The 576,716-nt window shown below is 42.2% G+C and overlaps 2 protein-coding genes, 1 long non-coding RNA gene and 1 pseudogene across 8 annotated transcripts; 1 reads left to right on the top strand and 3 right to left on the bottom strand.

Annotated features, from left to right (window-relative positions):
• Positions 1 to 96,736: 96,736 nt before the first annotated feature.
• LOC308625700 (small ribosomal subunit protein eS6-like) lies at positions 96,737 to 97,882 on the bottom strand (annotated as a pseudogene). Its single transcript has one exon. The product of its transcript is annotated as a small ribosomal subunit protein eS6-like (transcript).
• Positions 97,883 to 163,953: 66,071 nt separating this feature from the next.
• LOC308625684 lies at positions 163,954 to 189,827 on the bottom strand. Of its 2 annotated transcripts, XR_014017147.1 has the most exons (4): positions 189,190 to 189,827; positions 169,698 to 169,801; positions 165,647 to 165,784; positions 163,954 to 164,857 (listed from the first exon to the last, which is right to left on the bottom strand). It is a non-coding gene; the product is annotated as an uncharacterized lncRNA (long non-coding RNA). The 2 variants fall into 2 exon arrangements; XR_014017148.1 differs by lacking the exon at positions 163,954 to 164,857 and having other exon boundaries at positions 165,611 to 165,784.
• A 58,824-nt stretch (positions 189,828 to 248,651) lies between these two features.
• PLXNC1 (plexin C1) lies at positions 248,652 to 396,485 on the top strand. The gene is made up of 31 exons (XM_081248722.1): positions 248,652 to 249,897; positions 267,967 to 268,107; positions 279,867 to 280,001; positions 283,408 to 283,508; positions 304,425 to 304,539; positions 312,660 to 312,807; positions 315,964 to 316,051; positions 318,065 to 318,167; positions 318,308 to 318,409; positions 330,197 to 330,336; positions 333,455 to 333,634; positions 336,261 to 336,348; positions 339,364 to 339,567; positions 339,684 to 339,869; positions 342,511 to 342,613; positions 345,429 to 345,530; positions 345,826 to 345,929; positions 349,860 to 349,898; positions 350,114 to 350,238; positions 351,234 to 351,432; positions 356,191 to 356,337; positions 369,192 to 369,369; positions 371,956 to 372,059; positions 381,941 to 381,995; positions 384,393 to 384,424; positions 384,741 to 384,848; positions 385,980 to 386,143; positions 387,896 to 388,043; positions 391,762 to 391,902; positions 391,996 to 392,070; positions 393,265 to 396,485. Exons 1-31 carry the CDS (start codon positions 248,839 to 248,841, stop codon positions 393,367 to 393,369), a joined length of 4,719 nt encoding a protein of 1,572 aa, XP_081104848.1. The 5' UTR covers positions 248,652 to 248,838; the 3' UTR covers positions 393,370 to 396,485.
• Positions 396,486 to 396,622: 137 nt separating this feature from the next.
• Positions 396,623 to 518,219, bottom strand: CEP83 (centrosomal protein 83). Of its 4 annotated transcripts, none has more exons than XM_081248714.1 (17): positions 518,120 to 518,219; positions 472,357 to 472,682; positions 471,927 to 472,199; positions 471,345 to 471,495; positions 455,169 to 455,261; positions 453,168 to 453,299; positions 443,337 to 443,588; positions 440,630 to 440,761; positions 433,546 to 433,660; positions 432,130 to 432,274; positions 431,867 to 432,016; positions 420,001 to 420,076; positions 416,710 to 416,867; positions 414,917 to 415,046; positions 400,503 to 400,606; positions 398,580 to 398,769; positions 396,623 to 397,607 (listed from the first exon to the last, which is right to left on the bottom strand). In XM_081248714.1, the coding sequence occupies exons 3-17, from the start codon at positions 472,097 to 472,099 to the stop codon at positions 397,503 to 397,505; spliced, it is 2,106 nt and encodes a 701-aa protein (XP_081104840.1). In that variant the 5' UTR covers positions 472,100 to 472,199; positions 472,357 to 472,682; positions 518,120 to 518,219; the 3' UTR covers positions 396,623 to 397,502. The 4 variants fall into 4 exon arrangements, with proteins under 4 accessions (XP_081104840.1, XP_081104842.1, XP_081104841.1 ...); XM_081248716.1 differs by lacking the exon at positions 518,120 to 518,219 and adding an exon at positions 510,823 to 510,998; XM_081248715.1 differs by lacking the exon at positions 518,120 to 518,219 and adding an exon at positions 472,771 to 473,083.
• Positions 518,220 to 576,716: the final 58,497 nt, after the last annotated feature.

Genomic DNA, 576,716 nt, shown 5'->3' with positions numbered 1-576,716 from the left:
CAAATGGATTTGTTGATGGATTGGATAGGGTGTTAAAATGAAAAAAACTCGTGGTGAAACATCAAGATTGTATTTTTAACAAATGGAAAGATGGGATCATTATGAACTGATATGAGAAAGACCATGGGAAAGGCAGGGATTTTTTTGAGGGGGGTGGTGGAAGTTAGGAAATATATTAGAAATAAAAAAAATTCTTAATATTCATACAGGTAAAAAGTCAACTTCCATTTCCAGGAGCACACTCTTAACTTTGAATACTCCTAATGTTATTCAGTTTTAGATATAATCTGTTATAGCCAACATTTCATTTAATTGGAGGAACATCAGAGTAATTAAACATAGACAGTGTGAACACATATGTTCAGTCATTACCCGGTGGTTGCTAATTCATAGAGACACAAATAGCGTTAGGTGGTTTTACAAGGGAACAAAGCCAGCCATTGGCACATCCACCAGGATATATATCAAGAAGTGTTTTTTCTGCGAGACCCATAGCATCCATAGTATAGTAACAGGCTCCCATGAGAAGCTGAAAAGCAAAGCTGCTTACAGACTGCATATATCACACAACCAGACAATAATCCCAAGTCAACCTAGAAGGGATCACCATGACATGACACCACCCCCTTTTATAGATACAGTTCTGAGAAAATTCATAGTAGAGAGAAAATTCACTGTGGGGAACAGTAGTTAGGACATGAATCTTGAGCTGAGGCTTGACAAAAGTGTAGAGTCAGTGGAGAGGCTGGGAATGGGGTTTCTAGAGGAGGAAGGAATGTGCGAGAAGCAAGGATGGATAAGACGGATGCTAGGAACAGTAGTGATGAGTATGCTTCCCAACAAAATTACATCGATTGGGTAAAGTGGGGCACGTCAGCTGACTTTTAAAACCAGGCAAGGAGTTTGGATTTTGCATTTTAAATTACCAAGGGAACAGAAGAAATCTTCTCAAAAGTTTTAAGGTGCCAGTGTGCATTGTGAATCTCCAAAATGGAAATGTGAAGTATTTACCAAACTTAACATTGGAAGCATTTTTTCTATGACCACCTATTAACAACTTTGGAAAGATTTGTTCTACAGACACACTGAGGCAGAGGACACAAAACCTTGGAGTGTGCTGGGAAAAGTAGGGCTCAAAGGTACCAAAAATAACCAAGATTTTTGAAGGGCGCGAACGGTATCTTGGGTGGTGTACAAATAGCATCAATTTGTTCTCATCCTCACAATTCATCCTCACTGTTAGCAGCACATTATGGGTCACTTGGAAAGAGACTCGTGGTTTTCTGGGACCTTCTTTCCCTCTTTAATGATTGATAATCTGTTGCATTTTTCATCATATGATTCTTGTATCCTTGCAGAATACCTTCCTGGCTTGGTGTCACACTGCATTTAGTTCAAGCAATAGGTTGCACTGCCTGTTCGTCAGCAGGTAGCGGGCACTCTCTCTGGTCATTGTCAGGTGCCAGGTGGCACCTGTCAGACAAGCAGGAAGAAACCGGTCTTGCTCCTAACAGCAGCCCCAAACCAGGAAGGCTCTGTGTGCAGCTCCAGGCCTTTTCTGTCTCTCCCCACTCTTGCCACGACTTTTTATGTCTTTGCCGTCTTCTCATTTGGGTTCTCATTTGCTTACTCTGATCCCCACCCCCCACCACTAAGCCACTTGGTAAGTGAACTTGACTTTCATTCTATTTTAAAAAATCTGAAAATAGCTTGTTTTCCCAGCGAGGCCTCCAGCAAGACCTTAACTTTAGTTTAGCAATAGTTCCCAACCAGGAGTATTACCACATCCCCCCAGCCTTCTACCATGTGGCATTTGGAAACGTTTGGAGGCATTCTATGTGGGGAGTTATCACCCACCATGCATTATTGGAGGGGGGGTGCTATTACCATGGAGTGGGCAGTGGCCAAGGGTATTAGGCATCAGCCGGCAGTGTGGGCACTAACCCTACACAGTGAAGAGCTGCCTCACCCCAAATGCCCTTAATGACCCCAGTGAGAATCACTGTGTGCTTCCCAGACTCCAGTCATTTGAGTACCACTTGGATAATGTTTCATTTGTAATGCACCACCTGTGCCAATATTTTTTTTAGTTAACTCAAAAATTTTTTTTCTTTAAGCAATAGTATGTCTGAAGTAATGGGTCAGTGCTATTTTTAAAATGTGATTTAAAGTACACGTAAAAATAAATACCTAACCCCTCATACAAAATATTCTTCATTAGTGATACACATATGAAGTTTGGGAACACTGGGCAGTGCTTATGGCTGCATACCTTTTTGGGTTTTTGGTGAGGACATTAGCCTTACACACATTTCTCTTCTGAAATATGAAGGTCTAAGCAAGTGTTTGACGGACTCCTTAGCCCGGGCCTTATAAGGGCAAAGGCCACGTGTTTAATGTCCCATAAAGGTCATTTATTTTATACAAAGAAGAAGTCTATTCCACTGGCATCCTTGACCCAAGTCATCTGTCTCTTTGCTGGTTGCAAAGCCAAAGGATAAAAATGAGGCTCCCTTGGCATTCGCCTCCTTGGATTGTAGGCTCCGTGAAGACAGACCTGGGTCTTGTGTCCCCACCTTTCCTAAAGCAGGGTCTGGCACGTGCTTCGTGATTAATGCAGTTCTCAGTAAACGAGTGAGATCCTGAACAGATGAGTGTATGCGTATCCCTCCTCCAGACGTACAACGGAGGACTGTAAATGCTACTATCACTGAGTCCAAAACGTCTTACGTACGAGTTTCTTGGGCAAGTTCTGTAAATTCTTTGTGCTTCAGTCTCATTACCTCTGAAATCAGGTTGTAATAACACCAACCTTAGAGCACTGTTACGAGGAATCAATGAGATAATGTTTGCAAAGTGCTTCGATCAGTGTCAGGCATAGAATAAATGTTATAGAAATATTTGATGACGAATGGACGGTGTCTGTCTTCTATTCAGGTTTTCAATATTTGTTGGAAGAGTGAATCAACAGATACTGGGCCACAGTGTTCCTACACTCCAGGTCCAGATCCTCAGCTGTTCCCAGGGGCAGCAGCAGATGCTGAAACAGAACTTCCCTAGCCCTAGCCAGAGGGTCCCGCTACAGTTCTCAGCACAGGAAGAGCTCTTCCAGGACAGGTAACCTAGGGCGATAAGCCCCACCCCCTCCTCAGTCACAGGCCGCACAGAGATGCGTCCTGGTGTTTGTTTAAGGCAATGCTAGAACATGTCCAATTAACTCAATTCCTGGTCGCCTCAGCTGACTCATCGTGCAGGAACACTGCATTCACACACAGTGAGCATAGAGGTGGGGGGAAGGAGGACCAGGGAGGGAAGGCAGCGCTGGTGGAGCATCTATTAGGAGCCAGGCTCAGGGAAGGTGATTTCAAGTGCACTGTGTCATTCCACCCTCTCACAACCTTAGGAGTCAGGATTTTAGCCTTATTTCCCTTATTTTACAAGTCAGAAAACTGATGCTCAAGGAAGTTAACTCACCCAGCCAAGGTCATACGTAGCAGTGTCAAAATTTGAACTCAGGCCCATGTGAGTGGTTTTATAACCCCAGTATATAGTCCAGGCACTGCCAAGGACCCCAGCATGGCTGTGTCAGCTTCATACTGAAATGTGTCCAGCCCACCTGCTGGGTTTTTGGTGTCGGTAGCTCTCTCCCCTCATTATTACAGACAGCAAGTGGGTGATGTTCATAAAATAGATGATGTTTAATAGCTCCTGCCTGCTGCCAGCCATGGAGTCATGTGAAATAACACAGCAGAGTTGAGGTTGCTCTTATTACCCCGTGGGATTTCGTCAAAAGCCAAAATAATCCTGGCTGAGACAGTGTGTGGGCAGGGCACCGCAAGAGCTTTTGAATAGGGTGTTTGTCTCATTGGTTGAAGGAAAAGTGCTCTATTCATGACCTTCTCCTGATAGGTCTTCTGCATGAGAAAGCGTAGGAAAAGCCAGATTCTCCGAGAGAAGAGGCCTGTCCCCTTTCTCTGAGCAGGGAGATCCCACATCCCATCCCTAGCAAAACAATTTTAGATGAACAGTTGAAAGTTTTTTCTCCCACAATTATGGGGCAGTACTAAGAAGTTGTCTTAGTATCTGAGTGTTCTGGGGAGTATTCTGACTTTTTTTAGCCAAATGAAATCTGAGCTTCTTCTTGACGTCACTCAAAATCCTCGTTGCTCTCTATCTCTACCTCAAAGCCTTCCTTTTGTCCCCACGGAGCAGACTCCGAGACTGTTTTCAAAGTGAAACGTCATTAGCCTACTCTACCCTCTGAGGAGTAATCCTCCTGCCTTCTACAGATGACTGTGACTGTGTCCTGCCTACCAAACAGCTCATCTTGTTAAATCATCCACAGGATTGGGAAATGACCTATCATCTGAGTTTATTAATTCCAGCAAAGATGATGTGAGGTGGTTTTGGTCAACCTGAAGTTTGGGCTTCCACGTAAAAACCTGAGGCGTGCCCTTTCCAGCCCCATGTCTATGAACTAAACAGGTCTCCAACCATGGTGGCCACCCTTGTAGGGCAGGGCTTGCCTTGGCAGGAATGGCGCCAGTGTTCAGGATTCACAGTGACTGCTTCAGGCACAAACCCATGCGTATGTGTCTAACTGCTGGAATCTCCAGACACAGTTGGCACCTCTTCCCTCTCCTGTCCAGGCTGTTGGCATCCTGTATCAAGTCACCACGGTTTCCTCTTCTTTTTAGTTCAGGAAATTTCTCTGGGCTCTGTATCTCACTTGCCAGCTCAAACTTCCCTGCTCTTGCCTGGATCTTTCGTTCACTCATTTAACAATTCTTTGGTAGCACCTCCTAGTGCCGAGGGCAGATGAGTGACATCAAAACAAAACAAGCATAGATACTATCCTCATGGACCTTGCAATCAGCTTGAAAAGTTACAAGCTGTGACAAGTGATAAGAAGGAAAAGATCAGCAAGCTATGGGGTCATGCTGAAGGGAAGCCTCAAATGTTCCTGTGAGGACACTCTGGTTCCCCACTCTCTCCCTCAGTGCTTGAGGCCTGGTCCTGGGTTTCCTTCATTTTGTTAACCTTCCATTAGGGTGACTCAGTTGCACTATTTATTGGACTTTTGGGTCCTTCTCTCCAAGATGGCCCCTCTCATAAAGCCCCTTGGTTCTGTGAACTACCGCCAAAGATGACAGGGTGAAGGCTATCAATAATGATCTCTTTTACGAATGCTAGTCAGTGGCTGTGGAAATGGGGAGAAGAAGGTCGGCGTGATGCACAACGGCTTGTAACCTGGAAACATTACCATAAGCTCAATGTCCCATTTCGGTAGCCCTGGCATGGAGGTGCCATTTCTTGTGCCCTGGCCCCTCACCCTAGCTGGGCAGCATATACTGTCCTGAGCCCTGCATCCCAGGACCCCAATATTTCCGAGGAGGTGTCATATAATATGACTTCATTTGCCTACAGGACTTGGGTTAGGAGTGTTGTTCCATTTCTTAACTAATTCAGAGCACATCTGAGCCAATGATTTTTTTTCCAGGCTTAAGCATTATGTACTGCCTTGTCACTGTAGAGTCACTATAGAGTCATCTCATCTTCCTTTTGTGATTTCATTTCTTCCATTTTCTTTTTTGTCCCTCTTTCTATGACTCACATTGGGTTTAGATATCAGACTTCCTGGCTTCCTCCTTAAATGTTATCTTTTCTGTCCTATTTTCTATCATTTTGTTGTTTTTTGGAAATTTTATCAAATTTTTCATCCAACCTTTTTATTGGATTTTTTAATTTATGCCATATTTTTTCATTTCTAAGATGTTTTTGTTTTATGCATACTCCCTTTAAAATAGCATCCTATGGCTTCATGTTTGCAAATATTTTCTTAGCTCTCTGATAGTTTTCACCTTCTTTTACCTTCAAATTACTTTAATCTCTATGTTGGTAATCTGTTATGTTTGAGTCTTTCTTAATGTCTGGTGATCCTTGGCTGTCATTTATATTTTAAGTTGGGGCACTAAAAAGCTTAATGCTAGCTCTCTATTGTGGGTAGGGCTTGAAGACCACCAGGTCACATGCAGGGTGATGAGGCTGGGCTGTTTAATTTGATAACCCAAATCTCAGTATCTTTAGGTCTTCTCTTTCGGCTTGTAAGATGCTTTTCAGTGAAGAATCTTCTTTGTTTTTTTTTTTCAATTTGAATTTTATTTATTTTTTTTATACAGCAGGTTCTTCTTACTTAACTATTTTATACATATTAGTGTACGTATGTCAATCCCAATCTCCCAATTCATCCCACCACCACCCCCTGCTTTCCCCCCTTGGTGTCCATACGTTTGTTCTCTACATCTGTGTCTCTATTTCTGCCTTGCAAACCAGTTCTGTACCACTTTTCTATATTCCACATATATGTGTTAATATACGATATTTGTTTTTCTCTTTCTGACTTACTTCACTCTGTATAACAGTCTCTAGGTCCATCCACATCTCTACAAATGACCCAATTTCTTTCCTTTTTATGGCTGAGTAATATTCCGTTGTATATATGTACCACATCTTCTTTATCCATTCATCTGTCGATGGGCATTTAGGTTACTTCCATAACCTGGCTATTGTAAATAGTGCTGCAGTGAACACTGGGGTGCATGTGTCTTTTTGAATTATGGTTTTCTCTGGGTATATGCCCAGTAGTGGGATAGCTGGGTCATATGGTAATTCTATTTTTACTTTTTTAAGGAACCTGCGTACTGTTCTCCATAGTGGCTGTATGAATTTACATTCCCACCAGCAGTGCAAGAGGGTTCCCTTTTCTCCACACCCTCTCCAACATTTGTTGTTTGTAGATTTTCTGATGATTCCCATTCTCACTGGTGGGAGGTGATACCTCATTGTAGTTTTGATTTGCATTTCTCCAGTAATTAGTGATGCTGAGCAGCTTTTTTTTAAATTTATTTTTATTTTTATTTTTATTTTTTTATTTTTTGCTTTATAACAAATTTAATCAGTTATACATATACATATGTTTCCATATCCCCTCCCTTTTGCATCTCCCTCCCACCCTCCCTATCCCACCACTCCAGGCGGTCACAAAGCACTGAGCTGATCTCCCGGTGCTATGCGGCTGCTTCCCACTAGCTATCTACCTTACGTTTGGTAGTGTATATATGTCCATGCCGCTCTTTCACTTTGTCACAGCTTACCCTTCCCCCTCGCCATATCCTCAAGTCCATTCTCTAGTAGGTCTGTGTCTTTATTCCTGTCTTACCCCTATGTTCTTCATGACATTTTTTTTCTTAAATTCCATATATATGTGTTAGCATACAGTATTTGTCTTTCTCTTTCTGACTTCCTTCACTCTGTATGACAGACTCTAGGTCTATCCACCTCATTACAAATAGCTCAATTTCGTTTCTTTTCACGGCTGAGTAATATTCCATTGTATATATGTGCCACATCTTCTTTATCCATTCATCCGATGATGGACACTTAGGTTGTTTCCATCTCCGGGCTATTGTAAATAGGGCTGCTATGAACATTTTGGTACATGTCTCTTTTTGAATTATGGTTTTCTCAGGGTATATGCCTAGTAGTGGGATTGCTGGGTCATATGGTAGTTCTATTTGTAGTTTTTTAAGGAACCTCCATACCGTTCTCCATAGAGGCTGTACCAATTCACATTCCCACCAGCAGTGCAAGAGTGTTCCCTTTTTTCCACACCCTCTCCAGCATTTATTGTTTCTAGATTTTTTGATGATGGCCATTCTGACTGGTGTGAGATGATATCTCATTGTAGTTTTGATTTGCATTTCTCTAATGAGTAAAGATGTTGAGTATCCTTTCATGTGTTTGTTGGCAGTCTGTATATCTTCTGTGGAGAAATGTCTATTTAGGTCTTCTGCCCATTTTTGGATTGGGTTGTTTGTTTTTTTGTTATTGAGCTGCATGAGCTGCTTATAAATTTTGGAGATTAATCCTTTGTCAGTTGCTTCATTTGCAAATATTTTCTCCCATTCTGAGGGTTGTCTTTTGGTCTTGTTTATGGTTTCCTTTGCTGTGCAAAAGCTTTTCAGTTTCATTAGGTCCCATGTGTTTATTTTTGTCTTTATTTCCATTTCTCTAGGAGGTGGGTCCAAAAGGATCTTGCTGTGATTAATGTCATAGAGTGTTCTGCCTATGTTTTCCTCTAAGAGTTTGATAGTGTCTGGCCTTACATTTAGGTCTTTAATCCATTTTGAGCTTATTTTTGTGTATGGTGTTAGGGAGTGATCTAATCTCATACTTTTACATGTCCCTATCCAGTTTTCCCAGCACCACTTATTGAAGAGACTGTCCTTTCTCCACTGTACATTCCTGCCTCCTTTATCAAAGATAAGGTGACCATATGTGTGTGGGTTTATCTCTGGGCTTTCTATCCTGTTCCATTGATCTATCTTTCTGTTTTTGTGCCAGTACCATACTGTCTTGATTACTGTAGCTTTGTAGTATAGTCTGAAGTCAGGGAGCCTGATTCCTCCAGCTCCATTTTTCGTTCTCAAGATTGCTTTGGCTATTCGGGGTCTTTTGTGTTTCCATACAAATTGTGAAAGTTTTTGTTCTAGTTCTGTGAAAAATGCCAGTGGTAGTTTGAAAGGGATTGCATTGAATCTGTAAATTGCTTTGGGTAGTAGAGTCATTTTCACAATGTTGATTCTTCCAATCCAAGAACATGGTACATCTCTCCATCTATTTGTATCATCTTTAATTTCTTTCATCAGTGTCTTATAATTTTCTGCATACAGGTCTTTTGTCTCCTTAGGTAGGTTTATTCCTAGATATTTTATTCTTTTTGTTGCAATGATAAATGGGAGTGTTTCCTTGATTTCACTTTCAGATTTTTCATCATTAGTATATAGGAATGCCAGAGATTTCTGTGCATTAATTTTGTATCCTGCAACTTTACCAAATTCATTGATTAGCTCTAGTAGTTTTCTGGTAGCATCTTTAGGATTCTCTATGTATAGTATCATGTCATCTGCAAACAGTGACAGCTTTACTTCTTCTTTTCCAATTTGGATTCCTTTTATTTCCTTTTCTTCTCTGATTGCTGTGGCTAAAACTTCCAAAACTAGGTTGAATAAGAGTGGTGAGAGTGGGCAACCTTGTCTTGTTCCTGATCTTAGTGGAAATGGTTTCAGTTTTTCACCATTGAGGACGATGCTGGCTGTGGGTTTGTCATATATGGCCTTTATTATGTTGAGGAAAGTTCCCTCTATGCCTACTTTCTGCAGGGTTTTTATCATAAATGGGTGTTGAATTTTGTCGAAAGCTTTCTCTGCATCTATTGAGATGATCATATGGTTTTTCTCCTTCAACTTGTTAATATGGTGTATCACGTTGATTGATTTGCGTACATTGAAGAATCCTTGCATTCCTGGAATAAACCCCACTTGATCATGGCGTATGATCCTTTTAATGTGCTGTTGGATTCTGTTTGCTAGTATTTTGTTGAGGATTTTTGCATCTATGTTCATCAGTGATATTGGCCTGTAGTTTTCTTTCTTTGTGACATCCTTGTCTGGTTTTGGTATCAAGGTGATGGTGGCCTCGTAGAATGAGTTTGGGAGTGTTCCTCCCTCTGCTATATTTTGGAAGAGTTTCAGAAGGATAGGTGTTAGCTCTTCTCTAAATGCTTGATAGAATTCGCCTGTGAAGCCATCTGGTCCTGGGCTTTTGTTTGTTGGAAGGTTTTTTATCACAGTTTCAATTTCAGTGCTTGTGATTGGTCTGTTCATATTTTCTATTTCTTCCTGGTTCAGTCTCGGCAGGTTGTGCATTTCTAAGAATTTGTCCATTTCTTCCAGGTTGTCCATTTTATTGGCATAGAGTTGCTTATAGTAATCTCTCATGATCTTTTGTATTTCTGCAGTGTCAGTTGTTACTTCTCCTTTTTCATTTCTAATTCTATTGATTTGAGTCTTCTCCCTTCTTTTCTTGATGAGTCTGGCTAATGGTTTATCAATTTTGTTTATCTTCTCAAAGAACCAGCTTTTAGTTTTATTGATCTTTGCTATCGTTTCCTTCATTTCTTTTTATTTGTGATCTGATTTTTATGATTTCTTTCCTTCTGCTAACTTTGGGATGTTTTTGTTCTTCTTTCTCTAATTGCTTTAGGTGCAAGGTTAGGTTGTTTATTCGAGATGTTTCCTGTTTCTTAAGGTGGGATTGTATTGCTATAAACTTCCCTCTTAGAACTGCTTTTGCTGCATCCCATAGGTTTTGGGTCGTCGTGTCTCCATTGTCATTTGTTTCTAGGTAGTTTTTAATTTCCTCTTTGATTTCTTCAGTGATCACTTCGTTATTAAGCAGTGTATTGTTTAGCCTCCATGTGTTTGTATTTTTTACAGCTCTTTTCCTGTAATTGATATCTAGTCTCATAGCATTGTGGTCGGAAAAGATACTTGATACAATTTCAATTTTCTTAAATTTACCAAGGCTTGATTTGTGACCCAAGATATGATCTATCCTGGAGAATGTTCCATGAGCACTTGAGAAAAATGTGTATTCTGTTGTTTTTGGATGGAATGTCCTATAAATATCAATTAAGTCCATCTTGTTTAATGTATCATTTAAAGCTTGTGTTTCCTTATTTATTTTCATTTTGGAAGATCTGTCCATTGGTGAAAGTGGGGTGTTAAAGTCCCCTACTATGATTGTGTTACTGTCGATTTCTCCTTTTATGGCTGTTAGTATTTGCCTTATGTATTGAGGTGCTCCTATGTTGGGTGCATAAATATTTACAATTGTTATATCTTCTTCTTGGATCGATCCCTTGATCATTATGTAGTGTCCTTCTTTGTCTCTTCTGGTAGTCTTTATTTTAAAGTCTATTTTGTCTGATATGAGAATTGCTACTCCAGCTTTCTTTTGGTTTCCATTTGCATGGAATATCTTTTTCCATCCCCTTACTTTCAGTCTGTATGTGTCTCTAGGTCTGAAGTGGGTCTCTTGTAGACAGCATATATATGGGTCTTGTTTTTGTATCCATTCAGCCAATCTGTGTCTTTTGGTGGGAGCATTTAGTCCATTTACATTTAAGGTAATTATCGATATGTATGTTCCTATTCCCATTTTCTTAATTGTTTTGGGTTCGTTATTGTAGGTCTTTTCCTTCGTTGTGTTTCTTGCCTAGAGAAGTTCCTTTAGCATTTGTTGTAAAGCTGGTTTGGTGGTGCTGAACTCTCTCAGCTTTTGCTTGTCTGTAAATGTTTTAATTTCTCCATCAAATCTGAATGAGATCCTTGCTGGGTAGAGTAATCTTGGTTGCAGGTTTTTCTCCTTCATCACTTTAATTATGTCCTGCCACTCCCTTCTGGCTTGTAGAGTTTCTGCTGAGAGATCAGCTGTTATCCTGATGGGGATTCCCTTGTGTGTTATTTGTTGTTTTTCCCTTGCTGCTTTTAATATGATTTCTTTGTGTTTAATTTTGACAGTTTGATTAATATGTGTCTTGGCGTATTTCTCCTTGGATTTATTCTGTATGGGACTCTCTGTGCCTCCTGGACTTGATTAACTATTTCCTTTCCCATATTAGGGAAGTTTTCAACTATAATCTCTTCAAATATTTTCTCAGTCCCTTTCTTTTTCTCTTCTTCTTCTGGAACCCCTATAATTCGAATGTTGGTGCGTTTAATGTTGTCCCAGAGGTCTCTGAGACTGTCCTCTGTTCTTTTCATTCTTTTTTCTTTATTTTGCTCTGCAGCAGTTATTTCCACTATTTTATCTTCCACCTCACTTATCCGTTCTTCTGCCTCAGTTATTCTGCTATTGATCCCATCTAGAGTATTTTTTATTTCATGTATTGTGTTTTTAATCGATGCTTGATTCATCTTTAGTTCTTCTAGGTCCTTGTTAACTGTTTCTTGCATTTTGTCTATTCTATTTCCAAGATTTTGGATCTGGGAAATAGAATCTTGGATCATCTTTACCATCATTATTCTGAATTCTTTTTCAGGTAGACTGCCTATTACCTCTTCATTTGTTAGGTCTGGTGGGTTTTTATCTTGCTCCTTCTCCTGCTGTGTGTTTTTCTGTCTTCTCATTTTGCTTATGTTACTGTGTTTGGGGTCTCCTTTTTGCAGGCTGCAGGTTCGTAGTTCCCGTTGTTTTTGGTGTCTGTCCCCAGTGGCTAAGGTTGGTTTAGTGGGTTGTGTAGGCTTCCTGGTGGAGGGGACTAGTGCCTGTGTTCTGGTGGATGAGGCTGGATCTTGTCTTTCTGGTGGGCAGGTCCATGTCTGGTGGTGTGTTTTGGGGTGTCTGCAGACTTTTTATGATTTTAGGCCACCTCTCTGCTAATGGGTGGCGTTGTGTTCCTGTCTTGCTAGTTGTTTGGCATAGGGTGTCCAGCACTGTAGCTTGCTGGTCGTTGAGTGAAGCTGGGTGCTGGTGTTGAGATGGAGATCTCTGGAAGATTTTTGCCGTTTGATATTATGTGGAGCTGGGAGGTCTCTTGTGGACCAGTGTCCTGAAGTTGGCTCTCCCACCTCAGAGGCACAGCACTGACTCCGGGCTCCTCAATTTGGGATGATGTGTTGTCTATTCATGTATTCCACAGATGCAGGGTACATCAAGTTGATTGTGGAGCTTTCATCAGCTGCTTCTGAGGCTGCTGGGAGAGGTTTCCCTTTCTCTTCTTTGTTCTCACAGCTCCCGGGTCTCAGCTTTGGATTTGGCCCCGCCTCTGCGTGTCGGTCGCCGGAGGGCGTCTGTTCTTCGCTCAGACAGGACAGGGTTAAAGGAGCAGCCGCTTCGGGGACTCTTGCTCAGTCAGGCCGGGCGGGAGGGAGGGGCACAGAGGGCGGGGCGAGCCTGCAGCGGCAGAGGTCGGCGTGACGTTGCACCAGCCCGAGGCGCGCCGTGCGTTCTCCCAGGGAAGCCGCCCCTGGATCCCGGGACCCCGGCAGTGGCGGGCTGCACAGGCTCCCGGAAGGGCGGTGTGGGCAGTGACCTGCGCTCGCACACAGGCTTCTTGGCGGCGGCAGCAGCAGCCCCAGCGTCCCACGCCCGTCACTGGGCTCCGCGCTTTCAGTCGCGACTCGCGCCCGTCTGTGGAGCCCCTTTAAGCAGCACTCTTAATCCCCTCTCCTCGCGCACCAGGAAACCAAGAGGGAAGAAAAAGTCTCTTGCCTCTTCGGCAGCTCCAGAGTTTTCCCGGACTCCCTGCCGGCTAGCTGTGGCACATTAGCCCCCTTCAGGCTGAGTTCTCGCCGCCAGCCCCAGTCCTCTCTGCGCTCTGACCGAAGCCCGAGCCTCAGCTTCCAGCGCTGTGCGCCCCGGCGGGCGAGCAGACAAGCCTCTCGGGCTGGTGAGTGCCGCTCGGCACCGATCCTCTGTGTGGGGATCTCTCCGCTTTGCCCTACCCAGGTATGTGGGGAGTTTCTTGCCTTTTGGGAGGTCTGGGGTCTTCTGCCAGCGTTCAGTAGGTGTTCTGTAGGAGTTGTTCCACGTGTAGCTGTATTTCTGGTGTATCCGTGGGGAGGAAGGTGATCTCCGCGTCTTCTGAGCAGCTTTTCAAGTGCCTCTTGGCCATCTGTATGTCTTTGGAGAAATGTCTATTTAGGTCTTCTACCCAGTTTTTGTTGGGTTGTTTGTTTTTTTAATATTGAGCTGCATGAGCTGTTTATATATTTTGGAGATTAATCCTTTGTCCGTTGCTTCATTTGAAAATAGTTTTCCCATTCTGAGGGTTGTCTTTTTGTCTTGTTTATAGTTTCCTTTGCTGTGCAAAAGCTTTTAAGTGTCATTAGGTCCCATTTGTTTATTTTTGTTTTTATTTCCATTACTCTAGGAGGTGGATCAAAAAAGATCTTGCTGTGATTTATGTCAAAGAGTGTTCTTCCTATGTTTTCCTCTAAGAGTTTTATAGTGTCTGGTCTTACATTTAGGTCTTTAATCCATTTTGAGTTTATTTTTGTGTATGGTGTAGGGAGTGTTCTAATTTCATTCTTTTACTTGTAGCTGTCCAGTTTTCCCAGCACCACTTATTGTAGAGACTGTCTTTTCTCCATTGTATATCCTTGCCTCCTTTGTCATAGATTAGTTGACCATTGGTGTGTGGGTTTATCTTTGGACTTTCTATCCTGTTCCATTGATTTGTATTTCTGTTTTTGTGCCAGTACCATATTGTCTTGATCACTGTAGCTTTGTAGTATAGTCTGAAGTCAGGGAGCCTGATTCCTCCAGCTCTGATTTTTTCCCTCAAGATTGCTTTGACTATTCGGGGTCTTTTGTGTCTCCATACAAATTTTAAGACTTTTTGTTCTAGTTCTGTAAAAAATGCCATTGGTAATTTGATAGGGATTGCATTGAATCTGTGGATTGCTTTGGGTCGTATAGTCATTTTCACAATATTGATTCTTCCAATCCAAGAACATGGTATATCTCTCCATCTGTTTGTGTCATCTTTGATTTCTTTCATCAGTGTCTTATAGTTTTCTGAGTACAGGTCTTTTACCTCCTTAGGTAGGTTTATTCCTAGGTATTTTATTCTTTTTGTTGCAATGGTGAATGGGATTGTTTCCTTAATATATCTTTCTGATCTTTCGTTGTTAGTGTATAGGAATGTAAGAGATTTCTGTGCATTAATTTTGTATCCTGCAACTTTACCAAATTCATTGATTAGCTCTAGTAGTTTTCTGGTGGCATCTTTAGGATTTCCCATGTATGGTATCATGTCATTTCCAAACAGTGAAAGTTTTACCTTTTTTTTCCAATTTGTATTCCTTTTATTTCTTTTTCTTCCCTGATTGCCGTGGCTAGGACTTCCCAAACTATGTTGAATAATAGTGGTGAGAGTGGACATCCTTGTTTTGTTCCTGATCTTAGAGAAAATGCTTTCAGTTTTTCACCATTGAGAATGATGTTTGTTGTCAGTTTGTCGTATATGGCCTTTATTATGTTGAGGTAGGTTCCCTCTATACCCACTTTCTAGAGAGTTTTTTATCATAAATGGGTGTTGAATTTTGTTGAAAGCTTTTTCTGCATCTATTGAGATGATCATATGGTTTTTATTCTTCAGTTTGTTAATATGGTGTATCACATTGATTGATTTGCATATATTGAAGAATCCTTGCATCCTTGGGATAAATCCCACTTGATCATGGTGTATGATCCTTTTAATGTGTTGTTGGATTCCCTTTTGCTAGTATTTTGTTGAGGATTTTTGCATCTATATTCATCAGTGATATTGTTTTATAGTTTTCTTTTTTTATAGTATCTTTGTCTGATTCTTGTATCAGGGTGATAGTGGCCTCGTAGAATGAGTTTGGGAGTGTTCCTTCCTCTGCAATTTATGGAAGAGTTTGAGAAGGATCAGTGTTAGCTCTTCTCTAAATGTTTGGTAGAATTCACCTGTGAAGCCATCCGGTCCTGGATTTTTGTTTGTTGGAAGATTTTTCTCACAGTTTCAATTTCATTACTTGTGATTGGTCTTTTCATATTTTCTGTTTTCTTCCTGGTTCAGTCTTGGAAGGTTATACCTTTCTAAGAATTTGTCCATTTCTTCCAGGTTGTCCATTTTATTGGCATAGATTTGCCTGTAGTAGTCTCATGGTGTATTTCTGTGGTGCCTGTTGTAACTTCTCCTTTTTCATTTCTAATTTTATTGATTTGAGTCCTCTCCCTCTTTTTCTTGATGAGTCTGGCTAAACGTTTATCAATTTTGTTTATCTTCTCAATGAACCAGCTTTCAGTTTTATTGATCTTTGCTACTGTTTTCTTTGTTTCTGTTTCATTTATTTCTTCTCTGATCTTTATGATTTCTTTCCTACTGCTAACTTTGGGTTTTGTTTGTTCTTCTTCCTCTAGTTCCTTTAGGTGTAAAGTTAAATTGTTTATTTGAGATTTTTCTTGTTTCTTGAGGTAGGGTTGTATTGGTATAATCTTCCTTCTTAGAACTGCTTTTGCTGCATCCCATTGGTTTTGGATCATCTTGTTTTCATTGTCATTTGTCTCTAGGTATTGTTTGATTTCCTCTTTTATTTCTTCAGTGATCTCTTGGTTATTTAGTAACGTATTGTTTATCCTCCATGTGTTTGTATTTTTTACGTTTTTTTCCCTGTAATTGATTTCTAATCTCATAGCGTTGTGGTTGGAAAAGATGCTTGATATGATTTCAGTTTTCTTAAATTCACCGAGGCTTGATTTGTGACCCAAGATGTGATCTATCCTGGAGAATGTTCCGTGTGCACTTGAGAAGAAAGTGTATGGAATGTCCTATATATATCAATTAAATCTATCTGGTCTGTTGTGTCATTTAAAGCTTGTTTCCTTATTAATTTTCTGTCTCGATGATCTGTCCATTGGTGTAAGTGAGGTGTTAAAGTCCCTCACTATTATTGTGTCACTGTCCATTTCCTCTTTTATAGCCGTTAGCACTTGCCTTATGTATAGAGGTCCTCCTATGTTGTGTGCATATATATTTACAATTGTTATATCTTCTTCTGGGATTGATCCCTTGATCATTATGTAGTGTCCTTCCTTGTCTCTTATAACGTGCTTTATTTTAAAGTGTATTTTATCTGATATGAGTATTGCTACTCCAGGTTTCTTCTGATTTCTATTTGCATGGAATATCTTCTTTCATCCCCTCACTCTCAGTCTGTATGTGTCCCTAGGTCTGAAGTGGGTCTCTTGTAGACAGCATATATATGGGTCTTGTTTTTGTATCCATTCAGCAAGCCTGTGTCTTTTGGTTGGAGCACTTAATCCATTCACATTCAAGGTAATTATTGATATGTATGTTCCTATGACCATTTTGTTAATTGTTTTAGGTTTGTTTTTGTAGGTCCTTTTCTTCTCTTGTGTTTCCCACTTAAAGAAGTTCCTTTAGCATGTGTTGTAGAGCTGGTTTGGTGGTGCTGAATTCTTTTAGCTTTTGCTTGTCTGTAAAGCTTTTGATTTCTCCATTGAATCTGAATGAGATCCTTGCTGGGTAGAGTAATCTTGGTTGTAGGTTCTTCCCTTTCATCACTTTAAGTATATCATGCCACTTCTTTCTGGCTTGCAGAGTTTCTGCTGAGAAATCAGCTGTTAACCTTATGGGAGTTCCCTTGTATGTTTTTTGTCATTTTTACCTTGTTGTTTTTAATAATTTTTCTTTGTCTTTACTTCTTATCAGTTTGATTACTGTGTGTCTTGGCATGTTTCTTCTTGGGTTTATCCTGCCTGGGACTCTCTGAGCTTCCTAGACTTGGGTGGCTGTTTCCTTTCCTATGTTAGGGAAGTTTTTGATTATAATCTCTTCCAATATTTTCTCAGATCCTTTCTCTCTCTCTTCTCCTTCTGGGACCCCTATAATGCGAATGTTGGTGTGTTTAATGTTGTCCCAGAGGTCTCTTAGGCTATCTTCATTTCTTTTCATTCTTTTTCTTTATTCTGTTCCATGGCAGTGAATTCCACCATTCTGTCTTCCAGGTCACTTATCCGTTCTTCTGCCTCAGTTATTCTGCTGTTGATTCCTTCTAGTGTATTTTTCATTTCAGTTATTGTATTGTTCATCTCTGTTTCTTTGTTCTTTAATTCTTCTAGGTCTTTGTTAAACATTTCTTGCATCTTCTTGATCTTTGCCTGCATTCTTTTTCCGAGGTCCTGGATCATCTTCACTATCATTATTCTGAATTCTTTTTCTGGGATGTTGCCTATCTCCACTTCATTTAGTTGTTTTTCTGGGATTTTATCTTGTTCCTTCATCTGGTACATAGTTCTCTGCCTTTTCATTTTGTCTATCTTTCTGTGCATGTGGTTTTCATTCCACAGGCTGCAGGATTGTAGCTCTTCTTGCTTCTACTGTCTGCCCTCTCGAGACGAATCTTCTAATAATCCTGCATTGTATTCTGAAAACCATGTTATGGAATAGGGCCAGGAGCTTTAGCGGGAGGGTTTCAATATTTAGTATTTAATCCTTCTGCTTTCAAAATGGTTACTGCCCTCAGCTATACCATGTGTCCTCATCTCAGAGACCTTCTGTTTTTACTTTCTCCAGAACCCCCATTTTCTGCTGAGGTAGAAGAATTTGTCACCTGGTTGCACAAAGTAAAAAAGAGGATTTGGGAGGGAGGTCTAGCTGCCCCTTAGACTTCTGTCCTTTCCTTTTTCCCTGAATCATCAACCCCTGATGCTTCTAATTCTTGAGACTTTGGGGTTCTGTATGTTTTGGAAAATGGGCTATGACTTAGCTTGTTCACTTAGGACATAGCTTCCCTGGGTCTGCTAGATCAGTTGTCTTTCCTTCTTCTGTTTTCTAATTTGCAACATTTTGTGGCTATTTTGTCTCCATTTCTCTTTTCCCTCTTAGGTTTATGTCTTTACAAAAAAAAATCCCTTCATGTCAGTTAGTGGGAATCCAGAGAAAGTACAGGAAAATATGTACGTTTGGTTTCTTATATTTAAAGTGCTTTATACTCTTCCTTCACGTATATTTTACTGAGAAAATGTTCCAAGATGTTATTTGCTCTCTTAGTGGTTACTTTTTAAAAGTAAGGAAGCTACAGCAATAATTTTGGAGACATTTTAGAGCATTTCTTACTGAGACAGTACTTTTGAACCAATTGTTGCACATATGTTGTTCAGATTGCACTGACCTTAATTCACAAAGACAAAAATGTCTACTTTAGATTGGGGGAGTGAGGTAAATTGTGAAGATAAGTGAGGGGATGTGAAGGGAATGAGGTAAATTGTGAATACTCATGGTGGAGCAACACTAAAGAATAAAGCCCTGGGCCAGGTTGAGCTGGAGATGATGTTTTACCAGTAAAGTCAGGAAGCATGCCTGGAAGTAGAATCCAAGTGGCTTTTTATGGAGAGCCCAGAGACAGACATCAACGGTCTAGTTCAAAGGGCAAGACAGAGACACAGTGTTGGGAAATTGAAAGGGACAATAGCTCAGAATCAAGACTGAGGACAGCAAAGGAGGGCTGGACAATCCCCCTCTTATGAAATGCCATTAGGGTGGTTTGTGTGTATGGGAAAGATTTAAAAGAGTAATATCCAGTGTTGTTAAAATTATGAAGAAGTAGGCATTCTCATATACTCTTGGAGTGTATATATTTGTATAGCTTTTATGGAGAGTACTTGGTAATTATATTGAGTATATTAAAATTTAAAATGTGGATTTACTGTTACTCAGTGATTCCATCCCTAGGATAATGATTCTATAGAAAAATTAACATACAAGGATGGATGTTCATTATATCATTGCCTGTAATAAGAAAAATTGAAACAACCAAAAAAACATTAATAGAAGATTGTTTAAATTCATGATGCTGCATACCCAAATATAACTAGTCTTCATAAGGTGCTGCATTCAAAAGAAGGTAATTTAGTATCTTTCAACAAACATTGAAAGAGGTCTAATTCGTAACTCACAACTCCATTTAACTGTTTATCTCTGTTATACAGCCTTATCGTCGAATACTTGGAGCACCCATATGTCAGTCAAAGGAAATCAGGTCAATTAATATATACTGACACAGAACAATATCTAAAATATGCTGTTCAATTTTTAAAATGTTATAAAATAAAATATGTAACATGACCTTATTTATGTTTAAAAATATGTAAAGCCTTCCAGCTTCAAGTAATGGCAAGTAGTTTGTATCAGACTAAATATCCTACTAATAATAATTATAAACTCTGCTTATGTATCTACTTCAGGGCACTAGAGAAGGACCAAAATCAGGCACAAACAGGAGGAGAGATAATTCATATTTAACTGGCTTTTCCCCTGCAGACATTCACTAGTCTGCAGAACACAGACTTATGGGACTAAATAGTTAGAGACCAGACTACAAGGCTGCCAGAGCAACTGCAAGTTGAAGGGAGCAGGGAAATCCCAGAAGGTTAGGAGTGATGGTTGGGAGGAACCCCCAGATCTATGGACAAAACCTTCTCAAAAGCTTGGCTGACTCTTCAACTGCAAAGGCACAGGGCAAGTCTCCAAGGAGCAGAAAACAACAGCTGGATGGCTGAAAGAACTGAGCAGGGACTTCATCAGTTGCCTGGTGCTGGGGAGACAGAGTTTGAAGTTAAAATCTACCATATTAGAGGGGCTTGGTAAATATGTCTTGCATTTCTATGATATGCCAGAAGCATCATGCCTTAGATATAAGGACCCTATCTCAGGACTGTGAGCTAAGGACTATGAGCCTAAGAGTAAGAATAAAATTAAAATATAACTAGCCTAACAAAACGGAGAAACCAGCCTGCAGAAGAGTAATGTTATCCGCAAGAAATTTAGCTGCCTTCTGGAGCAAAACCCCAATACTCATCAGAGGAAGATAACAGAATTTAGATTGTCCACAGTATGTCATTTACAGTGTCCAGTGTACAGTAACAATTACCAGACACACAAAGAAGCAGAAAAATGTGACCCATAATAAAGACACCAAAAAACAAAAACAAAATAAAAGGAGACCCATGGACAAAGCAGATGTTGAAATTAGCATATAAAGACTTTAAAATTACTATTATAAATATGTTAAATAATTTACACAAAAGTGGATATAATATGTGAAGACATGGGGATTTGGGGAAAGATATGAAAATGCTGAAAAAAAAAAAAGATGGGAATCACAGAACTGAAAAGTACAATATCTCAAATAAAGACTAGAATACCTGAAAAAACACTGGGTGTGATTAACATCAGTTTGGAGATGGCAGAAGGAAAGATCAGGGAACCTGAAGAAAAGTCAACAAATATCACCAAACTGAAGAGAAAAAAAAAAAAAACTTGAAAAAAAATGAACAGAGCCTCAGTTACCTATAGGAAAATAAGCAATCTAACATATGTGTTATTCAGAAGGAGAGGAGAGAACTAATGGGGCAAAAAGTATTTAAGGAACTTTTGGCTGAAGTTTTCCAAATTTGCTTAAGAATATCAGTCCATAAGTCTAAGAAACCCAGTAAACCCCAGAGGAAAATACATAAAAGGAATTCATATCAAGGCACATCATTGTGTTAAATGGCTGAAAAGGAAGGATAAAGAAAAATATCTCAAAAACAGCCACGTAAAAGATACAGCATATACATAAGAATAAAGATAGAATGACTGAAGATTGTTCCTCAGAAATAACAAATAGGGAGTTGTTGAGGCAGGACTCCCCAGACCCTCTTCTCGGCACAACAGTAAGTCACAGGAGCTCTATTCCAGGGAGTCATGGTGGGGAGGGCCAGGTCTCACTTCCCCCATTATGTCCTAGAAGTCCTACTAAACAGGTTTTTTTTTTTCATCTGAATCTTCTATATTTCTTTTCTCTCAAAATTTTTTTCTTTGATTTTTTTGCTCTATGTTTAGGGAAAAATACTTGGACTTGGTCTTGCAAATCACTACTTCTCTTTTCAGTTGTATCTATTCTGTAATTCATCTCCAACGCTGAGTTTTAGAATTTGTTCATCATTATTTTTAATTTTTAAGATGTCTTTCTTTTTCTCTGATTACTGCTTTTTCTATGGCAGCTGACTCTTATTTAATGGATGTGATATCCATTGTATCTCAGGTACTAAATAAAATATTTTCAAGCCTTCTTACATTTGCTCATTCCTCAGATGTCAGTTTGTTGCCAAAAACCTTGGCTCCCTGTTCACCAATGCTGAATAGAAATACGGAGACAGAGATCTGGAGGAAAAGAAATAGAGTTTTTTATTTCTCTGCCAGGCAAAGGGAAGACACAGCAGGCTAGTGGCTCAAGAACTGTGCCCCGGTCTCCTGAGGAATTACAGCCCCGGTCTCCTGAGGAATTACAGGGGTCTTATAGGTGGAACTCGCAGTCCAGGGTAAGTGATAAGGATCAAAGTGGTGAAGGTCTTGCGTTCTTCTTCTTCTTGCAGTATTTTAAAAGTCACTGCTGGCGTCAGGCAGCCTGGTAATTGGGCCTGGCAGCCCCATAATTGAGTCCATTTGTCTGTGGGTTATCGGCCTATGACCTTCTTTCTGAAATGCAAACAGCTACAAGGGGTGATTTGCTACAAGAAAGTGTAGGGAGAGTAAATACCAGGTGCAGGATGTAAATTACACAGAATTAGGGGGTAATAGGTGCAAAACGTAATTTACATCAAGTTGGGGGGGTGACAGGTTAACTTTGTGAAGGACAAATCTAATTACACACTACAGATTAGTAACAGTTAAAATACAACTAAGATTGATTAACTCTTTCAGGCCAGTTTATGTTTCTTCTCTAGCCTGTTGACTGTTCCCTTTATTTTCCCTGTTATCAGGAGAGGAAGAAAACCTCAATTATATTTTTGTTGCAACAAGTTCTCTACTGGTTCAGCTTTTACTGGTTCTTTGAGTTTGGTTCAAAGGTCTGATGGTTCTGGATTGCTCATTTTCAGATTCTCTGGGGGCTTCTCCTCCCATTGCCAGACCCCCAGGCTGGAGAGCCTGATGCCGGGCTCAGACTTTCACTTCTGTGTGAGAACTTCTGTGGTATAATTATTTTCCAGTTTGTGGGTCGCCCACCCGGCATGCATGGTGTTTGATTTTATCACTATTGCGCCCCTCCTATTGTCTTGCGGTAGCTTCTTCTTTGTCTTTGGATATAGGGTATCTTTTTGGTAGATTCCAGCATCTTTTTGTTGATGGTTGTTCAGTTAGTTGTGATTTTGGTGTTTCCGTAAGAAGAGATGAGGTCACATCCTTCTACTCCGCCATCTTGTCTCCCCCTGTGGGTTGTTCATTTCCATATGTACATTTATCAATATTTGTAGCTATATCATTTCCTGAGCAATTGTTACGGTTCTCTTCCAACACCCCTTACCAGGCATGCCCCTGGAATGTGATGACTGACTGACAGATGTGTTGTGCCCCAAGGTTTATGGGCAGGGGGATGGGCCAGCAGGGTGGAGGCATGCCTCAAATAAGCAAGTAGGGAAAGTTACCCCTTGGAGCACCTCAGAGGATTTCACACCTGTTGCAAGTTGCCTTTCCTTATGTAACAATTCAGTAATATCTGGGCCATGCCCTACTGTTGTGTCTGGCCCCATCCATATTCTAGGAGGCCCCCATGGCTGGTTCTTTACTAAGAGCCTGAGGGCAAACACCATAACTAGCTCCTCAGTGTGCAACTTGGGGGACACTGGCCTGGCAGTGCTTCAACTCCTTGGTCGATATCCCATAATACACTTCTCTTCTGCTGACCCTGAGTTTGTTTTTCTCTTAGGAAAACCAGTGTATTCATATTTAATAGTCACTATTGAACATCCACTTTGTGCCAGGAGCGATACAAGGAAGAGAGGATACAATAATGAATAAGACAGATGATGACTTGTCCTGATGAAGTTTACAGGCTAGAGAATTATTCATCCAGCAGCCCCCTCCTTCAGCTGTGTTTCTCATCTCTCTGGTATTTCTGCCAGTCTGCTACTACTCAGAACTTCTTTAGTTTCTATTCAACTGGCATTTTCTAGAACTTAGTCTTATCTAGGACTAAGACTTAGTCTTATGTTATGTATCTCATTTCCCTAGTGTTTGGGAGGAAGGAGAAGTAGCCATCTTGGCTCAGTCCATGATCTTGAACTAACCAGCTTTTTTTTTTTCTTCAAGTAGAAGAGGGATGGCAGTTGGAGTTCAGATGTACTCTATGACCCAGGAGCAAAATAGGTAGTTGCCACACCCCGAAGGAAGGCCTTGAATACACTTTTTCTTACACTGGCTCTGGCTGTGGAACTGGTGTCTCTTTGGAGATCAGGGGAAAAAATTACAGAATTCTAGACCAATTCTAATGTTAGGGAACAAGCCTAGGATGAGACTATGCAGCTCCCTGTTTTGCTTTCCGATTCTGCTTCTTCTAACATTCTTCATGATCATCTTAACTGTGAGTTTAAGAATATGATTGAGAAAGTGCCGATTTGGGAGCATAAGAACAAAATATTTGACCCCCTCATGGTCCACCATATATTCCTGACACACACACCCTATCACCACCCAAGGAACACTTCTGAAAAAGAAACTTTTTTTTTTTTTTTTTTTTTTTTTGGCGGTACGCGGGCCTCTCACTGTTGTGGCCTCTCCTGTTGCGGAGCACAGGCTCCGGACGCGCAGACCCAGCGGCCACGGCTCACGGGCCCAGACGCTCCGCAGCATGTAGGATCTTCCCGGACCGGGGCACGAACCCGTGTCCCCTGCATCGGCAGGCGGACTCCCAACCACTGTGCCACCAGAGAAGCCCTGAAGAAGAAACTTTTGCTGACACTATTCAAATATTGCTTTACTCCCTGACAGGTGGAGTCTTCGGGTCTTTTTTGGAACCCAAAAATCTCTTTATGCCTTTCAATTGCTCCTGTAGCTTTGACAGAAAACCTTATTTTCAACTAGAAATGATATTTATTCTAGTTGACCTTTGTTGATAAGTCCCCTTTCCCCTACTGGTTTTGGGAGATTTATTTTTGTTAGAATCAAACTGAGTGATAGGCTGCCTTCTCAGAAATAAAGACAAACACCTCACTAGGAGACTTGTTTAGCTACCCTTAGGCAAACACCAAATTGAATATTTAGCAATTCCTTTTTTTGAAGCTGGAAGGAGGGGGAGATGGTCCAAGGAAGCCAACTCCCAGTTCCAAGAAAGTAGAGACAGTATATGTGTACTTTTCTTCAGATGATTATCATTTTTAACCAACAGCTGCGTGGTCAACCTCTAATACCTCTGTGACCACATCAAGGTGAAAAAGTCAACCAAACCTCCGTTGACTGTCTGCCCCAAAGCAACAGATTTTGTCTTCTGGTGATGATTTGATGAAGCATCCTTGCAGGGAGGAAGTGAAAAGGGATGCAGACAACGCTTTTTTGGCAGCAACAATGTTTCTGTGGCTGGTTTCTTTTAACACAAAAGAGATCATGGCTGATAGATATGTCAGAGCTTCTTAGAGACATGTCCTATTTTATGTGTGTTTTGCAGCACTCAAAAAAAAAAAAAGTAAATTGGTCTTTTGTCGCTTCCAAGAAAACGTCCCTCTTCTTTTTGTTTGTTGCACATCTAAATCCCAGAATCATCTAGGAAAAGTGAGGGGATGAAGATTTTCAAAAGATTTGGCTTCCTCACTACCAACATCTTATTCCATCCCACATACCCAGACACTGACACGTGCAGAGGAGAAGGTACTGTTTGTCTTACTGGATCTCAGTTTGGACCTTTGATTTAAGTAGAGAAGCCTTGTGTCATAGCCAGTATGTATTGCATAAAGTTGCCCCTGAGACTAATCATCAGAAACTGGATAAATAGAACTGTGTGTTCAGATAAAATGGCTCCTTGGGAGATTATCCCAGAGTAATATGAGAACTCTGTACCCTATACCAAAGAAGTGGGTGATTTAAAAATATATGTGTATATAGTATTTGTATATATGTATATACCTATGTGTATATATACACATATATGTATGTATGTACATACACACAGTCACCTAAGTTTGTGTACAGAAGTTTGACTGCTTTGTTTTTGTACACACACACACACACACACACCTAAATTTGTATAGAGAGGTAGATACAGCATGAGTATAATGTCTATTTATACCTTTTCCTTCTGGTAACTCTTCATTTTTCTTCTTAATCATCTTTAAAATAAATTTGGCCTCTTTCTGAGTTTTTGAACCTTTCAGTACCTACATATAAATCAACTGATCAACTTCTGAAGACTGCTTTTGAGAGAAGGAGAAGGCAGGTACAGAAAGATGGGAACAAATTTCATGGGGCCTTTGGCTCAATTCTGAGAATGCAAATTTAGGGGACAAAGAAAATGTCAGACTGGCCTTCGTGGTTTGCCCTCCATTCTTTTGCTTCATCGAGGTCCTCTCAGTCTTTGGAATTAATATCCACCAATCTCAGGGGGCTGTATAATTGAGTAAAAACAGTTACACCCGAAGTGGCAACAGTAAGAGACTTAGAATTAATACATCTTTGGGGCCAAAATAGTCAGCTTGAGTATAATTTGATAAACCCTGGGTATAATTTAAGTAGGCATATGGACACAGAAGGGAAAAAATAAAGTTCTCCAGTTATGAAGAAGGGATTCACCCTATGGTACACACTAGAACTAAAATTATGAGGGCGAATTTGGAGACAAAATAGAAACCCCTACTTAAGTTCCGGAGATTTCTTTAGACTTGTCTCTTATTTCTACACACAGACTTATTCAGTGATCTTAAACGTCTATGAAATCTAGTATAGATTTCTATATTTGGCTTCTACTGAAAGAAAAATTTCAAACCTTATACTTTTGACATTTAAAATGTGAACATTATTTAGCCTTAATGAAGAAGGAAATTCTGCCATTTGCAACAATATGGATGTACCTTGAAGACATTACACTAAGTGAGATAAGCCAGTCACAGGACAAATGTTGAATCATTCCACTTACATAAGGTATCTAAAGTAGTCAAACTTAGAGAAACAGAGAATACAATAGTGGTGTCAGAGGCTGGAAGGAGGAGGATATGGGAAAATGTTCACTGGGTATAAAGTTTCAGTTATGCTAGATAAATGCATTCTAGAGATCTGTTACACAACCTAGTGCATATAGTTAGCAAGACTCTATCGTGCACTTCAAAATTTGTTAAATGCACACTTAGATGGGTAGATCTTGTGTTAAGTGTTCTTACCTAGAAAAACAAACAAGCAAAAGCAACAAAAAATCCCAAAGGGATACAAGGAAACCCTGGGAGGTGTTGTGCTGGAAGTGTCTGTTACCTTTTTTTTTTTTTCATAAATTTATTTATTTATTTATTTTTGGCTGCATTGGGTCTTCGTTGCTGTGCGCAGGCTTTCTCTAGTTGCGGCGAGCGGGGGCTACTCTTCTGTGGTGCTCAGGCTTCTCATTGCCATGGCTTCTCTTGTTACAGAGCACGGGCTCTAGGGCACTTGGGCTTCAGTCGCTGTGGCTCACAGGCTCTAGAGCGCAGGCTCAGTAGTTGTGGCTCACAGGCTTAGTTGCTCTGTGGCATGTGGCATCTTCCCGGACCAGGGCTCGAACCCGTGTCCCCTGCATTGGCAGGTGGATTCTCAACCACTGCGCCACCAGGGAAGCCCTGTCTGTTACCTTGATTGTCATGAAGGTATCACAGGTGTGTGCATATGTCCAAACTTATCAAAATGTACACATTAAATATATGCAGTTCTTTGTGTATCAATTCTGTCTCTAATAAAGCTGTTAAAAATTGATACTTGAACAAAAGGAAAAAATTAGTTACATATGAGGTATGATTATCAGTATAAAACTAAATTTCCTTCCATTTGTTGATTCAACAAACATTTATTGAGGGACTGCTCTGTGCCAGGCACTGCACTAGGCACTGAGGATTCAAAGACTAGTAAGAAATAGTCCGTTCCTGGCCTCATGGAGCAAGGGGGAGTCAGACAAGACCTCATATCAGGATGATGAAGTATAATGAGTGCTGCTGGGCACTGGGGCCGTGCAGGGGCAGGGTGGGGGTGCAGAAAGAGAAGAGTATGGGTTTGCTCTAGAAGGAATCACAGAGGCCTCTCCACAGGGCTTCTCAAAACGTGGCAGCTGGCTTTCCCTGGAGTAAAGGATCCAAGAGAGAGAGAGACCAAGACAGAAGCCACAGAGTCTCTTACAACTAGTTCAGAAGTTACATACCATCACTCATCCCTTATTCTCTTGGTCACACCCATCAACCCTGTACAGCGCGGGAGGGGACTGCAAAAGGGTATGAGCACCAGGAGTTTGGGCACTCACGGGGGACTGTCTGGGAGACTAGCTACCTCAGTTCCTAGAAAGAGTCAAAGAAGACAGTACTGCTTTTTATTAACTGAGCCACCATCCAGTAATCCCCATTAAGGTTTTGATTAAAAGTGAATAAAAGCACATGCCTTAGGCCTTGAGGTCTAAAGAAAACCTCTTACTTCTTCCTGAATCTAAATCTTGGCATCTTAGTACCCTCTAGAAGGCTGCATGGAGGAAAGATGACAAAATGACAGAGAAAATAAGGTAACTAATAACTTACCTTCTTAGGCACTTACATAGCGGAGGTGGAGAGTCAGAGAGAAGGCTGAGTCCTATTGCCCACCCAACTGTATATAATAGAAAAGAAAGAGAACCACTCCTAGGGAGGGCAACCCTGCCCCCAATTACAGTTGTCCCTTTGTATCCACAAGGGATTGGTTCCAGGACTCTGCAGATACCAAAATGCCTGGATGCTCAGGTCCCTTATGTAAAATGGTGTGTGTTTGCATATAACCTCCTATATACTTTAAATCATCTCTACTTATAATACCAAATACAATGTAAATGCCGTGTAAATAATTGCTGGCGAGTGGCAAAGTCAAGTTTTGCTTTTTGCAGCTTTATGAAATTTATCTCCAAATATTTTTGGTCCACAGTTGGTTGAATCTGCAGACATGGAACCCATGGATACAGAGGGCTGACTGTACAAGGTTCTATTTGTGGTCCCAGACACGGACCAGTCAGGTTAGCAACTCCTTTTCCCTTGGGTTGGTGGCAGGGAGGCTAGGAAAAAGCAAGATGGCAGGGAGGAAGGAGTAGAAAATTCCTTTTGCCTGTACTGAAGGTATCATCATCCCTGTTTTTCATATGAGAAAACTGAGATGTGGAAAGGTTCATTGAAGTTTAGTGAGGCCTAATTCTAAGAAACCATGAATGAAAATCTCAACTTTTAAATTCAGCCATAGTGGTCACATCAGGTCAAAGGTACCATCATTGCTACTGAACTTGTGATGTACTCCAGAATTTTTTTTGGCATTTCTTCTAGGTTATACATTAAAATAACTAAAGACACACATTCAAGAAATAGAAACACAAGAGGGAACTTTGAATCATTTATTGCTGCCTATTCTTTGCAGAGGTAAGGAGACTGACATCTCAAGAGTTCATGGTTGGGAATGGAGGCGAGGTCTTTTATACCCCAGTCTCGTGTTTTCCCTCTGTGGCACTGTGATGGGGTTCCTGAATATATGCTCCCCCTGACATTCGGTGGAATCTTCCTCTTCCCCAGCTGTATGAGAGGCAGGAGAATGTGGTAGAAAGAGCACTGGTCTTAGAAGCCCCAGGTTAAGTCCCAGCTCCATCTTGTGTAAGCTTGTGTGACCTGGGCACACTCTCCTCAGTTTCTTCTTCTAAAAAATTGGTATAAAAATATTTGCCAACCTCTCAGGATAGTTGTAAGGATGAAAGGAGATACTAGCTGTGAAAAATCTCTGTAGACTCCAGGTACTGGGCAAAGGTAAAGAATCAGTTTCGGGAAACCTAAATCTATGCAGTTTCCAAGTGCCAAGCTAAGATGGCCATGCCCCCAGCTTCTTATATTTTGCCTCCTCTAGAATTTTTTGACTCTCAACTTTTGCACATTGCACCCCCTTCCTCTTTGTATGATTTTATTTCCCCTGATGGTGGTCCAGCTGAATTCTGGACCCAGCGTCCAGAGAGGTCAGTGACTCAATTCTGGACCCAGCGTCCAGATGAGGTCATCCCTCATGTGGGATGGTTTTCCCCTCCCCAAGGCCACGAGAATGAGCAGAGTGTGTGAGTACTGCTTTGCAGGGAAGAAAGCAAACAATCCTATCATTTAATAGGAGTCTTAAAAGTTTTAGCTGCTTTAGTGAGTATGAACATTGAGACTGGATGGCAGCTGCTCCTACTAACGGTGGAGATTTATTATCCCAGAAAATCATTTCAATCTGTGGAGATTCCACAGAGACCATTGTATGATCATGGGTATAATTAATAGCAGAACTGTTTGGGAAGGTTATCAACATTTATGCGGTGCCTCCCACACCCAAGGCAGAGAGTGAGGTGTGAGGTTGGAGTCGTTCTTGCTTTGCAGAGGAGAAAGATGAAGTTCAGAGAGGTTAGGTAGTTGGTCCAAGGTCCCAAGCTTGTAAATGGTAAAGTTAAGACTTGAATCCAGGTCTTTGCACTTTCTGTAGTGTAGACACCAGGGAGAGTCTGATGCATTTTGAATCGTTTACCTGTGTTTGAAAATGAGAGAAACTGTGTGGGGAGATACAATAATTAAAATAGTTTAACCAGTTGCCCATAGTTTGGAAACTTTGGAGAAAGAGAGGTTAAAATGTAGATTAAACATGGAAAATAAAAACCCCACGCATCTCCTACCTCTGGACACCGGACATGGATACACTTTTAATAACAGCTCTTTTTCAGACACTGCCATCAGGAGGAGATTTCAACACCATGGCCACTGATGAGTGGAGGGTACAGAAAGTCACAACAAAATACAGAGGGCCTAAGACAAGGATTTAAAGGTGTGTCAGTCTGGCAAGAAGAAATTAAGTGAAACTCAGAAAGTTCTCAAATACATAGAAAGAGATTTTGTTTCACAGCTTCTATAAACAAACCCCAAAATACGTGGACTTCTAGGAAACAGAGAAGTTATCAAATTGCCAAGGTGTTAATGGTCAGTTCTTGGTGTTGTTAGAGCACAGTCTGACTTGCACACCTGGCTGAAATGTTTTCCTTAACAAGCATATGCTTTCTCGCTAGTGATTCTTAATATTTCTGCTACAAGGCAACTCATACTTTTGGTAGTCTGATCACTCTGGTCAGAAAAATAAAACTTATTGAGCACATCCTAGGTGCCTGGCTATGACCTAGGTACAGAGGATACAAATGAAAACAGAATATATGGTTTCATGGAGTTTTTAGCCTGATGGGGAAAGCAGTTAAGTCACCAAGGAATTATAACATGTGCATTATGATAAGAGCTCGATGAAGGTAGGACAGGGTGCTTGTGGAAATGCAATAGAAGGGGAGCTTCCTCAGTCTTAGAAGGTCATTGAAAGCTTCCTAGAAAAAGTGCCATCTAAGCTGAGACCCCAAGGATGAGTAGGAGTTGGTGGGAGTGGATTAGTCAGGGTTCTCCTGAGAAGGAGAACCCACAGGAGGTATACAGAGATGGATATAAGAGGGGAGTTATTATAGGAATTGGCTAACACCATTATGGAGGCCTAAAAGTCCCACAATCTGTGGTCTACAAGGTGGAGAACCAGGAAAGCCAGTGGTGTACTTCAGTCTGAGTCCAAAAGCCTGAGACCCAGGGGAGCCAGTGGTGGAAGTCCCAGTCTGAAGATAGATGTCCCAGCTCAAGCAGACAGCAAATTCACCCTTCCTCTATCTTTTTCTTCTATTCAGACCTTCAACCGATTGGAAGGTACCCACCTGCATTGGTGAGGGAGATCTTTACTCAGTCTACTGAGTCAAATGATAATCTCTTCCAGAAACACTCTCACAGACACAGCCAGAAAGAATGTTTTACCACTTATTCCTTAGCCCAGTCAAGCTGACACATAAAATTAACCATCACAGGGGGTATATATTCTCAGCAGATGGAGGAACATGTGCAAAGGGGTAGAAGTGAGAAAATAGAATGTGTTTGGGGAACTGAAAGAGATGCAGTTTGGCTGGAATATTGAGAGTAGAGATGGCTGGAGAGATGGGCAGGGGGCTAACCTTGCCATGCAGGTTAAAGAGTTAGGATTTTCCTAAGAAAAACTGGAAACCATCAAAGGGATTTAAGCATGAGGCTAAAATGATCATGCTTGTGTTCTAGAAAGATCATTATTCTGTATGTATGTGTTTCAGAAAGACCTAAATGGTGATTTGGAGCCTGAGACTCAGGATGGGGGACAAGACCAGACGCAGGATAACCAATAGGTGATAATTGTAGTCTTCCAGGCCAGAGATGGGCACAGTCTAGTCCACGTCACACCATTAGAGGTGGAGAGACTGGAGAGATCCAAGAGCTTCTTAGGGAGTGAACTGAATCCACAGAACCTTGACACTGATTAAACATGAGAAATGAAACAGGGAAGCAGTCAAGGATGGCTCCCAGGTTTCCGGGAGGTATGGATGGCTTTGCCAGTTCCTGAGCTAGAACATTGCTGAAGGAGCAGGTTTCAGAGAGGTGTGGGTGAGTTCCATTTTGGAAATTGCTGGGGGAGTGTGCAGGACATCCAAGTGGAGCTATTCAATACAGAGTAGGAATCATGTGTTGGAATCTCAGGAGAGAAATCTGAATGAGTTTTGGATTTGGGAGTCATTGGTAAGTGGATGGCCCTTGAATCCAAGGCTGAAATCACATTGGCAAGGCTAGCTCCAGCATCCTGTCTTCAAAGAGGATCTGGAATCTCCCACTTTTTCTTGATTTTCTTGATCAGACCATGTACATGTAATTAAAACACAATATCCATTCTTATGTCACTTTATGCTTTTGAAAGTAGTCACCGTATGTCCCTACGACTGTTGGGTGAGGTACACAGAGAGAAACAATGCACATTTTATATATGTCCAAGGTCATAAATTGCCATGCACTGAGAGAGCTCAGCTCTGGTTCCGCTCAGGGCTCTTTTCACTACCCTGTATAGTCGTTGAGGCCACCTGTCCTGACACTGCATAAAAGAATACCCTCCGTTCACAGACGGCCATGACAGGACTAAAATTCATGATGGCCCGTAAAAGACCTAAGAGAAGCAAGGGGACAGCCTCTCTACCAGGCTCAGTGGATTTTAGCTTCTGCTGCCCTCACCCCGTCACCCTTGTCCACCCTGTGTTGACCTCAGCACAGTTTCAGACTGCCCCTGTCTGCCCACAGCAGGTCTGTGAGGAAGATCCATGGCTCCATGGCTCTTAAGTCCCTGGATACTTGGCCATTCACCATTTGTAAGAGGTGGCCCAACAAGCACCCAGATGCTCAAAGGCAGAACCACAGTGATGCAATAACATGGAGAGAGATCTGGTAGGTTGGGAATGGGAGAAGGAGGAAGTTTTCCTGATGATCCAGGAAATCATAGTATGTGGAGAAGAGATAAAAAGATAATTTGGGTTTGCGGCTTTGTTTTGGTTTTGTTTCTGAGCAGTGGAATTCTCTTTCCTCAAAGAATTCTTGAACCGGACTCCAATATATCAAATGGTTTAAAAAAAAAAAAAAAAAAAAGGAACTGTGCCGATAGAAGCAGGAGCCCTGGGACCTGAGCCAGCCACCTGGCGAGGGTGGGGGCATCCCACCCCCTTAATACTCACACAGGGCCTTTTAGGCTTCTTGGAACACTTTTGAAAAACGGTAGTTTAGTCCATGCCCCCAGGATGGTGGAAGATACAGAAGAATGAGAGATTGAGCTTTAGAGTCAAACTCCCCTGGTTTGAATCTGATCGGGCTGCTTATTAGCTGTGTGATTTGGGACAAGTTATTTAAGAGTTCTGAACCTCAGGTTCATTATCTGTAAAATGCGGGTGGTAAGTACAGAATTGTTGTGACAGTTAAAAGAGAAACAATATCTAAAGTACTGAGCACTGAGCTCAGCATTTAATATATTCTCAATAATGGAAATTATTATTATTGTTGTTATCAGTTGCCAAACATTTGGATTTGTACAGATTTTTCAAGCTGGAAATTTGGCTTTTTTTAAAATTAATTAATTAATTAATTTTTTTTAATTTTTGGCTGTGTTGGGTCTTCGCTGCTGTGCGCGGGCTTTCTCTAGTTGCGGCAAGGGGGGCTACTCTTCGTTGCGGTTCATGGGCTTCTCATTGTGGTGGCTTCTCATGTTGCCGAGCACAGGATCTAGGTGCTTGGGTTTCAGTAGTTGTGGCACGAGGGCTCTAGAGCGCAGGCTCTGTAGTTGTGGCACACGGGCTTAGTTGCTCCGCGGCCTGTGGGATCTTCCCAGACCAGGGCTTGAACCTGTGTCCCCTGCATTGGTAGGAGGATTCTTAACCACTACGCCACAAGGGAAGCCCGAAATTTGGCTTTTTAAAGATAGGCTAGAAATTTGGACTTTTTGGTGAAGATCTCCCAATTTTTAAGTAATTAATTGAAAAAAAAAACCAACAACAACAAAACTGAGCTGAATAAGATGACCTCCAGCAGTCCACTGGAGACCTCTGGAGTAAATAGTTAATGCATGATTATACATAGTATGTACCATATATGATTAAACATGTATATAGATCCATGTATGGCAGAGGCTGAATTGTCCTGGAGGGGAAGGGGTGGGAGGCTGAGCGGCTTGGAGGGAGGAAGAGGCCTAAAGCTGTGCCTCGGTCCATGGGGTGGGGTTGTAGGTTACTTTAGTTGGTACAGGTTGGACCCTGCCATCCTGCTGTGGAATAGATTCATGTTTCCGGATTGAGGCAACATTTTCTTCCCTGACCTGTCATGGTGATACCAGGATTCACAAAGGAAAGGCTGATCCTCGCACTTCCCAGTTGCATTCAACTCAGGAGCTTTTGCATGGACCCCTCTTTATTTGAAATATTGATATTTGTTTATCATGGATTTTTCTGCATCAATTTGGATTTTTAAAAAATATTGCATTTAAAATTTTATTTTTAATGAAAACTTCTATTAAGTAGGAAGATATAATATCTTTATTTTATTTTTTATTTTTTGAGACCAGGGATAGTATTTTATTCTTCTTTTTTATACATCCATACTACTTAGCATAGAGCTATGCTCTTTTTTTTTTTTCCCTGTGCTATACAGTAGGTCCTTGTTGGTTATCTATTTTAAATACAGCAGTGTGCACAAGGACATAATATCTTTAGAGGATAGTTGCTAAGGAGGTAGGTTCTATAGTCAGACTACCTGCATTTTATTTTATTTTTAAAATTTTAGTTATTTATTTAATTGAAATATAGTTGATACACAATATTATGTTAGTTTCAGGTGTGCAACAAAGTAATTTGACATTTAAATACATTACAAAATGATCACCAACATAAATCTACCAACCATCTGTCCCCATATAAAGTTATTGACTTATTTATTTTATAACTGGAAGTTTGTACGTCTTAATTCCCTCATCTATTTTGCCCACCCTCTATCCTCCACCTCTCTGGCAAACACCCATTTATTTCTTCTTTGTATTTATGAATCTGTTTTCATTTGTTTTGTTTTATACATTCCACTTTTAATTGATATCATATGGTAATTGCTTTTCTCTGTCTGACTTATTTCACTTAGCGTAATACCCTCTGGATCCAACCATGTTGTTACAAATGGCAAGATTTCATTCTTTTTTATGACTGAATAATATTCCATTGTATATATATACCATACCTTCTTTATCCATTCATCTATTGATGGGCACTTGGGTTGTTTTCATATCTTTGCTATTATAAATAATGCTGCAGTGAACGTAGGGGTGCATATATCTTTTCAAATTAGTGGTTTTGTTTTCTTCAGAAAAAAACACCCAGAAGTGAAATTGCTGCATCCTATCATAGTTCTCTTTTTAATTTTTTGAGGAAACACGATGCTGCTTTCCACAGTGGCTGCATCAGTTGACAGTCCCACCAACAGTGCATGAGAGTTCTCTCTTCTCCACATCACCGTCAACACTTGTTGTTTGTTGTCTTTTTTTTTTTTTTTTTTTTTTGCGGTACGCAGGCCTCTCACTGTTGTGGCCTCTCCCGTTGCGGAGCACAGGCTCCGGATGCGCAGGCTCAGCAGCCATGGCTCACGGGCCTAGCTGCTCCGTGGCATGTGGGATCTTCCCAGACCGGGGCACGAATCTGTGTCCCCTGCATCGGCAGGCGGACTCTCAACCACTGCGCCACCAGGGAAGCCCATTTGTTGTCTTTGTGATGACAGCCATTCTGATAGTTTAAGGTGATATCTCATTGTGGTTTTGATGTGTGTTTCCCTGATGATTAGTGACATTGAACATCTTTTCATGTGTCTGTTGGCCATTTGTATGTCTTCTTTGGAAAAATGTCTATTCATTTCCTCTGCCCATTTTTAAATCAGATTGTTTGGTTTTTTTGATATTGAGTTGTGTGAGTTCTTTATGTATTTTGGATATTAACCCCTTATTGGATATGTCATTTGCAAATATCTTCTCCCATTCAGTAGGCTGCCTTTTGTTTGCTGATGGTTTGCTTTGCTGTGTAAAAGCTTTTTAGTTTGATGTAGTCCCATTTGTTTACTTTTGCTTTTGTTTCCCTTGCCTGAGGAGACGGATCCAAAAACTATTGCTAAGACTGGTGTCAAAGAGTGTGCTGCTTATGTTTTCTTCTAGAAGTTTTATGGTTTCAGATCTTAAATGCAAGTCTTTAATCCATTTTGAGTTTATTTTCTTACATGGTGTGAGAAAGTAGTCCAGTTTTATTCCTTTGCATGTAGCTGTCCAGTTTTCCCGGCATCATGTATTGAAGAGGCTGTCTTCAACATTTTTCTTGCCTCCTTTGTCATATATTAATTGACCATATTAGCATTGGTTTATCTCTGGGATGTCAATTCTGTTTCACTGATATATGTGTCCTTTTGGTGCCAGTACCATACTGTTTTTTGTTTTTTGTTTGTTTTTTTTTTGCGGTATGCGGGCCTCTCACTGCTGCGGCCTCTCCCGTTGCGGAGCACAGGCTCCGGACGCACAGGCCCAGCGGCCATGGCTCACGGGCCCAGCCGCTCTGCGGCATATGGGATCCTCCCAGACCGGGGCACGAACCCGTATCCCCTGCATCGACAGGCGGACTCTCAACCACTGCGCCACCAGGGAGGCCCTACCATACTGTTTTGATTACTGTAGCCTTGAAGTATAGTTTGAAATCATGAGCATATATCCTGCAGCTTTGTTCTTCTTTCTCAAGATTGCTTTGGCTATTTATGGTCTTTAGTGGTTCCATTCAAATTTTAGGATTATTAGTTTTAGTTCTGTGAAAAATGCCATTGGTAGTTTGATAGGGATTGCATTAAATCTGTAGATTGCCTTGGGTGGTATGCAATATTACTTCTTCCAATCCGTGAGCAAGATATCTTTCCATTTGTCTGTGTCATCTTCAATTTCTTTCATCAATGTCTTATACTTTTCAGAGTACAGGCTTTCACCTCCTTAGTTAGACTTACTCCTATGTATCTTATTCTTTTTGATGCACTGTAAATCAGATTGTTTTCTTAATTTCTCTTTCTGATAGTTCATTATTAATGTAAGACATGCAACAGATTTCTGTATATTAATTTTGTATCCTGCAACTTTACTGAGTTCACTTATTAGTTCTAATAGTTTTTTGGTGGAGTCTTTATGGTTTTCTAAATAAAGTATCATGTCATCTGCAAACAGTGACAGTTTTACTTAACTTAGATGCCTTTTATTTCTTTTTTTCTCTGATTTTGGTGGCTTGAACTTCTGATACTAGTTTGAATAAAAGTGGTGAGAGTTGGCATCTTTATCTTGTTCCTGACCTTAGAGGAAATGCTTTCAGGTTTTCACCATTGAGTATGATGTTGACCATGGATTTGTCATATATGGTCTTTATTATGTTAAGGTATGTTCCCTCTATATACACTTTGTTAAGAATGTTTGTCAAAAAGCTTTTTCTGCATCTATTGAAGTGATCATATGACTTTTATCTTTCATTTTGTTAATGTGGTATATCCTATTAATTGATTTGCAGACATTGAGCCATCCTTGCCTCCCTGGGATAAATCCCACTTGATCATGTGGTATGATCCTTTTAGAGGAATTCTGTTTGCTAATATTTTGTTGAGAATTTTTGCCTTCGTATTCATCAGTGATATTGGCCTGTAATTTTCTCTTTTTTTGTGGTGTCTTAGTCTGGTTTTGGATTCAGGGTGATGCTGGCCTTGCAGAATAAGTTTGGAAGCATTCCTTCCTCTTCAATTTTTTGGAATAGTTTGAGAAGGATAGGTGTTAACTAATCTTTAAATGTTTGGTAGAATTTGCTTGTGAAGCCATCTCATGCTGAACTTTTGTTGGGTGTTTATTACTAGTTAGATTTCATTACTGGTAGTTGGTCTGGTCGGCTGTTTTATTTCTTTCTGATTCAGTCTTGGAGGATTGTATGCTTCTAGGAATTTATGCATTTCTTCTTGATTGTCCAATTTGTTGGCATATAATTGTTCATAGTAATTTCGTATGATCCTCTGTAGTTCTGTGATATCTGTTGTAACTTCTTCTTTCTCAGTTCTGATTTTATTGATTGAGCCCTCTCTCTCTCTCTCTCTCTCTCTCTCTCTGATAAGTCTGGCTGAGGTTTATCAATTTTGTTTATCTTTTCAAAGAACCACCTGTTAGTTTCTGTGATTTTTTTAATTATTTTTTTTAGTCTCTATTTCATTTTTTTCTGCTCTCATCTTTATTATTTCTTTCCTTCAACTAACTTAGGTGTTTTTTTTTCTTTTTCTAGTTCCTTTAGATGTAAGGTTAGGTTGTTTATTTGAGATTTTTTATTTGTTTGTTTCCTGAGGTAGGCCTGTATCACTATAAACTTCTCTCTTATAACTGTTTTTGCTGCGTCCCATAGATTTTACAATGAGTTTCCATTTTCATTGTCTCAAGGTATTTTTTGATTTCCTCTGAGTTCTTCAGTGAGCCATTGGTTTTTTAGTATAGTTTAGACTCCATGTGTTTATGTTTTTTCCAGTTTTTATCTGGTAGTTAATTTCTAGTCTCATACCATTGTGGTCAGAAAAGATGATATGATTTCAGCTTTCTTAAATTTATGGAGCCTTCTTTTGTGGCCTAGCATATGACTTATCCTTGAGAGTGTTCCATGTGCACTTGATAAGAATGTGTATTCTGCTGCTTTTGGATGGAATGTTCCATATATATATTAAGTCCATCTGATCTAACGTGTCATTTAAGGCCAATGTTTCCTTGTCTGGATGACCTGTCCATTGATGTAAGTGGAGTGTTAAAGTCCCCTACTATAATTGTGTTACTATTAATTTCTCCCTTTTTAATATTTGCTTTATGTATTTAGGTGTTCTTATGTTGGGTGCATATATATTTATAAGTGTTATATCTTCTTGTTGGATTGATCCCTTTATCATTATGTAGTGCCCTTCTTTGTCTCTTTTTAGAGTCTTAGTTTAAAAATCTGTTTTATCTGATGTAAGCATTGTTACCCCGGCTTTCTTTTCATTTCCATTTTGGTGGAGTGTATTTTTCTATTCCCTCACCCTGTGTGTGTCTTTAGATCTGAAGTGAGTCTCTTGTAAGCAGCATATGTATGGATCTTGCGTTTTTTTTTTTTAAACCATTCAGCTACTCTGTGTCTTTTAATTGGAGCATTTAGTCCATTTACATTTAAAGTAATTATTTATAGGTAGGTACTTATTGCCATTTTGTTTTCTGATTGTTTTTTTAGTTCTTCTTTGTTTCTTCTCTTGTTCTCTTCCTTTGTGGTTTGATGACTGTCTTTAGTGTTATGTTTTGACTCCTTTCTCTTTACTTTTTGTGTATCTATTATAGGTTTTTGATTTGTGGCTACTAAAAGGTAGGGGTGTGTGTGTGTGTGTGTGTGTATGTATGTGTGTATATATATATATATATTTTTTTTTTTTTAAGTTGACAATCTCTTAAGCTTGAACACATTATAACAGCCATATAATTTTAACTTTTAACCCCCCACCACATTTTATGTTTTTGACATAATATTTTACATGTTTTAATTTTGTGTCTTTCTTCACTTATTGTAGATATAGATGATTTTACTACTTTTTTCCTTTAACCTTCCTACTAGCTTTATAAGTGATTGATCTACTACCTTTTCTATTGTTTGCTTTTACCAGTGAGACATTTCCTTTCATAATTGCCTTATTTCTAAGATGATTGTGGCCTTTTCTTTTCTACTTAGTGAACTCCATTTAACATTTCTTATAAGGCTGGTTTAGTGGTGGTGAACTCTTTTAGCTTTTGCTTGTCTGTAAAATTCTTTATTGCTCCTTTAATTCTGCACAGACTCCATCTTTATTTGAAATATTAATATTTTGTTCATCATGGATTTTTTTGCATTAATTTTGATTTTTAAAAATGTTTCATTAAAATATTACTTATCTCAATTTCTGAGTTTTTGGATGTCCCCTTAACCTTTGTGTCCAAGGTGAACACCTCACTTGCCTCACCCTAGTCCCTGCCCTAAATCCCAGCCCCAAGTCATGATTTAGTGGATTGTCCATGTAACAGGCTGTCTGTTGGAGGCAGGTACTCAGCCCTCATAGCTGCTTGAGGGAAGACAATCACCCCACAGAGCAGGTGGATGCTGGGGAATGCAGACCAATTTTGATTGTAGCCAAAGCAAACAGTCTCTAAGAAACAAATCTACTGAAGGATCAAGGCATTCCAAAGGCAAACAGGAACAGTTTCCAGAAGATTTATTCTTTTGGATTCCTGGAACTTCTTATTTCTCCAGTTCCTTAGGAAGGAAATGTACAGACTGACTTGTAAGGGATCAACTGTGACTGTCAGCCCCCCAAGCTTACAAACATTTTCCCCCTTTTTCCATTATGAAAGGTACAGAGATTTGATTCAGAGGAGCTCAGATGTTAGTGGAGAAAACTGTTTTCCCTTCAGCGTCTCTCATCCAAGTCTTCCACAAAATCCCAGCACTGGGTCTGGAACTGCCTGTGGGGCCTGGCCTTGGGCTTCCAGTCAGGGCAAGATCTCAGGTAGCATTGTCTGTCGGGGAAGCTGCAGGCCTGCTAGCTGCATCTCAGTCAGTGTGGCTTGACCTTCACTCCCCTGGACAGGCAGAGCCACTAGGTGCATGGTCCCCCTGTGTGGCAGTGTGGCTGCTGGGCAGACTCCGGCAATGTGCCCACTCTACTCAGACCCTTCATGTGGATGTGCTTCATCCACCCCCAGAAATCCCACCTGTCTCTGAACTGAAGAGCAAAGCCAGGAAGTTTGACCAAATCAGTAGGAGTTCTAGATGAGCTCAACTGTTTCAGACATAGAAAACAAGAAACTAGGATATTGAACTTCTCCATACCTTCCACCCAACTTAAGAAATGAAGTATTACTGTTACAATCGAAGCACCCTTAAACAACTTAAATGTCCACCCTTGAGAGAATGCATATGTAAATGGAGGCATGTTCTAAAATATTCTACATCAGGTAAAACAAAAGAATCAGGGGTATGTGTGTCATCACAGGTAAATCTTAAATATGTTGTTGAGCTTGATTCTTTCCATGGGTGTTTCCTAGGAAACTTGAACTGACTTGCCTATGAGAGCTCTCAGCTTAGGACAGGACTGAGTGTCCCCACTTTCTTCTCTTCCTTTCCTTCCTCCTTCCTTTCCTCTCTCTTTTCCCCCTCTCTATTCTATTCTCTTACCTCCTCCAATCTTGGCTTATATTCTTCCTTCCTCTCCTGTTTCTCTCCTTACCCTTTCTTTACTCTTCACGGGAGAAGTCTGGGGTGTGGGTGTAAGCACGCAGGGAGGTGTGTGTGTGTGTGTGTGTGTGTGTGTGTGTGTGGTGAAAGGGGTTAACACCTAGTTTGTACCAGACCATACTGGGTGCTGTGCACACATTATTTCACATGGTCAATCCATTATTGTCCCCATTTTAAGAATGAGAAAACTGAGGCTCAGAGAGCCTGGAAAATGGGCCGAAGCTCTGCAAATTGTAAATAGCTGAGCAGAGACTTGAATTCAGGTCAGAATCTGGAATCCGGGCTCCTCCCACTTCCCAGCACACAGCCTGCCCTACCCCTCCACCCTTTTCTTCTCTCCTGCCTTTTCTCTCCTTCCCTCCCCAAGTATGTCCCATATCACCTTCTACTACAATTTCCAGTATTATTATTATACTTTCTGTTATCCATTTCAAGGATGCCTTAGGTTACTTTGTTTATCTTTTCAAAGATAAACAGTTTATCAAATGCTCTCATGAACAAGACCTTATTTGGTCCTAACAACCCCTGTGAGGCAGGTGAGGCCAATATTAAGCCCACTCTACAAATGAGAACCAGAACTCAGAGAGGCTGGGAATATGCTGAAAGCCACATAGCCATAGTCTGATCTTCTGTCTCTGACTCTGAATCCTGGCTCCTTTGGTTACCCTGCTTCACCGAGACCTATGAGTCCATTCGAAGTCAAGTGCTGGTCACTGGGAACACACAATACTTGTGAAACCAGATCCTGTCTTTAAATTTTGATATTTTGTTCATCATGAATTTTTGACATTAATTTTGATTTCTTTTAATATTGCATTAAAATGTTATTTATATTATTTATTTGATGGCTGGGTTTATTTGGTATCTTTAAATTTTGCACCAGAGATGATGCCTCACTGTCCTCACCCTAGCCCCAACCCTACCTGTCTTTACCTAGCACAGTAACCCCTCCCTTATCCATGCTTTTGCTTTTCATGGTTTCAGTTACCCACAGACGACCTCAGTCTGAACATGTTAAATGCAAAATCCCAGAAATAAACAACTCATAAGCTTTAAATTGCATGCCATTTTGAGTCACGTGGTGAAATCTTGCATCTTCCTGCTCCATCCTGCCTAGGACGAGAATCATCCCTTTGTCCAGCACATCCCACCTGTTAGTCAGTCACTTAGTAAATGTCTTGGTTATCAGATCAATTGTCATAGTATCACAGTGCTTGTGTTCAAGTAAGTTTTCTTTTACTTAATAATGGCCCCAAAGCACAAGGGTAGTGATGCTGGCAATTGGGATATTCTCTTCCTGTGCCTAACTTATAAACAAAACTTTCTTACAGGTATTTACGTGTAGGAAAAAACATATTATCTATAGTATATATATATATATATATATAGTATTATCCGAGGTTTCAGGCATCCCCTGGGGGGTCTTGAAATGTATCCGTCCCGGGTAAGGGGGAACCACTGTGCCAGAATTAACACTGTGTTTACTTCTAATGAGGTAAGCATGTGGTAAGAGTTGGTTTTACAACAGTGCTGCTTGGCTGCCTTTTCTGACACTTCTTCATTAGTTTGGTTCAGAGTCTCACTTCCCAGGTCCCTTCTGGGAATCCTGTCTGATCAGAATAATTCTGTAGAAGAAGGTGAGTTCTTGGGTCGGTACAGGATCAGTGATGCCTCAGAAAGAGGAGACTTGATTCTTCCACGGGGCCCCTACTGTTAGCTGATGCTCAGCGCTTTGAGTTAGCACAAAGCGCACAATGAAGTCTTTTTCTGGAAAGGGACTATTTGGGAATAAACTTCCATGGATACCTCCTCACACACCCCTCCAACCCCGTCCCTTGGCTGTTAGCCTTTAGGTAAATAGAAGGAACAGCTTGATCGGGGTTTTCCTAGAAAAGCCCTTCGATGGGCCCATTATGGAAAAGAAGCTGTTTTTGTTTTCTTTGATTAATAACAGTGTCTTGTTTCCCAAAGCAGATGTGGCCTTGTATCTTCCAATGGACAACAGCCACAAAGGAAGGGCCATGGCTGCCTGGAGCTTGACAAGGACCCCAAGACTAGGACCGGTACAGGGGTGGCATATGTAGCCCTGTCGTCAAGGACTTGGCTCTTCACTTTTTACCATTGAGGTAGTTCAGGTTGCCCATTTCCTTTGTGTTTTTCTGCCAGTGTGAATAAGAGAAATATTAGCGTTTAAAGATTTCTTTACAGTTCCTTGAAAGCTGGCTGGGTGAAGTCAGCCAGAGAATTATATAACAGCAAAGCTCATTTAAAGCAACAGTGTCTTTCTATAGGGCTGTAGGGTTTTATTTATTGGTTTTGTTATAAATTATAAAGAAAAAGGTACTAGTTTTATGAAGAAAATAGAAGGACCCTCCCATTCTTACTTTCTGTTCTTTCACTGGAGGGGTGCAATTTCTAGGGTGTTGGTAAAAAAGAAAAGATACAAAACCTCTTTCAAGGAAGATAAGAAAAAATCATGTTCATTAACCTCAGGCAGTCGTAGCATACTTAATCTTGTTTGAATTCAGAAGAAAAAATAATAATAAAGAGAAAAGCTTTCTAAAGTATCTGTTTCTTTTTTAAGAGTCTTGGGAATTTTATAAATGTTCAGCTATTTTTTCCTTTCAAAGGGAGGCAGACCCTTTGAGGTAGGGAAGGATTCAAGCATCAGGTAATCTTGCTGCTAGGATGTTCTCTGTGGTGCTTTAATACCTCTCAAAGTGCCTACCATGCATTATCTCAACTGACCTCCCCACTCCCTTGGTTTGCCCTTCTGTTTCTTTCCATTTTAGAGATAAGAAAACTGAGGCCCAAGGTTTCTCTGACTTGCCTGGCATCACACAGCTCGAATGGAGACCAAATTCTGCGATTCTGCCTTTCTCTTTCTGACATCACCCTCAAAAGGCCCCCTTCTCCTTTCCTGTATACCAGTGGATCTCAACCAACGGCAACTTTGCCTTTCAGGGGACATTTGGAAATGTCTGGAGGTATTTTTGGTTGACACAACTGGCGGAGGAGGGCGCAGGTACAGGTGCTACTGGCATCCAGTGGGCGGAAGCCAAGGATGCTGCTAAACATCCGATGGTGCTCAGACTACTCCCACAAAGAAGTATCTGGCCCTAAAGGTTAATAGTGCAGAGGCAGAAAAGCCAAGGTCGGGACTGCGCCCCACATCAGATGGAAGTTCCAACCTCTGGGAGTTGCCAGGGCTCCTCTGCCCAGCGACAGGCTTGGCCTCTCTCCCGAGGCTGCCACAAGAGCTGAAGCCACTGTCTAGAATGCCCTTTGGCAGCGGGCAAGTGTCCCCTGTGGAGTTTCCTGCGGGACAGGCAGTGCATCAGCTGGAGCTGCTGTGTGTTATAATTTATAGTCACAGGACGCCTGTCTTCCATTTAGCAGCAAGCTCGCTGGCAGCTGCCCTGCCAGGGAGGAAGTGAGGCCCGCAGAGGCCCGCAGCACCCCCACCAGCTGACAGCCCGTGGTATTTGGGGACGGCTGTTGCTCGGAGGCACCTGGGAATAGGCCAGGGTGGAGATGGCGCTGAGCACGTGGTCTCCCCTTCCGACCCATCCGTCAGCAGCAGCCCCTGCCAGAGGATGGCCTATTGAACATTTCCAGGAATAGCACTGCCAAGCCTGTCAACTGCTTTCTTGGAAATACACTCAATAAGGATGGCGGGCCTCCAGCAGGGAGAGCAGAAAGCCCGGCCTGGACCACGCCACTCAGAAACGGCAGGGCCTGGCTGCAGGCCCTGGCAGTGCCTTGGGGAAGAGGAGCTGTAGCTTCTGGAGTCGTTTAGAAATGTTCTCAGTGTGGAGGGGAGATGACCACTCCTTTCAGAAGGTCGGGCCCTGCTGACCTCCTGCAACCCCGTGACCTTTAAATGCCTGCTGTGTTTGTTCAGACACCAGCGGACTGGAAGGCTATCCGGCTTGGAGGCCAGGTATTAACTAGGTATTAACTGTCAGCAGTGATGGACCTCAGTGTCACCTGGGGAGCCTTGGCCATCTCTCCTTCTGTTGTAAGCTTCACTCGCAAATAGCGCCAAAGGAACATAAGAAAGGGGGAGTATTCCCCACTCCACCCCACCAACCCCACGCACACTGTGACTGTGGGGGTCTAGCAAATAAGAGGCAAAGATGTGGTAACGAGAGAAAAATAGTATAATCCACCCTTCCCCTCGCCCCCTGCAGAAGTAACCTTCCCCCTCACAGAGGCCTGACATTCCTGTTGAAATGTGACCACTTGGAACTCTTTGCTCTCTGAGCTACGGCCTTCTCCAGCCTCTGGGGGGTTGCCCAGGGGTTGCCAGGCCTGGGGATGCCCTAAGAAGGCCAGCTGCCTTCAAAGAAAAGCTCCTTGAACATGTAGGCATTGTAAAAAAGCAAGAAATCAAAAACTGCTATGTGGAGGGTTCAGGGAATATTGGTTCCTCTCCTTTTAAAAATAATAAGAGCGTTATGAAGTTTACCACAGAGCAAGTATGGGGCATCTATTTCATTTCTAAAAGCCACTGATTCACAGGACAAACATTATTCGAGACCCACACTGACCTACATACAATTAGTTGGTGGTAGGGCTGCCAAATACACTATCAGATGCCCAAGTAAATTTAAAGTTCAGAAAAACAACAAATAATCTTTCTGGTATACGTGTATCTCCAAGTCCAATTTACCTGGGCGCTGTGTGTTTTTATTTGTTAAATCTGGTCACTTCTATTTGGGGGGATACATTGTCCTCGTTGTTCATAACAGGGAACAGCAATACAGTTTCAACACATATGAAAGATCATAGCTGTTAGAGGAGGAAGGCAGGGAAGGAGGAGGGTAGCAAGGAAGGGGAGAGGAAGATCGAGAAGAAAGGGAGATAGGCAAAGTGAAGGAGGAAGGAACTAAGTGAAAGAGGAACAGGAAGTACTGAGGAAAGATGAAAACAGGAACATCTCTGGAAGACCTAAAATGCGGCGACAGTTCACAGGATGCTCTTTCCCTGGGAAAGGCCGTTTCCTTAGCTAACCACTGTTCCTGCATCTTCTGCTGCTCTTTGTTCTATCTGGTAAAACCCACAGTGACCGCTAGGGAGTAATGAGTCCTCAAGCTAGGATGGCAGCATCTAGGCCAATATTACCCTGGAGGCAGGTTGAAGCCAAACCTAAGACGATATCCAACCCTCAGACCTGTCCCCCATCCACTCACCCTACGCACCCGCACCCACATTGCTGTCTTCAGAGGATTGTGGATTTTCAAAGAATTGGCATCTGAACAATACAACGGGGCTGGTTGTCATGATTCTATGGAACTTTTTTGTTGTTGATGATGATTCGGAAAATCAGTAGCTTCTTTTGCCTCGGGGTGAAAGTGGTAAGGAGCAGGGAGTGCATGCAGACAGCTGAGATTTCCTGAGTTGTTAATCCCCTTGTTCTCTGACCTGCAGATAGGAGGCCAGGTGGGCCTGACCCAAAGAGAGAAGCCTTAATAGGCTTCTCGGGGGATGAGAGAGGCAGGCCTCATAGGGAAAAGCTGTCATGGTGGTGGTGGTGGGATGGAGGGGACCCTGCTTTGAGCCCCCCATCCCACGTGTATCCTGGGGAATGGAAATGGGGCTGCCCTCGGTTACCTGGGCTGCACTATTAGATGTGTGATACCAGAGCAAGGGAATAGGTCTCCCCATAAACTCCAGTGAGGAGCAGAAAAGACTGACCAGAGGCCCACCATGTTGTGACTCTATTCCAGACAGCTGCTCAGACTGTGGCCACGCGCGATGTCGTCAGTACAACAGTAGCTAACACTCAGCAAGCATCTCCTCTGGGCCAGGCATGTGGGAGGTGCTGTATAAACACTATCCCAGCTGGCCTTCAACAACTGCCTGATGTTGTAGGGATTACTATTATTTTCCATATTACTATTTCCCTAATTTAAGAGATAGAGAAATCACGACTGCAAAAAGTTAAGTTGCTGTTTCAAAGTCAACTGATGAGTGAGTGTTCGGGCTGAGATTTGCCTCCAGTCCGCCTAACTCCCAGCTCAGGAGTCATCCCCGTCCCTCCCGTCAGACTGCAGAGGTCAGATCCCAGCTCCATTACTTACTAGCTGCATGACCTTGGGTAAGTTATTTAATCTCTCTGTGCAACTGCTTCATCATGTATAAAACGGGGGTAGAAATAGTATCTAGCCCATGGAGTTGCTGTGAAAATTTAATGAGTTTGTGTCAAGCACTGAGAACCCAGTACTTTACTTCCCTTACTTCATCCAGTCCTCTAACAATTCTCAAAGTAGTTAATATTATTATCCTTATTTACATTTGAGGAAACTGAGGCCCAGAGGGCTAATTAGCTTGGTCAAGGTCAGTAAGTGGGACAGCTGAGATTCAAACCTAGACAGACTGATCCATAGTCCGTACTTAGAGATTCTGCCTCTGTACACTTTTTTTTTTTTTTTTTTTTTTGCGGTACGCAGGCCTCTCACTGTTGTGGCCTCTCCCGTTGCGCAGCACAGGCTCCAGATGCGCAGGCTCCGCGGCCATGGCTTACAGGCCCAGCTGCTCCGCGGCATGTGGGATCCTCCCGGACCAGGGCACAAACCCGTGTCCCCTGCATCGGCAAGCGGACTCTCAACAACCGCGCCACCAGGGAAGCCCCCCTGTACACTTTTATGTGTTCATTTCATAGTGTCTGCCTTTTAGAACTGGGACGTTGTCAGGTGGCGTTTTTGTATACTTACACCTGTGGACAAGGTCCAGGGTCTTCCTTAAAGCTACCAAATACATATCCTTCATAGTAGAATTGCTCAGAAGATACAACTTTTCTGAATTTGCTCTCTATCTCTGCTTGTTGATAATGACCCTAGTCGTCAGGCTAGGCTAGGCTACAGTGCAGTAACAAATAAACCCTGAAATCTCAATGCTGTTATCACAACAAAGGTTTATTTCTCCCTCACAGAAAGCCTAAGGAACTTTCCTCTCTGCATTGACCTTGTGGTTCCACACACACGTGCACGGTCACAGCCATATGAGACGGAAGAAGTGGAGGAGATACTCCCATTAACATCCATGGTCTGGTCGTGCCTCTTCTACTCACAGTCCTTTCGGCAGGATAGTAACGTGGCCTCAACCCCTGCAAGTGAGGAGGTGACGGAGCACATGGACTTTCCCTTCCCAGAGCTGTGGTGGTCTCTACCTCCATGAATAAACCCAGCTCATAGCCTCAAGTTTCTAAGAACAACTGCTAGCAACTTTATTAACCAGGTTAGGAGAACCCCTTTCTTATTCATTATAGTCATGTATTTACTTGAATTGAAACCTCTTCATTTGTTCATTCAATAAATATTTATTGAGTGTTCCCTCTCTACCAGTAGTTTTAGGGCCCCGGGAATATATCAGTAAATGAAACAGAATAAAACCACTACGTTTGTAGAACTAGCATTCCAGTGGGGAATGGGGGAGGATAGACACTTAACCTGAAAAATAAGAAAGTGGTATAATATATTAGGTGTTGGTACGTGCAAGGGAGAAAGTTAAAACAGGAAAGAGGGGATCAAGGTGTGAGTGTGTGTATGTGTGCACTGAGGGGATGATTTTAAATAGGGGGGCTACGGAAGGCCTTCCTGAGAAGGTAACATTTTAGCAGACATCCGAAGAATGCAAGAGAGCTCTGGGGTGAAAGCATTCTAAGAAGAGGAAGTAACTGGCACAAAGGCCCTGAGGCAGGGGACTGCCTGACGAGTCAGAGGACAGCCGTGTGGCTGAGGCGGACAGAGAGCAGTAGAAGACGAGATCAGGAAGGGGATGGGGGTGGGATGTCCTGACCCTTGAGGACCTTGTGCTTTTACTCCTGCTTAAAAACCTCCATTTTCTCCTCCTCGCCCTAAGAACCTGGTCCTGGCTCCTCCCCCACCTCCCAACACACCCACTGTTCTCTCAGTCCCCCTGTAGCAGTGCCTCTCAGACTTGAGGGGCATCAGGACCACCTGGGGGGGTGTAAAATCAGATTGCAGGGGTTCCCCCCACACCCCCCTATTTTCCATGGTGGTGCCTGAGAATCTGCCATTCTCACAGGATCCCAGGTGATGCCCATGCTGCTGGTACAGGGACCACCCTTTGAGAAGCACAGCCCTAGTGTGACAAGCTCTCTCTTGCTTTTGGGCTTTTCTACTTATTTCCTCAGGAAAGCTTGCCTGAATTCCTGGACAGCACCAACTGCATAATTTGTGAGGTCCAAGGCAAAATGAAAATACAGACCCCTTGTTCGAAAAGCAGGGAAAAAAGGGCAGTTAAAGGTAAAATATAAAGCTTTTCCTTTTAAAATATTATATTATTTATAATAATTTTATTATTTATAAAATGTGATAAGTGTAGTGATACATGAGTAACAATACAAATGGTTTCTTTTTTTAGATGTTGAGGGTAGGAGTTTATTAATTAATTTTTTATTTATTTTTGCTGTATTGGGTCTTCATTTCTGTGCGAGGGCTTTCTCTAGTTGCAGCAAGTGGGGGCCACTCTTCATCGCAGTGCGCGGGCCTCTCACTATTGCGGCCTCTCTTGTTGCGGAGCACAGGCTCCAGACGCGCAGACTCAGTAGTTGTGGCTCATGGGCCTAGTTGCTCCGCGGCATGTGGGATCCTCCCAGACCAGGGCTCGAACCCGTGTCCCCTGCATTGGCAGGCAGACTCTCAACAACTGCGCCACCAGGGAAGCCCACAAATGGTTTTTTAATGGTAAAACATATTTTTGATGTCATAATTTTATATAATACAATGAATAATACTGATTAATATGATACCGAGATTCTTCTGGTTTGCTTTCCTACATATTCATTCATTAGGTCATAAAAATGTGTACTTTTGGGCTTCCCTGGTGGCGCAGTGGTTGAGAGTCCGCCTGCCGATGCAGGGGACACGGGTTCGTGCCCCGGTCTGGGAAGATCCCACATGCCGCAGAGCAGCTAGGCCCGTGAGCCATGGCTGCTGAGCCTGCGCATCCGGAGCCTGTGCTCTGCAAGGGGAGAGGCCACAACAGTGAGAGGCCCGCCTACCGCAAAAAAAAAAAAAAAAAAAAGTGTACTTTTAATAACTTAATTTTCAATTTATATAATTGAAAGCAACGTCAGTTGCTGTTGGCAAATATAAAATTGCAAATATTTTTTGATAAATTTAATTTTGACAATTAAAATCTACTAATGCAATTGTTACCAGAGCAGATAAGAGAGTTTTATAGGCTATGACAACATTGGGATACACATCTGGTAAATTATTTTGAAATGTAAATTTCAGTACATCTAGAGGTGATGATTCCTGTGGAACTATTTTCTACAAAGAGTTAACTCTTTATACAAATCAGTTTCATGTAATTCTGAATTTAATATGCAAATTTGTATTATTTATAAATAATTAAATAAGTGCTATTTACATATAGCATTCATATTACCTAATCAGTTAATTATATGATTTTTATACACAAATTTAATGTTAATTAGTATTTTCTGACAGTTCCCGCAACTTGTGAAAATATACAAGAAACCAAAAGTGGCTTCATGATTTTTATATAATTCAAAATGCCTGATAGGCATTCTATCACTGTATCTTCAAATATAAGAAAATTCATTTACATATTGTCTTCCTTGTTAGTTGTTTATCTGAAACTTTGTGTGAAGACAGTGTTCTATTCTATTGAATGGAACAATCTTTACATTTAATTTCTATTTCTAAGCCCATGTATGTTTGGTTTGCAATGCTGTAACAGTTTTCAAAACCAGAAATTCTAAAGTCTTTGAAGCATTTTAATAAGTCCCTGATATGCTTTATTGCAATGTCAATGTGTACACCCTTAATTTGTAATAATTTACTGACAAGCTTTACCACCTGAGTGCCTGAGTGTCCTGGTGCTCATATTAGAGAGTTAATATTTGTGCAGATGCCACAGGGACAGGCTCTGGGGAGAAATGGGTTAGCCAGTGTCCCGCCATGCGTCCTGGCACCGCCCCTGGAGCCGCTCCACTCTCCCATGGCTGCCACCACCACTGCATCTGCTCTTGCTGCTGCCGCCCTCACCCAGTCTGGGTCCAGGTCCCAGGCAGGGCTGCCCTCATTGCTCCGAGGGGCTCTGGACAGCCCCAGGTGTGCACATGCTCACCAGAAGGCCAGGCTGGGTGCTTGGTGCTGCCCGCTGACACACTTTGACAAGGTGTATCAAAGTCCACCCTCTCAGGAGCTGTGTAACTAGCTGTGAAACCAGTAGGTTTTATGGTGTAGACATGGTGAGTGAGCTGGAGATGTCACTGAGATCTCCATGGAGCTGCATCCCCCACGTGTGTGCACTAACACCTGGCACAGCAGCTCTGCTCACACGCATGCTCCATTGTCCTTTCTGACTTCACAAGTTCCAATATAACGTAATTAAGAATTTCAAGACGCTGACAACAGAGCACTAAACCAAGCACGCTGTCCCTTCTGAGTGGCCCTGCTTGCGCACCCACAGAGTTGGTCCTGCTCCTGGGCTAAGTGTCTTACCCTAGTTTTGCCCATAGAGCACCTTATATTATTCTCTAGCAGTGTGTCATCCTAAATTATTTAATGTCTGTTTTCCCTGCTAGACAGGATCAGCAAACTATGACCCATTGGCTGAATCCTGCCTGCTGCTTGTTTTTGTAATGAAGTTTTACTGGCACATAAAAACTCATGTAGTTTGTTGTTGTCAGTGTCTGCTTTCACATTACAAGGAAGAGTTGAGTAATGCAACAAGGAATGTTTGGCCCAGGAAGCTTAAAACATTTGCTGTCGGTTCTGTATAGAATTCTGCACTAGACTGTAAGATCCCTGAAGGCAGGAGTCAGGTCTGTCTAGAACAGTGCCAGGCATATAGAAGATGCTCAGTCAATACTTGTTGAAAAACAAAAGAATTAAAAAATGAATACAGGGCTTCCCTGGTGGCGCAGTGGTTGAGAGTCCGCCTGCCGATGCAGGGGGCACAATTTCGTGCCCCAGTCCAGGAGGATCCCACATGCCGCGGAGTGGCTGGGCCCGTGAGCCATGGCCGCTGAGCCTGCGCGTCCGGAGCCTGTGCTCCGCAACGGGAGAGGCTACAACAGTAAGAGGCCTGTGTACTGCAAAAAAAAAAAAAAAAAAGAATACATAGAGAGCCTAGTATTTTTTGAAGTAATTTATCTTAAAGAAAACCATGTACATTTTGTTTGATTTCATTTTTTGTTTTCATATAAAAATTGTGTTTAAAGTTACTTACCACACTGTGAAATTGACTCTCCAGGGAAATGTAAGGTGTTTGTCTTGTAGTTGGCATACCCTCCTGACATGTCGCTATACTCCTTAGTCTAAAGAAGCACAGGCATTGAAAATCCATCATTCCTCATTAAATAATATTTATTGAGCAAGGCGTGGGGCTAACCGTTACGACAGGAGTGATAATAATTCGCACTTGTATCTTACCCAAGAGAATTTTACAGGCTATCGACCAAAGGAGAAAAGACTTACAAATAATATATTATATACACAAGCAACTATGATAAATAGTGTTCAGTGCAGAAGGAAATTTCTGGATCAAGTGCTATCATCTTTCAGAGTCAGGACACGTCCCTTTTGACTGTGAAATCAGAAGAAGCTTCTCACCAGACATTCTTTTGGTCTCAGATCCAATCCCTGTTCTTCTTCTGCTTTGCTCTGTACCACAAGGAACTAACTCCTGCAAACTTTATTTCCCTGGCTCCCCTGCCAACTGATTCCAGCTGAGTTCCATCGGTGGGTGGCCACAGAGAAAGACCAGTCGACTGGAGGAAGGGAGGAACCAGGGTATTTCTCCTCACTCTCTGAGCCTCCGTTTTCTCACCTATACAATGAAAAAACCAATGGAGTATTTTCACAGGGTTTCTATGAGAAATAAGATAAGGCATGCAAAATGCTTAGCACGATGCCTTATATATAAAAGAAACACTCAAGGAGCAGATCTAGTATGGCTTTTAGCCTTGCTTAGGTAAGTGGGAAAGAGTGCAGTGCTCAATAAGTGATGTCTGCCAAGAGTGAAGGGTTGGCGGGTAGTGCTATGTGAGAGGAATCTTTACCCAACCCTGATATCTTGGAGCTGTATTGTGGAGATAGAATTGAGAGGACCTGGCAAATGGATTGACAGACTGGTAAGGTACTGGGAGAAATCGAAAAACTGGGATGGTGATACCAAAAGTAGACATAGGCAATGAATGAGAAAGAGTAGGTTTGGGAGAGAGGATTATGAATTCATTTTTAGATAAGGTGTTGGGCTTTTTCCAATGACCAAAAACCAAAAACCCCAAAACAAAAAAACAAAAAAATGATACACTTAAGAACACCACAAGAGATGGGAGATTTTGACAGAAATACACGTGTGCAGTGAGTTAGCAAAGAAAACCATCTCAGCAGCTACACGCTCAGACCTAATGGACAACTGGAAAACTATGCGGGAGACCACAGCAATTCCAGTTACTATAGTCTAGTCTTCTCTTAAGAGGAGAAACCACTGTTCTTTGCTTACTGAGTCTTCCCTGCTCAGGACTCTCTCTGCTTCTGGCTCTGGCTCTAGTTATCCTCTTCCTGCCTCTGTGCTGTGGTTATATTCTTGGCGTCCAGCATTCAAGATGATCAGACTGCATATTTACCATTTAGTGTGGGGCTTCCCAACTAGGATGCATTCTCAGTTCAGACCACCTCACAGTTTCCTTAGGTCTGGCCCATATTGGATGTCTTTGGCTTGGAGTGGCAGCTGTGGCCAGCATAGCAGTCACCTGACAAGGTGTGTCAAAGTCCACCCTCTCAGGAGTTGTGTAACTAGCTGTGAAACCAGTAGGTTTTATGGTGTAGACATGGTGAGTGAGCTGGAGATGTCATTGAGATCTCCATGGAGCTGAAAAAGTAAGATTGGTTCATGTTGAGAGAGCATTGAGGAGAGTTAATTACTTCTAATGTTATATATCCCATGCAAATTCAATCATACAAGATCAAAATCTGTCCAAGGTTCAGGGCAAAGAAGTCAGAAATTAAAAAGGTGGTTCTTCCAGTGGAATCCAGAAAGTTAGACAATTTGCAGAGGAAGGGATTTTCTTACTGTCCTTTATAGGGACTTCACCAATTTTTTTTCTGGTTTTTTTTTTTTTTTTTTTTTTTTGGCCATGCCGTATGGCCTGCGGGACCTTAGTTCCCTGACCAGGAATCGAACATGCACCCTCAGCAGTGAAAGCATGGAGTCTTAACCACTGGACCACCAGGGAATTACGTGGGACTTCATGCATTTCTTAGAGGAACAACCTAGAAATTGGCTTGGAAGGGTGGGTGTGGTGAGGTTAGGGTTTTCTTACTGCTTTGAGAAAAAAATAGTCTACAGTTTAGGAAAACAAACAAAACAACCCAACCCTCTGTGATTCTTCCCAGAACTCTTCAAATCCAAGACATCCATCACATTGAAACTTGAGGGGCCCAGAGCTTGCAACACACATATTCCAAGGATAAGTTGATATGAGCTCACACATATGTATTTCTTTAAAAACAAAGAGAGGAAGGAAAAAAAGAAAGAAAAGAAAAAAATTTAAAAATCAGTGTTTTGAAGATCTATTATTGATGGAGACAGATGGGGCTGTAAGGGGGCAGGTGGATGCTTGCTCTTAAAATCCCAGGTGAGGACAAACACGCCAATTCTTTAGGCAGCAATACCTGATAGATGGTATATGCACTTTTTTTTTTTTAATCCTTCAGAGAGAAGTGCCCCAGCCTGCAAAGTCTTATGTTAGAATAATTTAAATTAAAAATAATGAATTCCACAGACACTATTGAAGAAGCGGAAAATTTTAAATGAAGGAAAATAGCCATATCCTGTCCTCTAACCATACCCCCTTATTATATAAGTACTTTTATCATTTTATTCATATTCATATTTAATTTTTATGTAATGGTCATTGGACCCCCTTGGGCTCACCATGCAGAACTTCTGGGTCTGAATGCTGACTCCAGCACTTGGCCTGTCTATGACATGGCAAGTTATTTAAACTCTCTGGGCCTCGGCTTTCTCATCTGAGCACTGGGATAGTAACAGTACCAACTTGAGGATTAAATGAGACAGCTTCTATAGGGTGCCTAGTTCAGTGCCTGGCACACAGTCAGTTATAACCGTTACGCTCACCCATCATTAAAATAAGCCAGCTGTGAAATCTCAGGTTGGCTGGGACAGGAGAACTTGGCAGTTGAAGTCTGTGTTAGCCTCCCCATCTTTTCCCTGTCCTGCAATGATGTGTTCTTGGGTCTCCTTCCTCTTGCCGTCCAAGCCCCCGCCCAATCCAAGATGAAGGAAGTAACACACGTTGTTAACTGTGCACTCAACATGTGCTGGAAAGACACGTACTAGGATTTGGGAAAACGTGATGCCAGCTGATCTCGTGGAGAGGTGGCCGTGCTCCAGTGCCGTTCCAAGCTCTTCATGGGCATCTTCTGAGCCAGCAACCTATGGGGTGGCCACAGTGATTTTCATACAGTTGAGGAATTTGTTTCTCAGGAAGGTTACTGTTCTGGGCTGAAGTGTTTCCCCCTCAAATTCATGTGTTGAGGCCCTAACCCCCCAGTTCCTCAGAATGTGACTGTATTTGGAGATAGGGCCTTTAGAAAGGTGATTAAGTTAAAATAAGGCTATTGGGATGGGCCCTAATCCAGTCTGACTGGTGTCCTTATAAGAAGGGGAAATTTGAATACCAGGGATGCAGGCACACAGAGGAAAGGCCATGTGAAGACACAGCAAGAAGGCAGCCATCTGCCAGCAAGGAGAGAGGCCTCAGAGGAAACCAAACCTGCCGACACCTTAGTGCTGGACTTCCAGCCTCCAGAACTGTGAGAAAATTAATATCCATTGTTTAAGCCACCCAGCCTGCTATATTTTGCAGCCCTAGCAGACTACTGTAGTTACATAACTTTTAAAATCTTATGGAATATTCATCCTTTAAAAAGGATATTCTGACATAGGCTGCAGCACAGATGAACCTTGAAGACATTACGCTAACTGGAATAAACCAGTGACAAAAGGACAAATACTGTATGATTCCACTCAGATGAGGTACCTAGAGTAACTAAACTCACAGAGACAGAAAATAAAATGGTGGCTGCCACGGTCTGGGGGAGAGAAGAATGGGGAGTTATTGTTTAATGGGGACAGAGTTTCAGTTTTGCAAGATGAAAAACGTTCTGTAGATGGACGGTGGTGATTGCTCCACAACAATGTCAATGTACTTAATGCCACTAAACTGTACACTTAAAAATGATGAAAATGGTCCATTTCATGACGTGTATATTTTACACAATAAAAATTTAATTAAAAACAAAAACTTGGGGGGGGCTCCCATTCTTCCTGAAGTTCGGTCTCACTGAAATCTTGGCTAACTGCTTTTGGGAGGATGAGAAAAGGAAGGTTGAGGAGGAGGAGGGAGTGGGGATGGGATGAGGAAGGCCTGCTGGCTTCTGCTGCTCTGCCGGAACACCAGCCTGCAGATCCAGATGAAAACTATCCTGGCCTCACCTGCTTCTGAGCACTGGAACCATAACGTGTGCATGTGATCCCTGCCTTTTCAATTACGACGATGGAGGAGAACGTGATTTCCAAATGTGAGGCTAAATTCCCTGCGGTGTTTTTTCTTTTAATGCCTTTTACCTCCTCCTGTTTCCCCACATGTCCTGGCCCTGCTGTTTATCACACACAGAAAGAAAACGTTCTCAGTGGTGGTCAAAGCGCTTTGCTAATTCTTCCACAGCAACAACAATCTGATCAGCCTCTCCTCACGGCCACCTCAGATTCGCTGACCCTTTCTCTGGGTTCCCTGCCAGACCTACAGCCTGAGGGGTTAGGCCCTCCGTGTCTGCCTGCTCTTTTGGTTTGAACTCACCAATGTGGCCCTGCCCAGGGAACCCCCAGGCACTCCACACTTGGACCCTAAGAAAGGCACTTGCCCAGGTGCTGCCTCTGTCTGCACTCTGCCTCCACCTCCCCGGGTGGCCCCTGAAGGGGTGCCATGTCCTTCCTCCGGGACCTGCGAGTCATAAGTCTCTCTGTGTCAAGTTCTCCTATGATCTGTTTTGAACCGCGTCTCACCATCCAGCACCCTGTGCTCCAACCTAACAAATGTTAATTTAACAAAGTCACAGCACAGAGACAAACCCAAACTGAGGGACATTCTACAACATAACTGGCCTTGAAATCTTCAAAAGTGTCGGGTTGCAAAAGACAAGACTTAGGAACTATTCCAGACTAAAGGAATAGTCTGAAAAGAGACAGACAACGACTGTCGCTCGGTTCTGGACTGAGTCATTTTGCTGTAAAGGACGTGATCGGGACAATTGGCATAACTCACATGAGGTCTGAGGACTAGACTGTGGTGGTGTCTCAGTGTGCATTTCCTGATTTTGATGCTTGGACTGTGGTTATACAGGATGATGTCCTTGATTGTTGGGATTGCACATGAAAGTATTCAGGAGTGATGGGCCATCAGTTAGGCAACTTAACTACCAAATGGTTTAGAAAAAAAATAATTATGCTGTCCTCCAAGTTTTCTATTAGTGTAATTTTGGTTCAAAAAAATAGAAGAGAAAGAAGCAGTACCTTGTTTGTTTAGAAGGTAGCCACGCTCAGCTTTTTTTCAGGTGATTTCAGGTACCAGCCTGTGATCGTTCCTGAACTTGAGTCACCTTTGTGAGTTTTCCTGGTGGTGGAGATGCCGGCGAGATTTGGGAGGCTCTTGAACGCTGGCCGGTGACAGCATGCCTTCCATGTTTGATGTCTCTTGGTCATCCTTTCCTTTCTCATTGTTTTCTTCTTATACTTCCTTGTCCTCTTCAACTTTTTTCTTCCTTTAAATAAATAAAAATATGACTTCACAGAATAAACGATAAGGTGTTATTTTGTCGTTTAGAAATCTGAAAAATGAATGCTCTGATACTGAATTTTTATTTTAAATTTTCCCTTTTTTCCCAATCTAAAAAGGAAATATTTTTAAAAAGAGTCACTGACACAGGTAGGCTAAAATCAGCTTTAAGGTATTTCTTCTAGTAAAAAATAATAAATCAGTCACATAAAGGCTATTAAACTTGATTTTTAAAAATATTTAAAAATATAGGGATCTGGATGGAAATGGGGGGAAGGAGAGCCATCAGATGAACGAATCTGTCCGTAATCTTGCTATTCAGGTAGAAGGACTCATGATGATTTGATGTGTGAGTTTCCAGTCATGTGTGTGTGTGTGTTTAGAAACTTATTTTTTTAATGGAAATTACACTATACATGCTGTTTATGATCTCACCTACTTAATAATATTCTTCTACAAAATCATTTTTAAAGGTTAGCTAGTAAGATCCCACTGGGTATGAATCTTAATTTAGTTTACTAACCCCAGCTGAGGTTGGATTTGACATTAGACGTGGACTCCCTCCATGCCTCAGATTTTTGGCTCACATTGTGCGTCAATGTGGAAGAAAAAAAAGGAAGACTTGCCAGGTTCTTTCTGGGAGGACTTGTATTGCTTCCCACTTTCCCATGAACAGAATTGGGCTGTGAGAGGGAAATTTCGAGGAGTGATTGAGATCACACTCCTGAACAGATGAGCTGGGTTCAAATCCTGATTCTCTCATCACAAGCTGTGTGAGGTTGGGCATGTTACCTAATACCTTTGTGCCTCAGTTTCTTCATCTGTAAGACAGGATGAAATGAATAGTGTCCATCTCACAGGGTTATTGGATGATTAATAAGCTCTAAGTAGCTAGTATGTGGTAAGTGCTTACTGGTGTTGGCCATTGTTAATACTCTGAACAAATGTAAGAAGCAACTTTTGAGGTCTGCAGAAGGCTAGAAAGACACCAAGTGGGGCAAGCTCCTCCCTAGGAAAGGAAATAGTCTTCTGTGTTAGTGGCGAGCAGTAATTATGATGGAAAAAAACATTTTCCAAAGTCTGGAGCTGACGTGTACTCCTTGTGACATTTTAATCTCTGAGTAATAGATTCCATTGCCTGCAGAGCTGTGATTTTTCAGTTTATTGCTTTTTTCCTCTTCTCTCTCAAACCTGATTCCTCCTCCTCTCGGCTCCAGCCTGTCTCCAGCGACTGTGAACTGTTTCTGGACAGTCCCCATTCTGGAGCCAGGTTCTTTACACAACTCAGACAAGGGAGCCTAAAGCCCCAGCAAGACACACTGCCTTCCTTGAGGAAGGTAGAGAAGGCCTACTGTGTGCTCCATCCGTCACATTCCCTTTCATGCTCCCAACAACCCTGCAATGCTGATACTGCTATGATCTCCACTTAAGGTGTAGCCAAGGGGCCCGTGCTTGGGCTTTGGAGTCAGCGAACCCAGGTCTGGTTTTATGACTCACATGTTCACTGTGAACATGGGGCAGGCTACTTAACTCCTCTGAGGCTTGGTTTCCTAATCTCTAAAATGAAAGGGACAATAATAATGCCAGCCTTAGAGGGTTGTTGGGAAAATTGAATTAAATCATATGTGTAAAGTATATGGTATAGCCCCTAGAGCATGGGGCATGCTCAGTAGATGCTAATTACCATTGTTGTTATTGTTTAGAGTTGAAAACACTGAGTCAAGGTAGTTATGATTATTATTATATTTTGCAGGTGAGAAAACCCCTCTATACCCATCTCTGAGTTTAGTCCTTTTCCCACTGTACACAGTGACTTGCCTCTCTGTGGCCAGGACTACCATTGTCCTGTCTTACTGCTAATAGAAATTTTAGATGGGTGTAAAGACTACATTTCCCAGCACTCCTTGTGGCTGGATATGGCCATATGACTGTTTGGCTAGTAGAATGTGCCTGGAAGTGATATCTAAAGCTTCCTGGTTAGGTGTTTACAGGAAAGGGATTTGCTTTCCTTTGCATCTTCTTCTCTTGAATTGACTACACGGACTTTTACATAAGAAATATAATCCTCTATGTGTTTAAGCCATTGTATTTGGGGTCTTTTTGTTGCAGCAGCCAAAGTGACATAGAGAAGGAGCAGTAGTGTCAACAGTAGTAGCGTCAATAGCCAAGAGTCAGAAGATCTGGGTTTCCTGGCCCTGCGCCTCATGTGTCGCATGACCAAAGTATTCGTTTTGCTCCCTCATCTCACAACATTTACTTTGCAAGCAACTGTACTAGACATTAGCAATACAGAGACAAATAAGACACAGCCCCAGAAATGATCTAATCTACCTGTGGTCTTAGTGATGTTACCCATGTCAATTCTTGAGGAGATTATACTCCCTCAAAGAGGATAAGGATTCAGTTTTAGATGCAGGCCAGGGCTCAAGTAATTTCTCTGCTGGTTCCAAAACGTTTGTGGGTCCCAAATGGACTCCAAATCTGTTAACATAGTTAGAAAAATCGTTGGTGCCTAGACACTTACTAGTTGCAAATCTTTGGAAAGATATTGAACTTCAGCTCCAGTGTTCAGTGTCAAATAGAAATAATGGCACTTGGAAGATTAAATGAGAAAACACGTGTGAAGCACTGAGCTCTATAATCTGACATTTGAGAGACACTCAGTAAATGATGATGAAAGTGTTAGGCTCGATTCTCTGCCGCATGTAAAGTGGGCTGTGGAATGAGCTGGCTGAGAAGACCCTCTGAAGGATGAGCATCACCTTTACCTCATAGGGGCTATGAGGCTCAAGTGAGGCTGTGTCAGTTAAAACCCTTTTTGAGGGGTGATGTGGTAGTGGGGTGGTCTTAACATTCAAATCTGCAACATTCCACCCTACTTACCTCGGTCCCTCAAATTGCTTTCCTTGTCTTTGCCAAGATCCCCTCTGACAACTGCTGCTCCATTTCGATGCTTTATATGCAATTCTGAGAGTTTATGTTACTGGCTGTTGAGCATCTAGTCTCTGCGTCCATTGGGATCTATCCATATAAAACCACAATTAATCAGAAATCACGAAAAGAAAAAATTTTAACCTAATCATTAGATTATATGGACTCTACATTTGAATATTCATAACACGTTACATATATATATAAAATCTTGTGTTGAGAGCATTTGGAACTCAAAAATTATATATATAGACAGATCATATATATATCATATATATATATATTCCTTAATTCCACAGAGTAATGATTGTTATCCTAATTTTATAGGTAAGTATACTACCGTTCAGAACAGTCATGTAACTTTCCCAGGTACCTAGAGGCAGGTCTCTAATGAAGCTAATAAAGTTTAAGCTCAGTCCTCTCACTTATACAAGCCTCTTCCAAGCCTCTGTATTGATTTTATTTATTTATTTATTTATTTATTTATTTATTTATTTTTGGCTGCATGGGGTCTTTGTTGCTGTGCACTGGCTTTCTCTAGTTGCAGAGAGCAAGGGCTACTCTTCATTGAGGTACGCGGGCTTCTCGTTGCGATGGCTTCTCGTTGCGGAGCTCAGGCTCTAGGCACGCAGGCTTCAGTAGTTGTGGCACACAGACTCAGTACTTGTGGCACATGAGCTTAGTTGCACTGCGGCATGTGGGATCTTCCCAGACCAGGGCTCAAACCCGTGTCCCCTGCATTGGCAGATGGATTCTTAACCACTGTGCCACCAGTGAAGTCCCTCTGTACTGATTTTGAATCTATGCATTTCATATTCCTTTTCTTAAAAGGCTCCCCAACTTGTATACACTTCAGGCCCTACAAAATCTAGATTCTTCCCTGTAGGGTCATAGAGATGCTAAAAAACGGAGCTAGAATTTGAGCGGTAATCATTTGAGATTTCAATTGAGTTTAAATTTGCTATAATAGTTGTTTGTAATTTATTAAAATAGTGCCATTGGCACAGATAGTTGTGCCAGTGGACCAATATTGATCCATGAGGTTGGGATTAGAATCTCACCATGATGTGCCCAGATGATATGCTGGATAAATTTTATAAGTCCATTTGTTGATATCAGTACTTCCTAATACTGTCCAAGGTACTACACTGTGAAAAGGACCATACCGTGGTTTTACAGAGCATATTCCCTCTGACTTGCTCAGTGATTGCATGCATTTTTCTTATGGGCCAGAATTATCACTTCCATTTTATAATTACTAATTGAGCCAAGAAGTAAACATCTTTTTTTTTTTCGTAAATATTATTATTTTTTATTAGTTTCTGCTTTATAACAAAGTGAATCAGTCATACATATACATCTGTTCCCACATCCCTTCCCTCATGCATCTCCCTCCCTCCCACCCTCCCCATCCCACCCCTCCAGGCGGTCACAAAGCACCGAGCTGATCACCCTGTGCTCTGCGGCTGCTTCCCACTATCTATCTACCTTACGTTTGGTAGTGTATATATGTCCATGCCTCTCTTTCGCTTTGTCACAGCTTACCCTTCCCCCTCCCCATATCCACAAGTCCATTCTCAAGTAGGTCTGTGTCTTTATTCCTGTTTTACCCCTAGGTTCTTCATGACATTTTTTTTTTAATTCCGTATATATGTGTTAGCATACGGTATTTGTCTTTCTCTTTCTGACTTACTTCACTCTGTATGACAGACTCTAGGTCTATCCATCTCATTACACATAGCTCAGTTTCGTTTCTTTTTATGGCTGAGTAATATTCCATTGTATATATGTGCCACATCTTCTTTATCCATTCATCCGATGATGGACACTTAGGTTGTTTCCAGCTCCGGGCTATTGTGAATAGAGCTGCAATGAACATTTTGGTACATGTCTCTTTTGGAATTATGGTTTTCTCAGGGTATATGCCTAGTAGTGGGATTGCTGGGTCATATGGTAGTTCTATTTTTAGTTTTTTAAGGAACCTCCATACTCTTCTCCATAGTGGCTGTACCAATTCACATTCCCACCAGCAGTGCAAGAGTGTTCCCTTTTCTCCACACCCTCTCCAGCATTTATTGTTTCTAGATTTCTTGATGATGGCCATTCTGACTGGTGTGAGATGATATCTCATTGTAGTTTTGATTTGCATTTCTCTAATGATTAATGATGTTGAGCATTCTTTCATGTGTTTGTTGGCAGTCTGTATATCTTCTTTGGAGAAATGCCTATTTAAGTCTTCTGCCCATTTTTGGATTGGGTTGTTTGTTTTTTTGCTATTGAGCTGCATGAGCTGTTTATATATTTTGGAGATTAATCCTTTGTCTGTTGCTTCATTTGCAAATATTTTCTCCCATTCTGAGGGTTGTCTTTTGGTCTTGTTTATGGTTTCCTTTGCTGTGCAAAAGCTTTGAAGTTTCATTAGGTCCCATTTGTTTATCTTTGTTTTTATTTCCATTTCTCTAGGAGGTGGGTCCAAAAGGATCTTGCTGTGATTTATGTCATAGAGTGTTCTACCTATGTTTTCCTCTAAAAGTTTGATAGTTTCTGGCCTTACATTTAAGTCTTTAATCCATTTTGAGCTTATTTTTGTGTATGGTGTTAGGGAATGATCTAATCTCAAACTTTTACATGTCCCTGTCCAGTTTTCCCAGCACCACTTATTGAAGAGGCTGTCCTTTCTCCACTGTACATTCCTGCCTCCTTTATCAAAGATAAGTTGGCCATATGTGTGTGGGTTTATCTCTGGGCTTTCTATCCTGATCCACTGATCTATCTTTCTGTTTTTATGCCAGTACCACACTGTCTTGATTACTGTAGCTTTGTAGTATAGTCTGAAGTCAGGGAGCCTGATTCCTCCAGCTCCGTTTTTCGTTCTCAAGATTGCTTTGGCTATTCGGGGTCTTTTGTTTTTCCAAACAAATTTTGAAATTTTTTGTTCTAGTTCTGTGAAAAATGCCAGTGGTAGTTTGATAGGGATTGCATTGAATCTGTAGATTGCTTTGGGTAGTAGAGTCATTTTCACAATATTGATTCTTCCAATCCAGGAGCATGGTATATCTCTCCATCTATTTGTATCATCTTTAATTTCTTTCATCAGTGTCTTATAATTTTCTGCATACAGGTCTTTTGTCTCCTTAGGTAGGTTTATTCCTAGATATTTTATTCTTTTTGTTGCAATGGTAAATGGGAGTGTTTTCTTGATTTCATTTTCAGATTTTTCATCATTAGTGTACAGGAATGCCAGAGATTTCTGTACATTAATTTTGTATCCTGCTACTTTACCAAATTCATTGATTAGCTCTAGCAGTTTTTTGGTAGCATCTTTAGGATTCTCTATGTATAGTATCATGTCATCTGCAAACAGTGACAGCTTTACTTCTTCTTTTCCTATTTGGATTCCTTTTATTTCCTTTTCTTCTCTGATTGCTGTGGCCAGAACTTCCAAAACTATGTTGAATAAGAGTGGTGAGAGTGGGCAGCCTTGTCTTGTTCCTGATCTTAGTGGAAATGGTTTCAGTTTTTCACCATTGAGGACAATATTGGCTGTGGGTTTGTCATATATGGCCTTTATTATGTTGAGGAAAGTTCCCTCTATGCCTACTTTCTGCAGGGTTTTTATCATAAATGGGTGTTGAATTTTGTCGAAAGCTTTCTGTGCATCTATTGAGATGATCATATGGTTTTTCTCCTTCAACTTGTTAATATGGTGTATCACATTGATTGATTTGCGTATATTGAAGAATCCTTGCATTTCTGGAATAAACCCCACTTGATCATGATGTATGATCCTTTTAATGTGCTGTTGGATTCTGTTTGCTAGTATTTTGTTGAGGATTTTTGCATCTATGTTCATCAGTGATATTGGCCTGTAGTTTTCTTTCTTTGTGACATCCTTGCCTGGTTTTGGTATCAAGGTGATGGTGGCCTCGTAGAATGAGTTTGGGAGTGTTCCTTCCTCTGATATTGTTTGGAAGAGTTTGAGAAGGATGGGTGTTAGCTCTTCTCTAAATGTTTGATAGAATTCGCCTGTGAAGCCATCTGGTCCTGGGCTTTTGTTTGATGGAAGATTTTTAATCACAGTTTCAATTTCAGTGCTTGTGATTGGTCTGTTCATATTTTCTATTTCTTCCTGGTTCAGTCTCGGCAGGTTGTGCATTTCTAAGAATTTGTCCATTTCTTCCAGGTTGTCCATTTTATGGGCATAGAGTTGCTTATAGTAATCTCTCATGATCTTTTGTATTTCTGCAGTGTCAGTTGTTACTTCTCCTTTTTCATTTCTAATTCTATTGATTTGAGTCTTCTCCCTTCTTTTCTTGATGAGTCTGGCTAATGGTTTATCAATTTTGTTTATCTTCTCAAAGAACCAGCTTTTAGTTTTATTGATCTTTGCTATCGTTTCCTTCATTTCTTTTTATTTGTGATCTGATTTTTATGATTTCTTTCCTTCTGCTAACTTTGGGATGTTTTTGTTCTTCTTTCTCTAATTGCTTTAGGTGCAAGGTTAGGTTGTTTATTCGAGATGTTTCCTGTTTCTTAAGGTGGGATTGTATTGCTATAAACTTCCCTCTTAGAACTGCTTTTGCTGCATCCCATAGGTTTTGGGTCGTCGTGTCTCCATTGTCATTTGTTTCTAGGTAGTTTTTAATTTCCTCTTTGATTTCTTCAGTGATCACTTCGTTATTAAGCAGTGTATTGTTTAGCCTCCATGTGTTTGTATTTTTTACAGCTCTTTTCCTGTAATTGATATCTAGTCTCATAGCATTGTGGTCGGAAAAGATACTTGATACAATTTCAATTTTCTTAAATTTACCAAGGCTTGATTTGTGACCCAAGATATGATCTATCCTGGAGAATGTTCCATGAGCACTTGAGAAAAATGTGTATTCTGTTGTTTTTGGATGGAATGTCCTATAAATATCAATTAAGTCCATCTTGTTTAATGTATCATTTAAAGCTTGTGTTTCCTTATTTATTTTCATTTTGGATGATCTGTCCATTGGTGAAAGTGGGGTGTTAAAGTCCCCTACTATGATTGTGTTACTGTCGATTTCTCCTTTTATGGCTGTTAGTATTTGCCTTATGTATTGAGGTGCTCCTATGTTGGGTGCATAAATATTTACAATTGTTATATCTTCTTCTTGGATCGATCCCTTGATCATTACTTACTGTCCTTCTTTGTCTCTTCTAGTAGTCTTTATTTTAAAGTCTATTTTGTCTGATATGAGAATTGCTACTCCAGCTTTCTTTTGGTTTCCATTTGCATGGAATATCTTTTTCCATCCCCTTACTTTCAGTCTGTATGTGTCTCTAGGTCTGAAGTGGGTCTCTTGTAGACAGCATATATATGGGTCTTGTTTTTGTATCCATTCAGCCAATCTGTGTCTTTTGGTGGGAGCATTTAGTCCATTTACATTTAAGGTAATTATCGATATGTATGTTCCTATTCCCATTTTCTTAATTGTTTTGGGTTCGTTATTGTAGGTCTTTTCCTTCGTTGTGTTTCTTGCCTAGAGAAGTTCCTTTAGCATTTGTTGTAAAGCTGGTTTGGTGGTGCTGAACTCTCTCAGCTTTTGCTTGTCTGTAAACGTTTTAATTTCTCCATCAAATCTGAATGAGATCCTTGCTGGGTAGAGTAATCTTGGTTGCAGGTTTTTCTCTTTCATCACTTTAATTATGTCCTGCCACTCCCTTCTGGCTTGTAGAGTTTCTGCTGAGAGATCAGCTGTTATCCTGATGGGGATTCCCTTGTGTGTTATTTGTTGTTTTTCCCTTGCTGCTTTTAATATGATTTCTTTGTCTTTAATTTTTGACAGTTTGATTAATATGTGTCTTGGCGTATTTCTCCTTGGATTTATTCTGTATGGGACTCTCTGTGCCTCCTGGACTTGATTAACTATTTCCTTTCCCATATTAGGGAAGTTTTCAACTATAATCTCTTCAAATATTTTCTCAGTCCCTTTCTTTTTCTCTTCTTCTTCTGGAACCCCTATAATTCGAATGTTGGTGCGTTTAATGTTGTCCCAGAGGTCTCTGAGACTGTCCTCTGTTCTTTTCATTCTTTTTTCTTTATTTTGCTCTGCAGCAGTTATTTCCACTATTTTATCTTCCACCTCACTTATCCGTTCTTCTGCCTCAGTTATTCTGCTATTGATCCCATCTAGAGTATTTTTTATTTCATTTATTGTGTTTTTAATCGATGCTTGATTCATCTTTAGTTCTTCTAGATCCTTGTTAACTGTTTCTTGCATTTTGTCTATTCTATTTCCAAGATTTTGGATCTGGGAAATAGAATCTTGGATCATCTTTACCATCATTATTCTGAATTCTTTTTCAGGTAGACTGCCTATTACCTCTTCATTTGTTAGGTCTGGTGGGTTTTTATCTTGCTCCTTCTCCTGCTGTGTGTTTTTCTGTCTTCTCATTTTGCTTATGTTACTGTGTTTGGGGTCTCCTTTTTGCAGGCTGCCGGTTCGTAGTTCCCGTTGTTTTTGGTGTCTGTCCCCAGTGGCTAAGGTTGGTTTAGTGGGTTGTGTAGGCTTCCTGGTGGAGGGGACTAGTGCCTGTGTTCTGGTGGATGAGGCTGGATCTTGTCTTTCTGGTGGGCAGGTCCAAGTCTGGTGGTGTGTTTTGGGGTGTCTGCGGACTTTTTATGATTTTAGGCCGCCTCTCTGCTAATGGGTGGCGTTGTGTTCCTGTCTTGCTAGTTGTTTGGCATAGGGTGTCCAGCACTGTAGCTTGCTGGTCGTTGAGTGAAGCTGGGTGCTGGTGTTGAGATGGAGATCTCTGGAAGATTTTCGCCGTTTGATATTATGTGGAGCTGGGAGGTCTCTTGTGGACCAGTGTCCTGAAGTTGGCTCTCCCACCTCAGAGGCACAGCACTGACTCCTGGCTCCTCAATTTGGGATGATGTGTTGTCTATTCATGTATTCCACAGATGCAGGGTACATCAAGTTGATTGTGGAGCTTTAATCCGCTGCTTCTGAGGCTGCTGGGAGAGGTTTCCCTTTCTCTTCTTTGTTCTCACAGCTCCTGGGTCTCAGCTTTGGATTTGGCCCCGCCTCTGCGTGTAGGTCGCCGGAGGGCGTCTGTTCTTCGCTCAGACAGGACAGGGTTAAAGGAGCAGCCGCTTCGGGGACTCTTGCTCAGTCAGGCCGGGCGGGAGGGAGGGGCACGGAGTGCGGGGCGAGCCTGCAGCGGCAGAAGTCGGCGTGACGTTGCACCAGCCTGAGGCGCGCCGTGCGTTCTCCCAGGGAAGCCGCCCCTGGATCCCGGGACCCCGGCAGTGGCGGGCTGCACAGGCTCCCAGAAGGGCGGTGTGGACAGTGACCTGCGCTCGCACACAGGCTTCTTGGCGGTGGCAGCAGCAGCCCCAGCGTCCCACGCCCGTCACTGGGCTCCGCGCTTTCAGTCGTGACTCGCACCCGTCTGTGGAGCCCCTTTAAGCAGCGCTCTTAATCCCCTCTCCTCGCGCACCAGGAAACCAAGAGGGGAGAAAAAGCCTCTTGCCTCTTCGGCAGCTCCAGAGTTTTCCTGGACTCCCTGCCGGCTAGCTGTGGCACATTAGCCCCCTTCAGGCTGAGTTCTCGCCGCCAGCCCCAGTCCTCTCCCTGCGCTCTGACCGTAGCCCGAGCCTCAGCTTCCAGCGCCGCCCGCCCTGGCGGGCGAGCAGACAAGCCTCTCGGGCTGGTGAGTGCCGCTCGGCACCGATCCTCTGTGCGGGAATCTCTCCGCTTTGCCCTACCCAGGTATGTGGGGAGTTTCTTGCCTTTTGGGAGTTCTGGGGTCTTCTGCCAGCATTCAGTAGGTGTTCTGTAGGAGTTGTTCCACGTGTAGCTGTATTTCTGGTGTATCCGTGGGGAGGAAGGTGATCTCCGCGTCTTACTCTTCCGCCATCTTACTCGGAAGTCCCAAGAAGTAAACATCTTAACAGTAGAACCAGAATAGAGGATGAGGGGACTGTCATGAGCATATATGAGACACCTCTGGGAATTCCCAGATTTGACTCAGTGACGTGTTGAAGGTGCTAGGCAGCTTGCCTTTAAAATGTCAGTAATTCCTTACCTGACTCCAGCATGTCTGCAGCCTGAAAAGTTCTAACTGATCTCATTTCTTCCCTCACATCTTCCAGCCTCAGGCTCCTTCATTCCTCTCCTCTGAACACCCACCATCTTTCAGAACTAGGACTGAGCACGGCAGAGGAATGTGGAAAAAGGAGCTGGTTACTCTCACCCAAGAGTACAGGAATGTGAAGGTGGGGGAAAGACGCGTGTAGCCACGTTTTGCCTCCTATTATGACTTGGGTCATTGTGGAGGCTTCAGTCACCTTCAGAGCTTTACTTGGTAGAGAAAGACAAACATACCTTGAAGCTTTTGATTTCCTCTGATTCATCCCAGGAAAAGTGCTGTCTTCATACCTTCAGTATCAAGGTCTATCCTTGTCTTATGAGAACAGTAAAAATGGACTCACATTCAAAACAAATCTCACGGTCTTAAAGATGTGGAGATGTTGTTTTCTTTATCCCTTGAGAGTAGAGATAAGACTGATTCTGATTTTCTAGGAAAGCAGGGTGAAGGTTGGGTAAGGAGATGGGCAGAGAACAAGCCAAAGCATCTGAATCCTGTGCCAACTACTCTGAACTTGGCAAGGGCATGGTAAGAAAGGGCAAAGACATGCTTGAGGTGATCCACAGGTGGGGTCCCTGTGAGGGCATTCAGAGGAGGCAGTGGCCTCTGCCTAGCCCAGGAGTCCAGGGGCGATCCACCAATGGAGGGAGTCTTGCTTCCTCCCTTGGAGTCTGAGACAGGGACGTTAGGTAATATGCCAGTTTTCAGAACAGCTTCCAGAGCTTATTTCTGTCTATTTAAGATGGATTTGAAATTCTGAGCCATCTCCATTATAGACAGGCCAACAATCTTTATTTTTCCCTCCTCTTTAACATTAAAAATTTTATCAATTAATAAATACACACCGGGAAAAAACTAAGAAGTTAAGATGAGTTTATGACAAAAAGAAATAGTCTCCTTTTCTACTTCTCCCTAGCCTGGTCCCTTTTTTTCCCAGAAACCATTTCTCTTTTTAAATTTCAAAGTTTTAAATTTTCTGATGGTTGCCTCCACATTGATAAATAATTTGCTATCGTACTGCCCTTTCATGATGTACCAGCTTTACACTTTTTTTTTTTTTTTTTTTTTGGTGGTATGCAGGCCTCTCACTGCTGTGGCCTCTCCCGTTGAGGAGCACAGGCTCCGGACGCGCAGGCTCAGCGGCCATGGCTCACGGGCCCAGCCGCTCCATGGCATGTGGGATCTTCCCAGACCGGGGCACGAACCCGTGTCCCCTGCATCAGCAGGCGGACTCTCAACCACTGCGCCACCGGGGAAGCCCTGAGCTTTACACTTTTTACACTTACTTCCTGTTAAGATATGAGAGTTTTGCTTACTTAATCCCTCCTCTAATCCCTCACCCTTCACATACTTACATCACTATTTTCATTTCCCAGATTTTGCAATTTAAAACACTGTAATTAAATTTCTATTTATCTTATTACATCTTATCAGTTGAAACCAGCTCTTGCTAAAGAGTCAGGCTTTAGAAAAGCAAGGAATAAGAATTGTTGTGGGAATCCAAAAGGAGTAGGAATTAATGCACTGTGTCTTGAGGGCACTCCCCGATGTGAATTCGTGGGGATTCTTAATTTACCAGGAAGAGAAAGTCTGATTGGCTTACATTGGGCCACACACTCACCCACTGGCTAGAGTGTGTAGGTCATGTGGATGAACAGTCTCACTAAGCCTGCATGTTGTGGAGGGGAAATGACCCAAAGGGAAATTGAGGTGTTAGTACTAGCCGAGGGGGTTAAGGATGCCGGGTACTATACGCCTCGATTTGTAAGGCGTCATATATTACATAGTCACCCCTTCCTTCCTTTCACCTCTCTCTTTCCTTCTTACATCTCTCATTTGAATTTGTAGTTTTACACTAACAAGATTCATAATACTCCTAGTCTTTTCTGTGTGTACTTTGTTTTGCTGATTTGAAAACTTAGAAATCATTAAAGAGTCTTTACAGTATTATCTTTCTGGAGAGCAGAGTAGTGTGCTATGACTACATTCATCTTCTTACAGTTTTAAATTTTTCCTGGAATTTCTAATTGCCTTAATTTTTGTATTCTCTGCCTTTATAATCTGCCAATGCTCCTAAAATGTCTCCAGCATACTGTGTAATTTATGGAGGTTCCTTTCTCCCCGGAGCCTTCCTCCTGGAACTCTCCATTTACCTACCTCCTCTAATGTAGACTGATGGTCTTCTGGGACTGATAATTAGCTGTTGTTTTCCTTCCCTTCGGTTCTCCTTTAAATCGGGCCCACCATTCCCTGGATCGTATGACTTCCTCTTTCTTGATTTACTTCCTGGTTTGACTGGAGCACATCTTCTCAAGTAACTCCCAACTGAAGAATGGATAGGAGGTAAACCTTCTGAGCCCTGCATATATAAAAATATCCTGCCGTCATTATTTAATGACATTTTATCTGGGATAGAACTCAAGTCAAAGACCATTTTTCTTCAGTTTTAAAGATATTGTTCCATTTTCTTTCAGCACCCAGTGCTGCTATGCCCATCGGTTTCTTTCTTTTTCCTTTGTAGATGACCCTTTTCTCTCTCTGAAGCTTTTAGGGTCTTTATTTTTTATTTTTTATTTTTTTTGCGGTACATGGGCCTCTCACTGTTGTGGCCTCTCCCATTGTGGAGCACAGGCTCTGGACGCACAGGCCCAGCGGCCATGGCTCACGGGCCCAGCCGCTCCATGACATGTGGGATCCTCCCAGACCGGGGCACGAACCTGTGTCCCCTGCATCAGCAGACGGACTCTCAACCACTGCGCCACCAGGGAAGCCCCTAGGGTCTTTATTTTTGGTGTTCTGAAATTTCACAGAGATGTATCTAGGAGGGGTCTTTTTAAATTCTCACCTTTCAGTATGGAAACTCCTGTCCTTCATCTTGGGAAATTAATTTGTATTCTTTCTTTCTCTCCTATTTCTCTGTTCTCTCTCTTTGGAACTCTTATTGGTCACATGTTGGATTTTCTGCATTGATCCTCCATGGTGCTGATTTTTTTCTCTCAGATTTTAGGGAATTCATACCGAGCGGAGGAGACAGTGGCGTCATGGAGCGTAGCACATCTAGAGTTGGATGACTCACTCAGCATACCTTCTAGTGCACCTTCCTCTGCTACAGAGACTGGACAACTAAAACGTACATTTCCCAGAACCCCTTGTGGCTATATGTCAGGTACGTGGTCTACATTCTTCTAATTGGATGTGCTCGTCCAAGCGGAGGTGGAAGTGATCAACATGAGATTGCAGCAGTGCACAGGTGATGGGATCCTCTGATGAGGAACGTGGTAGAGGTGTCTAGTTATTCTGAGGGGGTAGTAGCCATGCTTACATCCTCAGGTCTACACTGGCTGATCAGTGCTAAGCAGCAGCTGTTGCCGTGTCTCTCTCAAGCAGCTGGCGTGGTTGGGCTCTTTCCTGGCTGTTACATTTAGGTAGGTAGCATTCAGACCTGGTTCTCCATCCCTCCCCAAAATTCTGGGAGCCACCCAATATCCTGTAACAAGTCACTTTCTGCTTGAACTCGCCAGACTGGGTTTTGTTGTTTGCATATAGAAAACTTTACATGGAGACATGCTCTAGATTGTATGGTAACAGAGGCAAAAAGGTCTACTCCTTCCTGAAATGAAAGAAATGATTTCACAGAATGAATGGTAACTGAGCAGAGACTCTTAGGGTGAGTAGAAGTTTGCTGAATGGGCAATGGTAGAAAGAGATTTCAGATAGAAGCGCAAAAGTGAGTGAGCTCATATACATTCATTCATTCTTTATTTAATATTCATGAATACATACTATGTTCTAGATACTGTGCTAGTTTCTTTGCATACAACAGTGAGTAAGATAACCATGATTCCTGCCCACAGGATGTTTACATGTTTCCAAATTGTGCACGTAGATTATGTTACCTTGAAAAAAATTTAGATATGGAGGTCACAATAAAGGAACTGTGTGTCCCTGTTCCCATTAAGTACTTGCGTCTTGGGAGGTAAAGAAGAATATACTTTCTTACCTGCATTCCTATAAGTAGTGGTGAGATAATTGTCAGAATACTGGGCATATTTGGTTTTATCTGGGTGATTGTCCTTTTCTGAAGAAGGATCGTCTTGTCTATCTTCCTTAATCAATGTCTTAAGTGATGTGTGTTGGTGCTGCAGAAAATCAGGGCTGGAGGAAAACGATAGGCATTGAAGAGAGGGATAAAAACATGCCAGTGCCAAGGCCCACTTTTCTATGTTAGATTTCATAGTGAAAACTATCCAGTTGCGGAGCCTCAGAGCCACTCTAGATGCCCACTCTCATTTCAGTCTCTTGGCTTTGTTTCTTGGACTCCAAATGGCCAAGACCAGTGATGGCATGACAAGCCCCAAGGGACAACACGTAACGCTCCTAGATCCAAGGAAATTTTCAGCCAGCCACCTCTGTGTGCTGATGATCCCCTTTCATGCCTTGGCTTCATGCCTTGTCTGGGTTTTGTTTTTTTATTATTATTTCTGGCTGTGTTGGGTCTTCGTTGCTGCGCGCAGGCTTTCTCTAGTCACGGTGAGTGGGGGCTACTCTTTGTTGTGGTGCACGGGCTTCTCATTGTGGTGGCTTCTCTTGTTGTGGAGCATGGGCTCTAGGCGTGCGGGCTTCAGTAGTTGCAACATGCAGGCTCAGTAGTTGTGGCGCACGGGCTTAGTTGCTCTGCAGCATGTGGGATCTTCCCAGACCAGGGATCAAACCTGTATCACCTGCATTGGCAGGCGGATTCTTAACCACTGCGCCACCAGGGAAGTCCCTTGACTGGGTTTTTAATTCATTAATGACTAGGAAGATAATGTCCCTTCCTGATTCACAATGAGTTATTGTCTATAATACCATCCCTACTTTTCTTTGGCTTTCTCCCTTCTGGAAATTGGCAGTTATATGTTCATTAATTAAATCATGAGAACTGGTGGGGATCCAATGGCATTGGCAATCCAAGAGGCAAATTCCAGATTCCAATAGTCAGTTGCAGAATCAAATTTTCAAAGATTTCATTGCTAGGACATTTTGTGAAGCCAGTTTACCAAACAATAATAGTTAACATTTATAGAATGCTTTTTGAGTGCCAATAGCTGTGATAAGCATTTGTATTCATTTTCACCTTTAATCCTCACAACATCACCATGGCAGAAGTATTCTCACTGTTGCCGTCTTAAGATGATGAGGTTGGGGGTGGTTAAGTTTAAACTGAGTCAGTTAATAAGTGGCAGAGCCAAGATTAGGACCCCGGGCAGTGAAATCTAAGGCCTGAGCTCTGATCCACTCACCTCTTTTGTCTCCTGTGGAGAGCTGGTGTTTTTATTCTGATAATGTATCTCTATTGGACATCCTTCCTCACCCCTGAAATAGAGTTTGAACAGAATTAAGATTTAATTAGGCTAAAGGTTTGATCAAATAAGGATTGCCCTTAGTCAGATTAGTTTCATGTGTAGGCATAGCTTAAAATGAAACACTGGAAGGTCTTTCTCTGATTGCTCTGATGGGCATAAATTGCAAATTTTATGGTTCTAAAATAGTTTAGATTTTAACTCAATAAATGAAAGAAAAGGCAGTGACACATTCTTGAAATTTAAATTGTAAGTATATCCTCTCTAAGGTACCATCAGGTTACAGGGTGATATTTTACAATGTTCAGTGATAACCCATTAGTGTTGCTACTATTTTAACATGTAGATTTATTTCCAAGATGTTTAAATGGCATATTGCAGAAGGACAGCTGGATTTTGATTCTTAAAAATCTGGAAATGAAAAAAAAAATCTGTAAATGATGGAAATGGTTTTTTGGATTTAAGTGAGAACATCCTCCCTGCTAAAACAGCACTCTGATTAGATTCATTTCTAGAACTGCATTACTAACACATGCAAATGGTATAAATTTGTTGCTAAACCATCTGCAGATGGTAGGGTTTTTTCCCAGTAAACACCAGGGGCTGTAATAGTTCCCTTTAGAACAAACGGGCTCAATTCTGCAGCCTCTTCATATGTTGCATAGCAATGTCCTGCTCATTGAACTGGGGCCCTCGTTCTTGAAGACAAAGGCTATTTAACATTAGTGATGGCATCTTGAAAATTGAGAGCTTGCTTCATGGTAAAAGAGGACTGGTTTTCTACCTTGTCCTATTCAGCAAGATAGGGACTGCCGTAACTCTATGAAGAAACAAAGTAACAAACTATTGGAATCACAGAATCTTAAGAATTGAAATGTGCAGTAAGCATCACCCGGGAGAAACCTCTACAATGTCTGAAAGATGCTTATTTCTTCTGCTCTGGCTGAATACTTCCACTGATAAGATACTTACCACCCTGCTGAGATGGCCAACAAGAGTTTATTGAACACCTGTGTTGTGACAGGCTCTGTGCTAGGTATTGAGGATTTGGAGGCAAACAGTATACCCATCCCTGTCTTCCTAGCCCCTGCCCTCATGGAGACAGTGATCTAGTGGGGGAGGAGGCGAGTAAGCAAGCAGTTATGGTGCGTGTGGGCTGTTTTAGTCACCTCCTATTCACCCTATTGTTGAAAGAGGGATTCCCGACCTACGGTTAGGGGGATGGCTGAATATACAACACTCAGCACTGGACAGCTGAGACTGATGGCAGTTTATCAATCACATATCCTCACAGCCTGGTGGGGGGCAGGGGACACCACACGCCATACAAAGTCACACAAGGATGGCACTCAGGAACCGAGTGAACCATCAGGGGCTGTGAGAGGTAGGCTTGTAGTATCAAGAGGGTGAGGAGGCCCCTGGTTCCTGCAAGAGGATGTGACTGGCTTGTTTGACTAGTTCTGTGAGCTGGCAGGAAACTGAAACCCACTGCTCAGGGATTAATGGGAACTGCACCTGGGGGGTTTGATAAGGAGGGCTGTTTGACTAGGGGAATTATCCATGGGAGTAGGGTGAGGAGGGGAAGTTGCTGTTATGCCGTTTGAGACCCCCCTGATTTCACCGGACGTCAAGGCAGCATGTAATATTGAGTGTCAAATTTAGTTCTTACACCATAGGGGATTCTAAGGAGGGAGAATTAAAACATGACTTGGGGATGGGGCCTGGGTAGGGGAGGTCGGGGCAGACAATCCTAAGAGAGAGAACATTAAAACTGAGACCCAAAGAATGGGTTAGAATCAAACATTCCCAAATGTGGGTTCCCTCTACAGAGCAGCAAAGTGAGAGAGAGCCCAGATTGTGCATATGACGGGGTGGGATGGGGAGAGGGAGACTGAGAGAAGTTAGCTCCCCAGATTCTCCCCCCAGGCCTGTGGGGTGGGAAGAGCAGTGAGAGAGGGAACAGGAGCGCCATCGGGGCCCAGTAATGTAGAGCCCACCTGTCTGCATCATCAGACAGGTAGCCTCCGTGAACCAGAGGAAGGGTATATAGCAGGCATGGCGCAGACTGGGAGAACTGGAACACAAAGCCCCCATCCATGTGGGAGGCCCTTTCCATGTGGGAACCTGTGCTCAGAGTTACCAGATACCCTGAGTTTTCAAGAGAAGACATACGTTTGGATTTGTACACAAAGTTTTCAAAATTATAAACATTGGCTCTACTTGAAATTTATAAAAGCACTGTGTGAGCCAAGCAAAACCTATCATTCCACAGGCTTCTGGTTTGTAATCTCTAAGGAAAAGTCTTGAAAGCCATGAGAAAGAGTTGCAAGTTTACCCTAAGAGCAACGGGAGATTTAGAAGCAATGGGGATCTACTGCAGAACTTCAGAAGGGACCAGGGCAGGATCACACCTGTATTTTAGTAGGTGGGCACCTATTGAAGATCAGGTAGGAAGCTAAGATGGCAGTGTCTCTGTCTGACCTGGGGAAGTGACTATGAAGATGGAGGAGAATTGTTTTCATTCAAGAAACATGTAGGAGGTAGAAGTGATAGGACATGGGTGTCTGGGGGAAGGTAGGGGAAAGGAGTCAAGGCTTTGACTTATCACATTATCAGGAAGTTATTAAAAATCTCCATCTAGCAACCTCTAGATGTTGAAAGCCATCAAGACTCACCCTGAGCCTTTTCCTGATTATTCCATATGTAGGGGCTGAGGTAGGTAGTAACTAATGGTGTGAAATGTGCAAAATCCTTTCAGCCTAGAACTTTGAAACCAGAATGAATATCATTTTTTTTTTTGGCAATAAATTTACTTGCTGAGCTATAGACCAAGATTTAAGTGAATTTTCATTTTTGGGGTTCTCACAGAGTGATACAGGGGCCAGGCTATCCCCAGAGGCCTGCTGGGTACCATGGGGATTCCAGACCATGATTAGAAACATACAAGGTAGATAGTTCACATGATGGTTAATCAAATTCCTTATTGGATGTTCATATCAAACTGAGTTTCCAACTGAAACTGAACATGACTAATTTAGCCATTTCTCTACATTACAGGGAGATGGGAATTTAGCACAATCCCCTCCTCTTGATAAATGCCCTTGATATTATTTAGATTTTGCCCTCAGATGCAAATGTGTAAGTTGTTTTAGCCTCCCAAGTACAGGCAAGTAAGAGGGCCAGCATCCTGCTTGGATGAAGGAGGGAAGTGCCTTAAATGTACTTTTGAGCTGCAAACTCCCAAACTGTGAAGGACAAAAGCCAGTTTAGCAGATACAAACAGCAGGTCCTATGCAAAGAATATTCTTGGAGGTTTTCTAGAAAGCCCAGATCCCAGATATGTATGGAAGAGGAGGAAGGGTGAAGGATAGTCCAGAGCACACAGGAGATCCTTGGCTTGTCCCGGGTCTAACAGGAAAATCAAACACATGTCAACAGAAACTCCTTCATCCTCGGAGTGAAACGGAATAAACCCTGAATGCTGATTATTTTTCATTTTTCTTTTTCTATTGTGTTGCTTTTTCTTAACAAAACAAGTTTATTGGAGAAGATTCGAAAATAGTTCATTGTGAAAAATTATAAAAGAAGATACATAGAAAGAAAGAAAAAGAGAGAAGAAAGAAAAGAAGAGAGGGAGGGAGGGAGAGAGGAAAGGAAGGAAGGAAGGAAAGAATAGAGAGGTTAGAGAGAGGAGAGCTCTAGTAATTCCACTGCCAGAGGCAACCACAGTGAACTTCGGATGTATATCTTTTCAGTGTTTTTTCAGTGGACCCAAGTATTATTAAATTTTTTCCAAGAGTGGAATTCTACTCTTAATAGGATATAAGAATATCAATCAACTCACTCGGGTAACTTAATTTATGTCATAAGCTTGCATTTTCTTGGGGGAGCAGGGATGGAAATGTAATCTCAGGTCAAAGTTTCCTCACCTGCTTCAGTGCTCAGTCACCAGTCCATACAGTGTGCTGCTGAGCCCTTTCCTGTCCTGATTGCTAATGCTCCAGACCCCCATCCTTTTAGCTATGTTTGTGCCCCTCTTGGGTCATGCCCAGCTGCAAGAAACTCAGTGAGCTTGTCTGAGGGGCCCTATCGATTCACTCTCAGACACAGAGGTCAGTTCACCAGGGCCCAGGACATGCTCCCTGGTTACCTAAAGCCCTTCCTGCACACACACATCTCTGGGCCATCTCTTCTTGCTCTTGACCACCTGCCCAGGCTGTGCCTGGGAAGAAAATGCAGGCTCCCCTTTCCCAGGGTCTACAAATGCCTGTGGAGTCATGGTTTTCCTGCTTAGTTGACCCCCTCCACCCAGCATCTGAAGAGAATTCAGAAGAAGCTTTCCTCTTCCTCAAGGGACCTTCCAAATCTATTATTCATCCTCTGAATTTTTGTTGTCATTGTTGTTCCTCTTAAGGGCACAGCTTTCAAAAGAAAAAGTCAGGAGAGGGTCCCATTTTCTCTCTTCTGCTGTTCAGTTCCCATCACTCAGGCAAAAACTCCAAACAGCCTCATTTGAAGGGTAGAAGGGGCATGAGGTGAACTATTAGGAAGGTGGAAGGAATGCCAGATACAGTTTTACAGCACAGTTTTACCACTGTGCTTATAGGACCCTGGGTCCCAATTCCTCCTAGCAGGCTGGGAGGTGGCAACCTGGAGGACAGCTTTCTAAGAGGAGGCATGGGGGGCCGTCCCCTTGGCTGTTCTTTCTACCCAGGTCCTGTGGTCCATGCTCTTGCCCATCTGGATGCAAACACACAGAGGGCTTCCTGCGTCCTAGTCCTTGCCCCTTGGAGCCCAGGACAAAGGTATCCATCCAAGAAGAATCAAGTTTTCTTTTCTTTTTTTTTTTGGCTGCATTGGGCCTTCACGGGCTTTCTCTAGTTGCAGCGAGCGGGGGCCCCTCCTCGTTGCGGTGCGCGGGCTTCTCACTGCGGGGGCTTCTCGTTATGGAGCACGGGCTCTAGGCGTGTGGGCTTCAGTAGTCGTGGCATGCGGGCTCAGTAGTTGTGGCTCGCGAGCTCTAGAGCACAGGCTCAGTAGTTGTGGTGCACAGGCTTAGTTGCTCCACGGCATGTGGGATCTTCCCGGACCAGGACTCGAACCCGTGTCCCCTGCATTGGCAGGTGGACTCTTAACCACTGCGCCACCAGGGATGTCCCAAGTTTTCTTATCTCGCCTCTCACCCTCACTGTGGGGATGGAGGTAGGAGGGGAGGCGAGGGGAGGAGGGCAAGCCCTTGAAGGGATATAATCTCCTGGAGAGAAATGCACTTTCTAACACTAATGTAAATATGATTCATGCAACTCCTGCAGCCAGGCTCCTTTTATTTCCCTGACTCGGAAACACAGGCTGGACGTTCTTACTTATCTTCCATCCCAGAAGGGGACCCCGAGCAGGGCTTGGTCCTGTTCCAGTATCTGAAGTAGAAACCACAGCCTTGAGACGGTGCCAAGGCAGCCAATTAAGAAGGTGTTGACGACACTTCCCAGGAACATTTTTCTAAATGTTTAACTTTGACCAAAAGTTTAAGCTTCTAATAAACCCCAGGAACCTCACATTTTCCAGGGAATAGTGCCTGGGCTCTTAAAAACTTCCAAGAAACTCCGATTCTCAGAAGACTGCAGCCTTCGAACTCACCCGCCCATTCAAGAGCTTTCTGGACAAAAACAAAGGCAGTGAAAGCCGTGCTTTCTCATATGCCCTGAGAGTTTACACAACTAAAGTCAGATAAGAAGCCTGGCGCCAATTAGGCCACCGCACTGGCTTTGGGAGGCGAGGCCCCGCCTTCAGTCCTGCGCTTGGCCGCAGGGTAGGACAGGGCTGGCAGTGGCAGACAGCAGCAGTGTCTGTCAGCCCAAGTGGCTGGGGTTGGTGCCGGCCAGGCCTGGCTTCCTTTATCCGGAATTTTCTTAGTGTCCTTACTCAACTTTGTGTCCGATTCAAAGCTACCACAACCTGGCTATTGAAATCTGAACATATATGCCCATAGACCCGGCAGTCTTACTGGGAGCCCTGCAGGGTGGGCTTCCATCTCCATCTTACAGACGAGAGAAGTCTCAGAGGAGCTAAGGGATTCACAAGCCAGAGATGAGACTTGAACCTGGGTGCCGACTCCCACTTGGGAATTCTCAGGACTAGGTGAGAGCAAGAGAAGATCTTGGCCAGGGAGCTGGGGAGGGTCCTGCTGCACCTGGCAGCAATCTCCCCACGTCCTGGGGTGGTCTGGAAAGTGCAAGAGGAGGGGCCAGGCTGAGTGGGAGCAGGGGGGAGGGGGCATTGGGGGTCTTGGGATAGAAGCTTTTTTATCAAGTTGTTCAGAAGTAACTGAATAATTTTACAACTGGTGCAGCCAACCTGGTGTGTAATGGCAAATATGAACCCTAGTCATAAACACATGAATTGGAATATGGAGTAGTGGGATAAAAGTGGGAGGAATCAGCTCTCCGGGTGGGGAGTGGAAGGATTAACAAGATGGTCCATTAAACCATCGGAAGGAGGGCAAGGGAAGGGCATTTCAGGGAGGCTGGAGGACAACAAGCAACAGGGTCTGCAAACTGTTTGCTGCGGCCAACTGAGGGGGTGGGGCGCCAGGGAGAACATTTACAAGACCTGAGACTGGAGGGGCGCCCAGAGACTTGGCACGTGACGTCTTGACTGGGGAATTTCGGTAAAACATTTTTATGCTTTGGACACTTGTAGACATTTGTGGGTTGTTTCTTGTCTCTAAGCACAAATTACTAAACTTTCAAAAAAAAGTTTTTAACCGAGTATTCTGTAAAAGAGACATCTTCATCCCATCACGATCTCCACTGCATCTTTGGTGACTTCTGTGCCCACTGAGTGGCCCGCTCGCCACTCCTCATTGGCCTTATCCTTCTCATCTCACCTCCCAACAATCTTGCTGGAACTGGATCCCCTTTAAGACCCCAGACTGCTTAGGTGAGCACCTAACTCCTGCCCACATAGTCCCAGGCCCCTCCCCAGGGGCTGGGGGCTGCTCTCCTTCCTCAGCCATGGGCTGTGGGTTTGTTGTGAATAAAGTTATCACACTATGAGTTCCTACCTGCTTTTAATCCCTCCCATCGCCTGGATTCCCACTGCCTCATTCCATCTGATGGATTGGATCCCCTTATACACCAACTCCTGCAGAACGCACACCTGAGGTCAAGATGGGTAACCGTAAAATGTGCTTCCTGCCATTCCTCTCAGGGGCTGAGCTGCAGCCAGGCACATTTCTTCAGTCCCCCACCCCTGTCCCATCAACTCCAGATATCCCACAGGTCCTACTCTTGTCCTCTCTTGTTAATGAAGACCCATCATGCATTGTGTAAGGGTCTCATGAAGTTACAAAACAAGGACAAGCCAAATGGAATCACGCTTATCTGAACAAAATGTCCAACTCTCAATGCAAATATTTAGATGGGTTCCATCTTTGTGAATTTGAGTGTTCTGGAAGGAGAAGATCAGCAGTGCCCCAGGCAGTTTAAGAGCCAAGTAGAGACATGTCTTCAGTGCAGGGAGGAATGTGATTAAGTCCCTGGCTTTTGCCAGTTGTTCTTTGCTACTCATTTTTAATGCTGATGACCTAGGTTTATAGACTCAGAGAGGAAATAAGGTGTAGTAGAAAACTCACTTGACTGGGTGTCCTGAGGCCTGAAGTTTCGTCCTGGCTATGTGTACCCTAATCCAGCTGTGTTGCTCCACCTCAAATCCCTTCTCCTCTTAAGACTTTCGTTCCTTAGCCTTAAATAGGGGACTGGGGGTTTGATACTCTTTCTAAGTTGGTGATCTCATTCTTTTTGTGTTTGTAGCCTACTTTCAAATAGCAGACTATGGAGTAGCAGTATTAAAAGCTTTAAAAGACTCAAAACAACACTAAAAATGTTGGCAATCACTAAATACACTTCAGACTCCAGTACAGCAGTGTCTCCCAGTGACTATAAAATCACCCACAGTTATGGTTCAGTCTTCAGCTGTACTTCACCACTTTATGGTTCTTTGGGTCTTTGAACTGTTTACTGCCCTGACCTGCTTCTCTTATGGACACAGAGTCAGAGCTCTCACATGTTCTGGAAGCTCCGTGACTTTTCATTAGCCCGGGCTTGACATCGCACCCATGCCTCTCAAAGCCTATTTGTTCCAAGTCACGTGATCCACATATCTCAACGTTCCATCTGACACAAGAACTAAAGCGACTTAAGGACTCAGATATAACCCAAACTGGTTTTCCACATTGATCAGACTTAGGCTAAATATGGAGAATGACTGCTCTGAGGGCCATGAGAGCTATGAAGTCCTATATTTCCATGAATTAAAACAAAAAAAGTAACATTTTGAGAAGAGAACTAGTTGAGGTGGAGTGCTTCATTAAGGCACTGAGTCCAGACCAGATGAAGAAAGAAGTCCTCATGGGTGAGAAAGTGAGCTCAGAGGGCCCAGAGTGGCCCACGGAGCTTGCAGAGTTGGAGAGGCATTAGCAGAAAGATGAGGGGAATGAATCACACAGAATGTGAGTAGCCAGACATAGAACCTCAGTTTCTCTCTGTTTCTAACAGTTATATATTTTTTTAGAAGGTGGCATTTAAAGTTTTTGGTAATAGGAGGCAATTATTTTTAGGTTCTGTTAAAAGATAGACTGAGGCATATTAGAAATTTTAAGAGTTTATTTGAGCAAACATCAGGCAGCATCCAATCCAGCAGATGGGATCCTGGGAACACAGGTGTGTGGGGTGTCCCAGAGGGTCTCATCCTGGTCACTAGAAACTGTAGAGAAGGAAAAATAATTTGCCCTCTACCCTTTATGGTGAGTGCCTGGCTGAGACCTTTTCTCTAAGGTTCCTCATAAACAGATAGGCTTATCCAGGTTAAAAGTTCTCAGCTGTGGCCACTGTAATTAACGATTTTCCTGGGTGAGGTTAACCTGCTCGTTCAGCCTTAAAACAAAATTGTATTCACCTGACGCCCCACGCGGGGCCAATCCAGCTAAGTCAGAACCGGTCCCACTCTGAACCCAATCCGGCTTTTCAGTCGGACCCACTCCAGCTCTGGCCGTTTCCTAACGGAGTCTGGAAAAGAAATGCTCAAAGCCTGAAAGCTCCTCAGGCAGAAGCCATGGAGGCTCCGCGAGGGACAGACCCAGCACCTCCTGAGGCGGGAGAGGCAGCGAGCTCAGGGCTCAGCAGGTACCACGTCTGGTTGCTTGTTGCTCCTGGGGCCGTCGGGGGTCTCCTTCGGTCCCCGCTTCTTACTGTTACTAACAGAACTGTTAAGAGATAAGCTGAGGTATAGAAAACATTTAAAGAGTTTATTTGAGCAAAAGGCAATTTGAATCGGGCAGCATCCAGTCTAGAAGATAGAAAGGAGCTCCAGGGAGCTGTTGAAAATGAAGGAGTTACAGGAAGAAGGGAGCAGGAACGAGGAAAGTAAAGTAGGCCAAGAAACGGTGGGTTAATGCAGTTACTTTCCTTCAGGGGGATGGCAGGGGCCTGTCAGGCAGACGACCCCACTAGTGCTGATCAGGTGGTTCCTGACTGACTGGTTTAAAGTTCCATTTCTGGGAGAATCAAAACTGTAATTAAGTCTCAGTTTGGTGACGGGGGACTTAGCATAAGCGATTCCATTCGGGGCCTGTTGTCTTGTTTTTAAGTTCTTAAATATGATTGTTTTGGGGGTCCTGAGTTGTGGGTTCCATTGTATTCCTATAAATTATTTTTCGTCTCTTCAGACGCCCTTTCCAGACATTGGCTGGTTGGTTTATTGTTCTGGGCACAGAAAATTATGATCAGTTTAGTGGCTGCTTAATACAGATTGAGTTTCGTTTGTCAGAATGGTGAGGATCAAAGCTTTTCAGAGCTAAGCAGGAGCCAGATCAAAGAAAATCCTTATTTCACATCTCATAGGGTGTGACTTATCTTTAAATAACAGAAAGTGGACATTTGGAATCAGGTTTTTATCATAAAAATGCTTTCTTCTGGGAAAACAAGTTACCCAGCCACCAACTCATATTTGTGCCAGGAAGTGGTGTGGGGTGTAGCAAAGGCTGTGAGCTTTCTTTCCCTCTCTAGGGAGCCTCATGCATTGGTTCAATGATGATATTTTAGTGTCTCCTCTGTGCTAGATGTGTGCCCAGGTGCTGGGGGTACATTGGTAAGTGAAAATGGCCCTCATGTAGCCTGGCTGGGAAGACGGGCAATTGTGTAAATGATTTCCTTAAACTGTGGGGAGTGTTACAACCAGGGACACAGACACAGAGTCGGGGACAGGAGGAGGGACACTTAACCTGGTCTGGGCAGCCAAGAAGACCCCCATAAACAAACACCTGGGGGCCAGGAGACGTGAATAAGTGAGGGATGGGCAGTGGAACAGCACGTAACAGGGAAAGGAGATGAGGTTCCCAGCAGGAAGTGAGCAAGAGAAGTTCGGTCTGGGTGGAACAAAGCATGTCAGATGGCATTGCCAAGAAGGGACCGTGAGGGGGAAGCAGCAGACAGATCACAGAGGCGAACTCATCAGCCAGCTTAGAGTTTGTCCTGTGTTCCAGGAACCATGGGAACCCCTGGAGGATGTTAGGTAGGAGACTAGCTTGATTGGATCCGTGTGTTTGAAGATTCCCAGGAGAGGACTGGCAAAATCGTGTGTGTGTTGGTAAATCTGAGAGTCTATGTGCAAGGCTGCTTTCTCTCTTTCTTATAGTGAATTATCACTTACGTAAGGAAAAATATATCGTGTGCGTAGGCATGGGTCATCTCTGGAAGGACACATAAAAGGCACAATGGTTGCTTCCTGGAGGGGAGCTGAGGCCTGAGAGACAGAAGTGGAAGGAGACTGACTTTCCATTGCACACCTTTTAGCACTTTAAAAATGATGTGACTCTGTTATCCAATTAAAAAGTGTTTTTAAATCTGAGCATTGAAGAATTCCTTAAAGGGGATTAAGTCCATTTCCCAAGGCAATGGAGGAATCCTTTCTTCATTTTCCCTGATAGACAGGCATCTGACTGTGTCCAAACGCTTTCTTTGACAGTTTCAGGACTGAGAAGTCAAACGTCTAAAATTCATTCTGACATTGAGCTAAAGTCCATATTCCCTTCCCCCTCCCCCTCCTCCCTCCCCTCCCCCTCCCTCCCCTCCTCCTCCCTCCCCATTGGCACTAGCTCTTTCTCTGCAGTGCTGAGCCAGCCTCTTCCTCTCCCAGCCTTTAAATCATTTGCGGAAGGATATTGTGGTTTTCTCTAGTCAGAGGTAACAAGCAAAAAGCTGGCAGGTCAGGCAGGTGATGTAAATGAGCAAAGCAGGCCTCGCCAAGACCACGCAGTGCACCCTTCCACCTGGAGACAAGGACACCATGAGGGGTGGTGAGCACTGTGGCAGGGAGACAGAGAGAGGTAGCAACTATTCCTCTCCAAGGAAATACTGCCCTAGAAGGAAGAGGGCCAGATGTTGCCATATCTTCCCAGGGATGTCAGAAACTGAACGTTTATTTTAAACACCTCAACTTTAAAATGTTGGCAACTAAATTAGTTTTTTAAATGCTGAGCAGACCAAACACAATACATGCGTAGCTGGGTGTGGCCACTAGTTTCCCATGTGTTCTGTCATCTTTCCTCTGGGTACCACGAGAATTTCTCATTTTGTTGTTGGATTTGCAATGGGATGCTTGTGCCTGCGTCATTGTCCAAATTGGCCTATTTATCAGTCTTTCTAGAGCATTAGAGGTAGGAGTCAGGCAGCTGGGTTACAGTTCTGGCCAAAGGCACTGTAGGACCTTGCGGAAACCACAAAAACACATTTTCCTATGTTTGCGTTTCCTCACTTGTTAAACGAAGAGAAGACCTGGATCCTAGTGGGGCTGCTTTACAGATTGTCTCAATGAGTTTCCCTTCTTGGCTGAGCTTCAGAAAGTTCTGGAGCTGGAAGTCTGAGATGGGGGTGCCTGTGTGGTTGGGTGAGGCCTCTTTTCGGGGTCGCAGGCATCTCCTCCTGCCCTCAGCTGGTGGAAAGGCCAGGCTGCTTTCTCTTTTCATTATCCAGCCACAAGTTTGATTGATTTCAGTTGGGGAATTGAAATAGGGCTCTTCATTTGGATAAAATCAGCTAGCAGGGGCTTCTGCTGATGACTAGGGACTGAGCTCCAATTCCCAAGATTTTTTTTTTTTTTTTTGCGGTACACGGGCCTCTCACTGCTGTGGCCTCTCCCGTTGCGGAGCACAGGCTCCGGACGTGCAGGCTCAGCAGCCATGGCTTACGGGCCCAGCCGCTCCGCGGCATGTGGGATCTTCCCGGACCGGGGCACGAACCCGTGTCCCCTGCAGCAGCAGGCGGACTCCCAACCACTGCGCCACCAGGGAAACCCCAATTCCCAAGATTTTGAGAGACTGTTAGGCAGTAAGTAGCAGGAGACTTATTACTAAACTGTGCTCAGGCACGTGTTTTGCCAAAGCTGCCTCCAGTGCACTGTCAGTCAGCTGCCCGCCTCCTAAGAAATCCCTTCAGAGGAGCCTTGCCCCTTCCTTTCACTGTCCCATATCTACCCCTCCAGTGCTGGAGAGTTCGTTCCCCAGCCCTAGGCCAGAGGCAATGTGGACGACATTGGTGATGCGGAACCCCAGCTCCCAGCTCCCCCTCCCTCTCTTATACCTGTCTTCTTTCCCATCTTATTCTGTTCTTGTCCTCCAGGCACCCTCACCTGCCTCCCATCTGTAAATAGTATCAAGAGTCCCTGAAGACAACTCAGAGCATTTTTTTAGCTGCTTCTAGTTTCCCTTTTCCTCTCTCCTGCTAATCCCTGTTAGGGTTGGGTAAAAACTAGCAATTACAGCATTTATGTACCATCCATGCCTGGTTGCCATATAGCACAGTAAGGATGACTATGCATGTCTGTGATAGTGCATTTTATGTGTCCATTTGATGAATCAAGGGATACCCAGGCATCTGGTTAAAGGTTATTTCAGGGTGTGACTGTGAGGGTGTTTCCAGAAGAGATTAGCATTTGAATCAGTGGAATGAATAAAATGGATTGCTGTCCCCAGTGTGTGCTCATTAGGCAATCCACTGAGGGCCTGAATAGAACAAAAGATGGAGGAAGGGGGGATTGCCTCCCTCTGCCTGACTTCTGAGCGGGACATGGATCTTCTGCCCTCAGTGCTCCTGGTTCTCGGGCCTTCAGACTAGGACTGGAATCTACACCATTACGCCAGCTCTCAGCATTCCAACTGCACCACCAGCTTCCCCAGGTCTCCAGCCTGCAGATGGCAGATGGTGGCACTTCTCGGCCTCCTTCTCAGCCAATTCCTTATAAAATATCATATATACTTGTGACATATGTATTAATCTATATGATATTTTATATATGTGTATACATATACATATATTTCTTTTTTTTTTTTTTAAATTAGTTTCTGCTTTATAACAAAGTGAATCAGTCATACATATACATCTGTTCCCACATCCCTTCCCTCATGCATCTCCCTCCCTCCCACCCTCCCCATCCCACCCCTCCAGGCGGTCACAAAGCACCGAGCTGATCTCCCTGTGCTCTGCGGCTGCTTCCCACTATCTATCTACCTTACATTTGGTAGTGCATATACATATATTTCTTTACACTTGTATACATTATGTATCATGAGATTTAGTACAAGGAATTGACTATAGGATATATGGGATATGTATCTCCCATTGGTTCCATTTCTCTGGAGAACGCTGACTAACACAACAGCATTGTGTGTTGGATTAATTTGGGCTTCAGTTGATTGGTCAATGGTGCCATGTTGCCCATAGATGTTCAGTCTTTGTTCTCATTGCTCATGTAGACTGGCTGTTTTTATACAACTTTAAACAAAATGTAGGGCAAGGGTCACAGTCAGGTCGCAAAGTAGGAGCTAAGCTGCATCCCATCTCAAAAACTATGGGGTAGTAAAGATGACTGTTAGGCGTATATTAAAGTTATAACTATTGGTGGGCTCTTGGGAGACATCCTGTTGAATGATAAATGAATGAATGAATGAATGAATGAGTGGGAATGGGGAGCTGCAATGCTAAGATTAATACTCATTAACAAAAACAGAGTGAGTAGTGCCCTGGGTAAGTGAGGAGCTCCTCCTGGGAGAGGAAAGAATCCAAGTGCCTTCATCGGCACTGGTACCCTGGTTGATGACACAGGGGAGAGAGTTTTTGAATATGATACTGTTGGGGCTATGCAATGAGCCCTTAGCCTCTGAGGTTCTTGTCCCAAGTTACCCTAAAGAAGGGATATAAAAATGCAAAAGAGTAGGCTCCCATTTGGAAGTCTAAAAAGCATGATAATATGTTAGAAGCACACCCTCTTCTAAATTCCAGGGCTTTGGCAGGGGTAACAGTGATACAGCAGCAAAGGAAAATGACCAGATCATTTGAACTGTGGGGATAAGGTAACAGCAGAGATCAAGAGGTGCAGGGGCAGTTGGAGTATAGCAGTAGCCACAGAGGAAGGCAGTAAGCCACACAGGGAATTCTGGAATAAGGGGAAGTGGCTTGGGGGGCTTGTAGTCTCAGTTGTCTCATGGGGTTGAAGCTCAGGGTCACTCATATTATGGCTGTCACCAGTGCCTTCAGTCATTCATTTATTTTTAATTTAAAAAAACGTGTTTGAGTATCTTACAAGTGTCAGGCACAGTGGATGTGTTGGCCTAGACCAGGGGTCAGTGAATTTATTCTGTGAAGGGCCAGCTGGTCAACTCTGCTGCTATGGCACAAAGGCAGCCATAGACAATAAGTAAACAAATGTTTGCCTGTTGAAAGTATTCCAGTAAAACTTTATTCATAGAAACAGGTGGTGGGCCAGATTTGGCCCATGGATTATAATTTGCTAACCCCTAGTTTAGAGAAACAGTGTGCTGGTTATTCTCTGATGCCTCTCCAGATCTCATCTATAGCCCTTTCCACCCTACTCTCTATCCCAAGAGGCTGACTTCTACAGACTCTGTCACCCAGACTCCTTGCCCTCTGGCTTCTGATTAGATTTAGCTAATGGGAGGCACTGGCAAGAGACTGGAAGTTGGGAGGGGAGAGGGGTGGAGGAATTTAGTCCCTCTACTTCCTGTCTTCCGGACTGTGCTTTGGCGACGGCTGTGTTCCTCTTCCTGTGGCCACAGCTCTGACGGGTAGTTCATACCTATGGCTACACCTCTCACCCAGGTGCAGGACCGGCTCTTCTCCTTGCCCTTCAGCCCTAAAAGTGGTACTGATTTCCCACTATTCCCAGCCCTGAGAGCTTCTCCATCCCTTGTTGGTTTCCATACCATTGCCCACACCTCATGTGTGGTCCCTTCATTAAACTTTCTTCAATTCTCCCTTCAAGTGTGCAGTCTCTTCCCCACTGGGCAGTGTCTGAATATGCCCTTGTTGTGGACATTCACTGTTTCCAGGTGTAACAGTATTGGTTCCAAACTCAAATCCAGGTTAAAACGTGATCTAGGCCAATCAGCACACTGAATCACCCAAGCCATAGTAATTGGTTCTGAAATGGTCTCATAAACCAAGTTGTCCCCACTGGAGGGAATAACAATATTTATGGAGAAGCTACCAAGCAGTGCTGTCTATGCCACTGAATTTGAGCCTGGGAGCGTATGAATTTGGAGCTTCCAGTAGCTATTTAGTGAAACCTGAAGACAAGGCCCAACACCAAAGATGATAAAGTCCAGAGATGACCTTGTTTGTGGCCCTGGAACTAAATCCACTCCTCAGTGTTTTTGTCAATGAGACAATAAAGTTCCTTATATTTTCTTAAGCCAGTTTGGGTTGAAGTTTCTGCCATTTGTATCCTAAAGTTTAACTTAAACAAAACCAAACCTGGGACCACTTTACACAAATTTCGTTATACTCACTGAATTGTCTACACAGAAAACCAGCCTTATTTCATCTTTGGATTAGATACACATTAACAGGGTGTAGTGAAACCTACTGGATTTCAGTAGGGACAGCAGCTATGGAGATGGTTTGCCACCACCCCACTTCCAAAGGGAAAGAACCGGAGCCCAGCTGCATCTTTGCAGAGATTGCCTCCCGTGCCAGACAGACACACCTCCCAAGCCATAATCCCACCCACTTTGACACTTGACAATAGCAAAAAGAGAAAAATCTTCATCTGAATGAACGGGGAGATTGGTGCTATTGTTGGCAAGACAACAAGTTGAAGCCTGGTGTTTATTAACTGTTGTAAACAAATTGTGAATTGGTGCCAGGAACCAAAATAGAGACAACTGGGCATAATAAACATTAATTCTCAAAGAGATCATCTAACAACCTAAAAGATCTTTTGTGGACTCCAAGGCATTAATTATACGAGACCTTGTTCTGTTCGTTAATTCATTTAAGAATTGTTGAGTAAATGTCAGCCTGATGCAGTACAGGCACGGCAAATAGTTTTCATTTCTTGTGCCAATTGTGGTTGTGGCTGCCCAGTGGGCTGTGTTGAGAAAGATTGTGAGGCCAAATCTGGGTTCGAGAAGAATGAAGATTATAGTTGATTCAATGTGTCTTTGGTGGAAGTGGAAGAAAGGGGTGCCCAAGGAGTTTGTCATCTCTGTGAGTTGAAAAGGGCATTGTCTAGAGTAAGAAGGAGTAGATTTGGGGGTAAGTCACTTCCAGTCTATGTGCATTTATTTCTGCAAATTTGTAAAATTGGGGAATTGATCTAAATAACTTACAGTGTACCTCCTTGCTTCCCTTATTCATTTATACATTCTTTTTTAATAGTTTTCTATAGTTGATGTACAATATTGTGTTAGTGTCAGGCGTACTACATAATGATTTGATATTTGCATGCATTATGAAATCACGACAATAAGCCTAGTAACCCTCTGTTACCATACAAAGTTATTACAGTATTATTGACCACATTCCTTATGCTGTATATTACACCCCCGTGACTTATTTATGATGTAACTGGAGAGTTGTACCTCTTAATCCCCTTCACCTGTTTCATCCATCTGCTACGCCCCTCCTTTCTGGCAACCCATTTGTTCTTTGTATCTATAAGTCTGTTTTCATTTTGGTTTTTGTGTTTGTTTTGTTTCTTGGATTCCACACGTAAGTGAGATTATGCGATATTTGTCTTTCTCTGTCTGACTTATTTCACTTAGCACAGTGATTGCAGCCTTTTTGGCACCAGAGACCAGTTTCGTGGAAGACAGTTTTTCCACAGATGGAGGTGGGGTGGGGTGGGGGGATGCTTCAGGCATCAGTAATGCAAGCGATGGTTCAGGTGGTGATGCAAGCGATGGAGAGCGATGGGGAGTGGCAGATGAAGCTTCACTCGCTTGCCTGCCTCTCACCTCCTGCTGTGTGGCCTGGTTCCTAACAGGCCACAGACTGGTACCGGTCCGTGGCCCGGGGGTTGGGGACCCCTGACTCAGCATAATACCCTCTATATCCATCCATATTGTTGCAAATGGCAAGGTTTCATTATTTTTATGGCTGAGTAATATTCCATTGATTGTACCATATCTTCTTTATCCATTTTTCTGTAGATGGACACTTAGGTTGTTTCCATATCTTGGCTATTGTAAATAATGCTGTCATGAACATTGGGGTGCATATATCTTTTTGAGTAAGTGTTTTTGTTTTCCTCAGGTAAATACCCAGAGGTGAAATTGCTGCATCATATGGCTGTTCTATCTTTAATTTTTTGAGGGCTCTCCATACTGTTTTCCACAGTGACTGCACCAATTTACAATCCCCCCAACAGTGCACGGGGCTTCCCTTTTCTCCACATCCTTGCCAACACTGATTATTTGTTGCCTTTTTGATGATGGCCATTCTGACAGGTGTAAGGTGGCATCTCATTGTGATTTTGATTTGCAAATCCCTCATGATTAGTGATGTTGAGAGTCTTTTCATGCATCTGTATGTCTTCTTTGGAACATGTCTATTCAGGTCCTCTGCCAATTTTTCAATTGGGTTTGTTTTTGTGATGTTGTTGAGTTGTATGAGTTCTTTGTATATTTTGGAAGCTATCCCCTTATGAGAGATATCGTTTGCAGATATCTGCTTCCTTTCAGTAGACTGTCTTTTCGTTTTGTTGATAGTTTCCTTTGCTGTGCAGAAACTTATATAGTCCATTAATCTATGACAAAGGAGGCAAGAATATACAATGGGGGAAAAGACAGGCTCTTCAATAAATGGTGTTGGGAAAACTTGACAGCTACATGTGAAAGAATCAAACTGGACTACTTTCTCACACCATATACAAAAATAGACTAAAAAATGGATTAAAGGCTTAAATATAAGACCTGAAACCATAAAACTCCTAGAAGAAGATATTTATCCATTCTTTTATTCATTGGCTTATGCTTAGCAGCTATGGTTGATATTTGTCCTTGTGTTTGGGGTGATATTCCATTTTATGAATGCAGTTCTCTCTAATGTAGAAGCCAGAAACTTACTTTCCCACCATCCTATGTACTAAGAATGCAACCATGGAATCTAGGTCCACCAAATTCAGGCATATCTGTTCTGAATTTGTTTGGAAGCTGGTGATGGTTAGAGGTAAGCTCTGCACAGAATCCATCTGGCAAGGATGAAGGCAGAGGCATCAGTTTGTTGAAGCTGCAGCCTCAGAGGGTCTGGAGGTAATGTCCAGTGCTTGGCTGTGAAGAGAGCTCCAGCTGGGGGGACCCAACTTCATTGGAGCAGCTCTGCAGTACAGGTGGAGACATCGTTCCTGCCTGCAGTCCATCTCTGGGCCCCCTTTAGTGACCTTTAGCTGTTTAATTCTTTTTAAAATAAAATCCTTTTACTGCTGAAATGAGCCAGAGTGCGTTCCTTAGTTCTCAAAAAGCTCAACAATTTATGATCAGGAGTGAATGCCTTCAAACAGAGTTTTTTTCTCCTTTAAAGATGAAAATCTTAATTCTCTTTTATGGATTATAAAGAGTATGCTTAGCTAATACTTTACCATGTATTATGTGGTAGTTATCAGTAAGATAATTGTTGCAGATGGTTAAATATGAATCTTATGGGGAGATGTTTCTCACTTTCATCTTCTTCATTACTCTAAGTGCACTAAAGAAAACGAAATTCCTTCAGTATTTATGGTTCACAGTTTTAAATTACGAAAAGGACCCCTCTTCTAATTATTGTTAGTATGATTATCAGAGTTTGCAGGAGCGCTTAATTATTTTCTTTAATTTTCTTTCTTTTTTTTTCTCTGACTACATGTTAGATCTCTTTTACTTAACCTTTGCTTTCCACTACTTGTCTTTTTTTTTTTTTTTACATCTTTATTGGAGTATAATTGCTTTACAATGGTGTGTTAGTTTCTGCTGTATAACAAAGTGAATCAGCTATACATATACATATATCCCCATATCTCCTCCCTCTTGTGTCTCCCTCCCACCCTCCCTATCCCACCCCTCTAGGTGGTCACAAAGCACTGAGCTGATCTCCCTGTGCTATGTGGCTGCTTCCCACTAGCTATCTATTTTACATTTGGTAGTATATATATGTCCATGCCACTCTCTCACTTTGTCACAGCTTACCCTTCCCCCTCCCCATATCCTCAAGTCCATTCTCTAGTAGGTCTGTGTCTTTATTGCTGTCTTACCCCTAGGTTCTTCATGACATTTTTTTTTCTTAGATTCCATATATATGTGTTAGCATACGGTATTTGTCTTTCTCTTTCTGACTTACTTCACTCTGTATGACAGACTCTAGGTCCATCCACCTCACTACAAATAACTCAATTTCGGGGCTTCCCTGGTGGCGCAGTGGTTGAGAGTCTGCCTGCCAATGCAGGGGGACACGGGTTCGTGCCCCAGTCTGGGAAGATCCCACATGCCGTGGAGCGGCTAGGCCTGTGAGCCGTGGCCGCTGAGCCTGTGTGTCCGGAGCCTGTGGTCCGCAACAGGAAAGGCCACAACAGTGAGAGGCCTGTGTACCACACACACACAAAAAAACTCAATTTCGTTTCTTTTTATCGCTGAGTAATATTCCATTGTATATATGTGCCACATCTTCTTTATCCATTCATCTGTCGATGGACACTTAGGTTGCTTCCATGTCCTGGCCATTGTAAATAGAGCTGCAATGAACATTGTGGTACATGACTCTTTTTGAATTATGGTTGTCTCAGGGTATATGCCCAGTAGTGGGATTGCTGGGTCATATGGTAGTTCTATTTGTAGTTTTTTAAGGAACCTCCATACTGTTCTCCATAGTGGCTGTACCAATTCACATTCCCACCAGCAGTGCAAGAGTGTTTCCTTTTCTCCACACCCTCTCCAGCATTTATTGTTACTAGATTTTTTGAAGATGGCCATTCTGACTGGTGTGAGATGATATCTCATTGTAGTTTTGATTTGCATTTCTCTAATGAGTAAAGATGTTGAGCATTCTTTCATGTGTTTGTTGGCAATCTATATATCTTCTTTGGAGAAATGTCTATTTAGGTCTTCTGCCCATTTTTGGATTGAGTTGTTTGTTTTTTTGTTACTGAACTGCATGAGCTGCTGGTAAATTTTGGAGATTAATCCTTTGTCAGTTGCTTCATTTGCAAATATTTTCTCCCATTCTGAGGGTTGTCTTTTCATCTTGTTTATGGTTTCCTTTGCTGTGCAAAAGCTTTTAGTTTCATTAGGTCCCATTTGTTTATTTTTGTTTTTATTTCCATTTCTCTAGGAGGTGGGTCAAAGAGGATCTTGCTGTGATTTATGTCATAGAGTGTTCTGCCTATGTTTTCCTCTAAGAGTTTGATAGTTTCTGGCCTTCCATTTAGGTCTTTAATCCATTTTGAGTTTATTTTTGTGTATGGTCTTAGGGAGTGTTCTAATCTCATACTTTTACATGTACCTGTCCAGTTTTCCCAGTACCACTTATTGAAGAGGCTGTCCTTTCTCCACTGTACATTCCTGCCTCCTTTATCAAAGATAAGGTGACCATATGTGCGTGGGTTTATCTCTGGGCTTTCTATCCTGTTCCATTGATCTATATTTCTGTTTTTGTGCCAGTACCATACTGTCTTGATTGCTGTAGCTTTGTAGTATAGTCTGAAGTCTGGGAGCCTGATTCCACCAGCTCCATTTTTCATTCTCAAGATTGCTTTGACTATTCGGGGTCTTTTGTGTTTCCATACAAATTGTGAAATTTTTTGTTCTAGTTCTGTGAAAAATGCCATTGGTAGTTTGATAGGGATTGTATTGAATCTGTAGATTGCTTTTAGGTAATAGTCATTTTCACAATGTTGATTCTTCCAATCCAAGAACATGGTATATCTCTCCATCTATTTGTATCATCTTTAATTTCTTTCATCAGTGTCTTATAATTTTCTGCATACAGGTCTTTTGTCTCCTTAGGTAGGTTTATTCCTAGGTATTTTATTCTTTTTGTTGCAATGGTAAATGGGAGTGTTTTCTTAATTTCACTTTCAGATTTTTCATCATTAGTGTATAGGAATGCCAGAGATTTCTGTGCATTAATTTTGTATCCTGCTACTTTACCAAATTCATTGATTAGCTCTAGTAGTTTTCTGGTAGCATCTTTAGGATTCTCTATGTATAGTATCATGTCATCTGCAAACAGTGACAGCTTTACTTCTTCTCCGATTTGGATTCCTTTTATTTCCTTTTCTTCTCTGATTGCTGTGGCTAAAACTTCCAAAACTATGTTGAATAAGAGTGGTGAGTGTGGGCAGCCTTGTCTTGTTCCTGATCTTAGTGGAAATGGTTTCAGTTTTTCACCATTGAGGATGATGTTGGCTGTGGGTTTGTTGTATATGGCCTTTATTATGTTGAGGAAAGTTCCCTCTATGCCTACTTTCTGCAGGGTTTTTATCGTAAATGGGTGTTGAATTTTGTCGAAAGCTTTCTGTGCATCTATTGAGAAGATCATATGGGTTTTCTCCTTCAATTTGTTAATATGGTGTCTCACGTTGATTGATTTGCATATATTGAAGAATCCTTGCATTCCTGGAATAAACCCCACTTGATCATGGTGTATGATCCTTTTAATGTGCTGTTGGATTCTTTTTGCTAGTATTTTGTTGAGGATTTTTGCATCTATGTTCATCAGTGATATTGGCCTGTAGTTTTCTTTCTTTGTGACATCCTTGCCTGGTTTTGGTATCAGGGTGATGGTGTCCTCGTAGAATGAGTTTGGGAGTGTTCCTCCCTTTGCTGTATTTTGGAAGAGTTTGAGAAGGATGGGTGTTAGCTCTTCTCTACCTCCATTTTCTTTAATTTTCTAACGATTAGTAGTAAATATCTCATGAGGGGGAATTGCCACAGCAAAGAAACTCACTTGACTAATTATCTTTATGAGAGTTTCTTTAGAAAATTTGAAACATACTCCCCAAACTCTATGGGCAAGAAAGACCACATTGCTTCATTTTCTTTAATCAATTGAAATTTCACTTCAACCTCCAACCTGCAATACTGTTGAAAAACAGGTGTTTAGTAGTTATGTGTCAAAGTAAGCTTAAGGTGCTCTCTACCCCCTTCATATTATCCATCAACAAGCCATCCTCCCATTCTTTGAAATAGGTAATATTTTCTTGACTTTTTATGCAAAAGTGGTATTCACATGCAAATTGAAACTCTTTTTCTGGAACCTGATTGTTGCTCTTTTTGTGTGTGTGTGTGATGTCTGACCTTATTTATTTGTTACTCTTAGAACATCTCATTTCTGACTGGACTCAGAAGTAGAAGCTCTCAGAGAGGACAGCCTCTGTCTCTTAGCATTCTGTGCCTGGCCTTTCTCTTTGGCCTCCTTCATTCTCTTGGCCAAAAGGTTAGCATATTCTGAAGCCTCTTCCTTATTTTTCTTAGTACACTGTTTCTTCAGAGTAATATGCTGACATTTGTGTTGCAGAACACGTGGAGTAATGATGCTGAATCTTGGGTGCTTTGGTCCTAGGTTTCTTACCTTCTTTGTTTAGGGGCTTTCTCACAACATACTGGCGGACATCATTTTCTTTAGAGAGATTGAAAAGTTTGTGGATTCTGCTAGCTTTTTTGGGCCCCAGGCGACGAGGCACAGTAGTATCAGTGAGTCCAGGGATATCCTTCTCCCCTTTTTTTACAGTGACCAAATTGAGAACGCTCAGATTGGCATCCACAATGCAACCCCGTACAGATTTGCACTTTCTTTCTCCAGTCCTCCTTGGTCTGTAACAGGAGTGCCCCTTACTCAGTAGCAGGCGGACTTAGCCATGGGTCAAGACACCCTGCTTCATGGGGAAACCCTGTTTGTCATTCCCACCACTGATTCAGACCACATAACCCTTCCATTCTTCACCCAGAACATCAGCAGCAACTTCTGTGGCCATACGCTTCTCATAAAAGGTACGAAGTTTTTGTTCATCGTCCACTTCAGTGAGTTTCTGGCAGCCAGTGGCCAGGAAAGAGATGTTCAACTTCATTTTGAAGTGGCCGACTGCCACCAAGGCGCCACGAAAAAGAGACCCCCTGATTGTTGCTCTTAAGGTCTACCAGTATGGGAATTTTGGAGCCTAAACATTAGAGGCTTCATCCTCCTCTTGTCCTCCTAGCCCTTCCTCCCCTAGGGCCTTAGATTCCCAGGGTCCTACAGCAGAGCAAAAACTTAATGAATACAGCTTCCGGTTCCAGCTATGATAGAAAAATAGGTATCAGATTGGTTTCCTACTTTAAACAACTATAATGCTGGGGAAAATGTATGAAGAAGCAGTATGTGGGCATTAGACAATAGGCAATAAGGACCATAATCCTTGAGAGAAGGAAACTACATGAAGTGAACTTCCCATTCATCCCTATGAAAAATTCAATATGTGAAAAAAAATCTGCCTGTTGCCATGTTGCAAATCAAGGCACAGGGAAGTGGAACCCAAACAGAGTGCAGTGGTTTCTTTGGGTAGAGAAAATATAGATCAGAATTCAGGGACACTGAGGCTGCTGGAATTTTTAGGGTAGGGCACCCGAGAGGAGAGAGGCTTAAAATTATGGATAAAGATCTCCTTGAGTCTTGGCTGGGTACTAAGCTGCACACGTTCAGGGTGAGGCTCCAGAAGGACTGACAGAGAACAAGTACTTGTGAGGTGTGAGCTGAATGGGGATTCCAGAGATATTTCAGTTCTGATAAACCAGAGACTAAATCCCTTGCTAAAAATCCACAGCAGTTAGTTGAGACTCCAGAATAACCACACATTAGGAGTATGGCTACTCTAGCCCTAGAGTAAGAACAACTTTAGACCTGCCCTAAAAAAGCCTAAAACCAAACCTTGACAAAATCAAGCTAAGCTGCAAATAAATTAACTGCCAGCCAGAACAAAATACAATACTTATTAAAGGAAGACTCTCAACCAAATAGCATCCCAAAAGTCAAGCACACAGTAACAAATTACTACATAAACAAAGAAGCAGGACAATGTGTTACATATTTTGGAGAAACAGAGAGTCAATAGTAATAAATCCAGAGTTGACAGAGATATTAGCATTAATGGGCCAGGACTTCAAAACAGCTTTTATGAATATATTCAAGGATTTAAGAGAAAATGTGGACATTATGTGTGGATAGAAGAAGAATCAAAGCGACGTGGAAACCTTAAAAATGAAACAAATGCAAATCCTCAAAGTGAAAAATACAATCTATGAAGTTAAAAATTCACTGGATGGGTCTAACAGATTTGATATTGCAGAAGAAAAGTTCAGTAAACTTGAAGACAGGTCAAAAGAAATTATTTAAACTTCTTAAAAGAATTTTATAAATAAGCACAACCTCAGTGATTCTAGGACCATATCTAGGAAGCTAACATACTTGTAATTATAGTCCCAGAAGAAGAGAAAGGAGACAAGGGGACAGAAAAAAATGTTTGAAGGAACAGTAACTGAAATTTTTCTAAATTTGATGAAAAATAACCTGAAAGCCTCAAACCTCAATAAATTCCAAGCAGGATAAATAGACAGAAAACTAATTCTATCTAGCCATTTCATATCCCAGTTGCTGAGAACAACAATGATAAAATTCTGAAAGGAGAGAAATATCACCTACAGGGGACTGATGATAAGAACAAGAACTAACTTCTCATCAAAATCAATGCCAACCAGAGGAAAATGGAATAACATTTAAAGGGCTAAAAGTAGGGGGGAGACCCTGTCAACCTACAATTCTATCAATATATACAGCAAAAAAAGTCATTAAAAAAATGAAGTAGAAATAAAGACATTTCCATATAAACAAATGCTGAAAGAATTCATTACAATAGACTGTAGTACAGGAAATGCAAACAGAAGTCCATCAGGCTGAAATGAAATAATAACAGAAAGTTGAATCTATGTGAAGGAATAAAGAGCACCAGAAATGATAAATACACAGGGAAATATATGAAATACTTTTATTGTTTATTAATTTATTTAAAACACAATGGACTAAGGTAGAAATAATATATCAAGGGAGTTTATAACATATACAGAAGTAAAATATATGACAATAAAAGCAGAAGGAACAGGAGAAAGTGAAGGAAAGTATATTGCATAAGGATATGGCATACAGGCATACCTCGTTTTATTGCACTTTGCTTCATTGTGCTTCACAGATACTGCATTTTTTACAAATTGAAGGTTTGTGGCAACCCTGTGTCCAGCAAGTCTATTGGCTCCATTTTTCCAAAAGTATGTTCTCAGTTAATGTCTCTGTGTCACATCTTGCTAATTCTCACACTATTTCAAACTTTTTCATTACTATATTTGTATGGTTATCTGTGATCAGCAACCTTTGATGTTACTTTTGCAAATTTTTTTGTTTTGTATTTTTAAATTAAGGTATGTACATTGTGTTTTTAGACATAATGCTACTGCACACTTAATATACTACAGTATAGTGTAAACATAACTTTTATTTTTTTGGTTTTTTTAAACATCTTTATTGGAGTATAACTGCTTTACAATGGTGTGTTAGTTTCTGCTTTATAACAAAGTGAATCAGCTATACATATACATATAGCCCCATATCTCCTCCTTCTTGCATCTCCCTCCCACCATCCCTATCCCACCCATCTAGGTGGTCACAAAGCACCCAGCTGATCTCCCTGTGCTATACAGCTGCTTCCCACTAGCTATCTATTTTACATTTGGTAGTATACATTAGTCCATGCCACTCTCTCACTTCGTCCCAGCTTACCCTTCCCCCTCCCCGTGTCCTCAAGTCCATTCTCTACATATGCATCATTATTCCTGTGCTGCCCCTAGGTTCTTCAGAACCATTTTTTTTTGTTTAGATTCCATATATATGTGTTAGCATATGGTATTTGTCTTTCTCTTTCTGACTTACTTCACTCTGTATGACAGACTCTAGGTCCATCCACCTCACTACAAATAACTCAATTTCGTTTCTTTTTATGGCTGAGTAATATTCCATTGTATGTATGTGCCACATCTTCTTTATCCATTCATCTGTTGATGGACACTTAGGTTGTTTCCATGTCCTGGCTGTTGTAAATAGTGCTGCAATGAACATTGTGGTACATGACTCTTTTTGATTTATGGTTTTCTCAGGGTATATGCCCAGTAGTGGGATTGCTGGGTCATATGGTAGTTCTATTTGTAGTTTTTTAAGGAACCTCCATACTGTTCTCCATAGTGGCTGTATCAATTTATATTCCCACCAACAGTGCTAGAGGGCTCCCTTTTCTCCACACCCTCTCCATCATTTATTGTTTGTAGATATTTTGATGATGGCCATTCTGACCGGTATGAGGTGATAACTCATTGTAGTTTTGATTTGCATTTCTCTAATGATTAGTGATGTTGAGCATTCTTTCATGTGTTTGTTGGCTGTCTGTATATCTTCTTTGGAGAAAAGTCTGTTTAGGTCTTCTGCCCATATTTGGATTGGGTTGTTTGCTTTTTGAGCTGCATGATATGTTTGTATATTTTGGAGATTAGTCCTTTGTCAGTTGCTTCATTTGCAAATATTTTCTCCCATTCTGAGGGCTGTCTTTTCATCTTGTTTATGGTTTCCTTTGCTGTGCAAAAGCTTTTAGTTTCATTAGGTCCCATTTGTTTGTTTTTGTTTTTATTTCCATTTCTCTAGGAGGTGGGTCAAAAAGGATCTTGCTGTGATTTATGTCATAGAGTGTTCTGCCTATGTTTTCCTCTAAGCGTTTTATAATGTCTGGCCTTCCATTTAGGTCTTTAATCCATTTTGAGTTTATTTTTGTGTATGGTGTTAAGGAATGTTCTAATTTCATTCTTTTGCATGTAGCTGTCCAGTTTTCCCAGCTGCACTTATAGAAGAGGCTGTCTTTTCTCCATTTCATATTATCGCCTCCTTTATCAAAAATAAGGTGACCATATATGTGTGGGTTTATCTCTGGGCTTTCTATCCTGTTCCATTGATCTATATTTCTGTTCTTGTGCCAGTACCATACTGTCTTGATTACTGTAGCTTTGTAGTATAGTCTGAAGTCTGGGAGCCTGATTCCTCCAGCTCTGTTTTTCTTTCTCAAGATTGCTTTGGCTATTCAGTGTCTTTTTTGTTTCCATTCAAATTGTGCAATTTTTTGTTCTAGTTCTGTGAAAAATGCCAGTGGTAGTTTGATAGGGATTGCATTGAATCTGTAGATTGCTTTGGGTAGTAGAGTCATTTTCACAATGTTGATTCTTCCAATCCAAGAACATGGTACATCTCTCCATCTATTTGTATCATCTTTAATTTCTTTCATCAGTGTCTTATAATTTTCTGCATACAGGTCTTTTGTCTCCTAGGGTAGGTTTATTCCTAGGTATTTTATTCTTTTTGTTGCAGTGGTAAATGTGAGTGTTTCATTAATTTCTCTTTCAGATTTTTCATCATTGGTGTATAGGAATGCAAGAGATTTCTGTGCATTAATTTTGTATCCCGCCACTTTACCAAATTCATTGATTAGCTCTAGTAGTTTTCTGGTAGTGTCTTTAGGATTCTCTATGTATAGTATCATGTCATCTGCAAACAGTGACAACTTTACTTCTTCTTTTCTGATTTGGATTCCTTTTATTTCCTTTTCTTCTCTGATTGCTGTGGCTAAAACTTCCAAAGCTATTTTGAATAAGAGTGGTGAGAGTGGGCAACCTTGTCTTGTTCCTGATCTTAGTGGAAATGGTTTCAGTTTTTCACCATTGAGAACAATGTTGGCTGTGTGTTTGTCATATATGGCCGTTATTAAACATAACTTTATATGCACTGGGAAACTAAGACATTGGTGTGACTCGCTTTATTTTGATATTTACTTTATTGTAGTGGTCTGCAACCAAACCTGCAGTATCTCCAAGGTATACCTGTATATGTGAGGTGGTATAATATTAATTTGTAGTAGACTATAATAAATTAACAATGTATATAGTAGTTCCTCTAATAAAATAAAATAAACAGGTAAAGCTAAAAGCCAATATAGGAGATGAAAGGGAATACTCGGAGATATTTATTTAACCCAAATAAAGGCAAGAAAGAAGGAAGAGCAGAGAAAAAGGACATCAAATAAAACACAAATAGCAAAATGATAGAGTCAAGTCCAATGGTATCAATAATTACATTAAATGTAAATGGACTAAGCACTGTAATCAAAAGTTAGAGATTGTCAAGCTGGATAAAAGCAGAACAATTATATGTTGTTTATAAGAGATACACTTTAACCATAAATGTACAGATTGGTTAGAAGTGAAATTATGAAAAAAGATGTGCCATGCAAATACCTCATTGTAGGAGAGCTAGAATGGCTATATTAATATCACACAGAGTAAATTTCAGAGCAAAGAATATTATCAGAGATAAACAGGGACATTTCATAACAGGGTCAATTTACTGGAAATGTATAATAATTCTAAATGTGTATGTACCTAATAACAAAGCTTAAAAAACATGAAGCAAAAACTGACAGAATTAAGGGCTTGATAGACAAATCCACAATTATGGTTAGAAAGTTTAACACCTTTCTCTCAGGACTATATAGAAAACTTACACAAAAATTCAGTAAGTATCTAGAAGATCTGAACAGCACTATGTCTAATTGACATTCCTAGAATGCTAAGCTCAACAACTGCAGGATCACATTATTTGAAAATATACATGGAACATACATCAATACAGAGCAAATGCTGGGCCATTAAATAAGTTTCAATAAATTTCAAAGGATTTAAACTATACAGAGTTAGTTCTCTGATCATATAGGATTAAGTAACAAATTAGTAACAAAAAGATATCTTAAAATTTCCCACATCTATAGAAATTAAGCAGTACATTTCTAAATAACTCATGGGTCAAAAACAAAATCACAAGAAGAAATTTTAAATATTTTAAGCTGAATGATGAGGAAAACACAACATATCACAGTGTGTGGGATGTAGCTAGTGCAGTAATTAGAAGGAAATTTATAGTTTTAAATGCCTTATTAGAAAAGAAAAAGTGTCATTTTAAGATCTGTGGTTTAAGCGTCTATTTAAAAAGATAGAAAAAAGAAAAAATTAAATCCAAAGTAATCAGAAAAGAGCAAGTAAGAGCAGAAATCAGAAGGAACAGAGAACAATGGAATAGACTAGACAAACAATAGAGAAAATTAAAAGTTGTTTCTTTGAAAAGATTAATGAAACTGATATACCCCTAGCAAGACTAATCAAAAAAAAAAAAGAAAAGAAAACACAAATTACCAATATCAGAAATGAAAAGGCGAGTATCAGTTCAGATACTTCAGACAGTAAAGTAATAGTATGAAGATTTTTATGCCAATAAATTTGACAACTCAGATGAAAACAATATATTGCTTGAAAGATACCAAAACTGACACAAAAAGAGATAGAAAATCTGTATAGTTCCATATCTGTTAATTGAATTTATAGATGAAACCTTCCCAATGTAGAAAATTCTAGATCAGGTTTGCTTCACGGGTGAATTCATCATTTAAGGAAGAAGTAGTATCTATCTTATACACACTCTTTCAGAAAATAGAAAAAAAGTGAATACAACTTATTTTATAAGGTCAACATAACCCTGATATAAAAACAGATAAGGAAATTACAGGAAACAAAAATTACCGGCAGATATTCTTCATGAACACAGGTGCAAAAATCCTTAATGAAATGTTAGCAAGCAGAATCCTGTAGCATAGAGAACAATATACCCTGACCAAGTGGGTTTATCTCAGGAATGCAGGGTTGGTTCAATTTTTAAAAACTAATCAATATGATTAACTATTTTAACAAAATAAAGAAAATGTACAGATTTTCAATGTACACCCATTCACTTTAGAAACTCTCAGCAAACTGAACAGAAGGAAAAGTCATCAATATGATAAAGTCTTTTTATGAAAAACCCACCATGAGTATGAATTAAGTTAGTTAGAATGTTCATAGCAGCCTTGTACATAATGGCCCAAATCCAGAGACTATCCTAATGTCTACCAACAGGAGAATTGACATATAACATGGTTTATTCATAAGATGGAGTACTACTCAGCAATAAAAATTTGAATTACTGATACATGCAACAACATCGATGAGTCTTAAAACATTATGATGTGTAGAAGATGTAAGACAAAATTGTGCACACTACATGCTTTCATTTATATGAAGTCCCAGAATAGACAAACCAATCCATGTTGATAGAAATCAAAAGAGTGGTTTTCTTGAGGGATCAACTAGTAGAAGCATGAGGAAATTTTCTGGGATAAAAGAAATGTTCTAGATCTGGAAAGGAGTGTTGGAATATGGGTTACACTTTTGTATGCATTTGTCAAAACTTGCCAAGCAAAACATTTAAGATGTGTACACTTCACCATGTATAAATTATATCTCAATAAAATAAATTAGGGGGAAAATATTTACTGGATGTACCTCTGATATTTGGTCCACCTTGGTTGTCCAAGGCTACATGGTCACATGAAGGTAGAAAGTTTTCTTGATCTATATACCATACCAAAAAAAGAACCACCAAAACCAAAACAAAACAGAAACAAAAAACCCCACATCCTTATGAAGCTCTGTATTCTCTTTAACATGTTTGAGTTGCAATCCTGAAGACTGATTCAATTGCACCAGGCATTGCTTTTTTTTCTTTTTTTTTTTCTTACTTCCTAGGTGTCTCTGATGTGCAGCCAGAATTGAGCATCACTGTTCTAGGTCTTATCACTTAGGACCCTCCAGGGAGTCAGAGTTTAGTCCTCACTACTTATGGAACTCTTGGCTGAGGCCCTTCTAATCTCCATCAGCCAGTGTCCTACCAGACATCAACCACTCAGGATATGAAACCTCGGAAAGATAATGCAGGAAATTGGTTACCTGGGTGATGGAAAAACCGAGAAGCCAATAGAAGACAGTGAGGTAACCCAAAGGTTAGCAACAGCAGGGAGCCACAACCTTCGCCACATGGAAGGAGAAAGTGGGGAGGAGGTGTCCAGAAACCAGTCACTGGGCCGAAGCTAGGATCTCAGTGGGTCTGTCTAGAGGGAATCTGGAACCTTGGAGGAGATGCACTATTTACTGGTGATACCTCCTGAAAAGAGGGAGCAGGAAAATACCCTGGTTTCTCCCTGTTTTCCTCCAGTTTCCTGCTAGAGTCCTTCCATTGGCCAAACACAGGATCAAATCGGTTTGACACAGGGAGAGGTAGAGTCCCCAGCCAGAATTACAGAGCAGAGGAGGGGAAGGGCAAGAATTGGATCTGAGGGCAAATGGGCTCAGGCCAGGCCTAGGCCCAGGCCTAGCAGATCACTGGAAGGGAAATCTTTCTACCATTCACCTCAAAAGCACTCTTTCCCATCCTTTTCCAAGTCGTTTAACATAATCTCATCAATAAATTTGTGCTTTTACCAGAAAGAAGATAAAACAAAAAATAAAAGTAACCAATAAGAGCTAAAACAGGAAAAACTGTTGACTGTTAGAAATGTTTGCTTTCTGGTTCTAACAAAACAAACTGACAAGAAACTCTCAGAAACAGGAAGATAGGAAGAATTGGTTTGCTTTGTGTGGGAGAGGGTGGGGGGCACAGTAAAATTCTGGGAAGAACACAGATTAGTACCTGACTAAATTATTCTCCTAGCCTTCTCCTGCCAAGACCAACGCTTGTTTTCAGGAAACACTTCATACCTCTCTTAAGACACTAGTGGCTACAAGCTCATATAGTGTGTTTGTTTCCCGAATACATGTAACTGTCACACAAGGGGTATATCATTAACTTTGACTGCTAATATTTTTTGAGCACTTACCATGTGCCAAGTACTATGCTAAACCCTTTGTGACTATATTATCACAATTATTCCCATCAACAGTCTTATAAATTTGGTGGACACTAATCTCCAGTTTTCAAATGAGGGATTTGAGGCTCAGAGGAGTTAAGTAATGGGGTCAAAGTCAAGCAGCTGGTACGTGATAGAGCTGTGACTGAAATCCAGGTTGGTAAAGTCTGGATTTTCACAGAGAAAATGAAAGCATCTGGACGAGAACTTTCACATGCACGCCCTGTGGAACCCACTAACCTACTTGTATCTGCTCCGTAAACTTTGCCTTCTCTCCATACTGTGGTTGGTCTGACCAGGCCCTATCTGGATGCCATCTCCTCTCACCTACAAAAAGTCATCGTACCTGCAATTCTCCCCCCTCCCTCTTCCTTGTCATGGGATTTTCCTTCTCTGCTGGATCATTCCCATCAACAAACAAATATGCTGTACTATCTCCTATCTTTGAAAAAAATCTTCCCTTGACCTCAAAAACTCCTCTGGTTATTGCCCTATCTTTCTAATCTCCTTTGAATCAAAACTTCTTAAAGCATTTTTCTGTTCTTTTCTCCACTTCCTCTCCTCGCATTATCTCTTGTACCCACTCCGCTAAACCTGTTCTTATCAAGGTTACTGGTGACCTCCGTGTTGTCATATTTAATGGGAGTTCTCCATAAATCAGCAACATTTGACGTTGCTGATCACTCTCTCCTCCATAAAACGCTTTCTTCCCCTGGCTTCTAGTATACCACTCTCAGTCCTCCTGCTGAGAAGTGCCCTTTCCAGCTCCTTTGCTAGATGTCTTTCAGCTTCTTGATCTCTAAACATTGACATGCCAAAGGGCTCAGTCCTTGGACGACTACTCTTGCCTCTCTAAATTCACTCACTAGGTGATCTCATTCAGTCCCATAGATATAAAATTTATCTAATGATAAAAACACTTGCCTTTCTATCCCCAGCCTTGACCTTTTCCCTAAATCCCAGACTTTTATATCCAAGTGTCCACTCAACATTTCCACTTCCATGCCTAAGATCTTGCAGTTGGAAAACTGGAGACCCAGGAGAGCTGATGTGTAGTTCCCATCTGAGTCCAAAGACTTAAGACTCAGGAGGGCTGATGGTGGAAGTTCTAGTCCAAAAGCCAGCAGGCTTGAGATGCAGGAAGAGCCAGTGTTTCCGTCTGAGTCTCAAGGCCAGAAGAAAACAATGTCCCAGGTCAAACAGTCTAGCAAGAGGAGTTCCCTCTACCTTGAGAGAGGGTCAGCCTTTTTGTTCTATTCAGGCCTTCAACTGGTTGAATGAGGCCCAGCCACAGTAGGGAGGGCAATCTGCTTTGTTCAGTCTGCTGATTCAAATGATAATCTCTTCCAGAAACACTCTCACAGACACCAAGAATAAAGTTTGATGAAATGTCTGGGCACCCTGTGGCCCAGTCAAGCTGACCTGTAAAAGTAACCATCATAGTTGCCCAGAGAAAAACCTGAGTTGTCCTGAACTTTTCTCTTTCATACCCCATATCAAATTATTTAGCAAATCCCAATGGCTCTCCCTTCAAAATATGACCAGAATTTGACCATATTTCATCACCTCTACCACTGCCAGTCCCAATCCACCATTATCTCTTGTCTAGATGACTGTGATAACTGCCCCTCAACTACTATTGCTCCTATGTTCCCTTTTCTGTCTATTCTAAACACAGAAGTCAGAGTGATGCAGTTAAAATGTGTCAGCTCCTGCCTCTACCACACAAAAAAAACTGTGGGCAGGCTTCCCTGGTGGCACAGTGGTTGAGAGTCCGCCTGCCGTTGCAGGGGACACGGGTTCGTACCCCGGTCCGGGAAGATCCCACATGCCGCGGAGCGGCTGGGTCCGTGAGCCATGGCCGCTGAGTCTGTGCGTCCGGAGCCTGTGCTCCGCGATGGGAAAGGCCACAACAATGAGAGGCCCGCGTACCGCAAAAAAAAACCCAACAAAAAACAAAAAAAAACAGCACACTCCATTGCACCCCTCCATCACTGTCTATCTCCATCCTCTGCATTATTTTTCTTTATAGAACTTGCTATGACTGGTACTTGGAACAGTGCATGGAACATAGAAAACACTCATCAATATTTGTTTCATAAATAAATGAATTAAGAAGCTAATAAGCTAATTAATGTCAGAAACCAGTCAAACTGTTGGCTAAACCATCCTGCAGAACTGTTACCACAAGGAGCTGGCAGGAAACAATAGCTCCCATACAGAGATCCATAATTACAGAATTTCCCTTGAGGTAGCAAATTATTGTCTTACATGCAATTATAAACCAGAATACTATTTACTAATTTATCTTACCTGCCAGGCTTCTAGGAATCTAGGCATTATTAAAGCCTCAAACAATGGAAATGGAGACTGGGAAAAAATGTTCTTTAAATATCAGTCTTTAAATTGTTGGTGTCTGCTTCTCAATACAGCAGTCACTGAGGGTACAGCGGACAGTGCGACCTGTGGGATGAATCAGAAACTGTCTCTTCATCAGAGGAGGTGGGTAATAGAGGACTACCCCGTCACATCCTTGCTGAACTTGGAGAAGGTGCCTTTATGTTATACCTTTAGAGTTACAACAGTAAGAGCTGCTGCTTAATGAGCCTCGACTGCAACGTATTCTGTGCTAAGTGCTTTACTTTCAACTCAGTTAACCCCTCATTATAGCCTTAGGAGCAATATGATATTTCCTTGTTATATAGGAGGCTGAGATGTGAAGGGTTGTGTGCCTTGCTTGGGTCACATAGTAAGGAATGTGAAAATAGGATTCCAACTTAAACCAGTGTGATTCCATAACCTGTAGAACTCACAGGAGTGTTTCTTTTCCAAAATGTAGGGCTGTTTCCTCTCATTTTACATTACATTTCTTGAGAATGCAATGGGTCTTTGATCTCTTTCGTTTGGGGTCTTCATTAATTTTTTTTTCCATCTTTATTGGAGTATAATTGCTTTAAAATGTTGTGTTAGTTTCTGCTGGATAATAAAGTGAATCAGCTATATGTATACATGTATCCCCATATCCCCTTGCTCTTGTGTCTCCCTCCCACCCCTCTAGGAGGTCACAAAGCACCAAGCTGGTCTCCCTGTGCTATGTGGCTGCTTCCCACTAGCTATCTATTTTAGGTTTGGTAGTGTATATATGTCCATGCTGCTCTCTCACTTCTTCCCAGCTTCCCCTTCCCGCCCTGTGTCCTCAAGTCTGTTCTCTACATCTGCGTCTTTATTCCTGTCCTGCCACTAGGTTCATCCATACTGTTTTTTTAGATTCCATATATATGTGTTAGCATACGGTATTTATTTTTCTCTTTCTGACTTACTTCACTCTGTATGACAGACTCTAGGTCCATCCACCTTACTACAAATAACTCAATTTCTTTTTATGGCTGAGTAATATTCCATTGTATATATGTACCATATCTTCTTTATGCATTCATCTGTTGATGGATACTTAGGTTGCTTCGATGTCCTGGCTATTGTAAATAGTGCTGCAGTGAACATTGTGGTACATGACTCTTTTTGAATTATGGTTTTCTCAGGGTGTATGCCCAGTAGTGGGATTGCTGGGTCATATGGTAGTTCTATTGTTAGTTTTTTAAGGAACCTCCATACTGTTCTCCATAGTGGCTGTATCAGTTTACATTCCCACCAACAGTGCATGATGGTTCCCTTTTCTCCACACCCTCTCCAGCATTTATTGTTTGTAGATTTTTTCATGATGGCCATTCTGACTGGTGTGAGGTGATACCTCATTGTAGTTTTGATTTGCATTTCTCTAATGATTAGTGATGTTGAGAATCCTTTCATATGTTTGTTGGCAGTCTGTATATCTTCTTTGGAGAAATGTCTATTTAGGTCTTCTGCCCATTTTTTGATTGGCTTGTTTGTTTTTTTGATATTGAGCTGCATGAGCTGCTTGTATATTTTGGAGATTAATCCTTTGTCAGTTGCTTCATTTGCAAATATTTTCTCCCATTGTGAGGGTTGTCTTTTCGTCTTGTTTATGGTTTCCTTTGCTGTGCAAAAGCTTTTAGTTTCATTAGGTCCCATTTCTTTATTTTTGTTTTTATTTCCATTTCTCTAGGAGGTGGATCAAAAAGGATCTTGCTGTGATTTATGTCATAGAGTGTTCTGCCTATGTTTTCCTCTAAGAGTTTTATAGTGTCTGGCCTTCCATTTACGTCTTTAATCCATTTTGAGTTTATTTTTGTGTATGGTGTTAAGGAATGTTCTAATTTCATTCTTTTGCATGTAGCTGTCCAGGTTTCCCAGCAGCACTTATTGAAGAGGCTGTCTTTTCTCCGTTGTATATTCTTGCCTCCTTTATCAAAAATAAGGTGACCATATATGCGTGGGTTTATCTTTGGGCTTTCTATCCTGTTCCATTGATCTATCTTTCTGTTTTTGTGCCAGTACCATATTGTCTTGATTACTGTAGCTTTGTAGTATAGTCTGAAGTCAGGGAGCCTGATTCCTCCAGCTCTGTTTTTCTTTCTCAAGATTGCTTTGGCTATTCAGGGTCTTCTGTGTTTCCATTCAAATTGTGCAATTTTTTGTTCTAGTTCTGTGAAAACTGCCATTGGTAGTTTGATAGGGATTGCATTGAATCTGTACATTGCTTTGGGTAGTAGAGTCATTTTCACAATGTTGATTCTTCCAATCCAAGAACATGGTATATCTCCCCATCTGTTTGTATCATCTTTAATTTTTTTCATCAGTGTCTTATAGTTTTCTGCATACAGGTCTTTTGTCTCCTTAGATAGGTTTATTCCTAGGTATTTTATTCTCTTTGTTGCCATGGTAAATGGGAGTGTTTCCTTAATTTTTCTTTCAGATTTTTCATCATTAGTGTATAGGAATGCAAGAGATTTCTGTGCATTAATTTTGTATCCTGCAACATTACCAAATTCATTGATTAGCTCTAATAGTTTTCTGGTGGCATCTTTAGAATTTCCTATGCATAGTGTCATGTTATCTGCAAGCAGTGGCAATTTTATTTCTTTTCCAATTTGTATTCCTTTTGTTTCTTTTTCTTCTGTGATTGCCATGGCTAGGACTTACAAAACTGTGTTGAATAACAGTGGTGAGAGTGGGAGCTTTGTCTTGTTCCTGATCTTAGAGGAAATGGTTTCAGTTTTTCACCGTTGAGAATGGTGTTGGCTGTGGGTTTGTTGTAAATGACCTTTATCATGTTGAGGTAGGTTCCCTTTATGCCCACTTTCTGGAGAGTTTTTATCATAAATCGGTGTTGAATTTTGTCAAAAGCTTTTTCTGCGTCTATTGAGATGATCATATGGTTTTTATTCTTCAATTTGTTAATATGTTGTATCACGTTGATTGATTTGCATATATTGAAGAATCCGTGCCTCCCTGGGATAAATACCACTTGATTGTGGTGTATGATCCTTTTAACGTGTTGTTGGATTCTGTTTGCTAGTATTTTGTTAAAGATTTTTGCATCTATATTCATCAGTGATATTGGTCTGTAATTTTCTTTTTTTGTAGTATCTTTGTCTGGTTTTGGTATCAGTGTGATGGTGGCCTCATAGAATGAGTTTGAGAGTGTTCTTTCCTCTGCAATTTTTTGGAAGAGTTTGAGAGGGATGGGTGTTAGCTCTTCTCTAAATGTTTGATAGAATTCACCTGTGAAGCCATCTGGTCCTGGACTTCTGTTTGTTGGAAGATTTTTAATCACAGTTTCAGTTTCATTACTTGTGATTGGTCTGTTCATATTTTCTGTTTCTTCCTGGTTCAAACTTGGAAGGTTATACCTTTCTAAGAATTTGTCCATTTCTTCCAGGTTGTCCATTTTATTGGCATAGAGTTGCTTGTAGTAGTCTCTTAGGATGCTTTGTATTTCTGTGGTGTCTGTTGTAACTTCTCCTCTTTCATTTCTAATTTTATTGATTTGAGTCCTCTCCCTCTTTTTCTTGATGAGTCTGGCTAATGGTTTATCAATTTTGTTTATCTTCTCAAAGAACCAGCTTTTAGTTTTATTGATATTTGCTATTGTTTTCTTTGTTTCTATTTCATTTATTTCTCCTCTGATCTTTATGATTTCTTTCCTACTGCTAACTTTGGGTTTTGTTTGTTCTTCTTTCTCTAGTTCCTTTAGGTGTAAGTTTAGATTGTTTACTTGAGATTTTTCTTCTTTCTTGAGGTAGGCTTGTATAGCTATAAATTTCCCTCTTAGAACTGCTTTTGCTGCATTCCATAGGTTTTGGATCTTTGTGTTTTCATTGTCATTTGTCTCTAGGTATTTCTTGATTTCCTCTTTGATTTCTTCAGTGATCTCTTGGTTATTTAGTAACATATTGTTTAGTCTCCATGTGTTTGTGTTTTTTATGTTTTTTTCCCTGTACTTGATTTCTAATCTCATAGCGTTGTGGTCAGAAAAGATGCTTGATATGATTTCAATTTTCTTAAATTTACTGAGGCTTCATTTGTGACCCAAGATGTGATCTATCCTGGAGAATGTTCCGTGCACACTTGAGAAGAAAGTGTAATCTGCTGTTTTTGGATAGAAGGTCCTATAAATATCAATTAAATCTGTCTGGTCTATTGCATAATTTAAAGCTTCTGTTTCCTTATTTATTTTCATTTTGGATGATCTGTCCATTGGTGTAACTGAGGTGTTAAAGCTCCCCACTATTATTGTGTTACTGTCCATTTCCTCTTTTATAGCTGTTAGCTGTTGCCTTATGTATTGAGGTGCTCCTATGTTGGGTGCATATATATTTATAATTGTTATATCTTCTTCTTGGATTGATCCCTTGATCATTATGTAGTGTCCTTCCTTGTCTCTTGTAACATTATTTATTTTAAAGTCTATTTTATCTGATATGAGTATAGCTACTCCAGCTTTCTTCTGATTTCCATTTGCATGGAATATCTTCTTCCATCCTGTCACCTCAGTCTGTATGTGTCCCTAGGTCTTAATTGGGTCTCTTGTAGACAGCATATATATAGGTCTTGTTTTTGTATCCATTCAGCAAGCCTGTGTCTTTTGGTTGGAGCGTTTAATCCATTCACATTTAAGGTAATTATTGATATGTATGTTCCTGTGACCGTTTTCTTAATTGTTTTAGGTTTGTTTTCGTAGGTCCTCGTTTGCTCTTGTGTTTCCCACTTAGAGAAGTTCCTTTAGCATTTGTTGTAGAGCTGGTTTGGTGGTGCTGGATTCTCTTAGCTTTTGCTTGTCTGTAAAGCTTTTGATTTCTCCATCAATTCTGAATGAGATCCTTGCTGGGTAGAGTAATCTTGGTTATAGGTTCTTCCCTTTCATCACTTTAAGTATATCATGCCACTCTGTTCTAGCTTGTAGAGTTTCTGCTGAGAAATCAGCTGTTAATCTTATGGGAGTTCTCTTGTATGTTATTTGTCATTTTTCTCTTGCTGCTTTCAATAATTTTTCTTTGTCTTTAATTTTTGCCAGTTTGATTACTGTGTGTCTTGGTGCGTTTCTCCTTGGGTTTATCCTGTATGGGACTCTCTGCGCTTCCTGGACTTGGGTGGCTACTTCCTTTCCCATGTTAGGGAAGTTTTCGACTATAATCTCTTCAAATATTTTCTCAGGTCCTTTCTTTTTCTGTTCTTCTTCTGGGATCCCTGTAATTTGAATGTTGGTGCATTTAATGTTGTCCCAGAGGTCTCTGAGACTGTCCTTAATTCTTTTCATTTTTTCTTTATTCTGCTCTGTGGTAGTTATTTCCACTATTTTATCTTCTAGGTCACTTATCCATTTTTCTGCCTCAGTTATTCTGCTATTGTTTCCTTCTAGAGAATTTTTAATTTCATTTATTGTGCTGTTCATCACTGTTTGTTTGCTCTTTAGTCCTTCTAGGTCCTTGTTAAATGTTTCTTGTATTTTCTCCATTCTCTTTCCAATATTTTGGATCATCTTTACTATTATTACTCTGAATTCTATTTCAGGTAGACTGCCTATTTCCTCTTCATTTGTTTGGTCTGGTGCGTTTTTACCTTGCTCCTTCATCTGCATATTTCTCTGTCTTCTCATTTGTTTAACTTACTGTGTTTTGTTTCTCCTTTTGCAGGCTCTAGGTTAGTAGTTCCCGTTGTTTTTGGCGTCTGCCCCCAGTGAGTGAGGTTGGTTCAGTGGCTTGTGTAGGCTTCCTTGTGGAGGGGTCTGGTGCCTGTGTTCTGGTGAGTGGGGCTGGATCTTGTCTTTCTGGTGGTGTATTTTGGGGTGTCTGTGAACTTAGTATGATTTTAGGCAGCCTGTCTGCTATTGGGTGGGGTTGTGTTCCTTGTCTTGCTAGTTGTTTGGCATGGGACATCCAGCACTGGAGTTTGCTGGCCATTGGGTGGAGTTGGGTCTTAGCGTTGAGACGGAGATCTCTGGGAGAGCTCTCGCCAATATTACATGGGGCCATGAGGTCTTTGGTGGTCCAGTGTCCTGAACTCAGCTCTCCCACCTCAGAGTCTCAGGCCTGACACCAGGCCGGAGCACCAAGATCCTGTCAGCCACATGGCTCAGAGGAACAGGGAGAAAAAAAGAAAGGAAAAATAAATAAAAATTTAAAAATAATAAATACAAAAAAATTTTTAATATTAAAATAGAAAATAAATAATAATAAAAAAAGAAGAGCGCAACCAAACCAGTAAACAAATCCACCAATGATAACAAACACTAAAACACTAAACTAAGATAAACATAAAAATCAGAAACAAATCAGTCGCAAACTGCAAACCCCACGTCTAAAGTTGCTCTCTAAAGTCCACCACCTCAGTTTTGGGTTGATTTGTTGTCTATTCAGGTATTCCACAGACGCAGGGTACATCAAGTTGGTTGTGGGGATTTAATCCTATGCTTCTGAGGCTGCACGGAGAAATTCCCCTTTCTCTTCTGTGTTCACACAGCTCCTGGGATTCGGCTTTGGTTTTAGCCCCACTTCTGCATTTACATCGCCCTTAGGCTTCTGTTCCCCACCCAGACAGGAGGGGGTTAAAGCAGCGGCTTATTAGGGTGCTCTTGCTCATTGAGGCCAGAGGGAGGGAGGGGTACGGTGGTTATAATTGCAACACGGGGTGAGCCTGCGGCAGCAGAGGCCTGCACAATGTTGCAACAGCCTGGGGCTCACCGTGTGTTCGCCCAGGCAAGTTGTCCCTGGATCACGGCACCCTGGCAGTGGCGGGCTGCACAGGCTCCTGGGGTGGGAGGAATGGGCTGTGGATAGTGAGGTCCTAGCTGATAGCCACAGCTTGCACCCGTCTCTGAAGCTCATGTAGGTGGTGCTCTGAATCCCCTCTCCTCGCGCACCCCAAAACAATGGTCTCTTGCCTCTTAGGCAGGTCCAGACCTTTTCCCGGACTTCCTCCTGGCTAGGTGTGGCACACTAGCCCCCTTCAGGCTGTGTTCGCGCAGCCAACCCCAGTCCTCTCCCTGGGATCTGTCCTCCAAAACCCAAGCCTCAGCTCCCAGCCCCCACCTGCCCTGACAGGTGAGCAGATAAGCCTCTCTGGCTGATGAGTGCTGGTCGGCACCGATCCTCTGTGCGGGAATCTCTCCGCCTTGCCCTATTGCTGCACTCCCCTCCATGGCTCTGAAGCTTCCCCCCTGCCCACCCCCGGTCTCTGCCAGTGAAGGGGCTTCCTAGTGTGTGCAAAGTTTTCCTCCTTCACAGCTCCCTCCTAGAGGTGCAGGTCCCGTCCCTATTCTTTTGTCTCTGTTTATTCTTTTTTCCTTTGCCCTACACAAGTATGTGGGTGTTTTCTTGCCTTTTGGGAAGTCTGAGGTCTTCTGCCAGCGTTCAGTAGGTGTTCTGTAGGAGCTGGTCCACATGTAGATGTATTTTTGATGTATTTGTGGGGAGGAAGGTGATCTCCACGTCTTACTCCTCTGCCATGTTGAAGGTTCCCCTCTGGGGTCTTCATTAATATTACCAAGGACCCTCCCCTTGGGATTCATGGCCTTCCTGGCATAAGAGAGATGAGATGGATACAGCCTGGCTAGAGAATCTTAGAGGACTTCATTGACTCCATAATGGTGGCATTGTTCCATGTGGCTTGCAAGTACACGTGATTTATGACTTAGACCATGGAGGCTATGTCATAGTAGACCATGTGACATCACAAACTCAAGTTAAATGTATAAACTCTCAAAACAGTTTTTACAGGTTAAGCCTCTTTGCCTCACTTAGATGTCTTCTCATACTTGTCTCCTCAGCCTGGCCCCCTTATCGTCATCTTAATCGCTTACATGCCAAAATAAGTGGTGAGGCCATTGTGAGTGGTGATGGTCTCAGCACAGCTGAAAACATGACCTCTGCCCCAATTTGGAGATGTCTGTTAATGTTGGGCAGGTCTCACCTGGTGATCTTATTGTCTTAAGGTTTCTCAGCCTCTTGTTCCATACAACATCAGTTCGTAGCATTGGAAAAACCCCAGATGGATCATGAGGCTCCAGATGTCTCACCTGCAACGACATTATTTAGAACCTCCTGAGTCTTGTTCAATATTAAGCCAACTCCAAAGTTTTCAAAAACCTTAAACATTCTAGCTCTTTCTGTGTAATCATACTATGATCACAATTGGAGACTGACTATACAACATCTTATCTGAAAGGGAATTTGGGTTCTAAACAGTGGTGAAAGCACCCTCCAGGGGAGCCAAGGGAAGGCATACCCACGCCAAGTTGCATTTTTTACATACCTCAGCCCTTTTAGCTCGTTCTATTTCCATTTGAGGAGTTCCACTTGTAAAGTATCCACAGTAGTTACTTTCTTTTGATCTTTTTTGTGGATGACATAGTAGACGTTCCCTCTCCCAGGAATTTGAACAGTGGAATTGGGTTATGATTCCCCCCCACCCCCGTTCTAGTCAGTGGCCTCTGCTGATGATTGATAGGCTATTGGCTCAGTTTCTATGGTTTAGTCTTTAGGGTTTTGCTAGCGATATCCTGGCAGTCAGCATCTTCCTATTTTCTGGAGGGAGTTGAGTTTGCTCACTCTCCCCCTCCAGATTTGGGTTGATCTAGTCTCAGCTTTAATTGCTGCATTCATGAACTCTTGCCATGATCATTTCTGTACCCTTTGCAGTATTCAGAGATATCTGACCATAGCAGCTGCCAGTGTTCTGGCTCTTGCTTTAGTCATTCCTTGACTGTACCATTCTGAGACTCCTGGCTGCCCCTCCCATTCATTGGCTAAAATGCTATGGCCTATTTCAAGCATTTTTTTTCTCAGTGTCTCTGTAAGTTTCATGTTACCTTGTTCTTTGGTCAGTTTCATGGCTTATCTTTATCTGATGATTATTTTAACTTCCTACTTGTTGGACAATTACTATCTCAGGACTGTCACATTGATGTAGTAATCAAATTTTGGCTTGGTGCTCTGGTATATTTCTCATAAATTCTCCTGTTCTGTTTCCCCTTCCCTCAGTGACCTTCTCAGCTGATGTCATATTTGGGCTGGTTACCCCAAGAAATGGGAGAAGTTGGATAGGATGACACTAAGCAAGCATCCCTAGGCCGTGTTGAATTATAGAATGATAGAATCTTAAAGTTGGGAGGGTATCTAAAGTTTGGTTAGTTCAACTTGCCTCACAAAGGTGAGAATTTATTCTACGGCAGCCATAATCCCCTCTTCTGCTTGAATCCTTTCAAGCAGGGAGAACTCATTAGTTTGCTAAGTAAATTGCTCCCTTATTTCCCGTTAACTGATAACGGGAATTTTTCTTTTTCTTTCATCAAAGAAGGTAAGCGTTCCTTGATGTGTGGCCACACCACTCAGCCTCTGCCTCCATGGTCATATTGCCTCCTCCTCTTCTTTCTTCTGTGTCTCTTTTAAAGACACATGTCATTGGATAGGTCATAGGGCCCACAGGATAATCCAGGACAATCTCCTCATCCAATATCCTTAAATTAATCATATCTTCAAAATCCTTTTTCCAAATATGGTCACATCATAGGTTTGGGGAATTAGGACATGGACGTACCTTTTTTTTTTTGGAGGGGGCCAGTATTCAACCCACTAGGATGGTGAGTAGTCTTGAGCATTACAAAGTTCACAATTCAGTTGATTTTTATCATTTTAGGATGAACTTGATTTTATGTGTAACCTTTTTCTTTTAGTGATCAAGTGTTTTATATAAACCCAGAACTCAGTGAAGAGATCTCACTTCCACTGTAGCACTTTGTGACTTAAGCAAGTGGCCAAATGGAGGTCCACACTATCATATCAGGAAAGCAAAAAGAGTAATTATATTACAAACCCCCCCCCAAAAAATCAAGAAAACCCTCTCCTCTTTTTTTACTCTTTTTCCCTGTAGGATTTGTGGCTCATCAAGTGTAACTCCTTTTGCTAAGGTTGCTCATTCAGACTATGTTGGTGTTTCTAGGAGTTCTCCTTATTAAAAAAGAAGTCAGGCTTTCTACTTTATTTAAAATGGAAATTCTCCACCTAACATTGGGTTGACTGAGGTCTTCTGGGAAATTCTCCTGTGCAGCCTCTTTACCTGAAACACAAAGTCTTTATAAAAGATACTCTGTGGGGCTTCCCTGGTGGCGCAGTGGTTGAGAGTCCGCCTGCCGATGTAGGGGACATGGGTTCGTGCCCCGGTCCCGGAGGATCCCATGTGCCACGGAGCGGCTGGGCCCGTGAGCCATGGCCGCTGAGCCTGCGCATCCAGAGCCTGTGCTCCGCAACGGGAGAGGCCACAACAGTGACAGGCCCGCGTATCGCAAAAAAAAAAAAAAAAAAAAAGATACTCTGTGATTAAAGAAAAATCATTGTAATTCCAAAGGACTTGGCCTATAATTAGTTGTATTTTGAAGTGAATTGCATTTGCTTTACTGTTTTTTGGAAGAATCAAATGTACTTTGTATCTCTGGGGTAAAAAGATCAACTTCTTCATGTATATATTTGTCTTTTTCTAGTGTTTGGTAATCGTTAATGAGGCACATTTTTCTTGTTCACACAAGTCCCTCTTCTTGGTGTGAAAATATACTGACATTTGCTGCCCCTTCTATATCCTGTGTAAGTGATGCAGGAAGGGGAAAAGGGAGACTCAGTAATTTGTTGTCATGGAAATGAGTTACTACAAAGCTGGTGGTTTGAACTATGACTCGAGATGCTTAGGAGGGGGAGGAGAAAGGATGACAACATCTATATCATCATGAAGTCAAAATCCTTAGAGAAATACTGGCAGGTTTTTGTACCCTCTCTCTCTGTTCCCCTCATGTGAGTATTCAGCTGTTGAGCCTTCGTTGATCTAACAGAACCAGACAAGGTCCCCAGAGTTCTTAAGCCCTCTGAGCGTGGCATGGCCAAGTGTGGTACTGAGCAGAGACAGCATTCAGTCTGTGTGTTTTTTGGACAAGTGCAACTCCAGTAAAAGACCAAAAACATGGAGACATTTGTATCAGCTCCCCTTCACTCCCTGCAATTAGATTGATTGCCTGACTTCCAATGATACCCCTTGTTCTAGGAAGGACCCTAAATCACAGAGTTGTCCTCTGTGGCCGTGTCTGGATTATTGGCCTTGACTTTTATCATTAGATACCACTGGTACAGAGCTGGCACCCTGAATATGGGCCCAAATTCAAGTTGGCCAGTCATGGTAATTTGTCTTTCTGGTCATGATAGTTGGTCTGGGAGTGGCTATCTAAGCCAAACCAGACCAGCCAAAGTTGTTCCCCAGAACTTTTCAAGCTGGAATTAAGAGAAGACCACTGGCTCTAATTTGGAAGTAAAGATGTGAGATGTGAGTCCTGGCACCTGAAAGTGGCCATGTTGAACACCTTTTCAAAGGAATCCTTATAAGAGAATGAAGTGTAGAGTGGCAGATGAGAGTTGGAGACAAAACTCTACCGGCAGATTCTAAGTCCCCAATCCAGTTGTCCCCGAGGTCCAGCTGCACTTCTATCTAACCTTGCCTCAGTTATGAGACTGTACCTGTAATAAAGTCCTGTTGCTTGACCAGGTTATTTAGAGATGGGATTCTATCCCTGGAAGTCATGAGAGTTTTAACACTTCTCCTCATCTTTTTTGGTTGTGACTGAAAGCAGAGCTCTTTATATTTTTCATATCTCCTACAGCACTTTCACAGCCATGATCATATTTTACCCCTGAAGAGCTCTTGGAGGTGAGTGAGGCCAAGTGTCACTATTGCCATTTTAAATGGAGGAGACAACTGCATTCCAGAAGGATTAAGTGTTTTGTTCAAGGCTGCTGAGTTAGTCCAGGACAAAACCAGCCTAAAAATTGGGTTTCCTGACTCTCAGAACTTTATCTTTGCTCTATTCACATTTGACTGAAAACAAATGTGTCTTCTGGCTCTTAGTCTGAGGAAACAGAGAAATGGACCTGGGAAATGCCCCTCTAGCTGGCATATGTGGACTTGTAACAGCCGTACAAAGATCATGATGGGACATAGGGGCAAGGCCCTTTCTGCTGCCTTCTCACCAAGTGGAATGAGAGAATTAGATGCTCAATACTAACAGAGTCTGGTGAAGGAGGTCATGAATATGACAAGAGCAATGTGGGCTAAGGCTGAGGAGGATAATCTGACCTGAGGGCAAAAAGCAAAAAATATGTGTTTCTACCATCCATATATGCCTCAGGAGAGGTTGCCATCATGACTGGGGCCATTTTCCAAATCAGGAGAAGGGATTTCTCCTTGCCAGGAGGGCTCAGCAGGCTCCTAGGAGGCAGACATTTGCCTGAAGAATTACTTGGTTGTATTGTTAGATGTGGTCAACTACATTTCCCTTTCAAAAAGGTAAGGAATCAGAGAGGGCTAGGGTTTACAGACAGTTCTTCCCAGCCACACCCCTGGGAAAAGGAGCCACTGAGACTCCATTAGCAGGGAAAAGAAACAGTTGGAGGGTGTCTTCTGCCAGCAATGAAAACCAGGTGGACCTAGGAATATACTGTGAGTCTCCTCTTTCTAGCTCAGGGCCCTGAAAAGAGAAAGAAGCTTTATTGATAGTATTTGACTTGTTGGTATTTAAGGGCCCCAAAATTCAGAAATGAGAGCAATGGGACTGACTTTTTGAGTGCTAAACTTTAATAACAGTATATGTTAGATTAGATGGGAAAGGTCAATGAAAAAAGACAGGATGGCTTCCAAGGCTCTTGAGCTGGCTGGGAGACACGGGTCTCCTCTGGTGCTCTGATGGCCAGTTTTGGCTTGAGAACTCCGTAGCTGCCTAGGCAAACCTTCTCTAGACAGCATGGCAGTTCAGAATGCTTCCATCCAGCCTTCCTTCTCACTCCCCTTCACTCAGAGTCAGATTTTCATCATATTTCTTACGCATACAGTCTTATCTCGGTATCTGCTTCTCAAATGCCCCCAGATTAACAATGAGGAATGTACACAGTCAGGATTCCAGCAAGAAAGAGACAAAGCACTCATATTGGGATCCTTTGAGTAGAGTTTGATAAAGAAGCTATTTTCAAAGGTATGGGCAGGGTATAGAGAAACCACAAGGGAGGGTGTAGTTGCTCAGGGCTTTGTAAGGCACTCTTCCCCATCTTAGGCCTGAAGGAGCAAGGAGAGGGAGGGGGCACTTACTGGAATCCAGAGACTGAGAGGCCTGTGGAGAGAGGCTTGCCTTATGGGAGCTGGAAACTGCAAAAGGAGGCAGCCCTCAGCAAGACCCCCAGCTGGAGGAGCTAAAGGAATCAGTACTCTTGCTTCACTGTCTTTCTCCCTCCCGTCTCTTGCTGGTGCTCCCATTGGCCCAACCCAACCGGAAACTGCAGGGAAGGTAGGCCTATTGATGCAGTTCTTAGAGGTCAGCTGTATACATCCTGCAACAGGGAGGTGAAAGATGGGGAGTGGATCCGGAAAAGCTAGAGGGACATCTCCAGCTAACAGACAATAGCAACCTTTTGTGTGGTGATAGCAAACCTTCCCTCTAGGCTTCCCTGCAGCAGCAGCAGCAGCAAAAGAGAACCCCAAGCCTGGCAAATTAAAATGCTCTGGCACCTCTTCCCACTGCATCTCTTAGCCTCAAACTCCCCCCTGTGGTAGCTTTATCCTCAGGCTAGTGGGTTGATAACCATAGCCATTTCTGGTGTCATATCCAGTCCCTACAATGTCCAGAGATAGAAAAGGCCATCTCTTGTGATTCACTTAGGCATGAGAAAACCTTTCCAGAAGACCCCTAAGGGAATCCCCTAGGCACATGGCCACCCAGAGGAGGGAGATTTTTGAACAAGCTTGGGGTTCTGCTAGGAAGGAGGAAGGAGCTGCTACATCTACTTTCTACATAGCAAACAGTGCTCATTCAGATGCACGAACGTGAGCAGATCACTTCCTGCTTAAAATCCTTCACTGGCTCCCACTACTCTCCTGCCAAAACCCCACATTTTTATATGAGCACACGAGGCCCTTCATGCTATGGCCCTAGTCTACCTCCTCAGCCTCCTTGGCCTGTGCTCCGTCCTGCGGTCATATCAAACCACTTGCTCACACAAATCAGCTATGCTCGCCCCTCTATCACTTGCTTCTGGGCTTCCGCTGTGTCTTCTGTCTGGAGAACACACTGCTTCTTCTGCTCTTCTCAGCTTATCTTGGGAAACACCCCATAGCTATCACTTATTCTCGGGAGACTTCCCCGGCCCTGCTGTGTGCTCATGGCACATTGTGCTTTCCCTTATGGTATCTGTCTGTATTCAGATGAGCAGGAATCTCTCCTTCTGGGATCTGTGCTCCAAGAGGGAGAAGTTTGTACCTACTGAGAGCAGCTGCTGATGTCCAGGCTAAGAGCTCGGGTTCTAGCATCAGACAGCCTAGATTTGGCTTCACTACTCATAGCTAGTGACCTTGGGCAAGTTATTTAAACTCTCTGGGCTTCTATTTCCTCATCTGTAAAGAAGGAACAATAATAGTAACTACTTCATAGGATTATTGTGAGGGTCAAATGAGATGATTCGTGCAAAGCATTCAGCACACTGGTTGGTACCAAGTCCGTGCTCCGAAACTATTTGTGTAATGAATGGCAATATGGTAAATGGAGCTGGGCCTTTCCCACTGTTCTGGGAGTGCTACGGGGTACTAGGCACCAAGTGCTACTGGACTTCAAAGGGGAAGAACTCTACATTGAACTTGGAGGACAGGTGGTATTTAGACAGGTGGAGAGGGAAGGAGACAATGACCCAGATAATGAGGAGAAAAGCAAGGGCAGGAGAGTTCATGGGTAGCATGTGACCTCTGGGTGACTGGAGGGTCCCATAGGGAAATACTGGGACACAAAAGTACCCCCCTTGAAAAACGTGAATTCACTTAAAGTTGATATCACAGAATTTTAGATCCCGAAAGGAAATTTTTAATCCCCTTATTTGAAGAAACTGGATCTCAGAGACATTAAATATCTTGATCCAAATCACCAAGCTGGCAAGAGAGAAAGACTATAAATCCAGATCCGCTACCAAACCAGCTCTTAATTAGCTTAGTTTCATTTCTTCTTAATAAGCAGCTGAGATAATGGAGTGAGAGAAATTGGGGTATCATTGTGGATGGGGAGAAAAGCGGAATCTTTGAGGAAGTGGAGAGGTAGGGAACATGAGTCTCTAACATTAAGCCTCTTTTTCTAATACTCTTGTCTTTCTGAACAGTCTAATCAGTGTATTCCCACTGAGGTGTAAGTGACCCAAAAGCCCAAAAAAGGCACCGTGCTCCAGTGGTCTGTTGTCAGGAGGAATCTATGTTGCAGGGACCAGCACTGAGGAAATCTTTTTTTTTTTTTTAAGATTTATTTATTTAGTTAGTTAGTTTTGCTGTGTTGGGTCTTCGTTTCTGTGCGAGGGCTTTCTCTACTTGTGGCAAGCAGGGGCTACTCTTCATCGCGGTGCACGGGCCTCTCACTATCGCCGCCTCTCTTGTTGCAGAACACAGGCTCCAGATGCGCAGGCTCAGTAGTTGTGGCTTACGGGCCCACTCGCTCCGCGGCATGTGGGATCCTCCCAAACCAGGGCTCGAACCCGTGTCCCCTGCATTGGCAGGCAGACTCTTAACCACTGCACCACCAGGGAAGCCCTGAGGAAATCTTGAGTTCTAGTCAGTTTGTCCGTGGATTATGCTATAACCTCGGAAAAAACATTTAGCCAGTGGAACCACATAAAACATTTTACAGGGATAATTCTTAAGATATTTGGGGACAGTTGCTCTATGACAACCCCCTCCCCGCCCCCAAGCCTTCAGTTCTTCCAGTTGAACCCCTCCCATTCTTTATGGTTCTTTAGTTTCCAGTTTAGCCTTGTTGCCCTCCTCTGGTTGGGTTGCAATCTGTCAGGGTCTCTGTTCAAGGCACCATGAATGGAACATCAAAATTGCAGGTGTGCAAAGGATGAGTACAGTCCTCTCTTTGTCATGCACTCTGTACTTCCATTAATGGTGGGTAAGTACTGGGCCTGTTGGACAATTTTGTCTTCTCAGTAATTTCTTGCCATGTGCTGATCCACTTGGCTACATTTGTATCCCTCCAGCTGGGCTGTCATGGACTACAGATCCTTCCAATCTCTCCAAAAACAAATTCAGAAAAACTTTGTTAAATGCCTTGCAGACGTTCAGATCAGTTATGTGAACAAAAGTACCTCGGTTTACCTGTGTACAGTCACAGTCAAAATAGGAATTGCTATCTATCTATCTATTTATTTATTTATCACTATTTATTTATTTACTTAGGCCGTGTTGGGTCTTCGTTGCTGCGAGCATACTTTCTCTAGTTGCGGCGAGCGGGCTTCTCATTGCGGTGGCTTCTCTTGTTGCAGAGCACGGGCTCTAGGCCAGCAGGCTTCATACTTGTGGCTCGCAGGCTCTAGAGCGCAGGCCCAGTAGCTGTGGCACACGGGCTTAGTTGCTCCGCGGCATGTGGGATCTTCCCGGACTAGGGCTCAAACCCGTGTCCCCTGCGTTGGCAGGCGGATTCTTAACCACTGAGCCACCAGGGAAGCCCAGGAATTGCTGTCTGTTCTTTGTGAGCTTACCTGGGCTCCCGCTGGTCTTCTTCCCCTGTTCTAATACTCAAGGATCTTCCTGTATAAAACAGGAAGGTTCTGGATCACCTCCAGGCTCACCAGGCTCTCATTGTCAAGACCCACCTGCTTCTCCTCTTTTAATAAATTGTTTCCTGCCTTGGGTTGTCTAGTTTTCTGACATCACCTCTATTTCTCTGATCATCAAGAGGATTACCCAAAGCAGTTCAATCATCTCACTGCAAAATACCTGATTATGGGACATGCAATTTTTAATACATTCCTTGTAGAAGTTAGTATATAATAGGGGCAGGTGTTATAACAAAGACCCCAAATAACAGTGAATTAGAAAAGATAGACACTCTCCTCCACCCCCAGTAATGGCCCAGGTGTAAGTAGTCCTATCCTTATAGCAGTGCCAAGGATCAGAATCCTTCAATCTTGCTATCGAGTTGCATCTCTATAGAGTGGTCCTTGCCCACATGGTTCAAAATGGCTCATCACATCACCTCAGATGCCATCTATGTAGCAGAAGGAGAAAAAAGGGAGGAGGAAGGTACATACCTTCTCTCTGAGTACAAACCTGAACTTGCACATTGTCGTTTCCACTTAACAGCCCATTGGCAAGAATTTACAGACCTGGGCATCCAGCTGCAAAGGAAACTTGAAAACGTTGTTTTTACATAAGCTGTAATGCACCCATCTAAAAATGTGTGGCTCTAGTTTTATAGGAGAAGACGGATATTCAGGAAAATTTAGCAGAAACTGCCATACTCCAATCCTGCTTCCTTTCTGTATCTCTTAAAGCTTCCTCCATTCTCTCAGACCTGAAAGTAAAGTGTTAATTCTACTTTTTCTATGTCTTTTCTGGTCACTCACAAAATCCTGTTCATTTTATTATATTTTAATCACTTCTTAAAATATTTTTTAGCCATGCCTTTTTTCTATTTCACACTTATCGCCATCTGAATACAGATTCTCATCGTTCTTTGGCTTTGTCAGCCCCATCCAGAGGTCCAAGTTGATCACCTTCCATCTGCTGACTGCTTGGTAGGAAGGGATACAGGCAAATTCTCTCCATTGGCAAATGGTATTGGGCATAGTTTTCTGCCGCCTTTAATGTGGATGCCTCTTTGAGTTTGGAAGTGGGGGCAGTGGATGTTCTGACTTGGTCCCTCCTCAGGAGGGATAAGGAATCCCTGCTTCTATGACTATGACCTTCTGCCCACATTCAGCTAATTCCCAACGACCCTGGCTCCACCCCGTGTTCCTCCCAGAGAATGGTGCTCCACCAGTTTGTCATTTTTTTTGCCCCCTTTGGGAAATTGTGTTTTCCCATTTTGTCATTTCTTGTCCAGACTACAAGAGCCTATTAACTCATGTCTCTGAAAACAGACTGTCCTCCTCTGATCCACTCTGTTCTGAGCCAAATTAATCGCCTTAAAATACTGATTACATTTTTTAAAACTCTTCCACTTAAACATTTCTAAATGGTGGGTCATTTATCACAGCACGCATGGCAAATGCATGTTGCCTCGTTCAAGGCCAACCTCACTAATCAAGATACTCTTTCCTGCTCGACCTAGATGAAGCTTTAGAATCCTTTTTCCACAGTGGGTACTACCAACTAATTGGAATTGGCGTGGGAGATAAATCTTATTTATCACCTCTAGCCTACAAAATTATTTCCAAAAGTTGGGTTTTAACAGTCCTCCATCTCTGAACATGAATTATATGCTGTTCAACAAAATCTTGCTGTTCAACATATGCGGATCCTGTTTCCTCCAATAGACTATAAGTTCCTCATTCTGTTTTTGTTTTTTTCATTACATGTCTGGGTCCTGCTCACAGAGTTGAGGCAGGTGCCATTTGCAGGCATCCTCAGGTCAAAGAGGAGATGTTGAAGGTGCTGAGATCTGAGCTGATGGATGAAGGAAACAAGACCATAAGGAAAAATCTAAATTCTCAACAAGAAAGGCGGTGCCAGGCTGTAATTAGAAAACTGGTGCCAGGTGTGAAGTCCAAGGACCGAGGCAAGGTCACACGTGGAGAAGGCAGAGCCCAGGGGCCAGAAGGCAAGCAAGTCGGATTGCAGAGTTCAAGTTGGGACAAGGCAAATGACTCAGAACTAAGCTTGTGGGGATACTTCTTGGAACTGTCAGAACTGCCTCTGTGCAGGATCAGCTGATAACACAGAATCATGCATGTAACATGCATTAATGCAGAGATAAATAAAGATAATCATAAAGTAATCCCTTCCAATCCTACGTTGAAACACCATGTTGAACAATAAATTTCTGTAGTTTCAGTCTCTTAGATCCAGTTTTACACAAAAATATTGACTGGGCAACTTCCCTTTAAATTTTCGTATCTCTCGATTCTTTAAGACTGTATTTAAAGCCAGAGTGGGAAAGGTAGCTCTCAACATATGCGCTAATAATAGAGCAGACCCTAAGACAAGTGGCAGATGGAAACAGGACTGGCTCTACCCGGGGACTTTGGCGGATTAGACCCCCCCAAAGCCTTTGTTGCCCCCCTGCTCCCGCCAAGCCTGAGGGACAGGCTTCTTGCTGCAGCCGCCTTTGCAAAAATTAACATCTTACTCCTGCCAGGAAAGCAGGTGACACACTCAGCAGCCCTCCTTGGGTTTGCTCTTTTCCATGGCAGGAACATGTGCCCCGCTGAGTGGGCATTTGTTTGTATAATCAGTAGGACTGCAAAAGCAAAGGTAAGGAGACGAAGGTGAGTCAGGAAGGAGAGAGCAGCACCAGGGAGGCAAATAAAACACCAAACAGCCGGGTGATGGAAACAGAGCCAGCCAGCATCCCCCCAAGTGAATGGAAGCAAGTTGACTCATGCAACCCTGGGAACAGCTAAGAGTGTTTGCACGCACACAATGAATCATCTAACGTGTAAGTCAAGCCACCAGCTATAAGTAATCTTGTGCATTAAAGCAAGTTTGAGTATTTTGAACGTGAGCTGATGAGATTCACCTGTATGGTCATGTAGCGCTCAGAGCTGGGTAAGCGTGGCAAGGTTAAAGGAGGAATCTGGGGATGTCCTCAGGAAGTGCCTTTCTTCGTGGCCTGCAGTTTCAGCCATGTAGTGCTCCATGTGGTGTGTGAACATTGGCAGTAGGTTGGGCTGGATGGTGTTTGCCCCACCCTACGCTGCCCTCAAGTCCCCCTTTATTTACCGTGCTGTGACCGGGACAATGCCTTCTGGATACAAGGACTGTAAGGGGTGCTTATGGTTCTTTCCACTTTGCAATGGACTTTCATACTGATTGTAGAATGTAATGCACTAGGATGACCCGCTGCTGGTTGTTATTGGTCAAACTGGTAGTGGACGTTTGTTGGCTTTTGGCAGGCTAACATCTGTTCCATGTTCCCTTAATAGTAACACCTGGTTCCTCTTGAAGATTTATTTCTCCGCCGTGGGTACAGCTTGATAAGCCTGTAATCAAGGTGCCCTGCTCTGCTTCAGCTGTGGAGCAGGCACATGACCCATGCCACTCATTCCATACAGCAGTGGCTCCCAGGAGAGAAAGCCAGGTGTTCTTGACACCGTAAAGATCTATAAGGTTTCTCTGGTGGCAGGATTGGTTCTCCAGCCATTTCTGAATTTGGTTCTAAGCGTCTATTCTTTCTTGCTGTTTCATGTCCTTCCAAAAATCTCCCTTTTTGCTTAAGTTGCCAAGAGTTGGTTTCTGCTGCTTGTAACTGGAGAGTCCTAATTGATATAGATTCATGCACCCAAAGTTTCCACTACAACAAAGATGCTCACTGGAAGGGAGATTATTAGTAACCCCGGCAAGTTGATTACGTCTACGTGTTCTACAAGGCTCATTACACCAAGTCTTCTCTTCCTTACCATTCCTGCCTTGAAGTTTCTCTTCTGATTAATTTGTTGTTTATTTCAAATCTTTTATCAGATATTACCCAAGCTATAATAAATGGGCAGTATGTCATCTGAAACCTTGCTTATCCACAAATATCTTTCACCCTGACGGGTCTTGTAGGGGTAGGGGTGGGAGGGTGTTTTGGTTCTTATAATATATGAGGTACGTATTTGACTATCAGTGTGTAAAAAGAAAGGTAATCACTTGTGGAATAGAAAAATACAGCAAAACATCCAAAAATAATGAAGAAAAGGAAACAAGACATAATAATAACATATTTTATTGAATTAAAGGCACCATCAGTTGTCAGAAAATCTATGTACTACTAAGAAAGAAAAAAAAGTGTTACCAATCAGGTTAAGGGACACTATCCCAACTTCAGAGATGTTGCAACAATGCAAAAAAAGTATGTTTTAAAGGGGTGAAGTTTGGTAATAAAAATGATAACTAAATGTATGGAGCCCTAACTATATAACATATCGTGTTCTAAATGTTTCACATGTATAAATTCATTTAATCCTAGCAATCTGATGAGGTCTGATGAGGTATTATGCTGTGTTAACACCACTAACATCCATAGGTAGCCAAACAGACAGCTTAGGCTTAAGGAAAATTCAAATTAAAGATTTTATCTGAACTGACAATTTTATGTTTTAATCAAAGCAACAATTAAAATTGTGTGAGAAAGTATTGCTCTGACGTTTTCTTTCAGGAGATCAATTTCTAAAATGTAACCTTATTTCATGCTCAAAAGTTCATTCTTAGTTTTGTTTCAGTCCTTACCATTTAAAATAAATATGCCATTGTTTCTAATGTATGTTCTATAAACCTTAAAAGCCCTTGGGCCAAAAGCAATAAATATTTTAATTCCCTACCTCCATTCCTGGTTGCGTGCATTGAAAAGCAGTGTTACTCAGCCATTCTCTAAAGATACTACTGGTGTGAAGGGGTTCTGCTGTAACCTGAATAAATCCCAGGGCTCCAGTGGCCAGTCTCAGCACAGTGAACATTCAAAGAAACACAGTCCAGTAATGATGTGTGATTGCTATCTTTCCCTTTTTTGCATTTCTCAAAAGACATTGAGAGATCTAATTCATAGTTCACAACATCATTTCTTTTTTTTTTTTGGCGGTACGTGGGCCTCTCACTGTTGTGGCCTCTCCCGTTGCGGAGCACAGGCTCCAGACACGCAGGCTCAGCGGCCATGGCTCAAGGGTCCAGCCACTCTGCGGCATGTGGGATCCTCCCAGACCAGGGCATGAACCCGTGTCCCCTGCACTGGCAGGCGGACTGTCAACCACTGCGCCATCAGGGAAGCCCACAACATCATTTCTTAAATTTTTCTTTTCCTCATTCTTCTCCTTCTAAAATTGTCTCACATCTCAAAGCTTCCCCAAGACCTCTCCCATTCTTTATATTCAGCTCCTCCCAAACTATCCTGGGTACCCCTACCCTTATAGGATCTTCACTTTACTTCCTCTCCTCCTACCTTTCCATTATTTTAAATTTCTTTCAAGAAAGCTGCAGCCCTGCCTGACGGCAATTACCTATTCCAGTTACTGAGTCTTCCACCCTTATGGGTAGTTTGGTTTGTGTAGGAAGAACCATGAGGTGAATATCAAATTCAGGGAGAGATGCTGAATAAACTTAGTGAGAAGTTTTCATAGAGGGTACAGGTCAGGAAAGAGGCAGGACATTTCCTTCTACATTAATGATATTTTGTTTCTTCCTTAAAAAAAATGTATTGTCACTTATATTGATAAACACTAGGTACCTCTTCAAGACTACAATACATTAGCATATGAAAAGCACTGAGAAGTCTTGCAATAAAGAGTTCTATTTATCTTTGTTTTATCCAGTATTTCTCAAATGTGTTTAAAAATGAATCTTTTTTAAGATTGACCCCATCCCCTCCCACATACACACGTAAGTACCCATGGAATGCCATTTGGATAAAGTGGCCTTAAATTACAAAAGCTATAATAGAAGTAATTGAAGGCACACTTGGAACATACACATAGAATGGTAGGATGGATGTTTCAATGAGGATAGCCATAGTTTGAATGTGACCTGCCCTTTTCACACAACATGGAAAGCAGTGCCACGTTGCCTCTCATCTTGCAGTTGTGACAAGACAACTTTGCTAGAATAACCACTGACTGAGTTTGGCCAATATTTACAGAGATCCCAACTGGTTCTGGAGAGCAGTTGTCCTTGAATTTGATTTTGCCAAGATGTTTTGTGTTATTACCTTCCTGGGTATCTTGATTTACCTTGGACACTAGCCAGACTCTAGAGCTAATGTTGGATATTAGCCCATTAGCTCATTAGCTGTTAAATAAGTGTAATGTCCTTGGGTGTGGAGGGTATAATTAGACTGTAGATGGGCTTGTCCATAGCTAGAGGTAATAGGTACCTCGGTGTCTGAGCAGGTTTCCATGTGGGATCATCTGGAATGGATTGGGAAATAGCCCCTGAAGCTACATGTGCTCACTTAGGCATCCAAAGAATTGTGTAGATTCAGAAGGAGGGGCAACAGCTGATGAATAATTTTCAAACTGGTGAAGTTTTTGCTGGATCTAATCACACTGGAAATCTTCCTGTACAAAGGTGTAGCCAATTCATTGTTAAGTTTAAAAAAAAAAAAAACAGACAATAGATAAACAATTTTTAGACAATCTAAGAAGCAGATTTGAATAATAAGACTCTTTTATTGCCTACTTTACTTTGAACTATTGTTATTTGGAGCAACACTGGAGGCCAAGACCCATTCCCATATCACTGCTTGAGCTCGTAATTTGTTTAAGTTTTGTGCCAAGTCAGTATGAATGACTGTATTCACTAACATTTTCATCTGAAATTCTTCGGAAGTTATTGGATATCTTAAAGAAATACACAACCATAAAGTTATTCAACTTAGTGCAAAATTTGGAAAAAATGTCCAAAAATAGGGTTTACTATGTTATTTGTTTACTATGTTATATCCATATACGGTAATCATAGTGCTATCCACAAAACGTTTCTGGTTTTTCTTGGGTACACATGGCAGGATTACATTTCTTTGCCCACTTTATGTTAAGTGAGGCCACAAAACTAGCTTTAGCCAAAGGAATGTAAACAGTAGAAAAACAAATAACATGATGCTTCCAGGCAGAAATTTTTTGTTTTGTTTTGTTTTATTTTGTTCTTTTTGTCTGTGGTACGCGGGCCTCTCACTGTTGTGGCCTCTCCCGTTGCAGAGCACAGGCTCCGGACGCGCAGGCCCAGCAGCCATGGCTCACGGGCCCAACTGCTCCGCGGCATGTGGGATCTTCCCGGACCAGAGCACGAACCCGCGTCCCCTGCATCGGCAGGCGGACTCTCAACCACTGCGCCACCAGGGAAGCCCCCAGGCAGAAATTTTAAAGACCATTGTGTAATTTTCCATGGTCACTTTTCCTTCTGCCTGGTCCTAGAGTGAGAACAATATGTAATACAGCCCCTAGCTGACCCACAATAGACAAATAGAGTGAGCAAGAAATTAAGTTGTTTTAAGTCACTGAGATTTGGGGGGTGTTTGTTACTGCAGCTTAACCCAGCCTGTTCTGGCTGATATACCGTGCAATGGAACACTGAACAACAGTCCATGAAAATCACAGAGTAGAAAAGTATTAGATAATGAGCAAATGTACAGTACTATATTAAGTAGAAATATTAATTTTAACAAACTTTTATTCAGTCATTGCAAAACATACATGAAATAGGGGTTCCTGGGGTAGATAGGATCTTCAGAATTTTAAAGTTGGAAAATATTCCATTAAAATGGTGCCTCTGTGGTGAAGACTAATGGTTGATCTTTGGGTTTAACTGCCTCTCTGGGGACACTTTTAGATTTGGATCTGAAAGGCAACTATATATTCTTTTTCCTTGGAAAAAAAATCATGGTCTCTTTCTGGGATCAGGAGAGGGCACTGGACTCCAAGGGGTGGTGAAGCTGATGATTCCTGGTGTCGGGGAGTGAGCCCACCCTGGCCACAGAGGAGTCAGTTGGTGGCCAGGCAGGAACCATCCTGGCCATGGACTCTGAACCCAGACCTCAAGCTGAGACTCTAACAAGAGCCAGCTGACCTAGGAATTGGAGGGCCTGTCTTGCAGTTTGAAGGAAATAGCCAAGGAATGAGCATTTCCCTTCATTAGGCTCCCCGTGGACATGTAAAATCAGTCAACCACAAAGGATATCTGACTGCAGCAGGGCCAGCAGGGGAGGGTTCAGCCTGAGAGAAAAAGACTGGAGGACCCTCAGCAAGGGTCATGTTCGAAGTACTAAAATTCAGAAGTCCCAGGGAGATACAGGCAATACTCAACATCCAGTGGGTGCGCACTCATCCCTTTCTCTAGGGGACAATTCTCAGCTCTCAAAGTGCCCTGAGACATGTTGTCACAATGACGAGGCAGGAGAAAGCAGGTGTACGACTGGGCTGCACCCTGTCTCACTTTTGTGCTCTCCCTGGAGACAAAAGAGGATGACAAGTAAGAAAAGCTCACCACAGGATGTTCTTTTCTGAGAACATAAGCAGTCCCAGCAAGGTAAAAGAGAAAATAATTATCTGGGAAGGCTGCAGTTAATAGTGTCAGATGCAACCTTTGCTCCAATATGAAATGTCTGCACGAAGACATCACCCAAGACCTAGTGCTGTCTTTTCAGGAAAGCTTTTGAACTTAGAGGCAGAAGTCAGCGGAGGACGGTGTTCTTCCTAAGGCGGGCTGCCAAGGACCCCCAAATTAAGCAGGGGTCTTGAGGCTCTATCTCCTAACTGTCAGCAAATTAGCCCTTTCTGTATTGCTCTCAAAAAACCTACTGCCAAACTCATGCAATTGCCACTTCTGGTGTACATTAAAAAGGTGAAATAATTACCTCAAAGCCATGGCTATGAAGCAAAAATAATCAAAATACAAGTTGGAGAATTTGTGTGAATAATATGTCATGTGAACGGCAAAGGTGGAGAGTACGTATGCATGTGCATGTGTGTGTGTGCGTGTGTGTGTATTTAGTAGAGAAATATCCATCCAGGAGAGCATTAACAGTAGCTCCAAGAGCTTATATATGGGAGTGGGAGTGGAAATCCACATTTTAGTGATTTTTCTTTTCCTTCTTCACAGACAAATGGCATTTTTTCAAACATTATTCTGCAAGCAAAAAGGGGAGGGACATACATCAGTGTTAAGTGCTTAGAAGTGGAATCATGGAGAAATGCTACCCACTGAACTGATCTCAGCTCTATGAAAGGTGATAGGGCTTGAACTATTTCTGGCCACATCCAAGCATCTGTGATAAGTGGGAGCGAAGTCCTTAAGTGGACTGGGCATTTATGCATTTGGTAATTGGCCTCGAGTCAGAAAGTCTAGATACCCCCTTCCCCCTGGAAATGTAAAAAATGTGCTTCATTACGATGACCTTCAGGACACTTTTGAAACAGGAAAGGCAAAGACCATCTGGAAGACCCCTGAAGTGAATAGGCCCAGTAGATCTTGATTAAGGCACCTAAAGCAAAGTGAAGGTGCAGTGATCTGGCATCTGGTTCCCACAGGGGCCGGGCCTCACCCGACTGGGGGAGAGGCAGCCTGAGGGTCCAAGACTTCAGCTAGATCTGGGCACCACCAACTTCCTACCTGGGCAATGTGGGAACAGTAATTTAGTCTCTCTGTGCCTCAGCTCCTTATCTAGTAAGCAGGCACAATCATTTTAACAGCTGGAATAGCTAACATTTTTTAAGAACAGCCTATGTGCCAGGCACCAGAATAAATGCTTGATTCATTTACTCTTCTTGGCAACCCTGTGAGGTAGGAAATATTAGTATATTTTACCGATTCTAAGATGTTCATTTTTTTCTTTCATATTTTAACGTTGCCTATTATCAGGATGCATCACATAATTGATAAGAAAGCATATATTTCATGGCTTAATTTATATTCTTAATTTTTTCTTAGTTGCATGTACATTGGTGGTATGTTGGATTCTATGAGGAAACCGAGGCCCAGATAAGTTAAATAACTCACCTAAGATCCCAAGCTAGAAAGTGTAGAGTTAGGACTTGAATCCAGGCTGTTCTAGAGTTGACTTTCTTGTAAGGAGCTAAAGCTCCTGGTTCCTTCACTTACTAGCTGTGTGATCTTGGGCAAGTTCTTAACTTCTCTGTGCCTCAATTTTTTCATCTGTAAAATGGTGATAATAATAATAGTAATGCTGCATAGGATTGTTATGGAGATTAAGCAAGTCCATACACATAAAGCTCAAAATAGTGCCTGATGTGGTAAGTGTTCAAAATTTAGCTATTATTAGCTTTAATTAAAGTGAAAACCAGCATCACTTGTGAATAGAAGGCAATAGGAAAAAAAGGGTGTAACTAGTAAAAGAAGAATATGTTTATCGGTGTGTCCCTAAAATCCTCTTGGATAGAGGTGTTTACCATAATTTGGGAACTGCTTTTTTGTTCTGTCTCTCTAAAACTGAGAGCAGGTAACAGTGAAATGGGAGAATGGGCTGAGGGGGATGGTCCTTAGAGGTGAGGGAGAAGGGGGAGGTGAGACACAGGATTTGCCTGAGGAGTGGGTATAGCATCGGTGCTCATGCTGGACGTGGGCACAGCTGTTGGGAAGGAGATGTGCTACAAAAAATGGTGGCTGAACCCCTAACCAGAACGAAAAAGTGTTTTCAATCTGCAGATTAATATTCATTAGTAAGTCAAGGAATCCATGTGGTGGATCATAACCAGCATGTTTAGAAATACAAGAAACAGGAAGGGAAGTGAACACAAGGGAAGGCAAGTATCAGAGGGTATCATGTATAATCACAATAAACATTGGTTTTGGGAACTTGGATTTCAGTTAAGAATGAATAGCGGGCTTCCCTGGTGGCGCAGTGGTTGAGAGTCCGCCTGCCGATGCAGGGGATGCGGGTTCGTGCCCCAGTCTGGGAGGATCCCACATGCCGCGGAGCGGCTGGGCCCGTGAGCCATGGCTGCTGAGCCTGTGCGTCTGGAGCCTGTGCTCCGCAACGAGAGAGGCCACAACAGTGAGAGGCCCGCGTACCGCAAAAAAAAAAAAAGAAAAGAACAAATAGGTGTTTGCAATGGGTTCTGATGTAAAATGTATTTCTCTTTGTGGGTCTCAGTTCAGAAGTTTGAAAGCTAGTGGATTAAAGGATACAAGAGTAGGTGTTGGCTGAAAAATAAATACATGGTATATGTTTAGTGTGTTTTCTATTAACAACCAAGAACCCCTACTTCTGCAAGAGTGTAGCCTTCCGAAAGCTATCAGGGACTCCGACACACCTTAAGGCCCCTATAAAAGAGTCCCCCGTTTTGCATCTCTGCCTTGAGGAAACTCACCATCCCTCCCCCATCCTGCGGCTGACTTTGCCTGTCCTTGGCTCAGCCTTTTTGCTTTAGACCCAGTTCCTGCCCATGCTTCCCACATCCTTTCCGATGTCATACTCCAAGCCTAACCTGCCCTAGGACAAGGCCAGCTCTTGTTGATCCACAGAGCCTGGAACCTCCACACAGGATGCTTGGTTACCTTGGGAGGCTGAGCTGTTTGTCCTCTTTTAAGATTTTGTCAATGTCATTGAAGTATAAATGACAAAGAGATGGAGAAGTCACACTCCCCAGGAGTGATATCAACTCGGGGGGCCCGAGTCTGAACAGATTGATTTAGCTCTCAGATCAAGGGGTAGATGGGAGTGGATCCTAAACCAAGAACCATCTCTCAGATTAGAAACAGGTAAAGCAGCTATGGAAGCATAGGTCTAACCTTACATATACTAAACAGTGACTAATGACAAGTATGAAGTCTTCCTCTGCCACTGAAATTAAATTAACATTGTTTTAAATGTGCACAAGCAAATTTCAGAATAACATGGGGTGAAAATGCCTGTTAAAATTTTGGGACGCTCTTTTACTGGAACATAGCACAAGGCCGAGTGCAAATGGTATGAAGCTACTCTCAGCAAGATGCAGGGCATGGAATCAGCCATTCCCTCCTTCGCTCCTAAGGCCATGTGATGCTGCACTATTCAAGCTACAAGAACTTGTGTTTTCTAAATTATTTTTATCTTCCACGTAAAACAATTACTGGAAATTATCAGTCAACCTCATGGGGGGGGGTCCCATAAGAAAAAGCAGTGAAAACTTGTCAATATGTAAAATTGGAGGTTGTCAGACTATCTTGCAAAAGGTGAATGAAACACAGACATTGGCAGATTCAGATTAGTTCATTAAAATCCCCCCAAGATTAAGGAAAATGCAAAACCTGTGCATCACTGAGTATAACAAAGACTTCACATGCAAGAATTTCATAATGGAGGCATTTAAAACACAGCCACTGTAAGTTCATGTTGTCTATAATTCAATTAAATATTATTATCAGGTGACTTCTTTTTGGTTACACAGTTAACCTTTTTCCATTAACTATTTATTCTTCCTATTAATATGAAACAAGAATAAAATTAACTTCTAGAACATATCCCTTTATACTTAAGAGAAAATTGTTTCTTAGATAAGCATTTAAAAGTTTGCACATGGGCTTCCCTGGTGGCGCAGTGGTTGAGAGTCCGCCTGCCGATGCAGGGGATGCGGGTTCGTGTCCCAGTCCGGGAAGATCCCACATGCCACGGAGCGGCTGGGCCCGTGAGCCAACGGAAGAGGCCACAGCAGTGTGAGGCCCGCGAAAGTTTGCACATATAGGAACCTAATTATTGAGTAAATTGAGAAGTGACTGTATTACTTCTTAAGTCTTGTGAGAAATCCAGGTAGAAGTTGGCAGCAGGCAGGAGAAAACTTTGGCTAAATCTCTGGGTTCTTAAGAGATAAAGGGCAAGCTGTTCCAACCTGAGGAGCTGAGCTCGGAGGAACCCATGTTCCTTTATGGACATTCCTCAAAAGCATTTCTGGAACTCCTCATTTGTAAGCTCCTTTAGAGCCTGCAGCACATTTTGGGGGATTTCTTTGGAGGTGACCAAACTTCATCCTTTGAGAATGGGTTTCATTTTTTGAAATGGCCAGAAGTTAAGTTAGAGTCAGATCATGTGAAACCTGGTCAGGTGGGTTAAAACAAGCTACAACTTCGAAGTGACAAAGACTGTCCTCATCTAGTTCATAAACAGACCCTGTAGGAAGGAATACACCAGTTCATTAAGGTGCATGGAAAATGGCCTGAGGGTAGGAGGAGGGAATAACCAAGGAAAATATTAATCTCGGTGGCATGCAGCCATGATGAAAGCGAATAAAATTGACATCACATTTTCCTGTGTGCCTTTAAAGTTTAACAACAAGGGGGAAAATGAAAATAAGGAATATATTCTGTCTCTCTAATGAGATCTGAGTTCCAGGACAACCAAAAATTCTAGAACTGAGAGTCAGCTCTCCCAACAGTGTTCCATTCTGTGGGTGACTCCTTCTAGAACTGAGAGTCAGAAAGCTCTCCCAACAGTGTTCCGTTCTGTGGGTAACTCCTCTTCCTCTTCAGGACTGAGGAATGACCAACTCAAATCAGGGAAGGACAATGGGAAGAGAAAAGCAAAGTTCAGCACCTTCTTGGTTGACATAAGCACACATGATATAATAGGGAAAATTGGAAAATAGAGATAAGTAAATAAAAGCCTGGCACCAAAGGATAAACCCTGTTAATATGTTTTGGTATACCTCCTTCAAAATGTTTATATATAATCTGTAAGTGTAAATATATATTTATATATGTACATATAAGTAGACATATACACATTAAATGTATTTTCCTCCCAAATGGTACACTCTAGGTGCTTTTTAATAGTTTTACTTTTCCATTAACAATAAAATGTGAATATTTTACATGTCATTATAATTTTAGATGGCTACTTTGCAGTATATTCATTGATGGATCATAATTTATTTAACCAAATCCTAATTTAAGACATATTTTTTACAGGTTTTTACTGTTTATAAATAATAAATGAGGTTTCCGTATTTGGGCATAGAGCTTTAAGCATTTGTCCAATTTCTTCCTCCCCACAATGAAGAAAAGTCTATTGTGTTTGCCTTCTCATATAAATGGAACATATTCAATGAACATATTCATTGCCAAAAACAACAATAAAAAAAATCAAACAGTACCTTGAGGAAAAAACTAAAAGTCACCTGAAATCCACCTTTCTGAGAGAAAAACTATTAACATCTCAGTTACCATCCTTTCCCATAATTCTTTATGTATTATGTACACATAGGTATATTTTTACAAATGCACACATGCATATAATATTCATGTAAGGTTTAAGAGGGCATTTTGAAAGGGGTTGGTGGTATATAATTCTCTGTATCTTAACAGCATATAATGGAAATGTCCCCTGGTTAAGTAGTATATAGATCATTAATTTTTAATTCTTGCATAATATTCTACTGTAAGTATGATTACAATTCATTCAGCAATTTTTTAATTAATGGACTTTTGATTTGCTACCAGCTTTTTATTATTAAAAATAATTCTGCAGTAATCATCCTCGAATATGTGTACTTAAATACTAGAGCATTTATTTCTATTCTATAGAGTCCCAGGAGCGGGATTGCTGGGTTGAATTGTATATGCATTTAAATTTTTAAATTTTTAAATTTTAACAGAGATCATGAATTGCCTTTTCTCATTTCCACCAGTGATATATGAGAGTGCCATGCCTTGCCTCCCATCTCTGCTAATAATAGGTGCTATTACACTTTTATGTTTGCCACTCTGATGGGTAGCCTCATGGTAATTTAAATTTTCATTTCTCTGTCTATTGTGAGAAGGCTGAACATTTTAGCATACTTGCTTTTCTGTCAATTGCCTCTTCATATCCCCAACCCCAGTTTTGCTACTGGTTGATTGTCTTTATCTTATTAAACTGTGAGCTTTCTGTATAGCATAGGTAGTAATTTTTTATCTAGCATTTGAATTTAAACTATTTCCCCTAAATTGTTTGCCTAGTGACTTTGATTTTGTATCTCTTGCACTACAAATACCCCAAATTTGATGTGTGTGTGTGTGTGTGTGTGTGTGTGAGCAATATTTATGTGTGTATATGTACTTCACATATTCTTGTCTTAGAAAGATTTCTCCAGTGCCTAGGAGTACTGAAGGTACTCATTTTCTTCCTAAAATTGTTCTCATTTATTTTTACTTTCTATAATACATCAGGAATTTATTTTTGGAATTAGTGTAAACCAGGGGCCTCAAATTAACTTTCTTGTAGGAGTATAACCAATTGTGATGAGACTATTAATTAAATTTCTCCACCATGAAATACACACACACATCTCTAATACTGAGTTCTCTATTATGTTTTACTGATTTTTTGGTACAGTCCTATGCTACTACTGTATTTTTTTTTATTATAATGGCTTTTAAGTAGTTTTAATTTAGTGTTTTAATACCACCATTCTTTATTCATCAATTTAAGAGCATTTTATCCAATTAAAAATAACATTGGGATTCTACTGGAGTTGCACCAAATTTATATCTGTTCAGGAGAACAGATTTTTTTATAATAATAAGTATTCCTTTCCAAGAGGATAGTATAGATTTCTATTCATTCAGATCAGATATTTGCCCTCCAGTAGGATTTTATTTATTTTTATATAAATCCTGTTTCTTTCTTGTATAATTACCTATCTATTTTATGATTTTTGTCACTATTATGAGAGGAATATTTTCCTCATTTCCATTTTTATATGGGTGTTGCTCATACAGAAAATGCTAATAATTTTATATCTTTATTTTGTATCCACCCAGTTTATCAAATTCTTTTATTACCTCTACTTGTTTTTTCATTAGAGTTTCTTAGTGATAGCAGGTATGAAATGACATTATCAGCAAAAAATTTCACCTCTTTTTTTTCCATATTTATATAGTGAATTTTGTGTTTATTGCATTTACTAAACTCTCCAGACAGTATTAAATAATCATGATGATAGTAGGCATTCCTGTCTTGTTTTTGATTTTAATGGAAACAGCTTTAGCCATATAAATACAAATGTATTAGCCCCACATTATTAATTAATTATGCTGCAATAACAAAACAACTGTAAAATATCAGGGCTTCATAGCAACACAAGTTTATTTTTAGTTCGCATAACACATTGGCTGCTAATAGGTTGTGGTTCTGTTCCATGAGTTTTTTTTGTGGTTTTTTTTGCAGGGGGATCTAAACTAAAGAGAGAGTATCTATCTGGGATGTGTCATTCTGTAATAAAAAGAAAACGTCAATGGCCATACCATGAAATGGTTCTTAATGCTTCTGCTCAAAAGTGACATACATCATTTCTACTCACATTCGTGGGCCACAGCAAATCACAAGACGAGGCTTAATGTCAGTGTCATAGAAAAGAATACCCCAAACAGGGAGAGCAGCAAATAACTGGAAATAATAATACAATTTACCATGTCTACCCCCAGGTCAAAAATATTTTCTTTCCTCCCTTTCATTCACAAAATAAACATACCCATTCTTCCCCAAAAGTCCCATCTAATTATGAGTGTCAAGTCTATTCAAGATTTTGTAGTAGTCCCTACATCATATTTGGATGTGGCTCCTCTTGATCTTGAAGCCTAAAAACTACCCAAAAAATCTACCCACTCTCTCTCCGTATATATACGTATACACCCTCAATACTCCCAACATACAGTGGTAGAAAACAGACATGGGACAACCTCTATTCACACTCCCACTGAAAGGTGGGAAGATACATTGGTCACTGATCCATAGCAATTCTGAAATCCCACCCAGGAAATGCTGCAAGGACCTCAAGTCCTGGGTAAAGGAGTTCTTTTTAAAAAATTTTTTTTTTTTTTTTTTTTTTTTGCGGTATGCGGGCCTCTCACTGTTGTGGCCTCTCCCATTGTGAAGCACAGGCTCCGGACGTGCAGGCTCAGCGGCCATGGCTCACGGGTCCAGCCGCTCCGCGGCATGTAGGATCTTCCCGGACCGGGGCACGAACCCGTGTCCCCTGCATCGGCAGGCGGACTCTCAACCACTGCGCCACCAGGGAAGCCCCTAAAAATTTTTTTTATTGAATGAAAAATTCTTTAAATTCTACAGTGCTTTACAATTTTCAAAAGTTTCACACACAAGGGCTTCCCTGGTGGCGCAGTGGTTGAGAGTCCGCCTGCCGATGCAGGGGACACGGGTTCGTGCCCCGGTCCGGGAAGATCCTACATGCCGCGGAGCGGCTGGACCCGTGAGCCATGGCCGCTGAGCCTGCACGTCCGGAGCCTGTGCTTCACAATGGGAGAGGCCACAACAGTGAGAGGCCCGCATACCGCACAAAAAAAACAAACAAAAAAAAGTTTCACACACATGATTTCATACAATCCCATAATAACCCTAAAGGGGAAGTTCTTGATAAGACCTTATCTCTGCCCCCCATAAGTAGCTTTCCAGTCCAAGTAATTATTGATAGGTGTGTACTTATTGACATTTGTTCATTATTTTCTGGGTAGTCTTGTAGTTCTTCTTTCTTCCTTTCTTCTTCTTTTGCTCTCTTCCCTTGTGATTTGATGACTATCTTTCATGTTATGTTTGGATTCCTTTTTCTTTTTGGTGTGTATATCTATTATAGATTTTTGCTTTATGGTTACTATGAGGTTCATGTATAACAACATATATATACATATATATATGATTATTTTAAGTTGATGCTCTCTTAAGTTCAAACACATTCTAAGAACCTTGCATTTTTACTCTCCCACTCCACTTTTAATGTTTTTGACATTATATTTTACATCTTTTTATTTTGTGTATCGCTTAACTACTTATTGTAAATATAGATGATTTTACTCCTTTTGTCTTTTAACCTTCCTACTAGCTTTATAAGTGGTTGATGTACTACCTTTACTGTATTTTTGCCTTTACCGATGATTTTTCCTTTCATAATTTTTCTACTTCTAGTTGTAGTCCTTTCCTTTTCTCCTTAGGGAAGTCCCTTTAACATCTATTGTAAAGCCAGGTTAGGGGTGCTGAACTCTTAATTTTTACTTGTCTGTAAAACTCGATCTCTCCCTCAAATCTGAATTATAGACCTTCTGGGTAGAGTATTCATGGTTGAGGGTTTTTTCTTTCATCACTTTGAATGTATTGTGCCACTATTTTCTGGTCTGCAATTCTTCTGCTGAAATATCAGCTAATAGTCTTATGGGAGTTTCCTTGTACATTGTACATTTCCTTGTACATTGCTAGTTGTTTTTCTCTTGCTGCTTTTAAGATTCTCTCTTTAATTTTTGCCATTTTAATTATAATGTGTCTTGGTATGGACCCTCTTTGAGTTCATCTTGTTTGATACTCTCTGTGCTTTCTGGACCTGGATGTCTGTTTCCTTTCCCAGATTAGGGAAATTTTCATCTATTATGTCTTTTAATAAGTTCTCTCCTCCTTTCTCTCTCTCTTCTCCTTCTGGGACCCCTATAATGAAAATGTTAGTATGCATGAAGTTGTCCCAGAGGTCTCTTAAACTATACTCATTTTTAAACATCCTTTTTTCTGTTCGGCTAGGGTGCTTTTCACTACTCTTTCTTCCAGTTTGCTGATTCATTCCTGTGTATCATCTAATCTATTATTGATTCCTTCTAGTGTATTTTTTATATCAGTTATTGTATTCTTTGTCTCTGTTTAGTTCTTTTTTATATTTTCTAACTCTGTTAATCATCTTTCTTCTCCCAAATTTATTAAGCATCTTTATGATCATTACCCTGAACTCTTTATCAGGTAGATTGCTTATCTCCACTTTGCTTAGTTTTTCTGGGGTTTTGTCTTATTCCTTTTTTCAGAGCTTAGTCCCTGTCTCCTCATTTTATCTAATTCTTTGTGTTTATTTCTATGTATTAGGTAGGTCAGTTACATTTCCCAATCTTGGAGAAGTGGCCTTATGTAGGAGACATCTTATGGGGCCCCACAGCACATTCCCCTCTGGTCACCAGAGTTTTATGCTCCAGGCATGCTCCCTACGTTGGCTTTGTGGGCCCTTCTGTTTTGGTGGAGCTGACTACTGTGGACACACTGGTAAATGGGGCTACCCCAGCCTGGTTGGCTACCAGACCCAGTCTCATGTGGTGGCCGCTGGCCTGCTGGTAGGCTGGGCCAGGTCCTGGGGCTGCTGGCTGCCTGGCCCAAGGGGGACAGAGCTAGTGCCAGCCTGCTGGTGGGCACGTAAGCCCTCAATGCTGATAGGCTAGAGATAGGACTACAAAAAGCACTTGCCAGTACTATTGTCCTCATAGTAGATTGAGCTCCCCCAAATAGCTGCCACCAGTGTCTATATCCCCAGGGAGAGTCCCAGTTGCCTCCTGCCTCTCTGGGAGGTTATCCAAGTTAAGCAAGTGATTCTGACCCAGACTTCTTTCAAATGACTGCCTCTACTCTGGTACTCAGAGCATGTGAGATTTTGTGCACACCCTTGAAGAGCAGAGTCTTTGTTTCCTACAGCCCTCTGGCTCTCCCATATACAAGCCCTGCGGGCCTTCAAAGCCAGACGTTTTGGGGGCTTATTTTCTCAGTGCAGGACCCCCAATCTGGGGAGCCTGATGTGGGGCTCAGATCCCTTGTTCCTCGGGGAAACGTGCAGTTGTAATTATCCGTGCAGTTGTAATTATCCATCCATTTGTGGGTTGCCTACCCAGGATATGGGTCTTGACTATACCATGTCTCCACCCCTTCTACCCAGCTTATTGTGGTTCCTTCTTTATACCTTTAGTTGTGGAAAATCTTTTCTGCTAGTCTTCAGGTCATTCTCATAGATAGTTGCTCTGTAAATAGTTGTAATTTTGGTGTGCTCGTGGGAGGAGGTGAGCTCAGGATCTTCCCACTCCATTATCTTGGCCACACTTCCATTTGCATTAAATTCTTGGTAGTTTATTAACATCCATTTTATTAGTCTCATTTTTTATCTTCAGACACACTAAAATTAAACTTACATATTTTCTTTATGGCTAATCTCATATACTCTCATGATTTAAGCTATGACTACTTTTAAACTGAAGGCTTCCACATTTCCCTGAAGCTTCAGGCTCAGATATTCAACATGCCCTATGGATACAACTAGCTCAATATGCCTGAACTTGTTAACATTTCTCTAAATCAATAATGACTATATTTTTCTCTATTTGTACCACTACCCTACTGCATGTAGATGCTCAAGCTAGACACATAGGATTAATCCTTAACCCCTACCTGCTCCTCTCATCCATATCCAATTAAACACCAAATCCTGATTATACCTTCTAAATAAAATTTACCTTCCATCTTCTCCATCTCTGCTGTTGCTGTCCCCATTTTACCTGCACATCTATAGCAGACTTTCCTTCCTTCTCTCTGCTGCCAGCCCCATCCCATCCCAAATATATCCCACAAAACCTCTGGGTTGATTTATCTAAAAAGCACATCTCACCATATGGTAACCTCACTTAAAAATCCCTCAGTGCTCCCTATTTTCTACACAACCTCGATGTAGCCTATAAGGCCTTTTATATCCCCTCCTGAAGAGGAAAGCAGCTAACATTAATAAATTAGTGTGAACCATTTAATGAGTTATTCTGTTAGTGTGTCTTTGTACTTAAAGACACATGGAAAGCATTGGGTAGAGAGAGGGGCTAACATGCATTCTCTGCCTACTGTGAACCAAGTCCTGTGCTAAGGTTTTATCATTTCATTTAATCATTATAACCTGTTTGTGAGATGGGCAGTTAGGAATGCTTTCAGCTACAAGAATCAGAATATCTCACTGATGGTAGTTTAAACCTCAAAGACAGTTAATTCCCTCACATTACAATAAATGTAGAAGTTGGCATTTCTTCAGTTCTGTGATGCCATCAAAGACTCCCAGAGTCTTTCTACTTTTCCATTCTGCTCTACCTAGCAAATTGGCTTTTCATTCTTATTCATGTTTCTTCAAAATACAAGATGGCTAACGAAGCCCCAAGTTTCAGAGAGAAGAAAGAAAAGAGATAATACCAGTGAGCTCTCTTTTCAGGCCTGGCCCCTTTACAAGGAAGCAAGAGTTCTCTCAGAAGCCCCCACCAGGTTTCCATTTACCTCTAATTGGCCAGAACTGGGTCAATGGCTACCCCTGTCTGCAAAGGAGATGAGAAAGCAAGAACTTCGGGTCTTCCAGCCTCTATAGTGAATTGCAGTAAGGGACAGGGGGAGTGGGAGTGACCAGAAAGTAGACCCAGGATAGTGATTCCACAGGTATCATTATCTCTAGTTTATAGATGAGGTCAAGGTTGCCCAAAGTTCTACTGCTGGTGAGTGATAGGTTCTGGATTATGAATTGAGTTTTGTTTCCAAAGTTTGTACTGTCTTCTTTATACTACTGCAGTCTCTCCATATACTATAAGAGTAGAATTTCAGATATTTACACATGATTAAGTGACATTTCTTGGCACCTGCTATTTCCCCAAAATCACACCACAACATATTCTCAGGCATTGGATGGAATCGCCTAGAATGTTCCAAAGATGAAGCACCCTCCTGCCTCTTTGATGAAGCCACATGTAAACTGTGTTCCTTTTGTAAATGGAAACATTAGGGACTACATTAATCCTGTATTAGATTGGCATTGAATTATAATACTTAAAAAGAAATCACATTCAAAGTATTTAAACCCGTACAGCATGCATTCTCTAACCTTCCTGATCCCCCACTGAGAATCCTTGTCAAAATTCATCATTTAGTTGTGAGTAAGGTTTGGGACATAGTCATCCTGACCTTTGGACAATTCACTTAGCCTAATGAATAGCCTGTAACTTATTTAGCAATGATAGTTAAATCTCCTCTACTATATCAAAGAAAAAAATTTTAAATACTCACCTTAGGGGCAGGTTCATTTCAACATATAATTTCTAAGAGGGAAAATCTGCATATGAAGTTTTATATCTTATGTTTCTTTCATTCTTGCTTTCATAAAATGAGAATCCACAGGGCAATAGTCCAATTTTTGGCTTCTGAATCACTAGGATGTAAACCTTTTATTAGTTATTGTGCAATGATTGTGACATCACAATGGAAAGATTATGACTTCAGCTCATAAGAAGTGGAAGAAGTGTATGTGTACAGTAAAAACATAAAATGTGTGCTAATTCTAACGCCCCTGGAAATCAGTCTTTCCTGACAGTAATTTTCAGTTCCACCTGCTGAAAACGAATTTTAAATAAAAATGAAACTGCAGGCAACTTAACAGTCAGGGTTACAAAAAAAGGTCTCAGGAACTTGTAGATGGGAAATTTTTTCATATCTCAAATCTTTTTTCTTCTGAAGCAAACCAATCTCAGCCATTAAAATGGACTAAAGAGACCTGCATTCATCATCAAAGACTGGATAATCAAGAACGTTCATGCCACACTCTGAGCACCATTAGGTTAAAAATTAGTGCATTGTTTCCAGCCTTACTAATAGTTTTAATGATGTCCTCATTTTTCATTCAAACTTAGACAGTCAATTTTCCTATGATGGAAGCATATTACTGTTGGAGAAATAAAATGCCTCGCATAGAAATTTACAGCTTTGAATGGGGAATAGTTATTTCTTTATGCAGTTCTTTTTCACAAAATCATTTGAAAGAATTGAGTTTCTATTGTTACCTGAGTTTTCACGTGAGAATAATGTTAGAAAATACAATTAAAACAGGCATATATATAATATATAAAATCTTGAGACTCTCTGTAATAGATGGTACAGAGATAAAAGAAACACAGAAGCAAACCCTGCAACATTCTTCACACTTAGTTTATGCCACAACAAAATGTTGCTATAGAAACATTAAATCTTCAGCAGTATTCCTGGAAGTTAAAGATCCGCCTGCAGACTTGCTTCCAGATGCTGTCTTCCTTGCTTGTTAAATAAAATTTGGCATTTATCATATAGGAGATTTTATCTTGAAACATACTATGAAAACTACCTGGGACCTTGAGTGCAGTGCTCACAATGGGGAGAAAAATATTAATGTACTGAGAATGTCTAGTCTGGTAGATGTCTCAGGATTTTGGATTCAGTGCCTGTCAGCCTGATGGTTTTTCCTCTTCCCTCATCAACACTCCCTATAAAGAAATAGCTCTAATATAGGATTAACCCTTAATAACTGGGTGATGGGAAATCACTCTGTTAATGCAATTGTTCATCCCTGTTAAGCAGGTTAAGTCTTCTGAGTACCAGTGAGAAAATCAAGTTTTCCTATAGTCCAGGGGCTTTATTTAAGAGTAATTTTCCTCCAGTAATTATACAGCAGTTTGATCTCAGAAAACAGACTGATTAATTAGGAAGCAGCTAAATGAGTTCTTTTAAAATGTCTAAAAATGTTCCTGCTTCTTCTTTTCTAATCCTCTTCAATCAAACTGACAGCTTTTAAAAAATCCCCTTAGGGCTTCCCTGGTGGCGCAGTGGTTGAGAGTCCGCCTGCCGATGCAGGGGACACGGGTTCGTGCCCCAGTCCGGGAAGATCCCACACGCCGCGGAGCAGCTGGGCCCGTGAGCCATGGCCGCTGAGCCTGCGCGTCCGGAGCCCGTGCTCCGCAACGGGAGAGGCCACAACAGTGACAGGCCTGCGTACCACAAAAAAAAAAAAAAAAAAAATTCCCCTTAAATACTGAATGCATAGCAATTACATTGGAACTCAAAGAATTACCACTGGCCTTAGTTTAAGAAGGGATTTAAAATCATATAGAAGAGGAATACTCTATTTATTTAAAGTCCCTCTGTCAGATATTTCCCAGCACAGACACCACTCACTTCTCTAACTTCCTCTCATCCTATTGTTTTACCTCATTTGACTGCTCTGACCACTACTGGAGAAAACCAGCCCATCTCCATCTGAGCATTTGTCCTCAGGCTGGGAGCTCAGCCTTCCACTGAGATAATAACTTCTTTCCTTGCCACCTCTTGCTCACAATCACAGAATATGCAAATTTTAATAAACATATATACATACAGTAGAAGGTATTGTGTCTTGTGCCCTTGAAAAAAGGGGGGAGCCCCATTCCTGAAGTGTGGGTTGTATATAGTGACTTCCTTCCAAAAAGTACAGTGTGGAAAGGGGTGGGGGGCAAAAGAGTGATCTTATAGTGGAGAAACCAGATAAACTCTACCTCAAGGCAGGTAATCAAGGTCAGCATCAACAGTCATAAATCACATTAACAGTATGTACCATTGATATGATATGATGAAAACGGCTCTAACCTCTGTGATCTTATTCCCCCAAAACTTATAACGCGAAGCTAATCATGAGGAAAACATCAAGAAAAACTCCAGTAGTGGGGTATCCCATAATATGACTAACCAGTGCTCCTCAAAACCATCAAGGTCATCCAAAACAGGGAAAGTCTGAAAAACTGTCACAGTCATGAGGAGCCTAAGAGGACGTAATGACTAAATGTAACGCGGCATCCTGGGACAGAAAAAGTACATTAGGTAACAGTTAAGGAAATCTGAGGGAACTATAGACTTTAGTCAATAATAATTTTCTGATATTCATCCATCCATTGTAACAAATGTACCACACTAATGTGAGATGTTCATAAGAGGGGAACTGTGTGCCTGCTGGCAACTCTCTGTACTCTCTGCTCAATTTTCTGTCAATCTAAAACTGTTCTATAACTACATTCTATTAATAAAAATAAGGGAGAGATGGGAAAGGCTGGGGAGTATGGGTAGCTAACAAGGTATACAAAGCTCAGTGTTTGCTGTCATTGAATTTGGGACCAAAGTGGGTCTCTGGGAGGATGTGAGGCACCAAGCCCCACTGGGGACCTGGTCTGGCTGAGGTAGACTAGATGCAGATAAGAATGAGAACCAAGTGTTCTCCATCTCTGTGCCTCCAGTCCAGCAAAAAACCATCAACATGAGCATTGGCATTCATCAGGTATCCACTATGGACCTGACGCTGCACTAAGTGCCTTAGGTACATCGTCTCATACAGGTATTAACCTTAGTGTACATGTGAGGGAAACCGTGGTATAGAGAAGTTAAGTAGCTTACCCAAGGAAACAAAGCTGGTAAATGGCAGAGCCAGGATTTGAACACAGGCAGTTTGACTTGAGAGTACCATACTGTGTACCACCAGCAGCAGACTCCCAATAATTGCTGGCAGTGTGAAATGATTTTCTGTTGTCACATGTTATATTTCAGGTATGAATCACTGGTTTTGAGCACTAAAATCCCCAGACTACCTTTGGCAGACCCAGTTGATCCTCAGCAACAGGAGACTTATAGTTCTGGGACTTGGCTATGGAGACGGGTCACTAGAAGTCTGTGACATATAGCAATTTATGATATCACTGAGACATTGACCAGAATTGCCCTGCTGTGAGGCTAGATGGTGAGGTTCTGTTTAATAGCAGTCACTTATTTTGGGTGTTCTCAATTCTAACCCCTGCAGACCTGGATCCTCAGATCCGACCTCCTTGGCTACAGCATTCAGCAGTTCAGCATAGTGATGGAGGGTTACTCTTCAGTGCAAGGGCTTAGGACTGATACTAATGACAAATGTGTACATGGATGTCTTACCTTGATGCCTAATTGACAGTTCTCGCAGCATTCACTGTACATGTCGTTAAATAGATATGAGCTGTAATTGAACACGTGACCAAATACTTTTCCTGTATGCTTGGGCATCATGGTTTCCCCAGGACAATCCATCTTATGACTGTTATCCCCACAAAATTATTAACAGTGCCCTCTTTAGCTTTCAAAAGTGTCCAAGTTTGAATGATCTTACAGAGCCACCATACCTGTAACACAGAGATAATCTGCCACTCCCAAGCTAAAAACTCCAGAGACCATGCCAACTGCTGTTGCAATATATCGGTGACAGCTGGGCCTCTTGCTCCCAGAACTTCGGTAGAGTGAGTTCATCTGAAAAAAAGTGATTTTGAAAAATAAATCAGGATTTTCAGGGGTGTGATTATTCATTCATTCCACATGAGTTAGTGGTTTTGCAACTTTCATCAGTTTCCACTCTATTTCTTTTGCAACCAAAGAGTGTAACCATTGCAAAAAGCATATTTATTAAAAAAAAAGAAATATACTTTGTGACCATCACCTGAGCTCCAAAACCTAGATGGCTGCCCTTAAGAAGTGACAGATGACATCGTCCTCTTTGAGGACGGTCAGCATGGCCACGTGTGATGCCCCACCGAGCACCAGGGCATTAACAGCTCGCCTCTTGGAGCAGGGCCGAAAGCAAGGAAACACTGTAGTACAACCCGAAGTGTCTTCTCATTTAAACGTGTTGGCAGTGCTCGTATTTGACGTATGTCCTAAATGTCTTTTCGGGGCTCGTATACCTGGCCGTACACTGAGTGTACAAACTGTGAGAGTGCTGCCCCGTCACCTGTCACCACGGACCTCTTCTCCAGTTCTTTACATTTCTATCTGGGTCATCTTGCCCTGTCCATCTCTATCATTTGCAAGATTAACAACACTGCTGAAGATGATGGGGTTTCACTTACAAAATCTTTTAGGCTATGTACCAGCTGTTAATTCCTATAATTCGCTTTCTCTCAATAATTTTAAGATTTGGTGCAAAAGCCTCTTCTCCCAGGGTCACAAATTTGTAGCAGCCTCCAAGAAATCCAAATATACACTCACATCTAAGCCTCAGCTAAAGCTTTTGATAAAATGTTGTCTTCTGTGTGGTAAAGGGCCCTGATGCTAACTAACTAATTGTAAAATATAGATCAGACCAAGCTCTGGAGACGGTAATGGTTGTACAATAATGTGAATGTACTTGATACCACTGAACTATACACTTAAAGTGGTTAAAATGTATATTTTACCACAATTAAAATATATATATATATATATACATATATTTATTTATCACATTAGTCAGGAGCAGTGGGACACAAGGAGTGTGTGTGTGTGTGTGTGTGTGTGTGTGTGTGTGTGTGTGTGTGTGTGTGTGTGTGTGTAGATGCCACCCAGCTTGGATGAAACAAAACAGCCAAGAATGAGAAAGGGGCATTCATCCCTGGAGACACATTTGCCGACTGTTAGATGACCTAAACATGCAAGGAACTTTTATGAGGATAGATTTGAAAATTGTCTTACAGGGCCAAACAAATGATTGGTTAAAGGCTGTCATGGAGCCGCAAAAGACAAAAGTAGGTAGGCATCATCCTAAAGATGCCACCAGCTGGTAAATATTCAACAAATATTTATTGCACTCTTGCTACCATATTTCATCAGATCTAACACAATATAAATTATTAAGCCATTTATGGAGTACACATGTGTTTATTATATGACTTTCTGTTTTCTTGTATTTCTGAAATACTTAACTATTTAAAAGCTCTAATACTATCACAAATACCTTGTGTCCTGGTGTGATGTAAATTTACTTTATTTACATAGAACCCAAACAGGAAGGGTATATAGAAGATCACAAAGAAGCTAAGGAAATAAACAGAAGCTCTAGCTGTGGAATGGAGAACATTCGGAAGGTAGGGGGGAGAAAGTGCAGTTAACAGTTAAACTTTGCCTAAGAAATTTCCTAGAAAATACCTATTTTTTGCATGAAATAAAATCAGGTGTTTTTGACATATTCTAGGAAAAGGTAGCTGGCTAAAAAATCCTAAGGTCCAATACAAATCTAGACATAACATCTTCTAACTCAAAGCCCAGGGCTCATGAAGCTAAAACAAGTGGCTACACAGAAATCTAAAGGGAAAAAAATGCGTCACAGGTCACAATAATACCCATCACCATGGACTCCAGAATATCAAAGTTACAAAGGCTCATATGTAAGAATCCAAAATAAATCACTAATGATCTAATGATTAACTACATGGGCTTTGGTGTCATACAGACCAGTGTTATCACTGGTCTGTATCTAGGTTTAATTACTCAGTTGCTGGGGTTTTAGAGAAGTTACTTAAAGTTAACTCTCTAAACTTAGTTAATTCATGTGGAGAGTTAACACCTCTCCCTATCTACCTCATAGGATCGTGGGGAAGGTTAAACATGATGATATATATGCAGCATCTAACACATAGCGCCGGGTACATAGTAAGTGCTCAATAAATGTTAAGTGGTATTGTTAACATGCTAAGACATTATTCATGTAAGGTGCTTAGTCTAGCACCTGGCACATAGTATGTGTCTTATAAATGCTAGTTGCTGTTGTTATTATCCCATGTCATAAGCAGACTGATCTTGATCACTGTCTTTTATTCTTTCTATTTCATTGCGTATGTACTCCGTTTCCTACATCATAACCCAAAATTAGGGTTCGGGTTTAAGGAAATAGAAAAGAAATATTAGCTTTCATACTAAAAAAGCTTGCTCAGACCAGCTTTGATCAGGGCTCTCTAGCTGGAGTATCAGCAACTGTTCCTGCCAAAAGTGAAGTAGTACTTTAGTTATCATTTGCCTTATTAGCACATTTCTCCTTGATATATTTCTCCATTTCTCCTTGATATAGTTTCATCAAGAATTTGTGGGTGGAAGTAGAGTTAGTAGGACAAGCACTCCTAGATCCTTGGCCTAAATACTGTTCATTCAACATGATTTGAGCAAATATTATATGCCAGCCATTGTTTTAGGTACTGGGATTCAGCAGAGAACAACAACAAAAAAATATTACTCCATTCATATTCCTTACTTGGTGCTTTTATATATCTTTAAAAGGACCTATATTCTATATTACTAATTCTCATTCCAGCTGTATCTAATCTATTAACTCATCCATTGAGAGTTTAATTTTAGCCATTTTGTTTTTCTCTTCTAGAAATTCTATTTGTTTTTTTCCTAAATCCTCCTAGTCTTTTTTTATAGTGTTAGTTGCTTTCTTGTGCTTTCATTTCCTTTTTATTTTGCTTGAAATGTTTTAAATATAACTAATTTTTATATCCTGTGTTGGATAATTTCATTTCCTGAAGTTCTTGAAGAAGGTGTGTGGTCCTCCTTCTATTACTTGTTGTTTCTGCCAATAGTAGCTTACTTATACATGTTTGCAACTTTGGATCGTGAGCACAAGTTAACTGAGTTTTATCTATAGGAATCCTCTGAATCTTGGACTGAAAGTTTATCCCTCCAGGAAAAATTTTTTTCTCCTCTGCTAAAAGCCTGGGAATATTATAAAGCTGTGGTCACTTTATATTAATTTCCTGCATTGGAATTTCCAGGACAATGTGGTATAAATGTGAATCCAAACCCATGTGCCAACAGGTATATATGGTCACTACTTTTGAGGGGATGTTTCTACTCACTCAGAACCTTGGCCAAGACAGACTCGTTTATTTCTCATCTCCCTTGTGGAGCAAATGTTTTCTAGCCCACTCTTTCATGGAATGTATACCTGTAAGGGTCCCCGATTCATACAGCATTCTCAGAACCACCCGTGACTTTTGCAAGGCTAGGATCTTGTTTTTGTCCCCACAGAGCCATTGAAACCATGTTTCTTGGTTCTGAAATTGGCAAATACTTTCTGAGCTTGGGCTTTCAACTTCTTTGTTTCAGGCCCCCAAGGATTTCTCTTACTTCTTTTCATTCTCACCTTTGCATTTGAGAATACATTGATTATATTTTATTCAACTTTCCCAAGTGTGTTGTAGTGGAAGGAGTTTCAGATCACCACCATATTACAGATAATGGAGGTTAATAATTCTATAACGGAAGTATAGGAATTTCTTTTTATTGCTGCCTTCAATGAGGTCATGATCTTGTTGGGCATTTATTTGGAAATATCTTTAGAAAGAAATAAAGAAATATCTTTAAAAAGTAGACTCTCCCAGACACTTACCAGTTATGACAAACATGATGGGTTCCTTGCTCTTGCATATCCCAGCCTTGCAAGCGTGAGTGTTGGCACTGTTGCTTGGGTTAAGGGGACACATCACCCAATTAAGCAGCAAGAACTTAGTGAAATACATTTGAAAGTTAGAGCAAGAAAATCAGCTAAGAAAAAAAGCCTCTTGAGTAATGAAGGAGAGATGTTCAGATGTCACTCAGACCAGGATATATTCATTCCCCAGTCAAAGTTGAGAAATCCTCTAGAATCTTCACATCACAGGGGAGGGCATCTTATAAGCAGTGTTTTTCATGGAGGGAGTTATCTGACCTATAGATGTCAGAATCATCTCAGAAGTTTGCTTTAAAAAGTAGAGTTCTGGGGCTTCCCTGGTGGCGCAGAGGTTGAGAGTCTGCCTGCCGATGCAGGGGACACGGGTTCATGCCCCGGTCCGGGAAGATCCCACATGCCGCGGAGCAGCTGGGCCCGTGAGCCATGGCCGCTGAGCCTGCGCGTCCGGAGCCTGTGCTCCGCAATGGGAGAGGCCACAGCAGTGAGGGGCCCGCATACCGCAAAAAAAAAAAAAAAGTAGAGTTCTGAACTCCACTCTCCCATATTCTGATTCAGTAGTCAGAAGTGGAATCTGGAAATCTGTGTTTTTTAACAAGCACCTCCCTCTGGTGACTATTAAGTACAGTGAAATGGGAGAAGCCCTAGTGCAGAGTATGTTTGCATTTGGAAGGGTATGTTGCCATAATTTCAGGATCCCCGCTGAGTCATGCAGTAGGGATAGAAGGAGCCCAACAGTAGAAGATCTGGGTTAGTCCTTGAGCCTTAAAGTCTCTAAGTCTCTGCTGTGTTAAAACCTAAACTCTGAGCCATTACAGAGAGAAACAGAGACAGACAGACAGACAGAAAGCCCACTGTAGTAAGTTCAGCAGCCTTGATCCAAACACGTGCCCATCTGGATTCTCATGACATCAGACTTGGACCACTGGAGGATGAAAAATGCCTAACAAGAGTCAGAGAAATATACCCAGGACCATAAAAGAAGAGCTTCTGGAGTAAGAACAAGACTGAAACCTCACTCCAGGCCCTCCTGGAGAGAATCCGTCCGCACTGTAATTCAGAGGGGGATTGGTCGTTAGTGCCAAAATCATACTGCCTCTAAAGCCATCTGTCATTTACTGTCTGTTTCATACAGCATATTTTGTTTAACCATTACTTAACAACATGTATTTCCTCCCATTATGTGATTTTAATCCTTATCCCTAAATTAGGTGTTTATAAAACCTAAGCTAAAAGCATGCCTTCTGGAAAATTTATATAGCAACACCCAGAATCCCTGTAATGCTGCCCAGAGCAGGTACATGACACATCTCCTGAAATGGTGACCAAATAGGGACCCCTGGGGCACTAGTAGGAAAGAAAATGCTGCATATTATATGAAGTGTGGGAGGAGAGGAGGGACCCATAATCAGGCAGATGATTAGGTTTATAAAAAAGAAAAATTGCAAGTGCAATGGTCCTTTAAGGAATGCCATTAGAATGAAGTATTTTAAAGAGTGCCATCCATTTGGAATCGTTTTGGGAAAAATTCGAGAGGAATTTCAGATGAAGAACCTTGCTGTGATTGTTGCCTTAGGCACCATTTTTGGTTTACAAATTACATGCCATTTTACAGACAACTAAAGAAACATGATCCCACTCTATTATTCTGTTACCCCGTGTTTTAACAGTTCCATATGGTTAATATCAGTTGGCTGATTTCTTTAGAAACAATTAAAAATCTTGCCAGACACACAGGAAGAAAGCATGTGAGCGTGTTTTCCTGTTGCTGGTGACACTTCATCTCCTGCCCATCCCTTCAGTCTCTAACAAATTACTCAGCCTGCCAGAGCAGGATCCCTCAAAGGCTGGGAAATAACAGCCCTTGTCTGAGACATCCTCTCTTGCCACAACTAAAGTTGGGCCTTTAGGCAAACAATAACACAGAAAGAGAGCTGCTTTGTTTCTGTGGCACCAAATGACAGTATTAAGAAATGAAGCCAATGTGAAAAACAATGTGAAAACCAGCTTGAAATGCAGTACACCATTCAAGGTAAAGGAATGGACAATACATCAATAATATGTAGACCCATTTGGGAGGATGTATTGGCAAGATAGGCTAGATTTTGCTGTGGTAACACCCATCCCCAAATCCCAGTGACGTGATTACTAGGGTTTACTTCTCACTCATGCTTTCTAACAGCGTAAGGGCAAGTGCAGCTCACTGCCAAGTCATTACTCTGAGCCCCAGGCTGACAAAGAAGGAATTATCTGGAAAGCTGTTAAGCAGCATGGCAGAGGGAAAGGGAGGGTCCTAGGTTTTTTACATACATTGTCTTGTTTAACCTACCAGCCATCCAGTGAGATAGGTAGTAATATCCCTATTTTGTAGATGAGGAAATAAGTTTAGAGCAATCAAAGAACTTATTCAAAGTTACCACCTAATGAGTGGCAAAGGGAAAATTCAATTCTAGGTCTGTCTGAACGTGGCAGGCAGGCTCTAGGATGGCCCTCAATAATCCCCACACCCTGGGATTCACATCCTTGTGTAATGCCCTCCCCTTGAACGTGGACTGGACCTAGTCCCTTGCTTGCAATGAATAGCATATGGCAATGTTGCTGTTGTGATAGAATGTTGCTGCCAGTTTAGGTTATGAGAGATGGTCACTTTCACCCTACTAGCAGACTCTCTTGGCTTTCCCTTGCTAGCTTTGACGAAGCAAGTGGCCAGATTGGATAAACCCACTTGGCAAAAACTAAGGGAAACCTCTGTCCAAGAGCCCTAAAGGAGCTGAATCCTGCCAACAGCTATGTAAGGGGGATTGGAAGGTGATCCTTCCCCAGTTGAGCCTTCAAATGAGACCTCAGTCCTGTTCAATACCTTCATTGCAGCCTTGTGAGAGACCCTAAATTAGAGAATCCAGCTAATCCATATGCAGATTCCTGACCCACAAAACTTTGAAATAATAAGTGTGTGTTGTTTTAAGCCACTACGTCTGTGGTGATGTGTCACGCAGCAATAGAGAGACCATGCTGTTTCCACTGCATGAATTAGCCTCTTTTTAGCAGAGCATCCCACCCAAGCCTGTTCTCCTTACATTCCTTGTTTTGGTTGGTGATCTTCTTTGTAGCTGGTCTTCTAAGTCATAAACTTGAGAGTTACCCTAGATTTCACCCACTGCCTCTCTTTCCACGTATAAAGAGTCACCAAATCTTGTAGACACTAGGTCCTGTACATCTAAAAACCTGTTTCCTCTTCACTCCCACAGTTTAAGTCAGGGCATAAGCATCTCTGGCCTAGACTTTTTCCATGGTCCTGAATGGAGACACCTGCATCCACACTTGCTCCCCTCGAATGCATCCTCAGACGTATCACTGCCTCCCACACTACTTCTAGGACAAGTCTACACTTTATAGCATCCTAGTATGACATTGTAATTCGATGATGTAGTGTGCTACAGACTTCTTGTTACCTCCAGAACCTTCCTCCTATCCAGGCCCCAGAAAAAATGTTCTATATACTGCTTCAGGGAAGGATTGTGAGACTGAAACAGGAAAACAAAGTCATCAAGATCCTGGCTTTAAGAATTTGGACCAAAATCTTGAAGGACTCAGAGCATATATTTAATACCATGTAGTTTTTGAAGGATATATGCTAGGTCCCAATCCGTCTTCCCCAACCTAGACTAGATAAAGGTTCTGTAGACTGAGGCACAGGAAGGATGCAGGGAAAGTGTGAGACCTAAGATACCTGTGTTGCTGAGAAGGGGCTCCACTTCCTGACTCACTGTCCCCATCTCAGTCCTGGGGAGAAGAATAATAGAAACCACAGGTGGGTTTGGAGGATCAGAGAACAGAGAGACCTGAACCTGGGTTCCAGGGCTGGGAGGAGGGGACAAACAGAGGGCAAGCCTGGCAGAGTTCCCTAGCACCAAGCCTTGCCTATGAGCACGAGAGACACAGCTGAGTATGGTGCCTAGAAAGACAGGTGGCCATCTAAGTAGACTCTTGATAGGAGGCCACAAGGAAAGGAGAGAATATTAGTGGGTGCCAGTATAGACAGATGGAGAGGAAGGACAGCCTCCCTTTCCACATATAAAGGCCACTCCCACTCTCTCTGCCCTCCAAACTTAGACACAACCTAGGGAATGGGGAAGGATCCCCAATTAATGGAGATTTAGCATCCACTCCTGGGCAGGAGAGAGATTTGAAATATAGGTTTCACCCTCTCACCAAGATTCTTCTAAAACTCTTTCTATTTCTCCCCCTACTTGGAGAGAAAGCATTTGAGAAGCCAAATGTCATCCTAAAAGGTTGGCGCTTTGGGTAGGAATTTTATTCTTGAGACTTGTAGGATGATGTGAGAAGACTCAAGAAAAAGAATCACCCCAAGACTCAGCCCCAGACATCCTGCCTCCTCCAGCCCTTGCCAAAGAATTGTCTCTACCACATCCCTTCCCTGCCTGCTCCTCATCTGGCCCCAGGGACTTTCCCCATGAATTCTACTCCATCCATCTATAGAGTCCTGGAAAGAATCACATCCATGAAAACCACTTAAGGTCACACTCCACTTGTCTCTTCTATTTGGTGCAAGAAACAGGCAGAGAAAAGGGCACTCAGGCTCCTTCTATTTCTTTTTTTACCCTTTACCACAAAACTCTCTATTGCCCAAGCTATGACTAGGAAGCCAGACATTTCCTTGTAAGCAACCCCAACTCCTTGGCTCCCACTGGACTTTTGTAAGAATCTAGGGGCCAAAGGAGCCCAGAGTGGAATTTTCTGGATTTGAAAGGAAGTTAGAATCACAGCCCCTGGGGAGTTGTGTCTATCCCTGTTTCTGTGATGACGTGTCCAGAGCACAGGGACAGAAGGGTTTATGGGCTATTAGAAAATAGGAAAAAACAAGCCAGATAACTATTCACTTAGAAGTTAACTCCTGATGCTCCTAACCACTCCATCCAACGACCTTTCCGTGGGAGAGAATGAAGGATCCTGTACAACATAATCAACAAGCACAGTTTCAGTGAGACATCCGATGCTTGGTCTTTTGGTCTGGTCCTAACAAGTATTTAGATGCTTGTGTGATTATAAACCTGGGACCATAAAGGAAACAGTGGAGAAGGTGTGTTGTCATTGGTGTGTGCGTGTGTGCGTGCACATGTGCGTGTGTGTGCATGTATGTGTCATCCCCATTAACTAAGGAAACCTAACGGCAATGTCAGCCTCAGTACAGGATAACTAGCTGCTGCTTCTGTTTCCTCCTGTCGTGGACCTGATTTCCTTTTTTTCCCTGACCTTCTCATCCACTTTTAACCTGCGTTTCTCCTCCACCTCAAGGCAAATCCAAACTCCTCTCAACCACAGTTCTCACTCACTTCTTCTAGTCTCTGTCTTCTCATTCATCACATTTTGGAGAGTGAAACAACCCTTCCTCACTCCCTCCCTTGTCCCCTCCTAAAGGGGGTCTGCTCTGTAGCCAACCAGCTCTGCTTTTCAGAGAAACTGCCCTGTGGAGCCAGAATCCCTGTATTCGTTTCTGGTGTCTGCTGTACCTAAGTACCCAACCAGGTGGCTTAAAAACAACAGAAACTTATTGTCTCACAGTTCTGGAGGCTGGAATTCCAAAATCAAAGTGTCAGCAGCGCCATGCACTTAGCACCCTCCGAAGGCTCTAGGGCAGACTCCTCCCTTGCCTCTTCCAGCTTCTGGCGATGGACATCAGTCCTCTGCATTCCCTGGCCATGCCATCGGTCCTCTGCATTCCAGCTGCGTCCCTCCAAACTCTGCCTCTGTCATCACCTGCTGTTCTCCCTGCATCTCTGTGTCTTCATGCAGCATCCTCCTCTCTGTATGTGTCTGTGTCTAAATGCCCCTCTTCTTATAAGGGCACCAGTCATAATGGATTAGGGCTGACCCTAATGACCTCATCTTTTTTTTTTTTTTTTGCGGTACGCGGGCCTCTCACTGCTGTGGCCTCTCCCGTTGCGGAGCACAGGCTCCAGACGCGCAGGCTCAGTGGCCATGGCTCACGGGCCCAGCTGCTCCACGGCATGTGGGATCTTCCCGGACTGGGGCATGAACCCGCGTCCCCTGCATCGGCAGGCGGACCCTCAACCACTGCGCCACCAGGGAAGCCCATGACCTCATCTTAACTCTACATCTTAACAAGATTATATCTGCAAAGACCCTATTTCCAAATAAGGTCGCATTCACAGATACCAGGGTTTAGAACTTCAACAATTCAACCCTCACAGACCCCATATCCATCTCTGAGTTAAATTAAAAACAAACTAACAGAGACTCATCAGGATGCTGATTCAAGAGCAGAAGGCTATGCAGGCCCAGGCAGGAAGCTGGAAGTCTTTGGTCACGGAATTCTAGGAAGTGCCCTAAGAGTGATCTAGAAAAGAAGGAGGCTTTTCATGGGCACAGCCTCTCAACCCATAGATGCTGTACCCTGTAAGGATGAGTGCAAAAGGGAGAAGGTCTGCACAGGGCCCTCTAAAGAATGCCCACCCAAGGTAGAGTCCTCGGAGGGCTGCATCAGCATCACCTGGGAGCTCCTTAGAAATGCAGAATCCCAGGTCCCACCCCAGACCAATTAAATCTGAATCTTTGGAAGTGAAGGGTGGGGTAGGTAGCAAGTATCGGGGTGTTCCCCAAGCTCTCCTATAATTCTTACGCATGCTGAAGCTTGAGAGCTGCTGCTTGGAAGCTTGGTTCCCAAGACAGAGTCCATCTTGTTCCTCTAAGGGTCTATGGGCATCTCTAACAGAAGAGGCACATCCTCTGCTAGCCACTCAAGTGATGGGGATGTCATTATGTAAAAAGGAAGCCCAGTGCTTTGGTGAAAACATCTCTAGAGGCAAAATTGCATTTCTTGTGTTGAGCAAAAATCTGCATCCCTGTAATTTCCACCTCTTGGTTAATGTTATTCTCTGAAACTCCAAAAGAAATCCATTCTCTTTTCCAAAAAGAACAGATTGAAGGTATTCAAATATGGCTGTCATGTCCTCAATTTTTTCCTCCAAAGTCCACCTTTCTACACCCATGTTTTTTAGTGTAGAGGAGGAAGGTATGACGTAAGGAGTATATCAAGATTGAGTGCAGGGCACTGTTGAGTTTGTTTTTGGTGAAGACATTTGATTTGAAACCTTAAATGATATTAAAGCAGAATATGAGGTATTTATTTATTTTGGGCTGCATTGGGTCTTCATTGCTGCGGCGGGCTTTCTCTAGTTGTGGCGAGCGGGGGCTACTCTTCATTGTGGTGCGTGGGCTTCTCATTGCGGTGGCTTCTCTTGTTGTGGAGCATGGACTATAGGCGTGTGGGCTTCAGTAGTTGCAGCACATGGGCTCAGTCGTTGAAGCATGTGGGCTGTAGGGTGCGCAGGCTTCAGTAGTTGTGGCGTGCAGGCTCAGTAGTTGTGGCGTGCAGGCTCAGCAGTTGTGGCTCGTGGGCTCTAGAGCACAGGCTCAGTAGTTGTGGTGCATGGGCTTAGTTACTCCGCAGCACGTGGGATCTTCCTGGACCAGGGATCGAACCCATGTCCCCCGCATTGGCAGGCGGATTCTTAACCACTGCGCCACCAGGGAAGTCCCAAGGTATTTTTTAAATGTTTATCAAAAAGGACCATATGTTAGAAATGACCTTCTTAGTTAGATGACAGAAGGGATAAGGATCCCAACTCTTTCTTCCCAGATCCCTGCTCACAGAGGCAAAAAAAATCTAAGACTTACTCAGCTACATACCTACAAAGATGAGAAATATTGGAGAGAAAAATATGGGAGATTTTGAAATGGGAAGAAGGCATTATTGGCTATCTTTTATGTGGAGCATCAATGACCATCAGATTCCTTAAATGTGCATGCCTTTGTTTGTCTTTGACTAGGCTGTATACAACCCTGCAAAGACAGAAGTTAACTTGTAGAGAATAGACAGTAATGCAAATAATTCTTGTCATAGAAATGCTAGTTTTGTCCACTGGAATGCAACTGATGTTACTCTCTCTGTATATTGCCCCGTTCTGCTCTTTACATTATAAATTCATTTCCCAAATTCCTTAGCAATCCATATATATGTGGTATATTTGAAAAAGAGGTTAAAATACCTTCCTGGTTCCTTCATTGATTAATGAGTTAAATAAAATCTTAGACACTTGTTTATTTTTTATTTGGATGAAAGTCACAATTGTACCTTATTTTGAAAATTATCCTTTAGCAATAGTTTTCCTTATAATCACTCATCTCTCCATCCATCTTTTGGCTTTATTAATTGCTCACATTTTGTAGATATAGAAGTACCTAAAATTCCAATACTATTATTGTTATTGAAAGGGGACCACTTCCAGGGCCCAAGAGTGGGCTGTTGTCTAAAACTCAGAAATCAGTTACCTGAGGAGACACACGTACTGACAAAGCAACAGACTTTATTGGGAAGGGGCACCTGGGCAGAGAACAGGAAAATAAGGGAAACCAGGAGCACTGCTCTGTCATGTGGCTCGCAGCCTCAAGTTTTATGGTAATGGGGTTAGCTTTCTGGGTTGTCTCTGGCCAATCATCTTGCTTGTGCACACGTTTGGTCCAATTCCTGGAGGCGCGCACACCTCTCAGTCAAGATGGTTTCCAGTGCGAGGGTTTCTGGGAGGTTGGCAGGACATATTATGGGCTGGCAACCCCTCCCTCCTTTTGGCCCCCCCGCCGAATTCTTCCAGCTGGCCGTAGCTTGTCAGTTCTTTGTTCCTTATCGGGACCTCCTGTTGTGAGATAACTAATGCAAGCAGTTATTATACTGCTTGGCCAGGGCAGGTGGTTTCAGTCAATGGTTCCCTAATATTATCAGCTGGAACTGGGCTGCCTGAGCTCAAAATCCAGAACCTTAGTCAAATTACTTGACCTCTCTGTGACTCAGTTTCCTCACAAGGTTTTGTGATGAATAAATGAGTTACATAAATAAAGTATTTAGAAAAGGTGTGTGGAACATAGAAAAAAAAGTCTGTTACTTTTTTCTCCTTCAGGCTGCAAGGAGAAAGAGAATTTGTCTCTCACTCTGGACCTGCTGCTTCTTATGGGTCCTAAAACCATAGCCAGCGCCTCTGTTTTTTCTGTGAATGAAGACCAATTTCTAATTTAGGACCCTTTTGGTATCACTACTTTCTAATTTTCTCCTCTGTCAGGGTATTCATGTCAAGTAAAGCTTTATATCACAGTTTTTATCTGAGGGAACTCAATCTTTTTTTTTAACAGAATGAATCTATCAAATCACTACTCACCCTTATAATAGCCCTTCAGATGGATCAGATGCCTTTACTACCTTTACTTATTCTGAACTTCCCATTGTAGCAGCTGCCAGGAGCCTGCACTCAAGCTGGGCAGAAACATCAGTCACCCTAGTAAAAGTGGAAAAACGCTGCTGTCTTTTAGGTGTAAGATTAGGGAACCCACCTGAATTGTCCTTTTGGGGGAACAAGGAAAAGGAGTTTGTTTTAGCTTCCTTAATCTGTTTCTGAGCTACGGAACTCCTTCTTCAGAATTGAGCTCTTAGATTCAAGTCTCCAGCAAAGGTTGTTCCTGGAATAGTATTCCAAGTCTCTGGTCCCAGTTTTATCACTCAGGATGGGCTTGGCTTTGTTACTGTAACAAAAAAAAAAAACCCCAATCTCAGTGCCTTGAACAACAAAGGTTTATTTCTAGCTGATGCTACATGTCCAGCATGTATTGCTAGTGGTCTTGCTCCATGGCATCCCCCCAATCCAGGACCCAGACTGACAGACGTGCTACCATTTGGGATTCTCCAGACTCACAGCACAATGAAGCGAACTTGGAAAATCGCAAAATGGCTCTTAAATATTTTTGTCCCGAAGTGACCGATATCACCTCTGCTCACCTTTCACGGCCATGCCTAATTTCAAGTGTGGGGCAGTGTGCCTCTCCCATGTGCTCAGAATGGAGGGGAACAGGATATTAGACTTTGATGGACATGGTAATGTTTACCACACCAGTTATGGCTCGTAAGCCTTGACTGCTTTACTGCTCTTGTCCTGACTTATTTGCTTCACTCTCAGCCTTTGGCATAGGATGTAATTTCATTTCACTTGGCCTTGCTTCTAACTTGACAACATCCCTGATAGGATCTCAAATCTGTGGGGACTGAGCTCCTCAACGGTACAAATTTGCGTCTTCAAACTTCAAGCATCCTCTAGCAGGCGCCTTTGGTATTGTCGAGAGTAAGCTTGTTTTTCCTTCCAAGTTCTGCCTCACCCAGCCCCAACCTGGGTCTAATTGTAAAATGCATCTGCATGTTTTAAAACTCATTATGTAAATGTCTCAGAGTCCATATCCATCAACAGATAATTAAGGGACTATATACATATTTATGAGTTGGCTTAATATTGCTTTAATGAGGAGGTTTACTAGAAATACCAAATCAAGGAGGCAAGAAGAAAAATGATCATAACCAAGACGAGCACAGGTTTCTGCAGTTTCTGGTAGTCCTGAGAGCCGTCAGAACCCTCGGCACCTCACGTTTCCCAACTGCCCACCATAAATGGGAGGAAGAACCTGGGAAAGAAGTAGATAACGTCACTCAACACTTCTTTGAAAATAAGGCTATACTTCTTGTTTCCTGAATAAAAGCTATTCGAGGAGCCAGAGTCTCATGTTTTCACCACCTGTAAAAGCAATGTCACTGCGGGGACGTGGTCAGAAGCCTGACGTGGCAGCCCCCAGCTGATGCAAAAACTGCAGAGATGGAGCCACCACACTAGCTCAGGTGGCTTCTCTGTGCAAATTAGAAAGGAGAGGAGGAAAACCAATGGGAAACCCATGCCTCCCTCTAGCAGGCAAAGCCCTCCAGGTGCATGGCTTAGCGAGGAGATGGCGCCTTATGCAGAGACGTTAAGTGACCTTGCCCCAGGTGGATGAAGCCTAGTAGTGCCAGGACACACGGCTAGGTGAGCAGAGAGTGGGCTAGAGTTTAGGCTTTACTTACCCTGCCAGCCAGCCTCCTTTATACAGCACATAATCCACACAACCACAGCGGCAGCCCTGTCTAGAAAACTCGGACGGAGTGACTCCCACCAAGAGCTGGCCTGAGTTTATAGGAACAGAAGACCCTGCCCCACTCTACCTCCCAACTTGTCCCTTCAGTTTACCCAGTGGCGGCTCAACCCCACCTTTGGGGCCCCTCTATTGTCCCTGTCTTCTCTACCCACACACAGTCCATTGGCCAGGACTCCGTCAGGTGGCTCTGCCAAGTTACAGAGGAAGCTGGGAATTGTAGTCTTGCTGGGTGACCAGGAGGACAAGGAAACTGGGTTTCTTGGCCACAGCGCATTGGCTCTGCCACCGTCCACCCATCTTTTCACTCTCTGTTCATCCATTTCCATTATGACCCTCATGCAGAAAGTACAGCCCTCATCCTGAGTAAAGCACCCCAAAGGCCATCCAGTGATGTAACCAGCCCCAGGGGCCGATCTTGGTGACGCTGTGCAGTCCTCTTCACCAGGTCCAGATGTGGCTCCTGCAATCTGGGGACCAGGGAACTAGAAGGCAAGTCATCTGCCTGCACCACTCCCCACACGCTGGAGGAGTAGGGACAGGAAATTAAAACTCCCATTCAGTAAAGGGAAGGATGGAAGAAGGAGTCCTTGACCACAGCAATTCTGAAGTTTCTTGACTTGATCTAATTCTGGTCTCTGGGAAACACTGCCTTGTCTGTCAACCTCCCTGGCATGTCTGAACTAGAAGCTGACAAGCACGGTCTCCTTGGAGGCTCCCCAGCGTTGGGACCCTGATTCTTCCTGGAGTGAGTTTAGAGGCCTGAGATTGTTTTACAACCTTGACAATCAAAGAGTTTTTCTTTTCTTTTAAATTCAGGCTTGTGGTTTCTCTGACAAATGTAGTAGCTCTTCTATTTGTGTTTAGTCCGCGTTATATGTCAGGGACCACATCCACCTCCTTCCTAGACGTACTTCTCTAACCTGATTTATGTCTTTGCTTCCTTATACCTCCCAGTCTGTCTGTCTGTCTGTCTCTCCCTCTCTTTTAGTAAAAGGCACACATCACATCTTCCCACATTCCCACATTCCATTGGCCAGAATTCACATGTTCCATTTAATTGCAACAGAGCCGGGAAAATAGGGTGTCACTATGAGTCCAAAAGGAAACAAAAATGGGGTTTGAATCCATATCATTACTTCTTCCTCATCTGGCCTGGGAGGTAAGTTATCCTGATTGGTAGCCTCTATTCAAAGCACATATTTGGAGTGAGGTAAGCCTCCTCTGAGAGAAGAGGGGTATTGTTTCTAGAAGAAAATAGGATTCGAAGTAGATAAACAGATTCCAACCCGGATAGAGCTTAAATATTTTGAAGGGCAGAAAGACCTAGCATGGAATCTTGACTTCAACATTTATGAGCCTTGGAGGTCTATAAGAGAGTTACAAGAACTTTCTGGGCCTCAGTTGCCTCATCTGTAGAATGGGGATAATAATAGTACTTCCTTCATAGACTGTTGTAAACTTAGATAATGTTTGTCATGTACTTGGCACAACACAATGCAAGAGGAAACATCAGTATATGAGAGAGTAGAGGGTACAAGCCTCAGTCTATGTGTTCACTTGTGTAAGAAATATAACTTTATTTTCCTATATCTGAACCTAATGTCTATGTTAAATCCCCCTTTCCTTCTGATGATGGAAACTTCATCTCAGTCGATTCACAGCTTCTCCCTGGGTTCTGCATAAGTTGCAGGGAGCTGATGTGGATTCAGAATGGCAGGGTGAGAGGGTAGCCATCTGTCCTTCTATGCTGTTGCTTGTCTGTGGTGGCATCCACTGAGATGACTTTGCATGTCATTTAGTCTTTGTTCTGTGTGAGTCAGAGCTGGGCCCTCCCTTCTTCCTAGCCAGCAAGCATCTGCAGACCTGCCAACTCCCTGTGTCATGTCTGGGTTACTCCACAGTGCACAGGATACACAGTATTGCCAACGACATCCTGGGACCCCAGAAACCTCTGCCAGTTTGCCTTGGACCTGTCTTGACTCAATGAACAAATATACCTTCTGCTTTCATGCCTTATTGGCTTAGGGACTTCTGGAGTCTTCCCATCCCCCAGCAATGGGGCTCAGATCCATTCTGCTCTTGGTTCCCCAATCTTATCTGCAGAGTCCATCATTCAGCATCAACCAACTTCCTGGGGAAATGTCCTAGCAGAATCTAAGACTGAGCTGCCCAGTGCAGTGATCATTCAAATTTAAATTGGGTAAAATATGCTCAATTAGCAATATGAACCACATCTCAAGTGCTCCGTAGCCGTATGTGGCTGGTGGCTACCACAGTGTTTGTTATAGAACACTTCCATCGTCCCGGAAAGTTCTGTTGACAACACTGCTCTAGGATCTCTTCCTTGTCTGGTCCTACCGCCATCCCCCGCCATCTCAGAATCTGTATCTGGCCTGGGGTGGAAGCCTTGCTCTTACGTGATTGTACAACCTCACACCATCCTGTTTCATATCTAGGTCTAGGCTTTGAAACTCAGAAGCCAAGAACTGACTCTTTTGTTCTCTGTGTTCTACTGCGTCATCTCTTGCCTGAGGCACAGAGGATGGGATGCCTATGTTACCAACAGAGGAGCAACTGGTCCAGTTTGCCGGGACCGAGAGGATTCCTGGGACATGAGACTTTTGGTTTGAAACCCAGGAAAGTCCCAGACGATCCAGGATAAGCTGGTCACCTCGGTTACAAAGAACCACAAGTTACCAAGGAATGCGGAAAAAAATACCAGTCTTTATAACTCACAGTTACTTCACCTCTGTAGCTAATATTAATCGGATGAGGATTTCACTTTACCCTTCAAAGTTAGATTTGGATATTATATTTCTTCTTCTCTTTCTAGAAGCTTTCCTGCCTCTCTCCTTCCCTAGCCCCGTCACTTGCACAGATTTCATTGGTTCCACCTGGTATTTATTAGATGTACATCTTCAGATCACCTTTCCCCTTGCCCACCTCCCTAAGGTAACTGTTTGAGTATCTGATATCTTACCCTTTCTGGAAAACTGTTGATCCTGAGGTCATAGGAAGAGTGAGCCACATAAAACACTTCTATAGGGCAGACAGAAAGAGCCGGCTCCAAAGAACCGCTTTGGGCATTAAAGTAAGACCTTCAGTGGATTGTTAATAGCTACCTTTTGGCCCATTTCTAACTCACATAGTGACAGTTTCAAACACAGAAGCTATTACAGAGCTCAGGTCTAAGAGAAGAGACTGCCGTGAACTGCTGTGACCCGCCTGCTGACCGCCTTGTCCCTCTCCATCCTCTCTCTGACATTTTCCTGCCCTGGCTTATTAGTTTGTGTGAACTGTCTAAAAATGCCTTGACAGCAGAGCTCAGAGGGCTGAAGAAGGAAAAGGAGTCATTCAGTAAGACCATGAATGTCTTCTTTCACCCACTTCCTTCCCTCAGCAAGATTCAGACCTGAGGAGACACCAGCTTAAGTTCTATTGGACACTCTGACCCATGCATGGGACTTGTGCTGTTCTCTGTTCCTGGAAAGTCTCACTCCCTCCATTAACTTTAACCTGTAAGGTGCAGAAAAGATGCATTTTTAACAAACACTCCAGATACTTTTTAAAAAAAAAATTTACTGGTATATACATCACATGCCATCCAGTTCACCCATTCAAAGTGTACAATTCAATGGCTTTTAGTATATGCAACCGTTACCACAATCAATTTAAAAAACTTTTATTATCCCCCCAGAAAACTCCAGATGCTTTAGTTATCACTCCTCACTCCCCACTCCTCTGTCTCAGCTGTAGGCAATCACTGATCTATTTCTGTTTCTATAGATTTACCCATGCTGGACATTTCATATAAATGAAATCCTGCAATATGTGGTCCTTTGTGACTGGCTTCTTTCACTTAACGTAATGTTTTCAGTGTTCTTCCACGTTGAAGCATGCATCAGTACTTCATTTCTTTTCATGCCTGAATAATATTCCATATTTTATTTGGAACAATATGGAATAATATTCCATATTTTATTTTCCCATTCATCAGTTAATGGATATTTGCATTCTACCACGTATAATATTGCCTTTTATAAATAATACTACCATGAAGACTTGGGTACAAGTTTTTGTGTGGACATATGTCTTCATTTCTCCTGGTTATATGTCTAGGGATGTAATTGCTAGGTCATGGGGTAATTCTATGTCTAACTTTCTGAGGAACCATCAGATTGTTTTCCTCAGTAGCTGCACCATTTTACGTTCTCACTAGCAGAGAATGAGGGTTCAGATTTCTCCACATCCTCACCACATCCTTACCTGCCTTTCTAAATTCTAATCATCCTAGTGGGTACGAAATGGTATCTCATTTTTGTTCTGATTTACATTTCCCTAATGGCTAACGCAGGTGCTTCTTATACTCACTAAAGTTTGAGAGCCTTTGATATACTGCCCCATAGTATGTGATGGAGTTACCTGCCTGATGGTCCTTCCTAGACAGTAAACTTGCAGAAGGCCTGGAGTGCATTACAGGGCTACTAGATCCCCTTCAGTGTTTACCCAGTGCCTGGCCCATTATAGATGCTCCGTAAGGAAGAGCTAACTTCTATTGAGGGCCTGCACTGTGTCACGTGTAGGTTACACAAATTAATTCATTTAATCACAACAATAACCCTTTGTGGTAGGGTCTAGCATTACCGCCATTTTACAGATGAAAATATGGAGGCACAGAAAAGTTAAATAACTTGCCTGTATTTGAATTCTTGTTGCACGATGTCAGACTGAATTGCCTCCTGCAGTAAATATCTCTTGAATAAAAGAATGAATTCCAAACTCTGAAAGAAGGAGGAGACAGCGGACTGAGAGGCAGGGCTCACTCCACCATCCATTCGCCTGGACAGCCTTCTTTCAGGAAGAACAGCACTAGGAATCTGAGGTGCCTTTTCCTCTAAGTGACATCATTACACTTCGCAAAACCCCAGCTCCTAATGAAGGACATATAAAGCGGCACAGGCTTGGATTTTTTTAAGCCAGATATGTGCTAATCCTGAGTCCCAAGCCCATCAGGAAGTATCCGTGGTGGAGAATGGAAACAGAGACGCATTCTGGTGCAGACTTGGATTCTAGGGATGCGTTGGCAGTGAGATTGAAAGGTAGGAAGACATCTTTATAGCTTTGAACTGAGCTATTCTGTATCAGTTGTCTCCTTTTGAGAGTAGGCATGCTAAAGATCAGCTCCGAATAACCAACATGATTTTCCGCATCCTGTACAGGGTAAATCCTTCAACACATCCTATCAAGGGCAAATTAGAAAAAGGTGCTCCTTCAGTCCAAGCCAAGGTGCATGGGTTAGTAAACTGAACATGGGCTGGATTTCAGCCCACACCAGCCCACTTGGCTGGGCACCTTTGTGCAGTGCCCAACCTGATCAACTGTAAGTGGTCTGTAACTCTCTGTATAGTCAAGAATCTAGCCCTGGTGAATGTGGGAATCTTGGCAATTAGAGAGTCACTAACCATAAATCAAATAATGGATTGATGAAAACCTCATAGCTCTTTATAATCCAGGTGAAAGAAACAACTATAGGAGCCAGCAACAAATGATTGATAGAGCCTTTGACACAATGGGGTATAGAAGCCGACTAAACCCATGCAGACAGAATCCAAGCCAAAGCCAAAACTCAAAGCCAACTCATTCATCTTGACTTCAGTACCTAATCCAGAAAGCCAGGGTGCCCTTGGAGCCCTGAAAGATAGAATACAACACCAACGGAGAACTGAAGATTTGGAGCTCAGGACTGCAGGCAACCTGCTTGCCATGGAGCCAGACCAACTTCCAGAACACACCTTGCTTCTTAGGCAATTGACAGAGCCATCTGTGACACAGGCTTTGTGAGATGGCCGCACCAAGATTCTAGCCAGTAACCAGCCACAACACCAGTATGCCTGCCTGGAAGCAACTCCAGGAAGCAGGCCATGGGGAATGGGAGTGAGTGAGTGAGAGGCTGTACAAGGTACTCAAGCATCTGTCAGAGGAAATGATGACATGGAGCAACATCTGCTGTTACTTGTGTCTCTCCAAACGCCCAAGCCCACTGACACACAGCTCCAAATGATATGGCATAGTTGTGGCTTGCCGAGGGACTGTGGTCACAGATGGAATAGCAGTGTTCAGAGAGAGAAAGAGAAAGATGGGCTAATTCCCCACGGACAGAGAGGAAGAGCTATATATTGTAGTGGGCAGTACACAAACATAGACACAAATCTAATAACAAGAATATTTATAATAAATAATAAAATTACTAATAATTTGCTAAACCTGTGCTATGCCCTTTATTCATATTATCTCACCTGTATTTTAAGGCACGTAACAGTCCTAAGAAGTGAGTATTATTTGTAAGCTTCTTCTAAGTGAGGACACTGAAGCACAGAGAGGGTAAAAACTTAACCAAGATCATACAGCTTATAAGTAGTGGAGCCTGGATATGGAGCCCAGCAGTCTCACTCTAAAACCCAAGCTCTTAAATGCATCCTTAGTTTGCTTTTCAAAGGACTATCTATTGGTATATATGAGGTCTCACCTATGGGTATATGAAGCCAAAATGGGTCTTTGAAGCCACTATCATACACACTGTGCATTTTATACATACATACAAACAAACACACATAAACACATATATCTTTTCAAGAAATATTGTGTTCTGCTCTTTGATGTGTTTAATGTTGCCAACAACTCTAGGTTGTTAGGAAGAAAACATGGTCCCTGCCTACGACAAATTGTTTCTAGAAATGGCTGCAATAGTGTCTTTCATCACTCATGTCTTTTGCAATGAGACTCCGTCAATCCTGTCATCAGTAGGTGGAGTCTATTTACCCTCACCTTGAATCTGGCTTGGTGGTGTGACTTGCTTTGCTCAATAGAATACAGTAGAAGAGATATTCTGAGACACTAAAGTACAGAGTTTAAGAGCACTGGCAGCTTTCACTTTTCTTACTTCTCAGCTGCCATGTAATCTGACTACCCTGAGACTGCCATGCTGTGAGGAAGTCCAAGCTAGCCATGTGAAGAGAGGGTGGCCACATGGAAGAGAACCAAGACACCAGATATCTGGGTGGACTTCATGGGCCTTTCAATCTAGAGTCAGAGTTCTCCAGAGAAACAGAACCAACAGAAGGTAGGTAGGTAGGTAGGTAGATAGATAGATAGATAGATAGGCAGACGGACTAATCTAAGGAATGGGTTCACATGATTATGGAGGATGGCAAGCCCAAAATCTGCAAGGTAATCCAGCAGGGGAGACCCAGGGAAGAGCCAGTGTTGTGGTTCAAGTCTGAAGACCATCAGGCTAGAGACCAGGGTAGTACATGTGTTTCAGTTCAAGTTCAAATGTCATCTAGTAGAGAATTCCTTCTTGCTTAAGGGAGGTCATTGTTTTGTTCTATTCAGACTGTCAACTGATTGGATGAGGCCCACCCACATTATAGAGAGCAGTCTGCTTTACTCAAAATCCACTGATTTAAATATTAATCTCATCCAAAAAACCTTTGTAGAAACATCAGAATAATGTTTGACCAAATATCTGGGCACCACAGTCCAGCCAAGTTGACACACAAAATTAATCACTACATAGTCCAATCCAACCACCAGCATAATGCAGTTGAGTGAGCCCTGCCTGACACCATGTGGAACGAAAGACCCAACCAGCTGAGCCCTGCCCAAATCCCTGACTCACAGAATCATGAGAAACAGTAAATTACTGGTTTCAAGCCATTGAGTTTTAGGGCTGTTTGTCATAGAGCAATAGGAAACTGCCCTAATGGAACTTATAATTTAGTAACCTTAACAAGTAAAAAAACACATAGATGTATACTTATACATTTAATACATAGTGAGGGGGGAAGAACAGAATGGAATTGTTCCTTCATTGCATTTATTAAACACCTAATAAGTAAACATTTCAGGGCATTGGTAACAAGATCATCCTTTTCCAGTCTCTGATTCTAACTTGCAGTGATTACTGGCAAATCACCTTTCTGGACCTTGGTTTCTCCATCTGTGAAATGGGCACAGTAGCAGTCATCCTCTCTGCCTCATAGGCTCTTGTGAAGATGAAATGAGACAAGAAACAAAAGTGCTATGATTGCTGAAAAGTCCTCAGCAAGCTGTATCATAACAAGATAAATGTTTCCTTGTGCTAAAAATGCAAAATTGCTTTAAAATTTATTGCTGAAATGGAAACATCTGGCCAAGGAAACTTGAAAGAAGCAGAAACCTTTCTGACCAAAGCAATTGCATATAATAGCTGGTCCCTGGAGTCTCCTCCTTCAGCTCTGATTTGCCCATTACTTTGAGTTGTATTTTGAAATATGTCAGCCTTGCTTGTGTGCACATCTGCTTTTTCTATTTTTACTTTTGACCAGAATAGAGAAAGAAAGCATTATAAATGGTAAATATCCATTCTTGGGCATTCGTCATATACATACATATATATATATCTCCATGAATTTATTCACCAATATATCTTTTAATTGTAGTTGTAGAGCAAACTGGAGTGAAGCATAATTGTATAGGAATTTTATAAGCAGCCTTAGCAAGCTGCAATTATTCTACGGGTGAATGAGATTTCCACCTGGGTTATGAAACAGTGAACCCAGGAGCCAAATCCAATCATGCCTTGTCCCTGTTTAAAAACCCCTTAGTGACATCCCTATGCCCTCTGTATAAAGACCAAGTTCTTTGTCATAGCATTGAGGTCCTCCATGATCTGGCCGTTGCTTTCCTCTCCAGTCTTGCCTCTCACTACTCACGTTCTTGGGTTTCATGACCTATTGATGCAGGTGCCTCATCTCCAGCCTTTGCATAAGCTTTTTCCTTCTCCCTAGCACACCAGCCCCCTTCCATCTTTGCCAAACTAACTCCTTCATCCTTCATGTCTAGCTTTAGATGATCTGTCTGAGAAACCTTCCCTAAACCCCTAAGACTGGGTTTGGTATCCCTCATCTGTGACCCCTTAGCACCTTACCTCTAAGGTAGTTTCACATTATAATTTCCAGAAGGCTAAAGACACAACTCTCACACAAGTACATCATGAGCCTATGTCAAAGATTCATTTAATTCATGAATGAGGGTGCCAGCAGGGTAATAAAGCTGGATCAAAGGAACATAAGAGAAACTGATTTATATGGGGTCAGTGAAAGAAACAATGCTGATGTAAGATTGCTATCTTAGATCCAAAATTGGATGTAATATAATGTCCCATAGGCAATAAAATCATAACCCTTAGGAGCTGTCTTTTCCAATGGACAGAAATCATCTACATCTTTACCAGACAAAAATGATTTGCAGTGTATCAATTTCCTACCAATTAAGATCTAACTTTTCAAGAACTAGATCCTAACTTATGTAGTAATAGTTAGCCAAATCAAGGCTGTCAGAAGACCTATGGGCTGGCCTATTAGACAATACTTTAGTATGACATTGAAAGGATACACTGTCATCTTTCTGGAAAATTTCTTTTTATTACCAGTAGCATTCAGACTCTGTATTATAATGACCTGTTATCTTGTCTGAAATTCCCAGCAAACTGAAAAGCTTCTTAGGGTCGAGGTTGTGTTTTGGTTCACTCTTGTAGCTGCTGATCTTAGCTTAGTCTGTAGTAGGCACTCAGATTATTGTTGGATGAGTTAAAAGATTCCTTCTTGGAGGATTAAAGTAACCCCATCTTAGGAGTTTCCCACAGATCAGGCTGCGAGTGATAGAAATCTGTGCAGTGATCGCAGCCCCCGTACCTCTCCAAACCCAGCTGAGTGTGGCCCGAAGTCCCTTAAGCATTTCTCCAGCTTCCCACAGCTGCACAAGCCCAAATTGTTGCCCTGATGGTCAGACGTGGAAAGCAAACTAAAAGAAGCTCATCTCCTCTACTGTGTCTCCATTTAAGAACCAGGAAAAATGGGGTCCTTCCCTGTCAAGCCCCCTGCCCATCCACAGTCCCAGCAGGAAGGCTAGAAACCTCAGCCCTCCCAAGCTGGCCGCCTCACATCTTTGTGCTGCTGCTGGGAGCACAAGGGCTCATGCTATTCCTGGATTCACCTCCCCAGGGACAGCTATTGGGGCTGTAGGCACACCACTCATCATTCTAATAGGCATATGGGGCAGCCCGGCTTTCTCACAGATAATGAGCCTGTACAATTTAAATCAAGACTAATTTATGCATTTCACATACTTGTTGCCAGGATAGGTATACCGCCTTATTTGTGACTTGTTGTTATTAGCACAGGAGGCAGGTAAAACATCACCAACGGATGGGAGGAGGGGCGGAGGCAGGCCTGATTTTCAGTTATCCAGGGTCAGGGAGTGTCCAGATAAAGGAGGGAGTAGGGGTGGGGTACGCTCCAAATAACTTTAAGTTTTGAGGGGTCAGTCTGGAAAAAAACAGACTCGAAACAGCATAAGTGAGGGTGACTTTATCACTTTACCTAACACCTTTGTCAATCTTGTGGAGAACTTGGAAAGATGTCAGGAAAGCAGGGAGTTATCTGGGCAAGAGTTTGAGACTTTTTGCCAAGGAGTAGGTTCCATTAAGCCCACGGGCACTGGTAGAAGGTACATGGAGACCATGTGAAAGGAGAGAAAGCAGAGAAAGAACAAAAACACAGGAACGAAGGCCTGTATTTCTTAGGAGCAGCGTAGGTAACTCGAAATCTAGGGAGTGGGTGAGGTTTGCCATTAGAGCACCCAGCTTCTCATTCTGGGCCTTTCCCTACCCTAGGGACCCCCTTGCACCCTGTGTGCTCCCTCCTATGCCTTCTCCCCAAACCCTAGCCATTTGCCCCTTCACTGTGAATTGAAAGCTGTGTGTTCTCCTCTTGCAGTGGTACTCACCCTTCAGGTTTTTCTCTCTGAAAACGCATTCAAGTGGCCATAGAATTTATCATCCATCCAGGGGTATTTTTAGCATCCTTTAAAATTACACCAGAACAGTAGGTATAAACCAGAACGGTCCCAGAAGGGTCCTGGGAAAACCAAACCTAAGGTCATCCTAGAAATGCAAGGCCTTGTCTCCTGTTTAAGGAATTGTGGGCATCACTGAGCATGTGGAAAGAGGTCTTTGATTCTTTCCCAAGGAGAGGGTAATGAAAGGAAGTGGAAGGGAGCAGAGATGTATTAGGATGCTCCCAATTGCACATAACAGAGTATTCAGCTATTGTGGGCTTAAATTAAAAGGCTTTAATTTTTTCACATAACAGGTGATCTAGAGGGAGATGATTCCAAGCAAGATCAGTGCCTCAACCTTGTCAGGGCTTCTCTGAGGATCTCTTGCCACTCTCCCTCATTATTGCAAAATGGCTGCCAAGGCTCCAAACATCATGTCTTAACAAAAGCATATTCAAAGGTAAGAAGAAGGAGATGCGGCTTTTCCTCATATCTCTTTTATCACACAGATTTTATCTTGCCCAGAATTCCCCCAGCAGTGTTCCCCTCTATTATCAGTTTAATTGGCCGATATTGGGTCACATGACTATTGCCAGAGCTGCAAGGGCAGCTGTAAAAGTAAGAACCTACATTTTCTGCCTCTGTAATAGGCAATGGATTCTGCTGTCTTGAAGAAAGTTTGAGCAACTGACAGTGTCTACAGCAGTGTGTTGCTGGGAGGTTCAAAGGGGATAATTCATAGAAAGCTCCCTGCATATTTTTTGACATAAACGTCGATTCAATAAGGTTGGCAATTTATATCAATGTATACAGTCCTGGACAGAGAAATTTTTTAAAGAATGAGAGGTAGGAGTTTAGATCTAAAGGCAGGTAATTTTGCTTTCTCTGCCTGTCCTTCTCCATTTTGCAACCAAGAAGGCAGGCAAGATTCAGCCTACACCCAGCCTTTGTGCCCATCCCACTTCAAGACAACCTCGGGCTACAGAGCTTTTATCTTTCACAGACACCAAATTTTCCATCTCAGCCTGCATAAACGGAACATGAGAACAGCCTACAGCTTGTATTTGCTACATGTTTCTGCGGATGCCAGTAAAGCAGGACTTCTAGTAATGGGATCATTAACCTGAGTAAGAGAACTGAAGAGGCAAGTCTGAATCTACCCCGCCTGTTATGTTCCAGTGAACAATGAGGGCATAGTAATGGGAAACACTGCCTTCTGACATGTTTGAGCCCGTCCACCCCTGCTAGGTACTATTATTAGCAGCAATATTAATAAATGGTTCTGACAGGCAGTAAAGGTTCAGAGTGCTGACGAGTCGCAGAGTGTGCCAGACACATAAACTGCCTGCCCCAGGCGGCTCACGGTCATGAAGGATACAAGACAAGGCCCAGATGTCAGAAAACACAATGACCAGGGAGGGGTTCTTGCAGGTGAAGCAGGGAGATTTTTTCAGAGCTGTGCTGGGAGCGAGAGAGGCTTTAGCGCCGGCTATCTGGCTGGCCATCTCACTAGAGGAGCTCTTCTTGGGAAACCATTGGAGAGATGATGGCAGACAAATGACAGTCCACTTTGAATGTCACCTCTGCCACCTTGGAGCCTTGAGGGAAGAGCCAAAGATGAGTCCAGGGCCTCCCTGGTGGCACAGCGGTTGGAAATCCACCTGCCAAGGCAGGGAGTGGGGGTTCGAGCCCTAGTCTGGGAAGATCCCACATGCCACGGAGCAACGAAGCCCGTGCGCCAGAACTGCTGAGCCTGCGCTCTAGAGCCAGCAGGCCACAACTGCTGGGCCCACGTGCCACAACTACTGAAGCCCACGCACTGCAAAGAAGAGTGGCCCCCGCTCGCGGCAACTAAAGGAGAGACTGCGCACAGCAACGAAGACCCAAAGCAGCCAAAAATAAATTAATTAATTAAAAAAAAAATGAGTCCAGCCCTCTAGCTAACTGAGGTTAGGCTGGGACAGAGACTGCTAACTGTTCCCCAGAGGCTAGACTCTTTCTAACTTTTAGAAACACAACTCTCTGAGTTAGCAGGGAACTCTTGGAAATTGGACTCCTCAAGTGATAGCTAGAGACCACCTGTCCTAGACGCTGACCTCCGGCCAATGGGTTGAGAACAGAAGTCATGCCTGTGCCTTGCAAATCACGGCTTTTTTATACGGGAACTCCAGGCCTCCATTTCCCACCCCCCCCCGCTGTCACCTGCTGGGGGATGGCACCACCTGGAGCCACTGCCTCAGACCCAGAGGAGGAGCCCACAGTCAAAGATGGCCGCTCTGTCCTATCAGCATCCAATCCTCCCAGCTCCCACCCTCTCACCCTCCTCTGTTCCATCAGATGGAAGGAAAACAAACTTCCGCCCTACTTAAGCCACTGTATTTTGTGATCTCTTTCTTATAAGAGCTTATCTCACACCACATTCCCAGGCCTGGCTCTGAACTCAAGGAAGAGAGCCAAGCCTTACGTGCGCAGGGGTTAATAGTTCACACACATCACCTTTATCCTGCTCTCCTCTCTCGCCCTCTCCCACCGGCTCCCCTGAACTGCCTGCTCTGCTGTTCCTTGAACGCATTCATTTCTTTCCCATCTCAGAGCCCTTGCCCTCTGTATTCGTTTGCTAGGGCTGCAGTAACCAAGTACCACAGACTGGGTAGCTTAAATAACAGAAATCTGGTGTCTCACTGTTCTGGAGGCTGCAAGTCCAAAATCAAGGTGTCAGCAAGGTGGGTTCCTTCTGAGGTCTGTGAGGGAAGTGTCTGCTCCAGAGCTCTCTCCTTGGCTTGTAGATGCCATCTTCTCCCTGTGTCTCTTCATATTGTCTTCTCTCTATGTCTGCCTGTGTTCACATTTCCCCCATTTATAAGGACACCAGTTGTATTGGGTTAGGGCCCACCCTACTGACCTTATTTTTACTTAATGATCTCTGTAAAGACTCTCTCTCCAAATAAGGTCACATTCTGAGGTACTGGGGGTTAGGACTTTAACATATGAATGGGGGGGGAGATACAACTCAGACCATAACAGCCCTTCCTTTAGAACATGAACTTCATTCACTGGTACAGAGAAGGTAGTCATTAATCTTTACAGAATGAATCAATATATAAATATTCATCATTTTTATTGTATCAACATCATGATCATTTTCAATTAGAAGTCTTTAACTGGAATTTCTATACTTCTGTAGTTGATATTAATTGATATTTACTTGACACACAATAATTAATATGAATAATAATATCCTGGAATTATGGAAAGATCCCAAAATGCAATTTGAATAATTGGACAGAGATTACACTAAGCTCAGTATAATTTTAATGTTGATTGTATTTTATTAATATAAAATTTGGTCATTCGTGGATGGTTTTATAATAACCACCAAATATCAAGAATGTTTGTTTTTACTCTAGTCTAAAAGAACTTGAGGGTTTAAGTAACATACCAAAAACAGGATTTCAATAAAATGAGAATAAAAACAGATAAAGTTGGATTAAGCAAAAAGAAAAAAAAAGAGCAAATGTTCTGACCATCAGAGTCATTATAATTGCTCTACTAATATGTGGAATCTAAAATATGACACAAATGAACCTATCTATGAAACAGCAATGGAATCATGGACATAGAGAACAGACTGGTGGTTGCCAAGGGGGAGGGGGTTGAGGGAGGGTGGGGTGGAAGTTGGGGTCAGCAGATGTGAGCTTTTATATACAGAATGAATAAACGACAAGGTCCTACTGTATAGCACAGAGAACTATATTCAGTATCCTATGATAAACCATAATGGAAAAGAATACTTTTTAAAAGGAATGTATATATACATATAACTGAATCACTTTGCTGTATACCAGAAATTACCACAACATTGTAAATCAACTATACTTCAATAAATAAATAAAAATTGCTCTACTAGAGCATAAAATTATATTCAAAATTTGGGCAACACAGCAGCAGATACAAACAATACCTGAGAGGAAGATTTATAGCAGTACTTCAGGAGACAGAAGATTTTTACCTCGTAGAGAACTCAGAGAAATTTCCACAGGAGCCAGTCTAGAGGGCATAGCTGTCCCCTGCATCATTCAGTATCTTCTACACCAGTTTCATTCAGAATTCAGAAGAGGAATTTAAGCTGTTTCTTGTACCCAACGTCATAAAAGTCAAGCAACTACATTAAAACGTAATTTAGTGAAGGTGTATAGTGCAAGTATGAGGCCTTCCACCCAAGAGTAGCACTTAGAATACACAAAAGAGTAGCTACAGGGCTTCCCTGGTGGCGCAGTGGTTGAGAGTCCGCCTGCCGTTGCAGGGGACACGGGTTCGTGCCCCAGTCCGGGAAGATCCCACATGCCGCGGAGCGGCTGGGCCCGTGAGCCATGGCCACTGAGCCTGCGCGTCCGGAGCCTGTGCTCTGCACAGTGAGAGCCCTGTGTACCACACACAAAAAAAAACAGTAGCTACATACTACATCCCTTAAATTCTCTCTCCTAAATCTCATTTCCATTCAACCGGGATCTTTGCAGGAATGGGCTCAAGTGCAGTGCTTAAGGGAATCAGACATCTGGATTTGAATCCGGGCTCCACCACGTCTGAGCTGAGTGACTTTAGGTAAGTTACTTACGAATAAAATGAGGATGATTATAATGCTTATTTTATAGGTTTCTGGTGAGGATTAAATTAGATAACGTACATGAAGCTCTTAATACAATACCTGGCACATGGTGAGCACTCAATAATGTTAGTGGTTATTAATAGCAGTCTATTCTTGGATCACAGGTACATAAATATACTTTGGAAACCACATGGGTGAGTGGTGGAGTTCACATTCCCTTATGAAAATCAAAGTGCTCCAATGGGCTTCCTGCTTGGATGGAAGTCTTCATGGTCGTGTAAAGGAAGGGTACTGCGGAATCTGTTCTCCTTTCACTAGAAAACCTCATTCTCTGATAGATGTTCACTCCATTGACAACTTTCCAACAGTAATGCCCTCATTATAATCCCTAGTTTCATTTCTTGGCATTAATTTACTTGATTAAATAGAAAGCAGAGACTCTAATTTACCCAAGTCTAATTAAACACACACACACACACACACGTACACACTTTTGTACAGATAACCCATCTGTTGTACAACAAAGAATTTGACTTTCCTTTGTCCCTGGTTCCTGGGAGGGAGACTATGATGGGGAATTCCCCATGTAATAGGATTGTCTTTGTTATTCATGAGCATTTTGGATCACAGCTAAGGTTAAACTAAAATGCTGAAATGATTGAGGCTGGGAGCTGAAAGATCAGAAAGATCAACCATGTGATTAGAAGGTTGGGGCTCTGAGCCCCTTCTATCAGTGGGAAAGGTGTGTCTGTTTCATAACCTCCATGGCCTGGGAGTTACACATCATCAATTTCGTTCACATTCCTCTGATAAGAACTACTTGTGTGGCCTCATCTAGATGCAGGTGGGGCTGGGAAATGTAATTCTTGTCTGGGCTGCTCTTCCCAGACAGAGTTCTATAATTTGGGAAAGTGGGCATAAATTTTGGTGGACTGTTAGCCATCAGAAATCGGTTAAAGGGTAGACCCATGACATGACCCAAACAACCAATCAGAGGACGCCTGGGGGATTGATATTGGAAAGCTAGGAGAAAAAGAGAACCTTTGGGGGTGGGGTGGGCAGAGGGGATCTGAATTTGGACTTTTGTAGCCATGTTCTCTGCGATGAAGTCAAGGTGTCTGCAAAATGAAAACAGGCAGAGAGGAAGAGAGACAGAGACAGAGGGAGAGATTCAGAGGAGGAGAGAGAGAAAGAGAGAGAGAGAATTTGAAAACGAGTGAGTCCTGGTGGCCACAAGAGAACTGGGGCTTTGTCAGTGACTAAATTGGTGGCCTTGAACAAATTACTTGATATCTGAGATCCACCGAGATCTGCTGATACCAGTTTTCTTATTTGTTGCAATACCCTCATCAGCCTTTTTTGTTCTGTTGTGTCCTTTCCAATGTCCACCTGCATAATAATGCATCTTTCATTCATCGTGGCTCCATTTCTAAGGCGGAGCTCAGCTGAGAACTACAAATGTATTTTTATTTTAACGTTGCCTTCTTATTGCAGCGCACGCAAAACCTGCGTGAATTGTTGGGTTTTCTTTGTGCCCCCAGCGCATGGGGGGCGTCAGTCCTTCTGTGTGGCTCACTCGCTCTGGTGCCCCCGGGATGCAGGCGATGTTGATCCCCGCTCCACGTGGTCTCAGGTCGCTGTGCTCTGAAGTCGGGTTTGTGTCTCTAGCAGCGCTACTCATTCCCTCGGCCGGCCTGTGGTCACTTCTCGCCGCTAATCTCCTCCCTAACGAATGCTCAGTTGCTTAGATCAAGGTCCAAGAATGTGTCCTTGTCTGTCCTCCCTTCGAGTAAAGTACAACTATGCCCCCAGAGACCCTTTCCATTGACTTCAAAGTTAAGTTCTAGGTGCTTGGTGGCCAGCATTCCTAGAAATATGATCCCAGAGAAGCAGGGCATTATTGAAATGCCTGCCTGTTTACCTATTTAGCAAAAATACGACGTGCAAGTCATAAGACTAAGTTTACAAACCACTTTCTTCTTAAGTGATTAGGCTTCCAGAAATCTTTGGCCCCTGAAAGTTTTCCATGAACCCGGACAGCGAATTGGAAGAGAGACAGACAGATGCCTGCTGAAGATTTAATATATACTCTTCATCCTCAGTAGGGCTTAGAGGTCCTCCCCTCAGGGCTCTCTGGAGAAAGCCCACACTCGTGTGCTGTCAACAAGGTCAAAATGAGCATCAGATCTCTTGGGGGATATTTAGAAATAGAGATCTGAGGGTTAGAATGAGTCAAAGGAGGTGAAATAGTAAATGTTTACAGAGTGGTCCTCTCTCCCTGAGAAAGAGTGGGTAGTGATGGAGAAATTGTATTTACTAAAGAGCCAGATAGTAAATATATTTTAGGCATTGCATTCTATATACAGTCTTGGTTGCATATTCTTCTTACTCTTATTCCTCTTTTTTTTGGTGTTTTGGTTTTTTTTAAACAGTGCTTTAAACTGTAAAAATGATTAGCTCAGGGGAGGTACCAAAACAGGGCAGATTCTGTCCACAGGCTGTATGTAGTTTGCTGACTCATGTTGGAGCACTGAGATGTGAGTCCTGGACTTGCCACCACTGGCTGTATGTATGTAAGCTTTCCAAGACTCAGTGTCATCACCTGTAAAATGAGAGTACCACAGGCTTTTGACTGGGGTGCTCTATCACAGTGCCCAGCACCTAGTGGCATTCAGTCCATGAATAGTGGCTGGCATTGCTATTTCCTGATTTGCCATAGAGTCTCGTTTTAATGTGGTAAATCCATACAGTGGAATATTATACAGCCTTAAAAAGGAAGGAAATTCTGACCCATGCTACAACATAGATGAACTTTGAGGACATTATGCTAAATGAAATAAGCTAGTCACAAAAAGGCAAATCTAGTACGACTCCACTTATAGGAGGTACCTAGAGTAGTCCAGTTCACAGAGACAGAAAATAGAATGGTGGTTGCCAGAGGCTGTGGGGGAGGGGGAATGGGGAGTTATTGTTTAATGGCGACAGAGTTTCAGTTTTGCAAGATGAAAAGAGTTCTGGAGATGGATGGCGGTGATGGTTGCACAGCAGTGTGAATGTACTTAAAGCCACTTAGCTGTACACTTAAAAATGGTTAAGATGGTATGTTTATTTTATCACAATTTGAAAAACAAACACATAGGAGATACATATCTCAGACGTGGAAAAATAAAATAGGGGAGTAGGGAGTGTTGTAAGGGGTGTGAAGTTTTGTACAGGGTGATTGAGGGAGGCTTCCCTGAGGAGGAGATATTTGAGCAAAGACCTGAAGGATGGAGGGGAGAAACCATATGGGTTTGGTGAGCAGAAGGGTGTTCTGGGTCGTGGGTATAGTAAGTGCAAAGGCCCTGAGGTAGGAGTGTGCCTGGGGGATGGTGGGCTGGTGCAGAGCACGTGACAGGAAGATGAGAGCCAAGAAGGAAGAGGAGCGTCCAGGCGGGAGACTGAGGGGACCGTTGCACAGGATTTGGGCCACTAGAGGCACCTGACTCTTCCTGTCAGTGACATGGTCAGGTATTGCAGGTTCTGAGCAGAGGGGTAACGAGAGCTGACCTATAATTTTTTTTATTGAGGCATAATTGATGTACAATATCACATTAGCTTCGGGTGTACACCATAGTGCTTCAATATCTATATGCATTTCTAAATGGGTGCTGATCTATGTTTTCACAGAATCTCTCTGGCCACTATGTTGAGAGAAGACCCGGGGACCAAAGGTGAGGCTGGGAGACCAGCCAGGAGGTTATAGCAATTATCAAAGCCAGGGTTGATGGAGGAGTGAACAGGGTGAGAGTGAAGGAGAGACTTGGTGGGATGAGGGGAATATTTTGAGACACAGTCGACAGGATGTGCTGAAGGATTGGACGTGATGGGTGAGAGAAAGAGAGGAGTCAAGGATTTCTCCCAAGTTTGGGACCTCAGCCAAAATTTCCATGGTTTACATGACACATTCATATTAATTATCTCATTTGCGTCTCACAGTCAAGGCCTCATAGAGGTTGCACTTCCAGGGCTCAGGCTTGGGAGCTGCCAGGCCTGGGTTAGAACCCTGTTTCTGGTACTCGTGAGTAGGGTGGCCTAGGCCAAGACCCTTAACATCTTTGAGGCTCAGTTTCCCCACCTGTAAAATGGAGATGCTGACATTTAGCAGATTTGTTATTGTGAGGACTGCAGCCCCTGGGACCCAGGAATTGGTCACTTGTGGTAACTGTTATTATTTTTTCAACACAACTGGAATTAGAACATGGCCCTTTGCCCCCGGTCCTGTGTTCTTTCCCCGAGTTCTCTTTTCTCCATTTCTGGACAGCTTCTGGTCAATTGATCATTCTTGGAAATAACATTCCATTTTCAACATTTTAATTATATTCGATCCCATTGAAGAAATGTTTTCTTAACCAATAGACTCTTTTCTAGGAGTACAGGACAGTTCTGGAGTTGGGGCATGGTTATGTGTATGCTTGGGGGTGAGGGGACAGCTCTTTGAATGATTTTTACTTGGTTTCACCCCCTTTCAAGCAGAAACAACATGCTCCAGCCTCTTCTCCCCTGGCTTAGGGCGTTGGGCTGAATTGACCAGACATTTTAACATTTATCGAGCACTGCCGCACTCTGACCAAAGACTTAGTTCCAGAATAACAGAACAGAGAACACTGGCCTCTCCCTCCTCCCATAATTTAGTGCACAGACAAGGAGATGGGAAGAAATGTTGACACCATCACCCAGTGGGCCATGTGGGATTTGCAGGAGGGGTGAGGGGCGTGAGCAGAATGAGCACTGCCCTGGGAGTCTTGGCCCCTGGTGCGTGCTAGCTGTCAGTCCCAAATGGCAGCCTTTCCGAGTTTTCGAGTCTTTGACCATAAAATGAGAATAACAGTATCTGCCCCTGAACCTCATGGAGGATCAAATTAGAGAAAGTAGGTGAATGAAAGCTGTCATAGGTCATGAATAATAATATTGATGAAATTCAAATGCATAGGCCATAATCCCAAGCATCTTCTGCTGTATACCAAATCTCCTTCCTTAGGGTTACCTGGGGTTGCTTAATAAAGTGCTGAATTCTGGGGCCCAGTCCGGCCTAAGTCTCCTGTCCTCTCCTCCCACCCCATTCCCCACCGCCACCCGGCACCAAGCAATTCTTAAACACATTAAAGCTTAGATCTACTGGTCCAGGAGCTAACTTTGATGGAATAGAAAACGGATAAGGTATAATTAAGTGCCTGGAGATTCTTGGCATTCACATACCTACAATATAAATGATGGATTTTATTCATCATGACGGAATCTTCCCAGTGGGTGGTATATAGAATTCCATTTAAAATAGCTGGGTAAGGCCACTTGTCAGAATTTTAAAGAGGCAATGTGAATTGTTACACGCTTCCCTTCTGAAAGGACAAAAGGGAACGTAGAGCCTTTTTTCTAAAGATGAATTTCCAGTGTTCTTTCCATGTGTTCCTTCTTATGCCCCCAGAACACTCAGCCTTGGCTTTCCTTGGTACTTTGCCAAGGGCCACAAAATCAAGGACTTGCTGCTTTTATGCCAGCGTTTCAGAACTGGGCTCTTCTCCCACAGCCATTCCATTGCTGTGGCCAAATTAGTGATCACACCTGCATATTGATCTGGGCAGGTGCCCAGAGGACAGCCTGTCCTGGTTGAAAGCAGGCCCTGAAGTTTTTGCTGCACTCTGACTCGGCAGGACCCAGATGCCTCCAAAAGCCAGATGGGCCCTGGGAGTTTCTAAAGCCTCCGCCGGCAATCTTTTAACCAGACAACAGGCCCATCAGTTCAGTGGCCAATCCCAAAGTTTTCAGCTGGGCATTTCTCCATCTACTCAGGGGACAAGAAGCTTTGTGGACACACAGATGCTTCAGAATCCACTTGGAACACATTGAGCATGTGGCAGAGGAAGAGGGCGGGGGGGTTGTAAGAATGATGAGCAGCACTTAGAGATTTGTTCCTTGTACGGTAGGCACAGGTCCTTTGCTTCCCTGAGTCTGTGAGCCCATGTGAAATGCCCAGGGACCTCTCTCCACAGATACCACACGCACACACACACATGTGCACACACACACTGCCAAGTGCTATAGATGCAAAGAAGCAGCCCTTGGCTGTCTGACCATGGGGCATCTCTTTTTTTTTTTTTTTTGCGGTACGCGGGCCTCTCACTGCCGTGGCCTCTCCCGTTGCGGAGCACAGGCTCCGGACGCGCAGGCTCAACAGCCATGGCTCACGGGCCCGGCCGCTCCGCGGCACGTGGCATCTTCCCGGATCGGGGCACGAACCCGTGTCCACTGCATCGGCAGGCGGACTCTCAACCACTGCGCCACCAGGGAAGCCCATAGGGCATCTCATTGGTCCCTAGAAATGAGGAGAAACAGACACGCTGCCTGCTGAAACAGAGCCCAGAGCCTGGGGTGACCTGAGGAAGATAACACCCCTTCACTCAGGACACACAGAAACCTTAGCAAAGGTGTGAACGTATGCTTGTGTTGAGGTTATCTAGATATCTGGGGGCCAGGATCCCCCAACAGACAGATGCTTTACATTATTGTTTTCGTTATTGTTATTTTCACAGCTCCCGTGGATCCACTGTGGGCCCCCGCCACGCACATTGCCCCCCATCTGGAAAGCCCTCCTTCTCCCTATCTGAGCCCTCTCCATCCTCCTCAGGGTTCGCCTCCTCCATGCTCTCTTCCCAGGCCACTGGAGGCCCCACTGACCTCCCACATCCAAGAGGTCCTACCGGTCATCTTCCTCATATTATTCCGTGCACGCGACCCTTCCATTCCCAACTAGGTTCTGTGGCAGGCACCGCGCCTGGTGTCCTTTGTTCCCTCCCGCCCCCAGCACGACATTCAGCCCCAGCGGCTGCTTGCTCAATGCCCGCTGACTCATGAGCACGAGCTGGGACATGGAAACAATCTTTAACAACCGAATGGGGTAAGGCAATAGGCTTTGTGAACATAAGATACTACCTGAATGAAAGATGAGAAACAAACCTTGGCAAAACCAACCCAGTAGGATTATTCCATCATTCTGCACCTAAAAGAATGAGCGGCAGAGAGCAAAATGCAAGTCGCAGTGACATCAGCCTTGGCAGTCCCGAATGGAAAGTGACCCTGCCAGGGCCCTGCTCCCTCATTCAATCTGGGAACGCTTTCCATTAACGCTGTTAACCCCGCACAGCGGTCAGGGCAGAGCCGGCCAGGCCAAATGTGCCCTGTTCCAGTTGCTGAATCATCTCCATCTCGTTTGCCCGTCCTAATACCTTCAAGAATTAGAAGAAGCAAAGGAGGGGGAGAGAAGCACGGAGGACTATCAACTTCAGCAAATCCTTAATTGGAAGCAGTTTGGCCGGTTCCTTCCATCCCTGGGAACTCTTTCCATTAAAAACATTGCTCTATCACAGCCGTGTTTTAGACTTACCATTGTGTCCTCAGCCCAAAGGAAAATTCTCTCCACCCCCGACCACATACTGTGAGCGATTTCCTTCTAAGGGCGTAAAATCACTCTTTTCAGTGTACCGCTGGATGACTAGACACCAACCAAGAAACCCAGTAACATCCTGACCTTCTGAAAGCAGAGTGGAAGATCAGAGAGGGCTTTCCTTGCTGCCCCCCAGGACTCAGCACCATCAAAAGGCACACAGAGGCCCCAGAACGGAAGTTGGATGAAAACACCAAGGAGGAAATGAAAGTCAGATATAACCGGGAAGTAGGCAAATTCAGTCTTCTCTGAGCTGGAAAATTAGAGCCAAGGGAATTCTATTATTAGGGGAAGCTCAGTGACCTCTGTTCTCAAGTCTGGGTGGGGGAAGGTTGCAAAGAAGACTACACTGCCCTCTATTGGGGGCCTAGAGGCACGCAGGTAAGGGCTTTTCATTCATGGTCTCGACTGATTGATGAGCCATTGCACAACCCTTGGGAACAATTATTATCTGAAACAGACACACAAACAAAAACAAAAAAACAACTGAGACCATAGACATCAAGCAGCTTGCCCAAGGTCATGTAACTAAGATGCAGAACAAGCAAGGGTGCTAAACCAGGGATAAAGGACTTCAAGTTTCATTTTCTTGCCATTTATCTTTATAGATAATCTTTCCATCTTGGACTCAGCTAGCTCACGCTCTGAGAGTCTGCCAGTGGTCCTCTCTGGCATGGTGGTTCTCAAAGGTAGCTGCATATTAGAATCACCTGGAAATGCAGCACTAACCTGCGGAGTACTCAAACCCCACAGCCGGCAAGTCTGACTTTAATTGATCTGGGGTGGATCCTGCCTTAAGTGAGTTTTAAGAGTTCTCCAGGTGATTCTAATATGTAGCCAGTACTAAGAATATCTTCTCTAGCTGCAGAAGGGATGGTGACAGGAGTAGATGGTCCCCTCAAACCTAGGACATAGTAGTTAATAGAGAGCAGGTTTGGAGGGCTTCCTTAAAGAAAAATCACTTTTGAAGGATGTGAGCTCAATAGTGGAACGTTACAGTTATGCTTTGTGATGTTGTGGTAGGTGAAAAATAGATCCCCGGAGAGCTCCACATCCTAATCCCTGGAGCCTATAAATATGTTAACTTTCATGGAAAAAGGGACTTCACCAATGTGATTAACTTAAAGATCCTGAGAGGGGGAGATTATCCTGAATTATCTGGGCGTCCCTGATGTAATCACAGCGTCCTAATAGGGAGGCAGGGGAATCAGAGTTAGAGAAGGAGATGTGATGACAGAAGCAGAGGTTGGAAGGTGTGAGGAAGGGATCCAAGGATGTGGCAGCCTCTAGAAGCTGGAGAGGCTCCAGAAGGAATAGCCTTGCCAACACCTTGACTTTAGCCCAGTAAGACTGCTTTTGGACTTGTGACCTCCAGATCTGTAAGAATAAATTTGTATTGTTTTAAGCCACTAGGTTTATGGTCATTTGTTGACCATTGGTCTATAGGAAAAAATGCAGATCCTGTGTAACTTACTTCACTTCTCAGAGGTTCTGTTTCCCCATCTCTAAAATGGGATCATCTCACTTCAATAGGGTAGTTTTGAGGGTTAAATACATTGATTAGAAACAAAATGCTTGGTACGATGGCTTATAAACAGGGCTTACTATGATGATCATGGATAGAGGTCTCATGAGGCAGAAAGTGATGTGAGAAGAGAGAGACTTCCAGCTGCACCCAAGTACATTTCTACAGGACAAGGGATTGAGACAAATAGAACAAAATTAGCAAAGACTGGTGCAAAAGAGCAGCGGCAGCAGGATTTCTCACCTCGTTGGCCTTTGGGAGATGTTTGCACCTGCCTGTTCTGAACATCTGACCATATTCCCAGAGCTATTGGGTCTATACCCCCCGGAACTCATCTCCTTCACTGTACAATACACACAGCAAGAGAGAAAAGGGATAGGAATCATCAAGACACCAAAAAGACTCTGAGATACAGGTTCCCCAGTATTTCATTCACAGTGCATATCCAGCCAGCTGGTCAATTTCTGAGCTTATAGACAATTTGGGGTTCTTAAACCCTCTCAAGAATAAAATAGGTTTTCTACCTATTTAGTTTTGGTGGAATTATGACTAGTAATGTGTACTGTACCACTCACTAGACTCGTGATCTTGGACAAATGACTCTGTTCCTCAGCTTCATCATCTGTAAAATGGGGCCAAGGAGAACAGCCACGTGTGCATTGTTATAAGCATTAAATGCTTTCTCCATGCAGAGGGCATTGTGAAGTACCTGGCACACTTTCGAGTGCTCAGCAAGTTAGCTTTAACATTCCTATCAGGGTTATTTTTATTTGGGGCAAAGAAGTGAGGACAGGTGAAGGGAACCACCCACTTAGAAGACCTGACATGAAAAACAGTAATTTTCGGGCTTCCCTGGTGGCGCAGTTGAGAGTCCGCCTGACGATGCAGGGGACACGGGTTCATGCCCCGGTCCAGGAAGATCCCACATGCTGCAGAGCGGCTAGGCTCGTGAGCCATGACTGCTGGGCCTGTGTGTCCGGAGCCTGTGCTCCGCAACGGGAGAGGCCACAACAGTGAGAGGCCCGCGTACCGCAAACAAAACAAAACAAAACAAAACAACCCAGTAATTTTCAGCACCCTTTGATTGTTTTACTCAGTTTCTTTTAAGGAGCTACGAGAGAAAGTAGTCTAAAATCAGAGCCATATACAGTCACTTACTGAGTGCCTCTTCTGTACCAGGAATTCTTCTAGGACCTGGGAACCTAAAGATAAACAAGATCCGTTTCCTGTTCTCAAGGAATGTCCAGTCTAATGGTGGAAAGAGGCACAGTGAATTTCCATCACAAGACAGCAAGATACATGCTAGAATTGGGGTAGGTAGGGTGTGATGAAGATGTGCTTAGGAGAGACCTAAACCTTCATGTGGAGGGGGGGGCATTAGGGGGGCTTCCTGGAGAAAGGACATCTAAGCTGGTGGAGTGAGATACTATGTGAAGAGTTTTAGAAGGAGCCAGCTCTTCTGAAGACTTGAGGTCAAGAGCAAGCAGTGTTTTCAGGAAACAGCAAAGAGTCAATATGAGCATGATGCATGGGGCCACGGCCAGAAAAGTTGGGGTGAAGGTGGGGTATTGAGAGATTTGGCTGGAGATCTAAGTGCCATTCAGAGCACAGAGCAACTCAAGAACCATGATAAGAAGTTTGGATTTAGCTTGAGGACGTTGAGGAGTTGCTGAGAGACTTTACGCTGGGTGATCCTGTACTAAGACTCGAACTTCAGAAAGATCACTCTCAGAGGAGCAGTGGAAGAGGGACAAGATGAAAGTCAAAAGATAATGGGAGGTGACTGTAATAATCCTGGGGGAAGAGAATGGACAATGGAGCCGAAGTACTGGCAGTGGGGGGATCAGAGGTGGATAGATTTAGACACATTAGGGCAATAGTGCGGCAGAGTGTGTGGTGAGATAAGAGAAAGGGAGGAAAACCCCTGATATCCACTAAGTCAGGAAATGCAGGAACCAGCACTTTGAGTGTCAAGTGATAAGCTCCAATTTAGACATGTTGATCTGAACACGGTGAAGCCCTGTAGAACCTTCAGGTGGTTTTATATAGTTGGCAGTAAGACATGAGTCTGGAGTTCCAGAGAGAGATCTAGGATGAAGACCTAGGTCTGAGAATCATCAGTCCATAGGTGATCTACTTGAAACTACGGAAGTAATGAGACCACCCAAGGAGAGTGAAGAGCAGCTAGAGAAGATGGTCAATGATCTAAGGTCGGGCAAAGGAAGACAGGACAGTCAGACAAGGGAGACTAAGCCTAAACACCCCCAAGAGATCGGGGCAGCCAGGAAGTCCAGGAAGTGAGTGCTTTAAAGGAAGCAGTGGTTCACAGTGCTGCGTGCTTCATTGAGGCCCAAGGAAACAAGGATATGGACTTGACTAATTCAAGGCCATTACCAACTTTGGCGAGAGTGGTTCCAGTAGAGGGACTGGGGTGAAAAAGCCTGATGGATGTGGGCAAGAAGTAGAAGACAAGCAAGTGGAGAGGGCAAATGGGGACCTCTCAAGATGACGTCATGACATTCTCTTGCAAGAGCTTTGTCTGGGAAGGACAGCAGAGAGATAAGGTAGTAATTGGAGGGAAGCAGGAGGTAGAGGGGGTTTTTTAACATATGAAAAACTTGAGCATATTGAAATGCTGCTGATGAGGAAAAAGGGAAGAAAGGAAGGGTCGATAGTACCATGGATCTTCATTATTATCAGATTCTGTATTTGCAAATTCTCCTACTTGCTAAAATTCACTTGTAACCCCAAAAGCAATACTTGCAGCACCCTCATGGTCATTCCTGGACATGTACATGCTCAGAACAGCAAAAAATGTGAGCCTCCCAATATGCTTCTTTCCAGCTGAGGTTGAACAACTGATGTTCTGCCTTCTTGCTTCAGCTCTCATGCTGTAAATGAGCATCCTTTTCACAGTATGTATAGTGCTGTGTTTTTCACATTTTGGTGCTTTTTGTTGGTGATGTCACTTTTTAAAGTTGCCTCAAGGGTGGTGCTAAAGTATTATTGAGTGTTCCTTAGTGCAGGAGGGCCATGATGTGCCTTATGGAAAAAATACATGTGTGAGATAAGCTTCTTTCAGGCCTGAGTTATAGAGCTGTTGGTTATGAGTTCAATGTTAATGTTTCAACAGTATATATTAAGTAAGGTGTCTCTGAACAGAAACACACATAGAACTAGGTTATATGTTGAATGGTTGATAAAAATGTTGTGACCAGAGGCTCACAGGAACCTAACCCTGTATTCCCTCTAGGAGCAGTGGTGCAGGATTCACGAATTCAGTGTTCACGGTGACCTTATAGAACATGAATATTGTGAATAATGAAAGTTGACTCTGTAAGAGGAAAGGAGAGTCGGGAAGAGGTCTCAGAAGTGGACTTGGGGTGGGCATGCTTTTGGGTAATGGAATGGTCATCTGGAGTCCCCAATCTTGTCATCCAATAAGTTTACTAGACCAAAACATTCATTTCCAATAAAAACACAGGCAATAAAAACACATGGATAAAGAAGATGTGGCACATATATACAATGGAATATTCCTCAGCCATAAAAAGGAGCGGAATTAGGTCATTTGTAGAGGCATGGATGGACCTAGAGACTGTCATACAGAGTAAAGTAAGTCAGAAAGAGAAAAGCAAATATTGTATAATAACGCATGTATGTGGAATCTAGAAAAATGGTACAGATGACCCTGTTTGCAAAGCAGGAATAGAGACATAGATGTAGAACAAATGTATGGAAACCAAGGGGGAAAGGGGTGGGGAGAGAGGAATTGGGAGACTGAGATTGACACATATACATTATTGATACTACGTATAAAATAGACAACTGATGGGAACATACTGTATAGCACAGGGAACCCTACCTAATGCGCTGTGGTAACTTAAATGGGAGGGAAGTCCAAAAGGGCAGGGATATCTGTATGTGTATGGCTGATTCATTTTGTTGTGCAGCGGAGGCTAACACAACACTGTAAAGCAACCATACTCCAATAAAAATTTAAAAACACAAAACAAACAGACAAAAAAACACAGGGAGATAGTTGTCAACTGGGCTTACTCTGAACAAGCAGTCCTGGTACATGAAGAGCAGGAGGATGGGGGCAGGAGGGAAGTGATATCAATAAAAGGACATTGAAACTAAGATGTGGGGAGAGAGGGAAGGTCTCCTTTTGTTGTTCTCTCTCTACATTGTACAATTTATCAAGCTAAAGTTTATCAAGTTAAAAATCCTTTCCTGAGGATTTCCCAGGGAGTCTCAGGTTTTACCTTCCTGCCCTTCTGGTGACACCATACTTTGTTTTGACCCCTCCTCTCAGTCTTGTCTTTGCCCATACCCGGATGAAGGAGGAAGTTAACTGCAGACGTTAAGACTTGGTGTTACACAGTAATCTCTTTTTTATTAACTCATCCCAGCAGTTGAAAGCATTGGAAAAATACTATTAAAACGTTGGAACCAAAAAACAAAACCAAAACAAAAAACTTCGCAACCAAGCATATATCCTGTGGGACACGCTAAGAGCCTTTCCCTTCCCGCCACCCTTATCCTATATTACAAGAGCAAGTCCTCTCTAACGACTCCCAAAGTGAGGTCAAAATAAAGGGAAAAAACTACTTTGTGTTAAATGGTGTCGTGCACATTTTGAAGATAGGAACAGGACGTCAGACAGGAAGAAAACGAGTTCTCAAATATTGATCGTCCTTGCTAGGCTAGGTGAAGTTACAGTGAAGTTTTAATATTGGGGGAAACTGACACCTGATGTATTTCCATGTCAGGCCACAAAAGGCAGATTCCTTCTGTTGACGAGTGTAGGAAACCACACTTAATCACACTTAAACCACACAATCATAAATTGTGATTTATGATTATTCAGAGAGGATGGGCCAAAGCTCACTTTTGTTCTACTGTATAAAATCTTTTCTTAGCAGATTAACAGTGTAAACAAGTTCAATTTATTTAACAAAATATACCTTTTGGGGGAAGATCATAAATTTAATAGATTGGTAATACTGAGGAAGCTTTTTGATCTTTTTTAATTAACAGACTTTTTTTTTTTTTTTTTTTTTTTTTTTGCGGTACGCGGGCCTCTCACTGCTGTGGCCTCTCCCGTTGAAGAGCACAGGCTCCGGAGGCGCAGGCTCAGCGGCCATGGCTCACCGGCCCAGCCGCTCCGCGGCATGTGGGATCTTCCCGGACCGGGGCACGAACCCATGTCCCCTGCATCGGCAGGCGGCCTCTCAACCACTGTGCCACCAGGGAAGCCCCTAACAGACTTTAGTTTTTAGAGCAGTTTTAGGTTTATAGAAAAATTGAACAGAAAGTACAGAGAGTTCCCATATTCCCCTTCTCCCTGCCCTCAGAGACAATTTCCCCTATTATGAACATCTTGCATGTCCAAATGTGGTACATTTGTTATAATTGACCAACTGATATTGATACATTTTTATTATTAATAACCAGGGTCCATAGTTTACATCAGGATTCACTCTTTGTGTATAAAATATATTTTTAATGTGTTTTAGAAGCATAGAAGTCAGAAAAATAAAGCTAACCATTTATAGAGGCATCTCTAGGTCACAGTGCACTGTCACTTAAAAAAAGGGAGCTGAGGTTCAGAGAAGCCAGTGACCTGCACACAGCTGTTTAGTAAGAGAGACAAGATAAGAACCCAGGTCTTCTTACTTCGTCTCCAGTTATGCTGGTGCGAATATTTAAGATACCAGTCTTAACCCCATGTCTTCCTTAAATTCAGGTTTACATTTCTAAGCAGAGGATTAAGATGCACTGCTAGTGTTTCCACTGAGAAGTAACTGTGACAAGGTGAACAAGATGACACTTGGTCAAAGGCTTGGCAGGTGAGGGGACACAAGTGTTAATCCATCTTTTGGGCTTGAGTATTTAGGGTCCATACTTGCTGCCAATTTATTTGTCTGTTTCCTCCTCTATACAGGACACTTTAGGAGAAAAGGAACCAGGCCTCTTGTTGTCACCTTGTTGCTTGCATATTACTTGGAATATAATAGTACGCAAACAGCAGTTATTAAGCAAATGAATGGAAGGATGAATGAAACATGTATATTAATCAGGGTTTTCCACAGAAGTGGAACCCATAGTGTGGGGTGTGTGTGTGTGTGTGTGTGTGTGTGTGTGTGTGTATGTACAGAGAGAAAGAAAGAGAGAGAGACTGATTTATTATGAAGGATTGGCTCACCTGATTACAGAGGCTGAGAAATCCCATGATCTGCCATCTGCAAGCTAGAGGCCCAGGAAAGCTGATGGTGTAGCTCCCGCTCAAAGCTGAAGGCCAGAGAACCAGGGGAACCAATGGTGTCAGTCCTGGTCTGAGTCCCAAGGCCCAAGAACCAGAAGCACCAGTGTGTGAGGGCAGGAGAAGGTGGATGTCTCAGCTCAAGCAGAGAGCAAATTCACCCTTCCTCAGCCTTTTTGTTCTATTCAGACTCTCAATGTATTGAAAAATGCCCACCTGGATCAGTGAGGGCCATCTTTTTTACTCAGTCTCCTAATTCAAATGCTAATCTCTTCCAGAGACAGCCTCACAGACACACCCAGAAATAATGTTTTACCAGCTCTCTGGGTATCCCTTAGCCCAGTCAAACTGACACATAAGATTAACCATCACAGATGAATACTGTCATCTGTAAGTGATAATAGCCATATGTAATTGCCCCTGGAATCCCTTTCTGATATTTCCCCTTTTGCTTTTCTGATTGTTTTCCAATTACTATTTCATATGACCTTTTCTACTTCTTATGACATTTTGGTCCTTACAATTTCAACCACATCCTATAATTGCAAGATAACTTGAACCAACACCAAATTTCCCAGTCATTTTCTTTTCTTGCTATATAACAAAGTTCAGACACAAGCTACCATTTCTCTTAAGATAAAATTTATACCTTTGAGCTGCTTCCAGTACCAAAATCCATGTGCATGTGGGCATGTCAATGCAAATAACTTTTGCCTGGTGCCCTCTCATTACTATGCATGGCAAAAGGAGCTGATGGAAGAACTACCCCGTATAGAGTCAGCAACTCATGTTCTAAATCTAAGCTGCACTTACAGCTCTCTTAAGTAATGGAAACTTGTTTCCCTTTGGTTTCCTTAACCACAAAATAAAGATAATATCATGTATTCTTAGGATACCCCCTAAAACTATTTTTCCCATATAAATGTTCAAACAAGGGATGTTAAAATGCTTTGGGTATTTCATTAAGCTGTTTATTAGTTTTAGTAAACACTGACTACAAGGCGCTCAAGCAAAGGTTACAAACTGGTAACTTGAGGGACCACACTGAGCCAATAGAAGTGTTTTGTTCCTCCAGTAGTGCTAATTTTTAAATTTAAGTCAGTTACTAAAAGGTTTAAGACTTGAGAGACTTCACATTTATATTCTGGCTTCCTTTGAAAAATCTGAAGATTTGGCACCCTCAGTCCGCATTGCTGCTTGGCAACAACTTGCTGGAGCTAAGCAATGATTGCTTCCTTGTAAAGGAATAGGAGCCCTGTACTTTGCCACAGCCCCCACCACTCCCTAGTCTACAACACCTAGGCTTGGCCACAGCCCCCATCACTCCCTGTTTTATTGCATCCAGTTGCTCGACTCACTTCTTTTGCTGTCTGGTTCCTGAAGACATTTGAATTTGGAAATTTCCTGTTTTAAAGGGATATTACACAGCACATAGTTGACTGCCCAAGTTACAGCTATCCGATTGATCCTATTCACAAATAGTTCCAAAGAAGAAAATCCATAATATTATTTGGTAATCCATTGGGACATTGGAACATCTCCCTTCTATCCAGAAATTTTTCATCACCATAAATAAACCAACAAGAATAATACAAGTTTGAGCTAGATGACATCTTCTAGCTCATCTGGTCCAATCCCTTTATACAACAGTTGAGAAGACTAAAGTACTAGATAGTGAAGATGCTTGCTTAAAGCCCAGTAGCCCAACAGAACTAGAAGCAGGATGCAGAACTAAAGCCACAACTAGACTCCCAGTGGAAAGTTTTCCAGGTGGCCATTTCTCGTTCTTTCCAGGGTGGCATAGAAAACAGCTGCTTACTTTCCTTTATGAAAAACACATTAAGCTTGGACTCAAGAACAATAAGTGTTTTTTCTCTTGTTCTAGGCTTTAGATTCTCAGACAACTGATTTTCCTAACCTTAAATACCATGAAGACTCTCCTTTGAACCCTGTATTCATTTCCTAGGGCTACCATAGCCGGATGCCACAAACCAGGCAGCTCAAAACAGCAGAAACCTGTCCTCCCACAGTTCCTCTAGGGGCTAGAATTATGAAATGAAGGTGTCAGCGGGTCCATGCTCCCTTTGAAGTCTCTCAGGGTGACTCCTTCCTTGCCTTTCTGGGCTCGTAGCTACATCCCTCCAATCTCTGCCTCTGTTGTCACATGGCCCTCTTCCTTGTGTCTGTCTCTGTCTCCTCTTTCTCATAAAGAAATCAGTCATTGGGGCTTCCCTGGTGGCGCAGTGGTTGAGAGTCCGCCTGCCAATGCAGGGGACATGGGTTCATGCCCCGGTCCGGGAAGATCCCACATGCCGCGGAGCGGCTAGGCCGTGAGCCATGGCCGCTGGGCCTGCGCATCCGGAGCCTGTGCTCTGCAACGGGAGAGGCCACATCAGTGAGAGGCCCGCGTACCGCAAAAAAAAAAAATGAAGGTAAAGATGGTAAATGGAAGCTCAGAGGGAGAAGCTAGGTTGGAGCTTTTTAGCTGGCTTGGTTAAAACAGAGTTGCAAGAATCCGTTATTATGACTATCCAGCAAGAGGGGCAGGCCGTTCAGTGGGAGACAGAGTGATTTCCTTAGCATTGAACTCTGTGAGATTTATTGTGACAGATTTGTTTTTGAGGCATTAAACATACCTTGTATGATGTGTAATAATAACTTTGCAGAAAGCGGGGAGGTAGTCTTCAAGGAGTTATTTCTTATATCAAGCCTGGAAAAGTCTGGAGTTAAATTTTTAAATACCATGTTTTGTTGGATCTAAGATCTACTATTTTGTGTGTCACTAAGAGAGGGAAAACACTGCCAAATAAATTATGACTTCCCATAGCCCGTGATGCATTCTAATTTAAAAGACTTTAAAATGTGAAAAAGCTCACCTTCATATCAGTGGTATGTGGTACTCATTTAATGAATACATGTCTACAGAGACATACAGTAGCATAATATAGAATGTAAGCTTTCTCATGACATGAGTTAACACAGAGGTAGAATTTAAAGAACGTTCATCTGGGATGTTCTGCAAACTGGGAAGAGATGTTTACAACCGTGGAAGAAAAAAACCTACGAATCGCATACCTAGTTCTGTGACCAAACTGTCTGAAGTAGCCTTCTGGACGTCTGAGTTGACATGGGCACCTATTAGACTGTGAAGCTGCCTACAGCCCCAGGCTGCTTCCCTCCCAGACTTCTTTTTGTGTGAGAAGAGAAAGCCTGGGGGTCTTTATTCTTAGGGCTCTCTTACAGTCAGCCAAACACAGTTCCTCACTGATAGAGCATCATAAAATGACCCATATAGGAAGGTTATAGATCAGGGAAGGGATGAAAGTCATAAAACGAGCCCAGGCCTGGAGGTTAGAACCCCTCTTACCGGGCTTTGCTGTGCTAATTATGCCTTTAGCTCCATGAACTTAAGCAACACACTTCACCTCTATTTACTCAAGTCTTCTCTTTAAAAATAAATAAATAAAACTTCCTCCCACAGAGTTATGATGGCTAAATGACATAAAGATGGGAAAGTTGGGGGTTTTTTAAATAAGTTTATTTATTTATTTTTGGCCATGTTGGGTCTTCATTGCTGTGCGTGGGCTTTCTCTAGCTGTGGCAAGTGGGGGCTACTCTTCGTTGTGGTGCACGGGCTTCTCATCATGGTGGCTTCTCTTGTTGTGGAGCACGGGCTCTAGGTGCATGGGCTTCAGTAGTTGTGGCTCGTGGGCTCTAGAGCTCAGCCTCAGTAGTTGGGGTACACAGACTCTGTAGTTGTGGCTCACGGGCTCTAGAGCGCAGGCTCAATAGCTGTGGAGCGTGGGCTGCTCCGAGGCAAGTGGGATCTTCCCGAACCAGGGCTCGAACCCATGTCCCCTGCATTGGCAGGCGGGTTCTTAACCACTGTGCCACCAGGGAAGTCCCTGGAAAGTCTTTTGAGATGGTAAAACCATTCACCATTGTTACGGTTGGTTGTAGTAATGATGCTCTACAGAATAATCCTTCCATTAGCCCATTCCCTGCTAAATGGGTCAATTCTAGACTCCCATGTTCTGGGCAGTGATGTTGACGTTAAAACTGAAACCATAGAGCTTAAGAAATCACAAGTCATTTTGATAGAGCACAGACAGTTTTGCAAGTGCCTTTCTCTTCACTGGGGAGTGACCGTCTTCTCATCAAGGGAGGCAGAATCATCAACGATGATCAATCCTTTTATGCTGATATTTACATGGAAGATGGCTTTATAAAGCAAATTGGAGACAATCTGATTATCCCTGGAGGAGTGAAGACCCTCAAGGCCAATGGAAAGATGGTGATCCCTGGAGGCACAGATATTTAAAAAAAAGAACTGAACAGTGGTTAACAAAGCTAGAATTCTTTCTAAAGAAAAGAAGGTGGGAGGGAAGCGGGCATTTTAAAAGTCTTCAAATTATGGGGTAGCTGCAAAGAGTGATCAGCTGTTTGCTGTGACCTCCAAGGATGCAGGCTTCTGGTTAGAAGAATAAGTGTTTCCTGCTTGGGCGCTGTCTTCGACCTGGTTCCCTAAAAGCAGAGATTGGTGGTCTTCTGGGAGAGATTTCGGCAGGAGAAAGTAAGGGACTTAGGGAAGTGGGTTAGAGCAGGAGAAGAAGATAAAGATGTGGGTTCCCCTCAAGTCTAGCCTCAGCCTGATCCCAGACGGAACTCTGGAGCTTATATAACATCAAGGAATTGTGTCACCTCAAGGCAAGAGGACCAGAATTTTATACCTCAGTATCAATCAGGCACTGGGGCAGACCACCCCTGAGAGGGTGAGGGGACAATAATCTCCCAAGTGTCTCTGAGTGAGGAGGTCCCCGTGGGCTGAGGACAATTCTTGAGGAGGGTGCAGCTGAGATCCCATAGCAGCCAACACTTATAGCAGCTGTGGGATGCATGCACTGGCCCATAACGGGGGAGCTGGGCTGTGTACCCCAGCGTCTACTATAGGAAAAGAACACTGAAACACTGGAGTGGGTTATGGAGGAAGCATCTGTCTACTTCTCAGGAGACCCTTAAAAGTAGAACCAACTCACCTGTGTGGCAGAGTCAAAATAAATGGGCTTGCCATGAAGAGGTGGGTGGATGAGACACTTTCACGATAGACCATGGGGCTCTGCAGTTCTGTTTTCCGGCATCCTGGGAATTCAACTGCAAACCTGGCAGAAATGAGAACGTGTGGGACTCGAGAGCTGCATCCTGAGAGTGCCCCCCAATAGAGGAGAGAGGTGAATCAGGGAAGCCTTTTCTCCTTATGCCTTATTCTTCTTTCCCCGATGGTCAGTGGCCACGGTCAGAGGCAGTTGGGAGTAATCATTAAAAAGGCAAAGTCTACAGTCAACCCCCTGTTGGTTCTGCCCTTAGACTAGTTAGCTCAGCCCCCTAAGCCTTGCTTTCTCCAGCTGTAATAAGGACAGTTCTTGTGGCAGAGGCGGCTGGCTGGCCACCCATCCACAGTGCAGGTGTGCGGCTGCCCAGTCAGCACCTACATTTCCAAGTCCCCCTTGGGGCCACATGTGACTGATTCTCACCAATGGGGTGTGAGCAGAAGTGACTGTCCCTGACCAGAGTGGTTAAGAAGTGGGTGATTCCCCTACCAATTCTTTCCCCAACCAACTACTGAAAGGAGAGAATTCTGAAAACTTAGAGGAGGGCAGAGGCATAGGTGGAAGGAGCCTAGATTCCTACATCACATAGAAGGCTGCGTACCCAGGATTACTCAGAATAGACTGAAGTGAGTGAGAAATCAGCTTTGAATCATGTTAGAGCTCAGAGATTTGGGGATTTGTTAAAACTAGTGTTAACCCAAACTAATACAAGTGTAAATTCCTACTTTAAGTTTGTCATGGATTGAGATGACATCTGTAAAGAATTTTAGGCCCCTTAATAATGTCTATCATCTTCCCTCACAAAGTACCCCCAAATGAACAGAGTCTATTGAAGGGTGATAGGTGGGTGTTTCTCAATATTTTGTTGAAGAATATGCAAATGTGGCCACAAGACAAATTCCCTAGCCCCTCTTAAAATCTGATATATAGACATTCTGGAGCACTGAGCACTGCTTAGCAACCTGGCAGATAATCAGCACTTATAATTGTTAGTTATGAGTATTAACAGAGAAGGGATAGAATTTTTATGCAAACAATAATAAAAATCAATAGCTACTGAATGCTTACTGTATATTAGATACCGTACTAAGAAGTTGGGTATGTTATTTATTTAATTCTAGCCATAAAGTGATCGAGGGAGAGATACTTTATCCCCATTTTACAGATAAGAAAACTGAGATTCAAAAAAGTTAAGTAACTTGCTGAGTTAGTAAGTAGCAGAACTGGCTTTGAATCCAGGTCTGTTCATTCCCAAAGCTGTGTCCTTTCCTCTCTACTATGATGTACCTGGTTCCAGGGCTGCCCCTCAGAGTGTAAGGACTCTAGTCCCCAGGGGTAATTTAATCACCACAAAACCATAGCCAGATCCCTGTCCCGTGATAGATTTTTTTTTATCCTCTTAAAGTCAACCACCAGTCCCAGAAAATTTTTTTAAAGTCATGATTTATATAGGTCACATGACGGCAACATTTTCAATCTTCTCTTAATTTTAATCACCCTCCCCACCACGAGAAAACTTACAAGGGGAAAGCTTGGAGAGGTTAGTGATTTCTGACCCCCCACATTAAAGACACTGTCCTCAGAAGTCCCCTCTGGCTTCTCAAGTGAGCTCTTGGCGGCTGTGATTTTCCGCATCACCGCTGAGAGCTGAAAAGGTTTGGACTCTGCCAGACGTCTCTGCACGGGAGGGTGACCTAGACAGGCCCTTGGGCCAGCTCAGTAAATCAGAGGAAAACAGAAGGCCCAGATGCTCTATGTCACACTGGGAAAGGTAAAGGCCTTCTCAGACCATGAGTGTATCTATCACGGGTGGCCCAGTGTGACCGACAAGAGAAGATGGGTGGAGGGGGCAGGGGCCAAAGCACTGTCTCCCCCTAAAGAACGCAGGGGGCCGTGTTCTCTCCAGAGAACCTGCCTTTAGTCCACGGAGCTTTCCTATTCCAATCGTTTGCACCTTTAAACCTTCACAACATTGTTTTTGTAGAGAATAGGTGTGCACTCAGTGCTAAGCTCTGATCTTGGTCTTTAACAGCAACTCAGGGCAAGGGAAACAAGGAAAGTGTTACTTGACACTTACACTTGGCATTTCACTTCCTGAGTTTCTCCACAGCACTGGGGATTTGAGGGTGTAAATGAATCCTATTTCTCCTCCCCTCTGGATTCTGAACCAATGGGGAGGTAATACACAAGAATCAAAGATCACATGGATGACCTTCTTGCTGAGAAGGCTGGTTTGAAGACCTGGCTGGGATCCAAGGCCCAAAGAAGCATCTTCTCCTCCCACTAAGATGAAATCATGCACTGGTCACAGGATAAACTGCCATGGGGCATCGCATACAGGACCTGTGGCAGAGTGGAGGAAAACTGGGGACCTGTGGGCAGGCAGAAGTGCTGAGCAAGGTGGGTAGGCACCATGCCCTCTCCCCATCTTCCCCAGGAAGACTAGAAAGAAGGGCTGGAACTGTTCCTCCAGTTATATTCACCAGGGAGAAGTGGAGAAAGGGTCCGCTGTTTTGTAGGGAGTGGAGCAAATAAGCTTTCCCTCCAACAGACTGCTGAAGACAAGGAGAAAGGATCCTTTAATTCCGGAGGCGGTTTAGAAGCCCTGGTGGATGCCCAGAGCAAGAAAGCCCATCTGGACCTCGGAATTAGCCACACCATCTCCATCTGTCAGCCGCCCCAGGTCTCCTTTTCTGCACCAAGAAGCTGACCAGCTTTGCAACCCTTGGCTGACTAGCTGGGACACATCAGCATCGATTGATCCAAGTCACCTCTGTCAGGCTCCTCCAGCCAGCGCCTGATGGCTGTTTTTCCATGTCCCCTCTCCTGAAAGCATTGCGCAGCACTGACATTTTGAAGTAGTGTTTTTCCTGAATGTACTGCATTTTCCCTTCTTGGAGGTAATAGATGGGCTGCTTGACTTTCCTTCGATGCAGACCCTGCTCTGTGGTTGCCACAGCTCCAGAATGTGTTAGCAGGTTAGGCAGGGTGAGAATTACAGCGTCCTGGGCTCCACATGCTTCCCCGATCGGCGTGGTATCTTCCAATCTGCCGGCACTTCACAAACAAAACATTATTTTAATTACTTTGAGCTATACTGATGGGTCAGATTTGTCTCTGCTTTTTTTCCTTTCTGCCCCGTGTGGCATCCTTGTGCTGTCTCCCGTAATGACAGACCTCCAGTTATAAGGCGTGCCATGGGAGGCCAAGGAAAGGCCCCTTCCCATGCCTTCTCCCAGGACCTTGGGATCTGAAGAAACTGGTCCTGGCTCCTGGCCAAGTGTTGCCCTGTTGAGCTTGTTTTGATGCCCGAAGAATGAAAGATTTCTAAAGCAGGCTTGACTTGCAGGTTTGGTTGATCTGATCTTCTACCCACCATAAGTGATCTCTTACTTAAAATACTGTGCATTTTAAACTGTCCTGTTGCCCAAGCAGGGTGGAATGTTACAGAAGACGCCACATAAGTGCAGAGGTTTAACGCAATGGGGTCCTCCTTGTGTGATGGCTATTTTCCTGAGAGGCCAGGCTGCTGCTGGGGAGTCCCAGGGGAGCCAGATCCCACAGGAGCCAACAAGAATTATAGACAAATATCCTTAGGCTGAATAATAGCGATAGTATCTTGAATTTGTCTCGCTTCCAGAAACTTCATAGAACAAAGGGGTGTTTTACCTACATGTGATCTCCCCTTCACAGATTTTTTTTTTAATTTTTAATGAGGAAGTATCTTCTAAAGAGTCTTTAAAACATCCCCTCAGCCCACCCAAATCAGGCCTTGGCTGTTTCTCACCTGGATTAGCCTCAGGTCCCCCACTCAGCTCTTGCCCCCCGCCCTCCGTCCCTCTCACGGATGCCAGCTTCAGTCTCCTAGTGCCCAGTGTTAATCATACCTGTCTCCTGGTTAACACTTGTCGGAAGCTCACCTTCCTAAAGGGAGTACAGGGGCCCCAGTGTTGGTCCAAGGCCTGCCGTGAAGTCTCCCCGACAGCTTCCTCCACTGTGCCCGCCCCACCAGCACTCAGCCCTGCTCAGGGGTAAGACTCCGTCTGCCCTCCAGACACGCACCGTGCACTCCCCATCCTGCCTGGACAGCCCCCGGTCCCTCCTCCTCCCAGAATCCTGCCCATTGTTCTAGGCCAAAAGCACCACCCTCTTCCAAAAGCCTAGCCTGTTTTTCTAGGCAGACAATTTCTTTGGGTGTCCATGTGGATGCACTATATTCTGTTCCATTCTCTGTCCATCTGTGTGCGTGTGTTAACCTTCTCTCTCAGGGCATTTTCTCCATCTGTTCATCTCGTGTCCTCCGCAGCATCCAGCACAGCTTCTTACACTTAACAGTCGCTCAATAAGTAGTAATTGAATTGATGTGGACTTAGCGTCGATACTTTTCTTATCATGTGCACTGAAGTAGTATCTCCCTTAGTATTTTCTATCCTGGGTTCAGAAATTATAAGACCCATTTCCAAATGGCATCAAGATAGAAAACTTGTACTCTTTAGTTTTGAGAATAATTTCTGTTCTTTTCATCAGATTTTGGGAAGCGGAGAGGCAGGGGGTGGGGTAGGGGGCTAGCAACTTAGTGGGAATTTCAAGAGCTTTGAAGTTAGGTTTGAATCCCTGCTCCATCCCTGACCACCTGTGTGACCTTGAGCAAGTTCCTTAATCTCTCTGAGCCTCAGTTTCTCTTCTCTGAAATGGAGACAAAAGTACCTATTTTATAAGTTTATTTATGAGAATTAAATTCGAAAGTTTCTGTTAAGCTCTAACCCAGCGTCTAGTATATAGTAAGTGTAAATCATAGTTCCCATCTTCATCCTAATCCTAGGTGTAAATTAGTTTTCATAATCATCCCCTCCTACCCATATTTTATTCCAGAATCAAATGTTGAGCCTTTCAATGAGTATATTGTGTACCTACTATTTACCTGGCCTGCTGCTGACTGTTGTAGGGGAGTTGGGGTAGAGATGGAGATGCAAAAACGGAATATGACAAGATTATAACCTGATTGAATGGAGGATATTAGCGCAAGAACACTCAATGAACTGTGCCATAGACAGGTGTTCAAACGTGTGTTAAAAGGTACAAGAGATTTGCTGCAGTCAAAGTGAGATGCAGAATAATCGTGGCAATGAGACACCCTGTTGCTGGGACCCTGCTCTCCCGGGGTCGTCCACAGACTGACTGGAGCCTTATGTCAGCACCTGACTCAGGCCAAGCCCCTGCAGTTGACCCAGACTGGCCGCCCTCCACTCCCGCACTTAGAGGGACCCCAGGCTTGGCTTAATGCTCTGCCGTCATCAACTTGAAATTCTCCCTCATTTTCTAATGGGCTCTGCATTTGCATTTTGCACCAGGCCCCAAATTCTGTAGCCAGTGCTGCTTACAGGAATTTGAGGGGTTATACTTAATTCATTTTCTGCCCCTACTGCCTGACACATCATGTGCTCATAAATGGAATGAATGAATTTCACTTCCACAGCCATCTGGGTGACAACTGCTCATACACCGGCTTTTACCTAAAGTTTTACATTTAAAACTGACAAAGTTAGGTATGTTTGTGCCTCAGACTTTGAATTTGGTGAAATAGGACATTTGCAATTTTCTGCAAAATCTCCATACAGAAGAAAGAGAGCAGCTAGAATGTGGGGGACTTCTCCACCTGCTTTAAACATCTCAGTTTTACCTGTTCTTTTTTTTTTTTTTTTTGGTAAGACCTCCAACTTTATTTTTCTTTTACTATTTTTTTTTTAAGACACATTTTTGGACTAGATGAGTAGTTTCCTGTCATGGCACATGTCTGAAATTCTATTATTAGTGCATTTTTTTTTAATTTAAAGTTTTGACTCTAGGGAAAGTTAGCCCACTAAACTTTCAATTGAGCAAGTGCTTATTGCTTGCTAGATGGATAAGGCACCGGGAAGATACTAACGTAAATGATGTTTCACATCCCTGAGAGGATGTGAATCTGACTGCAACATTGGTTACCACATGAATCCACGGAACTGATTCCATTGACCTGGCTGGCTGGACTGGCGTCCCCTTATTTCCTCATATACAGTCTTTCTAAAGTTTATTTGGAAAGAAAAGTTGAATTTCATGGACTATTTTTCATACAAAGTGATTCAGCTTTCTCCCGCCATTAGAAAAGTGTATAAACAAAATTTATAGGAACATGTAAGTAGTAGTTAATTCCAACTTCAAGGATCATTACCTGTTCTTTTTATTCACTGGATTGTAACCTAGGTTCTCTCACACGCCAACACATACACACATTCACACACACTCACACTCTCCTTTCCTAGAAATTGTTTTGGGACCAACTGGCACTCTGATGTGAACAAATTTATAGCAGACATTTTAAAAGCAATTCAACTACAATTTCTGACATCTGCTAGGCAAGTAAAAGATACGTCTGAAAAGTGATTCAGATATACATTTTTTACATTTGTGGATATATACATTTGTGGTAAAATACACATAACATAAAATTTACCATTTTAACCATTTAAAAGTACACAACTCAGTAGCATTAACTACATTCACGTCATTATGCTATCAGCACTGCCATCCATCTCTGGAACTTTTCCATCATCCCCAGCTGAAACCTTATACAATAATCCCCCATTCCTCTCTCCCCCCAGCCCCCAGTGACCACTATTCTACTTTCTGTCTCTATGAATTTGACTATTCTGCATATCTCACGTAAGTGGAATTGTACAATACTTGTGCTTTGGGGTCTGTCTTGTTTTACTTAGCATGGTGTCTTCAAAGTTTACCCATGTTGGAGTATGTATCAGAATTTCATTCCTTTTTAAGGCTGAATAATATTTTACTATAGGTACATACCACATGTTGTTTATCCATTCATCTGTCACTGGAAATTTAGGTTGTTTCATATATATCTCTACATGCCACAGTATTCCCTTCGAGCCTTTACATTTTACAATATGCAAACCTTTCTGGTGATGTGTCCCATTTCTCTCAGCGCCAGTGAGGCAGACAGCCCTTATTTCCCCCTCACAGCCTCAGAGGTCTTCTTTGATAATGAAGAGAATGCTGCCCGGAAGAAAGGAGAAAAGCACACCTCTCCAGAGGGAGATCTTTGGTCAAACCTGAGCTTATTAGTGGTGTCTCAGAAATGTCCATTTACAGGGAACTATATTCAATACCTTGTAATAATCTATAATGAAAAAGAATATGAGAAACTATATATATATACACATATATATGTATATATATGTGTATGTGTATATATATATAACACTGAATCATTTTGCTGTACACCAAAAACTAACACAACATTGTAAATCCACTATACTTCAATTTAAAAAAAAAGAAATATCCACTGAGCCCCTACCCAGCAGAAACACAAGCCTTATGAAATAGACCCAGATACTTTCATCAATGGCCTTACACCCCCTAGAGATCATTTCCACACAACCCAAATGGACCCCAAATCATGGCATCAGGTTTGCAATGAAGCTGACTCGGGAAGTGGGATATGGAGCCCCTCTCTCAGCCAGGAGAGTAGTTTTTCATACCTGGAGCTTGGGATGCATGTGAGATGGGAGTGGGTGGCGATAGTTGAAGTAAATACCCATGTCAGTGGTTTCTCTGTCCTGGAATGTGCCAGCTGTGACCACACCCAAGTCAGGGAGAGGCCTCAACAGGCCAGCCACCCACCCGAACATTGAATAGTGTCTTTGACGGAGTTCGGTGATAGTCCTTCTCCTTCTCCTCCGCTCAGTCCCATTCATCACGTATCTGTAAGCACCTGCTGTACATGTGCCAGGCCTCCTTCCCGGCATCCAACTTGGCTGGTGGCTCTGTCTAGGTGGGATGTGCACTCTGCACCAAGAAGCAAGCAAAGCAGAGGGTCGTTTTGCAGATTCCTGCCGTGCATGGGCAATACTCTGGGGTGGGGTAGGCGTAGGGGTGGGCGGGTGAAGCTGCATCACCTCCTTCATGGGGAATTGCTCCTCCCTATTCCATGTGTTCAGTGTATAGTTGGACGGTCACATCCAAAGCTCAGAAGAGAAAATTTATCCGGAAATACAGATTTAGAAGCATAGGTGTAGGTGGCACCTGAAGTCTTGAAATGGAATCAAAAGTCTTGGGGAATGTATGTGAAATGACAAGAGAAGAGCAAAAACTGATCTCTAGGAAACATCAACATTTCAGGGTGAGCAGGATAAGAAGAAACAGGGGACAGGGTAGAGAGGGCCAGGGGAGAGGCATGACCAAGGAGGGGGAGAGTCTATCAAGAAAAAGGGCATGGCCAACAGCGCCAACTGGAAGCCCACCGCCAGAAGCCGCACTGCGAATCCAGCTGGCGATCCAACCATTGGCTGGTACCCACGGTTGCCCAGGCAACGGCATCCTGTTCTTTGAATAGGTCTGGCTTTGTGTCCTGCGGTAGCAGGGAGAACAGGGAGATACCAGAGGTGTGGGACATACAATTGGTGAAGCTTCTGAGGAAGGTTAACCTCAGCACAGTTAGTAAAGGACTGTAGGAATTGGCCAGCTTCCAAGAATGGAGGAGAAGATATTCCACACTGAGAGGGTGGTAAGGAAGCATCCTGGGAACTGCAGTCTAATGCGCCTGGATTGTTGGGCGCCTGTGGGCAAGTCATGAGAGAGGAGGCTAGAGGCGATACTGGGGTCAGATGCCAACAGGGCGTGTAGTCTTACTAAGGACTTTGCATTTTCTTTCAAGGCAATAGGGATCCCCCAAGGCATGTGATGCAGAGGGCTAATATGAGCACATTTGCATCTTGGACTATCACCCTGGCAACAGACAGAGGCCGTTGAGTTAATGCAAGGTGAGAAATTACGAAGGGCTGTGGCCTTGAGGACGGATTTGTGAGGTATTAAGGAAGAAGGATGGGCAGAGGGTATTTGATACGTAGTGGCAAAAATTAAAATTTGACACCTTAAGGCAGGCTCAATGGCAGAGACTGCTAGTAACAGAATCTGCAGTTTTGGCTCCCCCAGATAAAACCTGTATATCCCATCTTCCTTGCAGTTATAAGGGCCATGTCTCTAAGTTCGGTCCAATAACTTGTAAGTGGATGAGTCTTATTCTGGGAACCTTCTTTATAAGCTATCTACCATCCACCCTTTGCCCCTCTTCTTTATCCTTTTCCCCCTCCTGCTGGATGTGATGGCTGGAACGGGAGCAACCATCTTGGACCTTGAGAAGACCGTGACCTTAGGAATGGAGGTTAAGCAAAGCAGGGAAATTAGACAGAAGGAGTCCCCGGGTCCCTGAGGGCTTCTTGGAGCCGAGCTGCCCTATCAGTCCAAGAGTACCTAGCTCCAGACTTTCACAATAGAGATCAACTCTTTTCTATCTTGTTTAAGCCACTGTTATGTTGAACTTCTTTTATCCTTTTACCTAATTAACTGGACCTGATGCTAACTAATAAAGCTCTCATTTTTAGCTGTTCATAGAGTCTCTAACCCTGGGAGCTATTAGTCTGTACCACTGCTCAGCCTTTAGCATATTCCTTTTGTCTCCAGTGCTTTTTTGCATCCTTGGCTGAACACCCAGCCCTATGCCTAGTAGGTGCTTAATAAATACTGAGGAGGAGAAGGAGGAGGCAGTACCCAGAACTGTTGTTTTCAGACCTTGTTAGTCATCAGGCCTCAGGAGAAATTTGTAATGTAAATTTCATCATGCAAAATAGTTAATGACTTGCCTAGTGGCACTCAGCCCAGGAGTGTGAAGGAGTAAAGAGGAGAGTCCAGCAAGAGTCTGACTCTATTACCTCACCTGGGGATGTGCAGCCTTGAAGGCACCGACTCATCTTTTCTGGGGCAGGGGCGGGAGACATGATTTGTATCAGTGGGCAGGGAAGACAGCATCAGGGTGAATAAGGAGGAAAGTTGTGTCTAAGATTCAGGTGAGGACTTCAGCTGGTTCCCTGCTGGTACCCTCTCCCAGCAGCCTCTGCTTCTCCTTTGTAGCATATCTCTCAAAACAAATGAATGTTTCCTGCAATTATTTGTTCAGTATATCTCCCCTACTAGAGCATTAGCTCCACCAAAATCGGGAACCAAGCCTGCCTTCTTCACCCTGGTATCTGGAGCACAGAAGGCACTCAATAAAATACTTGTTGAAAAATAAATGAATCAGTCCAGCTCTTCACACAAAGAGGAAAGAGCTTAACAAACAGGATCCATCAAGGTTTACATGGGAAAACTCCTTTGCAAATTTTAAAGGAAAGTATTGTATTGATATAAAAGATTTTTCTCTTTGTGGATGAGCCCTAGCAGAAGTCTGGATCCTGAGCCAGCTTCCTTAGCTCCATTTCCATCCAGACAGGTAAGCTCTCAATTACCCAGCGCTGTAGGAAGTGCAAAGGAATTTTAATATTCACTTAATGTTCACAAGATGAACAGTAAATCTGCTGGGAGCAAAGGAAACAAGATATTCAAAGGCTATGTGCAAGGTCTGACGGAAGTGACTTTGAAATTATCCCCAGGTTAGGGCTGCCGGCACCTGGTGTTGGAGGTCCAGCCTGGACCAGGCAGGGCCTGGGGCGGGTGGGCGGGGAGTGGGTTTGCCCAGCGGGGAGGGGGCGCGGAGGGGGTGCGCCCTCTGCCGGGGGTGAAGGAAAATGCGTCCGCACAGGCGTGTCCGTCCTCAGTCTGTGCCGAACCTCTCGAAGAGTAAATATTAACTTCTTCCAGGGGGAAAAGTGGAGGGGAAGAAAAAACGTCTCAAACTCTCGCCCAGGAAGTGTTCTTCACAAGTGTTTTCCGACCCCCGCCCTTACAGCCCCGAACTTTTGCAGGCTCAAGGGGGACTGACTGCGGTTAATTGCAGGTACTGACGGCCCAGGTCCCGGGAGGCCGGAGTGCTTTCCGCCCCACCCCCCCATCTTCTCATCTTTAAAGTCCAAAGAAAAAAGAGACTGCTTGAGACGATCAGAAATGGCAGGTCTTATCGGGCCCTCAGGACCCTCTTGTGACCACGTCATCTTCCCCTTTCTGGGTTCTGGAGCGCAGAAGCAGGTGCCTTTTCCGCGCCGGAAAAGAGGCTAAGAACGCCCCAATCCCCTGGAACTGGTCCTGGGGGCACACCTCGGTGCAGGCCCCGGGACCAGCCGGGACACCCTCCAGGCCGGGAGGCGGGGCCCACCTGTGCCTCCTGGCAGCAGCCCAAAGCTGGGAGGGGCGCTGCACTCACGTGGGCGCCGAAGCCGGCTCTGTTCTCCGCCCTCCACTCTGGTTGCAAAATCTGGAGACTGAATTAGATGGTCAGGTGGCCCTAACCCTAGAAGTTCTTTATTCTGTTGTCCTTATTTTAGACCCAGACTGTGTCAGTGGAGGGAGTTGAGGAACAGGGCATGCTTTGGAGTGTGAACCAGAAGAAAACAATGGGTGGGGGTCATCTAACCAGCTCCCTTCACTGGAAAAGCCTAAACTGCTTTCCAAGATCCGGGTCTCTCTTTACTGAATCGGGAGTGACACCTAGTGGCTGGTTCTCTGCGGGATTTCCGAGGCGGCACTTGCCCACTGATCGCTAAAAGCCTTGGGAGCACCGGGTACCATTGATGTTTCCTGTTTTCTGGCCCCCATCAACAGCGCTTTTCGTGCAACTTAGGCAACTCTAATTAAAATGCTCTTCTTACCTGGAGACCTGGCTTGGGCACCTGGCTCACTCTCAGGCAGCAAATACAACGTGTATTGAGCTGGATGCTGTTGTAGATGCTGGGGATACAAAGATGACCAGGGCTTAGTTCCTGCCCTCAAGAAACTCACAACCCAGCTGGGGGGAAATGGAGAGGTTAAAACAGTGGACAAATTTTAAGTGTGTTGGATGCTGCGGGGGAATCAGAGGTGGACCTAACTGCCTAGAGGCATTGAGGAAGGCAGAAATCCTTGAGCTAAATTTTGAAGATTAGGTGGTATGGTAGGCAGAATTCTAAGATGGCCCCCAAAGTTCTCAGCTCCCCCTGCGCCCCCCCCCACATTCCCCCAGTTATTCAATCAAATACTAATTTAGGTGCAGTGATAAGAGATTTTGCAGATACAATTAAGGTCCCAAATCAGCTGATCTTAAAATCTGGAAATTATCCTTGGTGGACCTGACCTAATCAGGTGAGCCTTGAAAAGCAATTAGGCTTTTCCTGGCAAAAGGGATTTGAAGCATGGAAAGGATTTATCATGGGCAAGATTCTCCTTTGCTAGCTTTAGAGGTGCAGGGGGCCAGTGGCAAGGAAACTGGGCAGCCTTCAGGAGCTGAGAGCATCCCTTGGCTGACAGCCAGCAAGGAAAGAGGAGAAATTCAATTCTGCCGACAACCCGTGAGCTTGGAAAAGAACCCTGGGTTCCACGTGAGAACACAGCCCCGGCTAACGCCTTGACTGTAGCTTTGGGGCAACCTGAACAGAGAACCAGCCACGCTGTGCCCAGCTGCTGACTCTGTGGCAATTTGTTACACAGCCATAGAAAATGAATACAGATGGTCATTTGAAAGAGAGTGACTGCCTGGACAAAGGCTCAGAGGCATAGAGCAGCAAGGTGTATTTGGAGAACTGAAGTCATTCGGCACAGCCGGACCATGGGGAGCAAAGGAGATGGTAAAATGTAATATCAAGAACCTAGGGCCTCCCTGGTGGCGCAGTGGTTGAGAGTCCGCCTGCCGATGCAGGGGACACGGGTTCGTGCCCCGGTCCGGGAGGATCCCACATGCCGCGGAGCGGCTGGGCTCGTGAGCCATGGCCGCTGAGCCTGTGCGTCCGGAGCCTGTGCTCCGCAGCGGGAGGGGACACAACAGTGAGAGGCCCACGTACTGCAAAAAGAAAAAAAAAAGAACCTGGCTTTGTGGGCTTCCCTGGTGGCGCAGTGGTTGAGAGTCCGCCTGCCGATGCAGGGGACACGGGTTCGTGCCCCGGTCCGGGAGGATCCCGCATGCCACAGAGTGGCTGGGCCCGTGAGCCATGGCCGCTGAGCCTGCGTGTCTGGAGCCTGTGCTCCGCAACGGGAGAGGCCACAACAGTGACAGGTCCGCGTACCACAAAAAAAAAAAAAAAAAAAAAAGAACCTGGCTTTGTGACAGAGAGACTGTGCCCTCGAGCTAGTTAACTTAGCTCTCTGTGCCTCAGTCTTCTTAAAGGTAAAATGGGGCTAATGATAGTAGTTAAAATAAAGAGTTGTTGAGTGGGACAAATGCACATGGAGGATTCAACACAGTCTTCAGATATGGTGAGTGTTTAAGAAATGTTGGGTAGTAATAGTTGCAGTAATTAATCATGTGGAGAATGGATGAGAACAAGAAGAGGCTAAGTGATGTCGTTTCTTACAGAGTCATTGGGGACACCCTTATTGCGATCACCCGGGTGGGGGGAGCTTATTAAAAATGCAGATGCCTGAATCCTACCATGAGTCCAGGCTGAACTAGACTCTCTGGGGCTGGGGACTGAGAATCTGCACTTTCAAGACGCATCCCAGGTGATCTTTCTGAGAATCACTGAGCAAGAGATAAGAAGACTTGTAACCAGGCCATTGTAATAATCTAGGAGAGAGTGAGTGACAGACGGAAGCAGCCAGGGCATGGGCGGTGAGAATGGGAAGCGGGGTGGCAGACTTTGAGGTGGGTAGAATCTATGGGGCTGGAAAATGGATCGGAAGGGATGGCGAGAAAGAGGGAGGGCAGAGGATGGGCTGCAAACATTATGAGAAGGTAGGTGGAGGCGGTTATGCTGACTCAGATGGTGGCACAAGAGTCCAGGCATCCGTGGGGCATCCAGGTGGAAAGTCAGGTAGACAGTTGGAGAGTCTAAAATGGAGGAGATAAGATGGGGCTGGAAATACAATTTGGAATGTCCATGAGTACAGGAACCATGGGCTGATGCCCACAGGATGAGAAGATGGTCAAGAACAGACCTTACAGTGTACTGGTGTTGGGGGCAGGGGTCTAGGATCCCGAGAGAGGGCCATCAGAAAGGCTGACTGGGTGTTCTGTGGGGAGGGGTCCGAGGAGGTGGCTGTCCCCAGTGTCCCCACTTGGGAGCAGTCCAGATGGAGAAAGTGTGAATGCGTCCTTGAGCCCCAGCTAGTAGCAGCTCCAGGGCAGGATCAGTGAGGCCCACTTCAGTGGGGTGAGGAGGGAGGAGGCCAGACCCATGGGAAGCAAGGCAGTGGGTACCGTGCTTCAGAAACGTGGCTGTGAAGAAAAGGAGAGGATGGGACCTAGAGGGCTCGCAGCCCTCCCCCTCACATTCCATGCTGTGTACCCGACACAGAACCCACATACATGGCTGCAACTGGGCCTGTGCCTGCCAGACGCGGACTGTGCAGGGAAGCGGGCAGTGGAGGGTCTCGAAGAAAGAAGTGGTGCCTAGATGCCAAGGTCGAGGATGCAGATACATTTATAAGAGGGGGACCCACGAGGCAGAAAGAGGAGTGAGGTGGAGACATCCTTGACTCTTTGGAAAACGAGACATGGAAAAGATGAGAATCAACAGGCCCAAGGATCGCCGAGCTGTGTCAAGGGCCCAGCTGGGCTAAGAGAAAAAGAACCCTGTGGGGAGTAATTGTGCGATTTGGGGGAAGGTGCCTCGATTATGCTTTGCCTCGAGTAGCTCAACGGTACTGTGGGAACAAGAGTACCACTTACCTTGGAGCGTTGCTGCAAGATTTCCCTGCTGGCACCCGTGGTGACTGGCATAGCAGCTCTAATAAACGGCAGCTGTCCTGAGGATTCGAATCGTTGTCATTTCATAAGTCAGAGAACGGCCGTCTGTTCAGGACCCTCTGATCGCTTCCCATCCCGCACAGAGTGAAAGCCAGTGTCCTTAACTCGGACCGGATCCTACTGTCTCTGGTCAGTTCTCTCTGCTCCAGCCACATGGGTCTGGGCACCGTTCACCCAGCACGTCAGAGCCTTTGCCCTCACTGTCCCTTCTCCCTGCGACACTCTTGTCCCAGCCATCCCCCTGGTTCACCCCCTCCCCTCCTTCAGGACTTCGCTCAGATGTCACCTTCTCAGCGAGACCTTCCTTGATCTCCCCAGTTGCGGCTCGCGACACCCCTGTCCGTGCCTCTCCCCCCTTCCCTGCTATATTTTGCACCAGAGTGCGTTCCACCATCGCCGTGCTCCAGGTTTTTTTCATCGGTCTCTCCTCAACAGGACGTGCATCTTCTGTTCACTGCAGTATCCCCAGAGCCTACAGCAGTGCCCAGCATCTATTTGGCACTCAGCAAATATCTGTCGGGCAGGAAGGAGTGATCCCTTCTCTAAGGTCTTGGCTCAAATGTCACCTCTTCAGAGGGCCCCCCCACTGCCATTTCAATACCCCCCCTGCTCTCACTCTCTGTGCCCTCACTTTGCTTTGCTCTTCTTCCTCAAACTTATCCACACCTGGTATTTTTTTATATTTATCTATTTGCTTATTGTCTCCTCAGCTGAGTCAGCTCCCAGAGGGCAAGGGTTTAGTTTAGTTCACTGTATATCCCAAGTGCCCATCATGGCACCAGCTACAAAGTAAGCACATGACATGTATTTGTTGAATGACAGTGTTATCACTGGTTTTTTTTTTACTATTAATAATAATAATAATAGTTTTACTAGTACTAGTAATAATAATTTACTGTATTGTTGGAAAGCAGAAGGTAAGGAGCGGCTGCCCTGTGAAGGGTGGACAGGGCAGGGGGAGGAAGATGGCCTTCGGGCAGGACATCCTAAATGCATTGTCTGGTGGAAACTACGCGAGGGAACGAGGATCCTCACCCCCATCCCCAGCCTGGCTAAATCCCCACACCCAGCACCCTGGGTACAAAAGGCATGGATGACAGCACAGGCAGCAGCCAGAGGGGTTTCTTTTCTCTTCTCCTGGGAATCCTGGAACGGCACACACCGGTGCTCTGTAGATGTTCGTGCATTGAATACACAGAAAGTCCCTGGAATTGTTTAGAAGGAGTAGCATGAACACCAACCTCCAGTCAGTCTGCTCTTGGACAGGTACCAAGCAGCACTTCATCTTCAGAGTGAAATTCAGTAGCTAAGGCAAGCCCTGGGGTCCCCCACTCAAGAGAGGAGAGCAAGGAAGCAGAGAACAGATACGAGAACCCCTGCCTTGTTCAAACACTAGATCCACTGCCTACCTGGCTGATGTCTCTGTGTCTCAGCTTCCTCATCTGTAAAATGAGGATAATAGTAATACCTACCTCATAAGGATGTTAACAAATACAGGTTATATATAAATATTTGTATACTGATTTTTAAAAAACAGTTCCTGGTATATGCCAAGAACTATGAAAGCTGTGAGGATTTACCCTACTCATAAGCTAACAGATTTGCCTGCTACACTTTCATAAATGCTGACTGATGACACAAGACTCCTGGTCAGAGGTAAGGAATGAAGGACTTTATTACATAACAACAATAGCAATAGACAGAGCATCAGCCCTTGTGCCAGTTCTCTGACTTTGATTCCCACAGAGGAATGCGAAGACGGTAACTGCACATACAGTGGGATGCATTACAGGAGTGGAACCCTGGGCTTAGGGAACCCAGATGTTTTATAACAGGCAGGAACCATGTCTGCTCTTTGCTCCAGAAGGAGACACAATCTCTACCTCCCAAGGCTGTTCACTAACAAATATCTTTGAAAAGATAGGTCAGAACAAAGGGAGTCAGTGCCCCTGCTTTAGGAGATATGCAGAAATACAAGAGATCCATGGAGAATTGTTTCCCAGGAGCATGTGGTGAGAACTATTATTATTATTAATAGTAATAATACTATGGGAAAATGTACCCATACTACATAACTCCACTTCTTTTGGTGACTCTGAACTTATTACAAAGCAAACCAAGACATGGACTAAAGAAAAGTTACAAAGACTAATGACAAGTTATGGCATTCGAGTTAAGGTTCAGTGGCTAGACTACCAGATGCATTTCACAAATGGGTTTCTGGGGGGGAAAGAACTGCTGTCAGCAGTTGATCATGATACTGGGCAAATGAGTCTGCAGTTTCATGCTGAAGAATCTACCACTCCTTATCTTAAAAACTCAGGCACTCAATCTTTTTTGACAGGCAGCATGTATGTTCTATTGCCTGAAAGGAAGGCAGTCGTCGAATTCCTAATTTTTCTCTTTGAAAATTGAACATTTAACTCAAATATAAGATCTGGAGGAATACATAGACCTTAATTACAAAGCACAATCCAAGATTTGTGATAATTAAGAAGCTGATGAAAAATTCATTGGAATTCAGAGAAGAATGAAGGGGGAAAACTGGCCAGTGTTAATACTGAGTTCAATGAAATGTTTAAGTCTATCCAAGTAGGCAGCTACTCCTCTGTCATAATTTAATCATTCATATGATTATTTCATTTTGCATATCAAAAATTACGCAGAGAGGGACTTCCCTGGTGGCACAGTGGTTAAGAATCCGCCCGCCAATGCAGGGGACACGGATTCGAGCCCTGGTCCGGGAAGATCCCACATGCCATGGAGCAACTAAGCCCGTGCGCCACAACTACTGAGCCCGCGCTCTAGAGCCCGCAAGCCACAACTACTGAAGCCCGTGCGCCTAGAGCCCATGCTCCGCAACAAGAGAAGCCACCGCAATGAGAAGCCTGCGCACCGCAACAAAGAGTAGCCCCTGCTCGCTGCAACTAGAGAAAGCCCACGGGCAGCAACGAAGACCCAACACAGCCAAAAGTAAACAAATAAAAAAATTTTTTTAATTATGCAGAGAGAATATTTCTTTAAACTTTGTGATTTCTAATAGTTATACTAGCATGTTAGAGATTTTTGAAGACGACCAGCTTAGCTACCTGAAATAGGAACTTTTTTAAAGAGGTGAGAGAAGGCATCAGTTGGAATCCTGGCTTTCGCCATTCACTAGCTGTGACCTCCAGCACATTCTCTGAGTTCTTTGAGCCTGTTTCCCTATTCAAATGAGGATGATAGAGATGCATGAGGTTGTGATGAAGGTGAATGACTGTTATTGTGAATTAATCACATGCCTCCTCCCTTCCAGATTCTTAACCAAACCAGACCAGGAACCAGATGGAGATTGAAATGTAGGAACTGGCTTGTTATCAATACAGCTTGATTGCTGAATAAGATGGTACCCAGGCTGAAACTGGACTTCCTGCATCCACTCTCCCCCTCCCACCCCAGCTGCCCAGCTACCCATCCAGTCCTGGGACCTGGCTGTGGGGAGAGTGGGTCTGCAGCGTGACATCCAGACGGCCGCAGGGAGAGTGCTAGGCTGTCTCACCCCTTGTGGGGAGCAGGAAAGAGAGCAGCCAGTGAGAGGGTGAGCCTGTTATTTTTCTGTCCTTCCTGTAGAATATTCTGTCTTCTTGAATATGCATTGGTGCATTCAATTTCATTCATTCATTCAAACTACTGCAGTGTTTCTCCAAGAATCAGTAGAGGAGATTATACCAAAAAAAACCGAACAAAACTGTGAAACACCAAAAGTACCTGACCCATACTAAGCACTTTTAAGTATTGGGTATTATTATTATTATTATCATCATCATCATCATCCAACTTTGTGATTTTGCCATATCCTAATACCACTTGGTCTATCATTAATATTTTCTTTAAATCAAATTTACCAGCCTCAACACATATATATATGGAGTCTAAAAAATAAAAGTGGTTCTGAAGAACCTAGGGGCAGGACAGGAATAAAGACGCAGACGTAGAGAATGGACTTGAGGACACAGGGAGGGGGAAGGGTAAGCTGGGATGAAGTGAGAGAGTGGCATGGACATATACACACTACCAAATGTAAAACAGATAGCTAGTGGGAAGCAGCACAGGGAGATCAGCTCGGTGCTTTGTGACCTCCTAGAGGGGTGGGATCGGGAGGGTGGGAGGGAGACACGAGAGGGAGGGGATATGGGGATATATGTATACATATAGCTGATTCACTTTGTTATACAGCAGCAACTAACACACCATTGTAAAGCAATTATACTCCAATAAAGATGTTTTAAAAAATAAATAAAAGTGAAAAAAAAAATTCACCAGCCTCCTGAGCAAGTGTCTGTGAAACTGCAGGTTGGAAAGGCTAGTTACGTTATATAATACACAAGAAAATAAAATACATAATTATTGAAATAAAACCTGATCATCTGAAGACCTTCCACAATCATTTCCACTCCCAGCACACCTGGAGAAACACTGTTCTATGCAGCAGTTCAATCACACGTCCATCTGCCTGCAGAGATGGTACGCTGCGTGGGGACCGGCACCAAAGCTTGGTTCATTTTTCAGTTTGCAAATAGTTTGCAAGTACACGTGACAATTCGTCCACCCTCAGTAACTGTTTGCGGGATAAATGAATGAATGTAATTAAATGCATCAACCGATGTTCAAGAAGCCAGAACATTCTACACAAAGGACAGAAAATAACAGGCAAATCAAGAAGCACAGTGAGGCACCCTCTCCCTCTCCGCACCACCAGCCCCGGGAAGACTAAAATGACCCGCCCTCCCATTTTCTCTCTCCTCTTACAACAAACTAACCTCCCGGCTTATTTGACAGCAAGTTGGATGGGGGTTTAGGATGGAATGAATCTTGCAGTTGTAATGAATCAAAAATGGGAGGAGAAATCAGATTTCAGCAATAGCGGAATACTCTCACCGTTTAAAAAGCCCTCGCCCCTGAGGCTGGAAGAGATTAGAAACTGATAATTTATGTGGAAATCTGGCGAAGCCCTCCACAAAGTCCTAGTGCTTGTCCCTGCCTTTTGACGGACAGATATGAAAATAGAAACTGATTTGAAAACCTAGGGCTATTTAACTAGAGCAGCATTAATTTCTCTGTTAGAAACAAAGAAATTGCCGGGGGTGGGGGTGGGGGCAGTCACCACAAAGAAACGGATGACGCTGGTAGAAGGCCACGCCTTTTTCCAAATACTACAAAACTCACACCAGCGCTTCAAGTTTGCGTGAGCTTTCTAAGCTTCCCAGACCTCAAATTGGCAAAAATCATTTTTTTCCATGCTAGTTAAAATGCCCTCAAGGTACAGTCATTAGATCTGCTGGACAGCGGCATCATTCTGATATTATCGGCTCTGTCTTCCTGTTTTCATGAATAATGTATAACAAGGAGCTATCAGAAATGGATTCTTCCACGGCTGACGGTCTTGCCACCACACAGGTCCCTGAATTCTCAGTCATTTCATCTGCAGCCCCGGCAGACCTCCTTCCTCTCCTCCTGGCTACCTCTGGCTGCTTGCTATGCACGGAGACCCTTCCAAAGACACCCTATCCCTGCTTCTCCCTCGATAGTAAGGAAACTGGGGGGCGCAGGAAGCGGTGCCCACCACCTTCCTGCCTTTTCCTTGTTGCTCCGTGTCAGAGGAGCAGTGCCGGAGCTACTGATGCCAAGTTCATGCGGTTTCATTCCTGGCCCTGCCCTGTGTGGGCCAAGCCAGCCTTGCTCTGTACTCAGAAGCCTGCCAAGAAAATGCTTCTCCTTGGGCACAGGGGCGGCTGCAGGAGAACCTCTACCTGTGTGTTTTCATCCATGTCTCCATGTGCTCGCATCTGTCATATGTTCACAAAGAAGAGAACCATCTTTCAGCCCCATCCCTTCACCCACTCGTTCATTCAACATATTTTTATTACCTGCGAGGCTTGCAGTGCCCGAAGATTACAGAAATGACTAGAAAATGTACAAAGAATGCATCGATTGTGAGAGTGTATAACAGAGGGAAGTAGCCGAGTCAGGGAAGGCAGTAAAGGATGTGAGACAAGGGCCCGTAAGGCAGTGGATGTGGGTTAGGGGTGGCTAGGTGGTAGCATGTGCAAAGGGCCTGCCGCGGGAGGGTCAGGGCCTCGTTACAGGAACTAGAAGAAGATGCGGCCCGAGAGCACTGTTTGCAGACGGGTGCTGGGGCTTCTCTGCCCCTTTGACCCTGGTCTACTTTCACCTTCCCGACACTCTCCCCCACCCTTGGAGTCTGGGAACTGCTGAGTTCTGACTCTCCTCCCCTTCCTGGCTATTCCTACCCTTCCAGGTTCTTCCACTACTACCCCTTACCTGTGAGTGTGAACTTGGAGCTTTCCTCCTTCTCTGTGCCCTGGCGTAAGGTACAGTGCCAGCCATTTAGAAGTAGCACAGTGAATTCGACGACTATTGATTGTTCCGAGTCCCAAGGGAGAACTTGAAAGCATCCTGAATGTGCAACATAGGAGGTGCTCAATAAACCGTTACACCCACGTGTTAGAACGTCATGCAGTCGTTAAAAGTGATGTTTTTGAAGACGAATGATCTTGGAAATTTCTCATGATATAACAGGAATTTAAAAGCAGAATATAAAATTCATCCTAAAGCATGAGCTCAGTTTTATGTGGAAAAAACGGTATATGCCGAAAGACTAGAAGCAAATTTATCAAAATGTTGACAGGCTATCTCTGTGGGCGGAATTATTAGTAGTTTTTATTTCCATTTGTGTACTACTTCATCTTCCCCCCAGATGTGTTCACTAATTAATAAATCATTTAACTTTGTTAATTGAACCAATATTAAGCACTCATTACATGCTGGACGTCCCTCGCAGTTCAGTGATGGGCAGGACACAAGCATGGTCTCCATCCTGAGGAACTGCTTTTATAAATTTTTTTTTAAGTTTTCTAAAACAAGATGGAAGAACGGAGCAGCCATCATCACCCCAGGAAAACAACCACGCTTTCTCTGCGGAGCTCCATCCAGCAGCTTCGTGACGTTACCTGCTAAGGGTGCCAAGGACTGAACCCTGAGGAAAGTCTGTTTGTCATTTGCACCCGAGGCAAGGTGCTGGGAACAAGAGCTCCTTCTTGTCCACGTGTATTACTCTGGAGTGGGACACTCTTTGTAAAATTCACTTTATGAAATCTAGTCCCCCACCCCCACCCCGCCCCCGGTCGTTCACAGTCACTTCATCCCAGCCCTCCTGTGGGTCCACTTCCAAGGAGTTTCTTCCCCTGGACTCAGCCCTCAAGCATTCTAACTGAAAATGCCACCTCCTCCAGAACCCCGGGTCTGAAGCCTGGCTCCACTACCTGCTGCTTCGTACCCAAAGCGGGGACTTGTGATTAAACCACAGAAAAATCGCCAGCCAGAGTGAGCAAGAAAACAGCAGGAGTCCAAGGCCTCCTGTGAACAAAGAGTCTGATTGTGTTCATGCAGATTGTTTTTAGTAGGAGGGAGATAACAGGCAAATGAAATATGGCAGATAGGCAGAGATTTTTTTCCTAAACCAATGGAAGGGGCGGGAGTTCTTTAATAAAACCACAGCACATCGTTTAACAATGAAACATCCAGCTCCCACGTTTCTTATCAAGTGGAAGAGAATTTCTCCTCTCTGCCTCCTCTTCCTCCCCTCCCAGCCCAGCACGATCATGTCTCTTTCTGCTTCCCCGACAGTCCGTCTTAGCCTTGTCTGAAACAGTTTCAGGATGTTAGTGCTTTCTAATAATGAAAAGTGTATCACCAGAGAATGATTTGAAGTGGTAGGCAGAATGAGCAGTATTAATTCTACTAGTTGTTTATTTTGTTGTTGTTGTTGTTGTTTGCGGTACGCGGGCCTCTCGCTGTCGTGGCCTCTCCCGTTGCGGAGCACAGGCTCCGGACGCGCAGGCTCGGCGGCCATGGCTCACGGGCCCAGCCGCTCCGCGGCATGTGGGATCTTCCCGGACCGGGGCACGAACCCGCGTCCCCTGCGTCGGCAGGCGGACTCCCAACCAGTGCGCCACCAGGGAAGCCCCTGGCTGTTTATTTTTCACGTACTTAGGAAATACTGTGTCTAGCACATCAAGTCCATGATTTTATTATAGGCGTTGGCAGCCTCCGTTTTAAAAAGCGCATTAATATAGAGCCAATAAAGAGAAAAGTATTCAATAAATCATGATACGAGTGGTATACAAACGTGGTAAAAACTGTAAAGTGGTGCATACATGTATGACGGTTGGAAAATATGAGTGGGAATTCTTCTGTACATCCAAGGCGGTTCCTGGGGAACGGCCAGAAAAGCCCATGGCTCGTTGCAGTAACTTAGATGCAGACATTTGCATTTCCTTTTGGATGCTCAGTGAGTCTTTACAATTATGAATCCCGGGACATCCTGAAGTGTAAGATCTGAGTTCTCAAGCTGGTAGAGTGTGTCTCAAGCAGGGAGGAGTGTATTGTTTTAAAAATCAGGGCATCTCACATAAAATTCAGGTTTCCTGTTCTCTTTAAAAACTGGAAGGTCTAGCATGCTGGGTCTCCCTCCCTGCAGGGCAATAATCAGGTGACCACAGGCCCTGGGTGCCGCTACTCTCTGATGCAAGGCACTATAGGTTCACTTGTGTGACCAGGGCTGCCCAAAGAACAAGGGTAGAAAGAGCGTTCCTCTTCTGTAAGTTTCCTCTTCCTCTGCTTCTCAACCTTCTCTTTCTTTCTTCCCTAGCAGTCCGTCCCATGCACTCATAAATGCATCTCCAGGAAATGGATATGAGAGTCAAACTTACGTCTTCTTCCACTGATTCCCATGGCTATACTTGCCTGAGTGGTGGCCCAAATTCCCTGACAGTTTCTAGGCTGATTATTTATTATCTCTTAGCCATTTGACTGGCAGAAGATTATTTGGAACCACTTTATATGTTATTTTGGTATAGGATGTGGAGCAGAAGTAAAAATTTAATTTTCCTCCTACTTGTTACATCATAAGAGAAAGGACACAAGATCTGGAGCCACAGGGTCTGAGTTCAAATCCTGATTCTCTCGTTGCCTGGCTGTGTGATCTTGGGCAAATTATTTAACACTCCAGCACCTCAGTTTCCTCATCTGTAAAAGGGGATAATAGTATCTATTGCCTAGGGTTTTTATAAAGATTAATGAGTGAATATATATAAAGTACTTAGAAAAAAGTCTGGCTCACAATAAAGGTTATAAAAATGTTACCTATTGGGCTTCCCTGGTGGCGCAGTTGTTGAGAGTCCGCCTGCCAATGCAGGGGACGTGGGTTCGTGCCCCGGTCCGGGAAGGTCCCACATGCCGCGGAGCGGCTGGGCCCGTGAGCCATGGCCGCTGAGCCTGCGCGTCCGGAGCCTGTGCTCCGCAACGGGAGAGGCCACAACAGTGAGAGGCCCGCGTACGGCAAAAAAAAAAAAAAAAAAAAAAAAAAAATGTTACCTATGATATGAGTAATAACCTTCCATGCTATGAACTATCACCAGGATAAGCTTTAACACTGTGCCCTAGATACAATAATATTTGTCAGATTTCTTCTATCCAGCAGTGCTTTATTGCTGTCATGTAAGTGTCAGGCATTACCTTGAGCATTGAAAATAGCAAAAATTAAGATAGTATCCTTGCCCTTCAAGGAGCTTCCTATCCCTAGTGGATTTGGAATTTAAGGTTAAGTTAAACTAACATCATATGACGTGTTTAAATAAATATAAGGTTAAATTAAGCAAACGTCATATGACAGTTGTTTAAATAAGTAGGAGTCTTCTAGAGAACAAAGAATTGACTTATTCTAGATTCAGTCTACGAGAATCAGTCTCCCAAAGAGTTAGAGGCAAATTAGCGTTTTGAACTTATGACCAGAAGAATGGGAGCCAGAGGAAGCTGGTGGGGGCTATCATGAGAGGATGACCAAGGGTATGTGAGACAGACAGACAGACAGACAGGCAGACACACACACACACACACACACACACACACACACCATGTTTGAGGGAACACAGGCTGGGTTAGGGATTGGGGGGAATGGATCCAAGGTTCAGAACAGCTGGGATCTGTTCAGTTCTATTTCTTTGTGTGACTTAAAGTCAATTGAATTTCCTCTACCTAAGTTTTCCAATAGCAATGGAAGCATGTTACACATGCTTCCATTGGAACATGTTTCTCGTTTATTTGTAGCAATGGAACATGTTTCTTGTTTATTTTTTTACTTGTAGCAGTGGAACATGTTTCTTGTTTATTTTTAAGTACTTTCCAATAATCAGGGTGATATGATGCATCTGTCAGGTGGTCACACTACCAGGAATGCACAGTCTGAGGGAGGACAGCTAGTGTTGCGTCAGAGACAGCCAACTTCAGAGGCAGCTAGAAGTCTTTCCGCGATGGGTATCTCAATCAGCCATCAATGATTTGTTCATTGTTTGCATGTTGAATATCAGCATTTGTTTTCTACTGCTGAAATTAGTGACTTGTTAATTTGCATGATTCATGTTAGAAATAATTCTCATCAAAGACATCTGATTAGGTTTAAATGGCTCAAAGACAGCCCCCCTCCACCTCCCCACTCCCCACCCACACACACCTGGAATGAATAGGGAATAAGAATCCAGCCAAGCCCTAAAACCCTCACCACTGGGACAGCACCTGAGGCTTGACCACTAATCAGCTTCTGACTCTTGGCGTAGGGGATTTCTGATGGCATGATGCCTGCTGGGGGCACAGCATCCGGCCTCGGTAACCAAAAGGGACAGAGACCTGGAACTTCACAATTACTCCATCAAGGTTTTAGGCCTGTGTGGCTCAAGGATTTTGGTCTGAAAGTAGAAGTGTGGCAGAACTTGGCTTGAACTTCGCCTTCGGTTCAGCCAGGGCGTGAGGTCTGGGAGTAAGAGAGAATTCTCACCACCTCGGCTTCTTCAGTGGCCGCTGTTACCCTCTAAAGAAGACCTCCTGTCGGTTCCCAAGAAGGGGTGGGACTATGCAGACGCCAGGGCCCTGCCCAGATGACCTTCCTTGATTTCTCTCCGGCTTCTCTCTCCACCCAGCCCTACTGTGTGGGTTCTGAAAGGCTCAGAGACACAACAGCAGCTGGCAGAGGTTGGCTGGTGTCTGTCGAGTGCTGGTAGGTGAAGGAAAGCTTTCTGTGATCATAACTCGGTCTTCAGAGGCTTTCCATTTGCCCCTGGCTGTTCCCAAGGGTCCAAGGAAGGTCCATGCTGTCCTTGTTGAGACCAGAAAGTCCCATCCAGGGCTTCCATGCTCCAGCTTTACCCAGTGAGGGGCCCACATCAATGCTTCTCAGTCCATCTCCAGGCTGAATCAGAGAGGGGCTGGGACAGGCCAGAAATAACAGTGACTTATCCCAGCTTGCCCAGGCCTCCCAATGCACCAACGTTAGAATGCTGTTCTCTAACTGAAATCTGGCCACACTATGGGAAAGATTAACCTCAGTCCACCCTTCAGAAGGTCTAGCATCACCGTCCAACAGAAGTTTCCAGAATGAGGAACAGGGTCTCCGTCAGCACTGTCCAATATGGTAGTCACTCTCACACGAGGCGATCGAGCATTAGAAATGTGACTAGTGTGATTGAGGAACTGAACTTTAAGTTTTATTTCATTGTAATTAATTTAAATCGAACAGCCACATGTAGCTAATGGCTACTGTACTGGGGACCAAGCCTAGAGCCTGGCCACCGTGCCCATCCCTCAGGACCTTCTCTCAATCCTGAATCAGTTTGATCTACCACTAGACTCTTGTCTCCCAATCTCTTGTTGTGACCTGAGTCACCTAGCTCTCTCTTCTCTCTTCAACTCTCTGGAGGGTTCTGGCTTGGGTGGTTAAAGGAAAGAGAACCAGTGCTTCATAAACATTCTCACAACAGAGACAGGCAAGAGGTTAGACCTCTAACAAATGGGATATTAATGACATATGAGACTCATAGAATGAACACGCCCCACTTGGCACTAAGGAATCCAAAGGTGTTATTCATAGTAGTAGTAGTAATGCCTAATACTGGTATTTTTGTATAAATATGCCATCACAATGCATCCTGCATATAAGGCAAGCAGAGAAAGAATTAGACTCCCCATGTCAAGGATAAGAAAACTAAAAGTCAGTTCAGCTGCTAGGATCACATAGCAGGTAATGACAGGGATGGGGCCAGAACTGGGTGTTCGGGCTCCTAACTCTCACCATTGGAATAGTTGAATCAGCTGTGATTAGAGAGGAAACATGCATGGAAGGAGAGAGAAGACCATATCAGCCCAACAGATCGACAGTGTCTTTAATGAGGCTCTGCTTTGGGACCTGCAGGGAGCCAGTTTGGATATACTGCATATTATTTCATTCTCTGGCATTGTAGAAACCCAGTGGAGTTAGGGGAATTTAGGTGTGTATCTGCCTTCCAGAGCCTCTAATGGGTCACCTTGATCCCTCTTGGATTCTTACTGTATTCTTTGGCAACTTATTAACAAATATCCTTCCAACAGGATATCCTGCCCTTTGCACAACTCCAGAGAGCGCCTTTATACACAATACAATATGCAACGCAGTAGTATCGCTCTAATAGAATTTACTCCTAAATTGAACAAACCAGGTTTCTTTCCTTATGCTTCAGTTAAATTCATTTTCATATTATCTTGGGTGCTCTGACTAAGCACGTGTTAAACTAAGGGTTTGCAACCTTGGCTATCTATCTGAAATTATAGTGCTTTTTACAAAATACACATTCCATGTTCCATCCCTTGAGAAGCTGGTCTTGAGCCTGAAAACCATCTGGGTTTTCTCTAAGTTCCCTAGATGATTCCAGTGCCCAGAGCTGAGACTCACAGAACAACGGACCAGGAATCAGGACGCTCACGTTCTGATTTTCCCACACGACCGCCTCCCTGATCCTGTTTCCTAGTGCATAAAGGAGAGATATGAGGTCTGCCCTTCTTTGATTAGTTTTAAGCACGAGAGCTTGTGCGAAAGAACTTTCAAAAGTAATCTGTGTATTTATGGTAGGAGGGAGTTAGCAGCTAGTGGTCAGGCCCCACCTGCAAAAAGGCCTGGGGTTCAGTCACTTGGAGACATTTTCACATGGCTTCCCACTGCCAGCGTGCTCCATCACACCATGCTAAAAATGGGCAGAGAGTGGGTGGAGCTCAAAATACTTTAACTAGAGTGTAATTGTGTGGGCAGCTTCCACTTTGGCTAGGTAGTTCTGGACAAATAGAAGCTAGCCTGCAAGCAGCTATATTTATTTCCAAAATAGCTGGTGAGAGCCCGTAGGAATTTTAGACATTCATTTCAGTTTTATCTGTTTTGAGACCTTTAGGCCACGGGGATTAGAAAGCTCCAGGCATGAATCAGGAGAGAGAAGTACACAAGTTGTTTATTGCCAACCTCAGAGGTAATACTCAGGGTAAACCCACAGCCATTTGATGTGGGAATGTTTTAACTGGAGAAATCAAATGCAGGAAAGATACTACCCCCTTACTTTTCATTTCAAGCATCACACACACACACACACACACTCTCTCTCTCTCTCTCTCTCTCACACACACACACACACTACCCAGAATTGGGCTGCTATTGAACTCTAGCTATATACATATTATAGACTTACACAAATACTCAAAGATGTTCACAATACTTTCTTTTCTTTTGAAACTTCATAATTTTACCTCACTGACAAACAGATCTGTTTCATTTCTGTTAATTACATTTTGTGTACTCAGTGCATCACAAATTGGGCATAGCAGGAAAAAGAAATGAATTAAGGATCATCATTTTGCAAAAGATAAAGATACAGGAGCCCCTCCATCCCCTCCAGGTCAGGCTCCATGTGCACTCTGGGCTATAACATAAAAGTGGACCAGGCAGTCTGCCTTCCTGTTTGTCAGTTTCCAGGTGGGAGCATTTTATTCTGCTTTACCCGGCAAGACCAGAAAACTTCACCTCCTCTTTCTCTTTGCCGTCCTTCCCTATGTTCTGTTTGTGTTTCCCAGTAATCCAAGGAGATTTGCTCTAGGGTTCCCTTTTTCATTTTTCCTTTCCTCCGCATCTGGCTTTTAACTTCAAGACATCCAGTCGATTCCTATGTCTCACCCGGGGTGTCTGAACCTGTTTGGGGATTTTAGGGTGCTGTTGATAACCCAAAACTTTGAGGTTTCAGCATGTAGTTCCTGCCTCCTCAGGAAGTTTCAAAAAAGGAATTATTTCTTAGTAAAAGGGTGATTAGACCCTCAAATTCTATCTTTCCCTCCACTTTTACACCCCAGCTGCTGTCAGGGTAACCTCCCCTTTCATCTCCACCCCTTCTCTTTGTAAACCTGATCAAAATAAGGAAGTATATGGTGAGGTAGGGCTGGTTTAAAATTCTCTGGAGGTGGAAGACACAAATCCTAAGATCCTGGAAGAATCTATAAGAGAATACAGTGTCTGTTTTGTAATTGTGTGTGTGTGTGTGTACGTCACTCGTCTAAGTGCTGGTGTGCTTTTGAGAGACAAGTATCTCAAGTATCTTTTTTTTTTTTACAACTTTATTGGAGTATAATTGCTTCACAATGGTATGTTAGTTTCTGCTTTATAACAAAGTGAATCAGTTATACATATACATCTGTTCCCATATCCCTTCCCTCTTGCGGAGAGACAAGTATCTTGTAGACCAAGTGGATGCCATGCTGGCTGGTGGTAACCTCCTACAGCATTCATTTATTTATTCAGTCATTTATTCCATTCATTCATTTATTCATGTGTGAAAAAATGATACATTCGTTTATTCCATTTGTGCACTACAGGTACACTGATACATTCATTCATTCACCGAGCATCTAGTATGTGCCGAGCATCTTGCTAGGAGCTGAGGATAATGGGTAACACAACCAATTCCTGCATTTAGGGAGTGAACAGTCTAGTGGTAGAGACGCTCAGAGCTGGGTAAACAAAGAATGACACATGCAATTACACCATATTAAATGCTCTAAAGGGAAAGAGGGAATAATATGAGGGAACCTAATATGAGCAAGAGGAGGCATGTCTGAGCAGATGCGGAGACCTGGAGCCTGCCGCGTGAAGAGCTGGTGACACTTGTTCCAAGTAACAAGGACAGTAATACAAGGACTGAACTGAAAACCTCTAGGATATAAGTTTCTACCCTTCTTTCTCCCCAACTCCTCAGGTTTCTCTTCATCCTGGCTCTTCATGATTTCTACTAGTAAAGTACGAGAAGCACTGAGCACCATTCCTGGCACGTACAATAACTAACACTATATGCAGGTGTTAGTCTAAGTGTGTTACATGCATTCACTCATTTAATCCTCATAACAGCCCCATGATGGACATTCTGTTCACGTCTCCATTTTACAGAGGAGGAAACTGCACGAGGCAGTATGCAATCATGGTCACTGTTAATATTAAAACTAGTAATTTATTCAACAGTGGCATGTCAAGCATTGTGAGGTTCCTGGCGGACTGCACTTTGTTCATTTCTAATCTGTTCACTGCCCATTTAGACCCTTTTGAAAATTCATTCTTCAAGTTACTGGTGGTGGAAAGTCTTTTAACACTGCTGATCAGGTTTTACAGACAAACCATTTGCTGATTTGTCTAGCCAGCAACACTTCTTTAATTACATTCAGTTCAGTAAATGTTTATTGAGAACCTAATAATTGTCCAGGAAGACCCTAGAGATTGCCAAGACCAGATCCAGAAATTCAAAATCAAAAAGAAAGAAACATACACAAACAGCTGTAATAGGATAGGATTTATGCTCTGCTTGTCTTATAATTTAAATACCAATACAAATGAAGAAGTGATTTGTTCTGTGGCTGCTGACTGGGAAAAAAATGACCTACATTCAAGTAGATGACCACCCAGCAGATGTGTTCTTTACTTTAGGCTACTTTTTAAAAAAAATAATAAGTGTGTCACTGGTCAAAAGCCTTTCCAACGTGAAGCTGTAACAACACCATATTTTGGAATATGTTGCCCTCATAAATCTGATTTGTCTGAGAATTGCCCCCCCAATCACCTAGTTTTTCTTAATTACCTACCGTTTAGATATAGATTTACCATCGAATAGAGTTTTACCTTTTTAAACAAAATTTACAGGTGTGGAAGCTAATCTTTGAAGACATACCTTCTAAACGAAACAGTAATTATTGAAGGAGAATTGGTGCCTGGTGTGCTTATTTCTAAGTGGAGAAGGAACTTCATTTTTGCAAATCCATGAAATAGCAATCCACCCTTCCCATCTGTGTTAGAACACTTCCCTTTGCACTCTCTTCTCCTCTTCTCATTTAGGTAAGGACTTAAAATAAACAGGAAAGGGGAACTGTGCACCAGCCCCATGGCAACCAGCCTGGTAGACTATGATTACAGCTTTGTATTTGAAAAAAAAAAAAAGATGAAAAATTACAGGAGCTCCTCATTTGTATTTTAATGCACACAAAATTCCCCTTCCAGAGGGACCTGGCCTTGCCGCTCATCCATTTTCAAAGAAGCCTAGCTCCTCTAGGCTAAGAGCATGAATTTCTGCTTCCTGAATCATTGCCTATGTCAGAGATGTCCACATCTGATGAGGCAAGAATACCACAAGGGACTGTCAAGGATCCAGCAACTACTAAATCAGCAGAAAACACAAGAACACCAGTGGAAGAGAAACACATTCCAAGAAGAGTTAATGGGAATAAATTTAATAAAGGTCTTTTCCAACTAGCATCCTCGAAGGGCCCTTTCTCTATTCCTGTTATTGAATCTATCTCCCTAAGAGCCTAATTTTTTTTAAGGAGCAGAATATAAATTGTAATATAATTACTTGATGAGGGAAATGCCATCCTAGACCTGTGTCCATCGACAGCAGGAAAACACACACTGACTCTGGCTCTTAACTCCGTCACCAGGTGTTCAAGGGACCTCAGAACAGCAGTTTTTAACTGGGGTCTGTGAACTTGGATGGGTAAAACAAAATTACATCTTCATTTTCTCGAACTGAAATTTAGCATTTCCTTCCATTACAATTGTAGGCAACAAATTGGAATAGCAATAGTAACACCTGTGACTTTGTCAACAAGAGACATCACAGATCTTTTCAAGTCACATGACAATTGTTGCCAATACCTTGATTCATACTTATCTCTACATCATGATTAAATGTTAGAGGTGCTGCTAGATCTTGTTATTTATAATGTTACTAAAAAAGCACATCTGTACCCTGTCATGATTTTATTATTTTGTAACTGTATTTCAACATAGTTGGCTTCCTTTGTAACCCTATGTATTTTTTAATTTTTGGAAAAAAAAGTTTTAAGATTTAAAAATATTGTGAGAAGAGTCAATAGACTTCACTAGATTGTCAAAGAAGTCCATGCCCTTCCCCCTCCCACACACACACAAAATGTTAAGAGCCCCTTAGGAGACTCTCTGCATTGTTCCCCTCACCTTAGGTGATTTCAGTATTGCCCCATTGCAAAAGCAGAGCTTCCATGCAGAGAGGGGCCTATGAAATTAATCATTTAGTGCATTTCATTGTGCCTTTCACTTGGTTTAGTTCCCTCTTTCCCAATAACACACCTTAACAAAAACCTCAAATGCAGTACAATTGTGAAATACGGAATCATTTGATCTTCAAATGGCTGGTTAAAACTGCATCGGCTTTCAGCTATTCAAGAGCTGACTATCTGAGCTGTGAATTACCAAGGTCCCCTTTTCTCCCTGGTTTCCTCTTTGGCTGTTTACCATGTGGTTCTTTTACTATAGGTCACAGGTGCACTGACAGATAGGCAGGGCACCCGAGGGGAAATGATATTCAAATCTGACAGTTTTCCTACATCACTAAGAAGTTGTGAATGGGCAGAGGTTGAAAGCATTGATTAAATTAAGATTTGTGGATTACCTGTGGATTTTAATTACCATGCCTTCCCTGTCCCAGTGTGCTCTATCTCCCCCACCACTGCACTCCTGTAGCTCTAATGAGACACTTATCAGATGCTATTTTGCATCTCTGTTATCTTTGCAGCGCATACGCTTTTTGAGTTCACGGATCCTGTGTTATCCTTCTCTTGGGTTGCCTCTGGTGCTTGGCAGACAATAGACCTGCCATAAATATATGTGGCTGAATTGAATAGCTGTCGACTGTGCATATTATTGGGCCTTCATGCTTGAAGATGCCAGTGCTAACATGATTATTTTCTATCTCGGATTTGTTTATGCAACATCTATTCCACAAATACTGAACACTTACTAGGTGCCAGGCACCATGCTAGACATTAGAGACAAAGATGACTATAACTAATTCCCCCAAGGCGTCTAGAGCCACAGGGACACCAGACCAATACATATTGCAATGGAAGGTAACGAGAGAAAAGATAGGGTTATGAACCAGGTGTGTTGGTGAAACCAAGGAGAGGATGGTCAACTCTGGAAAAAAAAAGAGAAGATGCTAGAGTGAGAACCCAAAGGATGAGAAGGAATTTAGCCAATGGGAAGAGGGAATGAAGAACCATAAATCCATCAGTATTGGAGCAGCATTCTTTACCTGCCCATCACCCATTTCCTCCCCTTCCCTCCTACTTCCCTGTAATAGAACCTTAGTTTCCAATCTGGGATGATCTCAAGGAAGGTGAGCTCCTCCCCCAGACCCAGGCTCATGAGCCAACCAGGCACCAAACATGGTCATTCCTTTTCTCTTGGCCAGTGATTGGTCCAGAGTGGGCACATGACCACATTCTAGTCAATGAGTTACAAGGGGAAGTCGGCTCAGGGCCTTGCATTTGGACATAGAAAGACAGACAGAGTCTGGCTAGGAGAAAACTAGCTTTCGCCTTCTTGTCTAGAAAACTGCTATGATATTTGCAGCTGTGGCAGCTATCTTGTGAGAGCAGAAAGATAATAAGAGCCCGGGGGGGTCTTTGATAGTAACACTTGAATAGCAACCAATCCTGGCAACTGGACGCCTTGTGTGGGGAAAAAAATTAACACCTACTTGTCCGCGCTACAACTATTTAGACTTTTTTCCCCCTTATAACTAAACACATCATAACATATACATAGCTTTTGTAAACTATTTTTCACAGGTCTCCCCAGTGGATGCCAATGAGGTCACCTGACTAATACCCCTGAGTTTTATTGTCTGATTATCCTCGACCTGCATAATTCTAGATTCAACTCCTTTCTTCTTCAGTCTCTCCAATCACTTTAGGAAGACCCCAGGGGAACATATTTGAATGTGGCTTCCTCCCTGCTACTCTGTATCTCCCCTGACACTGAAACAGTATTCTCTGCAAAGCTAGCAAGAAAGCCCTTCTCTCTGACTCTGTTTCACTCTATCACTAGACCCCAAGATGGTGGGGATGCCTTGAATGTCATAGGCCTTCGGTCAAAGTATACCTCCTAGGGCTTCCCTGGTGGCGCAGTCCGCCTGCCGATGCAGGGGACACGGGTTTGTGCCCTGGTCCGGGATGATCCCACATGCCGCGGAGCGGCTGGGCCCGTGAGCCATGGCCGCTGAGCCTGCGCGTCCGGAGCCTGTGCTCTGCAACAGGAGAGGCCACAACAGTGAGAGGCCTGCGTACCCACACACACACACACACACAAAGTTATACCTCCTAGCTCCTGCCTACCCCTGCGCTCTACAGGGGATTGTCTGAGGAACAGGAGGCATACCGTTTTCATCTACTTTTCTTTGTGTCTTTCCACAAAAGCCTAGCATCAGCCTCTTCCTTTAGGCAGAACAGAACAAACCAAAAGCCCCCAGGAATATCAACCAGTGCCAACAGATGCCTCAGCGTTCAGGTTTACTGGCCCTGCACAGTTACTCACCAATTAGCTCAGCCCAGAGCACAGGTGCTCATGAAGACATGGGAACAGAGTGTCGCAAAGACAGGCAGTCGGGGACCTTATATGTCAAGCTAAGAAGTGTAAGCAGTAATTTCTAAGCCAGAGCTTCCCCCAAAATATGGCATATGGTATGCTGAGATACTACACTGCCCTCTCAGCCCTTGGGACTGCTGGGCAGAGCCTGGAAGCCAGCGCCCTTAGGCTGATCACTTCTAGCGGCAAGTAGCCTTGTGTGGATCTAGGATGGTGGATCCAAGCAGAGTGGAGCCTGATGGGGCCGTGACATAAAAAGACTGGAAAACAATGCAGAGGCATTGAAGGATTTTTTTAACAGTAGGAAACCTAATCAACTCTCCATCTTGGAAGAAAATGAGAAAGCAATGCAAAAGCTGGACGGGAGGAGGTAGACAATGAGCCTGAGACCAGGAATACCAGTCTCACCTACAGAGGCCCCGATGTGAAGCGATGAGGGGCTGCACTAAGGAGTAGGAATGAGAGAACAGAAGGGATCTGGGATATGAGAAATTGTAAGGAGATAAAAATCAACCGGACTTGGACTTACTAGCTGATTAGATACATTGAGGGACGTAACCAGGATGACTTCCAGCTTCTGGATTGAGAATCTGACTGGACAGGGGTGTCATCCATTAAAACTAGGAATTTGTGGGGAAAGTAGAAGAGAGCTGGTTTGAGATGCATGTGGAACGTCCAAGGAAGATGACCACTAGGCATTTAGACACACAGATCTAATGCTCGAGAGATAACTCTGGTGTAGAGATGTAGAGTTTTCAGCAGGTTAGGGATGGTGGAAGCCCATTGCAATTGGTGATTTGAGAGGGAGAACAGAGCCGGCATAAGAGAGGACCAGAGACAGAACAAGGGAGAGAAGCTCAACTCAAACCAGCTCAAGTCAAAGGGCCAAGACTGAGGACTCAGCCTGGTGGGCCTCCATCAACCTGTGTATGTGTGTGTGTGTGTGTCTATCTGTCTCACCTCTGCTTCTCTTTGAATGTTTGCCTCATTGCCTCCTATTTCAGACTGGACTTTTCTACTAGGTGGAGAACAAAGTCACTGGTAGCCCCAGATTAAGCTATCCCAGTAAAAGACCTTTTTCTCTCCCACTGTTCATATAACAGTCCCTGGAAAGAACTCTGATTGGCTTTGCTTGGGTCACATGACCTATCCTTAGACCAAACACAGCTGCCAGCTGTGGGGCACTAGCATTAGCCAGACCTAGGTCATGTGCCCTCATCTGGCTGGGGGTACAGGGACGGGTTCTATTACCAGAAGAACAGTGATAGTACAGCTTTCAGGGCAGATAAATATAGTTACCATGGTTGCCCACACATCAACACTTAAAGAGGTAGGCAGGAGAAGGGGACCAGTGAAGGAGACAGAAAATGGACATGTCAGAGTAGATGATTGGCTTTTCAGAGGCTGAGAAATGTGTCTTATTCATATCTGTTTCCTCCTTCCCCCCTCTGATATCTAGTGTTATGCTTATAATCAACAAGTGTGTACGGAATGAATTCATAAACATTCTACATGGCAAGTAGTGGGTATTTTTCAAAAGACATAACAAAGACTGACACCCAGAAAATCTGATTTGGACAATATACAAAAGGACTTTTTTTTTTTTTTTTAACTAGCTGACCACCACTGACATAGTTATTAATAGATTCTCTGAAAAGAGCCAATCTTTTTCATGATTCGGATGATGGCACCATATTAATTTGGACCAAAATAGTTACAGTTGAGAATTTGATTGTCTAATGGAAATCAGGTGGTGGTATCTTAAAGCACGTTCAGTTTATTGCTCTGTTCTAAGGCTAACTGTAATTTCATGCTGCATTTGCAAGCCTGCAGGCAGACACCTTAATTACTATGGACACTGGACAGAGAGAGGAGGGCTAGTCAAATCTTTATTAATTGGTGACATACTTCCAACTTCGGGGAACAGATGCTAGGAAGGGATGAAAGAAAGCTCGTAATCCATAGCACCCACCACCTTCCCTCAGGTAGTGAATATGTATGTTTTTCTTATCAAGTACCTTTTATATCCACTAGGGGGAATCCTAGGGTGTATCAAAACTTGGCTTTTTCTAAGCATAATGGAATGATACACCCTTGAAAACTTACTTGTCTGTTGGTGGGTGTGACCTCCACGCTGTAAGGGCTCAGAGATCTGGCATATTGTCATATTTTTCAAACAAATTAGAGAATATCATTCAAGGTATGTTAAAGAGTGGCAATTATTTAAATTCTCACTGGATTTAGAAGGCATCCACTAACAACTTTAGATGAAAATTTGTATTATAAACAGAAGTTTCTACCCTGAAAAGGAGGGTCTTTATTTGTTAGAATCTTTGCTTATTAAAAAAAATAGAGAATGCAGAATCTGTGCCCTTTCAATTTTAAAGAGCTTAATTTTAAATACCTATTAGGCACTAGTGTGACCTTAAGGCTCAGTGGAGTTCTTAAAGTATTATTGGCACTCTGTTGATAATTATGATACTTATTATAAGCATGTCTAACATAAGTACAGTATAAGACTCTTCCCTTTTCAACACAAAGCCATTTTCAAACAAAGTTTGAAAGATGCTGTAAATTAACAAATAATCCAAATACAACGCTTGGACTTGAATTCAGTGGTTGCTTCTCCATAGTGTCAATAATATTTTTTGTGTGTGTGGCTGGATATTGCTTTTTTCCTTTTCTGTTCTCTGCCTCTACAGAGATAATAAATTCACAAACTGGTAAATATGTATTGTGCATAAGCTAGATTAAGTCGTTGTATCTGGGGCTGTGAGTATCCCAAAGAATGACTCCCTGACCCTAGAGTTTACAGTCTTTAGAATGCAATTCAACCGATATTTGTTGACCACTGTGCAAGGCCCAGGAAGCTCCACAGGGAGGGAACCATCGGTCTGGCTCACTGCCACCGCCACAGCCATGAACACATGCTTAGCACATGGTAGGTTCTCAGAAAGTATTTGTTAAAGGAATGAGCAAGTAAATGAAGGAAAAGTTTGAGGCATAAAGGGAATTATGGCAATAAACTGAATAAGACACCGTCCCTGACCTCAAGAAATCTACAATCGAATAGAGGAACTATATACACAACTATGTATAGTGTAGAATGTAAACTGCAAGATTTAAATACTTTCATAGACTGGCAAAAGGCTATTCAAGTTTGGGGGAGGGAATTCACAACCAAGTGGAGAAATCAGTTCAGTTAAACAAATGCAACAGGCAGATTTAAGTACACTGGTAGAAGGGAGCCTGGCAAGGAAGAGATACTCGTTACCATTTCGGAATAAATGAACGAACATTTACTATACACCAGACCCTGTGCTAGTTCCTGGGGGCACAAAGATGAATTAGAACTTGATTTCTATTTTAATTTGATTTAAAAAACAAAAACAAAAAAAAGCTCATAGTCTAGTACAGAGCTTCTAGTACACTTTCAAGAACGACTTCCAGGAGAAAGTGGCTTTTAAACTGGGTCTTGAAGGATGAATAGGAGTTTGCAAGGTGGAGAAGAGGGAAAGGATGTTTTAGATGAAAAGTACAGCAAATGCAAGGGCATGGAAGCATGTAAGGGCCTGGCTTGTTTAAAGAATATCTCATTGCTAAAAATGGAAGATAGTACCAAATATATCCCTAGCTCTTAGCAAAAAAGCCCTATATAGGGACGTTCCTTAGTAAATACTAGTTGTTTTTGACAATAATGATGTAAGAGCAAGGGGATGAGCATAAGTCTTAAGTACTTGTCAAACCCAAGTAAATGTGCTCAGTACTGGGTATATGCCCAAGAAATGCTGTTAAAATTCTTTCCTAAGGATGAGATTTGAAATGAGTGTTATGGGCTGAGTTGTGTTCCTCCCACCCAAACCACCCCCAAATTCATCTGTTGAAGTCCTAACCCCCAGTATCTCAAAATGTGACTGTATTTGGATATGGGGTCTTTAAAGAAGTAAAATGAAGGCATCAGGGTGGACCCTAATCCAGTATGACTGGCATCCTTATAAGACAAGGAAATCTGGACATAGTTAGGTACAGAGAGAAGACTACGTGAAGACACAGGGAGGAGATGGCCATCTACAAGCCAAGGAGAGAGGCCTCAGAAGAAACCAACTGCCACACCTCGATCTCAGACTTGCAGGCTCCAGAACTGTGAGGAAATAAATAGATTTCCATTGTTTAAGCCACCCAGTCAGTGGTACTTTGTTATGGCAGCCCTAGCAGACTAATACTGGGTTAACATAGCATTAGAGCCCTGGTATCTAGTAATGGTAATAATGATGATGAAGATGATGTTGTCATTTAATATGCTTGAAAACCCCATGAGGTTAGATGCTACTATTTCCAGGCTACAGTGAGGATGCTGAGGTTCAGAGAGCCCAAGGCTACATGGTTATGGGGTGGTAGGATCACTGGGTCTGGAACCTAGGCCTGACTAAGGCTACCACTAGCCTTATAAAGTCTTTGTACAGAGAAAAAGCATCTCTTCCTTGGGGCACACCCAACCCCACGCCAGGGTCCAGGGCTTGATGAGCAGAAGGCGGGCCAGATTTCACTTCCTCTTGGCCCCTGGGCCGGAAGCCCTTGTACAGGTCTCACCCTTTGTGGTGGCCCACTCTGCAGCCCAAGCACTGAGTCATTATACTGGGCTTCCCAAGGGGCTGGGGTGGCTAAAGGTAATACCACCAAGGAAGGAAGAGGTGAGCACATAAAGGGATTCTGAGAGCTGGGATTGCAAACCTCACTTACTCCACAATTGGGCATGCAAGAACTCAGGTCCATGAGTTCTGGGTTCCAGTGGGTGGGCTTCCAGTGGTCCTGCATCCACAAGGGGGCCTTGATTCAGCCCAGTTCTGCTAAGTGGCCTCAGAACAGCTCCGTCTCCAGTCCTCAGTAAGCAAGAAATCCAATTTGCTGGGATCACACACCTATCCTATCGCCAACACCCACCCCCCAAAGATACTGAGAAAAGCATCTTTGACTATTTTGACAATGAATGTAAGTGTGCCTCTCCTCACAATTGAAGCTGAATGTTCCAAATTGCAGCTTTTGTGGTGGGGAAAGAAAAGGCCTCTGGCAGTGTAAATATTTAATCACCATTAAGAATGTCCCATAAAGGAGGGGCGTCTGGTTTCAGATTGGCTGGTTCAGATGATTAAAGCACAGAAGTCATAGCAGGGTAAACATAAAGTACCCTCTAAAAAAGTACCGGCCTTAGAACTCAAGATGGTTTCTCTTTCTACTCCATAGAACACTGTGTGGGTCACCTGTCCTTGAGCCATGAAGGAACCAAGAATATCTGATTTATCTTTAAATATTAGTCGAGGTGGGGTGGGATGAGGTCTGGAGATGAGGAAGGACGACAGTCTCTTAATAATCCTGTTTTGGGGATCATGAATAAAAATGGAATTTATAGACTGTATGGAAGGGACGGCTGAAGTTCAGGCTTAAGGAGAAAAGTCTACAAAGGAAAAAGCAGTATGTTCAGTTTCGTGTCTTATTTGAACATAGACTTCAAATGTTCAGCAGTGTTTTAGAGATCAGAACCACCGCTGCCCCCCACCACCTCTTGAACCCTTAGCCCCCAGTAGTTCTCGGTTTACTTTTAAGGTAAATCTTTTAGTTTTATGATTTAGCTGGAAAAAATATATAATCCCACTCAGTCAGGTTGCCATTTGTTTGTATTACCAGGTTGAACTAGCATAGGACAGCCTGTGCAAAAGGAAGAAAAATGCAGTTTTTCCAAATCCAGATTTGGGGGAGCCAACATTTGGAGAGAAAGACTAGGAGTTCTATTGTGCCTGGCAGTGCTTCATACATTCTATCAGTGGACAAACAGAAAGCACAGATCTAAACAGCCTTCTAGGTCACTTCTCCATCCATGCTTGGAGGGAGGTTGGTGCATCGGTTATGGTTCTGGCAGAAAACAGGTGACACAGGCAAATGGGTTCGTTAATGAAGGGATGGTGGCAGAGGTATGGATGGGATGAAGAGAGACCTCCAAGGGCTGGCAACAGGGGAGGCGTTGGTTCCCACAGTCCTGAGGAGTAGGGTGAGGGATGGTGATAACCCAGAGAAGGCTGGGACTGTAGCTGTGGCTGGAGGATAGGGCTGCCCAGAGGATCTGTGGCCTTCAAGAGGGACACAGCCAAGGCCAATGGACAGATCACTGGGAGAATAAATATCTGGACGTTACCCTAGCCACCCACCCCTGCATTTCCTGTGGGGACCTCACATTGGCTGAACCCAACCGGCAGCCAGAAAGCGAGGGAGATGTCCAGAAATGTCAAACTTGTGGGTATAGAGCAGGATGGAGAAGAGTGGGGTCTGTAGAGGTAGATGGAGAATATCCAGCACAAATGAGGAAGAAAAAAGAAATAGGGAGGATTAGAGAAGGGGCAAAAAGGCGAGGTAAATGCTCAGCCTTCCACTGGATTTGCGCTTGGGATTCTGTGCATGATGCTGTTTGGATGTCCATACTCCCGGTGCCTTCCCCACGTGGATGACAAGTGGGGTTGCCCTCATCATGGGGACCACATGCTGAGCTTCCCAACAGCAACAACCCAAGCCCAAAGCTGATGCCAGTTGCTTCTTGTCCACATTGGTGGAAATATTTTCTAGGGAGTGGCAAGGCCATAAAAATGAGAAGGGGGTGCCAGCTTGGTGGCCAGCAGCAGACCACTCACAGCCAAGTCCAGCCACTTTATTGTCAGCTCAAGCATCTCCCTGTCAGAATCTCAAGGAAACAGAAATATGAGTGACTGTGATGTTATCTGCGTGTTTATCTTATCTTCTGCTATTTGTTTCAAAAATTCAAGTTCTTATTAATATGAGAGCCTGGTTTCTGGCAGCTCTTCTCTTTGAATGGGTTTATGCCAAGCTGCCAGTTATCAAAGGATTCGGGGCCTAGAATTACGCTGACAGGGAGCCTCAGAGCTGTGATGGCAGAACAGAGACATGGGAAAAGACACTGTATGAAAGAGGTATCGGCATTTTGTGTCTAGTCCATGATGCCCTTTTGGCTCCATATTTCAAAAGAGCAGCAAGAAAAATATGAGCAGGGATAGACCTGAATCTTGTGAAAATCAGAGAAAAGCTGGTGACCAAGAGACTGCTCAGCAAGTTACAGAGGTCCCCCAAATCCGGAGTAATAATTTACAGATGACTTTGTATGCTTCATGCAGGGTGAACTCCAGTTGGTCTGGAAAAAACATGGTGATGGCTGATGATTTACCATATTTTGCTTTCAGCTGTTAATGGTCTCAGACTCTTAACCACTGATAGTTTTGGTGAATGTTTTGGAGAAAGGGATCAAGAGAAACTTCATGACACTGAGTATATTACATGAGAAGGGGGGTACTGGGGTGGCAGGGTGATGTCCTGGACACCACTGTCTCTTAAAAACATCTGACATTTTACATCCTTTCCATAGGCAATAGTTCATCTATCCCTAAAGCTGAGCGAAGGCCCTTTTTTAGCTTAAAGGAAGTCATTGGATCTTGAGTAAAGAATTGTTACTTGGCACATTCTCCCGTCTACAATTGTATGTCTGCTGGTGAATGATCATGAGGACAACATGATGTCCAAAAGGGCAACTGTAATGTTGGGAGTGAACCCAAATTCCACCTACTGGAGGAGCACCACTGAGTCTTCATCACTTTAACCAAAGGCATGGGCACCATCACCAAGGTTAAGGGTGCTCAGCAATTGTCTGGGGCCATGTTGGGTGGGCAGGGAGGACGAGGCACCATGTTCCTTCAGCCACATCTTTTTTTTTTTTTTTTTGCTGTACGCGGGCCTCTCACTGTTGTGGCCTCTCCCGTTGCGGAGCACAGGCTCTGGACGCGCAGGCTCAGTGACCATGGCTCACGGGCCCAGCCGCTCCGCGGCATGTGGGATCTTCCCGGACCGGGGCACGAACCCGTGTCCCCTGCATCGGCAGGCGGACTCTCAGCCACTGCGCCACCAGGGAAGCCCCAGCCACATCTTAACTGTGCCTTTGACTGACTTTCCATGTTGATTGAAGTGTATTCAACTCGTCTCTCAGCATCAATTCATACTTATTAAATGGCTCTTCATCTTATCTGCTTTCAACCATCTACTCATCAGCAGACTAGAAAGGAGCCTGTCAGTCACAAAGGGGGCTAGAGGCTCTGATAAAGTCCTCGATGTGGAAGACCACATAGACTTGAGCAAAGCTGTGGAGAAGGGAGTGGCCTGTCTTAAGTCCTAGAAGGAGGACACTGGAACTATTCAACCCACTGGGTGGTATTTCCCAGATGCCTCCCAGGGGGTTGTAGCTACATAAATAAGGTATAAAGAGAATTCATTGGCCGCCAGAACGAATATTCTTTGTTGCTTTTCATCTCTGCTGGCCCAGTCATCCCTACAGACCACTGTCAGAATTTTTTGTCAGAAAGTAAACTGAAGCACCAATGATAGCCATCTTATGACTGTGACCAACTGCCTGCCGACCAGTTCTTAATATCCTGGGCCTCAGCAGGAAACCACGGAATCTATAAAGTCCTGTCCAGCAGAAATGAGTCTGAATGTGGATGGTTTGGTTAACCCAGATTGCCTTTGGTGCCTAAGGGAGTTGATATTTTCTCATTATGAAGACTTTCCCATCTAGTGAACGCTACGAATAAAAACTGCTCGGAATCAGTCTGAACTGCCTGTTTCCGTGGTAGCAGGTCTCTGTCTGGAGGATAAATCTGCACCATCTTCCTTTTTCTGGGTTTCAGCCAGTTGTGTTACAAGGAGTTCCGAATGTACGATACGTGACACCCAACAGGATGGGCTCCATCAGTTGGAGAGGGGAGTGTTGTCACCGATGGGATTTGCACCCTTGGCCAGACAGCGGTGTCCAAGAGAAAGTGATCAAAAACATACGGAATCCACACTCCTAAATATTTATTTTGGTTGTTCATGTTTCCTACCGTTTTCAAATGTGAGCTTGTGTCCTGAAGGTGGAGCTTTAGTACACAGGAAAATTGGAATGGGGCAAACATGTTTGTACAAAACAGGGTAGAATCAGCAAAGAACACAATAATATGCTTCCTAGTCTTCTATATTTTTCATGCCAAAAAATAGGCACAGATTCTGATTTCTTTCACCATAGGAGCCTGCATACAATTAAATGGGAGAGAAAAGAAGCCTGCTCTCAAGAGCGGAGCTTATGCCCAGTAGAATGGCAAGAAGCTATAGCCATCAAAGCCACTTATGCTTCTTGCTGGTAGTATTTTTTGAGATGTTGTTTCTTTTTCAAAACGAGGCAGCAATGAATTGAGTAGTGATCAAAATGCCGCACCACAGAGTATGTTTAATCCAAATAGCTCCCAAGATGGGTGGCTCCTGATTGTACCAACTCTACGGGACTTAGAGAAATTACTTGGTTACCAGTGAAGTAAAACTATCTCCAGAATGGAATTGAACTGTTGCTTCTCAGCACATAACAACACTGCCACAGCCGGCTCATGACAGCAGTGAAGATCATTGTGTTTCTTCATCATTCACAGGGAGCATTGTCAAAATACTGGCACGTACATGCCCTACTATGCTGTGAAGGGTTCTATGAGCTTCTGCAGATGCTTCTGAGATTTCCAGCAGTGCAAAAATTCTTAAAACATTTCAGGTGGGTAGGGAATGGGGGGGTGAGTAAGGCCTGATTATCCCGGAGCAGAGAGCGTCTGATTAGCCTAAGATCTCCCGATTCACATCGACCTGGTAGTTCTAGGCCTTCCCCTCCCTCTTCCTCTCTCCTCACCGGTACCCCACCCGCTCGCTGTCACTGCAGCAGAAGGAGCCACCTGACAGCTCGTGGGAAAGCATTGGCTGCCTCCTGGCAGGCAAAGATAATGTTCTCCAACTTCAAACAAGGAAATGATGAATGGAAAGATGACCACTCTGAATTCAGAATGTGAGAGCTACTGCCGGAACGATGCGAGTCTTTAACTGCACGTCTAGGGCCGAAACTGCAGTTCCTCTTCTGCTGCTTGCTTCACCTCACCCTCGTTTCCCCAAGCCTTCCAGACCTCCTTCTCCTGCCCTATCCCTCAGCACTGGGGAGAACTTGGAGCCCTGCTGTAGAAGTTTCAAACCTGCAACAGCTGCTCCTCCAGGAGCATCTGGAGGAAGCCCACGCACCCTGCCCCACCCCCAAACAGATTCTACCTAGAGCTGGGAAACTGGGAGGGGAAGGAAGAAAGGGAATGCGACCAATTAACCTCCCTGGGGGCTCTGGCCTGGAAATAGCCTGAGACGGGACAGAGATCCTTTCCCAGGGGTGCATAGGGTCCTCGGGGTCCCCCTGCTGCACCCCCTGGATCCCCTGCCAGACGGTAAGGGTGCTGGTGGTGCTATCAGCTGCCTCAGGACGCTGGGAAGTATTGTGCATCCTCTGGGGCCCCTTTCTGAGAAATCATGAACCTACACCCAGGTGTGCAATGATTCACATATTCACTGTGCTGCAGAAATTCTTGGTGGTTTGGGGGGCAACCCAGCTGGCATTTGCCCCCTGGGTGAGTTGGTGAGACCTCAGAGTGTCCAAAGGAAAGAGGTGGGAAAGGAGGAGACAGAGGGAGAGCCTCTAGGGAAATAAGGGTACTTGGCTCTGAGATTAGAAGGTGGGCTGGGGAGGTAGGTTGGAACATTTAACCTGGGGCACTTTTCTGTCTCACCTGCTAAGAATGATCTCCAGGTAGTACTGTAAAGATCACAGGTGGAACTGTGGCTAGAGGGGGTGGTGTAAGCCCTCCTGGAGCTAGATGGAATTCGAATCTCAATTCCGTTGTTTGCCATCAATAGGACCCCGGTAAGTTCTGTAACCTTTCCGTGATCATTCTCCTCTCTACTAAATGGAGGTGATAATAACAGCCATTAATTAAGAGGGTTGTTACGGGTATTAAACGAGTCTTAATCCACGTAGTGAATTTAGAGCAGGACCCGGCAAGCAGTAAGTGCTCAATAAATATTAGCCATGATCATTCAGGTTAGATGATGAGTAGAACTTCCTAAGTGCTAGGCTTGAAAGCCTGGGATTCCGTTGCCAAGGGAGATTGGAGAACCTTTTCAAATATGGGAGCTCTGGCCCCAGTGATTGTCCAGACCAGAATCTTGGCGCCTGCCTTTTCCTCCACCCCATTCCTCTGACCCGGGGAAACCCACCCCCTGTCACAGGGGCGCCTTGGTCCCTTGAGCCTCCGGCTCGCCACCGTCTCCCGCGCTCCTTCCCAGGGCCTCCCTCCCGCCGCTCCACACCTGTCAGCCGCCCTCGCAGCCTCCCAGTGGCCCGAGCTCCGGGCCTCAGCTGCAACCCTTCAGCGCCCTGGGTCCCAGTTCCCTGAGCCTTGCGTATCCCCCCCGCTGCTCTTGTAAACAAAACCCGAACGTTGGAACAGCCCCGCAGGCGGACAGGCGCAGGAGCCTGCTCGGTGCACTGTTAGCGCGCCCCGGGAGCCCCGGGCGAGCCAAGGGGCGATGGTGGCGGCCGCGGCGGCAGCGGCAGGCGGCTCAGCTTTGTTATGAATAGATGAAAGAGGCCACCTACACAGTAACCCAAATTACGAGACCTCCCTCCTCCCTATCTCACCGAATCAAGAAGGGAGGGAGATGGGCGTGGAGGGAGATGGGCGTGGAGGGAGGGAGATGGGCGTGGAGGGAGGGAGGGCGGGCGGCCAGGAGGCGGAGGGCGGAGGGCGGAGGAGGAAGAGGATGAGGAAGGGGGCTAGTTGCATCCCACTTTCACAATGGGAAAGTGAAACGCACAAGCGCACGGAACCTCTCCAGCCCTCCCCGCTTTCCTCGCTCCCCTCCGCCCGTCCCCTCCCTTCCCCTCCGCGCCTCCCCTCGAGCGCCAGCGCTGCACAGAGAGGAACTCTCCGGAGAAGGAGGGCGAGGAGGAAGCGGCACTGGAGCGCGCAGGGCTTGCCGCCGCCGCCGCCGCCGCCGCCGCTGCCGCTGCACAGGCTGCCGGAACGAGCCCGCCGCGCGCCGCCCTCCCCGCTCTCCTTCCCGGGCGAGCCGCTGGGATGGGGCGGCCGCAGGAGCCCGAGCGCGCGCAGGAGCCGCCGCCGCCCGCGTCTCAGTCGCCGCGCGCCTGAGCCGCCGTCGCCGCCGCGCGCCCTGACCGGGGGCGGCCCCCCCAACCCCATGGAGGTCTCCCGGAGGAAGGCACCGCCGCGCCCCCAGCGCCCCGCCGCGCCTCTGCCCCTGCTTGCCTATCTGCTGGCGCTCGCGGCGCCCGGCCGGGGCGCGGACGAGCCCGTGTGGCGGTCGGAGCAAGCCATCGGAGCCATCGCGGTGAGCCGGGAGGACGGCGTGTTCGTGGCGAGCGGCAGCTGCCTGGACCAGCTGGACTACAGCCTGGAGCACAGGCTCTCGCGCCTGTACCGGGACCAAGCGGGCAACTGCACGGAGCCCGTCTCGCTGACGCCCCCCGCGCGGCCCCGGCCGGGGAGCAGCTTCAGCAAGCTGCTGCTGCCCTACCGCGAGGGGGCGGCCGGCCTCGGGGGGCTGCTGCTCACCGGCTGGACCTTCGACCGGGGCGCCTGCGAGGTGCGACCCCTGGGCAATCTGAGCCGCAGCTCCCTGCGCAACGGCACCGAGGTGGTGTCGTGTCACCCGCAGGGCTCGACGGCCGGCGTGGTGTACCTCGCGGGCGACACGAACAGCTGGTACCTGGCGGTGGCCGCCACCTACGTGCTGCCCGAGCCCGAGACGGCAAGCCGCTGCAACCCCGCGGCGTCCGACCGTGAAACGGCCATCGCGCTCAAGGACACGGAGGGGCGCAGCCTGGCCACGAAGGAGACGGGACGCCTCAAGCTGCGCGAGGGCGGGGGTAGCCTGCACTTCGTGGACGCCTTTCTCTGGAACGGCAGCGTCTACTTCCCCTACTACCCCTACAACTACACGAGCGGCGCCGCCACCGGCTGGCCCAGCATGGCGCGCATCGCGAAGAGCTCCGAGGTCCTGTTCCAGGGCCAGGCAGCCCTCGACTGCGGCCACGGCCACTCCGACGGCCGCCGCCTGCTGCTCTCCTCCAGCCTGGTGGAGGCCCTGGACGTTTGGGCGGGCGTGTTCAGCGCGGCCACCGGAGGGGACCAGGAGAGGCGCTCCCCCGCCACCACGGCACTCTGCCTCTTCAGGATGAGGGAGATACAGGCGCGCACCAAGACCTGCAGCTGGGACTTCGAGGCTGAGAACCACTGCGTAAGTCCTAACCCCGTGACGCTGCGGGGAGCGCTCCTGCTGCGGAGCCGCCGGCGAGGCAGAGCCGGAGGGAGAGGGTTGACCTTTACCAGGTCCCGGATTTACGCAGCCCGGCGGCGGCCGTTCTCTTACGGTCTCCGAGACCTCGGGCTACTGTAAAGCACGGCCAGAGGTCCCCGAGGGGGAGTGTAAGAAGGGAGGTGGCGAGATAGGAGTTAGGCTCAAAACTCTGATGGCTGCATCCCATTGCCATCCTTCTCCGTCCAAACATGGGCGCTCGTTTGGGTCTGAGCCTCGCCGCGCCGCTCCCCCGCCCTTCCCTAATCTCTTCCCCAGGTGTGTGGTTTTAGCGGGCGTGTGGCTTTGAGCCTTGTCCTCAGCGGCGTTGCCAAACACAGTGCCCTAGGCAGAGAAGCCCTAGAACCTAAAGGACTTGCCACACCCCAGTCTTTGTGCCCCCCATCTTCCCCCCACCAACCCCGTAACACGTGTGATGTGGTCTGAGGAGTTGGTAGCCTGCTGGACATGGGTCAGCGCTAGCCTGGAACAGAGGCTCAGGCTTGCGGGAACAGAACCCTCGGCGTGACCCCGTGCAAGGGGGCGGGGCTGTGGCTCTGCTGAGCGTGAGCTGTGGTCTCCAGCTGGGGGGAGAGGCTGAGCAGGCTGGAGGTGGCTTTGTGGGTAAAAAGCCTCGCCCTAGGGGGGGAGAGCAAGAGAAAGTGTTAGGGTACTTCAGGCAGTTTCTGGGCTCCAGATTGCCTGACTAGATCGCGCGGCTCAGAGGCACCACCCTCCCAGGCAAACGGCAGAGGTCTCCCCTGGGTTCCCAGGGCAGCCAGAGCTTGACTCTTGAGATTGGCATTTCTTTGACTGGAAAATAAAGCGGCGGTTCAAGAGGATTCAGCTGATGGGGATTATGGAGCCATTGTGCACTTCTCCGTGGCCGTCTTCCTTCCAAGGCAGCTGGCACGTCAAGTCCACATATGGCTCCTGAGAGGGGAGCCTGCTGAGTGCCTCCTTTATAACTGGACGGAAATCAGAGAGCAGAAATGAACGGCTACAGGTGTTGCCATTGTTTTGATATAAAATGTGTCAGAGAGGAAGGCGAGAAGTCTCCACTTGGAAAAACGTGTTGTGTTGGTACATTTGTTGTGTAAGCATAGAGGGGACGTTGGCTCTAAGGTATATTAATAAGTGTATGGAAAGACACTCCCATCCCCACCCACGCAGAGCACATCTTACCAAATATTAGCCCTATTATCCAGAAAGAAAAAACGGGTCTCTTGGAAGGCCCCTTAGAATGGTCATTGGCTTCCTCCTCCTTGCCCACCACTTGTGTACTGGGGCACACACATAATGCCTTCATTTAGTTACCGCTATAATTATTTTAAAGCATAAATAACACATAATGCTCCCTAAATGACTTCGTCTTGCTATACAAGTATAATTTAACATTTCATATCTGTCTTTGTGAGAGCCTTATTATGTAACAGTTCAAGTTTGGCAAAAATCACCTTCGACTTCTCCGTTGAAAGACTTGAAAGTAACCCCTACATATTACTTGGTGTCGAGCTTTAGGCATACTTGGTCTCCGGGGTTAATGACAAGACAGCTCGGAGGCCCGCAGCAGGTGATAACAGTGGAAGTCCAAGCTTTGCCATCTGACAGCTGTGTAGATGTGTGGAGCCAAAACATTTCTCTTGACTGCCTTTCTCTACCCACTGGGGCCTGGAGGACTTAGTTCCCTTCCAGACCCAGCAGGCACCCTGAATGCACTCAGAATCCACATTTTGGCTTGATCAGGTGTTCCTACTTGCACTGGGATGAGGGGAGGGGAAAGTCAGAGAGCTGTTGATCCATCTTCATGGGGAGCTTCTGGGAGGTAGCTGCCCCTTGGGAATCAAGCAAGGGCTAAACACTTGCTGCCAAAAATCTGGAATTAGAAAAATAAATAATTAAGATAGGTCCCTCCCCAGCATGTCTTGCTGCTTTATTTATTGAGAGCTCCCAGTGTGCTCAGAGCTGGGGATTCTGAAAGACGGGGTCCCTACCCCCTGAGCTTGTCATCCAAGTTAAATAATATTCTCCGGTTCAAACAATAGCTTGTCACAGCTGCACAGGTAGGAGCTTGGAGTTTTGCATTTTTTCTTTAAGTAAGCTCCTTGCTGTTCTTATGAATTAAAAAGCTTTAGTGGAATTGAGTTTCAAGAGAGGTTTTGAATGAAAAAAAAAAGGCGGTCGTTTTGATGAAAACGCTGACAATTTTCTAATCTATTAAATAGGCAGATAAGATACTTCCACAAATATTTGTGCTCTGTGCTGGGTGCCACTGATTCTGCCATTGAGAGGACAATAGCAGGTGGCAGCCCCATTTAATGGGGTTATGGGATCAGTGTGCCCCTGGTTGTCACTCAGAACAATGATGTCATTGGGTTGCATTTGTTCTGTGTTTTATTTTCAGGTTTTCAATGTGTTTTGGAAAAGTCATGCTGAATTACAGGTGCCTAAGATAGATGAAACTTGAAACACTCTAGAGGGAGCCTCAGTAGATTCTAACAGTGATTCCTCCAGAGCAGACAGTCATTTTAACAGTAATCCACAGGCAGCAAGGCACAAGGGGCTAGATTTGCTTGCCTTCTCCTGCTCCCCCTCGATGACTCGCTCTTATTTTCCATCTTCAGTCAACCACGGGTAGGAAAGTGACAGGAGTGGCTTGGTTGTGTTTTCTCATTTCTTGGTTCTCTCCTTATCTCTTGTTGGCTGATTTGCTGGGCTTCAGCTTCTCCCGCTAAAGATTAATTTACAAGATGCCTGTGCAATGAGCGTGTCCTCAGCCGTTCACACGTTGGGCCGTGACTTTTCCTGTCTTGCCTCCAAATTTGAATCCCCTTTCACAACTATCGCAGGAGAGCTTCAGCCTGTGAATGTGCCCAGGCAGCCAAATTCTGTAGACACTCTCTAATAATCCTAATAAATATTTGTACGGCACTTCCTCATATATTACTTCTTTTGAGGCCCTCGTCAAGTCTAAGGTTGATTCTCTGAGGAGCATTCTCATTTACCTGATGAGGAAGCTCAAGATCACTTAAGCAACTTGCTCAAGATAGCAAAGCAAGCATCAGAGCCTCCAGCTTAAACCCAGGTCTCGCAATATCCACTTCTGTATTCTTTCCACCACTTAGGTGCTTCAGACTTTCCCTTCAAAGTCCCCTAATTAGAGGCAGTAACCTACCTCCCCTAGGATAGGGGGTTGAGGCTGGAGGGTGCCCCTTGAAGTGTGTTTTAAAACTTAAGGTGATTTTTTTTTCATTCTATTCCATAACATATCTATGTGCTTGGGTTAACATAAAAACTGAATGTTTCAAATGATGTACAAGTTAACTTCCTCTTGTTTCTGAACTTCTGTTATCCTTGGCATATGGTAGAAAAGTGTGTGTACCTGAGTTTTGAAGTCTGATTGTTCCAGATTGTTTGGCTGCCATAGTTGGGTCCTGGGGTTGCTTGTGGTTTAAACATGGTGGCCACCCCCTCTATAGTTACTGAGGGTGGCATGTTTCCTACTGTGTCGGCCAACAGGACTGACTCTTCTAGTTCATTCTACCACTTGTGGAGAGAGACACCCGCTTCCTCCACACTCACATAATTCCAAAGCCTGACATAATTTAACTGTCATGCAGACAACCACAAAACACTCACGTGCTCTCCAACAGACAGTAACCCAAGACACTTCTAGCTACTGCATGCAGAAGTGATGTCCCAGGGCCACTCGGCAATGACCCTTATTGACCTCAAAATCCACAGTCTTCCTGCAATGTTTATTTCTTCTTTAGTTTCTGTTATGATCCTGTCTAGCCACTTTGCAGTCTACGGACTAGATGGTGAATTTTACCCCCATACACACATCTGATATGCAAGGGAGATTTAAAAAGCCCAACAACCACTTAGAAAGAGGGAAAAGCAATCATAGCTACTACTGCTGGATGACTGTTATGGCCAGGCTTTGTGCTAAGCACTTCACATGCCTTATTTTTGATTGATTCTCATAATCGCCCTATGGGGCAAGGATTGTAGTTATCATTATGATTTTATGATGAGGAATTGAGGCCCGGAGAGCTTTGGTTGGTTTCCACAACTGGTAAATGGTAGAGGATTGAGGACCTGGGCCTGTAACACACAGCCATGGACAGTCCAGCATCGCAGACATTGGGTTCTGGTGTCAGTCCTGTCCTACATGGAGCAGGCTAGGCCCTTGCAACTACTCTGGGAATCAGCTGTTTGCTGGGCATAAGACGATAGAACAGAGAATCCTTGAGTGCGAACGGGGTTTCTGGGTCTGCATGTTTGAACACTTGAAATTCAGACTTTGGGAGGGTTGTAGTTCCTCAGTTGTCAATTTCTAGATAGTGCCCGCACGTTTTGTATTCAGGCTTATAAACGACCTCAGAGAGACTCACAGGATCTTAAAGGACGGCTCCCAGTTTTTGTTCTCAGACAGAAGAACTAGCTCATAAACTAAATCCAGAAATCTCAACCTGTTTAAGTCTGGGTTACAGGCGCTCTTGTCTTTATTAGCAGCCACAATTAAAATACAAGCCCCAGAAGGTCAGGAACCTTTTAACATTTTGTTCTCTGTTGAACCCAGAGTACCTAGCAGAGCACCTTACGAAATACTTGTTGAATTAATAAATGGGGGATCATGTTGGGGATGCTTTCTGTTGTTGGCAGCCACACTTTCCTGAACCTGGCCACCTCATACTCCCTTAACCATTGTCTTTTTCTTGGTGTCCGATGTGTTGGGAGCTCTTTCTTCCCTAGTCCGAGCCTAACTGGCATCCTCCACTCCTCTGAAATCCCCATTCATTGGACTCACCAGGCTTGTGGTCTTGCCAATCTGGGAGTTAACTCTGACCATAGAAACCCAGCATGGTTGGCACTTCTTTGGTATAATTTAATAATGTGCATGATCGTGCCTTTCAGTGGGCAAGAGGAGAGGGCTCTGTGCTGTAGGGCACAAAGCCTCTCAAGAACTTGTAGGGTTCTCAAGTGTAGTCTCTGGACCAGCAGCATTCAGCATCACCTGGGAACTTACTAGAAATGCAAACTCTTGGGCCGCAATTAGAAACTCAGAGTAGGGTGTGGGACTGGCAATCTGTGGTTTAACAAGCTCTCCAGGTGATTCTAATATACATTCAGCTTTTAGAACCACAGCTGTAAGGTATTGCAATTTCCCTTGTAGTCCAGCTGAGGCACCTGGGATAAGAATTTGTTCCACTGTTTTCATTGCAGCTTTACTTAGGGTCATCTAAAGTAACCAGCTAATTCCACTACCCTTAGATTCCTTATCCTCTTCTAATTGCCCAAAGGAAATACCTAGAAAAACTTCTGAAGTCTTAACTGTTTTTGAGTTTCGAGTCCGAGTCTCAAGATTATCTATAGGTCATAGTTAAATTAGCTCCTTCACCCTTTCGGACAACAGTCTATTTGCATTTCATTCCAGGATGTGGGTGCGGGGGAAGATGTCTAGAGCCTTTTACTCTGCTGTACACCACACCAAAATTCTCTTCAAGGGTCTGGTCTTTACAACATCAATCCTGTTACCAGTTTCAATCCTAATTAGGCACGGTTGGTTGCATGAAACAAAGCAAGCTCAAACAAGGGGATGGGGCATTCAGTGGATAAAAACAGTACTGAGAAACAGAGCAGTACTGTGCAGTGGTTGCCTGCACACAGACTCTGGAGCCAGGTCGACTGGGACCACAGCTGCCACTTCCCAGTTGTGTGACCTTGGGCAAATTATTTAACTTTTCTGTGCTTGTTTCTTCATCTAGAAGTAGGGATCCTATTTGTTTCATAGGATTTTAGTCTGGATTCATGAGTTAATATGTATGAACGCTACCTGACCTATAGTAAATGCTGTGTATGTATTTACTATCATTACTATTGTGATTATTTAGGAGTGCTAGGATGGGGCTCTCTGATACAGAGTGGGAAGGGGGTCTGGACTGCCGGCAGCGGGAAGGGGCGCGACAGCAGGAAGTGTGACGCATGCTCATTCTAGGGTTTCATTGTCCACATGACTTAGCGTGGCTGCTTCCCTCAGTCCTGCTACGAAGTGACCACCTCGGCTTCCTCAAACATCTGCCCCTCACCCCCTCCACCTGAATGTGCCTCAGCCTGACCTGATCCCACTCTGCCTTTCAGTAGCATTTAACCTCTGCATTGGCTACCAACTGGCCACAGCTTTCTATATTTAGTTCAAATTACCAGGAAAGAGAGAGAATGGGGTCCAACCCATCCTTTCACTCCAGATGATGAGCCCTCATTCAGGGTAGGGATTCATTGCCCTTGGGGCAGGTACTGACCCCAGGTCCAGTCAGAAGAAGGAAGACCATGCAGTGGTCCCCGGTAGGTGTGTGGGTGGGTTGCCTTGGAATGGAAAGGTGGAAGAGCCACACCGTGATCACCATGTTGACTACAGCAGCATGGAATCATCTCTACCTCCCTTCAGGCTTCTCCATGACCTACCTCTGTCTTCCTTGAATATGTGGTGGCACATAGCTGATGATCACTGAGGCCTGCTCAGAGAAACACCAAAGTCCGCTGGGGGACAATTTGTAGGCATCCTGGGTCTAACTTGTTTGTGGGAGCAGGGGCATGGTAGCGGTAAGATTTTATTTTTTTATCAATTGCGCTCATCGTTTTTCTTAGCATTTTCATCAAGATAGAAAATTAATACTAATTTATATACTATCACAAAACCAAATAGAATTGTGACTTAAGTTTTACTGTTTCTGTAGTTGATGGGTTTGACTGTCTAATCAGTAGTTACACGTAGTGTCTCCTCAGGAATTACGAGGGGGATTTGACCCCAGCAATCCCCACCCCACCTCTCTGGCCAATGTTTTTTTTTTTTTTTGCGGTATGTGGGCCTCTCACTGTTGTGGCCTCTCCCGTTGCGGAGCACAGGCTCCGGTACGCGCAGGCTCAGCGGCCATGGATCACGGGCCCAGCCGCTCCGTGGCACGTGGGATCCTCCCAGACCGGGGCACGAACCCGTGTCCCCTGCATCGGCAGGCGGACTCCCAACCACTGCGCCACCAGCGAAGCCCTGGCCAATGTTCTTATTGAAGAAGTCGGCAAACTTTTTCTGTACAGGTCAGATCATCAATATCGTAGGCTTTGCAGGCCACATACAGTTTCTGTTGCAGTTGCTCAACTCTGCCATTGAAGTGTGAAAGCAACCATAGACAACATATAAATGAACAAGCATGGGGATGTTCCCGTAAAACTTTATGGACACAGAAATCTGAATTTCATGTATAATTTTCACTTGTCATAAAATATTATTCTTTTGATTTTTTTCAACCATCTAAAAATGTAAAAACTCTTAGCTTGGCAGGGGGTCATTCAGAAAAACAGGCAGCAGGCTAGATTTGGTCCACAGCTGGTAGTTTACCGACACCTGCTGTAACAGAAGGGGTGAGAATAAAACATTCACATTGCCCTAAGACATCGTGAGAGATTTAGCAAAAAGGTGGTGCGGAAGCCCCAAGAAGGAGTGTCACACTCAGCGTGGGAGGACCTGGGAGTCTTCAGAGAGGTGATGCTGGAGCTGTGTCTTAAAGCCAAGTAGAAGAGGCAAGAGAGGGCGTTCCAGAGACAGGGCACAGCTTGTGCACAAGCGGGAAGTTGAATAAGCTTGTGAACAGCAGGTAGCTCACCCTGGCTGGGGAGTGTCCAGAAATGAGCATGCAGGGCCAGATGGCAAAGGGCTTAATAAGACTGGCCAAGATGGCTGGATTTTATCCTGATGGTCAGTTGTTCTCAGACTTTCTAAACCTGGGCTTTAAATCTTAAACCAGAGGCTCAGTATGAGAAAAAGGCTAATAAATCATCATTGACCTGCTGTTCTGGGTGAGGCCATTGCCAAGTGCTGGGGCTCAGGGTGAAGCAGGGGTGGGGAGGTTCCCAGAATCCTGCAACTCACCCTCCCCCCACCCCCTGCCTGTTCCTGTGGCATCTCAAAGGAACTGCTGGGACTCTGCTGAGCAGGGTGTGAAAGCCATGGTCCATGGCTGATGGAGGACAACGGCAGGGCTCTAGGCAGACATGATCTGATCGTGTTCTAGAGAGATCACTCAGAAGAATGGATGAGGCAAGATGAGAGGCAAAACCGCTGATTAGAAAGACCAACGAATACTTCTTGAGTTCCTACTGTGTGCCAAGCACTGTGAGGAAATATTTCTACCAGTGATCAACAGAGTAGACAATAAATATGCAGCAAATAAAGAGGTTATTTTTATATTAAAATGATAGCTAGCACTCCTAGAGCACTCACTTTGCACCAAGTATTGTCCTAAGTCAGCACTTCACCAATATTAACTCGTTTAATCCTCACCACAGCTTTACGAGATGGGTAATGTTGTTACTTCCATTTTACAGATGAGAAAATGAAGGCCCAGGCTGAGATGGGGGCCCTGAGAGAAATAACAGGACGTAAGAGAGCCCTATTAGTTGAGGTGCTGGGGAAAGTTCTCTTTAAGGAGGTTGAGTTGCCACCAGGAAGATGAGAAAGGATAGCTGTACACGTCCCCAAGGGGAACTGGGGAGCAGTGCAAGGCCTCGAAAGGGGAAATGACTTGGTCATTCTGAAGAAGCGAAGGCTAGCGTGGTCGAGGTAGGGAGGTGGAGCGGGGAGAGTGTTGGGGGAAGAGGAGGTTGTGTGGGGGAAGAGGTTGGGGAAGGAAGCGGCAGCGGATCCTGTAGTCCTGGTGGGCAGTGGGAAGGAGCTTACATTTTTTTCTGAAAGCTGAGAAGAGCCTTTGAAGGGAAAGGACACCACTGGATTTGAATTCCTAAAGAAATGGCTGCGCTTTGGGGCATGAATGAGAGATCGGCCCCAGCAAAGGCAGGAGGCTCTCGAGGTAGTCCAGGTGAGAAATAACGTTGCCTTGGTCTAGAGCGGTGGCCGCCACGCACGTGGAGAGAAAGAGATGGACTGCGTGGGCTGCAGGAATCCAGGTGAGCGTGTTGGAGACCTGAACTGAGGTGGTGGCGGTGCAGGTGGAGAGGAGGGATTAAATGAAATAGCTTTTTAAGATGTAGAATTGAGAGGTGTCGGTGACCAATTAGTTTAATTTTCGTCGAGTTTTAGATATCTTTGGGACCCCCAGAAAGGGCCATTAAGCAAGCGGTTGGCCAGGAAGTGAGGAATTGGGGATCCACTCTGTCAGCCTCCGTGGAGTGCCAGCTGTGTGCCAGGCTCTGTGTTGGGCTCAACACGGTGCCATTAGGGCTGTAAGTGCCTTGAGGGGAGTGGCCAGGGGTGTCTCATCAGTGTTTCCCAGGCATCCAGAATGCCGTCTGCTGCACGGTGGGCCCTCAATAAGTATTTGTTGAACTGGAAGGAAGGTGCTGTCCATCTAGTGGAGGGGAGGAATAAAAGCCAGGTAGCCTAAAGAGAGGCGAGTTTCCCTGCGACTCCCTCACCCATGAGACCGGATTCCTGGTCTTTCCCTCCTGCCCCTCCAGCCTGGTCTTGGAAGAGTCCACTTGAGAAGCATATTCTCTAACACATCAACTGTTCCTAATTATTCTGCACTGACGTCCTTCTGAGGTTCCTTTGCCATCAGCGAGCAGTCTTAGAAATTGGATTCCACGTGCTGGTCTTTGCTTCTCTGAGGCATCAGGAGGGCTAGGTGGCCCAGAGCAGCTGGTAGTTTTAGGTGTCACCCAGTCTCAGTCTCCTGGGCTTAGCAACATCTCTGTGCCCCTCCCTCCCATGGAGCCCTTGTGCTGTGGACCTCTGGGGACCTGTGCTGTGGACCCTCCTCAGAGCAGTGGTTTTAAACACATAAAATAAAAAGAGAGAGTTGCAAAATGAACCAATTATATTGATCTACAGATATATCAAAATGGTTTTTCCAATTTGAAATAGAGAAATGTATCTTAGCACATTAAATAGCAAGACCTAGCAGCGGTAACTACCATCATTTCAAAGTAGCGATAAGCACAAATGATATTTTGAGATACCTGCAACAACTGTAAAATGATATGAAAATATCTGATTTCTTTTGATGACAAAGTCACAGGTTCAGGTAATATAACTGTGGTCTGCATTCATAATTAAATGAAATGCTGAATTTCAGTCAGAGTTCACTAAAATAGAGATTTTTTTCTCATCCGGTTTCATGGATTCCTGGAATTCTTTGCAGGAACTGTGGATGTCAGTGCGGTCCCCACTCCAAGCACTCATTCCGTTACTGTGTGTGTCAGAAAACCAATGACAAGATGCTGCATTTTGTTTCAAAACTCATTTGATTGGCTTAGGTTGACAATAGGCAGTTCAGTCCCACCTGGATTTTTACAGGTCAGGCACTTGGCCAAGAGCCAAGTGTTCCATAAATGGACTGGATGGAGCAGGTGGGTGGGTGGAGAAGCCTCAGAAAGGTTAAGTGACTGCTTAGAGACAGCTCATAAGTAATAGAGCTTGAATTTGAACCCACATTTTTTTTTTACCCTAAATTTCTTGTTCTTTCTACTCTTCCATGCTACCACTATGTTATTCAATATTTCTATTTTAAAGAGTTAGCCAAGTGCAACAGTTCACAAGTTATGCTGTTCTAATCATGGGAGAAGAACAGTGCTATTATTCTTCACTTTGGTTAGAGGATACGAAAATACCTAAAGCAGTCTGTTTACTTAGAGCCTCATTTTAAGTACACTGAGTCTGTAGACTGTCTATAGATGGAGATGGCAAAAGACCTAGGAACTGTTTTTTGCAAACTGTCAGTGAACGATGGGTGTGAAATTTAGAGAAGGCCAAGCTACATGGCAGCAGATGTGGGGTAGTTTAGTATTGTTCCCCAAGGCAGAACCAAGGCCCAGTGCTTGCAAGGGACAAATTTTGTAATGAATTTTTGTAGAACTTTGTAATGATTAGACCTACTTAGCAATGTACCAGGGTTGCCTGGTGAGATATTGACTGAAAGCATTCAAATATTGATCCATGTATTCATTCATTCATTCAATAAATGTTTATTGACAACTAACAACATGCCAGATGCTGAGGTATATGCTGCAGAGTGTAGAGTAAGATAAACTATTGTAGAGCTTAGAGTCTCCTGGGAGACAGACATTAAATAAAAAAATTTAAAGCAATGTAATTATAATTATTTTCAAGGAAACAAATGGAATGTTATGATTCAGAATAACTACTGGCCTAGGGATAGGATGATCTATAGTCATGTGTCCATGAGGAGGTGACATTGAACTTGAAACCTGAAAGATTTTTTTAAAAAACCAGCCTACAGGGTGTGAAGAGAGGGGAGGTCGCAGAAATAGCATATGCAAAGGCCCTGAGGCAGAAAGATGGGAACAAGTTAAAGAGTCTGAAAGAAAGACACTGTGGGAACTGTAGCAGAGTGAAGGAGAAGAGTGACAAGGGATGAGTTTGAAGAAGTAGGCAGGGACCAGATCAGGTAGGACCTGGGGAGGCATTCGGGTTTAATTCTAAGCGTGAGAGAAAGCCGTTGAAGAATTTTAGTCAAAGAAGTAACGTGGCCTACTTTATACATTAAAGAATCACTCTGGGGCTTCCCTGGTGGCGCAGTGGTTGGGAGTCCGCCTGCCGATGCAGGGGACGCGGGTTCGTGCCCTGGTCCGGGAGGATCCCACATGCCGCGGAGCGACTGGGCCCGTGAGCCATGGCCGCTGAGCCTGCGCGTCCGGAGCCTGTGCTCCGCAACGGGAGAGACCACAGAGGTGAGAGGCCCGCGTACCGCAAAAAGAAAAAAAATCACTCTGGCTACTGGATGGAGCATAGATTGTAGGTTGAAAGAGAGAAACCAGGAGGCTCTTGCTGTAGATCAGGAGTGAGATGATGGGGGCTTGGACTGGGTGGAAACCATGGAGATGGAGCCAGATAGATGTAAGATTGCTGGGAAATTCAGCTGAGATTTTTCAGGTATTGGGTGTGGGGAGTGATGGAAAGAGAGGTGCTGAGGGTGGATGTTGGTACCATTCACCATGATGGGGAAGATAGGGAGGGAGAGAGTTGGAGGGAAGAAATGTCTAGATAATCATTTTCCAGCAACTCTGAAATCTTGGGAGCGATTCCACAGGTTCTCAAAGATGATGCCATTTATTTAGAGGGTATTTAGCAGTGCGAGAGAGGGAGCTTTTGCAGAAGTCAAAATGATGGTGGGGGGGCACTACTGGTATTCTTGGGCAGGTGTCAGGGATGCTAAAAGTCCTGCATCATGGAGGACAGCCCCCATAGTGAAGAAATATCCCATCTAGAATGCCAGTAGCTTCCTCATGGAAAAACATGGTTGAACTGTGTCTCTTCCAACTCTAAGAATCTAGGAAAATGCATTTTTTTTACACTATCAGCAATGCATATATTTTTGTGAATTGTTCGAGTCAGGTTGTCTTTTTGTAGGTAATTGACTGAAAGTAGCCACATGGAAGGGATGGAGATTTAGATGGGGGATGGAGTGTAAAGCAGGAAAAAGGAAGGATAAATCTTGGAAAGTGGGACTTTGGCAGTAGGAAGGCCTGGGAGGTTGGAGGACACTGGGGCCTTGGAGGGAGGGAAGCAGGTGGAAGAGCCCGTGGGAGGATGCGAAATACAAACCTCACCACTGTGCATGTTTCCCGTGGCTCAGTTGCACGCCCCCCATGCTTGCCTGGTATAGAGGCTGCCCAAGTATGTCCCTAAACTTCCCTTCTTTATTCCTCCTGCACACTTTGAACTTTTCCTTTGGATCATTTGAGTCCCCAAGGTTAATTCTTCCTTCAGATGATCAGAGAGGTGCCATAAAGTTAGAACCCGATCAGTGCGGTATACTCTAGAAGAATAAAGAAAAGCGACAGGTGCCTTAACGGCCAATAAAACCACTATCTAACTTGGGTGAATAGCTGTTCTTTCCATTCTCTAGCTTGATAAAGATAGTTTTCCAATTATTTCCACACACATGATTTCATTTGGGCCTCACACCAATGCTAATAGACAGGGCGTGTGTATTATTGGGTCCATTTTACAGATTTGGTTATTGATGTTCAGGGACTTGCCCAAATCAAGCAGCCTGTCAGGGACGGAGCAGGGCCAGATCATAGGCGTAGGACTCCTGCTGAGGTTTCCTAACTGCAAGTAGGCCCCTGGGTAAGTAATGATGAAGAAACTGCTTCCCATAAGTGTATGCCAAAGAGGAGCAGGCTACAAAATTAACTGCCCGAGAGGCTTTTTATCAACGTGTGAGAAGTGCCAGTTGGTATTTGCCCCGGCCCCATAAAGAAAAACCAAAATAAGGGAGTCCTTTCATCACCTTGGGGGATCAAAGACTTGACTTTTGCTGTCTCCCCAACACTTGAGGGACCACTTTTGTGCCCATTTCCTGTCCCCATAATAGCTGCAGCGTGGCTGTGAGCCCTCTATGTGATCCTTGCTGAGTCAGGCCATCTTCCACGTGGTAGGGGCAGGGCCACATGGTACTCAAGTCCAGAGTGTGCCATTCACACCCTAGAATTCATGGCTGGTGCCCCCTGGAATTGGGCAGTGCACACTGGGGGGTGTTTATGGTCAATGAAAGATCGTATGAAGGAGCTACAAGGAGGTCAAGCTGTTTCCCTCGTGATGTGCCCAGTATTCCCTGAATACTCCCTCTCTCTTCCTCTCTCTCCCTCTCTCTCCCTCTCTCTCCCTCTCTCCCTCTCTCTCCCTCTCTCTCCCTCTCTCTCCCTCTCTCTCCCTCTCTCTCCCTCTCTCTCCCTCTCTCTCCCTCTCTCTCTCTCTCTCTCTCTCTCTCTCACACACACACACACACGCACACACACACACACCCAGCACTCACCCCTTCCCAGTAGCCTTGGTTCGGCTTTGGTGTGTCAAGCCCAAGGCTCTCTTTTTTAGCCCAAACATCATTTGAGACAAGGTAGCTTTTCCCTCAAACTGAAAAAAGTTTCCCTCTGAGAGCGGGCTCAAGTGTAGGCGGGACGTGTGGTTAGACATGGCAGGCAGGAGACACAGAGTGACAACTCTGAGAGAACCAAGAAAGCCCAAAGGGGAGACAAGGTTTAGAGCTAAATCAAGATTGGATTTTGTTGCCCAATGCAGAACTGGCAAAAGCATCATTACAAGGCATTAACCTTGTTACACACAGAAGAACAAGCAGAGGCCGGAATTCAGAAATAAATTACACGTAATAAACTAGACAGAATAGGCTGAGAGCAACATTAGTGATTATGCCCTAAAGGGAGAGAAGGGCAAGACAGAAAATAGGCCAAAAAAAAAGAGTGAAAATAATCTCTGGACACAGGGGGCCGACTGCACTATTTTCTTCCTTTTTTCTGCTTGGCTCCCCAGGTATTAATTTCACTTTTGTGAGCAGGTTTCTCTGGAGGCTGTCTTTCTTTTGTTTGCATTTGCTGAAATGAGCAAAAGAAAGCCATTCAGAGGGTTCCTTTTTCCATTCACAGGGACCTGTCCATTTCTGTGTGCTTCCAGCACAAAAGAATCCATTTCCATTCAGCCAGAGCAGCCCTTCAGTTTACTTGAGGTCCAAGCCCGGTCTTTCCTATTTTCTTCCAGGCTCCCTGTTGTAATTGGCTACACAATCCTGACTGTGGCCAGGATCCTCCAGGGTGAGAGGAACAAGCGCTTGGCCAGTTCCTGGTCCTTTGTAGCTGAGGAAAAGCTAGAGTCTAGTGCCATGTCCCCAGCCACGACTCTCATTTCTTACACAGGGACTTGCTTTGCGTTGCAAGCAATAAGCAGCGGCTTAAATCATGACATCATTGTTAGTAAAAACTTTAAAGCTTGGAAGTCTGAGCTCAGTGGTGTCCTCAAGAACCGAGGGTCTCTTGTCCTTCCCTTGCACCAATCTGTTGGTTTTCATCCTCCATCTTGAATGTCATGGAAGCAAAATGGTTGTCACCACTCTGCACGGGTAGCCTCACATCACAGATTCCGAAGAGAGGAAGTGAGGGAAGAGGGGCAAATGAGTTCTCCTCAAGAGCCTCCTCTTATCAAGGAGGAAGCTTATTCCCAGAAGCTCCTCCAGTGGATTTCTTGCATCTCACAGACCCAAACTGGGCCACATGGCCACCCCTAGCTCTAAGGAGTAGGAAAGCAAGTACCAGGCAACGGGGAATGGGATTACTGTGTGGCTTAGACTAGTCCTGGTTTCCCAGGCTTGGGTTTATTGCTACCTGAACAAAATAAGGGTTTTGTGGCAAAGGAGGAGGTGGGCATAACTGCCACAGGTGTGGCAGCAACCGTTTGTGTTTTTAAATAAGGTAATGATAGCAAACATGGATTGTGTGTTACTATGTGCCAGACGCTGTTCTTCTAAGCTTTACCTAGGCTTGTGTCTTAACTCATTCAGTCCTCATGATGAGTCTATGACATAAATGCTGTTATCGTCACTTGCATTGTATAGAGGAGGAAACTGAGTCACAGAGAAGCTAAGTAATGTGCATAAAATTACATAGTTAGAAAGTGACAGAGCCAGGATCGAAAGCCTGGAGGTCCGGCTCCCTACCCTGTACTATCCTTATTTAGTCAGAGTATTATAAAAGATTCCAAGCAGCACACAGTAAGTGCAAGTTACTACTAATAATAGCAGCTAGCATGTATCAACATGTTATTATTACTACCATCATTCTTATCTCTTCCTCATAACTACCCTACTGATCAGACACCATTGGCCTTATTCACAGCTGAGAAAGCCAATGCCAACAGGGTTCGATAAATTGCCCACATCACCCGGGGGATGAGAACCAAGCTTGAATGCAAACCTAACTTCTCTGACCCCTAGTCCCAGGTGGTTTGTTTTATGCCACCAGCTGTCAAATTCGGCAACATTGATTTAATGGCCCTACTACTAACCCATGCTATTGATCCAGGACTTAATTTGGAAAACTGTCATTATTGAGAAACAGTCAGAAGCCAGGGAAGGATGCTAGAGAGGGTGGGACAGTACTTTAGAAGCAATTTTCTCTTTGTTCATTTTCGGCTTTTGAGCCACTTCTGGGATTTTTTGGAGTCAGTCTTTCACAAACAGAATATCTCATCCCACCTCAGCCAAGGCTAACTGTGATGTCACGGTTCTTGGCTAATCTAAATAGCTACAGTTATTAAGCACCTACTATATACCAGACGTGGGAGGACACTATCCCATCTGGTCCTTGTGGATGGATAATCAACAGTCCACAGTCATTACTCTGTCTGTGTCGTGGGATGAGGGAAAACGGAGTCCTCCAGCCAAAGATAGTGGTGTTAGAACATTCCAGATGCCCAGGCAGAGATGACGTCCAATTCTCTGAGTTAAGCACTTCTGAGATGCTCAAATATTTAATCAAAAGAAGAGGTGTAGTCAGCCTATTTTAAGTTTGAACAATTCTGGTTTTATTTTAAAGCAAGATGTGTGGTGTGGGTTTATTTTTTTTTTTTTACATCTGAAGGTCACCGACTTTTCTTTTTTTCTGCTCATGGTCAGGAGGCATCCTTACCTAAACAGTGATCTATTGTTCTGATTCTTAGACCCACAGAGATTTTTTTTCTCAGCTTCATTTTAACAGGACAGTTCCTCATCTTCCCCGACTGTATGAAAAGTATATTTTTAACAGGAAAAAAAAAATCTCCAATGGGCTTTCTAAAAATCTTCTTAACTGAGTTCACTATGGAATATTGTATGCAGATAAGCCACGTTCTCTTAGGTTATGACATCTTTTCCTTGAGCAGAGATCAGGACATTGGCGAAATCCTTGCCAGCATGTCTTTTCCTCCCAGTGTAACTTCAACCAAGAAATATAGACGGCACTTTGAAGGCTTCAGAAATCAATTTAGTCCATGAATCCATTTAGTGTAGATGTTAATGAAACTTGGTGGGTTTAAAAATAATGAATATTTAATAAGACATAAATTGAAAGACATAAACACTGTCGGCAGTAATATAATGAAGTTAATAAGTCTTAGCCTCCCCCTGCCTACCTCCCCCCTCTCCAAACGGGGCAATTTTAGGAGTTGTGATGCTTACAGAAGTTTGCTGGCTCTCCTATTGGTTGAAGCGTAGATGTGCCTTTGCAAACCTTAGTACAGTTGGGAACCAAACTCTGGCAGATAAAGTATGCTATCGCACTGTGTTCAGTAGCTGCAGAAGGCAACGACACTTTCTAGCTCCATATCTTCCAGAGATTTGTGTAACAAACTCGGTTTCCTGTCGTTGAAAGCAGGAAGCAGCAGGAAGCACTTGATGCCTTTAAACAAGGAAGAAAAAGACATTTTGGTCGACACACTGTCTGCTCTGGATTTAAAGAGGGGCTTTATTTAATGATCAGGAGTGAGCATGTGATTCCATGTGCTCAGAACCTCAGACCATTTAAATGCCTTCAGGTTGAGAGTTAGGCTTTCCATTTCTTCTTCAAGAACATCAGCACCGGGTCCAGCCCTTGTGCTTGGTTCCTCTTTAGCCCTGTGGCTCTGTCTTACCCACCATCCATGACTCTGTCTTTCCCCCTTTACCCTCTGAATGACTTACCCTGTCTTTGGGCTAACACACTGCACTCTTCTTGTAAATCCAGAGTCCCTCCTCTCTGCCATCACACCCAATAGGATGGTCCGTCTCACATCTCTGGAAGTGGCTTGTTTAACCTCACAGAAGCCAAACCCTTGTTAAAATAAATTTTAGCATGATCCTGCAAACAACCATGTATAAGACTGTCTCCCTCCCAATTCAGCGGTGGGCTCTTTTTTGGCAATAAAGTGGAACTCAGTTTCATATATCAGCTGGGGGAGCGTTAAATGGATGGCTAGCTCACTGCTGGCAATCAGTACATGTTAATACACAGTAAACAAATGGCTTTCCATGGGTTGGGCAAGCGTGGTGATTCTGTATCGATAAAGGGGATAAAAGGTTGTTCCTGGGGATCTTGTCTAAGAAAATGTATTTGGGGCTCCAGTAGGATCCTTCCCAGGTGGGCATCAGTGACATTTTATCATCATGAGAATTATCACTGTTAAAAATTACCTTTTTTTTTTTTATTTGTGCGTTTGTGTTGCATGTTCAGAATGACAAGGATCAACCTGAAAGAGTCCAACCAATCGCATCATCCACCTTGATCCATTCCGACCTGACATCCGTTTATGGCACCGTGGTAATGAACAGGACTGTTTTATTCTTGGGGACTGGAAATGGCCAGTTACTTAAGGTTAGTTTTCTGTGCCTTCTTCCATGTCGATTTTAGTATTGATCCATTTTGTGCTTTTGTATTTTGTATTTTGTATTGCTTCTGGGTTATACACAAGACCCTACCAACTGCTTTGTGAACTGCTCAGAGACACCTCCCCTCACCGAAATGGCCTGAAAGAAATTTCTGGAAATCTATTTGTAATTAACCTCCTACTCATGTGTGGAAGTGAGAGACCCCTTGCTTCCTGGGAACTTGCCAAGACGGTTCCCTTCCTGACTCACAGGCTGCCTGGGTGAGGCACATGGGGACCTGGCCCCTACCGCATCCCAGCTCACCCTCCTAAGACTTCTAACTTTTCAGTTCTATCTCCTTTATAATGGAAATGTACAAAGCACCTGATTTCTCACAACTTCAAAGAGGTAAAAGATTATAGGGCTAAAAAGAAGAAAAAAACCAGATGTTCCTTCTCCCCAGCCCACCTGCCGCCCGCAGAGGGGGTGGTTCATTTTCTAACCTTCCTACCCACACCTGCCACAGAGAGGTTAGAAATCTGAAACCCTTTGAGGCTCCCCTTGCCTTTTATCTCTGAGAACTGTTTATTTGCACTGTGTGGATACACCACTGGTCGAGTTGAGATTTTTATTCACTGGGGGTGGGGGGAGGTGCAGGGGGAAGGAGAAGAAAATAAACTCAGAGATACCACATGACTTGTTTGAAATTATAGAGCAGTTATCAATTTCTTCAGCAAGCGTTTAATGAGCACCTTCTGTGACCTCCGCCAGCATTCGTGGTTGAGAATTGCACTGTTTCTTTCACCCTAGGGGGATTCTCCTTTGCCTCTCTATAGCCAGTCAATTTACTGTCAGCTGGGATTCTCAGCTGAATATTAACAGATTTGTTTTCTCAACTGATCTCCCACTGATAACTAGCTGTGTGACTTGAAGTAAATCTCTTAACCTCTCTGAGCCTCCATTTCCTCATCTGTAAAATGAGATTGTACTAGATGACCTAAGAAACCCCTTTCTCTTCTGGTGGTCTCTAATTAGCCAAACCTGCTTGCTTTCTCCAAATGTGCCTCGTGTGCGGCTCCCACACCTTTGCTCACCCTGTACCCCTTTCCTGGATTGCTCTCTTTTTTTCTCTGCTTTACTGAATCCTGCTTATCTTTGCTTTGGCTCAACTCAAACTCCGCCTCCTCTCTGAGGACTCCGAAGCCTGGAGTGATCACGTTTCTCCCTCATCTCCTGAAATACTCATTGTCTGTATCATTCTTTTGGCTCATTACAAATGTCTTGCTTTGATGCCTAACCTTTGCACTTGTGTTTGTCTTGCCTTCCCAGCTTGATTTTAAGCTTCTTGAGAAGGGGGCCGGGAATTCCCACAGCCGGATACAGTGCTGAGTGCCTGGTAGATAGTTGACTTAATCTGTTTTCTTTGGAGGAAACCCAGTAACATATTGGAGGGGGTTTGTTTGTATACACATGCTTTTAAAATATACATTGATCATCTTTCCTTTTGTGTTAGCTTTATCTCCTGGGGAAAGGTAAATACCCGCCAGTGCTTGTATACAAGTTGCTCAGTGCCCGTGAGGCAATGTCTGGAGCTACACCAAGCTGGTCAGGCTAATTGGACCCGTTCGCCTGGCGGAAGAAGTTTCCATCAGTCCTTACTGGGTCTCCTTGCCAATTATCTCTTCAGATTTGGGATATTTTTGACGAGTGTTGTGACAAGAACACTGTTTCCCCAAAGCAGTGCCAACCAAACTGTTAGATGGTAAATTGGAGGTGAAGGAACACTGGCTATAAATAGTTTCCCATGGGAAGGCCTGGTTTCCCCTGTCCTGTGTGTTCACCCCAGTGGTTCGTGTGCAGCTGGCTGGTGTTTAGTGATGCTGTGCTACCAAGGGGTGGAACTGAGCCGCAGCTTCAGGCTGCTGAGGAAGCGACGGCTGACCCCAGTCTCACTTTCCTCGGCATCTGTTTGGGCTACACCTTCAAAAGCCACATCTGTGGCTGTGTTCTTAGGGTTCCAGTCACAAGGGCAGGGTGGTTTTCTGTTTGTTTGCTTTGTGACTGCTAACATTTATACAGTGCTCTCCCTGTTGTAATTCAGTCCCTTCCACCCCTCAGTGAGGTAGACACACTCTTCTCATTTCACAGATAAGGGAACTGGGGCCCAGAGAAGCTGCACGATTTGTCCAAGGTCACCCATGGCAGAGCAGGGATTTGAACCGGGAAGCACTTCAGAGACCACACTGTTATGTCTCAGGCTACGCTGACTTGGTAGCTTCTGCCCCAGGCACGGGCAGCCACCCTGTGAGGGTTCTCTGGGGGGAGTGGGAATCGTGTTGCTAGGGAGTCACATGGCAGTGGGAGTGGAACGGGTTCAGGGTTCTTAGAAGCTCAGGGAAGAATCCCAGCTTGAGAAGAAGGCAGACCGTCTGGCTGAGGGAATACCTCACTGTCATAACTTCTTGGGAGTCAGACCCCACCCCCAGCTTCCCTCAGGAGGAGGCTGGGAGGGGAGAGTGTGAGCTGACTGGGCCCCGCCAGGCTCCCGAGGACAGCCCAGCGGTTCCCAAGACGCCCCTATGTATCCTGCGTACAGATGCTTGGGTGCAGCGCCCGAAATCACCCAGAGTCCTGAAGCCCCGGGATTGTGTAGACAATTTGGAAGGCACAGAGAATCTCCAGATCCCTGTATTCAAAGACTTCAAGCTTGTCCCTTGCCAGACTTGTCACCAGAACTGTTAGAAAAGACGAACACTGATAGACACAAGCTTGGCTTCTTGAGCCACAGAGTGGAGGTACTAATGAGCAGAGAAAAACAAAAGCCAACCCAAGGCAGCCTGCAGGAGCAGGGGAAGAGGGGGCTTGGATCACCCACAGCCTCACTCTTCAGTTTCCCTGGTGATCAAGAGTTGACGGCCTTTCGACAGACGCCAGGCACTGTACTATATGCCTGGTTGGAGGAGAGGCAGGAAATAGCATTTGGGGGCCAATTGCTCTTTTTGACCAACACACACACACAGACCCTCTGATTTCCTGCATCTCTGAAAACCTCACAGAGTTTTCGTAGAGTTTGGCGCAATTTTAAATATCATATTACTGAAATGATTTTTTTCTTATTGTAAAAGTAATACATGCTCTTGGAGAAGTTGCAAAGTAGCGGGGTATGAAAGCAAAGAAAAAATACCCCTAGTTTTCTTATGTAGAGGCAGCTGCTGTCAGCATTTTAGATTCTTTTTTTTTTACATAGTTGAGGTCAGACTCTATTCAGTTTTGCATCCTTTTTTCAGTTAATGAGGGAAAATGCTTATATTAAAATGTTATGGCAAACTGTAAGTCTTTTAAAATAGCTGTATCATATTCTATTATATGGAAACATTACTTTGAGCTTAAGCCGAGATATTGAATCACTTTTAAAGTGTCTTTAAAGACATGCACTCTTCCGAGTCATCTGGCACTACCTCTGAAGGTAAGATTTTATTGATGATAAGCCGAAAAATTAAAGATTTCACAGTATGCTAATACCTTTACTGCCCTCTTTCTCCTACCTTTATTTCTAAATCCCTTTGTAAAGTTTTAGAAAAACTGAAGGAATTTGGAACTGAAAGCGTCCTTTGCGAATATCTAATCTGCCCCCTTATTATCGACTTGCCATCCTAGTGGTTGTGAGACAGATTATGTCCAGTCACTTTTTCCTCTGGATATTTCCTCATTTTACTTCCTTTCTGAGCATGATTGCATGCTATAATTTTTCAGCTGTCAGCATCTTCACTGAGATCAGCTGAAAAAGTAGAGCCACACTGAACGCAGTTTTTGGGAATTCATATCCCACGTGTTGCGTGGCCAGGATGCTGCAATGTGTACTCATTCTTATAAACACGTGCTCTTTCTCCAGATTGTGGTACAGACTATGGTGTAGTTTGGATTCCTTTGAGCTGACTCTGTTGCACGTAGAAAATTGTCCTTATTTCAAGGGCAGAATTGAATATTTTGAACTTTTCCAGGTGGTAAAATAAGTAATAAAGTAATATGCGTGAAATTTGAAATTTGTAACTTCACCCATGCCCATTAACCTTTCCTGTAAGCAAAGAAGAAAAGAAGGCAGTAGACGAGGAATAATAACAGCTAACATTTCTGAGCTCTTACTATGTGCCGGGCATTAGAACCAGTGTCTGCATGGGTTTACTAGTTCAATACTAATTAGCGTTCCCACTTTATAAATGAAAAAACCTGAGGCTCTGAGAGGTTAGATAACTTGCTCAAGGTGATTTGAATGGAAGCAACCAGTCTCCCAAACAAACTGCACTGATAATTCAGATGTGTTCTGTAGAGCTTGGGAGAGTTTGTGGAACTGGTTTTTATTTAGTATTTTCTAATATTGGAATATCTGGGTTAACATCAAGATGCAAGTATCTGAGGTTTCATGAGAAGGTTCTATGGCTTCTGTGGTTTTAGATTATTCCTATTTAGGGACAGCTTGCTGACAACCCAGCTGAGTGCAGACTTCTGTGTTAGAGGAAGGCAGAGCCCTCTCCTCTTGGGGCTACAAGTAGCTCCTGGGAGCCTCTGAACCCCCTTAGGAACCCCTGCTTTTCCCCAGTGAACTCCTTTAGAGCAAAGGTAGGAAATCTGTGTTCAAGTTGATTTTTAGAATGGCTCCAGCAACAGGAGGCTAGGGTTGGGTTTCTCCAGCATCCTTAGGCCTAAAGCAGGGTTCAGGATTCAGGAAGCCATATCATGCCCTTTCCCCATATTCAGCAGAGAAGCACCCACGCCCACGCTGAGTCAGAACTGGCTACCTATGTAACTCTCCAAACTCTGCCTCTACTAGTAGATATAATTTATCCAAACCATGGAGTGAGATTCAACCCATTTCCAGAAAGTTCTTCCTGCCTCCAAACTGTGTAACCTTTGAAGAGTCTGCCTTGACGCTGGTTTTTAAAGTTTTCGAGTGAAAAATAAGAGAAAACAAAAACAGGTCTTTTATAAAGCCAAGCTGTATTTATACTCCCACAGAATGTTCAAATAAGGAAGAGGAGGCCATGAGAAGCCCAGGACAGGACCTGGGGCCGGAAGTGGAGGGGGGCATGGACGCTGAGCTGAGGGAACAGACCAAAAAGTAAAGGCAGTGGGAATTGTCAAAACTTGAAAGTGGGCTCCGTGGTTGGCTGTTGAGAAAGTCATGTTCAAGTTTACCCCCATCTCATTCCTTCCAGTGTGTGAGTGTGCAGGGACTCCCCGATTCGGAAGAAATTCGCCCGTGTAATCCACAAATCTAGAATTCATGATTCAGGCTGTACGCTTCTCTTACTACTTACATCAAAATCAGTAGATTGGAAACCAGAGAGTAATTTGCTTTAATCTTTATATTTCATTTTTATTATTACTCCTACTTACTGATGAAGCACAGTAAATGCTATTGGATAATTACCTTGCTTTCCTCGTGTGTGTGTGTGTGTGTGTGTGTGTGTGCGTGTGTGTGGTTTAAGTCTCCTTTGCAGCATTTCTTAGAAACTGTTGATGGAAAAAACAAATAAGTGAGAAGAATGATTGGTTTACCCTTTAACTGAGTGAGGTATAAGAAAAGAAATTTGGTGTAAAATATTTTAGCGTTTTGAACACCCATGGCTTTCCCATGTCATGTTAATAGTAAAGAAAAAAAAGAAATAGTCTTTTGTTTAATTTTTCTCCCCCTCATTTTCCTCACCAGGCTGTCTTTTCCATGGATGGTGTTGTACTTGTAATGCAGCTAATTGTATGGTGTGGAAGTCTCACACATGATACATTTCAGGACTGTAGCTGGGAGGGTTGTTGTTGTTTTTTTTGTTTTGTTTGTTTGTTGGTTTTTTTGTATGCAGTGAAACTCCCAAGGCTAGTTAATCGCCTGCCATGAGGCTTCAGGAAGATGTCAACAGAAACAATATGTTGACACTCACTGAAGTTCTCCATCGGGGAAAATTTGTTTTCCACATGGGCTGCAGCTGGAAAAATCTGAAGAGCCCTATAAAACCTTGAACGCTAATAGAGTATGTTTTTTCATTTAATAAATATTTATTGGGCACCTTTTATGTGCCAGGCACTGTTCTGGGTACCAAGGATACAAAAGTGAACAAAACTGACAGTGCCCCTGCTCTCATGGTGGGAAGAAAAAGACAGAAAACAACTAAATGGATTAACCAGTAATGAAGTCATTTCACATGGTGATAAGTGCTATGGAGAAAACAGAGTGATGTGTAGAGAGGGACAGTGGGGTACGGTAGAAAAGGTGACCAGGGAAGGCTTCTCAGAGGAGGTGACATTTGAGAAGGATGAAGGGGTATGTAAGAATATACATGGCAGAGGCTCAGGTTGACTTCAGATTACATCTATATTAAGGTCGTATGCTGGAAGCAATAGGTGAAAATCCATATCATGCCCGAGGAGTGTGTGTGTATTGGATGCATTTTCTCTTATGCAAAATTCAACCCATTTTGGGTTTCTGTGACTCACTGTTACTTCCTGAATCACTTCACTTATCGTATTCTTTTCCGAGGCGGCCCAGCTCCAGTCTTGCTGGCTTTCTTTTCTGTGTTGATGTTGATGTGACTTTTGCAGTTAGAAAATCTAAGTGCTCCACCGATGCCCCTGTGCTGGGCTGGGCTCTGTGGGTGGGGGTGGGGTTGGAGGTGATATTAACAGAAATCCAGAGGAGGAGGAGATCCTTCCTGTAGTCATCTGAGAGAGAGGAGGACCATGCTGAAGCAAAGACCCCAGTCCCTCTGTGCAGCACGTTGCTTTAGTAAAATTAAAGACGTGATGAAAATGGAAACTTCCTTGGGGGTGCGGAGATCCTTCTCTGCATAATCTAGCAAAAAGGAAAACCATTGGACCCACTCATCCTCAAACACTTTTAAAATTTAAATTGCATGTGTTTATTTTTAAAGACAGTACATTAACAGTGTTCAAAACTCAAAAGAACCAAGAAGGTCACCCATTCTTGACTTCTGGGGCAACCAGTGATAATGGTTTAGAGATATTTTATATACGTCTGCGAGCAAAAGGAGGAAGATAGTCTTTCTCCCCTTTTATTAAACATATATCTTATATATGTGTATATACATGTATATATACATATTTAATATAGCATGGTAAACATAACATATAATACATAAAGAGCTTTCTGATTCTTTTCATTGCTAAATAGTATTCCATTGCTTGCACCATAGTTTAGTTAACCAGGTCCCTATTGTTGGACGTTTCGGTTGTTTCAGTCTTTTGTTAGAACACACGACGCTGCAATAAATACCTATTACATATATCATTATATATGTATATATGAGGGAGTGTGGGATCTAAGGGTATGTGCTTTATAATGTTGAGAGAGAACGCCAAATTACCTTCCAGAGAAGTCTCACTCCCACCAACAATGAAGCATACCCCTTTAAACCCAGCACCTGCAGTTATCAGGACAAGCTTCACTGTTGGCCTCTCGAGGTAGCTTGTTCAAGAAACTGGTTGGCAAATCCTAGCACATGTACACTTTGGTAATTTAAGGAGAAAAAAAAGCAAGCAAGAAAGGCTTCCCTGCCATAAGTCCAAGTTCTAGAGAGAATACTGATGCTTCTTCTCTAAGGTATCAAGTAAATAAATCTGTATTGACCCAAATAAGACCTTTCTAGCCCCTTCCCCATCTGTATCCACCATGCTCCAAAAATAAATAAAATAAAATAAGCTCTAATAACAACTGCAGTGCAGCTCCTAACTCACTTAAAATAGATGAGTGGTGGTGCTTTGTAAAGTGTTTTTATTTACTTCTAAATTTTAAAGCAAATCCCAGACACTATGTCATTTCACCCCCTACATATTTCATTATGCATCTCTAAAAAACTATGATCATTTCTTTAAATCACCATAGTCATAAAGCTATGATTGCAAGTAACAAAATCATCAGTAATTCTTTAGAATTATCTAATATCAAGTCCATATAACTAAATTTTCCTGATCGACTCAAGAATGTCTTTTTAAAATTGTTTTGTCCAGGGCTTCCCTGGTGGCACAGTGGTTGAGAGTCCGCCTGCCGATGCAGGGGACGCGGGTTCGTGTCCCGGTCCGGGAAGATCCCACATGCCGCAGAGCAGCTGGGCCCGTGAGCCATGGCCGCTGAGCCTGCGCGTCCGGAGCCTGTGCTCCGCAACGGGAGAGGCCACAACAGTGAGAGGCCCGCGTAGCGCGAAAAAAAAAAAATTGTTTTGTCCAAATTGGTATCTGAACAAGGTCCTCAAATGACATTGAGGTGGTTCTGTTTCTCTTAATCTGAGTGACCTTCTCCTATCCTATGATTCACCTCTGTTGACTTTGAGGAAAGGAAGTCTGTTGTCCTGTGGAATGTCTCACACTGTGGATTTGGCTGTTCACTTTCTTGTGGCGCCATTTAGCTTGTTCCCCTACCCCTTCCGTTTCCCAATGCTAAATGGAAGTTAGCACTAAGGCTTGATCAGATTCGGCTTCAGCTTTATTGGCAAGAATGCTTCATAGGTGTTTCTGCCAAATGATGGTTTTAACGCGATGAATTCATCAAGAGAGATCTGGGCAGCAGCCTTCTCCTGAGCCTCACTTGAGAATGTTTCTATCCATCTTTATTTTAATCTGGTTTCCTATCTGTCCCCCTCTATACAAGCACTTTCCAAGAACCAGATCAGCTGTTTGAATCTGAGCTGATTAATAAAGAATGTGAATTAGAGATGGGAAGACAGGAGCCTGGCAAGTCCACACTTGGTCAGTTCCTGCCTGATGTCTCCCTTGGCTCTGTAGGCCAGGGTCTCTAATAGAACTTTCCATGATGGTGGAAATGTTCTATATCCGCACATACAATATGATAGCCACTAGCCGTATGTGGCTAGTGATTACTTGAAATGTGACTAGTGTGACTAAGGAAGTGAAATTTTAATTTAATTTAAATTTAAATAGCCATGTGTGGCTAATGGCTGCCATATTGGATGGTGCATCTGTGGAGTCATTTATAAATGACTTGGGGCACAGACTTTTCCCGCCTCCCTTGGGACCTAAATGCTGCTTTTCCTTTTGAAGAAGTCATATTTAATCTATTTAGTTACATTGATTTTACAGAGCTGCCACTGAACTTAATGAGCAGTTCATGGGCTCCTAGTGAGTTACTAGTTGCACCAAATCTACCTGGGTTTGACCCAGAGCAGGTGATGGAGGGAAATCACCATCGCAAGGCAAAGCCAGACTCAGGCCAGATCCTGAGCGCATGCGGGATGCTGCTCCGTGCGCCAAATTAATTTTTGATTAAATAGCAAAAATGTGCTTGCCATCAGGATGTGTGGTACAGGCATGTTATTGCTCAGTAGATGTGTGAAAGTAGACTTTAAAAAGAATCCCAGGTGCCAGTTTTTTCTTTTCAAATCATATGCCCAGTGTAACTGATGTCCACAGTGGTAGAGATATGAATATAGATATCATATCTGGATGTTTTCAAACTGGAAAAATGTTGAACATCTTCACTTTCAAAAGCATTGTATTGGGCTTCCCTGGTGGCGCAGTGGTTGAGAGTCCGCCTGCCGATGCAGGGGACGCGGGTTCATGCCCCGGTCTGGGAGGATCCCACATGCCGCGGAGTGGCTGGGCCCGTGAGCCATGGCCGCTGAGCCTGCGCGTCCGGAGTCTGTGCTCTGCAACGGGAGAGGCCACAGCAGTGAGAGGCCCACATACCGCAAAAAAAAAAGCATTGTATTGTTTGGGGCAAAGGGGTAGGTACCAAGATGATTAAGACATAGTCCCTACCCAAGAGGTGCTTGTAATCTAGTAATAGGTTATTATCCATTGGGTATTGTTGATGTGCTAAGCAGTATTCGTAATTCTCATTTGATCCTACAACACTGTGTATAAGGAAGGCATTGTTAGTTCCATTTTAGAGGTGAGGAAATTGAGGCCCAGGGAGGTTAAGTAAGTTACTAGCTCAGAGTAGCACATCTACTTGAAGGGTAGAGCCAGGATGCAAATCTGAGACCAAGCTACCATTATATTTCTCCAGGATTAGGGTAATCGTCTTCCGAGGAGTCTTCATATCCATGCTTCAAACCCCACCTTCTCACCATGTGTTTTCTCTGCTCAGAGCCCTGCAGTGGCTCCGCATCTCTCACCTAGAGTAAGAGGCAAAATCTTTACACAGGCCAACAAGAACCTATATGATCCACCGTGTTACCTCGCTGTCCACTCCTCTCTACCTCACTTGTTCTGCTCAGGCCACACTGGTCTGCTCTCAGTTTAGGGCTTTTGCACCAGTGGGTCACTCTTCTAAGAGTATGCTTCATCCACGTATCTAAATGACTCGCTCCAGCATCTCCTGTTAGTCTCTAAATAAAACGTCACTTTCTAATGAAACGTAATGCTGAACACACATTCTCCATCTTTTTAATCCACTTAATTTTGACCTATATCACCTGCTAACGTATTTTTTTTATTGGAGTATAATTGATTTACAGTGTTGTGTTAGTTTCTGGTGTACAGCAAAGTGATTCAGTTGGATTTACACATTGATCATGTGGGCACGATTCAGTTGTTCATTACAGTTGTATGTGATCTGTTCTTTTTCAGAGTCTTTTCCCTTATAGGTTATTACAGCATATTGAATATAGTTCCCTGTGCTAACTGTCGGTCCTGCTAACGTTTTGTTTTTTTTTGGGGGGTGTGTTGGGTCTTTGTTGCTGCGCGCAGGCTTTCTGTAGTTGTGGCGAGCGGGAGCTACTCTTCGTTGCAGTGCGCAGGCTTCTCATTGCATTGTGGTGCCTGCTGACATATTTTATAATTTACTTATTTATTGTTAATTGTCTATCATTACACTCCCCCCACCCCAGCATGCACATGAATGTAAGTTCTATAAGGGCAGGATTTTCCCACCATTTGTTCACTGCATTTTTGCAAACACCTGCAATGTGGCAGATACATATAGTGGATGTTCAAGAGATGTTTATTGACTAAAGATGAGTGAAACTCAGGTATGTCCAACTTCAAAGCCACACTTACTAATATTTTATATATAAATATGTACCTACTTGTTTAGGCCTGGTAAGTTGTCCTGGTTACTTTAAAACACCAGAACTGTGTAGACCCATAGAGGAGAATCAGAGTAACCCATGCAGGTACTCGTCAGGCTGCCTGCCTTTAGTTTTTGTTTGTTTGTTTGTTTTTGTTTTGTTTTGTTCTGTTTTTTTTGCGGTACGCGGGCCTCCCACTGCTGTGGCCTCTCCCGTTGTGGAGCACAGGCTCCAGACGCGCAGGCTCAGCGGCCATAGCTCACGGGCCCAGCCGCTCCGCGGCATGCGGGATCCTCCCGGACCGGAGCACGAACCCATGTCCCCTGCACCGGCAGGCGGACTCCCAACCACTGCAGCACCAGGGAAGCCCGTGCCTTTAGTTTTAAGATCACTTGGCATAACGCTAATGAAGCTGTCACTTGTGGCTTCTCATAAGGCCAGTTGTGGACAGTGAGCTTCCACATATGAGGATACTGCCCCAGCACCGAAGAGTGGCTTTGTGTGTGTGTGTGTGCACCACGACTTTGTCCCCTACAAAAGCAGAAATACCAAGCTTGTTATCACCAGCCTTGTTGAAGGCTGAGATATGAGCCAATGATTAAGGAACGTGGTACTTTAGCCAGTGTAGGTAGTGAGGAAGAAAGGATGTAATCTTAGCATTAAGCCATAAGTTTTGCCACCCTGAAATTCAAATTATTTAATAGAAGTCATATTTCTCTTTTTTAAAAAATAGGTTATTCTTGGTGAGAATTTGACTTCTAATTGTCCGGAGGTTATCTATGAAATTAAAGAAGAAACACCTGTTTTCTACAAACTCGTTCCTCATCCTAAGAAGAATATCTACATCTATCTAACAGCTGGAAAAGAGGTAGGCAGAAATACTAGTTACTGTTTCTGTCTTATGAATACAAATTGTTTAATTGATGTCATTATCGAGTGGTGAAGCTTTTACTTTGAACTACTGAGTTTAAACACTGCTGAAGGCTTCAAGAAGACACGCAGTGGTACACAGGCATGGAATTAAAAACCTTACTGTCAGTAAGTAAGCAAGAAATATTACCTAGACAATTTTATTATTGGCTGTATTTGCAGTGCCAAGTTTTTCAGAGAAAGGTATGCTTGCAAATGGGAGCGTAATCAGCGAGGTAACTGTATTTACACATTGATCATGTGGGCATTGAATGGTTAGATGCATTTATGAATATACCCGATGGGATTGGCTTTGGAATTTGGGGTTAATGTCAGGCCATAGTCTCATACACATTCATGAACTGGGAAATATATGGCACTCACCCTCCTTCTCTTAATTTATCTGGCTGTTTTAGTTTTTCTTCTTGCTTCAGCTTACTGAAATAAAAAGGATACCTTTTTACATTTTATTCATTTTTACAAAGTGCTTTCACCAAGGGAAGGAGGAGGGGAACTAATTGTTACTGAGCCCTTACTGATGCTGTGCTAGTTACTCTTCCAAAGAGGGTCTCTAGATGCATAGAGTTGTACACACACACACACACACACACACACACACACACACACGCAAACCGCAAAGTATAATAAACAATGTTAATGAAATCTGTCAGTAATCTAGTGAGATACAAATTACCCTTGTTTTATATATGAAGACCTAGGACTAAGGGAGGTTAAATATCTTCTCAAGGATATAGATAGAGAGCCTTGTCAGGGCTAGGACTTACATTCTACCTGATGTTAAAGCCCATGATAAATGGGGTCAAACCCCAAATTTGTGAAAACCAAACAGGCAATTCTGGCATGGTTGTTTTGACCCATGACCATTTGAACATACAAAGTGCAAAGAAGGTAAGTGAGACTTACATAATTACATAATGGATATAACAGATGCCCTCGGCCCACCCTCCTTTTCCATTCTTTTCCTCTCAGTCATCCTATGGAGAAGAGCAATGACATCAATCTCCATGTGCTGGCCGAGTCGCAGAGAAGGTGTGCGGCACCTTTTCACTTCTGACATGTCTAAAAAGGCTATATTGCCTTTTGCGTGTTGAAATGCCAGTTATTCAAACTGACTGCATTGAGATGGCCAGTGGATCTCATATACCTTTGTTCTTCACCGTACAGAATCTTTTTGACCAGCTTGCTTCAACATTTAAACACTGTCTATTATATTTCTTCCCCAGAGTTCTCGTATTTGAAAGATTTTTGTCTACTCAACAAACTGCACTTATTAAGTAACAATTCCCATTCTCAGACGTTATTTATCAAGGGCATCTCAAAACGGCCACTCAGAGCGCTGACTGTGCTACCACACAGAACTGATAAAATTCAGCTCAAAGCAAAGAAGATACTTGCAGCCTTGCTTAGTCTGTGCATGTTTTTCCAATCAGCTTTTTGAAACATTTCAAATAGCTCATAAATCCTTTCCCAGACCCCAGGACTGTAGGCTGAGAACCACAGTGAGAACTACCAGTAGTTGATAGGTCCTCACTTTCTGAAGGTGGAGAGTTCTAGTCTGGCCATTCAAAGCCTGAAGTCCTGGGAAGAGTTTTCCGCTGGGCATCAAAGCTGGTTATTCTTACCTTCTTCACTTAGATTCACTGCTAGAGATCCTATTAGTAAGACTTTGGTTCTCTGGTTGAGCCAGTATAAGCCCTAGAGAGACAAAACCTAAGGAAGGTCCTTTCCTAGACTCTTGGGGAGATAGTAACAGCCAAACTAAGACGTCCTGCTACATCCATAGAATCCTTGGTCATTAAAACAACCATATGGAAATAGATGCATTGCTGTGGAATAGTCCCCATAAATGTGTTAAGTTAGAGAAGCAGGTCCAATGTAGTATTTATGGTGGCCTTTCTTTCACATAGTTATATGTGTGTTTAAGTACATGTAGAGTCGTTCTCATAGAATGTTCTAGAGACTCATTTTCCACTCAATGTTCTGAGCAAAAGTGGTCCCAGGAGCAGATGTTACTTACTGTACCACTCCTAGAGTATCATAATAGAGCATTCAAAGGCTCTCAGAAGCCTTGTGCCAAGGAAACGTATGCTTTTTCCCTGTGAGGTTTCACATGTTTGTTGGACCGTGGAAACTTTTCTCATGTAATAGCAATAGCCAGCATTTATTGAGCATTTATTATGTGCCGGGCAATGTTGGTAATAACCCCGTGAAGTCAGCAGCACTATCACCGTTTCCCAGGTGAGAAAACAAGGTTGGAGAGATTCCGTGACATTTGTGAAAATCCCCCAGAGTTACAAAGATGTGCTGTGAGCTACAAGGAAATGTCCACATTCTGGTTAATTCTGGCTCAGGCTGGTGGTCTGCCCGCCACATCTGTCAGCAGCACTGAGGACTGTGAGATGATGGGCGGTGGTTATCCTCCACGAAGTCAGCTTGGAATGGAAGGGTGTTCCTCGGGATAGCTCCTGCTTTTCTCACAAACCCCTTCTAGAACTCTCTATTTCTCTATATGTTTTAAGAAGTTACTTATACTTTCCAGCAGGTACAACTTCCTGGCTTAATGAATTCCACAGGTTTCCTGACTACGCTGTGGGATTTTGCCTGCAGAAAGTGCACCGTGTGAGGCTCAGGTCCTCCCTGCCTCCCCCGCAACCCTGCTTGGAGGCTCTGCCGGCCTCCAGGGCGTGGGTGTGCCCAGTACCAGCGCCCACCTCAGGGGCTGCTGTTTTCTGACAACTGGAAGAGGCAGCTCTAGGGGCCAGGAATGATTGGAAAACTCCCCGTTTCTTTTATTTTCACCTCCAGCGGAGGGAGTGTGAGCGGTGAGCCAGGAGCGGAGGTGGTGGGTCACCCCTAGGAGGGGTGTGGGAGGGTGGTCCTCACTTCCATGTCAGGTGCCAGCCTCGTGCTGACACTCCAGGTCAGAGCCTGTTGCTTTCCCCAGACGCTCACCTCCAAGGTACCATTGACTGTCACTGAAAACCAGGTGACCTGATTCCACGATCCTTGAAAGTCACTGTTGGCATATCAGAAACCTGACCGTGGATCAGGCTCACCTGTGAGAACTCTTAAAAAGGCAGATTCCTAGGCCCCACCCCAGACCTACTCAGCTAGAGTCTCAGCGGCAGGGGGTCTGGGAATCTGCCCTTTCAAAAGCTCCCCAGGAGATGCTGATAAACTGCTTCATACCCTAGAACTTGAGAACCGCTGCCCGACGTCATTACACAGACGTTCGGCGTCTGAGTGGATAAATGTCTCTTTGTGGCCCTTCATCAGATAAGGTGTTGTAGTTTTTCTGGTGTTGCTCATAATTCCGTCTGAACTGCCGTCATCTTTATTTTTAGGTGAGGAGAATTCGTGTTGCGAACTGCAGTAAACATAAATCCTGTTCGGAGTGTTTAGCAGCGACAGACCCTCACTGCGGTTGGTGCCATTCGCTACAGAGGTATTTCTTGAGTTCTTTCTCACCAGCTCACAATTCCGAAACAGTGTCATGCGGCTGCACACTTGTTGCCCTACTTTAAGGATCCGTTCCAGTGACCTGGGGGGACTGATCTCTGCGTCAACTAAAATACCAGCGTGTAATCTGAATCAGTTCTCAGGGATGTTCCCAGTTGTGTCGGTGCTACTGAATCATTTGACCTGAACCACCGAGAGGGTCCCCAACGTGGAGGGCAGAGGTTGAGGGGGGTTGGGGGAAGGGTACCGGCGTAAGTTGGAGCTGTCACTTTAGCTTTTACTTTTCTACAGAGTTCTCCAAGACTGGAGGGAGATGCAAAATGTGCTCTGTCAGAGGAGATAAAAGAATAGGCGTGTTTGAAAATTTTCAGATGAATCCTCATGCTGTCACGTGTTTGGTTGGCTCCGTGGAAGCCTGATTATTGACGATGTTGTCTCTGGCTGCGCTGTACAGCTGTGCACAGGCCTGATGTGCAGTCTCAGTCTCCGGGCAGAATCTGCCCAGCCTGGTCTTGAATTACGATGTTCACGACCCATCTAGGCCCAGGGCGACTTGTAGCAGCTTCCTCGCCATGGCAGCTCCCAGCGTCGCTGGGACCGGCCTGGTTGGATGTGCTGTTGCCATGGCAACCCAGTACTCGGGCTTTTGCTATAGAAGCAAGGAAGAGAGAGCCTGAGCTGCAGCTCAGGAAGGGGGAAAAAAAAACACAACAGTGTCTGTCAGTTTGGTGCGTTCAGTTTTTAAAGGTGAAAAAGGATAAGAAAGACTAGAACAGGTGCAGAGAAGCTGAAGGCTAAACAAGGGGCGATTTAGGGAAAGAAAGGAAGACTGGGAGTAGAATTGGGGAGCCTTTGGGGGACGAAGGCAAGAGCAATGAAGGGAGAGGAGAAGAATACAGTGTAAGCAAGAGGTTCAGGACACAAACGAAAAATATGGGGATGGAATTCATTAAGAGTTCCTGGAGGAAGTCTGAAGCGGAGATGCAGGAAGACGCGTAATTGCCCTTGCTTCTGCTGAGCTTCCTTACCGGGCTGCTTCCTTCAGAATCATCGGCAGACAAAAGAGGCAAGGCCAGGAAGATTCTCATGAATAATTGTAATTGGGTAGGAACGTTTGCTTCTTGTCGCTTGCCTAAGACTAGAGTTTAAGAAATTAACTGATCAGGAACAGCACTGCCTCGCCACACACCCACTGAGCAGTTTTGCCATAATCTTTCTGATCTGTTCCATTTATGTAGCTTCTCTGTCTATATTTGTAGAGCTCTGTGCAGGAGTTAATTCAGTGACAGCACTGGAGATGGTGGTGATGGTCACAGTGGTGACGGTGATTAAACAGCCATGCGTAGCAGCTAGTGGCTACTCTTTTGGCAAACACAGGTCTGGCGTTCATAGGAGATGTCCGAGCTGGTGATATGACTCTGGGGGTTAGTAGTATTCCGATGGTACGTCGTGAAGTCTTCAGACCAGATGAGGGAGGGAGTGTAGATGGAGAGGAGGATTAGTTGGAAAACTGAGCGTTGAGGCGGTACAGTGTTTAGGGGTCAAGGAGATGAAGAAGTAACAGACGGGGAGAGAACAACCACAAGGGGAAGCGGAAAGACTAAAGAAGCTGGCCTGATAGAAGCCCAGGGAAGAAGGGAGGACGGGAGCGGTCCATTGTGCCAGATCGTGCAGAGAGGTCAGGCAAGAGAGGAAGAGAATGGAGCCACTGGACTTAGCAGGCGATGACTGGTACGGTGACAAGGACAGGAAGTGGTGCTAAAGCTGTAAGAGAGGGCTTCCCTGGTGGCGCAGTGGTTGAGAGTCCACCTGCCGATGCAGGGGACACGGGTTCGTGCCCCGGTCCGGGAGGATCCCACATGCCACGGAGCAGCTGGGCCCGTGAGCCATGGCCGCTGAGCCTGCGTGTCCAGAGCCTGTGCTCCGCAACGGGAGAGGCCACAGCAGTGAGAGGCCCGCGTACCGCAAAAAGAAAAATTAAATAAAGCTGTAAGAGAAAATTAGAAGAGGGCAGAGTGGAGACAACTCTTTTGAGGAGCTTTGCTGAGAAAGACAGCAGAAAAATGGAGCAGACGTTGGAGGAAAAAGTGGAGTCCAGAGAGCTTTGGGGTTTTTTTAAGATACGTGAAATAGCAGTGTGTTTTTGTGCTGTCGGGAAAGTTCCAGTAGAGAGAGAGAAACTGATGATACAAGAGAGAGAAGGGAGAATTGTGGGGTGTTGTCTTTCAGCAGATGAAAGAAAATATGATCTTGTGTGCCAGTGGGGGGCCCAGCCTCGGCCAGGAGCATGGGACCCTTCATCCTTGGTCATGGGAGGGAAGGTGAAGAATATGGGCTCAGGAGCAGGTCGGTGATGGAAGTATGCACCGTGTCTTTGCATGTGCCTTTACATGATTTTCAGTAATGTAAGATGGGTGAGGTGAGGGAGGAAGCCCTGGAGTTGGAAGGGAGAAGAGAGAGAAGGTATGGGCCAGAGTGGAAGAGAGAACAGAGCCGGGAAAGGGAGAACAGTTGCCAGACAACATCAGGGCTCACTTGAAGTCAGTGGTCTTGCTTTTGAAGAGACAGCCGTAAGCATGGGTTTGCTTTCACAAGCCATGTATGGCTCCGTGGGCATAGTGGTAGGGTAGTGGAGAGTTAGATTTAGCCCGAGATGGGGCTTTGCCAGGAAATACGTTCAAGAGGGGAAAGCGGGGCCCAGAGCTGAGGGTGCCTACGAGGGATGGACAGTGATATGGATTTGGGTCCTAAAACAATAGTGGACCCTGGGCTCCAAGCCAGAAGTGAGCTCTAGGGAGGGATGTGAGGACACGAGGGGAGTGAGAGTTGTGAAAAGGTAGCCAGCTCTGTGCAGGGGAGGTTGTTTTGGGGTTTAAAACTTGTTGGACCTGGGGAAATGGAGAAGCGGTAGTGGCCGGACTGTGGGGAACTTGGAATTAAGGTCATGGAGGGGGCGGAGTTATTGGTACTGACAAGGTCTGGGGTGTGATTGTGTAGCTGAAATAGGATGAAGGACAAGATCATTGGCAGAGAGGGTCAGGGAACTGAGGAGGGGTCAGAGTGTTCGGTGGGCCAGTCACCAAGAAGGACTATGGGAGCAATGTTGGAGAGACCAAGGAGGCAAACAGTCAAGAAAAGAAAGGAATTGCCCATGGGCGGGGTGGCCTGTGGATGGTCTTGACGAGGAGGGGCCGGGGGGGTCTGGCAGATGGCCCGATGGCGTGAGCTTCTGAGCTGGGGAGTGCAGGGGATGGGGCCAGGCTTGGAAAGAAAGGAAGAAGATTCATCCCGAGGAGGCAGCAAGAGACAAGTAGGACCACTGTGGTGAGGGAGAGGAAACAGCCAGCCCTTGGTGGGCTGCAGGGACACAGTGTCCTTGGGGAGAGCCTGGTGAGCAAGACCAGCAAGGTGGTGAAGGGAACAATTGGAGAAGTTGAAGACATCAGGACTTTTACTGATGATGGGCTGTGATAAAGGAATCCAGCCTTCTGGAAAAGCCTGCTCACGGCTTCCCCTGCTTCTGCTCTTGTCCCCTCACCCCTGCCCCAAGAGGAGTGGTCTTGTAAAAATCTAAACCAGATCAGTTTACTCCCCAGCTTAAAAACCTCCACTGGCCTCCGTCGCAGAATTCAGTCTGACTCCCTTGCTCCCAGGGCCTGAATACAGGGCTTCCCAGAATCGGGTCTTGGTTATTCTCAGACCTCTCATGCCGCTCTCTCCTTCGTTCACTCGACCCCAGCCACATGAGCTTGCTTTCTGACTTAAGAATATGCCAGGCTTGTTCCTGCCTCAGGGACTTCTCACCTGCTGTTTCCTCAGTCTAGAAAATTCTTCCCCCAATCCTTCCACGGCTGGCTCTTTCTTGCTCATCAGGTCCCAGCATACATGTCTCCCTGCAATGACCCAGTCTGAAGTGGCCTCACCTCACTCACAGTGACATCACTGTTTTAGATTCTTCCTGGCTCCATCACTATTTGAAATGATCTTCTTTCTCTGCCTCTTCCTTTATTAAAATGTAAGTTGCATGGGAACCTCGTCTTGTTCATGACTGTATCCCCAGAATCTAGAATGGTGCCTGGTGCATAGTAGGTGCTTAAAAAATATATGTTAAATGAATGGAGTACACTGAGTGAGTGGGAAACTCTACCAATGGCATGCTGAGACGTGTGCATTAAGTATGATAAAACATTCCGGATTTGTGGGCTGATGGCCCTTCCCAGCCACGTCAGATCACTTGGTTTCAAACTGGCTTGGTTCTGACCTGAGATGAAATAAAACTAAGCCTCAGATCTGTGACTCATGTTAAGCTGTCAGTGCCGTTCAAAATTAGGAATTCTAAAGGGGGTTGTTTTCTTATAACTATAGAGCATCCCACTGTGTTTATTGTAAATGTCACAGATTTATTTAGAAAAATAACTTATTTTCTTGATTGAGAAGGTTGGGCTTTATTTCATACACGTCTAGAAAGTGGATTTGTTGAGTTGGGGGGTGCAAGAAAATGATCTTAACTTCCTTTTGATCGGACGTTAAGAATAGGCATCCAATATAAGCAGACAAAAAGCAATTAGATAAACAATGAGCTCTAAAAAGTCTAGTATTTTATTGTTGGAACCTCAAATCCACCCTATGCTGAATTTGTCTGTGTGGGTGGAAAGTGAATTTTCGCAGGCTGAATATCTTGGGTTTGGAAGCAGCTTCTCAGTTTCTCCCATATTGCAAAGCACAGCACATGTGTTTAGTTATGGATTTCCACAAAACTGGCAATCCGGAACCAATGAGCGGGTGAGGTTCCAAAAGTTCATTTGCAAGTTTTTTTGGCGCTCGGAATGCATTTTCCCATAGAAACAATGTCATAAATTAAGGACTGATTCTCAAGTCAGCCCACAAAATTCAATCTATCTAATTTCAACAAATATTTATTGAATCTCTACCAAGAACCCAAGAACCCAGTGTGGGAACTGAGATAACTAGGTGATACTGAGAGAAATCAGATGCTGTTCTCGGCCTTAAGGAATTCACATGCCAGCTAGGGAGACAGAGACGTCAGTGGCCAATGTTCATTCCTTCAGTCATACATCCCATCGACAGATATTTACTGAGCGCCTACTATGTGCTTGGGATACTGTTCTTTCTTGCCCGCATGGAGCTTGCAATCTAGTGAGGGATAGAGACAGTGTTAGTAGTCAGGTTTCTGCTCCAGTAATACTGTGTTAACAAACAGATTTTTAGTGACTTACAAGAACAAAAATTTGTTTTTCTTGATCACGGGTCAGCTTCAGCAGCGGCTGCAGGTGGAGAGTTTGATTCAGGTCTACTTCACATGTCTCTCATCCTGCACATACTCTCCTCAAGGCAGGTAGCAGAAGCACAAGAACCCAAGCTAAACTCTGCAGCACATTCAGAGCCTCTGCTCATGTCGTGTTTGCTGATATTCCATTGGCAAGCAAGCCACATAGCCAAGCCCAGCATCAGTGGGGTAGCAAAACATACACTGCCTACTCTAGTGGCAAAGGGTATGGGTGTGTTATTCCAGTACAGGAGAGATTGCAGAACTGGGAACAATAATCCGGTCTACCCTAATAAGTTAAGGAGCTACCAATCTACTAATAAGTAAATAGAGAATAATAGGGTTAGCACAGAGGACGTGGAGGATTCCATGGGGACACATAAAAACAAACAAACATCTAACCAACAAATAGCAAGTGTTGGCGAGGGTGTGGAGAAAAGGGAACGCTAGTGCACTGTTGGTGGGAATGTAAATTGGTGCAGCCACCATGGAGAACATTTTGGAGGTTCCTCAAAAAATTAAAAATAGAACCACCAGGTGATCCAGCAATTCCACTTCTAGGTATTTTTCTGAAGAACATGAAACACTAGTTCAAAAAGATACATTCATCCCTATGTTCATTGCAGCAGTATTCACAATAGACAAGATATGGAAGCAGCCTAAGTGTCCGTCGATAGATGAATGGATAAAGAAGATGTGGTGTATATATACACAGTGGAATACTACTCAGCTGTTAAAAAATGAAATCTTGCCATTTGCAGCAACATGCATGGACCTAGAGGGCATTATGCTAAGTGAAATAAGTCAGAGAAAGGCAAATATTGTATGATTTCACTTATATGTGGAATCTAAAAAACAAAACAGATGAACAAAAATAACAAAACAGAAATAGAGTCGTAGGTACAGAAACAAACAAGTGGTTGCCCAAGAGGAAGGGGTTAGGGGGATGAGTGAAATTGGTGAGGGAGATTAAGAGGTACAAACTTCCAATACAAAAAAATTAGTCATGGGAATGAAATGTGCAGCATGGAGAATATAGTCAGTAATATGGCAATAACTTTGTATGGCAATGGATGGTAACTAGACTTGTCGTGATTATTTTGTAATGTATAGAAATATCAAATGCAGGTGGAGCTAACATAGTGTTATAGGTCAGTTATACTTCAGTTACAAAGACAGCAACAGGTACAGTGAAAATGAATCAATCAAAGAAAACTAACCTAAACTTAAGGTCAGAGGAGGCTTCCTGGAGGAAGGGATGTCTAAGCTGAGCCTGAAGTGTGAGCAGATACCATCCAGGTAAAGAGGAAGCCGGGGAAGCTGAGGGAACAGACGGTGCCAAGGTTGGAAGCTGGAGGAGCGCCTGGCCTAATGGACAGTAGGGGAAGCGTGCAGTCTAAGGAACGTTGGTTAATGAGGGCGGCCTGGTAGGCAGGGGCAGGGGAGGAGGGGTCTTAAAACCCACGTTAAAGCATTTGAATTTCGTTGGAAAGACTTTGGGAAGCCATCCCAGGGTTTCAATCAGAAGACAGACTAGATCATTTGTGTGTTTCAGAACAAGCATTCTGGTGCAAGGTAGACTAGAGACGACACCGCTGGAAGCCAGCAGGTCCCTTAGAAGGTGGTTGTAAACCAGCAAGGGCTTGGGGACTGAATAAGAGAGACGGTAGTGTGTATGGAAAGAAGTAGGCAGATTTAAAAGCTATTTGGAAGATAGAATTGACAGGACTTAGGGATTAATTGGATCCCCCCTTGAGTCTGACACACTAAAAATAGGGCCATAAAATGAAAAATAAAATATCAAGGTGGCCACCGTTTTTCTGGAAGATGTATTCTGTCTCCCTTGATCTAAGTCCTCACAAAGAAAGTAAAGAAATGATACCAGACATACACTGGATTCCTACTGTGTTCCAGGCCTTGTACGAGGTGCTAGGTTGGAGCCCAATGAACGGGTACCCAAGTCAGACGGAGAAGGACTTCCAAGAGGTGTGGAGCTGAGTCTCATAGGTGCAGGGGCTTTGCTGTTGAGATGATAGGGCAAAGAGTATGGGTATCTGCCTTGTGTACCAGAGGGACAGAGGTGTCATTGACCGAGCAGGAATGTCGGAGAACTATCCAGTTTGGGGTGCCCAGTAATGCAGGGGGATGACTTCCACACTGGCAGCAGGAAGAATGCAGACCTGGAGCCAATGTGTGGTGTCGAATCCAGGCTTCTTTGTGACCTGAAAGTTTCTTATCTTCCCTGTGCCAGACCTCCTCTTCTGTAAAGCAGGGCTAATAAAGGTGCCTCCCTTGCAGGTTTGCTGAGAAAATTAAACCGGATGACGTGCATAAAGTCCTAGGCACAGTGCCTGTTCACAGTAAGCACTCAAGTCACGTTAACTACTACTGTGGCGGAAGCCCAGAGGAAGGAGCCGTTGGTGGTAACCTAGGTTGGGAAAGGCTTCAGAGAGGAGGTGGCATTAAAATTGGGTCTTGGGGAAGAGGAAAAAAATGGATCTTGAGGCCTGAGTAGATGTTCCGTGAGGGAAGGAGCGGGTGAGAGGTGATTCAGGGAGCAGAACCAGCACAATAAAGAGATCATTTTATTTTATTGTTTTGGCCATGCTACCTGTGGGATCTTAGCTCCCCGACCAGGGATCGAACCCACACCCCTGTAGTGGAAGCACAGAGTCTTAACCACTGGACCACCAGGGAAGTCACTACAATAAGAGATCTTTTGAGGGGATGGCAAATTGAATCATGTTACCCCAGCACTGGCTCTGGAAGCAAGGAAGTAGATGGGAGGGACCACGATGGGAAGGGCTCCGAGTTTGGACTTTATTAGTTGGTGCTGGGAACTTATTAAAGGGTTTTCAGCAGAGGACTGGCACGATCATATTTGTGTTTTTAAAAGATGATCCTGTTGGCATTGTATATAGAAGATGAAGTGCGTTAACCCAAGCATTCATTGTACCACACTTGTCACTCCTACCCCCTCTAGGGTCACTGTCTTCTAGTATATTTTATGAAGAGTGAGTTTATCTCACGTCTCTTCCTGAGTCATCTACTTAGCGGCTGTTTCTCCAAATTTCACGTACCTCTCCACTTCTCCCAGCACCACCACGGGCTCCACTTGCGGTCCCAGTCATGTAATGGAACCAGGGCTGGGTCCTCTTCAGAAACTGGGCCACATAGGAGAGGCCACACTCATCTTTATTGTCCCATCCCAGAATGCCCCACCCTGCACAGGATGTGTTCAGGGCGGGGACAAAGCCCCCAGGCGTGCTAATTATAAGGTATCTGTGGGCTCCCCTCACTTGTTTGTATACATTTAACATTTACTCATATCCTTCTGCATGTTTCTTCCACGTTTACAGTTAGAAGACTTCCAAGCAGCCCCTGGTAGCATTTTTAGGTTTTCATCTGCTGGCTGGCTGGTCAACACGTGACTGTGAACAAGGTCATTTCTCAACCTGGTCTGACAACAGACTTCCTGAAAGGGTTGGGGTAACAGAAAGGGATTTGAACACTGGAGAGAAAAACTAAAATCTGCCTGCTAAACATATTAATCCTCAATACCTCAGAGTAATAAGCAAAAAGAATTCAGTGATTTGCTTATGGACAAACCCAGTTCCTTGCATTGCTCTCCTCCCCAGGGCCAGTCAACCACCCTAAGGCCTATGAGCTGCTACTGCCTGAAAACTTGACCAAGACAACCCCTGGAGCATGGTAACCCAGAGCCACATTGTTCTGAAACCTGAGTTAGTCTGGTTTGGTCTGCCATCATTAGACGTGGGCACTGTGTAGCAGAGATGGCCCCTGAGGGCTTTTCAGTAGAGGAATCCATCAGAATGTGCCCACTTATCCTTCAGAAAGCTATTACAGTGCCCCTTCTCCAGGAAGCCTGCCTTGAGTCCAGGCCCAGCCAGGAGACAGGGTCACCATGCATGGAGGAATATGCTTGTCACACATCAGATACTGTGCCCTGAATGTTCCATGCATGTTCCATTTAGTCCTCCTGGTACCTTGTGAAGAAAGTACTATTACAATTCCCACTTTTTTTTTTTTTTTTTTTTTTTGCGGTACGCGGACCTCTCACTGTTGTGGCCTCTCCTGCTGCGGAGCACAGGCTCCGGACGCGCAGGCTCAGCGGCCATGGCTCACGGGCCCAGCTGCTCCGCGGCATGTGGGATCTTCCCGGACTGGGGCACGAACCCGCGTCCCCTGCATCAGCAGGCGGACTCTCAACCACTACACCACCAGGGAAGCCCACAATTCCCACTTTTGAGAAGAGAAAACAGCCTTAGGTTTCTATATTCATTTCCTACTGCTGCGGTAGCAAATCACCACAACCTTGCTGGCCTAAAACAACATACATTTATTATCTTGCGGTTCTGGAGGTCAGAAGTCTGCAGTGGGTTTCACCTTGGGCTAAAACCAAGGTGTAGAAAGGTCTTCGTTCCTTCTGGAGGCTGTAGGGAGAATCCGTTTCCTTGTCTTTTCTAGTATCTGGAGGCAGCCTAGGTTCCTTGGCTTGTGGCCTCTTCTTGCATCTTCAAAGCCAGCAGTCTGGCCTCTTCAGATCTTTCTGGCTCTGAATGCTGTTTCCGTCATCATGTCTCTTTTCCTGACTCTGATCCTCCTGCCTCCTCTTATGCAGCCTCTTGTGATTACTTTGAGCCCACTCAGATAATCCAAGATAATCTCCCCATTTTGAGATCCTTAATCACATCTTTGAAGTCCTTCTTGCCATGTAAGGTAACATATTCACAAGTCTCAGAGATTAGGACATAGATATCTTTGGGGGCCATTAATCTGCTTACTACAGGTTGTGTAAGTAGTGGAACCAGGATTCAAATCTAGGCTCAGCTCTAACTCCCAAGCCAGTACCTTTACCTACCACTATAGTGAAAGGGAAGAGAAACAAAGGAGACATTATCCCTCGTGGTGGTGGGAGGAGAGGGCAGAGCCTGGTCCACATGGACCCACCATGGATGACTGATTAAATATGGAACTCCGGGCCAACCTGAGTTACAGAAACCCTTCCACCTTGAAAGTTTAAGCATCTATGCATTCACTTAACAGATCTTTATTGAGTACCTAGTGTGTGTCAGACACTGTTCTAAGCACCAGCATTCTCTAGCAGTGAACAGCTCAGCCCCAAATCTTTGCCCTCATGGAGGTCCTTCTAGTGAGCTGTGTTAGTTTCCTAGAGCTGCCATAGCAAATGGTCACCAACTCAGTGGTTTCAAACAATGCAGGTTTATTCTCTCCCAGTTCTGGAGGCTGGAAATCCAAACTCAAGTTGTTAGCAGGGCCACTTTCCCTCTGAAGCCTCGAGGGGTGAAACCTTCTTCTCCTCTTCCAGCTTCTGGTGGCTCCTGGTGGCTCCTGGTGTTTCTTGGCTCTGGCAGCATATCTCCAACCTCTGCCTCCATCTTTATGTGGTCTTAAATGTCCTCCTCCTCTCTCTTGGCCAAACAGTCATTGAACACCTTAAATCCAGGACGATTTCATCTTGAGATCCTTAACGAATTACATCTGCAAAGGCCCTATTTCCAAGTAAGGTCACATTCTGAGCTTCCACGTGGGTGTGAATCGTGGGGACCATATTATTCGACCCACTACATGAGGGAAGATGGACGGTGTGAAAATAAAGAAGAAAATAGCATGTCAGATGCAATCACTATTAGGAAGGAAAATAAAGCAAGGGGGTAGGGCATGCTGACTGGAGGCAGGGGAGGTTAGTTTCAACCAGAGGATCCTGGAAAGCCTCACGGAGACGGGGACAGCTGAGCCAAGACCCAGAGGAGCACACTCCACTTTGGGGATGTCCCCCTGCGTAGGCTGTGGCCTCATCTAGCCGAGTGGCCGGGAAGACAGTTGGAGGTGAAAGATGGTTCTCATTCTGCATCTGTCCCTCCTTTCTTTCCAATCCGGGATGTGTCCTCGTGCCTGACGTCTGTGCAGTGACACTCCTTTATGGTCCAGTGCAGCTCTAATGGCAGCCATCATCATAATAATGGGGTTTGGGGGTGGCCCCTCCTCCTTGTGTGAGGACCCCATTGTGTCAACTAATTGTGTAGAAGCAAGTGGGACAGCTGTCTGTGGGGTGGAAGCAGTGGGGAGCAGAGAGGAATATGTTATTCGGGCCTGGGGGCATCACTGAGTTACCCTGGCCGAGGCCAAACCCGTGCATCTGGGTTACCGAAGATGCTGAAAGGGATTTGGGGGCCTTCTCACGCTGGCAGGGGCGGGTCTTGGGTGGACCTGAATCCCCTGGGTTCTTCATCATCTTTGTCAGCTGTTAGAAGAGCTGGGAATATTTCAAAGCAGAAGGTGAAGGGGGTTGAAACTATGAAGGCGCCCAGCTCTTTGCCCCTGGACAGCTGACAGTGGCTGGAAAAGGGAGAATGCTTACCGTACTCAGAAGCCAGTTTTGTTTTTGGTCCAACCTCAGCCTCCAAACTACTTATCTTCGCATCTCTTTAATTGATGTAGCCTGACTTAAGCAGGTACCATTAGGAACACCCCTTTTAGTAAATATATGTTTTAATGGAATAGATCTTTTTTTTGAAATGACCTTATCTCAGGCAGCAAGCACTTTTGTAAGTATGTATCGATTGGCTTTTAAAAATTCCTCAAATGTTTTCACTTGTCTTGGTGACCTAGTACTTGTCCTGTTCCCAGCAACTCCTCCACATTCAAATAGATGTTCATATCTTCATTGGAAGCCTTCCTGCCAGTCTTTTGTGTTTTTGCTCTTGTGATGTTTTGTAACATTTGGGCACTTGCATCCCTCTCTATGGAGAATGGACCTTTTCTAAAATGCCCCATGTGGGATTCAATATTGCTCTCTGGAAGATGGGGTTGTTACCGCTGCCAGCTGTTTACTGGTGGGGAAACTGAGGTCCTAAGAGGCTAAGGAATGTGTTCCCCGTTACAGAACAAATGTGTGGGAGAGCAGTTTGGAGCCCAGATCTTCCTGACTCAAGAGACATCATTTTCCCATCTTTATTTCCTTGTTACCTATTTTTTATGAATGCCTCCCTTAAATTCTTCAGTTCAGGGTTTGCATTTGGGGATTAAATCACCAACTTTTAGTGCACTCATCACCCACCAAAGAACCACATGCAGTGAAGACCACAAATCCCTTTTGTGTGAGTGTTTCAGTCTGCAGATGTGTTTTACATGTGCTAAATAGCTCCAAGTTTCAAGACAAAGGTTGGTTTTCCACCACGCCAGTTAACTGGCCAGCCCAGTGAACAAAAATCAATGAAACAACTTATGCTGGTATCATGGAGACATAGACAAGAATTTAGTCACTTGAAAATTTAATTCTTAATCCAATTTAGCTAATGCTTGTTGAATACCAGGCCAGATACTAGGCCCTGGGGAAACAAAAATGAATGAGGATCTGCCTTGGAGAAGCTCACAGGTTAGTGTGGGAAGCAGGCACTAACCAAATAATTTCAATATGCTGTGGAAAGTGCTCTCATAGCTGGTGCTTAAGGCATAGGGAGACTCCAAGAACCTTTGGGAGGAGGAGGGTTGTGATTAAGAAACTTCCAAGGGGCTTCCCTGGTGGCGCAGTGGTTAAGAATCCGCCTGCCAATGCAGGGTACATGGGTTTGAGCCCTGGTCCAGGAAGATCCCGCATGCCACAGAACAGATAGGCCCGTGCGCCACAACTACTGAGCCTGCGCTCTAGAGCCTGTGAGCCACAACTGCTGAGCCCACGAGCCACAACTACTGAGCCCGCGAACCACAACTACTGAAGCCTGCACACGTAGCCCATGCTCTGCGACAAGAGAAGCCACCTCAATGAGAAAACTGCACACTGAAACAAAGAGTAGCCCCCGCTCGCCTCAGCTAGAGAAAGCCCATGTGCAGCAACAAAGACCCAACACAGCCAAAAATAAATAATTTTATTTAAAAAAAAAAAAAAAAGAAACTTCCAAGAAGCCATGAACTGTGTCTGCCTCCTTACATGGAAAAGGCAGGCTGATTGTTGACCTGGTGTATGTGAGCAACGCAGAAGGCAGTCTGGTTACCCCTATTGCCCAGATCCCTCCTGCATCTCTATGATTTTGTGTGTGTGTTTGGCTTATGTCATCCAAACCTTTTACCTAAATTCTGTTTCACTTGCCTGTGTAATAAATATAATAACAACTGTTATACTAATATTTACTGAGGCACTATTGGAAGCCTCAGTTAAATAGATGTACGTTTTTGAAACAACTCCATGAGATAGAAACAATTATTATCTGCGTTTCTGCAGTTGGAAAGCCGGAGACACAAGTGTGAGGGCATGTGATTTGCCCAAGGTCACTGGCTTGTAACTGGCAGACCCACTCTACTCTCCCCTTCCTTCACTGAAGTCTAGCCAGTCTGGTCTTTAATTAGTTCCTTGCAGAGACCAAGCTTTCAGTGAACTCAGGGCCTTGGCACATGCTGTTCCTTCTGCCTGGAATGCTGTTCCCACTACTCTTGATGTGGCTGGATGGTTTTCATCCTTGAAATCTGAGCTGAAACATCATCTTTCTTGACCAGCCTATCTAAAGTAGTTCCTTCCTGCTATATTTTTGATTGCTGCAGAAGACTTACCTCAGTTTGAAACTATTTAAATTATTGTCTGCTTATTTGGTTTTTGTCTGTGTGCCTCAACAGAATATAAGCTCATTAAGAAGGGAGCTTTAACTGGCTTAGGCATTCGTGTGTCCCCAGTGCCCAGTGTTTGATGTCTGGTGGGCACTCAGACAATATTTGTAGAAGGAATACTAGATATGGCACTAGGCCCTGGGGGTGCCAAGGTGAATAAGGTTAGCCTTTTCCTTGGGGATCTTATAGTCTGGTCAGAGACAGGCAATCAGCAACCAGTGCATCGTGCTGTATATACCAGGAACATTTGTAAGGTGCCCATGGGGACACAGAGGAGGGCGCGACTGCTTTGCCTGGAGGCTGGGCAGATGTGGAGGAGGTGACATTGAACTAGGAACACCATTTCACCAGTATTGCAGGCCCTGGGGCATTCTGCACATGCCAGGAAGAGCTGGGCAGTTTGCACTGCATGTGTTTATTAAGTAACTGCTCTCTGTGAGGCACCACGTACTAGATATTAGCGACCGATGTGTTTAGGAGCTTGTAGGCTAAATAGGGAGACAGACTTATCAACCTGTGATTGCCTGGGGATGAGTTTGGAGAGGAAAGCAGGAGCTCGATCATGGTATTGGGTATGAGATGAGTGTGGACATGTGCGTTCTAGGCCCCCGGTCATGAAAGTGATGTAGGGAGAGGCGTTTGGTGTAAGTGAAAGGGTGCCACTGAGGGTTCCTAAGTAGGAAGTGATGTGATCAGTTCTGTCCTTGAGAACACCTAGATGATGTTGTGGAGGCTGACTGAAGGCAGGGAGGAGGGAGGCCCATCAGAAGGCTGCTGCAGGAGCCTAGGTGAGAAGTGATGGGTGAGGGTGGACTGCAGGAGATAGTATAGAGAAATGCTTGGAAATAATAGGTCACAATCAACTAGTATGAGAGATGAGAAAAAAAAGAGAGTAAAAAAAGGCCCAAAGTTTTCTAATTTGATCTTCCGTTTGGATTATTACTCATTAACTGAGATCAGGCAGTGTTTCCCAATGTGCATGGCTAGAACTTCTAATCCCTCAACAAAAATGTTGGAAGATGGTGGTGCATCAACCGTTTCTGTCTCGGAAAGTTACAAAGCACACGGGCATATTCAAGGCTCTGAGAAGTCCTGCAATAGAGAAGACCATGAATTTTATTTAACTAGTGTTTCCCAAATTTCTTGACCCTCCTTTTAACATTAACACCTAAAACAACCCGAAGAACACACTTTGAGAAATGCTGAGAAGTGGAATAAAACCTATATTTTCCCGTAGGGCCCAAGCTCTGGGAGGACATATTTCCTTTTATCTTGGCATTTATGACATCGCTATCCCGGAAACCTTTGAAAATTTAGAGGCATTGGCACAGTAGTAAGAGTATGGATACCAGTGCCAGACTGCTGGGATTCATAGCATGCTAACCTCTCCGTGCCTCAGTTTCCTCATCTTTGAAATGGGGCCGATAACAATAATGCCTACTTCCTGAGGTGGTTGTAGGATCAACGAGTTAAGTCCCGGAAAGTCTAGAAACAGTGCCTGGCCCCTGGGGAGGGCTCAGTGAGTGAGAGCCCTTATGAGGGGCATTACAGGGTAGGAGATGAGACCATGGACTCTGAAGCTGCACTGCCTGGTTCGGTATCTCAGCCGCCCTGCTTCCTAACTCTGACCTTGGGAAAACAATATGGAGCCTTCCGTGCCTCAGTTTTCCCTAGCTGTAAAGCAGGGAAATTTGTTGTACCTACTTCATAGCTTTGTGAAGAATAAGTGGATCAAATCATGTGAAAGAACGTCTCCTGGCAGGTGAGGTGTTTTCACTTAAAAAAAAAATCTTCTAAATTGTCTCTGTTATTAGCATCATCTTCTTATGTAGATTGGATCTTCATCACTGGAGCTGAAATTCAGTTTTTCAGCTTTCCCGGCAAGTTATTTTGGTCTCGTATTTTGCCATCCCCCTTGGCTGACTCTGGGGGCCTGCAATTCAGAGTTTAGTTTTTCACAGTGACTTCCAATTCTCTTCTTTTCGGTCGAGATTGGTTTCTCCATCTTGTGGACTGATAGCATTAATGAAAGCCCCCTGATTCTGGGGACCACCTGGCCCTTCCTCTGGACTCCGTGCCTTTCTGAAAGATGCAGACAGCTGTTTCAAGTCACTTAGCAGAAGACCTTTGCTCTTGTGGCAAAAATCTACCCACAGGATGGACACAGTCTCCTGTTTCCCGAGAGAGAGGCTGGATTGTTTCCTTGTTAAAAGTTTTCTGATATATCAGTAGAGTATCTTTGGAACAGGTCACACCACCACTCCCATTCAAGCCAATTACCTGATATTTAGTTATCAGTTTACTTCAGGGACTGTCTGCTCTTGGTGAATAATTAGATTAGAAGATGCTGATGAAATTCGAGTGGCAGGAAGTAGAAGTTACATTTCTGAGTTCAGAGTTTCTATTTCAAGGTTGAGTAAGTGCTACATTCTGACCGAGAGATTCTAGCCTCACAGAGTCAGATTCTCAAGGTCCCCCTGCCCATCCCATGGGCATTTCACCTGCCTGGAAACTTCAGCTCATTTCCAGAGGTGCGTCTCCCTGTTCTTTATGTTGGCATGAAAACAATAATTGAAGCCATCCCCATTTTTAAAAAATAGAAATACTGTATAAATACAATACTGTAATAATAAATTTAAAAGTCGATCCAGCTGGGCACTGTTCCCAGACTACCAGCTGAGCAGAAACACAAATAAGTAAAGAAGAAAAACTGCTATATGATGCAGATGGCTTCAGTCTCATTGTTTTCTGCTACTCTTATATGCAAATAGATAGAACTGAAGTTACATTACAGATAAACAGGTTTTGTGGGCTAACCTGGAGACCTTATCACTGTTTATGACATTATTTCTGTGGGGAGAAAAGTGTATTCCATTTTACAAAAAGATGATTTACAAGCAAATTTTTGGAACACAATAGACTTGTGAGTTGGGGGCCTCCTGGAATTTTAACCTCTAGTTGGATGTTTTGTATTCAGGGCTAGTGAGGTGTGAAAATTCGAGGCATCTCAGATTCCCCCCCGCCCCGCCCCGCCCCTGTTTTCCTCCCAAATCCTTGCTTCTTCCCCTCTTCATCCTGGATGCTCTGTCTTACCTTCTCTATTCATCTGTTCCTGGGGTCCTCATCTCTGTCGCCTCATCCTGGCACAGCCCCACTCTCCAACCACTGCTGGGGCCCCAGGAAGCCAGGAGGAACTCTAAATGTCATTGTGTTTGTGCACCTTATTAAATGGCAGTTAGGGCTCACAGGAGGCCCTGCAGCTGAGGGGCCAAGCGTGTGGCTCTGAAACCAGACTTCAGCCACTTGGAGCTGTGCACCCTTGGCACATTATTGCACCTCTCTGAGCCTCCGTTTCACCCCTGTAGAATGAGGTGGTTGTGAGGACTACTGGGGAAGGACTAAGTGTAAACACTCAGAACAGTGCCAGGCACGGGGCAGTGTTCCTTCCAGGCAGGTACATGGTGGGGTAGTTACTCAGGGATATCAGGGTTTAGACAGATTTCCACAAACTCAGGAAGCAAACCCACTGTATGCAAATACTTTCTGAATTCCAAACAGCGAACTTAGAAACAAGTGTCTGGAATCTCCCTGTTCATGAGTCGGGCCCGGGGTAGAAGTTTTGAATGAACGTTATGAGTTAGGGGGTCAGGGAGGGTTGGTCCACGTGCTTGAATAGTTTGAGTGACAATCTCAAACTCTTATTATTTTGAATAGATGAAGCTCTACAGCAGATTTTATGAACAAGCCTGTTAAGTCGTTTCATTCACTAAGTTGCATCCACGGTTCTTTAACCTACCAAAGGTTTTTTTTAAATTAACTTTTGGGTTTGGTGATTTTTTTTTTCTTCAGGCAGTTTTTTTCTTTGCATTTGAGCTGGCTCTGTTTCCTAATTTGCAAGTAGGCTAGTGTCTGCACATTGGCCTTATTTTGTAGGCAAGAGAGCTAGCTGGAAATAAGGACTGGAAAAATAAAATACTGGTTGGGAGGCTTAGGACTTTTGGAGAGACCCTCCGTAGAGAGTGGGGTAATAGCATAAGATAAGAAAAGCAAACATATCTCTGCCCTTGTTTTCCAGAATGCGCTCATTCTAATTTGAATCCCATTTTCTTCCTATCTGTGGCCTGAAGAAATTGTAATGAAGCCAGTTAAGAGATCAGCCTATTTGAGAGTGCTTCACTGAGGATCAGCCTCACCAACAGTAGAGTCTGACAATGAGATTTTAATTTTATTTGGGCAAGGCTTAACTGTCTATGCACTTGACCGTCGCTTTCGTGGCTGTATAGGAATAAGAGTGATTGCTTTCAAAAGGGACCATTTCAGAGTAACTGGTTTTGTTTACTAAAACGTGGGAGCTGTAAGATCTGTTCCCCCTCCTGAAGAAATCTGTGTGGGTAATGTGCTGTCGTGAAGATTTTATAATCTGCCATACTGGAGGAGTAATAAGATATTGTTGTTGGTTGACCATCTGGTTATACATTCTTGGTGTCACAGTTTGCTTTTTTATTTTTTTATTTTTATTTTTCAGCTGGTGAGAAGCAAGGAATAAGAGTTTAGAAATCTCAGAGGTGTTTTATAAACCAGGAATTTATGTTTAGTTGCTTAACATGGTTAAATTTTGTTTTCACCTTATACAAAATAGAAATTGAAAGGTCCACTTTTATATATATATATTATATATATATATATATATTTTATATATATATATATTTCCCCCAAAAGACAAACTGAAAACCTCAACTTCTAATTTGTTGCCTCTCTGGCCCCAGATTCAAACTTTTAGCTTACATTAAAGATAGTCTCTTGACTGCAAGTACAAGTCAGACATAAATCATAAGGAAACTCTAGAAAGAAAAATCACCTACAGAAAGGACCTATAGAGATTTCATGTTTCATCCATTCATTCAGAAATATTTATTGAAACCTTAGTATTTGCATACCATGCTGCCAGACACTGAAGGATTTATAGAAGAAATATTAAAGACATTCTCCCTTCCTTTGAGGATCTTACAGCTCACTTGGGGGGAAACGACATAGACATATGAAACAGTTAAGTTGTAATTCAAGGCAGCATTTGATTAAATACCCAAATGTGTGGTGCTGACAAGAGATGCCATAGGAGTTCAGAAAAGGGAGTGATAATTCAGTGGCACTACCGTTTTCTGCCTACAAATTGGCAAATTGTAGCACTATTTGTATGAAATATTTTACACTTGTTTTTTTGGCAGCCTTAGGCCTTGACTCCCAGGCAGTATTAAGAGCCTACAAAAATATTTGTACTCCAGTCTCTCTAGAACTGACTTTTTTCTTTTTTTCTTTTTTTTTTTTTTTGCCTTTTTTGAGGCAGAGGAAGTGCCTTATACAAACCAGAATGCCTCTGAGAGTCAGGTAGTTTTTGACAGTCATCATCACTTTCAAATACAAAATAGGAAGCCAACCTCATCATTCCCTGTGTTTCAATCCAGCCGTACATGTGCCTCCATCGCAAACTCTCCCTGATGTTGAAAGGAGGTTTAATTTGAACTTAATGTCCGTGATGGACGAGCTAGCCGTCAAGGGTCAGGTGAATTTATGGCTTTGGAGAATTGCTGATGAAAATCCCTGTGGTCATGAGAAGGAGAAGGAGATGACACAGGTGGAGGAGAGTTTGGGCGCAGATGTGCTCCCTGAAAGCAGGGCTCCCCAGGATGGTAGAATATGATGACATGCTGAAAGTATTGCACTTGGGGGTGATGGTTAATGAAACTTGCTGGCTTCCTGTTCTATTTTTGTCATATTCAAATTAGCTCAGCGCTCAAAGATGAAGCCATGGGGCCTAAATTCTTAAGAATTAAAAAAAGAGAGAGAAGAGGAAAAAGAAGAAATAAAATGCTTGTGAAGTCAAATGCACCGTTGGGGACCACACCTCATGCCACTCACATCCTTTCAGGGACTCCCCAGAGCTGAATGTGGTTATTATTTAGTTGCCTTTCAATTTCACGTGATTCATGAATTTTCAGTTTTTTAAAAAACTTACTGTCACTAGTTCTCCTCCACCCCTTTGTGTTAACCTTGGGCCTTGAGGAGGCGGAGGTAACAGATGTTTTGTTCTTTCTTTCCTTGATACCGTTCAGGGGATGTCTGTGGAGCCCAACACCATTCGGAAATCACACGGCCCTTGGTGTTCATTCTTCTTGTTAAGTTGGTGGCCCTACTGGTGAGGCAAGCGTTCCCAAGTTCGCAGGACCTAGAGTGACCGAGAGAGGCATCAAGCAAAGCAGTGATCTCACCTTTCCGCTTATGATGGTGTTTATCAAAGTAGTTGGCCCTGACCACAGCTTAAGATTTATTTGGGGGCATCCTCTGAGCTGGCCGACTTGGCAACGTGGCCCTGGCAAATGTTTTACCCAGTATCTTTTGATATAATTTGTCATCTGTTGAAATAAATGTTATGTAGCAGATGGTTCTGGAATGTCTTATCAAATTCTTGGGAAGACTCTGCCCTTGCAATATGTTTATTTGATTATCATACTGCAAAGCACAAAATGGTCGCTTTAATTTTTTTTTTAACAACAAAAAAAGTTACACAAGGGGTTGATATTCTAGAAGTGAATCGCAAACTTAAAATGTATACAATGTGTAAACCCTTTCTTGAGCTGTTCTGTACTAGGTTTTTCTAGAAGGGGGCTCTTTAATTGTAGAATGCAGGAGAAGCTGTGTTTTGGATGTATTTGGCAATGTTATCTTGAGAGATGGCTCAGGAGTCTAAGTTCAACATGTCCACAGTTGTTCTCTGCTCTGAGACATGATGGAAAAAATGCTCTGCTGGTTTCCTGTTGCTTTTCATGGTTTTAGCATCACGTTCTTATTCTTTCTTGAAATCAGTAATCCACTATACAAAGCCTGGCATTTTGAACCGAAGCCAAGTATGCGAAAGTTTTAACTGATGCATGTGTGCTGCTTTGCTGCCATCCCCCTTTTTTTCTTTTTTGATAGGTGTACTTTTAAAGAAGACTGTGTGCATTTAAAGAACTCAGAAAACTGGCTGGATATTTCATCTGGAGCTAAACAGTGCCCTCAAATTTACCTCTTTCGAAGCAGTAAAGATAAGGTAAGAGGAAAGATGTTTAATTGGTCTCTACTATCTCCTTTTACACAACGGATGCCAACTTCCTTCTGTGTGTAAAATATCCATTAACGATCAAATAAGCTTAGTTATGAGAGTCCGCTCATTTAGTTAACTTGATACTTAGTGCCCACCAGATGCCATGCACTCTGCAAGGTGGTGGGGAGGTAGCAGAGAATAAGACACATCATGGGCCTGCCCTCAGGGAGTTTGTCATCTTATGCAGCTAAAGATGACCTTTATTTGTTGAAATGAAGGAAAAGATGGACTACTAATGTCGCAGAAAAACACATTGATAGGGACTTCCCTGGCGGTCCAGTGGTTAAGACTTTGCCTTCCAATGCAGGAGGTGCGGGTTCAGTCCCTGGTCGGGGAGCTAAGACCCCACATGCCTTGTGGCCAAAAAACCAAAACGTAAAACAGAAGCAGTATTGTAACAAATTCAATAAAGACTTTAAAAATGGTCCACATCAAAAAAAATCTTTAAAAAAAAACCCACATTGATTAAAAAAGAGAGAAAAATAATAAGTTCAGATTCATGGTCAAGGTTCCTTAAATGTGTCTTAAGTGTCAAATTTTGTTGTTTTATGGTTTCTTTTCCTGATGTGTTCAGACTTCTCTTGACAACTGTCTTATGTGCATGGCTTCAGGCGATGTTGATAGAGAGGGAGAGAAAGCAGTGTGGGCAGTGACTATCGCAAGGGCGGTGTTCGCTGGAAAGTCCGTGGGCTCTTGCTATGGCAGTACCGCCATGGGCAGCACATCAGCCCTGTGACTGGATGAGAGAAAGGTAGCAACGTGAGCATATTCAGGCATTTTCTGATTCACATACCAACTGTGCCCCATGGGAGAATGGAATTCCTGCCTTGCAATCTCGGTGGCTGGAAGGAGACATTTTCTCCCTAATTATAGCTCCTGTATTATGGATAACTGTACAGAATCACCATCAGCAGCCTTGACCTGTCTGTTGAGCTCACTCTGTTTTATTTGAATGCCACATTAACAAGGAGATGGGTCACTTTCTCTTTCCCCTTACACTTTGCCATTTCAAATAGCAAGAACCGTACCACTTAAGAAGATTTAACATTTAATAAAGGAGAGCCAGAGCATTTAATGAGGGATAAATAATAAAAAGAATCAAGCTTTCAGGTCATAACTGATCAGAACTCATGGATTTCAAGTTATCTGACTGTTCTCACTTTCTGTTGTCCTCGTGTGGGTGGCAGTGTGGAGGATGGGTGGGGGTGGGGGGCCAAAAAAACCTGTCGAAGCCTTCATCCAAGCCTCCATCAGCCCTGCACCAGAATGAATAGATTCTGTGAAAAGGATGCTTATGCATCTAAGTATAGGTATGGCCAAATTTTTATTTCTCTTATCAGTCTGCAGAATAGCCGACTTTAGTGCTGATAGAGACTGGTAGAAAATACCATGATCATTGAATACACCCAGGACTCTGATGAGTTAAGATTACACAAAGCTTTTTTTCTTTTATCATTTTGAAAATGTTAAGGGTAGCACTTCGGCGCAGTGCGGTGAGGGAAAATAACTTGTTCATTGACTGAAAAGCGCTGCTTACACAATTTGCTGACCTATCTTTGGGTTCACTAGTATAAGTTAATCACCATTCACATCTAGTCTGGAACATTACAAAAAATGTTTACCACCCAGAGAACTATGGGTGCTTTCTTCCCCACCCTGAGTCCCACTGTGGTTTACCCGAATCCCTCTAGAGTCTTCCCACAAAGCCATTACCTCACTCTCTCCAGCTAACCACCACTCTCAAGGTAAAGGAGATACGAGTTTAGTAATTTGAGTAAAGCGATTCTTTGAACCCAACTTTGGGCTGATTATTTTAGTAATTTTGATAAGATGTCAGTCTCCATCTCTTGGTCATATTATTTCAAAATATTTCCTATCTTGATTGTTAGCTGTGACTTGCCTGAAAGTCTTAGATCTTTGGTTATTTAAAAAATTCCTCATCCCAGACCCATAGAGATGGAAGTCTATGGTTTTCCCCGATTCTGTCTATTAGCTTGGTTCAAAGAGTGTTTGCTCACTGCCCATCACATACCTAATAACATTCTAGTAACTTTCGTGGTATGAGAAAGAAAAACCCATATAATACAGAGACCCTGTTTCCAAGAAGCTTTGTCTCTTTACACAAAACAATTAGAAGACAGTGTATCCTCATCCTCGTTATGAAATTGGCATTAAAAAGAAAGAATTAGAGCAATTCCAATTGTCTTGGAGGGATTTCGTGAGATTTTGTTGAGTAAAAACATCAAGATGCAGAAAAGTATGTATAGCATGATCTTGTATTGATCCAAAAAATGTCCCTGTATATGTTTATGTATGTATGTCTCTGTATGGTTATTTGAGCATGGAGAAAAACATGGAAGGTTGTAAACATAGGCTCCCCTGATGGAATGACTCATGTGGTGGAGGGAAGGTCAGAGACAAGTTAAAAAAAAACAAACAAAAACACAGATAACTGAAATCCTCATACACACAGACAAAACACAAAAAGGGATGTATGACGTCTCATTTTTGCATTATGTAAAATTATATGTTTGTATACCTATAAAGAGATTTTTAACAGTCAGTAAAAATGGCTTATACTGATAAAAACGGAAAAAATGTAGGAATAAAAGTATTTCCCACAAACAGCATGGTTCCTAAAGGAGAGACTAGAAATATTCTTTTACAAATCAGAACAGAAACATCAATTCCATCACTGATGCAGCCAACGTTGTTTCTAAAGTTGTGTCCCGTGTAATAATACAAGAAACAAGTAATAGAAATAATTATTAGAATGGAATAGACAAAAATATCATTATTTGATAATCTTAAGTGGTTGTATATCTGTAAAATCTAAATATATTAGCTTTAAAATTTTTAATTGTTCAGGAAACATTCAAGTAACAATAACCTTACTACATGTAAGACCAACTGTTAACATCCATTAATAAAAGATCCCATTCATTAAAAACAACAGAAGTACTCAGGCACAAACCTGAAGAGTGAGGTATATACCCTGTATTTTAAAATCATTTTTACTAGGAGATACATGTTGAAGCCAGCTACCAAAATAGTGATTTTGGCTATGCAACCGCTTGTCTTAAGCAATAGTAATAGTAATTAGATACTGAGGCAGTGGTCTATTGATGCTGTTTATAATTCATAATAGGAAAACCTTATCAATTAAAAGCATAAGCAAATATAAAAACAGAGACACATAAGGTATTTTCTTGGAAGATATGAAAAACATCTTAAATATATCCAGACATATACTATGTTTCTTGGCGGGAAGAGATCATAAAAATGTCACTACTTCCTCAATCTATTTTCTAGATTTCATGCCATCCCAGTGAAAATTTGAATAGACTGTCTTAAAATTAATATAAAGTTCATCTGGAATAATAATATGAACTGGTCAAGAATATCCAAGATATATCTTGAAAAAAGAAAATTATTTAAGCAAGACCATTTCCATATGATTGTAAACACATGTATAGTGGTAATAATTTGGCCCATGACTCTGGTTTAAAAATAGGAATATAGATCCATGGAATAGAGTAGAAAGCTCAGAAATAGATGTAAATATTTTAAAGAGCATTATCATAAGAGGAAACAAAAGAATTATTTCATAAAAGTTGCTGAAATAGGGCTTCCCTGGTGGTGCAGTGGTTGAGAGTCCGCCTGCCGATGCAGGGGACGCGGGTTCGTGCCCCGGTCCAGGAGGATCCCACATGCCGCGGAGCGGCTGGGCCCGTGATCCATGGCCTCTGGGTCTGCGCGTCCGGAGCCTGTGCTCCGCAACGGGAGAGGCCACAAGAGTGAGAGGCCCGCGTACCGCAAAAAAAAAAAAAAAAAAAAGTTGCTGAAATAACTGGCTTACAATGTGGAAACATAGTTTAATTCACCTTTTTTACATTAAATATAAAATAAATTATAGGCTAATTAAGAAATTCATCTAAAAACCTAACAGAAAGTAACTGAGCATCAGATAATTTGGAAGTATAATTTTCTGGCTCTGAAGGAATATATTCTGTAATAGCAAGAGAAAAATATTCATATACTTTAAAAAAAATCTATACAAGGAAAAATAAGAGATGACTAAAGCACATACTTCAGGAAAATATTTATGACAGGCAAAATATTAATTGCAAGATATGAAAGCTAGGAGAGAGTAAAAAGAAAAATCTAGAGACACCAAAAAGTAAGTGGGCAGAAGTGTATATTCTCACAAGAGGAGGTTTAGAGGTTTAGAGGGTTAGATAGGTTAGAGGGTTTTAGAGGGTTAGATGGAAGTATGTTCAGCTTCACCAGTTATCAAATAAGTACAAATTAAAGTGAAAATAAGGTTTGCTGACACCTAGTGATGGCGATGCCAATTAACACAACCTTTTTGGAAAGCAATTTGGCGATATGTTTCAGAAGTCATAAATATATTCATTCTGCTTGAAGCACTAATTCCAGGCTTAGGCTTCTGAAGAAGTAATTTGAAAGAAAACCCATAAGCTTACAGATGTATTGCAGCGGCATTTATAGACTGAGAAACTTGGAAATAACCAAACTGGCAATAAGAGGAAAGGTTAAGTGAAGTAAGGTCTGTTGATAGAATGTTATGCGGCAAGAGGTTCTCTGGCCCCATGGACATTACTAGCTAATTGACACTCAGACTTCATATCTCATCTGATTCTTTGGGTCTTCATTCCCTCTTTATCCACCTTAACTCAAGAAAGAGTTATTAACTTGGCAAGGATTCCCACGTTGGGTTCATTAAGCCAAGGTGTCAGCTTTTTTTTTTTTTTTTGCGGTACGCGGGCCTCTCGCTGTTGTGGCCTCTCCCGTTGCGGACCACAGGCTCCGGACGCGCAGGCTCAGCGGCCATAGCTCACGGGCCCAGCCGCTCTGCGGCATGTGGGATCCTCCCAGACCGGGGCACGAACCCGCGTCCCCTGCATCGGCAGGCGGACTCCCAACCACTGCGCCACCAGGGAAGCCCGAGGTGTCAGCTTTTTAACCATTCTTGCCTGGAACCCAAAGTCGCACAAAAATACCTTCAACTCCCTGGCTCTCCTCTTCCACCGCTTGAAAACACTTACCGTCTCCTATTTTCAGATCAGCTGCAACTTCTTCTCCCCATTGTTCCCCTGAAACTGAACTCCATGGAGCCATTCCAGCAGACACTACAAGTCCTCATCTTACTTGGCCTCTTGGCTGCATTCTTGAAACTCTGTCTTCCATCACCTTCCATGGCGCACCTTCTCCATGCTCTCTTCCTTCCTTCTTGACTAGGCCTCGACCTCCTTGGCTGGCTCCTTCTCTCCCTGACTCTAAATGTGGGAGTTATTTCAGCCCCAGGTTTGGCTCTTCCTCTCTTCTGACTCTGTACTTTGTCCACAGACAATCTTATCCACTCCCATGGCTTCATCTACCATCTCTATGTCGATGTCTCCTTTATCTCCCGCCCAGATTGCTTCTGGGCTCCAGGCTTATTATATCTTCTTTTTTTTTTTTTTTTGCGGTACGCGGGCCTCTCACTGCTGTGGCCTCTCCCGTTGCGGAGCACAGGCTCCGGACGCGCAGGCTCAGCGGCCATGGCTCACGGGCCCAGCTGCTCCGCGGCATGTGGGATCTTGCCAGACTGGGGCACGAACCCGTGTCCCCTGCATCGGCAGGCGGACTCCCAACCACTGCGCCACCAGGGAAGCCCTATCTTCTTAATTATCACACAAGCATCTTGAACTACACACATCCAAAACTTGAAGTCTTGATTTTTCCACCCAAGGTCTGCCTCCTGCTCAGCGTGTCCCATTGCAATATACAGCACCTCTGTGTCCAACCATTTGCTTACCACATCCACGTGCCCCGCTTCCAGTCCTGCCCCGTGCTACCTCTAATGGGTATTGCATTTCTACTGTACCATCCTAGCCCAGGCTTCTATCATCTCTTAATCTCAATCCCGTGTGACCCTCCGGTTTTCATCTAGCAGACTTTCCCACACTTCTGCTAGACTATAAGCTCTTTGAGGGCAAGGACGATAGCTGCTTGCTTCACTGAAGTAATCAATGCCTTGTGTAGCACATGGCACCTCCTAAAAGCTTGATAAATGTTTATGGAATAAATTAATGCAACGATTACAGTTATGTAAATGCTGTGTATATGAGAACTGGAAGGCAATGTGGAAAATTTAAAACAGCTAGTGATAATAGGACTTTAACAAGCTTTCTGGTGCTCTTGTTATGATGTTTGAGCAGTGAATTCAATTAAAGACATACATGCGTGCAGGATAACAGGTGATAACGGTCATGCGCTGAGATGTGCGGTACAGGGAGAAATGCAGGGGTGAAGCATGCATGAGAGTCCAGCCAGGAGTTGAAGATGAGCTGCTGGGGATGGTCTGGGGTTCAGTACTATGTTCAGGTCCCCTGGAGAGGGTTGGACTTCAGTCCAGTGGAAGTTGGACAATAAGAACTTGCATTCCAGCATGATCCTATGGCTCAGAAACAGGATTTTTTGAAAATGGAAAGACGGGGGTGAGATCCCAGGGCTAGAAGAGATTTAGCAAGCGTATCAGAAGGTGAGAGACAGTGGTCTTAGCTGGCTGTGCAGAGTCTGGGCAGAGGTCTGAAGTATAACAGAAGGTGGACACCTCCCCGGTTGTGTGGGACTATCACTCTTCATCGTGGGTGATAAGGTTACCACTTCCTATGCTCCCAGCTTCCTAAAACTTAGCCCACCTCCTCACCAGATCCCCTGCATGCACATGGTGCCCACCTCCTCACCAGATCTCCCACTGGCATATTATTTTAACTTTTTCTTTTTCTTTTTCTTCTTCTTTCTCTTTTTCCTTTTTCTTCCTTCCTTCCTTTCTCCCTCCCTCCCTCCCTCCATCCTTTCTCTCTTTCTTTCTTCTCCTCCTCCTCCCTCCTAAACATAAACAAATGAAAAAAAATTATGTATTTGGATGAGAATACTTAATATCATAAATATATAAAATCCCGGGCTTCCCTGGTGGCGCAGTGGTTGGGAGTCCGCCTGCCAATGCAGGGGACACGGGTTCGTGCCCCAGTCCGGGAAGATCCCACGTGCCGCGGAGCGGCTGGGCCCGTGAGCCACGGCCGCTGAGCCTGCGCGTCCGGAGCCTGTGCTCCGCAACGGGAGAGGCCACAACAGTGAGAGGCCCACGTACCGCCAAAAAAAAAAGATATAAAATCCCCTAAAATTAATGCATATATTAGTACAATTCCAGTTAAACTCACAGTCCCCACACCCCATTTAGGAAAAATGATCTTAAAGTTCATATGGAAGAATAATGTCTAGGAAATGCTAAGAAAATTATGAAAAGACAAATAGAGTTGCCATAAATGTATTTAAATCCACAGTAGTAAAAATTTGATGACATTGGAATAGAATTAGATAAATAGATAATTGGAACAGTGCAAAGTTCAGAAATAGCTTGCAGGTATATGGTGATTTAATATATGACAAAAGTGGTAGCTCAGTGGGAAAAGGAATTTTTTTTTTTAGTAAATGGTTGTGACATAGCTGATTAACCATCTGGATAAAAATAAAGTTCGACCCTTATCTTACACTATACATAAAAATAAATTCCAGATGGATTAAAGGCATAGTTTAAAAAATAAAGCAACAAAGATGGTGGAACAATATTATATTTGTCCACAAGCAAGACTTTGGGAAGAACTTTATAACCAAGACAAGAAACCCTGCATTTGATTACATAAAAACACATTGTGTAGTGTAAAAGATACCACACATACAAATTGCAAGACAAGCAGATCAAGAGAAAATATGTCAGAAATATGACAGATAAGGATTAATATCTATACTATACAGAGAGCTCTTAAAATTGATAAGAAAAATACACACAAAGCAGAGAAACTGGTCTAAGGATATGAATATGCGATTCACAAAAGAGCAAATTAAATAGCCAATAAAACATCTCTTTCTTTATATTGGCAATCTAAGAAATTCCCCTTCTATGGCAAGTCAGAGGTGAGTTCATTTAAGGCTCTAGGATGGATGGAAATGATGGAAAAAAACAATAATCCGGTTCCTGAAATTTCTTCCCCACACAGACGACAGTGACTGTGGTGGGAAGCTTCTCTCCAAGACGCTCGGAGTGCATGGTGAAGAACGTGGACACCGGCAGGATGCTCTGCAAGGGTAAAAGTGTATCCAATGAGACCTGCACCTGCAGCATCCCGACCAGAGCAACCTACAAAGGCAAGTGGACTCTGCTGTTTTTGTTGTCGTTGTTGTTAGAAAATGAAGCAGGCAAGAGAAACTTCTGAGTCCAGATTGCCCAGGAAACAAGTTAAGTGACAGAATCTGAATAGTCCCACGCTGTAGACTCTCCCTCCCCTACCCCTTGCTTCCCACTTTTCCCCTCAGTCCCGCTCATCTCTGCTCCACTCATCATATGAGTGTGCAGGACCCCACAGTCACATGTGGCTGGAGAATGACAGAGGGTGGTAAGTTGGTTAGGTGAGTGGAGTCAAGCCAGAGACCTTTGGGCTGACCTTACATGGATGGTTCAGATAATTCAGAGATTGGAACAGCTGGGAATGCCCTTGATGAGATGAGAAAACAGAACGGCCAATATTTTTATCATCTTAAGTTCATTGCATTCGTTCATTCATACAGGAAGTATTTATTGAGCATCTACGTGCCAGACACTGTGCTAAATGGTAGGGAGTCAGTGACCGAAAACACTCACCTGGTCCTTGTTCACAGTATTTAGAGCCTCTTGGGGTAGAGGTGAGTAAACAGCACCTTACAGCGCAGTGGGTAGCATGCAGGGAACATAGCACACCATGGGAAGCACATGAAAAGGGCACCTAACTGGACTTGGGGGTGGGCAGGTGAGGGGGCAAGGAAAGCTTCCTGGAGGACGAATAGGGTTGAGCTGGACAAAGAAGAAGGGGAAGGAGTAATGCAGTCAGAGACCAACTAGTGTGATGGCCAAAAGGAGAGAGAAAGCTTTGTCTGAGGAGCCGGGAGAGGTTCTATATGGCCAAGGCAAATAAGGTAGAAAGCAGAATGATAGAAAATGGATACCAAAGAAGGTACAAAGTGTCTGGCACAAAGTAGCCATTGATGATCCATGAATTTCTGTTGAATGAATGGCCGCAGGTGGAGAAGGGGACAAGAGGAGGGGAGGGCTGGGTTCTGAAAGGTCAGAGAGGAGGGAAGCAGTGGCAGTGAGCAGGTGAGGGGACTGAGAGCTGAAACAGGTAAGGTAAGACAGGTAAGGGTGGAGCGAAGTGGGTGGATTCAGAGGATGGTTAGGAGTGAATACAACGGACGGACTGAGGATTCGTGAGTCCCTCTGGGTCAGGAAGAAGCAGAGTCAGGTTCGTGGGTTATTACAATGCAGGTCTTGCTCACCTGGAACATAAGCTTCGGAAGTACTTGAGATCACCTTGGAAAGCTAGTTGATTGCTTTTTAAAAATTTTTTAAATCTTTTTTAAAAAAGTGAAATAGAGTTGATGTACAGTGTAGTTGATGGTTTTTACAGCCTCCGTCAACTGAACCCAGCCCTCTGTCTGCCCTTTTCTCTGGATGCCTTCCATATTCTGAGCAGGCAAACAAACCCACTTTCCTGCCTCTTGCATTCAGCCAGCCAGTGGTCATTGCCAAACCTTTCCTGGTCTGTGGCCTGTAGTGGCTTTGCCTCTTTCACCAAATCCTGTCTCCCTTCTGCTTTGAAAAGTCACCTCTTCCGTATAGCCTTGACCGATTCTGCTCTAATCATCCTGATCATTCCAGTACCCTCTGGGTTCCCCACCTGCACCCCAATCTTGGTACCCAGGTGCTGCATGGAACTTGAACCACTCAGAGGGTGTTTCCTTGACTATACTGTCACTGTGCTTTTTCACCTAAGTTATTTTATCTCTTCTAGAATAACTGTGAATGCTTCCAGAGCAAAGAGCATATATATTCGTTTCCTTGTGATATTTCCCAGTAGCATTTTGTGCACAGTTGATACTCAGGAAAGGACGACGCTTGCTAGTCTCCATCACTGGACACTTGTTGATTCCATTGATACGTATTTTCACTGCGAGTCCCTCAGTGCTTACTGTCCATAAGTTCATGCTACTAACAGTTATCAAGTGTCTGTTATCAAGTGTCTGTTCAAATGCTGTTGCTGAGAGGTCACGCCAGCCCTCCAAACCTTCTTGTCTTCGGAACAGAGGATTATCATTTCACATACACCCACTTTATGTGAGCAGAATTTTATGTGACATCCTGGCTTTCAGTATGAATGTTCCTGCTGAAGAGAAGCCCCTTAAAGTAAGGGTTCTCAGACTTTTGGAATCACATACTAATAATATTTCAGTTGAAAAATTAGGGGTGCCAACAAAGTTAGGCCAACTTCTTAAATTGTCAAGGAAAGACTTTTCATTTTAAAAGCATCATCTGCTCTCCCTGTTAATTCATAAAAGGAAGAAGGTATTAATACCAAAATGGGTGACAGTGAAGACATCACAGAGTAGCACTGGTCCCTGGCCACAATAGGATTTGAAAGGCACCGCTCCAGGCTGCCGCACCGAAACCTGGCTATACACAGTCAGTACACGGGGAGATTACAGACGCAGATTCCGGACATCCCCCAGCCCTGCTGAGTCAGAATATCTAGGAGTGTGGCTCTGGAATCTATATTTTCATCAGTTTCTCAAGTGATTCTGATACACAACCAGATTTAGGGATCACCTGGGGTAGAGTATGTAAGTTGAAGAGGTACAGGAAATATGTCATTTCTCACATGCTGATTTAGCAGAGTTTTTATCTTATTACTTTATTCTTTTGGGGGTTTTCTGACCCATGGGTAGGTTCTCAAAAGCAAATAAGAAAACCTTCATCATAGATTTGGCAACAGTTGACTCCAAGAAGATCATGGCTCCCAGCCCATGGGAACCACACTTTGGAGTTTGTTAGGTAAATATCTGTAGTATGGATTTTTCTGAAGGTGCAGGATTTCTTCTCTAACATTCTGGTTATCATGTTCTAGGCAGTTCTTGCTCGGTGACTTGTTTTATTCTTATGCTGTGGCCAATTACAAGCTGAGATAGTGATCCCAGGGAGAGTACGAGCTGTAAATGGGCTGTGAAATGGCTTTTTCTTAGTGATTATCCGTGGGAGGCCTGGAACGTGAGGTGGGCCCGGGTCTGTTTGGAGGCTTGTGCTGTGCACTTCGGCTGCCTGATGTGAATGGCCCCCGGGAAGGAGCCACATACTGATTGAAATGTTAGCGAACAGCTGGCACACCCCACCCTCTTTGTGGAGGAGGCAAAAAATATTTATTTTTCGCATTTACAGCTTTGCTTGACGATAGCAGGGCTCCACCGTCAATGACTTCTTTTCCCCCTTTGCTCCAGATGTTTTAGTTGTCAACGTGACGTTCTCCTTCAGTTCCTGGAGTGTGTCAAAAAGATTCAACTTTACTGACTGCTCGTCATTAAGAGAGTAAGATTTTATTTAAAACGTGAATATTCTCTCATTGGTTTTAATGTATTTATTTGCTTTACTCTTCGATTTCCTAAAGACCTCTTTTGTGGAGGAGAACTTTCCAAGGTGCCTTTTGGAGCATGGCCTAACGGGAGACAGGAGAGCCCCTGAGCTAATAAGCCGACTTGTTCAAGCCCTGCCAAGGGAGGTGGAGCAGTGAAGAGGCAAACAGCTGTGCTTGGGTGTATTTTACCCACAGGGAAATACATTCCTCCAACCAAGATGTGGCCTTGAAGTAATAGGCGAAGGGGTGCTGCTAGGTTCTCCCCTGATCAGAATGGCTTTGGGAATTTGAGTCAAGGAAGAGAGTCTGAGCATGAGATAAGGGGAAGTCACAGTCAAGGAGAAGCACAAGAGGAAGTCTCTGTCATCAAAAGAACATGTTAATTGTGACCCACGTTTTCGTACCGAGTTTGGCCCTGTTGAGCTACGTACCCCCCTGAGTTAGGACCACACTTCACTCGTTGCTTCTAAAGCAGACGGAAGACAGAGGAAATATGCCTCCCAGATTCCTGGTTTTCCAGCTGCAAGATGGGATGGATGTTCCCATGGAAACAATGGGAAGCTGTATTATTAGTGATTCTATAGCTCTTTCAGTGGTTTGCTTGACCCACTGTGTGAGTACCAAATGTGGATTTCTTTGGGTCTGGTCTGGGAACCATTGTTTCTTCAGGGTAAAGGCATTCGAACTCGAAGCTGAGTTGGGAGGCCACCCTACAGCTATATGAACAGGAGCCGCTGGACTTCACCTTTACCACTGCGGCACTTTGAAAGAGGGATTGAATTCAGTGATTTCTAACAAGCAGGATGAGTTCAGGGAGGAAAAACACCAAACTTGATACAGAGAGTCCATGAAAATGGGGAAAAAAAGAAAAAGGGGGAGAGTTAAATAGACCTGTGTAGCTCAAGGAGAGTTTAAACAGAACACAGCTCCTGCACCCACGCTTGTAAGGCCTGGTGAGAGGAAGCACCTTGCCCCAGGTCCACAGCTAGGTAATTAAGAACCAGACCTCAGACCCACAGCTCCCCAGAGGGGGAGCACCCTTTCCTTGGGTACCTACTTCCCCTTCGAAAAGCACTTAGAAAAGTCATCACACTTGAGGGGTATCGATAGGAGCGCAAGTCACAGACCTGCTTCTAGCGCACTTCGGTGGCGGGTGAACCCTTAGGCAAGTCTGTGCTTTCTTCTCCCACCGAAACTGCAATTTCTGTAGGTCAGAGTCTCAGGATGCCTTGGCATTTCTGGAAGAATACATGAAATGCACATGTGTCCCCTCTCCCTGATCTAGTCCTCTCACTGTCCCCGGGCTGAGGCTTCCTTTTGCCTCCTTTGGCTATGTTTCCAAACCCACCTCGATTTCCATTTTTATTGTTCTTGCTTTAACACTGATTATCCTATTAAGTGCTTTTCAAGTCTTCCGCTGTTATCCATGCATGGTTGTTTGATTAGTAGACACAGTTCTTCCTTAATTTGATTAAAAAGCAAACACTGGCACCCTGTTTTCTCTGCTCGCCAGGTAGCACTTTTAGTTTCCCGTCTTCCAGGCATTTGGCAGTGTTTCTGCTCCAGTGAGTAAGGGTGGGTTTATGGGGGGCTGGGGGAGATCAGTCTCCAGAGGGAAACTTACCTGAAGATAGACAAATAGCAGAACTGGATTCAGAAACAGATTCAGTGGGTTCCTGTTATCTACTGACATACCAGGTGACCCCAGCTTCAGGTTTCCATGGCAACCCCCCAGCAAGTGTAATGATGGTCCATCAGCCCCGAGGGCTGCCCAGAGCAGGGCAGAAGGTCAGTACTATATCCCTAGCCCCAAAGGACTGTCCTCTCTCCCCTGGGTGCATCACAGTCTATCCAGGGATTTTTTTTTCTTCTTTTAAATGCTCGCGTGCGGCATCACAGAGGGAAATTCTAGAATATGAACGTTTTCCTTAAAATGAGGGAATTAAGTTGGTTTTCTGTGTTGCCAGATGCCCAGTATGTATTGGAACTGGCTGTGCTTGGTGTAAAAGTGAGAGAAAATGTATCCATCCCTTCACAGCTTGTGACCCTTCTGATTACAAGAGGAACCAGGTAAGGTGACATTTTCAGTATTACAGGGTTTAACCAAAAATAAATATTTGTGACCACCTAGCCCCAGCCTGTCTTTTGCCTTTATTTCAAACTTCGAATTTCCACCCGTTCGGATGTTGAAGGGATATTCTTCATTTCAGGACCTCTGTCCAGTGGCTTTTGAGAAATGGGCCCCACCCAAGACAGCAGGAGGAGGAAGGTTCAAGGAGAAGACAAGTAACAGAACCACCCAGGGCTTGCAGGTCAGACCCTGTTTTCATATCGATAATGGGAAAATCCCCCTTTGAATGGCAATAACATCTCCTGCTACTTTGGGTTCCTTTTATTAAAATTCCCTATTTTACTTTCTACCCAAATTCCCTTTTTTACCTTTGGTTTTTAACCAAGTTACATTTAATTGGCTCAATACATCAGAAGCTGCACACTCGCATAAAATAAATTAAAAATCTGTAATTATGAAAAATGAAGGCCCAGTAAAAGTAAAATTTTAAATCTGACTTCGTGGCTCTAGGGAGAGTTAGAAGGAAGTATAGAGCACACAGCACTGAGGGGATTTCAATGTTTAACCACATGTTATGATTGCATTTGGGGGGGGCAGGGTATGTGAGGGCTAGGTGTGTCTATGCAAAATATATAAACGAATCTCTTTGGATTATTTTCCTTTGCAGAGATGATCTAAGCAGTAGTCAATAGTGTCAAAACAAAGAGTTGTGTCTATGTAATAAATACACATTTCTCTTCACTTCTCAAAACTGTTTTTCATGGAAAAATGCTTACCATGAAATTTCTTTGGAAATTCCTCTTATTTTCTTTAAAGTAAATCACCAAGCTCAACTGACAGCCATGTTTGAAAAGAGAGAACATGACCATGTAAACATTTCCGGGCTGATGCATTTAGTACACAAATGCTGACTTCATTCATTTGATGGAAGTTAATTGAGCATCTGCTATGTGGTGAAAAACAAAAAAGGACAAGTTCTTGTTCTCATTAACCTTGGGTCTAGTGGGAGCAGACAAATTAAAAACAGTAACATGTTTTGTTCTTAAAGGCTCAGTTTTCTGTTTCTTGGCTAATCTGTGGCTTTGATGTATCCATTTGCTGCTACTTAAGGTCAGGTGCCAATATAAATAAGTAGCACATTTTTAATCACTACCAAAAAGTTGAGAGTAACTTTAGGTGAATTTAGTAACAAGCAAAGGGAATGTGAATCAAAATGGATTATGAAGTTAATTAAAGGCATTAGAAAAGCTTGGTGTGCCAGTATCTTCAGACTTTTATTAAAGTCTTTGAGGTTTTATTAAGTGATGAGTCACATTTCTCTTCCCATTGGTTTATGAAACTAAGGCATAGTGACAGGTGTTTGAATCAAAAAGGCAGTGGCTTTTTTAAAAAAAAATTAAACTTCTCTTTTGTTGTTTCAGTAGTTTTTTAAAAATTTCAGTTGATTTTTAAAAATTTAAAAATAACGTAAAATTTACCACATTTAAGTGTACAGTTCAGTAGAGTTAAGTACATTCACATTGTTGAGCAACCATCACCACCATCCATCTTCAGAACATGTTTCATCTTGCAAAACTGAAACCTTGTACCCATGAAACAATAACTCCTCACTTTCTCTTCTCCCAGCCCTGGCAGCTACCATTCTACTTTCTGTCTCTATGAATTTGACTACTCTAGGTACCTCAGATAAGTGGAATCAAACAGGATTTGTCTTTTTTGTGACTGGCTTATTTCACTTAACATAATGTCTTCAAGGTTCATCCATATTGTAGCTTGGGTCAGAATGTCCTCTAAGGCTGAACAATGTTCCATTGTTTGTATATATTACATTTGTTTATCCAGTCATCCATTGATGGACACTTGAGTCGCACCCAGCTTTTGGCTATTGTAACTCATACTGCTATAAACAGGTGTGTACAAACACCTCTTCAAGACCCTGTTCCAGTTCTTTTGGGTAGGGACCCAGAAGTGGAGTTGCTGGATCATATGGTCATACTATTTTTAATTTTTTGAGGAACACCATTGTTTTCCTTATCGCTCTGCCATTTTACATTCCCACCAAACAGCGTATGAGCGTTCCACGTTCTTGCCAGCACTTTGCTGTTTTTGTTTTTTTATAGTATTCGTCTTAAATGGGTATAAGGTGGTATTCTGTTGTGGTTTTGATTTGCATTTCCCTACTGATGAGTGATATTGAGACTCTTTTCGTGTGCTTATTGGCCATTTGTGTGCCTTCTATGGAGAAATGTCTATTCAAGCGTTTTGTCCATTTTATAATCAGGTTTTTTTGTGGTTGAATTGTAGGAGGTCTTTATATATTTTATTTTATGTTTTTATTTTTTTGCGGTACGCGGGCCTCTCACTGTTGTGGCCTCTCCCGTTGCGGGGCACAGATTCCGGCCGCGCAGGCTCAGCGGCCATGGCTCACGGGCCCAGCCGTTCCGCGGCATGTGGGATCCTCCCGGACCGGGACATGAACCGGTGTCCCCCGCATCGGCAGGTGGACTCTCAACCACTGCGCCACCAGGGAAGCCCAGTCTTTATATATTTTAGATATCAACCTCATATCAGATATATGATTTGCAAATATTTTCTCCTATTCCATAAGCTGCCTTTTTACTCTGTTGATTGTATCCTTTGATGCAGAGAGGTTTTTAATTTTGTTGAAGTGCAGTTTATCTATTTTTTTATTTTCTTGCCTGTGTTTTGGGTGTCATATACAAGAAATCATTGCCAAATCCAGTGTCATAAAGCTCTTATTCTAAGAGTTCTATAGCTTTAATCCTTATATTTAGGTCTTTGATCCATTCTGAGTTAATTTTCGTATATGGTGTCAGGTAAAGATCCAACTTCATTTCTGTGTGGATATCCAGTTTTCCCAAGACCGTTTGTTGAAAAAAACTGTCCTTTCCCCCATTAAATATTCTTGGCACCCTTATCAAAAATCATTTGACTATATATGCAGCAGTTTACTTCTATGCTATATATCCTATTCCATTGGTCTATATGTCTGTTCTATTTTGTAATAAGACACTGTTTCGTAATAAGTTTTGAAATCAGAAAGTGTGAGTCCTTCAACTTTGTTCTTCTTTTTCATGATTGTTTTGGAAGAAAAATAATTTATTTTGAGGTAATTGTAGATTCTTATGTAGTTGTGAGAAACTAATACAGAGAGATCTCATATCTTTTACCCAGTTTCCCCCAGTAGTAACATCTTGCAAAACAATAGCACAATATCACAACCAGGATATTGACAGTGACAACAGTCAGGATCCAGAACAGCCCTGTCACCTCAAGTCTCCCCCACGTTGCCTGTCAATAGTCACACCCACTTCCTCCCTCCCACTCTCTATTTCTGACCCCTGGCTACCACTAATCTATTCTCCATTTCTATAATTTTATCATGTCAAGGACTTTAAACAAATGGTATCATCCAGAGGTACCCTTTGGGGATTGGCCTTTTTAACTCAACATAATTCTCTGGAAATTCACCCAGTTCTTTTTCTTTTCTTTTTTTAAATTAATTTATTTTATTTTTAGCTGTGTTGGGTCTTCATTGCTGTGCACGGACTTTCTGTGGTTGTGGCGAGCGGGGGCTACTCTTTGTTGTGGGGCGCGGGCTTCTCATTGCGGTGGCTTCTCGTTGCAGAGCACGGGGTCTAGGCACGCAGGCTTCGGTAGTTGTGGCTCACGGGCTCAGTAGTTGTGTCTCACAGGTGCTACAGCTCAGGCTCAGTAGTTGTGGCACACGGGCTTAGTTGCTCCGTGGCATGTGGGATCTTCTCGGACCAGGGCTTGAACCCGTGTCCTCTGCACTGGCAGGTGGATTCTTAACCACTGCGCCATCAGGGAAGCCCCATCCAGTTCTTTTATGCATCGACAGTGTCTTCCTTTCTATCGCTAAGTCGTGGTTCAGACAATGACTTTTTACATTTTTATTTTAAAGGAAAAAATTAGGTCACAGCATCCTGGTTTCCTGTATTGCGTCTTACGGAACCTTTTGCCTTTTGACACTATGTGGTTAAAAGAACTGGGGTCATCAAGGGAGCAAGAGGCGGCGGTAATGAACAAAGCCCAGACCTGTCTTCAGTGCTTCTCTGTGAATGACCTTTGTAGAAAGACATCTTTTATTTTTAATTAATTTTTATTGGAGTGGAGTTGATGTACAATGTTGTGTTAGTTTCTGCTGTACAGCAAAGTGAATCAGTTACACATATACTTATATCCACTCTTTTTAAAATTCTTTTCCCATATAGGTCATTACAGAGTATTGAGTAGAGTTCCCTGTGCTGTACAGAAGGTCCTTATTTTATATTGGGTTGGCCAAAAAGTTTGTTCGGGTTTTTCTGTAACATCTTACGGCGAACAAAACCTGAACGAACTTTTTGGCCAACCCAATATATAGCAGTTGTGTACATGTCAATCCCACTCTCCCAATTCACCCCCAACCCCGCTTTCCCCATTGTTAACCATAGGTTTGTTTCCTACATCTGTGACTCTATTTCTGTTTTGGAAATAGGTTCATTTGTACCACTTTTTAAGATGCCACATATAAGCAATATCACATTGGAGAAAGACTTCGTGTTGATACTGAAATGTTTTCTTTAACTACATGACTTAGTTGAGAAACTCACATTTGGTTAATAGGGAGTGGGGTAGTATTTGTTGCAGAAGGGATTTCTCATGCGTTGTGAGACGCTGCTGCCTTTTCATTACCATGCGGAATGTGTGTGAATCCAAGTTTCCAGTTTGATTCTCATGCTGGCCTTGAATGAAGCACTGAACACTCTATTCCTCGCAGAGAAGCATCGAGGGCTTTCATTCAGTGCATCTTCCACATCACGTACATACTGAGTGCTTCCTGTGTGCCAGGCATGGGGACGCGAACTGTGAATGGTACAGACATAGTCTTAGGCTTCCTGATGCTGAGCTAGGGTTGATTCTCTCTGCAGGTGTTTATCGAGCACCTAGTAGATACCATTACACTGAGTTCCGTGGATACCATGATGGGGGGCACATATCTTGTCCTCAGTCTCAAGAATCTTATATGTACATGAGCACATAGATAAGAATACAATATAAAAAAATATTAGCCTAGGGGCTTCCCTGGTGGTGCAGTGGTTGAGAGTCTGCCTGCCGATGCAGGGGACACGGGTTCGTGCCCCGGTCTGGGAAGATCCCACATGCCGCGGAGCAGCTGGGCCCGTGAGCCATGGCCGCTGAGCCTGCGCGTCCGGAGCCTGTGCTCCGCGACGGGAGAGGCCACAACAGTAAGAGGCCCGCGTACTGCAAAAAAAAAAAAAAAAAAAAAAATTAACCTAGGGAAGGTACCAGGCAGTATACAAACCCAGAGAACCTCTCTGTGCCTGGGGCCTTGTCTTAGTCATTCCTGATTATTTAAACCCAGTGCCTGGCAGGTAAAAGCTCTTAATCAATGTGGTTGGATAAGTCTTGGATGGATGGATGGATGGATGGATTGACACAAGATGGCATTTCAGCCAGCAGTTGAGGGAAGAGACACGTGGAGACAGAGGAGTAGGTCTTCTAAGCAGAGGGGCTAGCACTGCAGAAGCATAGTGGGTCACCAGAAAATTCCAGGGTACCCATTACGGGAGACCCTAAGTGATTCGATTTGGCTGGAGCAGAGGATGCAGGAAATTATGGGACAAAACAAGATGGAAATGACCTGGGAGCCTACATCTACGGAGCCTTCCATTTTGTTCTTCAGCCAGCAGTACAGTGCTCTTCAAGACATTTCTTTTTTTAATGCATGAATTTGCTCATCCATGGATGTGGTATTTATGAGAGAGGGTTCCTGGCTCAATCCCTGTTATGCCCTGTCGCCCTCACACTGTTTCATGACCCTATGACCCATCCCTTGACCGTGACCTACAAACACATATTGTCGTGTACCAGGGGGCTGCGTTAGGAAAAGCATCACCAGAACGGGGAAAATAACTCAGAAATCTACGTTTGCCCTTTGGATGGGAAGTCTTTTCAGCTGTAAGGGCCAGTCTCTGTCAGAGACGGTTGGCCCTGCCGCCCTGCCCTGACCTCTTTTCCTTCCTTTTCTTAACAGTCTTATATCTGGTGCCTCCACCTGCTGAGAGAAGAGGTGGCTGCTCTTTTTTCCTGTTGTCGAGGAAAGGTTGTGGAGATCTGTGATATGATGTTGTTCTAATATTTGTTATGCTTATCACCGCCGGGTAGAAGCACACCATACAAAATCATGTTCTCCTGCTCTCGGAGAATTCATATTCTTTCTCTTCCTTGTGATTTCTCTTCCTCCATCACTTTTGATTGCATTTTAACTTCTCACAGGCAATCCAAATCACCTCTTTCAGGGTCCTTGCCTTGAAAATGAAATCAACTTTATTATGTACCTTGTTGAGTAGCTTCTGTGGGCCTAGCACTGTGCTGGGTGCCATGGGGTTCACTGCCAACTGCTCCTTTATTCACTCATTCGTTCATTCATTCATTCAAAAAGTGTTTATTAAACATCTACTATGTGCTGGGCAGGTAGGCAAAGTGTGTGCCCTTGTGGAGTTGATAATATTTTAAAGGAAATAAGATTCATTTTCATGAAGCATCTGAGTGTGCACAACAGAAAAAGTTATGCACAGGAATGCCAGAATGTGCTAAATTGAGTAGTGGTGACCTGTATGTGTGCAGCCTATGCTATATCCTGAGCTCAAAGTGCCTCTTTATTTGAGCCTCACAATGGACCTATTTTCCCCATTTGATAGACAAATGTTGACTTGCACAGGGTCAGTAGGTAGTAAATGATAGACATGAGATTTGAACCCAGGCAGTCTGACTCCAGGGCCCACAGCTTTAACCACTGCTCTACGTTGTGTGACCTCAATGTAGTATTGATGATAGAAGTCAGTCTGGAAGGGACTTCTTCTCTTGGCATTAGGCTGGCACGGCCTGCCCCATCCATGGCCTGGGCAGGCTGTCAGGGGGAGTGCATTAGCGTCGAAGCCTTGGGACGAAGCGGGTAGGCTGGGGCACAGTCAGAGTGAAGGAGTTAGACCCAGGCAAGGCTGGCATCTTTTCTAAGACGGGGAGAGCAGAAGAGGCTTCAGGTGGGAAACTGAGGCCTTCAGGAGAGGGGAGCGGCAGGAGTCTCACGGTGAAGTTGAAGCTCAGCAAGGGGGTGGGGTTTGAGTGGTGGGGTCTCTGCTAGAGGGGAGACGCTACCCTCCCTAGTCACAGAGTCCTGGGCACCCCGTCCGGGTCTCAGGAGCCCCATTCGGGGAGTTCAGTGACCGAGAGTAACTACTTTATAAACTGGCCTCGGCAGCCTCGCCTTCAAGTCCCCCAGGTCCAGAAGCAAGCCTTAATCTCCCTGCACAGGGTCTTGGTCTGTCACCTTCTTAGAAGTTTCCAGGTCCATCTCAGTTGGCATTCTAACTCTTGACAATTCCTGGGACCAAGTTACATTCCAGTCTCCCAAGGACCTGTCCCAGGGGCCCCCACCAAGGGGCATTCACGTGGGGGCCGAGCAGAGGATGGACACAACCTTTTCGTTCTATTTGACGCTTTCATTTTTCTTTGGCGGGATTGTATTTTGCTGTTTTCTTTCCATGTCTCACCTCCCCTCACACTTCACCATCTCCACTGCTGGTTACCACTCTTCTCAGTTTATACATTTCATTAATATATTACTTCCATCCTTTTCGGTCATTAATAAAGATGTTAAATAATTCTGAACCAAATACCCCTGTAGGGCCCTACAGGACACTTTCCTTTAATTAGTTGTGCTACCTTTCATCTCTCTAATGTCCTTTGGTTTCAGATTTCCAGCTGGTTTTGAATTCATGTGGCTTTTTATCCGGTCCTGTTTGAACTAATTTCACAAATGAAAATCTGAGAGATGTTTTACTGAGTGTTGATTCGGGTCCAGGGCTATAGAGAGCTTTGCTATATTGAGATTTTTTTTTTTTAAACAGATTAAGAGAGTACAATTTGGTCTGAATAAACTGAGCCTTCCTAATGTACCTCTTTCCGATATTCTTTTCAATCACCGTGGTAGTTTCTCCATTAATGTCATGGTAATTTGAATTGTGTTGACGTCAGACTTCACAAAAAGTGCTCTTACTATCAGGAGTAATCCTCTTAGACCTTTCCAGAGATAACTAGTTCTTAGTGGTTGTGCTATTTCCAGTGTCTTATAATGACTTTGTTTTTTAAAAATAAATAAAAATAACTGGCTATTCTGTAATTACCTAGTTAGCCAGTTTCTTAGGTGCTTTTTTATACCAAACAGGGAGTGATTTAAACTTGTGAGCAACCAGAGCTCATAGTATTTTATGAAATAATTTTAAATTGTGCAGCCCTTTAAAAATAACCCTTAAGTCTTTAAAATGTAACTGACAGGAAGTGGACTATTCTGAGGTTAATTGCTGGGCAACCCAGGGCGATAAGGGTTACAGCCAATGGTATTTTGATTTGATAAATGGAAATCCTTGGACATAGGATGAGGGAGGAATTTCACTGTAGGGCTGTAAGGAATTATCTCTTTGCATCAAGCTAGATTATGTTTTTAAATTAACCCCTTGTATGTGTCAGCCTATGGGACCTGCTACTTCATTTCAGGTTGTGAATTAATTTTTGATTAAAATACAGAAATGGATTTAAATGTTGAGTGTGTGGAGAGATCGTTCTTGGCCTTTTGTCTGTAATAGATTTTTAAAGAATATTTATCAGTAAAAATAGAAAATGTTTTATTTCTAAGACTTGTTGTAACCATGTAGTACAGCCATATAAGAACCCTGTTGTTTTTTTCTCCTTGTATACCTGTGCTATTTATTTAATGAGATCCCCTTGGTAGCTCTTTAATGCACTTATTAAGATTAAAAAAGGTTCTCCAAGCAAGCAAAGGACAACTAATCTGACCCTCTTTGCAAGCAGACAAGAAGCATCTGCTTTCATGAGATAGGCCAGGGCTGGATCCCATCCTAGATAGCCAATGGAAACTTCTCGAAACAATAAGGTTTTAAAACCAAATCCTTTTGAAGTAGCTGTCTCTACCCAAGAGGAAATCAAAAGTTAATGAGGCGTGGGGCTTTCCTCATGGTGCAGTGGTTAGGAATCCGCCTGCCAATGCAGGGGACACAGGTTAGAGCCCTGGTCCGGGAAGATCCCACATGCCTCAGAGCAACTAAGTCCGTGTGCCACAGCTACTGAGCCTGGGCTCTAGAGCCCGTGAGCCACAACTACTGAAGCCCATGCGCCTAGAGCCCGTGCTCCGCAACAAGAGAAGCCACTGCAATTAGAAGCCCCCGCACCTCAACAAAGAGTAGCCCCCACTCGCCACAACTAGAGAAAGCCCACGTGCAGCAACAAAGACCCAACACAGCCAAAAATAAATAAATTAAATAAATAAATTTATTATTATTATTATTTTTTTTTTTTGCGATACGCGGGCCTCTCACCGTTGTGGCCTCTCCCGTTGTGGAGTACAGGCTCTGGACGCGCAGGCTCAGTGGCCATGGCTCACGGGCCCAGCCGCTCCGCGGCATGTGGGATCTTCCCAGACCGGGGCACGAACCCATGTCCCCTGCATCGGCAGGCGGACTCTCAACCTCTGCGCCACCAGGGAAGCCCAATAAATTTATTTGTAAAAAGTTAATGAGATGACGTGGCGGGTCCTCTGATGGTATTTGTAGAGCAACAAATTAAGGAGCAACATATAATCCCCTTTAGAAAATCTGTTTTAGGTTAGTTATAAGGCTCTCTTTAGCCTCTCATGAGAGCAGAGAAGTAGCATTTACTGGGCATGTTTGAAATTTTGCTTGAACAGACATCAACAGTCTAAGAAGTGAGAAGGGCTGTCTTCAAAGAAACCTGAGAATCATAGCTGACTTGGATATAAATGTGAGTCTGCCTTGAGGTTTAACATAAAGCCTCTTGCCTCCCTAAGAAGACAGTGGATCCTCTAGTGCAGGGGTTGGCAAGATTTTTTTCTTCAAAGAGCCAGACAGTTAATATTTTAGGCTTTGCAAACCACATGATCTCTGTCACAGAGACTCAGCTCTGCCGTTGTAGTACAAAAGCAGTGACAGACAGTGCATAAACGATGGGCGTGGCTCTGTTCCAAAAAAACTTTATTTATGGACACTGAAATTTGAATTTCATGTGTTTACACATGTCCTGGAATATTATTCTTCTTTTGACATTTTTTTCGTAGGCTGTACAAGAACGAGCAATGGACTGAATTTGATGTGCTCCAGGCAAATCCAGGAGTTTGCCCACCCCTGATCTAGTAGTGCACGCAGAGGTTATGTGTCCTCCACAACACCTAGCGCTGTCCTAGGGATCCTGTAGGTGTTTAACAAATACCTGTTCACTTAGCTGTCATCATGTCAGAGCAAAGAGTAAGCCTTTTGCTATCCAACGCACACTTGGCATTTGCAAGGGATTTATCTTGAAGTCTTGGCTAATTCCCCCCATTCCAAGTACCACTCTTGCAGATAATTTCCCCCATAAAATGCAGTCGACTCTAACAGCATAATTAAAGTGACCCTTTCGGGTCCTTCGTGATTCTATAAATACGGGGCTCAAGTCCTTTACTAAAGTGATTAAAATAAATTCTGCCACCGAAATCAATTCTCTGTCGTATTACATCATTACTGTGATGACATAAACGATGAATTTACCTCAATCTGCAAAACCGATCCATAGCGATAATGAGTGGTGGTGACTGCTTTACCATAGAGTACCTGGGTTTGTCAAGGAGCAGGATGATAAACATCCTTTCAGCAGGATGGGCAGCCCCAGCAGTGCAGCAAGTCTGTCGTGACGAGCATTATACATACAAAGGAGCAAAGGACCCTGGGCTGCTTGAAGAAGCAGGTGGTAGGCAGGTGCTGGATGTGACTAAAGCTCCCCCAGTGCCTTAAGTGGCTTCCTCCTAGACTTCATCCTCTAAGTGGATACACTCTGTGTTTATGATTTAAGCCAAATTTCACATGATTAAGCATCTCTGGACCTGGGGGTCGTTTTCAAATATCTAGAGTGTGAGTATGAAAATTCACTCATGCTAAAGATCTGCTGAGCTTTATATTGGCTAGAATCTTAGAATCTTGTCCTGTTTGGTCCATACTATAGAAGAACACAGACTTGCTGGAAATGGTCTACAAAACAACTACTAAATGATCAGAAAGATAGACAGCGGCATCTGTAGAGAAAAGTGAAAGAAATCAGGATTGTTTTGTCTTTGAAAGGGAAAATGATTCTTGCAACCAAATAGAGGGCTTTTTTAAAAAGGAGAATTTGATTAAACGTTGCAAATAGAGAAGAAGTAAGGTGCATAAATCTACATGAGATGGGGCCCCAGTTACGAGGGGTTCCAAGGGAGCCTTTCTTGATAAAGAAAGGCCTGATAAAGCTTGTAATGGGTACCAAGGAAAAGATGGTATCTGCAAACCATAGAATGGAAATGGTTGGCCCCAGTAGTTTAGGCATGCAACTACTTGATATTAGGTGACTTAGGTTGATTTCTTGAGATTTTTTTTTCGCTGCCGTATACTCCTTGATTCAAATAGCCTACTGAAACAAACAAAAACTAGGAACTGCTTTCTTGGGAATTAAAGTTATCCAGATTGACATTTATTCCAACTTAATGATGAGTCTGGTGCTGACTTAACAGTCAGTGGACTCCTCGTCTTTTCCTTCATTTTGCTATGTTGTGAACCTGCAGAGGCTGGAAGGCAGCGAGCATTTTTGAGACTCTAGTGATAGCTCACTCTTCAGACAGAATGTCAGACTCTTCAACTGTATTTTCAACTGTCTTGTGAGACAAAGACTAATTGGTTTGACCTCATGCTGTCGCATGTTGAGAGACATGAGTCTTCAGCCCTCTCCCTTGAATTCACTGATTTCATTAAACACTGTCTGCTTGTGTTTGCAAAATGTTGTAATTTCCCAGTGACTTCTTCGAACTGCGGCACATAAACAGATTTTTTCGAACAGTGCCATTTCTCAGCTTTGATCTTGTGTTTGAATCTTTTCCTTCCAATAGGTCTTCTACATTAAGTCCATTGAGCCACAGAAAATATCAACCTTAGGGAAAAGTAATGTGATCGTCACGGGAGCAAACTTTACCCAGGCATCGAATATCACAATGATCCTGAAAGGAACCAGTACTTGTGATAAGGATGTGTGAGTTGAAATATGAGTAATTTATTCTTCGTAAAGTAGTGAAAAGCTAAAACTTACATCAAAGGAATAGCACTATGATTATAATCTTTATATAGTTTATTTATTTCCATGTGCCAATTTGAGCCAATTAGTCTGCATATTTGATATAACATAATTTCAATAAGTGAAATAATTTAAGCACCACATTTAAAGTTAATTGTGGGAGAATCTGTCCCATGTTATCCCCAATCTCAGTATACAATAATTCCAGGATGTTGCCTCTTGGGGTCTTGTTTTGTTTTCATGAACAAAATCAAGTGATTTGAGTAGCAAACATCATTTTGAAGATGATCCACTTAGAAAAATAGTTGAGCACTTTGGAATTTTATGGGAAAATAGGACCACACTTTCAATGTATTACAGTTGAAAGAAGAAATTTTCCAATCCATCGTATTCTTTTTAGCCTTCTCTTTATTGGATTGGTTTTAGGCTCGAATAATAACTCAGTGGAACATACATTAATTTAAAAAAGAAGAAGGAAAACAAAACACCCCAACACAAATATCTGGTCAATGTACCATTTGAACATAATTATTTCTATGATCTCTTTCCCCAACACATCCTTTCAATGAAACTTTGAGAGAAGAAAATCTCAGTATTTCACTAGCACTCTTGTGCAAATGCTACCGCACAAAAAGAGAGACAATAATAATAACATAATAGATAATTTGAGTTTTCTGCTCGTTAGTCTTTATAATTTGAAGTAAAAGATGTTGCAGTCTGCGTGAAGTATAATACTGACTTTGTTCTCATCGTGGGAACGCGCTGAAGACAATCCACTGAAGCGTGGTGTTTTGGTTCTTAACTACTGAAACAGATTTGTACAGTGTTTGAATCTGCCACACTTATTTACTGAGTTTTCTGTTTTAATTCATTTGCTGCATTTAACTGCCATCCCCTTCCCCTCCTAGCAGTAAATTTGGGATGTCTGTCATTTTGATGGAAAAAGCTGCTCACTGGGGGCTCTGCTCTGTTCTGCTATTTACCAGAATTATCAAGCACACATTAGTGGCTGTATCTATGCGACATAGGTATTTTTGTACCATTTATCCTGGCTAAATACCCCCCTGCAAAAATCTTTCATTTTGTGTAGCAAGATCTGTGAAGTTAGACACCTGTGTGTTCACTGAAAGGCAGTCATATTCACTGGAAAATAGTCATTTTTCCTAGCATTACCCTGTTTCTGACTGTTTATTCTCTCATTCCAATTCTGAATGTGTCTTGAGATACTGCAGTTATTAAATTAAATGACTAAGAGAGACCTTTCTGCATGTAGCATTTCAGTAACCACATCTGTGTGGTGAACCCAAGTTCACGAGCAGTAAACATAATACCCAGTTAATCCTATATCTGAGTTCATACCATAATCCTAAACTCTTTTAATATGGTATTTTTTAAATGCCTAATTACTCTGAAGAGAAAACTATAAGGATAGTAGTGGAATGACCCATATTTCTGCCTCCTTCAAAAATTGATAAATAAGTTTGAATATTAATGATCAGCCATTTTACAATGAATTTCCTAGAGCTTTGCTCTGAATATAAAATCTTAGAATGTAAATTTGTGGTGGTATAAGTACAAACCAACTCAGATTTTTTCGCATTTGCCTTATTGTTAGAATCTATTATTACTACTTAAAGGCTATGTGCATTAAAATAGATAATCATGCACGTAGCCTTTAAGTAATAATAATAGATTCTCATTTTGCATAATTATACTGAGCATTATTCAGACAGAACCCCATCTTCATGACTTGCGCTTTAGAGGCTCATTGTAGACGGATGTACAGAGGAAGCTGCAGGTTACAGAGGGAATGTTGTAGAAGGCTTTGTTTTGACTCCTAAAAGGTGTTGAGGGCACGCTGTACAGATTTCAGGAGCACCTAGGACAGTCCCAGCTAAATTCCAGTCTGGAGCTCCTCTGGAGGCAGCTTGGTTCTGATGCTGATTGAGTCTGAGACCCCTGGGCTCTTGGCATGGACTTTAGGACTTCAGTTTTGTGCTCTCTGCTCTTTGAACAGGAGAATCCCCATCTCTGCCTGGGGTTGGGTTCTACCACGCCCCTGCCCCAGTGCTTGACTGGGACTTCTCTTTTTTCAAGCTTTTCATCATGGAAATTTCCAATCATACACAAGAGAAAAGAGTGTAACGAACCTCTCTGTACCCCTCCTCCAGCTTCAAACCTTAACGTTCTGCCAATTTTGTTTCATCTATCTCCTCTGCATTTTTGGAAGTGAAGGAAGGATGGCGGCTGGAGCTTTTAAAAGCATGTCCCAGGACTTCCCTGGTGGTGCAGTGGTTAAGAATCCACCTGCCAATGCAGGGGACACGGGTTCGAGCCCTGGTCCGGGAAGATCCCACATGCCGCGGAGCAACTAAGGCCATGCGCCACAACTACTGAGCCTGCGCTCTACAGCCCACGAGCCACAGCTACTGAGCCTGCGTGCCACAACTGTTAAAGCCCGCGCGCCTAGAGCCCATGCTCCGCAACAAGAGAAGCCACCGCAATGAGAAGCCCGCGCACCGCAATGAAGAGTAGCCCCCGCTCGCCGCAGCTAGAGAAAGCCCACGCGCAGCCATGAAGACCCAATGCAGCCAAAAATAAATAAATAAATTTTTTAATTTTAAAAAATAAAAAAATAAAGTAAAAGCATATCCCAGGATATCTCACCATATCCTTTCACTCATAAGTACAATACTTCAGTATATATGTCTAACATATAGCCTTAGCCTTAGCATACTCAACAAAATTACTGACAATTCCTTAGTATACTTTAATACCTAGTCCACGTTCCACTTCCTATTAGGGCTTCTTAAAGGCAATGGTTACATTGCCTTCTTTCCCCACTTCTAAGGGAAATGCAAATAAAAACATAAAAATGCACAAAAGAAAGAGGAACCCAGCCCCCAGATAATACCCATACTGAGTAAGTAGACCCCGATGAATCGGCAGTTGCCTGTGGCTGTTCTGATAGTTTGGGAGCTGTTGTAGTTCAAGTGAATTTCATATCCCGTCCCCTTGGGTAATCAATTGTGCTGAGGTCTGTGTCATTGAAGAGTTCTTTTCTACCCCTTTCTAGGATACAGGTTAGCCATGTGCTAAATGACACCCATATGAAATTCTCTCTTCCATCGAGCCGAAAAGAAATGAAGGCTGTGTGTATCCAGTTCGACGGCGGGAGCTGCTCTCCCGTGGGACACTTGTCTTACATCGCTCTGCCGCTCTGTTCCCTCATTTATCCTGCTACCACCTGGATCAGGTACTTTCTAGAGCATCTTTTTCTCTTGTTGTGGTTAACAAGGTCATATGCATAAAGATCATGGATTTCACGCAAATAAATATAGAAATAATTGTCATATCTAAATTCTCCTCACAGAATTTCCTCTGTAGGATTTATTCTTAGAAAACAAAGCTATACCTGATAAGCAGCTTGCTTTCCGTTGTCACAGTAAACACTGTGAGTACATCTTGTTTTACTCTTAGCTGTGGCTGCCAGGAAACTCACAGCTAAAATGTTTGCTCAGACTCTGGTTTCTGTTCAGGTCGTATTAAACCTTATGCATTTAAAAAATTTTGTTCAATTGTAGTAATTAAACCTAGGTTTCTGTTACAAATACATAACCCTCTTCATTACATTTCACTCCTGCCCGTGACACAAAGCTTCTTCTTTCTTACATCTTTCAATTTACAACCTTTAGAGTAAGCTGTTTTGAATAATTTGAGGAAATATTGGGAGCTATCTAAATGAAAAGCAGTATCTACATTTCAAAGATATTCCCTAAGTGAGAGATGGAAATTCCAAAGAAACTCTTTTCAGGTGACTCTTACATTAAGAAAACAAAAAACAAATAAACTCCCCCCAAGTTGAATTTAAATTCACATTCAGATTTTAGAATATAACCCTAAAGATAGTTTCTCCACCTAACACAGCATGAAGCTAACTTTCAAAGTACTGTCTAGGTGAAGCTACAGATGCAGTTTTGTTTTAAAAAAAAAAAAGAAAAAGAAAAAGAAGAAAATCACTTCTAATATTCCTATTTAAGATGAAGTGAGAGGTGGATGTATTAGGCTGCTAGGGCTGCCATAACAAAGAGCCACAGACGGGATGGCTAAATAACAGAAATGTATTTCATCACATTTCTGGAAGCTAGAAGTCCAAGATCAAGGCGCCTTCAGGGTTGATTTATTCTGAGGCCTCTCTCCTAGGCTTGTAGAGGGCCATCCTCTGTCTGTGCCTTCACAGTGGTCTTCCCTGTGTCCTAATCTTTTTTTACAAGGACACCTGTCATATTGGATTCGGGCACACCCTAATGACCTCATTTAACCTTAATTACCTCTTTCAGGGTCCTATCTCCAAATACAGTCACATGCTGAGGTACTGGGGGTTGGAACTTCAATTCTGCCTGTAATAGTGGCATGAGAAAAGCTGAAATTTCCAAACTAAGGCCCTAGCATGGCACTCTCTGCCATGGGTCTCAATCCTTCCTATAAATAAAAGCAAACGTGGATGCGGCACTCCCCACATGCCTGGTGTGTTGGATCTGTTGACTCAGAAATCCTCCCAAGCCTGAGGGGTCCGCTGTGAGTAGCCCTTTTTGCCAGTGAGGAGACTGAGGTGGGGAGCATTTAGACAACTTTCAGGCTCTGGGCAGTCTGGCCCTGGGTGCTGTGCTCTGAGCCACCAGTGTTCTCCTTTGTTGTAAAATAAGAGGGTTCTTTTTTTTTTTTTTGCGGTACGCGGGCCTCTCACTGTTGTGGCCTCTCCCGTTGCGGAGCACAGGCTCCGGACGCGCAGGCTCAGCGGCCATGGCTCACGGGCCCAGCCGCTCCGCGGCACGTGGGATCCTCCCGGACCGGGGCACGGACCCGTGTCCCCTGCATCGGCAGGCGGACTCTCAACCACTGCGCCACCAGGGAAGCCCAATATGAGGATTCTTAATGTCCAGTCACCTGTGACATCCTGAGCCCGTGTCTCTTGGCAAAACATGGCTCTGCAGTCTGACCGTTGGTGGAGCACACTTGGCCAGGTTTTCTAGTAATGGTGACAGGCTGGCGTGAGGCCAGCTCAGCTCTTCCCCCTTGTGGCTGGAAGGTTCAGGGCTTCATGTCGTCCCTCGGCCCTACACAAATTGGCCTGCTCGTGCCCACCTCCTGGTCTTGTCATCATGGGCTCGGCTGGCCGATGGAGCTGACCTATCCAGGCTCCTGTCCCCTGGAATGAGTGTCTAGTGACCTGTGTGAACGGGAAAGGGTGGCCAGAGCTGTGGCCAGCTGTTTATTTCACATCTAATGACCACTTTGCTTAAATGCAATTATGTGCTAAGAATATGTGAAATTATTTGGCTTAGTTTCAGAGAGATAGGACATAGCTGTTATTTATGTGGTTTACCAAATAGGAATTCAGACTTGTAATGGCATTTATAAGTTTACCTTGTCCAAAGTATTCCCTGTCTCCCTACATAAAATATAATTGGAGGTTGGGAGTTTGATTTTGAAAACTGTTAGATTGAAGAGTCTTCATACAGATTAAACAGTAATCAAACAAAATTCTATGTAGTGAAATCTTTTCAAGGTACAGCTGATGATCTAATTATATGTGGAAACATGACACAGCAAAGCTCAAAATTCTATACAAGAATTTGGGCATTTTCTTAAAATTAAAACAGGATCCAACCTGAATTTTTATATTTATGTATCTTAAAAACTATCAGTATCATGAAAAGACTTGTTAAGCTGTCGTGCGTTTGAAATTAAACTTTATTAATTTGCTCTCAAACATAACTGAGTTTAATATTGAGTATGAATAAATTGATGGTTTTATTCATAAATGCAAAATGCCTGTGTGTTTATCTATGAAACGCCTCTCATTGCTTTTTTCCTTGCAGTGGTGGTCAGAATATAACCATCATGGGTCGAAATTTTGATGTAATTGACAACTTAATCATTTCACACGAGCTAAAAGGAAACATAAATGTAAGTCTTCAGCTGCTTTGTAATAATAGTTATTTTCAAGGCTGACTTTGTTTTCATCACACTCAGATATGTTGGGGGATATTTTTTGTTTCTGTGCCTTTGTGCTATCATAAGCTTTTACCTGTTGCATGATCTATAATAAATACCATCTGTACTATAATGGAAATACTAAGACCTCAGACTTGGAGTTGGGAGTTTCGAGGTGTGGCACAGAGGGAAGAGAGGTGATACGACAAGACCTGCCTGCCGTCTCCTCCCTATGTAATAAGTCTCCTTGATGAGACAGGCTTTGTGAATACGTGTGAGAATGCCTTGTGAGTGCCTGACAGGTGATGTAAGGAAGAGCATTCCCGTGAAGAGTAGGTGGTAGTGGTCCCACCACACAGAGCACGCTGTGGTTCAGAGGTAAGGTGACCTGTGAAAGTCCCAGAGATCCTGTCATATGCTTCTCCTTCTCTTGCCCTTGTCTCTTTGACCTGGTTTGGTGCCTTCCTTCTGACCTCACCTCCTCTTGCCTTTCCTGTCCCCGCACAGGGGTCTGGCCCTCGGCCCCACTTAGTTCTTAGCCCCACACGAGTCACACCCGGGCCTCGTCATGGGAAATGATGAACTTCAGAGACAAGTCGGGACCTCTGAGTACACTTCTAGGCTCTTCTCAAAGGCTCTTCCCATTCTCTCTTCCCCGTTCTGTCCCTCCTTCATGAGAGATGTGAAGATAACAGCCTCTCTGAGGCCCAGCCAGACCACTGCCTGCCAAAGCTGGCAGGCGTGTTAGTGGCCACAGACCCGGCCTCCACTTGGAACCAGTGTGGCTTCAGGTCTAGATCCAGGAGGCCTTCCTAAGTCCTCCTAGAGCCTTGTCATACACATGTCCAAGTCCTGAAACCCTTCAGAGCCAGTTCCAAGCCTCATGTTGTATCTGATGCCAGGCCCCATCTCCATGATGTCAACACATCCTGTTGAGTGGTTCGTATAGATGGACCCTCTTACCAGAGGCATTGCCTGCATTTGTGAGTGAACTTGCTCTCCGTCCCCAGTGCTGTCCCTATATCAAGTAGAATTCACTGAGCACCTACTGTGGGCCAGACATTTTCCTGGCTGCAGGGACAAAAGGTAAATAAGAGGGTCACACTGCTTTCACCGAGGGAGATGGGTAATCTACACTGGGATGGAAAGCTGAGTGCACAGGCCGTGTTGAAGTTAGTTCTAGGTCCTCTGATTCCCTTCCAGCTCAGATACCCCACTGTGTGTTTCCACACGAAAGAGAAATTAAACTAGAGCAGATTTCAGCATGTCTGTGGAGTGGAGCGGGATGGGTAGGACTTGAGCAGGTACAAGCAGGGGGGCAGAGAAGACAGTTACTCACAGGCCCCTGATGGGAATATCGATGAGTCCTGCTCCACTGGAGCCGAGAGGATGGGTCGGGAATGATCCAGAGGGACGGCTGCAAAGCCACGCTGGGCCGTAAGAGAGGATCAGACTGAAAAGTTTGCCCTTAACTCTGTAGGCAGTGGGGAGGGATTGAAGATCTTTGAGCAGGGAGTGACGTGAGGATAGGTACCCTCGATGATGATGATTTTGGCGATGGTGCATAGGATCATATGGAGAGGCAGTAACTGAAAAAAAGCCTGGGAGACCCATAAGGATGCTCTTGCAGGTATCTAGGGATGGTGGGGAGATGACGGGTCACCTTTGTAGCATGGTCGTTAGAAGGAGAATATGAACGACACCCTGGGAGTGGGGTCACAGAGGAAGAAGAAAAGAGCGCCTGAGATGGGATCTTGCAGGACAGCTTAATTTTAAGGAGTGAAAGAAAACAAGATGGCCAGTGAAGGTGGCCAAGAAGTTGCCCAGAAACTAGAGAAAAAGAGCATTTCGGATGACACTGGTATGGAAATTTAGAGAGTTGAGAATAATGAGGTTAAGGTGACCCTATCACCAGGAATCTTTCTAGAAGGCGTCTTCAACAAAAAGCCACCCTGCTGGGGTTATGGCTGTTGAGAAGGCTGAGGCAGTGGGTTTTGTGGTTTTCTTCATGTCGCCAGAGATGTGAATGAGAGATTCAGGGCAGTCGTTTGGAAAGGCATTGAAGGTGAAGGGAGGTTTTGCTTGTCCACATCTCAGTGCTTTGCATCAGATTTTCCCACCTGTTGCTTCTTCCTACCCTCTTTTTAAAATTCCAACATTAGTTAGACAGCAAATAACAAAGAGGAAGAATCCCCACCGGGCAGATTTCCTTTTCGGAGTCTTGGCTGCTCTTCTTTAGAACGTTTGTCAGCCTTCCCTCTCCCAGCAGCTTTCTCTGCCCAACTCTCTGCACACCTGAAAATGACAGTATTTATGCCCACTTGTTTGTTTTAAATGAGCCTGTAAAGTGGGCCACCCTTTCTGTGTGGTTTCCCATCTTCATGCTCTTTCTTTCATGGGAGCTGTGTTGTCCCTTTCACTTTTGTTTTCCTCTACTTTTTGTTAGGCCTGCAAAGCCTTTTCCTCTTGTGGTTAGTGATTTCTGCTAAAACACAGGGGTTCGCCAACACGGAGTGCTCGAGCCAGCAGACGCAAGCATGCAGCCAGCCTTGCCGAAGAACTGGCTTCTCCCTTCCTGTAGTTTCCCAGGACTCAGCCTTGATGTCTTGAAGGGCACACAGGCCCATTGGTGCAGTCTTCCCCTTTCTCTAGCTGACTTCTTTTCCGAGTACCTTTTTTTCCTATTGTATCACCTTCTTCTTTCATTATTACTAATAATATTAATAATCATATTAGCATTTGTTGAGTGCTTTTCTGCATGGATTTGTAAGCATTTTTGCATGGATATTCTCATTTAATTTAGTGAGACCTCATCTCATTTAATTCAGAGTTAATTCAACCCCATGAGGTGGGTATACTGTTACCCCATTTTACAGAGGAGAAAACAGAGGCACAGAGAGGTTCAGTTGCCCAGGTCACTTAGCTCTTCAATCCCAGAGCTGAAATTCATTAATGAAGCTGTCAAAATGCTCTTTCCTTCTCCCTCAGGTCTCTGAACATTGTATGGCGACTTACTGCAGATTTTTAGCCCCCAGTTTAAAGAGTTCAAAAGGGCGTACGAATGTCACTGTGAAGCTCAGGGTCCAGGAGACCTACTTGGATTGTGGAAGCCTGCAGTACCTTGACGACCCCAGATTTACAGGATATCGGGCTGAGCCTGAGGTGGACACAGAATTGGAAGTCAAAATTCAAGTATGTCTCTCTCATTTCGGGTGGGAGGATGTGCTCCCCTCGACAGAAAAGGTGTATTGTGTTTGTGCGTTTCCACACACGCCTTGACTTCTTCATCTTCGCCTTGTTCTTCACAGAAAGAAAATGATAACTTCAACATTTCCAAGAAAGACATTGAAATTACTCTCTTTCATGGAGAAAATGAGCAATTAAATTGCAGTTTTGAAAATATTACTAGAAATCAAGATCTCACCACCATCTTTTGCAAAATTAAAGGCATCACTGCTGCAAACAGCATCGCCACCTCTTCCAAGAAAGTTCGCGTAGGTTGCCTGACAGTCCTACCCGTTAGTTTTACCTTATTTGGTGTGGGGCGGGGGGAGGGGGGATTCCTTGGCTAATCCAGAAGCCAGAATAGAATCTTTTATGGATCTTCAGATCTTCACTTTCAGTGAAGATAAACAAAGCTGGTATTGTAGGCCCAAACGTTATTCCTCCAGAATAGCTTGTAGAACCCATCCCTGTGCCCTTGGAATGTCAGAGCACTGAGCACACCATCGTTTATGATACTAACGAGCCTTGATAGCTTTTGTTCTAGCCGTACATTTAGGCTGCAGCATCTGCAGCAGAATCCCTAGACCCACTGACGGGTGAACGGTCATTCTTCGCCCAAATGCAGAGGTGGCATGTCTTGGCAGACACCCAGAATGGGGGCTTCCCTGGCACACTGAAAGTGGCAGTGGAGTCTAATGGGGACCAGATAATCTATGGGTCATGGGCCGCTTCCTCCACCATGAAGTCAGACTCACTGCATTTAATCTTTTCCCAGACATGTTTGAGGGTCCGTCCCGTCAGTGGTATATTTATGTCCCACAATAAAGACATGAGACCGCGGTGAAGGGAAACATATTAGAAACCTCCGTTTATAACGTTCATGCCATATGAGACTCTGCACAGTCTGTATCCCCCCCAAAACGCTTTATGATCTAGAGTCATAAGTGATTGGGTAAAGGATAAGAAAAAAGGACATCAACTGGAAGGCAAAACAAAAAATGTGTCTGTGTCTCAGCCGCACCAGTTAATAGCTGTGTGGCCTTAGATAAGTTGGCTTTAGCTGAACCTCCCTTGGTCCGTCTGTTGTACGGTAAAGAGGGTCATAATCATTATAAAATGAATAACAGCCACTAAACTCACAAGGGATCCCACGTGTCTGGTTGGTTGAGAAGAGCAAGTGGTAGCATTCTTCCTTATCCAGGACTAGGTCCTGAGTGCCTGCACTGGGACATAGGGACATAGCAGAGAAGAAAACAGACCCGCCTACCCGCCCGCCCTCCAAAATGTCTGCCTTTATGGATCTTACTAAAAAGGCAGGTAGTATAGGGCTTCCCTGGTGGCGCAGTGGTTGAGAGTCCGCCTGCCGATGCAGGGGACACGGGTTCGTGCCCCGATCCCGGAGGATCCCACGTGCTGCGGAGCGGCTGGGCCCGCGAGCCATGGCCACGGAGCCTGTGTGTCCGGAGCCTGTGCTCCGCAACGGGAGAGGCCACAGCAGTGAGAGGCCCGCGTACCGCAAAAAAAAAAAAAAAAAAAAAAAAGGCAGGTAGTATAGAAAATAAATTGAAGATGTGTTAGATGGTGGTAACTGTTATGAAGAAAAATGAAGCAGGAGGTGAGGGGCAGTGCTGCAGGGTTTACGATGGCGGCCAGAAAAGGGCTCCCTGTAAAGACGACATTTGAATCAGGACCTCAGGGAGACGAGGGGCATGAGCCGTGGGCCATCTGGGGGTAGAGTGTTCTAGGCAAAGGGAGCCACAGGTTGCAAAGTTCCTGAGTCAGGAACCTCCGTGGTGCTGTTAAAGGGCAACAAGGAGGCCAGTGTGGCGGAGTGGAAGGAACAAGGCGGGGAGCACTCCAAGGAGGCGAGAGCATTAACGGGGGGGCATGGAGAGCCAGTTGGGGGTCATTGTGAGGAGTTGGCTCCGAGCTCCAGGAGTCGCTGGAGAGCTCTGCGTGGGAGCGCCAGGAGCTTGCTCACAAACAAATGCCGGCACGTTGCATCTTCACGGCAACCCCCTGAAGAGGCGTAACAGCATCCCATTTTAGAGATGGGGAAAGTGAGAACTGCATGGATAGGTGGCTCATGCAAGCTCCTACAGCTGGGGAGGACAGCAGGGGGAGCTCCCTGGTGGTCCAGTGGTTAGGACTCGTGTTCTCACTGCTGAGGGCCCAGGTTCATTCTCTGGACTGGGACTTAGAACCTGGGCTGTCTGGGCCTGGAGTCTGCACTCTAGCCACTTTGCACAGATACTTCCACAGGGGCAGCCGTGGCTCCCAGGATGGTAATGTTCCTCAATACTTATCCGCCATCCACCATCCGGTTAGGGTTAGGGTTAGGGTTAGGGTCAGGGTCAATGCAAAAATAAGGCTTGATGTAGAGTTTTTCCCTTTACAAGTTTTACAGACTTTTATAATCAAAACCTAAAATTGGAAAAGCCCCTCAGGGATCATCCCGGCAGCATTGCCAAACTGGTTTTTGCCACAGAATGCTTCCTTCAAAATAGGCCCATCGAGGAAACACAAGATGTAGAAGAGATTAAAAAGTTGGATTACTTCCTTAGTCCAGGGGTAAGAGGGTGTCTTACCCACAGGTTACTATCTCTTTATCGCCCCCCATTCCTGCAGTTTAAAACCCCCAAGGCAAAGAGGACCAAAGTGTAAAATCTGTAGGTCTAACCCTGCAACTGATTGGAGCTGAATCCGGAAACCAAGGCACAGGGAATGTTCTCGATTGGCTGAAATTCACATAGCTAATCTGCCCAGAAACGGGACTTGAACTCGGATATCCTACCTAGCTTGCCACCTCTTTTTGTATCTTGGAGGAAACCATTTGGGGGGAAAATTGTGTACCTAGATGTGGTCCCCACCTCGACCAGGTCTAATGACAGACACTCTTTGTCCCCTTAGGTCAAACTGGGAAACCTGGAACTCTACGTCGAGCGGGAATCGGTTATTTCAACTTGGTATTTTCTGATTGGGCTTCCCGTCTTGCTAGTGATTGTCATTTTTGGTAAGTGCCCTGTTTAATTTTGTTAGAGAAATTATTCCCTGGGGCCTCAGCAGGCATGAAGGCTTTCAGCTTTCAGGGGCTGTTTGCTTCAGTTAAGTATCAGTGGATGAAAACCCAGATCAAAACTTTGGGAAAGGACTAATAGGTACACGTCGAGGGCTTTCTAAACATTTTTTAGGATGCTTCATTAATAAAAGGCTGGATTACAAAGATGGTTGGTATCTTGGTGTTTGAGAAATATAATCCACTTTGCTTCCCTGAACCTGTGAATTGTGATGACAAATGTCCCGTTTACATTATTTCCTCAGAATTCTTCTGGGATTTTGGGCTCCAAGGACTTGGTCATCTCATCCTGCCTTCTCATCCCAGCAAACCCCACCCCTCACCCCTACCCCAGCCCTGTCTTTCCTGGCAGAACTGTGTTTTGGAAATGTGATCTGTACCATCTATTAAACTGTTCCAAGGCTCATCCAAGCACAGTGATCCCATGGTGCTTGCTCACTGGATGAAATCTGGCCAACCGATGTGTTTTGTTTGGCCCACACAGCATTTTTAAAATTGGAAGTATTTGACCACATTTTAAAATCAGGTGATTCTTTAAAATCTCTTGAAAATGTGAAAGATCTGGATCATTGGATCCTCATTTTTCCATAACATCGGTTTGCTGGAGCTGAGGAACAGCTACCCCTAGAGAGAGGGCAGGTGTTCACTGAGCTTTTGCCATAGTCGCCACCACTCCCTACTGACTCCACCCAGGCCACTTACCTCATCTGAGGACCTGCTCCCTGTAGCCATTCAGTGTTTGACCTCTGTTTCTGAGCTGCTTTTCATTTTAAGTCTGTTTCCTCTTGTCCTCCTTCTCCACAGCTATGGAGCCCATCCTATTCCTTGACTTCATGCAGACATCGCCTCTCTAATGGTTTTTGGTTACTAGTTGCTAACGTCTGCTTCCATATACTCATTCTCTCACTCACTCATTCATCCACCCCTGCATGCATTTACCTGATGTTTATTGAGCACCTGTTATGTTGCTGATAACTGTGCAAGGCTTTGGACTTAGGGAAGATGAGTTCAGTCCTGGTCCTTTCTCTTGGCTGGTTCCCAGTCCTGTGAAGGAAGGATTTATGTGTATTGTTAACTAGCCTCATTTTGCAGAGACCCTGTTTTGTACTGTCGATGATCATTTCAGGTATTTTTAAAGCTCTCTCCAAGTTATCCACCACTATTAATGCACCTAGAATCCAGAATTGGGCCTGATATTTTAATAAAGTCCTGGCCGGTGCTGGCTTCAAATAAGATTACTTGTAATTTCTAAACGCTGAGCTCAATTTTGAGAATCCGCTGCTGTCAGGCAGCTCTAGGTAGAACAGTCTCATCATGGAGTCACATCTACGTTGTGACTTCCCAGAAACCTCTGATCTCTTCCTGGGCTCTCTGCGACTCTTCATTCCTCTCCCTTCACTTTGTTGGTAGAGATTGTTTATGCTCTTTCAGGTGAAGTGGGCTCCATCTGACACATCACTTTTGGTTTCATTGGTATCTGCAAAGCTGTTTAAAATTCTCCTCTCCTTCTTACCATGATCCCATGGAGGCGCGTGTCCTTAGCAGCTTGAGTAAGTGTACTCTTCAGAGCATCAATCACATACATCATTAGTGAAAACACTATACACACCTGGCCTAAGGCTGCCACCTACAAGACACCCCCTATAGCTTCCCCTGGAGATTTCAACCAGGAAAAATTCAGTGCTTTGTGGACGTGACCTTCTAGCTCCACTTTGAGGCCGTGAGCTGGTGCTGCCTGAAGGGTGGTCTGAGGGCCAACAGTCCCAAGTGGTGCTCCTGGAAAGAGGGCTCCATAGTCAAGGAAAATTTGAGAATCACTGCCTGCTCCACCCTCTCTTGAAGATGCATGATGCACGTTATGATGAAGACTGTTGACTTTATGAAGTGGTCCAGCACACAGCTGTATTGAATTTTGTTTCCTCCAGCATCATTCACATCTAGCAGGATCCTTTTATCATGAAAGTTTATGAAAAGAGGAAAAACTTTGGAGAATAATAATGAGAGTTGACAATTGCTACATATTCTTTTTTAAAAATAAGATCTAAATGTTTTCTGTGAGTTACTTCCTAGAACCCTGTCAGTGTCCCAAGGAGGTAGGCGCTTTAATAGATAAGGCAGCCAGGCACAGAGATGCTAAGGAACTTACCTGAGGTTGCACAGCTAGTTAATGGCAGAGCGGGGACATGAACCCGAGTGCCGAACTTGTTCGGTTTACTGCATCTACAGCATAGTTAGAAGCAAAATGAAGTGGAGAAAGAAGCAATATCCAGCTACAAGGGTTCACTGGGGACCACTCATCCTGTCCCCCCATTTGATCTATGCAAGTTTGGCTCATGTAACTCACTGTGGATCTGTGGGCTTTTTTCTGCATTTAAGGCTCAACTTTATTTCTCTAGGGATGTTTAGAAACATTAAAAAAGAACAGAACAATATTAAGTGGCCTGTGGCTGTAGGGAAACTGGGCTTGTTTCATTCCTTTTCAGCCAGCTGGGATCTTTGGTTACAAGTGAAGGTTATTGGATTTAGTTTTTTACTTTGAAGATGAGTAGGGTTTTTTGGGGGGGTTTTCTGTTGCATTTGAGCATCTTTGTCTGTAGAGTGACCCCTCACTGGGAATCTTTCTTCTTAGAAATTCCACCTCTTCCAGGCTAGTCTTTCTTGCTCTCCCTCCGCCGCCTCCTCTGTAAAGGGCTGTAAAGGTTGGTCCTGTTTTCCTTTTTGTTAGTCTCATGCTGGATCTCTGTCTCCACAGCGGCTGTGGGAGTGACCAGGCACAAATCGAAGGAACTGAGTCGCAAACAGAGCCAACAGCTGGAGCTCCTGGAGAGTGAGCTCCGGAAAGAGATACGTGATGGTAGGCTCCAAAATTTTATTTGTAGAAAAACAAGCCCTTTTTTTTTTTTTTTTTAACCCTTAAATGGAACCAGCCACAGTAATGAGAGCTGTTTGTACAATAGAAGACAACTGAACAGCAGGGTCTAGGCCTGGCTTTGTGTTTTATTTCACCTCTTCTTTGCAGCCAACCGAGTAATTATCTAGTTTCTTCTTTAATGAAAACCAAGGTCATACTCCCTGTTAGACAAAACAGCAGAAGATCTTATCCATTGTGTTTTGAGTTAAAATATGGCTCTTGGGATTCTGTTTTGCAGGCTTTGCTGAGCTGCAGATGGATAAATTGGATGTGGTTGATAGTTTTGGAACTGTTCCCTTCCTTGACTACAAACATTTTGCTCTGAGAACTTTCTTCCCTGAGGTAAAAAAAGCATTGATCACATTGCTAAGGTGGAGTCTTGAATAATAATGAAGGTGCTTGTTGCTACTGTCAAAACCGGTGTTTCCTTCCAAGGCAGCGGTAGATAATGTGCTTGGTACAGAATAATGGCTTAAATCTCAGCAGAGCAGGGAGGAGGATAACTATTAATTGGATTGATTAGGGTATAAAGCAGTGATGGGTCACTGGCAATTACTCTTTGTCCCGTAACAAAAACCTAGGAGGGACACAAGTTCAAAGTGATGATTTTTGCTTTATTTTACTACCAGTTTAGAACTGAATTTGTAGCTGGGAAGTGAGCTAGTTTATTTTAAAAATCAATAAATGGTGGGCTGGCCAGTTTGTTGTGTTTATCTGCATGACTTACATTGCAGCTACTAGATTATTCGCTATTACTTCTCAATTGGAAATGAAAAGTACTGTTGGCCAAGAGGGAGAAAAGTAGACATGTGTAGAAACTGAGTTAGTAACAGCCATTTTTAGCAATGTAGAGTTGTTATGGTTCTCTCCAGCAGTTATTCTCCAGCTGATCAGTTTGTGTCATCCTCATTTAGTAGAAATAGCTGCATGAAATGATGAATTAATTTGTTCTAGGATCCGAGGAGTAGTCTACTTAACCCTTTGGGTTTTCGGTCTCACGTTCTAACACCTCCATTTTCTCACCCACTCACATAGCCTGCCTCATTTACCCTCCCAAGTCTTTGGCGAGGTACACGCATCACCTCCAAGTCCCGATACCCCAGTTCCTCCATATTGCCCTTTTTTTGTCCAGAACTGGTGACCGCAGCCAGGCCCAACCTCTGGAACACATCAACACCAATTACATATTACATTTAAATCTAGACTTCTAAGCAAAGCCAGAAATCTCTCCAGGCCAAAAGAGAGCTTGTATCACCTTACCATCAGCTTCTCAGCTACATTTGGCCAGAAGCCTAGAGTTCAGAAACCCAGACACATGCAGTAAGCAATTTCCAGTTTCTCTATAATTCTAGAAGCAGACACCGTGATATGTGATGCTGTGTCTGGAGGGTGGGATACCTCCATAAAACACCCACCATATTTTCTTTTTTTTGTCCAAGCCTTAGTGTTGTAAATCAAGAAGGCTAGAAATAAGATTTTAGCGTTTTGTACTTGTGTTTTTTTTTTTAAGTTATCCTCCAATAATAGCAGGCACCAAGACTTGCCATTTGCCACCTCCTTCATTTCTATGGCAGAATACTGCCTAGGGAGGGGAGTTTAATTCCCTGAATCATGATGACTGTGCAGGGCCTCAGCAAAGGTTGCACCAAGAGTCCTATTTCCCAGCTATCTGAGATCCCCATTAAGAATTTAATAGCAATAAAAGAAGAGATTTCTACCATCTACAGGAGTACTCTGTGGGCTTTTATAGTTAATGATTGCCCTTGAGTGCTGAAGAGAGTCATCTGTGGCCTGAAAGAAAAAGTTTTCCTATCTTCTAAATTCAGTAATCAAGAGCAAGATAGAGTGATGAATGCAAAGGAATGCTGTTGCGAGTGTTTTAAAAAAAAAAAAATTCCTAGGAACAATGCTGTGTTATTTCAGAAGAGAGAGTTGCAAGAAGGCAAACTGATTTAACTCAGGGTTATGTAGAATCTTGAAAGACAACTGGGAAAGCTATAGAAACTGATGTCAGAAGAAGACACAGGAAAAACAAGCATACATTTTTCAGAACCCTATTGAGAAGACCTAAGTTAAAACTGAATTTGTCACAATTAAAAGATCTAGAGAACAAGGGAAGATACTCCATTAGAACAACACCAGTTGAAATGCATTCTAGGCTGAAGGTAAGTCCTGCTGTTGAGAGGCCCTTTACTGATAGATCAGGAGCCACATCCTCTAGGCCTGGAGGTTGGGTGGCAGAGGGAGAACTTGGGTGATCAACACCTACTCGGTAACAATAGGCAAAGCCCAGAGGAAATGGTAGCTTCTCAGAGACCAAGGCATTACCGGTAGTTCTTGCCCTACTAGTTGGGTTTTGGCTTTTAAAGCCTTGCTTTTCATTATATTGGCAACTTTGTTGTGCTGAAAATAGAAGAAATAAGGGTAAGCAGTGCACCGAACCACCTAGAGGAGAAGAATTTAAATGAAAGGAGGAAGGAAAATTGGAACCCAGGGAGCCGGAGCGGTATTTCCCTATTTAAGGTCAAGAATCAATCTGTTAATTTTCTTTAAGTTTTTTTTTTTTTTAATTTATTTTTGCTGTGTTGGGTCTTCGTTTCTGTGCGAGGGCTGTCTCTAGTTGCAGCAAGCGGGGGCCACTCTTCATCGCGGTGCGCAGGCCTCTCACTATCGCGGCCTCTCTTGTTGCGGAGCACAGGCTCCAGATGCGCAGGCTCAGTAGTTGTGGCTCACGGACCCAGCCGCTCTGCGGCATGTGGGATCTTCCCAGACCAGGGCTCGAACCCGTGTCCCCTGCATTGGCAGGCAGATTCTCAACCACTGCGCCACCTGGGAAGCCCTAAGTTTTTTCTTTAATTAATTAATTTTTGGCTGTGTTGCATCTTTGTTGCAGTGCACGGTCTTCTCATTGCGGTGGCTTCTCTTGTTGCAGAGCATGGGCTCTAGGCGCACGGGCTTCAGTAGTTGTGGCTCATAGGCTCTAGAGCGCAGGCCCAGTAGTCGTGGCGCACAGGCTTAGTTGCTCTGTGGCATGTGGGATCTTCCCGGACCAGGGCTCGAACCTGTGTCCCCTGCATTGGCAGGCAGATTCTTAACCACTGCGCCACCAGGGAAGTCCTCAATCTGTTTAAATTGCCTATTGGCATAGGTTGGTTCAGCAGAAAAATGTGAGGAACTAGAAAATGCAAACCCAGGGTCTGATTTTTCTGCTTATTACCAGGAGAGAGTATGAAGTAATAGTTTGAGGTCTTCTACTTGGGCTAACAAATTTGAAACTATAAGGCAAAAATTCTCTGCAGAAGAAATTTACTTAAATAAGATATAAAAATAGCCCAAAGTTTCAAGTATTACCAAAAAATTTTTAAATAACAGTGTTTGAATTTATATTTTTATCCTGTTAACTCATTTAAAGTGTTAGCATGCTTTTTAAAATTTAGTCATTTAATTCCCATTTGATTTATGATATTGTACATTAAAGGAAACTCAAATTTAAAAGTTTATATTCAAGAGCTACAGAGCATAACACTTTAAAATATTTTTAGAAACCAGCAGGGCAACAGCATTGTGGTCTAGTTTGCTGTAAATTAGTGATTAAAAAAAAAAACCAATAATGATAGCTGACATGAAGAACTTACTGTGCATTCATTCATTTTATTTTCACACCTAACCCGTGAGGTAAGAATCATTATTGTTCCCATTTTTCAGATGAGGAAAGTCAGGCACAGAGAGGTTAAATGACTTGTCCAAAGTCATGTGACCAATAGGTGATAAAACCAGGATTGGAACCCAAGTTGTTTGACTCCAGGTTCTAGCTTTTGCCCACCCCTCTCCACCCCTTCTTGAATAACAATGTGTATCAAGACAGTAAATGCTTCTAAGCTAAGACTTGTATGAACTTACCAACACAACTCAGTATTTATCCTTAGAAGGTAAATTGCTTGAGGAGTGGTCTGTACATTTGCATAATCTTTCACCACCACTTCTTTAACTTTTGAGTCAGTTCTTTTAAAGTGTAAGATGCCTTCACCTACCAAAAACAGAACTGATGCGATGATAAATATTCTTAGAGGCTTTCAGAAGTCACTGGTGTTTCTTGAGAGCTGAACAATTATTTATTATGTAGAAGATATGATGTGAACATAAGCCCAGGGGCTCTTCAGATTAGCAAATAGTGTCTCTACTTTATTAAAATGGACTCAGGTATTATAACAAAAATACACTCTTCATTTCCTTTGGATGTTATGAATAATAAAAGTGTCTCCTTCCTCTCAGTCAGGTGGCTTCACACACATCTTCACTGAAGATATGCATGTAAGTCTATAAGTTTTCATTTTTCGCTCATGACTGCCTGACTTTCATAGTGTTGTCATCATCATCATCTCCATTATTACTTTGAATTGTTATTGTGGGTGTTTTGGGATCACGAATTTGATATTAAATAATTCATTGTCTTGGAAAACCCGTTGTGGATCTACTTTCTAACTTTAAGTTTATGTATTATCTATATTATGTTATATTTTTTTCAGAACAGAGATGCCAACAACAAGAATGAAAGTCTCACAGCTTTGGATGCCCTAATTTGTAATAAAAGTTTCCTTGTTACTGTCATCCACACTCTTGAAAAGCAGAAGAACTTTTCAGTGAAGGACAGGTATCAGCCAATTTGTTTATATTTTGAAAGCCGTTAAGTAGAAAGAATAAAACCTGAGCCTCTTATTTTGTTTCGGAACTACAACCTGAGCTTGGTATCTGAGAACGCGCATCTCTCCAGAGGCTGGTTGATTTGGGTCACCATGCAGTCCTGATGTTTCTTTCCATTTCAGATCACAACGCTCTAACACAAATTCTGTTTTGAAGACACACACACATGTGACACCCCCCCTCAAAAAGCACCCTAAAAAAACCCAATACCAAGAAAACACATGAGTCCTGAGTCAAAAAGCAGAAATGTGCTGTTTTCTATTTTTAAAAACACCCTGAAAATTCAGGGAAGACATTCACTTCTTGTTACTGCTTTAGTTTAAAGTTTAAGTGCTGGAAACCATATAAAATGACCTGAAGTTAACATTGGTGTGTGGTTTTTATGGATCGAGGACGAAGGTAGTTGAAACTTAGGTGTTAAGAAAAAGCATCCACACGGCAGCACCCCGTTAGCATCCCATTGCCTGACCCCTCAAGTCTCCTTGGAAACTGCCATCAGCACCAAGCAAGCCGCAGCTGATGATGAACCTGCTTAATCAAGGCTCTGTGTTTTTTTAATAAGCTTTTTTCCCCATCATCTGTATATCTTCTTTTTTTCTCTTTCAGTTTTATTGAGATATAATTGACATACAGCACTGTATAGGTTTAAGGTGTACAACATGATAACCACAAATATCTCTTTTTCTGAGTTTGAGGTTTCTTTTGTTTTTTTTCATATTCCACATATAAGTGAGATCATACAGTGTTTGTCTTTCTCTATTTCATTTCGCATGATGCCCTCAGTCCATCCATGTGGCTGCAAACCGCAGGATTTCTTTCTTTTTAGGGCTGAATAGTATTCCATTGTATATATGTACCACATCTTCTGATCCATTCGTCTGTTGATGGACGCTTAGGTTGCTTCCATGTCTCGGCTGTTGTAACCAAGGCTCTATTTTTAAATAGGTGTCTGTTTGCTTCCTTCTTAACCATTGCACTGCAAACTAAGCTGGTCTACCTAACCAGCATCCTCGAGGTGCTGACCAGGGACTTGATGGAGCAGTGCAGTAACATGCAGCCTAAACTCATGCTGAGACGCACAGAGTCCGTGGTGGAAAAGCTCCTCACAAACTGGATGTCCGTCTGCCTTTCTGGTTTTCTGCGGGTAAGTGTCGCATCCCTTGGTGGCGTCAGAGCTAAGACTGTATAGGCAGTTGTTTTTAGCAGATGCTGATGTCTTTGCCAGGATAAATCCTGAGCACTCCGTGGTGTCAGCATTTAACCACTTTTAGTCTTGGTCCTTACTAGGAGCACATGGAGGGGAAAATAAAATTTGTTTTTGCTGTAACTGGCCTATGCAAGTACAATTCATTTAGAATTTCCTTGAGTAAGACTTTTCCCTTTTTTTAAATTTTATCATAGTGAGAACAATTAACGTGAGACCTACCCTCTTAACAGATTTTTAAGTGTACAAAACAGTGTCATCTATTGGCACAATGTTGTACGATAGATTTCTAGAACTTACCTTACATAACTGGAACTTTATACCCCTTGACTTTTGTATCCACCTGCACGTGGTTAATTAACGTGTGCTGAGTGGAGGGTATATTTCAAATACTGATGGAAACACACTGTTTTCAGGGCCTCTGAAGCATCTTGGAAATAGCCGTTTACCTACCACTACGCTCTCTGTAAACTAATTATGTTCAATTCCAACCAGTTATCCCATATGAAAGCAAGTCTCCAAAAAGCCGCCCGCCCCTTGAGTTCCCTTTGTTACAGTTAAGTGAACATGGTTATAATCTAATTGAATCTTAAAATCTTTTCAAATGTGAACTTGGCACACATTCCATTGGTTAAGAGGATGGGCCCTGGAGCCCGCTGCCCGGTTTGAATCTAGACTCCACCGCTTACCAGAGGCCCCAAGCAGGTTTCTGGACCTGCCTGAGCCTTGGGTTTAGAATTGGAAGAAGAATATTTTAGGGCTGTTCTGAAGCACTGATGAGAAAATGTTCACAATTGCTCGGCACTGAGTAAGCACTCCATAAATGATGCCCATTATTATTATAATATATTAGTAGGAAAAGAAGTGTGTTCTGTTGAACCCAGGCTTCGTTCAGCCCTCCGAGGCCCCTGGTGCAGGACGTTCTTATCCTTCTTCAATTTCACCAGCCATCCAGATTCCAGCAAAACTGCATAATTGTGTGTTTGTAGCTAGTTCTGAAATCTAATTAAAGTTTGAATAAGATACACTGCTATGCCACAGGTTTTAACAGTACTACTTAAGTTTAGATCCAAAAAGCAGCGCCTTAAATAGACTGTGCTTAGTTTAATGTTTAATGTAATCTTACAAGTAGATGCACAACCTTTTTTTTTAACCAACCCTTTTCTCTCCCAAGGCAATGCCCATTTATTAAGATTAATGAAATCTGCCTTCTTTGCTGTTTACTTGGTATAAATCATCATGCACTTTGGGGAGACGTGGAGCGCTTATTTCTGGGGTGAATATTTTTGGCTTCCCCCATCCTAGCTTCAGCCACAGCTGCTTCGAAACAGACGCAGCAGGACCCTCACCCAGTTCCTGGGTCTTAGTCTCAAAAGGCAGCTCCTGCCTCACCACCTACCGTGCCACCGAATCAGACGCTCAGGGTGGGGCACAGTAGTCCACGTTGCCAGGTTCCTGCAGGTGATTCCACCTCCCTGCCTTTGAGAACCTGGGGGCAGTAGAAGGAGCACTGGCCTGGGAGTCTTGGTTAGAAGCAGCAGGTTCGGGCTGTAAGTTCATCTCAGCCCCAGCTTGCTGCGTGGCTCCAGGTACGGCCCTTTCCATCTGGGCATCCGTTTTCTACCTACCAAATGAGGCGCGTGGCCATTGGTTTTAAATTCCTTTCCAGTTCTTTCCCTGGGACCCTGTGATTCTTTTTCTGAGCCCTCGAAGGCTAGTCAGAGCCTTGCCCTTGCTGCTGTTGGGCGTTAAAAAGGCGAGGCGTCCCCAAAATCTGCGCTCGGAGTCCAAATGGCCCCCTTGAGCAGAGGATTCCTTGTCAGGGTTTTGCAGTGCTGACTCAGGAGTGTCTTGAGCACTTGGGGTGGTGAGGGGCCAGCGTGCTCCCTGGGAGGAAGTGGCATTCAGCCCGTCGGCGATACTTTCGTTTTCAGTGGAATAATTCCCTCTGGCGCGGAGGGCCGGGCTTCCCCAACCAGGTGCCCAAGGGGTGTGGGACTCTGCCAGCCTAGTCCTGCTCTACCCATCCTCCCAGACCTCAGCCTGGGTGCACGAGCGCTGTGACCTCCAGGTCACTTCCTCCTCTGTGCCTCCAAGGCCCTGCGGGTCAAGCAATAATAATAACTACCGTTTATTGAATGCGCCAGCCACCGTGCTAAGAGCTTTGCTTCCTTTTTCTCACTGAATCCCATGAGGTGAGAACCTTTATGACCATTTTGCACACTGGGGAGTTGGGGCTCACAGGATAGACAAGACTTCCTCCCATAGAGGAGGACCCCATAGCTCGTGTGACGGCACCAGGGAGCTCTTAGCCACCCGGCTTAATGCGTCCCCAGGAAGGCAGCTACCTTCTTCCAGGCTTAGGGAGGGATTTGGGGCTGGAGTGAGATCACAGGTGCGGAAGCCTAAAGCTCAGCCCTGGTCAGAGAGTCTGGTCTCACGAAGGAAGGGCTGGTGAAGGGGCCAAGCTTAATTCCCATCACAGGAGGGACAGGGCAGGGTCGGTTCCGTTAAGCAGGGCTCTGCCCGAGGCCGGCCCCCTGGGAAGCTGTGTGCGCCCTGGTCTGAGGAGATGCCTAAGCCGCCAGCAGGTATGACTAACGTAGAACTTGTGTTCAGTGGTGACAAAGAAACATCATGGCTCCGTAGTTTCCTAAGCTGGCCACGCATCAGAATCCCCTGGCAGGTGTTAAAACTACAGATGCCCAGGCCTCGTCTCCGGAGATTCCGTGTCTAGAGTAGGGCCCAGACATCTGAATTCTTTTTTTTTTTTTGCGGTACGCGGGCCTCTCACTGCTGTGGCCTCTCCCGTTGCGGAGCACAGGCTCCGGACGTGTGGGTAACGGTGCCAGATGAGATGTTACTAATCTGAGTCTAGCTGCACTCTCGTGGAGAATTCTTACTACAGAGCCATCGAGTCTGGAGCTGTCACTCCACACAGCCCAGAAGAGCCCACCGGCCCCCTAACGCCCACCTCTGCGGGTGCCTCCAGCCCCCTCCCAAGGGTGCTTACCCCCATCTCTGATGTGGGCTGGAAACAAAGAGAGAAGTGAGGTTCTAGGTTTGCGGTCAGGACATTACCTAAGGGCGTGGAGGGAGAGCGACGAGAGCAGTGTGGTTGTGAACCTCTAAATAGAGGAAGTTTCTCATAAGAATTGAAATGTCATGTTCAAGTCCCAGCGCTCTCCCCACCTGGGAAATTTTTGAACATTCCAACCCTGTCCTACATAAGGAAGCGACTCCAGGATATGTCAGGAGGGGAGAGGAAAGTGCTACAGGGCCCCAGTGGCAGGGAAGGCAGCAGAGGAGTGACAGGAAGCCCGGGACCAGGGAGGGCTGTGCTTTTGCAGTCAGTATAGAGGATGGTACAGGGCGGGTAGGGGTGGGATCCAGGAGACCTCAAAAGACGTCTTAGCTTACCTCTTCAAGGGAAAGCAGGTGAGAGATCCAGTGGAACCCTCCTTTCTAAGCCAGCTGCATTGGCTGTGAAGCTTGACTTTGTAAGCTGGGGCTTCAAGCCCTAGTGCCGTGGCCGGCTTCTCGTCATCACGGAGGCAGTTTGACTTCCTGGTTCTGGGCCTGGCTCTTCTTCCCCCTTAAATTCAGTTTAATGTCCTTTTGATCACAGAGGGTTTATTTACTTAGCAAATACTACACAGATCGATCGTCAAGCCAGGGCGACATGCTTTGGGAGGCTGCATGAAAGCAGGAACACACAAGCCTCCCACTCCGGCTGCTCAGGGTCCGTTCAAGTGCAAAGTGGCTACAGATTTCAGGCGTTTGAATAACAGCAGGGGTGGCCACCCCTGGTCCAGAAAAAGGTGCAGAAGGAAGTCATCGGGATGGGCCAAACGCTTGGGAAGATCCTTAGAGTAAGGATCTGGAATCGGCTCTGGCCCAGGGGAAGGAGGTGGGGTACACTGTGGCCTGTACCAGCGCAGGTGCCTGGGTGGGGCTGTGCAGGCTGGGGGTCAGGAGAGGAGGCTGCAGACTGCAGCTGAAGGCCACTTCCTTCGTGAGAAGCTGTTAACACCAAAACGCCGCCTCCTAGGTCAATGTATCAAATGTTTTTATGTTTATTCTGGTTACCAAAGTTCTGCATTTTTTACATGCCATTTATTTTCAGCGCGCTGAAAAAAAAAAAGGGCAGTTAAATAGGAACGTAAAGAAAGGTTAAATCTCTGCCAACTGTTCTTAGGCCAACTGATGAACATTAGGCTACCATAGAGAAGCTTAAGCATAAAAGAACGATCACCTACTCTGTAAATGCCATGAGAGTGTGCGTGTGCGTGTGCAGTTTGCTGAGTTTTGCTCCTAGTCCTAAGTGGAGCAAAGTGTATTTTCTTGGGAGGTGCATGTTGATTGTTAGAAAACACTGCGTCCTGTCTCCTGTCGTAGGGCCATAAATGGAAACTTTCATTCTCTGGAAAGTACAGTGGATTCTGCTGAAAGCTAACTGTCACATTTTTTTTTTTTGCGGTATGTGGGCCTCTCACTGTTGTGGCCTCTCCCATTGCGGAGCACAGGCTCCGGACGCGCAGGCTCAGCGGCCATGGCTCACAGGCCCAGCCGCTCCGCGGCATGTGGGATCTTCCCGGACTGGGGCACGAACCCGTGTCCCCTGCATCGGCAGGCGGACTCTCAACCACTGCGCCACCAGGGAAGCCCCCTAACTGTCACTTTTGCGTCTTTTCCAAGGAGACTGTTGGAGAACCGTTCTATTTGCTGGTGACGACTCTGAACCAGAAGATAAACAAGGGCCCCGTTGATGTAATCACTTGCAAAGCCCTGTACACACTTAATGAGGACTGGCTGCTGTGGCAGGTTCCGGAATTCAGCACTGTGGTGAGTTTGCGACGAAGCTGGCGGGGTAGAGGGTGAGTTGGGAAGCCTCGCTTGAAATGATATCCTTCCTATCACAGGAGGCCTCACACATTCCGTTTATTAAAACCATAGTTGATAAAATATTAACACGTGTTCACATAATAGATTTTAATTACTCGGATTGGGGGAGAAAGTATTGTAATGATGCCTGGGGTACTCCTCCATTTCCAAAGACTTTAATATCAGGATTGCTTATAGCTTTCAGCATCGGCAAAGGAACTGCAAAGCACTCCCTACTCAGCACTTACAATTGCAATCAGAATTTCTCAAATGGCTCTGCTCTGGAAGACAATGTGTGAAGATATATTTCAACCAAATTGAGGCCGTCTTATTTTAGAACGATAACACAAGACAAATTCCGCTGTGTTCCCCCTGCAACGTGACGCCCTTACTTTATTTTCATGGATTAGTTACAAATGTTTGGTGTCATGCACTTACCGTTCTATGATCTCATAGATATTTTTAGAGGAACGCTGTAAATCACGACAGGAAGATGATTGCCTGGCTGCTGGAGGGTTTCACCCATTTAAGATCTTCCTTTTCACCCATCCCCACTCCTTCCTTTCCTAAAGGAAAAGAGACCAATTTTTTGCACATTCAGGAATTTTAGAGAGAGAGAGCCAAACATGGCAAGTATCTCCAAAATTACTTAGGATTTTTTTTGTGCTTTTCTGTTAACAGAGACTTGGGAAAGAGATGGCTGTATTTTGGTTTGATCTTTAGCTTTACAGAGATTCCAGGCTGCTTCGCAATCTCACTAGTGGTCAAGGAGGAAAACATTACAGTGGGGTTTTGCTGTTGCTCAGTAAGGGGGCCGAGGCTCCTGCGGCTTTGCTCTGGATGGCAAGCACTGCGGTGTCACCCTGGAAGAATTCATCCCCTCATTGGAGAAGGCACCGTGGTGCTGTAGGCTATGTTATGGTTGTGTCCTCTGGTGGGAGAAGAGTCCCTAGATCCGCTCTTTCGAGTCCTCGGTCACCACTGGATGGAGCTGACCCTCCACTGAAGATGGCACATGCTTAGCCGCCATCCACAAGGTGGGAGGCTGATCAGAAAGTCACCAGGTCAGACTCCTGTCTGTACTCCCATCTGTATCTGAGGGGGAGTGGAGTGTAGTGGTTCTCCGACGTTAGCATGCATCAGAGTCCCCGAGAGAGCTTATTAAACACCAGTTGTGAGGCACCACCCCAGGGTTTCTAATTCCGTAGGTCTGGGGTGTGGCCCAAGAATTTGCATTTCTGAAGAGCTTTCTGCAGCTGCTGCTGGTCCAGGGCCACACAGGGAGAACTACTGATACAGTTGTTACTGAGTGTAGACGCTGGAGCCAGGCAGGTTTGAATCCTGCCTCTGCCACTGGCTAGCTGTGTGACTTGGGGCAAGTTTGGAAACCTCTCTGTGCTTCCATCTCTTCACTTGTAAAATGGGGATGATGATCCTGGTACCTGCCTATCTCATGGATGTTGTGAGAATTAAGGGTTGATATTCTGTAAAGTACTTAGACCATTGCCGGGCACATGAGTGCCCTGTCAAGAGTTATTCAATTTAATTCAAATCTCCTCGGGCGCTTGTTAGAAATGCAGATCCAGATAGACCCATGCCTGGGCCTTCCATCCGGACTGACTACATCAGAATCTCTGGGGATGGAGCCCAGGCACGGATAGATGTTTTAAATGCTCCAGGTAATTCTAATGGGCATCCTGCAGGAAGAACCCCACTGGTACCCTGGACTTGCATCAGGGCCTATTGACTCTCCTTTTACTGATTCAGGGTCTTCAAACCCAGGGCCTTGGTCCTAATGCAGAAGGTGTTCATGCTTTTTACTTTGAGACATTTTAGGAGCCCCACAGGTTCCCAAAGTGAAATATTTGCAAGTGGATATAGGTCAGGGGAATCCAGCAGTGTTTCACTCTCATGAAAACTCAAACCCGGACAGGAAGGAGAGGAGAGCGGAAGATGGAACTGGGAGTGGAGAGGACTCAAATGCCTGGAGCACCTTTTGAGGTTTGAGTCCTTTCTAATGCTTTACATCCGAACACTTTTCCCCCTTTCATTTTGAAACGTTATTTATTTCACAGTCAGTTAAGACCATGTGTTTCTGATTTGTTAACACAACTCATCATCAAAATGTTTCTCGATGCTGAAGACATTTGTGTCGACTCGGATTCTTTTTTCCTTTGTAGCCCCTGGGGAAAAGGTTGACGGAAAATTATGTTTTTAGAAATCCACATAAATCTTCCTTTCCGAATACGGATTTGCCGGTAGATAGCGTTGAGACTGGGAGAGGGGTGGGCCACTTGTTTCTAGGGCCCTTGACTTTGAAATTGATTTTTAATGCCTTTCCTTGGACCCGCCCCAAACCTCTTTCATGGTGGATGGTTATACTGGAAGCTCCAGAGAAGCTTGATCCGGTCTGTGCTTGTGTGACAAAATGTTAGCAGAAGGTCGATATAACAAATTTAAGGTTTTTCATTTCCTTTCAGGCAAGTCCCCTCAGCCTTAACCATCATCTTTGAAATTGTCTTCCTTCCTCTCTTTCCCACCTCCCCCTGCCCTTTCTCACTTTACCCCCCTTCCCCAGGCATGTACACCCAGTGGTCTGAAGTCTTGACTTTCTAAATTTGCTGAGATGGTTTATGTATTTGAAAACCAAGGTGTGGTGAACAGACTCGATTGTGTGTGTGTGCGCGCGCGCGCGTGTGTGTGTGTAAATATTTTCAAGGAAAAAAAAGCCAGGGAAAAAAAATAAAGAGCAGCTACCCAAACAACTTGAAATGACAGAGCCTGGTACCATGGCTGGGACACATTTAAAAAGAGGCCCCCAAACTCCTGTTTGGCTAAATGGTGAAAAACACAGCGCCTCACCTAACAGCCTAAAAGTCAGGTTTCACGCCTCTATGATGAGGATGTGTTCTCCATGAGGTATAGGGTGTTTTCTAGAACATAAAGGCAACATGCCAATTGCTTATACATGAAATCATTATATTAACACATGGGCTCCAAGAAGTAATTCTTTGTTTGCTGTACCCTGGGAGGAAAATTCCTCTGCCATTTCTTAAATGTAAGCAAAGCCCCATAAAGACACTTCCTCTAGGAGCAGAAAAAACCATCCTCCGCCAGCAAGGCACTGCAGGCTGGTGTTCAGTGAGGCAAACTGCCATTACATTCTCCTGCTCCGGGCTGGGAGCATCGGGAGGGTTTGTACACACACACACGCACACACACATGCACGCGCACACACACACGACTCCTCTAACATCTGGGGATTCCGAGTTGACAGCTAGAAGAGAGATAAGCCCTATTGCTCTAAGGTTTTTCCTCCTTTGCAAACTTTTAGGCACGTTCGATTTTGTGGCTGAAGAATCTCGGGCTCTCCCTTAGGGTGGGCTGTGTCTAGAGAGTCGTTCTGGAGCGGATTGCCTGAAACTTCAGAGGAGCTAGTGAGGTTGAGGATTTCAGTTCCGGGAAAGTGTACCACGTGGGAGAAAGGACATTCGCTTCACTTTCAGGAGGTGATGAGAAAACCCAGTAACTCATGGCAAGTGTGCTGAATTAGCAAGAGAAGGTTGACTTATAATCAAAGTTAAGTGAGAAATGGTTTTTCGAACTCTTAAACTGAGGAAATGAGCCTGCCAATCGACTGTATCAGCGATAGCATCTTGGCGCCCTGGGAAACAGTGTTCTGACAAACATAATATTGCCCTCATTCTCATATCTATGAGAAAGTCTTTAAGATTATTAGAAAGTCTTGCAAAAGCACAGTTACTTGCCTACAGAAATCTTGATGCCTCTGCTATGATTTATGGAACGTTTCCGCCAGCCCACACTAGCCTTTTCCCCCAATAGTTACCACGTTGTGGACAATCCTGGTTTGTCAAATATTTCACCTCTGACACAGCCCTAGCTATCCCTAGCAAGAGTTCCTCATCTGCAAGCTTCCTTCAACGCAGCCGCTCAGCCCTCCACTCCCCAGCCCCTTCTGTTCCATTTAGTTTGTCTTTTCAGAAGATCCATTATCCCCATAATTAAACAACCCACTGTCCCGATTAAGTTATTCTCTGTTACTTCAATTACATCGCATTGTTCATTAAACCCTGATGTTTGCACTTCAGCAATCTTGTTTTTAATACTCCTAGCATTTGTGGAGAAACAGTAAAGTTAATTAACAATTCTTGAGCTTTGTTTTTCTTTTTCTCTCTACTATAGTGCAAATCATTTCCATTATGACTTGCAATAATACTGAAACCATTACTAACTCCATAGTTACTGTTCTGAGCTTCTGATCAAAGAAGCAAAACCATTTTTTATAATCATTTGAGGTAAGTCATCCTAGTTGATGGCAGGCAGTGGAAAATGAAAAATTAACCTTAATTGAGTGCTTTAAATGATTCTCCTCTTCATGTCTTTCTTCTCACATCCATAGTCTTGGGATTAGAAAATCATTTTGTTACCTAAATACACACGTACTTAATTTTCCTCTTTATGGCTCAAATATGACTGTTACTTCATCGTTAAGGATTCTTATTTATACTTGTTCCCCTCAGAGAATGGTAACTTTTATAGCAAACAATGGTGGAGATAAAGGCATTTTTAATTTATTTATTTATTATAAAATTTGTTTTATTTATTTAGTTTTGGCTGCATTGGGTCTTCGTTGCTGTGCCTGGGCTTTTTTCTAGTTGCAGTGAGCAGGGGCTGCTCTTCGTTGCGGTACGCGGGCTTCTCATTGCGGTGGCTTCTCTTGTTGCACAGCACAGTCTCTAGGCACGCGGGCTCAGTAGTTGTGGCTCACAGGCTTTAGAGTGCAGGCTCAGTAGTTGTGGCTTACGGGCTCTAGAGCACAGGCTCAGTAGTTGTGGCGCACGGGCTTAGTTGCTCCGTGGCATGTGGTATCTTCCCAGACCAGGGCTTGAACCCACGTCCCCTGCATTGGCTGGTGGATTCTTAACCTCTGCACCACGAGGGAAGCCCAAGGCATTTTTTTAGATTTGTCTTTTATGGCATTGTCAAAGTCAGCATTCCATTTGAAGTTACTGTTATCTAGAGCAGGAATCAGCAAACAACAACCTGTGGGTCAAATCTGGCCCTGCTGCCTATTGTTAGAAATAAAGTTTTATTGGCACACAGCCATACCCATTCATTCACTATTGTCTATGGCTGTTTTCCTGCTGCAGTGGCAGAGTCGAGTAGTTGCAATAGAGATGATACAGACCTCAAAGTCTTAAATGTTTACTATCTGGCCTTTTACAGAAATTTTGCCATCCCTTAATCTAGAGCTTGACATAATAGAGAAAAAAAAAAACCTAGAATCCATCCTCCTGCTCACCCCCAAAAATCTTGGCCTGTTTCCTCTCCTTCTAGGGACACAGCAGTGGAAATGCCTCACCACTATCCACAAAGCTGAAACTTATGGGCACTCTGCCAAAAAACCCCAGAAAACTGTGAAATACATTAAACCTAAAATACTGGAATCAATCATTTTGGGCTAAATTGGACAGATTCTCACTTGAGTTTTGCATGCACAAGTGTTAGTAAATGCTAGCAAGTGTATAAGACTGGTGAGAGAAACTTTAAATTTGAGGAAATTCTCTCCATTAACTTAATTTTTTTCTTCAAAATGGAAAAGGCCTTTCTCCCTCAGTATTCTGTCAGGGGGTTAAATACCCTGACCCAGGAAGCGTGGGGCTCTCAGCCTTTGGCGGGGAAAGGAAAAGGCGGGTGGGGGAGGGGAGGTCGGGCCGGCAAGAGCAGCATCAGAGGGGCCGCTGGTAGGATGTCCCAGGGCTGACTCCGCTTGAGAAAAACCTCAGATCAGAGGCTTTTCTGAGACTTGGACTTCTAACTCTGGGCTTTCGCTGCTTCTCCTGAACTTCTGGAAGTGGTTTTCTTCTCTCTAATTCAGTTTAGTATAAGAACCAGATTTTTCTCTTCACCTTCATTTGTCTCTGCAGTGAAATTAGAAATGTATTTTATAGGTTTTATTTAACGAAAGCAATTATTGGCCTAAGACCTTCTATGATAAGGTCGCTGGCTTGTAATAAATTCTTTTAAAATTGATTTGTAGGTTTTAGAAGGTATTACAGAAAGGATGCAGCAACATCCCTGCCCTTATTAGCTAAGAATATGGCTGGTGAGTTAATGGGGTAGCTGCATCATCCTTTCCCCAACAAACTGTGGGGGAAATTGTGGGGCAATGCCTCTTCCCCTGCTTTTGACGTGTCCTCTTAGCCCTCTGCAGCTTGTTTTTTCGACCTCCCCAATACCTGAAACTGCCAAGTTGTGTGAAGCGCCCATGGGTAAAGCTGCTAGTGAAGCAGGAATGTGGTTGTATGTCAGAGTGCTGTGTTGTTGAGCTCAGAAGAGGTGGGGTTTGGAGTCTGACCGTCTTGGGTGTGAGTCCAGGCTCAGCCGCCTTACAAACTGGCTGTGTGACCTTGGGCAAGTCACTCAACCTCTCTAAACCTGTTTCCTCATCTTTAAACAGGTGGATTATTTTAATTAAACCCCAACCTTGTACATTTTTTATGAGGTCAGGAAATAATATCTGTAAGATGTCTAGCCATCATGCCACGGAGTAGGTACTCATTATTTATTTATAATAGCTCTTCTCGTCTGAGCTGTTTTTCTTATCAACAGTATGGTTGAAGCAGAAACTGTCCCGTCACCATTGGTTGGTTATTTGGTTGGTTGGTTATTGATGATGGGTGGTGCAGGGCAGTTGATCAGCTGCATCCATTGTCATTAAAAGTTTATGTTACTATTGAAAATGTTACCCATAACCCCTATATGTGGGCTTTTACAACCTATAGCAGACAGTATCCCACTGGACAGATGTGAACAGGAGACCACAATGACACACCTGCCCAGCTAACTTGGACTGCAATCCTGCACACCTAAAAGGGCTGGATTGTGACCTGCTGCAAAGGACCGGGTCCTTCCAGTCTGGTCCTTTCTCTGGGTTTGGTCCCTGTGCCTTCAAGATAGACTTGCCCTTCTAAGAACCCTTCTTGATAATAGAGAAGGCATTGTTCCTGAATCCATAGTTCTTGAGACCCAAGATACCTGTGGCTTAAGCAACAGCGGAGTTTCTCTCTCTCCCACATGAAGTTCTGAGGTGGGCAGCCCGGCCCTGGTGGGCGCCTCTGCTGGAATGTCCTCGCAGACCCCAGCTCCTCTCTTGCTGTCCTGAGGTCACCTCATGATCTAAGGTGTTTGCTCCCTGCCAGCTTCCTTCCACATTCCAGCCAGCAGGACATATGATGAGCTATAGAAAAGTTGACAGATGGTCACCAGCTGTCTTTTAAAGGAAGTTTCCCAGGGGCTGCCACATAACACATCTGCTTAATTTCATTGACCTAAACTTAATCACATGGCCGTACCGAGCTGCAGTAGAGGCTGGGAAAGGTCGTCTTTATTCTGGGTGAACGTGAGCTCCATAAAAATTCCTGTCAGTGGGGCCCAAGCCACAGGGTGCTCCAGATTTGAGTGGGTTCCATGGGGTCCCATGCCAGCCAAGGTAAGGAGATGGAGCCTTCTCTGCTGTGTCCAGCCTGTCTGCTTGGATAGCGTTTATTGAGAACCTCAGGCAGATTGGGACAGCCCTTTGGAAGTTTATCACCTCGACTGGCCTTAGGCTCCGCAGTTAAGAGTATGGACGTGTCCTAGTTACGACCCTCGGCAGCTCTGCGATCTTGGACACATTTCTGAACCTCTGTGTCTCAGTTTCTTCATCTGTTAAATGACACTAATAATAGTGCCCACTTCAGACAGCAGTTGTGAGGATTAAATGAATTAACAAAGCACACCCAGCACATGGTGAGTGTTCAGTAAGTGTTGGCTATTATTATTAGAAACCTCAAACTGTATTGTCTTCTTCAGCTTTTGTTTCTGTAACTAGTACAGGGCTTCTCCCTGACGTGGAAGGTGGTGGTTTTGGAAGGGCAAGCATGGTTCTTCAAGTCCGCTACCCTCTGTTCTCCCCAAAGGAAATGGGATTCTTTATCTAGACTTCCTAACCTCATAGCCTGAGTAAGAGATTGAAGCTCGCTGAACGTCAGTCTAATAAGAGTTGAAGCCAAGTATCTCCACGGTCCAGAGGCCTCCTCCTGTACTGTTGTACATGTTGCTCCTTTCCAGACCCAGTTCAAATGGCCCTTCCTCCACGCAGCCTTCCTTGATTTCTCTCCCTTTGAAAACCCTCCTCCAAGCTAGAGGTAATATCTCTCTGAACCTCTAAAGCCCTCTATCTATACCTACTGTTTTCTTCCTGGTATTAGAATTTGTTGTGTATATCCCACAGTTGTATCAGTCTTCAAATACTTCCCAGGCAGGATCAGTGCCAGCTTCGACTGTATATCACCTGCAGTGCTCGGCACACAGTATGTGCCAGGTAGGTGGGTATCAATGAATGACTTTATCTACCTCAGCATCAACAAAATGAGCTCTGTCAGACTGGGTGCAGGCAGATGTAAGTAAGAGAAAATATGACTATTGGTGTGTGAAATCCTAAGAGCATGGAATTGCACTTAGAGTGGGAAGTCTGGAGGTAAGAAGCCCGAAGGTAGGTCCATGTACTCAGCAGTGTCAGGGCTCTGGGTCACCATCTCCTTGCTCCTCTTGGCCCTTCCTCTTAGTCACAGAATAGCTGCCACAGCTCTAAGCACTGCTCTCCTCTTTTGTAGAAATGCTTTCCCTTCATGTTTCATTGGCCAGGACGGGGTTACAGGACCAGTCCCTGGTGAATGAGGAGAAGAGAGCTGCCACCAGTCATGTTTCCTAGGCTAGGCTGGGCCCACTGCTGTTGAAACCTAGCTTCTGTTAGCAAAGAAGGAAGAGAGATGGCTGCTGATGGTACAGTCAACCATATCTGTCGCCCCAGCTTTGCTGACACTTTCGTAGCCAGAGCAGTTCCTCTTAACAGAGGGGCAGCACTGGGGGGAAGAGACCAGGGTGCATTTTAGAACGCTTTAGCCTTTTGTGGGTCTTGAAAATTAATCACCATTCCATAGATTTGAACTGTGCTTAGTTTACAAAACATTTTCAGGTTTTGAAAGGCAGGCTCAGCAAATATTTAAAAACATGGTGCTTGAGTGCCTGCTTCTACCTTTTTCTTGCTGGGTGATCTTGTACAATGTACTTAACCTCTCTGTACCTCAGTTTCTCATCTGTAAAATGGGCATACTAATAGAATCTATTATATGTCATAGGGTTGTTTCTGAGATGAATTTATGTATATTAATACACATCATTTGTCCTGGTGCTTGGCACACAGGAAGCACTCCTTAATTTTCTATTATTACATGTCATGATTTAGTGATCCTGTCACTCCTTCGAGATAAGAGCAATGAGGATTTTGAGGCTCAGAAGAGTTAGAGGACTTGCCCACGCTCCCACCGCTAGCTAGCAGGAGAAGGGGGTTGATCCAGGTGGCCTGGTGCCAGTGCTGAGGACCCTCAACCCTCCTGTCCTCTCTGCTCAAATTCTCTGAACACTTACTGAGAGGGAAAGGGTTGCGTCTGGTGGCTGAATATTGTTTCAGAGGTGGTGCTTTGTTTCCCAAGTGTATTGTGAATCATCTGAGAACGAGGACCATGTCTTACGGTCTCTCCTAACCCCGGCCCCTAACGCTGAGTAGCGCACAGGAAGGACTCTGGTTAAGTGGGTTTTGAAGGGGAGGTGGCACTTCCGTGGGGATCTTCCTTGATGGGGAACAGAGGCCCAGCGAGAGCTTTTCAAGCCTGGGGGTTGGGTTAAGAGTCAGGGCCTGCTCTGAGATCCCCCCGCTACTCTCACACATTCAGAAATTGCTGTGGGGGCGCTAAGCGTTAGTGGCATAAAAAATGAACACAAATCAATTTGTGTCTGAATTTACTCTCAGAATTCCCTGTGGACTCTATAAAATGCCATTTTATTTTTTTTCCACCCATCTAGCTGTGAAGGCAGTGGCAGATTTACATGATTTTACATCCAGTTAAGGTTTTTTTTCCCTTTTGGTTATGTTTTAAAGGAGAACATTTATTGCCTATAAAGAGGTGTTTTGTTGAAGACAATAGTGCCCTTTAGGTAGTCACAGAATGTTATTTTGCAAATACCTATAAAACTATTAAACAGGCTGGGATCGCACGGTATCCCTGATTAAAGGGGCCTTTTCATTCGTCTTTATCTTTGGAAGCCCTGTGAAATAGCTTAACCACCACTACTGCTACTGGCGAGACCAACTCGTAGAGAAATACAGGGAGACACGGGCAAGTCTACTCAGACCGTACAGGGCAGGACTGACGTTTGCCCCTCCAGGAGCCCCGTTTGTGCTGGGAATGCAGCTTAGGACTTTGGTTGTAGTCTGATCTCAGACAGGTTCCTGGCGGTCCAGAGGGTTCCTGGGCTGTAGGTGGGACAGAGAGGAGGAGGGAGGGCCCAGGGGGTGGGAGGGACCGAAGCTGAGTGGTTTAAGGTGTCACCCCTGGCTCTCCATGTACAAGCCGGGTCCCTAGAGGCACAGGCCTCTGTTTCCTCACTCAAAAAGTGGGTATAATAATAATACACCCTCCTTCCCCAGGATATTGGGAACATTAAAAGAATCGTGTCTTGAAATATGTTCGGCAGGGTGCCAATAAATGTCACTAAAAAAGGAGGTGAGGGGCTTCCCTGGTGGCACAGTGGTTGAGAGTCCGCCTGCCGATGCAGGGGACATAGGTTCGTGCCCCGGTCCGGGAAGATCCCACATGCTGCGGAGCAGCTGGGCCCGTGAGCCATGGCCGCTGAGCCTGCGCATCTGGAGCCTGTGCTCCGCAGCGGGAGGGGCCCCAACAGTGAGAGGCCCGTGTACCGCAAAAAAAAAAAAAAAAAAAAAAGAGGTGAGGAGAGGGCTCTGGCCTGAGGCTTCTCTGCCGTGGTTCTCAACCTCCACCCTGCTCCCCGCCCACCCAGTATGTCAGTGTTTGCTAGCAGTCAGGAGTCCCGCATCCCTGCCCAGTGAGCCACTGGCCCAGAACATCAGTGTGCTCTGAGAACAGGCAAGGGAGCCACTCTCTGTCCCAGAAAACAGAAACTCTCACAGGCCAGACCGAGACCACCACTTTTAACCTCAGACTCCAGCCTCCACTGATTCGGAGTTTCATCTGAAACTCGGTGAGGACTGCACCAAGGTTTACACTTGCATAATTATAAACAGGATTGGAGGAGCAAGATGTAAAGGCAGTAAAAAGAAGTCGTGCCTCTGAGCACCTCCCCAGAGCTTCAGAAGCCCCTTCTCCGTGGCTGGGGTCCTTAAGTCCTATCTCCTGAGTCAGACAGTGTTCTAGGTGCGACGTGATTAATTCAGTTCATCATCACGGGAACCCCGGGAGGCAGTTACTGTTGTTGTTCTGACTTTGCAGGTGAGAAATCTGAGATACAGAGACATTACCCAGCTAGTTAGCGGTGGGCTGGGATTGAACCCAGAAGTCTGACCCCGGAGCAGGTGCGCTGCCCCGTTCTCCTTCCGGGCAGCTTGCTCTTTACTCTGATAGAGATACTGACCATGGAGTCAGGGTCCCAGCTGCTCAAGGCCGGCTGAGTCTGTTTCCACATGAAGGCATACTAATACTAACAATAATCATAGTGATAAGTTATATGAAATAATAACATCCCTTTTATTATTACTGTTATCATGATCATCACAGTCGAGCCTTTCCCAGCAGCCTGCCCCATGCCAAGCCTTTGGCGTGCATGATCTTATTTAATCTCGATAGAAACACTAGAGGCCAGGTACTGTTCTTATACCCATTTTAGAGTTGAGTTAACCCTAAGGGTCCCCATTTTCCACATTATTTGTGTTTTCATTTTTTAAACATTTCCATTCGTTAATCATTTTACATTCCCTCACTGCAGCCAGGCTCCAAAACACGAAATAATCATGCATTTCGCACCACACCCAGGTCCCTCTGGCTCCATGATTACCAGGGTGGCTTAGAATCTAAACTGTATGTTGTGCTAATTACAAAATACTCTCAGCACTTCCCTGAATCAGTTCCCCCAAGGATCCTGAGTATGTAACTTTGTTGTTTTAGATCTGTTTGTTCTCGGCAAAGTAAACCTGAAATTGCTCTGAAATTCCTTTGGAAATAGTCCCTAGTTCTGTGTTTTCACACGTTCACCAAGGCCTTACTTCTCCCATTAGACTGATTCTGAGGTTTTGCTGCACTGGGAGAATGTTAACTGACAAAACCATAAGTAATGGCACTGAAATGTAATTAATGCAAGAATAATAGTACAGGGTGGGGATCTCGGTGTTTCAATGAGAGCTGGAGAAACTGCCTGGCTGAAGCAGTTGAAAGTGGAGGGGGAGAGGCACGTTACCGTAGTTAATGCTGCGTATTATAAAGTGACCTCTTTGGCATGATCAGTACGGAGACCTCATAACCTCTCCTGTCACCTGGAAGTTCTCTACTAGGACTCTGTGGTCCTGGTAATAAAAAAGATAGTCACCAGTCTGCCCTCATCTACTGTGGAAGCTTGCCAATTTTTTTCTTTTTTGAGGATGAAATTAGAAATCACCGTTTTTAGAATATTTATATGTATATATATATATATATTTTACTCTCAGATATATTGATTCAGTGCTTGCTCTGTAATGAGAGTTTTAACTTTCTGTTTTCCTTTCCATTATCCCTGAAAAGAATGGATTATGCAAAAAAGATTAAAGTGGTATAATGCGATTCGGTGTTTGCTAATGTGCCATCAGAGGTATTAGTAGGACTCGCCCAGGTTTGTGTCTTTTATGAATGCCTTTCAGATTGCAATTATCTAATAGACTTGGAAACCTGTTTGTATTCTTGCAGGCATTAACCGTCACCTTTGAAAAAATCCCAGAAAATGAGAGTGCGGATGTCTGTCGGAATATTTCAGTCAATGTTCTTGATTGTGATACCATAGGTCAAGCCAAGGAAAAGATTTTCCAAGCATTCCTAAGCAAAAACGGCTCTCCTTATGGACTTCAGCTGAATGAAATTGGTCTTGGTAAGGCGATACGGGAGCTATTTTGTCCCAATCCCCTGATGAGCATCCCTTCCACCTTCCCTCCCTCCTGCCCCCCGCTGCCCCCGCATGTAAGCTCTATTTGGTGAAGCTTACTAGCCTGGGTTGTTCCCATAGGACATGTCTAGAGGCCAGGAGACTGCATTGTTCTCCCACAGGTATCACGACTCCTTTTCCTAGGAAGCAGGATCCTTCAGAGATGCTGTTTTTTGTTTTTTGTTTTTTCTTCAATATTATGTTTGTAAATCAGATTCATGAGATTGCTAACCCTGAGACCAAATGAATTCACCTTGCATCAAGAAGTACAAAAAGGTGTCAACCTCAGGCCCCCTGTATGTGTTGTATTTCACATTGGCATTTGATTTGTTTGTTGTGACACTGAGTGTGTCATTAGCGGGTGGCTCAGACTCTGGGTGTGAAGGCTAGAAAGGTCATCTTCCTCTCTGCTAATCACATCCTGCATTAAGTAGAGTCTCCCTCCTCCCCCAACATGAAACAGCATCTGCTCTGAATTCATTTTTGGGCTCTATTGGTGTACTGCAAAGGCGAGCATATGCGTGAGCGAGCTAACAGGGCTCCACTTCATTCAAATGTTCATCAACATTTTAAAGTTGAGCTCCACGCAGCCCTCCCAGGAGACTGTCGTGGGATTTTATAGCAGATAATGGGACAGGAAAAAAGAGTAAAATCGCCAACAGTGACAGACAGCGTAACAAGGTTCATCTCTCCTCCATGTACAGTTGTAGCCTCGCCTAAGCAGGCAATTAAAATCATCCCACCGGGCCCTCTAAGTCAGACTCTCTGCTGAAAGGCCATTGCGAGAAGCCTGGGGGCAGGGTCTGGCATGTTTGAGTAGAACCATGCAAATGTGTAGCAACCCCAAGACCTGGCTTCAAGGAAAGCAAGGCCACTAAAGCACCTCTCATCCACCTCTCTTCTGCTTCCTTCTGGTGGCTGGACGATTGGGCACTTCAAGACCATGTGAGCTCATTTGGGTAGACGCAGGGTCAAAGGGCAGCCCCGGCCAGGAAACCATGACGTGACCCAGGGCCATCAACTTCCTTGCCCTGAGCCTACGTCTTGAAGTATTGCTCTGACGACAAAGGAGGTGGCCACTTGGAGCCGAGGACTATGGGGAAACGGCCCGGTGGCCTCAGTCCTGCTGCTGCTGCCTGGTCCATAGTATCATCCTCACACCACCCAGGGTTTGTGCTCATCAAAGGTGCTCCTGGCCTCCGATGTAGCAGAGGCAGGGAGCAGGACAAGCCCACTAGAAGCTTCCTGTTACAGTCTGATGGCAAGTGGCTTCTGCGTGTCTGCTGATCTTCCAAACTACCTCCGCGGCTAGCCCCAGAAAACTAAGTCAAAGCCTTAGAAACCAGCCATAAATTGTGTTAAAATCCAATACGAGAAGCAGCTGTGCTGAGACCTCTTCTAGCAGAGGCTCACAAACTCCAGTGCCCAGAGGGCCAGGAAGTATTATAAATACGGGGTGTCAGCCCACCTGGTATAATGGGAAATGGTGGGACCCGACTTAACTGGGGAAAGACACCTGCCATGTAAGGGGGCAGTGCTACTTAGCTTCAGCCCATGAGTGCCACGGGGGCCGGTGTGGTCAGTGTTACCAGATGATCCAGTTTTTTTTTTTTTTTTAATTAATTAATTAATTTATTATTATTATTTTTTGGCTGTGTTGGGTCTTCGTTTTGTGCTAGGGCTTTCTCTAGTTGTGGCAAGCGGGGGCCACTCTTCATCGCGGTGCGCGGGCCTCTCACTATCGCGGCCTCTCTTGTTGCGGAGCACAGGCTCCAGACGCGCAGGCTCAGTAGTTGTGGCTCACGGGCCTAGTCGCTCCGCGGCATGTGGGATCCTCCCAGACCAGGGCTCGAACCCGTGCCCGCTGCATTGGCAGGCAGATTCTCAACCACTGCGCCACCAGGGAAGCCCCTATCCAGTTTTTTAAAAGAGAAATCACAGGTCCTAATTTTTATGTGCAATCTTCCAATCTTTAAATGTTGGTGCTGAATTGACATTAGAATAATAATAAATGAAACATTGTGCAGGTTCACAAAAAGAAAAAAACCCACATCCATGGGCCACATTCTGACCCTAGGGCACAAGTTGGCAACCTCTGTAAAGGAGTTGAAGCGCATGGCGTTGGCATACGAGCCTACCAGTGCACCGCACACGGGGACCGACAGAAGATAGTTCCCAGAGCACCTGCTTGTGAACACACAGGTGTGGGCATACAAGTTTGCTTTTGGAATTTTCTGAAGAGCTTAGTCTCTCTGAGGATGCCTTATTTTGTCTTCCTTCGGCTTTATTTCCAGGCTTAGCCTCAGAGTAAAAGCTTCAGGGAAAAGTGGTCTTACACGTCAGAGCCCTAAACACAAAACAAAACAGAAGTCAGGCTACCAGTCTGGCTGATATATCTTCAAAACCACTTTATTTGTTTTAGCTACTTAGCAATATAAATAATAATTGCAAAAGCGACAGGGTAGCATTTTACATTCCTCATTGTCATTTTAAAAGAGAACAACATGCTCTTTTTTTTTTTTTTTTTTCCAGAGCTTCAAGTGGGCACACGACACAAAGAACTTCTGGATATTGACAGCTCCTCTGTGATTCTTGAAGATGGAATAACCAAGCTAAATACCATTGGCCACTACGAGGTAGGAAAAGATTTAGCACCCACCAGCTCCTTCCTCATCCCCAAACCTAACTGGATTAGATCATCTCCAGGACCACATAAATTCTTATTACAAGACTCTCACCCATTTTCTGGAATCATTTGCAGGTTGCTTATTTCTGGGTCAGAAGTTTTCCTTAGTTGCTCGTGGTCTGCTCATTTCCCAGTACCCCCTCTCCCAGAGCTGCGAGTTTCATGTAACCCAGTCACTCTCCATCCTGCGGTTTAGGTCGGAAACTTCACCCTTACCAGATTCTCTGGCCTGTTCGGTGGAAGAGGTGCTGTTCAGCTTGACCCTGAACAGAGCCTCTAAAGGTTCTAAGTTGCACTGCTGTTCATCATTGACCCGGTGACCTTTGTGTAGGGTTCTTTGTTTCTGAAGAAGATCTCCATTTCCTGTTTGTTTGAAACATTCAGCGATGCCTCCTTGGCCTCTGACCCACATGCTGGGTGAGTGTTGAGGTGGGTGAGGGGAGTACGTGAGCTGGCAGAGAGCTGAGTGCCAGAGAAGCCTGCCCAGAACCAGAGAGGGGACGCAGGGGAGGTTTCAGAACACTCTGGTAGACTGGGAGTCATTCAGCCACATTAGCAAATCTTTGTTGAATATCTACTCTGCACTAAGAGATGGGGCTGCACGTGAGAGGAACAAAGACCAAGTCTCTGACCTCACGGAGCCTGTGGCCCTGGAGAGAAGGGCTGGAAAGGGACGAGGAGATGAGGAGACAGGCAACATCTTACTACTACTACTACGAGCACTGTTACTACAACACGGTATGATAGTGCTGTGACTCGGAGCATCCGAGAAGGCTTCCGCAGGAAGCAGTGACTCAGCTGAGACCTGAAGAGTGAGAACTTAACCAGGCCAGCGTACCCAGCAGGGAAGGGAGCGCATGCTTCTTCTTCTGCAGTAAGGCTTCTAGACTGGCTAGAACTTGAGAGGGACGGGGTGGCAGTGAGAGCCAATGTTTACGGAGCCCCTACGCTGTGTCAGGTGCTGGCCTCTGCCTTTCCCTTTATTTCAGCTCATTCTATCCATAGCAGTCCTATGAGACAGGGACTGTTACTAACCCGCTTTATAGATGGGTACACTGAGGCTCGGGGAGGTTTACTAATAGCTAGTCCGTGGCAGAGGCAAGATTGGGACCCAGATTGTTGGGCTCTAGGGTCCACGGCTTAACCAGTACATGCCGTGGTTTCTCACGGAGGAAGGCCAGAGAAGTGGGGAGGGAGGGGAGAAGGGGACCGTGCAGGCCCAGCAGCTTCCTCAGGAGTCTGGATTTTATCCCCAGCACAGTGGAAAGCCATTGGGAGATCTTAAACAGGGGAGATTTGCGTCTCAGAAAATGACTGTGGCTGTGCGTGGAACATGGATATAAGAGGTGCAAACCTGGAAATAGGGAGACTCGTTAGAAGAACTTCAGGTGAGAAACGATGTTGACCAGGAATGACGCAGTGGCCCTGGAGATGGAGCCAAGCAGATGGGCAGAAGGTGGACACCGTGAGCTGTGTGGCTGGGAGAGAGACTTGCGGGCAGGGGAGGGGTCAGGAAGGCACGGGGCTGGCTGGGCAGATGCACAGGTGCTCTTGCGGAGATGGAGAAGACAGGGGAGTGGCTTCCCAGGCCCCTTGGAGAGTAGGCGCCCCACCTTTCATGGCTGTAAGTCCCAGGGAGATGTGTCTGCACCAAGAAGGTGTTTGGGGCCTGCCAGGCTTTCCCCTCACCCAGAAAGAAGCTGAGACTTTTCCTTGAGCAGAGCTTCCTGGACGGCAGCCAGGAACAGAGGGCACCACAGCCTTGGGCTCTTTGGCTGAATGGGTCTCAGAGCCGGTTTGGAAAGAGTTGCTTTGGGTGCCCCGTGGGTGGGTGCTGCCCCTGCAGCCTTTGCTGGAGGGCACCAAGCAGAGAACGTGGCAGATTAACAACTTGCTCCTGTGCTCACCCTTCTGCAGCTTAGACTTTCCAACCTTGGGATCATCTTGCCAAGAGCTGTAGAGTTTAGCCTTTGGAGTTTATAAAAATCCCCAGGGAACTTTCTGAAAGTATGTATTCCTGTCACTGGGCCACATTTGGAGAAGCAGTGCCCCAGAGGAAATATAAGGGATGGAAGGAGTCAGAGGTGGAAGTGCCTAGGAGAGGGGGCTTATTATGGCATCAGTCTGAAGTTCAGAGCTGCAGCCGGCCGCAGTCTCCTCCTCTCCCTGTATCTGGGTAGCGAGCTTGTCTTGGCAAGCCTGGCAGAAACACAGCCACAGATGCCCTCCTTTCGCATCTTGACTAATGTGCTGGCCTTGCTCAGCTGTGCAGGGAGGGCTGGACCACCCTGGTCAGGCTTCTCAGCGTCCCCTGGCAACTGTGTGGCATGGGGTGGGCCCCAAAGGAAGGGGGTGTGGCCACTCACTGGCATTAATAGGAAAAGGCAAGCCAAGACACTCCAGCAGGGAAAACAAAGAACCACCACCGCCGTCTGCAAGGCAAGGGGAAGACTGTCAGGAGAGATAGGACATCAGTCTTCACTGGAGACATCGGCTGCACTAGACACCTATCTGCTTAGGGATGATAATGAAATTAATCCGGCCTGTAGTCACTTCCCATCCAAATGATTTATTGGCCTCATACCCTAGCATTGCCACATGGTGGTAATAAATGACAAGACTGGGACACAGGGCTTAAAGGATTCTCCTAGTGTTTAAAAAGCTAAGCCATAAGGCAAATAAGCGCAGAGAGCTTGAAGGAAACTGGGGAGGTCATCGGCCCCGTGCTCTCTGTGCCTGGACCATCTCAAATGCCCTGGTTTTCAAAGACTGCTTGAATAAAAGCATCCAGCACCACCCTCAGCCGCCTAAATCTATTCTCCATTTGGCAGCACCCCTGCACAATCAAAATTTGGAGTAATTTGACAGGGCTGAGCTGAAGCTCGCTTTTGGCCTTTTTTCATTAAAGAAAAATTTTCTCCTCAAACACTTACATTTCCCTCCAAAGAGACAGGATGCTAATTATCCCTCTTATTCATTTACTAAAGCGCTCTAGTTTGAGTCACTGTAGGTGCTTGAAAGTGAAAAACTATATTTCAGTTAAAAATAGGGTCTAACTCAGAGTTTTAAGTGATTAAGACTCACCTCCCTCCAATTAGCCCAAATTAGTTAGGTTTTAAAGTTAATCTTTAGTGACGGCCAGTTCCTCCTACTGTCTAAACAGAGTCCCCTCTGCTGGAGTGTGAGCCTCTCTCTTCTTGCCTTCTTCTGTCCTTAGGGCAAATAGAGTGTAGCTGGTGTCCTCTGAATGATTTACTGTCTGTATATTTGAAGAACAGGTTTCTAGAGGGGATCTGAAGCCACAGCAAAAACATAGCTGGTCCAATCTCATGGACCAGATTGCCTTCAGAGTCCCAAATTGCCAGCAATGCCCTGTCACCAGCAGGATGGCATCCTTGCCAACCCTGGGCATCGGCACAATTGCTCTCCACAATGATGACAGTGGCAGCTGGTACCCAGCACTTGTCGTGTGCATAAGCGTGATTCACGTTGACACAACCTGTGATGAAGGTGCTTTTATTACCCTCATTCTCTACCAGATGAGCATGGAAGAGGACACATTGCTGCTCCAGTCTCGTTCCATCCTGTGCAGACAAGGGGTAAAGCCGATGCCTTTACAAACACGTGAAGCCAGAGGCGTTTTCTCCACTATAAAGAACTCCACCCTAGTGCTTCCTTAACTGGCCACCTCTGTGTGTGTGTTCCCTGTGAAGGGGACTGTGCTGTGCTCTGGAGCTGACGAGATCAGTTGTGTGTGTCTGTGTGAGTGTATAGCGGGTGTGGGGATGCTTGCCCGACGTGACTGAAGCAGGGTGGCTTCTCCCAGTCCAGGCTTTCTGCACCTGCCCCGCCGTGTGCCCTCTTGCTGGACCATGTTATTGCACCCTCACGCAGCGGTGGGTAGCATCAAGTGTGCGGGACAGGTGTTGTGTCCGGCAGGAAGTGTTCTCTACAGATCACAACTCTCGTTCTGAGCTGTGAGGTTTTGAGGGCAGAAAATACGTTTAACCACCGTGTCATTGAAGAATGTGTTCCTCCTAACGGGAGCGTACCAGTGCCCAAGTGGTCACTGCTAACGCCAAAGTTGTCATTCACATGACATTTAAAGCTCATGGGAATGTTCCAAAGGGTCTGCTTGCGTAAAGTCAGTGGTCCTTCAGGTCAGGTGTCTCATCTGTGACTCTAAGGGGCTTGGACTGTCTCTAAAGGTCTCTTACAGCATGAATGACTTCAGATTCTTACTTACTAGACACATGGAGTGCTTCCTGTATACTGGGCACTGTTCTAGAGGCTTTTACAAAGAGTAAGTCCTTTAGTCCTCTGTATAGCCCAGTGAGGTAGACACTGTCATTATTCCCATTCTGAGGCCCAAGGAGGCTGAGAAACTTGGCCATGCTCCCATGCTCTCCTCAGTGACGGCCCGAGGCTGGAAGTAGATGAAAAAGGAATTGCACAGAGACCATGGCTCTGCTCAGGGCCAGAGGGATAACCTTGCTCAGAGCCAGGCTTGCAGCTTGTGCTTCTAGCCTCTGAAGCAGCCTGGCTGGAGAGCTTATGAGAAATTCTGGTAGTTACCTTCTGTGATGTCAAAATTAAAAGGGCAACCTCTCTTCAGATCTTACGATGAATCTCACGTCTGTGAGTTTATCAGAATGCTTCCTTCTCATCCTACTCTGACATCCTTGAAGGCCAACATTCCTTGAAGACGACCGTAGTTAACTTCTTTCAGAAGGGAGGCCTCTTCCAGGCATCCAAGAGCTTGTCAGCTCCAGCCCAAAAAAAGCCTGGGGAGCTTAGGTTCCCAATCGCCTGCACACTGGTGGAGGCCAAGCTCCCTCCCTGAGACCAGCTCAGGGTTCCAGCAGTCCTCAAAGGGTGTTTGCTTCTGGCCCAAGGCTAATTCCAGGCATGCGAGAGAGAAGCAAGAGCTGTATTGTCATTTTCACTAGTTTCAAGAATCCTTCAGAGCTCTGTCCGGGATGTCAGGAACATCCTGGGTGATTTGATGTGTCTGTTGAGAATGTTCTGATGGGCCCCTTCCAAACAGTCCGATGAGCACTGAGCCTCCTTTCTTGAAGGACTGAGCAAGGTTATCCCTCTGGCCCTGAGGACAAAAATAGATTCCTTTTTCATCTGCCTCCAGCCTGGGGTGTCAGTGAGAAGAGCTAAGGGGAAGGCGGGGAGAGCAGTATTGATGAGTGGTTGCTGGGACAACGCTAGTTGAATAGGATTCTGTTTTCACAAAATACCATTTTAGGAATGAGAGGTACCAGTAAGGGTTTCCACATGGTGTTTTGTATTGACTATTGTGTTTTTAGACTTAAGGAAAAAGTATCATGGTATTTCAGACCCTATTCATAATTTTCCATAAAATTCTTAGGCTAAAGTTCCAGCTTTCCTCTTGGGCTCAATCATTTGAAATTGCCAATGTTTGACCATTTTTTACTTACAAAAATGGCAGCTTCATCAGGTTAAGTATAAGTTCAACCTTACATTTCTAGAAAATCTGTTTTTATGGCATAATCTTCAACTTGTGGCATAAAGATAGTATTTTACCACAAAGAAATCCCGCCTTTACTTGCAAATGGTTTGGAGGATATGTAGCTTCTGTTTGTTTTTAATAAATTTATTTTTATTTTTGGCTGCGTTGGGACTTTGTCCCTGCACGCGGGCTTTCTCTAGTTGCGGTGAGCGGGGGCTACTCTTCGTTGCAGTGCGCAGGCTTCTGACTACGGTGGCTTCTCTTGTTGTAGAACACAGGCTCTAGGTGCGCGGGCTTCAGTAGTTGTGGCACGCAGGCTCAGTTGTTGTGGCGCACGGGCTTAGGTGCTCCGCAGCATGTGGGATCTTCCCGGACCAGGGATCGAACCCATGTCCCCTGCATTGGCAGGCGGATTCTTAACCACTGTGCCCCCAAGGAAGTCCATAGCTTCTGTTTATTTCAGGAGCAACTTTAAATTGATGACATGGGTCCATCTCTCCCTTTGTGGTCAAAACTCCTAATTCTGATGGTGGAAAAGTCTGCAGTCCTCTCCACTTCTTTCCAACACGGGCCAGCCATCATTGGAGGGGTATGGCCTCATTGTCATTTTGAATCTTGGAGCACCGTGAGACTGGAAGGAATTTAATTTGAAATTGCCTTGTGTACCAGTTCTGCTCTGGGCTGGAGAAACATTCCTGCCACAGATCCATCTAGTGACATTAATCTTTCGTTGATTTAATTTGGTTTTCATTCTTAAAGTAGGGGCCAAGAGGACGCTCCCTGCGTCACGGGAGTACGGGAGGATTAATGATCCACTCTTAGGAAAGCATTTGGAGCTCCTCAAATGGAACAAACAGCATCATAGTTGTAACACTTGGGATTCTGTGGCACTTTTCAAGAAGGCATTTCTGTCCTTAACTGAGCAGCACCTGACTTTTGTGCAAAACAGAAAATGGAAACCTTTCCCCACACACACATCTGTAAATAAACTAGTTTTCTGTCTTTACAAGGTTAAGTGGGGGAAAAATGTTCCAGCCCTAGAGCAGCTGTGAAAGTTAGAAATACACTTGCACACATACACGCTCAAACACACACACAACTCATCCGCTAATAAAATGCTTTTACACTTGCTCTCAGGAGATAATTTCAGAGTAAAATTTCCCCGGTATAAGCTGCGTCTGCGCAGTCTTAATGCCTGAGCACTGCGCCAGCGGCGAGTCGTTGCCAGCTCTTGAAAAGACGTTGGGACTTTTGGCTGCGCTCCTCATCGGAAGGCCCATCCGTGGTGTTTGGGACTGTAGAGCAAGGGTGCTTGCTTTTGGAGAAGCAAAGCATCTGACAGGAGCCGAGTATTGGCTCAGCTCTCATCGGGACCCATTTGGGATTCATTCTTTGATAATTACCCAGAAGGAATCACCAGCTTCCTTTTTTAAAAAGGTATTTATTGGCTTAGAAACAGAGCGTATCGAGCTCCTCATGGGGGGGATTTCTGTAACTGTGTTCAAACATTCTCATAAACTCAGCGTCTGAGTATTGCTTAAGGGGGTGCCCGCACAGAGCCTTTACTTTAATTGCATCAAATATGGAGGAGAACTGAAAAATCAGCCAACAGGGTCGCTCAGTGAATGGCTCACAGGGAGAGGAGAGAAGGTTTGGTAGTAATGGCAGAGTCCAGGAGCTCAGTAAGAGTTTAGAATCCGTGCTCGAGACACTTTGCAGAGGCCAGAGGGCCCCTGCCCAGAGCCCCCTCCCTACAAGATGTCCTGAACACCAGGAGTTGGAGGCCTCGGGCCTACACTTAGTGGCTGGCTGGACACGGCTGGCTGGACCCTGTGCTCAGGGGCCCCCTCTAGGGCTGGCTCTCGCGCGCGCGCGCCCGTGTTCCTTCCTCTTTGGGGACAACCTGCAAGAGATTAGGCTTTAATCCTTTGGTGTTTGCTGAGCAGGTGTGTACATTCTGATAACCAGTGTGCTGCAGGCCAGAAGAGAAATTCTAAGTTTCTACTTTTTTCCAAACGGAGGGAGGCCAGGTCCAAATTAATATTAGAATTCAGAGCAACCTTCGTGCTTTCAAGTGCAGGGAAAAATCATTTAGCTGATCTTCAGAAATGACAGGGTTAATCTTTCAGCCACATCCCAGAATGAAGGTGAAGATGTGTGTATCCCTGACCTGCCTCTTATGGCCCATCTGTCTTACATTTTTGTGGACCAGGCCCTCAAAACAGTGTACTCCTCCCAGGAAGCGAGGCCTGCTCTCTTGTCTCTCAGCATCTAGTCCCCCTTGGCCTGAAGAGGCCGTCTTCCCCTGGTTGGGTGTGGGGAAGGGGTGCACAAAAGGCCACTGGGCCCTGGCTTCCACGGTCCCAAAAAGCCTCAGATGAGAACCCTTGACCTTATCTCCAAAAGAGGCTATACATTGGTGTTGAAATTGTGTGTCAGTGCGGTAAAAGCATTTATTTGTCAAATGTGTACATTTAAAATCTGTGGCAATTTTTTAGCAGCTGTGTTGAGATATAATTTATATACCATAAAGGTCACCTTTTCAAAGTGTACAATTCAGTGGTTCTTGGAACATTTGTGGAGTTGTGCAGTCATCACCACAGTCTAATTTTAGAACATGTTCATCACCTCAGATACAAACCTTGAACTCATTAAGAGTCATTCCTTATTCTTGCAACTCCTGTTTTAGGCAACTAGTAATCTACCTTCTGTTTGTATAAGTTTGCCTATTCTGGACAAATTATATAAATGGGATTGTACAAAATTGGATCTTTTGTGACAGGTTTCTTTCACTTAGCGATGTTTTTGAGGTCCATTCATGTTGTAGCACGTGTCAATACTTCTTTCCTTTTATTGTATGGCAATTTTTTGTAGTGTACTCATTCAATAGAAAAATAGTAATTTATTTATTTTATTTATTTATTATTTTTTTTGGCTGCGTTGGGTGGGCTTTCTCTAGTGGACGCAAGGCATGTGGGATCTTCCCAGACCAGGGCTCAAACGCATGTCCCCTGCATTGGCAGGCGGATTCTTAACCACTGCGCCACCAGGGAAGCCCCGAAAAATAGTAATTTAAAAAGGATGAGCTACTGGTAGCTGCAACAACACAGATAAACATTGTAGACCTTATATGGACCCTATGCTGAATGATTCCATTTACATAAAGTTCAAGAACAGATAAAACTAATCAATGGCAATGGAAGTCAGAAAAGTGATTACCCCTGGATGAAGATGGGGTGGTTATTGATGGAGAAGCATAATAGGGGCACTTCTTGGGACCTTGAAATATAATTGTATATCTTGATGTGGGCGGTGGTTATACAGTATGTACTTAAGTTGAACATTCTTGAGCTGTACACTTACTATTAGCACTTTCCTGTAAGTCATGTTTCAATTTTAAAGTTTTTCTTTAAAAGTATATGCAACTTTATGATTTGTACAAGCTTCTTTTAAAAAATAAGAAATACCTGCAGAAAAGAAAACAAATTGTAAGTGTACTACTGGATGAATTATCATAAAGTGAGCCTATCTTATAACTTCCACTCAGATCAAGAAATAGAGCACTGTGGGCACCACAGAAGCTCCCTCCTGGACGTTCCTAATCACCACCCCCCTTCTCTTCTCCAAACAGTTAAATCATAGTTTCGACTGTTTTAGCTAAATGTGAATGGAATCCCACGGTATGCATTCCATTCTGTCAGGCTTCTTTGGCTCACCATTCATCACTGTGAGGTTTGTGCATGTGGCATGTAGCAGTAATTTGCTCACTTTCATTGTTTTATCATAGCCTGTTTTACGAATATACCCAAATTATTTATTCATTCTATGTTGATGGTTATTTCCAGTACGGGGTGTTTACAAAGTTTATCTCAGGATATGTACAGGTGTATACCTAGATGTGAAACTTCTCTGTCACCAGTTTATAGGTTAGTTTTTGAAAACTTGTTTCAGTATTTCTAAATACAGTAGTAACCCCCAAAATGAAAATGGCCCAAACATCTCCTGCCCCCTAGAAGCTGAGGCGCCTCCCAGCACAGCTGGGTCCTCCCCTGGTCCAGGGCTGGCCCACCTCCTATTGGCCCCACAGCATCCTTTGAGCACTTGCCTCCCTGCATCTCACGGCCTTGGTCTGCCACCTTCACAGGATCGCAGACTCTTTGAGGGCAGAGACAGTGTCTTGCTCATGATTATAGCCCCAGCCTCCAGTGCCCAGAACATAGGAATTCTTAATAAATATTTGATTGAATAAGTGAGAGAATATAAGATCCACCCAGCCATCTAATTCCTGGGTAAAGTTGAGAAATACATGAAATTTTGAAAACTCATCTATTTTTTACCTTTGCTTTCAGATATCAAATGGATCCACTATAAAAGTTTTTAAGAAGATAGCAAATTTTACTTCAGGTAACAGACATAATCCTGTTAACCTTTGTTCTCACCCCACTTTATAAAGTACCACTTTTTGCCTCTCTCGGATGTACTGTCACAAAGATGAGGTTGAGTTGTTGCCAGGTGGTTCTCTGAGAGAGTGGAGGAAAGCCCTTTCGATCTGTTTCTGATCCTAAGAATGTGAACCCTGCACAGAGGGGGACAGGAAACTGTGAACAGTGGTTGCCTCGGCTGCCCGACACTGAGGAAGTTGCTGTCATGAACCACCCTAAGCTCAGGGCAGAATCTTAGCCATTGTAACTTTTTTCCAACTCCTCAGTAGGATGGGGGCTAACCGAGGGGATCCCCTGGCAAGCTGAGGGAAGCCTGCAGATTATCACACAGCCCTGGAAGCTCTGAACAAACGAGATAATTCACTTAGCCCAAATCTCCTAGTGACAGACCAACTACAGAGGGAGCTTTGTGGAAAAGTTACTAGGCCAGTCTCTAAACTCTCTTCTACCTCCCCGTCAGCCTCGGGGCAGGAAAACACTGTGACAGTGCCTTGAGGAAATCCCTAGGTCCAGGTTCCAGGTTTGTCTCCAGAGAAATTACATCCATGCCAAGACAGTCAGTCTTCAGCCCCCAGAAAGGTTGTGGGCCTCACCAACAGGACCTGTTCACACACACAGCTGGAGGTGGGGCTTTCTGATTCCTGGATTCAGTGCTAGGAGCAGCCTGGTAGGTCCCAACACCTGGTGAGTGCAAACGAAGAATGCGGGGCTCCCAATTAAATAGGATAGGTTGGTGGGTTGTAGGACACCCCGTGGGGAACCCTGCCCACCCCGCATTCCCCCATCCATCATTACGTCAGGCTATAGTGAGAAACCACCTTGCAGAGGGCGGCTATCCTTCCGGTCTAGGGGGATTGGTGTCCTTGTGCTGTAGTAAGTGCGAGAGCTGTGTATTTTAGGCTTTGACTGGTTTTTTGAGAGCTTGTTATTTGGAGATCTTGCATTTGGATCACTTCGTGGGACTTCGAGGCAGTCAGCACCACCTCTGCTTCCTCCCTGTCCAATCCAGTGGACACTGGATCACCCTCCAAACCCTTGCCCTTCTGTCTTTCACCACCCACTGTGTGACAGTCCCAGCCCAGCCCTGGATGAATCCTTCTCACCTTTCCTGACCCTACAGCCGGGCAGCCACAGGGGAAAGGCCCATGACAGCACAGTTGGAGGCACAGTAAATCCCCGTCTTGACCAGGACCTTCCACATAGCCTGTTCCCCCCGTGCTTCTGCTTCTCGAGGCAACCGAGAGTCCCACCTTCTCTCCTCGAAGCTCTGACCCGCCCTGCTCCCCTGACTATCAGCAGATGACTTCACCCAGTGCTTCACAGAGAAAAACAGAAATCGGAATTCCCTCAACAACGGGCACGAACCCTCCCTCCCTGCCTCTGCCATTCCCTCCTCCTGGCTCCCCTGACATTCCAGGGCTGCCCGTCCTCCCAGCAAGGCCCGTCTCTCACCTGGGCTGTGGATCCCACCATGCTTTCCGACCTTCTGAGCATTCCCACAGCACCGGTGATCTCTCCTCTCACCTGCACTTGCTTTCCGTCCCCCGCTACTGTATTTTTCCACAAGCGTTTCAAGGTATTCTAGTCGCTCTCATCTTCAAAACACCAAGTGCTTTAATCCTTCCCTTCCCTGCAGTTGCCACTCCCTTCACAACCTCGTCTCTTCCCAGACCGTCCTCACTCTGTGCTGCTCTCCCACCTGCTCTGCGACCTCCGCTGTGCTGTCCTTCTCTCAGATCCTAGAAGGGGTCGCCTTCCTTCCCACCGCAGGGCCTTTGTACCCGTTCCCCTCCCCCACTGGCCTGGCTCATTATCCATTCATTTAGGTTCAGTCCCGACACCCCTTCCTCAGAGAACCTCCCAGGCTAGCTTCGTCTCTTGTTAGATACTTTCCTAGCATATAATTCTTCTCCACAGTCCTTATCACAAGGATATTAATTAAATAATTAATTGTGTAATTAGTAAGTCTCTCTCATTGGCTAGGATGTGAGTTCCACTAGGTGAGAGCTAGGTCTGTCTTATTCATTGCTGTTTGCCTAGTAGCCCTTGGCACACAGTAGGTGCCCCAGCTCTAGCTGACCTGAACCTCTCCTACCCCACTCTCAAGTGATCGGTCAGCCTCTGTTCCAGGGATAGGGAACCTGCTTCCCACTCCAGTCCCTGGCCCATCCTGTCTTCATACTGTTCTTAAGGTCTTAAGACCCAGCAAGGGGGGGAAGTGTAGCTATGAAGAGCTCAAGTAGGAGGGCTCAAGTAACCTCTTCTGTTTATAGCACAAATGGGGCATCTTATGAGAAGGCCAGTTACTGTGGCTGTTGTTTTAATGGACTGTTTCTCTCCCTCTTTCTGTGGCGTTCAGATGTGGAATACTCAGAAGACCACTGCCATTTGGTGAGTTCAGGCTTTTTTTTTTTTTTTTTTTTTGCAGTACGCGGGCCTCTCACTGTTGCGGCCTCTACCGTTGCGGAGCACAGGCTCCGGACGCGCAGGCCCAGCGGCCACAGGCCCAGCCGCTCCGCGGCATGTGGGATCCCCCCAGACCGGGGCACGAACCCGTGTCCCCCGCATCGGCAGGCGGACTCCCAACCACTGTGCCACCAGGGAAGCCCCGAGTTCAGGCTTTCTTGCGCTCCTGCTGAAGCGGATGCCTTCTGCAGCACGAACGGTCTCCTTGGGTAACGCTTCTTCTACTCTGTCTTCCCTTTAGATTTTACCAGATTCGGAAGCATTCCAAGATGTGCAGGGAAAGAGACATCGAGGGAAGCACAAGTTCAAAGTAAAAGAAATGTATCTGACAAAGCTGCTGTCGACCAAGGTAAACTTACTGTTCTGGGAGCGCTTTTACGGCTACCTTGGGGGTGTATGATGTGTTTGACTTAATTTCCACTGAAGTGTGAAAATGCTACAAATCCCTTGTGCCTCCTAGCAAAGCGAAATGAAAGTTTAAATTGTAAACGCTTCCCACCCCCTTCGTCTTCTGTTTTTACAAACTGCAAAGATAAAGCACTTTACAAATTTCCACCATAACATCTTCAGTCAGGGATTTAATATTGTTCCCAGTCCCTTTACCCACCATTGCACTATTGTTATATTTTTAGGTGGACAGCATAATTATTCCTTTTTGTTTACTTGTTATTTTAGGTGAGCAATAAAACTCCCTCTTTGAATTGCAAATAAAATGAAGAGGGGGGGAGGTCATTTTAAAATTAAGAATTCTGTTCACATATAAAAGTGTCAGATATGAAAGCCCATGGAATACCAAATTGGGAGCAAATTTTACTTCATCTGGCTTTTAGTGGGATTAATGGAAGTCTGTGGTGATGCTTTTTTTTTTCTTTTCTGAAATGACCAGCAATGTAAATGCTATTATCTACACCTGGCCCTAGTCTTCTGATGGGCATGCTTCTTCAGATTACAGCTGAGCATCTGCTTGGAGCTTAGATTTGTTTAGTGGGTAGAGGACAGCCAGAGCCTCTTGATTTTCTCATCTGTCCCACAGAGCTCTGCCTATTTGGTTTTAGTAAAACACTCAAATGCTTTGGAAAGTACACAATAAAACCCTATGATGGAAATACATGCAACAGGAAAAGTTCTGGGAACCGAGCACTATCACTTGAGTTTTTCTAGGCTGAACGTCTGGGGCTTCTTGGTTTATGTATACAGACCTCCAACTTACATTTCAACTGCTAGAGATGTCTAAGATAGCCTCCCTGTTGACTAAACAGTGTTATCAGCAAGAAGCTTATGAAGCAGATCTAAACCTGGGCGTGGATTTTCAGGACCTTTGTCTAATACTGTGAGTGTTGGCCTCATTTGACGATTTTACGTACTTTGTCTTCAGCTTGTTTTTCTCTGTTTTGTAACTTAGATTTTATTTTTCATCATGTTTTCAAAACCACCACCCTATTTTTTTAATCTTCCAAGTCTGATGTGCTCTGTCTTTCAGGTGGCAATTCACTCTGTGCTCGAAAAACTTTTTAGAAGTATTTGGAGTTTACCCAACAGCAGAGCCCCGTTTGCTATAAAATACTTTTTTGACTTTTTGGATGCCCAGGCTGAAAGCAAAAAAATCACAGATCCTGATGTTGTACATATTTGGAAAACAAACAGGTGGGAACAAACAGTAGGTGATTTCAAGAACCTGGGTCAGAATCTTAACTAAACGAAGGGCATGGCTGGTTACAGAAGGGTTCATGTATCCCTATCGTAGAGGTTTTGGGCTTGGTAAGCTATCAGGTCAAAGCAGTTTCTTGCTTTTACTATTTTTAAACAATAAACAAAAGCGTTCCTGTGCTGAGACTCCTAGTATTTAGGACAAAGAAAATAAACTGTATTATCTTTAAACAAGTTTAGCTTGACCAGTAAAAGATGAGAAATTAATATTTTGTGGTTTGATCATACAGTTTCCCATTAGAGAGGACTCTTAAATTTGTCCCTCAGAGAATTACTCTTTGCGGTTTCCAAGCTGTCTATTTTGTATAGAAATTTCTCCTTTTATTTGATCAAATGCCATGAGAATTAGTCAAAGGGTTGTATTTTGTTTTGTTTTTTAATACTTTACCTTAAGCTGACGCAAGGCATCCAAATTAAAATTTCTCCTCAGTAAAGAAACGTAGCTCATTACCTCTAATTGAGATACTCTGTGCGTGAGGTGAATGAGAGTTAGTTATGATGTAATAGAAGTTCTCAGTGCAACCTCAAGCCCTTCTAAGCATCGGGGTTAGACCATTTTAAAGAAGTGTTAAAAGCTCCAGGTCCATCCTAACTCTCTACTCTGGCTCCCTCCCTCCCTTTGTTCTAGCCTCTCCTTCCCAGGCACTGCTTCTCCCACACCAAGCTCCGGTGCTGCAGGCAACAATTTCACTGTGAACATAGCAGGGGCACTAGTCAGGACAGGAGAGCTACTGAGAGGCCCAGCAGCCCATATGATGGAGGGAATTAGCTAGGCCACAGGACCCTGAATGACTTCCAAGTTCATGTGCAAATATCTGAGTACCGACTGTATACCAAGTACTGTTTGTTAGGTAGGTGTTGGAGATAAAGTAATAAACAGACAGAAATCCGTGTTCTTACAGCGCTTGCATTTTAACAGGTAAATTGTATATTAGAAGTCGATTAGTGCAGTGCACAGAGTGGGGAAAACCGGATAGAGACAGGATAGGGTGGCCAGAGGCCTCAGGAGATGACATTTGGATCAGGTCTTCAAAGACGGCACAAACCATGAGACCGTCTGGGGCAAGACCCTTTCAGAAAGACGGACAAAAGCCAAGTCCTGAGGCACAAGCCTGCCTGGTATGCATGACGAAGAGGAGCGACGAGGCCAGTGGAGTTGGGGGCGAGTACGGTGAAGAGTAGTGGATGAGGGCCCAGGCCTAGATCATGCCGGGGTTCTCTCCAGAGAGGGATGGAGAGCCACAGAGGAGACACGGGACCTGATTCTGAGTTCAGAGGATTGCTAGTACCTGTGGGAGAATGAACTGTTGGGAACTGGGGAGTAACAATCTAGGTGAGAGATGACAGTGACTTAGGCCAGGGTGTGGCACTTAGAGGTCAGGTTCTAGAGATCTGCTGAGATGTTCTCGTTGGTAACCATTACCTAATCTAGTCTGGAACTTTCTGTGGAGAAACTTCTTGTCAAGGGCCGCTTTCCGACTCCCCAGTCCTCTCTTGCAGCAGCTCTAACAGTTTAACCCTTTCTCGTTCTGAGTGACGCTGCCGTCTGTTGCTTGGTCTGTTTGGCAAAGCAGACTTGCATACTTCAATGACAAGAACAAACACACCCGTTTACAAACTGTGATCAACAGAGCATCTGCCTCATATGAACGGCTGTATTTGAAGAGAGATTTCTCTCTTTTGGAACAGCCTCCCTCTTCGCTTCTGGGTAAATATCCTGAAGAACCCTCAGTTTGTCTTTGACATTAAGAAGACACCACACATAGATGGCTGTTTGTCAGTGATCGCCCAGGCGTTCATGGACGCGTTTTCCCTCACAGAGCAGCAACTTGGAAAGGTAAGGCCCAGCTTTAGGATTTCCTGTAAGTAAGTATTTCTGTCTTCCTCGTAAACATTCAAATAATAAACCATACCAGCTAAAAAGTCACTGACAGTCACTGAAAATTTGCTCTTCTTCAAAAAAATCTCTCATTTATTTCTACTTTTAATCTAGTTTAAGTGAAAACCAAAATAGATTATCTCCACCCTACTGCAGACTCTGCCTGTGAAAACCTTGTTTTTGTTTCCTAGAAAAATCGTCTACAGGCGCTAATAAACTATGAACCCAAAGTATGAAACTATTGAAATTTGCCTAAATTAATTCCATCTGAATATACCTAAAAGCGTGTATTTGAATACAACCAATTTCTGATGGGGAAGAAAATCTTGCCTGAGATTTCTAATACCTCTAGTTTGTCAGTTTACAATCAAATCAATATTGTTTTTCCTATGGTTTGCTGAACAAAAGCTCTAAAAGGCAAAAAAAAAGATAAAAATAGAGGAAACTTTGAAAGAGATGTTTTGGTCTTTATTCAGGTACTCAAAAATATATTAAGCTGAGCAGTATCTGTATCTCACGGGTTTAGAAAATCTTTTCATGCTGAGCAGTGGCTCTTTGGTGGAAGGATGTTCAGAGTGTCTGGAATGAAGTGTGAGGGACGTGTCATAGGTGCCTCACACTCCTAGTCTAATCCAGACTCACCGCAAACCGAGCCTGTTTCTGACTTTTCCTAGCATTGCGCAGTCGCTCAAGGTGGAATCCTTGGCATTACCTTCAACTCCTTCTTCCCCCCACCTGTGTCTCCAACTGGTTACTACTCACTTGTCCCTTTCTTCTCACTCCTCTGACCTATCCCTTCATCCCTTCTCCGCTGGGATAACTGCCTGCTAACTGGTGTCCTGGCCCCTGCTGTCTGCCTCATCCCCCTTTCACTGTGTCTCAGGTTATCTTTCTAAAACGTAACTCTGATCTTGTCAGGCTCCTGCTAAACATTGCAGATACTTCCCATTACCCACCAGATACAATCTTCACGGTGCCACAGGGCCCTTCCTGACTGGGCTTCAGGTCTCTTTTCTGGCCTCCTCGTTCTCTTGCCCAACCCTTCTGCCTTCTATGCTATGGCTTTTAGCTTTCCCAAACCTACCATGAGCTTGTTCTCACATCCCTTTGCTCATCCCTTTCCTGTCTCATAACCCCTCTGTCTAGTAAAATCCTACTTATTCATTCATTCAAGAAACATGATCCCCTAATGTGTACCAGAAACTGTGGGAGAATCAGATTAGTCTAAACATACCTACTCTGTGACTGTTCCCCTGATGGATTCCCCATGCGCTTTCTTCTTTTGACCAATAAAGTTCTTCCTAGCATGCAGTACACGGAAAGACAGGTAACTGGTTATTTATCCATAGTAAAAAGTGGCTGTTATTGCTTACTTACTATGTTCCTGGCATATTTCAATTAATCCTCACAAGAACCCCATAAAGTACGTACTATTACCCTTATTTTATAGATGAGGAATTGATGTTCTGAGAGGTTACAAGTCTTGTTTAAGATCGTATGTCTAACTCTATGGTCCTTTTCTTTGCTCTGCACTCTGCTATGAATTACTCGTATCTTAGTAAGCACTGTGTAAGTTTGTCTTCCCTGATAGATTGTAAGCTTCTTAAGGGCAGGTACTGGTTGGTTTTTCATTCAATGCCTACCCACAGTCCCTGGCTAAATAAATCTTTATTGAATGAATGATCACATGAGTTCTGGGTTCTACTTAAACTTGACAGGTGAAAAAAAATCTCAGCAATTATCTCAGTCTAGGCATCCTTCAGAATGATTCATCAAGCCATAGATAGGGCCAGTGTCACAGTACATTTTAAAATGTATTGATGGCTTGAATGGCCTATCATTAACTCACCTATCTTCCCTGAGGAGTGATGCAATAAAAATACATATTCCTAGACAAGAAAAATTTAAGCAAATTTTTGTTTGGGCCTCCTCCCTCTCTTCTAGCGTGCATTGTGCACCTGCTTTATGAATTAACCAGACCTCCCCAATGGCAGAAACACCTGCTGAACCATAAAGATCAATTTTTCTTCTTTTGTCACTAGCTGTGTAACTCCTTAGAAGATAACATTCCTTTCTCAATCCTGTAAGGTGTCACGATGACCCACCACCCTCCTTAAATGTGCAGAACAGACTGGTCAGATGACCTGGGGAGATACTGGGCTGCACCTAATGGAAGCTCTTAGCTTAAATACTTATGACCTGATTAATGCTACTACCTATATTACTTATGCTCTGCCTATTTTACAAGATGACTGTTTCTTGCATTACCAAATGTGTGACTGAGCCTCCAATAAAAATGATGATGACTAGGTGACTTGAAATGATTGACCAAATATCAATGATTGTAATAGTGTAATTCTAGATGTGGGAAGAAGCAACAGGAGGGAACCTGGACCATAATAGACTAGTAAGACAGGTGGTCCAGAGGCTTTTGGCTACTGTTAATGGGGCTTACCTCATTCAGTAATAGCACAGTGAGTGGCCTATCAATGAAATCCTCATCTGACCTGGGGATGAGCATTCCCAGTCATGAAATGCCTCCCCAACATTGGTCAAATAAAAAATGATGCCCATCATCCAGTTCTATAAGAATCAAGTCATTAGCCACTGCAGTCACTGACCTATATAATACACCCTGAAAGGAATTCAAGGCAAAGATCAGGATGAGGCATTTTTGTGCTCTGGGAAGACTGGCAGAACTAACCCTCAGTTAGATATTTTCAAGAGAAAATTTTATGAACTCAGTGTCTTGAATCTTCCCATACTTAGTTAATGGTTTTAGTGCATTTCTAAGATATCTATTCCTCACAAATAGCAGTAAACTTCAACCAAGATGTGCATTTGACTGCACAGCCCCCTTCCCTCAAATCACATATACAGGCCTCCCCCCTTACCTCTTCCAAACAGTGCTCACAGCTTTCTGAGAGGCTATCTCCTGGGTCATAATCCTCAGATTGGCCTGAATACATCTTTCCATTTCTTTCGTAGATTGACTATTAGTTTTTCTTTGACAGTAGATGTTAATTTTGTCAAAATTATAACTTTAAAAAACAAATCTTCATTTAAATTTTAATATCACTGTTAAAATTACTTAAAAACATTCAAACTGCCAGGGACTTTTTGCAAAATGAGACATCAGAGCCACCAATACTAATGACCATGCTCTTTCCTGAGGACACTGGACAATCTTTATAATCTAATAAAATAGAAGGGACAAGCAGAAAAATCTGCCACTGCCAATTACTTACCACGTTCATGGTTATATAAAGGGCTCAATCAGACCTACACTCAAACCTTTTATAAATGCCAGAATTCACTGGTGGGTGAGGATGAGAGCAAATGTTTTAATTCAGGCTTTTTACAACTATTAGTAATGAACTATGATTGAAATATGTTCCATTGTTACAGTAACTCAAAATCATGCAAAAATAATTTCAGTTCTTTTATGAGAGGAAGGCAGAATATATTAGCATTTAATCTGCCTGAAAATAACAGTGACTCACCAGAACTATCTGGATGGCAGTCAGTCATGCAGTCAACAACGTTTATGAAGGCCTACTGTATGAAGAATCCTTGTTACCAGGAGATTAACAGTGGTGGAGGTTCAGCTATACTGGTACTCTTATAAATTCCCCATGGTTTTTTAAAAACTCTTTTGGCGGTGGTTGTTTTTCAGGAAGCACCAACTAATAAACTTCTCTATGCCAAGGATATCCCAACCTACAAAGAGGAAGTCAAGTCTTATTACAAAGCAATCAGGGATTTGCCTCCATTGTCATCTTCAGAGATGGAAGAATTCTTAACTCAGGAATCTAAGGTATTGTTACAAAGTAAAAAGACTGTATTTGGATATTTCTTTAAAAAAAAAAAGCCATTTCAGAATCTCTCAACAAGGCTTTATTTCTTTAAGAAACATGAAAATGAATTTAATGAAGAAGTGGCCTTGACAGAAATCTACAAATACATCGTAAAATATTTTGATGAGGTAAGATTTTAAATAACATTAAAAAAATAGATACGAATCAGTCACCAGAATTTGGCTATAAAGCATTCTGTAGGTCTCAGGACAGTTCTGGCAACCCAAATGGCCAGAAAGGGAGGCCAGGAAGCCTGTCTGAGGTGGGGGATCCTGGCACCAAGCCAGACCCTGCACGTGGCTGCTGCCCCTAATAGTTTTATTATGCTGCTCGCCTTTGGACCAGGCATTTACATTTGAGTTAATGGGGCCTATAGCCATACTGGCATAGTTAACTTTGATGAGTAAGTAGTGGTCCTAATAAAAGGGGCCTGCTTATGCTTGGTTGTAATCTGCTAAAGTGAAAGCTAAGCTTGTTAAATCGCCTAGGTTCTGTATGCAGTGGTTAAAGTATGACATATTTCTAACTTAAGCAACTATTTCAGTAAACCATTCTCCTTTATGATGAATCCTCCTTAATCTGGATTTTTTTCTTTGGGAATTCACACAGACACAGTCATCAGATGCGCTGTTTCCAAATATGTTAATTCCCCCTTCCCTGATTCCCCCCACTCAGTCATGCTGGGACAGGCTATCCATGTCAATGGTGAGAATAGCTCACCAATTCCATTTGCTACTTGAAGATCAAGTGAAGCACTAAGGTAGGGTAGAGGCAATGAGTTCCTTAAACATGATAAGCATCCCTCTTTCCAGGGGTCAGGGGTTAGAAGGGAAGCACTGGGGAAGGGAGGGGAGAGGAGGGAGGGACTACACTGCCCAGGAGGGGAGGGGAGGGGAGGGACTACACTGCCCAGGAGGGGAGGGGAGGGGAGGGGAGGGACGTAGACGTCTCTGACCAGGATGCCCCTGCCTGCTGCATTTAAGAAGAAATACTTGCCTGCATGTTGGCTGCCCAGGAATGCTTGCTGTGCTTGGAATGGCTGTAACATAATGCATAAAACAGGGCCTTGAAATTCTGGCCCCATATTTGTAAGCAAATAGTTTGGTATTTCTTGTGAGCTTCTATTTTAAACCTAAGCGTTGTTGATCCTGTGATAATGACTTAGCAAAACAACTTGCAAAGTGAGTATGTAAATGATTGAAGAAAATGTTGGCATCTGTTTCATACAGATTTTACCACTCACAGCATCAGGAATGCAAAAAAAAAAACAATTGTAATGCTAAAACCACCATATCTAAAATAACTGTTCTAATTGTCAACAGATTCTAAATAAACTAGAAAGAGAACGAGGGCTGGAAGAAGCTCAGAAACAACTCTTGCATGTAAAAGTCTTATTTGATGAAAAGAAGAAATGCAAGTGGATGTAAGCACTCTGGGGCCTGGCTTAATCTGGTAAAGTTCTTCAGACGACTTAGGAGCAAAATGGCTGCTTAAGCTACTCTGTGTCGTTAATTTTTTAAGTTTGCACATAGGTTCCACTTTGAGCACTGTCTTTTTTAAGAGAGCAAGGCACATGCACAGCTTTGAGAAAGCATACCAAGCACTGTGCCTGTGTGTGTACTGTGGGAGCGCTTCTGTACATAGAGTTGGAGTGGTTGTCACAAACAGCCTCCTTGTTCACAGAGAATACAGGGCCAGTAAGCAAGGGTCAGTATTGTAACTACAGTCTCTACTTAAGCACAATGATATGACGTGGTTTTGTTTGAAAACTACAGCTGTGTAGCACTTGTGACTACACTGCACCTCTGCAGACAAGGGACATTGCCAGTGATCAAAACAAAGTGTGAAATGAGTCATCTGGAAACAAGGTAGGGGTGTTAGGGCAACCTGAGGACTTGCAGCATTGAAACTTTCCCCGGTAGTTCTTGGAAAAGCTGACCGCAGAATTTGGTAGTGTGTACACTTAGCATTTGTGAGTGTGTGTGTGTTTTTAAACCAAAAACTAACAGTGTTGCAACATTGTTGAAAGGGCTCGTGTTTTTCAGTGGTCACCGACTGTACTCCATCAAACTCCCCTCCATTTCACTAAGGAACTCTAAAGCAAGGAGAGGGAGTGGGCTTCTTTAAATGAGACAGCATTTTACCCAGACACTCTAAAATTTGTACGTTTTCTTCATTTTATGTTTTTCATATTAAATGTATTTGATAGTGGACATGTTGGCTATTGTAAAAAAAAATCAGTAGCTTATTTCTGTCTAAACACTTCGATCAGAACTGTCTGTGGAAGAGTAATTCTACATCTCTATATTACTATCTCCTTGCTTTAGATTTCTGGTGAACCCTGTGGTTATAAATACTTGTGTGTGATTAAAAAAAATACATTTTACATTTCATGAAATTGCTGTTCACACTGGAGTATTATATATGAATATATATATTTGAGGCCCATGGCCTGAAAAATATTAGTATACAACTTGGTATCTTAGTCTTACGATGTACTTTTTGAGAGTATTCCTCACAAGAGTTAAAAAAAAAAAACCTGTTTTATTCATGCCTTTTTTTAAAAGAATTCCCTATCTAGTTATACTGTAGTCTTTTTATTGCTGATTTTTTATTCCTGAATTTTTGCTGCTCATGACCAACTTTAATACCACTGTGTTTTCCTTCTATTAAACCAGAAGTAAAAAGTGTAATTGGCAACTCTCAAACTTTCCTTGTGGCACCTTGACCCTTGGTGCTCCAAATCCCAGATTGAGGAAAGAAGTTTTTTCAAGTAGCAAATAAAACATTGATCACACATTCCTTAAAATCATTTACCAACACTCTATGGGATATCAGGATTTAAATGTGAGTTTGTCTTAAATGAATGCAGTTCTTTGTGCTCCTCACTCTCTGGTAAAGAGTGAGAGGTGACACCTCACAAACTGATCAGAGAAAATAAGCATTTATTGCCCTGATAGGCACCTTCCCAATCCTGTCGCTTTTGACTATTATCTGTCCAATGGACACACCTCAAAAATACTACCAAATAGATTACTTATAAAGGTGAGAGGTCTGGTCCCCATCTAAGGCTGCTACAGTCTTGATGTGAAGGGGTTCACAAGAGAATAGTAGGAGAGTTGAGAGCCAAGGGTAGGAGAGTTGCCCAGAAGACTTCCCTTCTTTAGGGTACAGAAATGCTAAGAAATCTCGAAGGATCAGTTACAGCTTTATCTAAGTATTCAGTAAATGCTACATGAGGGTGTCCCTGTCCAGCTCTCTGGCACATGAGTCCTGTGTGGAGACTTACCTTCTTTTCCAGGGACTGTGCTGCTGGGAACTTTGGGCAAGTCACTTACCTCTTTGTGCCTCAATTTCTGTATAATATTTCTAACCTACCTCACTGAGGTGGTGTGAAGATTCACTAATGTATGTAGCGTGTTTGTCAATCCTCCAGTGAAAAGCACTATCTGGATCACATTAGCCAAATGCAGTAAATGGCCAAATTAGATGTGTGCTGAAGACAATCAGTCACTGGGTCTATATTAAACAGCAACCAGAGAAACAAATGGCAAACATTGTCTATTTTCAAGTTTCTTTGCATATTTTTTTGGTGCAAAACCATTTATAAACAACTTTCTTTTTCTAACACTAGTGTCTACAGCAGCATTTAAAAATTAATTCTGTTACCTTTTTCTGTATTAGGGATTTAAAGTCTATTTCTTATTGTATACCTGATTGAAGCCGTTCTTGGAGATGAATGTTTTAAATGTCTATATCCAAAAATAAACATTTTGATGTAAATGTGGACTGTTTTTGTCTTTTTCCTCCTTCAAATTTTCTAGTTATAATAGATTTTTAAATTCTGAGTGGCTCCATGGAAATTATTTTTCAAAAACAAAGTGTCACTGTATATGCTCTGTAATATATAGCAAGTAAATCTAGTTTCTTCTAAATGATGTTAAGGCTGCGCAATTTCACTTCTGGCCTCCACTATCAATTAACTTGGACTTTTGAATGTGAAGATTTCTGCATAATGAACATTCCACTTAGTCTGGCAGGCCTGAGCTTCGCCTGTTGATGTGAAGTTATTCTAGCAGAATGCCTTAAAAATATTACATAAAAAAGCAAGTGGGGGGCTTCCCTGGTGGCGCAGTGGTTGAGAATCTGCCTGCCAATGCAGGGGACACGGGTTCTGGTCTGGGAAGATCCCACATGCCACAGAGCAACTAGGCCCGTGAGCCACAACTACTGAGCCTGCGCGTCTGGAGCTTGTGCTCCACAACAAGAGATGCCTTGACAGTGAGAGGCCCGTGCACCGCGATGAGGAGTGGCCCCCGCTCGCCGCGACTAGAGAAAGCCCATGCGCAGAAACGAAGACCCAACACAGCCAAAATAAATAAATAAATAAATAAAATTAAAAAAAAAAAAAGCAAATGGGGACTTACCTGGTGGCGCAGTGGTGAAGAATCCACCTGCCAATGCAGGGAACATGGGTTCGAGCCCTGGTCCGGGAAGATCCCACATGCTGCGGAGCAACTTAGCCCGTGCACTACAACTACTGAAGCCCGCACCCCTAGAGTCCGTGCTCCACAACAGGAGAAGCCACCGCAACGAGAAGCCCACGCACTGCAATGAACAGTAGTCCCTGCTCCTGCAACTAGAGAAAGCCCGCGTGTAGCAACGAAGACCCAGCGCAGCTGAAAACGAATAAATTTATAAAGAAAAAAAAAAAAGCAAATGATGGCATACTTAGGGACACACAGAAATAAAACATTTATAACAGTTTGGTTAGACCAAAACAGTAGGAGGCAAAGTTAAAAACCAGCAATATTTCTAAAGGGACCCCACTGGGTTCAAGTTTTACAATGAATGGCCCTTGTTTTATACAGCCACAGGATTTAATTATTTGTACTTTGTTATTTTCTATCAATCCTAACCCAACGAAGCCAAAATTAGTGAGATCTTCTACACTGTATGGTTAAAACAAAATTAAACACAAAACAATGCAGTTAGAAAAATATTTAAGCTCTTTAATAAATTATGTGCACACAGCTTTTAAAAAAGGTAGTGTTTTATATATCTAGGTATCTTTTTTATTTTTTTATACTAACTTTAAAATTGTCATTTTTCAAAAACTAGAGGTTTATAACTCATATATAGTAAACCAGAAAATGTTCACTGACCCTGTTATTGCCAAGCATCTCAAAGAGGAGGAAGAGGGAATTCAAGATGGGCATGTTTTAGGCAAAATGCCAAAAAATTCAAAGAAAGATTAATAATTTAAAAACTTGATTCCCTAATGAGTTCCTTTTATTTGTTCATTTATTTCACATTCTCAAAGGGTTGTCAATAATAGTCTAAATATCTCTGAATCTGCTTTAGTGCTTCACTTATCATTAGTATAACCCTAAAATCCTGACGTTCCTTCAATACATCATGTACTGGTACCTTCTCTTGAGGCACATTCAAGTGTTTTGGCAAACAGTAATAAAGTATCTAAATACCACATACGTTAAAACTTCAAGCCTTGCTGAGTCACTGATTTCATCCCTTTTAATCTGCCTTTTCTCCGAGAAAATCATTCCCCAGGAAATCCAAGTTCCTCTAGTTGTTTTCTTTGTGTTGTTTCTAGTTCTTCTAGTCTTTTGCGAAGTAGAGAGAGTTCCCTTTGATGCTGCTCCTCCTTAAAAGCACAGAAAGAGGAAAAAAAAGAAAAAGCACACCAAAAAAGACTGTTAGAAAAACTGGTGGAAAAATAACCGTTAGGCAGTGGCCTCAGTGCCTCCTTTATTCAGGCCTGCAACATCTGGCAACAAAAGGATGACCATTTTAGCAGTCTAAGAACACCAGCATGGTCTAGACTACCAACTAGTCCTTGCTTCTCTCCTGCCTCTGGCTGTAGCCTTCAGCAAAAACCCAAAGTCTGTTCCTCTCTAGGTGTAAAATTCACCGGGAGTGAATTAGATAATAGTAATGTAGGGCCCAGCTGTACTTATATGGCAACTTTCTAATGTGTTGAGAGTTTAATAGCAGTTTATCATATAAACAAAGCACTTCGTCTGAGATTCAATTCAGTGACTTACAACATTAAAAATCTTCAGTGCTTACAACATTACAAAATGTCATTGCTTAATAACAGTTCATCTTCTGAAAATCATCCAATCAATTTGATTCCATCAACATCTCAGGGATCTGATAAAGTAGAACCATCTCAGGTTTTGGAATTAGATTTAGGTATGAAACTCAACTCTCACTTAGCTATGACCTTAGTCAAGTCACTTCACCTCTCTGACTCAGCTTCCTCACCTGCAAATTGGGAATACTAATACCTTCCCTCAAAGCATTTTTCATTAGGATTAAATATTGTATGGAAAATACATAGTGCAGTACATTTGCGTAAATGTTGGTAGTAATTAGTATTGTATGAGTGACTACAAACTCAACAGTTATTCAAAGACTTATCAGTTAAGCTTCTTCCTTTCAATTGCCCAATAGGAGACTTTACTCCTAGCACCATCACTAAAGGATAGGATAGACTCAAATCCACTATGCCTCTCAGCAGATTTTTCTGGTAAAGATTTAGGTTTTTAACTATTTAAACAGGTAAAAACTTATGGAAATATTTATCTTTTTTCCCTAAAATAAATGCTCATACCTGCATATGAGGAGGAAAGGATAGTTCCATGCCTGGAATCACAGTTGGTGACTGAAAGCTAACAGGATTGATGGATGCTGTTGAAGGTATGTTAGGACCCAAAATTAAACTTCGAAATTCATTATGTCTTCTCTGTATATCCTTTAGTCTTTTTTGAAGCCTTGTATATTCTTCAAATGGAACATTTTGTCTTAAAAAGAAAAAGTGTTTCTGTTGTTTAATACAGTTACATTCTACTGAAGAACGGTATGAGTCATACAACATAATTTTAATTGGAAGAGAAGGATTTCTAAATTATAAGATTTATCTATATATAATATACACATAAAATTTGGTTTATCTAGAAAGATAAACAGAAACATGATATGACATCTTAATTATATGCGTTATTGTTGGCCCTGCAGGCTATCAACTGATTTTAAAGTTTTATTTGCCAATTCATCAAAGATTAAAAATCTTTTGATACTTTTACTTTCATTTCCACTTTACTCCACCAACCCATGAATCCTGAAACTAAAAGGAGACTCCTTAAACCAAAAGCGTGCCTTATTTTACTGCAGGAATCAAATTGAAATAGAGAAAATACCAGGTTGAATCTTTTTTTTAAAAAGGGAATTATTTGTTTGTTTATTTATTTATGGCTGTGTTGGGTCTTCGTAGCTGCACATGGGCTTTCTCTAGATGCAGTGAGCGGGCACTACTCTTTATTGCAGTACGTGGGCTTCTCATTGCAGTGCATTCTCTTGTTGCAGAGCACAGACTCTAGGGCTTCAGTAGTTGTGGCTCGCGGGCTCTAGAGCTCAGGCTCAGTAGTTGTGGCACACGGGCTTAGTTGCTCCACAGCATGTGGGATCTTCCTGGACCAGGGCTCGAACCCGTGTCCCCTGCATTGGCAGAAGATTCTTAAACACTGCACCATCAGGGAAGCCCTAGGTTGAATCTTATGAATGCCATTTTTGTAGGTGAAATATGGTCAATTTTCACAGATCACCACCTTTTTGGACATAAATTTCCTGACGATCAATCACACCAGTAATCAAATATAGTTTCAAAACCATTCGAAGTTCTAGGCGATCTGTGCCATAGCTGCCCAATCTTGAATTGGTAACACCTCCTCCATAACCATTAATTTTGAAATATTAAGTTGAATTTTGTTTTAGAATGAATTTGGTGACTTCTTACTTTGGAACAGAGAGTATTATAAAGTTGGCATTTATTCCACAGTCTAGAAACGTCTTGGATGTCTAAAAAAAACACAACTGTTCACATTTTGGTAATAATTATACCCAAGAAGATCAGTGCACATTATAAAACATCACTGCTTGCTATACAGGCAATTCCCATTACAGAAAAGTCTGATACTGTCTAAATGCTGAAGACTACTACTAATTACCTGAATTTGAAAAGATTTTATTAACTTGAATCACATGGGTCATACAATGCCACTACCACTAACTTAATCTGGTAAATCTTCTCTGCTCAAAAATGCTAATGATGCAGATTATTAGCTGTGCTTGGATGTAAATGAAAAACCAGAAGCTACTGCCCAATAATATTTTCCATACCAAAAAAATTAAAAAACTGAACTCTGATTCAAAGTTGTGGCCACAATTTAAAAAACTTGTAATCACTAAACTGTCTTGTCTCAGCAGCAAGGATTCACACCACTCCTGGCTACCAAAGCCAGTGACTGACCTCTCCTGTCAGTCCCAACTATAATACAAATGCATGTGTTAAAGACCTTTTGCTTTGAAGAAACATTCAATCAGAAAAAAAATAGCAAAGATAATGAATTAGGAGTCTAATGAATAGTTTTAGAATTCTTTTAAATGTATATTTTAAAAGAAACCCAAGTGCATTATACTCAAAGTTGTATAATATCAAAATAGCCACATGGGGTATGTATACATACAAACACATTACCTATTTAACACCTGATTTTCTGTTTCTAATTCTTCTCTCTTTGCCTCCAAGACTTCTACCTTTTCCTGCATTCTCTTCAACTTGTTTTCATGAAGAGATTTTCTCTAGAAAAAGAGAAACAATTAATATGAGCAAGTATGGTAATACATACTCTCCTATTTGAACAAAGCTATACAGTGAATATTTTACTCACCAAAAAATTTTAGAGATGAGTATTTTCAGGGAATACTAGGAGCAAAGATTAGTACATATGATGCTTACTAAAACTTTTAAAGAAAATAAAACACAGATCTACCTCATATCCTCAACGTGACAAACAGAACCATTATAAATGTCAAGCCAGAAAATTGATATCAATAAGGAAATTGTGCAAATAAAAAATCTAGGAAGGGAAGGAGTCAACTTTTACTAATGAGTTTGCCTGTCACCTCACAATCATGACTTCATTTTCCCAGAAGATTATCATGGGTTTAAAACAACTGTAAATTTAAAATTTAAAAGCATGTTTGCAACTGATAAATTGCTACCAAAGTAGTAAACTAAAGAATCAGACAGATAAGATTGATTATGGATGCATCTCAGTTTGAAAGCATGCCTTTCTAAATATTAAAAAGAAAAAAATTTAACCTTCACAAAGGGAAAATTTTCTAATATGGAAAAATCTATGTATAATGCAAAAGTAGTAAATGAAAAAAGGTAATACCTTTTCAGTTTTATAAACAGGTTGTTTTTATTTTTTACAGAAAAACACCTATAAATGTTGACAATCACTTAGTAGCTACAGACCTTTTAGATTTTTGGTTTCTAACTCTTTACCTAAGTATAACAGGCTTACAGAAAAATGCACATAATGTAAACGTAAAGCAAAATGTAAAACCACGAAGCAAATGCTAGTGTTGTGACCTCACAGGTCAAGAGCACTGCCGTACCAGAAGGGCCCCTACCCTTCCCTCCTTTCAATCTCTGCCCCCTCTGTCCTCTGAAAAGGTAACCAACTAATTTACTTCCAAAGCTGTAGTTTAGGTTTGCGTAGTTTTGAACTTCATACAAATGGAGTCATAGTACACATTCTTTTACAGACGGCTTTTCTCTTTCACTCAATACTGCGAGATTTATTCACGTTCCTGCTTACAGGTGGAGCTCATTCATCGCCTACCCTGGCCCAGGAACCACCCTCCTGTCCTTTATTAGCACAAGTATGTATATATGTACAGGTGGCTCAGGACTCTGTCTACCCATTCATCTACCCAAATCAAAGAAATCATACACTGTATACACTTCTGTTTCTGGATTTTTTGGTGGTGGTTCAACATTTTATCCCTATGACTAAGCCATGTTATTGCATGTCACAGTTCCTCTCTACTGTTATGCTGTTATCCACTTTACAAACCCATTATATTTTATCCCTTCTCCTACTGATAAGAATTTGAATTGTTTTCTACTTTGAAGCTACTATGAATAGTTTTATGAACATTCCTGAATATGTTTTTGGTAGATATATGTCCTCATGTCTCTTTGAGTGTATACCCAGGAATGAGTCATACAGTATACATGTTTTATCTTCAGTAAAAACTGTCAGTTTTCTAAAGTGGTTCTAGCTAATTACCAATTACATGCCCACCAGCAATATACGAGAGTTCTAACTGCTCTACATCCTTACCAACACTTGGTGTGGTCGGTCTTTTTAAATTTTAGCTACTCTGGTGGAATAGGATAATATGTCACTGTAGCTTTAATTTGCATTTTCCTGTTATCTAATGAGGGTGATTACCTTTTCTTATGCATACTAACCATCTGGATATCCTTTTTTTGTCAAGTGCTTGCCTTATGCCTGTTTAAAAAAATTTTTTTTTGAGTAATCTGTCTCTTATTTGTAGGAGTTCTTTATATATTCAGAATATAAATCCTTTGTCAGATATTTGTGTTGCAGATTGACCTTCTCTCAGTGTGTGGTAACATTTTTTCTCATAAGAGTGTCATGTTATAAAAAGAAGTCCTAAATTATAATATCCAAATTATCAACCATATCTTTTACAGTTAGTGCTTTTTATGTCCTGTTTAAAAAATCTTATCCCAAGATCTTAAGATTTTCTCCCCAGGTTTTTTTCTAGCAGCTTTTTTACTTGTCACATTTGGGTCTGTGGTTCATTTTTATCTAATTAGGTTGGGTTAATGATAACCAATTGACTCCACATCCTTAAAGGACCATCCTTTCCCTATTGAAAGGCAGTGGTACTTCGTGGTAAGTCAGGTGTTCATATACTATTTCTGGACTTTATTCTGTTCCATTTGTCTGCCTATCCTTATGCCAATACCACACTGTTTTAATGACTGTAGCTTAAAGTAAATCTTGATATCTAGTAGTGTTAAGTCCTCCAGCTTTGTTGTTTTTCTTCAAGATTGCCTTGGTTATTCTAGTCCTTTGTACTTTCATATGATTTTAGAATCTACTTTCCAATTTTCACAAGGAAAACTAATGAAATTTTGATTAGGATTGCATTCAATCTACAGATCAGTTTGGGAAGAAGTGACATCTTAATAATATTGAGTCTTTCAAATCAAGTGTGGTATAGTTTCCCTTTATCTAGGTCTTCTTTAGTTTTTCTTAGCAATATTTGCCTTTTATTAGATTTGTTCCTAAATATTTTATATTTTTTATGCTAATGTAAATGGTATATATTTTATTTTCTAATCGTTGTGTATGTAAAGAAAGAACTGATCATCACAGAAATGCAAGTCAAAACCACAATGAGATATCACCTTACAACTGTCAGAATGGCTATTCTCAAAAAGACAAGAAACAACAAGTTTTGGTGAGAATGTGGAGAAAAGGAAACCCTCATGCACTGTCGGTGGGAATGTAAATTTATGCAGCCACTATGGAAAATAACACGAAGGTTCCTCAAAAAATTAAAAATAGAACTACCAGCAATTCCACTTCTGGGTATTTAGTGAAAAAAACCAAAAACACTAACTTGAAAAGGCATATGCAACCCCCATGTTCATTGCAGCAGTATTTACAACAGCCAAGACATGGAAGCAACCTAAGTGTCCATCAATGGATAAAGAAGATGTGATACACACACTGGAATATTATTCAGCCATAAAAGAGAAGAAAATCTTGCCATTGTGACAACATGGATGGACCTTAAGGGCATTTTGCTAAGTGAAATAAACCAGACTGAGAAAGAAAAATACCACAATCTCACTTACATGTGGAATCTTTAAAAAATAAAATAAATAAGCTCAAGATACAGAGAACAGACTGGCAGTTGCCAGAGGCAGGGGCTGGGGGATGGGTGAAATGGGTGAAGGAGGTCAGAAGGTACAAACTTCCAGTTATAAAATAAATAAGTCCTGTGGATGTAAAGTACAGCATGGTGACTATAGTTAATGATACTGCATTGCATATTTGAAAGTTACTGAGCGATATCTTAAAAGTTCTCATAAGAAAAAAAATTCTGTAGCTATGTATGGTGATGGATGTTAACTAGACTTATTGTGGTAATCATTTTGCAATATATATATATAAATACCAAATTTTCTCTATGGAAGGTTTTAAATTAAGGAGTCCATTTCCCTAATGGATACAGGACTATTTAGATTTCCTAATTCTTCTTGTATTAGTTTTGTTGAGATGTTCAAGGAATTTGTTCATTTCATCAAAATTGCATAATTAACATAGTTGTTCTTATAATAGTCTTTTTGTTTTAATATCTATAAGATGTATAGTGATACCCCTTTTTCATTCATTATATTGTCCATTTGTGTTTATTCACCTACCTACCTACCTACTTTATGAGGAGTTGGGGGAGAAGCCATTTTATCAATCTTTTCAGATTGATCAGCTCTTGGCAAGTTAAATTTTCTCTATTGTGTAACCTCTGCTTCATTGATTTCTGCTCATGCCTCGAGGAGGCAGATGAGGATGCTGTTAAATCTATTCACAGAGTTCATAATTCAGTTATTGTGTTTTTTAGTTCTAAACCTGCCATTTTAAAAAATGTTTTCTAGTTTTCTGGTCAATTCTCAAGCATTTCTTTTATTTCTGAGCATCTACAACGTGGTAATTTTAAATTCTGTATCGGATAACTCCATTACCTGGATCCTCTATGGGGGGTTTCTTTATATTGATTGTTACTTCTCTTGATTTTCAATGTTATTTCCTCATGCAGCTATTTTTAAAATTATTATTATTAATACAAATTTGTTAAAATTGATAAACCAATATTGATACATTATTATCAACTAAAGTCCACCGTGTACCTTGTCGCTCTCTGTGTTGTTCAGTTCTGTGGTTCTGTCAAATGCATGCTGTCCTGTATGCACAACTGCGGTACCATACAGAATAGTGTCACGGCCCTAAAAATTCCCTGTCCTCTACCTATGCATCCCTACTTCCTACCCCACAAACTGTCAATCACTGATGTTTTTTCTGTCTCCATAGTTTTGCCTTTTCCAGAATGTCATATATTTGAAATCTTACAGTAGATAGTCTTTTCAGACTGGCTTTTTTCATTTAGCAATATGCATTTAAGGTTCTTCCATGTCTTTGCATGGCTTAACAGCTCATTTCTTTTTGTCACTGGATAATATGCTCTTGTACGGATATAGCAAAGTTTTTTAACCTTCACCTACTGAAGGACATATTGCTTGCTTCCAACTTTTGGCAATAATGAATAAAGAGGCTACAAACGTTTGTGTGCAGTTTGTTTTGTGTGTGTGAACATACATTTTCAACTCATCTGAATAAATACCTAGGAGCATGACTGCTGGACTGTATGGCCAGACTATGTTTTAACTTTGTAAGAAACTGCCAAAGTGTCTTCCAAAATGGCTGTACCATTTTACAGTCCCACCAGCAATAAATGAAAGTTTCTATTGTTCCATATCCTTACCAGCATTTGGTTCTGTCAGTGTTTTGGATTTTAGCCATTTTAATGGATGTGCAGTAGTATCTCTGTTTATTTTTTATTTAGAGCTAGACATTACATTTTAAAAACTGAGGAAATAACTGAAGCCTACAATGCTAGTTTCCCTTAAAGCAGATTTACATTTGTTTCTTGCAGGCAGCTAGGAACACTAAGAACAGGGGTTAATTTAATCTAATTATAAGGACAGATTATCTGAAGCTGTGCTTCAGTACTTGCAAGGGCCAGGCTATTTGCAGTTAGTTCACTCTTAGTCCAAGGGCATACCCCTTCATGGTCTCAACCCAAAGCACTAGTAGACTCAGACCTGAGACCCTCTCTTTGGCAGATTCTGAACTCCAATTTTTGGTCCCCAAGCCCTACGAGGTTGTCAAAAGCTTTGCTTCACCTCTCAGCCTCTCAGCTGTCTCTTCTAGAACTGGCAGCTTCCTCTAAGGGAAAAGCAGCCCCAGATGCTGAGCTCACCTCTCCAGGTTTCCCATCTCTCCAGGATCTTGGCCTCTTAATTCTTCACTGCCCTCCATGGAGATATTTTTAAAAATATTTTGTCTGATTCTTCTAGCTCTCATGTGGAGAGCTGATCCACATATTTCCTAGTCTGTCATTATCAAAAGCATATGCTCCTTTTAGGTATTTTAGTTCAACTAACAGACATTTTAAAGATGGAAATGCTTAATACTTCATTATTATATGATTATATAAACCTGCAATCTTAAAATCTAGTTCTATTTCTCCATTTGTACTGCTCATTTAAATTGTAGTAAAATACGAATTTTTTCACTCTCCAAATCTTAAGCATGTATATTTACACATACACACACACACAGAGTGCACACTTAATTGGGCCCTATATTAACCATAGTTAATACAAAATATAGGGATTTCTGAAGGGAATTCCAGTCATAAAATACAAAATCTTGAGAAAAGGCTTTTTTAGAAAGGATAAGAAATGAATTAAGAAGAATCTGTAATTCTACAGGAATGTGGATTGCCCTGATGGTTCTCCAGCAGGGGAATTGATGGGTGAAAGCATTGTTTTGAAAAGATTAATATGGTATCAGTGTACAGGATGGACTCTGAAGTTTGCCTCTGGCAAATCTGGAGATAAGCTTCCTGAAGACAGGGTTCAGGACAATGTTGTCCTCATCCTCATCACTGTAAAAACAACTAACCATTCACTGAGCACTACTCTTTGCCAGGAACTGAGTTAGAATGCAGCAAAAGAATTGGATAGCTGGTTGACTAGTAGACCCAATGAATGCCTTAGACCCTAACATTATAATCATTTCTTTAAAGCACCCTCATTATCTTGACCCAAACCTCCTCCTCCTTCTAACTCTCTCTCACTCACACACTCACACACACACACACACACACACACACGCACGCAAGCACGCGCACGCGAGCTGACCGGTCTCACCTTAAATTAACCAGCACTAACTTCAAATGGGCCCCCCTGTTGGTACCTGGAAATCCTACTAATTTCCCTAATCCAATCACTCTCCCAAACTCTTACTTTCTTTCACAACTTCTTGTCTCTTCTCAAATCTGTTAGACCTCCACTCTTCACAGTCTGAGCTGGTGACCCAGATTCTTTTTTGCATTGAGAAAATAGCAGCAATCAGTAGAGAATTTCCACTACATCCATGAATTTATCAGGAACTTACAATCATATATTTTGTCTTTTTTCCAGGTACAATAGATACATTGTGTTTCTATCCCTTCCCTCTCTGAATTGAATCTAATGCCCTTCTGCCTACTAAAAGATATCCCTTCATTTGCGCCCCCGCCACTGAATCATCCTATAATTTCTCCCTTCTTAAAAGAAGCCTTTGCTCCCACAATGCTAGCTATTACCCCAGTTCTCTGTTCTTCACAACAAAATTCCTTCGACAAACTATATTCCATCTCAATCAGACCTGCATACCTACTACTCCACAGAAACAACTCTTGACAAAGCCACCAACAATTACCATATAGTCAAATGGATTCTTAGTCTTCATCTTACTATTTTATCATCTTAACCACTGTGAAATAAAATTCATATTTATGGTAAGACAAGAAAAATTTAAACATAAAAATTCTTCTCTGCGCTTTGGCCTCCCCTCTCCCCTCATTGTGCCTTGTGTATCTGCGTTATGCATTGCATTGACCAAACCTCCCCCATCAGCAGGAATACCTGCTCAACCATAAACAGCAACATTCTCCTCGCATCAACAAGACAATGCCTTAAAAGAGAACATTCCTTCTAGATTATAAAGGGTCACATGACCTACCACAATGGCACTAAAATCTGGATTTTGTAAACTGTCAATAACAGGTCATTTAATGTACAGCCCTCTGTCTCGAAAAGCTTATATAAACTGTATCTTGACTTCTAACGGGCGGACAGTTCTCAGAGCTTTCTGAGATGCTCTTCTTGGGTTTTAACCCTCAAATTTGTCTTGAATACAATTTTCCAATTCTTTCTTAGGTCGCCTGATTAATTTTTCGTCGACACTATAATGTCATTTGACACAGCTAATCCTTCTTGAAGCATTTTTCTTCATTTGGCATCTAGTACCTTCTTGGTTCTTTTCCTATCATATTGGCCACTCCTTCTCAGTCTCCTGCTTAACTTCCCAACTTCTAAAGTTTGGAATTCCTCAAAACTCAATCCTCAAACCTGTTCTTTTCTGTTTTCCTTCACTTTCTAGGTGACCTCATTTAATCCCACTGCTTTCAATACCATTTACATGCTGGTAAGTCCCAAATCTATATCTCTAGCCTAGTCCTCTTCCCTGAAGCCCTGATTCATGTATTCACCAGAATGCTTAGTATCTCCACTTGGAAGTCTAATGGGCATCTCAAAGAGTTAATGTGTCCAAAAGAGGCATCTTTATTTTATCCCTAAACCTGTTCCTTCCAAGGTCTTTCCCATGTCAGTAAACAGCAATTCTATTTTAACCACGTGCTCAAGCCCAACACCTTAGTCATCTTTATCTCTTTAATACCCTATAACCATTGTAAGTTCTACCTTTAAAAATACATACAGAATCTGACCACAAATCTACTACTAGTTCTCTACATCTCTCATCTGAACTACCGAAAAGTGGTCTTCCTGAGTCCTGTTTGCCCCTCTACACAACAGCCAGAGATTCTCCTGAAAATATAATTCAGATTATAGCATTTCTCAATTCAAAGCTCTCCACTGTGTTCCTATCTCATTCAGAATAAAAACCAAGAAAAGCCCCTACATCACCTAGCCTCCTACTACTTCTCTCCATTCCAGCTACCCAGGTCTCCCTCCTTGTATTCCTTCAACACACCAAGCAGACTCCTGCCTCTCTCTTTTACTTTCTATTCCCTCTGGAACATTCTTCCCCTACACACAAAATATGGCCTCGCCCTTCTTTCCTCGAGGTCTCTGCTCAAATGTTACTTTATCAGAGGCTTCTCTGATCACCTATATAAATTCCCTCTATCCCCCTTAGTTTTCCTAGCACTTATCTCCACCTGACATTTGTTTCTTTACTCCGTGTCTCCCATCCACTACAACATAAGCTCCTCAGTGCATAGTCTTTATTTCTGTATCCCTGTGAATAAAACGGTACCTGGTATAATACATAGTAGGTTCTCAATAAATCTGTTGAGTAAACTGACTAAACGAATATAGAGAAACCTCGTAGCGAAGAGAGTCTGAGCTAGGATGCTGCAATAAGAATAAAAAGAAATGAGGTGGGGAAAATGTGAGATACATTATAAAGGAAGAATTCACAGGCTCTAGTGACTATACTGGGTAGAACAGTGTCTCCCAAATATTTATGTTTACTCAGAATCTCAGAATGTGACTATGATATAAGAAGAAATATATCTGGTCTTTGCCCTGGGCTTCTGGCATAGAGCTCCTAAAACCCATGGAATTTCCTGAGTCATAGGAGCATCTTTTGCTATTCATAACCAGCCCCTTTCAATCATACCTGAGTTAATACTAATGAGTTAACTTAGGGTGGGACCCTTAGGTAATCTCAAAATAGAGCTAGTCACTAGGAAGACCAAGTGGTAAGAAGGTAGGAACTTGCAGCACTCTTCCCACCTCCCACTCTCCACCCTCCACTTCTGGGAGTGGTATCTATTAAACTTACAATGATATCTATTAAAAACTCTTGAACAAGGATACCTGGAAAGCTTCCAGGATAGTGAATACATTGATTTGCTAGAAGGGTGGCACTCCCAGAGACGGCACCCCTCCCCCTCCATACCTTGCCCTATACATCTCTTCTATTTGGCTGTTCCTGAGTTGTATCCTTTCTAATAAACCTGTAAATACAAGTAAAATGTTTTCCTGAGTTCTATGAACCTGGGTGGGGGGTGTTATGGGAACCCCAATTTATAGTCATTGGTCAGCAGTGCAGATGGCTAAGGACCTGACACCTGACATGGGGTTGGTCTTGAGGCTGAACCCTTTAATTTGTGGAATCTGATGTAGTGTCAGAATTTAATTGAATTACTGGCACCCAGTTGGTGTCCAGAGAATTAGACAATGGGTTCTTGGTGCTGGAAAACACTCCAGAGTGACCTTATCTGAAAAAAGGGTAAAGTTAAGATGAGGTTATACTGGATTAGGGTGGGCCCTAAATCCAATATTGACTTGTGCCCTTATAAAAAGGGAGAAACCTGGATATAGAGACAGACACACACACCATGTGAAGAGAGAGGCACAGACGGAAGTGATGTGTCTGCAAGCCAAGGAACACCAAGGATTGCTAGCAACCACCACAAGCTAGGAGAGAGGCATGGAACAGATCCTTCCCCAGAGCCTTTGGAGGGAGCATGGCCCTATCAGCACCTTGACTTTGGACTTCTAATTTACAGAACTGTGAGATTATAAATTTCTGTTGTTTTAAGCCACACAATTTGTAGTAATTTGTTATAGCAGACCTAGGAAACGAATACAGTGACTGACTATATTTGGGGAAAGGGAGCCCTGAGAATGAATCAAAGGTTTGAAGACTAAGTAACTGGAAGAATGATATTCTAGTGAAAGAAATGAAAGTCCAGAGGAGAAAGTGGCTGTAAGAAATGATTGTAGGGGGCTTCCCTGGTGGCGCAGTGGTTGAGAGTCCGCCTGCCAATGCAGGGGACACGGGTTCGTGCCCCGGTCCGGGAAGATGCCACATGCCGCGGAGCGGCTGGGCCCGGGAGCCATGGCTGCTGAGCCTGTGCATCCGGAGCCTGTGCTCCGCAACGGGAGAGGCCACAACAGTGAGAGGCCCGCGCACCGAAAAAAAAAAAAAAAAAAAAAAAAGAAATGATTGTAATTTTGATTTTATCAATACAATCACAGGTTTATCAAATGGATGCCTTAGTGTTACACACATTACAACACAAAAGAGTTAAAGAAAAATCAAAAGAATACTGGTGCAAGAATCAAAGCTGAAATTTTCCTTTTATCAACCTCTAGCCAAATTCAATGAACTCTCTTCAATAATCACGACCATTTACCTTTGATTCCTTTCTCTTCCTGTGGCTTCTATAACACCATACTATAGCTTCTACTTCTATGACCATTCCTCTACTAAATCCAGCTCCTCTTTCCCAGTCAACTTAGTTCTTAGTCCTTTTATTCTTCAACAGTTCTCAAATCTCAAGTGTCTAATTATACATCCCTAAGCTGAATTACTGATCTCCATGCTTTACATTCCATTATTTCTGGTAATCTACATGATATCTTCACTTAACAGTCTAGGACAGGACTTCCCTAGTGGTGCAGTGGTTAGGACTCTGCACTTCCACTGCAGGGGGCACGGGTTCAATCCCTGGTCAGGGAAGTTCCACATGATGCACAGTGCAGACAAAAAAAAAAAAAAAAGAGTCTAGGACATGTCTATATGGATGCTCTGCCATCAGTTCATACCTGACGTGTGTTTAGTCAAACGTATCTTCTCTTTCTACTCAACTGACACGTGGTAGTTATTCCATCGTGACAACTCCTCTGTATCCTTTCATAGCTAAAATACTTCACATTTTTCTCTTTCTTCTTATTTAGCACTATATTCTGTTAATTTTTTCCTTTGGAATACTTCTAGGAGTCATCCTTCACCTTCATTCTATATTGCAAGCCCAAATTCCAGCCTTCTTACCTCATTTTAAGATGATTATAAATAGCTTCCTGACTAGTCTCCCTGTCTTAAGGCTTTCTTCTCTCTAGCACAGTAGTTCTCAAACTTTAGTGTCCACACAGATCACATGGAAATGACTAATAGATTCTTTAGGTACTGCATGCTATTTTATTTCTCCAATTAGATTATATGGTCATCAAGGGCAGGAATTAATCATGGCTTCTATGCTCCCCTCGGTGTATAACATAATGCCAGGCCACACAACATATTCAATAGATATTTTATAACTTCAAGACTATGGTTCATTTCTTTCTCAAAACCGTTCGTAACACCTAACCAAGAATTATTTCAGAGATATACCTTTGAATAAAAATAACAAGTTATCATTTCAGGTGTCTCAAAAGGAAAAGCACAACTCATTGTCCTCATACCAAGAGATCTCTCTTCATACTCACACTTCAACAGTGTGTGGGGAAAAACATACAGAGAAGTCATCGATTACAGAAGGGCATTCCAACTCAAGATACCCGGTCCAACTTTTCCAAACAAATCAACACAGCAAAATATCATTACACAAAGACTCTACCTAAAAACACTTACCAGAAATGACATACTCTCTGTGCTTAGGAGGCTGGAGCTGTAAATACAGCCATCTTACCTAGCCTGGGGAAGAAAAAATAAAGCTGCTACTCCCCAGTTGTAAGAACCTCTCACAGGAAAGTAACTTTAAAGGACTATGATTTCTGCCCTAGAGTTAATACTTTGTGACTTAAGTCTTACTACACAAGAAAGTTATGATCTTTGTCATCTAAGAAACTTAGAAGTCTGTTGCAATTTTACGAATCATATTTATGTAATCTTATAGCCAACATTTTCATACAGAAGCATTATATTTAACTTGAATGGGAAAAGGGTTTGAGTTTAAAAAATTAATTTTATAGTGATCATTCTGCCACAGGAAATAACTCATGTGGATTATGGTTATAATGAAGAGAAAAGCAGTAAAGTATCTCGAATCAAAGAAAGGGGGAAATTAAAAGAGTAACAGTGCAGAAAAAGCACAGGATTAAGAATAGAAAAATGTAGACTTTAGTCACAGCGTTCCTAACTAGTCAATGATCTTGGCTCCCTACCACTTCAGTTTCCAAATCTGTAAAAACTGTCTGAATGCTAAGATCCCCCAGCCCTAAAATTATATATACTTATATACTTTTTACAGTATTTCTATGTCACATGTACTGTCTGCTTTTCCACTTTAATGGAGGTAAAGCTGTAAGCCTACAGGGCAGTGCTCCACATGATGGGACAGCTCTGGGTCATAATTTTTACTGAATTGAGTTTAACAATTTCCTGCAACATAAACCACTATCCACAGATCACATTTTAAAAGTAAAATAGGTGTTTACTATATTCACCCCCATCATTTGGCAGTTATTTCAGTATGAAAAACATTCATCCTAGGTCAATACTGATGAAAGGTTACTTCACATGTTTCTTAAAATATCACCTCCTGGGCTTCCCTGGTGGTGCAGTGGTTGAGAGTCTGCCTGCCAATGCAGGGGACACGGGTTCGAGCCCTGGTCTGGGAAGATCCCACATGCCGCGGAGCAACTGGGCCCGTGAGCCACAACTACTGAGCCTGCGCGTCTGGAGCCTGTGCTCCGCAATGTGAGAGGCCGCGACAGTGAGAGGCCCGCACGCCACGATGAAGAGTGGCTCCCGTTCGCCGCAACTAGAGAAAGCCCGCACACAGAAACGAAGACCCAACACAGCCAAAAATAAATTAAAAAAAAAAAAATCACCTCCTCCCCTTTCTGGTATACCTATGATTAGTTGATAATCTCTCTCACCACTGGATGTCACTTTTGCTCCAAAAGAAGTCAACCCAACCTAGCCTCAATAATTAGAATCTGATCTCTAAGACACTTATCTCTAAAACCCCAACATAAAAGTTTTTTCTGTGGAAGATAAAATCAGCTCTTATAATTTCTTATGATTTCTAGCTAATCTGGCATCAGATGCTTTTAGGCTTCAAACAGTACAAGGAAGCATAAGTAGGATTTCGGGGATCATCCCAAGCCATGAAATAACTTCACTAAAATCCCATCAATACCCATACACTGCTCAGTACTTATATGGACAGAAAGAAAGAGAAGTGATACAGGGGAAAAAAAACAATGAAACAACAACGTAAGTATTTATATTTGAGTATAAAACGCTGGGATCCTATATAGTTAAGTGCTGTTTTCTAATCTCAATGTTATACTACTTTTAGCATAACGGAAAGAGAAAAGCAACATTCATAAACCAAGAAAGTGGGGAAGTAATGACTTTAAGACTTCTCATGTTGTCACTCCAACTATCAGGATGAATTTGGCAGTTATATCTAATAATGTAAACCGGTAACTAAAAACTCTGTCCTTGATTTCCAAATTCAGAATATGTAAATGATATAGTTCTCTTCTCTTATGCAAATATGAACAGCTAACCTTACCAATAAACATACAGACATTAAGACACTGGTGTGCCTATGTCTAGAGGTACGAATTCCTCTCATTTCAGACCTTCTCACTTCCCCACAACCAATGCCACTACTAAAGGAACTTATCAAATGGAGACATATCCAAATCATTTGTGGGATTTTTTAAAAAAATACTTCCTTCCCCTTCCCCCAACACACATGCGCCAATCTTGCTAAAAATAACTGCTGAATCGCTGCCATGGAGAGCCATGGTTACTGATGGGGCTATGCTACATTCCTTGGGTTTGTTGAGTAGAAAAAAAGTTGTAAACCACTGACTTAGATGAATCATCTGGTTACACTAGTTCCATGATGCCCTGGATTAGTTTTTAGGTTCTGGAGAAAATATGCCTGCAAAGACGAAACTTTACAAAGATCATGGCTGTGGGAACTATCATGGCTGTTTCAGAAGCCAGGGGAGTCCTAGTTCCTTCTGCTAGGGCAATGAGATACTTGCTTCTATATTCCTGAGTTGGAAACAAAAAAGTATTGTAACCACAAAAACAATGTTACAAGTATTAGTTAAGCACAGTTGAAACAGGCCTAATCACCCCGTAATTTAAGTGCCGAATGAGTTAAATGACACTTGTATGGGCTGGTCTAGAAACTTTATCAATGAAAACCACTGTCTCTGTGGAAAAATGCATACTCTGAAAAATTGACTTGTACACAACATTTAGAAATAAACCTGTTGAGCAGTCTGCATTTTCCCAATTTATCTTTACAAGGTGTCAGCAAAATGTCATGTTTAAATATCAAACTGAACATACCAGTAAAGTCTCAGTTTTAATTATACATTTTATTCTCCTAAAATAGTTATGCTTTTACTCTATAGAAATCACTTTAATGAGAACCACTTGCCTTTTTTTGGGCAACTGCAGCTCGCTGCAATTTCTCCTTAGCTTGATTATACTTTTCTTCTCTGTCAGTGATACGTTCATGAAGCCTATGCTTTTCTTCCAACCACTGTATTTGCTTCTCTTCCAATGCCCTGTCAGAAGAACGTATGCAAAACATGAGATGTTAACTCTTAGAAGAGATATTATCACAAGTATAATCAAACTCAATACCTACTTCACCCACAGCCTTCATAATCCAACACAGGCATTCTTGCATGGCCACGTATCTGCTGTCACCACCATTACTGAGTATTTCCTATGAGCCAGCCACTGGGCTTAGAACAGTACATGTACTACATCATTTATTCTTCACAGTAACCCCTGAGTTAGGTACGTCTATCATTTCCATTTTATAGCTGAGGAAACTGAGGCTTAGAGCTGTTAACTAACTTGCTCAAAGGCTTATACCTAGTTAACGGGGGGTGGGGGGCAGGACAAACAACTGATAATCAGCTTTAAACCATGATACCACCAAGCTATTAAAAACTGGGCCTAATAAAGATGGTTTAAAATCAACCTTGGTATCAAGTCTTAATGTGGTATGTTTCCTGGCTAGAGTAAAATTCATATAAATGGTATTTTCTAGTAACATCATAACAGCTTACATCTTTAAAGCTCTTCTGTATACCTTATGATTTTTAGTATCATCACTATAGGCAGTACAAATGGATATACAAACCCTGAGGAGTCAGATTGCATGACAAAGGTCAAACAGATTTTAAGTATCTTAGCTGGGATCAAAATCACATTCTATTGACCCCAAGTCCAGCTATTTTCTGCTGTATAATCCTATGAATAACATTCAGAAACCAATGATAAGTTAGTTACATTTGCTAGCTATACTATGATTGGAATTCTTAAGCACATTTCAAATCACTTGAGGATCCCAAGATACAAATTCCTATTATTTGCAAAATATAAGCAAAATAATTTGGACCCTGCGGAACGTCACAACACATTATGGACAGTTATCTTGCTTACTTCCTTTTCTTGAAATTCAACCACATATATGAGTCCATGGACAAGCCTTAAAATATTAAATAATAGAAAAATAAGGAAAAAATTTTATGTGGCAAGGTAGCCTTCAGAAGAAAAACTATGAAAAGAATAATGTTTCATAGATTCAAAAACTTATAATAATGACATGTTATAATAACTAAAGCAAATACAAAATAGTAGTTTTCTACCATATATAAACAACATTTTCCAGGGAATATAAGATCTTAGTCATCAAAATCATCTCCCTACCAGTTTACTAGACTGTCTACTACTAAGAGATTTCAAAATAAAAAAATATAAACAAGTAAATGAGCTTTTCAAAGGGAAAATCCAAAAGATTATAACTGTAATTCTAAGAAGTAAGCTGTACACATCAAAAATTTTGTTTCTGTTCTCTGGCATTCAGAAGAATTTAGATATTTGAAGTAAGAAATGTATTGATTTACTCAATGAATACAGAAGTGTTTCTTTGAAGGTTTTCATAATACTGTGGTCAGGCAGAATTTTAAAAAGGTTTTCTTCCCTACATGTCTCTTTTCTTTTCTTTTCTTTTTTTTTAAAGCAATCCAAGAGTCCATAAAGCTCATCTCTAGAAAAAGAAAATACATTACCTAAGACCACTGTACACTGTCAATGGGGTATTTGTAACTAGTTCCCAAAATACAGTCAACACTGGAATCATCATTAAAAGAACTATATATAATATAGCAGAAAGAAGAAACAGTTTGTACATAAAAAAAAAAGAGCAAACTCTACTTTTCAACTTCTACTTGTGCTTTTTCAGCTTGGCTTCTTAAATTTCGGCATTCCTGTTTTAACCTCTCCACCATTTCCTTCAGTGTTTGGTTTGAATTCAGCAACTCATTCTCTGACTGTGCAAGTGAGGTCACTTGGATCTGCAAACTACTGATTTGCTTAAAAGAGAAGAAAGAAGAGAAACATAAGGCCACTAAACAAATGCAATAGAATATGAGAGACACAGAGGACACTAAGCATCTTCCCTCACAAATGCCACACCCAACTGATGTGCCCTTCAGAACACCCTGAAATGAAATTATAAAAAGCACCAGCATTAGAGAAATGCAAATCAAAACTACAATCTCACACCGGTCAGAATGGCCATCATCAAAAAATCTACAAACAATAAATGCTGGAGAGGGTGTGGAGAAAAGGGAACCCGCATACACTGTTGGTGGGAATGTAAATTGATACAGCCACTATGGAGAACAGTATGGAGGTTCCTTACAAAACTAAAAATAGAACTACCATAAGGCCCAGCAATCCCACTACTGGGCATATACCCTGAGAAAACCATAATTCAAAATGAGTCATGTACCACAATGTTCATTGCAGCTCTATTTATAATAGGCAGGACATGGAAGCAACCTAAGTGTCCAGCGACAGATGAATGGATAAAGAAGATGTGGCACATATATACAATGGAATATTACTCAGACATAAAAAGAAAGGAAACTGAGTTATTTGTAGTGAGGTGGATGGACCTAGAGTCTGTCATAAAGAGTGAAGTAAGTCAGAAAGAGAAAAGCAAATACCGTATGCTAACACATATATATGGAATCTAAAAAAAAAAAAAGGTCATGAAGAACCTAGGGGCAAGACGGGAATAAAGATGCAGACCTACTAGAGAATGGACTTGAGGATACGGGGAGGGGGAAGGGTAAGCTGGGACGAAGTGAGAGAATGTCATGGACATATATACACTACCAAATGTGAAATAGATAGCTAGTGGGAAGCAGTCACATAGCACAGGGAGATCAGCTTGGTGGTCTGTGACCAGCTAGAGGGTGGGATAGGGAGGGTGGGAGGGAGATGCAAGAGGGAGGAGATATGGGGACCTATGTATTTTTATAACTGATTCATTTTGCTATAAAGCAGAAACTAACACACCATTGCAAAGCAATTATACTCCAATAAAAACGTTTAAAAAAAAAAAGGCAAGAGCATTAGGATCATATCTTAATATAACCAGAGACCATCAAGAACCCTATTCCTCAATCTGCCACTGAGTCCTCTCTCTTCTTCCCCAAATAAGCAGGCCAGAAGAGGTACTAGAAATGGGGAGAAGTGTCATTAGGAGAGCAGGGAGGTGAGCAAAGAGAATCCAAATATTAGAGTCTCCTAGACTCCGAGGAAAGAACAGATTTTAAAAGGTAATCTGGGGACTTCCCTGGTGGCGCAGTGGTTGAGAGTCTGCCTGCCGATGCAGGGGATACGGGTTCGTGCCCCGGTCCGGGAAGATCCCACATCCCGCGGAGCGGCTGGGCCCGTGAGCCATGGCCGCTGAGCCTGCGCGTCCGGAGCCTGTGCTCCGCAACGGGAGAGGCCACAACAGTGAGAGGCCCGCGTACCGCAAAAAAAAAAAAAAAAAAAAGTAAGCTGGGAAAGCTGCTAAGAAAATCCATTCTCCCACTCCCACAACCTTGTGATTAGCAACCCTTCCAAGGGTTCTGCTCTCTGAATAGTCAGGAACCATAAATGGAGGAAGGATCATTCTCACATTGTTTTTGAGTAGTTTTTAAGCATTTTATAGAGTGTTGGGCAGAAGAAAGATACTCTGAGAAACCTAATGAATGGTAGGGATTCCTTGGCCTCTAGAACCATTTATCAAACTGTGAAATGTCACTCAGCCTGCTTCATCCCAATTTACCTTTATCTGGGAGTACTTTTTCTCATGAAAAGTAGATAATTATCTAGTTACAGATTAACAGGCTAGGAGATTCACATTGCTCTTAAGTCTTATCCAAATAATTCATTTGGGACATAATTACACCTAATTCTTGCAAAAGCCATTTTACCAATTAATAAACAAGTATTCATTTTTCTTTCACTTTCTTCTACCTCTCCAAGCCATTCTCTCTCTCTTTTTTTTTTTTTTTTGCGGTACATGGGCCTCTCACTGCTGTGGCCTCTCCCGTTGCGGAGCACAGGCTCCGGAAGCGCAAGCTCCGGACCCGCAGGCTCAGCGGCCATGGCTCACGGGCCCAGCTGCTCTGCGGCATGTGGGATCCTCCCAGACCGGGGCACGAACCTGTGTCCCCTGCATCGGCAGGCGGACTCTCAACCACTTGCGCCACCAGAGAAGCCCTAAGCCATTCTCTTGAGAGAAGTTTGGAGGCAGAGAGTCAAGTGACTTCAGATCAAAAGAATCCATTACAAGACTCAAGAGCCAAAAAAAACCAGATTCTTTATGCAATAAATGGGAAATAATTCCATTACTTCCTGATGGTAGCAAAGCCACATACAGAACTGTATAGGTCCAAAGAGCAACTGTCAGAAGAATAAAGTAAAAAGGTATGCCTCAGATTTCTATTTTAGAATGAATTTCTCCATGAAGAACTATTCAGTATTTTTAACTGGAGCTGTAAATATAAAACTTGTATTACAGCTGGCTGAACAAGCAACTTTCAAAGAGCTTAATACTTCTCCATATCTACAGGATGACAGAAAGCCCAATGCCAATGAAACTAGATAACTTCTCTCAGAGAATCACACATTATGCCCTCCTACTTGAGACTTAGAAACCATAACTATACATGCAAAGCAATGCCAGCTAGCATGCAAGCATAAATCCTAAAAATGGAATTTTCACTCCTCATAATTTGTTTTGCCCATATAAATCTTTCCCGAACCCAAACAACTTTAATTAAAATATGAATTTCCTTCCATAAATACAACTCTTAGATTTCACAGGGATATAACAAAAAATAGCTCATGGAATAAGAAATGCAAAGTTACAAGTCAATCACACAAGTAATTCAAAATACTGCCCTTTAAACTATAATTAAAAAAAAAATTCATCATGAGCCACAGCAATATAAATATCTTAAGAAAATCAAAAGAAGCTTACTAAACAGGAGTTTAAAGAGGTTTAAACACTTTATATTTACATATCAACTTCATCAATTCATTATCAATTGGAGTGATATTTTCAGAATATTTACATATAAAATTCCAATAAAGATTCAAAAACACAGATTTAAAGAAGCACTTAAAAAAATAAAAGCAAAATGTTTGCTAAAATAATACCTGTTTCAGGTCAGAATTTTCATTTTTTTCTTTCTCTGCGTTTTCAATATTCACAATTTGTTGTTGAAGTTTTAACCTAAAAATCACAACCCAACAAAAGACATTATTAAAAATCCATAGTTCATATATTTCATTGAATTAGACAATCATATTATTGAGTGCCCATATTGACACAAGGCGCTGTGCTATATAAAGTGATGGATTCAAAGGCACAGATTTTGACTTCAGGCAACTAAGTTGTGTCCACATATAATTAAAATGTAACACATTTCTGCCTTTGCTATGGAAAAATCTACAAACTATGGGCATAGAGAAGATGAGAAATCAAGTCTATCTAGAAGGATGAGAGACTACTACATGGAGATAAAACTCTGGTGGGTAGGATCTTGACAAACACAGGGAACAGCCTGAACAAATGGCTTTGGTGGAGAAGTGCCTAGTGGGTCACTAAGGCAGGAGAAAGGAGTCCAGTTTAGGAGAAGCCATCTTACAGCCATACAGTATTTCACAATTTACAAAATGCTTTCAGATATACTGCTATTTCACCTTCACTCTACTGGGTTATAGAGCTCCTAAATGTATCCTAAATGCCTACCATGATGTCTATAGTATAACAGGCGTTTAATTAAGGTTGGCCAATTGTAGTAATTTCTCATAATAGTTGTATGGAAGTAAGCAGAGTCATCTTTATAATTCCAGATAATATAGAGAAAGAGGTTGAGGCTTAGCAAAGTTGGGCCCAAATCACACAGCTACCAAGTAGCCAAATCAAGATGAGACCCAGGTCTTCTCACACCCAAGTAAGTATCTCTTGTCTCCCACTTCATTATGCCGTAATTATACTGATTTTAAATTCAGAATTTAAAAGAAAACTATCTAGTACAGACACAAGACTGTATTCTATAAAATATATTATGAGTTTTCATCCCTGAGATGAATGCACACTTACACAATTTGTGTTCTTTTCAAAAGGAATGATACATTCTCAGCCAAAATCTTAAAACACAGCATATCCCTGGTGACCAAGGGACTAACTAACCTCATGAGAAAGACTATACACTAATTAGCTTTGACAGGATAAGCCCCCAACCTTCCCTTTTAAAAATCCTTCATTTACCTCAAATATAATTTGTTTGGCACATACTAGTTATAGTTTAGCATTATTAGCATGCCTTTTCAACCTAATTAGAAATGCTTCTTGGGAAGACAATATTCTCAAAGGCTTAGGGCTGTGCTTTAAACACTAATACCCTGAGAAAACCGTAATTCAAAAAGAGACATGCACCACAATGTTCACTGCAGCACTATTTATAATAGCCAGGACATGGAACCAACCTAAATGACCACTGACAGATGAACAGACAAAGAAGACATGGCACATATACACAATGGAATATTACTCAGCCATAAAAAGAAACGAAATTGAGGTATTTGTAGTGAGGTGGATGGACCTAGAGTCTGTCACACAGAGTGAAGTCAGAAAGAGAAAAACAAGTACACTATGCTAACGCATATATATATGGAATCTGAAAAAAAAAAAAAAAGGTACTGATGAACCTAGTTGCAGGGCAGGAATAAAGAGGTAGACATACAGAACAGACTTGATGACATGGGGTGGGAGGGTGAAGCTGGGGCAAAGTGAGAGTAACATCAACATATATACACTACCAAATGCAAAATAGTTGGCTGGTGGGAAGCAGCAGCATAGCACAGGAGGATCAGCTCCATGCTTTGCAATGACCTAGAGGGGTGGGATAGGGAGGGTGGGAGGCAGGCTCAAGAGGGAGGGGATAAGGGGACATGTGTATGCATATGGCTGATTCGCTTTGTTGTGCAACAGAAACTAACATGGTATTGTGAAGCAATTATACTCCAATAAAGCTCTATTAAAAAAAATTCAGTAAGTATCTGTTGTTGGACTGAATGAACCAACCCAAATCCTGGATTAGACATTTAAATGCACAAGGTGGTTGGACAATATGATATGGAAGAAACCATAAAACACACTGCTCCTGAGATATTTACATACAAACGCCAGAAACAATGGACCTAAAGGAAGAGGACCAGTCTTGCTCCTCCTGTGCTCCTTTGACAGTACCAGTCATACTCTTATTCTGTAATTCTAGCTATGCTATTACTCCCTCAAACTTTCTGTGCATTTCTCCCTTAAATGTTTAAGGTTGTTATTAACTTGGAGCTTTTAGGTTACCGAGTTAATAAAGGTTTCTTTCTACAAAACCATGGAGATGAAAATAGGGGAGAAAACACCATGTGTCCTAGCTCCAGTCCAGAGTTAGAAAAGTTAGGCCCCAAGTATATCTTAGCTCTGGTCGAGATTTTGGATATACATGATAAATCAACAAGAAACAAGACCGAGTTATGAAAGCATTAGTGGCCTGAATACTTTGTAAATAATTATGTAGATATGAAGAGAAACAAAAATGCCCTACCTATAAAAACTGAAGCCAAAGAAACCGATGGTAAAGAGTATCTGACTATCGTTAAACATGAAAAGAGTAAGAACACCATTTTGGTAGACTATAAGAGATGATCTACAAAATTTTCTTCAGTTCACTCTGCTTGAAGCAGTGCTGGGTTAGAATTCATAACTGATAGGAGATTTTTGATTTTTTTAAAGAAGAAAATTAGTCCATGATTTAAGATCATTACATTTAGGATTCTAAGGGATAATTACATTTTACAAATAAAAAGTAACCTTAAAAGGGATGATCAGGGTTTAGGAATAAATTCAGTGGTCTTAAATTTCAATAACAAAAGTGTTCAAAACAGGTAGATATTACTTCACAAGACAGTGCTGAAGATTTAGGAATATAGTATCTCTTTTGATTAGATTTTGAATAGTCAAGGGGTGTCACAAGTCAAAAGAAAATAAGTCTTAAAAGTACAAAGTACAGAAGAAGGTGCAATTAATTTTCATTAGAGGATCAGTAAAGGCTACATAAGAGAAATACAGTTTGAACTGGACCTTAAAGGCAAAACAAGAGTCTGAGGCAGAGAAATTAAAGATAGAGGTAAAGAAGAGGATAACTGCTGAAGCAAGACTCTGGAGGAAATAAAGGGGGTGGGATTAAAAGCACTTTTACTTTGGAAGTGAAGGGAGAAAAGAATCTTAATTAAATTAACAGAAAGGGAGGAGAGGATGGATGAAGATGTAGAAATTCTCAAATAGTGGGAAGTTGAAAGAATTCATATCCAGGAGCCTTTGCTCAGGTACAAGTGAGAGCACAGAACAGTGGACATAGTTTCCAAGCTGAACGGTGGCAAGGGAAGCAGGCTAAGAGACTGGAAAAAAATTTTTTTAAAGTACAAGAACTACCAGTTTCATTATCTTCAGTGAGAATGGAGTGGAAAAGACAAAAAAATGTACATCTTTGAAATGATTGGCTCTAAGAGATGACAAGGTCCAAAATATGGCTAAGCGAAGGGGCTTAGAATAAAGATGAAGAATGCCAGAATGAAGATAAAATGAACAAAAGGCTAAGGTGTTGGATGAGTCAACAATATCAATATTATAGTCAATTAGAATGATGGCAAAGGATAGAAAATAGAAAAACCTTGAAATGGAAGTCAAGGTCCTCAGTGACTGTTGGGGAATATCCTGTAGGTTAGTAATTGGTGGAGAAAAAGACAGGGGTAAGATGAATGCAAGGAATATCAAAGGAAAAGTTTTAACCAAAGTTAGTCAAACAATGGTCTGGAAGCAAGACTGTGGTTCAAAAACACTGATTTTTCTTCTTGGTCCCTAGGTTGCAGGAGAGGGGAAGGAGGAATAATTCCCACTTAAAAAGGTTGCCAGGCAATATACCATCAGGACAAAGTATCAGTGAGGCAGGTGATTTTAAAACTGTGGAGATGGTACAAAATTTATAGGTAATGGAACAGATTTCAGAGGCTACAGCAAAAATTATTATAAGGACAGCTTTAATGGGTTGCAGATGGGGAGAAATCAAAAGGTGAAGGGTAAGTTGGGGAATGAAAAACTATGAGATCAAGTACTTTATATTTTAAAAGTAATTATGGAGGGCCTCCCTGGTGGCGCAGTGGTTGAGAGTCCGCCTGCCGATGCAGGGGACACGGGTTCGTGCCCCGGTCTGGGAGGATCCCACATGCCGCGGAGCGGCTGGGCCCGTGAGCCATGGCCGCTGGGCCTGCGCGTCCGGAGCCTGTGCTCCGCAACGGGAGAGGCCACAACAGTGAGAGGCCCGCATACCGCAAAAAGAAAAAAAAAAAAAAAAAAAAAAAAAAAAAAGTAATTATGGAAACAGTGGAAGTATATTTGGTAGGCAAACCGGAGGGCCAAGGTACAAGAGTATGCAGCTGGGGAAAAGTTCAATGGGAAACATTTGAAATGACAGTGAGATGGAGCTGTTCCAAGTTCTCTTCAAAGTACAGGGTAGCTAATTATGCTGATTATTGCCTAGGTTTTCTATGGCAGGCAGCTGATGGGTGTCACTTCAACATTCAACAAATATTTACTGAGTACCTAGAAATGCTGAGCCCAGTCCTAAGTGTTGCAGATACGCCAGAGAATAACAGACAGAATCGTTACCTTTAAGGAACTTACCGTGCAACAGCACTGTCTGAACGAGCTTTCTTTAATGATGGAAATGTTCTATAATTTGCACCATCCGATATGATAGCTCCTAGCTACATGTGGCTATTGTACATTTAAAATGTAGTTAGTGTGACTGAACTTTTAATTTTTTTTAATTTTAATTAATTTAAAATTAGATTTAAATAGCTCTATGTGGCTAGTAATGTTTTATTAGGCACCAAAGTTCTAGTGTAATTTCTTGGCTTCATTTGATGTCAGTCTCAATTATCAAAAGAAAGTAATAGATAAGGCAAGCAAGAGAAGTCTATCTGTGATTTCTCTATTGTCAAAAATCCTTAGATCAAGTTTATTGAAAAAGGCAGTTTTTATATCAACCCACTGAAAGCCAAGGTTCTTGCCGTGAGTGCTGGAAATCTACTCTGGTCATTATTAGCAAAAAGGGACCTTCCTGGGAAGATATAAGAGACTCAGTGCATCAACGGGGAACCAGAGAGCCAGAACCAGGCTAGAATAATTGGCCAGAATCACAAGCAAGGACATGCATACAAACTGTCTGGCTTTTCAAATGCTGCCACATATTTTTTCATCACTTACTTTGCTGTTCAAATTCTGTAAAAGAACTTGTTAAACTGGCCAAGTAGAAGTCTCCTTCTCCCTACTAAGATGATATACAATAGATAACTCATCTCAAGATGGAGTATAAGTAGAGAGAAAGATATACTAAGTGACAGTTTTTAAAAATGTTTCTAAAAACCTTAAGAAAAAATTAGAAAGCCACAAATGGAAGACAGAACTCTGGCTCTAAACAATGCAAAATCTTAAATGATCAAGTTTCCTTTCCTTCAGTTAGTTATTGCTGCTACTTCTCCAATACCTCTTCCCACTTCTGATAACAAACTGCACATTACCGCCTCTCCCTCCCCAACTCCCCTTCCCCACCCCACCCCCTACCCACTCAGAAATACGCTTAAAACCTGGGCCAAGTCAGAGTGCCCTATCCCGTGGCCATAGGATGGGCCCAGGGATGGGTGTGTGAACCAGACACAAAGCCTTTCTAGATTTTTCTAAGTTGAATCATCAAGTAAGAACTCTGTCTTTGATCTCAAAATATAGTTTGTCCTCACAGAGAAAGCAGTAGGAGAGAAGCAGATACAGGAGTTAGAAAAGAAGAGAGGAGGGAGATGAAAGCAGGAGGGAAGAAGCTACTCTCATCTGGCACATTTGAGTTCCTAGATCCACGCGTCCATGAGACCAGCACAGTCCCTGTCCTTTCCACCATTGCTATCAGCCAATCAAGTCCCTTTTTCTTTGCCTGAGTTAGTTGAAGCAGGGTTACTGTCATAACCAAAAGCTGATTAGATACTTTATCTTACTTAAAATCTTGTAATTTTAACATGTTTTTAATTTACAGGTAACTTTACAAATTTTACAAACGCATTTTAGAATAATGCGTTTAGAATAATCATTTTATTATTTAGGCTAGTGGTGAAGAAACCACTTGAATGAAGACAAGGGACTGGTATGTAATTAACAGTTTAAAGCATCTGCCAAAGCAGTCATTAATCCTATTAATCTGTTGTTTATAAATAAATGGATATTTCTGCTTTATATGCTTTAGACCTTCCATATCCTTAGCAAACCTTTTTTTTTCCCCACAGGTAGTCTCTTTCTAACCTATCACAAATTCTAAATAAGACAAGCTGCGATTATGATTATTTTAATAACTGATCAAAATAGGCCTGGCTGATGTAGCTAGACTTATAAACCAGAACTGCCATGGAAAAACACCACAACTGTAGACTTTTTAAAAAAATCACGCAAATTTTGCAAATTACTCCTGCTATTTTTATTTGGGTTACTATGTCCTTATTTTAAGTTGGGGTCAATTACACATTATAAATGGTCTGGAGAAACTGAAGAGGAATCAAATAAAAATTATCAAAGTGGCTAAAGGAACAGAAAATGATTTATATTAAAAAAAAGATAGGCGCTTCCCTGATGGCGCAGTGGTTAAGGATCCGCCTGCCAATGCAGGGGACACGGGTTCAATCCCTGGTCCGGGAGGATCCCACATGCTGTGGAGCAACTAGGCCTGTGCACCACAGCTACTGAGCCTGCGCTCTGGAGCCCGCGAGCCACAACTACTGATCCTGCGTGCCTAGAGCCCGTGCTCTGCAACGGGAGAGGCCACCGCAGTGAGAGGCCTGCGCACCGCAATGAAGTAGCTCCCGCTTACCGCAACTAGAAAAAGCCCTCGTACAGTTATGAAGACCCAAAGCAGCCAAAAATAAAATAAATTTATTAAAAAAAAAAAAAGATAAAGGAATGAAAGCTGTTTTATATAGCAAAAAAAACACAAGAAATGTAAGGGTCAAGTTCATTACTGTCTTCAAGTAATGATTGCTTAACATTTTATCACTATGGCAACACAAGCCCAAATCAGGAGAAACAGGGTTAAATTCTAAGAGAAAAGATTCTAATTGGCCAAACTGTGGGACAATAGGATAAAACATTACAGTGGGGTTCTTGGGGGGTGGGTCTCTCTCTCCCCTTGCTGGAGATTGTGAAGGAGAGATTTAAAAAAAAAAAAAACAAAAAAAACACCTAACCTGTCCTGAACCACTAAAACAAAATGTACCCACCCAAAAGCAAAGAGCAGGACAAAACTGGCTCTCAAAATCCATAAAAGATTTATAATTCTAGAATTGTAGTAGTTAACATTTAAATTAGTAGCTCATAAAACCGGACATTTATAAACAATATATATTTCTCTGCCTGAGGTGATTCTTTCCTGAGTAATGAAAATCAAAAACCTTGTCCCAAAACGTAACCTACAGCTTAATGAACATGATTTTTAAAAATAAACTGTAAGGGGCTTCCCTGGTGGCGCAGTGGTTGAGAGTCCGCCTGCCGATGCAGGGGACACGGGTTCGTGCCCCGGTCTGGGAAGATCCCACATGCCGCAGAGCGGCTAGGCCCGTGAGCCATGGCTGCTGAGCCTGCGCGTCCAGAGCCTGTGCTCCGCAAGGGGAGAGGCCACAACAGTGAGAGGCCCGCCTACCGCAAAAAAAAAAAAAAATAAATCAAAAAAAAAATAAAAATAAACTGTAGGGCTTCCCTGGTGGCGCAGTGGTTGGGAATCCGCCTGCCAATGCAGGGGACACGGGTTCGGGTCCTGGTCCGGGAAGATCCCACATGCTGTGGAACAAGTAAGTCATGATGTGCTCCACGGCTGCTGAGCCTGCACTCTAGAGCCCATGAGCCACAACTACTGAGGCCCGCGTGCCTAGAGCCTGTGCTCCGCAACAAGAGAAGCCACTGCAGTGAGAGGCCTGCGCACCGCAACGAGGAGTGGCCCCCACTCCCCACAACTAGAGAAAGCCCGTGCACAGCAACGAAGACCCAATGCAGCCAAAAATAAATAAATTAATTAATTAAAAAATAATAATAAAATAAAATAAACTGTAATCTATATAATTAGAAAGTCATTAAGATTTTAGAATTTAAAAAAGCAGATACAGGGGACTTCCAGGTAGCTAAAGATAACAGCAAATTCCTAGTTCTATGTTTTATATATATATGTCCTACAAAACAATACAGGAAAGCAAGATCAAATAAAGCCATACAAAAACCACATCTTTCACATAAATGGAAGACAGAAAATGCCCAAACTTCAAAATACCTCTAAGTAAAAAGAGGAAAATAATTCTAAATCCCAGCAAGGGACCTTTTATGCTCCTGCCTAGAAGTTTTTGCAGTGAGTGTGAGCTCACACTGAATGTGAAGAGACTTACCTCATCCATTAAAACAAAAAGATGCCTAATTTGGATCCAAAGCAAGACCCAACTATATGCTACACATGAAAGACACACTTAAAAAGAAAGACTAACAATAAGGGGATGAACAAAAGTATACCAGACAAACAGAAGCAATAAGAAAACAGAATTAAAAACAACAAAAAAAAGTAGAGGTCTACAAAAGACCAAGATCAAGCTTTTCAACAATGCTGGGTGCAAGAAGACATCTGAAGTGTTAAAGGTTAAGAATTTTGAACCTAGACAATTATAACCAATAAAATATCATTTAAGTATATGTATAAAATAAAAGTTTTCTTAGACATAAAAACTCATTAGTTTTAGGACAAAAAGACTTTTGGAAAACACTCTTTCAAGAAGTACACTAGTCAGATAATAAATAAAACTATGAAATCAATACAAAAATATAAGAATGAGGAAGTAACAGTAAAATGTTTGTGTTCTAAATAAGAAGAATGCGTGTGCCTATATATATATATATATATATATATATATATATTCATTCTAAAAATATCAACTCAGAAAGATAAGTGAGAACAAGAAGGAGATAAGACCATACTCAGGTACTCAGGTAGATTTTTACTTAAGGGTATGACACAGATATTGCTAAACAATTTAAGGGTATGACACAGATATTGCTAAACAATGATATACATAAAGAAAAAATATAACTATGTGTCTTAAGTTAGGAGTAACCAAAAAAAGAGAGAGAGAAACTTAACCTATCCAATGGGGGATAGAAAAAAGATGGCAAATAAGGAAACAGAAAGCGTAGTCATTAAGAAACGTGAAGGGACTTCTCTGGTGGTCCAGTGGTAAAGAATCCGCCTTCCAATGTAGGGGATGCAAGTTTGATCCCTGGTTGAGGAACTAAGATGCTTTGCCCACATGCTTTGGGGCAACTAAGCCCGTGCGCCACAACTACTGAGCTCGTGTGCCTCAACTAGAGAGCCTACGTGATGCAAATTACAGAGCCCACTTGCCCTGGAGCCTGCATGCCACAACTAGAGAGAAGCCCGTGTGCCGCAACAAAGAGCCCACACATCACAACCAAAAAGATCCTGCATGCCACAACCAAGACCCGACACAGCCAAATAAATAAATAAATAAGGTAAGTAGTAGTTTAAAAAAAAAAGAGAAAAAAGATAATTAAATCCTAATGGTAAAGTAATTACAAGAATGTAAATGAGTTAACATACTGCTCAAGAAACTATCATTCAAATTGTATTTTTAAAAGGTATTGTAATATTTTGTCTATAAGGGACACATTTAAAATAAAACAATAAATAAAGCTGAAAATAAAGTGAAAAGATGTACCACAAACACGAGCAAAAGGAAAGAAACAGTAGAAATGTTCATATTAGCCCATATAAAATTCAAGATAAAATGTTAAAGGAAAAATAACAAGTAACCATGAATATATATGCACCTAAAAAAACTATAGCAACAGCTGTCAGAAATCTATGAAAAAATAAATCAACAATTGTAAAATAAAAGAAAACAGGAGTAATAACAATATCAAACAAGGTGGAATTCAAGCAAAAAAAAATTAAATGACAAAAAGAAAAGTGCTTTTAAATGCTAAAAGCCACAATTCATAATTACAGTATAACTGTTATGATTATCTATATACCAAATAATATAGCAATCACCTACGAAGCAAAAAAATTACAAGAAATTTAAGGAGTCATAGATAGAAACACACTAACGTAATAATAGGAGACTTTAATATATCACTCTTTTTACAAGACAAATGAAGTGGACAAAAAAATAAAAGTATACAGAAGACCTGAACATATAGAGTTAGTAAGGTAGATCTTATGGATGTATATTTCAAACTTTAAACTCATAATTGAGCACTTTCTTTACTAGTCCTTATATGACACTCATAAAAATCGATCATGTATTACAGGTCTGAGACTGAGATAAGGCAAGTGAGGTGCCCAGAGTGAAAAATTTAAGGAGACTCACTCTAGGTTTCCTGCCAAGTCCAATGTCAACACATAAGAGTGAGTACCTCCTTAAATTTTGCACTCTGGGTGCCTCACTGGCTTTACCATAGTCCTGGCCTTGATATATTAGGTCACAAGGAAAACATCAGAGTGTCCCATAAAGCAGAAATAACAGAATCAATACTCTGATCACAATGCAATAAAACTAAAATTTAACAGCAAAATAAACAAGAAAGCCCAATCACCTGGAAATTCAAAAACCTTCAATCACTTACATGTGATTGTATTTGGAGACAAGGCCTTTAAAGAGGTAAAATGAGGTTATATGGGTGGGTCCTAATCCTATGACTGGTGCCCTTATAAGAGGGAGAGGTACCAGGGATACATGCACACAGAGGAAAGCCCCTGTGAGGACACAGTAAGAAGGCAACCAATCTGCAAGCCAAGGAGACAGGCCTCAGGAGAAACCAAATCTGCTAACACATTGAACTACAAGGCTTCTAGCCTCCAGAACTGTAAGAAAATTAATTTCTGTTGTTTAAACTACCCTGTCTATGGTATTTTGTTGTGGCAGCCCTAGAAAACTATTAGTGTCACCTTCTATTAAACAACTATACCTTCTATTGCTTCTTGGGTGAAAAGGAAGATGCAAATTGAAATTAGGGAATTTCTAAAAAATAATAATTAAAACACTGCATATCATAATCTATATGACACATTTATCACAGGCTCTAGAACGCAGGCTCAGTAGTTGCGGCACACAGGCTTAGTGCTCTGCAGCATGTGGGATCTTCCCAGACCAGGGCTCGAACCGGTGTCCCCCGTGTTGGCAGGTGGATTCTTAACCATTGTGCCACCAGGGAAGCCCCTCAACTATATTTCTATGTCAGCAATAAACAATTAGAAAGTAAAATTTTAAAACATAACTCCACTTATAATCGCATAAAAATGCTTAGAATTATAATGTAACACAATATGAGCATGATATATACAATGAATACTACAAAACTCTGATGACAGAAATTAAAGATGACCTGAATACATGGAGAGATAGGCCATATTCATGGATTGGATAGACTCAATACTGTTGAGATGACAACTCTTCTCAAACTGAGCTACAGATTCAGTGCAATCCCAATCAAAATCTTAAGCCTTTTTGAAAATGGTGATAAGCTGATTATTTACAAGGAAAGGCAAAGGACCTAGAAGAGCCAAAACAATCTTGCCAAAAAAGAACAAGGTAGAAGACTTGCACTACCTGAATCAAACTTACTATGAAGCTACAGTAGTCAAGAGAGTGTGATATTGGTGTCAAGACAGACATAGAGATAAATGGAGTAGAATAGAGTCCAGAAACAGACACACTCACATATGGCCAACTGAAACCAACAAAGGTACCAAAATAATTCAGATATGGAGATCTGGGTGAAAATTATATGGGAATACTCTGTACTAGTTTTACAATGTTTTGCTGGCTATGAGATTATTTCAAAATGAAGTTTAAAAAAATATGCATATATAACCTAATACTTTGAAGTTCCCTCCTGGCCGACTCTTCTGCCATCTGTGAAGCTCGCAATCTCTCTTCACACTGATCCTTTTCAGATTGCCTCCTGACATCATGTTCCACTTTCATTTTCTCTAAATCCGCTAATCTGCTCTCAAGTTCTAGCCTAAAACAAGAGATGATAATTATATTACAAGAACTACAATAAGGATGATACAACAGCAAAATGTTTTCATTTGCAAGGAGATTTAACACAAAATAAGGTCATTAGGTACTTACTTTTCATCTTGTAATACCACAAGTTTCTGGTAACCTTCTTCTTTGGCAGCTTGTACTTTACGTATTAATTCACGGTCCTTTTCCACTAAAAGCACTTTGTGGTGTTCAACAGCTGATGTGAGAATTTCATTGTCTGACTGTAATCCTAGTATGTTTTTTTAAAGGAGAAAACTGTACTGTATTCAATGTTATTAAGAAGAAAAACTGCAATTAACAGCAAATATTCATAAGCTGATAAGACGAAAGAATACAGAAAGTAAGTCTCTCCAGATACACATCTCAAAGATCTCTACTTTGTTGATAAACTTTTCTTAACGAAAAAGACTACTACTCAGACTTAATTTGTCATTTTAGTAAGCACCCCCACAAAAACACTTCAATAAAAGGTTATATACATTTACTCATTTGGATCTTGAGAGCTGGGGACATCAACCTGGGTAATGTCGAAAGAGGTTTAAATACTTAACTTTTAAAAGGGTTCTGTAACCTAAATCCCACAGACAGCATCATCATACGGCTAGCTGGAAAGCAGAGTGAATAAAATCACAGAAGCTTTTGAAACTTATCAGAACTGTTAGATATCTAATACAAATTGGACACTTTCAAGTTTGTCCAATGAATTCACAAATTTTCCTCGTAATGAAATGACAAGTATTTTGCATATGGAATAACTAAAACAAATTCATATCTAACTCAAAGTTTAAAAAGAATGCAAAACTGGATCTCAAACTCTTTAAGTTCCAAAGAAAATTTGCTCCCTAACTCTATGAAAATCCGTGAGTCAACATCAAGTAGAAATTAATAATGAAAATAGTCATTCATCATAAGCTCTGTCTGAAACTGAAACTAGAGGCCAGTTCAACTAGAGACCAACTTCATGACAGCTCCAGGTACAGGCAGCTTATTTAAGTACTTAAGAAAAGTCAGAAATAATATAATTTCTGAGAAATCTTGATGAGAAGGACATTCTAAGGCTAAATTAGAGTTTAAAAATAAGCTTAGGCTGAACTAGGCCCAATAACTGGCCTAGGGTCTACATAAAAAAATTTTTAAACTTAAAACTTGGACCTGGAACCCACCTATATATTCTTTAGATTTTAAATGGTCTGATATTAATAATCACATGATCTAAACAGATTTTAAGCTATATACCCAGGAAGTATGGAATCCTATCTGTAACGTTTCACTTAATTTATGTATTAATCAAATAACAATGATATAACCATAAGATTGTTTTTTTTAAAGTTGCATCACAGAATGAACATTTAACTCACAAATAAAAACAATACATATGTGCTCTAAAATTAAAATTCAATTAAGCTTAAAATTGGAAATAAAAATCCAGTTTGATCTATTTTAGTAATCTGAGTTTATATGTGAAAGTAACAGTAAAAAGCATGGGAAATCATATATTACCATCCAGTTCACTTTGAATTTTATTCCTTTCTCTTTCTAGCTCACTCTTAGCTCTTGCTGCCTCCAGTTTGATGTCTGTTATTTCTAGTTTGTTTGAATGTTTAAGTTCTTTTACCTGTTGATAATTAGAAATTGAAATTACTATTGGTCATTTTCTTGCCACTAAATGCTAACCCAAAAACATTAGTAGAAATGAGAAAACACTTTGGTAGCAGAGTATAGAGTATAAGCACCTTCCAGCAGGGAAGATGCTTCAGTGCCTGGAACAGTACTCAGCACCAAGAAAACAGTCTGTTCCTAATAGAATTGAGTCATTTCTTTCAATAGCAGAGTGGGGTCATCGGGCTTAATCTTGCATTTAAAGGCTTAACTGTAAGTACCTAAAATCCAATAGTCGATGACTGAAACATCCTCAGGGAAAAAAAAATTGAAACCTTCTTCTAAAAAAACCTGCTGGTGACAAAAAGGCATTTTAGGTATAAGGAACAGCATATAAAATGTTATAAAGGTAGAACATCACCTTGTCTGCTTGGAAAACAATGAACAATGTGTTATAGACAGAGCAGAGGAAGACGTGAAAACTGTGGAGTGGCAGGGAATAAACTTTATATGCCATACAAAAGGGCTGTATATCCTCTTAGCTGCTGAAGGTGGCACAATCAACTTTGTTTCAGAAAATTAACTCTAATTGCAAGTGTGCTGGATTAAGAAACTGAAGGTAAAGAAACCATTTAAGAGGCAAAGGACTAACAAAGGGGACAAGAAAGAATAATCTATTGAAGCTGGTGACTAAATAGTGTGTGTGTGTGTGTGTGTGTGTGTGTACGCTGGTAGTGGGATAAACAAATACAAAATGTATGAATCTAATTTAAACCTTTATTGCCAAAACCTGATTCTTTTAAAGCCCCAAGGTGAATGTAACTAATTGTCAATATTTTCCATATAATTAACCACATACCAATCTCAGCTTTTCCCTGAGACATTCCTTTTGAAAGCTGAATAATTATAGTTCATAAGTGGTATTCCTTGGGATTCCCTGCTGGTGCAGTGGTTAAGAATCTGCCTGCCAATGCAGGGGACACGGGTTTGAGCCCTGGTCCGGGAAGATCCCACATGCTGCAGAGCAACTAAGCCTGTGCGCCACAACTACTGAGCCTGCACTCTAGAGCCCGCAAGCCACAACTACTGAGCCCACATGCCACAACTATTGAAGCCCGCGTGACCTACAGCCCATGCTCCACAACAAGAGAAGCCACTGAAATGAGAAGCCCGCATACCGCACCGTAGAGTAGCCCCTGCTCACCGCAACTAGAGAAAGCCCGCACGCAGCAACGAAGACCCAATGCAGCCAAAAATAAACAAATAAAAAAAAATTTTAAGTAGTATTCCTTTGTTCATTCAATAAATATTTATTGAGCACCTATTATGTGCCCTAGCACTGTCTTAGGAGCTGGGGATACAGCAGCAAACAAGAAAGCTTTGTCTCTCTAATCATCTGTACTACTCTCTTAACAGTTTCCATATCCCTGCCCTTTGGTGAGGTGCTCCTAAAATTAGGTACAGTACTATAATGAGGATTTAATCAGTACGGATATAAAGGTTAGATAAACCTGCATTCTGACTTATTATACTAATGTACAAAACTATGAAATCAGAGGAGAAAATCACAAATATATACAAGCCAAATATGTAAAATATAAGATGGTGGTAACAGGAGGGTAAAGGATAATCTACTTGAGTGCGATAATAGGCTATAAAAACTAGAGATGGGGGTTAGAAATAAATCAGGAAGAGGTCCTAGAGCCAAAGAGGGCGAAGATGAGAAACAGAAGTGTCTTACTGGAGGAGACTCCATCTATGAAAGGTCTTGGAAACATAACAAGGTTTCCTGCAAATTCCTCACTTAAAGGAAACAAGAAAGTCAAGTACTGTGCTGCCTTTGTACTGCTAATAACCACACTAAGACACAAATTAACCTGTAGACTTTCAAATGACACAACACAAAATGAATACCTTGTGCTGACATCAGATTTGCATTTTTAAATCTTTCTGAAGTTCTTTTCTATGAAAGCAAGTCTCATAGAACAATGTTTACAAAGCAGCTCTGAAATACTTTCAGAGCAGCTAAAAAATTGTATTTATTTTAAAATTTAAACTTTCTATAGATTGGGTTTTTATAATTTCATGGACAGACAGAATTTATAAATGCTTTAAAATTTGGAAGAAATACAACTACAATGAAAATCTAATTTCTATGACAAATGTAATCATAACCTGCTATTATACACTAACTGTAAAAGGTTTGAATGACACAGCAGTTCATTAGCAAACCACATTGTAGCTGCTTTATATATGAGGTGGAAAATCAGGCCCATCTTATTTTGTAGAATCTTTCAATGAGAAGAACTACAAAATACATAAAAAACATATTTCTTAATTCATTCACTGAAATTTACTGAAATGAGAAAACATTTTTCAATTAAACTATAATCAGTGAAACTGAAAGAACACTGGATCGGAAGTCAAACGACAAGTCTATCTTCAGAACTACTTCTATTATTAAAGTAGTGGTATATGCTCAAGCAACATGCATTCAAATTAACTTATCTATGGACCCTGATGAGTTTTTCTTTAGTGCCACATTTCTAAAATACTGAAATAATGAATGCACTCACACTAATAGTAATTAACTTCCAAAATGATATTAAAATTATTTTATTTATTAACAATGGAAAAACGTATATGAATATTACTTAGATATGATGAATAAAAACACTTTCTATGAGTAACATGAACCAAATCCCAAATAGTTATAATGAAGTTTCTTTCTGCCTCTAGATTCCTAGTTCTTAACTTTTGTAATCAAGCATGAAAAATCCTAGGAAAACTAGGGATCTTTTTTTAAATAAAATGCACAATGTTAAAATGCTGCAAATAATTTGAAGAGATTTACAATCTTCTTCAGCTTCTGTGGGCCACGCTACCCTGTTCTGCTTTTTTTTTCCACAATATATTTTCCATGTAGATTCTGGTCTTTACATTGTGAATTTGCTTTATGCTTTTGATACAACAGAAGTACTCAGAATATTAGCTAGTACTAATAAAACTTTGAGAAATGTAACAAAGTAGCAACAGTAAGCATTTTATAAGGGTTCAGAATCTGTTAAATTACACACACACACACACACAAGCAAGCAATATATGTCAGCAAGAAATTCAAATAAAGTTGAAAAAATGTATTACTCAAGAAGCCCTTGATGTAAATTCCAAAGAGACAGTACTCAAACTCTGATCTTTTTCAAAGGTCTGAGATGGTATGACCTCATAAACTTAGCTAATAAGGTAATTCTGTGGGATGACTTCCTTAAAACCGTACATTTTATTGGAGTTCTAAAGCTCAAACACCTCATAACAGGAAGAATTTATCTCATTGAATATTAGATATCTTTAAGGTCATCACTTTTAGGCCATCTTTGGTAGTAATACTTTTTAATCCAAGACACCGATAGTCACAATGACATAACTCTGTTCAAAAACCTAACAAACATTTACAAATTTGAATAACTCAGACAAATACACCCCAGGTGTTCCTCTGCATTGCAAACAACCATTTGTGAGAACTGCAAAATGTTGATGAAAATTTCAAGTTGCAAAGAAAACTGTGACAATGTTTGAAACATTATTTTAAAATTTAACCTTCCAATGAAATCTTTTTTTCTTTCCCCTCCCTGTGGTACGTGGGCCTCCCACTGCCGTGGCCTCCCCCGCTGCGGAGCACAGGCTCCGGACGCGCTGGCTCAGCGGCCACGGCTCCCGGGCCCAGCCGCTCCACGGCATGTGGGATCCTCCCAGACCAGGCATGAACCGGCGTCCCCTGCATCGGCAGGCGGACCCCCAACCACGGCGCCACCAGGGAAGCCCTGAAATCTTTTTATATGCAAGATCTCAAATGAAAACTTGGTTTGTCTGAAGTTGGTGGGTAGTTTTTAATAAACCATTTATATGCATAATAATGTAAGGGTGCCTTTAAAAAGACAGGCAACTCTTAGCAATGTGTGTTAATAAACATACAATCTGGAAGTGTAAAAGAGTATGTATTTGCCATGGAAAAAACTGGGTAGACTATCTCCCAAGGGTGGCATCTAATTCATCTAATATTATGACTTTGGCTTTTCAGGCATAGCAATCAAATTTTGTCACCACACTTAAAGACCACTCTCAAGGTTGAACTCACATTACTAAAGTTTACAAAGAGTGATCTATAAAACCAGAATGTCAGTTTATTAATTACGAGAAAAAACTATAATGGAAACTAGAATACTCTAACTCTGAAGGACCAGTGCGTTCTCTCTCCCTGTAGACAAAATTACAGAGGAAATCACATAACAGTCAGAAAGTTGCTTAGCGCTCATGCAGTCAGAACAAAAGGAATGGGAGGAATCGATTATTTCATGGCCACAAACTAAAATAGACTGAGGTATTCCTTTCCACAGTAAGAATGATCTCTTCAATGGGACCAGAATACTCACACTCTGTCAACTACAACTCTCTCTTGCCTCTGTCATAAACACTGTTTGACTGTGGACAAGGAATTTACAATGAATACGTTACTCCTCTAGATTTTCTACCAGGCTACAGTAAATTCCCTCTGGTCTAGAAACCATTTTGTTTTTTAAGGTGATTTTACATAACTCTGCTCTGATAGAAATATAATACATGATCTCACTGATTCAGACATCTGCCTCATTTTCAAGTTCCTAGAGCTGACCCAAGTACTACTACTAATAGCTAATATCCAGGTGATTATATATTACACCTTATGCTAAGTGCTTTAGGCATAATATCTCATTTAATCTCTGCCACACTCTATAAGGTAGGTATTAGTCCTGTTTTATAAAGGAAAATGCTAAAGTCTTCAGAGAGAAATTAAATTGCCCAAGGTCACACAGCTAGCAAGGGGAAGAAGTGGAATTTGAATATGTCTGACTCCAGAGCTGATATTCACTGCAGTATTTTATAAAATACTTTCATCATTGCTATCCTACTTCTGGTTACTGGATTCCTTATATACATTGCATTTGAGGGGGGAAAAAAACCTCTAAGTTCCTGGGAAAACTGTATATAAAAGGTGTTCAAACCATTATATTCTTTTAAAAATAACAAATGCAGATCATGCTGCTGCTATTAATTTACTCATTTAACAAATATTTATTGTCTACTGTGTGCCAACACTGTTTCAGGAGCCAGAGATACAACAGTAATAAAAGCAATGTCCCTGCTCTCTTGGAGCTTACATTTGAGGCAAAGGGAGTAGAAAAGACAAAAATAAACAAATATAGCAGATGGTGTTAAGAGCTATGAAGAAATATAAAGCAGGTAAAAAAGACAGAGAATAAGGCAGAGGAAGAGGGAAGATGGTATTTTACAAAGTGAAGAAAAAAAAGTCCTCTCTGATAAGGCAACATCAGAAATGGGTGAGGAGGGGCTTCCCTGATGGCACAGTGGTTAAGAATCCACCTTCCACTTCAACTCTGAATGTTGACTACAAACCATCGTAGTATTAACAGTACCTGTGACAGATATTTTCGTATCATATTACATTTTTTGCAGATATTTCAAAATATCATTAATACTTATCACTGCTTCAAAATTATAGTAATTTTTAAACTCATCATGAGATTTGGTTTTAATGCATTAATAAACATATTTCTGTATCAAACAAACAAACAAAACACAGAATCCACCTGCCAATGCAGGGGTCATGGGTTCGATCCCTGGTCCAGGAAGATCCCACATGCTTTGGAGCAACTAAGCCCGTGCACTACAACTACTGAGCCTGCGCTCTAGAGCCCGTGAGCCACAATTGCTGAGCCTGTGTGCCACAATTACTGAAGCCCACACGCCTAGAGCCCATGCTCCGCAACAAAAGAAGCCACCTCAATGAGAAGCCTGCGCACCACAACGAAGAGTAGCCCCCGCTCGCCACAACTAGAGAAAAGCCCGCATGCAGCAATGAACACCCAACGTGAGCAAAAATAAATTAATTAAAAAAAAAAAAGAAATGGGTGAGGAAGAAAGCTATATACATATGTGAGGGAAGACCATGCAAGGCAGGCAAGTGCAAAGGCCCTGAGGTAGAAGTAAGCTTGATCAAAGAAGAGTGAGAAAGCCCGTGAGGCTAGAGCAAAGTGAACGGGAGGGAAAATGGACTATGACGGCTGGGGAAAGATTGCAGGGGCCAGATCACACAGAGCTCTGACAGGGTAGAGAGTAAAGAGACCAATTAGGCTATTGTAAAAACTGGACTAGAGTGGTCACAATGAAAGTGGTTAAGAATTGGTCAGGGGCTTCCCTGGTGGTGCAGTGGTTAAGAATCCGCCGGCCAATGCAGGGGACATGGGTTCAAGCCCTCGTCTGGGAAGTTCCCACACGCCGCGGAGCAATGAAGCCCGTACGCCACAACTACTGAGCCTGTGCTCTAGAGCCCCAAAGCCAAAACTACTGAGTCCTCGTGCCCCAACTACTGAAGCCCGCACGCCTAGAGCCCGTGCTCCGCAACAAGAGAAGCCACCACAATGAGAAGCCCACGAACCACAACGAAGAGTAGCCCCCGTTCACCGCAACTGGAGAAAGCATGCACGCAGCAAGGAAGACCCAACACAGCCACAAATAAATAAATTAAATAAATTAAAAAAAAAAAAAGAATTGGTCAGTTTCTACATGTATTTGGAAGGTAGAATAAGATCAAAAAAGAGCCTTCAGAGTAGGGAACTAAGCTACTGAAACACAAAATTCCTTTGTCATTATACAGTCTCAAGCATTCTAAAGAATAAAACAGGGCTTCCCTGGTGGCGCAGTGGTTGAGAGTCCGCCTGCCGATGCAGGGAACACGGGTTCGTGCCCCGGTCTGGGAAGATCCCACATGCCGTGGAGCGGCTGGGCCCATGAGCCACGGCCACTGAGCCTGTGCGTCTGGAGCCTGTGCTCCGCAACGGGAGAGGCCACAACACTGAGAGGCCCACGTACCGCAAAAAAAAAAAAAAAAAAAAAAAAAAGAATAAAACAAATACTTAAGACAACTTACTTTACTGGTCAATGTATTTATTTCCCGTTCAGCTTTATGCAATTTACTAATTAAAGTAGTGTTTTGTTCATTGCTTGATTGTAGCTCTTTTTCCAAGCGTTCAGCCTGTTGCTTAGCTGACTGTTTTTCAGCCTTTTATTAAAATAAAATATTTTAAAATTTGTTGACAATTTTTCAATTATATAAAAACAAAATAAGCACTATTTAAATAAATGTAATAACCATACTACCCAAAATTATTCAAAACCTCAACAATATTAACATATACCGAAGTAACAAGAGTTTTCACAAAGCAATTGGTAGAATTCAAATGCAAGGTATTTGCTCCAGGAAATATACAACAAAGTTATCTGGACAAACAACTTATCAACAGCCACCACCAAGATAAAACCCATACACTTCTCTCATGAGAGAGCGTACCTAACACACTCACTTGATACCTATTTACTAGTATTGTGGACATAATTCAAACAAGCATTTTGGTGGATTTCAAGTACACAGCAGATATGAAAGAGCATATTACAAGGTAGAGAAGAGGGATTATGTGTAGTAGTCAGAAGTGAGAACCGAAAATCTAAAATCAATGGAAATTAGAAAACAATCCCCAAGAGATTAAAAATTCAAACTCCTCGGCTAATCTGGAGCTTCTGGAAGTATGGGCAAAGAACTCAATAGCTCCTGAACTCTTCACATAATATTCTTAATGAAGTAAGCTGTCAAGAAAATTTCCAGTTGGTAATACTCATAGTACTCTTTAATTAGAAAGGGAAAACTAAATGCTTTTTAAAAATACTTCTACTCAAAATAGTTAAAATGAAAACATTTTGCATTTAAAGGATAAGTTTCAGTTATGCAACAGCTCATTTCCTATATATCTTAAATATGATATTCAACAAATAATTCAGAAAAAATACCCTATTTTCCTCACATAAAAAATGATACTCTTCAGGCACAATGATAGACAAAAAAAAAAAATCAAAGAAAGGCAGGCTACCTGTCATGTGCGTATTTTCATTTCATCTGACAAATGATAAAATGAAGTACAGGCTCTTGTGAAAGAACCTCCCATCTTTTGTCATCATTCAACTGGTCCTGAAAATAATCACTCTAAATGACCTCAATGCAAAGTTTCACATTGAGATCACATACCATACTCAATCGCAGTCATCCCACTGTCACTGTGTAAATACGTTAAGGATGGAAGGACGGCAACATAAACACTTCATTCTGAACTGCCTCATGTCTAAGGTCCAATGATACTGACAATTTTAATTCAGGAAACCACTAAATACTGTCAGAAGCTTCAGCCAAAAAATAAAAAGGTGACTTCTACTCTTCAAAACATATTAATGTACTTCTTGTACCAGTTTGCTGTCCAGAAAAAAATCACTACTTTGGATTTGGATATTGGATTTTAATTATAAACTAGGTGCACACTAATTTCCCTCTAGTTCAAATCACCTCACAACTATTCTGAAGAAAACAAAACATTTTAGACTGCTCAAAATAAATTTTAAAAACAATCAAACTAGTATATTTGCTACACGTAAGACACTAAGGACTAGGAGGAATAAGCATTACCTCAATAAAACTGTAAAGGGGTCCAGAATATGCCACTGTGGAGTAAGAATTATTTGGAGCTGAAGGCTTTTGAGAATCAACAGACACAGGACAAAGTTTTTTCCTGAACTCCTCTTATCTGTCTAAAAGTAGAGCCTCTAAAAAGAATTTAAGTGCTAGAAGTCCCCTCCCCAGGCGTTTCATAACTAAGGAAGGCCAACTTCTATCACAGAAGACAAGAAGTCAACACCAGGATAAGAAAGCACCTACACAAACAACATCACAAAATTGTCATCTCTGCCATTTGTTTTCCTAAGGGCCTGTTTATCTTTCCTAAAAGTCGTTTGTTTCCCTGTAAGTGTCCTTTCTCCCCCTCTTTCCCTTCTTAGAATGGTATATACGCCCCAAATTACCACTGCCTCTTTGAGTCACATGTTTCTGTGAACTCCCGTTTACATACATGAATAAAAACCTGTCTTTTCTCTTGATAATCTGTCTGTTGTCAGTTTAATTCACAACCCTTAAACTCTGAACCTAAGAGGGTGAAAGAAAAGGTTTTCCTCTCCAACAATAGAAACAAGAACTTTCATAGGAGAATACCTCTAGGAGTACCAGCTTAGCTCTGCCGGCTCTTTTCTTTCTCTAATGAACTTAGGGAAATAATTCAGTAAAGGCTTATATGCATTAGTAGCCAAGTTCAATTTTGTAACTCCCGCAAGAAGCTGTCCTAAGATTATATAAGTATGGTATTTCTGTTGAAACAGGAGTTACGATGTTAAGATCTTGAATCCCAGCGTAAGGAAATAACTAGAAAGAAATGGCTCTTTCTGGTTTGAGATGACTTTAGTCTTCAGAAACTCAATTTTTTTTTTGAATTTTGCATATTCTACTCTGTGGCACTGTAAAAGTTAAATCATTTCAGATAGGCGACGTGACTCCCAAAGAATAAATAATCCCTTTGTAAATGTGGTAGCATAGCTATTGCTTATGAATCAAGAGCTTTCTTCTTTACAAAAAGTATATATACTCTTGGGATTCCACAAATGCGTCAGCATTAGATTGGTGAGCCCTAAAAAATCGAAGGCTTGTCAACTGCACTTTAAAAAAAAGTACGCGATAGTCTACCGGGAAGCAATTAAAACCTTACCTCCAGGGACCTGACTGTAGCCTGCACGTCAGCCAACTGCCGCACCTGCATTCTCTGGACATTTTCTACCTGAGCACCAGAATTTTCTTTTTCAGCTCTCAATTCTGCTACTTCAGCCTCTAAACCTTTTAATTTCTGACACAAATGGACTTTTTCTCGAACAAGTTGCTCCACTCGTTTGCTGTCTCTTGTGGGATCAACACTAAGCAGCTGGTTATGTAGTTCTTCTTTATCTTTCTCCAGTCTTGCAATCTGATGACAATTTGAAAGAAAGCATACAACCTTAAATTATCAAATTTTCAGCCATGAACATGCTTTACAAGTCAATAAATTAAAGTTAAAAATTGTACAATATGAAAAAAAAGCTCAGGTGGTAAACTGAAGTACAAAGGAAAAAAATCCTAAAATGTCACATTCTTCATTCTGTACTTGGCATGACTCAAATGTGAGGGCAAGGACCTTGTCCTATTTTCCCTCCATCTCCCCGTGGTGCCTAGCACAGAGCTTCATCAGTTGCTGACTAAAATTCAAAATTATAAGTAATACTATAAAATAATAATTTAAAATATGTCAAGTACTTTAAAATTCATCAGAACATTATAGGGGTTTATGAAAGATCATATTGATCTTGCATAAACTGATTACTCCTAAGCTTTTCCGCATGTGACAGTAATTCTTGGGCTATATCTATACTAATAAAATCATCTATTCCAAGGCAACTTAATTTATAAAAAAAGCTGCTTGTCCATATAAGTAACAACAAATGTGACTGATGAGACCTTTTAAATAACAGCTGAGAGTTTCTTAAAGCCCTAGTTGTAGTGATGGCCTAGTTCTTAATTCTCAGATCCAAGAAAGAGCTGAAAATCATTACTCCAGGGCATGTGGACAAATCACCAAGGAACTTGTTGAACAAAAATACCAGTGGTCTTCTCATTCACACCAACCATCGCTGCCAGATCTCATGTGCCTCCAAATCAGGGGATTTCAAACTGCTTCCTAACCTCTGAGGCACTTCAGAGGCCCCTCACCTCCAGGAATAAGGATCCAAGTAATCACAGTAAAACTCATCCTTTCCCTCTGCTGATCTCGCCAACTCCCTATCCCCTACTATCACCACCAACAAACCTTTGTTGTTAACCACAGCAGCTCCTTTTTTTAGTCTCTTTTTATATATGGGGTTTCTTCAGGTGATTTAACTTAAAGATTCAGTTGTTTAAAAAAAAAGAAGAAAGTTAGAAGCGACGGCTATAAACAGCACCAGGGGTGGTTGTAGCCAGGATGAGCTTAGAAGGCTCACTCTAAGCCAAAAGGACTTAAAGTAATGCTCTGCAGCCTGGGCAAAAATGGCCCAAGAGACAACTGATTGCTCACATTGCTATAAGTGAATCTAAGAAGTGTGAGACCTCCACCCAGGGCAGAATGTTTTCCTCATCTGTAAAATGAGAGGTTAGAATGAGGCCCTCTAAGATCCTATTCAGTTCTAACACGTAGTGATTCCAGTTTGGTTTTGGACATTAAATTGAAGCTGAATTAAAGATGTCAATGGGAAATATAGGTAGAGCTATCCACAGCAGGCAAATGCCATTTCTTCCCAGAAAATAAAATTTATTATAGAAGGCAGCTGTAAAATTCAGGGTCAAGCCCTCAAAAACTCAACTAATTAGTGTCTCCTGTTTTTCCTCCCATCCTTTACATAAACATTACCCCCAAGGTTTGGTCCCCAACTACCTTTTTCCCTCCATATTCTCTTTCCTTCAGCCAGGTGTGTGACTTTGTGGAAGTCACTTTTTCACTTTGGCATCAGTTAAAATGAAGGGCTGGGCTGGAAGATCTTTAAGAAACCACTTAGCTTTTGCACGAGGAAATCCAAATATTGTTCTACTGTGCTATATCAGAGGTGTGGCAGCTCATCGATATGAAACTCAGGTTCAAACAATGGTGCCCTTTACTGAGTACTTAATATGGATCAAGTGCTGAGCTAAGTGTTATATATAAAATTGCATTTAGTAACAATAATTTATCTTGTAGTCTTCATTTTACATATGGGATCAGACAGCTAATGTTCATGACCAGCATGTTTCCTACGTTATTGCTTCCTCCAGTAGTTTTAAAAGGCATCTATGTGATAGTTGAAGTGAGAGCTGAAGCTCTGGACTGAGCTAGCTAATAGCAAATTCAGGATTAGATCTCACATTTATAACTCCTTAACAAGAGTTCTCTACCAAGTAACTCCTCCCAAAACTGGTAATCACTGCCTTCTAACTTCTCTATTATTCGTTCATGCAACAAATATTTATTAAGTACTTACTGCGTAGGTGGCCCTGCTCTAGGTATTAAGGATACATTAGAGAACCTAGCAGATAAGCAGAGACAGCCAGCCGGCTCTCAGTATCTAATAGGATTGGTTCCAGGACCTGCTACAGATACCAAAAACCAAGGGCTCAAATCAGTCCTCTGTATGGGCGGGTTCTACATCTGCCGATTCGACCAACCGTGGATTGTGTACAGTTGACTCTTGAACAACATGGGTTTGAACGGTGCAGGTCCACTTATATGCAGTATTCTATGTGTATTTATTTTTAAAAATCCAGGTATAAGTGAACCCACACCATTCAAACCCCGCGCTGTTCAAGGGTCAACTACAATAATAAAACCTCTGTTCTGGAGGAGCTCATATTCAATCACTGCTATCCATCCTCTGGGTAAAGATCTTGGACACAGCCTCAGCGCTCCCCTTTTCCTCTAATCTCAGATTCACATGTCATCTCCCTTGAAGTCCTGAATTCCCTAATGACATATGATGTTCAACATCTTTTCAGGTGCTAATTTGCCATTTGTATATCTTCTTTGGTGTTAAGGCCTTTGGCCCATTTTTTAATCCAGTTGTTTGTTTTCTTATTGTTGAGTTTGAGTTCTTCGTATATTTTAGGTAACAGTCCTTTTTATCAGATATAACTTTTTCACATATTTTCTCCCAGCCTATGGCTTCTCCTCCCATTCTCTAGAGTGTCTTTCAGAGTGGAAATTTTTTACTTCAATGAAGTCTAACTTATTATTTCTTTCATGTATCAAGTACCATATCTTGGTGGTATATCTAAGTCATCACCAAACCCAAGGTCATCTAGGTTTTTCCCTACATTAACTTCTAGGAGTCTGATAATTTTAAGTTTTACATTTAGGTCTATAATCTATTTTGTGTTAATTTTTGTGAAGTTGTATGGTCTGTGTCTAGATCCACTTCTCTTTTTTTTTTTGCATTTGCATGTCTAGTTGTTTTAGCATCATTTGTTGAAAAGACCATTTTTCTCCACTCTGCCTTTTTTCCTCTGTCAAAGAACAGATGATGATATTTCTATAGGTCTATTTCTCAACTCTCTGGTCTGTTCTATTAATCCGTTTGTCTGTTCTTTTGCCAACAGCACACTGTCTTGATTACCATAGCTTTATAGTCAGTCCTTCAACTTTGTTCTTCTTCAATATTGTGCTGGCTATTCTGGGTCTTTTGCCGCTCTCTATAAACTTTAGGATCAGTTTGTCAATATCCATAAAACTTGCTGGGGTTTTGATTGGGATTGTACTGAATCTACAGATCAAGTTGGGAAGCACAGACATCTTGGCAACATTAAGTCTTCCTCTCCATGAAGGTGAAGTATCACTCCATTCATCTTTTGATTATGTTCATCAGATCTTCATTTAGATCTTGTACATATTTTTTTTTAAGTATTTCATTTGGGGGGATGCTAATGTAAATGATATTATGTTTTTAATTTCAGATTCCACTTGTTGATTACTGTCATATAGGAAAGTGACTGCCATTTGTATATTAACCTTGTATCCTGCAACTCCACTGTAAAAGTTGCATTCGTTCCAGGAGTTTTTTATTGATTATTTCAGATTTTCTGCACAATCATGTATCTGGAAGCAAAGACAGCTCTATTTCTTCCTTCCAAATTTGTATGTCTTTTATTTCCTTTTCTTGTCTTATTGTATTAGCTAAGACTCCAGTACAATACTGAAAAGGAGTGGTAAGAGGGGACATCCTTGCCTTGTTCCCTGATTTTAGTGGGACAGCTTCTGGTTTCACACCACTAAGTATGATGTTAGTTGCACTTTTTTTATAGATGTTCTTTATCAAGTTGAGGTAGTTCCCCTCTAGTCCTAGTTTGCTGAGAGTTTTATCATGAATGGGTGTTGGCTTTTATCAACAACTTTTTCTGTATCTATTGATATGATGATGTGATTTTTCTTCTTTGGCCTACTGATGTGATGAATTACATTAGTTCATTTTCTAATGTTGAACCAGCTTTGAACGCCTGAAATAAATCCTACTTGTTCATGATGCATTATTCTTTTTATATATTGTTGATTTCAATTTGCTAATATTTTGTTGAGGATTCTTTATTTTTTTTAATTTATTTTATTTTACTTATTTTTGGCTGCATTGGGCCTTCATTGCTGCGCACGGGCTTGCTCTAGCTGTGGTGAGTGGGGGCTACTCTTTGCTGCGGTGCGCGGGCTTCTCATTTTGGTGGCTTCTCTTGTTACGGAGCACGGGCTCCAGTAGTTGTGGCTCGCGGGCTCTAGAGCACAGGCTCAGGAGTTGTGGCGCACGGGCATAATTGCTCCATGGCATGTGGCATCTTACCAGACCAGGGTTCGAACCCGTGTCCTCCTGCACTGGCAGGCAGATTCTTAACCACTGTGCCACAAGAGAAGCCCTTTGTCGAGGATTCTTGCATCTTTGTTCATGAGAGAGTTTGGTCTACAGTCTTCTTGTAACGTCTTTGTTTGGATTAGGTATTAGGGTAATGCTGGCTTCATGGAATGAATTAAGAAGATTCCTTCTGATTCTATCTTTTGAAAGAAATTGTAAAGACGGGGTATACTTTCTTCCTTAAATGTTTGGTAGAATACAACTATGAACGCAGTCCTTTTATCCTGGATGTCAGACATTCTGAATTTTATTTTTATTTTATTTTAATGCTAGGTTCTTTTGTATTCTTTTATGTACTTTTAAATCTTTGTTCTATTATTCAGTTGAGTTACTTAGGAATAGTTGGATCCTTTCAAATCTTTCTTTTACACTTGTTAGGCAGAACCAGAGTAGCCACTATTGTGGGGCTAATTTGGCCCTACTACTGAGATAAAATCCTTCTGAGTCTTCTATGCAATGCACCATGCATTAGGTGGCCTTTCCACTCTGGTGGATATAAGATGAGGCAATCTCAGAGCTCATTTTATTTGTTTCCTTCTTTTAGGGATCACTGCCTGTTTTCTAGTGTCTGAAAACCACAGTTAGCTATATTTTGTCCCAGTTTTTGGTCAGCACCTTAAGTTCAATTCAGTCCCTAAAACTCTACCCTGGCCAGAAGCAGAAACCCCCAGACTACCTAGATTTGATTCCTGGCTCTACCACCTACTAGCTGTCCAACCTTGAACCAGTCTCTCAGTGCTTCATGAGCGTTTTCTCATTTATAAAATGGGAATAATGATTATCTAATCTCTAGGGTTGTTGACAAAATTCAAAGAATTATAAAGTGCTTCTCCCCTTAAATTAAATACAAATTTGTTTTCTTTCACTTCTTCAACTTCTGTAGCTTCTCATTTACAAATATGAAATCTATTTAAAAATATCTACTATATTTATTATGAAAATTAGTACTATGATTAATGCTGTCAGGTACTAATAGTGATAATACCATTAATCTGAATATTTACTATTTGTCAGGCATTATGGTAAACATTTTGCACATGAAATTTCAAGTTCCCTGATCTTTGTTTTTAAAATCAAGTTAGCTTACCTTTTTATATTCCTATTATTCCAAGTTTCCCCTTTTCCCCTATATGTATTAGAATTGATTTTTCCTGTATCAATGATGGAAAACAAAAACATTTTCTCATTTATTTACACTAAGAAGAAGGTAGCACTTAAATTATTTACAGATTTAAAGTTCATATTTTAATCTAATTTTGGAAGATAACATCTCCTTTCCTTAAACTGCTTACTTTCTCCTAGTAAGAGAAAGATAGTACTAAGAACTTTCTCCCCATGACTATGTATTTGCCTCCAGACATAAATATGGAAAGATCAGACGATGGGATGCAAGAACTGTTGGGAAATGAGGTGATGTTCACTGTCTTTAGAAGAATTCTACTCAAACTGAACAAGAGAATAGGGATAATAAACATATGCCTTTTTCAGGCCCCGAGAGGTCATGAGTGTAGTAAAAGAAAGATAACTAACTGTGACTGATAGGAAAAGCTAGGGCAGAGAGCACCTGAAAGCAGAGCAGTCAGAATGATGGTGAGATGAAGATGGGGGATGCAGGCACTGTAATGAGATATGCCCTCAAAATACTTAGAGGATCTAAGTGCAGACCTGACACTGAAAACTCTAACATGCTCAAGTAAAGGACAAGATCATATACTCAAGAAATCTGAGCATGTGGAACTTTAAATAATGATAATAGCAGCTACCATTTATTGAAGGCTTACTATGTGCTGTCTAAGCACTTTACACACATTAATTTATTAAATCCTCAAAACAACTCCATGAGATAGATACTACTGATAACACCATTTTATAGATGAGGACACTGATGCACAGAGAAGTTAAGTCAGTTCCCCATGTCATGCTAAATGAACATCTAAAATGCTTAAAATTTTACATGCAAAAAGTTAAGTTTTTGAGATATTCAAAACTGCATTCACAGAAAAGTTTAATGAGTAAAATTTCACAAAGCCCCTCTTAAAAGTTTGCTAAAATCAATTCCAGAGAATTCCAACTGTGAAGTAATTTAATTTTAATTTGGGAGACTTTTATCTATTGTAATGTATCAATAGTTCAGAGTAATCTGAGAAGGGTGTAAGTTAGAGAACTTGGAATATTTCAGATAACGGAACCCACCTGGACCTAAAGCAAAATTCCAGGTAGAACTTCAAAATCTATCAGAACAAAAAAGAAGTGTTTTGAGAGATTTCATGATGTCTACTGACATACATGTCAGGGTAAGGACCCAAATAAGGAGTGCATTATCAGTTCTGTGCTACCAGTGCTATAATGAAAAAACAGCATGTGGTAACAGGGACCCAAAGAAGTTCTCCTTCTTTGCCATAGGAAATTTGGCTTCTCACCAGCCCTGGACAAGCCAAGGTAGAGCTCAGCCAGTTTGGAGAGTATGATGGAATAATCTCAGAGACCTGTCACTATGTATTGTGTCACTGACAGTTTTTCATATGATGCAGTGCTCACTGCCCTCTCTCAAGATCTTAGTATCTCCACTGGATTACTCTTTCACTCATTCAGGCTACATTACAATCACCTGTACCTAAAACTCTTTGTACTGCTCTTCATTACTATTTGCAGAATAATATAAAATCAGAGTCCTAATAAAATATAAACACAGTAGTACCACTTCCAAATAACAACTATATATGTAACTTCAGAATTTCATCTGTATACAGCCAAATGCACTGAGAAATCATGCCATTATCTTTTTCATAAAGATATCTTCTTTCATATACTTTTTAAACTTCAAAATATCATGAGGGACATGTGAATTCCTAGAGTGCTCCTCAGGAAAACACTAACAAAATCTTCCTCAAGTACTCCCCTATGAAACAAAACACTAAAGAACATTCAGTTATTTCTTTTATCTGTAGAAGTGAAAATGTACAGTACTGTGTGAGTCCTTAATTAATGCAAGAAAATCCAATTATTTTTAGTACACCAAGCTAATATATTTTATACCAGTTAAAACTGTAAAATTGATAGATGGCCAGAGTAGGCTTTACTTTGAAGTTTTACTGCTGTTTTGTGTCCACATCGTCTCACTAGTTTTTACTTTAATTGTATAGAGAAACTGGAGTGTAAAGATAAGTGATGGAAGGAAAGCAGATACTCAATTATCCACTAATTAGTATTACTCCTGCATAATCAACTAGGAAGTAGAAAGGAGAGAACTTCAGTCTTTTTTTCTCCCCCACAACTCACACACACACACTGTATTTCATTTTTACAAGAGATAAGCTGACACCAAGCATTGTAAATGGATGACCACAACAAAAGCAACAATGATTGCAATTACCAAACACGAAACACACTCATACGAGGACTTCAGTCTTAATAGAAAGTTTTACTTTTCTAGTCTTTACTAATCATAGCTTCTTAGCTAGCCGTTTATCTCCAGATTTCTAAGAATGTCATAAGACATTCCAATTAGAAAATTATTTAAGATGCCACTGGTACCTTAAAATTTTTGATGAATATCATTTGGTCTTTCATGGGTGAAAAATAGAATAGCCATCAGGTTTCAGATGCAGGTTTCATTCTTTAAAAACACAATAAAACTAGAAACTACAGAATACAAATAATCATTACCAGATAAACATCAATATTAGATTTTTAAAGCAAAGTATAAAATAAAGCATCACTATCTTCAGCCTCAGTAGTTACTCTTCAATATACTAAGTCTACATTTTAGGTTGGAAGTCTTTTTATCATTCTTTTTTTTCCACAGGAAAATTTTTATATGTAGCTCCTTTAAGTCTATCATAATTACAGACTCAAAATCTTTCAAAATCTTACATAATATAAATCAATTGATCTCTCTACAATATTACAGTGGTTAGATGGCCCCTAATTAGCAAGGCAACCTCAAATCATTAATAATTTGAAACTTAAAACTCTGGGCTGGGAGTTGGGGTACCTGAGTTCTACTGTTAACTTGGCTGCTGAGTTTCTATGAGACTTTGGGCAAGTCACTTATCTTGTGCTTCAGTGTTGCCATTTAAAATGGAGCAAATAAGACGGTCCTGCTCCATACCACTGACCGTAATAGACATGAGATCATATGTAAAAAATATATATATTTTTTAATGAAAAAGATTATAATTATTTATAGTTTTTTGGTACCAAATTCTTAACGGATTCAAATGATCCAAAGTTCATTCAACTTCTTACATTTCAAACAATCATGGAGCAATTTGCTTACTGATAAAAAGAAATCAGTCTGATCCAATTAGTAACTGGTAAAGGAAGGAGAGTATATTTTAGCTCTTAATTCCAAATAAAGTCAATGCAATAAATGTATTATGAAGATGTGTTTGTACATAGAATGCTTCATGTAAGTAGGGACAACAAGCTATTTTTTAATTAATTCAACTAGCTTTAGATTTATTTGAACACAGCAATATAAAACTGATATTTCTCTCTTTCCATCCTGAAAAATCACCTAAAAGCAACATGAAGAATAAGAGACACAAACCTCGTTTTTGGCAAAATTAGGAGACAAACAAAAAATGAGAAGAGAGGCTGCCAAACTTAATAGATAGAGAATAGAGGTATAGGCTATAGGCATCAGAGACAGAATGTTGCAGTTGTAGATGCCAGAAAGAACAAAGTGATGGTGACGGGCACACCCTAATGTATAAACCCCTTGTTGGTTATCAGTGGAAACAAGGAGCATGGGCTGACAGCCAGAGCTCTCCTGAACATGGTTTGATTCCAGTAAGTAGAGGGAGACAGTGCTAAATAAGCAATCACACAGACAAACTGTATTTGCAAAGAAAAGTCTGTCTCTGCTATCTATCTCCATTGACTGGGGCAAAATAAATTTTCTTCATCTTTTCCTCTTTTAACAGTCCGAAAAGAACATTCACCAGAAAAATGTTGCTATAGAGCAGATGAAAATCATGACAAACACTTAATCATTAATTAATAAAACAATTATGCAATCAACTTTAAGTTGAGATTCACAAAAAATATAAAATCATAAAATTTTATTGACTAGCAGGATAATGACTAAACTAGTATAATCAGTCACTCACCTCTGATTCATATTTTATTTTTTCTTCTTCTAAAATACGTGCAAATTCTTCTTTCTGGTGTTCAAATTCTGATTTGAGAAATGTATGTTCATAGCGAAGTTTATTATATTCAGCTCTATACTTTTCTACTTCCTAAATTAAAAGAATATTGTAATTTATCACAAATTTATAAATGAAATTTGTACTCACTTTAAAAATCACCTTTTCAAAAATTTTACATTGTTTTATACTAAGAGCCATTCTAAAAGTAAAAATTAAGCTTAACAGAAGTATAAACAAACCTTGGAAAAGTTCTCATGACAAGAATGCTACAAACAGAACTAGCACACTCCTGAAAAGGTATCAGTAAAACAACTTACCCTTCAATTAATCTTATTTCCTCACTGATTCTAATAATAAAAATGTATTAGCATGTCAAAACTTTTGACCTCTGGGCTTAATAAAATAATATTTTAAAATGTAGCACATCTTTCAAAATAGATTTTAAAAATTAATTCTATAATAAAATATAAAATACCCTCTTAAAAGTCAGAAAGGATGAATTCTAAGGAGGTAAATGATTATTTGAATGTTTAGTACAGTAACTCAAGGTTCAGTCAAATATTACAATGACAGTCCAATTCAACACACCAGTCTGAAGTATATATGTAGCACCAACTCTCCTGACTAACCAAGAACACAAGCAATGCCTATGCTCCAAAATTCTGCTTCCTAACACTTCAAAAGCTGCTGGCATTCTGAATCTCAATAAAAACTCAGGCAACAGAGCAGGAAGATGGAGACACTATTCCAACATACATCAGGGAATTAACAAGGAAAGCATGCCTCCTAAAATACTCAGCTCACTATAAATCTTTAGTTGACAGATTTCTAAGCCCGTTTACAAACCAGGAAAGTGGGTTTTGTGATTTTATTAGAAACATTTTTTTTTAAAGCATGCTTTTACTTAACTTGATCACCTACCTCAGATTTAAGTGATTTTTTTATAATCCAAAATTAAATCTACTCTTAAACCATAATGCTCTGGTTACCCACCAGGATGATATTGAAAAGATGACTTTATCAAGCCAGAAAATCATTTATAAAAGAGGATTCCCCCAACTGTTTTGTGCAATGACAGCAACACTAGTCTACAACTTTCCAAAGGGGACCATTTTGAGGGGGACAATATTCATTTGTATGTATAAGGCCCAGTACGTTTATTAAATAAGGTAACGTATAAAATGTCTAGGATAGTACCTAATATAGTCAATATCTGTCATCTCTTCCTGTTCCCTTTATTAAACATTTAGTCACATTATATCAACATTTCATATGAGGAGACTGATCTCAATCTGAAGAAAAACTAACAAATTTTTACTTTTCTGAGGCTGCATGAAATTCATTCTTTCATTCAGCAAACATTAATTGAGCACCTGTTGTATGCTAGGAAGTGTTTTAGGAACTTGGACTCTAACAGTGAACAAAACAGATAAAGTTTCCTCCTCTCATACAACTTACATTCTAGCAGTTGTAAAAGGGAAAAATTTTTAAAATAAGCACAATATATATTATATAGCATATTAGATTATAAATACTAGAGAAAAATAAAAAGTAGAGCAGGGTAAATGGGTATCCAAAAGTCTAAAGAGTGACAGGAAAGGCAAGTTGCAATATTAAAAGGAGGCAGGGGTTGGTCAAAGTAGGCCCTACTGGAAAGGTGAAAATTTCAGCAGACTTGAAAAAGATGAGAAAATTAGCCAAGAGAGATACGTGGCCGGAATAACAGCTAGGGCAAAGACTTGAACTGTGCCATTTCTGAAGTGGCAAAGAAACACCAAGGAGGCCAATGTGGACGGAAGAATGGGATCTGATCGTGTGCAGTCTTAAAGGCTGCTATAAGGACTCTGAGTAAGAACGGAAGCTACTGCAGGGCTTTTGAGCAGGAGAGTGATGCTTTTCCTCAAGCCTTTCACAGTCACATGAAGATAAATGCACAGTCCTTCTATACAAATTACTTACTTCATCCAGATGCCTGAAACATTCTCTCATTGGAGTTTCTAGTTCTTGCTGTATTTCAGCTCGTAACAGTTCCAACTTTTGTGGACTTAATACCTAATATGTAGAGAAATATAAAACAATTCTAACTATGAAATCACAAATATTAAATTGAAGAATCAGACAAATTTCAAAGCTTCTCTAATTATGACAATGAAATTAAACTAATAGAAATTTCATGATATACCTAATTTTACAATAACCATTATATAAATAGAACCATCATTTGAAACAAAGAAACTCAATTTCAAGCTCTCAGAGATGTCCAAAATTCCATTAACATGAGGTAAAGACAATCACTGATTATTATTATTGTTATTAATAGGAAAAACTATGTTGGCAGATAAGATTATCATGTTGGATACAGTGGCTGATTCTATTTTCTAAAGCAAGCAAAATAAAGGTATAACAATTTGGTATACCACAGGAAATTCTTCAGACATATTTTCAATCAGAGAAAGCTGATATTTACCAGCAAAATTTAGGCTCCTCCGTGTTATACTCTTATAGAACTCATATTTCAATAAGTAAGTATTTACGTAAGCTCCTTAAAAGAACACACAGTTAGTCTTTAGTCACCATGTGTTCCCGAAACCTCGCACTACTGTCTAGCAAAGGAAACACTCAATTATTTCTTGAATCAATTAATTAATGAATACTGGTTGTAAAAAAAAAAAAAAGACCTGTTTTGTATTTACATTAATCTCTGAAAACTAAGAATAATATTCATTTATTTATTCATCAATACTCCAAATATTCCAAAAACTTTACTGAATGAATGCCTGCTATATGTAAAGCATTGTGCAACATACTATAATCTACATAACATACTGTTCTAAATTCCTTACATGCATTAATTTATTTAATCCCAACAATCCAGAATATAGCTACATTATCATACCCCTTTTTATCGAAACTGAAACACACAGTCAAACTTGCTAAAGATTACAAAACCTCAAAGGAAGTATATTTCTCCCATAAAAAGTTCAAACTTTCAAGTGAAAAATAATTTATACATACGAATACCTATAAAAACAGGCAATACAGGCTTACCAGAAAGGTGAAGATGAACAAAAAAGATATTTAGGATAGAAAGAATGGCACATCAAAGGAATGGGAAAACTAAAGCTTAGGTAGAACCCCAAACCAAAGAATGGATAAAATATTAAATTCCCTGGGGAGAAAAACGATCCTCAAAGGTGACCTAAAGGCATTTTAGGTAGAACCACCCTAAGCACAGAAAATTTAGAATCCTGGGCCCCTGTGTTAATGTTGGTAGTAATCTCTAGACTGTGACACCAAGGCCATGCTGACACATTTCCATTAAATGCCACCTTGGAGAGCTGCATCCTGGCTGGAAACAAAAGGGAAAGAGGTGGGAGCCACATAATGGAAGCTTCCTAAACACCAAGTTCATACTCTTATAATTTACTCAGTATTTAAAAATTTTTTCCTTTTACTTAAAGTGAATAAATTACATAAATAAAATAATTCAAACAAAATAAAATATATTAAAAACTAAGTCTTCTTCTCACTTCAGTCATCTACTTTCCCTCTTAGGAAGCAACCACTGTCAATAATTTATGTATCCTTCTTGAAGCAGTATACAGATATATAAGCATATATACTACTTCTAATTTTTCTATAAAGAAAGGCATACCATACACATTTTTCTGTACCTTGCTTATTCATTGAAGGTTTTTAAGCTTAAGAACAGCATTACCATATGTATATTTTAGGAAGAAGCAAGATGGATCAAAAGTTTTGGTGGGAGAGAACTGGTGGTTATGGGAAGGAGAGGCAGTGAATGGGGCTAAAGAAACCAGATGGAAAGATCCTGTTATAATATGGTTTATGATGTCAAGAGTCTGTAATAATTTCAAGTCCAAAGTGAGAAGGAATGTTAATTAAAAAAGAATAAGTAAATTTTATTTGGATGCCTTTTCCAACAAACCAACTTTAAAAATAACAAACAAGCAAAACTGTGAGAAAATTAGGAATATGTGAACAAAGACACAACACTAAGAGGTTCAAAGACATAAGTACTTTAGGTATGTAAATGGTATTGTGGAAACACTTCTGAGGAACTGCTTTGGTATATAAGAGATGTATACTAAAATACTTAGGGTTGAGATGATATGATTTGCTTCAAAATAATCCAGAGGGGTTGAGAGACAGACACAGAAGTGTTAGGAGATAAAACAAGACTGGCTCAGAGATGGTAATTACTGATGCTGGGTGATGGGTATGTGGGGATGCATCATACCACTCACTATACTTCTGTACTTGTTTGAGATTTCCATAATTAATTACAATATTTTAATTAAAAATAAAAGTGCTTCCACTGCCAGCAGGTGGCACAGAGACCAGGTTTACCCTCCTGCCTGAAACAAATAAAAGACTGAACAAAAAAAAAAACAATGGTTTTCAAGACACTGGACATAAAGAAGCAAGAAAGATCCCTAAGAGACAGAAAACACAGAAGGTGAGCTTTGCAAAAGCTTCCTGGCCATGGCAAAGGACCACCTGAAAGGATTAGAGGGATGAGTATTTAGAGCTCCCAGAGTTCCTTTTCCCAAAAGCCAGACTTAAAACTTCATTTCAGAGAGATACGAGTAGAGTACTCAGAAGGGTCCCAGCAGTGGGAAATACTTAGCACTAAACACTAATCTGTTCTCACTTAACAAATCTTAAAAGCAATACTCAGAATGATAAAACTGTTTCCAAGGAACTGTGTCACAGAACAAAGCTTAAGAATATTTAACAGAATACAAAAATATCTAGCACTCACCAAAGTAAAATTCACAATGTCTAGCATCCAATAAATATTTACCAGGCATAAAAGACCTAAGAATAAATTTGACCAAGGATGGGAAAATCTGTACAGTGAAAACTATAAGACACAGATGAAAAAAACTGAAGATACTAAAAAATGGAAAAATATTCCATGCTCATGAATTGGAAGAATATTGTTAAAATGTGCATACTACCCAAAGCAATCTACAGATTCAGTGCAATCCCTACAAAATGCCAGTGGCAGATTTCACAGAACCAGAAGAAATAATTCTAAAGTTTGTATGGAACCACAAAAGACTGAATAGCCAAAACAATCTTGTGAAATAAGAACAAAGCTGGTGGTATCACACTCCCTGATTTCAAACTATACTACACAGCAATAGTCATCAAAACAGTATGATACTGGCACAGAAACAGACACATAGATCAATGGAACAGAATATAGAGAGCCCAGAAATAAACCCATGCATATATGGACATTTAATCTATGATAAAAAACGAAAAAAATACACTGCAGAAAGGACAGTCTCTTCAATAAATGATACTGGGAAAACTGGACCACCACATGCAAAAGAATAAAACTAGACGACTATCTTACACCATACACAAATTAACTCAAAATGGATTACAGACTGGAATTCAAGGCCTAAATAGCCGCTTCAATAAATGAAATTGGGGAGGAGACTGGTTCAAGATGGTGCAGTAGAAGGACATGCGCTCACTCCCTCTTGCGAGAGCACTGAAATCACAACTAACTGTTGAACAACCATCGACAGGAAGACACTGGAACTCACCAAAAACGATACCCCACATCCAAAGACAAAGGAGAAGCCGCAATGAGATGGTAGGAGGGGTGCTTTCACAATAAAATCAAATCCCATAACTGCTGGGTGGGTGACTCACAGACTGGAGAACACTTACACCACAGAAGTCCACCCACTGGAGTGAAGGTTCTGAGCCCCAGGCTTCCCAACCCGGGAGTCTATCAACGGGAGGAGGAATTCCCAGAGAATCAGACTTTGAAGGCTAGTGGGATTTGATTGCAGGACTTTGACAGGACTGGGGGAAACAGAGACTCCACTCTTGGAGGACACACACAAAGTAGTGTGCACATCGGGACCTAGGGGAAGGAGCAGTGACCCCATAGGAGACTGAACCAGACCTACCTGCTAGTGTTGGAGGGTCTCCTGCAGAGGCAGGGGGTGGCTGTGTCTCACCGTGAGGACAAGGACACTGGTAGCAGAAGTTCTGGGAAGTACTCCTTGGTGTGAGCCCTCCCAGAGTCCTCCATTAGCCCCACCAAAGAGCCCAGGTAGGCTCCAGTGTTGGGATGCCTCAGGCCAAACAACCAACAGGGAGGGAACCCAGCCCTACCCATCAGCAGACAAGTGGATTACAGTTTTACTGAGCTCTGCCCACCAGAGCAACACCCAGCTCTACCCACCACCAGTCCCTATCATTAGGAAACTTGCACAGGCCTCTTAGATAGCCTCATCCACCAGAGGGCAGACAACAGAGGCAAGAACTACAGTCCTGCAGCCTGTGGAACAAAAACCACATTCACAGAAAGACAGACAAGCTCAAAAGGCAGAGGGCTGTGTACCAGATGAAGGAACAAGATAAAACCCCAGAAAAACAACTAAATGAAGTGGAGATAGGCAACCTTCCAGAAAAAGAATTCAGAATAATGACAGTGAAGCTGAACCAGGACCTCGGAAACAGAAAGGAGGCAAAGATGAAGAAGATGCAAGAAATGTTTAACAAAGACCTAGAAGAATTAAAGAACAAACAAACAGAAAGAAACAATAAAATAAATGAAATGAAAAATATACTAGAAGGAATCAATAGCAGAATAACTGAAGCACAAGAACGGATTAAGTGAGCTGGAAGACAGAATGGTGAAATTCACTCCTGCAGAACAGAATAAAGAATGAAAAGCAATGAAGACAGCCTAAGAGACCTCTGGGGCAATATTAAACACAACATTCGCATTATAGGGGTCCCAGAAGGAGAAGAGAGAGAAAGGACACCAAAAAATATTTGAAGAGATTATAGACAAAAACTTCCCTAACATGGGAAAGGAAATAGCCATGCAAGTCCAGGAAGCACAGAGAGTCCCAGGCAGAATAAACCCAAGGAGAAACACACTGAGACACATAGTGATCAAACTGGCAAAAATTAAAGACAAAGAAAAATTACTGAAAGCAGCAAGGGAAAAATGACAAATAACATGTAAGGGAATCCCCATAAGGTTAACAGCTGATTTCTCAGCAGAAAACCCTACAAGCCACAAGGGAGTGGCAGGACATATTTAAAGTGATGAAAGGGAAGAACCTACAACCAAGATTACTCTACCCAGCAAGGATCTCATTCAAATTTGATAGAGAAATCAAAAGCTTTACAGACAAGCAAAAGCTAAGAGAATTCAGCACCACCAAATCAGCTGTACAAATGCTAAAGGAACTCCTCTAAGTGGGAAACACAAGAGAAGAAAAGGACCTACGAAAACAAACCCAAAACAATTAAGAAAATGGTAATAGGAATAATCATATTGATAATTCCCTTAAAGGTGAATGGATTAAATGCTCCAACCAAAAGACACAGGCTCTCTGAATGGATACAAAAACAAAACCCATATATATGCTGTCTACAAGAGACCCACTTCAGACCTAGGGACACATACAGACTGAAAGTGAGGAGATGGAAAAAGATATACCATGCAAATGGAAATCAAAAGAAAGCTGGAATAGCAATACTCATATCAGATAAAATAGACTTTAAAATAAAGAATGTTACAAGAGACAAGGAAGGACACTACATAATGATCAAGGGATCAATCCAAGAAGAAGATACAACAATTATAAATATATATGCACCCAACACAGGAGTACCTCAATACATAAGGCAACTGCTAACAGCTATAAAAGAGGAAACTGACAATAACACAATAGTAGTGGGGGACTTCAACACCTCACTTACACAAATGGACAGATCATCCAAACAGAAAATTAATAGAGAAACACAAGCTTTAAATGACACCAGATAGATTTAATTGATATTTACAGGACATTCCATCCCAAAACAGCAGATTATACTTTCTTCTCAAGTGTGCACGGAACATTCTCCAAGATAGACCACATCTTGGGTCACAAATCAAGCCTCAGTAAATTTAAGAAAACTGAAATCATACCAAGCGTCTTTTCTGACCACAACGCTATGAGATTAGAAATCAATTACAGGGAAAAACACAAACACATGGAGGCTAAACAATACGTTATGAAATAACCAAGAGGTCACTGAAGAAATCAAACAGGAAATCAAAAAATACCTAGAGACAAATGACAATGAAAACACGACGATCCAAAACCCATGGGATGCAACAAAAGCAGTTCTAAGAGTGAAGTTTATAGCAATACAATCCTACCTCAAGAAACAACAAACATCTCAAATAAAGAATCTAACATTACACCTAAAGGAACTAGAGAAAGAAGAATAAACAAAACCCAAAGTTAGCAGAAGGAAAGAAATCATAAAGATCAGAGCAGAAATAAATGAAATAGAAACAAAGAAAACAATAGCAAAGATCAATAAAACTAAAAGCTGCTTCTTTGAGAAGATAAAATTGATAAACCATTAGCCAGACTCATCAAGAAAAAGAGGGAAAGGACAAATCAATAAAATTAGAAATGAAAAAGGAGAAGTTACAACAGACACCACAGAAATACAAAGCATCCTAAGAGACTACTACAACTAACTCTGTGCCAATAAAATGGACAACCTGGAAGAAATGGACAAATTCTTAGAAAGATATAACCTTCCAAGACTGAACCAGGAAGAAATATAAAATATGAACAGACCAATCACAAGTAATGAAATTGAAACTGTGATGAAAAATCTTCCAACAAACAAAAGTCCAGGACCACATGGCTTCACAGGCGAATTCTATCAAGCATTTAGAGAAGAGCTAACGCAAACCCTTCTCAAACTCTTGCAAAAAGTTGCAGAGGAAGGAACACTCCCAAACTCATTCTACGAGGCCACCATCACCCTGATACCAAAACCAGACAAAGATACTACAAAAAAAGAAAATTACAGACCAATATCACTCATGAATATAGATGCAAAAATCCTCAACAAAATACTAGCAAACAGAATCCAACAACATATTAAAAGGATCATACACCATGATCAAGTGGGATTTATTCCAGGGATGCAAGGATTCTTCAATATACACAAATCAATCAATGTAATACACCATATTAACAAACTGAAGAATAAAAACCATATGATCATCTCAATAGATGCAGAAAAAGCTTTTGACAAAATTCAACATCATTTATGACAAAAACTCTCCAAAAAGTGGGCATAGAGGGAACTTACCTCAACATAATAAAGGCCATATACAACAAACCCACAGCAAACATCATTCTCAATGGTGAAAAACTGAAAGCATTTCCTCTAAGATCAGGAAAAAGACAAGGATGTCCACTCTCGCCACTATTATTCAAGAAAGTTTTGGAAGTCCTAGCTACGGCAATCAGAGAAGAAAAAGAAATAAAAGGAATACAAATTGGAAAAGAAGAAGTAAAACTGTCAATATTTGCAGATGACATGATACTATACATAGAGAATCCTAAAGATGCCACCAGAAAACTACTAGAGCTAATCAATGAATCTGGTAAAGTTGAAGGATACAAAATTAATGCACAGAAATCTCATGCATTCCTATATACGAATGATGAAAAAACTGAAAGAGAAATGAAGGAAACACTCCCATTTACCACTGCAACAAAAAGAATAAAATACCTAGGAATAAACCCACCTAGGGAGACAAAAGACCTGTATGCAGAAAACTATAAGACACTGATGAAAGAAATTAAAGATGATACCAACAGATAGAGATATATACTGTGTTCTTGGATTGGAAGAATCAATATTGTGAAAACGACTATACTATCCAATACAATCTACAGATTCAGTACAATCCCTATCAAATTACCAATGGCATTTTTTACAAAACTAGAACAAAAAAATCTTAAAATTTGTATGGAGACACAAAAGACCCCAAATAGCCAAAGCGGTCTTGAGGGAAAAAAACAGAGCTGGAGGAATCAGACTCCCTGACTTCAGACTATACTACAAAGCTACAGTAATCAAGACAATATGGTAACTGGCACAAAAACAGAAATATAGATCAATGGAACAGGATAGAAAGCCTAGAGATAAACCCATTCACCTATGGTCAACTAATCTATGACAAAGGAGGCAAGGATATACAATGGAGAAAAGACAGCCTCTTCAATAAGTGGTAATGGGAAAACTGGACAACTACAGGTAAAAGAATGAAATTAGAACAGTCCCTAACACCATACAAAAAATAAACTCAAAATGGTTTAGAGACCTAAATATAAGACCAGACACTATAAAACTCTTAGAGGAAAACATAGGAAGAATGCTCTTTGACATAAATCACAGCAAGATCTTTTCTGATCCACCTCCTACAGTAATGGAAATAAAAACAAAAATAAACAAATGGGACCTAATGAAACTTAAAAGTTTTTACACAGCAAAGGAAACTACAAACAGGATGGAAAGACAGCCCTCAGAATGGGAGAAAATATTTGCAAACAAATCAATGGACAAAGAATTAATCTCCAGAATATATAAACAGCTCATGTAGCTCAATATTAAAAAAAACAACCAACCCAATCCAAAAATGGGCAGAAGACCTAAACAGACATTTCTCCAAAGAAGACATACAGATGGCCAAGAAGCACATGAAAAGCTGCTCAACATCACTACTTACTAGAGAAATGCAAATCAAAACTACAGTGAGGTATCACCTCACACCAGTCAGAATGGGCATCATCAGAAAATCTACAAACAACAAATGCTGGAGAGGGTGTGGAGAAAAGTGAACCCTCTTGCACTGTTGGTGGGAATGTAAATTGATACAGCCACTATGGAGAACAGTATGGAGGTTCCTTAAAGAACTAAAAATAGATTTACCATATGATCCAGCAATCCTACTACTGGGCATATACCCAGAGAAAACCATAATTCAAAAAGACACATGCAGGCTTCCCTGGTGGCGCAGTGGTTGAGAGTCCGCCTGCCGATGCAGGGGACGCGGGTTTGTGCCCCGGTCCAGGAGGATCCCATGTGCCGCGGGGCAGCTGGGCCCGTGAGCCATGGCCGCTGAGCCTGCGCGTCCGGAGCCTGTGCTCCGCAACGGGAGAGGCCACAACAGTGAGAGGCCTGCGTACTGCAAAAAAAAAAAAAAAAAAAAAAAAAGACACATGCACCCCAATGTTCATTGCAGCACTATTTACAATAGCCAGGTCATGGAAGCAACCTTTCATTCATCGACAGATGAATGGATAAAGTAAATGTGGCACATATACACAATGGAATATTACTCAGCCATAAAAAGGAACGAAATTGGGTCATTTGTAGAGACATGGATGGATCTAGAGACTGTCATACAGAGTGAAGTAAGTCAGAAAGAGAAAAACAAATATATATTAATGCATATATGTGGAACCTAGAAAAATGGTACAGATGAACCGGTTTGCAAGGCAGAAATTGAGACACAGATGTAGAGAACAAACGTATGGACACCAAGGGAGGAAATTGGTGGCGGGGAGGGGGGGTGATGGTGTAATGAATTGGGAGATTGGGATTGACATATATACACAAATATGTATAAAATGGATAACTAATTAGAGCCTGCTGTATAAACAAATAAATAAAATAAAATTCAAAAAAAAATGATACTGGGGAAAAAGTCAGTCTCTTCAGTCAATGATACTGGGAAAACTGGACAGCCACATGCAAAAAAAACTAGTCCACCATCTTATACCATACACAAAATTAACTCAAAATGGAATAAAGACTTGAATTCAAGATCTGAAACCATAAAATTTCTAGAAGAAAATATAAGTGGCAACCTTACTGATATTATTAGCCGCCTTACCAATGTTTTAGTGGATCAGACTCCAAAGGAAAGAGAAACAAAAGCAAAAAACAAACATCAAACTGAAAAGCTTCTGTACAGCAAAGGAAACCACAATCAAAACAAAAGGCAGCTTACTAAATGGGAGAAGTTATTTGCAAATCACCTATCTACAACTCAACAACAAGAAAAAACCAAGCAACCCAACTTAAAAATGGGCAGAGAATCTGAATAGACATTTTTCCTAAGAAGACATAAGGCTGGCTAACAGGCACATGAAAAGATGCTGAACATCACTAATCATCAGGAAAATGCATATCAAAACCATGAGATATCACCTCATACCTGTCAGAAATGGTGATTATCAAAGAACAATGAATAACGAGGGTTGGTGAGTATATGGAGCAAAGAGAAACCTGTTACACTGTTGGTGAGAATGTAAATTGGTGCAGCAACTATGGAAAACAGTATAGAGGTTCCTTAAAAAAAATTAAAAATAGAACTACTGTATGATTCAGCAATTCCACTTCTGGGTATTTATCTAAAGAACATGAAAACACTAATTCAAAAAGATATATGAACCCCTATGTCCACTGCAGCATTATTTACAATAGCCAAGATATGCAAACAACCTAAGTGCCCACTGATGGATGAATGGATAAAGAGAACATTATACATACACACACACACACACACACACACACACACACACACACACACACACAACAGAATACTACTCAGCCATAAAAAATGAAATCCTGCCATTCGTAACATGGTTGGACCTTGAGGGTATGATGCTAAGTGAAATAAGTCAGACAAAGAAAGACAAATACCATATGATTTCATTCATATGTGGAATCAAAACACACACACACCAAAGAACAAACAAACAAAATAAAACAAAAACAAACTCAGAGATACAGAGGACAGATTAGTGGTTACCAGAGAAGAAGGGGGTTGGGAGGTGATCAAAATGGATGAAGGGGGTCGGCTGTATGGCGATGGACGATAACTAGACTTGTGGTGGTGAGAACTCTGTAGTGTGTACAGATGTTGAACCATAGTGCTCCACCCTGAAACTTAAATACAAAAAAATTTGTTTAACTCAGCAGACATGTAAAGAAGCCTGAAAATACTACCCACAATAAATAGGAAAAGAAAACCAACGAACCAACACCAACCCAGAAGTGACAGAGATGCTAAAATTAGCAAAGACCTTAATATAGTTACTAGAACTGAATTCCACATAAAGCTACAGTAAAGATTGAACATGTCAAGGAAAATATGAAAAAAATCAAAATTGGACTTCAGGATAAAAACTACAATTTCTGAGATGAAAAAATGCACTATGAAATTACTGGCAGATTAGACATTGCAGGAAAAAAAGATCAGAGAACTTAAAGACATGACCACAGAAACTATCCAAAATGAAACAAAGAGACAAAAAAGATTAAAAATAAATAAACAGGGATTTCCCTGGTGGTCCAGTGGTAAAGAATCCACCTTAAAATGCAGGGGACGCAGGTTTGATCCCTGGTCAGGGAACTAAGATCCCACATGCCGAGGGGCAACTAAGCCCGCACGCCACAACTACTGAGCTCACGCGCCTCAACTAGAGAGCCTGCATGCCGCAAACTACAGAGCCCACACGCCCTGGAGCCTGCACACCACAACTAAAGAAGAGAAAAAGATGCACGCGACAACTAGACAGAAGCCTGTATGCCGCAACCAAGAGCTCATGTGCCGCAACGAAAGATCCCACGTGCCACAACTAAGACCCAACACAGCCAAAAATAAATAAATTTAAAGATAGGGCTTCCCTGGTGGCGCAGTGGTTGAGAGTCCGCCTGCCGATGCAGGGAACACGGGTTCGTGCTCCGGTTTGGGAAGATCCCACATGCCGCGGAGCGGCTGGGCCCGTGAGCCATGGCCGCTGAGCCTGCGTGCCCGGAGCCTGTGCTCCGCAGCGGGAGAGGCCACAACAGTGAGAGGCCCGCGTACCGAAAAAAAAAAAAAAAAAAAGATAAGTCTTTAAAAATAAACAAAAAAACAGAACATCAGTGAGTTATGAGAGAACTTTCAGTGGCCTAATAGCAGAGTTCCCAAAGGAAATCAAATAGGAGGCAGAAAAAAATATTTTGAGATAAAATATCTAAAATTTTTCTAAATTTGATGAAAACTATAAACCCACAGACCCAAGAAGCTCATTAAACCTCAAGCACCAGAAACATGAAGAAATGTGCAATGGCAGGTCAATTAAATTACTGAAAAGCAATAAAGAAAAAATCTTAAGAGCTGACAAGAAAAAAAGACACACTAGATAAACAGAACAAAGATAAAGCTAACAACAAATTTCTTATGTGACACATAAGTGAGAAGACACAAGAGCAACATCTTTAAAGTATGAGGGGAAAAAACTGTCAATCTAGAATTCAATACTCAGCAGAAATACCTTTAAACACCTTTTTTTTTTTTTTTGGCGGTATGTGGGCCTCTCACTGTTGTGGCCTCTCCCGTTGCGAAGCACAGGCTCTGGACACGCAGGCTCAGCGTCCATGGCTCACGGGCCCAGCCGCTCCACAGCGTGTGGGATCCTCCCGGACCAGGGCATGAACCCATGTACCCTGCATTGGCAGGAGGACTCTCAACCACTGCGCCACCAGGGAAGCCCTAAACACCATTTCTTACATATACATATAAAAGCTGAAAAAATTCTCACCAGTATTTCTGCGCTATAAGAAATGTTAAAGTCCATAAGATGGAAGGAAAATGATACTGATGGAAAAATGTATCTACACAAAGGAAAAAACAACACTGCAATTGGTAACTACACAGGAGTCTTGTGATCAATGAGGTCTCTGATAAAGAAAAAAAATCTATGGTTAGAGATGCTTATCTCATAAGAAACTTATTAACAACAAGCACACACATAAAAAAAATCTATCTTCCTCCCCTCTCCCTCTCTCTCAAAGCTGACATACACCAAAGACATAGAATTAGAGGGTTAACTCAATGTCATATTAGGAGGAAATTATGCTGTGTCTTAGATTTCTAATGGAATACAGCCACTACTTGTCTGAAAAGAAACTTAAAAGAATGCTTGTCATACAACTGTCTATGTGTCATTACCTATACTAAATCTATAAAAAATCTTCAATACTCCAACATTTGTCATATTAATAATACAAAACAATATTAACGCATACATGTGGAATCTAGAAAAATGGTATAGATGAACCTATTTGCAGGGCAGGAAAAGAAACACAGATGTAGAGAACAGACGTGTGGACACAGTGGGGGAAGGGGCGTGTGGGATGTATTGGGAGATAAGGTTTGACATAAATACACTACCATGTGTAAAACATGTGTAAAACAGATAGGTAGTGGGAACCTGCTGTATAGCACAGGGAGCTCAGCCCGGTGCTCTGTGTGACCTAGATGGGTGGGATGGCGCGGGGAGGTACAAGAGGGAGGGGATATATGTATACATATAGTTGATTCAGTACATTGTACAACAGAAACTAACATAACATTGTAAAGCAATTATACTCCAATAAAAAAAAATAATACAAAACAGACCAGTATTTTTCAAAGAATATTTTGATTTAAGGGGGTAAATATTGCTGTGCTAGAGATTCTTAAAAGATTAATGACAAACTGAGTAGTAAATTTTGCTCTGAGCTTCCTAGCAGCCAAATAAAATGGTAAACATACTGGTTTACACAGTTTTCATTACTTGGCACAAAGAAAGCATATAAATGTTTGGTAAAGTAATTTTTTATAATTTTTATCAGAAACATATAAAATGACTCCCATATTTTTAAAAAAGGTTTTGCTAGCATGTTACATAACAACAATGTAATAGCTAACTTGTTCTAACCACTTACAACATCAAAGCACCATACTAATAATTTCTAATCATTGATTCAGTGCAACTTTACAATCATCCTGAGCTAGGCACTATTATTAACCCCATTCACTACAACTACACAAGCAATGCAGAAATATTCTTTAATGAATGTCTTTTATATTGTTTTTCTACGAAGTCAAAGAGATATTAAATTCTAAATCAGAAAAGGCATTTTGTAGGTAGACAATACATGTGTATTTTTAAAATAATCATCTTTCATAAAACCTTCATTGAAGTATTTCTTGCTGATTTTACTTTGCTGAATTTACTTAACTCACAATTTGTACAAATTGCAAACACCCACTGAAGCAAATAGCTAAACTGCTTCAATACGTGTATTTATGTATAAATGCTTCTTTCAGTTATTTCTGCCAGGTAAGTATCACATAGAAATCAGATATGTTTATCTTGAAAAACAGAAACTTTACCAGATAAATTTTATTTATCAACAAACATTTGGGAAGTTATCACATGAAGAAATATCCAGAGTTATTTTGTGTAGGTCCAAGGAACACTGCAATAACCAACAGGGAGGCTACAGGGAGGATGATTTCCTTTCAGTATGATAGAGAAAATGCTTAACATACTCCAATCCATGAATGGAAGTGTATCACTTTACAAGTTCACTAGGTTCTCTAGCACTGAAAGCACTGAAGCACAGAATGAAGAGCTCTGTGTCATAAGAGTTCCAAACAGGAACTCTGCTTTGCAATTTAGTGCCTCACAGTTCTGGAGGCCAGCAGGCCAAAATCAAGGTGTCAGCTGAGTGTTCCCTCTGAAAACTGTAGGAAGAACCCCTCCTTGCCCTGTCCTAGCTTGTCTTGATGTGCTGGCAATCCTTGGCATATTCCCTGGCAGCTGCAACACTTCAATCTCTGCTTCTGTCATCATAGGACGTTCTCTCTGCTCCACCATCACCCATGTGTTTCTGTCTCTATGTCTTTCTCTTCTTCTTATTAAGGACATCAGTCATATTAGATTAAGGGCCTGTCATACTTCAGTATGACCTTATCTTAACCTAAGTAATTGCATCTGCAAAACCCTATTTCCAAATAAGGTCACATTCTCAGGTACTGGGAGTTAGAACTTCAACTTATCTTTTCGGGGACACAATTCAACTCATGACAGGTATGAAAGAGAACTAGATGATTATCAACTCTAGGATGCTAAGGCTCTAGATAACTATGAGACAACAAGTGCAACATTATACTATATATGAATAGAACAATTCCAACTCACTCATATATTCTACTTATTCATGTCATTCATTTAACAAATACTTGCTAGGCACCATCCTGAGCACTGGAGACACACTAAAAAAAAGTTCCTGCCCTCATGGAGTCTGTATTCCAACAGAATAAAAACTGCCATCATTTATGAGTAGCTACTATGTGCCAGACACCGTCCTGAAAATATACAGGTTATAATCTCTTTAGTCCTTACAGCAACCCCTGTTAGATAAAAACCTTTATGCCCTTTGTCACGTGAGAAAACTAAGGAACAGAAACATAACTATTTGTTGGAGGTCATCACCTTCCTGGTGAAATGACCCTTTTTTTTTGGTTATAAAAATGTTCTTTTTATCTTTAATGATACTCTTTGCCTTTAAGTCTATTTTATCTGATATTAATATAGCCACTCTAGTCTTCTTAGGCTATTTTGCATGTGCTTGTTACAAATAAGCGTGTCTACATGTTACTCTCAAGAAAGTGATTACATCTTCAATGCCTGAAAAGAATACTTTGAATACCTTGGGTTTAGTGCTCACAGACTGCATTCATATAGGCCTCAATTTTTGCAAAACAAATTAATCCACCAATTCTAAAGGTTTAAATTATATTTCCCTCTTCAACTCACATTTCTGAGGTTTTTATTTGTTTAAATGTCCTAAATATGTATACCTAGGAATGAAACAGTAAACATGGTGGAGGCTCCAACCCAAGCTTAAGTGGTGGTGTTTCCAACAATGGAAGATTTCGAGATGATACTGAACGACAAACTCCTTTAACACTGCTGTCAAAAGAATACATGAATTGGATGATATGCCACACTGGATGACTTGAAAGATGGCTTTTCACTCTATCAACCCATGACTCCAATATTAATAATGCCTTATTGTAACAAGCACTAGATCAGTACTTTAAAAAATCCAATAAACCTTTATTTTTAAAAATATTTTTAAATTGTGAATTTTTATCAATACAAACTGGCCTTTCCTCCAATTATTCTGAAGAGTGAGATATTATTTAAATCAGAACAGGAAATATAATACAAATTTACCTAAAATAACAGTTTTGTGGCTAAACCCTACAGGGTAGCTAACATTCTAGAGTATATGAAAGAAGATTAAGTTATACCACCCAGAGATACAACAAAATATTCATTAAGAATATAGAGAGAATTTACCAAATTTACCAAAATTATTTATTTCCACTAAATATCTGACTACTTTTATACTAATTTGAATATATTTTCTTACCTGCAGCTTCATTTCTTCTAAGTCTTTAGTTTTCTCTACTAATTCCCCTCGTAGCTCTTCAAGCAGCAGCTGAAATTTTTCCTGGTGAGTTTGCTTTTCATGTAATAGGCGCTTGAGCTCATTTTGTGACTTTATGTACTCATCCTGCAACCTAATTTTTTAAAAAGAAGAATTTAAGTGTATCCTTTGCTTTCTAATCGCATTACTTTATGTGAAGTCAACCAACACTACAGAGCAAGATCAATATCATATATTCATTAAACTTACAAATATAATGCTTTACAGTTTCATTTATTATTAACACTGTAATTTCTGAATGCAATTTTACTTTGAAGGGAAAAAAACATATTTAGCCACCTAGATACATTTAATTTTATATGTCTTGCTACTTTCAAAACAAGACTTTTATAAATTTATAATCCACTTGATTTAAAGAAAATTTACTTGTATTTAAAAAGTTTTAAATGTATACTGTATACTGCAAAATAACAAAATTATACTGTATATTCCAGAGCAAACATTCAGACAAAATAAAAATTTTTAATCAAGCCTCTCACTTCCAAATTTAAGTAATTTATTTACCTTGTGTGTTCAGCTTTCAGAGTCTGATAATTAGTTTTATGATGTTCACATCGTAACCGTTCATCAATTAACATTTTTTGGAACTCTGATTGAGAACTTGTCAGCCCACTGTCTCCACCAGGAGGAAAAATGGTGGGAAAAGTGTCCATATTGGTAAGTGAGCTGACAACCATGTAAAAGCAAGTCTTGCTTTCTTATTGTCTTAGTTTTCTTTTCAAGAGTATTTTTCACTTTCTTCGTGCTAAGACAGAATCTCAGGAGGCCAAATTATACCTGAAGAGAGAAATACACTTAATTAGTGATCAGTGAACTCCTTCAGTATTATATACCTTTTATCACTTCTTATTATTCTCCTTATCATTTCTATAACAAACCCAATTTTCAGATTTTTCAGTTGTTCATAAAATTCAAGAATAAAGTTGAATCATACCTTAAATTTTCTTTACTTCCATGCAGTTTCTGTGCCGATCAAGGTCATATCTTCAAGTATTAGCCTAACTCGATGTAACGACTCTTCCAGTGTATGTAGTCCCAGATTCACAAGTCACCAATGTTTCCTGAAATTACTGAGGTAAACTTCAAGAGTGGATTCTAGTACGAAATCCATACTCCGAAACCAGGGGAAAAGCTATTTGGAACTTGTTAAGTGGCTGGGGAGAATCACAGTCTTCACAAAGATGACCTTCAGCATGTAATTATGTCTGTGATTAATGCTACAAAGGATCTTTTACTTGACACAAGGTGACTGCACTCAGGCTGCAGATTCAGAGAAGAAATCAGTCAACATATAAATATTGATCATCTATGTATTATGCACTGTGCTAAGAACAGGAAAGTCAATCACCTCAGCTATCCCCAAAGCACCAATCCAGGATTATGAAAGTAACCAAATGTTTGCTGTATCTAGAAGTAAAAAATGATGACACAGTGTTCTTACTGTAAATAATTAAAAACAAAAATTTTAATCAAAACAATTCTGTCCCTTTTAACTTCATTCATCTTTCTCAAAACTATTATATATATATATTCCTAACAGTACCTCCCTTAGTCATGGGTGATTATGAATTACCTTTTCTTACTACAAGAGACCATCTTTAGCCTACACAACCCAACCATTAAATTACTGAGTCTTGCTTGAACTACATCATTTCTGATAAATTAATGTGATGTCTACATATTACACAAGAAGACTTTTAAACTAAAATTGAGGTTGCTTTGGTTTCCTGCTTTATCTATTTTAACAGAGGGGTAAAAGTCCTTCAAGGACACTTTACTCCTTATTCTTCGGTTAAAAGTGCACAAGGATTCAATATTTGCAAATGCAGAGTGCACTGTTTGTAGCAGCTGCCACAACATTATCCTGTCAAGAATATACATTTGCCATGGAATTAATAAACTGGATCATAAAAGTGGCATGTAATTTTTTTTTAATTTATTTATTTTCCGCTGTGTTGGGTCTTTGTTGCTGCGCGCAGGCTTTCTCTAGTTGCAGCGAGTGGGGGCTACTCTTCGTTGCGGTGCATGGGCTTTTCATTGCAGTGTCTTCTCTTGTTGTGGAGCACAGGCTCTAGGCGCATGGGCTTCAGCAGTTGCAGCATGCGGGCTCAGTAGTTGTGGCTCGTGGGCTCTATAGCACAGGCTCTGTAGTTATGGCGCATGGGCTTAGTTGCTCCACAGCATGTGGGATCTTCCCGGACCAGGGCTCGAACCCATGTCCCCTGCATTGGCAGACGGATTCTTAACCACTGCACCACCAGGGAAGCCCTGGCATGTAATTCTGATTCTGCTCTTTGATGCAAATTAATTTTTAAGAGACAGAAACATATAATAAACATATCTAATACTTTCTAATAATATCACCAAAAGGCATTATGAGGTTTTAATTAGCTAAAAGCTTACACTACATTAGAAAAATCAAAAGCTACCCTTTAGTCCTACTACTAGTGAAAGAAAGATTTCCAAGATAAAATGAATATTTTTTTCCTTTGTATTCCAGTTAACTTGACAGTAAAGTAAACATTCTCACTGACCCCTACCCTAAAATGAGAGTTAAGTCCTCACAGACATAAAATTTACAAAGACCTGAAAGTTTCTGGAAAATAAAATTAAAATGATTTATCTCCTTCCCTCTTGGCACTGAAATATTCACTAGACATACTTTCCAGGACTTCACTAATTTCAGAATATCCCTTTCTCAATCACCACCACCATTACCTCATCTCCAATTCTAGTTTCTATGCAAACATACGTGTACTGCCCTCTTGTATTTTCCCAAACCAGGAAGATTTCTCCTGTTCCAAGTTGATGTTTGCAATTTCATTACTTTTTAATATGTTAGTTTTTTGAATAATAAAGCTAGAATATACCAACACACATCACCAGTAGGTACACCCAAACGCATGATATACTTTCCCCTCATACCACAAAAAAATACGTTAATTTGCGTGCGTACATACACACACACACACACACACACACACACACACACCTATGGTAAGCTTTCTGCAAAGTTATCTGCATCAAAATGATAAATCTGCTTATCCTCTGGCCCAATCCTAGGAATTTATTCTATGACAATAGCTGGATGAGTACCCAAATGTAATTACTATATAAGAATTTTCTTTGTGACTTTTTTTAATTAAAAAAATGAAAAAATCAGAAATAAGCTAAACTTCTATAAATAAAGGTTTATCTATACTATGCATTAAAAAGGACAAGTTAGATCTGTCCCCACAGCATGGTGAAGAGTATAAGTGACAGATACACACACACTATGTTTACATACACATAAAAAGAGTCAAATAGTGGTACACCAAGCAGCGAATAGTGGTAACTTCTGGGGAAATAATAATGGGGGGACTCCCTGACAGGAAAACTTGCACCTTGCACTTTCAAAATTTTACTGTTAAATTTTCTTTTTAACAACTACAAACTGTTTTTCAGATAATGAACAATTCTATCACTCTATTCAAATTATCTTAAACCAAATTAATTACCCTTGCTTTCAATCTACCTTCAATATCCTTACTTTCCAGCTTCTGATATTCATACCAGTATTATGCTACCATTCATCCACACTTACAACCTCAAAGTCTTCTCTGCTTTCTCTCTCAACTTCCCATGTATGAACAACAAATACACTTTCTTTAAAATGCATTCCATTCTCTCCATTCCTACTTAACCACAAAAAGTCAAGTTTGTATCATCTCATAACTAGACTATTAGAGCTTTTTATTATCCCTGCTTCCAATATTTTCTCTCTCTAGTCTACCCTCCAAACACTGCCAGATCAATAGTCAGAAACTGTTATTTGATTTCTCATTCTCACTCAAAGGCTCCCATATATGAGACAAAATCAAAACACCCCAGTCTTGCAAAGCACTACACAATCAGCCCCAATCTACCTTGTCTAATCTCATTTCCCACCATCTGCCAAGAATATCCTACTCCAGCTAGCCCTTGAATAAATATGCACATCACACCTTTGTTCACGCAGATTTTGTCTTAGTTTGTGAACCCTATACTAATGAAAATGGACTCTAGTATGCACGATAATCATTAACTGTTCTCTATTTCTGTGATGATTGAATATAAATAGGTTTAAACACAGTAGTTAGATACTGGAAAGAAATCCTTGACTCAAAGTTATGAGCCCCTGGGTTGCATTTGCCAATAGCCTTTTTCAGAATTTTCTCCTCTAGGAATAGTTAAGAATCACAGAAAACTATCTGCCAATTTGTGTGAATCTAACCAAGGTCAGAATGAATTTTTTACCTGTTTTCAAGTACTCTGTACATATAACATATCCAGTTCTCTAATTCAGTAGTAATCAACTTATCAATAATAATCTTGAAAAATATAGTATGGTGACTACCATATCCAAATAGATATCTAGTGTCAGAGATAGAAAGGTTTCATAAAACAATTCTTTCTCTGACCTTCAAAAGTGGTCCATCATTCTATATTCAAGGTTACAAAGAAAAGAACTTCTATTTTTTATACTAATTATATAAGGACGTTTTTAGCTAAAAATGGAAAACCCCAACTCAGTTACCATATAATCTACCTCTTATACCAAGAAATCTGAAGACAATCTTCTATTACCATTAATAGAGGATTAAGTAATTTGGATCAAGCCTACCGCTAAGGACAGCAAGAAAAGCTGGATACATACTTTTTTAAATTGGCTTGAAGACACTGGAAAATAAAAGAATAATTATTTACTGAGATGGGAACGGGGGAAGATATGGATGCAGAAAGATGAGACTGGCACTTGGAACCACCCTTCCCCTAGAGGCATCTGCCAATTCCAGAGAGGTAGCTGGGAGACTGAATGCCCTGGGACAGTCTTTAAATTCAAAGAAAGATATATTAGATCAGCAAGGAGTGGAGAAGCCCTGGTGAACACCCTTCATTTTGGATAGAGACTTCAAAGGCTGCCTCTTAGGAATAAGGGTAATTCAGAAGAAAGATATTAGACTAGACCTCAAATTGCTCTAAAAAATAAATATGTGACACATACACACATGTAAAAGTCCATGGGAAGATAAGGTAACATGAATTAAAGCCACAGAAACAACAGACGATAGGCAGACAAACAAGGTCTCACTACTAAAGAGTTATCAGAAAATGGCTCTAAAAGAATTTTTAAAATTCTAATTGTGTACAAAACAATAGAAAAGAAGGTTGAGAAATTTGGGAAAGGATTAGAAACCATAAAAAGAAACCAATGGAAACTCTAACTTGAAAAATATGATAACCAAAATTAAGAGCTCAATTGAGTGGGTAAAACAGCCCAGATTAGACATAGTTTAGGAAGTAATTGGAAGACAGCTTAAAAGAATATGTTCAAGAAAAAGTAGAAAGAGAAACAAGGATGGAAAATATAGAAAAGAAGGAAAGAAATACAGAGAATAAAGTTAAAATGTCACTTTAACAGACATGAAATTGGAGTCCCAGAAAGAAAGGAGAGAACAGAGCAGAAGCAATACCTCAAAAACAAACAAACAAACAAACCAGTTTGACATCATCCCCAAACTGAGGAAAGGTATCAATTCTCAGATATAAAAAGTCCTACAGGGACTTCCCTGGTGGTCCAGTGGCTAAGACTCCACGCTCCCAATGCAGGGGGCAGTATAAATCCCTAGTCAGGGAACTAGATCCTACATGCCACAACTAAGAGTTCACATGCTGCAACTAAAGGTCCCGCATGCCGCAACTAAAAAAAAATATCGTGTATGTTGCAACTAAAGATCCTACGTGCCTCAACTAAGACCCAACACTGCCAAATGAATAAATACCAAAAAAGAAAGTCCTACAATCCCCAAGCACATAAATAAAAAGAAATCCACACTTATGCACATCACATTAAGACAGCTAAAAACCAAAAATAAAGGGAAGATCTTAAAATCAGGCAGAAAGAGACAAAGTGCCTGTAAATAAGAGCAACAAAAAGACAGAAGTGACTTCAACAGTGAAGGCCAGAACACAATGTACAGTGCTGAAAGAAAACAACTGCCAAACTAACGTTCGATAAATACAGCAATACTACAACTTTGAAGAATGATAGTAAAACAAAGAAAATTTTCAAAGAAACAAAATAAACTCATCCCTAAAGATGTACACTAAAGAAACAGTCAAGGACTTTTCATACACAATGAAAATTCTTAGATGTGAACTTGACAATGCAGAAAGGAAGATTAAAGGAAACCATAAATATATGTATAATTTGAATTGAATATTAATTGCATAAAATATCTATAATAGCTTGTGGGATTTGGACATATACTGACTTAAAATACATGACATAAATGGTATATAAGACAATAAAGGTAGAATTACAAGTGCAACAGAGTCCTTGCACTGTATAGCAGAAGGGTAAAAGTATCAATTAACATTCTATTTTGATAAGTCAACAATACATATTGTAAAGGAAATGGGTTGGCAAACTACACTCCATGGGCCAAAGTTGGCCTGTAGCCCTTTTTGTATGGCCCCAAGCTAAAAACATTACCTCCTTTCTTAAGAGTTAAAATAAAAAGAATGAAAATAGATGTAAAAATCCTCAACAAAATATTAGCAAATCAAATACAGCATGTTTAAAAAGAAGTATACACCATGACCAAGGAGGATTTATTTCAGGCATGCAAGGTTGGTTCAATATTAAAAAAAATCAATTACTATAATCCATTACATCAACAGGCTAACGCAGAAAAATCACATGATCATATCAATAGATGCAGAAAAAGCATCTGACAGAATCCAACATGTATTCATGATAAAAACTCTCAACAAATACGTACAGTATAGAGGGATACTTCCTCAATTCGATAAAGAACATCTACAAAAAATCTACAGCTAACAGCATACTTAATGGTAAGAAAAATAGCTTTCCCAGTAAGAACAAGAACAAGCAAGGCTGTCCCTTCTCACCACTCCTTTTCAAAACTGGATGGCACTCAACTAACACAGTAAGAAAAGTAAAAGGCATACAAAAAGAAAAGAAATAAAACTATCTTTGTTTGCAGATCACATGATCATCCACAAAGGAAAGCCAAAAGAGTCAATTAAAAAAACAATTCCCCTAGGGGCTTACATGGTCGCACAGTGGTTAAGAATCCGCCTGCCAATGCAGGGGACACAAATTCGAGCCCTGGTCCAGGAAGATCCCATATGCCACGGAGCACCTAAGCCCATGCGCCACAACTACTGAGCCTGCGCTCTAGAGCCCACATGACAGAACTACTGAAGCCCACACGCCTAGAAGCTGTGCTCTGTAACAAGAGAAGCCACCGCAATGAGAAGCCCATGCACTGCAACAAAGAGTAGCCCCCACTCACTGCAACTAGAGAAAGCCCAGGTGCAGCAACGAAGACCCAAAGCAGCCAAAAATAAATAAATAAAATAAATATTTTCTTAAAAAAGGCAATCCCCCAAACTAATAAGCAATTACAGCACAACTGCAGGATAGAAGATTAATATACAAAGGTCACTTTCTTCCAACAGCAATAAACAAATGAAATTTGAAACTTAAAACAATACCATTTACATTAAAAAAAAACCAAAATGAAACAGGTATAAATCTAACAAGATATGTATAAGATTTACATGAGAAAAATGATAAAACTTTGATAAAAGAAGTCAAAGAATTAAATAAACAATAAATTATTTTAAACATCTTTATTGGAATATAACTATTTTACATTGTTGTGTTAGTATCTGCTGTGTAACAAGTGAATCAGCTATATGTGTACATATATCCCCATATCCCCTCCCTCTTGCGTCTCCCTCGAACCCTCCCTATCCCACCCCTCTAGGTGGTCACAAAGCACTGAGCTGATCTCCCTGTTTTGTGCGGCTGCTTCCCACTAGCTATCTATTTTACATTTGGCAGTGTATATATGTGCATGCCACTCTCACTTTGTCCCAGTTTACCCTTCCTCCACCCCGTGTCCTAAAGTCCATTCTCTATGTCTCACCTTCACTACTTTCCTGCCCCTAGGTTCTTCAGAACCATTTTTTTTTTAGATTCCATATATATGTGTTAGCATACGGTATTTGTTTTTCTCTTTCTGACTTACTTCACTCTGTATGACAGACTCTAGGTCCATCCACCTCACTACAAATAACTCAATTTCGTTTCTTTTTATGGCTGAGTAATATTCCATTGTATATATGTGCCACATCTCCTTTAACCATTCATCTGTCAATGGACACTTAGATTGCTTGCATGTCCTGGCTACTGTAAACACAGCTGCAATGAACACTGTGATACCTGACTCATTTTGAATTATGGTTTTCAAAGGGTATATGTGCAGTAGTGGGATTGCTGGCTCGTACGGAACTTCTATTTTTAGTTTTTTGAGGAACCTCCGTACTGTTCTCGATAGTGGCTGCATCAACTTATATTCCCATCAAGAGTGCAAGAGGGTTCCCTTTTCTCCACACCCTCTCCAGCATTTACTGTTTGTAGATTTTTTGATGATGGCCATTCTGACTGGTGTGTGGTGATAGCTCAATGTACTTTTTTTTTTTTTTTTTTTTTTTTTTTCTTTTTGCGGTATGCGGGCCTCTCACTGTTGTGGCCTCTCCCGTTGCGGAGCACAGGCTCCGGATGCGCAGGCCCAGCGGCCATGGCTCACGGGCCCAGCCGCTCCGCGGCATATGGGATCCTCCCAGACCGGGGCACGAACCCGTATCCCCTGCATCGGCAGGCGGACTCTCAACCACTGCGCCACCAGGGAGGCCCTCAATGTACTTTTGATTTGCATTTTGCTAATGATTAGTGATGTTGAGCAACCTTTCATGTGTTTGTTGGCAATCTGTATATCTTCTTTAGAGAAATGTCTATTTAGGTGTTCTGCCCATTTTTGGATTGGGTTGTTTGTTTTATTGATACTGAGCTGCATGAGCTGCTTGTGTATTTTCGAGATTAATCCTTTGTCTGTTGATTCATTTGCAAATATTTTCTCCCATTCGGAGGGCTGTCTTTTTGTCTTGTTTATGGTTTCCTTTGCTGTGCGAAAGCATTTAAGTTTCATTAGGTTCCATTTGTTTATTTTTGTTTTTATTTCCATTTCTCTAGGAGGTGGGTCAAAAGAATCTTGCTGTGATTTATGTCACAGAGTGTTCTGCCTATGTTTTCCTCTAAGAGTTTTATACTGTCTGGCCTTCTATTTAGGTCTCTAATCCATTTTGAGTTTATTTTTGTGTATGGTGTTAGGGAGGGTTCTAATTTCATTCTTTTACATGTAGTTGTCCAGTTTTCCCAGCACCACTTATTGAAGAGGCTGCCTTTTCTCCACTGTATATTCTTGCCTCCTTTGTCACAGGTTAGTTGACCATAGGTGCGTGGGTTTACCTCTGGGCTTTCTATTCTGTTCCATTGATCTATATTTCTGTTTTTGTGCCAGTACCATACTGTCTTGATTACTGTAGCTTTGTAGTATAGTCTGAAGACAGGGAGCCTGATTCCTCCAGCTCCATTTTTCTTTCTCAAGATTGCTTTGGCTATTCGGGGTCTTCTGTGTTTCCATACAAATTGTGAAACTTTTGGTTCTACTTCTCTGAAAAATGCCATTGGTAGTTTGATAGGGATTGCACCGAATCTGTAGATTGCTTTGGGTAATATAGTCATTTTCACAATATTGATTCTTCTGATCCAAGAACATGGTATATCACATCATCTGTTTGTATCACCTTTAATTTCTTTCATCAGTGTCTTATAGTTTTCTGCATACAGATCTCTTGTCTCCTTAGGTAGGTTTATTCCTAGGTATTTTATTCTTTTTGTTACAATGGTAAATGGGAGTGTTTCCTTCATTTCTACTTCAGATTTTTCATCATTAGTGTATAGGAATGCAAGGGATTTCTGTCCATTAATTTTATATCCTGCAACTTTACCAAATTCATTGATTAGCTCTAGTAGTTTTCTGGTAGCATCTTCAGGATTCTCTGTATATAACATCATGTCATCTGCAAACAATGACAGTTTTACTTCTTTTCCGATTTGGATTCCATTTATTTGTTTTCTGTCTGTGACTGCTGTGGTTAAAACTTCCAAAACTGGGGCCTCCCTGGTGGCGCAGTGGTTGAGAGTCCGCCTGCCGATGCAGGGGATACGGGTTCGTGCCCCGGTCTGGGAGGATCCCATATGCCGCGGAGCGGCTGGGCCCGTGAGCCATGGCCTCTGGGCCTGCGCGTCCGGAGCCTGTGCTCCGCAACGGGAGAGGCCACAACAGTGAGAGGCCCGCATACCGCAAAAAGAAAAAAAAAAAAAAAAAAAAAAACTTCCAAAACTATGTTGAATAATGGTGGTGAGAGTGGGCAACCTTGTCTTGTTCCTGATCTTCGTGGAAATGGTTTCAGTTTTTCACCACTGAGAATGCTGGCTGTGGGTTTGTTGTATATGGCCTTTATTATGTTGAGGTAAGTTCCCTCATGCCTACTTTCTGGAGGGTTTTTATCATAAATTGGTGTTGAATTTTGTTGGAAGCTTTTTCTGCATCTATTGAGATGATCATATGGTTTTTATCCTTTAATTTGTTAATATGGTGTATCACATTGATTGATTTGCATATACTGAAGAATCCTTGCATTCCTGGGATAAACCCCACTTGATCATGGTGTATGACCCTTTTAATGTGCTGCTGGATTCTGTTTCCTAGTATTTTGTTGAGGAGCTTTGAATTTACGTTTATCAGTGATATTGGCCGGTACTCTTCTTTTTTTGTGACATCTTTGCCTGGTTTTGGTATCAGGCTGATGGTAGCCTCATAGAATGAGTTTGGGAGTGTTTCTCCCTCTACTATATTTTGGAAGAGTTTGAGAAGGATAGGTATTAGCTCTTCTCTAAATGTTTGATAGAATTCGCCTGTGAAGCCATCTGGTCCTGGGCTTCTGTTTGTTGGAAGACTTTTCATCAGAGTTTCAATTTCAGTGCTTGTGACTGGTCTGTTTATATTTCCTATTTCTTCCTGGTTCAGTCTTGGAAGGCTGTGTTTTTCTAAGAATTTGTCCATTTCTTCCAGGTTGTCCATTTTATTGGCATATAGTTGCCTGTAGTAGTCTCTCACGATCCTTTATATTTCTGCAGTGTCAGTTGTTACTTCTCCTTTTTCATTTCTAATTCTGTTGATCTGGGTCTTCTCCCTTCCTTTCTTGATGAATCTGGCTAATGGTTTATCAATATTGTTTATCTTCTCAAAGAACCAGCTTTTAGTTTTATTGATCTTTGCTATCGTTTCCTTCATTTCTTTTTCATTTATTTCTGATCTGATCTTTAAGATGATTTCTTTCCTTCTGCTAACTTTGGGGGTTTTTTTTGTTCTTCTTTCTCTAATTGCTTTGGGTATAAGGTTAGGTTGTTTATTTGAGATTTTTCTTGTTTCTTGAGGTAGGATTGTATTGCTATAAACTTCCCTCTTAGAACTGCTTTTGCTGCTTCCCATAGGTTTTGGGCCATTGTGTTTTCATTGTCATTTGTTTCCAGGTATTTTCTGATTTCCTCTTTGATTTCTTCAGTGATCTCTTGGTTATTTAGTAGCATATTGTTTAGCCTCCGTGTGTTTGTATTTTTTACAGTTTTTTTCCCTGTAATTGACATCTTGTCTCACAGCACTGTGGTCGGAAAAGATACCTGATACAATTTCGATTTTCTTAAATTTACCAAGGCTTGACTTGTGACCCAAGATATGATCTATCCTGGAGGATGTTCCATGAGCACTTAAGAAAATGTATTCTGTTGTTTTTACATGGAATGTCCTATAAATATCAGTTAAGTCCATCTTGTTCAATGTCTCATTTAAAGCTTGTGTTTCCTTATTTATTTTCATTTTGGTTGATCTGTCCATTGGTGAAAGTGGAGTGTTAAAGTCCTATACTATGACTGTGTTACTGTCAATTTCCCCTTTTAGGGCTGTTAGCATTTGCCTTATGTATTAAGGTGCTCCTGTGTTGGGTGCATAAATATTTACAATTGTTAGATCTTCTTCTTGGATTGATCCCTTGATCATTATGTAATGTCCTTCTTTGTCTCTTGTAATAGTCTTCATTTAAAGTCCATTTTGTCTGATATGAGAACTGCTACTCCAGCTTTCTTCTGATTTCCATTTGCATGGAATATCTTTTTCCATCCCCTCAGTTTCAGTCTATATGTGTCCCTAGGTCTGAAGTGGATCTCTTGTAGACGGCATAAATACGGGTCTTGTTTTTGTATCCATTCAGCCAGTCTATGTCTTTTGGTGGGAGCGCTTCATCCGTTTACATTTAAGGTAATTATCCGTAGGTATGTTCCTATTACCATTTTCTTAATTGTTTTGGGTTTGTTATTGTAGGTCTTTTCCTTCTATTGTGTTCCCTGCCTAGAGAAGTTCCTTTAGCATTTGTTGTAAAGCTGGTTTGGTGGTGCTGAATTCTCTTAGTTTTTGCTTGTCTGTTAAGGTTTTAATTTCTCCATCGAGTCTGAATAAGATCCTTGCTGGGTGGAGTAATCTTGGTTGTAGGTTTTTCCCTTTCATCACTTTAAATATGTCCTGCCGCTCCCTTCTGGCTTGCAGAGCTTCTGCTGCAAGATCAGCTGTTAACCTTATGGGATTCCCTTGCATGTTATTTGTTGCTTTTCCCTTGCTGCTTTTAATATTTTTTCATGGTATTTAATTTTTGATAGTTTAATTAATATGTGTCTTGGCATGTTTCTCCTTGGATTTGTCCTGTATGGGACTCTCTGTGCTTCCTGGACTTGATTGACTATTTTCTTTCCCATATTAGGGAAGTTTTCAAGTATAATCTCTTCAAATATTTTCTCAGTCCCTTTCTTTTTCGCTTCTTCTTCTGGGACCCCTATAATTCAAATGTTGGTGCATTTAATATTGTCCCAGAGTTCTCTGAGACTGTCCTCAATTCTCTTCATTCTTTTTTCTTTATTCTGCTCTGCAGTAATCATTTCCACTATTTTATCTTCCAGATCACTTATCTGTTCTTCTGCCTCAGTTATTCTGCTATTGATTCCTTCTAGAGAATTTTTAATTTCATTTATTGTGTTGTTCATCATTGTTTGTTTGCTCTTTAATTCTTCTAGGTCCTTGTTAAACATTTCTTGTATTTTCTCCAATCTACTTCCAAGATTTTGGATCATCTTTATTATCATTACTTTGAATTCTTTTTCAGGTAGACTGCCTATTTCCTCTTCATTTGTTTGGTCTTGTGGGTTTTTACCTTGCTCCTTCATCTGCTGGGTATTTCTCTGTCTTCTCATTTTGCTTTACTTACTGTGTTTGGGGTCTCCTTTTTGCAGGCTGCAGGTTCGTAGTTCCCGCTGCTTTTGGTGTCTGCCTCCAGTGGGTAAGGTTGGTTCAGTGGGTTGTGTAGGCTTCCTGGTGGAGGGGACTGGTGCCTGTGTTCTGGTGGATGAGGCTGGATCTTGTCTTTCTGGTGGGCAGGACCAAGTCCGGTGGTATGTTTTGGGGTGTCTGTGAACTTAGTATGATTTTAGGCAGGCTCTCTGCTAATGGGTGGGGCTGTATTCCTGTCTTGCTAGTTGTTTGGCATGGGGTGTCCAGCACTGGAGCTTTCTGGTCATTGTGTGGAGCTGGGTCTTAGCACTGAGACAGGGATCTCTGGGAGAGCTTTCGCTGACTGGTATTACGTGGGGCCGGGAGATCTCTGGTGGTCCAGTGTACTGAATTCGGCTCTCCCACCTCTGAGGCTCAGGCCTGACACCCAGCCGCAGCACCAAGACCCTGTCAGCCGCACGGCTCATATAAGTGGAATCATACTATATTTGTCTTTCTGTTACTGGCTTATCCCATTTAGCACAATGTCCTCAAGGTTCATCCATGTTGTAGCATATGTCAGAATTGCCTTCCTCAGGAGTCTCCTCAACAGTCCACTTGGCCAGCGTGTTCCTCTCCCCGGCCTCACAGAAGTAACCTTTGTTCTCTGTGTTCCTTTCACTCTTTGGCCTTACCGTAATAGAGACTTTTCACACCTTAACTTTTTTTTTTTTTTTTGCTCTGGGTATCCCTCACAGCACGTGCTCTTTGCCAGTGGTTACCAATTTCCTTTACAGTTCCCATGCTAGGCCCTGAGGAGCCTCCTTCCTCCCATCTCGGGGCAAAGGGCGGGCAACAATAAAATGTTTATATTCATGGATAGGAAGACTAAATATGGCCAAGATGTCAGTTCTTCCCAACTTGATAGATGAATTCTATACCATCCCAACAAGTTATCATGTGGATATCAACAAACTGATTCTAAAATTTATATGGAAAGGCAAAAGATCCAGAATAGCCAACATAATATTAAAGAAGAACAAAGTTAGAGAACTGACACTACCCAACTTCAAGACTTACTACGTAAGCAACAATAATCAAGACAATATGATATCGGCAAAGGATAGGCAAATGGATCAATGGAGAAGAACAGAGACTCCAGAAACAGAATAAATTATAGTCAACTGATCTTTGACAAAAGAGCTCATGCAAAAATAACACAAGTAAAACGTGGATCTAGGCACAGACCTTACACCCTTCACATAATTAGCTCAAATGGACTATACACCTCAGTGTAAAATGCAAAACTATCAAATTCTGAGAACATAGGAGAGAATCTACATGACCTTAAGTATGGCAACGACTTTTTAGATATAACGTCATAGGCAAGATTCATGAAAAAAAATTGACAAGTTAGACTTCATTAAAATTAAAAACTTCTACTCTACAAAAGATACTGTCAAGAGAATAAGAAGAGAAGCCACAGACTGGGAGTAAATATTTGCGAAAGATATATCCGATAAATGACTGTTATCCAAAATATACAAAGAACTCAAACTCAACAATAAGAAAACAACTGGATTAAAAAATGGGCTAAACATCTCACCAAAGAAGATATACAATGGCAAATAAGCACATGAAAAGATACTGGACATCACACGTCATCAGTGAATTGCAAATTAAAGCAACAATGAGATACCACGGGCTTCCCTGGTGGCGCAGTGGTTGAGAGTTCATCTGCCGATGCAGGGGACACAGGTTCATGCCCCGGTCCGGGAAGATCCCACATGCCATGGAGTGGCTGGGCCCGTGAGCCATGGCTGCTGAGCCTGCGCATCTGGAGCCTGTGCTCCGCAACGGGAGAGTCCACAACAGTGAGAGACCCGCGTACCGCAAAAAAAAAAAAACACAAAACAATGAGATACCACCACACACCTATTAGAATGAACTAAACCCAAACATTGACAACACCAAATGCTAGTGAGGATGTGGAGCAACAGAAACTCGAATTCATTATTCTTACCATACAATCCAGCAACTGCACTCCTTGGTATTTACCCAAATGAGTTGAAAACTTACATCCAACAAAAACTGGCACACATATGTTTATAGCAGCTTTATTCATAATTACCAAACCTTGAAAGCAACCAAGGTGTCCTTCAGTAAGTGAATGGATAAACTGTGGTATAGCCAGACAATGAAATATTATCCAGCCTTAAAAAGAAATGAGCTATCAAGCCATGAAAAGATATGGAAGAATCTTAAATGCATGTTACTAAGTGAAAGAAGCCCATCTAAAAAAGGATACATATTGTAGGATTCCCTATACTCTGGAAATGACCAAACTATGGAGACATTAAAAAGATCACTGGTTGCCAAGGGTTAGGGGAAAAAAAGGGATGGATAGGCAGAGCAGAAAGGATTTTTAAAGCAATGAAACTATTCTGTCTGATACTATAATTACAGGATACGTGCCAATATACATTTGTTAAAACCCACAGAATGTACAAGACCAAGAGTGAACTGTAATGTAAACTGTGGACTATGGGTAATAATGACAGGTCAATGTACCACTCAGCTGTGGGCTGTTAATAGTGCAGGAGGCTGTGCATGCAGGGGCAAGTAGTGGGTACATAGGAACCCTCTGTACTTTCTGCTTGATTCTGATATAAGTCTAAAACAGCTCTATAAACGGAATGAAGGAAGGGAGGGAGGGAGGAAAGAATACATAACAGAAACCATGCATGGCCTGAAGAGCCTAAAATATTGGCTATCTGACTCTTCATAATAAACGCTTGTAAACCTTTCTCTAGGATAACCATTAAAGAATGCTAAAAGGGTAGAAAAATTAAAATTACTCAAATACTCTAAAAAAGGGTATCTCAACATAGAAGAGAAGTTTGGAAGGAAAAACGTAACTCAACTATATGACTTTTTTATAAGACAATTGTAAAACATAAGGGCACAGAAAGGTTGAGATAAAAAGAAGATAATACAAACATCAATCAAAAGAGATGGTGGAACTATATTAATGTCAAATAAAGTTGATTTTAAGGCAAAATATACTACTAAAGATGAAGAGAGACATTAATAATGATAAAAGGTTAAGTATACCAAAAAGATGTGACAATTTTAATTTATATACAGTAAATGAAGAGGTCAGAACTACAAGGAAAAAGAGACAAATTCACACTCTTAGGGGGAGAATTTAACCACTATTCTTGGTAACCAATAGAACAAGCAGAAGAAAATAATCAGTAAGAATACAGACAATTTAAACAACACAATTTATCAACCTGACCTAACTGACATATATAGAAAACTGTATCCCATAACTATAGAATACACATTCCTTGTAAGCATACACATAACATTCAGAAATGACCACATGCTGGGTCTTAAAAATATCTCACATTTTTTAAAAAAGCAAACTTATACAGAATATGTTTTCTGACTACAGTGCAATTAAACTAGAACTCAACACAAAAAGATAACTGGAAAAGTTATATACGCTTAGAAAGAATACATTTCTAAATAACTTATAAACCAAAGAAAAGGTCACAATAAAAATTAGAAAATATCTAGAACTAAAGAAAATAGATTAAAACTTGAGGGATAAAGACATCTGCTTCCAGGAAGATGGAGCAGGTGTACATTTCCCTAATCCCACTAATACAACTAAAAGTCCCAAATAGTATATATATGACATATATAACATGACTGAAAAACAGAGACTAGAAGGCAGACCAGCCAAGGACCCCGGAACATAAGAACCAACACAATGGCATGCTCCCTTGGGTTTTCTTTTTCCCTCATTTATGCCCAACTTGGAACTAAAGAAGCTGGCAGTGGGTTCACATACACCCTCCGCCCAAAAAAAAGTCTTAACCCTGTTTCTCTAGCTAAAGTAACAAGAAAGGGGAAGCCCAGCAAGACAAAAAAATTTTAGACAGTAACAACTTACTACAGGCAAATACAACAGAAAAAGTTGTGGTTCCACCCCCATCCACGCAAGCAAAGGCCAAGTGGAGAGACCAGGTTGTAATGAGTTACTCCAATACCCTACCTGGATAATCTACAAGCAGTAGGAAGTTGGAACTTTCATCTCTCCTGAGAAGTAATAAAGCCCCATGCTCCTGCAATGTTAGTGGAGACCACATGGGTCACCTGAACTTTCACCCCACCAACAGTAATAAGGATTAGCACATTCCTCAATCTGCTGAACTGCTGTCAGAGAAGGTCTAGTGGAGGGTAAGGGCTGGCACTACCACTCAGTAATAACAAGGCTACCCTTTCTATGGTGTCAGTAGAGACCACATGGGAAGCAAGAAGTCCTCACCACCCAACAACAAAATGATGATCTTCCATAACTCAGGTGTCTACAGAGGCCAAATGGGAAAACTAGACTTTTACCCTCATCTGGCAATAATGAGGTAGCATTTCCCCCCTTTTCCCCCACCAGAGAAGTGTCACGAAAAGCCAGCTAAAACAGGTTTAAATAGGATCCAAAGTCTCATAACATAAAACCCCAAAGGTCCAGGCTTCAATAGAAAATCACTGGTCATACCAAGAATGAGGAAGATCTCAAATTAAATGTAAAAAGACAACTGCTAGATGCCAACACTGAGATGACAGAGATGTTAAAGTTATCTGACAAAGATTTTAAAGAAGTCATGATTAAAATGCTTCAGTGAGCAATTACAAACAAGCTTGAAATACATGAAAAAAGAAAAAGTCACAGCAAACAAATGCAAGTCTCAGCAAAGAATTGAAGATATAAAGAAGAACCAATGGAAATCTTAGAAATCAAAAATACAATGACCAAAATAAAAATCTAAGTATGAGCTCAACAGTAGAAATAAAGACAAAGAGGAAAGAATGAACTAGTAAAATAGAAATCACTCAGCTTAAACAACAGACAGAAAATAGACAAAAATAACAGATGCTCAGGGACCTGTAGGACTAAAATAAAATGTCTACCATTTGTGTCATCAAAGTCTGATTCCATTTATATGGAATATCCAAAATAGGTAAATCCATAGAGACAAAGCAGATTGGTGGCTGCCAGGGGCTGGGGGGAGGGAATAGGGTAATGGGTACAGAGTTTTCTTTGATGTGATAAAATGTTTTGGAACTAGATAGAGGTGGTAGTTGTACAACGTCGTGAATGTACTAAACGCCACTGAATTGCACACTGTATAACGGTTAATTTTGTTATATGAATTTCACCTCAATTAAAAAAAACTTTAGCAAATAGGAACAAAAAGGCACATCAATTTGATAAAAGGTGTGTTCAAAAAGAATACAGCAGGGGCTTCCCTGGTGGCACGGTGGTTGAGGGTCCGCCTGCTGATGCAGGGGACGTGGGTTCGTGCCCCGGTCTGGGAGGATCCCACATGCCGTGGAGCGGCTGGGCCCATGGGCCATGGCCGCTGGGCCTGCGCGTCCAGAGCCTGTGCTCTGTAGCGGGAGAGGCCACAGCAGTGAGGGGCCCGCGTACCGCAAAAAAAAATAAAATAAAAAAGAATACAGCAAACACCATGACTGATTTCAAAATCTTCAAGGCCTGCCTCTGAGAATGCAATCAAGACAAGGATGTCCAATGTCACCAATTTTATTCAACTTTGTACTGAAGATCTGGAAAAAGACAAAAGTATAAAAGGTTAAAAGAAAACTGGAAAAGGAAAATTAAAACTTTATTTACAGATGTTCTGATGGTGTATACAGAAAATCCAAAAGAATTTATAGAGAAATCATTAGAAAAAGCAAGTTAGTAAGATTGCTAAGTAGATTAACATACAAAAATTAACTGCATTCTACATACCACCCACAAAATATCTTAAAGACTTTCTTTGTTTATGGGTCCTCTGGGTAGTCTCTTTTTTTTTTTTTTTTTTTTTTCGGTACGTGGGCCTCTCACTGTCGTGGCCTCTCCCGTTGCGGAGCACAGGCTCTGGATGCGCAGGCTCAACGGCCATGGCTCACGGGCCCAGCCGCTCCGCGGCATGTGGGATCTTCCCAGACCAGGGCACGAACCCGTGTCCCCTGCATCGGCAGGCGGACTCCCAACCACTGCACCACCAGGGAAGCCCAATGGGTAGTCTCTTTTGTGAAACGTTTATTTGAATCTTTTGCCCAATGTTTTCTATTATCTTTTTATGTACTAATGTGTAGGAATTCTTTATAAAATTAAAATCACAATGAGAAAACCAAAAAGACTGATGGTAACAAGGTCAGAGAGGACGGGAAGTATGATAGCATATCCACTTTGGGAAAAAAGCAAGCATTATCTAAAGTTAAAGAAATGCATATATATTATGACTCAGCAATTCCTCTACTTGATATATAACTAACTGATACGTGCGTACAAGTACACCAAGAGATTTCTGTTGGAATAATACTGTTCACAGCAGTATTATTCCTAACTGAAACCTAGAAACAAAACAAATTTCCATAAACAGCTGAAGAACCAAACTATGGTATAAAGGAACTAGGTACTATATGGCAATGAAAAGCTACAGATAGACTCTATATAGGTGGATATCACAAATACACTATGCAAAAGAAAGAAGGCACACACACAAAAATACTCAATTATTCCAAACAACTAAAGTTCAGAAAAAATAAAAAACAGACAAAACGACAGTATTTGGAGAATACATGCTTGGGTATGTTTAGGTTGTGAGTAACACAGAAAGTCAGGATAATGTTACCTGAGGAAGGCTGGTAGTGTTCTACTTATTGATCTTTGCTGAGGTTACATTGTGGTTTGCTTTGTAAATCACTCAGATGGACAGTTTTCTGCATTTTCTTACATGTATATTATAATCAACTTTTTAAAGAGGTCAAAATTTTCAATTTTAAAATTCAAAATTCAGAATTTTCATTCAAAAATTAGTCTCAGTATTATCAAGTACCCTGGTCTTTCCCATTCTTCTGCCAACATCCTGCTGTCTTAATTCTCCTCTCAGTTGTGAGGGTACCACAGTTTCAGATATCACATGGGTACACAATAACATGGGTAAAAGGACTATTTCTTCCACCAATTCTCTTGTTTAGTCTTTTTGTTTCTAAGGTAAAATTTACATATAATGAAATGCATAAATTTTAAGTATACAATTCCATGAGCTCACAAAGGAAGAACCCAAGACTATTCCATTGTTTAAGTATAACACATTTTGTTCTCTTACTGATGGGCATATGGATTGTTTCTGGTTATTATGAATAAAGCCGCTTGTACAAGACTTTTTGTGGACACGTTTTCAGTGGGTGACAAGTGTAAATATATGAGTGGAACTGCTAGATCATGGAGTGAGTATATGTTTATAACAAACTGACAAATCTTTTTCCAAGGAGTTGTACCATTTTCCATTTCAATCAACATGAGAGTTGTTTCCTCCACATTTTTGCCAACATTTGGTGCTGTCAGTTGTTGAAAGACAAACTGAGGCACATTGAAATTTTCAAGAGTTTACTTGAGCATACATCCATTCCAACTGGGCAGCACCTAACCGAAAGCAGTAGGAGCACACCACCAATAGGAGCTAGTGCAGAGGGTTTTATAGAGATGTGGAACCAAAGCAAGGAAAGCATTTGGTTGGCTACAGGTTGAGGAGTTTTCTTATTTGGAAAACCCTAGTTGGCTGTAAATGGTTGTTCTTAAATTTCACTTTCTGGGATTCAAGTGCATTGATTCTGGCTTAGGTTTTGGTTTGCTTACATAGGCTACCAAGACATTACAGCCACCACAGTCTAATGGCCTCTTTAATTACTTTAACATGGTCTTTTTAATTTTAGCTATTCAAGGGATGTATCTCATTGTGGTTTTAATTTGCACTTCCCTGAGGCAACTTTTTCACGTATTTAATGGCCATTCACAGATCTTCTCAATGAAAAGACCTTTGCTTTAATAAGGATCACAATAAAGACTATCTACCTTGCAACTTACTAGAAACAAAACAAATTTTAAATTCATCTCAGTGCTCTGACTTACTGGTGGCTTCGTGAGCACACACTGCTGTTTTCTACCTCCATGTCTTAGCAAATACGAATTTCCTTGCCCTGAAGGTCTTTTCTATCCCCTTTGCACTCTGATCTAGTGAATTCCCAGTCAGCCTTCAAAACCTTGCTCAGGAATGCATTACTTCCTCCATGAAGTATTCCCTGACTCTCCCAAACATATTATGTGATTATTCTATCTTCTATCTTGTAATTTTTTAATATATGTAACACAGGCAATGTAACTTTGCCCAAGGGAAGAAAACCTGTCTTACTCATATTTATAATACCCAAACCTAAAACAAACACAGGTACATACTGGCTCAAAAATATTAAATGAATATGTTCACCATTCTATGCTACTTTAGCCTCAATTCACTTCTCTCATCCATATTCAGTAACTGAGGCTTCTGTATTGGGCTGAATGCTGGCCCAAAAAGGTATGTCACTTCCTAATCTCTGTAACTTATGATAATGACATTATATGGCAAAAAAATGTGATTAAATTAAGGATCTTAAAAGGAGGAGCTTATCCTTGATTATATGGGTGGGCCCTAAATACAATGACAGGTATCCTTATAAAAGAAAGACTAAAAATAAAAAGGAGGAGGCAATGTGACCAAGAAGGCAGAGATCAAAGAAATGCAGCCACAAACCAAGGAATGCCTTAAACCACAAGCTGGAAGAAACAAGGAAAGGATTCTCCCCTAGAGCCTTCAGAGGGAGTGTAGCCCTTGATTTCAGACTTCTGGTCTCCAAACTGTAAGAGAATAAATTGTTGCTGTTTTAAACCACCTAGTATGTGGTAATCTGTTACAGTAGCCACAACTAACTAATACACTGGCTCTCTCTTCAGTCTATTTTTTCATAATGAATTTTAGCCAGTCTGAAAATTTCCATCAGTTTTAAATTCTTACCACAGTCAGACTTTTTGGATTTTAGCCAGTCAATAGACAGGTATCAATTACTCACAGAACATCTAAATATGTATTAGACATTTGAACTATACAATAAAAGAAACAATTCCTATTGTGTGGAGTTTACCAAATAAAGAAACTCATAATGCAAATGTTTTAAAGTACACAATTCAAACAATAATGAAAGGTAAAGCAGATTGTTTTGATCAGCCTGTTAATCAGTAAGCACTTATGAGATGGACTAGTCTGTGAAAGGCAATTTTTAAGACTCAGCATAACCCTTCTCCAAATACATCTTCCTATCTTTGCAACTATTACTATCACATAACCACACCCACATGTCCTTCCTCCCATATCTTTAGACCAGTCCCAGCTCCACAGACCCACACATGACATTTTCTTTCGTACAGGAGCTGTATTTCTTAAGCAGTGGTACAATGTCTGCCCAAAAGGATGGTAATTCAAAATATTCTAAAAGCACAACTGCTGATGCTCATGGAAAGCTTCCAAAACACATTCCATTAAAAAGCACATGCTACGCCTTTGAACATTTCAAAACAATGCTCTAAATACTACATGCCCCCAAAGTGAATGTTGTTTTTTAAAAACAACATTAAAAGTCTAGAGAGAACCTACATCTGGCATTACTTCACTTATAAACCAAACATTAGAAATGAGTTTCTTTAATATCCAGAGAGAATCCTATACTAGTCATCCAAACAGCCTTTGGATGGCCATCCTAGGATGTCTTGTATACAAAAAATGTCACAACTTGACACCCTGCCAAAACCTGAAGTGCAGCTGGGAGCAGACCCTTCAAAGTCCTGGAAAGGTGCCAGGCCCTGTAATTGTGATTTAGAAAGAAACGGGAGGGTAAGGAAAGAGAAAGGGAAGAAGGTATGTATTGGAGTGGTTAGCTATCAACCACCAAAGCATTCTGAATTAAAATGTTATTCTATTCTTATAATTGCACTGTCTGCCTCCGCATAGCTTAATTCGCACAAAAGAATTCTGGAAAGTATGATATAGTAACCAGTCAACCTCAAATGCTTAGAAATAAATTATAAAAGTCTCTGAAAAGTTGTGAGCTGAAAAACAGGGATGACTCTTGCACAAACCATACTTCAAATTCATTTCCATGTTTCTTAGTGTAGGCTCTATTACATATAGTAGAGGGGACTTTGCAAAAGATTTATGAGCACTTAATACCTTTGTGAGAGCTACAGAGTCTTCTTTGCTCACAGTCCCATATTTCTCCTGAAATAGAAAAGGCTACCATATGGCTCCTAACACAAAATGAAGGTTGTCTTCTGATCCAACAACATGTCCTGGAAATTATTTGTTTTTTAAATAAATCCTGATTTAATTTTATTTCCATGAGATTTATGCATTAGTCTGAAAAGTTAAAAAAATTTTAAAAATTGATGAGTTCAACTGATATTTTTACTGGAGTTAATGTAAACATTCCCTTTTTCATATTTGAGAATCTGCTGGAAAGAAGTATAAAGTTTTTCAGAGCCAGAAAAGGGAGATAAATAAAAGTCACAGAATACAGGTTAACTTTAAAACCATTTCTTTAAAAGAAAAAAAAAGCAATTAAACAATCAGTACCTACTGAGTAGCTACTATATCATATTTACTGAGTGGTCCACTTCCTAACAGGGTTCTGAGGGAGATACGTAAATATGCAGACCATCAAGTCCAGCTGACTTCTCAGCAAGGAAGAACCTGCCCATATTCAGAGCACTATGGACATTTTCTAAGTGCCTAATTTATGCCAGACACTTTGTTGGGTAGAGATACAGGAATAAATAAAAGAAAATTTGTGCCCTCAAAGAGTTCATAGTGGTCAATGAAACATACATGTTGACCAACAATTGCTAACTAAACGAAAATAAGAGTAAATTTACAATTTAGTAAACCCTTACTGTACTTAAAAACAATTTTTTTTGCCATGTGGGGGTATTACCTATTTAAAATAAGTGAATTCAGAAAGTTTCAAAACTATAAAGCACTGTAATATATTTATAGGTAGTTATGGGTGCACTTGAAAGAGAGGCAAAATTCTGCTGGAGAAGCTGTCAGGGACGATGTCACAAAGAAGGAAATCCTGAGCTAAGACAAAGAAAGGGATGCAGGGAAGAAGCACCAAGTACAAAGGCACGGAGATGGAGAGAAGATCACTGGAGGTGCAGGGGAGAGACGTGGGGAAGCATTACCAGCCTGAAGAGGTGGGGCAGAGCCTTGAAGGCAGTGTGCAGAAGACCGGAGTTCATCCTGGGGTCTAGGAGAGCCAAGGAAAGGTTTTAAGCTTGTGGTAGATGAGGGACAGTACAGGGTGGTTTCAGATTTGTACTTCAGAAAAATAACTACCTTATCCAAGGGGCTGAACAGACTTGAGGTGGGGTGGGGAGTAAGAAAAAGAAAAGGCGATCAAAAGTCCAGGAGAGCAATGATGAACGCCTGAACAAAAACAGTGGCAGCAGGCAGTCAACAGGCAATAGTCCTGACCATGAATTTGGAGGCAGAAGTAACAGGAGTTTGCAGTTAGATATTGACACACCTCTCAAAAAAAGAAAAACAGAAACCAAACAAACAAAAAACCACCTCTTTCAAAGACACTAATTACAAAGGAAATCAGGACAGTTTTTTGTTTTGTTTTAAATAAAACACAATCCAGTTAAAGCAGAAGAAAGACCGTTTCAAAGATTACAATTGCTTCAAGCACTAATCTTTCATATGAACAAAGACTCAAGCACAGGGACCTTTGCAAAAGCATCCGAGTAAATGCAAATATCATCACAGTATCTCTAAATATCTACTTTTCTTCTATAGGGATTTCACCAGCAGAGGGGTAAATGCTAAAGCTGGCTCTGTCAAGAACAAAGACATAAAATAAGTATTTTGTTCCTTGAATGTCCACCTGCTGTTACTCCTCCTCATTCTTTCCTTCAAACCATCATCTCTATAGCAACACACTCTTAAGACATTTGTGGGTGGAAAGCATATGTTTTTGCAAAAACATGTGAACTCAAGAACAGGAGCTACTTAATTTTTTCCTTTAATACAAGAGATATACAATATATCTTAAAAGACAACTGCAAAACATGAAACAGAAAAAAAAAAAACCAGACTTAAAAACACAAGGAAATGTAAAAATTGGTGTTGCACATATTTACATGGAATTTCTTTTTATAGGTTACAATGACACCTTGTGGTAAGACTTTTTAAATTCTAAGTTATCTTGGAAAATATTTTATAACAGAGATAATAAAACTGGTTTAGAAAATAGGAAAGACCAAGACCACAGTCTTGAGGCAGTATGAACATGTACAATAATCCATCTGGAAAATTAAGGACACAGAGGTTCCTCAAAAAATGAAAAACAGAGCTACCATATGATCCAACAATTCCACTTCTGGGTATTTATCTGAGGAAAACAAAAACACTAACTCGAAAAGACATATGTAACCCTATGTTTACTGCAGCATTATTTACAAGGCTCAAGACATGGAAACAACCTAAGTGGCCATTCATGGGTGAATGAATAAAGAAAATGTGGTGTATGTATGTACAATGGAGTATGACTCGGCCATAAAAAAGGAGGAAATCTTGACATTTTCAACAACATGGATGGACCTTGATGGCACTATGCTAAGTGAAATAAGTCAGACAGAGAAAAATAACATACGATCTCTTATATGTGAAATCTACACACAAACACACACAAAAAAACAAGCTCATAGATACAGAGAACAGATTGGTGGTTGAAGTTGGGTGTGGTGGTGAGGGGAGTAATGGGTAAACTGGCTGGGGTTTTTTTTAGTTTAATTAATAGAAAAAAATTAAGGGCAAAAAAATAAAACTTAAAAAAAATGCCACAATATTAGGTAGGCAAAAGCATCTTACAAAACTATAATTATAAAGTCATATACTATTCCCTTCACTTGAGCTAATAAAATTATTAGTATAAGTTTTGTTTTGTTTTTAATGATGCAAAAATAAACTACTTTTGTAATCTGGGACAAAAGTGATAATGTTGGCAATACCTTTACGTGAGAGTATAGACACATGGGTTATAAACTATGAAAATAACTGTGTCATTATTCCTTTCTTACCAACTGAACAGATAACATGAAAATTTTCCATCTTAATCCAATAATTAAGAGAATAATTTAAACTATCTTTCATCAAGAGTTTACTACGTTTACTAAGCTATCCTAAACACTAGTAAACATAAAGAAACCTTATCAAGGCAGTTTGCATATAATCACCTTTAAGAACCTCTTTGAAATATTCTTCTCTTAGCATCTACAAACCATGATTACCTCCTATCTCTCTGACCCTTCTTGTTCACCCTTGTATGTTCTTTCTCCCATTCACCATGAGAATCTCTAGTCTGTTGTTCCATCTCTACAAGAAAAGTCAATGGACTTCCCTGGTGGCCCAGTGGTTAAGAGTCTGCCTGCCAATGCAGGGGACACGGGTTTGAGCCCTGGCCCGGGAAGATCCCACATGCTGCGAAGCAACTAAGCCTGTGCGCCACAACTGCTGAGCTTGCGCTCTAGAGCCCGCGAGCCACAACTACTGAGCCCATGCACTGCAACTACTGAAGTCCGCGTGCCCAGAGCCCATGCTCCGCAACAAGAGAAGCCACGACAATGAGAAGCCTGCACAATGCAACAAAGAATAGCCTCCGCTTGCCACAGCTACAGAAAGCCTGCACGCAGCGACAAAGACCCAACGCAGCCAAAAAAATTAAAAAAAAAAAAGTCAAGTTGCCTCTCTCACAGCTTGATTTATTACATCTAATTGAATGACACTCAAATTTATAACCACGTTCCTAACCTCTCTCTCAGCTCAAAACTCTTACTCTACTACGTGTCCCATGTATGACGGAAGCTTGGCATAACAAGAATGAAACTCTTTAACTTCAAATTTTCTACCTGCCTCCTTAAAAAAAAAAAATCACTACTACCCTCCTCTTATTTCTTAGCACACAACTTATTCCCCCTCTCCTATCAGTAATACATTATTAATCCTGCTGATTCTTCATCTGTCTGTTGATCTTAACCATTCTTTTCCACCACCCTCTAGTGCAAAAATCTCAAATATTTTACATTTGGTTTATTTTAACAGAAGCCTCCTAAACAGTGTCCTGGGTTTTGGTCTTTCCTCATCCTTACATAGACTACAAATTATCCACCAGGACAACCTTTCTCATGAACTGTTTCCATTATTATAACTCCTATTATAATCCTTCCTATTGTTTACTGAATCAAATCTACACTTCTCAGCCAAACTCAAAGCCCCGCGTTAGCCAACTCCCTATACAAATGCAAACAATTTCATTTTGCTGCCCCACAGGACCCCTTTGTTAGAGCAAATTAAGCTGCTTCTCTCTCATACACATGTTGCTTATTTCTTACCTTCACATCATCGTTCATATACTTATGCCAAATTAAAATACCTCCTTAACTTTTCAACTAATCCACAAATCAAGGTCAGAGTCAAACCTAAAACCCTACAGTCTGAACAATCATGAAACTATTTTCAGAGTTGATAGTTAACTCTAAAAGTGAATGTAAACAATAGCTTCTGCCCTTCTTTCTGCTTCATGAATTTCGGCCTCCCTTGGGCTTGCCTCAGGATATTTATTCTCAATTCTATCACATGGGTATTTTTCCCTTCTAATGATTTATAACTATGTAAACTATCTTTCCAAAGAGACTATGAGTTCCTCAAAGGAAAACTACAATCGCCTTCATTTTTGGTTATCTCCATAGCTCCCAATTCCAATAAATCTAGTTAATGACAGAAAAGTGATCCACAAAATTTCTGTGATATGAATCCTATTTTCCCATAGGCTTACAGTGTAATTTAAAAGAAAGCTTGGGGAAGAATATCATCAAGAACACCATTTGCTAATCAATTATGCATGCCTTATGATAGTTATCAATCAAGATATTTCTGCCTCAAAAAACAAAAATTCTAGGGAAGTGTCTAGTAATCAAAAGCTTTTAAAATGAACATATCCTTTGACCTAGGAATTCCACACGTAGGAAGTACTCTTAAGAAACTAATCAGAGATATGCACAAATATTTATGTTCAGGAACCTTCTTCATTTATTGTTTAATAAATGTTTATTGAGTGCATGCAAAGAGCCAGGAAGGAAACAGAATTAGGTCCCTGCCACCATGATGCTTACATCACAGTGCTAGTTATAATGGAAAAAGAGGCTATAAAAAATCATGTTTAATAGCAAAATATACCATATCCATGGATCAAATTACTCAATATTAAGATGTTAATTTCTCCCAAATTCAATGCAATGCTATTCAAAATTCCAGCCGACTTTTTAAAAAATAGAAATTAACAAGCCAGTTATAAAATTTATAGAAAAACACAAAGGACCTGGAATTGCCAAAACTTTGAAAAAGAACAAAGTAGAGAACTTGCACATGAAGTCATGACTTCATGACTTATTAAAATGCTACAGAAATCAAAACAGTGTGGCATTCATATCATGACAGACACATAAACCCATTAAAAAGAGAGGAGAGTTCAGAAATAGACACAAATATACATGGTCAACTAATTTTTGACAAATAGCACAGTCAATTTTATGGAGAAAGGACAGTCTTTTCAACAAATGGTCCTGGGACAACTGCCTGTCCACATGCAAAAACATGAACTTCAAGTCGTACCTCACACCATACACAAAATTGAATCAAAATGTGTATGTAAACACAAACATAATACATAAAACTCTTAGAAGGGAACACAGAAAATTATTTTGATCTTGAGTTAAATATTTCTTAGATACAACACCAAAAGCATAATCCATAAGAGAAAAAACTGAAAAACTGGACTTTAAAATTAAGAACTTCTTTAAAAGACACTGTAATGCAAATGAACAGATAAGCAGGGCTGAAGGAATAATTTACAAATCATATATCGATAAAGGACTTGCATCCAGAATCCATAAAAAATTATCAAAACTAAATAACAGGGGGACTTCCCTGGTGGCGTGGTGGTTAAGAATCCATCTGCCAATGCAGGGGACACGGGTTCGAGCCCTGGTCTGGGAAGATCCCACATGCCACGGAGCAACTAAGCCCGTGTGCCACAACTACTGAGCCTGCACTCTAGAGCCCGCGTGCCACAGCTACTGAAGCCCGCGCACCTAGAGCCCGTGCTCCGCAACAAGAGAAGCCACCGCAATGAGAAGCCTGCGCACTGCAACAAAGAGTAGCCCCCCGGGCTTCCCTGGTGGCGCAGTGGTTGAGAGTCCGCCTGCCGATGCAGAGAACGCGGGTTTGTGCCCCGGTCCGGGAAGATCCCACATGCCGCGGAGCGGCTGGGGTCGTGAGCCATGGCCGCTGAGCCTGCGCGTCTCGAGCCTGTGCTCCGCAACGGGAGAGGCCACAACAGTGAGAGGCCCGCGTACCACAAAAAAAAAAAAAAAAAAAAAGTAGCCCCCACTTGCCACAGCTAGGGAAAGCCGGCGCAAAGCAACAAAGACCTAACGCAGCCAAAAATAAATAAATAAAACTAAATAACAAGAGAACACCTCAATTTAACAAAACAAACAAAAAAATGGGCAAAAGATTTGAATAGACACTTTACCAAGGAAGATACATGGATGGTTAATTAAACACGTGAAAAAATGTTAAATATCATTAGTCTTTAGTGAAGTGCAAATTAAAAACACAATGCCATACTACTTACTATACACTTATTAGAATGGCTAAAATTTAAAAGGCTGATCACAGCAAGTTATTAACTAGAATGCAGAGGAAATGGAACTGTCATAAACTACTGATGGAAATGTAAAATAGGAAAATCGTTTGGGAAAACACTTTGTCAGTTACTTAAAAATTAATCATACACTTACCATATAATCCAACCATTTCATTTATAGGTATTTAATCAAGAGAAATGAAAACAGAGACTTTTACACAAATGTTCATAGCAGCTTTATTTGTGAGACTCAAACATGGGTCCAACAGAGGTAAATGGATAAACAAATTGTGATATATCCATACAATGGAACTATTCAGTAATAAAAGGGATGTGTTAATGTGGGTGAATCTCAAAAATAATTATGCTAAGTGAAAAAAACTAGACAAAAAAGAGTATATGTTACATGATTCCATTTATATAAAATTCCAGGATATGCAAACTAATCATAGTGACAGAAAGCAGATAGGTGATTGTTTGGGAATAGGAGTGAGTGGCTGGTGGAGGTGGGGGAAGGAGGGAAAGATCACTAAAGAGCATGAGGAAACTTTAGGTTGTGACGAATATATTTAATACCTTGATTGTGGTAATAGTTTCACAGGTGTATATGTATAACAAAACAAGTTGTTTACTTTTAAAATGTATAATTTATTTATCAATTATATCCTATAAAGCAATTTTTAAAAACAAACAGTATGAACTTTAGAAAAAAGATTTTCCTAAAAGAAAAGTCTAGGCCCAGATGATGTCACAGTTAAATTTTTCTTTAAAAAAAAAAGTTATGAAAGAATATTTAATAACATTGGTAAATGTTTGTTACAGAAGTAGAAAAAGCAATTATAGAATGTTGTATAATCCTTATTTTGTAAAAAGTATATTAACTGACTATATATGCATAGGAAAAGATAGAGGATAGGTACTAAAATATTATGATTATCTCTGGATGATATGTTTGATTTTATTAATTGTGCATTTCCTGCACTTTTCTTATTTTACAACAAACATAGGTTATGTTTATAATCAGAGGGAAAATGTCACTGAGGAAAAAGGAGAGGAACCTCAAAGTCTACTTGAAGACCAAAGGAGGAGGAAAAAAGCATCCCCTTTTCAGATCAGAAAACAGTGACCAAATATAAAAGATTAAGATGAAGTTCCAGCCCCCACTTCAGGAAATAACCCAGAAGTCCTCAAATTCCATTCCCTTCTATGCAAGTTTATGCCATAAATACTCAAAAATATACTAAAAAAAAAATAAAGTGGTTGTTGTCAGCCTCAAATCCATACTTCACAAAATTAACCAAATCTATGGCTCAGCTTATAATTCCCTGATCAATATAACTGCCTATTATCTAAATACAATAGTAGTTTTCAAAGAATTTTAGCAATTAAGCTTCTTTTTCAAATTAAATCTTATAGAATCCAATATTTAGAAACACTATATCATTTTATTCATGTATATTAATAATAAAAATTTAAGGTCATAAGATGTTATTCTAAAGACATATCAGATCTTTTATTCTCTATCAGTTAATATGCTGTTGGTTTCTAGTGTTTTAAAATCCAGCTCATAGCACATCTGAAATATACACACACCCCCAGAGTCTTTTATTGTGGCTTTGGAAGTAGTTGAAAATGTAATTAAACAAAATTCAAATCAAACTTTGACAGAATCCTAAAGTACTTCCCACTCACAGTTTTGCAGAATTGGTCAATAAAGGTTAATCCAAGCTTTTTAATATAGTATACAAAACCCTTCAAAATCTGTGCCCTCTCTACCCTTCCATCCTTATCTCTTACGACTCCCCGATATGTACTTATGCCCCAACATTAAACTGCTTATAGTTCATTGAACACACCACACTTTTTCTCACCCACGCTGATCTCTCTTCCTAGAACACAATCTCCTAATCTCGCCCTTCACTCATCTTCATATTCAATTCAGTCATTACTTCCTTCTGAAAGTCTTTCCTGGATGCTTCCCTTTTTGTTCCCCCCCAATCTATTCTGAGTTAAGTACCCTTGAGAGCTCTTCCATAATGCCACACGTTTATCCCTATCAATGTATTTACTTCACCACATTATAATCAGCTATTTGATACCATTTGATACTTCACTGGGCAAAGACCTCCTTGGGATCAGAGATTATGTCTTAGTCATCTTTATACCCCAAAACCCTACGCAATAGCTGGAACATGACAGGTAGTCAATAAACACTTGTTGAATGAACAGTAAGCGGTTCCTTCCACTGATCAAAAGGATAAGGAAAGCAAGAAACTACTTAGAGCTTGTAATTCCCCAACCCCAAATGCCATATAATTTGATGCTTAAAGAAAATCAGGAAATTTAACTCAAGTACATTTGGAGTGATCAATAAATGTCTAATGCTGTGCAAAGAATTATGAGTAATATAAAAGAAAGATGGGATAAGCTTTATCCTCCTGAGAGAAGAATCCCACACATAAACCAAAAAACAGGCCTCTTATTTCCAGCATGAGAGAAGGAGCAGGTCAACAAATCCTCTCCACAAAACAGCCAAAAATCAACCACGTCAGTGCTCTGGAATGCAATCAAAGGCATTCAACAAACTGAGAAGTGTTTATTCACAAAAACAACTGAACTCTGGGTAAGAACATGCGTCTACAGCATTCTTACCTTTTGGGTGCTTAGGAGTTTAACAAGGGTAGGGCAGACTGTAAAACAGCAGCCTCACCACCACTACTTGAAGGTAATCTGTTGAGCCGGTGCATTGTCAATTAAAGCAGAGATCTCTGTGGCAGCTCACAGTGAGGGCCAGTGGCACCCTTAGCCTGAGGTTGCAGGACTCCATGTAGCAAAAAGCAACAACCTGGCAGACCAGCTGGGAAGTTTACAGGAGTTCTGGGAGGTGAGAAAGCCTAAGGGGTTTAATAGATTATTTACCAGCCCACATCAAACAAAGACTGTCAAGACAAAAACAAAGACAGTCTCCTGTGCACCAGAAACGGGAGCAAGCCCAGGTCACTCACACATCCTTAGCCAACAGAGCACATGCCCAGAAGAGATGCAAGAGAGGTTGGTGGAAAGTAAAATCCAGGGCAGACGTGAACATGACCTGTGTTTGAATACACTGCCCAGCCCACACAGATCCATCAGCAATATTAGCCATATTAGTACTAGCGTTGGCCATATTAGTCCAAGCTGCTTGAACACAACCTCTGCCCAATCCTTGGCTGAACAGTAAGTTATGTAGAAATAGTAAGCCAGGTTTAAAAATAAGGAAATAAAACAGCAGAGACATCAGCAACCACAAAATGTAGGGGAAAAAGACTTCACACATTTAGACCAGACAAGTTACTAAACAAATGAACAGAAAAAAACATCAACCTTTGAGGAAAAGGTCAAAACACAGAGTTGCTTCAAAATATTATCTAAAACGTCCAGGAGGGAATTCCCTGGCGGTCCAGTGGTTAGGACCCCACACTCTTACTGCCAAGGGCCTGGGTTCAATCCCTGGTCAGGGAACTAAGATCCCACAAGCCATGCAGTGTGGCCAAAAGAATAAAAAAAAGTCCAGTATTCAAAAAAAATTATAAGCAAAAACAAAAAAACAGTATGACCCATTCCCAGGAAGGAAAACAGAAAATAGAAGCCATCCCTGCGTACTCCCAAATATTAGATTTGGCAGACAGAAAGTTCAAAGAAACTATAATAAGTATGTTCAAAGAACTAAAGGAAACCATATTTAAAGAATTCAATGAAAGTGTAATGACAATGACTCAGGACTGAAAATCTCAAAGAGGAGATAGAAACAGTTTTTTTAAATGAAGATTCTGAAGTTGTAAAGTATAATTATTGAAATAAAAACTTAAGCAGGGTTCAACAGTAGACCTGAGATGACAGAAGGCAGAAGCAATGAACCTGAAGATAGATTAGGAGAAAGTATCCACCCTGAAGAACAGAGAAAAAAAATAAAGATTGAAGGGAAATGAATTGAACTTCAGAGATCTGAAAGACAATACAAAGTGTATCAACATAAATGTAATGAGAGTTCCAGAAGAAAAAGAGAAACAAACACATAAAAGACCTTGAAAAATTAATGGCTGAAAACATCCCAAATTTAAAATATTAATTTATCTATCCAAGAAGCCCAGAAAATCCAACACAGAGATCAACACTAAGACACCACAGTCAAAAGGCTAATAGACAAAGATAAAGAAAAAATCTTAAAAGGAGCAAGAGAAAAATGACTCATCAGATATAGGAGAACAATAATATGATTAACAGGTGGCATCCCATCAGAAACAATGAGGCGAGGGAGGGAAAAATAGAATTTAAAACAAACAAACAAAAAAGCTTTCAAATAAAAATTCTATATTCAACAAAATGGTTCTTCAAAAATGATGGTGAGGGCTTCCCTGGTGGCGCAGTGGTTGAGAGTCCGCCTGCCGATGCAGGGGACGTGGGTTCGTGCCCCGGTCCGGGAGGATCCCACATGCCGCGGAGCGGCTGGGCCCGTGAGCCATGGCCGCTGAGCCTGCGCATCTGGAGCCTGTGCTCCGCAGCAGGAGAGGCCACAGCAGTGAGAGGCCCACGTATTGCAAAAAAAAAAAAAAAAAAAATGATGGTGAATTAAAGATATTTCCAGGTAAAGACTGAGAGAACTTGTTGCTGTCAGAAATGCCTGATGTGAAATACTTAAGGAAGATTTTCTGGCTGAAAAAAAAAATCACCAGAAAGTAACAAATCCACTTTTATTTTAAAAGAAATAAAACATGCTGGAAATTGTAATTATATAGGTAAATGCAAAAAAAATTTAAAAACCTCTAAAAATATAATTGCTCTCATTTCATTTCTTTTAAGCAAATTAAATTAATTAGCAAATTAGTATTAATTAAAATACTGTGTTGTTGGGCTTTTAATATGCATGCACAAAAAAAGAAGAGGAAGGACTTCCCTGGTGGTCCAGTGGTTAACACTCTGTGCTTCCACTGCAGGGGGTATGGGTTCGGTCCCTGGTTGGGGAAGTTCCACATGCCACAGTGAGGGCCAAAAAAAAAAAAGGAAGAGATAAAAAGACCTATACTGGAGCAAAGTTTCTATAATTTACCAGAATTAATTTAGTACTATTCTGAAGAAGACTGTAATAGGTTAAAACACATATTATAATCCCTAAAGCAACCACAATGAAAATAACACAATATAGTAAAAGAAATCAACAGAGGAATTAGAATGGCACAATTAAGATAACTGATAGAACACTCTACCCAAAGACTGCAGAATTCACATTCTTTTCAAACACACATGGAACACACTCCATCATACACTATATGTTGGGCCATAAGTCTCAATAAATTTTAAAAAATGACATCATTAAAGTAAGTTATCTGATCATGATGGATTTAGAGATCCACAATAGAAAGATATCTGGGAACACTCCCAAATATTGGTAAATTCAACAACACACTTCTAAGTACCCATGGATCAAAGAAATTACAAGAAAAAATTTCAAAATATATTTTGAATTGAAGTAAAACAAAAAACAGCACATCAAAATGTATAAAATGCAGTTAAAGCAGTGCCTGGAGGAAAATTTACAGCTTTAAACACATATCAGGAAAGAAGAAAGGTTTCAATAGTCTAGGTTTCCACCTTAGAAAACTAGGAGGGAAAAAAGAGCACACTAAGCCCAAAGCAAGGAGAAGAAAGAAAAAAAGAAATATCAGAGTGGAAATCAATGAAACAGGAAAAAAAAAAAATCAATGAAATAAAGGTTGATTCTTTGAAAAGATAAGCAAAGTTGTCGAACAGCTAGATTCACCAAGAAAATAACAGAAAAGATATAAATTGCCAAAATAAAGAATGAAAGGGGGAACATCATTACCAACCTTACAGTAATTTAAAGGACTTTTAAAAAATATGAACTTTATATCAACAACTTAGACAATTTATATGAACTGGACTAATTCCTGGAAACAAAAGTATCAAAACTCAAAAAAAAATAATAATAAAGAAAATCTGAATAGAAATATAACAAGTGAGGAAACCAAATTCGTGATTTAAAATCTTGCCACAAAGAAAAGCCCAGGTTCCCACAGTTTCACTGATAAATATCATCAAATAATTAGAGAAATAATAGCAATCCTTTGGAAACTACTTCAAAAAAAAAAAAATAAAAGGGGAAACGCCACGCAACTCCGTCTATGAGGCTAATGTTGCCCTGATACCAAAGCTAGACAAAGGCATCATGAGAAATGAAACCAACAGACTAAAATCCCTCATGAACATAGACACAGAATTTCTTAACAAGATTTAGGAAAACTAAACTCAGCAATATGTAAAAGACTATATAGCATGAGTAAATGAAACTGATCCTGGGAATATGGGCTTAAGCTCTGAAAGTCAATTAATGTAATGTACCATATTAACAGAATAAAGGATAAAAACCATATGATCATCTCATTGGGTGCAGAGGAAAATCTGACAAAATTCAACATCCATTCATGCCTAAAAACTCTCAACAAATTATGAATAGAAGGAAACTTCCTCAACCTAATAAAGAGAAATCTACAGAAAATGTACAGGTAACATCACACTTAATAGTGAAAATCTGCATACCTTTCCCCCAAGACCAGGAGCACTCTCAACACTTGTACTCATCCTCTCACTGGAGAGTCTAGCCCATACATTAAGGCAAAAATAAATGACAAAATGTAGTAACATTCAGATTGGAAAGAAAGTAGAAATGTTTTATTCACAGACATGATCACCTATGTAGAAACAATATATAAAAGTTGATTGTGGGCTTCCCTGGTGGTGCAGTGGTTGAGAGTCTGCCTGCCGATGCAAGGGACACAGGTTCGTGCCCCGGTCCGGGAAGATCCCACATGCCGCAGAGCGGCTGGGCCCGCGCGTCCGGAGCCTGTGCTCTGCAGCGGGGGAGGCCGCGGCAGTGAGGGGCCCGCGTACCGCAAAAAAAAAAAAAAAAAAAAAAGTTGATTGTATTATGTACTAGCAATGAACAATCTAAAAATCAAACTAAAAAACTCCATTCTCATTAGAATCAAAAACTATCAAATTCTTAGGAATAAATTTAATATAAATACAAGACACATAGAAAATTATAAAACAGCGTTGAGAGAAATTAAGAACTAAATAATTGGGAGACATTACATGTTCATGAATTGGAAGACCTAATTTTAAGTTACCAATTCTTCCCACACTGATCTATAGATTCAATGCAAATTCTATCAAATCCCAGCTAATTTTTTTTTGTAGAAACTGACAATCTGATCCTAAATTTCATATGTGAATAGAAAGGATCCAGAATCACTTTTGAAAGAGTTAGGAGATTTACACTACCCATTTTGAAACTTAGTATATAACACTACAGGAATCTAGACAGTGTGGTACTGGAGTTAAGTACAGGAGTATACATAGAACATAATTAAGGCTAAAAATAAACTCAAGTTATAAGCAACTGATTTTTTACCAAGGTACCAATACAATCCAAGGTGGAAAAGAATAGCCGTTTTAACAAATAGTGCTAGGACAAGTTGGCATCCACGTGGCATGAAAATAAAAAAGAACTTAGACCTTATCTTATACCATACACAAAATTTATTTCAATATGGATCCTAAATCTAAATGAAGGAGCCCAAAAAAAAAAAAAAAAAAAAAACGGGCTTCCCTGGTGGCGCAGTGGTTGAGAATCTGCCTGCCAATGCAGCAGACACGGGTTCGAGCCCTGGTCTGGGAGGATCCCACATGCCGCAGAGCAACTGGGCCCATGAGCCACAATTACTGAGCCTGCACGTCTGGAGCCTGTGCTCCGCAACAAGAGAGGCCACGATAGTGAGAGGCCCGCGCACCGCCATGAAGAGTGGCACCCACCTGCCACAACTAGAGACAGCCCTCGCACAGAAACGAAGACCCAACACAGCCATAAATAAATTAATTAATTTTTTTAAAAGGCTAATTTTAATAAAAACAGGAGAAATCTTTGTGACCTTGAATTAGGCAAAAAGTTCTGAAACACAAAATCAAAAGTATAAGCCATAAAACTAAAAAATGATAAATTAAACTTCATTGAAAACTTTGCGCTTCAAGGACACCATTAAGAATAAAAAAAACAAGCTACAAACTGGCAGAAAATCTTTGTAAATCTCTGATAAAAGACCTTTATCAGGAATATATAAAAAACTTTTACAACTCAATAAGAAAAAAAAAAAAACAGCTAAAAAAACGAGCAAACAACTTGAATAGATGTTCCACCAAAGAAGACTTAATAAATGGCTAATAAGCACATGAAAAAGTCAACATCATTTGTATTTAGGGAAATATAAATTAAAATCACAAGACTCTACTAGTCACCCAGTGGAAGGGCTATAATCAAAAAGGCAGAATGATACCAAGTGCTGATGAGACTGTGGAGAAACTGGATCCCTTGTACATTTTTGATTGGAATGTAATTGGTCACATTCGAAAACAATTTGGCAGTTTCTTAAAAGATTAAAAACTAATTCTGAACTGTTGTTAGAACACTTCTGTAGTGTTTTCCTCACATCAACTAATTCTCCAACTCTCCTCCATACACCAACTTGAGTGTCCTAATTTTTTTTTTTTTAATATTTATTTAGTTTGGCTGCACTGGGTCCTAGCTGCAGCACATGGCATCTTCGTTGCGGCATGTTTCAGTTGCGGCATGCGGACTTCTTAGTTGCGGCGTGCATGTGGGATCTACTTCCCCGACCAGGGATCGAACCCAGGCCCCCTGCACTGGGAGCACAGAGTCTTACCCCCTGGACCACCAGGGAAGTCCCCAGTAGTCATTCAATTTAATTCAGTTCTGACACTACCCAGAAGTACTGAAGACCCCACAGTTTAAGGGCTCAGTTTCACAAGACTGCTCCCATTTCAGACACCAGTCACAAGTCCCAGGCTGCCACCTACATTTCTGACCAACCAGCTGTAAGTCAGGGGTTCCACAACCCTCTCCTCAGGTTTTAAAATTTGCTAAAACGGCTCACAGAACTCAAAACACTTTACTATTACTGCTTTGTTATAAAGGATACAACTCAGGAGCAGCCTAATGTAAGGGTTGCATGGTGCAAGGTATGGGGAAAGAGGCACAGAGCTTCTGCCCTCTGGGAATGCCACTCTTTCAACACCGGTATTCATCAATTCAGAAGCTCCTGGAATTGCACTGTTCAAGAGTTTTTATAGTAGTCTCCATTCCCTCTTCCCAGAGGTTAGTGGGTAAGGTTGAAAATTCCAACCATCTCATTACTTGGTCTTTCTGGTGACCTGTCCCTTCTGAGGTGATCTAGGGATCCCTTCTAAATCACCACATTAGCATAAACTTAGGTGTGATCAAAAGGGGCTCATTATGAATAACAAAAGATATTCCTTATCACTCAGGAAATTCCAAGGGTTTTAGAAGCTCTGTGTCAGTAATCAGGGACAAAGACCAAATATACCCTACAACTTACCATATGACTCAGCAATTCCACTCCAAGGAATCTACCCAAGAGAAATGAAAATATATGTTCACACAAACACTTATGCAAATCTTCATGGCAGCATTATTCATAATAGCCGAAAAGTGGAAACAATCCAAAATGTCCATCAACTGAAAAATGGATAAATAAAATGTGACATATCTATACAAGAGAATACTATTCAGCAATAAAAAAGAACAAAATACTGATACATGCTACACAGATGAACCTCAAAAATATTAACTGAAAGAAGCCAGATGCAAAAGACTAGTATACATATTTTTTATTCCATTTATATGAAATGTCCAGAAAAGACAAATGTATAGAGACAGAAAGCAGCTAAATGGTTTGCTGGGACTAGGTTGGGAGGTGGATTGACTGCAAACATGCTTGGGAGAAACTGGGGAGGTTTAGTGAAAATGTTCTGAAACTGTCTTGTGATGATGGCTGTATAACTCTATAAATGTACTAAAGATCACTGAACTGTATGCTCACAATTGGGTAGAAAAGTTACCTCTTCTGAACTTTAGAAAATGTGATGATTGGACTGCTGTAATCAAGCCTAAGTTCAAATAGCCAAGCAAACAGAAAGAATCCAGGTTCTTAATGATGTCACTAAGCCAATGATTTGATAATCCTAGAACCACCTATCTGCAGACTTCTTATACATGAGTCAATAAAATTTCCTTAAGGTTAAAAATAAAAGGATATGAAAGTTCTGAGGGATACAAGAATATGTTCATTTCATTACAGAAAATTTGGAATTATCATCTGTATAGAAAGGCATCAAGGAAAAGGCAGGAATTCTGGTGGATCTTGGATAAAAGGATAAAAGATTATGATGAGGGGTACAGGGGTGGGGAGAAGAGGCAAAAAAGAAAGGTGTTTAGAAGAGTCTGTAACAGTGGAATGGATAAAAATTAACATTTAACAGGTGCCCACTATAACTGAGTCAGGCATTACAACATGTATCTTTTAATCCATATGACTCATGTGGAAAAAAAAAAGTATCATTTTACATATGAAGACATTGAGGACCCTAAAATTAAGTAATTTTTCCAAAAAGTCAAGCAGCTAGTAAAGTGGGAGAGCCAAGATTTTCATCTTCAGTCTCAGGATTCAGGCTCCAAAACATATACTTCTTCCTCTATGTTATGACGCTAACCAAAGACTTAAGCCACCCCCATTTGCAAGTTCAGATCTTTGTAGAAAGCATCTTTGCAAAGATGGGTTTACATTTATAGTGCTACACAATGTTTCTTGACTAGCAACTTTCACTTAATCAGTATACTAAATGTGATATTCATTCCTCCCTTGGCTTCCAAAACTCTACCCTTCTCTGGTTTTCCTCCCTATTCTCTTTCTCCACCTCCTTATTACATGCTGATGTTCACCAGCTCTTGTCTACACCCAGGATCTTAACTACCACTGTGGCTGACGACTTCTGACTCTGTCTCTCCAATTCAGAGAAACTCCCCAGTTTTCCTTGATGGATTAACTCCCTCCAGGCCAGGTTGAATACTTCTCTGTACACTCTCAAATTACCCTTACATAATTCTAATGAGGCATTCCTCAGTCATAATGTATCATGTCTGCAGTTCTAAGTCAGATGTCCTCCCTACATGCCCCCAGAATACACCCTTATTTATCTTTATAGCACTTCCCAGGTTATATTACAAATAATGACTTAATCCATTTCTCCTACCAAACATGCTGCTTGAGACTTGGCACTATGTCTTATTCACAATTAGCACCTAGCATAGTGCAAGACACATAATGGGCACTCAAACATTGACTAAACCAATGAATAGAAGAAATAAAACTTGCTTTAAATCGGAAGGATACAGTTTCTCAAAGAAATTTTCAGGAATTTATTTTTTGAAATGGGAAAATAGGCCAAGAAAGGTTAAGTGACTAACTTAGTCAAGCCATGGTCACCTGAGTCATAATTCTCTTCCCATAAAATCATGGTGCCTATTAATTCATGCTTATTAATCTATGCTCTCTATGAACCTCTGGAAGTAATATAAAAATGTTATCTAGAGAAGAACCATTTCAACTTCATCCACTCCAGCTCTGGCTGGCTGTATCAGTTGTGTAGAACTCGGATGTTAATTATTACTTAACAGTTTTTCTGTCCAGAATAGACTAATCTTTAATTGAACCAGTCTTTTCACATGTCCTTCACACACCATAATTCAATATATATTTATCATGCATCTCTAGGAGGAAAACATGAAAGTGATAATTTGTCAGTACTCAAAAAATATATACTTAATTATATCATACGCAATTTCAGTTTAACAATACCTCAAATGTCTGCCTTAATGTGATTCAGTTGTGAAAGACAGACTGAATGTGAACACTAGAGATACACGCTGCAACTTCATGGGGAAAACCCCTGGAGTCCAATGCTACTGTTGCCAATGGTTGCTATGCTATACTGCACAACAATTCAGAAGCTGAGACAGCCAGCTCACTAAGAAACAACTGAATCGAACCAAGATTTATAAATGTACTCTGAGACTCAACTTTTTTATACCTTTAACTGAATTAACTGTTTGTCATAAGCATCAGAAACAGAATTTTCAACAAGACTATAAAAATTACCTAGAATTTATTTAAGGACATATTTTGAGAGTGATAAGCACTTTACAGAAGAGAATGGTTAGGTTTAGGTTCCTTCTAACTCCATGAATTTTAATCCAAAAGTGATTTGAAGTTACAATATACAGAAAACAAATAACTGGACACTTCGTGACTTTAATTTCTTTCTTCCTGGATTATATCTCAAACTTAAAAAAAAAAAAATAGTGCTAGACTACAGAGTCTGTGATCCTTCCATGACCCAGAGAGGCACTCCTCACAGAAAAATATAAAACTTAAGAGAACTGCTAATTTATGAGGGCCAAATAAAAGTACTGATATAATTTCATAAATTAAGTCTTTACTAGGTAAAAAGTAAAACGGAAAAGGGCAAAATGGGGAAATAGGAAGACAGGAATGGAAGGAGACAGGGAGGAGGAAAGAAAGGAAAGACCGGGGGAAGTATTTTTTTTAAACCCAGATTCTACTAAGGAGGAACCAAGAAACTGACCAAACTCCCAAGCCCACTAGGAAACAGTGCTATAGCATTCCTGAGGGAGTCCTTATTGCTGATGTGGTCATGGGAAATTCTCAACTAGTCACACTTTCTAGTAACAGAAACTTTACCTCTAATTCCAGTGAATCCCGTCTCTCTAATCCCCTTATGGTTGACAGTTGCCCCTCCTCCCTCAGTTACTCTCAAAAGATTTTCTTTTAGTTGCACTACACTATGGGAAGAACGAAAAAAGTAGAAATACACATTCCTTATCTCTAATAAACATTCATTCAGCAACTTCTATTTGGAAGAGATTAAAGATACAGCTCACTGAGATCTGATGTCCTGTGCCTAAAGAGCTTATAATCTAGTTAGGAAGATAAGACGTACATAGATATGATAAAACAATACAGTATAAAGTATCAAATGGTAGGACTGACAAATACACTCTACAGGATTTCAGAGGTGGAGTTTAGGACGTGTTACCCCCAAATCTGCCGCTTCGGTATACTGACGTAGTTAAAGGCACTTGAGAAACAGCAGATACAAGAGGAGCACTCTGACCCTCCTTCTTCCAGAAAGCAGGAGATAAAACTCCCATGTGAAAGGTGCCATCCCCATACCAGGAGGAGAAAGACATTCTTATCGCCAGAGACGGGGAATCAAAGCCGAGAAATGTGTACAAACTTGTTAAACTAACCCTTATCTTCCTAGTCATTCCTCCACAATTTACTCCTCCTAGCCCAACACTCTGACTTGTCAATGTTTCACAAACTTGTTCTTTGTCTAAAAGATATAGACTGTCCCCAACTTAGGACTTTTTCGACTTCACAACAGTGTGAAAGCAATTCACATTCAGTAGAAACCATACATCAAATTTTTAATTTTGATCTTTGCCCAGACTAGCGATACACAGTACAACACTCTCTCATGATTCTGGGCGGCAGCAGGAGCAGCGAGCTGCAGCTCCCAGCAATCAGGAGGGTAAACAACCGATACACTTACGACGACTCTGGACCCATACAACCATTCTGTTTTTCACTTTCAGTACAGTATTCGATAAGTTACATGAGATAATCAACACTTTATTATAAAATAGGCTGTATGTTAGATGATTTTGCCCAACTGTAGGCTGATATAGGTGCTCTGAGCATGTTTAAGGCAGGCTAGACTAAGCTATGATGTTGAGTAGATTGAGTAGGTTAGGTATATTAAACCCATCAACTTATGATAGGGGAGGTAACCCCACTGTAAGTCGAGGAAGACCTGTAAAAGCTTTCTGCTCTGGTCTTCATTCTCCATGTACATGTAAAAAAAATTTTAAACTTGTATGCTTTTCTCCTATTAATCTATATCAATTTAATTCTTAGGCCCAGCCACAGACCCTAACAGGGTAGAGAACTGCACAGTTGAACTTTATAGAAAGGGTACAATTCAGATTTGAGGAAAGAAGGAAAGAAATCAGGCAGTGACATGAAGACTGGTAAGGAAAGCAGAAAGCACATAGTAGGTTTAGAGGATGGTGAAGAAACCAGTCTGGTCAGAGTATAGCTTTTCTATAAAGAACATAAACTTGAAAAGGCAGAGTTTGATGAGACTTTGAAGAGTTCAGATTAAGAAATGTGAACTTCAGTCAGCAGGAAAGAGTACTTCTGGAAAATTTTTACACAGATACACATAAACATTCCCTAAAAGTACACACAGATTAGACAACTTGAGAAAATTACTTGCTGAACCTAATACATTATGTATGACAAAGTTAAAATAAAACTCATTTTCTTTCGGCAGAGAGAGTACCTAGAAAACACACACACACACACACACACACACACACACACTTCTGACCATTCACTAATCTGTTAAGATTTCATTCTACTAAGCTTCTTGAATTAAAACTTCCCATGACAAAATGCTGACTTCTGATTACTAAGGATTTTATCACACAACGTGCATGAATCACTCTTGATTTTTCTTCTTTGCTTTTCTTTCCCATTCTTGAATATTTCATTACTTCAACATCAGCATGCAGGAAAAAGAGGGAAAGGACTAAAACGAAATCTACGGATTTTTGAAATACAGTCAGGGCATGATATAAAGAATATAAAACGGGCTTCCCTGGTGGTGCAGTGGTTGAGAGTCTGCCTGCCAATGCAGGGGACATGGGTTCGAGCCCTGGTCTGGGAGGATCCCACGTGCCGCAGAGCAACTGGGCCCGTGAGCCACGACTACTGACCTGCGTGTCTGGAGCCTGTGCTCCGCAACAAGAGAGGCCAGGATAGTGAGATGCCCGCGCACCGCGATGAAGAGTGGCCCCCGCTCGCCGCAACTAGAGAAAACCCTTGCACAGAAACGAAGACCCAACACACCCAAAAATAAATAAATAAAATTAAAAAAAAAGAATATAAAACTTCAAGTTCCGATTCCCATTACTAATAGTTTGATTTCAAAGAAGTCATTCAGTCTCACGGTGTCTCACATGTTCTCACCTACTTTCTTACATACTTGAAAGGTTACTGCATTCAAAATATCACAAAAAAAGGCTTCCCTGGTGGCGCGGTGGTTGAGAGTCCGCCTTCCGATGCAGGGGACACAGGTTCGTGCCCCGGTCCGTGAAGATCCCACATGCTGCGGAGCGGCTGGGCCCGTGAGCCATGGCCGCTGAGCCTGCGCGTCCAGAGCCTGTGCTCCACAACGGGAGAGGCCACAACAGTGAGAGGCCCGCGTACCGCCAAAAAAAAAAAAAAAAAAAAAAAAATCACAAAAAAAGTGGTCTAAAAACTAACTACCAGCGAAACTCACTTTATTGCACTTCAGACACTGCATTTTTTACATATTGTAGGTTTGTTGCAACCCTGCATTGTCAAATGATGGTTAGCACTTTTTAGCAATACAGTATTTTTTAAATTAAGGTATGTACATTTTTTAGACACAATGCACATTGCACACTTAATAGACTACAGTATAGTGTAAACATAACTTTTATATGCACTGGAAAGCAAAAACAAAAAATTCATGTGACTCGCTTTACTGCAGTGGTCTGGAACCAAACCCGCAATATCTCCAAGGTATGCCTTTACTTGCCATACAAATTATATCATTAAGGGTTCAATGAGTGGAGCAAGAGTGAGATTACTGGCTAAACCAAGGTTTAAAAACCACCTGTGAGCAATAAGTGTTCTCTCAATGCTCTGTTACCCTAAATTGGTATTACCCTACTAGTTGATAAAATTCCTAAATATAACCACACTTCACCTGGTTAGAAAATACTCAAAGGAAGGGGAACACCTGACATACTATGTCCCCAAAAACCAAAGGGTAACTCAAATCCATTTTTAACTCGCTGTAGAATCCTATACGACTCTGAAATGTAAAGCATTCTAATAATTCTAAACAAAATGCGTTTGAAATCACAGCTCAGTACAAAAGGTGAGTATGAACTATAACCACCTCCAGGCTAAACTATGAATTTAGAGAACTCTGAATCCGGATAATTGTAGGATAGATACATTTAATTACATTCTAGTTGAATATTAGACTTGTTTACAAAGATGTTGCTTGGTAACAAAAGCAGTGCTTTAACAACCCACTCAGTTTTAGATCTACTCAAGTATTTTATGCTCATAGTCTGAACACATTATGAACTATATACTACTGATATGAGAAACTAAGAACAAGTTTCTTGTTATCCTAGACATCTTCGAGATTTTACTGAAATAGTTTCATCGTTACAACTAATGTGACCAAAGGCTTTTAAAATACTTGACAATGGGCATTTTTAAGAGCTAAGTACCCATTTTTCTGGCCAAAGTTGGACACTAAGGCTACAACAAAATGTCCATTAGAGCCCAGCATGCACTCACATATTCTAACGTTATCTTTGTAATGACAGCCAACATCACAGTTAGAATTGTCTTCAGGGTCAACGAAAATGGCAGCTTATTTTTTTTCACAAATGAAACTGGAGGTACCACACGTTTAGCCAGCTTTTAAACTGAGGCTACCCAAGCACCACTCTGGAGTTCATCAAAAAGCCCCGTAAAGAGTTTCACGTGCATTTAATCGGCGACAGAACATTCTCCCAGCCTACTTTTCTAGCACCCGCTCCACTTGCTTTACGGGAAAAATAACAAAAGAAGAATTCAAGGGTAAGTTGTGAAGAAAAAAGCCATGAGCATTCCAAACCACGGACAAGACAGCGTTACGTACCAGGCTCACACTCGGACCTTGCAACGTGCGCACAGAAAACTTAACAGTGACCGGTGTTCCGGCCGCACTCGCCAGGTGGACACCTCCACTGCTCCAGCCACGGGCGCCTACGGCACTCTTCCCGCCGGGGCACTGGGGCCACGGGAGACGGTCCCGCACGCGGGGTGCAGGCCCAGCCCGTCACTCCTGGCGAGGTCTTGGCGGCCGCTCGCGGCGCAGGCTGAAGAGCAGGAGCCGGAGGGCCGAGCGCGCCCCTCGGGCTCCCGACCCCTGGAAATGTGGGGTATCCCGAGAGCTCCGAAGGCGGAAAGGGCGGCGGCGGCAATGGAGAAAAACCCCGCTCCTCCTCGCTAGACTGGCCTTCTCTGGGGTGCGGGGCCGGAGCCGAAGTCCTACTGGGAAACCAACCCCAGCCCGCCGCCCGCCACCCGCCACCCTTCAAACACCGCGGTGCGCGCTGAGTCCCGAGACCAAAGGCCGCGCGAAGCAGGAAGTCCCGCCCCCACGCCGACGTCACCGACGCCGCGGACGCCGGCGGCGGCGAGCGAGCTGAGGCCGGGGGAGCGGCCAACGACAGGGGGAACGGCGGGGCCAGGTCGGCGCTCCGAGAGGCCTCTGGGGGCCGCGGAGATCCCTAGAGCCGAAGGGAACGCACAGTCCGGGGCCCGGCACTTGCCTCATGGAGCCAGAGTGACGCGCGCAGTTGAGCGGGAAGCCGCTCTCCCTCTCCTCCTCCCCACGCAACGTCTCGGCGGTTTCCCCCAGTTTCGCGCTTCTCCTGCGCTCTGCTGGCTCGTCCGACACTTTTTCTTCCCTGAGGGCACTGATAGTGGTCCTGCCGCCACCCCCGCCTTCCTTCGTGCCCGACCGTGCAGACGGAATGAGTCTCGAAGTCTCCTGCCTACCGCGTCGGCCGTGGGGCCTCGGCCCACGAGTGGGAGCCGGCGCAGCTTGCCAGGCAGAAACGGCCAGGTCAGGAAAGAGGCCCAGGCGCGAGTCCCTCCACTCACCGCCCGCTCCAAATCTCAAAATGTTGGCTCGAGTTCAGGGCCTACTGGTCTCAGTGGTATCAATGAACTATATGTTACAAATCATTGGTCAGTGGGAAAAAGATTATCTGAGGAATTACTAAACACTGGGGACCGGCTTTACATCTGTTTCATTTGTTTAATACCAGATGACAAGAATTTAAATGTAAAGAATGAAACCATAAAAATATTACAAGAAAATCGAGGTGACTATAATCTTGAGCTGAGAAAGGCCTTTTCTGAGTATGAAGCAATAACCAGAAATCATTAAAGAAAAAAATCGATAAAAATTAACCACATAAAGATTGTTATCTACACACAAATAATAACTAATGGAATATAAACTTGTATCTTGTGGAAAAAGAAAAAAAAGTATTCCTAATACACAAAAAGCTCATACAATATCAATTTTAAAACTTAACACAATAAATAAACTTGGCAAAGGATATCAATAGGACATTCTTAAACCAAGAAAAACAAACTTCTAATTAACAAATGAAAAGATGTTCAACTTGCAAACATCCTTTTTGTCTATCAGTGTAGACAGTGAGGTGGGGACACAATTACTGTCATGCCTAACTGGTGTGAACTTGAAATTGGTACACCATTAATTACCAAAAATTTAACAAAATAATTAGGCTTTGCCCCAGCAAACTCATTTTCTAGTCATGCGCTCTAAAGAAAATAAAAAGAAAAACAGATTTACGAGGATGTTCCTCACCCCCTTTTGATCATAAGTGCTTATGGAAACAATGTAAGTACCATCGCTAGGACACTAGTTAAATATGTTATGGTACCTACACACAATGAAATACCCTTGAGCCACTAAAAACGATGATGTAAATCTCTTTATTTACACAACAATATGTCCACAGCATATAGGTTTCTTTTTCCCCCTAAAAAGCAGAGTACAGTTTAGCACGAACAGTGCTTCATCCAAACATGAGTATGCATGTGTATATATGTGAATGTAAATACAAAAAGATCAGGAAGGATGTCAGCCAAAATGCAACTGATTTTTATTTTATCTTTTGACCTTTTCTATCTTGTTTGAATTTTGTATAATGAATATATCATTTTTACAAAAACAAAATTGTGTTTTAATTAACGATGCCAGTGAAAAAGGGCCAGTTTACTACAGACCCTCACAGGTGGATAACCAATGTGAAGTAATTATATTTGGGATCTAAGTCTCAGCTTTTTAAGTGTCCACAGATTTGGTTACATTAATTTACCTAGAGTTGGACAAACTTTTATCATTTGGACATCATGATCTGACTCCCAGATTGGACTGGGTATCCTTCCTGTGTGCTCTCTGTGTGCCTCTCATGGCATTTGCCACACTGAACTATAATTCCCTCTTTCTGTCACTAGACTGTTTACTCCTACCACACACACATGCCCTTTTTCTGCCATGTTATGTGCTTATTTTCCCCTGATTCCTTTTCTGTCATCTACTTTATTATTCTGTGTATAAGTTTTCATTTTAATGTAATTACACAGATATTAAAGGGATAATTCAACAAGTTTATGCCAGAAAATTTAACTTAAGTGAAATGGACAAATTCCTGAAAAGATTACCAAAAAATTGACACAAGAAGGAAAAGAAAATCTAATTGTCCAAATACCTATGAAAGAAATTGAATTTGTAATGAAAAACCTTCCACAAATAAAACTCCAGGCCCAGATGGCTTCACCAGTAAATTTTAAAGAAGTTAAAATACCAGTCCTACACTATTTCACAAAATAGAGCAAGAAGGAACACTTCCAAATTCATTTTATAAGGCCAACATAATCCTGATACCAAAACTTAACAAGGACAGTTTACAAGAAAATTACAAACCAATATGTCCCATGAATATAGACTTTTTAAGTTTGAATGAAATATTGGCAACTTGAAACTTGCAATATAGAGGATAAGATACCATGACCAGGGAAAATTAGGTTAACACTGAAAAGTCAGTGTAATTCACCACATTAACAGGAAGAAAGAGAAAAACAAAATGATAGTCTCAATAGATGCCGAAAAAGCATTTGACAAAATTCAAAACTTACTCATGTTAAAAAACTCTCAGCAACCTGGGAATAGAAGGGAACTTCCTCAATATGATAACATGTTTGAAAAATGTAATAGTGAAATACTAAAACTTTTTCCCCTAAGATCACAAACATAAGAATGTCTGCTTTCACCACTTCTATTCAGGATGATATTGAAGATCTCAATGCAATAAAACAATAAGAAAAACCATAAAGATTGGAAAGACTTGGGCTTCCTGATTGCAAAACTTACAACAAAACTACATACATAATCAAGACAGTGCCATATTGCCAAAAACATACATAAATATAGATCAGTGGACTAGAATTCAAAGGCCAGAAGTAAACCCCTACACTTATGATCAGTTGTCTTTCGACAAATGTGCCAAGATAATTCAGTGGGGGAAAGTATAGTCTTTTCAATAAATGGTACTGGTAAAACTGGATATCCACATGGAAAAGAATGAGCTTGGACCTCATGCTATGTACAAATGTTGAAATTACTCAAAGATCCAAATGTAAGAGCTAAAACTATAAAATTCATCAGAAAAAAAAAGCCATAAGTCTTCGTAACAATGGATTAGGCAATGGTTTCTTAGATGTGACACTGAAAGCACAAAGAAAAAAACAGATAAATTGTACTTTATCAAAATTTTAAAACTGTGCTTTAAAGAACATCAAGGAAGTGAAAAGAGGGGCTTCCCTGGTGGCGCAGTGGTTGAGAGTCTGCCTGCCGATGCAGGGGACACGGGTTCATGCCCCAGTCCAGGAAGATCCCACATGCCGCGGAGCAGCTGGGCCCGTGAGCCATGGCCGCTGAGCCTGCGTGTCTGGAGCCTGTGCTCCACAACGGGAGAGACCACAACAGTGAGAGGCCTGTGTACCACAAAAAAAAAAAAAAAAAAAAGAACGTGAAAAGACAACCTACAGAATGGGAGATAATATTTGAAAACCATGTATCTGATAAGGGATTTGTGTTCAAGATATATAAAGAACTCTTAAAATTAAACAATAAAAAGACAACCCAATTTAAAAATGAACAAAGGATTTGAATACAGATTTCTCCAAAGAAGATATACAAATGGCCAACATGCACATGAGAAGATGACCAGCATCATTCGGGAAATGCAAATTAAAACCACGATGAAATACCACTTTATACCCACCAGAATGACTATACTCAAAAGATGGACAATAACAAGTGTTAGTGAGGATGTGGAGAAATTGGAACCCTTGTACCCCTGTGATGAGAATGTAAAATGGTAACTTGGGAATAGTTTGGCACCCCCTCAAGAGGTTAAACATAGAGTTACCATATGACCCAGCAGTTCCTTGTGAATTGGAAACTTATGTTCACACAAAATTTTGTATACAAATATTCATAGCAACATTATTCATAAAAACCCAAAAGTAGAAACAATCCAAATACCCATCAACTAATGAATGAATAAACAAAATGTGCTATAATCTACACAATGGAATATTATTCAGCCATAAAAAGTACTGATCCCAGCTGCCACCTGGATGAACCTTGAACACATTATATGCTAAGTGAAAGACACGTATTGCATGATTTCATTTATATGAAATGCCCAGAATAGGCAAATCCATAGGGAAAGAAAATAGTAGTCGTCTAGGGAAGGGGATGTGGACAATGCAGAGTGACTGCTAATGAGTATGAGGTTTATATGTGGGGTGATGGAAATAATCTGAAATTAGATGGTGGCGGTGGTTGCATAGCTTTGTGAACATATTAAAACCCACTGAAATATACACTTGAAAAGGGTTGATTTTATGGTATATGGATTATATCACTAAAAAATGGGAAGTAAAATTGTATTCACAGACAACATTGAAAAGAAGTAAAACTATTCACAGACAACATATACACAAGAAAAGCCTATGGACTATACAAAAGAGCTACTGGAACTAATAAATTAATTTAGCAAGTCATAGGATACAGGATCAATATACAAAAATCAATTCTACTTCTACCTACCAGCAACAAAAATTGGGAAATGAAATTGAAGACAACACCATTTATAATGTATCCAATACATCAGAAACCTAGGAATAAACTTAAAATATGTACAAGACCTCTGTATTGAAAAACCACAAAATATAGCTGAAGGAAATAAGACAAATAAATGGAGGAAAAAACCCATAATATTCTTGAATGGGAAAACTCCATCACTAAGCTGTCCATTCTTCCTAAAATGATTTGTAAATTCACCCCAATCCCTATCAAAATTCCAGAAGGCTTTTCTTTAGGACATAGACAAATAATTCTAAAATTTATCTAAAAAGATGAAAGATCTAAAATAGCCAAAACAATCATTAAAAACAACAAAGTTGGAAGACTTACACTACCTGATTTCAATCCTTCTATAAAGTTACAGTAAGCAAGACAGTATGTTATTTGTATAAGGATAGGCTAGTAAACAGATTTGAGCCTAGACATAGACCCACACATATACAATCATTTCATCTGTTACTAAGGCACCAAAGCAATTAAATAATGAAAAAAAGGTTTTTTTCCAACAAATATTACTAAAACAACTGAATATCTATTTTTTAATAAAAAACGAACTTCAGCCCTATTTCACTCTGTACACAAAAGTTAATTAAAATGACTCATAGGCCTAACATAAAACCCAGATCCATAAAACTTCTAGAAGAAAACATAGAAGAGCACCTTTATAATGTTGGAGTATGCAAATAGTTCTTTCATGGGAAACAAAAGGCACTAATCATAAAGGAAAAATTTGACAAATTAGGGTTTATCAAAATTTAAACTTCTGGGGAGTTCCCTGGCAGTCCAATGGTTAGGACTCCCCGCTTTCACTGTCGAGGGCCCGAGTTCAGTCCCTCGTCGGGGAGCTAAGATCTCGCAAGCCATGCAGCATAGAAAACAAAAAACAAAAAACTTCTGTTCTTCAAAGACAGCATTATACAACAGACTGGAAAATATTCACCACACATATTTAGCAATTGACTTGTAACAGGAATATAAAAGAACTTCTACAATTTAAAAATAAAAATTAAGTTCGAACAATAACTCATTTAAGATAATAGCATCTCATCAAAGTGGGTATAGAAGGAACATACCTCAACAAAGAGCATATATGACAAGGCCATAGCTAACATCATACAAGCCCATCAGCTAACATCAACAGTGAACAGTTGAAAGCTTTTCCTGTAAGATCCTATAGGACAAGGATGCCCCCTCTTGCTAGTTTTATTCAACATAGTTTTGGAAGTCCTAGCCAGAGCAGTTAGGCAAAGGAAAGAATATTATATATAGAAAATACTATAATATATAATAGAGTAATTATATTAATTAATTATTAATTAATAATATATATCGAAAACCCTAAAGACTCCATCAAAAAACCGTTAGAACTAATAAATGAATTTAGTAAAGTAGTAGGATACAAAATCAATATGCAGAAATTGGTTGCATTTCTGTACACTAATAGTGAACTATCAGAAAGAGAAACTAAGAAAACAATCCCATTTACAATTGCATCAAAAAGGAGTAAATTCAAGGAGTAAATTCAAGCCAGGAGGTGAAAGACCTGTACACTGAAAACTATAAGACATTTATGAAAGAAACTGGAGAAGATACAAATAAATGGAAAGATAGTCTATGCTCATGGGTTGGAAGAATTAATGTTGTTAAAATGTCCATACTACCCAAAGCAATCTACAGATTCAATACAAGCCCTATCAAAATTCCAATGGTGTTTTGCACAGGACTAAAACAAACCATCCTAAAAATTGTATAGAAGCACAAATGACCCCAAATACCCAAAGCTCTCTTAAGAAAGAAAAACAAATCTGGAGGCATCATTCTTCCTGACTTAAACTATATTGCAAAACCATAGTCATCAAAACACTATGGTATTGACATTAAAAACAGACATATAGATCGGTGAAACAGAATAGCGCCCCAGAAATAAACCCACACATATATGGTCAATTACAACAAAGGGGCCAAGAATATACAGTGGAAAAAGGATGGTCTCTTCAATAAATGCTGTTGGGAAAACTGGATAGCCACATGAAAAAGAATGAAACTGGACCACTATCTTACACCATACACAAAAACTACTTCAAAATGGATTTTAAAAAATGGATTAAAGACTTAAATGTAAGATCTGGAACCATAAAACTCCTAAAAGAAAACATAGACAGTAAGTTCCTTGACATGAGTCTTGGCAATGATTTTTTTGGATTTGACATCAATAGAAAAGGCAACAAAAGGAAAAATAAATGAGTGAGACTAAATCAAACTGAAATGCTTTTGCACACCAAAGGAAGCCATCAACAAAATGAAAAGGCAACCTGCTAAAGGGGAGAAAATATTTGCAAATCATATATCCAATAAGGGATTAATATCCAAAATATATAAAGAACTCACACAACTTAATAGAAAAACAATCCAATTAAAAGTGGACAGACACGCATGGCAATTGTAGTTAACAATACTGTATTGCATATTTGAAAGTTGCTAAGAGAATAAATCTTAAAAATTCTCATACAAGGAAAAAAAAACTTTTTGTAACTTTGTATGGGGATGGATATTAACTAGACTTATTGTAGTCATCATAATTATATAAATATCAAATCATTATGTTGTACACCTGAAACTAATGTGTTATATGTCAATTATATCTCAATAAAAAATGTTGAAAAACAAAAAAGATAGTAGCAAAGACTTGAACAGACCTTTCATGAGATATACAAATGGCTGATAACATAAGAAAAGGTGCTCAGTATCTTTACTCATCAAGGAAATGCAAATTAAAAGCACAATGAGATTCCATTTCACATGCACTGAAGTGGCTAAAATCAAAGTCTAATAATAAATATGAATTCAAGCTGCTTCAAATTGTGATATTTACATTGCTAGTGTGAGTGTAAAATAGTACAATCACTTTGGAAAACTGCTTGGCAGTTTGTTTATAGTTAAATATTCATCTAACCTATTCATGACCCAGCAGTTTCAGTGTTAGATAACTATGAAAGAGAAATGAAAATACAAGTTCACAAAAAGACTCATACAAAGAAAGTTTAAAGCAACCTAATTCATAATAAATAAAACCTAGAAACAACCCAAATGTACATCAACGGGAGCACAGATAAACAAATTATATATTTAGTTTTTTTTTTTTTTTTTTTTCAGTACGCGGGCCTCTCACTGTTGTGGCCTCTCCTGTTGCAGAGCACAGGCTCCGGACGCACAGGCTCAGCGGCCATGGCTCACGGGCCCAGCCACTCCGCAGCATGTGGGATCTTCCCAGACCAGGGCACGAACCCGTGTCCCCTGCATCAGCAGGCGGACTCTCAACCACTGCGCCACCAGGGAAGCCCCAAATTATATATTTATACAGTAGAATACATCACAGCAATAAAAAGGAATCACCAATATGCCTAACAACATGGATAAATCTCACCAATATTTTAGTAAAAGAAGCCAGGCACAGCAGAGTGCATGCTGTATGGTTCTATTTATGTGAAATCCAAGAAAGACAATACTAATTTGATATTAGAAATCTAAAATTGGCTGCTGAAGACAATGCCAAGAGGGATACAAGAGAACTTTCTGGAGTAATGGATCTATATTTTGCTTTGAGTGGTGGTTACACAGGTATACATACAGCTGTCAAACTCACCAAAATGAACGTCTGAGAAAAACAAAGTTGAAGGGCTGATGCTACCCAACTTCAAGAGTTACTATAAAGCTACAGTAATCAGGACAGTGTAGTATTAGCAAAATAATAGACAAATAGATCAGTGCAACAGAATAGAGAGCCCAGAAACAGACCCCCATAAATTTAATCAGTCTTTGACAAAGGAGCAAAGGCAATACAATGGAGCAAAGATAGTCACTTCAACAAATGCTGCTAGAACAACTGGACATCCACATGCAAAAATATGATTCTAGGCACAAACCTTACACCCTTCACAAAAATTAACTCAAAATGGTTCATAGACCTAAGTTTAAAACACAAAACTATAAAACTCCTAAAAGATAACATAGGAGAAAACCTAGATGACTTTGGGTATAGTGATGTCTTTTTAAAATTTTATTTACATACTTATTTTTAACTGAAGTATAATTGACCTACAACACTATGTTAGTTCTAGGTGCACAACATAGTCATTCAGTATTTCTATACATTACAAAATGATCACCATGATAAGTCTAGTTATCTTCTGTCACCATACAAAGTTAATACAATATTCTTGAGTACATGCCCCATGCTATACATTTCATTCCCATGACTCATTTATTTTGTAACTTGAGATTTAGATATAACACCAGACATCATCTGTGAAAGAGATAATTGATAAGTTGGACTTCATTAAAATTAAAAACAAAAGACAATGCAAGAGACAATGTCAAATTAGAAAACAAGCCACAAACTGGAGAAAATATTTGCAAAAGATGCACCTGATAAAGGACTGTTAGCCAAAATATACAAGGAACCCTTAAAACTCAATAAGAAAATAAACAATCTGATTTTAAAATAGGCCAAAAACCTTAACAGACACTTCAACAAAGAGATAAACAGATGGCAAATAAGCATATGAAAAGATGTTCCACATCATAAATCATCAGTGAAATGCAAACTAGAACAAAGATGAGATACCACTACACATCTATTAGAATGGCCAAAATTCAGAACACTGACAACACCAAATGTTGGCAAGGATGTGGAGCAACAGGAACTCTCATGCATTGCTGGTGGGAATGCAAAATGGTAGAACCTCTTTGGAAGACAATTTGGCAATTTCTTAGAAAACTAAACAAACTCTTACCATATGATCCAGCAATTGCACTCCTTGGTATTTACCCAAAGGAGTGGGAAACTTACATTCACATTAAAACCTGCACACAGATATTTTAGCAGCTTTATTCATAATTGCCAACATTTGGAAGCAACCAAGATATCCTTCAGCAGGTGAATTGATAAATAGATTATGGTACATCCAGACAATGGAATATTATTCAGCACTAAAAAGAAATGAGCAATCAAGCCATGAAAAGACATGGAGGAACCTTAAATGCATAATTACTAACTGAAAGAAGCCAATCTGAAAAGGCTACTTACTGTAAGAAAAGGCAAAACTATGGAGACAAAGATCAGTGGTTGCCAGGTTGATGGTGGGGGTGGGAGAGATAAATAGGCAGAGCACAGAGAATTTTTAGGGCAGTGAAAATATTCTGTATGAAATTGTAATGATTATGTTATTATACATTTGTCCAAACCCAGAGAATGTACAACACCAAGACTGAATCCTAAGGTTAATTATGGATTTTGGGTGATTAGATGTGTCAATGTCAGTTCAGCCTTGGTAAAAAAAAATGCACCATTCTGGTGAATGATGTTGATAATGGGGGAGGATATACATGTGTAGAATGGGGGGTATATGGGAAATCTCTGTACCTTCATCTCAATTTTGTTGTAAACCTAAAACTGCTCTTTTAAAGTCTTTTTAAAAAATGAACATCTAAGATATGTGCATTTTATTCTATGTTAATTATACTACAATAAAATATATATTTTAAAGTGCTGATAAAGATGATTCCTTTCTGTTAACTGAAATACCAATGTCTGCTAGCAAGGTCACTTTCTTCCTTATGTCAAGATATCTGAGAAATCTAACTAATAACCATAAAGTTGTTAGGTGCACCCATATTCAGAGCAAAGTATATGGTCCTGAGGGGTAAGTCCAAACTGCAGAAAAGCTTGATAAGCTATCAAGCAACAACAAATGTGTTTGTTTACCATGGCAGATAAATGAAAGAAATAACTGCTATAAAAATGAAGGCTTTGATATCATGGAGCTAATAAATTCGCATTACACACACATGAGTGGAATAATGGGGTCCTTAGGAACCTAATAGGAAATTGTTTTATAAGTTTAAATTTTAAATGAGAGAAAGTGAGGACATGTGGGGTATTTGATTAAGAAAGAGTGATTTAGGATATGGGAATTCTTTTGATAAAAAGCAGGCATTCCAGTATTGCTTTTCACATTTAATACTTTGTTGCCAAAGCCAGAAATAATGTAAGAAGAATAAGCTTGTATTTCAGAATGTCAAGGAAAAAAAGTTATATGTCGTATGGCTCAGTGGTAGACAGAACTATTTTTGTCTTCTTAAACTTTCACATACCTTCTCATTTTCTCATCTCTCCTTCCCTATTTCTCTTTCATCATTCTACTTTTCCTTCTTGTCCTCTTTCATCCTATTCATTTTTTCTCTTTTTCCTCCTTTAGATCAGGCTTTTTAACTTTAGTTTCATGACTGACCTCCTAAGGAGTCATTTTAGGCATTTTTATCCTAATTTCCCCCCCTACCCACTATGAGATCTTAAACCACAGATATCCTGTATATTTGTTTATGTACTGTGGCTCTTTGGAGGGCCACAAACCATTGTAATATCTAAGGTTTTTTGCCCATTGAGAATGCACGCTCCAGATAATAAGCTCTTTGAGGGGAAGGATCATGTTCTGTTTACTACTGTATGTTCCGTGCTTAACATATAATGCTTGGGACATAGTAGGCAATAAATAAATATTTTAGATGAATATTTATTGAATTAAAAGTGAAAATGATCTCTGCTACAAACTTATGGGTCAACTAAACTAAAATTCTTGGATCTTTTTCAGACAGTGCTACATACAACTGACTACTCCACAATACCTCCGCATTCCAAGAATGTCTTCCTGAGACTATATGCTTGTGACTTGATAGAAACTTGGAAAGCATGGAAAGCACTCTAATCACAAAAACAGTACTTTTGTAGCCAATTCCAAGAGTGGGTTACTTATACAGGAGCTAATTTCATCTATCATAAGTGATTTTTCTCCCTAGCTTCAGTTTCAGAAGGTGATCATTTCCTAAATTTTTCTCCAAATTCTGAGGCTATACAGCTTCTTTGGTACTTAAAAACCACTCTTCAGGTTTACCAGTTTCAGTTGAGGTCCAAGAATTAGATTAGAGAATGAAAAGAAGGGGAAGGCACTGTAGGAGAGGGAGAAAAGAAATAGAGAAGTCATTAAACTTTTCTGTTTCTTAATTGTTTTACATGTAAGAGCTCTTCTAGCTCTAAAATTTTGATCTTGATGATTATGCTCTAAGTGGTTCTCAATAGAAGCATTTTGGCAATCTGTGAAGGTGTCATTAGTTACCTCAAGATTGGGGGGATAGTGCTACCAGCATTTGTGGGTAAGGCCAGGGATGCTAAACATCCTGCAATACATGGGACTTTGGTCAGATCAGGTCCTTGGAAAAGTAGATGCCAAGACAAATTAGGTGTGCAAGAGATTTATTGGGGGGAAATAACTGTTAAGAAAAAAGGAAAGAGGAAGCAGTAGGCCGGGAGTGCCTTCAGACGGATGCAGTTCTGCTACCCATGAAACGAGAGAGAGAAGGAAGCAAGGACAGGTAGGAAGAGCCTCAGACTGCCATTCGGCTCTGAGAAGTCTTGGCCAGACCAGTGAGGAGTCTCAGAACAAAGACTGACCATTTGAAGGGTCCCAATTTGGGCAGGCGTGGCCTGGCTCTAATACACCTGCTGTGCTCAGTCTTTTTAAAATTTTTTAAATTAATTTAATTAATTTTTAAATTAATTTATTAATTTATTTATTTATTTTATTTTGCGTTGGGTCTTCGTTGCCACACACGCACGGGCTTTCTCTAGTTGCAGCGAGTGGGGGCTACTCTTCACTGCGGTGCTCAGGCTTCTCATTGCGGTGGCTTCTCTTTGTTGGAGTGAAAGCTTAGAAGAAGGAGGTTATTGGGACAAACTACACCCCCATTACTCAGTTGTTCTCAGGGACGTAACTGCTACGCATCTTCCTCCTCCTCCATTATCCAGTTCAAAATCTACTATTCTTTACCTGTCACCTCCACAGGTCTTAGTAGCTCACCTGGGTATGACCCAAATGCTCTCTTAATGAGAATGTATATTTACTGGTAATTAGACACTTTTCAGGCTGGGATTGCTGCACATGTCCTTCCACAGTTCCAATTAAGTATCAATAAACTTCCAAATGGATCACATGGAGTCCACATATATTTTTCTTTCCCATTATATGAAAGCAGCCCCTCCTCTTCCTGTTGGTCCAGGTCAGTTACTCTTGTCAAGATGGGGACTCCTCTTCTTGCCCGCTGGTGCCTGGACACAAAGAGTTCAAAGTGCCCAAACAGTAGCCATAGCTATTACTTCAATGGAACCCTTGTGTTCCCTGACAAAAATGCACTCCCTTTGGGGACCAAGACTTCTAAACCTGCAAAGCCCAGAGTTTTGGGAACAGGAAGCACAAAGCCTCTCAGTGACTCAATGAGGTGTTAAGTGGGGCCACTTCTGCTCCCTCCCCTGGACTCATATATTCTTCCTGTTAGGGGCAGTGTCATTCAGAGGTCTCTGATTTAATGTATATAGTGCATCCTGAAGGATGGCACTCCATCCTTGCAGAATACTGCCTCTAAACTGGCAGCTTACCTGCACCTTCAGTAGGTTGTCCAGTGCTCTTATCAGGCTGGCAGCTTCTGGATAGTGTAATAGGTGATACAACCAGTAGATGCCTTGGTCATGAGCTCATACTCAAATCACCTTTACTGTGAAGTGGTTCCCCTTTTCAGATGCTATGTTGAGCTGGATCTCACGCCAGTGGATCTGGCCTTCTGTAAGCTCCTAGATAGTGGTACAGCTGAGGCTGTGCAGGCAAAAAAGGCAAACCCATAACCAGCAGAGGCATTTATCCCTATGAAGGTGAACCAGTGGTCACTCCAGAATGGAAAGGGCTCAGTATTGTTGACTTGCCACCAAATGGCTTCTTTATCTCCTCAAATAATAGTGCCATATCAGGGACTCCGTGTTGGTCTCTGTTGCTGGCAAGCTAGACCTTCAAAGGCAGAAGTAGCTCAACTTGGCCTTGGTAAGTGGGCTCATGTGTAGCTTCTATATCTGCAAACATGGCCATTCCATTCATGTGCCCACTGTGCCAGTTCTGTGGTAGGCCATGACAACACGTGGCTGACATCAACTGGTAGAATCTTTTCGTCTACTTGGTTGTTTCATTCCTTTTCCATAGTTAATGCTTTCTGGCCAGAATGAATATAAGATACAAAAATCTTCACTCTTAGGCCCACTCTGTTTGACCACATGCCTCTACTCCAGACCTCGCTGTCTCCAATCTAGGCATCTGTATAAATTCTCACCACCAGTCACTTCCTCTTCCACACAAAGCAGATGACCAGCTACACTGCTTGAAGCTCTGCCCTTTAGGAAGCTTTTTTCTCTCCACTGTCTTTTAGGGACACCACTGAATGTGGTGTAATGTGCTGCCATCCATTTTTCAGCTCCCACCCATATACCAAGCCAACCCATTCATAATCAAGCTTGAGCTTTTTTCTCCTCCCTCAGCTGGTCAAACATGACCCCCTATGTAGCCATACAGCCTGAGCATGGGGTACTGGTACAAGCATAGTGGGTGATATGGGGGTCTGGACTACTAGCTCCTGTTGTTTACTCATGCCTTCTGGTCCTATTGGAGTTTGATTTTGAATGCATCATTTCCATATTATGAGGAACTGCTGCTGGGCCCATCAACTTTATGACTGGGCATATCTGACAGAACTCAGCTCATGATGGGTACTTCCAGACACATGATAACTTGGTGCCCCATAGTCAAGCTTTCTGGCTCTACTAGGGCCCAGTACCATGCCAGGGGCTGTTTCTTGAAAGGAGTAAAGTCCTTTGCTGCAGATGGCATTGCCTTGCTCTAAAATCCCAGGGGCCTATATCGTGATCTCCCACTGGGACTTGCTGTAAGTTCCACACTGACTGCTGCAGAGCCCATTGCTGTTCCAGGCTGCACAGAACTGTCACCCAGGATATGAGCCAGAGCAATATTCCTAGGTGTGGAATTCGTGCTTCCAGAACCCAAAGAGGCCCATCAGATATCATGCTTCATTATAGTAGGTGATGCAAGATATAAAAATTTGTCTTTTACTCTGGAGGGGATGTCTCCGCATGCCACTGACTACTGAACCTCTAAAAACCTTACAGAAGTGGCAGATCCCTGAATCTTCTTAAGGTTTATCTCTTACCCTCTGGGTGCATGTATCTTACCAAGGCCTCTAGTACACAAGCCACCTCTTGCTCGTCCTACCCATCAGTGTATTATTGGTATAACATATCAATGTGACATTCTGCAGGATGTCCAGACAGTCCAGATCCCTTCATACTATATTAAAATAGAGGAGAGAAGAGTTAACATAGTCCTTGGACAAAACTGGAAATAAATCTCTCTTCCACATCAATGTAAACTACTTCTTATCCTTATTTCTGATTGGAATATAAAAGAATGCATTCACCAAATCAATGGCCACATACCATGTACCTGAGGCCTTATTAATCTGCTCTAGCAATGATAACATGTCCAACACATCTTGAATTGGGACTACTACTTGGCTAAGCTTGCTGTGGTACTCTACATTCACTGGGATCCAGAGCGGCACTAAACACCACCATCTCCTCTGGGACACAATATAAGTTTTCATTATCTTAGCTGGGCTGAGGAACAATTTTAAAGGCTTCCAGTTGGTCCTCCTTACTATGGTAGCTCTTATCTAACAGCCTAATGACCCAATACTTCAACTGCTAAGTATGTCTATTGCAATTATGTACTCAGGGACCAGGGAAATGACTGGCAGGTGAGTCTGCAGACCCAGTGGATTCTCTGTAGACCAGACTTTAGCTAGGACTCTAATAGCTGCTTGTGTAAGCCCCGGCTCTAACAGGGGGCCATGATGACATTTTGGGTCTCCAGTTACCAAAGTCTACTCAGAACCTAGCTCCAAAGCTCCTTGAAATGACTGGGCATTGCACTTTCCCCATCATAAGTGCTTTAAGTAAATACCCTGGGTCCCTTTGGGGAATGACTGAAGGAATCATTACAATATAGTGTACTTTACACAATGCTGCAGAGTCCTTCTCCTAGGGACACAGCCACTTCTTTAGTTAGTGGATTCCAGATCAGAAAATTGGCTCAAATTCAGGAACTGAGCAACAAACATATTGTGCCTTTTTATGGAGGTTACAGCCCTTAGCCTCCTGCACCTCCATTCTTTGTTTTTTTGGCTGCGCTGGGTTTCCGCTGTGGCACACGCACTCTTCGTTGGGGGCTTCTCTCTAGTTGCAGTGAATGGGCTTCTCTAGTTCTGGCACGTAGGCTGCAGAGTGTGCAGGCTTAGTAGTTGAGGCACGCAGGCTCTCTCTAGTTGTGGCATGCAGGCTCCAGAGTGCACAGGCTCAGTAGTTGTGGCATGTGGGCTCTCTAGTTGTGGCACGCAGGCTGTAGAGCAGGGGTCCCCAACCCTGGGCCATGGACTGGTACCAGTCCATGGCCTGTTAGGAACCAGGCTGCACAGCAGGACGTGAGTGGCGGGCGAACGAGCAAAGCTTCATCTGTATTTACAGCCGCTCCCCGTTGCTCAGATCAGCGGCGGCATTAGGTTCTCATAGGAGCGCGAACCCTACTGTGAACTGAGCATGTGAGGGATCTAGGTTGTGCGCTCCTTATGAGAATCTAATGCCTGATGATCTGAGGTGGAGCTCAGGCGGTGCTGCTAGCGCTGGGGAGCGGCTGCAAATACAGATCATCATTAGCAGAGAGGTTTGACTGCACAGAGACCATAATAAATCAACTGCTTGCAGACTCATATCAAAATCCTATCGGTGAGTGGCAAGTGAAAACAAGCTCAGGGCTCCCACTGATGCTGCATTATGCTGGGTTGTATAATGATTTCATTATATATTACAGTGTAATAATAGTAGAAATAAAGTACACAATAAATGTAATGCGCTTGAATCATCCCCAAACCATCCCCCCCGACCCCTGGTCTGTGGAAAAATTGTCTTCCACGAAACTGGTCCTTGGTGCCAAAAAGGTTGGGGACTGCTGCTCTAGAGCATGCGGGCTCAGTAGTTGAGGCACACGGGCTCTCTAGTTGCGGCATGTGGGCTCTCTAGTTGTGGTGCAGGCTCTCTAGTTGGCCCCCAGCATGTGGGATATTAGTTCTCAGACCAGGGATCAAACCCACGTCCCCTGCATTGGAAGGCGGATTCTCAACCACTGGACCACGAGGGAAGTCCCTCCTGCACCTCCATTCTTGCTTTCTTCTGGCCAAAGAGGACAATTTAAGCATCATAATGAATTATGACTGAAGTGAATTAAAAATATCAAATACATTAAAATCCATAAGTACATAATGATATTCAAAAGTAAAAATTGAGTATAAATTCATTTGAGGACTAGTTTATAAAGGAGTTAAATTGAGCACCTATATTCCTCTTCTTGTCCAAATTATATTTCCTATACAAATATTTGAAGAGAAAGTTTTAATTTCAAGTAATATAGAAAAAATTATAAAAATTAGAATATTACCATTTTGCATCTCTTAGTGAAATAATGAACAGAGGCCATGATCAAGTGGCTGCTAAGACCATTAGGTAAAAGGCTGCTAGTAAACACTAATACAGAATAGTTCATGCTGTCAGCATTTGAACCCACTAATCAACCTTTACATCAGAAAAACAGCCAGATATTGATGCGCTTTCTGGTGTGATACAATGAGAAGGGCATAGCACCACCTGTGGAATACCCCTGACAAAAAAATCAAACTTGACTATGATCAAGCCTCTAGATCTAACAGCTAGATTACAGTAAATACAGAGGTAGAGGGAACATGACAAAACAACAACATAGGGACACAATCAGCAAAATCCTGAACGTGGGAAACTCTGTGACAAATGATCCAGTTTCTTTAACAAATAAATGGCAGGAAATAAAAAAAGAGAAAAATCATCATAGATTAAGAGAGTTTTAAGAGACATCAACCTAGGGCAGTGTTTGAACTGATTCAAACGAATCAAGTATAAAAAGACATGAAAATCTGAGAAAGTGTAAAACTCTCAATATTTGTTGATATTCAGGAATTATAACTTGTTAGCTGACATAGTGGTATGTGATTATGGGTTTTTTAAGTAAAATATTTATGAATGAAATAATATATCTGAGTGTAATCTGGGCTTTGCCTTCAATAATCTGAGGTGGGGAATGTTATGTAGATCAGTGGTTCTCAAACTTCAGTGGACCTACAAATCAGCTGGAGAGATTGTTAAAACACAAATTCCTGGGCCTTACCTCAGAGATTCTGGTTCAGTGGTCTGAGGTAACGCTAATGAATTTGATGAAAACGATTGGCCATTTATAACTGATCACTGTTGAAGCTGGGTTCTGATAAGTATGTAGTTCATTATACTTTAATGATTCTGAACCCAATTTCAGTTGTGTGTATGGTGAGTGGGGGAAGGAGTTCCCACACCACCGAGCAATTCTCCAGACATTAGCTGGGTGGCCTACAATTCAACTCAATTCTGACACAGCCTACCCAGAGACAGCCTCAGATTCTACAGGTTAAGGGCCCAGTTCCACAGACTAAGCAAACGCCCCTCCTTCAGAGGCCAATCACAAGCCCAGGTTACCACCTGTACTTCTGACTGACTGGCTATAGATTGGAGGTTCCCGTGACTCCTTCATCAGATTAGATTAATTTGCTAGAGAGGCTCACAGAACTCAGAGAAACATTTTACTTACTAGGTTACCGGTTTATTATAAAAGGAGGTAGCTTAAGAACAGCCAGATGGAAGAGATGCATGGGGCAAGGTTTGAGGAAAGGTCACGGAACTTCCATGCCCTCTCAGAGTGCACCACTCTCCCCAAATTTCTCTGCGTTCACCAACTCAGAATCTCTCTGAACCCCATCCTTTTGGGTTTTTATGGAGGCTGCATTACATAGGCGCGACTAATCATTGGCCATTGGCAACAGGTTCAACCTCCAGCCCCTCAGTCCTACTCGGAGGTAGGGGGAGGGGCAGGACTTAAAGTTCCAACCCTCTAATCACCTGTAGCTCCTCTGGTGACCAGCCCCATCCGTAGGTATTTTCCCAAAGTTGCCTCATTAACATAACAAAAGACACCTTTGCTGCTCTCTTAAGAAATTCCAAGGGTTTTAGGAGTTCTATGACAGAAATGGGATGAAGACCAAATATGTTTCTTCTTGTAAATCACAATATCACAATTCTATTCTCTCTACTTCAGCATGTTTGAAATTTTTCATAATAAAATTCTTTTATAAAATTCATACGCCAACACCTGACAACGTCATTATACCTGCCAATTTTTCCCCAAGCACTTACATATTTTAATATGATTTTTATTATAAATTAACCTCATTTTATTTATCCTTTATAATACAGGTAGGGCATTAAATTGATCTTTTTAACAATGTATGTAGGCAGATTGCACTATATATGTGTTTCATTTGAAGATGGTTAAAAATATTTATTACAAAATGGGAATATTGAGTCCAATAAGGGTGAGAGCTGCTAATCTAAGACAGCCCGTGGAGAAATGAAGGCTATGGAGAAGAGCAAGCCCTGGCAGCTGAATGGGCAGCTTCAATGGTAACCAAAGCAGGTACCTCACCAGACCTGCCAGGATTTCTACTTTCCTAAAAAAGAGGCTTAACAATTCAAAGTATCTTGAGTTCTCCCAGGACATTTTCTTGTTCACCATTTGGGATTTCCTAACTATTCAAGATGCGAAAATCATTCTGAAGACAAATTGATTTTTCTCCAAAGAGCAGCAGGCTAGTTATTAACACTCCAGAAACTTGTCAGAGAGCTTCATTTTCAATAGATGACTATCCAGCACCAGACAAGGAACAGCTGAGAACTGTTTGGGACAGATAGTCAAAGGCAGTGCCTGCACTTTGGAATCATCAAGGGAACTTAAAAATATACTTATATCTGGGTCCCACCCTTCTGACTTAATTGATCAAGAGTAACTAGGCATTGGAAATTTTAAGCTACTCAGGTGATTCTAACGTGTGACCAAGACTGAGAACCATTGTTAGAAGACTGAAGCAGTGGTTCTCAAAATTTAGAGGGAATCCAAATCACCTGGAGGGGGGCCCAATCTGTGTTTTTGAACAAGTTCCCAGGTGATACTGAGGCTGCTGGTTTGGAGACCACATTTTGAGAACATAAAGCACTCTGCTGCACACCCTAAGGACAATGGCTGTCTCAAGGAAAAGCACTTGTGCAGTGAGTGCTGAACTTGACACTTTTTTATAGAACACCATTTTTATTTGAAAGAATACTGACAAAACTTGTACAGACTTGGGTATTTGGGAGACATTTTCTCAAAAAGTGTGCCAGTCACTTCAAGGCAAATAAGTGATGCTATTTGTTGCCAATGACAAAATTCGAACTTTCAAGTGGAAACTAGAAATTTGGAAAATTTGCATCCACCATCATGCGCTTGACTACATACCAGTACTTAAAAGATTTCTGTGGTAAGGTTGGTAATGAGATTAGTGAATGTGATTTTTTTTTATATTATATAATGAAATGTGTTAATATTTGGAAAATCTGCATAACTCAGTGAAGCAGTATTTTCCAAACGAACGGTGCATAATGTTACCAAATCATGTATGGGTGACAGAGTCATTCAAAGAACAAGTTAGACCAACTGATTTTAATGTCACAGAATATGATATAGTTTTAGATTCCACATTGCAACTAACCTTTAAAAACTAGTACCTGTGGGGCTTCCCTGGTGGCGCAGTGGTTGAGAGTCTGCCTGCCAATGCAGGGGACACGGGTTTGTGCCCCGGTCCGGGAAGACCCCACATGCCGTGGAGTGGCTGGGCCCGTGAGCCATGGCTGCTGAGCCTGCACGTCCGGAGCCTGTGCTCTACAACGGGAGAGGCCACAACAGTGAGAGGCCTGCGTACCGCAAAACAAAACAAAACAAACAAAAAAAAAACTAGTACCTGTGGAGGTCTGGTATAGTACAAAGAATATCCACAGTTATCTGAAAAGGCCACTAAAATAGGGCCCCTTTTCCAACTACATTTCTGTGTGGGGCTAGATTTTCTTCATACACTTAACCCTCTGGGGGCAGAAAACATTTCCCTTTGTCCATTCTACGTTCTTTGGCTGGCCTAATATTAAATTGACATAAGACTGATTAGCAGGAGAAAACTTTAATTTTGTACGTATGGGAGCCCACAAAGACCTGAGGGACTCTCCAGCTGTCAGGTAATTAATGCTTATATACCATCCTGAGCTAAGGAGAAGAGGATAGGGGTGTGAGGTCTCAAAGGGAAGGAAGATAATTCACAGGAAGATGAGAAGAGCAGATCTATGGTGAACAAATGTTTGCCATGCCATGCAGATAAGTCTTTAGGATATAAAAAGTTATTTGGGGTAACAGTGCTCTTCTTGGTACAAGTTCCCTATCTAAATTGTTTTAGGCAGTTCAAGGGGAGGTAAAAAGCTCTTCCTGAGTCCACTGGGCCTTGACTGTCTTCAGTTCTTAATAATTCACATGCTTGCCCTGAACACCCAAAAACCAAAAGCAGAATATCACAACAGACTGAATGTAGAATCAGATATGAGAAACCAGCTGTCTTCTATTAAACCAGACATTAAAGAGATTTGAAAAAAATTTGTGAAATGTCACTCTTCTCACTTTTTTTTTGTTTTGGCAAATGTTTAATCTTCATCAAGTTTTCTTTAGGTTACATGCAGTAACTTACTGTTATTTTAAAGTAAATTAATAGGGAATTCCCAGGTGGTCCAATGGTTAGGACTCTGCGCTCTTGCTGCCGAGACCCGGGGTTCAATCCCTGGTCAGGGAACTAAAATCTCATAAGCTGCATGGTGTGGCCAGAAATAAATTAATTAATAAATATTTTTGTAAATTCTGTTTTTATTTCTAATAATGTAAATATTGCCAGATATAGGCCATATAAACATAAGTTCATTGAAGTCCTCAATAATTTTTAAAAGCATAAGGGAGTCCTAAGACCAAAAATGGAACTGCTGTTCTAGAGTTACAGGAGTATTCTATTTCTTGAAATTGCAGCTACATGGATATTTGTTTTACAGTTATTTCTTAAAATATGTACACAAATTTTATGTACTTTTGTGAATGTTGTATTTCATAATTTTTTTTTTTTAGTTGCAAGTAAGGAATTTGCCTCTTAGTTTACTAGAAAAAGCAGGGTTTTGGAAGTAAAAGATTTATGATTCAAGTTCTATCTGTGTTAACCTGTTGTATGGTTTGGGGACCAAGAAGAAAAAATAGAATGCTGTAACACCACCTTCTGTAAAGCATGAAAGTGCTTTATGAACTGTAAAGTGGTATGCAAATATTGGCTACTATTATTATCCCAGAGTATCAACATATATATCAGTTTAAAAGTTTCTCTCTTCAAATCAACCTGCCTGTGGCCTTTAAGCAGACTTTTGAGAATTCCTTAAACCATCATGTTTTCCATTTTTATTTGACTTCCAAACTACTTGGAGTTAAATTTGTTGCACAGTGTTAACAACGCTATTGTAGGTTTGTTACGGATTACTTCTCCTCCAAATAGTATTTAATCTTCTTGATTTACCTTTTTAAAACTGCCTAACTTATATGTATCTTAATATTGTCAACGACCTCAAATACTTTATGGAAAAAAGAGGAAGAGAGTAAATCTTATATAAATTAAAAAGGATACTGACAGTATGAGAGAGGAGATGGCCCTCGCATGTCCTTTCCAAAGGTTGTGAGGCAACATTTGTGGCAGTCTCGTTTCCCTCTTTCTGTAGCACATCACCCTCACATAAATAAATAAAGCACAGGACTTTCATTTCCAGGCAGTTGTCATAGCAACTTTTGACTATCCACAGCAGAAGGAATTCTCATATCTTAAGCCCTGATTCCAGAAGAGCTAAGACACAAAGACTAAAAGGAACATTAAAGAATGATTGCAAGATGTAATGAAACTGGATATCTGTTATTCAGAACTTTTTCGCTAAATGTATGTATTTTCCCCCTGACATATATTCCCCCTTACAGGTTTCAGAACTCAACAGCAATAAATGGAATAGCTACCATTTATCACTCATTACATGCCAGATACATAGAACATTACATACATTGCTTTTTTTTTTAATACTTCCAACAACACTATAAGTGTGGTACTATTTTTGTCCACATTTTACTTTATGAGGAAATTGAGTTAGATAGATGAAGCAACTTACTCGAAGCCACACAAGTAAGTGTTCAGCCTTTCAGCCTTCAACATAGTTGACCACTTGTTAAAACATGCCCAAGTTTTCTGGATTTCCTCCTGCTTTACTGACCAGACACTTTGCTAGCTCCTTTGTTTCTGCCTGATCTTTAAAGGTTGACTTGCCCACGACATAGACCTGAGCACTCTTCTCTACCCAGATGATTTCTTCTAGTCCTGTAGCTTTAAATGCCTTGTATGTGTTGATAATTCCCAGATGTGTCTCTCCCACCCCAGATATCAACATGCATTTCAGACTCGTGTATGCAACTGCCTGTTTGACACAGGCTTCTAATAGGTATTTCAAAGGAAATAAATCTTAAACAGCTCCTGTCCTTCAGTCTTCCCTGCCTCAGCAAATGACAACATTGTCTAACCCAGACGCTCAAGCCAAAATCCCGGAGTCATCCTTGATTTCTGCCCTTTCCTCACACCCCACTGCTAATGTATAAACAAGTTATGTCAGATTGATACCCCAAATCTATCTTAAATCCACCTCTTTTCATCTCCATTGCCATCTCTCTTGCCAGCTTTAAAGCCTGCAGTGGCTTCCCATTGCTCTTGGAATATGATTTGAGCTCCTGACTACAGCCTAGAAGACCCTGCATGGTCTAGCCCCACCTTCCTGCCCCAGACTCCTATAGTTGTCCCCCACCATCACTCTTCTTTACTCACAATATTGTCCTTTCCTTCCCTCAAACACATCAAGTTCTTTTTGCCTCTGGGATTTTGTAGTATAAACAATATGAACTGTCTCAAACTTCCCTCAGCTCATCTTCCTAGCTGGCTCTTTTTCATCCTTCACGTTTTAGCTCAAATATCTTCTTAGGGATTACCTTATCTAAAATTGGCTTCCTGTCGGAGTTTTCAACCACCCACATCATTTTTATTAATAGCACTTACCAGTATCAGAAATCTTTACTATCTTCGCCCCTCTCATTTATGTAAGCTCCATGGGGTCTGGGACCACTACTGTCTTTTTCACTCCTACATTCTCAAAGCTTAGGAGCATATAGGACGTACTCAGTAAACACTCACTGATGGAGGAAAGGAAGGAAAAAAAAGTTCAATGCTAGGTTCCCATCCCAGGATTATTTTACTCTAAAACTGCTTTTAACTACCTATTTTTATTTATTCATTTATTATTTTTATTTCCTTTTTTAAACTGAGATATAATTGACATACAATATCATGTTACTTTGAGGTATATATCATAGTGATTTGATATTTATATGCATTTCAAAATGGTCAACATGATAAGTCTAGTTACCATCTGTCACCATACAAAGTTGTTACAATATTATTGACTATATTCTCTATGCTGTACATTACATCCCCATGACTTATTTATTTTATACTTGCAAGTCTGTACCTCTTAATCCCTTCACCTATTTTGCCCTCCACCCCAAGCTCTGTTCTCTGTATCTATGAGTCTGTGCCTGTTCCGTTTTTTCATTTATTTTGTTTTTTATTTTTATTTTTTTCATTTTTTTTTTTTTTGCGGTACGCGGGCCTCCCACCGTTGTGGCCTCTCCCGTTGCAGAGCACAGGCTCCGGACACGCAGGCTCAGCGGCCATGGCTCACAAGCCCAGCTGCTCCACGGCATGTGGGAGCTTCCCGGACCAGGGCACGAACCCGTGTCCCCTGCATCAGCAGGGGGACTCTCAACCACTGCACCACCAGGGAAGCCCTATTTTGTTTTTTAGATTCCACGTATAAATGAAATCATATGGTAATTGCCTTTGTCTGACTTATTTCACTTAGCATAATATCCTCTAAGTCCATTCATGTTGTTGTAAATGGTAAGATTTCTTTCTTTTTCATGGCTGAGTAATACTCCTCTAGATAGATAGATAGATAGATAGATAGATAGATATAGATAGATAGATATGTATCTCACATCTTCTTTATCCATTCGTCTATTGATGGAAACTTAGGTTGCTTCCATATCTTCGCTATTGTAAATAGAGCTGCAATGAACATAGCGATGCATATATCTATTCAACTTAGTGTTTTCGTTTTATTCAGATAAATACCCAAAAGTGGAATTGCTGGATCATACGGTAATGCTATTTTTAATTTTTTGAGGAACTTCCAAAATATTTTCCATAGTGGCCATACCAATTTATATTCCCATCAACAGTGCAGGATGGTTCCCTTTTCTCCACATCCTTAACATCAGTTATTTGTGGTCATTTTGATATTTGCCATTCTGACATGTGTGAGGTGATACCTTATTGTGAGTTCTACTTCCCTGATAATTAGTGATGCTGAGCATCTTTTCATGTGTCTGTTGGCCATTTGTATGTCTTTTTTGGAAAAATGTCTTTTCAGGTCCTCTGCCAATTTTTTAATCAAGTTGTTTGTCTTCTTGATATTAAGTTGTATAAGTTCTTTATATATTTTGGATATTAACCCCTTATCAGATATATAATTTACTAACATCTCCCATCCAGTAGGTTGTCTTTTCGTTTTATTGATAATTTCCTTCACTGTGCAAAAAGCTTTTTAGTTTGATGTATTTAGTCCCATTTGTTTATTTTTGCTTTTGTTTCCCTTTCCTGAGGAGACAGGCCCAAAAATATATCACTAAGACTGATGCTAAAGAGTGTACTGCCCATGTTTTCTTCTAGGAGTTTTATGGTTTCAGTCTTACATTCAAGTCTTTAATCCTTTTTTTTTTTTTTTTTTTTTTTGCGGTACGCAGGCCTCTCACTGCTGTGGCCTCTCCTGTTGCTGAGCACAGGCTCCGGACGCACAGGCCCAGCAGCCATGGCTCACGGGCCCAGCTGCTCTGCGGCATGTGGGATCTTCCTGGACTGGAGCACGAACCCGTGTCCCCTGCATCGGCAGGCGGACTCTCAACCACTGCGCCACCAGGGAAGCCCTTTAATCCATTTTTAAATTTATTTTTGTATATGGTGTAAGATAGTGGTCCAGTTTCATTCATTTGCATGTGGCTGTCCAGTTTTCCCAACACCATTTATTTAAAAAACTGTCATTTTTCCACTGTATATTCTTGCCTCCTTTGTAATAGATTAATTGACCCTATATGTGTGGGTTAATTTCTGAGGTCTTTATTCTGTTTCATTGATCTATGTGTCTGTTTTCATGCCAGTACCAAACTGTTTTGATTACTATAACTTTGAAGTATAGTCTGAAATCAGGGAGTGTGACACCTCCAGCTTTGTTCTTTTTTCTCAAGACTGTTTTAGCTATTCAGGGTCTTTTGTAGTTCCATACAAATTTTAGGATTGTTTGTTCTACTTCTGTGAAAAAGGACATTAGTATTTTGATAGGGATTGCAGTGAACTTTTAGACTGCTTTTAGATAGTTTGACAATATTAATTCTTTCAATCCACACGTGTGATATATATTTCCATTTATTTGTGTCATATTCAATTTCTTTCACCAATGTCTTAGAGTTTTCAGAGTGCAGGTCTTTCACCTTCTTGGTTAAATTTATTCCTAAGTATTTTTTTTGATGCAATTGTAAATGGGATTGTTTTCTCAATTTCTCTTTCTGATAGCTCACTATTAGTGTGTAGAAACACAACTGATTTCTGTATATTAATGTTGTATCCTACAACTTTGCTGAATTCATTTATTAGTTCTAACAGTTTTTTGGTGGAGACTTTATATATATTATCATGTTATCTACAAATATTGACTGTTTTACTTCTTCCTTTCCAATCTGAATTCCTTTTACTTCTTTTTCTTGCTTAATAGCTGTGGCTAGGACTTCCAATACTATGTGGAATAAAAGTGGTCATAGTGGGCATCCTTGTCTTGTTCCTGACCTTAGAGGAAAAGCTTTCAGCTTTTCACTGTTGAGTATGATGTTAGCCATGGGTATGTCATTTGTGGCTCTCATTATGTTGAGGTACATTCCCTCTATACCCACTTGGAGAATTTTTATCATAAATCACTGTTGAATTTTGTCAAATGTATTTTCTGCATCTATTGAGATGATCATATGATTTTTATTCTTTGTTTTGTTAATGTAGGATATCATGTTGATTGATTTACAGATGTTGAACCATCCTTGCATCCCTGGAATAAATCCCACTTGATCATGGTGTATGATCCTTTTAATGAATTGTTGAATTCAGTTTGCTAATATTTCATTGAGAATTGTCCTTCCTGTTTTAGCTTTTCAAGATGATTTCCAGTTATATTATTTTGCTCTAATTCAAGACTAATGCCTGGGGGCTTCCCTGGTGGTGCAGTGGTTAAGAATCTGCCTGCCAATGCAGGGGACACAGGTTCGAGCCCTGGTCTGGGAAGATCCCACATGCCACGGAGCAACTAAGCCCATGCGCCACAGCTACTAAGCTTGTGCTCTAGAGCCAATGAGCCACAACTACTGAGCCCATGCACCACAACTACTGAAACCCACGCACCACAACTACTAAAATCCACGTGCCTAGAGCCTGTGCTCCGTAACAAGAGAAGCCACCGCATTGAGAAACCTGAGCACCACAACAAAGAGTAGCCCCCGCTCGCTGCAACTGAAAGAAAGCCTGCGTGCAGCAACGAGGACCCAACTGAAAGAAAGCCTGCGTGCAGCAACGAGGACCCAACGCAACAGTAAATAAACAAATAGAGAGATAGATAGATAGATAAATAAATAATGCCTGAATCCCCCAAGACCCTAAGTTTGAGATGAAAGTGAAAGAAGATGGGCTGTGACAGAATGGAATTGGAAGAGCTCCCAAACAACTGCAAACCTACCTTATCGTACTATAAATTCTTTTAGCTTTGTGGGGGAGGAAAAAAAGATAGGGGACACTATGACACAGTTTTTAATCCCTCAGAAATGAGAGTTAAATTTCTTGAAACAAGAAAACATAGTCTGCATCACATCCTTCCCCACCAAATTCCCAAGCTGTTTAGGAAGTTGTTTATAAGCAAAGTACATTATTCCAAAATGTTAACTTTGGGGATAGAATTGACAATTATACCAGATTACTGCCTCTCATTTTCATTCATTAATTGTTGACACCAAAATTATATCTAAATAACCCTTGAGGAAGAAAGACAGAAGGAAGGCACAGGATATCAAAACCTGAAGCATTAGGAGGCTAAGGACAGCCTGAGGAAATTACTGGATGTAGGGGAGGAAAAATATCCTTTTCCTCTACGCTTCCAAGTTCTAGGCTGGGGACTCTGTAACAAAAGACAAGTTAACAAGAGAAAAGCATACAAATTTAGTTAATATAAGTTTTACACAGCATGGGTGGCTTCATAAGGAAGTGAAGACCTGACCTAGTGGTTAAACCTGAGTATTTTTATGGTAGGTTTGATGAAGTGTGGAAAGTCATGAAAAAATGTGATAGGATAAAGTGTGTCTGCAAAGCATAGTAAACTGGTGGTGACTTAGCAAGACCTGTTCATTCAGATTCTTCTCTGTGTCCTTTGTCTTCAGAGATAAGGATGCTCCTTTTCTGCAAGTTTAGGGAGGGCACCTCTCATATGAGGGGTTTATGACCTGCTTCAGTGGAAGGTCAGAAAATTCTTCCTGCACAGGCCATTTCTCAAATTCCTTCAACTTACAATATTCAACATGCTAAGGCACCATTTTATGTTAGGGCGTTCTCAACCGTGTCATGGATGTTTTTCACAGCTGAGCCCCCTGCACTAACTCAAAATTGGTTGTAAAGTCCAGCCAGTTCCTAGCGAAAGGAATAGGAAAAATGATTCAAGGAGATTCTTCCACGCAGAATATAATTTTAATTTATACAAGTTTCCAAAGAATTTAAATCTCAAATATCTCACTCTACTTCTGGCATCAAAAAGAATCATGCCAAGGCCTGAGAGAGATAAATTATTATAATTTGCATGTTAGCTGGCTTTCAATAACCTTGGATCCTGAGCAATTTAAATGTCAAGGATTTTAGCATTAAAACACTTAGCTTTCAACACTTTAGAAGCTCTCAGCGCTAATGTTTTTGTTTTGTATTTTAACTAACAATTCTCTGGCTGAAGTCGTTCATCTTCAAAACACTTAAATTCCTAATACATAAAAAACTTGCAGGCAGTTTGAAGAGTTTGGGCCATAGTGATAGACTGAAAATGAATTTTACTCTTGACCTTGATATTGACTTTGCTGTGACTGTACAAAAATCATTTATCTTCCTGCAGTTTCAGTTTTTTAATTATTAAACATTAAAAACTATATGGATATTATTTTGAGATCATAGGAGAAAATGGATGAGTCTAGATTATTTGTAGGTACACTCATATCTAATCCAATTATGTAAATGCTATTTTAAAATATCTTTCTAATTCTGTACTATATAAGTTTCATACAATGAAAACAAAATTTAATTTGATAGTTTGTCAAAATCTAATGTCTCCAGTTTCCTTTCAATTAGGGTGAAAGAGCCATACTAAAATTGAAATAATAGAATCTCCAGACTTAATTTTGTCTTTTCTTGTGCTGCACAGAACCATACCTCTTTACTCTGTCTGAAAAGTTTTCATTAGTCAAGGCTCCACTCTCATACCCCTGACCTTGGATCTACAAACACCACAATTTTATATGAAAAGACATTTTATATAAGAAAAAATACAAACATCAAAAAACATGAAAATTCTAGTAAACAAAGAATGCAAACTAAAATTAGATAATTTTTTCACCTAGCCATCTGGCAAATATTAAAATTAAAATTGGCAAATATTAAAACATAGTTTTCGGGCTTCCCTGGTGGCGCAGTGGTTGGGAGTCCGCCTGCTGATGCAGGGGACACGGGTTCGTGCCCCGGTCCGGGAGGATCTCACATGCCACGGAGCAGCTGGGCCCGTGAGCCATGGCCGCTGAGCCTGCACGTCCAGAGCCTGTGCTCCGCGGTGGGAGAGGCCACAACGGTGAGAGGCCCGTGTACCGCAAAAAAAATAAATAAATAAAAATTAAAAAAATAAAATATAGTTTTCATTATGGGCTAAGGTGTAAGGAAACATGATTTTCATAGAATGCTAGTGGGTGTATATATTGTGAAGTCCTTTTTGAGGAGCAATTTGGTAATACCTATCCCAAGTTTCTAATTGTACTTTGATCAGCATGGTAGTAGACAAAGATACAAAAATAAATATCAAGTGTCAGTGGGAATGTAAAGTCATTGGAACACTTTTACACTGCTGGTGGGAATGTAAGCTGGCACGTCCACTTCTGAAAACAGTCTGATGTTATCTGATGAGGCTGAAGATGTGCATATCTTATGACCCAGCAGTTCCACTCCTGGGCATGTAGTCAAGAGAAACTCTTGTTCATATCCACACGGTTTGTAAGACCAAGAAAACAGAAACAACCCCAACTGTCAACCAACAGTGCAATAAATAAATAAACACAGCAGTGAAAATGGATGCTCTCAAGAACACTGTTGTGAGGAAATAGTAAGTCACAGAATAATGTATACAGGATGATTCCATTTGTATAAAGCTCAAAAACATGCAAAAACTAATTCATACGTAGTTTAGAGAAACAAATATATGTGGTAAAACTAAAAACAAGGTAATGATGAGCATAAATTCAGGATAGTGGTTACCTCTGAGGGAGAGGAAGGAGCACAAGTTGGAGAGAGGCACACAAGAGACTCTAAAGGTAACAAAAATATTGAGTTTTTTCCCTTAAACTTGATGATGAGTTATGGGTGTTTGGTGAGAAATATGCTTCTTTTTACTTCATAAATATTTTTTTATCCATTCAATGGTTAATAAAATCAATTTAAAAACTTAAACTAATCGTTAGTCAACATGAATACAATGATTTTGTTGATATAAAACTCTATACTTATTAGGTATATAAACTGCATAAAAGATGTCTGCAAGGGCATACTCTAATGTACTAATCACTATTATCACCTAGTGATTGAATTTGGGCTAATTTTGCTCTCTTTGTTTTATTTTACTGTGTTGTTTGTTTTGTTTTATAAAGGACATACATTCGTTTTTATAAAGACAAAAAAGCTACTTTTTCAAAAAAGATAAAACTATTAGGGTGTTCATCACAGTATTGTATATCAATATATTATATACTGAGAAGTAAAGAATTAACGTTATCCAAAGAGAGGTCTGGTCTTTGCTCTCAGCTTCTGTGAGGTAACCTCTAAGCCCTTGGAATGTCCTGCCTGGCAAGAGTGCCTTTGCTTATCTGGGGCCTTTGGGCCACACCAGATTGTCAGTGCTAACAATGAATTGACGGTTGGGGCCTTGAGCCACATTGTATCAGCTTAAACCCTATAGGAGCTGGAGGCTAAGGTCAGCCATGTAGGTAGCCGACCATATCTCTGTGACCAAGCCCCGGTAAAAACTCTGGACATCAAGGCTCAAGTGAGCTTCCCTGGTGGGCAATGCTTATGGAGTATTGTCATGTACATTATTTCTGAAAGGAGCTAGGGCTGCCCAAGACTCCACTGGGAGAAGACAACTGGAAGCTTACTGCTTGGCACTCTCGTGGACTCTGCCCCATGTGCCTCTTTCCATAGTTGATTTTAATCTGCACCCTTCCGCTCTAATAAACTATAAGCATGAGTGTAACAGCTTTCACCTAGTTCTGTCAGTCCTTCCAGCCAATTATTGAACCTGAGAGTGGTCTTGGGGACCTCCCAACTTTCAGTTGGTATCAGAAGTGGCATTGGTCTTGAGGAGGCCCAAACTTTACACGTATATATTATCAATTATAAGCAAAACAAACAAACAAACCCTTGGAAGCCACCTAAATGTCTACCAACAGAAAATTAGTTAAATAAATTTTGGTATATTCATATCTTAGGACACTATTGTCATTAAAATCCTATAAAAGAGGGGCCTCCCTGGTGGCGCAGTGGTTGAGAGTCCGCCTGCCGATGCAGGGGATACGGGTTCGTGCCCCGGTCTGGGAGGATCCCATATGCCGCGGAGCGGCTGGGCCCGTGAGCCATGGCCGCTGGGCCTGCGCATCCGGAGCCTGTGCTCCGCAACGGGAGAGGCCACAACAGTGAGAGGCCCGCATACCGCAAAAAGAAAAAAAAAAAAAAAAAAAAAAAAAATCCTATAAAAGAGTGTTAAAATGATATATTAAGAAAACAAGTACTAAGACAATAATATTTCGTTTTTAGTAAAATGTTTGTGTGTGTAATTCTGTGAGGAATGAATCAGACACAGATTCTGCCTTAAATAGAGTCCAATCAGAGATTTTTTAATAAGTGCACACATATTCATCCAAAATCCTCTCCTGAGTTCCCTGTGTCTGTGACTAGCACTCCCTTCTTTAGTTAACTTCTCTCCCTCTTACACCAACCATGTGGTTCCAGCTATATTACCAAGTTCTTAATGGTCCCATCCTCCTGCTCTTAGCCCATTAGTCTAGAGTGGACCCCTAATCTAAGTTGGGCCTGTCATGGTACGCTACCCCACTGGCCACAGTTGACTGGTTGGGGAAGGAGTCAGCAAGAGCTCTACCACAGAACTTACAAAAAACAGTTGTAAAAAACTGAAGATAGGAAAAACCAGTTGTCCCTACAGTTTGAAATTCAGGAACTGCCAGTGGCAGTAAAGTTAGGAAAACAAACGGACAGAGAAAATACAGCCAATTCTCAAAAAGACATACAGTAAAGAGAATTTTAGAGTCATGGTCATGTTTGAGACTAGATCCAGTTTTCCTAAGACCGAACTGCATTCCCTTTCCTTTTGCCCTTTGGTTATACAAGCCTTCAATTATCTGATCTTTCCCATTATCTTGCCAATAAGTTTCCCTATTGCTTAGGCTTCTTGAGATGGAGTTATGTTGCTTGCATTTAAGGATATTAATTAATAAAAAACTGCCAACTCAGAAACATGAAATATCTTTGACTTCTTTCTCTTATTTCCCACATATAAGCAATCACTAAGTTTTGTTTATATTCCCACATAATACCTCTACTATCTGGTCACTTCAGCCACTTCTCTCCATCTTCACTGCCATTGCCTTAGGTCAGGTCACCATCCCTCCTGCTCCCCTTCTCCCACTTTTTATGACAACAGCCTCCTAACTATCTCCTTATTCATTAATTCACTTATTCAGTAAATAAGTATTGAGTGCCTAATATATACCAAGCACTTTTTTAGGTGCTGAAGAGATAAGTAGTAAACAAAACAAAGCCCCTGACTGTTGTTGTCTGGGGACTTTCTGAGCTAATCTATAAAGTCTAGTCTTTGTTGTATGTGGCCACTAAAGTAACTGCTTGGTGTAGTGGCCAATTTCTTTAAATGCCTAGAGCCAAGAAGTTCCCCAGCCTTTGTTGAACGGCTCTATGTGCACACTGGGGCATGCTTTCAACACTCAGTTGAAAGGCAGTTCACAACTCCACCTTGGCCTTCACTTACTGCTGACACAGAGCCTCGAGGTGAGCCAGAGGGGAGAGCGCAGGCCCCCCTCATGCCTACCTGAGCTCGCACACAGCCCTGGTCGGATGCACAGCCGTAGCATGCACACAGCCTTCTAGATTCCCAGTAACTTAACTCTCTAATCTATTTTGAATTTATTTTTGTAAATAGTGTGAGAAAGTAGTCTAGTTTGATTCTTTTGCATGTAGCTGTCCAGTTTTCCCAACACCCTTTAGTGAAGAGGCTGTCTTTTCCCCATTGTATATCCTTGCCTCCTTTGTCATAGATTAATTGCCCATATACAAGTGGGTTCATTTCTGGGCCCTCTATTCTGTTCCATTTATCTAATGTGTCTGCTTTTGTGCCAGTACCATACAGTTTTTTTTTTGTTTTGTTTTGTTTTTTAAATTAATTAATTTTATTTATTTATTTTTGGCTGCATTGGGTCTTCGCTGCTGCGTGCGGGCTTTCTCTAGTTGTGGAGAGAGGGAGCTACTCTTCATTGCGGTGCACGGGCTTCTCATTGCGGTGGCCTCTCCCGCTGTAGGGCACGGGCTCTAGAGCACAGGCTCAGTAGTTGTGGCGCACGGGCCCAGCCGCTCCGCGGCATGCGGGATCCTCCCAGACCAGGGCTGGAACCCGCGTCCCCTGCGTTGGCAGGCGGACTCCCAAGCACTGCGCCACCAGGGAAGCCCCAGTTTTGATTATTATAGCTTTGTAGTATAGTTTGAAACCAGGGAGCATGATACCTCCAGCTTTGTTCTTCTTTCTTAATTTTGTTTTGGCTATTTGGGATCTTTAGTGTTTCCATACAAATTTTAGAATTATTTGTTCTAGTTTTGTGAAAAATGCCATTGGTATTTTGATAGGGATTGCATTGAATTTGTATGGATAGATTGCCTTGGGTAGTATGGACATTTTAACAATATTAATTCTTCCAATCCATGAGCACAGTATATCTCTCCATTTGTTTGTGTCATCTTCAATTTCTTTCATCAGTGTCTTATAGTTTTCTGATTATAGATCTTTCATCTCATTAGTTAGGTTTTATTTCTAGGTATTTTATTCTTTTTGATGCAATTATAAATGGGATTGTTTTCTTAATTTCTCTTTCTGATAGTTCGTTCTTAGTGTATAGAGATGCAACAGATTTCTGTATATTGATTTTGTATCCTACAACTTTACCAAATTCATTGATGAGTTCTAGGAGTTACTTGGTGGCATCTTTAGGATTTTCTATATATAGTATTAATATTACGTCACCTGCAAACAGTGACAGTTTTACTTCTTCCATTCCAATTTGAATTCCTTTTATTTCTCTTCCTTGTCTAATTGCTGTGGCTAGGACTTCCAATACTATGTTGAAGAAGACTGGTGAGAGTAGGCATCCTTGTCTTGTTCCTAATCTTAGAGGAAATGCTTTATCACTGTTGAGTATGATGTTATCTGTGACCGTGTCATATATGGCCATTATTATGTTGAGGTACATCCTCTCTATACCCACTTTGTTGAGAGTTTTTGTCATAAATGGATGTTGAATTTTGTCAGACACTTTTTCTGCATCTATTGAGATGCATCTATTGACATAAGATGATCATATGATTTCTATTCTTTAATTTGTTAATGTGGTTGATTTGCAGATATTAAACCATCCTTGCACCCCTGAGATAAATCCCACTTGATCATGGTATATGAGCATTTTAATGTATTGTTGAATTCAGTTTGCTAATATTCAGTTTGCTAATGGATTTCACATCTAGGTTCATCGGTGATATTAGCCTTAATTTTCTTCTTTGTGATATCTTTGTCTGGTTTTGGTATGACGGTGGTACTGGCCTCATAGAATGAGACCTCTGCAGTTTTTTGTGGTTTTTTTTTTATTTTAAATTTTATTTTATTTTTATTTATTTATTTTTGGTTGCATTGGGTCTTCTTTGCTGTGTGCAGGCTTTCTCTCATTGTGGCGAGCGGGGGCTACTCTTCAATGTGGTGCATGGGCTTCTCATTGCGGTGGCTTCTCTTGTTGAGGAGCACAGGCTAGCTGTGCAGGCTTCAGCAGTTGTGGCACGTGGGCAGTAGTTGTGGCTCACGGGTTCCAGAGCGCAGGCTCAGTAGTTGTGGCACACGGCCTTAGTTGCTCCACAGCACATGGGCTCTTCCTGGACCAGGGATCGAACCTGTGTCCCCTGCATTGTTCCACCAGGGAAGTCCCTGCAGTTTTTGAAAAATCTGAGAAGGATAGGTGTTTACTCTTCTCTAAATGTTTGGTTGAATTCCCCTGTGAATTTTATATATTAATTTTTTTAATTCATAAGCATTTTCCATATCCTTAAATATTCTCCAAAGAATAAATGTTAACAGATGCATATTGTCATCCTATTGATATTTTATATAATCATTTCTTATACTGAACTTTTAGATTATTTTCTGTTTTTCCTCTTTATAACTAAATGCCTTGATAAATATCCTTTGACTATATCTTGGATTACTTTCTGAATCTAAGTTGATGAAAATGGGACTACTGGGTTAAAGTATATGAACATTTTTTTAAAGTAAGTTAGGAAGTAATAGAATGTCAGCTGCAAGTAACAGAAAAGCTAACTAACAACTGGGATATTTACTGCTTATATAACTAAGATGTCTGAAAGAAGGCAGGAAAACTCAATGATGTCATCAAGAAATCAGACTCTTTTATTTTTTTCTCTAACATCCTCAGAATATTGAATTTTCATCCTTGTGCTTGTTGCTCATGATTGCAAGATGGCTCCAAGAATCATACTGTCACACAACCAAAATTCAGGAAAGCAGGAATATATGAAGTCAGGAAAGTGAGAGAATCTCCTCATATACAGCTATCCTTTAGTTAGAAAAGAAAATCTTTCCACAAACCCTCTATGAGAATTTCCTCACTGGCTTATTCCCAGTACTGTATCAAATGGCCATCATTAACCGTTGGGAGGCTAGGAAAACAATATCTTTCCCTTTCCAGATTCAATAATGAAATAAGAGGTTTGATATAGCTTCTGTGTAGTCAACTGTATGACAGAGCAGAAGTCACAATAGTGCTGTGTAACAAATCACCCCAGAATTTAGAGGTAAAAAACAATAAACATTTTTTCTTGACCATATCTTGGATCAATTAAATGGCTAAGCTAGATTGGATTTGGCTAGACTTGCCTATGGTTGGGCTCAGGTCTGCTCTATGTTTGGTCATTTTTGTTTGTTTATTTTTGTTTTCACTTTTCATTGTAAAATAAAAATAAAGAAAACAATACAAAATAAATATATATCTTAGTGAATTATTATAAAACAAACACCCCTGTAACCACCACCTAGGTTAAGAAATAGAACTTTGTCAGACACCCAGAACTCTCCCTATATGCCCCATCACAAATATACCCCTCTCCTTCCCCACAAATAACCACCATTCTGACTCTTACAGTAATCACTTCCTTGCATTGGTTTATGGCTTAATCATTCATGTACATATCCATAGACCCTATGGTTTAGTATTTTTTAAATTGACATATCATTTAAGTCATTTTTAATATACCATTTCCTTCTCTATACTTTTCTTTTCTTATAATTTATCTGTTTAAGAACCTGGGCCTATTTATCTATAGAATGTCCCACAGCCTGGATTTTGCTGATTGCATAGTCACAGTACAACTCAGCACATTCCTTTGTCCTTCATATTTCCTGCAAATAGGCAGCTGGATCTAGAGGCTTGAATAGAATCAGGTTTAACCTGCTTTTACTTTATGGCAAGTCTATAGGTGATATCTGTTTTTCACTGCTTTTTTTTTTATGTTACCAGCCTTTAATGCTCAATGCCTACACTGATTAATTCATTTGAGTTGCAAAATGATAATAAGTCTATTATTTCACCTTACTTATTAAATAAATTACTTTTTAAGAGAAAGCACATCCTCTCATCTACTGATGGCTACCCAGTGGTACAGCTTATATGGGAAAGGCGGGATAATGCTTGTTTCTTTTCCTTTATTTATCTAGTTTTCAAAAGAATGAATTAACTCCCTATTATCCTCCAAAGGAGGCCAATTCGTTTATTATTATGAATTCATGAATTTGAATATATTCAATGTGTTTTGATCCATGGCAATTCTTATCCTTATTGCAGCTTAAATTTTCTTATCTTTGACCCCTGGGAACTTCTTCAAGCTGACTTCTAAGTTCAAGTTGACTTCTATGTCACTTCTACATAACCCAAATTGTCTTTGACAGATTTCTTGCTGTCTAATATGACAAAATATTCCAGGATAATTTTTGCCACAAATTTGGAATCAGTCATTCCTTCAAGAAGTCCTGGTTTTCTTTTAGTGGAAAATGGCATTTCATAACCACAATCTCTTATGCTATTGGATGGTTTGGTCAATATTTCTGGTCTTTTATAGTTAACAGAACTAGGAAATATATTTTTTAAGATGAAACATTCCATGAGTTCACAGTGATACTTCCAATCCAAATTCAGGACTATGGGGCTATTCTTTAATCTCTTTTATATTACTCCTGAATCTCCTTTATCCATAACAAGAATTCTGGTATGGTTCTCAAGGATATAAGGAATGACAGAATATCCCATGATTGTTCATTTACTTTATCCTACATTATACACAGAACACTTTCAGAATAGTAATACTCAGAATAAGCACCACCAACTATGTTACTAGAAACAATTTTTAAAAATTTTGCATACCCTACCCCCATTCTCACTTCATTTTTCTTTTAATTGTACTACATCCATATTGTCAAAACATACAATCATCACATACTATATTCTCTCTTTTACTCTTACTTGGTCTTCAACTACAAGTAACTATATAGGTAATGCTCACCATAATTCCTTACATCAAAGTCTCTCTAGTCATGTTGGTTACCTAAAGCTTGTTCTCTAATAGATTCCTGAGGAAAAACTCATAGGAAGAATATTCCCTAAGTTCCTTCATGTTCATAACAGCTTCTCTGTGTCCTTGAAAGTCACATTTTCTTTACTTGGATGTCACAATATATAATACTATTCCATTTTCTTCTGACATAAAGTGCTACAATCAAAAAGTCTAATAACAATCTTCCTTCCCTTATAAGCCACATGTTCTTTCAATCTAGATGCCTAAAGAAGTTTTTTTCCTTTTTCTTTAAAATCCAGAAATTTCACTAAAATTTCTCTTGGTATTGGTCATTCAGTTCAATATTCTCATATGTGTAGGGTGCTCTTTTAATATGTACTTTTGAATTTATTTTATTTCAGAAAATTTTTTCTTGAATTATATTTAGTATTTGTTCAATTCTCTTGCTTTTCTTCTTCAGGAACTTCTGTTCACCATACGCTGGATCTTCTTTGTTTATACTTATTGAATAGTTGTATTGTTTCTCAAATCTTTATCTCTTTCTTAATTTATTTTTTAAAATTTCCTTATTTTCACCTTCTATTTCTCTTAAGGCATTATCTGTGTATTTATTCACTGGATTCGTTGTAGTTTAGCCTTCATTTATTTTACTTCTATGTTTTTCCTAATTTCTGTCACTTCATTTCTGAGTTTTTCTATCTCATTAATTTAGTCTTTCATATTTTGTATCATTTCTTAATGTCTTTTAGCTCATTTTGAAATAGTACATTATATTTTGCTTCTTTTTCTTTCTTTTTTTTTAAAGCAAACATTTCTGGCCTGCTTTCATTATCTGTAGGGATATTATTCTGCACCTTATTCTAATTTTTCTTAGAATAACTTTGTATAAGATTTGACCTCTTACAAGGAGGTTTTTACCAAGGATAACTTTTTTAACTTCACAAAGTTACCCTTTCTGTTGTGTTTCATGTAGTGCAAAAATATAACAGCTTGCTTTGTAAGAGTTCCTGGATATGTTCCCCTCATCCACTTTTATCTGGACTTTCTTTCCTTCATCGCTATAGTCCCTGTCCTGCTCAGTTTTTTGTTTTTTTTGTTTTTTTGCAGTACGCGGGCCTCTCACTGTTGTGGCCTCTCCCGTTGCAGAGCACAGGCTCTGGACGCACAGGCTCAGCAGCCATGGCTCACGGGCCCAGCCGCTCTGCGGCATGTGGGATCTTCCCGGACCGGGACACGAACCCACGTCCCCTGCATCGGCAGGTGGACTCTCAACCACTGCGCCACCAGGGAAGCCCTGTCCTGCTCAGTTTTAATCCCACTCCCAGCAGTATCCTCAGGGAAGGTCCCTGTCCTCAAAGGGAGCCCTCGCTGGTGAGTTTTGAGAGTTCACAGGGGCTAGACCGCTCCACACCTTTCAGGACTTACTGCAGGCCTGTGTGCTCACCTGCTAATTGTAGTCGGCACACAGTTTCAGCTGTTGTTCTAAAACTAGCTTGCTGAGCTTTCCAGTGAATACCTGTTAGATATTTTAGGGGTTTCTTGTTCTCAGGTTTGTTAGATGTCCCACTGCTTTTCTTGTGACTATCAATGATTTCTCCTCACCTGCTTGTATTTCAGAGTCCACAGGGATCCCTTCTCACCTGGTTTTGTTGGAAAAAATCTGTGGGTTTTTGGTTTCGCTACTCAAGTGCTCTCCATTTTAATGCGGAGATTAGGCAAGTTCCAAACACCATTCTGCCACTGCCATTTCCATCTTCCCAGATCCACGTGTTCACTCTGGGTCTCAGACTGAAGGGACAGGAGCACACGGGGGAGGTTCTTCTTGTGGTAAAACGAGAAATGCAAGAGAACAAACTTGAAACCAGAGGATGCTTAAGCCTCTGCTTGCAGGACACATTTGTTAACACTCCACTGGCCCAAAACAGCCACAAGCCAAGCACAATATCAATATGCAAGAAAGTACACTTTGCTTCTAGGAAAAGGAACTACAAAATCATGCAAAGAGCATGATGAGGAATTGGGAACAATAATGCAATGTTCCACACCAACCAACTGCATCTGCCCCAAAGGCTTTCTCTAAATCTTGCCAAATTACATTCAAAAAATGGTTTGTTAATTATACTTCCATACATAGATATGAGAGTGCCCATCACACTACTACACTCATCATGATTGAATACTTTAATACACTGTTGTTAATTTAATAAGTAAAAAATATGTATGTGGTTTAATATTCAGATTGCACTTTTCATTTTTGTGAAGTTTAATCTTTTTTCATTAGTTTATTAAGCCATTTCTTTTTCTTCCTTAAGGACTTATCTCCTCATGTCCTATATCCATTTCTCTGTGGCAGATTTTGCTTTTCTTGTTGATTTATAAGACCTCATTTCATAATAAAGATTTTAATCTTTATCTTTCATATTTCTTGCACAGACTTGTTCCAATTTGTCATTTTCATTTTGCATCATGTATCTAACTCTGCATAACAAATCGCCTTAAAACTTTGTGTTCTAAACCAAAAAACATTTACTATTGCTTACAAATCTATGGGTCAGCAAGATGTAGCTGATGACCTAGACCAGGTGTAGCTGATCTTGGCTGGGCTCATTCATGCATCTGCTGTCAGCTGGTGGCATAGCTGGGGAGCAGATGGTCTAGGATGGTCTCACTCACATACTGGCTGTTGGCTCACTGTCAGCTGGTGCAATGGGGATTAATGGGCCATGTTACCACCATACTTTTTTACTGTATTTATATTATTTAAATATAAAAAGTGTATACATTTTTAAATTTTATATATTCAAAGTTATCATTTTTTCTTATGTGATTTCTTTATTGTTGTTATGTTTGTAAAGTTCTTCCCCAATCTCAAGGTCTGGTAAATATTTACTTACATTTTCTTCTGCATTTTTATTCTTTTATTTATTACCTCTAAGTCTTTAATCCATTGGAAGTTGATGGGTATGAAGTGAGAATTTAAATGTTTTTGTTCTTCCACATGTAGTTAACCAATTATCCAAGCACTATTTATGGAATATTCTTTCCTCTTCCCATGAATTGATGACATCATCTTTTATCACAGAGTGGACTGTGATATAGTCCTTGGTTCCACTTTTGGGCTCTTGTCTTTGTTCCACTGATATATCTGTCTATGGGTTCTTGTACTGCCCAAATCTATATAGTCAGTGGGTGGAAGGAACTCAGAGTTGGGGGGAGATTATCATAATTATTTCTGCAAATTATGTTCATACTGTATTAGCCATTCTGAAGCCCAGGGTTCAGGATGAGCTCTGAAAGTTCAGGGGGGAGATGGAGGGGATCAATCCAGACCTCTCAGAGGGCAGAAATCTTTGAGCGGAGGGAGGATGCTTAAGAAGACAAATATCCTAACCTAGCATTTGTTGTGAAAGCAGAAGAAAGACATATAATACAGTCTTGATAAGAAGAGAAACCCTTGGCTTTTTCCGCCATTATCTGAGGTACCCAAGATGCTCCTGCAAGACCCAAGTCCTGGAGAGCCTTGTTACCAATGCATGCGCAGGATGTAACTGCGCAGTTTGGAACAGCGGGCTCTAGTCTTTCACCTGTGGCAGAATATGTATTATTTATTGATTTTCCTTTGAGCAACAGGTTTAGTGAAGATTGTCAATTCTCTGGGGGAATAAACATGAAAAGGATTCCCCCCCTCAAAAAAAATCTATCAGTTATGCTCTATGGAACCGCCTTTTCCCACTGGGTAGCAGGCTCCATTAGCTATGTATATACCAGTCTGATTCTATAACTTTTCATCATTTTAGTTATCAAGATGGTTCCTCTTCAGTTATTAAGCTTCAGCTCTGTTGAATTTTTCAATCTTACATTTGATCCAAAGCTTTCCTCTTTGCCTCTAACGCAGACTAGGTCACAGGCTTTAGAAGGTTTGGGAGTGGGGAAGTGGAGGGGAGACAGGGTCTTCTCTTCGCCACTCTCCTCCCTCCCTATGCTTACCCTTCTGGCTTTGGAGGAAGAGGAAGAAAAGCCAAAGCTCAATATGCCTCTTTGTGATTGCCAGTGGCAGGACTGCTGTTCCCTGTGGCTGACCAAGTGGCCCTGGGGCCTGCCCTGGCACGGTGCCAGGAGGCTTCTGGTGGTCCAGCCAACCCCCAGGTGACAGCCTTGGACAGCATTTCTCCAATGCACAGGTCTGTCTGTCCAACATATGGCCATCCTCCTGCACGTCTATGGCCCCCAAACTCTAGGGTCCGTGAGCAGGAGAGGGATCCACCCATATTCTTAAAGCCAGAGCTTGACAGGATAATCCTACTCAGGTCACACCAGCCTGTTACATTTCCGTACTACAGAAACTTCCTTCTTCTGAACCCAGTGCCAGGTTCCTGCAGATCTCAAGGCTGACGATAGCCCTGGACTCTACATTAACCTGGGCTCTTGATGCCCCAAGTCTCTAACATACAGGTTATACTATATTTATTTTGACTGCTTGAGTTATTCAGTACTTGCCTCACTATAAGATCTTAAGTTTCAACAGAGAGGTGGACTCACTTTCCTAAGACTATGGACCAAATCAGCACCATGTTCAGATTAGAATGTAAAGTGTCAGAACACATGACCCAGGATTTTTGCATCAGTAGAGGACTGCTCGGGCTTCCAGAATGACAGGAGCTAAGAACCTGGGCTTTGGTGTCAGATCTCAGTCTGAGTCTTGGAAGAACCACTTCCTAGCTAGCTCATCTTGGACAATTTACTTAACCCTTCTTAGTTTCAGTTTCCTCAACTGGAAAATAAAGATAATAATAATAGTATCTATCTTATAGGGTTATATTGCTTAAGTGAGATCATGCAAGAAAACCTCAGTGCCTGGTACCTAATGAGTTCTCATTTATGGTAGTTATTGTTTTGTTTGTTTTTGTTTTGTTTTTTAAATTGAGGTCTAATTGACATATAACAACATATTCGTTTCAGGTGCATTACATAATGATCTAATGTTTGTACATATTGCAAAATGATCACCGGAATAAGGCTAGTTAATATTCATCACCACACATAGTCCTAAAAGCTTCTTTCCCCTGGTGATGAGAACTTCGAAGATCTACTCTCTTAGCAACTTTCTAACACGCAATACAGTGCTATTAACTATAGTCATATGGTAGTTACTAGTGTTCTAAGCAAGAGAATCTCCTCAGGCCACTGTAGATTCAAACATGCCCAGATGTCACTGCCTTACAGATGGCTGAGTCGCGTGTTATTGGGGTTAACTCCCAAGCAAGGGATCAGCGTGCAGCTGTTGTCCTTCCACCTCTGCAGTGCTTGTTCCATTCTGGTGGTGAGACAGCATGGGAGCGGGTGCGAGGAGGAGCGTCTATGGGTCAGTACGTGATCACATTCATCTGCATATATATGTGCAGATGTATATGTATATTTAATGTATATATTTTTTTTCAATGTTTTTCAGCAGCAGAAACTATGTACTAGAAAACTATTAAAATATTATTTGGCATTTCTCAATACTGAGACCTACTGCCGTACGACAAATTGCCATGTAGCTAGCGGTCAGGAGAAGAACAAAGATTATGAGACAACTGACCCTTTAAAAAAGTCATTCGTGGGATGTTCATTCTTCACATTGCATCCGCTCTCAACCCAGCCCCTGGGTTTCTTATTTTATACTTATTTCCAGATTAACAGCCCAATTAGAAACCTGTTGACTAAAGCGCTATTAAAGGCAATGACCCTCCTTCCTGCTATCAGTTCGCCCCTCTAAAATCGTCCTTAAAAGCATAGGAGGGGGCTTCCCTGGTGGCGCAGTGGTTGAGAGTCCGCCTGCCGATGCAGGGGACACGGGTTCGTGCCCCGGTCCGGGAAGATCCCACATGCCGCGGAGCGGCTGGGCCCGTGAGCCATGGCCGCTGAGCCTGCGCGTCCGGAGCCTGTGCTCCGCAACGGGAGAGGCCACGGCAGTGAGAGGCCCGCGTACCGCAAAAAGAAAAAAAAAAAAAAAAAAAGCATAGGAAAGCGGCACGGGCGCTCCCATTCCTGGACAAACTCTGCCCCCTAGTGCTCATTCGCACACGTGCGCACCAGCAACCAAGCGTCTCCTTTGTTATGTTTTCCTCCTGGGACTGGAACTGAAGAGGCCTGTCACCACCACTCCCCTGCCTCCCATCAGCCTGCTCTGTGTAGATAATCCACCAAAAGGCTCAGATGTCATTTCTGTCTCACGTATTTGAAATTAATGTAGCCCATCAATCTCACTCTGTGGTAGAAAGTGTTTCTCCGCAGACTGGTAAGGATACGTCTCCGTGCGGGTGGGATTGCAGAGGGGGTGTCTGAGGTCTCCTAGACCTCCCGGGGGAGCCGGGTTAAGGCGTGCCCAGGAAGTGGAGCCTCGGCCAGGCCACGTGACCCGTCTCGGACCTTGGTTCCCTCGAGTGCAAGAGGAGCGGAGCAAGCGCCACCACGTAGAAGGAGAACCGCGCGTGCCTGGGCTGTCGTGAAAAGGATATTTACTGGGAGTGGGGACAAGGGCACGTGGCTCAAGCTGTGGGACCTTGAATTAGAAATTCACCTTTCTCAGCCTTGAGTTTTTTATCTTACTAAATGGGAACAAGGACTTCGTCCTGCCAATGGCATCATCTTCTTGTGAAGAGCGAGAGAGGGCCAGCAGGGGCTCCCCTATGTGTGCTCTAGGAGCCCCTGCTGAATAGTCACGGGGGTTCTTCATGGCGCAGATTCCTGGGCTCCACCCCAGGAGACAGAATCAGAACCTTGGGGTGCAGCATACTGAACCCCCAAAGATGTTCATGTCCCAATCTGCTGGACATATGACTATGTGACCTTACATGGCAAAAGGGACTTTGCAGCTGTGACTAGATTTAGGATCTTGAGATGGGAGATTAACCTGGACTATTCAGAGGGGCCCCATGTAATCACAAGGGTCCTTAGAAGAGAAAGAAGGAGGCAGGAGAGGCAGAGAAGATGTGATGAGAGAAGCAGGGATCCAAGCGATGCAGCCATGAGCGGAGGAAAGCCGGCAGCCTTGAGAAGCCGGAAGAGACAAGGAACAGATTCTCCCCAAGAGCCTCCAGAAGCAACTCAGCTCTGCTAACACCCTGCTTTTAAGTCTTAGACCCACTTTAGGACTTCTTACCTCCAGAGCTTTAGATAATAAATTTGTGCTGTCTTAAGCCACTATGTTTGTGGTAATTAGTTACATCAGCCTTAGGACACTAATAGGGGGTTGGGGGGGGGCAGTCAGTATCATAAATCTGCCTTTTTCACAGACCCCTTGGTGAGATCTTTGTGGAACACTAAATTTAGAAACCAGAGGTGTGGTGGGAAGAGGCTGGGGACCAGGAGGTCTGGATTCAGTCTAGCTCTGGTGTCATTAGCTGTGTGACTTTGGCAAGGTTGCTTCACCTTGCTGAGCCTTGGTTTCCCCATCTGTAAAAGGGGGCAGTTTGGGGGGAAGCTGTCTAAGTATTCTTCTGGCAGGAGCATTCTGAGAGTCTGAAAGAAACTAAAGAGAAGCTCTTTGAAAACAGTCAAGTCTGCTCAGTGTGGGTCTTAGTCCTCGAATCTCCTAGAAGAGATCCTGTTAATTATTTGAACAGCTACTTTTTATATAGCACTTCCTGTGTGTCAGGTCTTGGTCTAAGCTTTCCGCTTATAGGAACAGCTATCTGTGGGGTTATCTTGACACAGCAATTATTAATGTGCAATTAATAATTAAATGCTTTGGGGGGATGATTTCTAATCAGGAGTCTGTCTGATCAATAAGCCAGTAAAGGGGGGGAGCGGTAGGCACCATCTTCAGCTAGTTAAGGGGGCGACTCTGTGTCTCTGCTCTGAAAAGAAAAATGTCACCAAACATTACAAGCAGCCTGAGAGGGGTCTGGATAGAAGGGGGAGGGGCTGCTGTTGCCAGGCAACGAGCTCCTCATCACTTATCATGTGCATAAAGCCTGGGGTCCTGTTCTCAGCGCAGCCAGTGGGGCCTCCCGCCTTCTCCTGCCCCCCTGCTTCTGACAGTTGTCCTCTGGGCTCTTGTTCCAGACACCTGGACCCTGAAACAGGCCCAGGGCCCCCTCAGTATTCCAGGGTCAATTCTGCTGCTAAAAAAGCAAAATGACACAGAAAAGACTTTTTTTTTTTTTTTTTGCGGTACGCGGGCCTCTCCCTGCTCTGGCCTCTCCCGTTGCGGAGCACAGGCTCCGGACGCACAGGCCCAGCGGCCATGGCTCACGGGTCCAGCCGCTCCGCGGCATGTGGGATCTTCCCGGACTGGGGCACGAACCCGTGTCCCCTGCATCGGCAGGCGGACTCCCAACCACTGCGCCACCAGGGAAGCCCCAGAAAAGACTCTTTATGTCCATCTCAGATGAGCTAAGCCCTGGCACCAATATTCCAGAATACCCTTTCCTCCACTGCAGCCTTTGAATGAGCCATCACCCCAGAGGCTGGTTTAGATTTGAGAAAATCCCTTTCTGACCCCTGCATTCAAGGGAGGCTCTCGCTGTTTGCCATGTGGATGCTGAGCAAACATGTGGGTCCCTGGGCTGGCTTTCAATGTGCTCTGTAAACACTTCTCTCTGGATACAGCCAACTGTCCAATTATGCAAGATGCAACCCTCTTCCCCTGGGGATTTGTTGTCTTAAAGAGCGAGGACCCAGTGTGATCAGAGAGTTTACATAGCACGTGTCATACAGAGAAGATGCACCCACTGGGGAAGCTGCAGTCCCATGGGGCGAGCCATCATTCAGAAGAGAAGCGCAGAAGGCTGTTTCATCTGCTACTCCTTCCAGAACGCACAGGCTCAGGAATAGCCAAAAATGGAAGAGGTGTTTGCATCTGTTTCCTTCCAAGATACACAGGCTCTCTAGGAGAACGGAGGGCTGCTTTTGTGCTATGGGAGCAAATGCTACATTTGGGATGTGGCACTGGAGTTATCAAAGGGATTGCTTGGTCCTGGAAGGTTATTTCAGAGAAACATCATTACAGGCATCAGCTAAAAAGATAGACGTCATTCCACAATGTAGAATGGACTAATCCGTTTACCTTGCACAGTTCTAAAGCTGGAGCTGTCCTGTGCTAAAGTCAGAAAGGGGGCTGGTCTTTCCCAGGAACCCTGAGGAGTTGACACCACCACCAGTGCCCAGGCAGGCTGCACAGCTCCTGGAGAAGGGCTGTGCAACGCGGGGACACAGCTCAGCCACCTGTCACAGCCCCTCCCTCTCTCGACTTGAGCCACACTGGCCTCCCTGCTGCCTGCTCAGAAATACCTGCTTCAGGCCTTTACACGTGGCCCCTGGATGCTCAGCCTGATACCTGGATGACAGGAGACCTTCTCTGACCACCATCCTGTCTAAGATAATAGATCTCCCACCTGTATTTACTCTCCAATGCCATTTTTAATTTTCTACAAAGTGTCTTCCTCTCTCTCTCTTCCTTTTTCTCCCTTTCTCTCTCTTTCCATCTGTCTCTCCCTTTCTCTCTCTCCATCTGTCTGTCCATCCTTATATTTTATTTGTTCATTGCCTGTTTCCTTCACTAGGGTGTAAGTTCTGTGAGGGCAGGACACTTGTCTGTCTTACTAACTGTTGGGTCCCTGGCACCTGCCACCGTGCCTCCCGTAAGGCCAGCCCTCAATTAACATTTGCTGAGTTGACCCCAATTACTGTGACTCCACTCTTTTTCGGGAATGCACAAGGCTTTTTACTTCCATCCTCATCCCTCAGGTACCCACAGCTTTCCTCTGGAGGCAACTAATATATGAGTTTCTGATGTAACTTTACTGACATGTTGTGCTTGTTCTAACAATACACACAGGGATACCTTCCTCACACCCATCCTTTTTAAAACAGTGATAGTAGATAGAGTACTTTATATTTCTTCTACACCTTGCTTTTTTCACTTTATATATCTTGAAGATCATTTCATGTCAGCTGACAAAACAAACTTCTTTATCTTTTTCTACAGCTGAGTAATATTCCAAGGTATGGGTATACAGTAATTTATTTCTTTGGTCCCTTCTAGATGGACATGTGGGTTGTCTCCCATCTTTTGTTATTGCAAAGAGTGCTGCAAATAATCTTGTCTATATGTCATATTATGGATATGTGACCACATCTACTGGATAAATTCTTAGAAGTCAGATTCCTGAGTCAAAGGGTATATATGTGCTTGTAATTTGGGGAGATATTGCCAAATATCTCAGATATTTGGCAATATCCGATTTGGCAATATATTTCTGTAGATACAGAAATCGTATCTACATTCCTACCAACAACTTATGAGAAAGCTTGTTTCCCTGCATCTTTACAGACTTTCTTTTATCTCTGCCAATCTGATTGCTGGAAAGTGATATTGCAGTGCTATCTTATTTTGCATTTTCTTACTGTGAATAAGGTTTAATATCTCTCCATATGTCTTAGAGGCATTTGTATTTCCTTTCTCATGAACTGCCTATTTTTCTATTAGATTGTTGGTTTTTTTCAAAAATCAATGTATAGTAACTCTGATATATTAGGAAAATTAATCTCTGGCTGTGATATAAGTTACAAATATTTTCCCCTATATGTCATTTGTCTTTGGATAAAACCACTGTATGTTTTCTGCCTTTTATACTTTTAGTCTAATTTCTGCATCTGTGTATGTATGTGTGTGACTGCCACCTTTTAATTTGCATTTTATCTTATGTTGTCATATGTTTGCCAGTATTCTTGGAAAATGCAACTTTTCCAGTTTCATTTAAGTTGATGCTTCCCTGATGGGGCTTTTAGGATCCACTCTCAACTCTTGATGAATTGGGAGGCTACCCTATTCCTTAAGGAATCCTGAGAGATTTTGAAAGCACTCAAACTGCGAGAACCCTCATCTGTTCGATGTCAGCTCTTATAAGTCTGTTTCAGAGAGTGACAATTTTTGACTTTTTCAGGATTCCAGAACCTACCACCTGTCTTAGTCTTTAATCATCTCTCCACTCATTACAGGTACAGGAGGTGGAAGCAGCTGCAAAGCATCTGTTCCCCGAGAAAAGGAGCCCCTCTCTCAACGTTCTCTGCTTGACCAGAACCCACCGGGCACTGTCAACCTCGATGGACCTGCCCTCCCCTCACCCGGATCCCCATCCTCCAGCGTCAGCACCGCCACCTCCTTCCTGCTCCACTTCCAGCCCTGACACCCCTCTTCTCCAGGCAGGCCACTCATTCCCACCTCGTCACTGCAGCCTGAGCATGGGGGCTGATCCAGGTTTGCTGGGGCCTGAATCGGGTTCACTCTTTGAAAGAACATGAATGCAAAATGACAAGAACAAAACTAAATGCAAAAATGAATAGAAGGAGAAAATAAATCATAACAAATTACAAACTTTGAAAAGTGGGAAAACACTCACAAAACACAAAATATAGAAAAATAAGCTGTTCGTTAGTGTTAATTAGCTGTCTGGCACACTTCTAAAATACTATTCTTCTTCCTTTTTGGCTGCACGCTCTTTGATTGTCTCTTCATATGACAGTAAGCTGGAAATAGCATTGTCCATACAGGGATTGGAAAGAGCGCTCAGGTTTTTATCCAGCACGGTTGATCATTTAGAAAGGTTGGTTTTAGCTTCACAGCCTGTTATTGCTAATGTCTTGGTAAGACATAGTCCGATACGTTAGGAGGCACGGATCATGCAACTTCCCATACAGACATGTCCACTATTGTTTACCTCCCTCAGGATTAAATTCCATTGGCCACAATTTCCATCAAAAGAGAAAAGAAAAAGTATAATATGCTTCCGTAGCTTTATCTGGTATATTCCTGCAGGGGACAGTTTCAATTTTGACCAGAAGTCAGGAATTCAGTCCTCCATTTCACAATTTTATACATCTGATAATTGGAAGAAGTTTTTAACAGACCGATCTTCAGCTCTGTACGTTTCCAACTTGTTTCTCCTACACTTCCCACAAATTTCTAGAGGTGAGCACCGTGGGACACAGTCTTATCGTGACATGACCACTAGCCCTGAACCTTCTTGTCACCTGGCAGGGTGAGTCAGGCAGTGGGAGTACTCCTAAAACCATTCCTACACCCAGCCAACGAGTAAACTTAATGAAACAATTGGAAGTCACATAAAAATATCCATTTAACACACTGTAAATGTATCCTCAGCTCAATTTCCCCCAGTTGGTTTTCAAAAATGCCCATGGTCATGTCAAAACTGGGGGGAGAGAGGATTTAATCGAGGGGAAGTTGAAATGGAAAGAGACTGATGTGGTCTTAATAATTGCAGCTAATGCATCTCCTAAAAACTCTGCAAAAATATATGAACATGACTCCCACCCAGAGTGGTGGGGGAACTCATGAGTGAGTAGCCTTGAAGCTTAAGCTTCATTAGCCTCGAGATAGATTCCCCTCTGCTCACACTGTCTCCCCACCCCTCCCCCACTGCCTAGCCTTCATTTCTTTTCTTTTCTTTTTGGCCACGCCCCGCGGCATGTGGGATCTTAGTTCCCCGACCAGAGATCGAACCCGCCCCCCCCCACTGCATTGGAAGCGTGGAGTCTTAACCACTGGACCACCAGGGAGGTCCCTAGCCTGCCTTTAAAATAGCCTCTGTAAATGTCAAGATGATTTTGATTTCCAGGGACAGAAACCCAGCTGAAACAAACCGAATGGAGGATATATCGATTTCCAAACTGCTGGTCTTAAGAACAAGTGGGACCAGTGCTGGAAACACTGCCAGGACTCTCTATGTGTCCTCCTCTCCACACCTCGGCTTCTAGCTCTACAAGTGCAGACTAAAACTTTGACCTCACAGGAGGTTTCCTCTCCACCAACTCCACACTCACATTGCATTGCTTTGCCACTTAAGGGAAACCCTCAAAAAACTCAGATTGGGCCAGCTGGAGTCACGTGACCACTCTAGTGGGGCGCCCCCCCAAAGATGTCCATGTCCTAATCCTTGGAAGAGTGACTGTGTTACCTTACGTGGCAAAAGGACCTTGCAAGTGTGATTAGGTTAAGGATCTTGAAATGGGGAGATTATCCTGGACTATCTTGATGGGCCCAATGTAAACACAAGGTCCTTATAAGAAGGAGGCAGGAAACTCAGAGACAGAGAAGTTGATGTGATGAGAGAAACAGAGTAATGGGGGCCATGAGCCAAGGAACGCTGGCAGCCTCCATATACTGGAAAAAGCCAAGGAACAGATTCTCCCATATTGCCTGTGGAAGGATTGTAGCTTTGCCAAGGTTTGGTTTTAGGACTTACAGAACCGTAAGAAAACGAATGTGTGTTGTTTAAGCTAATAAATTTATGGCAATTTATTACAGTAGCAACAGCAAACTAATACACGTGCTGAGAAGATAACAAAATATAAGCCCACTGTACCCTTTCTCTCTTCCTTCCTAGACCTACCCACCTGTTATAGGCCGAACTGTGCCCTCTCCAAATTCAAATGTTGAGGTCCTAACCCCCCATGCCTCAGAATATTTGGAGATAGGGTCTTTAAAGAGGTAATTAAGGTAAAATGAGGTGCTATGAGTGGGCCCTAATACAATATGACTTATGAGAAAAGGCGATTAGGGGCACAGACACACACAAAAGGAAGATGATGTAAAGACACGGGGAGAAGAATACCACCAAGGAGAATACCAGCCAAGGAGAGAGGCTTCAAAAGAAACAAACCTTGCAGACACCTTGATCTCTGACTTCCAGCCTCCAGAAACTAAATTTAGTGAGAAACTATATTTCTGTTGTTTAAGTCACCCATTCTGTGATTTTTTTTTTTTATGGCAGCTCTAGCAAATGAATACACCATCCTTCAAGGCAGCAGTGAAATTCCACCTCCTTTCTCAAATTGTCTTGATTAGACTAGCAACAGTGTAACCATGGTCTTGGGAAACCTAGTGTCTGAGAAAGAAGGACAGCCTGCCATTTGCGACAACACAGATGGACCTTGAGCACATTATGCTAAGCGAGATAAGTCAGAGAAAGACAAGGCCTGTAAGATTTCACTTATATGTAGAATCTAAAAGAGTCAAACTCATAAAAACAGAGAGTAACATGGTGGTTACCCGGGAATGAGGAGTTGGAGAAAGGAGAGATGATGTTTAAGGGTACAAACTTACAACCAGTAGTAAATAAACCCTAGAAATCTCATGTACAGTATGGTGAATATAGACAACAATACTGTATTATAGTCATCAAACTTGCTAAGAGACTAGAACTTAATTATTCCAACCACTAAAAAGAAAGGAAAATTACGTAATGTGATCGAGGTGCTAATTATCGCTACAATGGCAATCACATTACACTATACCAATTTGTACCAAATTTAAAAAGGAAACAACCAAGTGTCTGTCACCTCGGTTTAATGCAAGGGTCACAAACCAAATCCCTACCAGGCCAGGAAGAGAACTGACATGAGGGAACTGGTTAAGTGTAAGGAACACAGTGCCTGTAAATTACACGTAAGTGATACGCACCATCACAAAAACAGGCCCACTCCCAGCCTTCCGTCTGCCTTTCGCTTTCCCACCTTTAATAGAGGACGGGAAGCATTCTCCTCTCTCCGGGGCAGTGCTATGGGTTGAGGTGGCGGTACACGGGGAGAGAGGCGCTGGCCCTCGGCCCTCATTCTACACGTCCAGGAGCCCACGAGGGCAGGGGCCAAGGGAGCTGGGTGCAGCCCTGCCCTGTGGAAAGGGGCAGCTGCAGCCTAGCTCCAGCCAGTTGTCACCATGGCCAAGTCCAGACCTCAGGGCTGCTAGAACTTTGCAAATTTTCAAAAGAAACTGGAAATTTAGATTAAAAACAAAATAAGAAAGCTGATTTTTAAGCATTGGCAACCAATTAAAAATTTTTTCTTGGGCTTCCCTGGTGGCGCAGTGGTTGAGAGTCCGCCTGCCGATGCAGGGGACACGGGTTCGTGCCCCGGTCCGGGAAGATCCCACATGCCGCGGAGCGGCTGGGCCCGTGAGCCATGGCCGCTGAGCCTGCGTGTCCGGAGCCTGTGCTCCGCAACGGGAGAGGCCACAGCAGTGAGAGGCCCGCGTACCGCAAAAGCAAAAAAAAATGTATACATGGGAGAGAGCCAGGAAAACTGCGTAACTCACCAAAATGGCTAAAACCCTCACCTTAAATGCCATCTTCAGCTAAAGACATAAGAGGATGTTGGGGGTAGTGGTTTGGGACCTCAAAGGGGAGGCAGACAATTGACATGGAGATGGAAAGCAGATGTTTGGTAAACAAACATTTGCTGGGTAGGCAGAGACGGTGGGCCAAGAGAGGGATTTTAACAGACGTTGCTAGGTTCCTCCCTTCTCCACCCCTGGTTCACACTGCAGTTATCTATGGTGATGGCTCCCTTCCTGGGACAGGCCCCAGTTAGGGGGGAAGGTCAACGTTTCTTCCCGAGCCTTTTGGGTCATGATTGTTTTCAGCTCGAGATAATCCGCAAAGGAAAGAGACACTCTGGGGGGACAAATCTTGCTCCCCTCCACTTCCTTTCCATGCTTGCTAGCCAGCTCCAGGCCCTGATCAGCAAGGGATGGTGGTCCTGAGGTCCAGCCATCAGAGCATCTTTGCCCCCTGGGGACAGAGGAAATAATAAGTGCTCTCACTTTAAACGGATCCCAGACACCGTCCCACGCGCTCAGTAACCCGTGGCAACCCCTAGAGGCTGCTACAACCTCAGCAATGAGGAGGACCGTCCGCGGGGAACTTGCTGGTTCCCCAGACGCAGAAATGGCTGAGCCCTGGTGACCACCAGCAGTCTAAACATGCGCGGAACTCTCATGCTGGCGAGGTCTGAAGGGGCAAAGGCCCAGTCCCCTAACACCCTTCTCTGAGGGAAAGAAGAATCTTAGAAGAAATGATAGAAACAAAAGAGGATACTTCTCGGGTGGTTCTCTGGCGGCCAACGGTGACTGAATGTTTATTAAGTGTATCTCTCTCTGTTTGCTCAAGGGCACCTCTTCACCACTGGGACTTGAAACAATTTCTTCAGAAATAATTAACCAGCCACAATTAGTGGTGCCTCACAAAGCCTGGAAAATACAGTGGTCAGAAGAGCCGCACTGAAGAGGCAGTCTGGGGAAGCTAGAGGCACAGGGATGGGACCACTGTCTCCAGAGGTGTAGTTACTAAGAACTGGGTGACGTCTGGACTGCTGGCCCCAGGGACTTTGCACGTAGTAACGGAGGCGTCATTCTTCATTCCCAACCTTGACCAGTGGTAAAGATGCCAGGATGCCCACGATTGCTCAACTGATTGTCATCAACACATCCTCAAATCAATGTGCACTTCTGAATATGAACAGGGATGCTTCCAAAGGGGCTAGACTTCTGCGTAGCCCCCATTAGCCTCTAGGCCTCCCCTACTCTCTCCCCGTGCTGGATCTCATCTTTGTTGCCTCTGCCACTGGCACAGTAGGGATTCTGCTTGGTGCTTCCCCTAAGCAACCAAGAGCAGCCACTAGAAGCACCTATAGTTCCAAGACCAGTACCCCAGCCCCGGCCTCCAACCAGAGTACCACTCCTACACCCCAAGATGGTCTTTGGAGCTCAGCGCAGGAGATGGCTATGATCCCTGTATGATGTGGAGGCAGTCATATTATGGGCTTCATGTTATAGGTGACCTAAGACAGGTCTCAGAGGTGCGCTGGGAGCAAAGAGGCTAGTTGAGAAGGAGGCCAAGAATGCCCCAGCTAAATGGCGCTCCCCCCCTCAATCTGGGAAAAAGGTGTTCCCATCTTTCCTAAGCCAGGCGTTTGACATATCTTGCTCCCATCTTACTCGCACATCACCCGTTCTCTGCGTTCAGTCGGCTCCCACATTAGCCCAACCCGTTCTCCAGGCTCCAGGCACTCCCCACACACTCAGCCAAACTGGACTACTTGCTGCAGCCTTACCCTCCTCCACATATTCCTGCCTCTACACGTCTTTACCCAAAATGCACATTTAATGGAGGCCTATTTCATGTGACCATTTTGACCCAGAAGATGTTTGATGTGACCAGATTAAAATACCCTCCATAAAGGTACTCAAAACACTACTTTATCTTAAAAATTGCAGTCCTAAGTGAAAGGAAACCAACAAAGGACAGGGTGTGGGTTCACATAGATAGAAGCATATGATATCTGTTAAAGACATTACTCAGTCACAATAACAATAAAAAACTAAATATTTAATCATTTGTTTTTCCCCCCAGCTACCTAAAAATACACTTCACACTAAAATAGCCGCTTCAGTATCACTATGACAACATGGCACAAGTTTGCTCATACTGCTTCCTCCATCTTCCCACTGTCTGTGTCAGTTAGGAATGCCTTATGATGTAATTAGCAGCCACTTAAGCAGGAAAGCCATTTGTGACCTCACACCACAAGAAGTCTGCAGGTAGATGATTCCTGGCATTGACTCAGATGCTCAACAGAGCTGACAGGGACACAACCTCTTTCCATATTTCTCCTGCCATCCTTACGCTGGCTATCAGTTCTCACTCTCATCACCTCATGGTCGCAAGATGGCTGCCACAGTTCCAGGCATCGTATCCTCACACAAGGCAGCAATAAAGTGAAAGGGACAGTAGCTAAAGAGGCTATTACAACTGTCCTGGGACGAACTGAACCATAACCAACCTAGTGGCAGCTGAGATGGAAATATGACAAATCTGAGACATAGTTAGAAGGTAGAATTGACATGACTCTATGGTAGCAATGATGAGGAAGACAGATCAGAGGTTTGTAGCTTGGGTGACTAGGTAGGTGGTGGTGGTGGTGGTGGTGACTTCAGTGGAAGCAAGGAGTACAGAAAGAATAGGTCTGGCATAAGGGAAAAACAATGAGCTTCGTTTTTTTAGTTTGAGGTGCTCTAGGGACATCTCTATACATACGGATATTTTATAGGAGACCTAAAACTGGATCCATGGCTCAGAAAAGAGGTGAGCACGAACTATGTAATTGGGGTAGTACCTGTCAAACAGGGGATGCCGAAATCGTAGACAGTGTGCCGAAAGCAGATAATGGAGCCCCAGAACTCTGAAGAGGGGTGGAGAAGTCACCGGACAACCAGGAGCATGGTGTTAAGGAGACCCCCGAGGAGGAGACAGCCGTGAAGAGCAGGGGGAGACCTGCCCCGTCGAACGAACGAGAAGTCAAGTAAGACCAGGGCTGTGAAATACATGTACTGGCTGTGGCAATTAGGTAATTGATGACCTCACTGAAAGCAGTTTGGTGGGGGGAGGCACTGCTTGTACTTTATCGTGGTTTGAGGAGGCTTAGGAAACAAGGACGTGGAGACTATCCCCTCAGGAAACATGCTGTGAGGTGTGGCCCTATGACGGCCTCTGGCCCAGGAGTTATAAGGTTGGTCTTGTTGGGGGCCTAGAGATGAGATTTTCCTCTCTGTACAAGTGCAACTCCTGTGGTGTTCTTCTGTGTGAGGGTGTGATGGCTGGGTCTGGGGCAGCCATCTTATGGCCAGGAGGGCAGACATCGTTGATATACTGAGGCTCAGCAGAGCAGGATGGGATGAGCTTGGCCCTTGGCCTTCACTGAGCTGATGAACTACCCCTGCAGCCACCTTCTTTTGAGGTGAGGAAAATAAATCCTTGTTGCTTAAGCCACGTCTACTCTGCTTCTAACTGGCATGTTGAGCACACTGCTCATGAGATGTGATAAAAATGAACTCTACTATTGCTTCCCACCATCCCTGGAAACTACTCCGTGGGGATAATATCTCCCTATTCCTAGATGAAAACTCTGGCAGGCCCATGCCTTTTGTCCTCACCCTTAGGTAACGGTCTAAAGTCTCCTCCTAGAGTAAACACGGTTGCAATTTTGGAATTAAAATGGCCAAAGACTAAATCTGAACCTGATTTTGCATCAAATCTCCCCTCCATCACCAGGCCTGTGTCAGGCCCAAAGCCCGAGGTGGAGGGGCCACAAGGCTGGCTTCTCTCTTTCTCCACCTCATGCTCTTCCTCCTGCACCCAACGCTTACCTCTACCTGCCTAGGGTCAGGGTGTGGGGTGATGAATGCTAACGCCACTGAACAGGTCCTGCTATCAGCCGGCTGTGGCTCTCTGGTCCTGGCAGAGGTGAAAGCTGACCTTCTTGTGGGTGCTTTCTGTGGGCTCTTAGAAGCTTCCCACCCCTGGGGATGCTTGTAGTTCCCTTGACCTGAGGGCTCCTTCCTCAGCCACAGGAAGGCTGTGCCCACCTCTAGCTTCCTTCTGCTGTGCTGCCCCCCAGCCCCACCCACTGGCTCAATCCGACTCATACCATGCAGATTTGTCTGCGGCGTGGCCCACATCAGGCCCATGGGAAACGCTGGGCGTCTCTGTAGCTGACCCCGACACAGCCCTCCTCTCCCGGGCAGCCACAGGCTCCTTCAGCCGTCTTACTTGTCAGTCAAAGTTCTCTTGGGGACCTGCTTTCAGGTGAGGGCAGTAGAACACCCACCACAGACACCTCAGAAGAAATCTGAGGAAAGAAAGAACTCAAGAACACTCTCTTGCCCCTCTCTCAATCTTTTTTTTTTTGTTCTGGAATTGGTGAGGGGCTCAGGAGCACAAGGAGAGGTTCCCAATCAATCCCTTTGGAGTTTCTACATAGAGTGACCTGGCTTTGGAATTTCATCTTTTGTATTCTGATGTCTTGCTCAAAACTTTGGTTTAGCTGCCCACCTCTGAAATGCTTCTTAGTGAGAAAAATAAACCTCTATTGTTTCAGCTCAGCAGTCTATCACCAGGCATGGAAAGCAGCTGAACCGCTTCAGCTGGCTTCATGACTCTCCTGACATGATAAAGTCAAAGCTGGTAATTTATAACAGTAAAAAATTAGAAATGTCCAACCACAGGAGATCCAACATGTGAAACATGCATACGATGGAAAATTATACAGTCTTTTAAAGTGATACTTTGAGGGACTTCCCTGGTGGCCCAGTGGTTAAGAATCCGCCTTCCAATGCAGGGGATGCAGGTTCAATCCCTGGTTGGGGAAAAAAGATCCCACATGTCGCGGGGCAACTAATTCTGCGTGCCGCAACTACTGAGCCCGTGCGCTCTGTAGCCTGCTCTCCACAACTAGAGAGAAGCCCACACACTGCAACGAAAGA

The sequence above is a fragment of the Mesoplodon bidens genome (assembly GCF_964165515.1).
Source record: "Mesoplodon bidens genome assembly, chromosome: 11".
Classification (NCBI taxonomy): domain Eukaryota; kingdom Metazoa; phylum Chordata; class Mammalia; order Artiodactyla; family Ziphiidae; genus Mesoplodon; species Mesoplodon bidens.
This window is presented reverse-complemented; position numbering and strand designations above follow the sequence as displayed.

What these genes read in the sequence shown, in the direction of transcription:
- PLXNC1 (XM_081248722.1), top strand. Translation starts at nt 248,839, where the DNA reads ATGGAGGTCTCCCGGAGGAAGGCACCGCCGCGCCCCCAGCGCCCCGCC. An exon ending in GAAATGGCCAGTTACTTAAG is followed by an intron (nt 268,108 to 279,866) that starts GTTAGTTTTCTG and finishes TTTAAAAAATAG; the next exon opens with GTTATTCTTGGTGAGAATTT. An exon ending in TGAGAACTTTCTTCCCTGAG is followed by an intron (nt 345,930 to 349,859) that starts GTAAAAAAAGCA and finishes CCTTCCTCTCAG; the next exon opens with TCAGGTGGCTTCACACACAT.
- CEP83 (XM_081248714.1), bottom strand. Translation starts at nt 472,099, where the DNA reads ATGGTTGTCAGCTCACTTACCAATATGGACACTTTTCCCACCATTTTT. An exon ending in TAGAAGAAATGAAGCTGCAG is followed by an intron (nt 455,262 to 471,344) that starts GTAAGAAAATAT and finishes TCTACATATTAG; the next exon opens with GTATTAAGTCCACAAAAGTT. An exon ending in GAAAATCAGGTGTTAAATAG is followed by an intron (nt 398,770 to 400,502) that starts GTAATGTGTTTG and finishes TTTCTTTTTAAG; the next exon opens with ACAAAATGTTCCATTTGAAG.